This window comes from Sus scrofa, chromosome 2, assembly GCF_000003025.6.
Source record: "Sus scrofa isolate TJ Tabasco breed Duroc chromosome 2, Sscrofa11.1, whole genome shotgun sequence".
Classification (NCBI taxonomy): Eukaryota; Metazoa; Chordata; class Mammalia; order Artiodactyla; family Suidae; genus Sus; species Sus scrofa.
Genome location: NC_010444.4, coordinates 115,827,830 through 116,281,211, shown reverse-complemented (window position 1 = coordinate 116,281,211; position 453,382 = coordinate 115,827,830). Strand labels below are relative to the sequence as shown.

At 37.7% G+C, this 453,382-nt stretch overlaps 4 protein-coding genes, 1 long non-coding RNA gene and 1 pseudogene across 13 annotated transcripts; 2 read left to right on the top strand and 4 right to left on the bottom strand.

The window, feature by feature from the left end:
* On the bottom strand, positions 2,624–24,082 carry LOC102158757. Its single transcript, XR_001307128.2, has 3 exons — positions 23,464–24,082; positions 15,219–15,318; positions 2,624–6,739 (listed from the first exon to the last, which is right to left on the bottom strand). It is a non-coding gene; the product is annotated as an uncharacterized LOC102158757 (long non-coding RNA).
* Positions 24,069–45,391, top strand: STARD4 (StAR related lipid transfer domain containing 4). 2 transcript variants are annotated; one of them, XM_021077159.1, is made up of 6 exons: positions 24,069–24,271; positions 31,341–31,454; positions 32,354–32,403; positions 37,865–37,991; positions 39,149–39,263; positions 40,456–45,391. In XM_021077159.1, the coding sequence occupies exons 2-6, from the start codon at positions 31,350–31,352 to the stop codon at positions 40,683–40,685; spliced, it is 627 nt and encodes a 208-aa protein (XP_020932818.1). In that variant the 5' UTR covers positions 24,069–24,271; positions 31,341–31,349; the 3' UTR covers positions 40,686–45,391.
* Positions 46,377–370,809, bottom strand: CAMK4 (calcium/calmodulin dependent protein kinase IV). 8 transcript variants are annotated; one of them, XM_021084617.1, is made up of 15 exons: positions 370,593–370,809; positions 370,142–370,296; positions 325,864–326,014; positions 280,250–280,330; positions 279,243–279,474; positions 167,409–167,487; positions 145,558–145,620; positions 143,521–143,603; positions 133,532–133,604; positions 87,369–87,459; positions 85,263–85,337; positions 70,363–70,438; positions 63,560–63,686; positions 60,388–60,540; positions 46,377–58,885 (listed from the first exon to the last, which is right to left on the bottom strand). In XM_021084617.1, the coding sequence occupies exons 5-15, from the start codon at positions 279,401–279,403 to the stop codon at positions 58,445–58,447; spliced, it is 1,422 nt and encodes a 473-aa protein (XP_020940276.1). In that variant the 5' UTR covers positions 279,404–279,474; positions 280,250–280,330; positions 325,864–326,014; positions 370,142–370,296; positions 370,593–370,809; the 3' UTR covers positions 46,377–58,444. The 8 variants fall into 8 exon arrangements, with proteins under 8 accessions (XP_020940276.1, XP_020940278.1, XP_020940277.1 ...); XM_021084619.1 differs by lacking the exons at positions 370,142–370,296; positions 370,593–370,809 and adding exons at positions 282,074–282,183; positions 334,930–335,139; XM_021084618.1 differs by lacking the exons at positions 370,142–370,296; positions 370,593–370,809 and adding an exon at positions 334,930–335,139.
* Positions 111,373–114,514, top strand: LOC100515531 (annotated as a pseudogene).
* WDR36 (WD repeat domain 36) lies at positions 373,569–446,113 on the bottom strand. Its single transcript, XM_003354239.5, has 24 exons — positions 445,701–446,113; positions 418,984–419,407; positions 416,789–416,816; positions 414,338–414,438; positions 412,779–412,896; positions 410,912–411,044; positions 409,119–409,173; positions 407,500–407,632; positions 407,055–407,230; positions 406,616–406,736; positions 406,059–406,124; positions 404,782–404,868; positions 403,486–403,631; positions 398,252–398,366; positions 397,429–397,594; positions 396,883–396,991; positions 394,483–394,562; positions 386,551–386,658; positions 384,630–384,727; positions 384,092–384,237; positions 379,772–379,891; positions 379,510–379,591; positions 377,943–378,130; positions 373,569–376,802 (listed from the first exon to the last, which is right to left on the bottom strand). Exons 2-24 carry the CDS (start codon positions 419,143–419,145, stop codon positions 376,653–376,655), a joined length of 2,688 nt encoding a protein of 895 aa, XP_003354287.3. The 5' UTR covers positions 419,146–419,407; positions 445,701–446,113; the 3' UTR covers positions 373,569–376,652.
* TSLP (thymic stromal lymphopoietin) lies at positions 443,640–449,060 on the bottom strand. The gene is made up of 6 exons (XM_021085155.1): positions 448,849–449,060; positions 448,501–448,589; positions 447,377–447,513; positions 446,466–446,510; positions 445,701–445,835; positions 443,640–443,784 (listed from the first exon to the last, which is right to left on the bottom strand). Exons 1-6 carry the CDS (start codon positions 449,058–449,060, stop codon positions 443,677–443,679), a joined length of 726 nt encoding a protein of 241 aa, XP_020940814.1. The 3' UTR covers positions 443,640–443,676.

Genomic DNA, 453,382 nt, shown 5'->3' with positions numbered 1-453,382 from the left:
TCAAATTAAGAAGACATCAGCTGCATAAAAACAGAGGAGATCTTTAGCATCTAAACGTGTGCTCTTCTTTCTTCTGCCTGTACCAAAAATACTTAGGAGGAAATATTTTAAAAACTGATATAAATAAGCGTTCCTGCTTGGCATAGTGGGTTAAGTACCTAACTGCAGTGGCTCGGGTCTCTGCGGAGGTGTGGGTTGAATCCCTGGCCTGGTGTAGTGGGTTAAAGGATCTGGCATTGCCACAGCTGCAGCATAGGAACCTGAATCACAGCACGGGCTCTTTAACCCAATGCACAAGTTGCAGCTGCAGCTCAGATTCAATCTCTGGCTCAGCTACTTCCAAATGCAGTGGGTATGGCCAAAAAAAAAAGGTATAAATAACGTCTCTAACAAACACAACACCAATCAGAGTCTTTCACTTAAAAGTGATGAAAAAACATCTTACATAGTCTTCTCATGAGAGTCCATCTTCTCATTCATATTTCTCATGTAACTGTTTTCAGTTTAGCATACATATTGCACCAATCTCCAAGTGAACAAAGCAGATCATTATATTACAAATATTCTGTAATTGAGAGAAATAAGGCAGTGGAGGGTTATGAGGACGATATATTTGAAAACAGCGGCCCATATTTCAAGAAATGTGGTTTATTTCAAAAGACCTCACTCTCTTTGGGGGAAAAAAACATCCTTATATTCCAGCCAGCGCAAAATTAATCTGGATGCATTTTATCATTAGACTTGAATGTGATCTTATTTCCTTGTCATCTGGTGGTCTGGACATAATTGACTTTCTGCGACTAGCAACGGACGCTTTTTAGAAACACTTTAACGCTTTCATGTGAATGGGATCCACCTACTGGTGATGCATACAAAATGCTACTCTAGTGGTCAGCAGGAATTGTTGGTCCGAAGACTCGAGAGGGATAATTCCCTTGCCTGCTGTAAAAACAATAACAACTATATAACACTTCATATTGTTTGCGTGTGAGCCTATTGAAATTCAAGGTAATAATCAGGCTGTGTCTGGTAGCAAGAAAAAGGATGTTGGCATAGCATCTTCAGCCATCTGGGTGGCTCAATAGGATTACTGCTCAGTGCTGACTAGAAATTGTCTGGTACATTTAATCAAACAAGACACTAGTTCTGGATCATTCAGATGAAAGGTTTGACGTTTCCTCTTGCTAGAGGACCTTGAAGAGGGGAGTTGAGATCAATGCAAACCATGTCTTCAAGGCATCCCTTTGCTGTGTGAAGGTGAAGTCTTGGCTATGTACCATCACTGATGGGACCATGTGAGGAGCAGTGTTTTAGCTGATGGGCAATTAGGAGCCATTTTGATGCTCAAATTCGCTTTCCAAAAGTAACCATCATAGCAGGTCATTTTTGGTGTTATCATCCATGAGTGTTGCTAATAGAGAAAGTGGAACACTTACTGCCAAAACTGAGACTGTAGCAAAAAATTATCCAGTCTTTGAACTTGGCTCAAACTGAGGAGTAGTGTGTCCCATCAGAATTCTGGTCATTTAATCTAAGGACATAGCACAATTTTAAAATTAAAAAAAAAAAACCCAAGTCACATGTGGTGAATAGGTGAGGGAAAAGTGCATTTATTGATATAATTAGCCAGTTTGATGGAAGGGTCAATTAGTGAAAAAGCCTGTGTGAGTTGATAAGACCTAGTACAGTTTAGTAAATATTTATTCTGCATTTCCAACTGAAATTGACAGCACTAATGGCCTGAACCTGGACAGAACACAGATTGGGACTTGAACCCACATGCTGGAACTTGAACACAACCAAAACCCATGTGCCTGGACTTGAACCCAGCCAAAACCCAGATTGGCACTTAACCCCACAGTGGGGTTTTTTTTGTGTTTTTGTTTGTTAGTTTTTGGTCTTTTCTAGGGCCGCTCCCATGGCACATGGAGGTTGCAGGTTAGGGGTCCAATTGGAGCTGTGGCCACCAGCCTACACCAGAGCCACAGCAACGCGGGATCTGAGCCGCATCTGCGAACTATACCACAGCCCATGGCAATGCCAGATCCTTAACCCACTGAGCGAGGCCAGGGATCGAACCTGCAACCACCCACTGAGCAAGGCCAGGGATTGAACCTGCAACCACCCACTGAGCAAGGCCAGGGATCGAACCTGCAACCTCATGGTTCCTAGTCAGATTCGTTAACCACTGCGCCACAATGGGAACTCCCCCACAGTTTTAAATTAGAATTACCCTGGGTCTGGACTCACTGGGGTTCAGTTTCTTTATGCCTCCACACAGAAGGAATTCAGCAAGAAACAAAGTGATAGGCAAGAAACAGATTTACTGGGATAGAACACTTGTGAGAGATGCAAGCAGGCAGGCAAAGAAGCTCTGCCTGCAGGATCCGTTGGGCCACAGTTTTATTATCCAAGGGGGCTGGGGGTCGGAAAGGCCCGCCTCTTCCTTTCTGGGAATAGTAGCTCCTCCTTAGTATCCCGTAAGGTGTGTATTCAAATCAGCTGAAGGGCAGTTGGTCCTCAAACTCTTGCCCTTGGTCTGAATCTGAACGCAGGCCTCATCCCACCCCCATCCAACGACCTGAGGAAATTCTTTTTTTTTTTTTTTTTTTTTGGTCTCTTTTGTCTTTTCTAGGGCCGCATTCTCGGTATATGGAGGTTCCCAGGCTAGGGGTCAAATCGTAGCTGCAGCCGCTGGCCTACGCGAGTGCCACAGCAATGCCAGATCCGAGCTGCGTCTGTGACCTACACCACAACTCAGGGCAATACCAGATCTTTAACCCACTGAGCAAGGCTAGGGATGGAACCTGCAACCTCATGGTCCCTAGTCGGATTCGTTAACCACTGAGCCATGACGGGAACTCCAATTCTTACAACTCCACTAGTCACGCAAAACTGCCTTGTTCTGATGGCTTTCTTGAACTTGCAGTGGTCTCCCAGCATCTCCCAGGTTTCCCTCTTTATCTGTGATCCCCTATTAGGACTTCTACAACCACCTGCGCCTATTCCAGCCCTATCACAACCATGTGATCAACACGGTACTAAGTGATGGAATAAAATATTGTTCCTGCTTCAAGCACCTCAAATATATAAATGGATACTTGCAGTTCATTTCCATATATTGGCAATGGATACATGAACAAGAATCAGAATTTCTATAGATTCTGAAGTAAAATTTAGGGATAGGAGGAAAGAAAGAGAATCAGGAGATATGTCGTATTTTCAGGGATAGAAAAGTGGAGTTTAAAAATAAATGGCCAAGATTGGCCTTAAGGTTTCCCTCAGCTTGATTAACCTTTAAAAGTCTTGCTTCTGATTCTAGACCCTGACCTACCTTTTCTTAGAGCAATTATTCTAGAAAACTTGCAAATTGTTCTCTGCCCTTTTAAAAAATGTATTTATTTTTAAATGATTTTTATTTTTCCCATCATAGCTGGTTTACAGTGTTCTGTCAGTTTGCTACTGTACAGCAAGGTGACCCAGTCACACATACATATATACATTCTTTTTCTCACATTATCATGCTCCATCATAAGTGACGAGATACAGTTCCCAGGGCTCTACAGCAGGATCTATGCCCTTTGAGATGTAAACCTTCTGAAGAGCCTCAGCCCCTTGCCAGTTTTACACCCCAAGACTGTCTTTCTCAAGGACCTGGGAGTCATTCCTTTTCATCAAGGAGTATGGCACCCCCATACCCAGTCACTGTGGGAGGGAGGAGCCTAACTTCCATGGCACCACCTGGCAAACACCACCTTTCATCACAGGAAAAATCCTTTACAAACTCAGGAGTTACTCAGTGTGTGGGCACATCCCCCTAATGATCCTGAGTACTCTTCCAGCTTGTCTGGCTCTTAAAAATCCTCTTTGTTTCAGTGGAGTTGAGTTCAGACTTGGTTCTGAGTCCGATCCCTTCTTGCAATAGCTTTGAATTAGGGCTTCCTTGCCTGTTTAACTTTGGTGCAGTTTTGCTTTGACATAGAAAGTCAACAGGTAGATAAGAAAGGACGACCTCTCCAGGCAGAGAGCACAGCATTGATCCGGGCCTGAAAGCATCATATTCTGTTATGTATTTGGGGAGATCTACCCATATTTGCTACTGATGTGAGGCTATGGTGCTCTGCCGACACCCCACCTGGTTTGTCTGAGGGTTTTCTACCTCCACCCCATCAGCAGTGCCAGGACACAGTTAAGTAAACTTCTGAGAATCCCACCCAATACCTTTGACTGTCTCCCTCCCAGCCTGGAGGAATCTTATCTAAGACCTACATTTCAGTCCCCTCCTGATCGTATTTCCCTCTGCTCCCTCCATATAATCTCTAGGTGGGTAGGTTTGAATACAAGCCTCCCTGCCACAGGCTTATCCTGGGGCGGAAGGTAGTTTGGATGTCTGAGTATGGAGCAAAGAAAACAGGAAATTGAGGCAGAGAACGCAAATTAGTAACTCAGCAAAATGTATCAGACCAAGTCCAACCCCCTCTGTTTGGCAGTTCTTTTTTTTCCTTTTGTCATTTTTTTTAGCTGCTACACCCATGGCATGTAGAGATTCCCAGGCCAGGGATTGAATCAGAGCTGCAGCTGCTGGCCAATGCACAGCAATGCAGGATAGGAGCCATGTCTGTGACCTACACCACAGCTTGTGGCAATGACGGATCCTTAACCCACTGAGTGAGGCCAGGGATGAAACCCTGTCCTCATGGGTACTAGTTGGGTTCATTACCGTTGAGCCACAGTGGGAACTCCATGTTAAGCAGTTCTTGAGTCCCAAACTGATTTAGAAGTCTCACTTCTGTGGTCCCAAAGCCCCACCCATCCAGCTAAAGGGGTCTCAGTTCAGTGGCCCTCTCAGGCTGAGTCCAAAGGTGCGGAATTCTCTTCGGTTTCTTCAGATCTGCAACTCGAATGATCCATGTCCACTCAGTCTTCTTCAGCTTCCTGATGTAAAGGCCCTAAGAGGTCTACTAGTGTAGTTCTGCCATTTTACACAAGAAAACTAAGGTCCAGGGAACTGTGAGCACAAACCTACATGCATGAAGCTGGCTAATCACCCAGCCTGGTTTGGCACTTGTCTGCTTAGGGCTTGCACCCGCTACTGAATGTGTAGGCAACTTGCTAGACCATTCTAGATTTGAGCTTCCTTATCCACAAAGTGGGTTAACAGTAATTACTTTACAGGGCTATTATGAAGGGAAATGAAATGCAGAAGCACTTGTTGCAATCTGACAGTTTGTGTTCCATAAACACTAGATCTCTAGCCAGTTCTCTTCTTTCCTTTCTCTATTGTAGCATTTATCACACTGTGTGTTATCATCTATCTGTGTCTCTGTCTTAGCTCATTGCAAGTTCCTTCACTGCAAGTTCCTCCAGGAATTTACCTGAGTTCACCCCGTATGGTTGCCTAATAAGTGTTTTTAAATAAATAAAATAACAAAAGCCTGTAAAAGAGGTGTAAAAACAGCTACAGATTGTGTTGGCACCAAAAGTGTTTAAAAGTATTCCCCTGAGGGAGGAGGTGATGGGAAGTTTTTGTGTAATGTGCACAAATGTTCTGTTTGGATGATAAAAAAACTTCTGGAAATGAGTAATGATGACAGTGGCACAAGTTGTGAATGTACTAAATGCCACCGAATTGTGTACTTTAAAAAGGCTAAAATGGTAAATTTGATGTTTTGCAGTTTTAACACATAATGACTTACTTGTTCTGAGAAGTGGCATCTGTAGAGAACATTTGTAGGTTTGCAGGAGCGGGGGTCTAGGTTTAGACCAGTTAGAGACTTGACCTGGATCTGGAAGGTCCCCCTCCCTCCCCTAACAAAAGGAGAAGGGAATTCTGTTCTCTCTGCACTCCACAGCGGCGGCAGGGGCAGTGGCCTGAGGCTCTCAGGCATTATCTCTAAGTGCAGAGAGGAGCTGTTCCTTGGCAAGAAATGGCTGGTGGTAGCCACTTGGGGGAGAATATACTCAAAAACTTTAAATACAGTGGACAACCCTATGTTTCAAATTTGAATGTTTAGGACTTGCAGATACAGAGACTGAGAATTTTGTATTTGCAAATCATTAGAGCACTGACCCCCAGGGACACAAGCCTTCCCTTGAACTTGTGCAGGCTGCTTAGATGAGTCACCGACAACCTCCTCAGCATTAAACCTTATTTCTGGGAGTTCCTGTTGTGGCTCAGCAGAAACGAATGTGATGCATCCATGAGGATGCAGGTTCGATTCCTGGCCTCGCTCAGTGGGTTAAGGATCTGGTGTCGCCGTGAGCTGTGGTGAAGGTCAAAGATGAGGCTCGGGTCCTGTGTGCCTGAGCTGTGGCTGTGGTGTAGGCCAGCGGCTACAGCTCCGATGTGAACCCTAGCCTGGGAACCATATGTGACAGGTGTGGCCCTAAAAAGATTAAAAAGTAAAATTAAACCTCATTTCTGCCTCCATCCTCACTGCTGGACGCCTGTGCTCTCTCATGTCAGACCACAGCATTGCTGCCACTCATGGAACAATTAGCCAGAGGAAGCCTGCAGGTAAAGAAGCTTCCACCTATTTTTTTGGCAGCAAGTAGTGGAAAAATCAGAGTTTTTCATATCCAGAGTGCATGGGTTAGATGAACAGTGCTTCTTATAGAACACGACCTTTGCAGGCTTCTTGTCAGGATATGCAGCCAAGCTAGGAAGTCCCTCTGACCACGCCCCGTGGTCTCGAAGAGGAAGAGTTCCGACTCCTGGTTCCCTCTCTCGCCTTTGTCCCTAGGTGAGAAGGGAGAAATTAGCAATTGTGTCAGTAAAGGTGAAATATGGAATAGCTAAATTATGAGTTTCTCCTAGGTGATTTAAAAATCATAGATGGTGTTTTATTGCCACCTTGTGGGCAAAACTGGGCATTGCACTTGGACATTTAATTTTCCATCAGCTCTAAATTCTAACTTTATTTGCTGCCTAAAAATGGCTTATGGACAGACAGCATATGAGTAATATTAGATTAAGGGGACAAGATATTGGAAAGTAAAATATAGGAGTTATTTCAGAATGCTTTCTGAGCCCTTAAACTTCTGGGTTTACCAACAGGATGTATGTGACTAAGTCTTGGTCTGAAGGGTTGTGATGACAATAGTAGTAATAATTGTAATAACATAGCTGACATCGTTGAGTGTTTGCCACATTCCAGGCAATATTCTAATAGTTTAAAGTACTACTCATTTACCTCACGACAAGGTATGTCCTCTTGTATATGATTTTTAAAAGAAAACTGAGATTAAAAAATGTGATAATTTGCCCCAAGATCAACCACTTATTAACAGGTAAAGCCAGGATTTATTTATTTATTTATTTATTTATTTTTTTTTTTTTTGTTGTTTTGTTTTTTCTGCTCCTGGCATATGGAGTTCCCAGCTAGGGTCGAATCAGAGCTGTAGCCACCAGCCAGAGCCACAGCAATGCGGATCTGAGCGCGTCTGCGACCTACACCACAGCTCACGGCAACTCAGATCCTTAACCACTGAGCAAGGCAGGACCGAACCCAACTCATGTTCTAGTCGATTGTTAACCACTGCCCACGACGGGAATTTAAAACCTAACAGTCAAGCTCCAGAATCTTAATTCTCCTTAGCATAAGGTAAGTATGTACGTTAGGACTGTGGCATCAAAAACTCTCCCCACTAACCTAACGCTTGCTTATCCAGTAACTAGAATGTGGTGGAGTTTCAAACACATGGGAAAGACAGAAGTGCCACAAGAATTCAGAGACTTGAACTTGACTTCAAACTTTGGTATGAAATAGAAATGTGATCATAAATGGTATTTTAATTTTAATTTCCACTTGGTTGTTGCTAGTGTGTTGATTTCACATCTTCCAACACTGCCGAACTTATTAGCTCTAATAAGGAGGAGAAGGACGCATGGCCTGAGTAAGAAGGGACAGCAAGCAAAGGTAACAGTGCAGTGCGCGAAGGGAGGGAGGGTGGGTGCTGTGAACAGAACCAGGTAAATGAAGTAGAGAACTGGACTCATGGGGGAAGAGAGGAAAATCAGAAAGGTTAGTTTGGGGTCATATTGTTCATAGAGGATCTTAACATCGGATTAAGAATTTAGATCTTAGTGGGGTAGTTATAGAGAATTACTAAGCATTAAAAAAATTACATTAATCTGCTTTATAATTTTTCAAAATCAAGATATGCCCAGTGTTGAAAGTTTGCAAACAAAGAAGGACAAAGATAAAAGACCGTGTGGAACTCCACCTCTTTGTATTACTTGGAATATATTTTCAATCTTTACGTTACACACACCACATTTTTCCCAAACAACAATGTTATTACACTTCACATGATAATGTGATAGTATTTTAATATTTTCTTTTTTTTTGTCTTTTTGTCTTTTTAGGGCACCTGTGGCACATGGAGGTTCCCAGGCTAAGGGTCGAATTGGAGCTGCAAATGCTGGCCTACTCAAGCCACAGCAATGCCAGATCCTAGCCGTGTCTGCGACCTACACCACAGCTTACGCTAATGCCAGATCCTTAGTCCACTGAGCGAGGCCAGGGATTGAACCTGTGTCCTCATGGATACTGGTCAGATTTGTTTCCACCAAGCCACGATGGGAACTCCGATATTTTCATTTTATCTTTTATTGCAGTGAATATCTATTATAAATAAATAAAATAGAAGCATAAACAATGAAAGTAAAGTTAAAATTATAAGCAGTTACAAGTTCTTACTATTTTTTTTTTGGCCACACCTGTGGTATGCTGAAGTTGCCAGGCCAGGGATTGAACCCGAGCCACAGCAGTGATATGTGGGACACTTAACTGCTAGAGCACCAGGGGACTCCCTCCAAGTTCCTGCTATTAACAATCACTTTTTATTTATTTATTTATTATTTACAGCTGCACCCGTAGCACATGGAAGTTCCCAGGCCAGGGGTGGAATCAGAGCTATAGCTGCAGGCCTACACCACAGCCAGAGCAACACCACATCGGAGCTGTGTCTACGACCTACACTGCAGCTCACAGCAACACTGGATCCTTAACCCAAAGAGTGGGGCCAGGGATCAAACTCGCATCCTCATGGGTACTAGTCGGGTTTGTTTTCACTGAGCCACAACAGGAACTTCAGCAATCGCTTTTATTATGTGTGCATGCATGTATGTATCTATGTATCCTTCTAGAAAAAATATAGATTCTATTCAAAAATAGAATAATAATTTACACACTGTTTTAGACCCTACAGTTTTCTTTTAATACATCATGATTACTTTGCTATGTTGACATGTGTTTTTTTGTTTTTTGTTTTTGGTCTTTTCTAGGGCTGTACCTGTGGCATATGGAGGTTCCCAGGCTAGGGGTGGAATCGGAGCTGTAGCCACCAGCCTATGCCAGTGCCACAGCAACGTGGGACCGAGCCACGTCTGCAACTTACACCACGGCTCATGGCACTTTAACATGCCACAAGTGTGGCAAAAAAATAAATAAATAAAACGATCAATGTACCTTTATACTAAGATCCTTAACCTGCTGAGCGAGGCCAGGGATTGAACCCTCAACTCCATGGTTCCTAGTTGGATTCTTTAACCACTGAGCCACGATGGGAACTCCTGTTGACATGCGTTTTACAGCAAAATTTAATGGTTACAAAATAGTTTACTCAATTAGCATCATGTTTTTAAATTGCCTTTGCCTCTTTCTTGAAAATCAATTAAACATATATGTGTGAGTCTATTGCTATAGTTGCTATTCTATTCTATTGATCTATTTGTCTTTCTTAATTCTAATATTACAAAAGATCAATGTAACTTTATACTAAGACCTGAAGTCAGGTGGTAAAATTAGTCAACTTTTTTCTTCTTTTTCAAAGTTAGTCTTGGCTATTTGATGTTCTTTGCATTCCCACCTGAATTTTAGAATTAGCTGTCAACATCTACAAGTTAGCATGCTGAGTTTTTATTTTTGTTTTTTTGTTTTTTTTTTGCCGCACTTGCGGCATGTTAAAGTTCCAGAGCCAGGGTCCAAACCCACACCACAGCAGGAACAACACTGGATCCTTAACCCACTAGGCCAAAAGAGAACGCCCCTGCAGAGGTTTTAATTAAGATTGTATTTTATCTATAGATCAAATTGGGGAGAACTGATATTTTCTCCATACTTATCCATAAATACAGCATTTGTCTTTATGTAGGAGTTAATTTCTCTCACTATATTTTGTAGTTTGCAGTGCACAGGTCTTACCCATTTTCTCGTTATATTTATTGCTAAGTAGTTCATGTTCTTATGTGATCATAAATGGTATTTTATTTTAATTTCAATTTCCAGCTGTTTATTGCTAGTGTATTGATTTCACATCTTCCAATCTTGCCAAACTTATTAGCTCTAATAAATATGTTGATATATATGGGATTTTCTATATAGATGATCATGTTATCTGTGATTAAAGACAATTTCACTTCTTCATCTCCAGTCTGGATGTCTTTTATTTCTCTTTCTTGCCTGGCTGGACTGGAGAAAACCTCCAGTACATTGTCAAGTAGATGCAATGAGAGTGGACATCCTTGCATGTCTCCACACCCTAGCAGAAGAATTTCATCTTTCACATTATGATGTTAGCACTACAGTTTTCATAGGTGCCCTTTATCAGGCTGAGGCTACTCCTTCTATTCCTAGTTTGCTGAGAGTTTTTCCAGGATCAAAGTTGGTTATTTGTCAAATGCTTTTTCTTCATCTATTGAGAAGATAACATCGTTTTCCTTTTTGAGTCTGTTGACATGGTAAGTTACACTGATTTGAATTGTTTTTCAAATGTTAACGCTCTTTTCATTCCTGAGACAGACCCCTCTCAGTCAGGTTGTGTTATCTTTTGATAGTGTTAGATTTGACTTGTCAAAATTTTTTAAGAATTGTCTCTATGTTCATGAGGGATATTGTCCTGTAGTTTTCTTATAGTATCTTTTTCTGATTTCAGGATCAGAGTACTGACCTCATAGAACGAGTTGAGAACTCTTCGATTTTCTGGAAGAGTTTGTGTTGAAATATTCTTTCTCCCCTAAATGGCTGGTAGGAATCATCAGTGAAGGCATCTAAGAATGGAATTTTCTTTGTGGGAAGGTTTAAAACTTCAAATTCAGTATCTTCATATAGGGCTCCTCAGGTTATCTATTTCTTCTTGAATAAGCCTGGTAGTTTGTATCTAAAAGACTTGGACTTTTTTTTGTTTGTTGCTTCTTAAGTTGGAAGCTGATGCCATTCACTCAAGATCTTCTTTTGTATTATAGGTATTTTTTAATATAGGTATAAGGGAAAAATATTCCACCTATATTCCTGCTTTAGGTAATATTACTGCTTTAGCTGTATACCATAAATTTTCATATGCTATGTTTTCACTTTTATTCAGTTAAATTTTTTCCTAATTTTGCTTTAGATTTCGTTTTTAGCTCATGAATATTTTTGGTTTGTTTGTTTTTCTTTTTACAGCTGCACCTGCTGCATATGGAAGTTCCCAGGCTACGGGTCAAATCAGAGTCATAGTTGCCAGCCTACACCACAGCCGCAGCAACACGGGATCCAATCTGCATCTTTGACCTAAACTGCAAACTGAAGCAATTCTCCTTAACCCAATGAGCAAGGCCAGGGATTGAACTCACATCCTTGTGCATATTAGTCGGGTCTCAATGTGCTGAGCCACAACGGGAACTCCTCATGAGTTATTTTAAAGTATGTCATTTAATTTCCAAGTATTTAAGAATTAAATGCTTGTCCAGATAACTTTCTGTTATTGATTTCTAATTTAATTTCACTGTGGTCAGAGAACATACTTTGTTACTCTAGCTTGATTGCACACAGAAATTCAACCCCATATTTTTGGACTTGTAGGTTGTTTATAATTTTTGTGCAATTAAAAACAATTCTTGGATGAAGATGAACTTGGAATTTTTGCACCCATTCTTTAGTATTTTCTCAGATAAATTCCAAGAAGCAAAAGTTCTGAATCAGAGTGGTTACTTCTTTTCATAGAATCTGTAAATATTGCTAGGTGGCTTGTTTCATGCTTTTCTTTATACTCAACAGTGTGCAAATATTTTTTCTTTTCTTTTCATTTTTGGTTGCCCTACGGCATATGGAGTTTCTGGGCCAGGGATCAGATCTGCACTGCAGTTGCGACCTTGCTGCAGCTGCAGCAATGCTGGATCCTTCAACCCAATGTACAAGGCCAGGGATTGAACCTGCATCCTGGCGCTGCAGAGGCACTACCCATGCTGTTGCACCACACAGGAACTCCAACACATATTTTCTTCAGGTCGATAATGTTTTCTATAACATGTTCTTAATGACTGCATAACATTTTATTGATATACTGAATCAGATTTAATAATCCTCTATTGTGGCACAACTTGGCTCTTTCTAATTTGGGACAAATTTCCATAATGCTTTAATAAATCACACATGGATCATTAGTTTGTGGAAAAATACTGCCTCATAAAAGCAGTGATTTAGGAAAATTAGTCAGGAACTACTTAGTAGAGGATAGATTTGGGCTGAGAAAGAGTAGAAGTGGGGAAATGTGTTCCATACCATTAGGATTCCAATATAATACTATTAACATGAGGCTGTGGTGGTGACAGAGGAAGATGTCAGAAGGGGTTGAAGAAATGTGAAAACAAAAGACTATCACACTTGTGACTGAGGCGGAAATTAACATTAATTTCCATCTATGAAGAAGTAGCATTTTTAGATAAAATTGTGTCTTCACGCTTATCTTGAAGTATCTATTTTCTTAGCGTTTGTTCTCACTTGTCAAGTGGTAATATTTTCTAATTACTCAATAAAGTTTTCTTCATAAAAGGAAACCAGGAGAAACGCTTTCAAAGCAATTATATCTGAGGAAGAACAGGATTCATATAACTCCACCTTACTTTCGAGGGAATTCTCAGTCTCAAAATGGTTTGTCCTTTTGAATTATATTGTTTCCATATAAAGAAACAGCAGATTTGAGAATTACCTCTAATCTTACTATAGTTTTACTTGTGCGAAAGCAAAACCTGGAGTTCCTGTCGTGGCTCAGCAGAAACGAATCGGACTAGGAATCATTAGGCTGAGGTTTGATCCCTGGCCTCGCTCAGTGGGTTAAGGATCTGGCATTGCCATGAGCTGTGGTGTAGGTCACAGACGAGGCTCGGATCCAGTGTTGCTGTGGCTGTGGCTTAGCCCAGCAGTTGTAGCTCTGATTTGACCCTTAGCCTGGGAAATTCCATACACCTTCTAAAAAGCAAAAAAATAAAAAACAAAAAACGAAAGCAAAACCTGTTTGGTCACCTGACTAGAGAAGGAGAACTCACCAAGCCTTCCTGTCCATAAAGCCCAGAGAGAACACAGCCCAGTGGGGCCATGGGAGACCGGGCTCAGGGCGGTGGCTTGGTGGGTTGGTTTGTTCAATACAAGGAGAAGGTCCATGTCTGAGCCTCACAATCACATCTTTCTTTACCCACTTCTTGTCCTTTGTACTTCTCTTTCCTACCATTCTCGCCTTATAGTTTTAGAATGCTAAGATCTATGAAATGTTCATTATTGTGTGCATTTGCAAAATTTACCTGTTATTTTAGTATTATTTAGCTTTTTGCTCAAATTCCAAAAATAAGATCTGTCATCTTATTTTAAGGTTTCTTCTGAACACTTACTTTTTGTCTTGGCCAGGTTGTCCCAGCAACAGTGAGGTAAAGAATAGATGCCTGGCTTCACTGTTCTCGGAGGCTCCATCAATGGCCAGGTCTTAACTAATTAGACTAAGCATCAAATTTCCTCACAACACTCCCCCCCCACCCCCCGCCACCCAGCCAAACAGTTTCTTTATCACTTCCTTAACAGAAGCAATACTATGATCATCTAAATGTGCTTGAAGAAAGCCCAGTTTCAATTCACTCTGTGGTCTTCAGGAATTTTCTAGCAGGTCAGTTGTTTTACTATCTCAACCGCAAACTAAGTTTCAATGGAGTCAAGAAGCACCACCTTTAAATTTATTAATTATATTTCCCTTATTTCTTAAGTCCTGTCTGCAACTTTGATGGTCTTAAGCTGTTCAAATCTCTGTTTATGTCATGTGCATGTAATAATAACGGTAATGACCATTTACCCACATCCTCCCTAAAGCTTTTAAAATACTACGAACTCCTCCACTACTGCCTCAACATTCATTAACTAAATCTCTGAAGTAAACTCATTGAAAGCATTTATACCACGTGATGTAAATATTTAGTGTTATGCTGAGAGCCCAAAACTCTCTTGATAAGGTACAATAGTTTTTTAGGTAGAATAAATGTCATTCTATTTTCGATCTTTTTATTAAATACTTACTGACTTGATACCTTGGGAAAGTTACATTCTGTAAGCAGTGGTGTGTTAGAACAGGAGCCAGTTTGTAAACTCCAGTTGCTACACTTTCAGGAATTTTGCCTACAATTTTTTAAATTTTGGAGACTTGGAATCATCCATGGTAAGAGTAGTTACCATAGATGGTGTCAAATGCTACAAATGGGGCAATTTCCCCCACTAGACAGCTGGTTTACCAGCTCACTACTGTCTCTAAGCCTTTGTTTCTTCATCCAGCAACATCCATAAATTGAAAAAAAAAATTCCAGTTCTCATTGGACAAACTCAGTGACAGTAAATCTAATCTCTCTCCTAGTTTAAATAGAGAAGGAATTTTCTATGGAGTCTTATGCCATATAAAACTGTAGGGAAGACTGATAAAGTAGGTTATAGTTTGAGCTCTCAAAAACAAATCTGAGAGTCACACATAAAACTAGGCCCCTAGGGACCTACTGTCTCTTCTGCGTTCAGGAAGGCGCTTATCCATTTGGGAAGCTGACGCTATAGTCACCAGTTCTAAAACTACATTGCCTCTATCACAACCAGGAAAGCCTCCCTGGTAGAGAAGCCATTGCAGGCAAGCAAGAGACTTTCACGTTGCCCCTCCTAGCTTTTGCCTTTTAAATATTCCAAGAGAGCAGCTGACTGGCAGAAACTAACTCATAACCAAAGCTGCAGCTGCATGGGAGGCTCAGAAATACAGTCTTTATTTGGACTGATCTTGCGTCCAGATAAAAAATTAGATTTTCTACTGCCATAGACTAAAAAAAAGGGAAAGAACAGCTGTTGGAGGACATCTAGCAGTCTGCCACAGACCACCACTTCCACCTCTGGGATCTGCAAGCACCCCTTTCCCCAAAGAGAGGATAATTCAGACTCTACCTGAGGAGTATGACTTCAAAGTCCCATCCAGAGACTAAACGCAGCTCACAGGCCAGGACGTCAACGCAAAGTTCTCTCTATCAGGCTCAGATGTGGCTACCTGTGGACAGGAGATCCAGGAAGTGACTGGTGAGTTATTCTCCATGCCCACACAGACACACAGACACAGAAATACAGAAAAACACACACACACACTTTCAGATCTGGCTTTAATTATTACTTGCTATGATCTTCACAGGCTCTTTTCAACCTATCTGTGGTGTTCGTGGGCTGAATTGGGCCTCCCCACCAAAAAAGATGTTTTGATTCTTAACTCTCCCAGTACCTCAGAATGTGACCTTATTTGGAGGCCGAATCTTCTTTTTTTTTTGCTTTTTAGCACTGCACCCATGGCATATGGAGGGTCCCAGGCTAGGGATCGAACCGGAGCTGTAGCTGCTGGCCTACGCCATAGCCACAGCAACACAGGATCTGAGCTGTATCTGCAACCTACACCACAGCTGACAACAATGCCCGATCCTTAAACTACTGAGTGAGGCCAGGGATCGAACCTGCGTCCTCATGGATACTTATCAGATTTGTTAACCTCTGAGCCACGACAGCAGCTCCTGGAGGCAGAATCTTTACAGAAGTAATCAAGTTGAAATAAGGTCATTAATGTAAGCCCTAACCCAATCTGACTGATGTCGTTATAAAAGGAGGAAGAGTGGACAGTCATGCACACAGGGAGAATGCCATGTGAAGATAAAGGCAGAGCTCAAGGAGATGCAGCCACAAGCCAAGGAATGCCTGCAGTTGCTAGTAAACCACTAGAAGCCAGAAGAGAGTCATGGAACAGATTTTCCTCTCAGCTCTCAGAAGAAACCACCCTGCTGCACCTTGATCTCAAATGTCTAGCCTCTAGAACTCTAAGACGATAAATTTTGTGTTGTTTAAGCCACCCAGTTCATAGTACTTTGTACAGTGGCCTAGCAAACTAATACAGCTTCCATAATGCCCTAAAATAAGGGCCTTGAATGGTAAGGCGACACTCTTAATCTGATCTGTGTTGCTGGGTTGATTCTTCTTGTCTAGCCCAGAGTACTTCAGGGAGGTGTTTGTAATAGCCGGGGCCACCATACTCCTTCAGAGCAAACACTTATTATTGCCTTAGTGTAGAGGTACAGACACAGTGGACTTTTCCAACATTGGGAGACACCAAATTATCAGGCTCACAAATATTTGAGATTTTCTGACACAGGTGAGAGTCTGCTACAGTTTCAGATCCTCAGTCCTTTCCTTAGCAAAGAAAAAGTCGGCCCTCAGTATCCTTGGGTTCTATGGTTGAAGTAGCAGATGCAGAATCAGTGGATAAGGAGGGACAACTGTGGCTTGTCCTCGTCACCTGCTTATTGGACTGCTAAATCAAGAAAACATACATTAATATCCTTCAGGGCATCACCTCATTTCTCAATTCCAAGCTTTGTATTGCTCCTTTGCAGAGAACAGAATCCATTTTAACTAGTTTAATCAAAAGGATTTGGTACAGGTTTTGTTATGGCTTAGAGAATCAGTGAGAGGCTGAAGGAATCCTTTGAGGACAGTACAACCATCAATGCAGTGTGGGGCCACCAAGGCAGATGTTCCTATAGCTAGTGGGGAATCACCAGGACCAAAGCAACCTTGAACAGGGGCAGGGCAATGGGAGACAGAAAGCTGCCTAGACCTGCAGAAGCAATAACAGCATGGCTTCTACACCGCAGACCTCTCACAGGCACATCTGATTAGCAGGATCCAAGTCCACACAGAGCTCTAGCTATCAGAGGGCCTGGCAAACATCTGCTACTCTGGACTATGATGAGCCCAGCTGAAAATTAAGGGCTCTCATTCTGTGAGAGAAAAGGGGGGAAGGAGATAAAGACTAGTCAGACTGCGAATGTAAATATTTTATAAGTATTTCTGATACAGAAGAGGCCCTGGAAACAATACAGTTAAGAGGAGAAATGGGAAACCAGAAACATCAGCTTTGTCAAAGGCAAACATGTCACAATCAGTTTGTGCTTTTGTTTATTCGAATGTAATACAATGTTCTCTTCCCTGGAATATTTACAAATGTGCTCTTCCCTTGAACAAAGTACATTCTCAGGAGGAGTAACTGACCTTATTAAGTCAAAGGTCTTGGTCCAATTGAATTTGCTTATACTTTTTTCCTTATCAAGGGGTTTCACCTCCCCATCTGCTTGATATTCATGATTCAAGGAAACAAGGAATCTCAGATGAGTATCAAGACTGAATTTCTCTCTTTAAATTTTATTTTTAATTTTTTTTAGCAGGTTTTGTGTGTGTGTGTGTGTGTGTGTGTGTGTCTTTTGTCTTTTCAGGACCTCACCTGCGGCATATGGAGGTTCCCAAGCTAGGGGTCTAATCAGAGCTATAGTTGCTGGCCTACATCACAGCCACAGCAATGCCAGATCCAAGCAGCATCTGCGACTTACACGGCAACACCAGATCCTTAACCCTGAGCGAGGCCAGAGACCGAATCCGCAACCTCATGGTTCCTTGTCAGATTTGTTTCCACTGTGCCACGATAGGAACTCCTCTCTTTAAATTTTTAAATCTTAAACCTAGATTGGTGAAATATGTTTTAAAGCAGAGATTAGCAAAGTTTTACTATAAAGTTTCAGACTGGATTTTTTTTTTTTTGTCTTTTGTCTTTTTAGGGCCACACCTGTGTCATATGGAGGTTCCCAGGTTAGGGGTCTAATCGGAGCTGTAGCCCCCGGCCTACGCCACAGCCACAGCAACGCAGGATCTGAGCCGAGTCTGCAACCTACACCACAGCTCACGGCAGCGCCAGATCTTTAACCCACTAAGAAAGGCCAGGGATCGAACCCGCAACCTCATGGTTCCTAGTCAGATTCGTTAACCACTGAGCCACGATGGGAACTCCTGCCCTCAATTTTCTTAAAAGCGTATTTTTAAAATATTAGCATAAGATTTAAACAATAGAGCAGACAGCACAAAAGAGTAAAGCACAAGAAGTAACAGAAATAAATACCATAGACAATTCAGTATTTCACCCACCGAATCTTAATTGCTTGTGTCTCTGACCTGCTCTCTTCTCAAACAAAGCTTGCTCCCTCTTCTTTCCTGGGGGGTCTTAAGCAAGCGTCAGACTGGTCTTAGATTAGCTGTGGGATATCATCCAGAAATTGCATTCCTAGATCCTCACCCCCAAAGATTCTGATTTCATAGTTTCAGGATAGGGCTTGAAGTCTGTATTTTTAAATGCCTCCTATAATGTGGAGGTATGTGAGATCTGGAGACCTCTGCTCTACACTCTGACTTGTGTTCTCATCCTAGGGTTCTTCCCCAACCCCTGCTGCCATTTCTGTGTGCCCGTCAGTATCAAAATCCGTGCCAGCCTCTGCAGCCACTGTCTTGATTACTTATAACAACCCTACAAAGAAGATACACTTAAAAATTTTTTTTAAATTGAAAACTTTTTTAAAATTTTAAATCGAAAGATGGTTCATTTACAATGTTGTGTTAATTTCAGGTGTAGAGCAAAGTGATTCAGTATACATATATTCTTTTTCAGACTCTTCCATTATAGATTATTACAAGATACTGAGTATAGATCCCTGTGCTATACAGTAGGTCCTTGTTGTTTATTTCACATGTAGTAGTGTGTATAGGTTGATCCCCAAATTCTAATTTATCTCTCCCACCCCTCACAATCTCCTTTTGTAACCATAAGATTGTATTCACAGACTCAATAGTTTGTGAGTCTACTTTGGCTTTGTAAATAAGTTCATTTGTATCATTTTTTAGATTTCACGTATAAGTGATATCATATGGTATTTGTCTTTCTCTGACTTATTTCACTTAATATGATAATCTCTAGGTCCATCCATGTTGCTGCAGATGGCATTATTTTATTGTTTTTTCATGCCCGAGTAATATTCCATTTATATATGTACCACATCTTCTTTATTCATTCTTGTGTCAATGGACATTTAGGTTGTTTCCATGTCCCGGCTATTGTAAATAGTGCTGCTATGGGGTGCATGTATCTTTCTGAATTTTCCCCAGATACATGCCCAGGATTGGGACTGTAGGATCACATGGTAACTGTTTTTAGTTTTTTTTTAAAATGACTTTATTTTATTTAATTAACTTATTTTTTTAGCTGTGCCCACAGCATGTGGAATTTCCAGGGCCAGGGATCAAACTGTTGAGCCACAGCAGTGACAACATGTGATTCTTAACCCAGTGAATCACAAGGCAATTCCTATTTTTAGTCTTTTAAGGAATCTTCATACTGCTCCCCATGATGGCTGCACCAATTTACATTCCCACCAACAGTGTAGGAGAGTTCCTTTTTCTCCACACCCTCTACAGCATTTGTTATTTGTAGACTTTTTAATGATGGCCATTCTGACTGTACTGGTTTGTATACTTCTAATAATAAACAATATTGAGCATCTTTCATGTGCCTGTTGGCCATCTGTATGTCTTCTTTGGAGAAATGTCTCTTCAGGTCTTCTGCCCATTTTTTGATTGGGCTGTTAAGTTTTTTAAAATATGGAGCTGTATGAGCTTTTTGTATATTTTGGAAATTAATCCCTTGTTGATAGTATTGTTTGCAAATATTTTGTCCTATTCTGTAGGTTGTATTTTCATTTTATTTATGTTTTCATTTGCTGTGCAAAAGCTTTTAAACTTATTTAATTCCCATTTATTTTCTTTTTGAAGGTGGATAAGACAAACTTATTTTTAAAATTTTTTATTATTGTTTACTTACAATGTTCTGTCAATTTCTGCTGTACATCAAAGTGACCCAGTTATACACATATATACATTCTTTTACTCATATTATCTTCCATCATGTTCCATCACCAGTGACTGGATATAGTTCCCTGTACTATGTAGCAGGACCTCATAGCTTATCCACTCCAAATGCAATAGTTTGCATCTGCTAACCTCAAACTCCCAGGCCATCCCACTCCCTCCCCCCCTTCTTGGCAACCACAAATCTGTTCTCAGCATCCATGAGTTTGTTTATTTTCTGTAGATGGGTTCCTTTGTGCCATATGTTAGATTACACATGTAAGTGACACCATATGGTATTTGTCTATTTCTCATTTCACTTAGCATGAGAAACTCTAGTTCCATCCATGTTGCTGCAAACAATTTATTTAATTTTGTTTTTATTTCCATTACTCTAGGAAATGGATCCAAAAAAAATTGCCGTGATTTATGTCAGAGTGTTCTGCCTATGCTTTCCTCTAGTTTCTGTATCTGGTATTACATTTAGGGTTTTAATCCATTTTGAGTTTATTTTTGTGTATGATTTTAGAGAATATTCTAATTTCATTCTTCTATATGTAGCTGTCCAGTTTCCCCAGCATCTGTTATTGAAGAGACTCTCTTTTCTCCATTGCATATTCTTGCCTCCTTTGCCGTAGATTAAGTGACTGTAAGTGTATCAGTTTATTTCTGAGCTTTCTATCCTGTTCCCTTGATCTAAATATCTGTTTTTGTACCACAACAATACTGTTTGGATTTTTGTAGGTCAATGTCATATTGCAGGTGAAGAAGCTGAGGCTCAGTTATTTTAATGATTTGTGCAAAGTTTTCTGCCTCCTTCCTTGATAAGAATATGTAGTTAATATCATGGTTGATATTAGTTCAAGCATAGAAAACATTTCCTCCAGGGGATAGGGATATACTTCTATGACAGTCAGGGATTGATTACAAGGAAAAGAAACTCATTCAAAAGATGTGAAGAAGGCTTATGGAAAGGATATAGGAGGATTTCATGGAACTTGAACATAGAAAACACAACTTGGCCTTAAAATTCCTTTAAACACAACCTTGGGTGTTTGAGATACTTGTAACAAGAGAAGAAATAGGTAATTTTCATGCATGTCTTCTACCCATGTATATATAAATGCCCTACACCAAGAGGTTGCTCCAGCCAGGCACAGGACCCACCCAGGAATGCAGGAACTATTCTTGTTTCCCCATAGCCATAGATGGAAATGTTCAGGTCCTCCCTCCTTTATAGCTACAGCTGTGACGTTCCCTCCTAACACTCACCTCCTCCCTGTTTTCACCTAACTCCAGGCCATGGCTGGATGGAACACAGGAAGAAAGTGTTCCAAGAGAAAAGGGTTCCTCTATTCCCTAAAACCTCTTTCATCCCAAATGAGAGGAAGTCAACTCAAACTGACTTTTTTTTAGGGCTGCACTTGTGGCATATGGAGGTTCCCAGGCTAGGGGTAGAATCGGAGCTGTAGCCACTGGCCTACACACATCACAGCCACAGCAATGCCAGGTCTGAGCAGCATCTGCGACCTACACCACAGCTCATGGCAATGCTGGATCCTTAACCAATTGAGCAAAGCCTCATGGATTGAACCTGCATCCTCATGGATACTAGTCAGATTTGTTTCCGCTGAGCCACGATGGGAGCTCCAATAGGTTTCTAACAACAGAGATTTTATAAATATTTGTTGATTTGAATTAAAGCTATGAATTTTCCTGAATCAAATTTTCTAAGTATAGAATTTGTCATTTCCCCCGTTTTGATAGGTAGGGGTTTTATTTTTATAAATGTTAATAATTATTAATATTAATGCTAAACATTTTATTAATGTTCTTCAGTATAGCTGGTTTTCTTTCTGATCAAAGAGAGTCTGGAGGACAGATTTAAAAAAACTTTTTTTCAAGGAGTTGGGGATATTTGTGCAAGTTTTATTTATTTATTTTTATTTCTAGGTTTATTGCCACCGACAGAAATAGTGGATATATTATTTCTGTGTCTTGGAACTTTTTTGTTTTTCTTCTTGAAAATTCCTTTTTTTAGATATGTAAAAAATTCAGGCTGATTACATACAAGGCCTGGCAGGGAAGCTATTTTTCCTCCTGGGGTGACTTTCTATAGCTGATCAGATACATTATATGTCTCTTTTATACTTGAACTCTAGATGGAAGGATAATTTCTTCTGCTGCATGTATTCCAAACTATTTGTATAGGGACCTGTCTATTGCCCTATATATTACAGTTCCCTCATGAGTATAATAATAATAGTGCATACATTATTGTTATCAGGATTAAATGAATTAATACCTGTAAAATGCTTAGTGCTCTGCCTGGTCAATAACCCTCAATAATAGCTTCAGATAATATTATTTTTTATGAACCTGCAGTTTTGCTTTTATTAGCATTCCACTTTATAGATATAGGGTGCTTTTGAATTAACCCAACTTCTTTCTGAGAAAAACACAGCAACAGATGATTAGCAAAGGGCAAAGAAACAAAAACCTCCCTATAGGCATAAGTTTGATGTGAGCTCTTATGCAGCACCTCCAAAAAAAAAAAAAAAAAGCCAAGTTGATTTTGTTTCAAACATATTCCACCAGATTCTGTGAAAGAATATGCAGAGCTACTGAGCTACGTGCCCACAGTTCAACTCTAATAATGAGAGATACTAATTTTCTACTTTTCTGAAGTGGTTAATGTGAACTTGTTTCTCTCTACCATTTAACTGTAAATCTTCAGGGATTATGCTTTGCATTTCTGGTCCCCCCCACTGCTGTGCACAGGTAGATGCCTAACAGAGAGCTGGGAAACATTATGAGTTTCCTGGGGGTTAAAAGTTTCAGCTTTAAAGTCCAGCAGACCTAGACCAACTTCCAGTTCAGCTGCTCAGAAATGAAATCTGCCTTAAGAGTTATGCCTGGGCTCCAATCACTTATTAGTTATTATTGGCCAATTACTGTAGTTCTTGTTTGCATGTATATATAGATAATACCTTGAGAGAGTCGTGGAAAAGTACTTTGGTTAAAGTTACACATACCTTATATCTCATTGAATCCACATAGTACCCCGCCCCGCAGGTGTGTTTTACAGGTGAATACAGGTAAGATGATAATGGAAAAGTAATCCCCAAATTATTACTCCTTTTATATGTAACACTGAGATAGAATTTAAAATATCTGCCAGCGATAACTAGCAAGTGGTATTTGGTGATTCTTTCAGTGATGCTAATTAAACATATATGGAGTATTATTTATTCTCAGTACAAGTCTATCAAAAATGTCTAATCGTGTAGCACTGCATTCCTTTCTAATCTTGGTTCTCAAATTACAGATTCTAGTAAATGTAACTTGCAAACTTCTGATTTTCAGTATCGGGATTTGTCAGACATCCTATCAGATGGGTGACTTCACAGCCCCTGGAAGAAATGTCACTCACCTTCAAATAGATGAACACAAGAACCCTTTGCGAGGCTGCTAAAGCTATCTGCACACTCCTCTTCTCTACTTTCAAGGTCGTTTTCAGAATTCCCTTATCTGAAGACAAGAATTTGGCAAAACGTCAATTCACACTGTGGCAGCGACTTTGTTTATAAGCCTCTGAGTCGTGAGAGACCTCGGGAGGCCAAAGCGCCCTTTATTCTCTCACGGGCGCGTTTCCTTCCTTCCTTATTTGACTTTTGGCCCTGGGATCACTAGTACAGCCGCGCGATACTAAATCTTCACGCGAATTTAAGCCAGTCTATCCCTCGCTGTCCTTATACAGCCTCTTTGTGCTTTTTTCCCTTCCAGACGGATTTACCGCCACGTAAAGTTCTTTCTCAATTAAATGCCACAGGACACCCTGCCTGAGCCAAACTCCCAAGCTTGCTTACACACGCAGGTGGCCAGCTTCGGACCAACTCACACCCCACGCGAAATCGTTCCATCTCCCAGCGACCAATCAGCACTTCGCACGCTGCCCCGCTAGCCAATCCAAGCAAACACACGTTGCTCTGGCCAAATTCGGCCCCCAATACCCCTGAAGCCCCAGGCTCGTGCCGGGGGCGTGGCTACGGAATTCAGCCCGCCTTTCCCGGAAGAGCTTTTTGCCTTCCAATTGGCTGCGACTAGCAGTGGCTTCGCGCCCACTGGCTGCTGCTGCCTAAGCTTCGGCGGGCGGGGAAGCTGAGCGAGAGCTCCGGGGAGTCGGTACCAGCCCGGCGCGACTGAACTCCGGACCGCTCCTCGCTCCACCTTCGGTCGCTGTGAGTAGAGGCATGAAAGTGAGGCCCTCTGGAGGGAGGGAGGCAGGGGAGTCTTCCCGGAGCTGTTCTGGACTGTGGGCGAGGAAAGCCTCCGTGGAGGTCCAGGGTGGTGGGTCGGCGTCGGGGCGGTTGTGGACCTTAGAAGTGAGAGGAAGGGTCGCGCTGGAAGGATTTCAGGGCTTGCACCTCGCCCTTCTACCCAGTTCACCATCGTGTGGACTCCGATGATGCCTCAGTTCATCTGTCAAATGGGAAACGGATGTAACAACCTCGCTTCGGGCGGCCTTGGTGAAGACTCATTGAGGTCGTGTTCTGTGATGGCTACAGTGCTTCTCGGTTCTTAGTAGATGCACAGACCGCGAAGGTCCATTCTCTCAGGCCAGGCTTTGAGATGTGTTGTTGCTAAGTGGCATAGTCTTCTGAGAGCTTACTCTTTTCCAGGTTCGATACTAAATGTATTAACTCTTGTAATTCCTTAATAAATTAATGTTGGTATTATCTGTCATTTAAAATTAAGAAAGATTACCTGAGAGTTTTCAGGTTGAGGAGCCAAAACAAAATTTGACAGATGCAACATGGTGTCACAGTTTTTAATGTAGTCTTTTTCAGCCTGTGATCCGCGTGTAATGTTTTACAGAATTGACCTTTAGTCTCTGAAGGCAAAGGTCCTGGGTTGGAATTCTGGCTCCATCACTTATTAGCTGTGTGTTCTTGGATAAGCGAATTAATCTCTCTGTTGATACTTTTGCCTCTTAGTTGGAGGATCACCTCTTAAGGTTGTTTGTGAGGATTAAATTAAATAATACAACTTAAAGTGGCCAGAAAGACCGATCACATAGTAAATGATCAGTAAATGTTAGTTAGTTAGTTTTTTTAAATAAAGGATTAGAGTATTAGGAGTTCATTAACTTGAACTCAAAGTTGTGACAGTATTAGAATTTAATATTGTCTTAAGTGTTGTAAAAATCTCATTAGTGTTATAAAGCTTGTCCTAAAATAAGCCAAAGTTAGCACCAAATCAGAGGAGTATTCATTAGTCACATGGCAGAAAAAGGCTTCTCTGTTGCATTCCTGCTATGGCCAGTCTCAAAAATGAGAAACTACTGTACTTGACCAAATTCGAAAAGCTGAATTACTAAATTCAAAATTGATTGGAAATTAAGTATGTGCTGAAATTTTTATGTTAGGTAGACTATATAATTTAATTTACAAGGCCTTAGTTTGCACATCTTTGCGAGAAATCTATGACATGTTAAATTGAAGCTGTTCACATAAATGAAACCCATATCAATTAGGTAATGGAATGTAAAACAATTCTGATTATGAGCTTCTTTAATAAGGGACTTCTGACTTAATTATACTACATAAGTACAGATTTTTATGGCATTCAGTTCTTAGAGGTTAAAATGTTTATTATGTTCCATATTTAATTAAAACCTATGATCATTTCATTGACATTTGACAAAAATTGAAATTGTATTGGTCAAAGATTCTGGTGCTGATAAATGACCTCAAGAGGGAGTTCCCGTCATGGCGCAGTGGTTAATGAATCCGAGTAGGAACCTTGAGGTTGCGGGTTTGATCCCTGCCCTTGCTCAGTGGGTTAACGATCTGGCATTGCTGTGAGCTGTGGTGTAGGTTGCAGACGTGGCTTGGATCCCGTGTTGCTGTGGCTCTGGCGTAGGACAGTGGCTACAGCTCTGATTAGACCCCTAGCCTAGGAACTTCCTTATGCCGTGGGAGCGGCCCAAGAAATGGCAAAAAAGACCAAAAAAAAAAAAAAAAAATGACCTCAAGAAAATTTTTAACTTGTGAAAGTTGCCCCTCTGTCATGGCAGTCACTGTCTACACTAGTGATCACTTCAAAGACATAAACATAGAAAACATGAACAAAAAGATTAAGGAAAAAATAAAGGTGGATATTACTCAGCACTTGGTCATAGCATTGTGAAGAGTGTATAACCCTTGAGCTGTTAGATTTTGACACAGTTTAAGTAGTACCTGTTTTCTCTGACATGTAAGTGTTGGAGTTGGAGAATTTCCTGATATAAGGTCAAGAAGGAAAATAAAAGAATTAGTAAGAGGGAGTTCACATGTATTTAAAACATTTCCCGACCATTTCCACAGAAAGAGACTGCAGTAGGGCATATTGTGTGCTTTCTTTCCAATTAGTACGAGTGTGCTGTATTAGGAGAGCACCAAAATATTGATAACCCTAATACTGTTCCCCTGCCCCCCCCCCCACCTTGGTTCTTGAGAGATGCTCTGTCTTGCTTGCACACACACACAGATTATCAGCTTAGACAGTAACTGTTATTCATTTTTGGACTTAGTCTTGATGAAAAAAGATCCATGTAAGAGTTAACTGCCTGGCTGTATAGGCCATTGGGCTAAAAGACAGCTTTCCAAGTTTATATTTACTTTGCTTTCTTTTTTTCCTACCTCCTACCCACCACACCTAAAGAATCTCATTAATAGGAGTATTTAACATTGGAGGGGGAGCTAAGAAAGGCAATTAGGCAATGAGCTTGGCCAAAATATAAAAGGGCCCATAAGCCATATTAAGGAGTTTGTGCTTTATATTAACCAGTAGGATTAAATGATAACTAAGGTGAACACCTTAAAGATTCAGATTCTCATCTTTACAGGTAGTTTTTTATTGCTTACTTTTTTTATGCTAGATTTGCATAAAGATAATGTTGTCTCTGTTTTCCACTTCATCTTTTATTTCTATCAAAGAGTTTTGAAAAATAATCTTATCTTCCAGCCACAGGAATCTGGCAAGTGACTTTTGGATTTAAAGAGTGTTGTCTATGATAATGATCCCAGTAAGATAAATCAACTTTCTTTTGCATGTCCTCTCTCAGAACTTGTGCTTGTTTATTACATGCCCTTAAATAAGGTCATTGTACTGCCTATCCAGTTGGCAGTCTCTTGAGTGGAAATGAGATATATTCCTGACTGGCCAACCTTTTGAACAAGCTCATCCACATTTTGTCTATGAGTGGGATCTATACTTGTTAAACATTTTGTTATCACTTCCATAGATCCTAAGTTTGATATTACTGAATTTTTTATATATACTTTCCCATGTTTTTGAAGGGATATGGCAACCCCCCCCCCCAAATACGCCACTTTGGAATAAAGGTTACTTTGAGCTGAAGGCAATTAAGAAGCAGCAAATGCAGAAGGAACTAGTTTTACTTCCACTATCTGCCTACAAGTAGAATATAAATTTCCTTTTGTGAAGGTCTTTCCTCTTCCCTCTCCTGTACCAGGAGAATAACTGCTATCACTGGAGACAGAAAGTTGGCACTGGGATGGTCTGCACAAACACACTTTACTAAAATAGCCCTTATCTCTTGTTAGTTTCTTCCCATATACTTAGCTTCCCATAATTTACCACCCTTAGAAGCTCAAATCCCTTTCCCTTGTCATTTCTCCACAATTTATCACCCTTGTTAAAATGGTGTATAAGCCCCAGGTATAATTGCTTTTCTGGGTCTCCAGTTTTTTTTTCTTTGAAGGCCTCTTTGCAAATAACAGTTAAAGTATTAAAATCAAATAAACTTTGTCTTTTCTTTTGTTAGTCTATCACTTTTCAATTTACTTTGCAGGTCCCAGAGACAGAACATAAGACAATAGTAGAGGGAAAATTTTTTTCCCCTTTCCTTCTATATCATTTTAATGTTTATCATGCTTAATGGCTTTTATGCTCTGCTTTGTGCTGTTTAAATTTGATTACAGCACTGATTTATTTTTGTCACCTTAATTTTTAAATTAGTGGTTGCCACTCCTGACTGGATAACAAAATGATCAGTGACACTTTTTTTTTTTTTTTTTTTTTTTTTTTTTTTTGTCTTTTTGCCATTTCTTGGGCCGCTCCAGCGGCATGTGGAGGTTCCCAGGCTAGGGGTTGAATCAGAGCTGTAGCCACTGGCCTACACCAGAGCCACAGCAATGCAAGATCCGAGCCGCGTCTGGAACCTACACCACAGCTCATGGCAACGCTGGATCATCAACCCACTGAGCAAGGGCAGGGATTGAACCCGCAACCTCATGGTTCCCAGTCGGATTCGTTAACCACTGTGCCACGATGGGAACTCCCAGTGACGCTTTTTAAAGGACCTAGATTTTGGGGGCCTATTCAAGAACAGACCCACTTGAATCAGACTGTCTGGCTGTGGGCCATGAAAGCTAATATCCAAAGACAGCGTCACAGAAAACCAGAGACGTACAGACATTGAAGTGGTAAAGGCACATCTTATTCAAGAACAGTGGAAAAGAAACCTTGGTGTGAACTAGGTTCCATTCTGAATACAACAAGGGCAAGTAAGGGTATATAGCCAAGGAGCAAGGTGGGTGTCAGTGAATGAAAAATTACTAAAGGAAACATTAGGGTAAGGAGGATTTGCCCCAAACAAACTTGACAATATTCTTGTTGAAGGCAGGCCAACGTGCTAAGATTGAGGGTGGGATAAGGAAATTTGAGGGTAGGGAATTTTCACTAAACTGACTCAATAGGATTCTAAAACTGGACTAAGGGGTCCAAGGACAAGCCTAAGAGCTAGGCCTCGTCAAAAATAAGACTCAGAGGAGTCTGACAGGAGAAAGTCTTTATCAACTTCAGCAACTACTACAAATTATAACAAAGGTGATTCCCGTGTATGCATTTGTACTTGAAAACTGCATCCTTATTCCCATAGAAGTTTGAGCCTTGATATTTCATTTAGATCTTTTCTTCATCTTTTTAATAGTAACTTGGTGGTTCTGTAAATGGACAGCTTACTCCTAAAGCCTTTTACTGGAGAGTACCATAGCACCAAAAGGAGAGAAGTTAAGACCAAATAATTCATGTTTTGAAGCAAACACACTTCAACAGATATTAAGGGCCTACTGTGTTCCAGGAAGTATTCTAGTTGGTGGGGATGTAGTAGAGAGAAAGGCAGACATGAGACCACTCCTCTTTTAGTTGGGGACATGGTGGTCAAAGTAGAATATAGTACATCAATAAAGAAACAAGTTAATTTCACATAGTGATGCACTGAGAAGAAAATAAAAGAAGGGTATAATAGTGATTTGGGGAAGGTTATACTAAGGACAGGAGGTTTAAACTAAATTGTTATTACAAGTTGTTATGTGTCGTGCTCAGATTTAGGATCTACTAATCCAGGCAGAAAAATAATAGCAAGTTATTATTGACAAGCTATTTAAGGGATGGAAAGCAAATCAGACCAGTAGAACAAGAATATTGTAGGCAATGGTATGTGAAGAATCTACTAATTCCTATTAGGGATGATGCCCAGGCTTTGGACTTTGAGCAACTGGCTCAATTATCATTCTAATAGTGGAATTATTAAGATGAGGAAGTGCCAAGGCCAGCTCAGCAGGATGGGGCTGAAGAACAGGTGCTGGGAAACTTAAGGAAAAAAAGTTAACATAAAACAAGACACAGAGACATTTATCTTAAGTAAAGGTGGGAACCGGGGGACTCAAGGTTTCAGGGACCGAGAGCGCCCTGCTTCAAGAAACCACACTGCTTTTATTGTGCTCTTTAGATGAGATCAAGTGAGGAGTGGCTATGGGTGGATGATACAGGGTTTGTTTATATAAGTTCTTTTACTATTTAGAAAGCCACTTAGGTGGTAAAGGGTTAAGCTCTTACTCTGACCTCTAGGCACATAACAGTTCTTAAGCTTAAGTCACTTATGCCTTTAGGTCTTTGTTCTTAAGCTTAAGTCATTTACCTATACTGGACTAGTTTTTCAAAGCAGGAAGATGGGATAAAGTAAGACAAGAAGATGGGATAAAGTAAAGAAGGACAAGATGGAGTTTTCAAGGAAACATGTCTTGCCACAAGGAAGACTGAGGCAAATTAAAGGAGGCCTGGGGAAGCAAGAGATGCCTATTAGGAAAGAAGCTCTAAATCGGCTTCTGGACCTGGGACTTTGGATCCATGTGTTTGTGTGTCCTTGTCTGTCTCTGTCCCTCTCTTTTTCCCTCTCTTCCTCTTCTTTCCCCCTGGGCCTTCCACCCATCAGCCTCAGGATCACCAGATGCTGATGATCAGGATCATATATCTCTGTATGTTGGATCAGAAGCTCCCAGAGCGATTATTCTAAAAGAGACATACAGGGGCTGCATGGACTTTTCTAGCCTGGGTGTGGAAGTCATGCAGTGTCACAGACTCCACCTCTTGATGACAAGTATGTCAAAGAATTTGCAGCAGTATTTTAAAATGATTATATTTAGAATCCCTCATTTTATTAAATTTATTATCTTTCAAGGTTAGTAATCATTTCCCTTTAGAAGTACTGTTGAACTTAGCTTATCTTTGGAATTATTAATGATATAGTACTTTCCTCTTTATATAGTTAAGATTATTGCCTTAAAATTATAAATCACCTGTTTATGCTGTACTGGTGGTTCTAAAGTCTTCCTGTCACCTCCTTGGTTACACAGATACCTCACTGAATCCTCTGACACTTCATCAAGTGAAATAAAATATTGAAGACAGTAGAGTTCTTCAAACTTTTAAAATTCCTCAGAAGTCTGGCGATGTATCCTTAAAGGATGTTAGAAGAGGTTTCCAACTGTGGTTGCCATTTGTCTGCTTTAATGAGTTCTATGTGTTGGATTATAAAATAAAAATTTTTCAATGGCTGAAGCTCTAAGGATTAGGAGTTTATGCCATGTATGTTATTTTTATATTTTGGAAAGAGCAGTATTTTTTTTTTCTTTAACTCATCTGGAGCTTTATAGTTTATTCCTTTTTGTTAGATTCTACTAGAAGGGGAAATAGGGTTTTAGTTTAGTTTTTATATGAGTGATTTTAATAACTCAAGATATGTGTTTCTGATCCCTATGTGTTCCACACCTTGGAAGCTTTTAGGAAAATAACCTATGCCTAGGTCCTACCATCAGAGATTTTGATTAGTTGATTTGAGGTGGGATGCAGGTATCTTTTACAGCTCCTCAGGTGATTCTATTTTGAAGCTAGATTTAGACTCCCTGGCCTACTGCATCTAATGCTGGTATTTGCTGATGCTGATCTTACTCTTTGTTACAGGAAAAACAGATGGAAGGCCTGCCTGATGCAGCTGTTTTGGCGACTAGACTTAAAAACACTCTCCTCCAATACCATAGCATTGAAGATGATAAGTGGCGAGTTGCTAAGAAAATGGTAAATTAATTAAATTACTTCTATTTGGGGTATATCTTCTGTGTAATGAAAAAATATGGTCTGTACTTTAGATGGATGTGCAGGATAGATAATTGTGCTAATAAAATTGGTGTTTCACATCTCACAAAGGAAGAAACGTAGTAATCCTTCACTTTCATTTGTTCTTCAGATATTGGACATGCGAGTGTACTCATGGTAACAAGATTCCAAAGAGCAGCCTCTCAAGTCAATAAATAAAATGTGTCATTGTCAATTTAAGGAAGTATAGAGATAGACAGTGTGAAATAGTTTCACACGTTTTAACAAGTCTGTGGAGATGGCCAGTTAGTATTCTTTTTTACCAGTATGACTTGCCCAAACCAACAATATAACTGAGCATTGACAGAGCTAATCCTAGAGCCCAGGACTCTTCCAGTTAAGTGCTCTAGCTATTCTGATATTCCACATTTCCTGGGAAATGGTCTGGAAAAAAATGTAGGGACTGATTCAAGGTGGCACTATCATAATAGATGTGAGTGATTTAATTTAAAAAAGAGGTATGAGTAAGTTCAGAATGAAATATTGAACATTTCTATTATCCTACTCTAAATCTGGTAGTAACAGTAAATAGATGAGATTGGAATGAGGCAAATAATAATGGCCAATAAAATAGGGCCATCACTAATCTTAACAGTGTTTGGGTATCATTGAGCTACTGAAAAATATTTCTTGGAGGTCTTTAATTTAAGTAAGAAATGATTTACCTGATGGTATAAATGACTTATGTATTTCTTTGAATATCTACTTAAAGTTTTTATCTTCATGAAAAAGCTAATAATCTAGATTTTCTGAAGTTGTCAGTTTTATATCTAGGTTTCCACCTATGTAATTATCACTATACACTGTTTTTATTTTTCTAGAAAGATGTAACAATTTGGAGGAAGCCTTCAGAAGAATTCAATGGACATCTGTAAGTAAATTCTTGTAGTTTTATGTAGCCCTTAAGACACTGCTAAACTTTAAGTGTATATACAAATGATCACTATATGATCATTGCTAGTAACATTTGGCTTTTGCTTTTAAGATTTTAAACTTTCTGAGGGCAAACTATGTTATGAATTCAGAGCCTTTAAAATGCCTAGATCCCTGGTGGACTGAAGGGATCAGTTGGTGGTGAGGGGATCATAAATAATAATATCGAATGGTTGAGAAAATTTTAATTTCTTACCATGGTGTATAAGATCCCTCTAGCAAAAAAAAACAAACAAACAAAAAACAAACTGGAGTTCCTGTTGTGGCACAGTGGAAACAAATCTGACTAGGAACCATGAGGTTGTGGGTTCAATCCCTGGCCTCACTCAGTGGGTTGGGGATCCAGAATTGCCATGAGCTGTGGTATAGGTTGCAGACCCAATTCGGACCCTGCATGCTGTGTCTGTGGTGTAGGCCAGCAGCTATAGCTCCGAACAGACCCCTAGCCTGGGAACCTCCATGTGCTGAGGGTGTTGCCCTTAAAAAGACAAAAGGCCAAAAAAAAAAAAAAAAAAAAAAAAAAAAATCCTTCTAGTATTCTGTATGTATTTACTCAGTGCATAGCATACTTTATTCTAAGAATTTATCTTGAAGAAATCATCAGGAAGATAATAGTTATATATATAAGTAGTTGTCTCCTCCATCACAGCATTACTAATTAATATTAATAATTACAAACAACCTAAATAACCAATAGTTGGGAAATGGTTAAATTATAAAGCATGCTATTTTATAGTCTTTAAAAACCATTATTTTCATCCTGAGAAACAAAAACCAAGCAGGAGGCATAACTCTCCCAGACTTCAAGAAATACTACAAAGCCACAGTCATCAAAACAGTGTGGTACTGGTATCAAAACAGACAGGCAGACCAATGGAACAGAATAGAGAATCCGGAAATAAACCCTGACACCTATGGTCAATTAATCTTTGACAAGGGAGGCAAGAACATCAAATGGGAAAAGGAAAGTCTATTCAGCAAGCATTGCTGGGAAACCTGGACAGCTGCATGCAAAGCAATGAAACTAGAACACACCCTCACACCATGCACAAAAATAAACTCCAAATGGCTGAAAGACTTAAATATACGACAGGACACCATCAAACTCCTAGAAGAAAACATAGGCAAAACACTCTCTGACATCAACATCATGAATATTTTCTCAGGTCAGTCTCCCAAAGCAATAGAAATTAGAGCAAAAATAAACCCATGGGACCTCATCAAACTGAAAAGCTTTTGCACAGCAAAGGAAACCCAAAAGAAAACAAAAAGACAACTTACAGAATGGGAGAAAAGAGTTTCAAATGATGCAACTGACAAGGGCTTAATCTCTAGAATATATAAACAACTTATACAACTCAACAACAAAAAAACCAATCAATCAATGGAAACATGGGCAAAAGACCTGAATAGACATTTCTCCAAAGAAGATATACAGATGGCCAACAAACACATGAAGAAATGCTCAACATCGCTGATTATAAGAGAAATGCAAATCAAAACTACCATCAGATACCACCTCACACCAGGCAGAATGGCCATCATTAATAAATCCACAAATAACAAGTGCTGGAGGGGCTGTGGAGAAAAGGGAACCCTCCTGCACTGCTGGTGGGAATGTCAACTGGTACAGCCACTATGGAGAACAGTTTGGAGACACCTTAGAAATCTATACATAGAACTTCCATATGACCCTGCAATCCCACTCTTGGGCATCTATCCAGACAAAGCTCTACTTAAAAGAGACACATGCACCCGCATGTTCATTGCAGCACTATTCACAATAGCCAGGACATGGAAACAATCCAAATGTCCATCGACAGATGATTGGATTCGGAAGAGGTGGTATATATACACAATGGAATACTACTCAGCCATAAAAAAGGATGACATCATGCCATTTGCAGCAACATGGATGGAACTAGAGAATCTCATCCTGAGTGAAATGAGCCAGAAAGACCAAGACAAATACCATATGATATCACTTATAACTGGAATCTAATATCCAGCACAAAAGAACATCTCCTCAGAAAAGAAAATCATGGACTTGGAGAAGAGACTTGTGGTTGCCTGATGGGAGGGGGAGGGAGTGGGAGGGATCGGGAGCTTGGGCTTATCAGACACAACCTAGAATAGATTTACAAGGAGATCCTGCTGAATAGCATTGAGAACTATGTCTAGATACTCATGTTGCAACAGAAGAAAGGGTGGGGGAAAAAATGTAATTGCAATGTATACATCTAAGGATAACTTGATCCCCTTGCTGTACAGTGGGAAAATAAAACAAACAAACAAACAAACAAAAAACCATTATTTTCAGATATTATTTAAAAACATAAGAAAATGCTCAAGATATGTAAATAAAGCAGAATACTAAACTGTAGCACAATCTCTGGGTTGACTTTAAATATATTTTTTATATATTAAAATGCTTTTGTTTAACACAAAGTGTGTACCTCTAGATGGCATTTTTATGTATGATTTTCATTTGATTTTTGGTTTTTGCATATAGTTGAGCATAAGTTATGCCTTTAACCAGTTTTAAAAAAATTGTTTTTTACAGTCAGTGGAGATAGTTGCCTTGTGAAGCTGGAGTGAAATATTCACATCATTTGGGACTTGGCACTTTTTAAGATGAAACTTTTTTTTTTTTTCATCTTTTTGATATTTCTTGGGCTGCTCCTGCGGCATATGGAGGTTCCCAGGCTAGGGGTCGAATTGGAGCTGTAGCCACCGGCCTACGCCAGAGCCACAGCAACGTGGGATCTGAGCCGTGTCTGCAACCTTCACCGCAGCTCATAGCAACGCCGGATCGTTAACCCACTGAGCAAGGGCAGGGACCGAACCTGCAACCTCATGGTTCCTAGTCGGATTCGTTAACCACTGCCCCACGACAGGAACTCCTAAAATAAAACTTCTGACTTGCACTTACTGTATACAGAGTGTTTCGAAGAGTATTACCAAAGATAGCATTTCCAGAAAGATAAGATCTATGATTTTTTTTTTTTTTTGCTTTTTTTGGGGGGGCGGGGCGCACCCGCAGCATATGGAGTTTCCCAGGCTAGGGGTCAAATTGGAGCTGCAGCTGCTGGCCTGTGCCACAGCACAGCAACGCTAGATCTGAGTTGGTCTGTGACCTACACCACAGCTCATGGCAACGACAGATCCTTAACCCACTGAGTGAGGCCAGGCAGGGATTGAACCCACAACCTCATGGCTCCTAGTCAGATTCGATTCCGCTGAGCCACGATGGAAACTCTGAATCCCATATTTCTCATGTGGGTGCCTGAATTAATTTGTAGTACTGGTTCCTAATACCCCCTCCCAACTACCCCCACAGATATCCCAAGTTAGAGAACACAAGCAGGAAAGAGCAGATTTAGGATGGATAGATAATATAAGCTTAAGCTTGAGATACTTACAAAATGATTTAAAAAAAAAGCTACAGATGCTTAAAAAAAAAAAAAGAAACAAAGACCTGGCAAAATAATGATATAGAGTTAAAGCCAATCTATCTTCCTTTTCTTCTCTTTCCTCCCAGAGGTAATTACTGTTTTGAAGCTGTGTATATTATTCCTATTTCAAACTTTGACCATATGTGTGTTTCTTTTAGTAATTTGATTTATTTTTTTCCATTCAATATTATGTTTTCAAGACGTACCCATGATGTTACATGTTGATCTGCTCTTTCACTTCTATATTCATATACTACAGTGTGTTTATCTGCTTGCAGATTTGCCTCCTGATAAATTTTTAGGTTGTTGTCAATTCTTCTCTATAAAGTGCAGTGTGACAGTAAACTTCTTGGTACATGTCTCCTTCTAGGCACATGTATACTTTTCCTGGGTATGTGCCCATGTCTTAGAGATGTACATCATCCAGCTTTACTAAACATTGCCAAGTTGCTCTCTGACATGGTAATAGTACTTGGAGAGTTGTCATTCCCTTCCATTCAATACTTGTTATTACTTTTTTTTTTTTTTTTTTTTGTCTTTTTATGGCCACACCCACAGCACATGGAGGTTCCCAGGCTAGGGGTTGAATTGGAGCTGTAGCAGGCAGCCTACACCACAGCTACAGCAACGCCTGATCCGAGCTGTGTCTGCGACCTACACCACATGTCACAGCAACGCTGGATCCTTAACCCACTGAGCAAGGCCAGGGATTGAACCTGCGTCCTCATGGATGCCAGTCAGATTCGTTTCCTCTGAGCCATGAAGGGAACTCCTGTTAGTACGTTTTTCATCTCTGCTAGTCTTAGGGATAGGAGGTGGTATCTTGCTAGTCATGACTTAATTATGAGTGAAATTGAGCATCTTTCTTAAGTTTATTGACATTTCATGTCAATCTTGTTCTTTGCCCATCATTTCTTTGGATTGTTTTTTTCTCATTGGTTCATAGGAATTAATCATATATCTGCTATAGTAAGTATGTGTCTGTTTATATGTGTTGCACTTATCTTCCTGTCTGTAGCTACTTTTTATTTTTTAATTTTTTATTTTATTTTTTAATTTTTTTATTTTTTTTTTGTCTTTTTGCTATTTCTTGGGCCACTCCCATGGCATATGGAGGTTCCCAGGCTAGGGGTCTAATTGGAGCTGTAGCCACAGGCCTACGCCAGAGCCACAGCAACGCGGGATCCGAGCCACGTCTGCAACGTACACCACAGCTCACGGCAACGCCGGACCGTTAACCCACTGAGCAAGGGCAGGGACCGAACCTGCAACCTCATGGTTCCTAGTCGGATTCGTTAACCACTGCGCCACGACGGGAACTCCTGTAGCTACTTTTTAAAGAAACTACTTATTCTATCACTTGTCATATGCAAGCTTTTAATTTTAACCATCTTGTGTTATTTGTGTTTTTGTGTTTTAAGTATTCAAGTAATCTCCCTGTATCCTGAGGTCAAAAGGTTGCTGAATTAATTTGTAGTCTCATAGTTTAAAAATTTTAAATTCTACATAGTCATCTATAGTCTATCTGGAATTGTTTTGAATAATGTGAAGTAAGAATATAGTTTTTATTTTCAAGTCAGGGTAAAAATATGTGTATACTAATAATGCGTTAGAGCATAATTGCGAAAAGAACAGCATACAAAATAAATAGAAGCTTTATAGCGTTCGATAGACTGTTCTTGTCTACACCATAATATGAAGGTACTTTACTATGTTCATGATAATGCACAAGATAGCCTTCATATCTCTTATCAGATTTGAGGACAAAGCGTACATTCTGATGAAATAATTGATAGAACCTAATTTATTAGAAGAGATGTTGGGATTTACTCTTTTAAAAAAATCCTCATTAGAGTTTACTTTTTTGAATTGAGCTCTGAACTGTGAGAGCATGCTGAAAATTTCCATTCTAATAGCTTTTGACTTTTATATTTTTTCCTCCAGCTTCAAAGCCCAAGGTGTTATAGATGATGTTGTCAATAATGTAATAGACCATATACGACCAGGTCCCTGTCGCTTGGATTGGGACAGCTTAATGACCTCGATGGATATTTTAGAGCACTTTGAAGAGGTATTTGTTTAGGAATGTCACTTCAGATTGTGTGTGTATGTGTGTGTGTGTGTGTGTGTACGAGCATGCACATGTGAACATGTGTACACACTTGTATTTATTATATTCATTGTTTTGAGAATAAGTTGTCATGGCAAAAATCTCACAAGGCTATCCTTACTGCCTTTTAAAAAGCTTGAGTTTCCTCATATTAACCAATGAACATTAGAACTACCTTTGTTTTCTGTAGTAGCTCTACCCTTGCTGCTTAAGAAAATCATTAGTGTCTTTTTTTTTTTCTTTTTTTTTTTCTTTTTAGGGCAGCACTTGCAGCATATGGAAATTCCCAGGCTAGGCATTGAATCGGAGCCAACAGCTACACCACAGCAACACAGCAACACAGGATCCTAGCCGCATCTGTGACCTACACCACAGCTAATGGCAATGCTGGATCCTTAACCCACTGAGTGAGGCCAGGGATCGAACCTGCATCCTCATGGATCCTACTCGGGATCGTTAACTGCTGAGCCACGAAGGGAACTCCCCATTAGTGTCTTTAATTGTAAAACTTTAACTGAGGTTCTGAAATCTAAAATTCCTAAAATACCACCATCATATTCAGGTTTCTAGGTAATTTTGTATGTGGGCTTTCCATTAATATTTAGCCAAAATCACAATGCAGAGTACTAACTACTATATGACCAGGGCATGCCACTGTGCTGGAAAACCAGAATCAAAGATTAAAATGCTACCTTAGACACTAGAGAATTAGCTAACCAAATGGATTTCTTTTTCCATTTTTATTAATTCATTTCTGCCATGTTTGAATTTCTTTATTGACATAGTTGATGTTTTAGCCAAAGTATTTATATTTATCTTATAAACCCATAATCTATACTCCCTAGTTTGATTTTTATCATATAGGATAAAAGATGACTCTGTTGAAAGAGGTTTGAATATGGGAAACTTACTGCATTTTGTTGTATATCCTCTTATGTCCATACAGTAGCAATGAGATTTAGAGTAGAGATCTCAACCTGTCAGAATCACTGTAAGAAATGTGATTAATAATAATACATTTAAGTGAGTATTAATTTTTACTAAAGATTAACTTACCAAATGTGAGTCTCTGTATGTGTTTTGCATAGTACGAACACCTGCTACCTGTTCTCTTTCAGAATTGCTGTGTGATGCGTTACACTACTGCTGGTCAGCTTTGGAATATAATTTCCCCAAGAGAGTTTGTTGACTTCTCCTATACTGTGGGCTATGAAGAAGGGCTTTTATCCTGTGGTAATTACTCAAAACCTTATATTTTCTTTCAGTTTTGTTTTAAATATTTGACTCTTCTAGGCTGGATGTTCCTTTCAACACAAGATATATTTTTAACCTTCATAGTTATTTTATAATCCCTAAAGTCTGTTTGCAAATGCCCAATGCTAGGAATTAACAGTATCGAGAATGGTTTTTGCAATCTTTCTGATAAGTTTTTATTCCCACTTACATAGTAATCCTACAAGTCACAGCTAACAAATATGGATCACATCATTGCCTCTAAGAAAGGATCTAGTCAGTGGATTTCCTTTTAAGTTACTCTCAAGAAACAGCTTTTTAGTTGTAAACTTAGAAGAAAGGCTTGGTATGTGTTAGAATATTTTTCCTTCCTTGATCTGTGTAATATTTTTGTTTTCAAAATTAAAAGTATTTTATTAGAAGGCTTCTGCTTTCTAAAATATATAATAGGTAAATTAATTCTTTGTATGTATAGTCTATATTCGAGTTGGCAGTTGTAGGTAAACATCTACTTGTTTATTCTTAACCAGCCAGAACCAAAGTTGGATATAGTAGTGCCTGTGGGGACTAGTGGTGGTACCATAGTGTGATCACTGGCACCTAGAGGCCTGGCTGCTACAGTGAAGATTCATAGTTTCCAGGGAGTTACCAAGATGATGTGATGCCATCTGTTCTGAAGGAATTAGAACTTTCCCCATTGCATATCTACCAGCCTCTGTTGGAATTTCACTTGGCAATTATCTTTTTCATTCTTCCATGATCATTCTTGGGGCTTAATTTTCATCTACATGGACAAGAAGAAAAATATTTAAACAAGAAAACTGATAATATTCTTTTTTTAAAAAAATTTTTATTTTTTTGTCTTTTTGCCTTTTCTAGGGCCACTCCACGGCATATGGAGATTCCCAGGCTATTGGTCTAATAAGAGCTATAGCCACTGGCCTACACCACAGCCACAGCAATGCGGAATTCGAGTCACATCTGCAACCTATAACCACAGCTCACGGCAACGTGGGATCCTTAACCCACTGAGCAAGGCCAGGGATCAAACCTGCAACCTCATGGTTCCTAGTCGGAATCGTTAACCACTGAGCCACGACGGGAACTCCAAATCTGATAATATTCTTTAATGAGGGTTTTAGACAAATGTCAATCATTGTTATTAATTGTGTTATTTTAAATTGCCTTGTAGGGATAAGTCTTGACTGGAGTGAAAAGAGGTCAGAATTTGTTCGTGGATATAACCATCCCTGTGGTTGGTTTTGTGTTCCTCTTAAAGACAATCCTAACCGGAGTCTTTTGACTGGCTATATTCAGACGGATCTGCGTGGAATGATACCCCAGTCTGCAGTAGATACAGCCATGGCAAGCACTTTAATCAACTTCTATGGAGATTTACAAAAAGCCTTACAGAAGACATAATATGTTTAAACTTATGATTTTATGTCCTCTGAATCAACTCTGTCTCAGCTGTATGGCCTGTAAAAATCATCCTTTCCTCTTCTACATAGCCTGTAGAAAAATTTGAAATTTTTTGGTTTATTTTATTCCTAAAGTAAATAGCCATCTAAGAGGGGCATTTCAGTTTTTCTAGACAGTTACATGCACACTGTTTGGTATGACATTGTGTCTAGGAATGGAGAGTATGACAGAAATCCACCAAGAAGTAGATAAAGAGTTTTTTGACCCAAACTCGAGTAGTGCCTCAGTATGAATATATTGGCTGCTTAGAAATGAGAGAAAGCCAAGCTTCATGCTGATAGGGTAAAAATCACCTGTTTTATAGCTTTATGAACATTCTGTAAAAGTTTTCTAGTTTTTTGGAAGTTAAATATTAATGTTTTACTTTCAGTATGCTCTATCAGTTTAACAGTATCTTGGACCAAAAGAAAAAAGCTTTTCTCTATACTTCATAAAAATGAACTTCATTGTCAATTGACTTGTATTACTTTAAGTATTTCAGGTCAGAAATAAGAAAGGAATAGATATCATAGTAAAATGCAGTTCAGTTTTGATACCTAGATAGCATTATTTTGTAGATATCTTTAAAAATGTATTTATATCTTTATGTGCATTTACTTTGAGAGTCTTAAAAACATTTATGCATGAATAAGTGCATAAAACTGCCAGATGTGTGCTGGGACACCATATTGACTGGGCAGTATTATAGGTAGTGTGAAATGGGTGGTGGAATCCATTACTGACCAATAGAGAATTATCTTTCTAAAAAGTCAAATTCAGTGAATGTTTTGTACGTTTCAGTCTTAAGTGTCACTCAGCTCATAAAGAATTACTATGTTGTAATCATTCACAGTTGTGATGTAACTTTACTCTAGAACTGTAACAAATGCATTCATAAATTTATCCAAATGCCTAGATGGGTCATTTTATAACTATAGAGTGGACTGTATATGATATGTCCCTTGATTCTGTGGCTGCCTTAAATGAACATTCCTTAATGATTTTAACATTCCACATGATATTTGGCTTTTGAACTATCTAGCTGGTTTACACCTAAGATGAGAACTTGAGGGAACTCAAGTGTGTCCTTTCAAATTTTTGTCTGTATTTATGATTGTGTACATGCACACATCTTGAAATCTATTCTAGTGTTGAGTGTGAGTTATTTACGAGTTATTACTGTTCCTACTGTTTTCTTTCTTCCTTCCTTTCTTTCTCCCCCTCCCTCCTCCCCCGGCTCCTTCCTTCCTTCCCTTCTTTCTTTTTTGGTTATATAGGGTAAAGTGAACTCTGGAAATACTATTTGCTAGATAGACCACAGAAAGCACAAAAGCATATTGTGGTTTATTTGTATGAAGGCTTCATCTGTGTTTTACTTTACTGTGTTTTCCTGAGTGTAAAGGAAGCATAAGTCATAGTTCTTCAGATCTATTTTGATAAAGTAGAAAAAGTAGAGCTGACATATTTTTATTTTGGGGCTATTGGAGATGAGATACAAAAAACCAAATAATATCCACAGTGAATAATCTCACAGTTTTGAGACTGAAAATAATTTGTTTCAAGGTATGACGGAAGCAATGTACAAATGATCCAATATTCTTAACTTGAAATTTACTTATCACCAATGTTTTTCCAAATCAACTATAATTTTTGAGTTGCTATATTTCTTTGCTACTTTTTTTTCTTGCAATGGGAAGGAGAATTGAGAAATTTAACTTTCAGTTTCCCATGGAAATTGTTAAATTTAATTTTGACTTAATCTATTATCTTTTATTTGGTTTTATTAGCGTAGAGTAGGCGGTTTCTTATATTCCAGTGTTCTGTCTAGGATGGCAGAATACCAATAACAGGGTGCCCAGATTGGGTAAGTGTGCAACAAGGTATACGTTATTATAAGGGCTACTATTGTCTGAGCTGGGTGCCCTGAAAGGCAAATAAACTGTCCCTCTCAGCTACTCCATGTTCTCTTTGCTTTTTTAAAATGATACCTCCTACTAGTGATTATATAATCCACTGTTAAATGAGGACCATTGCAGGTAACAGAATCCTCATGGAAAAATGTTCATTGCAATATTGAGCCATATAATGGATTAAATTTGAATTACTTGAAATTTATATGCAGCTTCTAGACGGCACTTTAGATCTGCTAAGCTCTAGCTTTGTTCTTTTTTAAAAAAACAAAACAAGAAACACAGCTTTATGGAGGTATAATTTCCATGCTATTACTACTAGTTGTAAGTGTACATTCAGTGATTTTGAATACCTTGATAGTTGTGCAGGCATCACCACAGTCCAGTTTTAGAATATTTCTATCACCCAAAAAGATCCCTTTTGCCTGTTTGCTAATTCATAAATAACCGAAGTTTAGCACAAGTGCTAGTATGAAGAAGATAATGAAAAAGATTATAGCAGGTTTTGTTTGACTTTGTTTTTCAAGAGTAGAAGTGTATTTGATTCTAAACTCAGGAACCTTGTGATAATGTATTAAATATGTTATCTCAAATAGCATAATGATACAAAATTTTGGTTGGGATTAATATTAACATATAAAAGTCTATTGTTTCTGTAGCAGTGCTGTAGAACAAAAAAGTAATATGAGCCATATATGTAATTTAAAATTTTCTGGAAACCACATTAGAAAATAAAAAGAAACAGCTTAAGATAATTTTAATAACAGAGTTCATTTAACTGTCTATATTCAAAATATTATCATTTCAACGTGTAATCAGTGTAAAAATCTTTAGGATAGCTTCCATTCTTCTTTTAAATTAATTTTTTGACCTCTGGTGTATTTTTTACTAATTTGGGCTAGCTATAGATCAAGTGTGCATTATCCACATGAGGCTAATAGCCTCTAGTGAGCAGCACAGTTCTGTATGTATTAATTTGTCTCTATAATATGAAGTAGAGAATTCCGTAGAAGTACTTTCTTCTTCAAAATCTTTTCTGGTCTCTGAAGCCTCCAGTCCTTGCTAAAGGGGACTTCTTAATATCAGCAATAAACCAGTTAGTAATTGTCAATAAAAATTATGGCCAAAAATTACTTTCCTTTAAAGATAATTAACTTTTCATAAGGCAGCTGATGAAATGAAAGAATATAATCTTCTTTGGAGTTGTGTGGTTTATTATTTTCCCTAGCTTATAGCTAGTTTGTATTAGAAACATGTATATGCAGGAAATATTTGGCATAGTACTATTTTCAGTACATGATACCTATTTTTTTAAGGAAATTAGTTTCATACAATAAAAAGTAATTTATCATAAGTGATACTTTTGCATGAAATGTTAGTATGTGTTGATTATCCTTGAAGTTTAACACAATACTGAGCAAAAATAATTATGAGAATGTAGTGTTCTACAGTTATGTACAATATAAACTGTTAGAATATTAAAGACAGATTGTAAATTTTAAAAATATCTTCATTTCACTCTTTACTGAGGTTGGATATATATGAATAGAGATTTCTGTATGTAAAATTATCTCCCAATTAAAAAAAAAAAGTCCTTTCTTTCCTCCCTCTTTCTTGCCTAACTGAAGGACATTTTCTCAGGTATTAGTTTGAATTAAATTAACATCTCAGTCTAAAAACTGTAACTGAGGTTGCCTCTGGAGAAGATAGTACAATTTAAGCCCTGCAGGTCTGTTGAACTTTCAGGTATGAGTAATTCCCTTTGTTGTAGATAAAAGCATTACCTGTTTACTTAAGAGCACTGTAGGATCCTTACAATCAGTTGTTCAAATCCAGTTTCTTTTAATTAAGTGGATCCTGTAGCTATCCCAACCCAATGCATAAATTAGCAGAGAAGCTAGCATACCTGAGAAGCTAGCATACCTGACCAGGTTTCCATTAGACCCTGTGTTGCATAATTATTTGTCCAGTCTATCTCTCATGCCTTTCTTATTCAACTTCTAGAAGTAGGAGATGGTGGAATCTAAGCACTGAAGAAACATTACATTAATCCCAGAACACAGGAAGTTGGAATTACAGTTGCTTTGTTGTTTTGTTGTTTCCACAGATTTTACATGTATGGTTAAATAAAAATTCATCTCCTGCTAGTCAATAAAACCTAGACTATATATATAGATTTTATTTTTAAGTTTATAATTCTCTTATTAGCCAGTATGTAAATCTGGAATCTTTATGAAACTAAGAGCATGTATTAATATAAATAAAATGTGTATTTATTTTAAAATTGCTATGAAATATATCAATAAAATTTCTAGACACTCTTGTAATTATTGATACTATCTGTATAAGTTGCTTTCACCTTATCTGAATTTAAAGTATGTAATTTACCTTTCTGGACTTCTACTAAAGAAAAATATAAACTGGAAAATTAAGATTAATAATGCATGTGCTAATCTCCTGCCAATGTCTCATATAATATTAGCCACAACACTACTGAATTTTGATTTGCTATTATAAAGCAAGGATGATGACATACTCTACTCTTCTACCCTTACTACAGTAACATATGGGTAAGGTTTATTGTACATATTTTTAAATAATTGTATTAACTTGATTAGCATTTGTGGTGATGATTTAATTTGGAGTTGAAAAAGGCTGGAAGTGATTACAAAGAAATTGTTAATCTATGTTATAAGAAAGGAGTTACAGATGCTGTGGGGAATATGCAATAGAATCTAAATATGACTATTAAAAAGAAAAAAGAAAATACGACTATTAAGTGGTTTAAGCAAATGGGGAGTTACTTTCCTCATTTAAGAAAAAATCTGAATATTGGTAATTATTAGTGTTTATCAGCCCAAGTATGTCAGGGCCAGTGTTTCTACAGTTCTCCTATCTTTCCCTTAGATATGATATAGTTACCAAGAAGCCCTGGAAATTGCATGTACATTCAAGTAAAGAAGAAGTAGGGGAAGGCATGGTACCCCTTATCTGTCTCTTTTATTAGGAAAGCAAAGGGTTTTCCTTAGCCTTCAGTAGCTTTTCTTTCCAGTAGTCTGAGGCATGTGACTTACCCCTAATTGGGAAGGCAAGTATTTCCAGCCTCTTGGAGAAAGGGTTGGTAATAGCTCTTTGGTTAGCCAGTCACAGCATCTCTCAGTGGATCAGCTCTGAGCAGTGGGTATAAAGATCCTTTAGATGTCAACTAAGAAAGTGACAGACTCACAAAATAGAAATGAAAATAGCAACATAGTCATTCACTCCTTCATGAAACATTTATTGGGCCCCTTCTACATGGCAGATACAACATAGCTATCCTTAATTGAGATAATGTGTGCATTTCCTCAGTAGGCTGTTAATGCTTGGTGTCACATGGCATCTAATGTGAATGACCTATGTTTATATTACACCATTTCTATTTCTGTGGAGCAGAGGGTCCGCTATGGATGAAGCCTTCAGTGCCAGGAGATGATGGGAAATTGCTGGAAAACATGAACTGCAAATGTATCCCAGGAAATACAGGGTGGATCCATGTTACTTGTGTAATCAGCTACATAGGTGATTTGGAGTGCGAAGTATTTTGCCGATAAAAATTCTGGAGGAAGCATAGTGTACAAGTACCAAAATGGTCTTTTTACTCATTATTTGATGGTATTGTCCTTTTTCAGGAGCTTTCCTACTTTAAGTACATAATTTAATGGCATCCTTTAAGTACAAGGCAGCTAATTTTTTTTTTTTTTTAATCAAAGGAAGTAGTCTGGTGATTGTGCAAAACCAGGTTGAAGTAAAAAGGTTTCAGGTAGTCAAAAAGGGACTTGCAAATGGGAGAGGTTTTTGTTTTTCTGTAGCATATCCCTCAAGAAGTCATTGCTGGATTTCTCTTGTGGTGCAGTGGGTTAAGGATATGACATTGTCACTGCAGGGGCTTGGGATGCTGCTGTGGAGTGAGTTCGATCCCTGGCCCAGGAATTTTCATACGCCATGGGTGCAGCCAAAAAAAAAAAAAAAAAAAAAAGCCATGGTTTAGGATAAGTGTGTTTTCTCAACAAAGTGAGGATTTTGGATCTAACAGTAGTTAGCAGCAAGCTGCAATTCTGAGAATAAACCTTACTGACATATTAACCCCTTTCCCTCAAGTATTTCATTCATACAAATGTTTACTAATTCAGAGGCCAAGCTCAAGAAGGACTTTCATATCTTTTTACAGTTTGTGTTTCTAACATCAGCTTCTTAAGAGAGAACTAAAAGTTTTTCCCTCTCATTCTCAGGTCCTGTGGGTTTGAAAGCATCACCATGAAGGGACCACTGAATATCATTAGGACCAATAATTCTAAATTAGGATTATTTCCTTAGACTAGATTTCCCCAAACTCAGAAAAAGCTTTATGTAGTGTTACTGAGAAAAGAAAAAGAATTGACACTGAATTATTGTGCAGCTATCATAAATGTTTGTAAAGATTATCCAAAAATGCTTATGCTGTAGTGCTATGGTGATGCAAAAAAATTACAATATGATTAAAGTCTGTAAGAGAAAAAACTAATGCTAGATTTAAAAAAGACAATGCTTGTCTCTGGAAGGCGTTCTTTAGCAGTAATTTGCTACTTTTCTGTATTTTCAAATTTTTATAATGAAAATCAATTTTTATATGAATTGCTGCATTTATTGTGTATCCACTGAGTTGACTTCCCAGTCATGAGAGCAGTGGACTAGGAGACGGACAACCTGGATCTCTTCTCTTCTTAGCCACTGTGACCTTAGATAAGCCATCACCTCTGATTGATACTTCCCTTTAATAAAATGAGCTTATTGGATTAAATGATTACTAAGATCTCCTTTTAATGCTATGATTTTGTGACATCACTGTATAGGATTAAAAATGTTGTGAATCTCAGAGTATAATTTTACCTGAGAGAATGGAAAAACACTCAAAGAAGGATTCAACTCCATAGTTTCAGTATAAGGAAAATGTCCATTGTGTCACTCTTGAATTGTAGTAACATTTCAAATCACAGAATCCAAAGTATTGGTGGGCTCTTAGATGATTTATTATCATACTGTACATGCAGATTGCTTTACAGGTTTCCCAGCGTAAGGTATATGCTTCTTTTGGCATGCTCTGACAAATCTGAGTGGATTTACACAAAGTAACACTGGCCTTCACCAGGGTAATTTCAACACTTAGTCTACCAACATCCATTTTGCCTCATGTCACATGTTCTTCCCTTATGTTCCTGGGAAACACCAAAAAATGAGCATGTTTGGTCATTTAATTGGGTATTCCAACCTGAGTCCAAGAAGAAGCTCTCATGTTGTCTGCCCCAAGCTTTGGGCAGCTGAGAGAGCCAATGACTTGCTGAGTCCTATCTGAGGGAAGCAGGGACTCACTGTCAGTCACTGCCACTGAAGAAAATGGTAGCTCAATCAGAACCATATGGGTGTAGTTTTGATGAATTCTCTACAAACATTCTCTATATTTACATTTATGGCCAGGCCAGACTTACATGTTTACCTAAAATACTTCAATATATCTTTGTATTAAGGAGTCAATAGCACCATTTTGACAAGTTTTAAAAATGAAATGTTCACAGCTCCTTTTCCAGTACTTTTCAGTCAGAAATTGGAAGGTGGCCTATAATCTTGGCTGTGTAAACTGAAATATTTACAGTTTTTCTTTGTCCTCCAAATCCTACATGCACTTGTTTTTGGCTAATGACTTGCAGTCTAAACTACTGGAGATGCAGTTTCCTATATTAATGGTTTTCCATTATCTAATCCTCCATGCTGTTCTTGAGCTGCTTAGATCTTTTCAGTCCTGAAAAGTTTTGACAACACAGCAATGCAAATTTCTCCTCTAGGAAAAACTAGAAAAGGGAGTTCCTGTTGTGGCTCAGTGGAAATGAGCCTCCATGAGGATTCATGTTCCATCCTGGGACCCTCTGTGGGTTAAGGATCCGGCATTGCTGTGAGCTGTGGCATAGGTCGCAGACAGCTCGGATCTGGCATTGCTGTGACTGTGGCATAGGCGGCAGCTGTAGCTCTGATTTGACCCTTAGCCTGGGAACTTCCATGTGCCGTGCCTGTAGCCCTTAAAAAAACAAAAAACAAAAAACAAAACCTAGAAAAGACATACCAGATAATGCTACCTGAGTCTGAAAACCCTAGTAGGAAGTATTCCTTTCTCAATTCGTGCTAACTTATGTTTTCTGTACTCCTACAGTCTATGTCTTGGCTTCTTCTCCAACACTCAGAAGATAGTCAACCTTGTAGCTTCCTTCATTTCATTTGCCCTGAGGAATGATGCAGCCATTTACTAATAACAGACAATATCTGAAACAAGCAATGTGGCAAGACAACTAAAAGCATATATATTGTAATCTGATTATTTTTTAAAAATAAGTTTCTTGAAGATGGATGTAAAATACTGCCTGCAATGAGTGATAGAAAAGGGAAATTATAGAAGGGTGTATAAAGGGGCAAAAGAGAGGATGTAGAAGAAAGAATTCCACAGGACCAGCTCAATGTTTGGGGAAAGCATTTCTGACAATTTTAAATTTCACTGTCTGAAGCTTAGCTGTTTTGCACAGATTGTCTTTTGAAGTCTAAGCTTTCAGGTATAACCCTGTCTCAAATCCTGTGGGAACTGCCCTTTCAGGTCAGATAATTTAAAAGGTTAAAATAACTCTGAAAGAAGTAACCTTGATATGGGCCTTCATTGGCAAAGCTTTAGCAAGTGGTAAGGTGATTTTCTAGAGTCACAGGGAATTATTCAGATACTGGAGTTTTGCCAAACTTACTCAGATAATCACTATCATCTTTTATTCTTTGTCTGTGGAGATCTTACCAATGCAGTTTTTGCTTTTAGCGACTGAGGCTTTGTTTCAACCAGTCACTTGCAGAAATGTCTTTGATGTGTTGGGTGATTTTTATTCTGCTTGAGGACGCACCAAATTAGCCACGTATGTAGGAAATCATAGAGGGCTGGAAGCTCTGAGGAAATGGTGCACAAGTGTCTACGCAGAGTTAAGAAAGGGCTGAGGTCTGTCTAGTTCAACTTTGCACAGGATCTGAGACTCATGCAGTCTTAGCAACACATCCCTGCAGATTTCAGCCCTTCCCACCCGGCACTGTTCCTTCACCACACTTCTCCACTCTAGATTTCTCAGCCAAATGTACCGTCTCCATCTTCCCTACTTGCAAAGGTTCTCCCTACCGTTCAAATCTAGCTGATGTTCCCTGGAAACTTTCCTTGATCATTCCAAGGAAAACGGGGCGTTTCCTGCTTTCCATCTCTGGAGGCTTACTGCCTGACTAGAATTAGGACAGGCTGTATACACACTTGTTTTTTCTCTTCAACTACAAAGCTCACTCTGAGAGGATAGCATGGGTTTAATTTGACTCTGACTCTTTCATTGTACGTAATTGTTTCTCAGTGGAAGTTTGCTGAAAAAATCGGTTTCTGGCATGGGCTGCTTCCGGAAACTTTCAAAACTACCAAATCATTTCTTTAAAGTATGCTTGTGATGTAGGCCTAATATTTCCTAAACCGCACTGTTTATTATTGTGGGAGGGAAATTAGCTACTGGCTGTGGTTTTTCATTTCTAAAAGAAGCTGGTGACCCAGATATTGAGAGCTATTGAGAAATGATAACTTCAGTCCATTAACAACTGCCTTCAAAGTCTGAGCAATCAAGAAAAATGGACAGATGGGAATGTGGAATCCTCACCTACAGTTTACCTTTTCCTTCTTCCATGCCAGTAAAGCCTCCCTTCTACTCACATCAAATATGAGAAGCCAGCAGACGATTCATCTCTTTTTTTCCTGTATAGTGTATCCCAGGGGCCACCTCATATTGATTGCTGCAATAGTTTAAAGAAAACAATATATTATTTAATCAGAGTTATGATATAATTTTAGGTACTCCTCATAGTACACTGAGATAGGTTTTCTACTCAATATCTCATTTACACCCTTTGGCTATAGATGGTCAAAGTCAAACACAAAGGTTATGCATGCCCACGTTCTTAGTATCTGGGTCACCTGCTTCCCTTAAGGCAGATATTGTGTAATGAATAATTTCCCTGTGACAGAAATAGACTAAGAGAAGGGCCCTTCTTGGATTTCTAAATATGTAAGTTGAAAGGAAAGCATCTACTCAAGGCCTTCTCTTTTTGAAGAAATGAAGTATATAACAATCAGAAAAACATGGTGATTGGAAATAGCTTTCTTACATAAAAAGATGGCCATTTGCCTGTTTCCTGAGCTATCGATGAGCATATCATTGTCAGAGAATGCCACATAATGAGGCACATTATTTCCTAAAAATGATTAAGTGAAAATCCAATTGGTATAAATTACTTGAAAATATTATGAAAGATTCAGAACCAAAGGGCTCTCATTTCTTAGCTTACTAAGTACCAGCTGCAGATTGACTTAAATATGAGCAATGTAAGATGTCATTTACATGATTTTAAATAAAAGGATCAAATTTCTAAAATGCTTGAAGTGATAGAAATCTTTTTAATTCCTCTCTTTTAACCAAGTTGCTATATGCTCTAAACTTTTCTCAGGAATGATGCAATTTTGAATTTTTAAATCTATAAAACTTTAAAGTTGTACTTCCAGAGAAATTATTGTTGTGAGAGTATCTGCACAGAAACGAACCTCTACTAACTTCATGAGAAGCAAATGGGGAATAAGAACCCCAAGCTGAGGAGGAGAGAAATCTGGAGTATGGGAATCTGTATTCCTTGATGTCATTGAAAAGGCAGAGTGCCATGAAAAAGAGGGTCATCAGTTTTTTGTGTTTTTTTTTTTTCTACAAAGGGTCAAATAAACATTTTAGGCTTTTCTGGGCCATAGTCTCTGTTGTAACTACTCAACTCTGTCCTAGCGGTGTGAAAGCAGCCAGAGGCAATGTATAAATAAATGAACATGGTTGTATTCTAATAAAACTTCATTGATAAAACAGGCTTCTGATGGATTTGGTCTGTGAACCATAGTTTGCCTGACTTCTGAAAACTCATTTTTGGAGATTTATTTCCTTGGGTAATTATTTGGAAATTGCTTTTTAAAAAATGTACATATAAGTTTTATATGTACACAAAGACCATAAAGAAAACAATGATTAACATTCAAATAAGAGTATAAACATCAGCCCCTAACTTGTTTACAAATAATCCTTTTTTTCTCATACCCATAGTTTATTGAGCATAAAGACTGTTGCCTCTTGACTGTTCCCACTCAGTAAACTCATAGGACATTTTACAATGTCAAGGGAAACACAGCAACATCTGTTGGACATGGAATGCAGTACTATTACATTGTTTGGACCTAACTACTTAATGAATGGGCATGTGAGGTAATTCTTTTGGCTTGGTGGGGAGCCGTGAAAATATGACTGAGATTAAGGGTGCATGAATATAAACACTTCAGGAAACTCTGAAATAAGTAATAATCTTGACAATAAAAATGTAATGAATATTCTGTTTGTATGCTCCTGTATATTAGCTGCATGATAGTCTATAAAAATAAGTCAGGTTAAAAGGAGCCAGTTATGAAGTAACAGGTTGCAATGTATAGTCATTCTTACTTGCGTCTTTTACGAACCAGGTTACCTACCATTCATATATCAAGGAAAGGACAAAGAAAGGACAAGCCTAGTAAATTTTTATCATCCACAACCAATTGCCAGAGTGCGACAGTGCTTAGGGAAAACAATCGTTTTCAAAAATTCTAATATGAGCCTATTGTACTTAAGCAGCCCAAAATAATCTTTTAAATGGAAAATAAATATTATTATATAATCTGACTGAAGATTAAATAGCTATCATTTTTAACACAGTGAATCATGGGAAAGATTACACATATAAATATTCCACATCCATGGATATTCTAGGTCAATCTTCAAAATGTGCCCAAAGCAACTATTCAAGAACAGCATTATTTTGCAGTCTTTGCACTGCTGTTTAGAACTTCAAATTAAATTCTGGACCACCAAGGCCTCCAAATTCCTTCAACCAGTCTTGGATACTATTTCCAGAAGTTTAGAGGATTTCAAAATCCTGGAGGGCAGCTTGATGGCCAGAGGGATGGAACAAAACAGTGATCCGGGACACGTGGCAGCAGGTCATGGGATGAGCAAATGATTGATGAAACCCATTTTCCATTTCTAATTGCACCACACCAATATTCAAACAGCATCACTTTCAATCAAAGCATGGAAGAGGCTTTTCCCCATGTGACTCATTTGAGCTCAACCAAGTCAACCAAGTTAGAACCAAGAATCTTTGCTAGAGCAATGTCTGGTTCCTGCCAAGGACTCAGATGGTCCACTCTCATGGCAAGGCTTCCATCCTGTACTAGGTAGACCTCGGGGCCAGGTGATAAGGAAAAGGCTGAATATTGAAGGAAGTTAAGGTCACACATTCAAACCCCGTAGAGTTCATCACAGAGAATACATGAAACTTGGAATTTTAAACAAGCAAACAAATCAGTCAAGTTTGTTATTGCTCTCCAAAATAAGTATATAAATCGTTGGGCTTTATGAGTTGAGGCTATCTTATCCGATCTCAGGTGATATCTGAAAGTAATAATGACAAAAACTAGCCTTTAATAGATCAGGATGTAAAAAGAGGAAATGCTGAACTTGGTTACCATGGGTGGATAGCTGATATCTCTTCAGTGATCTTTTTTTTTTTTCTATTTGTCAAGGAGCCAGAACTCACCCTGAGTTGTGCCAGGGGAAGAAAAGAGCTTTGAAAAAAAAATTTATAAAAAATTATTGGTCACATTTCTGCTTATCATGTGGTTATGAATATTATAATACTAATATTGAGATTATATATGCACAAATGTTTAAAAAACACTGAAGACACACATAAAGAGTTTAACTACAAGTATTTAACCAGTAAATGCTCAAATTCTAGCAACGACGTTGGTGAGGAATATATCAGTGATGAGCATTAAGGAAACTGGAATATGACCTAATAGGCAGTAATTACAAGGATATTACAAATCCCATTATGTAGGTTAGCGTCTGGAAATTTTGCACCAGCCAAAGTAGACCAAGATAACCAGACTGAATACTCTGCAAGACAAGTAAATTACATAATGGCACTGTAATTATATAACTAACTCTGCTCAGTATATTTATGTTAATTTATGTGGCATCAACCTCATCAAGAAAAACCTAGTGCTGATTCACTTTTTTGACTTTTTTTTTTTTTGCATTTGCTTTGCAAGGACAATCCTAAAACAGAATAAATGATTTACTGGTTGTATCCTTTGCCTTTTCTGGTATTTACTTCTTTTATTTTCTGATTTAAAATGCAACCAGATGCTTCTGTGAAACAACTGAATTATGAAAAAAAAATGGCTTTCTCTAAATCTTCAGTCTATCTATAGGCAAAGTAGTTATCTTGCATGTGAAACTGGAAATACGGACTGCTAAACATTCTACATTACAAAATATGTTTAAAATACTGTGTAATTGAAGTCACAGTAAAAAGCAAACTGTTGCTTTGTTTTAAAATCTGCCACTGAAAATGGCTATAGAACCTTGAGGATTATTCTAAAATAGCAGTATGTAAGAAAATTCCAAAAGTCTTTTAAATCCATGTGTAATGGCAGTGTTGTTCAAACCCTTCTAAGGAAATCTAAAAAATGTCAGCTGATAGTCATCTCCCCATTTTAGGGATAACTGGGATGATATCCTCATCATACAATCTTTATCATGCAAAGTCAGTATGTTTCAGAAGATTTCTAGAAAGAAACATTGCCTGCAACACAGAGATGGTATCCGGCTTAGTCCAGGCCCAGAAAAATCCCATTTAGATTCTGTGTGGGTCGCCCACAGCAGATTTTGGTACATGAGGCTACTACAGGCTTCATGGCAGGGCTCAGGAGGGTGCCAACCTGTGGTCAAGATTCCAGGCCCAGAGAGGGATGACAGAACTGTGGCCAAAAGACAATATCAATACCCAGGAGAGTATAGTTCTTTAAAAGTCATGTTAGAAACACTCCTCCTCTGAAGCACATGAATAAGTAGAAGTAGCCAATAGGGTTTTTACTCATTTCAGTCAATATTTCTGAAACATTTTCTTTTTGGCCTCCTACCAATGTATCAGTGTGGAAAACTGAGGCAGCGCAGATCTAAGCATAGAAATTCATGTGTCATTTTGCTTGAAAAGTGCTCTAGACCAGTGCTCTTCCAGCACAGTAGCCCTTAGTCACATGTGGCTATGGAGCACTGGATGTACTAAAGGTGCAATATATAATCATGCTTTTGAAAACTAAGTACAAAAATTAAAAATTTAAAAGATCTCATAAATGTTTCCTATTGATTATATACTGGAATAGTAGTTTGGACATACTGGATTAAAATGCATAGCTAATTTTACCTGCTTTTTTTTTTTAACTTTTTAAAATGTGGCTAAGAGAAAATTCAAAATTATATATGTGGTATCATTTATATTAGACAGCACTTATTCTAGACAATGACTTCAACTATATTGTTCTAATTTCAACCTTATTTATGTATTCATGGGATAAATGAGCTCTTATGATTAGAGAAAAATCATTGGGATTCCAATTAGACTTTTTAAATGGGGGAAATAATTCAAGATTGTCCTTCTTTATGGTAAAACGGTTTAGTTTACGCTTTGTATCTGAACTTAACCTGAAAACAAAAATCAATAATAACTGTCAGCTCTAAAATGTAAAATGTAATTGTTGTTTGTTGAAATTCTTTTAATTATTTTGCTTTGTGACTACAATGACTACAATGTGTCAATTAAAGGAAACATTATGAAATAGTTCACCAAATTAAGGTTCTATCTGCATTAGTCTACAATTACTTAGCCAAGTAACCTTTGAGATAGATATCGTTTTAACAAGTCATGTAAATGTTTACTGTTCTTTCAAAAATGTTAACCTAATTATCCTAACTTAAACTGCATCTCTATGAAATCTTAGGTTGAATCATTTGGCTGAAATGGCCAATTTTTGTGAAGGTTTGACTTCTTTCCACTGAAATGACTCAATCAGTCACTCTTTAAGCATTATCAGGATTTAATCTTTAACATACAAGTCAAAATTTAAAACTCTCATGGAATTTTAGGGAGTGCAATTTACAGGTTAACAAAAGAGGAAAGTACGCTCAAACCCTTGAGTATTTACCAAGGAATAGGCATGTGTACTCATGTAAATGGGTAAATTCTTAAACACACACTGGCCTTGGCGTTTGCAGTGGCCTTCACTGCAAACCAGTCCACTGGTTGGACCGACTGCAGTCAGCCCTGAGTTTGGGATGATAGGAAGACTGCCTGCGGACCAGCATCGTGGTGAGGGAGGGACAACGTGTTATCTCCCAACTAGTAGTGCCATTCTCCACTAAGAGTCCTTTCCCTCTCTTCCCTTTTCCAATATATGGGACACTTACCATATATATACCTGTTAAGTTTTTCTGGAAAAAGTACACGAGGCAATTGGCCTTTTAAAATGGAAATCTTAACGCCTAGGGAAGAAGGCATTCTTAAAAGTTAAGACTAGTGAGCCCCTTTTAATAGCTAAAATGGAAATTCAGAGAGAGAGTAAAGAAGGAAAGAAACACTGAAGAAGAAAAGTACTCTCTATTAGTTAATAAAAATAAAATGAAACAAAAATCTTTCTCTGAGCCCAGATGATGTGCCCTTAAGGGCTTTTTCCTTCACATCATTGATCTGGCAGGATCCTATACTATGGAAGATAAAAAGTTCTACCTTATCTTCTTCTCATGAAAACAGTAATAAAAGAAGATTTGTACTTGGAAAGCAGATTGTCTACAAGGTCTGATAGCCCCCCGAAATCAGAGGTTTAATTTCATTTTCCAATTTAATAGTCCTGAGGAAGAGCCAAAAGAATTTAAGATCTTTTTTTGATGAGGATTTTTATGTGATAGTCATTTTTATTGTCCACAATATTGGCCTGAAAATAACCCTATTTTAAAATTAAGGAAATCTAGTAAAAATATGCTGCATAATTAATTTGATAAAAACGTTCATTTCAGCTCAAACTAGAAATACATCTGAGGTACTTGGAATTTAACTGTAATTTTTATAAGGAAAAAGTGTTCATTTGAAAACCAAAGAGGAGTTCTCTTGCGGCACAGTGGATTAAGGCTTCGGTCACTGTTGTGGGATAGGTTCAATCCCTGACCTGGGACCTTCCACACGCTGTGGGTATGCACCCCCACCCAAAGAAAACCAAAGAGAAATACTTTGAAAAAAATATCATGGTAAAGTATTCAGTCTAATGTTACATTTCTTAAAATTCTGATATGAAATCAGTATTTTTTCCCTTGTTGCTTTTTGTCTTTGTGTATTAAAAGTTGCATTGTCTTAAATTGCTCAACATGGCAACTTTAAAATCTACATTGCAAATTATGCGTGCCTCTATTCTAAGAAAAAGATACATTAGTTTTTCAGAAATATCCTTAGTCCCTAGACAGTATATCTAAATAACCACCAAATGAAGGAAAAAAGGACTTTTAAAAAATCTTTTTAGGGCCGCACCTGTGGCACATGGAGGTTCCCAGGCTAGGGGTTTAATTAGAGCTGTAGCCGCCAGCCCACACCACAGCCACAGCAATGCCAGATCTGAGCTGTGTCTTTGATCTACATACCACAGCTCATGGCAACACTGGATCCTTAACCCACTGAGCAAGGCCAGGGATTGAACCCACAACCTCATGGTTCCTAGTTGGATTCGTTTCCGCTGCGTCACAACAGGAACTCCCGAAAAAAGGACTTTTATAAACAAAAATGTTTCCTTACTATAGGAAAGTCAGTAATGAATGATCTTATAATGGGATCTTACTCCCGCTCCATTTAGACATTTTGGCACCAGCTTTGGGATAGATTTTTCTAAATATTTGAATATAGAGTTTATCCATAAAAATGTTCCTATTTTTCAAGTTGTACAAGCTCATGAATAAATCCAACTTTATCTGAAAAATGACAAGGAATCAGTCTTTATTAGTTAAGTCCTAGTCTTACCTCTTTTCTTCCCTAAATTTCTGTATTTCACCCTAAGTGTGCATCAGAAGGATTTATTAGGGAGCAGGTGAAGGAACACATGTATTCCTCAGCATGAGTTTGTAAAATATTTTTCCAGGACTATGAAGTGGTGGAATTTTGTGAAAGAAAAGACAAGATTAAAAAAAAAAACAAAAAAAACACTCTCCACATGAACTTTAGGGGCATATGGTTTCATAGCCCTTATTAAAGTATGCTTCAATTTCTCACCATTATAAGTGGATTTTTTTTTTGCACATATCATACAACTCTAACCTGACAATCTCCTTGTAAACAGTTTGAATATATTACTGAAAATAATGTGAATGTCATGGGAACACATCTTACAGTGCTACCTAGCATTAGCTGAGCAACAGTCCAAAGGAATTACCGCCTTGTGAAGAAATCCAAACGATGTAGGATGGTGAGGTTTGCACAGCAAAAACAATCTGTTACTATTTACTTCTAATGTGTGCTACTGGTCCCTGAAACTGTATGTTTTTAAATGTTATGTTGTTTACTTGCAATTTCAAATTTAATTCATCTGTATTAAGTATCCATTACAAACCATAGATGACACTATTTTTTCATAAAGCAGTCACATGCATTGAAGTTAGGATTACCAACTGAGATATATGTATTTTTTGCACCTCAAAAACAAAATCACGATAGTGCATATCATGCTTCCACACCTTCCCTGCTGAAGGACAAAATGTATAAAGTGCCAGGATTTGGCTCCCAGATTGGAAGGAAGCCAATTTAGTACTCTGGCAGGATCACATCATTCTGCTGAGCTCCAAATTCCAGAGCAGGGTTTTCTTGCCCTTCTTTGGGGGCCGCTGCTTCCTCAACAGTCTTCAGCTTTTCCTCCACCAGGCCCTCCTCTATTTCCAGGTCAGCCTCCTTTATCCCATCCTCCAGTGCCTCAGACACCATCTCGGTGGCCTCAGTGGCACTTATATCAGCTTCTTTAACTTCCTCTACAACCTGCACCTTCATCAGCTCAGCCTCTGCCCCCTCAACTGCCACTTGAGCCCCATATCCATGAATTTCCTCTCCCTCCGGAAGAGCTTTAACATCTTCACTGCCGTCCTGTGTTGGAGATGGCTCTTGGCTGGCCTTCTGGCTTTCCTGGATGCTGCCATGACTACTGCTGGCACTTCCCAACCGGGAAGAGGCCACCACGGCCTTCACTGCTGCCTGAGTGGAAACAGAAAAATGTCAAGGGTTACTTCCACTTAAAATCCCAGGTCTGAGCTCAAGCTCAATTTGGCATTAAGGAGCTTGTTATTATATGCTAGTGTTTAATCTTTCAAAGTACATTATTCTAAGATTGTCTAATGAAAACCTGCTTGGAGAATGAATGGCAAAATTTGTTTAATCTCCAATTAGCACATTTAATTATTTGGACTACTGAAAGCCTGAGTAAATGTATTTTCCTATGGATTACCAGTATTCAAAAATTTTATTTTATTTTTCAAAAAATTTTTAATAATAATTTTTATTTTTTCCATTATAGCTGGTTTACAGTATTCTGCCAATTTTCTACTGTACAGCAAGGTGACCCAGCCACACATAACATATATACATTCTTTTTTCTCACATTATCCTCCATCATAAGTGACTAGATATAGTTCCCAGTGCTATGGAGCAGGACCTCATTGCTTATCCATTCCAAAGGCAATAGTTTGCATCTATCAACCCCAAATTCCCAGTCCCTCCCACTCCCTCTCCCTCCCCCTCGGCAACCACAAGTCTGTTCTCCAAGTCCATGATTTTCTTTTCTGTGGAAAGGTTCATTTGTGCCATATATTAGAGTCTAAATACGTGATACCATTTGGTATTTGTCTTTCTCTTTTTGACTTATTTCACTTAGAATGAGAGTCTCTAGTCCCATCCAGTATTCAAAAATTTTAGATTGTGTTTTCCAAAGTATGTGCTTCATGGAACACTAGTTCCATGGATGTTAATATGTACTATGGAGATAACAGAGTTTCATGGTCAAATTTATTTGAGAAATCCTGGGTTAAGTCAAGGTTATTTAATCTAGGGTACCTCAAATTAATTTGACCATGGGACCCTTTAGGTTTATTTTGTCTCTATCAGCCTGTAAGCAATTTCTAAACAGAACACTATTTTTGACACTCAGCTGTTTTCTGAGACGCCCTGCAGATAGAGCTAATCCTAAACATCATTATGTGAGAGAAAAACATCTACTCTCTATCTCATATATATTTCATAAAAAGAGACATATTTTGGTAGATAGTTTCCCCTATCAGTTGATTTATTTTAATTTTTGCCAAGTATGATAATTATTTATCTATATTACAAAATAGTTTTAAAAACTGTTTCCCAGTTTTTGCATATTAAGAAAGAGGACAATTTTCTGAATAAATATCAGTTTCCTGAAAATGTTCAAGCAGTGCAGCCCTAAGTGAGAAGCAATAATAATGTATTCATTTGGTGAGTGAATCTCAACATGTAACAGAATTCTCTTTATTAACAGTTAATTCTTATGAGAGGATTAACAGAACTCTAAGTGGCTTTTTATCAGCATTGTTGGGGTTTCAAAGCAAGATTTTTCTTGGTACCGCAGGAGATGAATAATAGTATTAGATAAATAATAGAATTATCTTGGATTGTAAAGGTATGTGAGAAATCTTTTTTTTTTTTTTTAATAAAACAAAATAAATGCATCTTACCTTGAGCTTACGCCGGGCATTGAATTCCTGGAGCTTCTTTTGAGCTGTATCCATGTGGACAAAATTGGCTGCTTTACCTGTGACCCACGGGTGCTGGAGAGCTTGGAAGGTAGTCAGCCTTTTCTTAGGATCCAACACAATTAATTTTCTGACCTGAAGTTATAAAGAACCACAACTTTTTAGGTAGACTTCTGGGGTGATCTGGGCTTGCACCTCAGCTTATGAACTTCTAGGTCTTATTCTATTTCCTTGGCAGTACACCAGATATACATTATTATTATATTTCCTTCACAGTATGCTATATATACATTAAAAAAACAAAACAAAACCCTTTTAAGCCCCAGAGGTCACTGTGGGGACAGCTTCAGGTCCCGCTAACTGAGGAAGTCTGAGAAAGCTGTGGTGTGTGCTACCTGAGAGCCCAAACTGGCAGATAGCTTGCCCCTGGAGGTCAAAGAAACAAGTCCTGCCTTGCCTGTGGACTGGAAGTTCTTTGAAGGAAAACTAGCATCTGAATAATTCTAGGCTGCACTTTACATCACTTAGAATTCAGAACTTAAAATACATCTCAATGGAGATGGAATCATTCATGCATCCCTCATTTCTGTGAGGATTGAATGGCAAACAAAGAGGGTAGTATCATAGCCCTTAATGTTTACAGCATGAGTCTATCATCAAGTTCATAGGTCTCTCTAATCCCTTCAGGGTACTTGAAAGACTAAGTCAACAGCTGGAGTAAAAAGCAATTTAGAATCAAAGTAAAGATGTCAGTGGCTTGGGGGTATGATTTGTTTAAAGGAATGAATTCAAACCAGTGGTAACCCATTCTGAAAGGTTTACCCCTGCTTCTGAGGATAAGCAGACAATAAATTGCTAGGAAGATCAACAACCAAGATAATTCCCAACCGTGGGCTCAGAAGTGGGGACCTGGAATAAGGCAGAGATTATGTGGAGTCAGGAGGCATGTTCAAGTCCTAACTTGTTCAAAGTCTCTACTTTTGTGACTTTATACAAAGACCCACATATGAACGGGGTGACTAAAAAGGCCCCTCTTGGGCCCTTTTCTTTCTTTCTTTTTTAAAAATGCTGCTCCCTGGCTGCATAAGGGAGGGAAGAAGGAAGAGAGGAGAAGGGAGGGAGAGAAAGAGAGAGGGAGGCAGAGAGACGGAGAGAGGGAGAAAGTGACGAGGGAGAGAGGGAGAGAGAGGAACTTTTGCATGCTGCAGGTGCAGCTCCCAAAAGATTAAAAATAAAAAATAAATGGAAGGAGGACTAAATAAGGTGATTACTGCGGATGTTGGTGGCAGTTACTCAACATGTATTATATCCCTTAATTCTCCCAACAATTTAGAGATAGGTAACAGTATTATCCTAGATAAGAAAACTAACACCTAAAGAGGTTAGGTAACAAGGCCAAGGTCATACCTACAGTTTATAAGAAAGTGGGCACTTGAATCCAGGTGTGTCAGACTTCAAGAAGCCTTGGTCTATTTCATGATTCACTGTTTCATTCAATAAACATTTACTGAGCCTGTACTTTTATGTCCATATGGTACTAAGATTTGGGCACACATGCTTCATCCTCTCCCAGAGCTTACAACCCAATTAAGAGAACACCTTTGAGCCAGTATATATAAATGATGACTACCATGAAGAGGAAGTGCAAGGGGCAGAGGAACAGGTGGCAGAAGGAACAAACCAATTGTGAGAATGGTGTGCGGGAGATGAAGTCTCCCAGAGGATGTCACATGGCAGCCAGGGCTTGAAGTAAGAGTTTCCCATGCAAAGAGGTGTGTGTGTGTGTGTGTGTGTGTGTGTGTGTGCGCGCGCGCGCGCACATGTGTGTAAAGATGGAGAGGAAGAATGAGGAAGGAAGGAGAAAAGACCTTCACAAAGCAGAAGAAAGAGCAATGGCCCATGGCCAGAGCTACCCTGATAAGGGACTGGAAGTCTGAAGATCTTATTAAAGATTTTGGATTTTTATCCTCAGAGACTTAAAGCACAAGAGTGACATGATGCAAATGATTTATAAGACCATTATTCCTCTGGATCCTGTGTGGAGAGCATACTTAAGAGAGCACAATAGAAGGCCATGGGCCAGGAGAGGATGGGGGCTTAGACTGGGATAGTGGTGGTAGAGGTGGGAGAGAAATGGATGGATTGAAGAGCTGTTTAGGAGTGTGGGGCCTGATGTGTGGGAGAAGCTGGGGTGACACACGACACATCACATGTGCTGCCTCCCTTCCCAACCACGCTGGAAAAGCCATGGCCCATAGGGAATCTGTTTTCATGGAAGAACACAGATGGTAAGTAGGGAAAAGAGAACTATATAAAGGGTCTGGAAACCTGGATCCTTAGCTCTTAATGATAGCTTTCCGCTGGGAACCTGTGTGAACTGGAACAGTCACTTCATTCTCTGGGCTTTAGCAAACTTATCTTTAAAATGCAAGGAAGATTAGATGGCTCTTAAGATCTCTTGGAGATCTAACATTCTGTGATTCAAAAGTCGGCTTTAGTTCTTTCTTTATGGTTTTGCTCTAGAGGACTGATGGTAAATGTTTCAACTACACGCCAGTATCCTCTTTATTTTAGAATAGGTGGGCTAAATCCTCAGAGGGTATGTGTTTCCGGAATGCAAACAAACATCACTGTTACCTGAAGTGATAAGCCAAGTAATACAAACAAACAAAAACCAAACAAATGTACAGTGTAACTTGTTTATAATGCCAATCATGTGCAATGGGACTTGAGTTACTAAGAGGATATCTTAATAAGTTTGAACATTTCAAGAAGCAATGTTGTTTTACTCAAAGTATAACTAATCTATGTAATTGTAAACCATTTTAAAATAGAATTCTATGTAAATTATGTTTGGATTCATCCAGCACAGCCACCTTCATAGGTAGGGTTCTACACTGACTAGATGGTAAAAACTCATTAATACTGCAGCAATTTGTAATTTCTGATAATTTAGCTAGTGATGAATGAAACATACCTAGTTTTCATTATCTATAAGGAAAATGCATTCATGTGCATTATTTTATTACAATACTTTACAATTTAAAAAGAAATAAGATTTTAAGGAGGGCAAATTTAAAAAATGGCACTGCCCATTAATTACCTAAGAATGAATGTAAGAGATTTAGTTTCATTTTGTTGTGGTCACACTTACCAAATCCTTCGCATTTAGAGACACTTCATCCCACCAGGGGGAGATAAAGTAATATTCACAATTCAGAATTCTCCTGAACATGAACTGATCACCTCTTTCATCATAGAATGGTTCAAATCCACAGAGTCTACAGGGACAAAACAGAGGTAATAAAACGCCTTTAAAAGCCTAAGTATATTTCACCAAGATTTGGCAGAAATTTAAGAGTGTCCATTTTCACAGCTTCCTGTTATGAATGGAAATCTGCTCAGCACAAGTACGTAATTGCCTTGATACAATCCACTTTTGATTGTATAAACACCTAGTCATATCTTCAAGAAGTAAGAACAGATGCATAACCAATCTAACATTTCTATAAGAGGTATAATCATTTTAATGAATATGACACAAAACAACAACAATAATAGCTAACACTATTATAGGCACTATGCTAATGACTTTTCATGGTTTTTTTTTTTTTATCACCAGGAATTGAGAAGACAGATTGATTAGAGTTCCAATTTATTACAAAATGGAAAAGTTAGGATTTCGAGAATAAAAAGGTAAAAGGTGGAAGAAAAGTTTTTAGTCATTTTTATTCAGCCCTATTCACTGAATTCTTCCATAGAGATCAATAAAGTATTAGATTTCTAGCCCATTCCAGTTTGGATTTCAGAGTGAGCAGAGATAGGAGGTAACATCATTGTCAGGAATGGCCTTTGAAGACTTACTACAATCAGCAGATGCAGCCAACAGAGGCAAGCAGCCTCACATCCCCTCGACCTGGTATGTGACCCTCACTTTTGCACATCTCAAAGACATCTCACTATGTTCACCTTCATCTTCTACCACAGGTCAGCATAAAAATGTATGAGAAAAGTGAGAAGAAAGAAACAGAGCCATCTCTGGCATCCTAAAGAGAAGAGACGAAAAGTGAGTTGTTGGTTTGGGACCACCAAGCTTCCACTGTTTACAGGTCTGTGGAGGTTCTGAACTCATTAGAGATCAAAGGGGAACTTGGAAAAAAAAAAAAAAAAAGTCCTTGCCAGGGCATGTGTTGCATTTGACAAAGAATGGGGGGAAAGATGAATACATTAAAAAACGTTTCCCCAAATTTTTCCTCAAACTGGCTGGGTTGGTTGTAGTACATCCTAATGTAGGGGGTTTCTAGAAAGAAGCAATTTCTCACATCCTTTTGGTCAGGGAATGCCCTGTAGGGAAAGTCTCTGTCTCTTTCAAATATCCTGAGGCCAGCCAGGAAAAGCCAAGGCTGATTTTGTTTGTTTGTTTTTTGTTTTGGCTGTACTTGTGGAATATGGAAGTTCCCTGGACCAGGGATTGACTCCAAGTCACAGATGTGACCTATACCACAGCTGTGGCAATGCTGGATTTTAACCCACTGTGGGTGCTGAGCCTGGGCTGTGCAGTTTTCCTCTCCCACTGCAGTGCTTCACACATGGAATCCTGTTCCAGCATAAGGATGCCCATAACTTGCCAAGGAGGCAGCTCAGCCTTACCCGGCCCTCCTCTGCCCTACACAATAGCAGAAAAATAGAGCTTGTTTTTGGCTAGTCATAAAGAAATTAGCCAACTTCCCAGGCTTAGTTTAGGGAACTCTCATGTTTCCCCTTGTGGAAATCTAGAGAGAAAAATGACAGTTCAAAAGAAACAGTAGTCAAATGCCTTTCTTTCATCTCAATCATGTCAGCAAATTTGAACACTGGTGACAGAGGTAAAGAGTTTGTGTTTTCATGGAGTTCCTGCTTTGTGCAAAGGGACTATCAGTGTCTCTGGAGCACTGAGACACAGATTCAATCTCCAGGATGGCACAGTGGGTTAAGAATTTGGCGTTGCTGCAGAGGCAGTATAGGTCACAACTGCAGCCCAGATCTGATCCTTAGCCTGGGAACTCCCTATGTCTTGGGGTGGCCAAAAATTGGGGGAAAAGTTTATATATTCAGCCTCAAAAGCCAGAACTGGAAGAAATGTGACAGAGAACAGTGTGTGCATGTAAACACACACACACACACACACACACACACACACACACACACACAGAAAATCCTTCAGAAATGGAAATATTTGAATGGTGACAAGGATAGTTTAAGAGGACATTAGGATTATAAGGGCTGGAAGTGTGAGTGTATTATACAGGGCAGCTCCAAGCCATTGGGCAGAATTGGAGGGCTAAAAGCTGAAAGAGTTTGAATCTCTGATGTTATCTGATTCTGACCGGAGAACATTAGCAGTTGCTTTTTTCTGTGGGGACAAAGGGTTTAGGTGTAAAAGTAGAAGGATCAGAATTCTTGTAAGAAATAACAAAATGGTCTTCATTTCCAGCCTACTGTCATCCTTAGAAACAGCAAAGTCATTTAAAAACAAAAAGGAGTTCCCATTGCAGTGCAGCATTAATGAGCCTGACTAGTAACCATAAGGATGCATGTTTGCTCCTTGGCCTTGCTCAGAGGGTTAAAGGATCTGGCGTTGCTGTGAGATGTGGTGTAGGCCAGCAGCTGTAGCTCTGATTAGAACCCTAGCTTGGGAACTTACACATGCCACAGGACTGGCCCTAAAAAAATTTGTGGGGGAGTTTCCTGGTGGCACCGTTAAGTTAAGAATCCACCATTGTTGCTGCTGTGGCCACCATGGCTGCTGTGGTGCAGGTTCTATCTCTGGCCTGGGAACTTCTGCATGTGGCCAGCATAGTCAAAAAGAAAAGAAAAGAAAAGAAAAGAGAAAAGAAAAAGAGAAGAAAAAAGAAACAGCAAGGTCATAGTACAAAATACCTTGGTGGAACTTTTAATAATAATAAAGGAGGTACCTAAACCCAATGGCATGATCCACTGGAAAAAAATGTTCCGATGAGCTTGCCTGGTAGACTTCATCAATTATTAATGAACTACAGATTAAATAAAAAGTCTGTAGCCTTAGGGGCTGACAAAAGTTAGAACAGAACTAAAGGATATGAGTTGTGAGCAACATTGTTATTTGCATTTTGGAGGCTACTACTTCTTATTCAACCAATACCTATCAACTGATGACCTTAAGTGAACTAGGGGTAAGAAACTTGACAGATTTTAAAATTATTTTCAGTGTTATAATAACATGCTTCTCAAAGAGCCACATTTCTCCCCTTCGTTTCCCCATATCAGTGATCACTGCATGGAGTTTTAATCATCCTAGTTCAGTTTTTCAGGGCAAATTACTTAATTTCCTACCTCCATCTCTCTGAGTTCTTAAATATTCTTTTTTCTTTTTCTTTTTAGGGCCGCATCTGTGGCATATGGAAGTTCTGGGTTAGGGATCAAACTGGAGCTGCAGCTGCCAGCTTACACCACAGCCCCAGCAACACCGGGATCTGAGTGGCATCTACGACCTATGCTGCAGCTGGTAGCAACGCTAGATCCTTAACTCACTGAGTGAGGCCAGGGATGGGAACCCACATCCTCATGGACACTATGCTGAGTTCCTGACCCACTGAGCCACAATGAGAACTTCTCTTGCATATTATTATTATTATTATTTTCCTTTTTAAGGCAGCACTGCGGCATATGGAAGTTCCCAGGCTAGGGAAGTCCTTCTCTTGCATATTCTTAACGTATCAACCCTTCTCATAACATTTCAAAATAAAACGATAATTGGGCAGGCAGGTTTACATTTTGGAGGCAAATCTGCATCATTATTTGCAGTTCAGTTTTTCATTTAACATCACTAAGAATGATATGTCACCTAAATAATTCAAGAGACAACATTCTTTGGCAGCATAAAAGTGACCTCAATATAAGCTGAAGGAATTCTATGATGTGGCCTTGAGAATTCGTTTTAATGAATTAAACATTTAGTGTGGCAAACAGCCATTACCTAACAGTTTGCACTTTCATAAGAAAAAGCATGATTCCCTACACATTCCCTACATTCTTCTCAAGCTTTAATATATTCTGGAAACACAGGTCATAAACTGATCACTGAAAATATCTTTGACATTATATAATAGCAGATATCTATTTTATGGGTTGCTTGTTAAACCTTTTTGTGGTCACTACCAGACAATATACCAACCCAGGTGAACTTAGAGTTTGCTAATTTGCTTGAGGGACCCAACCTTAGTTATTCCCTTCCTAGCTCATATTACCTAGGCAGTGCACTAAGAGTACTTTCAAATTAGCCAAACCAAACCAAACTTCTTTCTATTATGGACTACACTGTGCTCCCTAAAATTCCAGTGTTGAAGCCCTAACCCCTCATTGTGGTGGTATTTGGAGAGGGAGCCTTGGGCAAGTAATTAGGGGGGAGATGAAGTCATGAGGGTTGGATCCTGTAATGTGACTAACGTCCTTAGAGGAGAAGAGATCAGAGAACTGCTGTCTCTTGTTGCCATGTGAGGACTCAATGAGAAGGGCACTGTCTACAGGCCAGGAAGAGAGCTCACACCAGAATCCGACCTACTGGCATCCTGACCTGAGACTTTGAGCCTCCAGAACTATATAATCACATGCCTGCTATTTAAGCCACCCAGTCTGTGATATTTTGTCACAGCAACCTTCTTTGAGCTAATATACTTTCTTCTACACTCTTCAAGATTTTTTTATGGATTTGAAAATTATAGGTTCCAACAATTAACTATGCAGTATCTTCTAAATGACAACCAAAGCTACCTGCTGTTTTCTCTTTTTAACTTTCAGTGGGTAGGTCTTTTTTTTTTTAAATTAAAGTATAATTTATTTACAGTATGCTAATCTGTACTGTACAGCAACGTGACTTGGTTATACACATATATACTTTCTTTCCTCCTTTTACTTAATTTATTTATTTATTTTTTTAGGGCCAAACCCATGGCATGTGGAAGTTTCCGGGCTAGGGGTCAGAACTGGAGCTGCAGCTGCCAGCCTACACCACAGCCACAGCAACACCAGATCTGAGCCGAGTCTGTGACCTATACCGAAGCTCTCAGCAACATCAGATCCTTAGCCCACTGAGTGGGGCCAGGGATTGAACCCACATCCTTATGGATACTAGTCAGATTTGTTACTGCTGAGCTACAAGGGGAACTCCTATAATTTGTTTTTTATATTCCTTTCAATCATGGTCTATCCCAGGAGACTGGATATAGTTCCCTGTGCTATACAGTAGGACCTCACTGTTTATCCATTCTAATTGTAATAGTTTGCATCTACTAACCCTAAACTCCAAGACCATCCCTTTCCCTCTCCCCTCCCCCCTTGGCAACCACTAAAATCTGGAACAAGACAAGGATGCCCACTCTCAATACTTCTATCCAACATAGTATTGGAAGTCTTAGTGATGGCAACAAGACAAGGAAAAGAAATAAAAGGTGTCCACATTGGAAAGGAAGAGGTAAAACTATCACTATACACAGATTACATGTACCATATACAGAAAACCCTAAGGACTCCACACAAAAACAACTAGATCTGATAAATGAATTCAGCAAAGTAGCAGGATACAAGATTAACATTCAGAAACTGCTTGCATTCATTCTTTACACTAACAATGAAATATCAGAAAGGGAACATAAAAAAAAATACCTTTTAAAATTGAACCCCCCCCCAAAAAAAACCCTAGGAATAAACCTGACAAAGGAGGTGAAAGACATATACTGAAAACTATAAAACATTAATAAAGGGAATTAAAGAGGATGCAAAGAATGGAATGATATACCATGATCTTGGATTAGAAAACTAATATTGTTAAAATGGTAAGATTACCCAAAGAAATCTACAGATTTAATGCAATCCTATCAAATTACCCAAATCTACTTGTTTTGGATTAAATTTTGGAATTCACTGATATCCTGCTTTTGTAGCTGTTCTAAAATCAACCTTCTTCCTCAAACACTCTTCCATCATTCTTGCTTATTTTCTTTGTATTTGCCTGCAATTCCATAATCTCTTTGGCCAATTTCCTGAAATTCCATGTTTATTAGTAGGTTCCTGTAGTAGCTCAGGAATGGAGTTGGGGATTTCAGAGAATGAGAGATTTATCCCATTTTTTTTTTTTCTACAAGAGGAAAGGTTTCGGAGTTCCGTCGTGGCGCAGTGGTTAATGAATATGACTAGGAACCATGAGGTTGCAGGTTCGGTCCCTGCCCTTGCTCAGTGGGTTAATGATCCGGCGTTGCCATGAGCTGTGGTGTAGGTTGCAGACACGGCTCAGATCCCACGTTGCTGTGGCTCTGGCGTAGGCCGGTTGGCTGCAGCTCCGATTCAACCCCTAGCCTGGGAACCTCCATATGCCCCAGGAGTGGCCCAAGAAATAGCAAAAAGACAAAAAAAAAAAAAAAAAAAAAGGAAAGGTTTCTCTGAGTTTAGAGTATTAGACTAAAGGTCCTTGAGAACTTAGATATAGGAAACAAAATGAATAGCCAAAGGCATTTTAAAAAACTCCTGATATAAAATGCACCAGTTTGGGATTGCTTCAGAGTTTAAATAGCCGTTTGCCCTTTAAAAAGAAATACTATTCTAATCATTTTGATGAGATGCAAATAAGTAAAATAAATTCAAGTTTAATAGATGGACTTGAGTTTCATGTTCATTATTACCATCAAATAACAAACTCTTCCCCAAATCTGCTATACACTGCATAGCAGAATGAGACACAGGAAAGCCCTAGACAGAAGTTCTGGCCCCCCAAAAATTACAAAATAAAAAGTTTATTCTCAGAAAACTCTCTAACTCCATTTAGTATGTCATAAAAAAAACACAAAAAGTCAAAAATAAATCGTGCTTTTTAGGAAATCTACGAGTACCTAGAAAATACTACAGCAAGGCAAACAGTATGTATAGAGATTGCTTTTCTTTACTTACAAGATATAGGTGATTATTCCTACAGACCACATGTCCACCTCAGGTCCATAGGCGCATCCTCTAAGAATTTCAGGTGCTGCAGAAAGAATGAATATTGTGTTAAATTGGAGTTTAAATTCAATACTCACATTTTAATAACAAGCAATGGGAAGAAATGAATTCATCAACAGAAACTTCAGAGCAGTTTTATAGTCAATCTTCTCTCCTCAAACCAAAGTATGATGCTATAGTTTTTTTTACATCTGTTGTAGTGGGAGAGATTACAGTCTCTCTGTGTTTGGGGTATACAAAGTTATTGACTGTAATTTCTACATCAGAACATTATGATACTGCTCAAATCTGATAGACAGTGCTACATCTCTGCTACAAAACGAACTCTGACAAAGGAAAGAAAGAAGTGAAAGTTTTGCATAGCAAGGGGAAAAAGGCACAATCATGCCACCTGAGGCACAGGGTGTCCATGAGTGTGTGTGTGTGTCAGTGTGCAGGGCAGAGACCAGGGCAGGTGGTGGAAGGACTGGAAAGTCTGGAGTACTAGAAAGTTGTCTCAGGAGCTTGGAGGGGCTCTGGCATGTGTCCTGGTACTGAGAGCTACATGTAGATTCCCAGAGAGCAGATGTCCTCGGTCAGTTTGGGACTATGAACTGAGAAAAGGGGCTTCCCTGTGTGCAATGAGGCAGCTTTAATCAGCCTTGCCCACCATGTGAAAATGGAAGATCTTCTCAGCCATGAAACGGCCACAGAGCATAGAATAGTGAGATCTTCCATGTTTTTGTTACCTTAGAGCTATGGAAAAGGAGAGTTAACTGGGTCCAACGTTTGCGCTGAGGATTGGAAGTGTTTGCTTGCCTAACTAACAAAGGAAGAAAAGGGGAAGTGAGAGCTTTACCTTCTACAAAGAAATAGACCTCAGCTTTATAGCCCAGAGCAGTCAAGAGAGGCATTTTGAACAAAAGAGCTGTAGGTGTCAGTGGGGTCCTTGAGGGAGCTGACTGGTGAATGCTGAGGGCATCTTGAGGGAGGCACTGGGGACAGGGGCACTGTACTCCTCCCTCCCATGGTGGGGGTAGAAGAGCATGAACTGGATCCCTGTCCAAGCAGCCTGGGAATACTACATTTAGTGCAGATTGTCAAAGTGAGCTCTGGAAGAAAGCTCTCCTCATGGGACTCTGAATTTAGTTTACAGTTAGGAACACGGTGGATTTTCCACTGATGTCTTCCCTTCTCTCCATCCTTCTAATTAGGATATTCATTTCCCTGTAGAAACTATGCTACATAAAATATAGGCGATGAAGAGCCTGTGCAATGTAATGAGAGTGTGCATTCTAGCTCTCTCAGCAGCAAATCAGCAAGATGCACCCTTTGAAGAATTGGATCTGGGGCCAAGAAATTTTTCTCATCTATAGGAAAATTATTCCTAGAAAAATTTCCTTTTAAGATTTAATTAACATAATTGAGAAAAAAAATGCATGCTCAAAGCCAACACCATCCTCTTTCAGGTTAGCTTTCATTTTCAGAGCCATCTGTACCCCACAGACGGTTCCTTTGGGCCCCAACAGCCTCTACACTGAACTCCCACTCACACATGCTTTGCTCATCATAGTACAAAAGGATCTGAGGTTATGTTGCCACTTTCAGGAGGGCTGCTACTGTCAAGGAGCTGAAGGCACATGGATTTGACATGTACAGTTGGTACCATGTGCCCTTCCCCATTCCAGGTCTCCATATCAGTGAAGCACTTTCAAGTCTCACACTGATAAGCAGACATAAATATGTTGGGGAGAGTCATATATCTTTTGGGTCTTAGTTTTTTACCTCTAAAATCAAGATGGACTGGACTAGCTAATTTCCAAGTTTACTTTGAGTTTCATCCTGCTAGCTGCTGTGATGTAAGTAAAGCGATAATTAAATGAGAGTTCAAGCAAGAAGAGAGAACAAGCATTCCACCTACAGAATCTGCTGCATTCTCCTCCCTCCTGCCGGAGCACCAACCCTGTGTGCTGCCCTGAGGGAACCTACCCTGTTGGCTCCAGTGAAAGCAAACCTCCAATTCTGTGCTGTCCAGAGGTCAGCACGCTGTCTCAAAGATCAGGTGCTTTCTCTTGGCTAGCTTCCATAGCTCCCAGGCCATAGGCTCCAAATAAAGTAAATACCGTGGATCAAAATCCTCTTTGAATTCACTTTAGAGGACATCTGGGTTTCCTACCCGACATGGCAATATCTGACTTCCCTTCATAGCAGTGTGTGCAACTCAAGAGGCAATTTATTCCTAAGGCATTATGCTGCAATGTGAGTAAACCAGTGGTGAGAAAAGCGAGACTTTCCACCATGAGGTTAACTGAGACAAAAGGCATATAAAATGTCTTTGCCCTCCAAAGTAAACTTCTCTTAAAAAGGATTTTTAAAATGAATTATCAGAAAATCATAAAAAAAAAAGAATCATCAGGAGTTCCTGTTGTGACTCGGTGATAACGAATCTAACTACTATCCATGAGGACGTGGGTTTGATCCCTCAGTGGGTTAAGGATCCGGCTTCGCCATGAGCTGTGGTGTAGGTCACAGATGCAGCTTGGATCCTGTGTTGTCGCTGTGGCCTAGGCTGGCAGCTGTCGCTCCGATTCAACCCCTAGCCTGGGAATTTCCATATGCCACGGGTGCAGACTTAAAAAGCAAAATATATATTATATTTACTAGTCATATTATAAAATTTGAGTGAAATAAACTCTAAACACCTAGACACAATTAGATACCATCCACAGTAATCTTTCAGTATTTTAAACCACTAGTTAACATGGCCTTGACTGAGCAGAACATGCCCTATAATCTATCTGAACCCTTTCCAAGAGCCAAAAGCTTTTCTAGAATAAATTTTAGGCTCTGGCATACTAGCACTTCAAGTCTTCTAGGTATCAAATGTCCTTGTGGGTAATTTGTGGGTAATTTCTTGGAATGAGAAATTGTTGACTACTTCCAATTTAGTTCAAGAAGACATCAACTAGTCTATTCTTTAATGCTGCTTTTCATATCTTTCTCACCTCACTGCCAAAACAGGTAAACAAATAAACATAATGGGACAATAAACACATTTCAAGGTGTAATACAGTTTTTTATTTTTTATTATTATTATTTTATTGGTGTTTTTTGCGATTTCTTGGGCCGCACCTGTGGCACATGGAGATTCCAGGCTAGGGGACCAATCAGAGCTGTAGCCACCGGCCTACACCAGACCCACAGCAACACAGGATCCGAGCTGCGTCCGCAACCCACACCACAGCCCACAGCAACGCCGGATCCTCAACCCACTGAGCAAGGCCAGGGATGGAACCCGCAACCTCATGGTTCCTAGTCAGATTCGTAAACCACTGTACCACAATGGGAACTCCTGTAATACAATTTTTTAAAATGAATTTTAAATGAGTTAGAATCATTTTTTTCTGAAGTAGTCAATTAATAATTTATTGACCTTCTATCTAAGCAGGTCCAAGTTTTCTGCCACTTCATAAATTTATCATTCATGTTTTTGCTCATTAACATTAAATGCTCCAGAGCTCCAGGATACCTCACGCTCCAGTCTCCAATAAAGAGTAATTCTGGTAAATGGTCTCGGAATTGCCAAGATACCTATCTTTTTAAAAAGCAATTTTAATTGAATATAAAAACTATATTAAAATTTCAAAATTTAATTATGATTTTTATTTACCAACATACCACTTAGACCTCAGAGTGCTGTTCTTTTAACAAGATGGTGGTACTATTAAAACATCTAGAAATTTAAGGTCCAAATAAAGATTGGAATTAATTGTTTATTAAATAAAATCATCACAACTGGAAAGGGTTCTAAAATAAGAAGTATCAAGTACACACCAATAGGGACCATTGATTCTAGGTTTTTCCTCTTTTCCTGAAACCCTAGGAGAAAACTGAGGGACAATTTTGGTCACGGAGTGTGCCTTCGTTTTGTCAATGCCCTGGATGAGCTTTATGATCCCTTCCTCTCTACGGAGTTAAAACTAGAGTGTGGCATTCTTTATCGGAAGACTTGTTTAAACTACTCTTAACTGTTTTGAGAAAGACAAATCCAAGGGAGACTAAGGTGAAGGAAATCAACAGGTTCATTCACTCACTCACTGAATAAATCATGAACTATCTGTTAAGCACCTGCTGTATGACAGGCATTGGTAGGTGGTGCTGGGGGAATAATGCAGAGTAACGGAGAAGTTGTTTCCACCATTACAGAGCTTACAGGGGGGAAGGTAGATGTTGATCAAGAAAAACCACATGAGGTATAAAGTGGCAACCGGAAGTGCTTGGAAGGAGCATGTCTCTAATAGGGGGTTGACCTGGTCAGAAAGATCAAGAAAGGGGATCAGAGAAAGCAAAGTTTAAATAGATGCGAAAGAGCTAGAGAAGTTAACCAAGCAAAGAGTAGAGACAGTGGTTGAGGAAGGAGAGCAAAGAGGGTTCTGGGTGGAGAAAGCAGACACGAAGAGATTCAGCAGCAGGAAGAGGGAGGAGGCTCTCAGGGAACTGGATAAGTCAGTGTGCGGGAGCATAGCTGGTGTTCAGCGAGGCCCAGGTGTGACCAGTGCCTGGCAGGCCAGGCTGCAAATTCCTCTAGGTCAGGGCTGTTGTTTGTTCCTTTGTTCTTACATTCTCTCCTGTACTTTCATTTTAACCATTCAAAACACGTGGGAAATATAGCCAATGTTTTATAATAACTATAAATGGAGTATAATCTAAAAATTTTGAATCACTATGTTGTAACCTAGAGCTAATACAATATAATCAACTATACCTCAATTAAAAAAAAATGGGGAAAAAAAAATCTGTTTTCATCTTAAAGCCTGAATCTGATTTTATAGGACTACTCCACCTCCCACAGTTAAGGGGAAAACGCTGCGGGACTTTCACTGCAGAGGCTTATCTTGAAGTCAGAGTTTTCTTGAGCCGCAAAAATCCATGGCATCTTTAGCACAGCATCTAGAAGTCTCTCTAAGCTTTGCCTCTGGGCAGTGAGGAGTCTGGAAGGAGAAGGGAGAGGGATTTACTTGCCAGAAGCAGAAGAGCAGTGTTTGGAAATTCTCTGCCTCTGCGAGGTTCCTAACTTAGCCTAGGAACCCAGAGGAGAAGGATACCTTCAGGGCAGCATCCTACAGGTGGCAGATGCCAAACTGGATATGTAGTCCTTTGTTATGGTGTCACATACAATTGGCAGGATTGGGGCACAACCTTTTTAACTTTGTCAAGTGCAATTTTTGTTTTGATAACAAAGATGGGTAATGTCCCAGTGCAGTATGTTAAGTGTTAAAGATGTGGAATGGATCAGACTGGAACACAGATCTCGAGGGGGCTGCCTCTGGTCAGGAGCAGCTTGTCAGTTTACTACAGTGAAGCTCAGAATACCATCAATTCTAGGCATGCTATGTTGTGGAAGGTTGACAGGAACCAAGGAGGCATTTGAAGCCTCTGTCACTTTAGTTATTTATAACTTGTTAGTGTAGAGCAAGAAAAAAGTTTGAATCAATGTTTTAAAACACACATGATAGGCTGCTTTATGTTCTAACGCATCCTTTCTATTTTCCTTGGCTCTTGATCTTTTACACCACAAATATCAGTCAATCCAACTCTCGCTTTATGTTTTTCATTTTAGCTGTTAAAAAAGTCTTCCTTGCCACAGGAATTGAATGACATTTATTTCTGTATAAATCTTATAAATGGGTGAAGAAAGAGCCTGTTTATTTTCCTCACTTTACTTTTTACTTTTTAAATAATACCCTGAAGAGAAAATCAAATATTTGAGAACACCCAGTCCTTTCAGAAGAGGAAAAAGAAAACACAACTTATTTTTATTATGCTGTGAAAGTTTCATTTTTATGAAATTCACTTTTCTGTGATTCCATTGAGCCCTTTCCTCTTGGAGTAATCACTATTTATTCCATATCTTAATCAGACTGAGTCTCTGGGTCACTGTAAAGTCGTGATGGATGCTGACTCAGGCACAGCAAAGGCGTGTTAACTGTTGAAAAGCCACCTTTCCACTTTTGTGGGATAAGGGAGCATATAAATAAATAAACACATCTCATCCTACTATTAACATTATATAAGAATCTCTTTTTTATGGAGAAGCAGATATAAAGTAATGGACTTAGCATTTGAATTCTGTCTCACGTGTTAAGTATGGCAAGCACTGTGTTCTCCTTTAGAGAAGCTATGCATCTTACTGATAATTATCAATAATAATTCTTTTGAAACATTTAATGTTTATTTTACACAGATCCATTCTGTACCAAACATTCTAAAATGGAACATTTTGTGGGTATGCAGGGCCCAAATAATACATTTTAAGCAAGTCTTCTACCTACTTGCCATCAATCACCTCTTCCTTTTGAACTCGTTTCCTCCCATCATCCCACCCTCACATATGTAATAATAGAGCTGAATTCTCACAGCACTTGAATTCTCTGGCACAGTTGGTTCTGTTCTTGAAGTAGTCCCTACCAGTTATAAGCAAGTGGGCACAAAAAATGATGTGTGACATGGAGACCCAGAAGTTAAGGTTTACATTAAAAGACCGGCTCTAAACCAAAGGGAGCATGAGAAGTGAGAGGATGATGTTGGTGACAATCTCTTTAGACTCAATGTTTCAGCCATCTCAGGCCAAAGTGTACTTGGTTAACTTTGACTTAACTAGGTGGTTATAATCCTCATCTTAGTTTACATATATAGAATATACTCTCAGCTTTTACGGTAATATTATTTAATACCATATGCCAGGTATTTGTTGGGTGATGCAGAAATGTGCAGGACCCTTCCCCCCTCCCCTTGTTGATGACCCTGAATCCCAAGAGATGAGTCATTCAGCTTTTGTGACCATTTCCCAAGCCAGAGAAGCAGCCTTTAATATTGCTGACAGCTTGAGACGGTAGAATATTGTTTTGTTTACCAAGTCCCAAATCTGTGCATTACAACATCTACTTATAATTCCTAACTCTGTCCTGTGGAGCTGCTTCTACAATTTTATGGTCTATGAATGATACTGTGTGGTCTCTTCTCTCTGGCCTCCTTATGGTGATGTTGCCTTGCCCAGGGATAAGTCTGGATCATTTCTTTTCTGCCTTGGTGTTGGTGGATAGTCTCAGGACCTTAAATAGCTGATATTGCTCATATTGATATCAAGAGCCATGACCTTGCTCCTGAACTTCAGGGATATATATCTTTGGCCCATATGTCACCTCCACTTGGATCTCTAACAGGCATCTCAAAATCAACAAGCCCCCAACCTGTTGTTTCAAAAGTCTTCCCCATCTCAGTGAATGTTAGCTATACTCTTGCAGCAGGAGCTTTCTGTCCCCTCACCTATCTTCCCTCTTTTATCACTTCACTCTAAACGACCAGCCTCTTTTCCTGGACAGGCATGTTTCTGCCTCAGGGTTGGTGTACTCTGTTCCCACCAGGTAGAACATTCTTTCCCTAGATACCCACGTGCCCTCTCCCCTACCTCTTTCAAGCCTTTGTTCTAATGTTCCCTTCTCCTGTGAAGCTTTCCCTGATCACCCTGTTTGAATGGTAACTTAGTTTCTGAGCACTTCCTATCCTCATTTCAACTCTATATTCTTCCATAGAAATGATCACCTCTTTTTATATAATTTACACATGTATTTTGTTTATTATTTGACTTTCTCCTCTAAAATGTACCATCCTTAACTAAGAAAATTTTTTTACTGCTGTAGCTCTAGCACCTAGCATAGTGCCTGGTACATAAGAGCTTAAAAAACATTTACTGAATGAAAAAAGGACTAAAGTTCCACAGAATGCCCTTTGTTTAGGTCAGTATCAGACCAACACAAAGACCCCAAGAGACTCATTTTCCTCTAAATTTAAAACTTCCAAGACAGCTTAAAACAAGCCTGCACTCAACTGCAGAATCCCTGCGTTCTGCAAGCTCAAGAACAAGAAGAGCTCCGACCTTTTCTCACCACTGCTGTATCTGCCCTTAGCCCCACTTTCTCCTTTACCCTGCACTTGTTCATTTGGATCAGGCACTGCAAGCATGCCTGGGACAACCCTATGATGCCTTAGGGATATGGCCTATCTCGGGGGAAACAAAGTCTGTGGTCAGGAAGGGGAGATGGATCTGGGCCCCCCTCACCAACCTGCTTAGCATCCCCTCAGCTTCCCTGCTCCCTTCCTATTGTCAACAAGCCCCACAGGAACTGAGTGTACACACACTAGACATCAGCCTGTCAAGGAGGAGGTTACTGGCAGTGCAGATGGCATTTTACTATGTATTTATTTCTTCCAGTGTTTTTATTTTATTTTTTAAGTTCATTGCAAAAAGAAAGTCATTGCTCTGGGTATTTAACTAGTTTTCAGGTGAAATCATCCCATACTTGTTTAGATTACCAACATAATTCGATACTCTTATTATTCACCTTAGTTATTTAGTTCTCTAGAAATAAACAAAACCATGAAATGTTCTGAAAGTCTGTATTTTAGGCTATTCAATTTACTTTTATCTCATTTAAAGTTTCCAACATTTTTCTTTTTTGTATTTTATTTTGTCTGTTTTTCTTTTCTCCCTCCCTTTTTCTCTCCCTTTCTTTCTTTCCTTCTTTCTCTCATTCTTTCTTCACTTTTTAGGGCCACAGCTGCAGTATATGGAAGTTCCCAACCTAGGGGGTGAATCGGAGCTGCAGCTGCCGGCCTATGCCACAGGCACAGCAATGGCCAGATCTGAGCCATGTCTGTGATCTATGCCACAGCTCATGGCGATGTCAGATCCTTAACCCACTGAGCGAGGCCAGGGATTGAACCCACATCCTCATGGATACTAGTCAGGTTTGTAACCTGCTGTGCCAAAATGGAAACTCTCAACATTCTTCATAGTAATGTGTGTTCATGTAGACAGAAATCTCTTCTTTCTGACTGTAGACTGTTGAAAAATGTCTGTAACTTTGGTATTGTGAATGGAATAGGTTATTTCTTTAGAACACAGCAATGGGGTAACAAGGTAGGATTATCTCTATGATAATAAGACCCTGGCAGATGCCAAGAAGACAGAAATTCTTAATAGCTTCAGGTCTCTGAAAACAGAATTTGGATAAACAGACAAGCAGGAATATAAAATGTGAACATACATAGCTCAATTAACTAAGCTCATGTCTAAAGTGGATAGCTGATATTAGACAGAAACACTCTTTTAATCTAACCACTTCTTTTCTATTCTACTTGAACATCTTGTACTTCTTTTCTGTGATGGGCATGGGTAGGTTTGAACACCCACAGACTTCAAGCCTTAAATATCTGAACCAGTTAAGACATTTTGGGAATAACATTGCACAGTTACATTGTAGCACACTTATCAGGAACCATGGCCTGATGGATTTTTTCTTTCTTGTGACCTATTTTTTTTTTCCCCAACAACAAGATTTTGAGCATCTCTTCAATGTTGAACCTTTCATGGACTATTTCAGAGCACTAGGCAGTGATTCCATTTATCTGAATCACAAATTTTAGTTTTCTGGCCTGGAATTTAGTTTCAACTGGGCACATTTCCCAGGAAATAATGAGTATTTGCTTAAACACGCAGCATCTGTGATTTTTCTTTTTCGATTCATTTATAGGAGAACCCTCTGCTATTCATAGCCTGGGGCAAAGTTTCTACAAATGAGACTGAATGGGTGGCTTTCCTTTTTTAATTTCCTGATAAATGACAGATGGTATTACATAAACACCCACTCCCTAAAAAGATGTAATTGAAAAACCCTTCTATTCAAGGTAGAAACTAGACCCAGCATACAGAACCAGAACCATAACTGACCTAGGATGCAATCACCCTCACATCAAGCAAGGAAACAAGCTCAGCCCTTTCCTCTGTCACCATTCCAAGTTAAATGTAAAGTCCCTGTGTAAAGTCATGCTTTCTACAGAATGACAGTGATTCCTGCCAGTCTTGTACTTGGGTCTCATTTTTAAGTCATTCTATCAATGGACAGTTTCCTCCCTACCTAAGTACTCTCAGAAGGCTACGCAAAGTATGACAGGACTTATAAGTGGTGAAGGAGGAAGGGTTAGACCTAAGGGTAACCTTCAAAGGGGACTTCAGCCTTGCCTAAATGTTTATAAAACAGACGAATAGATATATTATTATATTAAATTAAAAAATTCAAAACCGCATATATTCCCTCTCTTCTAGGTCACCCACTTCCTGTGCCCAAGGGTAACTGGGACTTCTGTTTTTCCATAACTTAGCTTTTCCAATGCTTTCTGTGTTACTAAACATAGGTGTATCCTTAAAAGCCTGCCCTCTCCTCTGCTCCCACTTGGAGGTAATATTCTAGTGTATTTCTTTTGACCAAGAGCCTATATGAATACATATGTCTGTTTATATACAATTTGAACCTTGCTTTTTAAATATACTGAACTTACTTGTTTTTGGTTTCCAAGCCTGCTTCAGCCTATATAGTAATAATTCCACATATGTTTAGGGTGTCAAGAGTCCACAAAGCACTTCTATTTTTTCTCTCAATCTCCACCCCTCCCCCAGGCTCCCAGCTGCTTTCCCTTCCTTTTTGTATAATACAGCAAATTATTCCTTCCTGGTGAGCCTCTACTATAGCAGAATGGAAGGATTATCTTGATCTCATTCAACCACTTAATTCCCTTTTCACCCATTATATAGCCTCAAGGGTGATAGGGATATCTGCAGGGAAAAAAACAGCAAATGGAAAATAAGCCTCTATTATAAGGTGGCATTATCTCTAAAATGAGCCTGTTTTATAAGGTGGCAATGACAAGAGTTGAAACAGTATTTTTACAATAATTTTATATTTTTAAAAAAGGATTTGGGAGTAGATCAAATATTATTTACTGAGAAGCTGTTTCTAGAGTGACAGGAAAGAATATTTATAATAGTTTTCTAATTTGTCTTTTTTTGATCTCTTTCTCTCTCAAATCCATCTGATCTAATGTCATTATCAAAATACTCATAAAATACAGATTTGATTTAAAAATATAATTGCTCTGATTAAGAACCTTTGCTGGATCACTATTAACTACAAAGTGAGTCAGAATTCCTTAAGCTGATGTATAGATTGTTTTAAAATTTGGTCCATCCTACTTTTCCAAGTCCATCTATATCCTCTGCACCAAAGACTATGTTCTAACCATGCAAAGTGAAAAAGTAACTAACATCCCTGAATTTGCCAGATGCTATTACTGCTCTGGCTTTTCTTCTCCTGTGCCTGCTGACAAAGAATGCCTTGTGGTCACCTCTTCACTTGTTGAACTCCTACTAATACTTCAGCGTCCAGCTCAAATTTCCCTCTTCTGCAAAGGCCAAAGGAAGGATTAATTGCTCCTTCCCCTTTTTATCATTGAGCCTTTGGCTCAGAAAAATATAGAGCTTATCACAGCAAACTCTGATTTACTGTGTATAGGTCTTTCTTCTTTTACAGCCTACGAAATCTTTGAAAAGAAAGACCATACTATGTTCACGCTTATGATCTAAGTGCCTATCATGGAGTCTATTAGACATTTCAAGTTCATTTTATCCATGCATGAATCACTCTTTTATAGGATGACACTGAGTACTGCTGCAAGAAAGAACTGCTCTTATCACTATTACTATAGCCCTTGAAAGGACTCTGCTATCTCTTAGTCACAGAAGGAACTCTGAGAGATCACTAGTGTAACTTCTCCCTGATCGTCTCATTTCAGGACTGCTCAATTCTCAGAGGATTTCTCTGAACTACCTACCGCTTTGGAATACTTAGAGTATGATATTACATAATGATTCCTAAATTGAACAACAGCTTTCTTCTTATGGGAAATCCTTAATTTGTTCTGTCATTCTTTTCTCAATCTTCTTTCAATACTTTTATCAATTGGTCAGCAATTAGTGATCACAAATGAGCAACCCTACTTGGCACAAAGTACTTAATTCAGGGTTCCTATTTTTCCCCACAGTCTTGGTGATATGGTGGGCATGAAAGAAATTCAAGATGAGGACAAATTAGGACATATGAATTAGAGAAAGGAAAAAAGGTCATATGGCATCATTAAAAGGGAAGAGTCATGGATAGGTTGTTAGCTAACGGTTCTAAGGAAAATGAAAAGTACAAAAACAAGACAGGAGGATGTCTATAGGGAACATACCACAATGATTTTCACATTCTTTTCTAAGGATGTAGATCCTCTCATAAGCCTGTGGTAGAGATAGTGAATTATCTAATGCAATACTCATTCTTTGCAACAGAACCCTCAATTCATTTGGGATAGCAACACATCTAGCCAAGGGACATAATGCCACTTTTCCTGGTAGTGTGGAGGCTATAATTTAGTACTGGCTAATAAGATATAAGTGGAAGTGACATGTGGGGCTTCAGCAAAAGAACTTAATAGTGAAAGGTGCACTCTTCTTTAGTCTTTTTTCCTTCTTTTTGTGTAGAATGCAGATGTAATGACTGATTTCAAGTAGCCTTTTTGTACTGTGAGGAAACATATTGTGGAATGGTAGACTAAGACAGAAAAATTCTGAATTTCTGGTACTGAGATTTGCTATATCTGCAAAGCCATAGCTGTGGACCCACCAGGATTGCCTCTCTTTAGACTTCTAGCATCAGAAAAATCAACTGTTTTGTTTAAGCCATAGTTTTTCTGAATTAACTTATAATTAATAAACTACTCCTGTTCTCAATGATCTTTCTTCCACAGCAATACCTGATGAGAGCCACGTCTGTGACCTATACGACAGCTTGTGGCAAAGCCGGATCCTTAACCCACTGAGCGAGGCCAGGGATCGAACCTGAGTCCTACGGATACTAGTTGGGTTTGTTAACGACTGAGCCATGACAGGAACTCCTCAATCATCTTAAGATACAGAATGAGAGTATTTGGCACAATGTAAAGATTTAATGGAAAGATATGTACTACTTAATTCTGCATAACTACTGGATTTATGAACAATTCAATTGCAAGAAACTAATCTGAAATATTATTTATTTAGGGCCGCACCCACGGCATATGGAAGTTCCCAGGTTAGGGGTCAAATCAGAGCTGCAGCTGTTGGTGATACCACTGCCACTGCAATGCCAGATCTGAGCTGCCTCTGTGAACTACATTGTAGCTCATGGCAACACCTGATCCTTAACCTGCTAGGTGGGGTTAGAGATCAAACCCACAGCCTCATGGATATTAGTCACGTTCGTTACCACTGAGCTACAACAGGAACTCCTAAAATACTATTTTAAGTCAAGGAAACTAGTTAAAATCAAAATTATAAAATGCTTATGTGAACATATAAATATGGAGAAAAGTGTGGAAGAGTCATGAGGTTGTTAATATTGATTTCGTATGTTTGGATTTTCATTTCTGGCAGTGATCAAGTAATACTTCTGAGGCTTAAAAAAATTAAAATAGAAAATATTTTAAACCAAAGGCAATAACTAATAAATATTTCTATGAAGGGAAACTATATTGACTTACCTATATTGCTTTTCTGAATAGGGAAAAGTATAATTCTGTTTTTAGGACCTTGATACCTGGATTCTCATCTCTGATCCACTAACAACTGGATGTGCAATCTTGGGGAAGTCATACTCTTTGGCCTTAGTAAAATGAGGATATTAGTAAGTGAACTTTAAAGTTTCTTCCAGCACTAAACTTCTGTGAATTTAATCATACATTTGCTTCAGTTGTTATCTTATTGTACTTCTCCAGTCTGATTTCTATGAATTCAAAAGCTGTTAAAATGAGTTAGTTATGTAGTTCTTATGTGTGTATTTCTGAGACAAAGTGACTAACAAATATAAATGTCATAGAAGAAAAAGATAACTCCAAATACCACCCTTCTATGTTTCCATAGAAGCCTTTCCATATGCTTTCTTACAGTGCTATACTTTTTTTAGTTTACATGTCTATAGTCTGTGAACCCCTGGGGGGCGGGTGGGAGCAAGAAAATGCATCTCCCTAGTGCTAAGCCCTGGCTTGAATATTTAGCTGGTGATTTTGCTGAAGAGATGAGTGAGTGAAGGAAGATTTGCATAAAAAGATGATGCTTCCAAGAGGAAATGATAGCTTGTGACTAATAACTTGAAATCTTGTCTCTTTTCTTTGTAATCCAAATTAGGATTTTAATTAATTTGCCACATACTCATAAGTCACAAAAACTTGGGAAATTCTTGATAATTTTTGCAAGGTTTATTGGCTTTTAGGTTGTTGCCAGATTAATACAGCTGTCAGGAAAAAAGGACGAGCTTCACCCTGGCTTGGGTCAAATGCTACTGTCTGTCTCTGGATCGTAGTCTATTCTGGGGTGCCTTCAGCCATGCTGGGAGACGGGACAAAAGGATGTGAGGACCATCCCACAGCTCATCCCCAGAAACGGGGGGAACTTTGGTGGGAAAGCCCACCTACAGCCCTTGTCCTAGCGAGGCTCGGCCAGGGCCATCAATGAGATCTAGAGACTACTCCACTCTCACTGTTGTCTTAAACGCCGTCTGAATTAATGGCACATACTCTCCTCACACATCCTCCCAAGTAAAAGTGAATAAGGAAAGTCACAAATCTCTTTCTTTACCCTTGTCCTGGTGCCTGTCTTTCTACTCCTGAGTGGGTCCAAGTAGCTACTCCCCAAAAGTGGTTGTGGAGCACCTGGTCCCTCCTCCTTTGGGCCCCCTCTCTCCTTGCTGTTCGAGCAGGGGTGCCCTAAAATCAACATCACTGAACCCCTCATGCAGAACAAGAGGTGGTCTGAGTGTCATTATATATACCTTCCTCATGGAGACTCACACCAAATTGTAAGAGTCTTAAATAGAGAAATTAGGAGTTGAAAAACAACATCATCAAACCATGGATTTCAAATAACAGTAAGAGTAAAATATCAGTATAAAAGAGCATACCGCAGTACCCTGGGGTTCCACACACTGTCTTCATGAGCACTTGATGTTCCACGATTTTAGAGAGTCCAAAGTCAGCTTAGAAGACAAGAACAAATTTTAATAAAGTCTTTCCTTAGCCATTATGACAGAATAATTTGTTATTTAAAATAAAACTAACTTATTTGTTTGCTTGTTTTTGTATTTGATGATAGGGTGGAAGTAGATAGGGACTAGTCATCTCCAAGAGTAAACTAAAAAAGCTAAATGATAATTCAAGTCTTGTTTTAAACTATAAAAAAAATGACTCCCAAATACATTTTATGCTCTTTTTTTGTAATTATCAGCTTTTAGTAAATAAGCTATTTCTTCTTGAAGTAAGAGGTCCAATAGGTACATTCTGTCTGATCTTAATTATGAAATTTTTTGGAAACTAACTGTAAAGAACTATATAAATTAGTGATATAATTCGGAACTTTTAACCCATTACAAGAAATTATAAATACAAAATTAGACTCTCATAAATGTCAAAAAATGAACAAAAACATCAAAATATACTCTACCTCAAAATTAATAATGTTATTCCTTAGCGTATGTGACACATAAAATTTACACTCATATGAGAAACATAAAGCTTTTCTGTGCAAAAATCCTTGTTATTTGTTTCTCAGAATTTTACCTAGATACAACATTATCAGAAATTGCTACTATTATGGTCTATTTGCTGGGCTGCATCTCTCTCACTCAGGAAACATCAGGAAACAGTTCAAGGCCATTCTTTAAGAATGGTAGTTTCAGAATTGATGCCATTTTAGGCTTCAAATATAAACTCCAATTTCCATGGAGATGCTGACTGATCCTTATCAGAAAAAGCAGCAGGAAGTCCTTCAGAAAGAAAGGTGTTCCTGCCTAAATTAGTATCTATCCATCCATTTAAAGAAATTTCTTTAAGGATAAAATCTTTGAAAGTGATGTCAAAGGAAATGGAAGACTCCCTGCTGCCCACTGTCTTTCAGGAGTGATTATGAGAACAAGCTGGCTGCTCAGCAGGACTTCAGTGTTTTTTCTTTAGGTTCTTGTGCTTATAAAGCACATTATGTTGTCTGAGCTCTCTACGTACAACTTAATTTTCAAAGGTGTTAACACTTATAAATGCAGTGAACTCAGCAGATTAGCATTATAAAGGAGTGCCAAAGGGGCAATGCCCTTCAGAGGATTCAATACAGATTTTACTAAAGAGATTTCATTTAAAATACATTTTATAATTTTTTTTTTTGGCAAATGAAGTTGTGCTTTGGAAGGGACATAGAAAGTAACATTTAATATGTTTTCTAAAATGCTGTTTTAATGATCTTTTTGGGTAGATTTCCCTAAGTTCTTCAAAGTGCTTATTCGGAAAAAAAAAATCACAAATTTCCAGAGTCAAATAAGGTTTGGGAAAAGCCACAAAGACATTAATTCAGATGTCAGTCTACATATTAGCATTTTTAACTTTCTCAAAAATCCCACAGAAATAAAAATCTTATTTAAGTTGGCATATCCTAACTTACTTGACCAACTTTAGCACCTCCACAAACCATCCTTGTTTTTACTGAAAGGCAATTTTCACACTTGCTCATTCAACTGAGGACCAGTGTTCTGCGGCATGCACTTCGAGAAATACAGACTCTATTTAGCTCTGTTCATATGAACAAATGATTCAAGGTCCAAACTCACTGATATGCAGTAAGCATTTTATATCACAGTTCTCCTTTATCTAAAATTAAACTCTAATTACCTCGTGGAATAAAAGTTAATAATAATAAAAAAGAAGTGTTGCATTGCCTGTGACTTTCTTCTACTTATCTATAAAACTTATCTATAAAATACTAGGTCACCTTCTGAAGTCCCTGTCACTTCCAAGAGCAATGATTCCTATACGTGCCCAGAAATGAAGCACCAACTTCCAGGCACTAACTCAGATTAATACTCCAGCAAAGAGCACAGACTTCCAAAACAATGTATTATTCCTTTATAGACACCAATAACTGAGGAAATTTAATGGAGCTGAAAATGGATGGAGCAATTCCATGGAATAAATTTCTTCTGCTCTGGGAAAAGGGGTCATAAGACATTAGGAAACATCCTTACCGATTTTGAGTGGTGCATCTGGGGCTGGAGTTGCATATAGAAGGTTCTCTGGCTTGAGATCACGATGAACAATCCCATTTTCATGTAGGTACTAAATGGAAAATAATGAAGTAATATTGATGTAGTTATATTTATAGTTCCAACATTTATATTTATCTTTCCAGAATTACAACAATCTTTACTAAGTTATATGATTCAAAACCACACATATATTATGATTTAAAAATAAACACCATGAAGGAAAATGTTTTAAACTATATGCCATTTGAGAAGAGCTTACATATAGTTTCCTGAAAGTGAAATGCAGGATATAATTGTAAAGAAACAATTGCCAGAAGTAAAATATTTACTTCTCAGAAAGTATTAGATGCAATTTTCATACGCATATTACCATATCAGCTCAAATTGGCTAATTATTATAATGGGGTCAGGGTGCTTTGTATTGAAGTTAGTCTGATTATTTATCTGAAAAGCATAATTACATATGTCATCTTAGATATTCACAACCATAGCAAAGTCTTCAAAATTTTATTTAAAAGACATTTAGATGTAATTATTATATATTATACAATTATTATATGTACATTCTTAATATAATAAATATTGTTTAATGAAAATGAATGCTCTCATAGGCTCTTCTGATGATTAGTAAATCCTATTAACATAGAGTGTTATATTTGAGATGATCTAAGAGGTTAATTCTGATAACTCTGTTCATTTTATATTTTAAATTATTTTGTAAATCATGTGCAATCACACATGCAACACTCTTGTTGTGAATGCTGAAGTTCTACCTGATCCTGCTTCCCCTCCAGAGGAAGACTCAAGTCCCTCTACAAAAGTAATCATTCAACAGTTTGTACTCATTTACAAACATGAATGTGTGTGTACAAGGAAAATCCCCAATTTTTTCCATTTTCTTACATAAATGTATTATTATTATTACACCTTTTTAGGGCCGCACCCATGGCATACGGAGGTTCCCAGGCTAGGGGGTGAATTGGAGCTGTAGCTGCTGGCCTATGTCATCTGCATCTGTGAACAAGCTGCATCTGCGACCTACACCACACCTCATGGCAACACCAGATCCTTAACCCACTGAGCAAGGCCAGGGATCGAACCTGCGTCCTCATGGGTGCTAGTCAGATTCATTTCCACTGAGCCATGATGGGGGCTCTGATAAAGGTATTATTAATAAGAATTTTACACTGCTTTTATTTTTTATTTTTATTTTTTTTGTCTTTTGTCTTTTTGTCTTTTGTTGTTGTTGTTGTTGTTATTTCTTGGGCCGCTCCCGCGGCATATGGAGGTTCCCAGGCTAGGGGTTGAATCGGAGCTGTAGCCACTGGTCTACGCCAGAGCCACAGCAACGCAGGATCCGAGCCACGTCTGCAACCTACACCACAGCTCACGGCAACGCCGGATCGTTAACCCACTGAGCAAGGGGCAGGGACTGAACCCACAACCTCATGGTTCCTAGTCGGATTCGTTAACCACTGTGCCACGACGGGAACTCCTGCTTTTATTTTTAACAATATGTCTGTGAAATCTTTCCCACATATCACTACAGCTCATTCTCTTTAACCCTTGCATCCTTTTTTTCTTGTTGCTGGATATATCATTTTTTATTTTGCTGTTTCCTTTTTGACAAACACTTAAGTTTTTAAAAATTACAAATAATGCTGTAATAAACCTTACAGTACTTGAATATTTGAGTATTTTTGCTGGTGTTTCTCTAGGACAGATACCTGGAAGCAGGTTTGGTGGGGTCAAAAAGTATATAGATTTTAAATTTTAATATATATAGTGCAAAATCACTTTCCTAAAAGACTCCATCAATGTTTACTCACATAAACAGTGTAAATGTGTATGTTTCCCTAATATCTTTCTAAATTTACATTTTTAACTTATGCTGAGTTGGAGCATAAAGATCATAACTTAAGTTTGGTTTAATTTGTCTTTCTCTGTTTACTGCTATAGTCTACTTTTTCACCATACCTTTATTGGTTTTCATCTTTTATAAATTACCCATTCAAATCCTTTGCCTATTTTTCTTTTGGCTTAAGATAAAAAGTTGCCAGAGTGCTGTAGTTTTTCTCTTTTCCCATCTCATAGGGGAAGGGAGGCGGTCTCTCTTTATTTTCTACTCAAGCCAAGTAGAGGGGATGAATAGCTTCAAGGTCACAATTTGTAGCACTTGACGTGTGTCACTTACTGATTTGGGGAAATAGGGGCTGATACCTGGTTCACTCACGAGAAACTGGAAAATGGTTGGAGTAGTGATTGAGGAGAGAGGGTCTCAATGATATTTAGCTGCCCTCAAGTAATATAATGGACAAAGAAGCGCATTTCTTACGGGTCCAGTATGGACTATGCAGAAGAAAACCAGACACTAGTCTCTCTGAAGAGGTTCCTTTGCTGGAGTGTTTCTTCTGGAATGATGCCACCATATCTCAGCATCACAGGAAGCAGAACATGAGGGAGATGATAGAAGGCAGCTGAGGAGCCACTCAGAGCACTTGGACTAAGAGAATTATACTGCAGTGAGTCTCTGCAGAGCCATCAATGGTGTCACATAGGGAAAGAACAACAGGCTTTTGTAACTTGCCAAACCCAGAGAACACGGGTGCTAGACCATGCTAATATGGTGAGACAAAATCTTAACCCTCTATTTCCTATCCTACTCCTCCTTGTTGCCTTCAGATCCCAACCCTGGAAGGAGCTCGATCAGTATCTAGCTGGCTGAAATAGAGAAAGGATAAAAAAAGAAAATAACAAGAATCCGTATCCCCTATATTTATAAATTTTAGATTTTTAAGGTCCAAATTGGGTGAGGGAAGAAGTTTAAAACTGGATGAAGCCATACTATAAAGCTACAGCCATCAAAACAGTATGGTACTGGCACAAAAGTAAAACCATAGATCAATGAAACAGGATAGAAAGCCTAGAAATAAATCCATGCACCTATGGTCAACTAATCTATGACAAAGCAGTTAAGAATGCACAGTAGAGAAAAAACAGTCTCTTCAATAAGTGGTGCTGGGAAAACTGAACAGCTACATGTAAAAGAATGAAATTAGAACATTTTCTAACATCATAAAGATAAATAAACTAAAAATGGATTAAAGACCTAATGTAAGACTGGATACTATAAAAATCTTGGAGGAAAACAGGCAGAACACACTTTGACATAAACTGCAGCAATATCTTTTCAGATGCAACTCCTAGAGTAATGAAAATAAAATAAAAATAAATAAATGGAACTTAATTAAACTTAAAGGAAACCATAAAGAAAACAATAAGACAACCCAAAGAATGGAAGAAAAATATTTGCAAACAAAGGTATGGACAAGGGATTAATCTTCAAAATATACAAACACCTCCTGTAGCTCAATATTAAAAAAAAAAAAACCTAATTTAAAAAAAAGGGCAGAAGGTCTAAACAGATATTTCTCCAAAGAAGACATACAGATGGGCAAAAAACACCTGAAAAGATGCTCCACATCACTAATTATTAAGAGAAATGCAAATCAAAACTATAATGAGATATCACCTCCTCATACTACTCAGCATGGCCATCATCAAAAAATCTACAAACAATGAATACTGAAGATGTTGTGGAGAAAAGGGAACCCTCCTACACTGTTGGTAGGAATGTAAATTGGTGCAACCACTATGGAAAACAGTATGGAGTTTTCCTCAAAAAATTAAATATAGAACTACCATATGATCCAGCATTCCTACTCCTGGGCATCTATTCGGAGAAAACCATAATTCAAAAAGACACACGCACCCCACTGTTCACTGTAGCACTATTTACAATAGCCAAGACATGGAAGCCACTTAAATATGTATCAACAGAGGAATGGATAAAGGAGATATGGTACATACATACAATGGAATATTACTCAGCCATAAAAAGAATGAAATAATGCCATTTGCAGCAACATGGATGGACATGGAAATCATCATGTTAAACAGAAACAGAGCCCACAGACTTTGAATACAAACTTATGGTTACTAAAGGGGATGGGGAGGGGGATGAATTGGGGGTTTTGGATGGGTGCATGAACTCTGTATTATATGGAATTACTGCCTAATGGGGACTACTGTATAGCACAAGGAACTCTACCCAATATTCTGTAATAACCTTTATGGGAAAAGAGTCTGAAAAAAATGGATATATGTAATGCATATATGTATAACAATTACTTTGCTGTACAGCAGAAATTGGTACAACACTATAAATCAACTATATTTTAATTTTAAAAATGGAAAAAAACAGCTCCAAAAAAAAAAGCAGGATGAGTCAAATTCTGGTCTTTTCATTACTCAAAGGGGACTGGAAAAGCTATGGGCATGGCCTGAAATTTTATTCACTGAGAAGAATGGATTCACTGTGTTGATATGTCAGGACAACAGTGAGAAAAAAATACTTTTGTTCATGTCTTACCACATATAGCTTACTCCTTATACTAGATCATTATCACACGTAGATAATACCATTTATGTCCAAGACTATTATCAACACCTTAGACCTACTAGTTTATTTAATCTTCACAACGGGTCTGTGATATAAATCATATAATTCTTACTCTGCAAGTGAGAAAACTGAGGTACAAAGAGGCTAAGAGATTTTCACTATGTCACAACTAGACACTGTGGTGTCAGGGTTCAGACCTGGGCAACTGGCAGTAGAGTTCATACTCTTGCCCATGACATAAACCCTAAGCAGATGCTCCAGAAATACTTATTATTTGATTTTGTAGGCTGTGATGAGAGGAAAATAAAAACGAAGGAGAAGAGGGAAGAATAATGGAGAAGAGGGAGGGTAATGAGAGGAGAAGGAGAACGAGAATATGATAGAGAGAGAATGACAGATGACCATGCCCAGCCTTGAATAATACCCTGGAAAAGCCATCATATCCCTAAGGAGGAAGATACTATATCTTATATAAGCTGAGTTTGAAGGCAAAGATACTAAATCTCATGTAATAGCTTTGGAATATACTTAAGAATTGCATAGTTTGGGATCAATAGAAAATATTGATTTTCTTCCCTAATCTAACCCAATTTAGAAGGTCCATTGCTTTGGAAAGAAAATGACACAGTAACATAATAACAACAAATGAGATGAACTGATAAGTGTTGGTTTAGCAAAGTACAAATTATATAAAGATTCTCATTAAATGTTGTTCTGGCTTTCCTGAACAGAAATAGTGGTTATGTATTCTAAGTTGAAGTAAAAAAAAGCAAGACAAAACAAACAAAAAACAAAACACCATCTGGCACTCTGTAAAGGACAGCTTGACCAGAAAAGAGAAGACAGGTTTTAGTGAAAATAATAGATTTAGGAGTCATGTACTACTAGAGGAAGAAACTGAAAAACAAAATAAAGCAATAAAATGTTAGCAGTCATGAACCTGACTTTTAAAGGCAGGGATCATTTGCTATAAATTACTTGATAAAAGCTATGACACAATCATGTACATATATGGGAGGAGACATTTCAATGTATTTGATTGACAAAATGGCAGGAATCACTATTTTATTTTTTGTTTTTATTTTATTTTATTTTGTCTTTTTGCCATTTCTTGGGCCGCTCCCGCGGCATATGAATGTTCCCAGGCTAGGGGTCGAATTGGAGCTGTAGCCGCCAGCCTACACCAGAGCCACAGCAATGCAGGATCTGAGTCGCGTCTGCAACCTACACCACAGCTCACAACAACACCGGATCCTTAACCCACTGAGCAAGGGCAGGGATCGAACCCTCAACCTCATGGTTCCTAGTTGGATTCGTTAACCACTGCGCCACAACGGGAACTCCTACTATTTTATTTTAGCTTAGACCCACTGATTGCCTTTGTTCAATAGTTAATATATTTAACTTTTAAGCCAGGAGGAAAGAAAACATAGAGTATGATGTTTTGTCTTCCCTGAAGGAAATAAAATCATTAGAAGCAGCAACATTTTCAGAGCACCAATTCTCAACCTTTTTAGTCCAAAAAAAAAAAAAAAATTAAGAACTTGAAAGAGCTTTTGTTTAATGGTGAGTTATAGCTAACATTAATTCCTGTGTAAGCAATGAAAATGAAGAAATCTAAAGATGACTTATTTATTTAAAAATAAAACGAACTCATGATGTTAACATAAACATTTAAATATATAAATATTTTCTAAGACAAAAAAAATCAGTGAGCACTACACTATTGTTTTAAAGTTTTATAAATTTCTTTAATTTCTGGTTTAATGGAAAGCAGCAGATCCTCATATCTGCTTCTATTCTCTATTGTAAAGTCAGACATGTAGACTCTGGAAAATTTCACTGTACTTTGATAAGTAAGGAGGCGTTCTTTCATATTGTGATGAAATAGTTTTATTTATTTATTTATTTATTTATTTATTTTTTTGTCTTTTGTCTTTTGTTGTTGTTGTTGTTGCTATTTCTTGGGCCGCTCCCGCGGCATATGGAGGTTCCCAGGCTAGGGGTCCAATCGGAGCTGTAGCCACTGGCCTACACCAGAGCCACAGCAACGCAGGATCCGAGCCGCGTCTGCAACCTACACCACAGCTCACGGCAACGCCGGATCGTTAACCCACTGAGCAAGGGGCAGGGACCGAACCCGCAACCTCATGGTTCCTAGTCGGATTCGTTAACCACTGCGCCACGACGGGAACTCCATGATGAAATAGTTTTGACCTCACAGAACCTCTTTAAGGAAACTCAGGGACCCTCCAGGAATCTCTAGAATATTCTTTGAAAACTTGTTTTATGGCATCTGAAGACATAAAAAGAGCAGTTTAAGAGCTGAATAATAGGCACACTCTCTCTTATTTTCAAACAAGGTTTTAAATGAAATACACACTTCTACTCTCATCAAATGCTAATCCCGTTTAGACACATGGAGATCACTGCACATGGAGAAGCAGAGGAGAAAAAGATCTAAAGGGGAAAATGAAACCACACTCCTCAAAACCGTGGATTCACAGGAGAATAGAGACATTCTATAAGATCATACTGATGATATAGAACTGATTAAGGAATATCTAATCACAGAGAAATAGACTTTATAATGTACAATCAATCTTAGCTACAGATTACTTAAATCATGGAGATTCAATGTATATAGAAAAAAGGATTAGAAATCATAATAAACATAATCATAATTAAAGTAAATCGAGGACAAGCAAGGAAACCACCTGAAAGTTGGGAAAAGAGCTATCAAACCTATGTGAATTGAACAATTTAATGAAGAGAAATAATTCTCTAATTACTAAAGGTTATCTTGACAAATGGTAACATTTAATAAGGAAATTGGAAGAACAAGTAACCAGATGAGTATGAATTTAATTTAAACTTTATGAAAATAAAAAGATGAAGGAGAAGGAGGAAGAAAAGTAAGTGTCAGAGGCAGACAAGAACAATTTAGTGGCTCAACTTTTGGAAAGTGCATTATTTTTTTAGAAAAAAGCATGAAATGACAAGTATAATTTTATCTGCAGACAAATCAAGGTGGGAAACAAATGCACTTTTAAGGATTTTATAATAAAAATTTTAATGTTTTGGTGCCAAGGGTGTATCTTTGCTGAGTTCTGTTCCAATATTTTGGTCTTGGTTTTGATCAAGAGTTAACTTTTTTTTTTCATTTTATCATTAACATTGTTTTTTTTTTCCATTTTTTTAAATTACTCAAATGAATTTATCACATCTGTAGTTGTATAATGATCATAACAATCTGATTTCACAGGATTTCCATCCCACAGCCCAGGCACATCCCCCCACCCCCCAAACTGTCTCCTCCAGAGACCATAAGTTTTTCAGTGTCTTGTGAATCAGCATCTGTTCTGCAAAGAAGTTGTCTGTCCTTTTTTCAGATTCCACATGTCAGTGAAAGCATTTGATGCTGGTGTCTCATTATATGGCTGACTTCACTTAGCATGATAGTTTCTGGGTCCATCCATGCTGCAAAAAATGCTGGTAGTTCGTTCCTTTTAATGGCTGAGTAATATTCCATTGTGTATATGTACCACCTCTTCTGGATCCACTCCTCTGTCGATGGACATTTAGGTTGTTTCCATGTCTTGGCTATTGCAAATAGTGCTGCAGTGAACATCAGAGTACACGTGTCTTTGCGAGTCATGGTTTTCTCTGGATAGATGCCCAGGAGTGGGATTGCTCGATCAAATGGTAGGTCTATGTTTAGTTTTCTGAGGAATCTCCATACTGCTTTCCACAGTGGTTGCACCAAGATCAAGGGTTAATTTAAGAAATAAAGCATAATAAGGTTTTTGTGAAACAGTTAGTAAGGAACAATATTATAAGAAGTACTTTGGGGCAACATACCCCAAGTATACCTGTGTACCTTAAACAATTCGTCCACCCTCTAAATCTCAGTTTCCTTATCTGCAATGTCCATTTGTAGTGAAAACGGAAAATGGATACGGAAGCCCTTAGCATGTAGCAGATATTCTACTCCGCGAGCAGGAGTTGTTAGGTCTCAGTTTTTGTTGTTCCATGTCTCTTATAAAATAAATTACATTTAGAAATCCTTTGAGATTTGCTCTTTTCTGAAGTATTAAAGGATACTTTGATCAGAAAATACATAATTTTTATTTAATCATATTTCCTTCTTCTGTTTTGGCTGCCAAAGAGCTCAGTGAAAAAGATATTTCCAGTTATAATAACTATCCTTTTCCTGATATATTTACGTCTCCTTCACTTTAAAAAAATTTTTCTTTGTTTCGTATGCATTTTTCATTTAATTTGCCACAACCTGTCTTCTCAAGAAGGTGTAATATAAATTACAGAGACCTAGAATGTATTAGTTTTCTTCACCCTGAAACAAATCTAAGTAAAATACAAAATGAAATTGCTATATATGTGTTCACAGTTTACAGTAAGAATGCTTAGAAGTTAGAAAAGGTACAAAGTTTGAGGCAATTAGGATTTGAAACATTCTTACTCTATTTTTCCCAACTGTAAAACAAGGAATTTCTATGACAAACAGTATTTGTCATTCACAATGAGTTGCATTTCAAAGTCTACTGTTTTGCTTATGCTCCATTGTCCTTGGTCTTTGGTAGTTCTTAAGAGCTAGCCCTGGGTGCTGCTTTGGATCCTGTACTGTGGCCCCTCCCTACCCAGAAGCACTGCCCTACCAGTACTGCCTTTTCTTCCACCTATCTCTGCTACTTCCTCTTTCAACATAGAAATATCTCCAGACTAGACCATTATTAATTTGTCAGAATTTTAAATTCTTGTGCTTACATTGTAGTGCTATTATTTCCATAGTAACATCACTTTGATACATTTAGCTGAAGTAGGGCTCTGCATCTTATCTGTTGATGAAACATACACTATACTTATTGGATAATAATACTTAGTCACCTCAGAGGTGCAAGGGACTATCCTAGATGAAGGAGATTTACAGCATCACTTTGAGAAAAGCCAAATCCAATAAGAACATTTCAACTGTAAGATCAGGCAAAGGGTTTCATCTTCAAGGTGACATTTTGAATAATCACATAATTATTTTTTCTTCTGTAGTAACATTAAGTTGATAGTTATGGCTGAATTAATTTCTTCACATCTTTGAAGTTGATCTGAATATTCAATACAACACATGCCTCAGGCGAGTTTGGGGAAAGACACTTGAAAACTCATCTGTTAGCTTCCTCTTCAATTTCCTTCATGTCTAAAAACATTCATAAATTGTACTGCCCATTGTAATAAAATGGAGCTGCATTGTCCAGCTCTAATAATACATTAGTGAAGAGTGGGCAGGCCAAAAGGCCTCCATTTGTAAATGAAAGGGTCCTGCTGGGCTTCAGTGGTGAGCCTGAAGAGGACTGGGTTTGCTACAATTTCTGCAGTAAGGCTCCATCATTGTTTAAATTATGGGTGTGGCCTGAAGTGTTTGGATAAAGCAAAGCTTTGCGGGGAAATGCTTGCTGGGTGGTGATATCATGGGGAAAGGGAGTAGGATGCTTTTACAGAGCAGATGATTTTGCATGTCACTATCTGGGAAATCTGGGGTAAAAGGCTAGACTAGTTGACAGGGGAAGAGGTCATGAAGAACAGTCATACAATTCTTGTTTCTGATTTTTGTACGAGTCTCCTGGTGCACAAGTCGGAGTAGGGGAACGTGGGTACTTGAAGCAAGGTGGAAATTCATTTTTCTTTCTATGTATGTGCATGCCATAAAAGTCTATTAAGTATATATTTTTCAGAATGATCTATTTACTATAGATGGAAAATATCATTTTTGCCTATACTATTTTTCTTAGTTTCAAACCATTCACTCAAGACCTCAATAAATACTTATCACTACTATCAACAGCAATTTTTTTTTCTTTTTGTCTTTTAGGGCTGTACCCTTATGCAGGTTCCCAGGCTAGGGGTCCAATTGGAACTGTAGCCGCCGGCCTACACCACAGCCACAGCAATGCTGGATCCTTAACCCACTGAGCGAGGCCAGGGATCAAACCCGAGTCCTCATGGATGCTAGTCAGGTTCACTAACCTCTGAGCAATGACGGGAACTCCAGAGGCAATTATAAAGTGAATGGATATTTTAAATTAGGCATTAGGCAAAAAATTAATGGAAAAAAGTGATGCGTCTTAACTTAGACAAACTGCATGCTAAAAGAATACAAGAATATAAAGAAAACTAAGCAACATACATGTAATCTACAAATAAATCAGTATATAAAATGTATTTGTATATGAGATTAGAGCAAGTGCATGTTATGAGGCAACTTCCTGAGGGGCTGTTGAGAATATTTAGAGATGATAAGTTTGTCATAATTTCAATCTCTTTATTTCCAATGCAGATGGTCAGATTTCAAGAAAGATGAGATTTTAGGAATGGAGGCTAAGGAAAGGCTTGACCTATTAAATAAAGGCGATATTCAGAAGACAATGAATAGCTTGGGAAAAGGTCCAAAAAAAAAAAAAAAAAAAAGAAAGAAAAAATGATCTGCAGTTACACAGAAAACAGCAGCAAACTCTTTTTTCTTTTCTTTTCTTTTTTTAATAAGAAAGAAAAGATTAGGTTTGTGGAAAGTAACATAATGTCTTTTCTATCAAAGGAAATCTTGGTTACTCCATCTGGCTCCTGTTCGCCTTCCTGCGACCCCCTCCTCCTCTTTCCCTCTTCTCACAGTAACAATTTGTTTCAAATTAGCCAACCGGGAAGAATGTGCACCCTGACCTGACCTATGGGAAGGGGCCAAGTACATCACCTACATTAGGGATAAATAGGAGGGTCCTTTGTTCAGTGTGTGCACTTTTTGGAGTACCACACCCTTCTGCAGAAGTAAAGAGCCTTGTCGAGATCTCCCTGTGTTCACGTGTCTCATTTTTCGACACTGATGATCTGAGCCATGTCCATAACAGGTTGGAGCACAAAAGAAATAAAGGGAAATCCCAGATCTGCATGCTCTGGTCAAACAGAGACTACACAGACTACATAGAAATTGAATTCTCCATACTGTCCAGAGAAGTTGATTGGGCAGGACTGAGGATAAATGTAGACAGCATGCCATCCTCAGGCAAAGAGTTGAGCTTCTTCACAAGGTTGAGGAAGCTGGAAATATTAAGAGATGTCTATGCTTCAGACTCCAGTTTATAATTTATACATTAATACATTATAAAAAAATAAAAATAAAAATAAAAAGGAGTTCCCATCATGGCTCAGTGGTTAATGAATCTGACTAGGAACCATGAGGTTGCAGGTTCGATCCCTGGCCTTGCTTAGTGGGTTAAGGATCTGGCATTGCCGTGAGCTGTGGTGTAGGTCGCAGATGCGGCTTGGATCCCTTGTTGCTGTGGCTCTGGTGGAGGCCGGCGGCTACAGCTCTGATTCGACCCCTAGTCTGGGAACCTCCATATGCCACGGGCGCGGTCCAAGAAATGTCAAAAAGACCAAAAAAAAAAAAAAAATCCCAAAAACTTTATGAGAGGATATTTGGGATATATTAGAGAATGAAAGCTTTTGGATGCAATGAAATGTATTTCAAATATGTCAAAGAGTGAAATTCTGGACATTTTTTCTTGGGAAACATTTCCATCCACAGATGTATAAATGGCTCCTAAATGAAATATGTATTAAAGTAGAATGTGGAATTTAAAAAAAAAAAAGAAAAAACCCGAAATGTATCTTTTCATTGGGTCTTTCAAAAAATGCAATCACCAAAAGCAAAAACTCTCTTTTAAATAGACAAAGATAACACTGCTGCTATGAATTCAGGGGGTGTCTAGACATGTAATTAAACTCTCTCTATGGTCCTAACAAAAACTGTGTCATTGTGTAATGAAAGCTACTGCATAGTAATTTAGTTTAATTACAGCTATGCTGTGTTCGATGGGCTGTGTGTGGTTAATTGATAATGTCTCAGGAGTTGGTAAGAGGAAGTTTGAATCTCTTTAAAAATCTAACAGGACAAAGAAAAACCAGTCATTAAAAAAAGAAAACGGTATTCTGGCTACAGTTCTCCTATTGGGAAGAAAAATTAAACTGCATAAATTTGCTCAGAAAGTTTAGAACTAATATATATAAATTAAAGTAAGAGCTTAAAAATGAACATTCTGCTTCTGTGTCATATCTGCTTTGGAGACCTGCCACTAACATCATCTTTATCCTCAGTCTCTACTCTATGATGCCTTCAGAACTGTCAACAAAATATATGAGAAGTGAAGTACGTAACTACTATCTCCCCTGACCAGATCAATGTAAGCCTTAATCCGTCGATCATCCTAGGGCCTGAGGAATCCATGTTAGACAAAACAGTCAAGTTCTGGGGCATTCTCATTTATTTCAGTGTCATCTGCGATGCCTTCTTTTCTTTTCCTAGCCTTAGCCAGTCAGTCATAATTCTATCCTCAGCATATAGTTTATATCTTCTCACTCTTTTCATTTACATTCTTACCACTTTGTATATAGTCCTTCATATTCTCTACTGGCAGTATTAATGTTTGACCCTACAACACCCCGTAATACCTAGGTCATCTTTCTGAAACACAGGAACTCATGTCAATTCTCTAGTTGGAAAACAAAAACAATTTATCACTAAGGGTTTCTGACCTAACCTCCTCAGCATGAAAATCAAAGGCCCTTCAAAGTTTGTTCCCAATTTATGGCTGTACTTCATCCTGGGACGATTCTTACCATGCTCTAGCACATAGCCTTAGTTACTATTCCTAAGAATGCAATATACCCATTTGGTTCCCAAATAATAGTGATCTTGCATGTGCCAAAGGGTATTTCCTAAAGATTCTTATAACACTTTTATTCATCTCAGATGCTCTTCCAGATTCTTGCATTGCTCATTTAAGGTGGAGATAAATTTCCTCCCCTTGAATCTCATCTGTGACTTGACGGGTAACCAAAAGAATTCAGTGGAAGTGACTTCTGAGGTTAGCTTATAAAAGTCAATGCAGCTTCTACTCTGTTTGCTAGATACTCTTTTTTAGATCCCTGAGCTGCCATGCAAAAGTCTGACTACCTGAAGCTTCAATGCTGTAAGAAAACTGAACTTGGAGAAGCTAAGTATGGCTGTTCTAGCTGACAGCGCCTGCTGAGGATCCATGTGACAGACATCAACTGCCAGACATGTAGGTGAAGACACCTTGAAGTGATTCCTGCCCTACAGCCATTAAGCTCCCAAGGCTTTATGTCTTCTCAGCTAATACTCTAGGCATTATGGAACAGAGATAACTACTATTCCCACCATGCCCTATCTGAAGCCTTGACCCAGAGAATATATGAGCATAGTAAAACAGTTCTTTTAAACTGCTAGGTTTGGGGATCATTTGTTACCATGGCAACAGTACCAGGAATACTTCATAACCCAGATTATACATCACCCCCCTCTATGAAATTTTCCTCTAACTCTACAAATAAAACAAATATTTTCTCTGCCTCTCATGGCATTTTCTTCACATCCCTGTCCAGGGATACTAATATTGTTATCATAGTTAATTGTGTATTTGTCTATCAAAGTAAAAGATAAACTCCTTGAGAGAAGGGACTGTTTTATTCACTTTTGTACCTATGGACTCTAGGCAAAAGGCTTAGTAAGGTTTTGATAAATGTGAGATAATGTTTGAAAGAAGGAGTGAATGAATGAATGACCAGAATTGTGGGCTGAAGGAGGCTCTACAGCAGACATCGACAAATAGATACAAAATCCCAAGAAATAGCTAGAATTCACTCTGGTGTTCAGCTAATACTAGCACTTAATCAATGTTTATTACATAGCTAAAATGGTGGAGCTACCTGAGCTGGGCCAGGCACCAGCTCTTAATGTCTTCGGATTAGAAAGATGTTCTATGTCCAAACCAATTCATAACCTGTGGCTCTATGTTCAAAAAACTTAGTAAATTCAACTTGTCCTGCTCTTTGTTTAAGGCAATGTCAACAGCTGCCCTTGGGCAGCAGGCTGGAAAGGGAGATAAAACAAATTGATTAGTTCCTTTTTGCAGTGCACGATCAAATTTACCCTAGTACTACTGGTGTCTAGCGATGAATTCTTGATGTTGTGTGTATCTGATGAACTCTATTTGTTTTTGAAAGCTATTTTCACTGAGTTCAGAATATTGGGTTATTCTTTTTTTTTCTTACAATACTTTGATGATGTTATCCCACTATCTCTTACTTGCATTATTTCTGATGAAAAATTTAATGTCATCTGTATCTTTGTTCTTCTGATACAATGTATTTTTCCCTCTGGCTGCTTTTTTGGCATTTCATTTATTTTTAGTTTTAAGAAAATTGAATATGATGTGCCTAGGTATCATTTTCTTCATGTTCCCTGTGCTTGAGATTCGTTAAGGTTTCTAAATGTGTGGCTTTATAAGATTCATTGTTTGAAAAATTGTATACGTTATTTCTTCAGATATAATTCTATCTCCCATCATTCTTCAATGACTCCAATTAAATACATATGTATGCATTTCTAAATAATATATATGCATATATGTTCCATAGCTTACTGATGTTCTTTTTGTTTGTTTGCTTTGCTTTTTTTAGGCCCACACCAGCGGCATATGGAGGTTCCCAGGCCAGGGGTCAGATCAGAGCCACTGCAAGGCAGGATGTGCGTCTGCAACCTACACCACAGCTCACGCAACACCAGATCCTTAACCCACTGAGCAAGGCCAGGGATTGAACCTGCAGCTTCATGGTTCCTAGTTGGATTCGTTTCTGCTGCGCCACGACAGGAACTCCTGGTATTCTTTTCATTTTGTTGTTAGTCTTTTTTCTCTGTGTTCCCCCTTGGATAGATTTTTGCTTTTTTATTTTCAGGGCCACACCTGCAGCATATGGAAGTTCCCAGGCTAGGGGTCAAATTGGAGCTGCAGTGCCGGCCTACGCCACAGCCACAGCCATAGCAATGCTGGATCCAAGCAGCGTCTGTGAACACCACCACAGCTCAGGGCAATGCCAGATTCCTAACCCACTGAGTGAGGCCAGGGATCAAACCTGCATCCTTATGGGTTCTAGTCGGATTCATAACCCACTGAGCCACAAAGGGAACTCCAACCTTGGATGGCTTTTTAATGCTGTGTTTTCAAGTTCATATTCTTTTATTTTTGGAATGCCTAATCTGCTGGGTTAATTCCACCCTGTATATTTTCTCAGATACTGTAGTTTTCATCTTTAGATGTTTGAATTCAGTCTTTTTTTTTATTCCTCCCATGAATCTATTTAACATCCTCAATCTCTCCTCTCCCTTCTTGAATATATGGGTTGCAGTTAAATAACTGTTTTCATTTGTGTTGTTTCTAAGTTTGTTTCTATTGATTTATTTTTTTTTCCGCTTTCATCCACTCTCACTCTGGAAGTGCTTTCTGCATGCATTTCTCATAATTTGTGACTGGGCACAGATTTTATCTTGCTGGATGCCGGGCAAATACAGATGTATTTGTAATCTTCTTTAGCTTTGTTCTGGGTGCAGTTAAGTTATACTACTGAAAATAGTTTGATCCTTTTGAGGTTTGCTTTTAAACTTTGTTAAATTTGTCTTCTCTATTGGGAACACAAACTCTTCCCACTCCTATGCGAGCAACATGCCTCGTTCCCCTATCCATGGTTCTTTTCCTGGCCCTGGGTTGTTCCTTCACGTGCATGGGCTGAAGATTTGGGGGAGGGAGCATCTGCAGCCCCGCAGAGATCACTCTTTCTCCTCTGGTACTCTGCTCTGTGAACTCCAACCTCCTTGGGTTTCAGACTCTCTATTCTGTGTCCCCATCTCAGGGAGACTGCTGCGTTCCCTTTGCTTTTTTCCTCCTTACATGGTAGCCCAGGAATCCTCTTCAGGCAATTACAGGGCTCCTACTGTTTGTGCTCCCTTTTCCAGGTATCACTTGGGCTTCCTGATGTCCAGTTTCTGAAAATCACGTTTCATATCTCTTATTTGTTTCAGGGAAAAATATAAATTGGTTCCCCTTTACTTCACCTTGTTCTGAGCAGACAATACCAAATTATTACATTTTAAATATTTTAAAAATAATATTTTGCTTGATACCTAAAATTGGAATTATCCTTGGTATGTGAGACCATGTTGAACATATCACTGCTACTGATGTACCAGTAAGTGCAGTTAAAGCTGTTAAAGAAAGACCCAGGGAACTATATTCAATATCTTGTGATAAACCATAATGGAAAAGAATATGAAAAATAATATAAATATATGTATAACTGAATCACTTTGCTGTATAGCAGAAACTAACACAACATTGTAAATAAGCTATACTTCAAAAAAAAAAAAAAAAAAAAAACCCAAAAGCTGTTAAGGAAGTAAAGAATGACAACTGGAGAAATTCTGCATTTAGTTCAACATTGATCAAACTCTACATTTGAAATTTCTACTGTATTCACCTATAAGTTCCTGAGGTTTCTTATAGGAAAGAAAAAAAATAATTTCTGCTTGTTTCTTGGTTGGAGAGAAATTCTTCCCTTTTTGTAGGCCCATAGGTGTGCTTGAGAGTGGTGCCAGATGTGAAATGGATCCAAAGTTGTAGAGATATAAAGGATAAAAGTCACATTCAGTAAGTTCTATAAAGGCAAGAGTACTCAGCTTGGAAATAATCCTAGTGATGATTCCTAAATCTATAAAACAGTTGAGTCATTACAGGCTGTATTCCCTTCCAAGGAAAGATGAAGTACCCATTTATTACATTCTACTATATATATATTTACATAACTTATGAAATAAACATTTTAAAATTTATTGAAGCAAAATGAACATTTACCCAAAAAAAGGCTTTAAATATATGAAAAGTGTTATTATCATGCAAATATATCACTAAAGAAACCTACTTAAAGAACTGACATGAGGAATTACATTGATGGTTACTAATTTTTATGTATTAGTAGCAATAGTTCATTTAGTAATTAAAACACTTCAGAGTGATGCTTCAGAAAATAAATCAAATCATCTGTATATGTTGGTTGTTCGGTGATTCTCTATACTCTATGATAATCATAAAATCTCTTATATTACAGATAAAAGTGATCAAATGATCTCTAATGTTCTATGATATTTCATTTAAAGAAAATAAAATACAATTTTATCAAAACTGTGAAGGCGGAGTTCCCGTCGTGGCACAGTGGTTAACGAATCCGACTAGGAACCATGAGGTTGCGGGTTCGGTCCCTGCCCTTGCTCAGTGGGTTAACGATCCGGCGTTGCCGTGAGCTGTGGTGTAGGTCGCAGACGCGGCTCGGATCCTGCGTTGCTGTGGCTCTGGCGTAGGCCGGTGGCTACAGCTCCGATTCAACCCCTAGCCTGGGAACCTCCATATGCCGCGGGAGCGGCCCAAGAAATAGCAACAACAACAACAACAACAACAACAACAAAAGACAAAAAGACAAAAGACAAAAAAAAAAAAAAAAAAACAAAACTGTGAAGGCTTCATTTACTAAAGTTACTTCTAAGCTTTAAATGGCCTCGACTTGTAAAACTAAACATACTCCAACTATGTGACCCAGCAATCATACTCCTTGATATTTACCTGCAGAAGCTGAAAATTTATGTCCACACAAAACCTGTATGTGGATGTTTACAGCAGCTTTATTCATAATTCCTAAAACTTGGAAGGAACCAAGATATCCTTCAGTAGGCGAGGTGATAAACTGTGTTACATCTAGACAATGGAATATTATTATTTTTTATTTTTATTTTTTAGTATTTTTATTTTATTTTATTTTTTTATTTTTGTCTTTTTGCTATTTCTTGGGCCGCTTCTACGGCATATGGAGGTTCCCAGGCTAGGGGTCTAATCAGAGCTGTAGCCACTGGCCTACGCCAGAGCCACAGCAACACGGGATCCGAGCCGAGTCTGCGACCTACACCACAGCTTACGGCAACGTCAGATCGTTAACCCACTGAGCAGGGGCAGGGATCGAACCCGCAACCTCATGGTTCCTAGTCAGATTCGTTAACCACTGCGCCACGACGGGAACTCCCAATGGATATTATTAAGCACTAAAAAGAAATAAGCTATTGAGTTATGAAAAGACATGGAATAACCTTAAATGCATATTATTAACTGAAAGAAATCTATCTGAAAAGGTGACCTACTGTATCATTGCAACTATCAGACTTTCTGGAAAAGGCAAAACTAGGGAAAAAGTAAAAAAATGTTTTCAGTGGTTGCCAGGGGTTGGGGTGGGACAGGAGGGATTAATAGGTGGAACAGAGAGGAATAAGGACAGTGAAAATAGTCTGGAAGATACAGTAATGATGGATATGTGTCATTATATATTTGTCCAAACCCAGGGAATGTACAACACTGAGAGTTAACTCTAATGTAAAGTATATAGACTTTGGGTGATTAAGATTTGTCAATTAAGATTCATCAGGTTTTTTTTTTTTTTTTCTTTAGGGCCACACCCTTGGCATATGGAAGTTCCCAGGCTAGGGATCAAATCAGAGCTACAGTTGCCAGCCTATGCCACAGCCACAGCAACGTGGGATCCGAGCTGCGTCTGAGACCTATACCACAGCTCATGGCAATGCCAGATCCTTAAACCACTGAGCAAAGTCAGGGATCAAGCCCACATCCTTATGGATCCTAGTCGGGATCATTAGTGGCTGAGCCATGAAGGGAACTTCCATCAGTTATTAACAAATGCACCATTCATATGATGAGGCTCAGAGTTAACCTCCTGAAGTTACATTAAGGTAGAAATCTAACATCAAAACCAAAATCAAATCAAAGCATCTCAATATATCGCCCATTCCATGAAAATTCCATGTGAATATAAATGTGGTTCTGGTGCTCATGGGGAATAAGATTTTAATCATATGCAAAACTAATAAGTTACTTAGTAAACTCTATAATGCAAAAAGAATCATATTGGCACTGTATTGACTATCCTGCCATAACAAAATTCCTTTTAGCTAATTCCTTTCAGCCTACCCCACTATTCTTAATATTTAAGAAAAGTTAGATGAATGAATGAAGAAAGTCCTAAATTCTGCCAAGCTGAGCTTGCCTGTTCTAACTGTTGTTTGATTTAACTTTGAGGAAAAAAGGATTCACTCTACAAAATGTCAAAGAAGTAGCTGGTAGATGCTTTCATTTTGAAAACACAGGGTGCTGCTATTTGAGTCAGCCTCATCATCAGCATGCCTGGTAAGACCAATCTGGATAATCAAGCCATGAGTACTGTACTATGTTTATGACCCCCTAAAACTAGCTAAATAGGCAACTACTTGTGAAGAAATACAATAATTAAATGTACACTGAATTTGGCTATAAAAAATTGAATAAAACTTCTGCTTAATTTCGTACTATTAACTCACATAAAGGAATGTTCAACTTTTGATACAACCATCATTTTGGATGTAGACAAAGTGATAGAGCTGACTGTATCTGGAAGAGTTACATCTGTGGATCTATCATTATTCTCAGCTATTTTTGTCCAAAAAAAAAAGAATGGAATATGCATTTGCATATATTCTTAATTTGAGACAGACAATTTTTTAATTACAGCATATAAAGAGATCCTTTTTCATTATGTCAAATAAGCAGTTTTTAAGGACTGAATTCAAGAGTAAAAAAGCAAAGGCAAATGTCAACAGGCACACCAGCTGCAATGCACATGTGTATTTTAAAAAAGTGTGATTTTTCTCTTGCCATGTGATCTTTCAAATAGATGTATCTCAAATAGATGTATCTCATTTGTCATGTTTCAGTGTTAGTCCTTAAAATCCTGCCGTGTTTAGGCCTCTCTGTCTGCTCATCTGTGTCTCTAGCTTTGGGCCCAACATCAACTATACCAGAATATGGTAGAGGAAGGCAGAGTGTGGAGGGATTAAGAGCATAAAATTTTTTTTTTTTTTTGTCTTTTTGCCTTTTCTAGGGCTGCACCTGCGGCATATGGAGGTTCCCAGGCTAGGGTTCTAATCGGAACTGTAGCTGCCGGCCTAGGCCAGAGCCACAGCAGCGTGGGATCCGAGCCGCATCTGTGACCTACACCACAGCTCATGGCAACGCCAGATCCTTAACCCACTGAGCAAGGCCAGGGATCGAACGTGCAACCTCATGGTTCCTAGTCGGATTTGTTAACCACTGAGCCACGACGGGAACTCCTAAGAGCATAAATTCTAAAGTAAACTTTTATTTTGTGTTCTAATCTTGATTCTGCCACAATTCAGCTGTGTGATCTTAAAAAAGTTACCTAACCTTTCTGAGTCTCAGTTTCCATATCTGTGAAATTAATGTAAAGAGAAGGACATCCTTATAGGTGTGAAGATTAAGTGAAATAATTTTTGTAAAGATGTTAGCAAAAAATAAAAATCACTAACAAAAAGATTTCAGCAAAAGCTTGGTTCACAATAAGTGCTTAATAATACGTAGTAGTGATGGCTGGTACGATTACTATTGAGATAGCTATTATTAGGTCTTAGTCATATCATATATTCCTCTCAAGATTCTTTCTTCTTTCAGTTTTCTAGCAGAGTAAAGCATAAGCATTAAATATAAATAGAAGATATGAATGATGTAATTTAGTGGGTAACAAGGGTCTTCCTCAGTGAAATTTAACTTACAATAAGATGGCATTTCTGGAATTCTGTAAGATTCAGAGCGACTAAGCCTTGAGTGTGGTTAAGTTTCTGTAACAGTACTTTCACAGGCAAAAGTTAGGATGTTAATTTAAAAGTTAAATACGGAGTTCCCGTCGTGGCGCAGTGGTTAACGAATCCGACTAGGAACCATGAGGTTGCGGGTTTGGTCCCTGCCCTTGCTCAGTGGGTTAACGATCCGGCGTTGCCGTGAGCTGTGGTGTAGGTTGCAGACGCGGCTCGGATCCCGCGTTGCTGTGGCTCTGGCGTAGGCCAGTGGCTAGAGCTCCATTCGACCCCTAGCCTGGGAACCTCCATATGCCGCGGGAGCGGCCCAAGAAATAGCAAAAAGACAAAAAAAAAAAAAAAAAGTTAAATACTGTGGTTCTAGATAGGTTCCAACATACAAGGGAACATTTATTTCAGAGAATAAATCACACAGATGGTCAGAACCTATGGCACATTCAACATATTATTCACAGAAATGTGTTTTAAGGTTAAGTTTTGAGAAGGCGAATCCAAGACTAAAAGCAAGGTGTATGTATGAGAGATTACGTTTTCCAACATGGATTTTCCCCTGTGTCTATCATCACGTCAAGTTCCATGAAATTAGATCTTTTCCAAGACATAGAGAAATTGTCATGTATATGTATTTAGATTTTAAAAGACATTATATTCCATGAAAACCGCTTTCCTGCAGAGTGGGATTAGCATTATCATTTTTGAAAGTAATGTAATTTAACAGTATCTTGCATTATTAAATGTATTTGAAGTCTTATTATCTTTTAAAAACCAAAGATATAAGGCCAGTTCCAAAATATTCTCAGCACTCAAAATGCTGAGCTCCTAAACAAGCTTTTGTAAATAACTAGATTCAAGTCAATGAATATATATTGTACCTGCTATGAGCTATGAATACAAAGGTGTATATGGGGTGTGTGTGTCGGGGGGAGAAGGGTGGAGGGCAGAGGAAAAGGATGACAGACATAGATGAGTAAGTCATTAGTCATGCCTATTTCAGGAGACAGGTCTATGCACAACTAACCATAATACAGTATGGTTAGTGCATCACAACAGTGGTAGAAAATGTCAGAAGAGTGCAAGGAAGGAAGTAGATTTGTTGAAATTCTAAAATTCTAAAATTCTATCTCTTAGGAAAAGAAAAAGTTAAAAATTAGAACAAGGAATTCCCACTGTGGCGCAGAGGGTTAAGAATCTGACTGCACTGATTCAGGTTGCTGTGGGTATGGGTTTGGTCCCTGGCCCATTGCAAGGGGTTAAAGGATCTGGAATTGCTGTAGCTGCACTACAGGTCTCAGCTGTGGCTTGGATTCAGTCCCTGGCCTGGGAACTTCTATATACCATGGGTGCAGCCATAAAAAATTTAACAAATATGTGCATTTAGCTTAAGAATTTATTATAGGTGAATGAAGGAGGGGGTAGGACCTTATATTACTAGGGTTTGGAAGACCTCTTAGAAATGGTCCAGGGAGTCATGGAAACCAAAATAGCCCAAATGTTCTTCTATCTGCTTTGACTTAGAAATACGTGCAGAAAATTATCCAGAGCCCATAAGGCTGTTTAACTTACTGGACTTTTGTACAGATTGAAACTTAAAAGGCTCAGAATCCCAAAGTCCAATAATGAAGATTTGTATAGATGCCTGGCAAGGTGGTCAAGCCTAGACTGGGAGTTTTAACAGCTTTGGTTCCACTGTTTGCACCTCTCCAAGCTTGTTTGTACACAACTTTAAAATGGGGGAAATGCTATTGCTGCTTTCTTCATAGTAAAAGAGCCATGAAAACTGACATGCACCTACTTATTAAGTTATTGAACAAATAATGTGGATTAAACAAAGATGGATCAAACTAATATGTGTAGATTAAAGAGCTATTAAACACTCAACAACAAAAAAACAAACAACCCAATTGAAAAATGGGCAGAAGAGCTTAACAGACATTTCTACAAAGAAGACATATGGATGTCCAACAGGCATATGCAAAAATGCTCAATATCACTAATTATTAGAGAAATGCAAATCAAAACTACAATGAGGTACCACCTCACACCAGTCAGAATAGCCATCGTTAACAAGTCCATAAATAACAAATGCTGGAGAGGGTGTGGAGAAAAAGGTACCCTCCTTCACTGTTGGTCAGAATGTAAATTGGTACAACCACTATGGAAAACAGTATGGAGATACTTCAGAAAATTAAATATAGAACTACCATATGACCCAGCAATCCCACTACTGGGCATATATCTAGACAAAACTTTCATTCAAAAAGATACAGTGTGGAGAAAAAGGTACCCTCCTTCACTGTTGGTGGGAATGTAAATTGGTACAACCACTTTGGAAAACAGTATGGCGTATCTCAGAAATGGCGATATCTCAGAAAACTAAATATAGAACTATAATACGACCTAGAAATTCCACTACTGGGCATATATCTAGACAAAACTTTCACTCAAAAAGATACATGCATCCCTATATTCATAGCAGCACTATTTACAATAGCTAAGACACAGAAACAACCTAAATGTCCATTGACAGATGAATGGATTAAGAAGATATGATATATATATACACAATGGAATACTACTCAGTCATAAAAAAGACAAACTAACACCATTTGCAGCAATGTGGATGGATCTAGAGACTTTCATACTAACTGAAGTAAGCCAGAAACAAAAAGACAAATATCATATGATATCACTTATTTGTGGAATCTACAATACGGAACAGATGATTCTATCTAAATATAACAAACAAACAAACAAGCAAACAAACAAAGAAAGAAACAGATCATGGCCAAGAAGAGCAGGCTTGGAGTTCCCGGAGGCAGGAGGAAGGGGAGCGAGGGGGATGGATGGGCATTTTGGGGGCTTGGGGGATGCAAACTGTTATATTAGGAATGGATGGGCAATGGGATCCTACTGCACAGCATAGGGAAATGTGTGTGATTGGGTAACTTTGTTGTACAACAGAACTTGATGAAACACTGTAAATCAACTATACTTTAAAAAAAAGCTATTAAACAGATGAAGGAAGGGATGCATGAGGAGTCCCTGTGCCCCACTCATTTCTCCCTGGGCCAGGAGAGACAGTCTTCCAGAAGCACCCAAAGCACTTGCTTAGGGTAGAGGGGAACATCTCTTCCTGTGGCTTCGCCATGGTGATCTATGGACAGAACTGCCAATGGCCAATGTATATTCTTCCATCATGTGCTGACCTTGGCAAAGCTGCCAGAGATATTTTCAACAAAGGATTTGGTTTGGAGTTGGTGAAACTGTATGTGAGAACAAAGTGATGAAGTGGAGTGGAATTCTCAACATCTGGCTCATCCGATACAGACACTGCTAAAGTTTCTGGGACCTTGGAGACCAAATATAAATGGTGTGAATGTGGTCTGACTTTCACAGAAAAGTGAAACACTGATTTCTGGGAGAAGAAATTGCTATTGAAGACTAGATTTGTCAAGTTTTTTTTTTTTTTGTCTTTTTCTCCCATTTTTTTTAGGGCTGTACCCACAGCATATGGAAATTCCCAGGCTAGGAGTCAAATCAGAGATATAGCTGCCAGCCTTCACCACAGCCACAGCAACACAGGATCTGATCCCCATCTGTGACCTACACCACAGGTCAGAGCAAAGCTGGATCACCAAGCCACTGGGCGAGGCTAGGGATCGAACCTACATCCTCATGGATACTAGTCAGATTCATTTCCGCTGCATCACAGTGGGAACTCAGATTTCTCAAGGTTTGAAACTGATACTTGATAACACATTTTCACCGAACAATGGAAAGAAAAGTGGTAAAGTTAAGTCTTCTTATAAAAGGGAGTATATAAACCTTGGTTGTGATGTTGACTTGTATTTTGCTGGACCTGCAATTCATGGTTCAGGGGTCTTTGGTTATGAGGGCTTGCTTGCTGGGTACCAGTTGACCTTTGACAGTGCCTAATCAAAGCTCACAAACAGTAAGTCTGCAGTGGGCTATGGGACTGGGGACTTCAAGCTGCACACTAATGTCATTGATAGGACAGAATTCAGAGGATCAATTTATCAAAAAGTATGTGACGATCTTGACACATCAGTAAACCTTGCTTGGACATCCAGAACCAACTGCCCTTGCTTTGTATTGCAGCCAAAGAGTTGGATCCCACTGTTTCCATTTCTGCAAAAGTCAACAATTCTAGTTTAAGTAGAGTGGGATATACTCAGACTCTGAGGCCTGGTGTGAAGCTTCCATTATCTGTGCTGGTAGATGGGAAGAACATTCATGCTGGAGGGTACAAACTTGGGTTTTCCCTGGAGTTGGAGGCTTAACGCAGCTGAAAGAAACCTCTGGGAACGGATGTGAGATTTGCCCTTAATATATTTCCAGTGTGACCAGCAGGCTTCCCCTCCCCCTCCAAGAAGGTGATCATCACCCAAAGGATGATCTAAACAAGAGCTGTATTTTAAATATTTGGACAATTATTTGTTAGCTGGTTTCTAGGTGAATTGGCTATCTATCTAGTTACCAGTGCTGCAGTTGTGCAGCCATCTATACATTATTTCAGTGTATTTAACTGTTAAAGGCGCCATCCACCAATAACGAAATAGATTTTTATCAAAACTGTGGGGAAAAAAGAGCTATTGAACTAAGAAAAAGATAACAGCAAAACAAAAAGACTATAAAAGTATTTTGAGTAAATACACAAGATTTTAAGTATATATGGAGAGGGAGAAAAAGAAAGAGAATATGAAAGGATTTTCTGAGAAAGATATAAAAAATATAAAATCTTAGAACCTATGGGGGAAAACTCGTATAAATTTGATCCCCTATAAGAAAATTATGCAAGACAACATACAGCAAAACTAGAAAATATTTACTCTATCCATTTGTCTATATGATACAGATTATACATAAAGATATATGTAAGAGATTGTAATATATCATAAAGATTCAGATTTGAATATATATAGTGCTCCCACACCAGGAGGAAAACACATAAAAATCACTGAAAAAACAGAACAAAGAATAGAATAAAGAATATAATGATCAGGATTGGTCATATTGGTAAAGAGGCAGATTCAAACTATTAGCAGTATTGTAGACTAGTTAAGCCTTGCACTTTAACAGCATCCATAATGGAATATAAAATGATCTTATTACTTATCTCATACAAATCACTTCTTGGAATGTATCTTAAAGAAATATTTTCACTGTGCATAAATGTGCCTACAAAAATATTTGTTACAATAATATTTATAATTTTTAAAATTGGAAAAAAACCTTAAACAAACATGTAGGAACTGGACAAATAAATTATAGAACTCATAGTGCGAAAAACGACATAACAATTAAAAGAATGAAAAAAATCCGTATGCACTAAAATATGGTAGACATTATCACGGCCCCAAAGAAGATTCCATATTCTAGTCTTGGGACTCCAAACACACCATGTAACATGGCAAAGGAACTCTGCAGATGTAGTTAGAATTACTAATCACTATTGCCTTAAAATACAGAGATTTCCTGTATTATCCAAATGGGCCCAATATAATTGTATAAGCCTTTAAAAGCAGCAGCAGAAGGCAGAGAATCAGTGAAATAGATTCAAACCATGAGAAGAACTGGATGCTCCAGGCAGGTGTGAAGATGGAGAAGGCCAGTGTGAAGGGAACCACAAGGAACTAAGTTCTGTCAACAAACTGAATAAGCTTGGAAGCGGATTCCTCCCCAGACTCTCTAGAGAAAAGTGCAGCCTGGCTGCCTGGCTGATGCCTTGATCTTGGAATTAGTCATGTTGTGCCTAACATTTGACCTACAAAGCTGTAAGATAATACATGGTGTTGTTTTAAATGTTAGGTTTGTGGTAATTTGTGATGCAGCAATAGAGAGCTAATACATGAGTGAAACAAATTTCCAAAGCATATTATTAAGGGAAAAGATAAGATAGAGAGCAACATAAAAAAAACAAATGTATGTAAGTCGGGAGTTCCGGTCATGGTGCAGTGGAAAAGAATCCAACTAGGAACCATGAGGTCTCGGGTTCGATCCCTGGCCTCACTCAGTGGGTTAAGGATCCGGCGTTGCTGTGAACTGTGGTGTAGGTGGCAGACTCGGCTTGGATCTGGCGTTGCTGTGGTTGTGGTGTAGGCTGGCAGCTGTAGCTCCAATTAGACCCCTAGCCTAGGAAACTCCACATGCAGTGGGTGTGGCCCTAAAAAGAAAAAAGACAAACAAACAAAAAACAAATGTATGTAAGTATATTGCATATTTATATAATTTTTGCCAATATGCCCCACATAGCTTCAGCCACAGCCATCATTTCTTTTTGATCACTGATCTGTGTTTCAGCTTGTTTTCTAGGATATTGCAAATAGTTTTGAAAACCTTTGAAAATACTTGTGGTTAATGTTCTGAAGTAACAGAACTGATTTCCTAACGTATTAAAAAAAGAAAAAAAAAAAAGAAAGGAGGGAGTTCCCATTGTGCTGCAGCAGAAATGAATTGGACTAGTATCCATGGGGATGCGATTCAATCCCTGGCATCACCCGTTGGGTTAAGGATCTGGAATTGCCATGAGCTGTGGTGTAGGTCATAGAGGCAGCTCGGATCTGATGTTGCTGTAGCTGTGGTGTAGGTCGGGAGCTACAGCTCCAATTTGACCTATAGCCCAAAAACTTTCATATGTTGCAGGTGCGGCCCTAAAAAGCAAAAAATCAAAACAAACAAACAAAAAACACAGGAGAGAAGAGCATGAGAACACAAGTGCTACAACATTAGAAAACAAACTAACCAAACGCTTGTCAGTGAGTGTCTTTGAAAAGCCTGGAAACCAATGACATTCAAGTTTATTCTTGTGTTTGGGTCAAACTTTGTATTCTTAATTTACTTCCCTCTAGAATCCATATTTTGAATTAACTTGAATACATCATATTAGAAAACCAATGCATCACACCTTGATTAGTAAGAGTAGATTGGTCTGGCTGTAAGAGGCAGAATTCTATGAAGGACTCCTGTATGAAATTAGCTCTTATATTAAGTGCCCTCCTTTTTGAGTGTAGGTGGAATATACGAATATGATGAGGCAGCATTCCTAGGATATTAATTTATGTGACAACCAGAGATTATTCAGATAGGTTTAATCAAATCACATGTACCCTTGAAAAGCAGAGAGTTTTCTCTGGCTGGTGTCAGAAAAGGAAGTCAGGGATTTGAAGTACTTTAGTTTTGAAGGTAGAGGGAGGCATGTGCCAAGGAATGAGGTAGCCTTTAGGAGCTGAAAGCGGCACACCCACTGACAAGCAGCGAAGGAACAGGTCAGTCAGACAACCACATCAAAGTAAATTTTTTCTTTTTTTTTGCTTTTAGGGCAGCACCCACGGCGTATTGAGGTTCCCAGGCTTGGGGTCAAATCAGAGCTACAGCTGCCGGCCTATGCCACAGCCACAGCAACAAAGGATCCAAGCTGCATATGTGGGCTACACCACAGCTCATGGCAACGCTAGATCCTTAACCTACTATTCAAGGCCAGGGATCGAACCTGCAACCTCATGTTTCCCAGTCTGATTTGTTTCTGCTGCGCCACGATGGGAACTTCCCCACCCCGTTTTTTTCCTCACGTAAGTAAATCTAACCAATGAACTTGGAGGGTCAACAAGCTTGGAAGCAGATTCTTCCCCAGAACCTTCAGATAGGCACCTGGACAACCAACGTCTTGGTGTCCACTTTGTGAAACTAAGTAGAGAACCCAGTAAAGCCCCTTGGATTTTAGAACTATAGATCTGAACAATAATGAGCTGTTTTAAGCTGCTAAATTTGTGGTAATCTGTTAGTCACGATTAGAAAACTACTATACTGGGTATTCTGCAGTCAGCAAATAGTGAACTACAGAAAATAAATACCAGCTCTTGGCACACAAGTGCCATGTACTCTCTTATTGTCTTCACAGTGTGTTGGGGTCTAAATATATGCTCGGTAAATATCTTCAGTTTGGGTAGGTGGTGAGTAAATGCATGAATGAATAAGTGAATGAAGCAATAAATAATCTTTGGTCAGTCAAGTCAGCCAACAAATATTTATGGAATGCCCAGTATGTATTATGAGTCATCTGAGTGTTGGACATAATAGAAAGATGTCCAAGACCTCAGGGAATTTATATTCCAGTTTCAAATAAGAGCTCAAAATCCCAGGGACTAGAGCTTCTCATGCCAGAGGAACAGAAGATCATTGGAATGAGGTGAATGAAGGCCCATGGAGAGAGAGGGTCATAAAGTCAGCAAGGGGCCTTTTCAGGCAGGACTTTGAAGGCCACACAGAGGCGGTGAATGTGATGAGGAGACACTGGAGAGTTAAGGGGGGAAATGGTGTGATATGACATATGCTTTTATCTTATAAATCAACAAGGATACTAAACATCTGAAGAAAGTTTTTTAAATAATATAAATCTGAAGAAAACTGATTACTACAGAGATGCCAACACAATAATCCCCAACTTGCAGGTGTGCTGTATCAAATTTAAAGTTGAAAGCTATACAATGCCCCACTAATTTTCAGAGGATATATTCCAAGACTCCAGTAGATGCCTGAAAACCATAAATGGAACTCCACCCTATATATATTCTGTTTTTCCTATGTATATACCTATGAAAAAATTTAACTTATAAATTAAGCAAAATAAGAGTTTAATAACAATAGCTAACAATAAATAGAATGATTATAATAATATACTGGAAATCTCTTGTGGTGCAGCAGGTTAAGGATCCAGCATTGTCACGGTAGTGGCTTGGGCTGCTGTTGTGGCATGGGTTCAATTCTTGGCCCAGGAACTTCCATATGCTGGTGTGTGGGGGGTGGCCAAGTTAAAATAAATAACAATATACTGTAACAAAAGTTATATGAGTGTGGTTTCTCGAAAAAAAAAAATATTTTTTAGTGCATAGAAATGCTACTTTTTAATCACTTTATTCTCTCAAGTGATTTGACTATAACAATTTTTGACTGTAAAAATATTTGACTGTAAAAATTTAATGCCCTTTCCAGAGTTTCTGTCTTGGCCTCAGTGGAAATGAATCTGACTACCATCCATGAAGATGCAGGTTCAATCTTTGGTATTGCTCATTAGGTTAAGGATCTGATGTTGCCGTGAGCTGTGGTACAGGTCATAGAGGAGGTAGGATCTGGCATTGCTGTGGCTGTGGTGCAGGCCAGCGGCTATAGCTCCGATTCGAACCCTAGCCTGGGAACTTCCATGTGCTGCAGGTACGGCCCTAAAAAGACCAAAAAAAAAAAAAAAAAAAAAAAGAATGCCTTTTCCATTTCAAGCACTTACCACACACACTGTGGCTATAACTTCTGCAGTTTGAGGGATACAGCAAAAGTAACAGGAATTTCTTTTTTCCTTTTTCACGATTTCATGCATATAAGATTCATTCCTACTATAGATCTTAGTAACCTCGGAATGAGATTTTTTTCTTTCTTATCACGTACTTTTCACTTTTCACTTTACGGTTCTCTTTGGCAAATCCCAATTGCTGGTATCATTGTTCTTGAACGTGAGGCCATTACTAAGTAAAATAAGGGTTACTTGAACACAAATACTGCAATACTGCAATAGTTGATCTGATAACCTAGATGCAACTAAGCGACTAGTGGGATATGCTGCACAGAGGGATGGTTTATATCCATTGTGGGATGGGGCTGGACAGTGCAGAATTTCATCATACTGCTCAGAATGATGTGCGATTTAAATCTATAAATTGTTCTGACTGGTGTAATATGGTACCTCATTGTAGTTTTGATTTGCAGTTCTTTCTTTTCTTTTCTTTTTCGTCTTTTTTGCCATTTCTTGGGCCGCTCCCGTGGCATATGGAGGTTCCCAGGCTAGGGGTCGAATCAGAGCTGTAGCCACCGGCCTATGCCAGAACCACAGAAACCCAGGATCCGAGCCGTGTCTGCGACCTACACCACAGCTCACGGCAACGCCGGATCCTTAACCCACTGAGCAAGGCCAGGGATGGAACCCGAAACCTCATGGTTCCTAGTTGGATTAGTTAACCACTGAGCCACGACGGGAACTCCTTGATTTGCATTTCTCTAATAATTAGTGATGTTGCCTAATTTCACTAATGATGTCTTCATGTGCCTACTGGCCATCCGTACATCTTTTTTGGAGAAATGTCTACTTAGGTCTTCTACCCATTTTTTGATTAGGTTGTTTTTTTGTTGTTGAGTTGTATGAGTTTGCATAATTTGGCAACTATTAAGCCCTTGTCAGTTGCACTGTTTGCAACTATTTTCTCCCATTCTGTAGGGTTTTTTTTTTTTTCATTTGTTTATGGTTTCCTTTTCTGTGCAAAAGTTTGTAAGTTTGATTAGGTCCCATTTGTTTATTTTATTTTATTTCCCATTGCCTTGGGAGACTGACCTAGAAAACATCTGTATGGTTTATGTCAGAGAATGTTTCACCCATGTTTTCTTCCAAGAGTTTTATGGTGTCTTATGTTTCAATCTTTAAGCCATTTTGAGTTTACTTTTGTGCATGGTGTGAGGGGTGTGTTTTAGGTCAGAATGGCCACTGTTAATAAGTCTACAAATAACAAATGATGGAGAGAGTGTGGAGAAAAGGGAACCCTCCTACACTGCTGGTGGCACTGTAAATTGGTACAACCACTATGGAAAACAGTACAGAGATATCTCAGAAAACTAAATATAGAACTACCATATGATCCAGCAATTCCACTCCTGGGCATGTATCTGGACAAAACTTTCATTAAAAAAGATACATGCACCCCTATGTTCACTGCAGCACTTGGCTATTCACGATAGCCAAGACATGGAAACCTAAATGTCCATTAACAGATGAATGGATTAAGAAGATGTGGTACATACATACAACGGAATACTATTCAGCCACAGTATGGAGGTACCTTAGAAATCTATACATAAAATTAGCATATGACCCAATAATCCCACTCTTGGGCATATACCCAGACAAAACTTTCCTTAAAAAAGACACATGTACCCGCATGTTTATTGCAGCTCTATTCACAATAGCCAAGACGTGGAAACAACCCAAATGTCCACTAACAGATGACTGGATTAGGAAGATGTGGTATATATACACAATGGAATACTACTCAGCCATAAAAAAAGAACAAAATAACGCCACTTGCAGTAACATGGATGGAACTAGAGACTCTCATACTGAGTGAAGTAAACCCGAAAGAGAAAGACAAATACCATATGATATCACTTGTATGTGGAATCTAAAATATGGTACAAGTTAACCTATCTACAAAATAGAAACAGACTCACAGACATAGAGAACAGACTTGCGGTTGCCAAGGGGAAGGGGGGATGGAGTAGGATGGACTAGGATTTGGGGATTGATAGGTACAAACTATTACATTTAGAATGGATAAGTAATGAAGTTCTACTGTACAGCACAGGGAATATATCTAGTCTCTTGGGATAGACCATGATGGAAGATAATGTAAGAAAAGGAATATATATATATATATATGGAAATGACTGGGTCACTTTGCTATACAGCAGAAATTTGCACATTGTAAATCAAATATACTTTAATTTTTAAAAAGTAAAAAAAAAAAAAAAAAAAACCAAACCGTATAAATTGTTTATTTCTGGAATCTTAGACTTAATATTCTCAGACCATGGCTGACTGCAAGTAAAAGAAACGAAGGAAGGCAAGGCCTAAAGTAAAAGGGAAATACTGTACTTTGGGTTTAATATATACTGCTACACAAAGAAAATGAAGTTAACTGTGACTTACCCTTGTCATTCCACATTATGTACATATACTACTCATTTTCCTGGTGGTCATCATTTGCCAATACAATCATGTAACTTATACATATTTTTTAAAACACCTGGAATGTTCTACTAATAAAATCTGAGTTTCAACTACTTTTAAGTGTCCAAAGCCCTGGTAAGAACTTATCTATTTAATTAACCAATTAACTCTGCTTACAACCTAGTAGGCAGAATTTGGACCCTCCAGCAAAATTTTATGGACTGATGATATGTGGGGAACCATTTCTTTTGGGAAAAAAAAAAAAAAGTAGAGCAGGCTCTGTTACTTTAAGTGAAATAAATGGGAGGAAACACTGAGGTCAGAAATCATGGAAGATTAATATTAAATATATAGCATGTAAAATGCATTAGAATTACTTCACAGTTCTTTCATGAGCTAAAAATAGAGGATATTGTATAAAGGGGCCTTAAGTTACACTTAGAAAAGACTGAAAGACAAGTGCGACACTGGAATGAGCAAAGGGTGTTCTTGTCTTCTCTTAGGTCAAGAAAACATTTTGAAATCCCTGGTGATTGCTGAATTTTTTCTTTAAACTAGGCAAAAAAGTTAACAATGTCTAATACTGCATATATTACAATGGTGTTTCCATTTCTTTAGAACTCTGGATGGTGATGATTCTCTGGAATTTACAAAGTAAAGAGAGAAGAAAGAAGGAAGGAGGAAAGGAGAGAGGTTGAACATAAGAGAGATGGGAAGGGAGAGAGGGAAAGAGAGAGACAGGGAGACATAAAGAGATGGGGGGGGCGCGGAGAGAACAGAGAGATTAATGGGACGGTTTCACTTAGACACTTTGGAAACCGTGAAAGTATTTTTTCCTGTTGTAGTTACAGTATCTGGACCTCCTATTGGCAGTCAGTGTATTGAGGCTAGTGCTATGGACTGAATGTTTGTGTCCCCCCAGAATCCATATGTTAAAACCCTAATTCCCACTGTGATGGTATTTAGAGGTGAAACCTTTTGAGGGAATTAGATTTAGATGAGGTCTTAGATGAGGGCAAAGCCCCTGTAATGAGATTAGTGCCCTTATAAGAAGACAAAGTGACCAGAGCTTGCTCTCTCTCTCTTCCTTGTGAGGACACAGCAAGAAGATGGCAGTCTATAAACAAGGACAGAGCCTCACTAAGAATTTAACCATACTGGCACCCTGTTCTAGGCCTTTTGACCTTCAGAACTGTCAGAAGTAAATGTTTTTTGTTGTTGTTGATGTTTTTGTTTAAGTCACCCAATCTGTGGTATTCAGATTAATACAGCTGGCACAGGTTAATACAGCTAGAGAGGCTAAACATCTACAAAAAATTGCCCTGCCCAAATGAACCTAGTGTTCCTATAGTTTCCATTGAGAAACTCTGAATCTTAGTCAAGTGAGTAAGTTGGATTTTTTTTGTGAGCACTCTTCATTCAGGAGTTACACGCTTGAGATGGAACCAAAGGCAATGACTAAACCAAGAAAACCAAGTTAACCTTCTATGTCCACGAGTGGTGCAATGTACAGACCTAGGTCTATGCCTATTTGTTAATTTGACATCTTCATTGAATTATATTTTTCTCATTTATGAGGCAGGCAAAATACTCTGTAAAAATTTTGCAGAATTTGTTCTTGAATTATTTAATAATATTAAAATCAAAACTCATTGTTCAAGGAATGAAGTTAACAGAGTATTTATTATAATATTGCCTGAAAGCTCTTTTTCTGACCCAGACAGTAAAAAAAAAAAATTCTACCTGACTCTTTCAGGGAATTGTTCATTTTTTCCACACTACTTCTGAAGTAACCATTCCCAAAATAAAAATTTATTTTTCATGGGTCAGAGACATCATAAGCAGAGGATGCACATCAATCCATATAATACAAAATAGGACTTCATTCCCACAAGACAAATAATACTGTAGTTTTGGGGCAGGCAAACTCTTACCTGAGAGCAAGGAAATAAATTTCATGGTCCCAAATCTATGCTCCAATAAATAATCAATGAATGAACAACATAGAAATAGTTAGCTACAGTGTAACCTTAGTTATTCTACTATCCTTGGAGAAAAGCACCCATAAACAAAAAAGGATCACTGTTCACCTTCAGACCACAATACTTTGATATTTCCCATCCAAGCAGTCTTTCTTAAAAGGGGGGTCATCCTCAAAAGAATCTTTCCAGCTGAAGAGTCCTTCCCTCGTGGCCCGTAGGTAGAGGCTGTCACACAAAAACTATATTGACCTCAAGAAGAGACTGTCCTCCTAGAGAGCCCATTGTGGGTGGTAGAATTCTTTGCTCAGCTTTTTCTGAATTTTAGCTTTTCAGAGCATTCAGGTTCAGAGGAACAGTATAGGTAGGTATGCGATACAATGTCACAGGAACAGAAAAGAGGCCAAATTTCAACTTAATCTAAAGTTCATTTAAAATAGAAAAGGTATTGTGGTAATATAATAAGATCCTTGCTCTCATATCTGATATGCACCTGCTTGGAATAAAGATTTTAGATGTAATTAAGACTTATTACCTTATTTAAAACCATATTGCCTTATAACTTGAATCCTCATCTTTTTTCTTTCTCCTTATTCACATTAATTTCTGTAGGTCATCTATAGAGACAGAAACAATACATGCCTTTTCTGACCTCATAAGGACACTGCGGGTAGTTCTCTATTATTACATTTTGTTTCCTTTTTTAATGCTTTTCTTTTACATTTGCCACCATTAACTAGAAACTTTTTTTTTTTTTTACCCTTTGAGGTTATCCAATTTTCCTGCTCCAAAGTCAGGGATTCTGTGAATCTCATTCCTTGAGCAACTGAAAACCTGACTAAACAGCTGCGCATGAACTTCTGGAGACTGTAATGCAAGGATGGCAAATAAGAATCAGGTCACACCTACTCAGAAAGGTTATGTCCATGACACTTCATGGGGCTTCTGCAATAGTGAAAACATTCATCTCAATCCTGAGGTGTTTCTTTTCAAGAAAGATAACTCAGATGTTGTTTTTCAATCCTCTTTTTCTTGTTAAATTCTTCCAGGCAGGGACTGTGCCTCATGTATGCTTCCTGCAGCTCTCCTCAGGACCTACAGTGCATGCTATGTGTAGGAACATGGTCATCCTGGGCTAGAGGCTTTGGTTCGTCTCTTGAAACATTTGCTTTTTGCTGTTGTTTTATTTATCACTTATTCTTGGCTAGAGGAGAGGCAAAAGCGGAGTATAAAAAGAAAAAAAGGTAGACTGGAAAAGGAATCAAAGAAAAAGGTCCTTAGAGGGATTGTGCAACTGGATGGAAAAGAATGGAGTAAAGCCTCAGAGAGCAAGTGGGCAGAGATGTGAGAAGAGAATGCAGTGTAATGAAAATAAAGGTGGGAAAAGAATTTTTTTTATTTTGTTTTTAGGGCAGCAACTGCAGCATATGGAGGTTCCCAGACTAGGGGCTGAAGTGGAGCTACATCTGCTGGCCTACACCACAGCCATAGCAACACAGGATCTGAGCCGAGACTGTGATCTACACCACAGCTCATGACAACAGCAGATTCTTAACCCACTGGGTGAGGCCAGGGATTGATCCGGAAACCTCATGCTTCCTAGCTGGATTCGTTTCTGCTGCACCATGACAGGAACTCCTTTTTTAAAAAAATTAGTTTTTTTTATTTAATGATTTTAATTTTTTCCATTATTGCTGGTTTACAATGTTCTATCAATTTTCTACTGTACAGCAAGATGACCCAGTCACACATACACACATGCATTCTTTTTTCTCACATTATCATGCTCCATCACAAGTGACTAGACATAGTTCTCAGCACCATACAGCAGGATCTCATTGCTTATACATTCCAAAGGAAATAGTTTGCATCTATGAACCCCAAATTCCAAGTCCACCCCACTCCCTCCTCCTCCCCCTTGGCAACCACAAGTCTGTTCTCCAAGTCTATGATTTTCTTTTCTGTGGAAAGGTTCATTTGTGCCATATATGAGATTCCAGATGTAAGTGACATCATATGGTATTTGTCTTTATCTTTCTGACTTCACTTAGTATGAGCGTCTCTAGTTCCATCCATGTTGTTGCAAATGGCATTACTTTGTTCTTTTTCATGGCTGGGTAATATTCCATTGGGTATATATACCACCTCTTCTTAATCCAATCATCTGTCGATGGACATTTAGGTTGTTTCCAAGTCTTGGCCATTGTGAACGGTGTTGCAATGAACATATGGGTGCATGTTATCTTTTTCAAGGAAAGTTTTGTCCAGATATATGCCCAATAGTGGAATTGCCAGGTCCTATGGTAGTTCTATGTATAGTTTTCTAAGGTATCTCCATAGTATTTTCCATAGTGGTTATACCACTTGACATTTCCACCAACAATGAGGGAGGGTTCCCTTTTCTCCATACCCCCTCCAGCATTTGTTATTTGTGGACTTATTAATGATGGCCATTCTGACTAGTACCTCATACTAGTTTTGATTTGCACTTCTCTAATAATCAGGGATGTTGAGCATTTTTTCATGTGCTTGTTGGCCATCTGCATATCTTCTCTGGAGAAATGTCTAATCAGGTCTTTTGCCCATTTTTCAATTGGGTTGTTGGCTTTTTTGCTGTTGAGTTGTATAAGTTGCTTGTATATTTTAGAGATTAAGTCCTTGTCAGTTGCATCATTTGAAACTATTTTCTTCCATTATATAAATTGTCTTTTGGTGTTTTTTTATGGTTTTCTTCGCTGTGCAAAAGCTTGTTAGTTTGATTAGGTCCCATTTGTTTATTTTTGCTTTTGTTTATGTTGCCTTGGGAGACTGACCAGAAAAAACATTTGTAAGGTTGATGTCAGAGAATGTTTTGCCTATGTTCTCTTCTAGGAGTCTGATGGTGTCTTGTCTTACATTTAAGTCTTTAAGCCATTTTGAGTTTATTTTTGTGCATGCTATGAGGGTGTGTTCCAGTTTCACTGATTTACATGTGGCTGTCCAGTTTTCCCAGCACCACCTACTGAAAAGACTGTCTTTTCCCCATTTTATGTTCTTGCCTCCTTTGTCAAAGATTAACTGACCATAGGAATCCGGGTTTATTGGTGGGTTCCCTGTTCTGTTCCATTGGTCTGTATGTCTGTTTTGGTACCAGGACCACACTGTCTTGATGACTGTGGCTTTGTAATAGTGCCTGAAGTCTGGGAGAGTTATGCTTCCTGCTTGGTTTTTGTCTCTTAAGATTGCTTTGGCAATTCTGGGCCCATATAAATTTTTGGATTGTTTGTTCTAGTTCTTTAAAAAAACATCATGGGTGATTCAATAGGGATTGCACTGAATCTGTAGATTGCTTTGTATAGTATGGCCATTTTTACAATATTAATTTTTCCAATCCAGGAGCATGGAATACCTTTCCATTTCTTTCAATCTTCTTTAATTTCCTTGACTAATGTTCTTCTATTCTTTTTATAAATCAAAATACTGGGACATTAACAGAACTGTTTGTTATTTCTTCTCTGGTGACTGTAATCTCTCAGTTTAGTGAGAATACGTAACTAGTTTAAATTTTTATTAGTAAAATTATCATTGTAGTGTTTCATTGTCTTGAACTTCGCATTAAAATCCATCCTCCAGAGATCAATGTTCAAAATGAAAGTAACAACCGTCAAAATTTCTTCAGGGAAAAAAAAAAGTAAATACCATAGGAACCAACAAACTTAAACAACAAAACTGCCACATTTTCTGTTCTTGTTTCTTATTGCTTAATTAAGTCCTCAAAAGAATCATTTTATTAACACTAAGTGGATTCAAGCAGGACAAATATTCACAAAAACAAAGAACAAGTGTCAGAAGCAAACTTATTGTTAATAACCTCAAACCTCATTCCCCTTCGAGTCATACTTAATCCTGATTTATCAGTGTGTGGGTGTTACATTCAATGAAATTAAATTTTAATTAATTAATTTATTTTTAATTTTTTAATTAAAAAAAATTTTTAGGGCCACGCCCATGGCATATGGACGTTCCCAGGCTAGAGGTCTAGTCAGAGCTACAGCTGCTGGCTTACGCCATAGCCATAGCAATGTAGGATCCGAGCCGTGTCTGCCACCTACTCCACAGCTCACGGCAACACCAGATCCTTAACCCACTGAGTGAGGCCGGGGATCGAACCCTCAACCTCACGGTTCCTAGTCAGATTTGTTTCCACTGTGCCACGACGGGGACTCCATAATTAAATTTTTAGAAATGTGCAGGACCAGAATCTTTTTTATCTTGGAGTATGCCCTTTAGGCTATGTTTAGAAGGATAGAAAATTACACAACTTGCTCTGAACACAGAACCATCATTAACATATACTCAAAATTTATTCAAGAAGTTCGGTATCTTATTGCTTCAAGTAACAAGATATACAATTTAAAGTGGCAGAAATATTGAGAAACTTATTGTCCTCTATGAAATACCAAGAGGGGAATTTCAATGGTGTCTACTTTTTTCTCTGACTTCTTCAATATAGTTATGTTTCTCTTCATAATTACCAGACAGCAAAAGCAGTTCTTCGCATCATATACAAACCCCAAATATGACAGTGAAAAGAGAAATGACCTTTCCTTCCAGGGTCTTCCTTTCATTAAAGGGAAACTTCTCCAATAACTCATAAGTAGATTGCCCATCAGAACTCCTGGGTGAGGATCAGGTCACCCTCCCTGTCTATCTGCAAGGGAGGGTGGTGTGAATGAAAAATGTTGCCTGCTGTAAGGTAAACAAAGGATGTTGCAACTGTCAAGCCACTAAAGGCATGCTCAATGGTGAGCCCCAAGGGAACTTGGGATGGAGACAAAGAGACCCCCTGCCAAGCCCTCAGCCAATTGCAGCCACTCCCAACTGTGTACCCTAATGGGATTCAGGATGGAGAAAAAAGCAGGATACCAGATAGTTAAGGTGTATATCAAAGGAATGATTTCAGAGATCCCAGACTCTTGCATCTTCCCAAACACAGAAAAGTACTAAATTCACTACTTGAGATATCTTTAGCAGTAATCCTTTAAAGTAGTAATCCTTTAAAGTTTCTGACTTTGGTCTTTGTTGAAAAACTGCTATATATCCTTGTTCCTCCCCTATTTCTTCAGAGCAGTCCCTCAGGCTTAAGTCCTCAGTTTTGTCTACCAAATAAAACATAATTCTCAATTTTTAGGTTGTGCATTTTTTAGCCAACAGTGGGAAAAGAAGTTCTGACCTTTTCTGTCTTTATAAAAGTAGATAGGTTCTGTCAACGTAAGCAGCTTTTGGCAGGAAAGAGCTCTCTGCCGGAGGCTCCTTTGTCTTGTTAGTAACCTTAAACCAGGTAGCCCCATGTCCTTCTTATCTCCAGCCCTAGCACATCTTTCAAATCTTTTGATTGCATAATACCTTGCCTAAATTGTTGGTTCTTTCCATAGATCCAAGAAGTAGAAATGAATAATGGGTAATTAACAGATGACCAGATCTCTTCCCTAGCTTCCCCTTCAGTAAACTCTAGAATTGTGTAAACAAGATAGCACCTAAAGAAAAATCACAAGTTGACCACCCTGCATACAGTAGGGAATGACTAGACTCTGACCCTTTATCTCAATGATTAACTGAGATTACTTCCATTTTTCCCTTTAAAAACATCCATGGCTGAGCAGTATCTTTGGAGGTGGTTTTCAGGGGACACAAAGTCCACCATCTCCCCAGACTGTCAGTATTCTGACTAAAAGCAATTTTCCTCTCTATCAACACTGTATCTTTCAAGTATGGATTTTTGAGTGGCAAGCAGTGGACCTGATTTGGTAACATCAAGGAATAAGAGGTCAGGCAGAAGAAGGTTTAAACACGTCATATAATGCAAAGCTGAATAACATATATATTTCCTGTTAAACCTATAAATGTTATCAAGTATAGAAAATGTAGACAGTATTTTTTTTAACTCTGCTGCACTTGTTTTGATTTCACTGACTTCTAGAATCATTTCATGCACATTAGTAAAGACTATGAAGAGTTTAAAAGAGTCTATGAATAGAAACAAAACTATGAGAATTTGTTTTCAAAGAAATTCCAGTACCATTCATTAAGCTATTGTCTCAGTTTTTTTAGAGCCACACCCTAAAAAAGTTCCCAGTCTAGGAAATGAATCAGAGCTACAGCTGTCAGCTTACACCATAGCCATAGGATCGAGGGATCTGAGCTGCATCTACAACCTACACCACAGCTCACAACACTGGATCTCCAACCCACTGAGCGAGGCCAGGGATTGAACCTGCATTCTCATGTATACCAGTTGTATACTCAGTTACCACTGAGCCACAACAGGAACGCCTGTCTTTTAGCTTTAAATCGACGCTTTGATAGTCTACTTTGTGAAGATGGGACTTGAGTTATAAGTCATTCTTTCCCTTCTTCTGCTAGCCTCCTGATTGGTTCTGCTCCTAGAGGACATTAGGGAGACAGTGGGTGGCTTTAAGAGGATGAATGAACTTGCTCCCTTTCTGAGACTGTTTTTCTGTTTATTCTTCCCATGCACCCTATCAATACTTTTTAACTCTGCAATAATGGCAGATCATTCTGACAGCAGCCTCTAATTCCATTTTGCAGTTTTTCCAGTGATCACAGCACCAACCAATCCCAGGGTCCCTCTTCAGAGACACCAGCACTATCTGGCTAGAACACCATTCTCAAAGGTCTGTGTGCCAGCTTCAGAGGCAACTCTTCTGAGCTCAGAAGTGAGATACCAGCCAGGCCAAGCATTAAGCCTTCACGCAGGTCTATAGAGCACCTCCTTTACATGTCTAAATTCTAATCATCTCAACCTCTTTATTTGGTTTCTCCAGTCCAAGAGGAGGCCGTTCCCTGAAGTTGCTACCTCTGTAATACCTTAGCTTAGTGTTCCCCTTTTGCTTTCCCAGTTATTTAATATCTAGTCATCAATTCTTCACTGACTGCTTCTCTAATGGGCTGAATCTGTTCTTCTTAAGGGGAGATTATAGGTTTTTAAAAACGTACCAAAACAAGCTTCTACTGTCTCATCTTTCTATGCATCCTTATAATCATGTCTATTTCCTGTTATTCTTCTATGTTCAAATGCCATATTGGCTTCCATAACTTTAAAGGGTTAGATGCTTTTGTTTGCAACTCTTCACGCCCATCGCTATAATATTTAAAACAATCCAAATGAAAAAATCTATGTGCTGGGATAGCAGACATATTTAATATTTCTTAAATCTCTTCCTTTTATTTTAATAAATTCAGTGTATACTATATAGATCAAGTTATTCCAGGCTCCAAGTTCATGGCTTTGCAATTAAGACATGCTCAAGAGAAATGTGGCTAGCAAAAGAAGGAAGGCAGCATCAGGGGTGGAAAAAAGAGGAGAGTGATTTTGCTGAAAATAAAGGAACAGTGAGATATCACTGGTGACAAGGAAAGAGATGGTGGTAACAGTGAGCTCCCAGAGAAGGTGAAATATTATCTCCTGGTCATCTCTATAAGTAAATGGAAAAGGAGGGCTTTAACGTGTGGCATCATGCTTTATGACAGATGATGCAATGACCCTTCCCAAATGTCCATATGACTAGGTTATTTAGCTTGGACCTACCTAGAATTCATTTCAAGAAGATGGACTACTCAGGAAGGCTTAAGGATCTGCACCTAAAGAGTAACTGAATGAATCCAAACGCAAAGGCAGAAACATTTTTCACATTCACTTTAAAAGCTTTAAAAAATGCTATTTAAAGCTAAAACACAGAAGCCAAGATTACACTCAGACAAATACTCTGAAATATTTAGGGCAAGAATTGGGATGGAGTGGGGAGGAAGGGAAGGATCGTAATATTTGTTGCCTAAGGGGTATAATTATGCCTGCAACATATTTCCCAAGAACTTTTTAATCTTTTTAAAGTTTTCTACCTCTGTGCTTTCAAAAGCCAGCCTAGATACATTCTTAAAAGTGTGTGTGGGAGTTTCCATTGTGACACAGTGGAAACGAAGCCAACTAGTGTCCATGAGGATGCAGGTTTGATCCCTGGCCTCGCTCAGTGGGTCCGAGATCTGGCATGGTGCAGGTCACAGATGCAGCTCAGATCTCCCGTTGCTGTGGCTGTGGTGTAGGCTGGCAGCTATAGCTCCGATTTGACCCCCTAGCTTGGGAACTTCCATATGCCATGGCTGTGGCCCTTAAAAAAAGCGAAAAAAAAAAAAAAAAGAGGTGTGGGATCCAGAGGAAATGTGAGATATATCACTGATTACTTTGAATTCCCAAATGTCCTTTTTTTTTCCATCTTTTTGCCATTTCTTGGGCTGCTCCCGCGGCACATGGAAGTTCCCAGGCTAGGGGTCTAATTGGAGCTGAAGCCGCTGGCCTATACCACAGCTCACAGCAACGCCAGATCGTTAACCCACTGAGCAAGGCCAGGGATCGAACCCACAACCTCATGGTTCCTAGTCGGATTCGTTAACCACTGCGCCACGACGGGAACTCCTAAATGTCCTATTTTTTATAGCTACCTATAGCTATGTAGTTGGAAATAAACTGTTTCATAAATGTCAGCTACTTCTCACAAGCTTTAAATTGTTTGCTTTGTACCTGTGAAACACTGAGAGAAATTATTTTTTTTTCTTTAAGTTAAGCCTTAGTTCAAACAATCAGAGAAAATTTGCTTTTTATAAAACATTCTTTCAAAGAACGTTTAACTTGAATATGGTAACCTACTTCTTCAACTGGAGCTTTGTGGAGCTTTGTGAGTAGGTAAAATAACAAAGTTCTTGTTTTAAATTTAGGACTAGCAGTGGTCTAATCAATTCATCTTTGTAGGCCTGGAATAAAGTTCTAAGAACTCTTGTCCCTCAATTCTTTGTGGGGCACCTCCAGCAGTAGCATCTCCATTGGCGGCCCTTGATTCCTTAATTGACGTAATTCCAAAAGGTGGAAGATTCTGATGCTGAAAACATCCATTTCTCATTTACTGAATGACAATAAATTTTTCCAGTCAGCTACCTGAACTATTACCAAATTGGATGCCCACTGTGATAAGCAAAAGACTCAAGAGCTGACTTAAGTACATGGAAGCAACCAGAAAAAACATACTGAAGGAAGTGAGTTTTGAATGAAAGGAAAATAATTAAACGATAGTAAGGGAACATAAAAGAATCTCACGAATGGAAGCAAATTACATAGCTTTGTTGCAGAGGAATTGAATAGAAAAATGATAATAATAATGTTTTAGTAATGTGGTATCATGTAGAAAGACAAAATATAGAATAGTGTTATTTATAACTATTTTGATAAATTTTCATTTATTTATTCAGTAAATATTTATTGAGCAGCCACTATTGTCATTTTCTTTTTATTATACTACTTAGCTGTAGAGTAGATCTGTATAAATAGATTTATAACGGGTAATACATCTTTAAATAAATACACTGACTCTGGAGTTGTTTATTTTCTTTTCCCTCTTTTTTGAACAGTACTCTGATTTCCATACCTTCTCTCACTTAGTCTTTTCCACAACCCTGCTACATTGAATGTTCTGCCTTTTTTACATGAAGAAACTGAGGCTCAGAGGTGTTTAGAAATAGACCCAAACTCGCACATCTAGAAACAAAACCTAGCTCTGTTTGGCTCCCAAAGTACTCTTAACTGCTATACCAGTAGGTTTAACTGAACAGATACTCTATGATATATAATAATGAGACATGAAGTTTTAAAATGAGTATTAAGAAGTGCATAAGACTGCCACTCTTGAACTCAAAAGTGACAAAATGAAAACAGTGATTGCAAAAGAGGTTGCGGGCATGTTTGGCGATAGGAATTGGAAGCCACTAAAAGATTTTTTGTTTTATTATTATTATTATTATTTCTAATCATGCCAGAAACAATCATAGCATGACATAGGGGCAGGATGATGTTCATGGACACTTGCAGATTGAATTGAATTTGGGAAGGTGGATGTGAGGAGAGATAGTAACAGAAAAGTTAAAAACCATCCCCAGGTTGGCAAGTTTAGGAACCCAGGATGATAGATACATTGTACCTGATGAAAAATCTGGACTGGAGTGGTTATTTTAGGGTAGTGAGAAGATGAATATTAGATTCAAAATTCATATAATCAGGAACTGCATTGTGTATTTAGAGTAAAATTCCATGACATCTTCTCTAGCTTTTCTCTATCCCCCAAACTTTTTTATCTCCCACCACAGCAAAAAGACTACGACACTTTTATAGGCAAGAATAATTTGGAAAGCCTGGGCTATAAAGTCAATTGATAGCTCAATAACAGATTTGGTTGGATCATAAGTTTTTTTATTTCTGGCAGCCATGTGCAAAGACTGTGGAGACTGGTTTTTCTCCCACCACAGTTGGTACATAAGCTGGTTAGGTGTTGGCAGTCCTTCATCCTCTCCTTCCTCCTTCCCTCCTTCCTGTTTTGGTTGTAGGTAAAATTCATAGGACATGTACTTGTGTCATTAAGCTTCTCAAGATATTGAATAATGATTTTAGTTACATAACTGACTCTGATTAATATAATATACCATAGTTCTGGGTATATTTTATAGGTTTGTCTTTTTAACTAATCTTGATAAATAGCTCCCTTTGGGCCCTATCCTGTTTGTCCCAAGAATAATTTGTTCTGGCTTTACAGTCAATAGATGAATCACTGAAGTGTCCCAGGACATAACAGACACTACTAAATAAACGAGAAGGTTTTCACCAGTGCATTCAGTTTTATCTAGGCAAATATTTTCTTATTAATTTGATACAAACAATTTCTTCAAAGTAATATATTTTTGGTAGATGTGTGCACATGTTTCCATCATTAACTTATAAAACTTTATTCCAGTTTAAAATGTTAATGTATTTCTCTCTTTAAAAAAATAAAATTGTCAGACTTTTTTTCCTCAGGATTCATTCATTTCTCCCCTTGAAAGAAAAACAATAATCTCTACGCTCTAAGGTCTATATTTATCTCACTGAATCTTTTTCCTCTTCCCTAACCAAACAACAAAAACAATACAGAGACAAACTCAAGAAATGGAAAGAACAACTACAGACTCCAAAGTCTGATCTGTTTATAATAATAGAATTTGAATGATTTTTACAAATTTATGGCATTACATATGGGGACTGCATCTTTCAGAGTTTGAGTAATCAATAGAAAACATAAATTTATTCAACATTTTCTAATAAATATTTCATATTATTTTTCTGTAAATATTATGGCTTGTCATTGACATACACTTCTTAAGTGATCATTCTGTAAAAGGAAGGGATTATCGAGAATGACATTATTGCTGTCACTTCATACTTACAGCAACTGCCTCCAGGATTTGTTTGACGGCATCTGCAGCATCTCGTTCACTATAATATCCCTTTTCCACAATCCTAAAAAGAAACCATGAAATGCTTCTCAGATATATCCATTCAGTTGAGTAGATATTAAAGTTAAATAAATTAATGTTAAAGAAGGTTTATTTAAACAAATGCAACAAGCCACCGTAATAGTAGGGGAACAATTTCCATAAGTTGGCGTTCTAGAAATTTTTTATTTAGGAAAATGAAAAACATTTATTTTGCCTAGGCCTGAACTATCTATCCTATTGAGGACAAAAAAAATTCTTTTTTTGTCTTTTATGGCCACATCTGAGGCACATGTAAGTTCCCAGGATAGGGGTCCAATCGGAGCTGTAGCTGGTGGCCTATGCCACAGTCACAGCAACGCCAGATCCGAGCTGCGTCTATGACCTACACCACAGCTCAAGGCAACACTGGATCCTTAATCCACTGAGTGAGGCCAGGGATCGTACCTGCATCCTCATGGATGCTAGTCAGATTTGTTTCTGCTGGGCCACAACAGGAACACCCCCACAAAAAAATCTTTTTAAACTTTGTATTGCAAATTGTTTTAAACGTATACCAAGTAGACAATATACCATGAACTCTCCCATTTAATTGTCACACTTCTTCAGCAATTATTAATTCCTGGCCAGTGATGTTTGATCTATCCAATTAATAACTTCTCCTCTTCCTATATTATTTTGAAGCAAATATCTAACATCATATAATTTTGTAACCAAGCAGGACCCTATGGGGCCTTCCCACAACAGACACCCTTGTGTCCTCCACCTGTTTCTTCTCCATAGAAAACATTTAGCCTCCTAGGCCTTCCTCAGTTTCAAAGATTAAATTTAATCAAAGAAGTGAGAGAACACAGAAACAAAGGAACACTGTTAAGCAAGACAAAATAATAACAGTTTAGCCATTACACAAAGTCAAGGACTTTTATGGAGTTCCCATCTTGGCGCAGTGGTTAACGAATCCGACTAGGAACCATGAGGTTGTGGGTTCGATCCCCACCCTTGCTCAGTGGGTTAAAGACCCGGCGTTGCCATGAGCTGTGGTGTAGGTCGCAGACGCGGCTCGGATCCCGAGTTGCTGTGGCTGTGGTGTAGGCTGGTGGCTACAGCTCCGATTCGACCCCTAGCCTGGGAACCTCTGTGTGCTGTGGGTGCAGCCCTAGAAAAGGCAAAAAAAAAAAAAAAAAAAGTCAGGACTTTTAGTTCCTCCTCAAGGGGCATAGATAATATTCTGAGCCATGTCCTTTGAGCTGTTTTGCAGACATTGAAACCTCCACCAGGTGAAAGAAATTAACTGTATGCTGTTCACAAGCACGTAGACCCCAGACTGATTAGAACCAGAAGGTTGATGATGTTGACTCCTGATTACCTCAAACCAATCAGAAGAATGTCTGTGAGCTGATCACATTCCCCACAACCCTTCTCCTTCACTCTATCTTTAAAGACTTTTCCCTGAAAGTTTTTGGGGAATTCGGGCCTTTTAAATACTAGCTACCTGAACTCTTTGCTTAGTGCTCTGCAATAATGCTGCTGATTTCCTTAATCACAACCCAGGGTTAGCAGATTGGCTCCACTGCTTGAGAGCAAGTGGACCCAAGTTAGGTTCAGTAACAATTTCATTCATAGATATTTAAGGAGGTATCTCTGAAAGATAAAAAAAACCTTTTAAAAATCGTAACTCCAATGCCATCATCATATCTATAAATTACAATAATTCCTTAATATTATAAAATATGCAGTGTTTCAAATGTCTAATTGTCTTGGACATGTTAAAATTTGTTTGTTTGAATCAGTATCCATGCAATGGATTCGTTGATGTCTCTTATTCTCTTTTAACTTGTTACTCTTCTCTCTCAATCACCCGCTCTCTCTTTTGCTTTTCTTTTCCAAATAAAGGACTTGCTCTTTTTACATATATCAAATTAACGTCTTTCTTTTTAAAAAATTTTTCCTGAATTAGAATGTTTCATATACATTTTCTTCCATTGCTTTGGTTTTCTTCTTTGGAGTATGCAATTATACACATATAAGAGTTTTCTATTTTATGGACCCAAATAGATTGTGAGGATGGGGTAATGCTATTCAGTCAATATTTCTGTTTAATGTGAGCCAAGAACTTGCTGGATTTAATAAAGAATAAGATTTGGGTACTGCCCCAGATGAGACCAGAGGAATTACTAATAAAAACACCATTATATATGTAACATGTATTATAATAAGGTCTGTATATCCAAGAAATTTATTAACTCTGTTGTCAGAAACATCTCTAGAGCAGATGTGGGGCAGGAACACAAATGCAGGTGCCTTCCCTACCTTATTTCACATGAACTCTGCACACCATAGCTTGGTCCTACCATCAGAACTCAAGTGCTTCTCTTTCAAGCTCCTTCTGCTAAAGGAACTTTGTTCTCAGTTGATTTGTTCATCAGTGTATCACAGGAGAGGTTTCTGGACTTAGACATTCAATTTTAAATACTTTATAATGTGAGCTACCAGCTAGGCCAACCATGACTGACTGGGAAGAGCAATAGCAGGGAATTTCTCAAGTTGCAAATGCAGGTTTATAACTTAGAGTTCAGACTGTAAGTGAAGATACTGGTGACCAAGAAAAGGAAAGTGAAATACTGCAAGCTTTTCCTCTTCATTTAGGTAGCATGACTATAGTAGATGTGTTTGGTCAATGTCTTCTGATGGGTATTGTGGCAAAATTCTTAGCCTTCTCACTAGACTGCTGCTTTGATCACTCGGGGAGCCTCACTCATAGTATGTGGTCAATAAATGTTTGTGGAATCAATACTAGTTGCTAAGTGAATGGATGTAAGAAAAATTTTAGACTGTGGTCACTTGGACAACTCCTCTGTCTATGTTTCTTATCATGGGGAACAAAAGTACTAGACTGGGAAGTGATGCCCACTCATGGCAGGCACATTGGCCATGGATGCAGAGGGAGAACAGCCATATACATGATTCTCAAAGCAAAATGCAACAGGTGGAAACTGCTGTTCTGAGGAATAAACTTGAGTTGCATGGTTTCTAGATGTTATTGTAATAACATGGATTTTTTTATAATTTGAACAAAATCAAAGTGATTCAATTCAGCAAAATATTTATTTCATGAGGCAATAAAGAGCAATTCCTACAAAAAATTTAGCTGGAATTTTAAAAAATGCCAATGAAATTGAACAATGTACATACAGTCGAGAGTTTACAGTTTTATACAAAATGTACTAGTGACCTCAATTTTTAGAAGCAACAAAATATTCAATTACTGTAGGAGTTTTATAGATGTAAAAATAGGAAGAAAATTTTAGTGGATATTTTTATCTGTTATATTTAAACATACTTATTGCCATATTTACCTTCAGAGTTAGTAATTTCTTCTTTATGCTTTGTGAAACAATGGGAAGATAGTTATTGCTACCAGTATCTTAAGATCATTTTTGAAAGTCTAGGGCCATATAGTTTGCAGCTATGCTACACAATTTCCTGTTGTTCCACTGTAAGCTGTGCTAAAAATAAAATCTCTCCTAGGATTTTAATCATAGCACCAGCCCCAAAGGCTGCCCTGGGGTCCCAGTTCCTACAGGTCTCACAGTCACTGAAAGGCCTAACTACTTCTGGAGACTTGGGAAGGAAGCACAATGGGGTATGTTTCCCTTGGCTCCCAGGCTGTGAATCTCTGGTCTCCACAGGCCTTCTTACTCCAAGACTGTGCCTTTTACTTCCACTCTTTGCTGTGTCGGCCCACATGCACTTCTTCTCCCCAGTTGGGACTGTTTTTCCTCTCATCATTTTAAAATTGTAGGATGAGAAGACACAGGCAGTGCCTATTTCTTTCCATTGATCTGCTTTGAAATATGACTTTTGTTCATTTGCTTCTGTCACCTTAATTGCTGCAAATTGAATTGAGCTCATCTCCAGCCCAGCAGTCAGTGCAGGCAATGCAGCTGAAAAGCTCTAATTGATCATATCCCGAGGCCCTCAGACTTCCTGGCACAAAGATTAGGAGCCCTACTGCTCATCCTACCAATGGCAGCTTTTTCTTAAATGAAGATGTTATCAGATGACTGTAGGTTTATGTGAGAAAGACAGTGGTCTGGTGAGATTGAGTAACATATAGCATATGGTAAAAGCCCCAAATAATAAGAGTTTCAGGAAGTAAGTCTTAAGGGCTGCTAGTACATCATTATGCTGGTACACACAAAATTATATGTAAACGACCTCTTCTGTACCCTGTGTAAATCCACCACTCCTTTACAAGATTCACTATTTTTCTCTCATATCCTTGATGGCATCTTTATCTGTATTGATGCTTTCTCTAAGAACTCTCCGGAAGAGTATTAAGTTTATACGCTAAAAAAAAAAAAAAAAAAAAAAAAAACACATTTCAAAGGGTATATTACTAGCACCTATGAAATTTGAAAGCTAGGGACAGAGTGAGGGAATTGTAGATCAATGTGGGTGTTGGCCAAGGAGTTGACAGTGTAGGAGAAAGGGGAGGCCAAATGAAATTGGACACCTGGAAATGGGCCTAAGGGATTCCTAGTCCATTTCTCTCATACTATAAAGGAAAAGCCTGGCCCCAAAATGATATACGCATTGCCCAAGAGCACAGAGTTTATTCATTCATTCATCTGACAAGTAGCCAGCACCTGCTTGCTTCCTCTCTAGAACAGCTTCTAAGACGGTCACCAAGATCATCCTATCTAACCCCTGCCAGTGTGCTCTGCCTTGGATGGCACTTTGCCCTTCCCTCAACTCTTCACCTGCCAATTTCCTATTTCCCATCTAAGATTCAGCTCAAAAGGGTCTATTAGCTCTGTGAAGTCATTTCTGACTCAAAAGACCTCCTTAATTTGTGACCAATGTACTGTGTTTATGCCCTAATTATAGCATTTATCTTCCCCACATGAATCCTTCCAGGTAAATTTGTGACCAACCTCCAGCAAATGCAAAGTAGATTATGATATGTTTTTTTGTGTACTACTGATTATTCTTTATTTTTTTTAGTCCCTGTCCCCCTTTATTTTTTATCTTGTGATATTACGATTATCTCTATTAGCTCTAATATAATTTTTTTGAGGTAATGGTAGTATTAAAAGTATATTTGGGTCCATAATAAAGTTTTACTTTCCTTTTTCTAGACCATGAGCTCCTTGAGGGTAAAGACACTGAACTCTGGTTAACATGGTGGTGAAAGAGAATAACGTGGGTGGAAAATCTGGAATGCATATATCCAGACCGACCTTGTGTACATGCTGCTATGAGAATTAAATGAGATCATGTTTAATAAAATGCCCTGCCACTGCCAGGACCCCAAAAGGCACTCAAAAATGACCCTCATTGCAGTGACTAATTATCCTTCCAGAGAATAGGATTTTATAGATCTTCACTTTAGACATTATATTAATGACTATTTTTTGACACTATAGTCTTTGCAAATACAGATGTGTTCTGGGTTTGGTTAACCGGAACACTAATCATGACACAACTCCGTGGAAACTGGAGAAAAGCCCTAAGTTCTAATTCTAAATATGACAATGTCCTGAAAATTCCTTACTTTCACCAAGAGTAAGAGATCTAGGAATGTTGAAGTACAAATGACTATTAAGGCTAGTATACTAGGACTTTGTCAAGTAAACTAATGGGCTCAGTGCATAACCCCTAAACATAACCACTACTTCCCCTGCATACTGATAATTTATTATAGTTTAAAAGAGAGTATTTTCAGTTTTGGAAAAATAAAAAAAATGTATAGTCAGACAGACACGAGTTTCAAGCCTGACTTTATGACTTACTAATTGTTAGAGTTTGTGATCTTGGAAAAGTGTAGATAATAATACTTCAAAAAACACTTGAAGGGTGATTGAGCAGGTTAGATACATATATAGCTTTGCATAGGACCAATCAATGTATCAGGGATTCTCCTTAAACAAAGTAAATAATAGTTTATTCTTTTGAAATGACTTGAAAAGGGCTAACTGCATTTAATAAGAAAGACAGTGAGGCCATATGAGGAGGAAGAGTTGGGCCAGAAGACAGTTGGGTTGTCTATGTGGGGAAAATCATTTACATTGACTCATTCTCAGTTTCCACATCTGTGTAATGGGGACAATGCTTTTCATCCTGCTGCCCCAAAGTGTTGACATGAAAGAGGAAAACTCAGTAGTATCTATGAAAACTTATAAAACCATATGTACTGAATTTTTCTCTCAGTAATAGTGGGTAGACAAGCCTACAGATAAGAACAATAAAAACATGCTAAATAAAATATATTTTAAAGTACATTTGAAGACATCAGAGAGTTACAAAGAAGTGAAGCCTTTAGGAGCCAAGTCCTAGAAGAGAAGAAAAACCTGAAAAGCAAACCTGACATCTGATGCCTATGCCTTCCCTTTAAAGGCATTTACTGATTCGAAATTAGCAGCTGACAGGCCATCATCCGGGGTGGACAGAACAGAAGTTGGCATTTAGGGTCTGTCAAGGAAGGAGAGCCTTGGCAAAATCCCATGGCTTAACTTGGGCCCCTTAAAGAGCAAAACCCTATGAGTAAGAGTTGACAAGAAATAGATTCACCCTCAGGAAGCCCAGCTTTGAATCAGTCCAATGCCTAATTAGATTAAAGTGATCTGCTCCTTACCTTAACTGCCTGCTGGAGCAAAATAAAATCTGCTCTTTTGGAAGGCAACAACATTTAAAGCCCCAAAGTCTAAAATCTTCTATACATAATGTTTGGCATTTGAATAATCCAGCAAGCAGAAATACAAGAAGAAAACAGAAAACAAACCAAAACAAGACAATTAAAAAATTTACAAGATACTCTGATACAGGAGTTAGACAAAAATCAGAAAAAAAAAACTTTAAAAAATTTTAATTAGAAGACCAGAAGGATATTGCTAATAGTTGCCTTAAAATACAATCATTTTCCAGAAAAAAACTTGAATATTTATTATTAAGCAAATAACCTCATACCTTGTCCACCTAAAAAGTTCAATAAATTGATAAGAGTTGTGACTAGACTGAGAAAGATGAAACAGAAAACCTCTGGAGCTTTCTTTTTACATGATATAATTTTGTAGAGACTTTGGAGGGGGGGGATTTTGTTGGACATAAAATATCACTTATTTTATTCCAAAAATTGTAATCAGTTACCCTATTCAATGTATTATTCATATTCTACATGAAACAGCAGATTCCACTTGGATTTACTATGTTTAAATTTTTAGGATCACTGTGGAACATATCTTCTGCTAATAAAATACAACTATTTTGACTATAATGGACTAATATAATTATCTCTCTATTAGTTGCTCCATTAGTTCATTAATTAGATACTATTAGAGTCATCATTAGACTAGGAATAAATTTCTATCATCACAATTAAATAAATTTGGTTGTTGACCTAAGTACAGGAAAGAGACCATAATATGATTTTTAGCTCTCAAGAAAGAAAGCAACACATGGATAATAATTCAGGATATATTTTCAGTTTGATACAGCCTTAGAGATAACTATAGAATTAAGTAACTTAATGGAGAAATCAAATTCATCTTACATATGGCAACAGATAGGTGGACAGCAACACTCAGGGGAAAAAGTCTATCGTCTAAGACCACCAAGAGTTTACAGAGTGGTTGAGTGCTTTACTGGCTGTCTGCCATCCTTTGGCTGTCCCCTGTTAAATCTGAATATTTCATCCATTTATCATTAAATGAAATTTATCAACAGCATCTAGTTTTTCATTTTTATCTATAGCTGAATTAACTCTATACCATCAAAATCAGCTAGATTATAAGATGAGAGAACAAGAATTTTTTCGTGAAAGAAAGGCTAAGGAGAAGGGAAGGAAAAAGACTCATTATTCAAATGCAACAGATTCAAATAATAGAGGTAAGAAGCTATAAATAGTAAGTTCTATTGGTAGATGATAACTGTAGAATTTCTATTCTGCAATTATCTGCAAAGAACAGGAGATTTCTCTCTGGTAGACCATAATTAGCAGAGAAATATCTAAGTCTTCCTTAGGGATACCTCATGGCTCCAAAGCCAGCAGGATCTAACTATAATTTGACTCTATTAATGTACCTACAGAAGGAGTATGTCCATGAATGAGACAGCTAAAGAGGTGTTGAAAAAGGAGCCATTATTGGCAAATTTAGGTAACATTCAAATAAGCTGGTCCAGAGGAGCCTTGACTAAGCATATGGGAACATGATGGTTTTAGGACAAGGCTCTTATAGTGGATTGGAGTGTCTAAGCTTCCTTAGCCACATATCACAGCTTTGGATTTATTCTGAGGTTCAGAGAAGTTAAGCAAACCACTCTGTGGAATTATTTACTCCTTAAGTCAGGATTTAGAACCATGAGTCCAACTGACTATGAACCAAATGCCTCTAGAAGTGTATGTCTAGGCTCCTTCCCTTAGGTGATACATTTATTTGTAAAGAGTGAATATAGTTTAAATGCTACAATTTATAAAATCTGATAATTCACATAACTTGTTCTGAGGAAATTTCAACATATATATGAACAAAATTATATATCTGTTAAAGATACATATGTAGCTCCAGTCAAGGCCATTTTGCTCCTTCCTATCTGAATATCCAAATCCATACTGGGTAACATTAAAAACAGACAAAACTTTTGAAAACCAATATGAATACTTTTGGAGGCTCTTGAAGAGGCAGCAAATATAACTGGGTGGAGTTGGTGGGGAGGGAGGGGTGGCATGCTCTTCTTCCAACACATTCTAAACCTTACCCCTTAAGGTAGTTTTCTCTTCAGAGTCCATTCACTGTAGCAGTGGCTCACTCACTCATTCATGCAGCAAGTATTTATTGAGAATTTACTGTGCTCCAGGCATTCAGGCTTTAGCAGTGGTTCCTTCAATCTCTTTTCTTTCTGTCTGCAGCCTACTTGTCTCTAGGGGTCAAATCAGACCTGCAGCTGCTGGCCTACGCCACAGCCAGAGCAACACCAGATTGGAGCCACATCTGCGATGGCAACACTGGCGCCTTAACCCACTGAGTAGGCAAGGGATCACACCTGTATCCTCATGGATACCAGTCAGATTCATTTCCACTGAGGCACAACAGGAACTCCTTAACCCATTCTTCAACCAATAAGACCTTTATATCAGTGTACAGTTTATTATCTCCAACATATACCTATTCAGTCTCTTTGTTTTCCAATTCCATTCTTGTTTGATTACCCTGATGAGCACAGCAAAGAGCTCCCAGGAGCCCATCAGGGTGAACAGGGAATTCTGAGAAGATGAGAAAGGTGGGAAAGCTACGGAGACTTAAAGCATGTTTCTCTTGTACAAACAGTTTGCCTATCTTCTACCAGATTTCCAGGCATACTCCCTGCCATCCTCAAACCCTTGACTTAAGTGATGAACATATGAACAGACAATTAAAACTGGCTATAATTGGATATAACAGAACACTTTTTTTTCTCTGCAACTTGGAACTCTTTACACATCCTAATAGAGAAAGTAGGCCTACAAATAATCATTTGGAGAGAATAGATCTTTATGAGTTTTTGGAACATAATAAAGAATACTATTACAGTACATGTTTAACTTTCCACAATTTTCATCAAATATTTTCTCACAAAACATTACCATAAATCTTTTTTAGTTTAGATTATGACTTTAGAAATTCAGCTTCTTATTGAGGAAGTAAATGTTTGCAAAAAGCAAATAGTATAATGTTTCTCTTTTTACTCACTAAACATATCAAATTCTCATCTACCTACATCTTTTTAAATATCACTCTCCTTCCATTCTTTACTCTTTCTAAGATCTATTTTAGTAGAAGTTATCGACTGCCATAACAAGTAATTATGAAAAAATTTAGGAGAAATTTTCCATTTTTTTTTTTGTTGTTGTTGTTAACTGGAAGTAAAACCTTTCTGTGGTTGGATTTCCAGGACCCACTTACCTGTCAAACAGCTCTCCTCCTGTGACGAGTTCTAGGACCAGACTGATTTCTGTAGGGGTTTCGAATATCTCTTTAAGTTTTATCTGGGAAAAGACATAAAAAAAAAAACCCATGAATTCTTTATTTTCATCTTTCTGGGAAATAACTATAACCATGGCTACAACAGCATTCTCTATAATAGCAAGATGTTGGATTATGGTTAATAAGGGTTCCTTATTCTAGTAAAAGGGAGTCATTTGTCACTCTCTGGTTGTTTTGATCAGTTACCTTATTTCTTCAAAGCTCCTTTTAGGTTTTTATATTTTTCCTTTTGATGGCTGAAAAATACTTTCCTTATAAACACTTCCTAATTTTGCCAAACCATCCCAATTTCTGAATGTCAACAGAATTAAATTAAAAAAACAGAAGCAAACATGCAAAACTTCCGAAACCATTTGAAAGCACTGTGGTTAGTAGAGAAACAAAAGCCCCTTTCTCCTTGAAAAAGAACTTCAGTTAGGGGTCTGAGACAGAATAGGACCAGATTAAAGCCTGTGTGTATGGAAAGGAAATCCCTCAATAGCTAAAGAGTTGTGGTAGATGAAAAATTACTCAGAAAAGTAATAGTGACATCGATTAGACTGAACATAACAAGGTTTTCATCACATGCAGATAATCCAACCAATTATGGATACTTTCTTTCTGAAAAGCTAATGGCCAGGACTCATCTCTATTTGAGGAAAATTCCACATTGACTTCTCTTTGAAAGAAAAAAATGTGGATAATGTAAAAGTGGTGATTGTATACGGCAAATTTTGTTAATTGCTTATCCAAAGCCCTTCTCCCCCTGTTTTACTGCAAACAGAACTCTGGTTTGTTTAGGGAAGCAAGATGCCTAGTCTCAAATTAAGGATTATGATTGGACACCATGCAGTTTAGGGTGATCTTGTAACTAGCTCTGGTCAATAAAATCTGAAGAGAATTCTGCTGCAGCTGAAAATTATGGAAAAGCTTTTTCTCTTCTCATCAGACTCTACTAGTGAGGTCTTTGCATTCCTTTTGTCTTGAATATAGACTTGAAGACTTGTAAAGACTGTGCGGCAGCTGTGAGGGAAACCATGGAGGGAACATGGAGGGTATAGCATGGAGGTGAAAGCCAGTGCAACTGAAGATGGTAGAACCAGTGGATGGAAGGCATCTGGATCTTCGATGGCATCATTGAGGAGCTGAACCAGTGCCAACGACTGCCTAGCTTCTGATTTCTTACAACAGAAGGAAAATATTTGTTTAAATCACCATATTTGAGTTTTCTGTTATTTATAGCTGAATACATTGCTAGCTAATATAGAAGTTTTAAGTACTTTGCCTTGAGCCTAAGCATTGCAGGTCATCCTCCTGAACCCTGCAACTTTCACAAAGAAATGAGAAAAGTATTTTAAGTGGCTCAATTCATAAAAACAAGTTATGGCCTGGAAAATGATTTTGTTCTTTTCACTTCATTGGCTCTAGAAAGCTTTCCCCCAGCCCTTCTTTTTTCTCTCAGTGCCTTTGTCTGGACATAGCCTAGAGCAGAGCTTCGGAGGATGTTTTATTTTCTCCATTCAACTACATCATTTATTTGAATCTTCACATTGTTTCGGAAGCAAATACTCTCTCATAGGAGATGGAAATGACTTTGGAAAGAAATGCATTTTTTTTCCACAGGCATTTCAGCGATGGCATATTAATAAGATAGGCACACAAAAGGAAAAAGCCAGTGTTTTATTAGAGAGAAAAAAAAAAAACCTCCAGGTTTTTTTGTGTGAAAAATAAAGATGCATGAAAATCCATTTATGCATGAAAATAAAGATGGTATATACTACTTATCTGTCCATTTGGAAACTCTTTCAAGGGACAGTATTCTTAAGATTTATTCAGTTAAAGAATTAAAAAACAAGATCAGATAGGAAAAAGAGCTGGAGGAAGAATCTCCTCATTATCAGAATGGAAAGTAAAAAACAAAAATCTCATTCCGTAACTCTGGACATTAATTGAAACAGTAGGTTAAAAACCACTTACAATGTTTGGATGTGAGAGGCGAAGAAGAACTCCTATCTCAGTTCTTACGATTTTTTTGTCCACCTAAAAGGCAAAAATGAGAGAAACTGAAAGATATTCCCACCTTAGAAATGTCTTCATTGGAGTAGAGAATCAGAAATAGCAATAACAATCTAGATGAATCAGGTCAATTGTAGAGATTAATTCCTAAACTTTTTGTCCCGTGTCTCCTTCCTCCCTTTTTTGTCCAGCTGCAGGGTCTTTCCCCTCTGCTTCAGATACAAAAATATGGGTCACAACGTATCAGACCCCTTGCATGGCCCCTTTGCTATCAAAAGTCATTGCTATTACCACTAAGGCACAACCTACTCCTCCTCATCTTCCTTTCTTTTATAGATCCCTGTCCCAAGCCCACTGGAGCTGTCCATGACTTCACCTGTCTTCCTTCCACAGAAGAGAGCCTAACCCAGCCTAACCAATCAGAGTACTCTGTTCTCTGGCCATAGTGATTTCATCAGAGACATCCACCAGATCGAAATCACCACAATCAGGAAACTCCCTCCAAATTTTGCTCAAATAACCAAGAAAAAAATATTCTCTTTTCCTCTGAAACTGTGACAGCAGAAGAGGACAGAGTCTGCACCTTGAGAAACAGTGACAGATGGCTTTAGCAAAACATTACAATAATACTGAAACCCCAAACAACGTACCTTTACTATCTATGAAATACCTTGAAGAATGGTAGTTTTTAATTACTAAGAATTTTCAATTATAAAAAATATACATTGCTAAAATTCTAACTTAGGTTTCCCAGAAAACAAACCTAAGGTGGACTATCAACATTTAGGTGTTTTATTTGGAAAGTGCAAACCCAAGGCAGTGAGAGTAAGAAAAGGGGAAGTGAGGCCAGGTAAGAGATGAGCAGTGCAGTGAGCCCACTGCTTACACTGAGCTGTAAAGACACAGAAGGTCATGTGGGCAGTTGTATCCAACTGGTGGGTAGTTCTCCAGAAGAGCTATATAAGGCCACCATGCCTTTAAAAAGTTCATGGGCAGGAGGAAAGAAAGAGAGTTTACTGCTGAGGAAACTCTTCCTCTTTCCCATTGGTGAATTCTGGCCCCACAGTGCTAACTTTTCCATACCTTTTTTTTTTTTTTCTTCTTAGGGCCACACCTGCAGCATATGGAGGTTCCCAGGCTAGGGGTCGAATCAGAGCTATAGCTGCCGGCCTACACCACAGCCACAGCAATGAAGGATCTGAGCTGTGTCTGTGATCTACACCACAGCTCACAGCAACGCCATATTCTTAACCCACTGAGCAAGGCCAAGGATTGAACATGAGTCCTCATGGATGCTAGTCAGATTTGTTAACCACTGAGCCACGACGGGAACTCCCATCCTTTCCATACTTCTGACTGCATATCTAATCTCTTGGGCTATTATTTGTGATGCCATATCCCTCCTCCTAGGATGTTATATCTCACTCAAATTTAAAGAGACTTAAGGTACATGTTTGGTTGGCCTGGTAGTATGAAATGGCCAGTGGGTGGTCCAGCCCTCCCTGGTTTGGAAGATAGGCAGGTGGAAGGAATCTGAGGAGGCTCATAGGAATTTTGCCCAAACAGGATTCAGTCTTGAGTTTTTAATCTGTCACAGGTAAACCAGATTGACAGCAGTGGGACCACAGTTCTGCTTTTCTAATTTATTGTATTTTATTGCCTCTCAGAAAGAGCTTCGTCTCCCACTTACATTCTTTGTGCCATTGTTCTAGTTGCCAATATGAAATGGATAATTATAAAATGGCTTGGACACATGGGGTTTTTCTGTAAAGTTTCATTTTACCTCCCTTATTTAAACTGCCCTAAATATTCAAAGAAATATATCCTTTCATCCTCATAAAGTCATTTAAGAAAAAAATAATTTCATAAGAGTGATTACACAGATTTGTACAGTTTTAAAACTCTGTAGAAATCCAGGTTCCTTAATATTGAAAGAAATCCCAAATTTGCTGTCTCCATGGGGAAGAAAGAAATGGATAAGAGGTATAATTCTAGAGTAATATCAGAGAAAAAGACTCCACCATTGGAACAGAGTTGATCAAATACAAGCCCTTCATTGAGATATGCAGCAAATTTACTCCTATGCTGGGGTTGGGAAGGTTGAGGGAGGAAAAAAGAAGGAAGAATTAAAAAATATGTGATTAAGAAAGTAATGAGGAATTAATGAGGGGGTGGGGAGGAAGACCAGCTTCTGCATGTGAGAATGATGGCTAGAGACAGAGGTGGTGAATGAACTAGAGAAAAAGAGATGGACTGCAACATGGATTTCTGGCAGCCTCGATCCTCTTGGCTGCCTCATATATGTTCTACATCTAGACTCTGAAACTTCAAATACTCTTGGCAAGTTGGGGTGACCTAAATGGATAGAGATTATGCTTTAGTTCTTCCATGATTCAGTCAAATAAAATAGCATTTCCACATAAAATTCTCAGCCTCATCTCATGTTCTTTGCAGAGATTGAGACCGTATGTCTTCTTTTGTCTCTGTTATCCCTCTGGCTTCTTGGGCTCCTTTTTGGTTTTAACAAAGAGAACATGATGTGAAGTTAAGAAGTACAGAGCTGTGCTCCTCAAATCTTTGGTGGAAAGAAGCAAAATATAAATTATTAATGGGTAAACAGACAAATGTCTTTAACTTTTCACAACTCTTTATGCACAGCTTCTGCTTAATTTAGCATTCTGTTTTCTGACATATCAACAAGTACATGTTGGCACTAACATATGTGGTGAAAAGACAACTAGAGCTTTGTTAAATTTAAGAATGACAGTTTTAGCCTACAAAGATTTGAAAGCTAAGAACTGCTGTTTGAACACGCAAAAAATCAAATGTGGGACACAGATACAAATATTGAGGTTTTCCTATATGAGGCTCATATGTCTAATAACTACAGAATTTTAACCAAGTCTGATTATACCCTTTATCTTCCAGACCTAACAGAAACCTGGCTATCTTGTGTCTTCCATTCATCCTGTTACTACAGTACAGTACAGTACAGTACAACACTGATCATCTAATTGATCTTTGAAGACGTAAAGGGCATTTCCACTTCTGAACCTCCCCACTTTGTACTGGATAGTCTTTTGTCTTGAATGTTATTCTCCCAGTGTGACTTTGGATCTGATGGAGAGGAGAAAGGAAGGATGTGATGGTTCAAAGGTGGAGGTGGTGATAAGCGCTGGACTTGGTGGGGTGGGAACAGGAAGAACATGGAAATTGTAGAGAAACCAATATCCTCTGTTACATTTACCAATTCTAGCATAATGCCAATCTGGTTCTGATCAGTATGGGAAGACAAACTAATGAAGCATTTCACTCAAATAGGCTTGGTGTTGAATATTATGAAACATATTTCGGTAGTTCTATAATAGCCATCTCCTACTCCCTGGAAATTCTAAAACATTTGGGAGGGCAAAAAGGAGAAAAGAAAGCTTTCTAGTGGAAGAGGAGCTCAGAGGTTAGAATAGAATTTAGGCAAGACAAAAATTCACTGAGAAGCTCAACCCAGAAAGAAAGATACTTGTCTTTCAGACCCTGAAACTTCTCTAAGTCAGGTAGGTTCAGAAGAGAACAGCTTCCTCCAGGGAGGTTACCTCTGCTCCTTCATTCTTATATTCTAAAATATAAGCCTCCTGCTTACAGATGCTAGAAATTCTTTCACAGAAAACAGTCTTTGACTTTAAAGTGAATGAAGTAGGCTTAAAATATTCCTGGGAGAGGAGTCCCCACTGAAGGGCAGCAGGCTAAGGATCTGGCATTGCTGCACCTGTGGCCTAGACTGCCACTGTAGCTTGGCTTTTGATCCCTGGCCTGGGGAACTTCCATACGCTGTGGGTGCAGACAAAAAAGAAAAAAAAAATTCCTGGGAGAGACAACAAGCTGAACAAAGTTTATGCAGAAGATGTGGCTGATGCCAGACTCTCTTTAGAAGCAGGTCTGGCTTAACAGAGGGAGAGAAAAGAAGGAAGAGAACATGGTATATAAAGTAGAAAGGACTTTACATTTTTACACACCTCTTTCTCTTGTTTCATCTCTGGCATTGAGAATATATGGTGGCAATCCTCACTTACTATCTCTTATTTTTATCTCTTATTTTTAAAAAGACCTCATCTTGTTCTTTACCCCTTTTCCTGCTTCCAAAGCCGGTCTCCACCTGGCTTAGTGGAAAACCTCTCCAGAGCTGTCTCTGCATTCTTTATCCACTTCCTCCTCCCTTCTCCCATATGTTTGTCAGTGCAATTTAATCTGGCTTCATCCCAAGAACCCCTCCCAAACTGCCTTTAGAAGAAATCAGTGGTCTCCTTGTAGAAGACTAGCTTCTTTTCTGATCTTATTCCATCAGCAGCACTTAATATAATATTTGATCACTCTCTTCCTCACACAAAACGGATCACTCCTTATCACCATTCTGGTCTGACTTTTCTTTTACTTTAAAGGCTATAGTTACTGTAACACTTCCTGACTAGTCTCCCTGCTTTGATTCTTAGCCTTTGCAATCATTCCCTCTGCATAGAGCAGCCAGAGTGAGACCTTTACAATGTCAATCAGATCATGTCTCTCTTCAACTTAAATGCCTTTGTTGGCATTCCATTGTGTTTAAAATAAATGCAAACTTGATCAAGGTCTTAAAACTCAGGATGGCTTGGTCTCACCCTTTTGATCATGTCATTTTTTTCTCTCTACACAGGCCCCCCAAGTCCCAGACCAGGCTCCAAGGCCTTTCTTTGCACATGCTACCCCTTCTTCCACCAGATCATCTCACTTCACTCAGAGAGTAACTGAGAGGACTTCCCTGGCCACTGCATCAAAAATAGCTACACACCCAGACACATACACACACCCCAATCATCACTCTAATCCCTTTATAACAGTTACACAAATCTATCTTACCACTGAGTCATGAATTCATTGTTTCTTCCACCAGAACAGAAGCTCTATGAGAGTAAGAGCTTGTCTATTTTTTACACGTCGGTATTCCCAGTGTTATTTACCAACCCCTAGCATACATTAATTTATTGAATGAATAAATGAGGGATGGTGCTGTTTGACTACAAAAGGTTAGTGGTTTAAAGGGAAATATGCCTGTTTGGTTAGATGAGACTGGACTTGGTTAGTCATTTCTCCTCCCACCATTCAAATTTATATAACATTTTTGTCATGTTATCAACACCAATGGAGTAGAGAATGCCTGCCTGTCTCACAGTCTGAGCTAAGTACCCAGATCTCCTAGAGCTTACAAAGATAATAGCTTGTGATTTCCAAACTGTGAGCCACAAACGGCCACTTTCTCCCACAGAAAACGGGGGATTCTCCATGAAATGTAATTAATTCTGGTGTTCTGGTGAAGGTACTGACTTTCTAAACTCATCGCAGCAGGTACTGATACTCCATATCTGCTCCTCTACCCCATTATAGGACAAAGAGCTTTCATAGTCTCTCTTTCAAACAGCACCCCTTGACTTTAATTGGTGTGATCCATGCTTTGGGTCAAACAAAACCACAGAAGAGATTAAATGAGAGTGAAATGATGAAAATTAGAAAAGAGAACAGTGAGAATTGGAATGTACCATGCACTCCTAAAGAAGAAGTGAGATCCTTGGTAAGCAGAGAATTCTTGAGACGGGACACAACTGTTTTTTTGTTTGTTTGTTTGTTTTTTGTTTTTGCTTTGTTTCTGTGCCTACCAGGGGACAGTTTCAAAGAAAAGCTTTGCTGGGTCCCTACTCCCATATTGAGGTGGCTTCAATACCCACATGGTCGGATTCATGCAAAAAAGAAATGGCTACCTGGTGATTTTAAAAAGGGAAAATAATATTAGCTTCCTCAATTCTCTTTTATGTTCATATTGCCAGGGCTGGAGGGCAATACATATTATAAATGTCTATAGAAGTATCATAGCCACTTTAAAAAAATGTAAAATATAAAAAATAAGAGAAACATCTACCATTATAACATAATCATTATCATTAAACTCAAAGGTTCATTTCCTTTCAGTTTTTAAAACCATGCATATTTCTCTATATAAATATGGAAATACAACTTTGTTTCTTATAATGTTCACTGAAAATACAGCAAAGTTTTAAGAATACCTAATGTTCACAAAGAGAATGTTGAGAGGCGTAACACTATTCTTTCAGAAGCCCTGAGGTCTCCCTTTGATCTTAAAAGTAAGTAATCATCTATGAGATCTAAAACTGAGAAATTAGGTATTCAAGAAGCTTGTGACTTTGTAACTTGTCAAATAATGAAAACAAAAAGTACTCCTGGATATATTAGCATTTAGACCCCATCAATTACATCTTAGGGTTGAATCCCTTACTGAGGATACTTTGAATAGGGGAACATCTGGACACTCTTAGAAGCTTTAGCTCCTTGACTGTTCTTTCTAACACAATTAAGACCTTCAGATACCCTGGTTAATAGTCTTCAAAAATACTAAAGATACTTCCTTAAAAAAAGAAAAAGAACAGGCTATAGACAAAAAAGGCATTTAAATGACACCAAAAGTAATATAAGAATGCTATGAGGCTGGAATAGGAAAGAGGTATTAGAAGTCTTAATGACTCAAAGTTTGAAAAAAATTCCATTCTAGATGTTACTCCACAGTAGTATTCCTTCTTGTCTGGATTTGCCTTAACATAAACCCCAGAGCTTCATTTTTCTGGGAAGAGACCAGATATTTCCGAAATCAGAACTAAAGCATACCAGCTCAGCCCTTCTCAAAGTCTTTTTCTTTACTGTGATATGTACAACCTCAAGGCACTCCATCAGCGTGTCCTTAAATCTCCTCTGGATTAAATGGCTCAGAGCTTAGAAGTCCCATGTGTGAGTAATTGGGTAGATATGTATACATCCCATGCTAGTGCCCTAGCATTGCTTCCTCTCTGATAGTTTCCAGGACTGACAGGCTTCAGAGAAGGCAGTAGAAAGGGGCAGGTACTGGGCTATTCCGTCTTTGAATGACTGACCATTATTCAACCCCGTGATGTGTCCCCCAGCTGTCTACAGTTGCTGGTCTTCTCACCTAGTCAGGTCTCTAGGGTAGTCAGCCTCTGATGATGCTGTGGGCTGTGCTGCATGGCTGTGCTGCTTCAGCCTCACTCTAGGGACCATGCTCCCATGGGTAACTTAGTTGCCCTTGAGCCCTGAAGCCAGTATGGGAAGAATGGGATGAGGGAGAGAGCTCTGAAAGAGACCTGAATTTACACTGAATGTTTACCCTAAAGAAATTCTTTTAAATTAAAAGAGACTCTTAAACTGAAAAAGACTAAGATATCTTTGACGGAAAACTTTAACTATTTCCCCCCAAATATATTCAGTTGGTACCAGATTCAGGAAGAATTTTAATTATCATAAAAAATAGAGGATACTTAAATTTCTTTTTTTGCAGATATAAATATGGCAGGTAAATACTGATACTCAAACACATTCCCCTTCATAAAAATATGTCAAAATTTGGAGTTCCCATTAAGAATCCAACTAGTATCCTTGAGGATGTAGGTTCGATCCCGGCCTCACTCAGTGGGTTAAGGATCTGGTGTTGTCGCAAGCTGTGGCGTAGGTTGCAGATGTGGCTTGGATCCCATGTTACTATGGCTGTGGTGTAGGCTGGCAGCTGCAGCTCCAATTAGACCCCAAGTTCCCAAGCTTGGGAACTTCCATATGCTGCAGGTGCAGCTGTGAAAAAGAAACATCAAAATTTAAAAGATGAGGATGGTACTCTTGGATCCACTTTGATTAATCATTCATAAAAGAAATCATTCATAGCCTATAGTACTTGATTATTTAGGTCAATTTATTTAGGTCAAAAACTTGATTATTTAGGTCATAAACTGAAACTGATCATGACACCCAAATTATTTCCTGATGCTATGATGGAAAAACAGTTCTAGATTATTCTGATCTCAAAATTTCAAAGTAAAATCCTCCCAGTGACAGCCTGATATGCTGTGGGGGAAAAAAGCATTGTAGATATAACTATCCATTTTATACGTTTTTCAGAATTCTAGGATAGAGATAAGTATGAGCAGCTTTAATTGAATTTATCCTGTGATACTGACAAAGCAGAAAGCAAACTGGAATTCCACATACACAGCCACAAGAGGGACCATTACTTCACCCCATCTACCAATAAGACAAAAGGCAGGAGTTTCCATTGTGCTTCAGTGGGTTAAGGACCCAACTTTGTCTCCCTGAGGATGCAAGTTTGATCTCCGGCCTCACTCAGTGGGTTAAGGATCCAGAGTTGCCACAAGCTGTGCTGTAGGTCACAGATACAGCTGGGATCAGGTGATGCTGTGGCGGTGGGCCTGCAGCTGCAGCTCAGATTCAACTCCTAGCCTGTGAACTTCCAAATGCTGCAGGTGTGGCTGTAAAAAGGAAAGAAAAAAAAAAAAAAAAAAAGGCAAAAGACAAACAGAGCCACACCAAGCAACGTTTTGTATATTACACACTCTCTCGTTATTTTTCTTTCATTTGTTAGTAGATATTGTATGCTGAAATTCATTAAACTGAGGTTTTAACAGCATTTGGAAAAGAAATATGTTGCTTGTATTCTCTGTACATAGGAAACTCTTGTTTTAGAGTGTGACATGAATTTCACTCAGCTTCTCTGTGCCTGTGTGTCAGCAAAGGCTTTTTCATCCTTTATCAGTTTCGTAAGGAGCAACATCTAGTTTCAGTCCCAGATCTGGGCCACAGTCATTCCTTACTTTTTTTTTTTTTTTTTTTGGTCTTTTTTCTCTTTCAGGACCTGGCTGGTATCAATAGAAGGGACTCAGATTTTGGAAAGCCCTGGGTTCCACTTCTCCATTCTACTGTGTCCTTCAGGAAAACATCCCTTTTTTAAAAAAAACTCCCTTAAGCAAAACACTCCTTTGAGGCACTTGTTATTAACATATGAAGTGGGTTGCTACATATCCTGGAAAAATTATGCATGGGCTCCATTCATATCAGTATTATGTTTCTTTACTGTTACAACAACTGAACTGGTGATTTGAGAGTGCTTACTTTTATTTATTTATTTATTAATTATTATTATTTTTTGTCTTTTTGCTATTTCTTGGGCCGCTCTCATGGCATATGGAGATTCCCAGGTTAGGGGTCTAATCGGAGCTGTAGCTACCAGCCTACGCCAGAGCCACAGCAACGTGGGATCCGAGCTACGTCTGCAACCTACACCACGGCTCATGGCAACGCTGGATCATCAACACACTGAGCAAGGGCAGGGACCGAACCCGCAACCTCATGGTTCCTAGTCGGATTCGTTAACCACTGCACCACGATGGGAACTCCTATTTATTTACTTTTATTATTTATTTATTTATTTAGTCTTTTTAGGCTCACACCCGAGGCATATGGAAGTTCCCAGGCTAGGGGTATAATAAGAGCTACAGCTGCTGGCCTGCTCACAGCCATAGCAACGTCTGCAACCTACATCACAGCTCACATCGGCAATGCTGGATCCCTCACCCTTTGAGCAAGATCAGGGACCAAATCCGCATCCTCGTGGATCCTAGTCAGGTTCGTTCGTTACCTTACTGGGCCTCAGCAGGAAGTTTGTGACTGCTTACTTTTTTTTTTTTTTTTTTTTTTTTTGGCTATTTCTTGGGCCGCTTCCGCGGCATATGGAGGTTCCCAGGCTAGGGGCCTACGCCAGAGCCACAGCAACTCGGGATCCGAGCCGCATCTGCAACCTACACCACAGCTCACGGCAACGCCGGATCCTTAACCCACTGAGCAAGGGCAGGGATCGAACCCACAACCTCATGGTTCCTAGTCGGATTCGTTAACCACTGCGCCACGACGGGAACTCCAGTGACTGCTTACTTTTAAAAGAGCAGATTCAATACTGAAAATTATTTTGATCTCGTCTAATCAATATCTTTTGCATAGAGTCATTCATTTCCTTTCTCTTAGCAAATTAATGGTTTGGAGTTTCACAACTTGATCTTTTCTTAGCCTTCTTTCTCCTCTTCTTAAATTGTCTGGATAAAGATTTGACCACCATTCAACTTTGTATCATAAAGAAATACAAAAATCAAAACTTATTAAAGTGTTTTTCCTGGTTTTCCCTTCTAAGATAGGAATCCTAAGTTTGCTTCGAGGCTGATCAGCTGTGTTCCTTCAGGCTCTCTCAGCTTTCCTGGTTGTGGTCCATCAGGCACCACTCCCCAGCTCTGCCCTCCTGACCTTGGGCTTCTCTCAACTCTCCTAATGTCCAGTATCTCTCTTTTGGTTACAAGGCCTTTTCTACCCACCTCACTGAGAGTTTCTGGTCTCTTTCTTGTATTAGGGTATAGTAACATAAGCTCTCCCTCTGGTATGGGCTAGTTAGTTATCTCCTTTTTCTTTTCCATAGATTCATAGTAAAGGTCAAGGTCACTAGAGTTCTAACCACACACTCCTTATAAAAGAGGGTTCTGGGTTCTAGAGGTTTACCTTTAATAACTTAAGCGGTCTGTGTAACTGCAAAGTATTTCTTTTTGGTCAGTAGCATATAGGCACCAGCTCTCCATCTCTCAATTTCTCTCTCCTTACCTGCCTTGCCTCACCTTGCCTCTGAATTAGGGTGTTTATTTTTTTAAAGGCAACAAAATACCTGTGAAAGATCAATATAATGAGGGAATAGATAAGTGAGCGGAATTGTGAAAGATTCCAAAAGCATTTCTATCAAGAAAGAAAACAAACCAAACTGCAACAACTAATTCTCTGCGAGAATGTTCAGACTTCCAAGTGGATCTTTAACGGTAAAGCATACAAATCAGGCAAAAATTTTAACATTCCACCCTGCTACCTCTCTTCACTTGTAGACATTTACTGGTCACAAACTGAATAGAAATATCCCTGTTCCTATTCCAGGAAACCCAGCTTAATAGTCCCTATGAAAATCAATAGGTTCCAACTGACAGAATGAATGAAGTTTCACTTCACTTGACACGGCTTGTTATCTGGAAGCTACTTTCCTTAATGTGTTCTGAGACCTCAATTGGGCTGAAAAAGTCTATTTGAGCCAGTGATTTATTATTCTCTTCTCTGTCACTGACCAAGGGCGACCTTGACTGCACTTCTAGAGCATAACCATGAGTGGTTAAAAGTAGCTGTGGCAATGCTTAATAGATGCACATCTTTAACTGAGATTAACCTAGCCATCTATTACATACATCACAGAAACTGAAAAATGAATGGTCCATGGTCAGTTTTCTATGTTACCAAAGGTTAGACCGAAGGAGACAAAAAACAGGTAATCCTCAGTTTACACAGCCGTTTAAATGGAATTATCTCTATTTTAGAACTGAGGACCCTGAAAACTCCTCTAATGGAGATGTTCTGGAGATTTAACTACCAAGAATTTGAAGGCAGCCTGAGTACATTCTGCATTTTAATGCAGAGCAATCTTTCAAAGTCTCCTGCAGCATCATATGTATATACTCATAGAGGTAATTCATAAAAATATAAGGAAAAATGAATGCAAGTTAAGAACTCATAAAATTATTAGCAAGTCACAATGCGTGGCTCTTCAACTAACTGCAGAGGATAAAAGGTCTCTTTTACACTTTAGCACTTATAAAATTTTATAAAAGTTAGGAACATTTACTAGGTGAATGTTAATTAAATTATTCAAGAAAAGCCTTTCCTGAAATCTGCAGGTAATTTTATATTATAACTAAAATATGCCAAAATTTAGATCTGAAACAGCTTTCACACTATGGATCAACTCACATTGCTCCAATGACAAGAATAAGAATAGAGCAGTAGGGATGAAATTGTTCCAAATATAGAAATCACAGGCATCCAAGACTGGTTTAAGTATGAGGTCCTATGATCAGAAATCTTTTAAAATATCATATTAAATTTTATTCATAATAGTAACACATATATCTATTTTTAGCAGATATATAATTAATTTATTCATACAGAAGTATACAACATGTCTGGTGCTGCTCATTGCTTATGGGTTTTTTTTTTGATATATACATAAGAAGAAATTTATTATAGGAATTGGCTCACATGGTTATGGAAGCTGGGAAGTCTGACAATCTGCCATCTGGAGAACTGGGGGAGCCACTGGTGTAATTCAGTTCCCAGTCCAAAGGCCTGAGCATCAGCGAGCTGTTAATATAAAGTCCTGAGCTGAGTCTGAAAGCCTTAAAATTAGGAGTGCTGATGTCTGAGGAAAGGAGAAGATGATGTCCCAGCTCAAGAAGAGAGAGTAAATTCATTATTCCTTTGCCATTTTGTTCTAGGCTCCCAGAGGATTGGACGGTACCCACTAATATTACTCAGTCTACTGATTCTAAAACTAATCTCTTCGGGAAATACCCTCACAGACACATTAAGAAATGATGTTTTACCAGTTATCTGGGTGGTGCTTACCCTAGTCAAGCTGATATATAACATTAACCATTTCACCGCACATTCACAACTCCCTAAGAAAGCTACATCTGTCCTTCCTCTATTCTTTGATTTGCTTTGAAATGACAGCAAAAACGTTATTGAAAAACATTTACTAAGTCCTAATGGTATATCATCTTTACGCTCTGTGTAATAGAAGCTATCCTCTGCCTGCAGAGAGATTAAAATCTTTTAAGATGAATGGGATATTACATAAATAACTAGAAAATAAGAAGGAATGTGATAGTTAAAGAAGTACTTAGTATATGAGCATCAGAAAGAGATAAGTAGTAACAACAATAATATCCGACATTTAAGAAGCACTTAATACATGCCAAATGCTCCTCTAAGCAGCATATCTGTTACTTAATTTAATATTCACAATAATCCACTAAGATAGTTACTATTATTCTAATTTTTTTCAGTGAGCATACTGAGGCATAGGCAGGTTTAGTTACATGCCCAAAGTCACAGAGCTAAAAACTGTCAGAGTAGAAGAACAGAACAATAAGAATTCACTATGTAAAAAGGAAAAACTCATGAACTTTGAAATTTAATTAGACATAATAAAGGGCTGGTTCCACTAACCTCTAAGTCTCCTTCAGCTTTTCATTTTTCATAGATCAAACATAAAATTTCTCAAATACAGCTGATCCAGATTATTTACAATTTCTTATTCAATTTTATTTTTCCATACTTTCATCATTATTTTTGCAGTGGTTTTATTTTTACTTTGTTCTTTATAATCAAAAGTATTACAGACAATGGGCAAAGAAGATTTTATAGGCTAGCCTGGAAATATAATCAGATTTCTAAAAGCCAATTTACAAATGCATATTTGAAATACTACTTCCTTGTGAATTGAGAATGTCTGAATAGATAGATAGACGTGTGTCAATTAGTACCTGCTGGGCACTGGGCCGGGTACTAAAGTGTACAAAGTATACGAAGATGAAGTCCCTGATTTCAGATGCTACTACAAAGCTACAGTCATCAAAACAGTATGGTACTGGCATAAAAAGATATATGCATATCATTGAACAGATAGGAAGCCCTGAAATAAACTCACATATTGATGTCAATTAATCTATGACAAAGGAGGCAAGAATATACAATGGAGAAAAATTCTCTTCAGTAAGTGCTGCTGGGAAAACTGGACTATTATAAGTAAAACAATGAAATTAGGAGTTCCCTCGTGACTCAGCAGGCTAAGGACTCAGCGCTGTCCCTGCTGTAGCTTGAGTTATTGCTGTGGCCCGTGTTCAATCCCTGGCCAAGGAACTTGCGCATGTTGTGGGCATGCTCCCCGCCAAAAAAAAGGGAATAAAAAGAATGAAATTAGAATATTCTGCAATACCATATACAAAAATAAACTCAGATTAAAGATCTAAATGTAAGACTGGATACTATAAAACTATAAAACTTCCAGAGGAAAACATAAGCAGAATACTCTTTGCCATACTTCGCAGCAATATTTTTTTGGATCTGTCTCCTAGAGTAAAGGAAATAAAAACAAAAATAAATAAATGGTAAATAATTAAACTTAAAAGCTTTTGCACAGCACAGGAAACCATAAATAAAACAAAAAGTCAGCCTACAGAGTGGGAGCAAATACTTGCAAATGATACTAATGGCAAGGGATTGATTTCCAAAATATACAAATAGGTCATATGACTCAACATAAAAAAATTTTAAAAATGGGCAGAAGACCTAAAAAGACATTTCCCCAAAGAAAACATATAGATGGCCAACAAGCACATGAAAAACTACTCAGTATTGCTAATTATTAGAGAACTGTAATCAAAACTATGAGGTATCCCCTTACACCAGTTAGAATGGCCATTACTATTAAAGTCTAGAAATTAAAAGTCTACAAATAAATGCTGTAGAGGATACAGAGAAAAAGGAATCCTTCTACACTGTTGGTGGAAACGTAAATTTGTGCAGCCATTCTACAGAAAAGTACAGAAATTTCTTAAACAAGTAAAAACAGAGTTACCCATGATCCAGCAATCTCACTCCTGAGCACATATCTGGAGAAAGCTCTAATTCAAAGAGCTACACGAACCTCAATATTTCAAAGCAACACTATTTACAATAGCCAAGACATGGAAGCAACCTAAATGCCATTGACAGAGGAATCGATACAGAAGATGTGATACATATATACAATGGAATATTACTCAGCCAAAAAAGAATGAAATAATGCCATTTGCAGCAACATGGACAGACATACAGATTATTCTATGAAGTAAATTAAGTCAAACAGAGAAAGACAAATATCACATAATACCACTTATATGTGGAATCTAAAAAAAATGATACAAATAAACTTATTTACAAAACAAAAATGGACTCAGTCTTTGAAAACAAACTTATGGTTACCAAATGGGAAAGGTAGAGGGGAGGGATAACTTAGGAGTTTGGGATTATTATATATGCAATACTATATATAAAACAGGTAATCAACAAGGACCTACTGTATAGGACAAGGAACTCCAATCAACGTTCTGTAATAACCTACATGGTTAAAGAATCTGAAAACGAATGTATATATGTATAACTGAATCATTTTTCTGTACACCTGAAACTAACACAACACTGTAAATCAACTATGCTACAATATAAAATAATTAAAAGAAAAAAAAGAACCTATATGCCAAAGTTTATAGGAGCTCTATTATAAATCACCATAAAAATGTAAATAATCTAAGTGACCCAATGGTGAATGGATGAATAAAATATGTTACGTCAATACTACACAGTAATAAAAATTAACAAATTATTGATACATCCAATAATAAGGATAAATTTCAAATGTATTATGTTAAGAGAGAGAAACTGGACTCAAAATGCTATGTACTATATCATTCCATTTATATGACATCCTGGAAAATGCAAACCCAGAGGGGTGGAAAACAGATCTGTGGTTTCCAGGGTTGAAGTGTGACATGGAAGGGGTATTCATTTAGGATGATGGAAAACTTCTATAACTCTACTGCACTGGTGGTTACACAATTCTCTGCATGTGTCAAAACTCATAGAAATGTATGCCCAAAATTAAAGTTTACTGTATGTAAATTTTAAAATAAAGGAAAAAATAATTAAATCTTGGGGGGATATACACATGTATGTGTACATGTGTATACGTATATATATTATATAATTATATACAATATTGTATAATTATATAATTTATAAAATATTCCATTGTATAAGAATGAAGTAATGTCATTTGCAGCAATGCAGTTGGACCTAGAGGTTATCACATTAAGTGGAGTCAGACAGAGAAAGACAAATACCATATGATATCACATAATTGTGGAATCTAAAAAACATGATACAAGTGAATTTATTTATAAAACAGAAAGTGGCCACAGACATAGCAAACAGACTTATGGTTACCAAAGGGAATAGTGGGGACAGGGATGGGAGATAATTTAGGAATTTAGGATTAACATATACACACTACTATATATAAAATAAGTAAACAACAAGCACCTACTGTATAGCACAGAAAACTACATTCAATATCTTATAATAACCTATAATGGAAAAGAATCTGAAAAAGAATACATACATATATATATATATATATATATGTATAACCAAATCATTTTGCTGTACACTTGAAACTAACACAGCATTGTAAGTTAACTACACTTCAATTTTAAAAAAGAAACAAATGAAATTAAGAAAAAAAACCTCAAAGGCAGCATATCTGCTTAATTCATCTCTGTACACTTCACGGCTTGGTTTTAAATCAAGCTAATGACAACAACAGAATTGCAAAGAATGAGCTGGTACTATTATAAAATATCTGTGTGGACCCATTACAACTAATAATAAGAACAATGTTCACCATTTATTACAGGCTTTCTAGGTGCTGAGAAATATTTTACATAAATTATCTCATTTTAATTGTCACTTATACACCATAAGGTAGATGTTTTAAACCCATTTCACAGATGAATAAACTGATTGAGAGATTTACATAACTGTTGTAAAGTCACACAAGTAGTAAGCAGCAGAATTAATCCTGAACTTAAGCTGTCCCCATAGCCATGATCTTACCCCATTACTGCACAGCCATTCTTAAGGAAAGTCAAAAGATCTATACATTCTAAATTTATACACTGAGATTGGCTCTCAGACTCATAAATTCTGAATTTACACACAGAGATCAATCTTTATACTCAATACTGGGTATCTCAAGAAAGGATTTTGTAGTAAACTGAATGCAATCTTTTTCAAGAGCTGAGCCATATACCATATAGCCAGAAATGTTATCAGAATTCTAGAATTTAAATATTTGTCTTCAAAATTCCAGGGACACTATAAGTGAGTGAGCATAATTTTCTTGAATCTCAATCAGTTCTTGAAAATGAGTCATAATGATAGGGCTAAAGTGTGATTATTTAGATACACTCTAAGGTATATACTCTTTAGGAAAAGAGATAATTATGCCTATAGCTCATTCCTGAAATTGTGACTCCATTGTCACCAAAATTCTTCAAAAGTGGTGATTCCATTTAACTCAGTAAATGTCAGTCCAGACTGAAGGTTCCATCTGCTTAATCTGTTTAAATTTTGACATTTACTTGAATTTATGTTTTTTTCCTTCTGTTCAGTTTTAAGTTCAGCATATTCAAAAGCCATGTCACATCAGTAAAAAGGTCCTGTCTTATAAGTCACTGATTGTCCCACTAGCCATGTCTATCAGAATCCTGTAATGCCCCAAAATTGTTAATCTGAGGACATAATTTATTAAATCTTTCTATTCTACTCAATTTCTTCTAAATATCACAATAAAAGGAGAGGATGAAAGGGTCACGTGTGAAGGAAAAAAGAGCGAGTCTTGTTTCCTCACCTTGGATTGTTTTACAAAGTTCAGAGCAAAAGTTCCTCTAATATCCGCAAGCCAATAAGTTCTTATATGCAAGGTAATGAGGTATTTGTGAACAACAAAAATGGCACTGTCTGTGAATCTGTAACTGTTTCATAATAAAAAGTTACTAGGAGGTCACCTTTCCCTAGGAGGAGAGTAGATATGCCACTCCTCGTGATTTGATAACTTCTTCAGTCCAAGAATCACTAACACTAGTGGAAAAAAATTAAATAACAACCGAGAGAACCCCTCAATTCATTTTCATCTGCTTACTCTCACTACCCTCAGAGCATTATCCTCATTAGTGATGCAATGAGACAAATGGATGTTGTTTCTGGAAAAGCCCAGGATTTTCAATACAGTAAAACACTGGTTTAACTATCATTTTCTGTTTTCTGGCACTTCAATACATCTGCAGTAGAGAGTTATTAGTGTTCATTAGGACATTTAGAAAATGTAAGATCTTGAAATGCTTTCTGAATGGCCAGAGAAATATTATGTTGAACAGGATCTCAATGCTGAAGTATGTTTTAATTCAAACATTTTTTGTGATGAGAATTTTCTTACATATTGAAATTTTTTGAAATACCAGCATGGACACTATTATGCCATCCTAAATTTAATAACTTGATTTTTCCTGTATTTTCTTTCTCTTTCTCTCTCTCCCTATACACACTCACACTTTTTTTGTTGTGAACTATTTGAAAGTTGCAGAAACCTTGATGTTAGTTGAGATGTATTTTAATGTATTCTAATTCTAGAAATTTTAGTTATCTATATACAAACAACATGCTATTATATCCATATATAAAATATATGCTAATTTTAAATATTTTGTCATAATTACATGTTAATTTCCCACAAGGATATTTTATTAGCCAAAATACTCAACTCTCTGAACCTGACAATTTACGTTTATTGTCAACATTAACTCTGTCCTTTTACCTGACAGCTAATGGAACATAGATTTCTCCATGGCAGTGGATGCTTCAGTCTGTCTTCCTATGGATAAATTAGAGTCGTTGCCTATCACTAAGACATATGAGTGCTTAATGTATTGCCAGTGATAATCAGGGTGTTTAATGGGGGGAAAACATCCCTCCTTGCTAATATAAACTAAATCCTTCCTAAAATATTAACCTATAAGAAAGGAATAATTATACTGTCACAAAATAGAATTGGGGTAAACTGTTTTGAAAAGGCATTTAAACAGATCCTGGGAAAGAGGATTAACTTGTTGAAGAGATAGGAAACATTCTTGGACTGGAAAACGTTTTTAGGAGTTCCCGTCACGGCGTGGTGGTTAACAAATCCGACTAGAAACCATGAGGTTTCGGGTTCAATCCCTGGCCTTGCTCAGTGGGTTACTGGCATTGCCATAAGCTGTGGTGTAGGCCGGCAGCTACAGCTCTGATTTGACCCCTAGCCTGGGAACCTCCATATGCAGTGGGAGCGGTCCTAGAAAAAGTAAAAAAAAAAAAGCCAAAAAAAAAATATATATATAAATGAATAAAAATGTTTTTATGTGAATCTAATCTCTCATAAAATAGATGGGTTTTCTTATGCTTATTACTTTCTTAAATGTGATAAAACTTTTACTCAACTTCAGATAGATTATTGAATGGAACATTTTGAAATTCACCTTAGAGTTCTTCTCCTACAGATCATATTATGGGTGGAACTGTGTTCCTCTCAAAAGCTATGTTGAAGTCCTAAGCCCTAGTACTTAAAGATGTGACTTTATTGAGAATGACTGGTTTTTGTAAACATAAGCAGTTAATTTAAGGTGCGGTCACAATGGAGTAGGGTGGGCCTCTAATCCAACAGGGTATCCTTATAAAAAAAGGAAAATTTGAACACAGACATGCAACGAGGGAAGATGATATGAAGACATGCAGGAAGAAGACTGCCATGTGATAAAGAAGACAGATCAGAGCGATGCAATGACAAGTCAAGGGAACACTGTCAACCAAGTCAAGGAATCAAGCATTGCTGATGGTCACCAGAAGCTAGTAGAGTGGCAACAAATTCACCCTCAGTGCCCTCAAGAAGGAATCAACCCTGCTGTCCCCTTAATTTCAGGTTTCTAGCCTTTAAAACTGTAATAAAATAAATGTTAACTGTTTTAAGCCATCCAGGTTATTACACCAGCCCTAGGAAATTCTCAGAGATAGCTGGCAGATCATAGGTAGATACAGACAGAATACAGATAATTCTTCAGATCTTTGAGGTTCAGGTCTTGTCATAAAATGAGGATCCAAGGACCTATCCAGGGAGGTGGTTTAGTGGTCTCAAGGTTATCTGAGACACACAAAATTGTCACTTTTATAGTTCGAAAATGGCATAATAGATGCAATTTTATGTAGGTCAATCTAATAAATAGATTATATAAATCATTCAAGTATTCTAAAGCTCTTTTTCTCCCTCAAGAAAAGATCTTTTTCTGAATTGGCTAGAAAAATACTTCATTTTCCCTGCCTCACTTTTTCTCCATAAATAGATTCTTTGGCTTCATTCACTTCATTTGGATGAGGAAGTTCTGTCTTCATGACCTACATGGAATTAAATGCTGGAGGCAATCGCTCTTTGTGGTTTTGCCTGTATTTCCTCTCGTTTACACATCTCTGGGCATGGCTGATTCTAGGAGACAATGCTGGGAATTCCATCTAATTCATGCTCAAAACTGAGGTTTCTCTGGGGCTTTTCTCTCATTCTATTTGGTACAACATTAACTGTGTTTGACAACATCTGCCTTACAGCATTGTTCTGCAGCTCCATCTGACACTTGGTTCCTATCCATGTTTTCTTCCTGCCTGTCTTCTGAGGAAGATGTTTTCACCACAGAGGTGGAGAGGACATGCAGGGCAAATCAGAGCTTTACTATTCCAATGAATAAGAGCCATGAACCTACCAGATGTCTTCACTTATTTCTTATTCCATTTCATCCAAAGATTTTTGACATAAACCATTACTTTCTAAACCAGCCCTTTGTTCTTGGGGATTCTGAGCATTCACAAGTCATTTCTGAATACTTATTTTTCTACATGTTTATATAGCTAGTGCCTTTCAAAGTTCCTCAGCTATGAAAATAAAATAACCACACACAAGTTTTACTGACTATTTTTTTAACCAGCAAGAAAGGAAACAACCAAGTCCAAAAACATCTCTTGAGTGACTACTGCTAAAGTATGCCAATATATCTGCATAAAAAGTAGACACTTAACAAAAGATTCTTCTACATCCTGGAGTAGCTTAAATCATTGCCTACACTGAAAAGGAAATCCAGAATGAAGAGTTTATTAAGAGCAACTGCCATTTATATTATTACCCTCTTCAATTAAACTGTTCTAGTTAGCTGAATGCCCTTAAATTCTAACAGTGTTTCAAAATGTCAATCTATTTCTACTTGACTGAAAATCTTGTGCCATTATTCTCTTCTTCTTACATGAGAGTCTAAAATTTCCCTGTGCCAGACAATATATAAACAGCTGGTGGTATTAAGCTGCCTTTAGAAAAAAATCCCTTTGACTCAAAGAGGTATTATTTGACTTCAAAAGTAATGATACTTCTCTCCTCAGAATATGTTACAGCTAGGTTTTTCACAAACTTAGGTGTATATATTTCAGAAGTATATACATATTTATATACATTTATATTTATATATATGAAATATACATATATAAAAATCACATATAAATATATATGAAATATATGTATTTCATATATTTATTCACATAAAATTTAAGAAAGGAAGAATTTGCTCTAAAAGAATATGTTATCATTTTGTGGCTTTCTAAGGAGGAACCATATAAAAACAGAAAGTTTAAGTAGAGAATTACAATAACAAATACTTTTTAGGGGTCAGGGAGTATTAAAATGCCACTATACATTGTATTTTGAACTCTCACCTTAGGATTTCTTACTTATTGGTGATGAGCCTAAGTAACTTTTGCCTCCTCAGCTCACCTACAAGTATAGGGCAAAAAAGAAGCAATCCGAAAATAAAATCCTTTCTTCTCATTCAAATACAATCTTCTTAGATGAGCAGACTCAGTCCCAGATACATTAGCATTTGTCCGGTTGTACGTTACTGACACAAACCCACCATGTGAAAATCAACTTAGAAGCTGATGACTTCCTTAACAAATGCATCTATTTGTGTTTCATTTAGGTATTTTTAAATAGCAAGCTTTTCTAGTACATTAAACTGTGATTAGACATTATATATATGTACATAAATGTCTGAAAACATGATTTGTATACAAACCAAAGTCTACCTGCCAGCTCTAAATGTTTTTCCATTCCATACTTCTCTTCCCCACAACCATATCTAATTTGAGATCCAGTTGTTTTCAAAGAATCTCACAATTTCCATCAGAAAATAACCCACTGGGCTCCACTCTCATAATCACAATTCAAATGAGTTAGCTGCACATAGCAGCTGCCTGGCCCTTTTGTCCTTTGAATCAGGGCTCCTGGCTTCTCCAGGTCACAAATCCCTTAGAGATGCTATTATACAATGAAATAAACTTACTGTTTTCTTTAACACTTTGAGAGCATAAGGCTTCTGGGTCCCCTTCTGTTTGCATCTGTACACAATGGATGTAGCACCCCTTGAGGGGGAAAAAAACAAAAAGAAAATGTTATGCTTTGGACAAGAAATCAAGAGGAAAGCTTGAAAATAAGTATCTCTTGCAGTTACCCTCATAACTGACAAGTGTTTATAAGTTCTACTATAAGACTGGCCCAAGTCTTGAGAGGATTTTTTTTCTGAAAACTGAAGAGAGTGTGCTCAGAAAAGTTCTAGGTTTTCCAGTCTACTCTTTTCCTCCTGGCCCATCCCTAAATAAGTAACATGCCTAAGCCTGCTGTATTTGGTCATATCTGGAATAAACCAGTTCCTCAGGTAAACGCAACTTTTGGAGGACCTCTACTCAATTTCTAAAGATATGTGAGCTTTTCTAAAGATATGTGACTGGAGTAAAAAAAAAAAAAACAAGATCGTATGGTTTCAGGGAGAAGGTTTAAGTTCAGTACTAGACCGTATGAGTCAAGAGAGTCTTCATTACTTGGCAAAGGTGCTGGGGACACTTGAGAATTTATACCACCTCAGTTGGTGCCCTGACATCCTCCCAGAGCCAATATTAGCCCCATAGAGATACTGATTCCTTCATCTTGATGAAGGAATGTGCCTGAACAAAAATGACTGTTAAATGTTCAGGAGAAAATACTATAAAATGGTTAAAGACAAACAGAGAAGAAAGTAGATTTTATCCCTCTATAAAAACCCTGGAGAGGTACAGAACGTTTTTCACCTGTAAAGGAGAATGGTAAGAAGAGACACAATAACTACCTTTATATATGTGATATATGTGTGAGGTTACTAAAAAGAGAACATTAAAAGTAGGACAGTATGGTCCTGATGCTCCCTCTCCAGTCATAAAAGCAAGAGAATGAGACAGAGACAAAAAGAGACCAAGCAGGCTTAAGTACAACCTTAGAAAGAGAACTTCAGATAAGTCTTAAAATAAGATCAGTTGAAGTAAATCTGTCAGACTTTGAAGATTAGGCCAAAGGATCCCTTATGGTATATTTAGTCCAATGGTACTGAAATTCTAAGTAAGAAAAAATAATTATAAAAATCAGACACATTCCTAGCTACCCATGCACAACAATTTTTTTTTTTTTTGGTCTTTTTTTTTTTTTTTTTGCCATTTCTTGGGCTGCTTCCACGGCATACGGAGGTTCCCAGGCTAGGGGTCCAATTGGAGCTGTAGCCACCAGCCTACGCCAGAGCCACAGCAATGCAGGATCAGAGCCACGTCTGCAACCTACACCACAGCTCACAGCAATGCCAGATCCCCAACCCACTGGGCAAGGCCAGGGATCGAACCTGCAACCTCATGGTTCCTAGTCGCATTTGTTAACCACTGTGCCACGACGGGAACTCCATACACAACGAATTTTTAACAGAGCCTAGAAGAGTTAGGAACTGGTGGTATAAATGCTAATAGGTAAGAAAAATTTCAACGCTTTTTTTTTTAAACTTTGGTAAGATATAACATTGTACACAAAGAAATAAAAAGTTGTAATGGAATAAATGGAGGTAAATATAAAATTCTACTTTCTTCACCTTTAATTAAAAGATATCTATGTCAAGCAAAAAAATTAGCAAGCAACTGTACTTATAAGAATGTAAAATGTATGACAGCAATAGCACAAAGAATGGGGAAAGAAATTGAGAAAACACTGTTAAATCCTTATATTACATGTTAATTAGTGTGATATTATTTAAAAGTAAACTGATTAATTAAAGATGTATATTGCATTACCTAGGGCAATGAATAATTTTTAAATGAAAATTTCAATAATGAAGCTAAAATAGAACAATCGAAAATGAAATGCTGGGGGAAAAACAATGTAAGAGGTTAAAAAATAAAACAACAATGTGGATTTTAATCCAATCATACTAAAAATTGCATTAAATGTAAATTTTATAAATATATCAATTTTAAATAAAGATAAGATTATATTGCAAAATGAAGACCACACTATATAACATGTACAATAAATGCATTTTATTTTTATTTTTGGTCTTTTTAGCTATTTCTTGGGCTGTTCCCGCGGCATATGGAGGTTCCCAGGCTCGGGGTCTAATCGGAGCTGTAGCCACCGGCCTACTCCAGAGCCACACCACAACTCCACTGAGCAAGGGCAGGGACTGAACCCGCAACCTCATGGTTCCTAGTCGGATTCGTTAACCACTGCACCACGACGGGAACTCCCAATAAATGCATTTTAAATATAAAGGTGTAAATAGGATAAAAATAAAATGCTAGAAGGGCAATATTATGCAAACACGAATCAAAGAAAGCAAGAACAGCTGTATTAACATCATGTCAGCCAGACTTCAGAACAAGGATAAAGACGGTCACTACTTAATTATTAAGGGTCAATTTCCCAAAATGACATAACAAATGTACATGTATATGTACCTAACAACAGGCTTCAAAATATATACATGAAAATAGAAACAAAAATAAACAAATGGGACCTAATTAAACTTAAAAGTTTTTGCACAGCAAAGGAAACCATAAACAAAACAAAAAGACAATCCACAGAATGGAAGAAAATATTTGCAAATGAAGCAACTGACAAGAGCTTAAACTTCAAAATATCCAAACAACTCATGCCGCTCAACATCAAAAAACCAAACAACCCAATCAAAAAATGGGCAGAAGATCTAAATAGACATTTCTCCAAAGAAGACACGCAGTTTTCCTCAAAAAACACATGAAAAGATGTTCGACATCACTAATTATTAGAGAAATGCAAATCAAAACTACAATGAGGTAGCACCTCATGCCAGTCAGAATGGCCGTCATCAAAAAAGTCTACAAACAATAAATGCTGGAGAGGTGAGGAGAAAAGAGAACCCTCCTACACTGTTGGGAATGTAAATTGGTACAACCACTGCGGAAAACAGTATGGAGTTCCTCAAAAAAACTAAAAATAGAACTACCATGTGACCCAGCAATCCCACTCCTGGACATATATCTGGACAAAACTATAATTCAAAAAGATACATGTACTGCTTTGTTCACTGCAGCACTATTTGCAATAGCTAAGACATGGAAGGAACTTAAATGTCTGTCAACAGAGGAAAGGATAAAGAAGATGTGGTACATACATATGATGGAAAATTAGCCATCAAAAAAAGAATGAAATAATGCCATTTGCAGCAATTTGGATGGACCTAGAGATCATCATACTAAGTGAAGTAAGTCAGACAGAGAAAGACAAATATCATACGATATCACTTATCTGCGGAATTTAAAAAAGGACACAAATGAATCTATTTGCCTAACAGAAACAGACTCATAGACTTTGAAATCAAACTTATGGTTATGAAAAGGGACAAGGGGGGTGAGAAATGGATTGGGGGTTTGGGATTGGCATATGCACACTGTGGTATATGGAATGTTTGGCCAATGCAGAACTGCTATTTAGCATAGGAAACTCTACTCAATACTCTGTGATAATCTATATGGGAAAAGAATTTGAAGAAGAATGGATGTGTGTACCCTTATAGCTGAATCGCTTTGCCGTACAGCATAAATTATTACAATATTGTAAATCAACTACACTTCAATAAAACTTAAAAAATTTAAAAAATTCAAAAAAATACATGAAGCAAAAACTGATAAAACTCAAAGGAGAAATAGACAAATCTGCAAATATAGCTGGAGACATAAACTTACCTTCTCAGCAATTAATAGAGAAAGTAGACAAATTATCATCAAGGATGTAGAAGACAGAACAATTTAACAACTAAATTAAGCTCAATTACATTTAGAGAATACTACACAGAAACAGCAGAATACACATACTCTTTAAAGTTAGAAGATTCATATACTGATTTCCTGACTTAATACAAGCTACAGTAATCAAGAAAGTGGTTTTGAAGAAAGAAAAAACATGTAGACAAGCGGAATGGAAAAAAGAATACAGAGATAGGGCAACACATACACAGCTAACTGGTTTCTGATAAAGAGAAATAAGCAAATCGATGGAGAAAGGACAGTCTTTCTAAATATAAATAGTGTGGATACACATGGGCAAAAAACAAAAGCAAAAACAAAAAGTCTTTACCCAAATTCACACTCTACCAAAAAATTATTCAAAATGGAACACAGATATAAATTAAGACCTAGAATTCTAAAACTTAAAAAAAAATTGTGACCTTCAGCAAGGCAGTGATTTCTTACATACAAAACCAAAAGCACAATAATTTAGAGAATACACAGGTAAACTGGACTTCCTTTAAAATAAGAATGGCTGCTTTTTGAAGGGCACAGACAGAAAAATTTTAAATTACCTATCTCATAAATGACTTGTATCTAGAATTAGAAACAAACTCAATGCCCAATAACAAGGAAGTATTTTATTTTATTTGTTTTATTTATTTTTCGCCTTGCCCACAGCATGTGGAAATTCCTGGACTAGGGATCTAACTGAGCCACAACAGTGACAATGCCAAATCCTTAACTAATAGGCCACAGGGGTACTCCAGCAATACATTTTAAAGATGGGCTCAAAATTTGAACATATACTTCACCAAAGAAAATACATAGATGGCAAAAATCACAAAGAAAGATTAGTCATCATTAGTCATTAGGGAAATGCAAATTAAAACCACAATGCAATACAACTACAAACTAATTGGAATGCCTGAAAAAAGAGACAAAGATAGTACTATATTCCTTTGCTTTTTTGTTAAAGAATATGTTTTAAATGACTATAAATGAAGAGTAAAGCTTTTTTTTTTTTCCAGTTGAATAACTCCATGAATACAAAATCCTTCCTTTTTATATCTTAGGAAGTTTTATGGTGATTCTCTACTTACACAATTTATTTTGAAATGTGGATACAACACTATTACAAAAAGTTTTTTATGCATTAAAAATTTACTGCTAATATGCAAAATATTTTTATTTTCATATAAACATACTGAAAATGTGGTTTCTTTCTAAAATAATGTTTACACACATTAAATGATTTAATTGTCTAATTTCAGCAGATCGTAGATTCAATTACTGAAATGTTATTCTCATATAAGTTTGGGCTGTTCTATTCATTTAATCTTTCCATTCTTTGAAAAGCTATTTCTAAAGTTGTAACTATGTGAGGCGATGGTTGTAATAACTAATCATATGGAGGCATAAATTTTATAATATATATTTATCTTAAATCATTACCTTGTATACTTAAACTTACACAATGTTATATGTCAATTATATCTCAAATCTGTAATGTATGTGTATTATACACTTGATGTTACTACTTGGCACTATGAGCCAAACTTAGAGATGTGGTGGAAAAGCTCCAGATATAATATTTATTTGCCTGAAGACATGTCAAGCAAAATCGCTTACTACCACATTTTGGACTACTTAGTACAGAAAAGGGAGCTTTTTATCCTATGCTTCACCTTTACATGCTCCTCATGCCCAGCGCTTAAGGAACAACACCTAAAAATGTGTTTCATCTCTTTTATAACAGAGTTTTTCTTCTATTCTTTTTTTCATAATCTTACCTTTTTACTCCTAAAGAGACTGGTTTCATTTAATTTTTCCCTTAAAAAAAATCAAAGTGTATTGACATACTGTCTAACCACCAGCTGAGAGACAGATAGATATTCAAATACATTCAATGAGCCAGACAGAGGTTACATCTGATTCGAAATACAACAGGAATTCCGAAGTCTGGATTGACATAAGTGTTTCAGGGCATTAGGATGACCACACAATGTTAAGACAATTTATAATCACTGTCACTCTCCCATTAAGAGAGGCTATAAATCAGAGACTGGCTTTCTGGGGGAGGACCTAGCAGGACATTTGTGACTATTTGTGTTGAAGCAATAGAGCTTGGCTTCTTTTGGCACCAAACCTAAAACTTGCTTTTTGGAAATGCGCGACAACTTGACATATGGAATCTCTTAATATACAAGTCTGGAAAAAGTTGACTACTCTGTTCCTTGGCCCCAACCGTATCTCTGTAATGACATGCTTCATAGGCATGTAAAACTGTCTTTGCTAAGCATATTAGGCCTCATAAGTCATTAAAGATTTTAATTTTTCTTAAGTGGGAGGAATCTTGAAATGGAATGAAGGAGTCATCTTTTTCTGATGCTGATGGTGCTTGGTTAAAGAATATAACTTTGTGAAAATAGTAATCATTTCTAAATATTTTAATGAATTTATTTCTTGTTTTTGCATTTGATTTTTAAATTTTTTACTTCCAAGGTGTGTATGTGTTTGCAGGAAAGATCTTCCTTATGCTCACTGTGAAAAGGTAAGAACTGTCAATCAGATGATGAAAACCTATGTGCAACACTGCATAGCATGGTTTTTCTTCCACATGATTGACCTGCTATTATTTAACACATCTATTCTTTTCATTGATTTTTTTTTATTAAATGAATTATTAAAGAAGACTGGTTATAACCTCAAAATTGATTCTTCTTGGAGGAGAAAGGAGAGACACATTCAGGAACAAGAGCCTGAAAAGTCAAAATCTCTGAGTGTGTAATGTCACCATACATCTTGCTTCATTCCAGTGACAATTTTTCAGTGTTTCCTTCTCCATCACGGTCAGCTGCAAATCCTCAATGCTCTTTACTACTTAGGTGTTTCAAGATGTTCTTTGATCACCAAAGATTAAACAAACAAACAAACAAAATCTAAATCTTAAACCAACAAAGAACGGAAGAAAAAATTACTGAAATGATTTAATTACTGATTTGGCATTTTCAATCAACAACTTGAAGAATGGCTAACCTTTAGAATTCAGAAAGTTGTTATTAGACCTGGAGTTTTTCCAAGTCAGTTAAATTTTATAGTCCAAAAGTAAATCTCAAAAGTATCACATTGAGGAATGATACTAAATCTCAGATCTCAAGAAGTGCTCAAGGTCCAAAGTTCTAACAAGTTTGTGTTCAGAGTCTGTCCATATCTGCACTCTCCCTTCTCAGGTTCATTTACTTGCTAAATCCTGCAGGGACCAAGGGCAAGCACTCCATTTCAGTATCAGGGTTACATCATGTTCTCTCCTCAGGGACTTACAGTGACTCTTGTAGCTGTTTCTCTGACAGATTCTCACTTGTTTTTTGCCCAATGTCAGCTTTATCTATATCCACTGTATTTATGTCTAATTCCTTCCTTAGGACCTACATACACTGACCTATACTACCTTCCTTAGGACCTACATACATTGCCAAATGCTTAACTCTTCAACCCTGGTAATCAACTCAGATAATGAACCATTACGTTTCCTACTTAGGGTGCCTCTGGTTTTTTCACAACCATGCTTGTCTGGTTAACAATTTCCTTCAGCAGTTGCCTGACAGCACCTAGTTGTGACTTTGTTCCTAGTGCCTGAATCTCTAAAAGGACTGGCTGAAATATGACCCCTTTTATTTAAAAAATTTCATAAAACTCCTATTCTAAGATAACCTAAGAACTTAAGAAGCTTTAAAATCCAAATGCTGAAGTTCAGCTACCACAAAGTAAATAAAAAAGAGCTTCAAATTATCAGGTTGCCTTAAGTGTTCATTCTCAATCACAAAGTGACACAACAGTAAAAACTACAGATATAAAAGGTGTTAATAGTCTAGTCCTTTCTCGCTTCAAACTACTTAATGCCTCCTATGTTAGCCATTCAACTTCTTGTGGAGATTTTATTTTTCTTATCTCTTTGAATGGGTGTGTTCACATGCATGCAGCACACACAGAACTGAACTTCCAATCAATCGTTTAATGCCACGATACATTATGAAGACAGATGTAATGTATTCTTCTTTTATCACATCTATCCTTCATTGCCAGTCCCATTTTCTTCTATTCCATACCATTTACTAAAATATATTTAATACATATCCATCTAATCCAACTTTTACATTTTCACTTATGCTTATTAACATCAAATGCATTTCTCTAATAATTAAAAACTATTATGAGATACTACCTCACATGAGTCAGAATGGCCCTCATTAACAAGTCAACAAATAAATGCTGGAGAGGGTGTGGAGAAAAGGGTATCCTCCCTCATTATTGGTGGGAATGTAAATTGGTACAACCACTGTGTAAAACAGTATGGAGGTACCTCAGAAAACTAAATATAAAACTACCACATGACTCAGCAATCCCACTCTTGGGCATATATCCGGACAAAACTTTCATTGAAAAAGATACATGAACCCTGCGAGTTCCCTTCATGGCTCAGTGGTTAATGAACCTGACTAGGATCCATGAGGATGTGGATTCGATCCCTGGCCTTGCTCAGTGGTTAAGGATCCAGTGTTACCGAGCTGTAGTAGGTCACAGATGTGGCTCAGATCCTGTGGCTATGGCAGAGGCCAGTAGTTATAGCTCCTATTCAACCCCTAGCCTGGGAACTTCTATATGCCGAGGGTGTGACCTTAAAAAGCAAAAACAAAACAAAACAAAGCAAAATACCCATATGTCCATTGCAGCACTATTCACAATAGCCAAGGCATGAAAACAACCTAAATGTCCATTGACCGATGAGTGGATTAAGAAGATACGGTACATATACATAATGGAATAAACTCAGCCTAAAAAAACAAAATAATGCCATTTGTAGCAACATGGATGGAACTAAAGATTCTCATACTAAGTGAAGTAAGTCAGAAAGAGAAAGACAAATACCGTATGTGTATTACTTATATCTGGAATCTAATATAGGGCACAAATGAACTTTTCCACAGAAAAGAAACTCACGACTTGGAAAACAGACTTGTGGTTGCCAAGGTGGGGTAGGGTGGGATGGACTGGGAATTTGGGGTTAATAAATGCAAATTATTACATTTGGAGTGGATAAGCAATGAGATCCTGCTGTATAGCACAGGGAACTATATCCAATTACTTGTGATGGGACATGATGAAGGATAATGTGAGGAAAAGAGTATATATATACATATATATATATGTATATATATACACATACACACACACACACGTATGACTGGGTCACTTTGCTATACAGGAGAAATTGACAGAACACTGTAAATCAACTGTAATGGAAAAAATAAAAATCATATAAATTAAAAAATATATACAATATGTACTATTGTTTTTGTACACTATAATAAATTTTACTGATTTTACAGAGAGACAATTAACATATTATATTGTGTAAGTTTAAGGTGTGCACTGATGTTGATCTGATACAAGTACATACAGTGAAATGACTATCACAGTTGTGTTAGCTAACACTTCCATCATCACCTCACATAATTATCATTTTTATGGTAAGAACATTCAATATCTACTCTCTCTACAGCAAAATTTGGCACAACATTATAAATCAACTATACGTTAATAAATAAAATTATAAAAAAGATCTGCTTTCTTAGCAACTTGCAAGTATATGGTACAGTATTTATTGTTAACTGTAATCACCATGCTGTGCATTAAATCTCCAGAACTTACTGACCTCGTAACTGGAAGTTTATAACCTCTGACGACAATCTCCCTATAACCCCTATCCCCCGACCTCTGACAACCACCGTTCTACTCTCTATTTCTACAGGTTTGGCTTTTTCATATTTCACATAAAATTGATATCATAGTATTTGTCTTCCTCGGTCTGACTTATTTCACTTAGCATAACTCCCTCACGGTCCATTCATGTTGTCACAAACAGTAGGCTGTCTTTTTCCATTGCTGAATTTTATATATATCATATGTCATAAAGAAGATGTGATACATATATCTTTTGACAGACATTTAGATTGTTTCCATACCTTGTATATTGTGAATAATGTTACATTGAACATGGGAGCTATTTCTTTGGTATCCTGGTTTTGTTTCTTTTGATATATACACAAAAGTGGGACTGCCGGATAATACAGTCCTATTTTTAACTTTTAGAGGAACCCTGATACTGGTTCCTGTAAGGACTACATCAATTTACATTCCTATCAACATAACGGTTTCCTTTTCTCCATACCCTTGCCAGCATATCTCTTGTCTTCTTGATGATAGCCATTCTAACAGGTGTGAGGTGATATCTCACTGTGATTTTGATTTCCATTTCCCAGATGGTTAGCAATGTTAAGTTAGAAGTTTAATGTTCCTATTGGTTATTTGGACGCCTCCTTTGGAAAAATGTCTATTCAGTTCCTCTGTGCACTTTTTAATCATGTGTTTCACCTTCTGATTGCAGTATTTAGTTCATTTGCATTTAATATTATTAGTGATAAAGTTGGGTTTAAATCATCCACATTTCTATTTTTTATTTGTTTCATCTGTTCTTTGTTCCTTTGTTCCCACTATCTTTAAGTATTTTAGTGTGTCAATATTCTATTTTAACACCTCTCTTGGCCTCTAAGGTATATCTCATGGTTCTATTTTGCTACTGGTTGTTCTAAGGATCACAGCATATATCCTTAGCTTATCACAGTCTGCTCATAGCTAATACTATAAAATATAAGAACCTCAAAATAGGGAGTTCCCTGATAGTCTAGTGGTTAGTAATTGTGCTTTCACTGCTTCAGCCTGGGTTCAATTCCTGTTCTGGGAAATGAAACCCCACATCAAGGCACCAAATATCACAGCAAACAAACAAACTTCCCTCTCCCCCCAAAAAACTACATATACACAAAAACAAAGAACCTCAAAATGTAATTCCATTAACCATCTTTCCTTCTTTGTCTATTCTTTGGTTATTATTTTCATGTATTTTAATTCTGCAGTGATTTTATTTTGCTTCAAATGACTAGTTTTTAAAAGACATTAAGGAAAGAGTGAAAAAGTCCTTTATATTACCTATATTCTTTTATTTACAATCTGAATTTCTATCTGGTATTATTTCCCTTCAGCCCAAAGAACTTCCTTTAGCATTTCCTGAAGTTCATGTGCACTGATAATAGATTTGCCCAGTGTTCATTTATTTTAAAATGTCTTTATTTTACTCTAATTTTTGAGAGACATTTTTCACTAGATATAGAATTCTGCAGTGATAAGATTTTTTTCTTCAGAACTTGAAAGCTGCTGTTCCACTATCTTCTGATCGCCATTTTTCTGATGAGGTTATTAGCCATAATCTATATCACTGTTCCATGTATATATCTTCTTGGGTTGCTTAAAGGATTTTCCCCTTTACCATTGGTTTCTGGCTTTGGCCTACCTGTCTAGGTTTGGTTTTCTGTTGATTTATTTATTTTTTACAATGATTTTTATTTCTTCCATTAAGTTGATTTACAGTGTTTCATCAGTTTCTACTGTACAGCAAAGTGACCCAGTCATATATATATATACATATATATACATATATATACATATATATACACATATATATTCTTTTTCTCACATTATCCTCCATCATGTTCCATCACAGGTGACTAGATATAGTTCCCTGTGCTGTATTATTAAACCTGCTGCTCACTGAGCTTTTTTTTTTTTTTTTTTTTTGTCTTTTTTGCCTTTTCTAGGGCCACTCTGCGGCATATGGAGGTTACCAGGCTAGGGGTCGACCTGGAGCTGTAGCCACTATCCTACACCAGAGCCACAGCAACGCAGGATCTGAGCCGTGTCTGCAACCTACACCACAGCTCATGACAACGCCGGATCCTTAACCCATTGAGCAGGGGCAGGGATCGAACTTGCAACCTCATGGTTCCTAGTCGGATTTGTTAACCACTGAGCCACGACGGGAACTCCTCATTGAGCTTTTTGAATCTACAATGTTCTTAATAACATTTGAAAAGCAGTTGCCTGTTATTTCTTTAAACATTTTTTCCCCTCCTAATTCTTTTTTTTTAATTTATTTTTTATTACTCAAATGAATTTATCACATCTGTAGTTGTATAATGATCATAACAATCTGATTTCACAGGATTTCCATCCCACAGCCCAAGCACATTCCCCCACCCCCCAAACTGTCTCCTCTGGAGACCATAAGTTTTTCAATGTCTGTGAGTCAGCATCTGTTCTGCAAAGAAATTCAGTCTGTCCTTTTTTCAAATTCCACATGTCAGTGAAAGCATTTGATGTTGGTGTCTCATTATATGGCTGACTTCACTTAGCATGATAGATTCTGGGTCCATCCATGTTGCAAAAATTGCTGGTAGTTCGTTCCTTTTAATGGCTGAGTAATATTCCATTGTGTATATGTACCACCTCTTCTGGATCCACTCCTCTGTCGATGGACATTTAGGTTGTTTCCATGTCTTGGCTATTGCAAATAGTGCTGCAGTGAACATCAGAGTACATGTCTTTGCGAGTCATGGTTTTCTCTGGATAGATGCCCAGGAGTTGGATTGCTCGATCAAATGGTAGGTCTATGTTTAGTTTTCTGAGGAATCTCCATACTGCTTTCCACAGTGGTTGCACCAATTTACAATCCCACCAATAGTGTACTAGGCTTCCTTTTTCTCCACACCCTCTCCAGCACTTATTGTTTGTACACTTTTGGATGATGGCCATTCTGGCTGGTGTAAGGTGGTACCTCATGGTGGTTTTGATTTGCATTTCTCTAATAATGAGCGATGTTGAACATCTTTTCATGTGTTTTTTGGCCATCTGTATGTCTTCTTTGGAGAACTGTCTGTTTAATCTTCTGCCCATTTTTTTATGGTTTTTTTTTTGTTTTTTGGTATGGAGCTGCAGAAAGTGTTTATCAATTTTGGAGATGAATCCCTTGTCAGTTGATTCACTTGCAAAGATTTTCTCCCATTCTGTGGGTTGTCTTTTCATTTTGTTTAGGGTTTCCTTTGCTGTGCAGAAACTTTTAAGTTTGAGTAGGTCCCATTTGTTTATTTTGGTTTTTGTTGTCAATACTCTGAGAGGTGGCTCTGAGAAGATGTTGCTGTCGTTTATGTCAGAGAGTGTTTGGCCTATGTTTTCCTCTAGGAGTTTGATAGTGTCTAGTCTTATATCTAGGTCTTTAATCCATTTGGAGTTTATTTTTGTGTATGGTATTAGGGAGTGTTCTAATTTCATTCTTTTACATATGGCTGTCCAGTTTTCCCAGCACCACTTATTGAACAAGCTGTCCTTTCTCCATTGTATATTCTTGCCTCCTTTGTCATAGATTAGTTGGATGTAGGTGCATGGGTTTAATTCTGGGCTTTCTATTCTGTTCCACTGATCTATATCTCTGTCTTTGTGCCAGTACCATGCGGTTTTGATGATTGTTGCTTTGTAGCATACTTTGAAGTCCGGGAGCCTGATTCCTCCACCTCCATTTTTCTTTTTCAAGATGTCTTTGGCTATTCTGGGTCTTTTGTGCTTCCAAACAAACTTTAATATATTTTGTCCGAGTTCTATGAAAAATGTCCTTGGTAATTTGATAGGGATTGCACTGAATCTGTAGATTGCCTTAGGTAGTATAGTCATTTTGATAATATTAACTCTTCCAATCCACGAGCATAGTATATCTTTTCATCTATTTGTGTCATCTTTGATTTCTTTCATCAGTGGCTTATAGTGTTCAGAGTACAGGTCTTTTATCTCTTTAGGTAGGTTTATACAAAAGTATTTTATTCTTTTGGATGTGATGGTAAACGGGATTGCTTCCCTAATTTCCTTTTCTTCTATTTCATTGTTAGTATATAGAAATGCTGTCAATTTCTGTGTATTGATTTTGTATCCTGCAACTTTGCCAAATTCATTGATGTGCTCTAGCAGTTTTCTGGTAGAGTCTTTAGGATTCTCTAAGTATAGTATCATGTCATCTGCAAATAGTGATAGTTTTACTTCTTCCTTTCCAATTTGGATTCCTTTTATTTCTTTTACTTCTCTGATTGCCATGGCTAGGACTTCCAGAACTATGTTGAAGAGTAGTGGCGAGAGCGGACATCCTTGTCTTGTTCCTGATCTCAGTGGGAATTCTTTCAGCTTTTCACCATTGAGAATGATGTTCGCTGTGGTCCCCTCCTAATTCTTTCTCTCCTCTCCCTCTGGGCACATATTACTAGTATAGTGGACCTCTTGATATTTTCCCACAAGTGACTAAGTCTCTGTTCCTTTACCAATTATTTTTCTCTCTAATCTTCAACTCAGATAATTTCTATGGATTGTCTTCATGTTCACTAAGTCTTTCTTCTGCAGCCTCCAATCTACTTCAAGCCTATGAATTTTTAATTTCATGTAATGCAATTTCAATTCTAAAATTTCTAGGAGTTCCCATGGTGGCTCAGTGGTTTACAAATGTGACTAGGAACCATGAGGTTGCAGGTTTGATCTCTGGCCTTGCTCAGTGGGTTAAGGATCTGGCATTGCTGTGAGCTGTGGTGTAGGTTGCAGGTGCGGCTTGGATCCTGCGTTGCTGTGGCTCTGGCGTAGGCCAGTGGCTACAGCTCCTAGCCTGGGAACCTCCATATGCCACGGGAGCGGACCTAGAAAAGGCAAAAAGACAATAAATAAATAAATAAATAAATAATAAATAAAATAAAATTTCTGTTAGGCTCTTTTTTACAGTTTGTATTTTTGTGCAAAAACCCAAATAAATCTGTTCTTGCAACAAATAAAATCAAACTTGATAGAATCTTCCCCTTGACAACCACAGTCTGTTTTTTATATCTGCTAGTCTGTTTCAGTTTTGTAGATTAGTTTCATTTGTGCCATAGTTTAGAATCCACAAATAATTGATATCATATGGTATTTGTCTTTCTATTTCTGACTTACTTCACTTAGTATGAGAATCTCTAGTTGCATCCATGTTGCTACAAATGGCACTATTTTGTTCTTTTTTATGGTTGAGCAGTATTCCACTTATATATGTACCACATCTTCCTTAACCATGCATCTACTGATGGGCATTTAGGTTGTTTCCATGTCTTGGCTATTGTGCATGGTGCTACAATTAACACAGAGGTGCATGCATCTTTTTAACTTATAGTTTTTTTTTTTCATATCTAGTATGACTTTATTTATTTTTTACTTTTTTTGTTACTCAAATGAATTTATCACAACTGTAGTTGTATAATAATCATAACAATCTGATTTCACAGCATTTCCATCCCACAGCCCAAGCTGACTTATAGTTTTATCTGGATATATGTCCAGGAGTAGGATTGCTGGATCATATGGTAATTCTATATTTCGTTTTCTGAGGAACCTCCATACTGTTTTCCATAGTGGTTGTATCAACTTACATCCCATCAACAGTGTAGGAGGGTTCCCTTTTCTTCACACCCTCTTCAGCACTTGTTTTTTGTAGAGTTATTAATGAGAGCCATTCTGACTGGTGTGAGGTGTTACCTCATTGTAGTTTTGATTTGCATTTCTCTAATAATTAGTGATGCTGAGCTTTTTTTTTTTTTTTTTTTTTTTGTCTTTTTAGGGCTGCACCTGTAGCATATGGAGGTTCCTAGACTAGGGGAGCAATTGGAGCTGCAGCTGCTGGCATATGCCAGAACCACAGCAATGCAGGATCAAAGCCTTGTCTGCGACCTACATCACAGCTCACAGCAATGCTGGAGCCTTAACCCACTGAGTGAGGCCAGGGATTGAATCCGCATCTTCATGGATGCTAGTTGGATTTGTCAACCGCTGAGCCATGACAGGAACTCCATTTGAGCATTTTTCATGTGCCTACTGGCCATATGTATACTTTCTTTGGAGAAATGTCTGTTTAGGTCTTTTGCCCATTTTTTGATTTGGTTGGTTTTTGTTATTTGTTCTTTATGCATTTATTGATAGTACTTTACAAATGTTGACAAAGCCTTGATTGATGGAGATTTGCAAGTGATAAATATATAAGGGCAGAGTTAAGAAATTTTCCTTTGACATTCTCAGTAGCTGTTTTAATATCAGTAGCTTCTGTTATTGTTTCTGGAGAAAATAGGAATGTTGAGGCATGAGATTTAATTTTATCATGTCAAAATACCATGCCCAACAGCAAAGGAAACCATAGAAAAAAAAGGCAACCTACAGAATGTAAGAAAATAGTTGCAAATGACACAACTGACAAAGGCTTAATCTCCAAAATATACAAACGACTCATACAACTCAACAGCAAAACAAACAAACAAACAAACTAAAAAATGGGCAGAAGACCTAAATAGACATTTATCCAAAGGAGACAAATGGATGGCAATAGGCATATGAAAAAATGTCAAACATCACTAATTAGAGAAACGCAAATCAAAACTACAGTGAGGCACCACCTCACACTGGTCAGAATGGATCATTAATAAGTCTATAAATAACAAATGTTGGAGAGGGTGTGGAAAAAAGGAACCCTCCTACATTGTTGGTGGGAATGTAACCTGGTATAACCACTGTGAAAAACAGTATGGAGGTACCTTAGAAAACTATATATAGAACTGCCACATGATCCAGCAATCTCACTCCTGGGCACATATCTGGAGAAAACCTCCGTTGAAAAAGATACATGCATCCTTATGTTCACTGCAGTACCAGGCACAATAGCCAAGACATGGAAACATCCTAAACATCCATTAAAAAGTTGTGGTACATATACATAATGGAATACTACTCAGCCATAAAAGAGAAAAAACAATGCCATTTGTAGCAACATGGATGGAACTAGAGATTTTCATACTAAGTGAAGTAAGTCGGAAAGAGAAAGACAAATACCATATGATTTCACTTATATGTGGAATCTAAAATGGGGCACAAATGAACCTATCTGTACAAGAGAAACAAACTCATTTGTGGTTGCCAAAGGGGAGGGGGAGGGACCAGGAGGGACTGGGTGTTTGAGGTTAGTAGATCCAAACTTGCATTTTGAGTAGATAAGCAATGAAGTTCTGCTGTTTAGCACAGAGAACTATATCCAATCATTTGTGACTGAACATGATTGAAGATAATATGAGAAAAAGAACATATATATTTGTATAACTGGGTCACTTTGCTGTACAGTGGAAATTGACAGAACATTGTAAATCAACTATAATAAAAATATTTAAAAACAAAAACACTGTGCCCAAGAAATTTTTCCTGTTGAATAGATGATCAAACAAGTATATTTTAGGATAAAGTAACTTACCCATTTTAGATCACAGTCCTTAAGTCTAACCCAACTGCTGCTTCTAAAAGATTTATGTGGCTGAGAGCTGTACCAGATGGCTGATAAAAACAAGGAAGAGATTTCATCTCTCCTAGCTATCACTTAGTCTTGTCTTTGGCATTTAGCAATGTCTAGTGTTTAATATTATGAAACCGTAAGGAACAGAAATCAGTACAATCACTACTTTGACAAGAGGCTTAGCAGAGACAGATTGGTAGCTTATTTAACATACGTATATGTTTGGCCTGTACAGGGTTTTTAAAAATGTCGAATGTCTTGCCAACATTTAAATATTGAGAGATTTCATTAAAAAATTCAGAATGCCCGTTTTTCCTGAATCTAGCAGCACTGATTTTTAATTTGGGTCTAGCAGTAGTTGGTACAGCTTGAAAAGCAATTGTCTTTTAGAGAGAGCCTGTTGCTTTGTGATGTATTCACATGAATGCATGTCTGTCTAGACCAGAGCTTGCAAATGGCCTCTCATAAGTTGACTCCACCCTTCACAGATATATTTTGCCTACAAAATGTTTAGACAATTTTTGTAATTAGACGACTACATAAAGTTGGGATATTTCACATTTTAAGAAAACTAAGCCTAGAAACATGGGACTAGCATTTCTCAATAATCATAACCAGCTGAAGCTGACAAAGGCTGCTCCATCCAGATTAGACAGTTTCTACAGTGTGTCAGGGAACCCTTCACAGGGTTTTTCATTTGTTTTTTTCTTTTTCTGGCTGCAGCATGCAGCAGCTTGCTGTGTGATTTTAGTTCCCAAACCAGAAATCAAACCCAGGCTGCAGCAGTGCAAATGCTGAATCCTAACCACTAGACCATGAGGAACTCCCTTCCCCTGGTTTTCAGTGTCTTTTTGCTTATTTAAAATACATCCCTGACCTTTATAAGCATCAGAGTGTGCAACTTTGGGTCCGAACTGTGAACTCCTTGAATTAAGGGAGTACTTTACTGATCTATTACCCTGGTACCAAACTCCTATATAGTTGGAGTTCAAGAAATATTTTATATATTGAGTTGGATAATCTGATGTGATAATCACCACAGTGTAGCAAAGAGGCAAGGTAGGTATTATGACTCACAGTTGATAAAGAAATTAGTCTTGCTCAAAAAGTTCATAAGAGGCAGAGCTGAGGCCAAACCCAAGTCTCTACTCCATATCTTAGGGTTTCTCAAAAAGATACACAATCTCATGTGGCTTTCAATCTGGAGAGGTCACAAAAACTCAATATTTTTTCAATTTATAATTAATCTCACTTCTACTATATCCCCACCACTACAGAACTTATCACATATTGATTTGTATGACAGTTCATTGTGGTCTATGTTCCCTCACAGTGACCTGAGGATGCTTGTGCCCAGCCAATGACTTTCATATAGTAGACCTGCAATACTGGCTTAGATAACTTAAAGGGATTGAATGAATAAGTCTCTATTCCCTATTATTCTTATCATAACAATGCCTTACATGTTATATTAAAGGAGGAAAGGAAAGAAATGAAGGGAATGAGGAAAGAAGGAAGACTATTATTATAAAAGAAGAAAAATAAACATGCAAACAAGAGTCCACTTATACCTAGTTACTGTTTCCCATCTTTACAAACAGTATTTGTTGTGATAAAACTGATAAAATCATATTACTTCAAACTTAGGATTTAAAAGTATTACTTACATCACGGTCATATTTATTCTTTCAGATGTTTCTATTTGTTTCCACAGGTCACAGCCACCTTTCTGTTAATGTATCATGTGTTTCTTTCATTAATGCCAGATAATGTGTCCTATCAGTGACATTTCATTACAATTTAAAAGTCAATCTTACAATTGGAAGTGACACTGCTCTTCTGGACAGTGCTGTCTGAGTTGAATTGACTCTGACTGATAGCAGAGCTTGACAAACTTTCCAGTTTGTTGGGATTCCCCTCTAAAAACATAATGTCTTCTACCCCCTTCCCTTTAGGTGATAAATTTCAGATGGGAATAAAATAACTGTCATTCATAGTTATGTTAAGGCAATCAACGCTAAAAGAGTCTTATGCTCCCTAAACAGTATTCAATGAGTCTCACTTACTCGCCCCAGAAAACAGGAACCATACTTAGAGTTTTACTATCTGACAACCTGGGTTTGGCACAGAGATTCAGCAGTGTGGATCACAGGAATAGAGAATTCAGCTAGCCATAGACTTTGTCAACTTTAAGTTGAAACAGGAAAGCATGATCATTTTTCTCAGAGCTATTACTTAGTAAGCCATTTAGTGTCATGGATAAATATCCTACTTCCTCCTAATGCATTTACTAAATTTAGTAATATACTTATATAAGCCAACCATTACTATTTATAATTATAATCTTGCCATAAATGGAAAGCTGGGGTTTGAAAGGATTAAGTAATTTATACCAACTGAATCAAATGTTTCAGTTCTTTCTGTATATAGTACCAACCTGTCCTTTCTTAGCGACCTAGACTCACGCATTCTACTGAAAAATATCCTTTCAATACTTTCTGTGTGTTTTCACATATTATTCCACTACTTTTAGGATTCTGGATTATAGATTTATTTAAAAGGAAAATGCAAGTTTGCATTCGGACAACGCAGGGCACCTGGTTAAAAAATTGAGACCAGCAAAATGGTGACAGCAGAGCATTAAACCAGGTGCAAAGACCCTGAATAGAGAAAACAAAGAAAGAACGAAGCTGGAAGTATCACACTCCTAGATTTCAAACTATGTTACCAAACTATAGTAATCAAAGTATAATATTGGCATGAAAGAAGACACATAGAACAAAATAGAGAACCCAGAAACAAACCCATGCATTTATAGTGAAGCTAGGACAGAGGAGGCAAAAATATACAGTTTAGAAAAGACAGTATCTTTAAAAAATTGGGTTAGGAAAACTGGACAGATAGATGCAAAAGAACAAAATGGATCATTATCTTATACCACATACAAAAACAAACTCAAAATGGATTAAAGACTTAAAGTAAGATGTGAAAGCATAATATTCCTAGAAGAAAATATAGGCAGTAAGCTTTTTGACATCGGTCTCAGTGATTTTTTTCGCATCTGTCTCCTCAGGCAAGGACAGAAAAAGCAAAAGTAAGTAAATGGGACTACATCAAACCAAACAGCTTTTGCATAGTGAAGGAAACCATCCATAAACCAAAAAGGCAACCCACTGAATGAAGAATGAATTTTCAAATCATGTATCTGAGAAGAGGTTTAATATCCATAATATATATAAGGAACTTATATAATTTATTGTCAAAAGACAAACAACCTGATTTAAAAATCAGCAGAGAACTTGAACAAACATTTTTCCAAAGAAGACATACAGATAGCCAATAGGCATATGAAAAGATGATCAACATTACTAATTATTGAGGAAATACAAATCAAAACCACAAAGAGATAACAACTTACACCTGTCAGAATGGTTATTATCAAAACACAGCAAATAACAGAGTTGATGAGGATGTGGAGGAAAGGGAACCCTAGTACACTGTTGATAGGAATATAAATTTGTACAGCCACTATGGAAAAAAGTATGGAAGGTCCTCAGAAAACTAAAAATTAAACTACCAAATGATCTAGCAATTCCACTTCTGGATATTTATGCCCCCAAAGTGAAAATGATAACGTGAAAAGATATATGTATCCCAATATTCACTGCAGCATTATTTATAATGGCCAAGATATGGAAGCAATCTAAGTGTTCTTTGATAGATTAATGGGTAAAGAAGATGTGTTTTGTATATATACATACACATACATAAATAATGAAATATTATTCAGCAATGAAAAAGAATGAACTCTTACCATTTGTGACAACATGAATGGGACCTACAGAGCATTATGTTAAGTGAAATAAGTCAGATAAATACAAAACCTGTATGATTACACTTAAATGTGAAATCCAAAAAACAAAACAAATGAACAAACACAGCAAAACAGAAATAGACTCAGAGAGAGAATAAACTGCTAGTTGATGATGGCAGGTTCTTGGGGGCTGGGTGACATAGGCGAAGAAGATTAAGAGGCACAAACTTCCGCTGATAAAATAAATAATTCATGGGGAGGTAATGTATAGCATAGGGAATATAGTCAATCACATTGGGATAACTTTGTATGATGACAGATGGTAACCAGACTTATGGTGAGCAAAATGTATATAAATACTGAATCACTATGATGTACACCTGATACTAATATGATATTGTCTGTCAATTATACCTCAATAAATAAAAGGACAAAAACAGGTGTAGATCTCTTGTGAGTGAGGGAACCTATGTGACTGTAGAGGTCATAGGCTCACGAAGGTGGCCCTGACCAGAAGCAAATCATTTGGGCTCCCTGACCCTCAGATTATTCATCTACAAATGTGGTCTAATCATACCTGTCCTTCTCATAGACACTGTGAAGATCACATGAGATAAGTTCAAATGCTTTATAGACTCCAAAACACTTTAAAATATACAATTTTGTCTACAAAGTTACTGGGTGATGCACATTTTTAAAAATTTAATATTATAGAACACTCCCCACAGGCCCAAATTTAAAACAAATGAGTACTGCTTATTCTCCTCTGAAAACCTAAATTCTTTCTTAAAACAACAGGCTTTCCTAATATTTTCCACCAATTAAATACTTGGAAACAATAATATATCCCTTGAAACAGCAGTCTACTGAAACATCTACCTACCACAAACAGATTCTCTGAAACTAACTAAACTGTTTCAAATCACTATGTCATGTAACTGAAATTTTACATTTATTTTCTGACACATCCAGCCCCTGCATCAGACAGTTCTTAGTTTTATAACCCATATGCCCCCAGACTGCCTAGACGCTATGTAGAAATTCTCCTAGCATGTTAACTTACTGAAGGCATTAATAGGCTCTATTTATTCTTTCTTGCTGAAATAAGAATTTATGAAGAAGGAAGCCTGAGGTCTCCTTAATTCTGAGCTTTTGTATCCTTTTGGCAGGACTTCCTATCCTGTGGGAAGAAGCTTAAAATTTTTTAATTTTTGTATGTCTCTTCAGTTAATTTTCCTGCATTTTCCTTTTGGGACAAAAGCAAAGGAGACAAATGTAAACTGGCTAGAAATTTCAAAAGGAATTCCCATATGTTCTTGATCCTCAAAACACAGAACCATGATCCAATTACAAAACCGACTCGGTTTTTAGTGTGAAGGTAAAATGTCTTCACTTTTTGTTCTGGTCTTTGTTCTCACTTGGTCTTCCAGGAACATTTAAATAGCTATGAAACACAGTAGAATATTGCTATTCCTATCCCTGAAAATGTAATATTAATTGAAATTATGGATTCCTTTTTCCCAGTGATTTATCAATGCTGCTCAAACACTGAGACACTATAGGCTCTGCACCCTTTTTTCTTGTAATAATACCTCCTAAATGTGACCTAAGAAAACTGTTTTTAAAACAATTAATTTAAGCACATAATGGAGTTTTCTGATTGAACATAAATCCTTTCTATGACTGAAGAAGAGGCTTCTCTGCGCATCTTCATGTGCTTACCTCAGCATCTATTTAGAGCAAAGGGTCTAGCCTCCAAAGCTGGAGGAAGATCAATCACTCAACTAATATCAAAGGCTCAGAGTTAAAAGAAAAGCCACGTTGGTGCCCTAATCTTCAAAGAAAAAGTGAAGGAAAAGGAGGTTACAATTCAAAAGTGTGTTCCCAAATGTCAGACTGGGCCTCCTGGGCAAATATCTGTTGGGTGGGAGTAAATGGTTGAGAACAGCAAAGTGGGACAGTGGTGATCACAAAGTACCTCAACTGAAACCACAAAGGCTGGCTACAGAAAAGGACTGAGCAGATGCTTTATCTTCCCCAGGGGACTGGTGACATCCCCTGCCCACTCTGTGGAGTGGGAATGGCCAAGGGAGGCTGGGAAGAAGGGATTAGAGCATTAGGCTGCATGCCAGGACATTGATATGATTAGAAATGATTGGAAACCCCCTGGGAGAATGTCAATTTCCTCTTTATTGTTTGTAATGTTTGCTTAGGGTCATAAAGTAATGTGAGTTGTTCTAAAATGATCTTTAATGGCTAAAATGTAGTGGTCTATTCTGCTTCCTGCATTAATTAGAAATGGCATCTAATTAATGCTTAATGAGCCAAACAAAATGATAAGCTCCTGTGCCCCTCCTCAATTTTAATCCTAGAACACCTGTGTTGCTTTCTGAAAAAAGCAGTAAAGCATGTATAATTTACACAGACAAAACAGATTCTGGCTATGGCATTACAGCCCACTGTAATCATTCAGGTGACAATCAAAATTATCTAGCAGCAGAAGTTGCCACTGGCTGCAGATGGAAAAACTGAGAATGAACCCATGGTCATATTGTCTAAACACTGCCAAACAGAAAATCATTGTTTTTTTCCAAGCTACCTTTTATTTAGCTCCTCCTAAGCACCTTGCAGAAAAAGAATTAATGAGTTTAAGAATTAGAGGGAAAGAGAAAGAATGAGGTAAATAGAGTTTCTTCATATGTAAAAAAATGGAGATCATAATCCTCAACAACTAAGGTTGTCATGAGGATTAAATCGGATATTTTATGTCAAAGACCCTAGCAGTGTCAGGTACATTAAATGGAGCTAAACTGAATTTTAATACCTTCTTTTTTCCTTAATGCATTTGATTTCAAAAGCCCAAGTGAAGACTAACCTAGTCAAAAAAGACATAGTCTCATTAATAAATGACATTCCCTGTTCTGTTCACCACCTACAATGTTAGTATTTCAAATTAATCTGAACAAATCAATACTCATTAAATTCCACAAGGCAAATAGTCCTTAAATTAAAGTAGCTCACCATTTCTATCCCCAATCAACTGAAAAGCTAATGCTAGCAAAAGTTTCTAATTATCTGGGCAAACAGTGACCTTTCCCTTTGATTACTAATTTTGTGGAAGAAATAAAACCTTTCCACTAACAGCTTTCGTCTGAAAGAACTCTGGCCAAAAGGTTGCACAATGCACATTCATTTCAAATAAGGTATGGAAGAGTTTCCCAGTTGACCCAGCAATAAATAAGGTAATAAAATGTTTATCAGAAAACAAAGTATCTTGAACAGAAATAGCCATGTGGAGTCATGTATGTTATCCATTTGTCATATCATGCTGCTATTGCATTCTCCATCTTTGATAAAATACTTATTTGATATCACATCCATCTATTTCAGAAATAACATTTTCATCATCTAAACTGACATTATCACCTTATCAAAATGTCAAGACTGAAAAAGCTCTCTCAGTTGTTTGTAGTTGTTTCTGGTTTATTTTAAACACAATAAACTCTTCTATATCGGGAAATACCAACTTTGTCCTCATTTGTATATTGTGCCTAATGAAGATGGAAATGTTAATTTCTACATATCAACAAGACACTTATTCGATGATTTCAATGGTTTTCAATCATATTCAAGAATAGGAATGAAATGCAAAATTATACTGGAGAATATCATTATATTAATAACATTAATTAATTTCTGTAGATTTTTAACCATCAGCTTTTTAAAATTCCCAAATATGAAAATACTCTGAAAAGATAATGGAACATGTTTATTTCTCTTTTTGATTAAAGGCACTATTAAATTTATTGGTCAATTATAAAGCAAATTTTTGAAACATAAGGTGTATATTATGAGCAGTATTTTACATTCACCAGAACAATATAAAACAATTTACATTCTTGTAATTATGTTCTTATAAATACAATGAAGAAGAGAAATACTTTATATTCATTAACAGGCTTCACTGTTACAAAACTGGATAATGGTATACTATTTACTAACAAAGGAATGCAGATTTATGATTGCAAAAGAATTTGGACAATATTAGAATGTGACTTTCCATTATATGGATTTTGATGTACTGTTGGTCAAATCTTATCTGGATGTGGACAAAGATAGTGAAAATGAGTTGTTATGAGTAGTTTTAAAGAGCACCAAAAAATATCACAAACTTTCCCACAAAATTACACAGTCAGATCTTACTAACCAAATCTTACTTTAAAATTCCATTTGTACTAACCATATCTTATGTATTAAATAGGGGCATTTCCCTAAATACCGTAATTAAAATGGACTGCTTTTCCCATTAATTTTTTAAACTTAAAACAGCAATTATTTATTTATTTGCCTGTGAATAGGCCAGGAGGTTGTCCATTAATTTCTGCTACATTTTATTTATTATTATTATTTTTTTGTCTTTTGTCCTTTTAGGGCCACATCTGCGGCCTATGGAGTTTCCCAGGCTAGGAGTCAATCAGAGCTGCTGCTGCCAGCCTATGCCAGAGCCACAGCAACGCAGGATCTGAGCCGCATCTGCAACCTACACCACTGCTCATGGCAACAAGAGATCCTTAACCCACTGAGTGAGGGCAGGGATCGAATCCGCAACCTTATGGTTCCTAGTCTGATTCATTTCGGCTGTGCCATGACGATGGGAACTCCAATTTCTATTACACTTTAGAACAGTGGTCTCTAAGGGGGAAAAATGTCCTATTAAGGAATAAAGACACATATTTAAGAATTCTAATGTTCACTACAAAGAAGACTTTACTATCACTTTTTTTGGCCACACCCACAGCATGTAGAATTTCCCTAGGCCAGGGATTGAACTCGTGCCACAGCTGTAACCAGAGCCACAGTAGTGACATCAGATCCTTAACATGCTGTGCCATGGGAGAACTCCTCTATTCCTGTCACTTTATACACCCATACAATCACTGTAAGAAAACTACTTTAAAGGACAATTTACATCACCTCACATATCACTTCAAAGAGCATACATTAAAGTTAAGTCCCATTTCATTGGCTTTCCCCCTAATTTCTCGACAATAAAATATCTAAGCAGCAATGGCTATGTCTGTATTATGGGTATTTTGTAGACATCCTTACAGAAGAAACTCACTTAAAGAGTGTGTTTTAGATAGTTCTATGGTAAGGAACAAACAGCCAACAGTATTGAGCCCTACATTCCAGGCACTGCATGAACCTCTCTGCACACATGAGCTCAAAACAGTAACCTATTTGAAGAGATGAGACAACCCAGGTTCAGAGACATAAAGTAATATGACCAAGTTCACAAACCTAACATGTAGTGAGGAGGGAAGATTTGATGACTTGCATAATTTATATTTTTAAGAAAAGTTATGTGGCTATTCATATTACTTAAGTATGATGACAAATTAATTGATAACAAAGAGTTTCTAACAGATCTTTAAGCAGAAAGAAAAACACTTCAAATTTTAATTCTGTTAATGAAGAGATCCTATTTCTGTTCATCCACTTAATCTTTCTTGGGTCTCTAATTATGTATGCTGCTAGAAGACCAAGTAGTACAAGGAAGAGGCTCAGAAAAAGGTCAACCATATCTTAAAGTAAAGTGATGGAATCAGGTAAAGCTTTATAAAGGAAGTATCATTTAATTCCCTTTCAAGGGTATGAAGAATTTAGCAGGAAGAGATGAGAGCCATGGCCATTCCATGAAAAGGAAGTGAGAAATGGCTCAGAAGCTGGGATTCAAGACTCACACACAAAGAACAGTGAGAAATGTTAGGTAGGTTAATCCATTGGGTAGATGAGGGGGCAGTCTAATGTGAGATAAGATGAGACTTGAGTATGGCCAGTTTTACTTGCCAAGATTGGGAATCTGTCATTAACTCCTATGGCAGAGGAAAGTTACTGAGATTTCTGAGTGTGAAAGTAACATGATCAATGCTTTGAGAGGATAAATGACGCAGGATATATTCCAGGGAGAAGGAACAAAATCCAATAGAGTGTTAGAGAAGTCATCAGAAATGGCGAGATGGAGGGCAGCGTTGGAGGGAAAGGAGAAAATAGAAAGTTGTAGGAGAGATTTCAAAAGTCATTTTGGTGAATGATAGAGGTGGGATGGAGAAAAAGACAGATGGACAGAGAGGTCAGAGGTGGTTCAATTTCAGCCTGAGCCATCGGCAGAATGGTGAAGAGAGGAGAAAGAACTTGAAGAAAGGGAGGTTTCTCTGAATAACAGGTTTCTTTTTTGGGGGGGTAAAGGAGAAAAAACAGCTTTATTACTTTGCCAGGCAAAGGAGGGTCACAGCAGTCTAATGCCTTAAAGACTGTACTCCCCCTTAGAAAGAATTGCAAGGGGTTTTATAGTAAAAAGGAGAAAAACAGGTTTTCAGACAGGAGTCAGGATTGGACAAAGATGAATTATTCTTTCTTTGGGGGACTCTTAGTCACCAAAGCTGGAGTCAGGAGATCTCGGCCTGATCACAATGGTGGTCTTCCGGGTTACTACCTACTGAATAACAGTTTTGATATATGGAGTTCAAAACTAAAAAATCCAGCCAATATGTCCAGACTAGAAAGACCTGACCATCATATGACCAGAGGTGATGGGTAATGCCACAGATTAGAATAAGTATAAAGAGAGAAGAGTCTTAATGACCTCCAAAGGACAGAGAGATCAAGGGGAGAAAGCAAAATTGCTCAAAGCAAGAATGTTTGTCATGTAATTAGACCTGCATTAAAATTATCTATGATAAGTAGCTGCACTTAAGACAGTGGCTCTCAATTGGGAGTGATTTTGCCCCATCTCTAGGTGACATTTATCAATCTCTACAGACATTTTTGTTCTCTGAGTGCGACACAACTTGCTACTGTCATCTTGTAAGCAGAGGCTAGTGATGTGGCTAAATATCCCACAAAGGACAAGATGACATTACTCAAAAAAAAAAAAAAAAAAAAAAAAAGACTAGGAGTTCCCATTGTGTCTCAGTGGGTTAAAAACTCAGCACAGTGTCTTCGAGGATGCGGGTTCAATCCCTGGCATTGCTCAGTGGGTTGAGGATCTGGTGTTGCCTCAAGCTGTGGTGTATGTTGTAAATGTGGCTCAGATCTGATGGTGCTGTCGCTGTGGTGTAGGCCAGCAACTGAAGCTCCTATTCAGCCCCTAAGCCTGGGAATTAGGTGCAGCCTGGGACTAGCAGGTGCAGCCAGGAAAAGAAAAAAAAAAAAAAAAAAAAAAAAAGACCAAAGAATTACTGGCCCCAAAATGTCAACAGTGCTGATGTTAAGAAACATTAGCTCAAGGTGAGACTCACCTAATTTAGAATTGTAAATTGTTTAGGAAGACAGAATACCCAGAATAGAAGGGACATCTACCTGACGCAGTAAAAATTCTTCACATGTAGCTTTAAAGTTAAGTTTTAAGTTTGCAAAGAAGTTAGTTTTAATCATATTTGCCCAATGATGGAAAAAAGGGGCCCCATTACTAATTGAAGTTTCCCAAAAATATATTTTAGTCAAAGTCCTAAAGGTTTCCCCATTGAAGATACCAAGATGAGTTGCAGGAGCCATCCACCACAAATCACATGAACCAATGGGTTGCTGGCCCTCAGCTCATTCTTACACTGTGTTTTAAACTCAAAGACATCTCTGAGAGTTTCTTGGACTTCTCTAGAATACTTATAAGGCATAGCCTGAAGAATTCTATTTAATCTGTGGTTGAAGTAATATCCATTTGGGTCTTGGAATTTCTGACTACCATGAGAAATTCCATGATATCTAAAAAGGAGAAGTCAAGGATGCATCTGGATATTCTGATTGAGCCTGATGGGATCACAAAAAATATGAACAAATACAGGTATCTTAGAAAGAACAGTAATGAACACGTAATAAGCAGTTACTCTAGGTTAGGCATTGTGCTATGTTCTTTACATGCATTACCTCCTTTAATTCTCAGAACATATGGGCATAATTCTATTTTATGCCTGTTTTACAGATGAAAAGATTGAAGCCCAGAGAGGTTACTTATCCACTCAAAATCATTCAATTAGCAAGAGGTAAATCTGGAGCTTGATCCAAGTTCTCTCTAGCATTAGAGCCACTGCTGGTAAACATCATGATAGCTGGCTTGCTTGGCAATTTCTCAAACCTACATCCTCTGGGTGTCCATGAGGAGTCCTCCACTTTGGTCTTAAAGTCCTGGAACCCAGCTTCATGAGAAATATTTGTGTCATCTTGCAGGGTGCATCACCTCACAAGGATATAAAGTATTTCCTGGAATGATTAAGTTCTTTGTACCAAAACTATTTATAATTAGAAAAACAAGGAATTTGCTTTGCCTTAAAAAGAAAAGGAGTAACGTTTCCAGAACAGAGATCCATTCCATATTTTCAGTTCTTTGACTTTTCAATCTGGCTTTCTGAATACACCAAGAGAATTGGCAGTGAAGAAATACCAAAGAAACGACAACAACAAAAACACCAAAAAGCAAAAACAATAGCAACAATAGCACAAACCCACCTCACTGTTACTCGAGACTGAGAAGACTGAAAAATCATACTCATTGATCCTCTACAGGAATGGGACAAAAGACAACAGCAAACACAGGTGTTTTTATGTAATATTTACAATTACCAGGCTTCGAGAAATATCTCTAAAAAAGCATGGACTCCTTCAAACTTTCTTTTGAATGACAACTCTGGCATATGAGCAGAGGGTGTGATGCTGGCTCTATAAAATCTGAATATCTCCCTACACATTCCGTGGGAGTCACAGACTGTCCAGCTGGTCTCTGATTCATTATGCAGCCTTTTTACCATCTCCAGCACCTTTTTTCCTTCCACAGAGAAAATAGGTTAACGTATCATTTGTTTAGAGCTTTTCCATACAAGTCCCATTTAATCTCAAAACAAATCATAGAGGTACAAGGCATACTATACAGTATGCTAATACCAGCACTCTCTCTCAGCAAGTCTTCTCCAAAGCCAGCAACTGTGCAGGTGGTGGCTGCCACATGGCAGCAGGCAGCCCCTTCCACCAGCCAATTTTAGAAAATATAAGGAAAAAGAACTAGAATAATTTTTTTTTCTTTTTGCCTTGGACTTTATTACAACCTTATGCCAGCTAAACTGATGTCACATCTCCTCGCAACAGCAGAGGGAGATCAGGGGAAGGTGTACAAGGTGGGATTTGAAGTTCCTCTTTCAACCAGGCAATGCTCTGATTACAGAACGATTGATGGCCATCAGGTTTTTAATAACATTCTCTCTGCACATACACTTCACTATTTAAATTCAACTGCATTTTAATGATACTCTCAGAATAGTAATGTATGAGATCTGTAACATGCCTGTAAGAATAATGCTCACCACTGTGTTCAGGTGAACACAGCTAAGGGGACTCATCACACTCATCACAACCCAGAACAGTGGACAAGGCTTTCCAAATGAACACAAATAATTGTTCTGTGTGCTAGAGAAGAAGATATATTTACAATGATTTTTTTTTTTTGCAGTTCAACCAGTTTAAAAAATACTAGTACGCTTTTTGTAATTCGCCAGAACTTTAAGTGAATGTGTCATAATATATTCTTAATATTAAAGTGATATTGTGTTCAGTAGGACAGGGATTACTGAAGGATGAAAAGCAATAGCTATCAGTGTTGAGAAGATCCTACTAAGTGCCAGGCTTAGCATTTATGTGCATACTCTTCAAGCCATCTTCCATGCTACTGTCAAAATAATCTTGAGCCTCAAAGCTGATATTGTCATACTTTTTAAAAAACTTTTCAGTAACACCCTACTATATTGATGGGTGAAACCCCAATTCCTTAGCATGACATATAAGATCATTCATCAATTGGCTCCTGCCTACCTCTTCTGCTATTAGTGCCTTCACTTAAAGCCTTACTGAAATTCTGAAAACCCCCTGGCATCTCATTCACTAAGCAGCATAGTACCATTTGTATATATTAAAAGCATATTTATACAGAAAACACTGAATTTTATAATGATACATTCATTCTAAAGATATAGACCAGATACATTAGAATGGATACTTTCTAGGAGAGGAGGTAGGGAGGCTGGTAAAGAGGAAAACTGGAGATATCACATATAGCCTGGAGTATATAGGACGTCATGACTGAGGAGCATGGTTAACTCAACTCTGCACCAATACCAATAAAGCTGAATATTCCATGTTAGGCTAAGTAACATGTACCCACCAGGGAGGGATACTAAAGAAGGGGGCACTAAACACTCTTCAGGTTGTGGAGAACAAATACACAAGATTGAACTCTTTCTTGTACTCATCCTTAATTTAAGAAACTATTTGTCTGTTTATTTCCAAGCATTTAAAAGATGGCACATTTACTTTCCTGCAAGTAAAAGCATCAGTCCAATAAACATTCCTTAATCAACGTCTACACTCACCCTCAAGAGACCAGTGATGGTGCTAGGGATAAAATAAATCCTAAGTCTTGAGTCCCCCTATACAGCTCACTTCAAACTCACTTTTTAACAATCAGCAACGTTAAATTTAAAGAGATGGTGGATGTGAAAGAATGGTGGTTAGGGGGCATGCAATGCAGGGAGAGCAAGCTGAAGCTGATAAAACAGCCTACATCCAGTGAGAAGCACGAGGCCACAGTGCTCCCCGTGGAAGAACTACCCCACACTAAGCAGATATCCAACAGTTCAGAATCAGGGTCAACACCAAGGGGCCAAATGTCAAAGGTCACATCTTGATTTGGCTTTAGCTTAAGAAGATTCAACTTCAATAGTTCCTGATGAGGATGGTTACATGCAGCAAAAAAATGGTTGACACATTCCAACCAAGAGTGGCCAGGGCTGCCAGACAGGGAGTGAGGTGTTGACTCCAGACCTCGAAGAGTTTCACACAAATGCATGTCATTAACCGTGCTGCCTTCTTTGCCTTTTACCAAGGAGAACTGATGAGACCATTCAGGTGGCAACTGATCTGATGTGGATGCTTACTGGCAATACAATAGTCTTAGGTTGCAATGTCCTGCAATCATTAACCAGTATAACTCACAAGGCACTGAACCAACAGTTGCTCAACCCTGTGGCACTGCTTCCCTCTTCTGTGTGTGTTTGTTTGTCTGAACCCACAAGACTCTTAAGATTTCTAAGCCTAGGGATCAAGTCTTATTCATTCAGGTCTCCAGCACGGATACAGTCCCTGGCACCTGATAGGAATTTAGTACCTGTTAGTTATACAAAGAAGTCAATTAGTCAATAAAATTAAACAAATATAACCACAACACAGATAAACCCCATGTGCCAAGTGGAAGGTTAATTACAACTCAGTGTATTTTTCATCTATAATTAAACAAATGTTACTTTCAAATAATTGGATATTTAATTTTCTTTTTTCTTTCAAATTATTAGCTGGGTTTTATTTTGAGATTATAGAAGGCATTTTTAATGAGTTACATATCTAGGGCTAAAGCCCAGATAACTAGCTCTTATTTCCCATTTCATAAATGGAATATTTTACATAACTGACTTTTCCTAAAAGTTGTGTCAACGAAACTGAACATGTCTAGATCACATTGCATTTTTCTACTGCATTAACTAAATTTCAATTCCAGAGATACTCTGGGGTCATTTTGGACTGTCAAAGGCAATGGCTCCCAAAATTGTTTTAAATTTTATTTGCAAACTTCGTGACCTACAGCTAAATATCCATAAATAAATACTGATAAGTACAGTACTTTTTTTTTTGGTCTTTTTAGGGCTGTATCTATGGCATATGGAAGTTCCCAGGCTAGAGGTCAAGTCAGAGCTGTAGCTGTTGGCCTATGCTGCAGCCACAGCAATGTGGGATCTGAGCTGCGTGTGTGACCTGCACCACAGCTCACAGCATTGCCGGATCCTTAACCCACTGAGCAAGGCCAGGGATCAAACCCATGTCCTCATGGATACTAGTTGGGTTCATTAACTGCTCAGCCACGATAGGAAATCCCCCCAAATTATTATCTTTAAAGAGAACTTTATTTCGTAAAACAAAATATTTTTCTGTGATCCTTATCACTTCCTCTCTTATAATTCTACATATGGGATTTTTAAACCCTAGGCTTTTAATAATTAAGGTACAGCTATATTTTGTTAGTAAATAAGTTACATTTTAAAACAATAAGTGGTTTTGATACTTTACAAGGTAACTTCAGAATCCCGAAAACTTTAGGCAGTTTCCAAAAGCGGTTAATTCACAACCAAGTAGTAGCTGGAAACTGAGAGAACAGAGCCTATAAATATAAAATTCTTTAACATTTCCTTTCAGTCCAAAGTCAATGGCAGTTTAAAAGTATAAAAATTCCAAGGCTTTACAATTTAAGAATATTCACTATTTAGTAAGTATCCTCACCTAATGCAAATGCCGATTAATTACATCAAAAAGTTTTCAAAATAAATGATTCTTTTTTTTTTTTTTTTGTCTTTTTGCCATTTCTTGGGCCGCTGTCACAGCATATGGAGGTTCCCAGGCTAGGGGTCGAATTGGAGCTGTAGCTGCTGGCCTACGCCATAGCCACAGCAACTCGGGATCCAAGCCGCCTCTGTGACCTACACCACAGCTCACGGCAATGCCAGATCCTTAACCCACTGAGCAAGGACAGGGATTGAACCCACAACCTCATGGTTCCTAGTTGGATTTGTTAACCACTGTGCCATGACGGGAACTCCCCAAAATAAATGATTCTTAACCGAACAAAGAGACTTCTCTCTTTATCATATGAAAGCCAAGTAAGTTTTAATCTTTTTCCAAGAAAACAGCAGGAAGACAAAATAAGTGATGGAGTGAATATGCAAAAAACTACAATGGCGTATACCTCAGTCCTGTCTTAAAAATGAATCTAAGTCTGTAAATGGAACCGAGTTTATATAAAGTTAAATTTTGCAGAAGTTCCCATTGTGGTGCAGCAGAAATGAATCCAACTAGTCACCGTGAGGTTGCAGGTTCGATCCCTGGCCCCTTTCAGTGGGTTAAGGATCCAGCACTGCCGCGAGCTGTGGTGTAGGTTGAAGACTGGCTTGGATCTGGTATTGCTGTGGCTCTGGTGTAGGCCAGCAGCAACAGCTCCAATTAGACCCCTAGCCTGGGAACCTCCATATGCCGCAGATTGGTCCCCAAAAGACAAAAAAAAAAAAATTTGCAGCGCTTAGGTAAAACAAAGTCCTCAAAATGTAGTAGGGAGAGGACATAGGAAACTGGACAGAATGGAATTATGTCTCTCTGAATTGCGAAAATCTAATTCCTTTACCTATTTTATGATTTCCAAGCCAGATATCCCTATGAAAGCTACTTTTACCAAGAAAAATTCATCTTCCTATCTAGGTCCTTTCCAACACCCCATTCAAAGAAAAATGGCTCTTCTTCGTGGACATTCTAATCCCAGACATGACTGGAATAAAATCAGGATTTCTAGATCCTTTAACCACTTGGTTAAGAGTTTCACCAAGTGAAAACCGTTCAGCAGTTACCATCAGTCACTTTGTTAATTCCTATCATTTGAAGTTATTTAAATGTACACATTTATATTCATTGTGACTGTTTAGTATGTAAGCAAGAATGTGAATTATTCCATAGAATGAGAAGAGTTATTCTCAAAAAAGTCTTTCATTGCCATTTCCTGGTAAATAATCATTATTATTAGGAAGATATTTTGTCTGAGATATGCAGAAGCAAAGAGACAACCTAATGGGTGAAGGATGCAAACATACCTTTTATAAATAGTATCTGAAGAGGGTTGGTTAAAAAAAATTAATCATGAAGCTATATTGTCCTTTTCCAGTGTGTGAATATCGATTATGAGTCAGTTCAAATTGCAAATTTGCAAATTGCAAATTTTCCCAAATAAATACAATTTCTTATTTAAAATTATGGTCACTGAGTTCCTGAACACAAAGGACAGAGATGTTTTGAATCCATTTTGGCTCTCAAGAGATTTTTTTTCCCTGAAATTTAAGTGGTAATTTTGATGCATACACATTCAACCAAATCTAATGTAAAATGCAGTTCAACAGGAGAGTTCTTAGGACATATTAAAAAGTGATGTTAAGTAACCTAATTTTCACTTCACTCCAACATTTACCATCCCATATTTTTTCATAACCTCTCTCTCTCACTAATTTAAAATAGGTTGCAAGAGTTTAAATGGGTCAACTCCTTAAAGTGATGTGTGGAAGTTTGTCAGTTTCTATGAAATACTACTACTACTACAAAAAAAAAGCCAGCTCATTTATTCAGTGAAAAAGTAAATTATATTCTTTTTAGCAATTTGTCTATGATATCCACCACTATAGTATCAATGGCCAAGAAGTGCTAGTGAATTAAATATTTTTAACAAAAAGGGGGAAATAAGACATTAATTTTTTTTTTTTCTTTGAGAAGAAACCTTGGGCAAAAAGACTCACTGCAAGGATTATCTACAGTTTCATCAATGACTTCATTTTTACTAAAATAGTATATATCACTAGGTGCTTTCTTCAAAAAGACAATTACAGAATCTCAAAATAATTCAAAAAACTAGAGGAAGTGAAGAGTCATAGTCCCATATAAGGCAAAGTTTCGGACTACCAAGAAGAAAAAAACGTAAGCATCTTAACATACAATCAGTGCAGATGTGCTCTTTTGCCCTTGTATTTTTCACTTGTATTCATGGTTGCAACTCTATCCTGTTTCACAAATCTTAGAAGCAAAGCAGGTCCATGACTTAGATATTAGCATACAATTGGTCTGTCATTTCTGTGATTTCAGCTAGCTTCATCATCTCATGCTTTGTCTCAGTTCTCATTCTCTTTTCTCATTTGTTTAACCTCTAGGTGAAGTGGTAGATGAAAATGACAAGGAGGCAGGGTGTAAAAGTGCCTGGCTAAGAGTCCAACTTTGATGGCTCCTGGATGGAGCTAGAGGCTGCTTGCAGGCTTACTTAGTATATGGACCCCAGGAGAAGTTCAGTATAGATGAAACTTCATAATACTGTACAAGTCAACTTGGCAACCCAAAGGAAAATCCTACCCTCAGTCACATATGAGGCATATGATTAGGAGTCAAAGAAGGCTTTTAAAATATATGTACATGAGAAGTAATCACAGTGTAGAATTCATCTGTTTCCATGCTCTTCTGTTTTTTGAGGGTTTTTATATCTTTTTTTTTTTTTTAAGGGCCACACCCACGGCACATGGAAGTTCCCAGGATAGGAGGGTGAATGAGAACTATAGCTGCTGGCCTACACTACAGCCACAGCAATGTGGAATCTGAGCCTTGTCTGCGACCTACACCACAGCTCACGGCAACACCAGATCCTTAGTCCACTGAGCGAGGCCAGGAATCGAACCTGCGTCTTCATGGGTACTAGCTGGGTTTGTTACCACTGTGCCACCATAGGAACTCCCATACTCTTCTATTTTATAGTATTTAGAACAGCACTGTCCAATAGAAGCAAAGTGCTAGCTATGAATGCTGACCACATAAGTAATTTAACATCCTATTAGTCACATTTTAAAAAGGAAAAGGAACAAGTAAAATTAATTTTAACGATATACTTGATATAATCAATATATCTAAATTATACCCAATATAAATTGGATTTTCCAAAAATATTGTCATTTCAATATGTAACCAATATAAAATTGAGATATTTTACATTCTTTTTTGTCCATGTGCTACGTCTTTAAAATCTACCACATATTTTACACTTAAAATGCATCTCAAGTCAGATCAGCCCATTTCAATTGCTCAGTAGTCATACCAATGGGAGGTGGCTCCTGTACTAGATAATACAGTCTAGAACATTAGGAACTATGTATTTTGCCCTTTACAACCAATTTCTTTGATTTTTTTTTTTTCAGGGAATTGCAAAATTAGACATCACCACTATGCCTGGGAGACATGTTCATTACTCAGTTCACGTATTGACTTATGCTGCTGCCCAGAGAAACTTCTTCATTTCCTTTCACCTTTTAAACTTACAGCTATCCTCAGTCACCCCTCAGATTTCTACTCTCCTACCAGCCTCCCACAGACACTCCAGCTCGGGTTTTTTCCCTTTCTCCCAAAGCATTTTCTTTCACTCTGCTCCCCCAGTCCTCAATACAAACCTCTTACCACCTAACATGGTTGCTTGCATTCATTAAACACTCAATGATTTCATATTAAATAAATGAAAAAGTTATTTGTGTGTTTATTTTAGCGCTTAATACTGGACTGCCTTATACTGGAAACATACATACACATTTCCCATTCCTAAATTAGGTGCTTTTTTCCATAGAGCAAGGACTATATCTACATTTCTTGCAATTACTGTAATCTTGTCCTCTTCCAGGAAATGTATGAGACATTTTATAAAAACTTAGGAAAGTACAATAACCCCAAAGCAGAAAAGAGCCATATTTCAAACTTTTCTTTAAGATGGCAATGTTTCTTCAAATGTCCTCTAAATATACCTTTTATCCCTGTCAGGCTCCACGCATTTTCTTCTCATTTTACATTACTTCAACTCAAACCTAGAGCTTCCTTTGTCCTATGTTAAAATATTGCTGGTAGAGAGCAATACATGAGGTGCACAAAATGAATGGCAGCGACAGCATGAAATTATATCTACCACAAGCCTAAACTATTAGCTGAGGTGATGAAAACAAATTCAGTCACAATTATCCCCACAAATATAACTTTTCTTTTCTCTTTCCAAACAACAGTAAAATCACACACACTTGATCTTAAATCTGGCCACTTATAAGGAGGGTAGGCCTAATGATATTAAGTCCCAGGGACTAAAATTTGCTCATTGGACCAGCTACTTAGAAGGTCGGTACTGATGCAGCCCGTGCTCAGGTTGGAAAAGAATTTCCCGACTCACAGGAGGGTGAAGAGAAAGACCAGCTTATTGAGGCAAGAAATGCTGCTTAGCACACGGGGTGACTTCCTGATGATCAGGGAGAGCCCGTGCTAAACATGAATTCTGTCTATTCTTATAGCTCAGGAACAAAGGAGAGAGGTGAAGTTTTACTGCACGTTTGCTGATTGGTTGGAGACATATACTTTCTTACAGGGTTGGGGAAAGGAGTGGCCAAATATCTTTCCTCATATGCAGAAGCAAAGTAGGCCAGTTGTGCAGGAGGGGCTCAAGAAATTTGTAACAGTTGTAATGGGATGGAGGGGCAATAAGGGTCTGGTAATTTTTATCTTGGCAGCACTGACACCCTGAGACTCTGAGTTTATCTCATTGCAGAGGCCATGAAGTCCCACACTTATTTTAGTGAGAGTGGTTTTCTTGGAGGGCTACAGGTAGAAAAAAAGGTTGTGGAGGGATGAGGGTTAAATGGAAGTTAAAAAAGTAAAGACAGGAGTTCCCGTCGTGGCGCAGTGGTTAACGAATCCGACTAGGAACCATGAGGTTGTGGGTTTGATCCCTGGCATTGCTCAGTGGGTTAATGATCTGGCATTGCCATGAGCTGTGGTGTGGGTTGCAGATGCGGCTCGGATCCCGCGTTGCTGTGGCTCTGGCGTAAAAAAAGACAAAAAAAAAAAAGTAAAGACGAAGAACAAATATGTTTTTTTACAGTTGTTAAGACTCTCTGTACCCACCACACTCCCAAAGCATAAGGAAATGGCACAGCATCCAAGGGGTGGGGGTGGGGCTCCAGCACAATCCTACCCTCTGCTGAGTTCTGAATTGCATTCTCCAGTCCTACCATTGATTCCACTTGGCACCAGACCTCTCTACCTACCCATTTTGAGTTCCTTCTCCCATTTTCATCCTGGCCTCAACTTTTAGATTTCTCTTTTGGAAGTATTTTCTTTTCTCTTTTTTAGTTCTTTTTAGGGCCATACCCATGGCACATGGAAGTTCCTAGGCTAGGGGTCGAATTGGAGCTGTAGCCACCAGCCTACACCACAGCTACGGCAATGCTGGATCTGAGCCGCAGCTCATGGTAACACTCCTTAACCACTGAGCAAGGCCAGGGATTAAACTCACGTCCTCATGGATAATAGTTGGGTTTATTACCACTTAGCCAGGATGGGAACTCCGTCTCTTAGCAGTATTTTCTTAGCTATAGTCTTGGGTTTTTCATCTGGACAATAATTTGCATTTTTGTAACCTACTTAACGCTACCTTGGGTTAATTCTGCTTTCATTCTTGGGCTTTAGGACTCCTGTCTGCCACATTTCATCCCATCCTGCTCTCATAGGCAATGCCCACCTGCATAACTAGGGCCTATGAGGGTTACAAGAGAAATGAAAGGAGAAAGCCAAGGTAATTCTCTCACTGGATAGAGTATGATCATAGCTGAGTTGCCTAGTTATTTTGAGAACTCTGCAAAAGAGGTCAAAGTTATCCAAATTAAGTGTATTGTGCATTAATTATTTCAGTGAAAAGTATTCTGGCCTTACCAGGAACTATTTCCTTTTACTAGTCTTAATTTTATATGGGATCCAATTTGATAGCATATGTTTATAATGTTTCTTTATTTAGAACTTAGCCATAACAATTTTAAATAGGCAATAAAGAATTCTAAAAATAAAAGATGTTGAAATATATATCATTTTCCAATTGTAAAATGTTCTCATTATAGAGCAGCTTTGAATAATATTCAGCAATATTCCTACTTCTTTGTTTAAGGAGCTTAGAATCAAATTAAGCAATATTTCTACCTTAGGTGCTATGGAGATCACTGTACTTCATCAATTTAGAAGCACCACCAGGAGAGATTTCAAAAATTATAAATGAGTTATTAAGTCACCTATACAATCAGGTACTGAAAATTAATTGCATGGTATACATAAAAGTGTTGAATATGAAAAAGGAAAACAATGTTTCATTTTTTAAGGTAAATTCTAAAGTTTTCTACAAGTAACTCATTTTTACAATAGCATTCTAACTGAGCAAATTTCCAAGAAATCAAAATACTGTTGTGCATTTTAGTCATAAAAGTGAATCTTTTATACCCTAAAGTAACTTAAGAGAAGTTTCCTGGTGGCCTAGTGGTTGAAGACTTTGCATTGTCACTGCTCTGGCTTAGGTTAATGTTGATCCCTGGCCCAGGAACTTCTGCATGCCATGGGCATGGCATCAAAGCAACAACAACAACAAAAAACAAAACAAAACAAAAAAAAGAAAAATTGAAACTCCACCAGTCAAAGGAACCAAACGTAATGTATATTTTTGCCATTTTTTTTTTTTTTTCCACACCCATGGCAGGCAAAGTTCTTGGGCCAGGGACTGAACCCAAGCCACAGCAGTGATAATGCCAAATCCTAACCACTAGGCTACCAGGGAACTCTATTTGCCAATTTTAGGTAATTATGAGAAAGGGTTTATTAGTTTTCCCTTTTAGAACCTAATAAAGGTTCTAATCAATTCCAACTTTGCTACATATACTTACTTGATTTATGCTGTACACGTATCTAAAATATACTGATATAGATCTAAATGTTGATAATGATAATAATCTTTTCAGTATTACAGACAGAACCAGAATTTCTGGTATTGAATCTGAAATGTCTAGCACAGTAGAAATTGGGTCCATCACCCAATAGCATTTCCCAAGGGTTGTAATAATATCATAATGAAGCCAATATTCCAAGGATGTTGTTCTCTCACTCATTTGGTTATCAACACCTTTTCACTCCAGATCAATTTCTTTCAAGCCATAGGTTATGTGTCTACCTAAGCTAATGTATAGAGTTATCATATATATATGACATAAATGTCATATATATCATAAATGTCTTATATATGTCATAAACATATATATTTGACTATTTTCAATGGAAGATATTTATTTGATAAAACAATCACAATATGCAAATGCAAATTTAAATAAGTGAAAAAAAAAAAAACCTGAAAGCAAAGATTACAGTTAATTACCTTTCCCTTTTAAAAGATTTGCTGAATCAGGAATTCTTGATTAGGAATTCTATATAAGGGCCACCAGTGGAAACTTTCCTAACTGTTTTCCTGAGGGATGGAATGTAGGAGTGATATTAACAGAATTGTCTTCACTAGACTTAAATATTCCCTTACATTTCCTGAGGGGGAAGCTTGATTTCTTTTAGAGGAAGCTTATGTTGAGCTACCAGATGCTTCTTTTTCCAACACAGCCAATGAGCACATATTGATATTTGCCATACCCGCAGGGATGGAGGTGGGATATTGAAGGGGTGCCAAAAGAAAAGCTGCTAATTCTCTAGAGGAAGGCATGCACAGTAAATAACTCTTATTTGAAGGAAGTTACTAGGGTCAACAACACAGTAAATGAAGACCAAAAAAGAATCAGGACTCATAGTTCATTTAAAAACCCTAATTTTGGTTGTATGCTGCAACCTCATTTTTTAAAAACAGTATGACAAGAAAAAAAACCCAAAACTGTCAGTCTAAGTTGTCCTTGCTCTTTTCTCATTTTCTGTTTCTTCTGTTTCCCATACAACAGTTGGGAGAAGAGGGAGGAGCCCAGTATTTGAATATTTTAAAATATTACAGACTTATCCCAGCATGCAATTTCCAAGATAAGCTTTGGAATTAAGGAGTAAATAAAGTATTCTTTCCTATATGTTCCATGAGCCATAATTCCACGATGGCTTTAATAAGTACCTAAATGTATTTGCCTTATTACAGGTAGAGCTTTTACAGATAGGAATCTGAGGTGATTCCTCCTTGCACACTGCCATGAATTATAGTTTTCACATGTTCAAGCTGGAGGCTAAAGGATAAACTGTAACTTTTAGTAAACTTTTTTAGAGTTCTTGAACTTAACTTGAACTAGAATTCCCTATGCTTCATATTCAAGTTTAGAGTAATACAATACTGACAATTAATTTCAGATTGGGAAATCAATTGGTGGTGCATCTGAATGAGAAATGTATTGAATATGAAGGAACTTGGAAAACAGTCATACTTTTAAGATATTTATTGTTGGACTCCCCCTTCCCTGCCCCCAACCCCACCACTGCAGCTAACTCCCTTTCACACAATTCCATTCATTTGCAGATATTCTGGGTTCCTTTTTTATTTTAAAGTCTTAAATAGAAGGATAAAGGGGACAATCAATTTGGGAGAATTATTATAAAGAGTTATATTTGAAAGCCAGGACACTGCAAATAAGCCCTACTAAACTATGGCAGCTGGCAATATATTTTTAATTTTAAATTTAGATCTGCAAGTCACAAATTTCTAAAGTGAAGTGGAATTTATCTCAACATTTTATATGGAGCTACTTCCCTGTAATAGATACCAGAGCTGTATGAAAATCAGATTTTCATCACTTTGATTTTAAAGTGAAAAACTTAACAGTTTCACACACTAAACAGAGCTTAGCAGCATCTGCAGCAACTTCATAATTAATTATAATAATAATAGCTCAACTTTTTCTCATGAAGAATGCAACCTGCTTTTTTTAAAAAGGAGGAAACATGCCAAGTTTGGACACTTGAAACTCAAGCACCAAGGGATTCTGCCACAGGATATATTCAGTACCACTCAGATGTTCTTCCGAGCCCCCACTGGGTGCTCTCCAAAACACTAGGAATCAGCAATATTTGCAACATAATACAGAACAATGTGCATCAGTTTTTGTAGCTTAGATAATGCTAGTATTCTTAATGATATCGCCATCTTTCTTTTGTACCTGAATAATATATATCTCAGTCATGACTCTGGACACCACAGGATGAAAATAAATGAAGGAAAATGTGGCATTGTGAATTTTTTTACGTTGCTCCTTCTAATTTTTCACATTAATGCTAAAAAAGAATATAAAAAATGTACATGCCCCAATGCAGCTGTTTAAAATTATGCATGTGTATGTATAAAATAACTAAAAGGCATTGTACAAAGCTACCTGTGATAGAATTAGGGGTGATTTGTTCCCTCCATTCATACAAGCTTAAATTCATATCATGAGATTTGTAGTTTTAAAACCCATGAGTCACTTACATAGTTCTTTACTTGCCTACTGTAAGAATTAAGGGGCTATTATGCACATTTCATTCGTAACAACTGTGAGGTCTCTATGTGCATTTGAATACATTAATGAATGAAATGGTGAATGAATAAGTAGATAAACCAAAACTAGTGAATGAACTTTCCATTATTTTCAAGAAAACAAACCATTTTTAAAAATTATAAGAACACAAAGACATCACACATAACCTACTTTTCAATAAGCATAGTATTTTCCTTCAGAAATTTAAATTTACATATAAGTTTGAGTTAGAAAGTCTAAAAACCTTGAAGTGAATACTTTCCCAGGGAAGCTCACTCAACAATGAACTGAATGTGCTGAGTCAATTATCAAGGATTGGCATCCTAATCCTCTGAGTATCTCAGAATCCAAAACAATGTGTGGCACTTGCCACTTCTTCATATATGTTTGTGGCAGAAAAGACAATGTCAGTGACAATGATGTCTCTTCTACTGCTTTTTAAATACAGAGAAATCACTGGTTATATTCCTCTGAATATCAGTTATGTTAAATTTAACAAAAATCAAATCCTTGCTCTGTCACCTCTTCCAATGCAAAACTATTTCAAATATAGGAAGCCAGCAGGTCATTAATACCCAATTTTAAAGGTAGCTGTGTTGCTATATTTAAACATGAAAATCCACAAAAATCTATTTAGAAGAGATGATTAAAATACATTTTAATGATCCAAATTCATGAGTATCTAAAGGCTAAGGAAGGATATAGAATTTTCATGGTATGCTATTAAGGAGAGAAAAAAAAAAAACTATATATATATTTTTTAAAAAGATCTAGAGCAGACTCTTGGTTGCAGGATTAGGATTGGTGGGGAAGGTGTGACTATGAAGAGATACCACAAAAGAGTGTCTTTGTGATTATGGAACTGTTCACTATTCAGATTATAATGGCAGCTATCCATATCTGTGATTAAATTTCATACAAAAAAAAAAGTACATGTAAAAATGTGAAACCCAAATAAGTTATGTGGTTTACCTTATAAAATTGCACAACTGGCAATTTCCTGATTTTAACGGTTGCATTGAGATTGTATAAGATGTTATCATTAAGAGAACCTTGCTGGGAGTAACAGGAACTGTCTGTACTATTCCTCCAATTTTTAATTTGTATCTAAAATTATTTCAAAATAAAAGTTTAAAATCTTGACTCACTTTAGAAAATGGAAAAAAAAACCTATATTTTTCTGAAGCTATTTATCCATTAAAATAATAAGGTAAGCTCTTGCTACACATGTCCTCATTTATACACACCATATATATCTCTCAAATACAGCAGTATTTTATTTCTGTAATAATCTGTGGTTGATATTGCATAGTTGTAAAACATAAATTTTAAAGAAACTTGGATAAATTCAAATATGATACAGATAGAGTAACAGAAGGTTACTGAAAGTCAAACTAGTTCACACACACTATAACCTTTGAGGGCGACACCATGGAGGTAACTGAGGAGACACTCTCCCTGGTGCTACTGTAGACTGAATGGTCGCACCCACCCAATGTTAGCATGACCTATGGTTTGATGGAAATAAAATTCACTACAAATGGGCATCTTCTTAATTCCCCTGCCAATCACAGATTATGATGCAGGATGTTAGAAACATAAATATATACCCACTGTGGCTTTTTTAATCTTTTAATCTCCTTTTCTTAAGCACCTGCAAGTTATTGTAAGACATGTTTTATGCGATGTTTATAGAAGAGCAGGTTTTCAAGAGAAACCCCAAGATCTCAAACAACTGAGAAGTATTACTTCAAGGGTAGATAAGGAAAAGACCGTGAGAAAAAGCAAAAACACTATGTATAGGCTGAAAAATACAGACTGATTAAAATCTTAATAGAGGTTTCAGATATTGTACGGTACCAAGAAGATATGCAAAGACATACGATTGAGTAGAAATTTCCACCTGCTTCGGTTAACTTCAAAGAAAAGTGATACAGTGTGTCTACATGTCTCAAGAAAGAAACTGATTTACATGGGAAAAAAATCAGCATTTCTCAGCCCTTCTGCCATTACTCATTTTAAAACATTCATTTTATTTTTTTCTGATCATAAATGTATTTTTATTGAATGTTCGAAGAATACACAAAAGCATAAAGAAGAAAATAATTTAAGTACCAAAGATAACCACCGTTAACTCTGAGAGTCTTCAAATTGTCAATTTTTGACCACATAATGAAAAGAGCTCCGATATGCAATCACTAAATCCAATGCATATCTACATTAGATGATTTGACATCAAGGTAAATGATTCTTTAAAATTTTTGTGCTGATTTCACTTATTTTCAATTTCATGTATATACGCACCCCAGGAACATGGATTCTGAGATTCCTCCCTTAGAATTCCATGGAGTTTCTGTCATGGCTCAGTGGTTAACGAATCCAACTAGGAACCATGAGGTTTCGGGTTCGATCCCTGCCTTGCTCAGTGGATTGAAGATCTGGCGTTGCCGTGAGCTGTGGTGTAGGTTGCAGACGCGGCTCGGATCCCGCGTTGCTGTGGCTCTGGCATAGGCTGGCGTCTTCAGCTCCGATTAGAACCCTAGCCTGGGGACCTCCAAATGCCGCGGGAAGCGGCCCTGGAAAAGGCAAAAAGAAAAAAAAAAAAAAAAAAGATTTCCTCAGGATAACATAAGGAGCCATGTAGCATTTTCATAATTTAAATGACATTTGAACTACAAGTCCAAGTGTCATGATAGAATCCAAATCTGCACAACTGGTTCTTCAAGTTTTAGATATTCACTTTTAAAACTATAAGAGAAGTGCAATTTTAGACCCTATGGACAATAGTGTGGAACTTCTGGCACCTTATCTAATGCCTGAACAATCTCTCTCCCACCTCTTACCATGGACTTTCCCTGCTGGTACCACACTGGACCCCCTTGGCACCCATAGATGTGCAACTCACAAGTGTGGGCAATTCCTTAGAGTTCTTCTGTGACCAATTCAAGAGCCAGTGGACAAACTCTTTACCTGTGCTCTCTCCTCAACCCTTCCTCTGATGTTCATAAGGATCATGGAATCAAGCAGTTACATTTAATGTTTGCCATCACAATAAAACATCTTCATCTTGGCTCTCCTTCATTTTCTAGTTCATTTCTCTTGTCCTTCACTCCTAATGCCTGGTATTTAATTCCCTAATTAGTGATAGCTCAAAAGGATTTGGCCTCACCCTCTGATTTCTGGCTGGGGATCATTTTATGCCAAGAAGGTGCAAAAATGCTCATGATAGAGGAAAAAAGGTGCACGATGGTGGGAATCACTGGTTTTACTTCTAAGATTAAAAGCAAGTGGCTTAATAGCACAATGAACTGACCAATTATAGGATCATTTTAGGTACCAGCTCAAAGAAAGTTCCATGGGGTTGAGTGAGGGTATCTCTTCTCTATAACAAAGTTTATATATTGAACCAATGACAAATATATGGTACAGTACTGGTCTGGAATGCACAGGTCTGGGAATCTAGGGAGAGGGGTAGGATTGGCCTTTTTCAACAATACTTCCCACTTGTGGGATTTGTCCTTGTTGTCCCCACAAGTTTAGACTCTGCAGATAATGCCTCCTCAGGAGACATGGTGATGTTCCGATTAAACTTTAGATACCTCATGCTTGAGGCTCAGTAGACAAATAAATGAATTACTATATTATCAGGGGTAATCAAGCTTGATCATCAAGAGGAGCTAGAGTTTCTGCTACACAATGGGGTGCTTTGCTGGTCATCTCATGGTGCCTCTGCAATAATGATGACTGGGCAACTGCAGCAGCTATAGGCCAACAAAAACTAAATATCTAAAGGTTCATACTTCTCAGGCTTTGGAACTATTCACCCAATCAGCAACAAGCCTGACTCAAATGTCCAAGAGTAAGAAAAAAACATAGAACTGATGTTGAAAGAAACTTACAGTGAATATAAACTACCGCCTTGAGGTTACCTACAACAATGGAGATTATTACTTGTTTCACTATACCTTTCGCCTAAGTCTTTTAGAGATTATTATAGATCACTACATTGAAGAGGTTGCTGTGATGATTAGTAGAAGTGAGGGGGGCATCTTGTATTCTCAAAAAATAAAGGCCTCATACAAAAGCTGGATACTTTACCTTATACCTGTGTTTCAGCCTGTCTTCTCCCACCATGAGTTTTTCTACTGACTCTGCACTAGCCACTCAGCACCCACATGTGTGCAACCCAGAAGTGTGCGTTACTTAACACCTGTGAGTGGGCCTTTGACAAACAGACCTTTGACCAGACTGGCAGATAAATATTTTCCCCTTCCTCTCCTGCAGTGAAAGATCTTGAGAGGCATTTATTGTTCCTGGGGGACAATCCTCCGAGACTGAGCAATCAATTGCACATAGGGGAACCCCGCTCAGTAATTCATCTGTTCATTGATTCTCCCTTCTTTTCGGCTTTACTCACTTTGCTACTCATTGCTTTTCTTTGGAATTGCATTTCTTAATAAACTAATAGTGGACAATCCCTCTGTTCCATGCTCTGCCACAAGGGGAAGGAAGGCTAAAAGCCTAAGCCCAAAATATATATGTTCACAAATCAACAAAAAAAAAGATGGACAACATAATAGAAAATTGGGCAAAAGGGAATAGAGACTTCATAAAGGAGAAAATCTAAATAGGCAATAAATATATCAAACAGTGCTCAACATTTGTAATCACCAAATGCAAATTAAGATAATTGAGACATTAAATCAAAATAGTATTTTGGCAAACATGTGAAGCAATTTAAACTCTCATATACTACGGGTGGTCATGTCAGGAGATATAATACCTTCGGAAAAAAATTTAGCATTATCTAATAAAGCTAAAACATGCATCCCCTATGAGCATCAATTCTACTTCTTTTTTTTTTTTTTGTCTTTTGTCTTTTTTGTTGTTGTTGTTGCTATTTCTTGGGCCGCTCCCGCGGCATATGGAGGTTCCCAGGCTAGGGGTTGAATCGGAGCTGTAGCCACCGGCCTACGCCAGAGTCACAGCAACGCGGGATCCGAGCCGCGTCTGCAACCTACACCACAGCTCACGGCAACGCCGGATCGTTAACCCACTGAGCAAGGGCAGGGATCGAACCCGCAACCTCATGGTTCCTAGTCGGATTCGTTAACCACTGCGCCACGACGGGAACTCCCAATTCTACTTCTGATTATCCATCCTAGTGAAACTCTTGCTCATGTATCCTGGGTTACGAAACAAGATGTTCAGAGCATCATTGTTTGTAATAGCAAAAACCTGGAAGCAACTCATCTTTCCTTGAATGGCAGAACAGAAAAATAAATTGTGGCTTATTTTTATGATAGAGTACTATAAAGCAATGAAAATAATTAGCTATAACAATACTCAAAATGTGAATAAATCTTAAAAAACTAAATTTCAGCAAAAGAAACAGACCAAAATAGTATTCAATGAATAATTTCATTTCTATAAAAGTCAAAACAGGCAAAACTAAACTGCATTATTTAGAAATGCAAACTTAGTGGGTAAAATTATAAAGCAAAGCAAGGAAGTTGATTACCATAGAAAGGAAGGAGATATGATTAGAAGACAGGAAAGAGGCTCCTGGAGTGCTGGTAATTTTCCATTTGTCTATATCTGTGGAGTGTTTGGGGGGGCCATAAAAAGGTTAACATGCAATTTTAATTCTTTTTATATGAGATGGCCATTTTTGACTATTATATCATCTCTAACAGATTAGCAAATGCTACAGATATGTGAAAGATACTGTTATATAAGAATCAAATACTTCCATCACTTTTTAAAGTATTAAAATAAACAAAATAGCATGCAAATATATTTTGACAAAATAGTCAAAACAATATATCTATCACGGTAAATATCATACATGTCTGAAAAATAGCTTTTCTTAATATCTAATAATTCATCACATCACCATTAGCAATATTAAATTTAAAAACAGGATAAATGAAATCCAAATTAGTCAAGATTTCATATGAACTGTAAAATGAAAGTTGCATTTTCTACTTAAGTATTAACAAAAGCTTTTTTGTTGACCTCTTCTAAACTTTAACTATATTCACTATTACAATCACTCGAATCCACACCAACGTTCTCTGGAGTTTGTTCCTATCCTGCCTCAGCTGGCCTGATTCGTCTCTCCTACTGTCTACTCTGAACAGTATTCAGGCTTTTTTCCTAGTGGCCTGTTTATACTTTTGGAAAAAAAGAGGGAAAAGTGCAGTAGTCTTTTGTCTATAGGTACCTGTAGGAACCTGAGAAAAACCTATCAGTTAAAGATGGTTCAGAGAAGTTATTCTTATCAAAAGATACTAGTATCCCCGCTAATTGGCAATCTTTTAACGAAGAGGTCAAAGAGGTCTGATTATCTGTGACTTCCAAAAGTCTCAGGAACATACACAAAGGCTCAATGCTTTGATAAGGGAAGAGAAAGCAAGAGACAGAGGAAGGGAGAAAGAAAATGAATGAATGATAAGCAACAGGAAGGGATGAATTTGTCTAAAAACACTGGAAACTTAACTTCAAAGACCTTCATTCTCCTATTAAAGAATCAAAAAATGAGGTTTAGGGAGTTCCCGTTGTGGCTCAGCAGGTTAGGAACTACACTGGTATCCATGAGGATTAGGGTTTGATCTCTCGCCTCACTCAGTGGGTTAAGGATTTGGCACTGCTGCAAGCTGTGGTATAGGTTGCAGATTAAGCTTATATCTGGCTCAGGTCTGGCTTGGATCCCATATTGCTGTGGCTGTGGTGTAGGCCAGGAGCTGTACCTCCGATTCAGCCTCTAGCCTGGGAACTGCCATATGCCACGGGTGTAGCCCTAAAAAGAAAAAAAAGAATGAGGTTTAGTAGCAGTTTTCTGGTTTTTCCTTTCTAATGTGTATTAATTCACAAGCTCCTAATAGGATTAGATTAAAATTTAGTATTCTATATTTGGACATGTGACTGATAGAAATACTACATTAAAAATAAATTTATAACATTAGCGGTTTAATGAAATATTTAAAGCAGCAAAATTTTCATAAAATAAACTTTTAGATTACTGTTAGATACACAACAAATAGCATGAAATTTGGCTCTTGAGTAACTGGGTTTTAAGTCCTGGCTTTGAAACTTAACAGACGTGATTTGGAGCAAACTTCTTGAACATTCTGGGCTTCAAAGCTTTGTTAAATGGAATATGGCATGTAAAATTTGCTATATAACTTATAAATGTACTATATTAATGTTCATAATTATTATGCTAAGCTAATTTTATACTTAGTAGTCCTACAATATGTATGCATAAGCAAAAATTTGTCAGCCATATATTATCAAGTAAAAATTCTCTATATGATATAGTGAGATGACAAATGGCAGAGCTATGTGATACTGGAGAGTAAAGTTTTACTCTCACTGAAGCTCCATTTATTCATCTTTATGAAGAGAAAATGCTAAGAATTACCTCGAAAGAGCTGTTACGATGATTAAATCAGATGAAATATGCTGCTATGTACAGAAACTAGAACCCTCTAACTCTTAGATGTCATGATTATTTGTTGAATGTGGATTTTGCTCCATTTTTGAATACCTCCGTTTTTTTCCTACAAGAGTATGTTCCCAGCTTAATAATATATACTTTGTATTTTAGTCATGTATCAACTCAGGCTGTGATAGATTCTGGCTAGTGTTCCATTCAACAACCCAAGCAACACTACTAACAGCAAAATGTAAAGTGAAAAGGATCCTCCTCAACAGACTGCTGAAACCCTTCTTATGAATTTATCAGAAAAATGGATTACCACAGGGAAATACCATCACAGGAGCACCTACAGAAGGATCAGCAGAGATTCTGCCTGCTGATGAAAAGTTTTAACTGCGTCATTTTGATCATAACGGACCTAATGAGGAACATAAACAACCTACCCTTAAGGGGACTACCATAAAAACAGTACGTCACTTTACTCAAAGAGCACAGCACTGTTAGAATTACAGTCAGGAAAAGAAAAAGAGAAGATCTGAGAAATTATCTACATGAAAAAGCATGAATGTTGAGTGCATTAACAAACTGCATCCATTGGAGCCAAACATACAGCACAGTAGGGCACATCAGTATGCATAGGAACCTCATTTTTTGCAGCACTTTTAAGCATGTTTATAGATGTTTTAGGAAAGCTGAAAGGTGTCATCTTGTTACTAGCACATAACATTATGTTATTGAACAATTAAGTTAGTAAAGTAACAGGGCATTCTGATTTTCATGAAAATCACATTGGGAACCTGAGATTTGTGTAAACACATCAGAGACTGTGAAAAGTACAAATTTAGTAGGATCCATTAAAATGCACATGGAGATACATGGACATCTCAGATGTATGTGTGTGTGTGCATTTCATTTTCCAAATAATACTTAAGCTGTTCACTAGTATATTTATTTCTGCATGTTTTGAAAATACATAGTTTTTTTTTTCCGTCTGGTGTACCATGATCACTTTAAGACAATTTTCAGTTATTTCAATTCCTTGGAGTAGGGCTTTATTTTTATGCTCCAGCCAAAAGAACAATATGTGATATGGCTCTTATTTTAGTGACAGACACTCCATATGTATCATATATGAATGCTAAAAATTAGAATATTTCCAAGCTTGTAAGATATGACATGATGACAGAGTCTATTGATGTATAGTTAGGTTCCATATGCAATTCTGTGATAGAGCCAATTTGTTGTGTTTTTTGGAGGGAAGATACAATAAAGATTTTTTTTATAGCTTAAAAATGATGAAGAAATCAGAAACAAATGAAAATGTAAATTAGATAGACAACAAAAATCTAACTATAGTCTTGCCTATTTCCATAGGGATCAACATATTGGAAAGTCACTAGTATGTTCAACTTCCAAATCAGCAAAAATAGCTTCAGAAAGAAGAGGCAATGATGTGCTTGGGTGCTTCTCCCTTCCTCAGGACACTCGTGCCTATCAAAAGCTTTTAATTTTCAAGAGTTCTCTTCCTATAGACCCAGGGAAGCACTTACAGCTCTAAAGAAAGTATCCTCCTAGAATGTGATATGGAGAGGTGGAACAGGAAGGGTTACCTCAGGCTAGGGCTCTGCCCAGATCTAGAGAGGACTCTTATCTGCCTGGTATAGAGTCTGTACGTGTAAGTCCTCAAAGTTTAGACCTGCACTTCAAATGTGAAGTGCAAGCGAGAAACAAGGAACAATTCTGGACAAGAGCTTATAATGAAGAGACTCGATAACATCTTAGTTTCATGTTAATATTTCTCATATTACCCAATACAGGGCCCTGCAGTATAAAACTACCAATATAAGTCTTTTGAATGAATATATTGATTAATGTTTATTTGACAAACCCATATTTATATTTAAGTTAAAAAAAGTCAAAGCCAAATATGAAATGTTTGTTGCCCACAATCATCTTTTATCAACATAAATTTTGAAAATCTTCTGGCTTACAGAGTTATAAGTAAGACATAAAGTGCATTATTTAAATAATTGATGGTGATAATAGTATAATAGTATGTTTAAAGAGGGGGGACAACAATTTTCACTTAACAGTTACCTTGGCATTAATTTAGTTTTTTATTTTAATCACATATTAAAGTTTAACCATATTCGAAGTGTTATATCTATCTATGAAAATTTTATGAAAATAGATGTAACACGTTACCTAATTTAAATATTATGACACATTTCACAAAAATAAGAACATTTTCAAGTGAAACAGAATGACAAGAAAAGGAAACAACCTAAATGCCAAGGAATAGAGGGAGAGAGCATTAAAATACAGTATAGTTTTAAGATCGAATACTATTTAGCAGTTAAAAGGATAAATGACCATATTTCACCAATTCTAAGATGCATTTCTTCATACTTTATTTTATGAAATAGCGTTGCTTCTTATAATCTATTTCATTGTAAGATCTCTGTTCTCTAAGCAGTATATATTGTTCTGCTGCCACTGGCTAAACACGCAAAAAATGAGTAGTTATTTCTGATGGCACACTTGAACAAATACCATCTTGCAACACTGCTCACAGCAAACCATTTAAGAACTATTTGAAAAATAAATATGAATCCTGCACCTAGAAATTATCATGCTAAGTGAAGTCAGTCAGACAATGAGACACCAACATCAAATGCTATCACTTACATGTGGAATCTTAAAAAAAGGACACAATGAATTTCTTTGCAGAACAGATACTGAGTCACAGACTTTGAAAAATTTATGGTTTCCAAATGAGACAGTTTGCGGGGTGGGGGGATGCACTGAGGGTTTGGGATGGAAATGCTATAAAATTTGGTGGTGATGATCACTGTACAATTATAAATGTTATAAAATCATTGAGTAATAAAAAAATGAATCCTGATTGTTATCTATAAATACTCAATTCTCCTTCTGGACAGATCAAGAAAGAGTAAACATCAAAATAGACACAATGGGTATTGGCATCTTGGAAGAAAATATTGGTAATAGTAGTAGAGCATTCTTTTATCAATACTTTTGATGGCATAAAGAATGACATTAGTTAGAAAAAGGCAAGTATCAGTCAAGTAGTGATTCAAGAAGAATTTAACTCTAAATGTGAAGAGGTTTTAGAAATATCTTAACTAGTTAATTTTCTTTTATTTTCCTTTCTATATACCCAGAGTAATGTGATAAAAATGTACATCTAAATACGTCTAAAAGAGCTCTTTCAATATGAGTCTCAGTTCAATCGGCATTGGGTTTTTTTTCCTATTTTAGTAAAACAAAATTACTGATGAGTCAAGTATAGTAGATCTATATCCAAATATAAGGACAGATCTCCAAAGCATATTGTTGAAGGAAAAAAAAGCAGGTTGCAAAAATATACATAGAATATGATCTTATTCATATAGAACAAACTAATGGAAGATTATAACCTATACATTTGTGGCCATATACATCTACTTGCAGATCAAAACATTAAAAATAAGCTGAAAGGAAACACAGAAAGCTAATTATAGAAGTTAATTTGGGCCAGGTGGAGGTGAAGGCATCAGAAATAGGGATAACAGAAAAATTATTTAATCATTCATAAAGTTCTACTTTTAAAGTGAGAACCATACTCTTACATTATGGATATTTTTTTAAACACTGCATAACTAGGAAAATTGAAAGTAAATATACACAAGTATTCACCAGGGGTTAATTACTTTTCAGTAGCAAATGGAAATATCAGTCTTTTTAATTTTTTTAGTTGGAAAATTTTCAATTTCCACATTAGCTTCCAAACTTGTGAAAGTACAATAACATTAGGAAATTACACATATTTTTGTATTTTAAATGTCAGATAGAATGATCAAGCATGAACTTGATTATTCAGCTCTCTGTCAGAGCCATCCGGCAGGATGAGACACTCCTGTAAGTGGATCAGCCCTTAACTCTCTTTGGAGAAAAAAATGCAACAAAGAAAAAACAAAACAAAACAAAACAAAGAAACGGAACTTTGTTGCCCTAATTTCAGGAAATTTCTTGTCAATTTTGAGATAACAGCTCTTGGTGAGAAGCAGCCATTCTTTCACGTTCTGTCTTGATGCATATAAGCTGTAAACCTAACCTTAAACTCTTATGAACTTAACTTCTCAGATGAAGTGTTTTATCCTTTATGTCTCCTGATCATCTTCTCATGTTCCAAAATCTCAGAGTACTTAACGAATAAGCTTAACTCCTTTCCCCTAAAATGCTATTCTCCTCTTCCTTATGAGCGAAAGATAAAAAGTTTGACTTTTTTTTAAAAAACCACACCTGGCATGAAGAAGTTCCAGGGCCGGGGATGGAGCCTGTACCACAGTAGCAACTGCCCCCACTTTACTCTTTTCTTCCAGATCCTATTTGAGTGAATATAAATGGCAGGACCAAATAACATCCAGAAACTAACTAAAATCTAAAGAAGATTCTAAAAAATCCCCAGCCTCTCCCACTATTGCTATCACACCAATGATATAACCACTACTAATATTCAATTAATATTCCAAAGAAGTGTATCCAAGTATTCCGAATTGTTTTAATTAAAATTCTCAGAGGGCCACAGTGAGATAATGTTTCCTCTCTAGCCTGCTTTCTTTCTGGTTTTGGCCTCTGCCAATTTGCATGTGGAGCATACTGTGTCACAGTTACCATCTGTTTAAATAACCCACATCTTAGAGATTTACATGGCTGCACGTGTCTGAGCAAACCTTTCAGTTTGGAGATCTAGGTCAGTCAGCCTAGATTTTTAACAGAACAGTTGGCTTTCCTATAGAAATAACTGTATTTCGAATTTTGGAGTGTTCATTTTCTTTGCCAAGTTCTTGATCATCTGCATATATTTTAATTATAATAAAGCATCATGACAGAGGGGAAGAAGCATGGGTATTAAAGATAAGACTATTGGTAGGCCTCTTAAAACTTGGTTAATAACTAGGCCATGTTACCGGCAGACTTATTTTTTTATGTGCTCTGCTTTTATTTATTTATTTTTTAAGGGCTGTACCTTTGGCATATGGAGGTTCCCAGGCTAGCAGGCTATGGGTCAAATTGGAGCTGTAGCTGCTGGTCTACACCACAGCCACAGCAACGCTGGATCCAAGCCAAGTCTGTGACCAACACCACAGCTCACGCAACGCTGGATCCTTAATCCACTGAGCAAGGCCAGGGATCGAACCTGCATCCTCTTGGATGCTAGTCAGGTTCACTTCCACTGAGCCACAATGAGAATTCCCTGGCAGAATTATTTCTCAAAGAAAACCAAAACAAAACAGTGAAATTTAACTAATGGATTCTTTTTCTGCTTTTTAAGATACAGTAATACTTCTCCAGTGCCTTCAGAATGCTTCCCATATCAAGCTTGTAATTTCCTGGGTCTGATTTTTAAAACAAAGAGGTTATCATTACTGTCTAATAACTACCCGAAATATCATTTCAAAGCTTATTCTGTTTCAAAATGGGCTCCCTTCTGTGATATCTGGGGAATGTTCTTATTCTATTAGTAAACCACAATCAGACATATGAAAACACACACTTTGAAAGGCATTTTTATGCTCTTCATGAATACTCTCTTCTAATGTTTTTGTTTACAAGCTGCACACATAAAATTAACAATTATGTTTCAATACTGTTGGACCTCAGTATTATTCTAAACACAGGCTCTGTTAACACTCCTTTCTTTTATATGGACACCTCCAATGCACTTGCCAATTAAATCTAATCAGGAGTACGTTATCACTCACTAAATTCAGACATTCCTAATTACATTCAACTAAAACAGCATTCGTGAAGAATACCTAGCTTAGTGCCAAACAGAGGTAGGTACAAGGAACGCAACGATAAATAACATAATTCTCATGCTCAGAGCACTCAAAATCTATTGGAGAACACATACCCACACACACACACAATAAACACACACGCACATGCACATGTTTGCATGAGAACTGCTAACAAAAACACAATAATAATGAGTGCCAGTATAAAAAATAAAGTTCTTGAGTTCTAAAAGAGAAGCAGTTCATTAGCAATGGGAGTCAGAATTTGATAATTAACTGTACTTTGACACAAAGTAGAATAGTTATATTCTCTAACCATTAATTATTTCTATCATATGAGGAAAAAATTACTTTCAGAGAAGATTTTACGCCTTCCCTCCCTCTGGCTCATCTGTGTTTGGTTTGTGCATCCTTCAGTGTGTAGCATCTGGCTTTATAGTAAATGGATTTGATGGCTTAGGGTGGGAGCTCACTGGTAGAGACAGCTTACGATCTGTACAAGTGGTCCCACTGTTGCTATGGTGACAGAGCTCCTGCATCCAAGTAGCTCAGTCACGGTGTGTAATATTGAACTGTAGTCACTGGGCCAGGAACCCGGGTCCTTCTGAATCCTAGTCTGGTCTCATTCCTTTTTCCCAGCAGTATCCATTTTTCTATTCCAACATCTTGGGTCAATACACACAATCAATTCAAACCTATGACTAAATTTGCTTCAAACGAAGGGAATTTAAAGTACAAACTGGATTCATTTCAGGTAAATGATGAAAATTCCTTCTCTAAGCAAGCTCTCATGCTGTAATACCCCACTGAGGTGTCATTCACACTAGGCTCATACTTTGGGGGTAGCATTCATTAGAATATTCTCTGAGGGTTGCACCCAGAGGCTGTACTGAGGTACCCTGTGTCAATGAGTAAGTGTCTTAAGGCATTTTGCAGTCCTTTCTAGAACTCTCTCTAGGATCACTTTTTCCCTATGAAAGGAAATCTGTTATATGTATATATTTTAATTTTTTTCTATAATCACTTTGAAACCATACCTTTTTTCCTCCCTCTTATTTCTTCAGAAAGGAAAGAAATGAGTGATTTTTTTGTAGGAGGCAGCTGGTAAGCCCAACTAAAAAAATACAAATTACAAATTCATAGCACTTAGTAAATATTTGTATATTTAGTTCTCTTAACTATTGATCACATACACCTAACAGGATCTCTATTTGTAATATTATAATGTACTACAATATATAAATTCATATGTATTTGTTACAAAAGCACATTTTAAAACAACTTTTCATTAAAGATTTTATTAACTGATTATGGTCTTTCTCAAATTATCCTCAACTATTTTAGCTTCACTATAAAACAAAAAAACACAAATGTTCAATTCTCTAAATTGCTTTTTTTTTTTTTCTCTTTTGACTTTTTAGGGCCACACTCGTGGCATATGGAGGTTCCTAGGCTAATAGGGGTCTAATTGGATCTGTAGCCGCTGGCCACAGCCACAGCCACAGCAATGCAGGAGCTGAGCTGCATCTGCAACCTACACCACAGCTCAAGGCAACACTAGATTCTTAACCCATAGAGCGAGGCCAGGGATCGAACCTGTGTCCTCATGGATCCTAGTCAGGCTCATTAACCACTGAGCCACGACGGAAACTCCCCTCTAAATTTCTTATTGAAACTCATTATTGCATGGATCTGTGAAATGGAATGATTGCATGGGTTTGAGTTAACGTGCTTTTTCCATACAAAATAGATATTCCCAAGTGTCCAGGGGGATACACATGACTCCAAAGTTTTCAAGCATCTTCTTTACTGACGCTGTAACTATTTATATATAGGAGGGAAACAAAAGAAAAACTCTTCTCCTTATGGACATTACTGTCTGGGTAGGGAGAAATAAAGCACACAGAGGAATGACCTAAAAACATTATTAAAGCCATTGAAATATAAATAGAATAAAGTTGACTCTTTAAGTTCTTATACCACACATCTTTACTGTATTTTTACATATATTAGTTTTCCCTCTTTCTCTGAGAAATACTATATCCTAAAATTAAGTAAATATTATCCATAATGATCAAACATTGCCTCTGGCAGTACTGAATTAAAATTTTTTTCTAGGTTCACATTATTATATGTATATAGCCTTATAATACATTATAAATTCTCACCAGTAAGAAACATAATCATTTGGTCCTCTAAACTTTAATAAATTAGCTGACATTGTAAAACATATGAAATTTAGTGTAGAAGCTAAAGTTGAGAGATACAAAGAGGTGTGTAATATAAAATTAGAGAAGAAAATGTGACTAAGTTTCAGGACCAGCATTTAAAAATTCATAATTTTTGTGTGTGTTGGGGGGGGCGCTGTTTAACACCTAAAAAACTACACTGATTGCAAGATAATGCTGACTCTTTACCCTTTTGGAGCTGCTGAAATTTATGATTCCTTACCAAAATTGAAGTCACTGTAAATCTTATTATATGAAACTCTGAGAGGAAGGTAAGCAGGGAAATAAAAATAAAATGGCTTCAAGTTAGTTGAAATTGTAACAGACAACTGGCTGAGTGAAACATTACCTTTAATCCCAGAAAATCACTTTGCAGGGAGTATGTGTGATGTATTATGCTCCTAATGCTTTATGGCACAGCATAACCACATGCCACTGTTTTATTCAATAGATATTTTTCAGCCAGTTGCTGCAAGAACAAGCCAAGGACTTTTTTCAGCTTCCACGAGATTCCAGTTTAAATGGTTGAAAGCCTGCAGCTTCCAAAGCCACAGCTGACATCTCTAAGATTCAAATACCTAATTATTCATGGAGCTTCATGTGTTGTATACATAAAATCCAGTTTCTCAAAGTTTTTCACCCAAGTTTTAAAAATCTTAATGAAAATTAACTAGATAAAAGATAACTTTTCAATAATATATGGTGAGCTCATGTGAGCTATGTGAGCCTATCTCCTGGAAATAGGAATTCAGCCAAGTGGAGATTTTCATTTAAAACAGGTAATTTCAATCTAGCAAAATACCATCTATGGCAAAGGGAATAAAAACATACATGCTTCGTTTTAAGAACAAATTTCTTACAGCCTTTGAAGGTTAAAAGGGACCAAATTCTTGTGATTGGGAAGGACCATAAGTAAATAATAGAAAGATGTCCCCAAGTCATATTAAATTTTTTTTCAGTAAAGATTCTTCTGCCTTAACATCTTTAATGTTTAACTACGTTTATGACAGAGAAGTTATTACTATTATCCAAGCCTTCATTAAGGAAAGAATGGGATCAAAATGGCAGAATAAGAAGTTATTGAAGTCTCCCATCCCATTCAAAATCCATACAAATGACAAAAATATATTTGAAAAACAAAACATTCACAGAGCTGGTGGAAAACAACACATGACCTAACTCAAAAAGAAATACTTAAATGCCAAAATTCAGCCTGCTACAAAAAAGTTGGAGGCTAGATCCAAGAAAACAATAAACTTGGGAGTGGTAGGAACAGGTATACAGTCAGTTAGAGAAGTGAAGGTGGCACAGGGGCTAAGGGCATTTGGCTGCATCACCAATCATGTGCTTTCCCATAGCCAAACCTGCCTTTCATGACCCCCAAGCCTCACTTACACTGTACTGGAGAAACCAGGGGTACCTGACCCCAGGGTGACTTGAGCAGTCATGTCCAGGCAGAATCCCCAGTGCTGGCTCCCAACAGCCCAGTTATGGGATGCCTCATCCTCAAGTATATTCAATCGCTTTTTCAGAATCATGAATAGAGAAGCACAAGATGCTGTAAATAGGTCTTAAACTCACAGAGATGAAAAGACAACATGGAATTACCACATGAAAGAGAGGCCCAAAGAAAACATACAAAATCAACCCAATTTATAGAACAGAAAATAGAACAAAAAGAGTAACACATTCAATACACAAATCACTCTCCATGTGATTTGGAAATATACTATATCACACACAGAAAACCAATAAGAGATCTTAAAAATGAAAACATTATTTTTTTAAATTAAAAACTGAATAGATAGGCTAAGAAACAAAAGAGATATAACTCAAAAGTGGATAGGCTCAAGAGAAATAAGTGCATACATCCATAAAATATTTGTACAAGAATGTTTGTAGTAGCTTTTTCCACAACAGTTCAAATGCTCATCAACAAAAGTCTGGATAAACAAATTGTAATATATTTATATAACGGCATAACTCTCAGAAAGGAACAAACTATTGAGACAAACATTACCATGAAAAAAAAAGATCAAAAACATAGAGTGAAAACCGGATGCAAAAGAATATAAGCTACATAATTTCATTTACATAAAATTCAAAAATAGGCAAAACTATCTTAGGTGATAGTACTATCAAAATAAGGGTTGTCTCCAGTGGAGGGTGGGGACACCCTCCCTTTTTTGGAAAGAAGCCCCAAAAGACTTTCTGGAATCTTCTAACTGTTCCAAATCTTGATCTCTATTATTCACTTGGGATCTGTGCATTTTAAAGTATAGAAATTCAATTTTAAAAGAGTGATGAAGTGAGCTGGAAAACTGAGCTAAGAAAGTATACCAGAATTCAAAAATAACAACAACAAAAAGAAAACAGGAGCTTGAAAGAAAAACATAAAGACCTAGAGGATAGATATAAATCTTCAAGCATTTATATAATAATAGTTCCTAAAACAGAATAGATATAGCTGACTAGAGGAAATGCCTCAAAAATCATAAAAGAACATTTCTTAAATCTAAATAGACATTAGCCCTCACAATCAAAGAGATGAGAGAGGACAGAAAATAAGCAGATACAGACCACAGTCAGTCTGGGAACACTAAGAATAAAGAAAAAAAAAATACTAAGCTTCCAGTAGAAACACTGAAGAAAAAAATATTACATTTAAAAAGTGTATTCAATAATATTTGATATAAGAGGACAATGGAACTGTATCTTTAAAGTTATGAGATAGACTACTTTGAACTTAAAATGCTCCTAAGCTATATAAAGAAAGCAAAATAAAAAGATTTTTAAGCATGTGAAGCTCAAAGTTTATGACTCTCAGACACTATCTGAAAGAATTACTACAGGCGATACTGTAATACAATTAAAAATAACTATAAGAGGAAAATGGAACACAGAAGTAGTGGCGAGCAAAGAAAACAGTAAAATGTTTGGTTAAGTGAAGATAAGTATAAACTACAAATTTAAAAAACTGCAATAACAATTTGCAATGTAAATCCCAGGTGCTGTCAACATGAGAAGTGTCAAAAAAAGAAAGGAAGAAAAAAATTAAAGTGCCCTCTGATTCTGGTCTTATCTGGAGAGAATACAGCTACAGAATAATTGTTGTCATTGGAAGTAAAATATGCGTTTAAACGTTTGTTAATAATGACGATTTTCCACTAGGAAGAAGGAAGAAGGGAATATAATTTTCGATCATTATCAGCTCAAAGTTTGGCCAGTGCCAGTATTTTGCCTGGCCAATTCAGTTATTTAAAAAAAATCAAATTAGTTGCCAACACTTAAAAATAGGAGTATTTACGTAAAATCCAGATGGTTTGGCAGGTAAAATTTTTTAAAAGAGCAAGGGAGAAGAAACATGGAATAACAAAGGGAATATTCAAATGAAATTATTTACAAAACAGAAACAGACTCACAGACTTCAAAAACAAACTCACGGTTACCAAAGGGCAAAGGTGGTGGGGAGACATGGTTTGGAAGTGTGGGACAGGCACATGCACACTACTGTATATGGAATGGAGAGTCAACAGAGACCTGCTGTACAGCACAGGGAATTCTGCTTCATGTTCTGTGATAACCTATATGGGAAAAGACTCAAAAAGAAGGTATATGTATACATGTATAACCGATCACTTCATTGTACAGCAGAAATTATCACAACATTGTAAATCAACCACACTTTAACAAAATTTTTAAAAATGAAAAAAAATTGAGATTTATTAAAAAATGATAGAACACTATAACAAGCTTTACATATCTACTCCCCAAAAGTTAGTTGCTAAAATAGTTGAATGAATGCATCTCCATACACCTTCAGAAAGAAGATAATTTCAAGATTATAGGAACTTCTCTCTAGCATAGAAAATGAAAAAGCTATTGTAATCATTTTATAATGCTAAAATAACTCCTATACCAAAGTTAGACAGGATAATATGGAAACAAAAGTCAATCTTATTTGTGGACATGTAGTAAAAATTCCCAATAAAAATAGTAGCAAATCAATTTCATCATGACAAAGTTAAGCATTTATTCCAAGAATGTAACTGTGTTATAATACTAAAAAAATATAGTAATATAATTCACTGGAGGAGAAAAAACCCACAGGAGGATCCCCCCAAAATAAGATGCAACATCCATTTCTGATTACAACAAAAAGAAAACTCATGGAAAACAAGGAATATATAGCAAACTAAGAAATGTTCTTGATTCAATATATAAGCTATGAAAAAAACAAAAATCCCATTTACTGGTGAAAACTAAGGCCAGGAATAAGAAATGGTCACCCTATCCCTTCTATTACTCAACAGTGTACTGAACTTTTTCAGTATAAGTTGGCTTATAAATAAAGAAAAAAAAAAAAAAGACTGATAGAACATTTAAAGGAAATGAATAATTTTTAGGCCAAAAGTAATGTTTTCCTATGAAGTCATACTTTTTCTTTCTTCCTTAGCATAAAAATTTTGGTTTTCCCAACAGATGAACACTGAAAAATTACATGTGGTGTGGCGAGGATATGAGGAAACATATACTTCCATTTGGGAGGGTATACATTGGTATAACCTTTGGAGGGCTACTTCCCTTGTCTATTAACATTTTAAATATTCATACATGTTAATGCAAAGATATTTATTATCCGAACCTACCTAAACACGTCTGCATGTATATACATAAAGACATATAAGAAAACATTCACTGTGACACTGTCTGTCATAGGGTAACTTTGGAAACAACCTAAATTTCCATCAGAAAGGGAACAGTAAAATAAACTAAATAAACTTCCATACTCATTGATCATTCACAAATGTTTGTGGAACATCAATTTCGCACCAGCTATTGTAGCAGTTCCTGGGGATATATCAGTGCACAAACTCTGAAAGTATGTTATACATTCCAGTGGAGGAAGACGGACAATGATGAAATAAATCTATTACCTTCCAGGTAGTGATAGGTGTTAGGAAGAAAAATAAAGCAGGTTAAGGGAAGATAGACTGATGAGAGAGAGAGAGGGAGGGAGGAAGGGAGGGAAGCCAAATAGGAACATGCAAGGGATGGAAAAGAACAGCAGAGAGTTCCCAATGGGGCATATTTTGGTGCAGACTTGAATGAAGTAAGGGGATGAAGCAAGAAAATATCTACGATTGGAACCTGTCAAGCAGGAGACATAGATGGGTGTACGTTCAGTATGTTCTAGAAATTTCAGGGCATAGCCAGTGTGGGTGGAAAAGAGGGATCAAGGAAGATAATGAGGTTGGGTGGCCACAGTCCATGGATCCCATCAGGCAAGTATAAAGGATTTTATTTGAAGTTGATATCATGCAGGTGTCAAAATATATGTCCTGGTACAGAGCCTGTGGGACACACAGACTACAAAAATGTTGCAGAATAATGTATACTTGTAATACTTTTATATTAAAATCATACACACACATATACAAGACAAAGCTAAAATGTCCTATGTACATATAGTATATAAACACTTTTTTTTTTAAGCCGAAAAGATACATTCCAAAGACAAAACCATTTGGGGATGGCTCTAGAATGGGGAAAGCAGTCAGGAAGGATTTTAGTAACTCTATATTTACATATGACTTTTTTTTTTCTTTTTACAGCCACACCTGGGGCATATGGAAGTTCCCAGGCTAGGGAACTGTTCCCAGTTCTAATTGGAACTGCAGATGGTGGCCTATGCTATAGTCACAACAACACCTGATCAGAGCCACATCTATAACCTATGCTGCAGCTTGCAGCAATGCTGGAACTTCAAACCACTGATTGAGGCCAGAGGTTGAACACACATCCTCAGAGAGACAGCATGGGGTTCTTAACCCACTGAGCCACAACAGGAACTCCCCATCTCTATATTTTTAATTTCCTTATGATGTGAATGAATACATGTATTATTTGTTAAATTAAAAATTAGAAGAAAAATAATGACCATCTTTAACCACCCAGCAAAAATTTATATCCTGAAAGAATGGGTGTTATTGCTACATTCTTCTCCAGGTGAGCTCTTTGAAATCTTACAAGTAAATTTCTACATAAATGATACATGAGTGTGATAATTACTTATATAAACTGACTTTTTCTGGAAAATTCTATCTGACTTTCGTGTGTGTGTGTGTGTGTGTGTGTGTGTGTGTGTCCTATGAAAGGTGTTATGCCATCAGCAGGGGATATTAAGAAACATCAACTGAGAAAACAACAAAATCACAATGAGACGCTGAACAACCTTCAACCAAATGGACTGGAAACTTTCAAAAGGATATCCTACTCCAGAGGACAAAAAGGCCACATCAAGATGGTAGGAGGAGTGATTACAAGATATAAGCAACCCCATACCTGCTGGTGGGAAGCCCACAGACTGGAAAGTAACTGTATCACAGAGACTCATCTACAGGAGTGAGTGTTCTGAGCCCCACATCAGGTCACCATGTCTGGGGATCTGGCATTGGGAGAAAGAGCCCCTGGAGCATCTGGCATTGAAGGCCAGTGGGGCTTGTGCACAGGAGCTCCATGGGACTGGAGGAAAAGGAAACCCCATTCTTAAAAGGCACACACAGGCTTTCATATGCACTGGGTCCCAGGACAAAGCAGAGGCTCCACAGGAATCTGGGTCAGACCTGATTGCACTTCTTGGAGGACATCCTGGGAAAAGGGATGACTGTGGGTTGTTGTAGGGTAAGGACATTGGAGGCAAACCTCTCGGGAATATTAATCAGCATGTGTTTCTCTAGAGGTGGCCATTTTGGGAATATCTGGCCTCAACCATCAAAATTGAGAAGCCCCATGCCAAACAATAATCCAGGTGAGATTACAGGACCATCCATCAGTAAACAGGCTGCCTAAAGACCCCCCCAGGCACACAGCCTCCTCTAATCTCATCTAGAGATAAAGCCCCATCTACCAGAGGCATAGGAATCAGCCCCACCTACCAGTGGGCAGGCACCAATCCCTCCCATAAGGAAGCCTACAGCAAGTCCCTGTACCAATTTGAGCCACAAGCAGGGCAGACATCAGAAGTAAAAGAGGCTACAACTCTATTGTCTGCACCACACCAAAAACCTATAAAAATGAAAAGGCAGAGAACTATAACTCAGATAAGGGAGCAAGAAAAAAACCTAGAAAAACAGATAAGTGATATGGAAATTACCCGCTTCCAGGAAAAAGATTTTTTTTTTTTTTTTGTCTTTTTTGCTATTTCTTGGGCCGCTCCGGCAGCATATGAAGGTTCCCAGGCTAGGGGTTGAATCGAAGCTGTAGCCACCAGCCTATGCCAGAGCCACAGCAACGCGGGATCCGAGCCGCGTCTGCAACCTTCACCACAGCTCACGGCAACGCCGGATCGTTAACCCACTGAGCAAGGGCAGGAACCAACTCGCAACCTCATGGTTCCTAGTTGGATTCATTAACCACTGCGCCACGACGGGAATTCCTTTTTTTTTTCTTTTGTCTTTTTTGCTATTTCTTGGGCCGCTCTGGTGGCATAGAAAAGACTTTAGACTGATGATACTGAAGATGATTCAAGATACTGGAAATAAACTGGAGGCAAAAATTGATAATTTACAGCAAACACTGAAAAAAGAAATACAAGATTTAAAACTTAAGCAAGCAAAGATGCAAAATACAATAACTGAAATAAAAAATTCATTAGAAGCAACCAATAGCAGAATACACAAGGCAGAAGAATGAATAAGCAAGGCGGAGGACAGACTAGTGGAAATCACCAATGCAGAACCGAAAAGAGAAAAAAGATTGAAAAGAAATGAAGAGAGTCTAAGAGAACTCTGGGACAACATTAAATGCGCCAACATCCATATTATAGGGGTTCCAGAAGAAGACAGAAAGGGACAAAAAAATCTTTGAAGAGATAATAGGTGGAGAACTTCCCTAACATGGAAAGGAACCACTCACTCAAATCCAGGAAGCACATGAGTACCATATAAAAAAACCTGAGGAGGAACACTCCAACAGACATATTAATCAAACTGACTAAAATTACAGACAAATAGAAAATACTGAAGGCAGCTAGAGAAAAGAAACAGCATACAAGGGAAGCCCTATAAGGTTATGGGCAGATTTTTCAGTAGTAACTCCGCAGGCCAGAAGGGAGTGGCACAATATACTTAAAGTAATGAAAGGAAAAAAATCCCAACCAAGATTACTCAACCCAGAAAGGCTCTCATTCAGATCTGAAGGAGAAATCAAAAGCTTTACAGATAAGCAAAAGCTAAGAGAATTCAGCAACACTAAACCAGCTTTGTAACAAATACTAAAGGAACTTCTCTAGGCAGAAAAGAAAAGGCCATGCCTAGAAACAAAAATACCGCAAATGACAAGGCTTACCAGTAAAGGCTTATACAGTAAAGGTAGGAAATCAACCATGCAAAAATATGCTATCAAAATCACAAACCATGAGAAAAGGAGGGTACAAATGCAGGACACTGGAGATGTACTTGCAATTAAGAGACCAACAACTTAAAACAATCTCGTATATATATGGATTCCTATATCAAAACTTGAGGATAACTGCAAAGCAAAAATCTACGATTGATAAACAAACAAATAAGAAATATCAACTCAAATACAACACTAAAGATAGTCATCAAACCACAAGTGGAGAGAATAAGAACAGAAGAAAAAAGAGCAGCAAAAACAAATCCAAAACAGTTAATAAAATGGCAACAAGAACATACATATCAATGATTACCTTTAATGTAAATGGACTAAATACCCCAACCAAAAGACATAGACTGGCCGAACAGATACAAAAACAAGATCCATATATATCCTGACTTTAAGAGACCCACTTGGGAACACATACAAATTGAAAGTGAGACGATGGAATAAAATATTCCATGCAAATGGAAATCAAAAGAAAGGTGGAGAAACAATACTCATATCAGATAAAATAGACCTTAAAATAAAGAATATTATAAGAGACAAAGAAGGGCAATACATAATGATCACAGGATCAATCCAAGAAGATTTAACAACTGTAAATATATATGCTCCCAATATGTAAGGCAACTGCTAACAACCTTAAAACAAGAAATTGGCAATAACACAATAATAGCAGGGGACTTTAACACACCACTTACAGCAATGGACAGATCATCCAGACAGAAAATCAACAAGGAAACACAGGTCTTAAACGATGTATTACACCAGATGGAATTAATAGATATTTATAGGACATTCCATTAAAAAGCAGCAGAATACATATTCTTCTCAAGTGCACACAGAAGATTCTCTAGGACTGATCACATTCTGGGCCACAAATCAAGCCTCGGTAAGTTTCAGAAAATTGAAATCATATCAAGCATCTTTTCTGACCACAACACTATACGACCAGAAATCAACAACAAGAAAAAAACTGCAAAAAACACAAATGCATGGAGACTCAACAACATGTTTCTAAACAACCAATGGATCACTGAAGAAATCAAAGAGCAAATTAAAAAATACCTAGAAGCAAATGACAACAAAGATACGACACTCCAAAACCTATGGGATGCAGCAAAAGCCATTCTAAGAGGAAAGTTTATAGGAATACAAGCCAAACCTCTGGAAACAAGAGCTCGAATAAACAAGCTAACTTTACATCTAAAGCAGCTCGAGGAAGAACAGACAAGACCTAAAGGTAGTAGAAGGAAAGAAATCATAAAGATCAGAGGAGAAATCAATGAAATAGAAACAAAGAAAACCATAGAAAAGATCAATGAAACAAAAAGCTGGTTCTTTGAAAAGATCAAAAAAATTGATAAACCCTTAGCCAGACTTATCAAGAAAAAAAGAGAGAAGACTCAAATCAATAAAATTAGAAATGAAAATGGATTAAAGACCTAAATATAATAGCAGATACTATAAGATTCTTAGAGGAAAACATAGGCCAAACACTCTCTGACATAAACGACAGCAACATCTTCTCAGATACACCTCCTAGAGTAATGACAGTAAAAACAAAAATAAACAAATTGGACTTAATTAAACTTAAAAATTTCTGCACAGCAAAGGAAACCCTAAAAAAATGAAAATACAAACTCAGAATGGGAGAAAATCTTTGCAAATGAATCAACTGACAAGGGATTAATCTTCAAAATTTATAAAACACCTCCTGCAGCTCAATACCAAAAAAACAAACAACCTCATCAAATAATGGGCAGAAGATCTAAACAGACAGTTCTCCAAAGAAGGCATACAGATGGCCAAAAAACACATGAAAAGATGTTCAACATCACTCATTATTAGAGAAATGCAAATCAAAACCACCATGAGGTACCACCTTATACCAGCCAGAATGGCCATCACCAAAAAGACTACAAACAATAAATGTTGGAGAGGGTGCAGAGAAAAGGAAATCCTATTACACTGTTGGTGGGAATGTAAACTGGTGCAACCACTGTGGAAAACAGTATGGAGATGTCTCAGAAAACTAAAAACAGAATCACCCTTTGATCCAGCAATCCCACTCCTGGGCGTCTATCCAGAGAAAATCATGACTCGAAAAGATACATGTACTCCAACGTTCATTCCAGCACTATATGCAATAGCCAAGACATGGAAACAACCTAAATGTCCATCGACAGAGGAGTGGATCCAGAAGAGGTGGTACATATACACAATGGAATATTACTCTGCCATTAAAAGGAAAGAAATAATGGCATTTGCAGCAACATGGATGGACCTAGAAATTATCATGCTAAGTGAAATTAATCAAACTGTGAGACATCAACATCATATGCTATCACTTAACATGTGGAATCTTAAAAAAGGCACAATGAACTTCTCTGCAGAACAGATACTGACACACAGACTTTGAAAAACTTATGGATGGAGTCCCCGTCGTGGCTCAGTGGTTAACGAATCTGACTAGGAACCAAGAGGTTGTGGGTTCGATCCATGGCCTCACTCAGTGCGTTAAGGATCCAGCGTTGCTGTGAGCTGTGGTGTTGGTCACAGACGCAGCTCGGATCCTGCGTTGCTGTGGTGTAGGCTGGTGGCTGGGGAGGTAGGGAGATGTGCTATGGGTTTGGGATGGAAATGTTATAACATTGGGTTGTGATGATTGTTGTACAACTATAAATGTTATAAAATTCATTGAGTAATAAAAATAATTTAAAAAAGAAAGAAATATGAAGTGAAAAAAGAGAAATCATAATGAAAATTCTAAGTGATGACTGGTGCAGACAACAGTCATATACTTTATTTACACAATAACATATCCAACATGACAAAACTTTCTAGGCTCGTACAAAGGTGAATCACAGTGAGACACCTCTTTCCAAAGACTCCTGACTCAGGGAAGCATAGAAATAGACCTAGCACTTGAATACCTTCATAGAAAGATAATACTTTAGATGGATACTGATGATTAAGCAGAAACCATGGTCCTCTAAATCATAACTGAGTGTATTAGTGAAGAAAGTGGTATGTACAACCTAATGATTGAGTATGGAAGGCCCTAGCAAATTAATTTTTATTGCCAACTATTTCATAAACACTGTGCACAAAGATATGAAGATAAACGACTTTAAACCTCTTAAAATCAATGGCTTCTTTAAAAGTTTTCTATAAACTATGCAGAAATACCCATGACTTGTTTTCTACTAAAGCCACATTTCCTATTAGAGAATTTATTTTAATTCCTTCAAACTAGTACTCAGGCATTTTTCCACTTTATTGAAATACTAGAATAATTTTACTTATAACACGTCCAAGTAATTAATTATCTTAATTACAAAAACTCAGATATGTAACAGTATCTAATTTTTAATTTGCAGTCATTGGCATAGTACATGACATGAATATGTTAAATCAAGTGTTAAGTTTTTTTTTCTTTTTAGGGCTACACTCAGGTCACATGAAGTTCTCGGGCTAGGGGTTGAATTGGAGCTGCAGCTGCCAGCCTATACCACAGCTCATGGCAATGCTGGATCCTTGACCCATTAAGCAAGGCCAGGGATCGAACCCACGTCCTCTTGGATACTAATTGGGCTTGTTTCCACTGCACCAAAACAGGACCTCCTGATCTTTATCTTAATGTGTGATGTCCATTTTTTTCTGTTTTTGTTGTTGTTGTTGTTGTTGTTGTTGTTGCTGAAACTTCCAATACAGAGCATATATGAACTTTTATGGAACATTTAGAAAACCAGTGTCCTAATACACACACACACACACACACACACACACACACACACACACACACACACACGACTGGGTCACTCTGCTGTATGGCAGAAAGTGGCACAATGTTGTAAATCAACTCTAATAAAAAACGTTAAAAAAAAAAAAGAGAACTACTATGATCATTTTACTAACCACTGAAAGATACTCCCACCTCCTACTTGCTACGATCTCATCTAACTTCTACCCTTGCTCTCCACTCCTCCCACTAGCCAGTCCAATCATAGCTATTTGATCTACTGAAGCAACACGGTAGAGGAATTCAAATAAACCATGGTGCAAATGTAGGTGATTGGTCTACTCTGTTTCAACAACTACACACTAGTTAGCATGCCTTTTAGGGCACCATGGGCTAGCCCCTTGTCAAGTGCTTTAACCTCACTTGGCCTTTGAATCCTCACATATGGTAGACACCACTGTGATCTTAGGTGGTTTTTTTTTTTTTTTTTTTGGCTTTTTAGGGCCACACCCACAGCATATGGAAGTTCCCGGGGTAGGAGTCAAATCGGAGCTATAGCTGCTGGCCTATACACAGCCACAGCAACATGGGATGCAAGCTGTGTCTGCAAACTACACCACAGCTCATGCCAACGCTGAATCCTTAACCCACTGAGCGAGGTCAGGGAGCAAACCTGCATCCTCGTGGATACTAGTCGGATTCGTTTCTGCTCCACCACAACAGGAACTCCTGATCTTTATCTTAATGGTGAAGACATCTAAATACAGAGAGTTTATTAACATGCCCAAGGCCCTAGAGTTTAAAATGCAGTACCCATGTCTTATCCAAATTCCATGATCTTAAAAACTACCCTATATGTATTTCACAGACTTTATTCATTCAGCAAATATTAGGTAATTAGTACATACTAAGGGCTATGCTTTGCACTGAGAAATCCAGGTTGCAGGGTGGAAAAATTGGACAACTAAATTGATGCAAACTGAGGTTTTGCCAGACTGGTAAAATGAAGAATAATGAGAATTGAGGATACTTTTAAGAGAGTATGAAGGTATGATTCACGGAATTGAAGAGAAATGAGAAAGAGGGAAAAGGGGGAGCTAATAGGCAAGAAGAGAACTGAGAAGCCAAGCTGAACAATAAAGAGTATTTCCACAGTAATCATGTGAGAAAAATGAAAGGAAAGGCTATGGTACAAGACTGGGACCACAAGATACAGTAATTTCTGGTGAGGAGGCATTCTGTAACTAGGTCACTGAGGAACTCAGAGGCCAGGGTGATGGTGGTCACCAGAGGTAGAAAGCAAATATGATCTAAGTACCTAGCTGTTCAGTGTATAAGAGGAATAACAGTGAAGGGATGGACAGGAAGGGGAAAGGGTAGTGGATAGGATAGTGAGAGCCTTAGTAGGAAGGAGATTTACACAACCATTTATACTAGAACCTACATCTAACATTGTTCTTATTGTTGTAACAAGTTTAAAAATATTGCCTATATGAGTTTTCATTTCTCTTCCCAGAAAATCATGTTTTCCAGCAGCTATTCTGACACTGTAATATCATGGAAGGGGAGGGGGAAACCCTTCCTGGATAGACAAGGATATGGCACAGGCAGCTAGTGTAAGGTTGGAGGAGGGAATGAAAGGATGCCAGACCTGGCCTGGTGACCTGTGAGACCAGAGGAGAGATACTGGCAGGACTAAAAGGCAGACACACAGGTCTTATACTTTCTCACTCTGAAAGGGGCTGATCATTATATAAACTTTTGGATAGACATATGGAGCTCTTAAACACTGGAAAGTCTGGCTAGTGGCACACTTCCATGCATGTTGTCTGAGGAAAGGCTTCGCATGCCCATGACATGTACTGTATGACATACACCAGAGCACAAGCAGATGAAAGTGGCTCAATGGGTGAGCTGGGTTTGCGTGCCAAGACTTTGATGTTCTCTTTTAGGGCATGCAGGAAATCCAGAAGAAAGTGAGGAGGTGCTAAAAGAGTTGGAATAGGACTAAATAAGCACAGGGTGCAGGGACTTTGTAAGTAAAAGCAGAGAGTTTGGACCAGGAGCATCAGCTCTCAGTGCGCATGTGGCACTCACACGGTAAGTCGTGGCAGATAGACTTCAGCAGCCACCAGTGTAGAAAGCAAACCAAACCAGCCCCCACGATTCAAGGACCCAGGAAAGTCCAAAGAATGTGGACTGGTTATGTGGCTCTTATTAATCCCACCAAGACATCATGTAAGCCCCATCCCTCATACAACTAATGCCACTTCAGAGAGGAACATAAGGAAAGGAGGGAATACAACAGATTCAAAAGTCACTTGAAAGAGAATGAGTTACCCAAAATAGGTCACTTAAGTCAGAAGATTATATGATACAATAAATGGTCAAGTTTAAAGTTTACTGTTTCCATTCTTCCCAGTCAAACCCCTCACAAACCCCATTATTCAATGCAGATTGGTTTACAACAGGATATTAGATACCTCTGTTTTCTTGGCAAATATGGGTATAGTGTGTAACAGTTTCAATGCATACAAACACTAAAAAGCATTTTTTCCAAGTTATCATTATTGGTTCATATAAAATACTTTTCAAGTTCCCATTGTGGCTCAGCAGATTAAGCACCCAATGTTGTTTCTTGGAGGATGTGGGTTCAATTCCTGGCCTCCTCAGTGTGTTAAGGATCTGGCATCGCCCTAACCTGTGGCATAGGTTGCAAATGCAGCTTGAATCTGGTGTTGCCATGGCTGTGGCATAGGCCTCAGCTGCAGCTCTTCTTCAACCCCTGGCCTGGGAACTTCCATATGCCACTGGCGCTGCCATAAAAAAAAAAAAAATAAGATACTTTTAAACTAAATTCTCCTACCTCGATTTCATTTTATTCCTTTTAGTCATATGCCCCTACATTATCAAATAAATCTTCCCAGCTTTTATTTTCCTTTGGGGCTTATCACTATTTGTGTATTACATCCTTTCTTAAACTGATGTAATTCAAACTGTATATATTTAGTTCCTGTAATTTTTCCTTTTAAATGAATCCCCATGTTTCCTTAATTCTATTTTTTTCATGTTCTCCATGTCATTTCTTTCTTTTTAATGCCTTTCAGGTTTAGAAGTAGCTAGAAAGGAATGCCTGGTGAGTGATATCATATTAAAATAGGAGCAGAAAGAAATTATCTTTGAAATGCCACACATCACAAATCAAGCTTCTCAGCTATTAAATTACACCACAAATGTATACAGTATGATTTCCCTTCTATTCCTTTTCCTTCCTACTTAATATTTTCAGAGTTAAATGTGAGTTTAGCTTCCCCTAAACTGGCTTGACAAAAGCTCAAAAGACTTTAGTTTTTTCCCATTAATTTCCTGCAAACGTTAAGATTTCTCTGTACTAAGTAACACTTACACAGTAAAATCGAGTGGGACATGTTATGGTAAACCATTAAGCCTTCCTCTCAATCTTGCTTTGAACCTAGAGCTGCCTTAAAAATATTAAATCTTAGAGAAAAAAAAAAAAAACAAAATTGAGTAGAGATCATTTGTGGCCCAGAAACACAAGGACCCTGCTGTTATGAAAATTCTAGCCTTCTTGTTATTCCTCTAGAAATCTGTTTCAGCTTTCCTTTTCCTCCTAAACGATCTACCTTATATGTTATTCCAAAACAAATCCATTAAACTCCTTTTCTGTCCTAGATCTATCAGAAAAAAACTCATTTTTATTTGAACAACAATTAAGATCCTCTCAAAGTAGTTTTCAAGGGATTTAGCCACTAAAATATACCTTAGCAGGCAACAAAAAATCAGTACTATGTTCACTGGAAGGAAAGCATATAAAAGGTGAATTACTGATTTCCAATGCATCTAGTAATTTTGTGAGTCTGGAAGTTCCCTTTATTACAAGAGGAATAAAAATAATGAGTAGTACAGGGCCCACCGCTAGCCTCCTTCAGGTGTTTCCTCAGTAATTAATTATACCCTCTACTTGTTGAGTGTGGAATTCCCACTTGGCTTCTCTTGGAAACCACTGATAACCTCAAATATAAAGGAGGGAACACTGAGAAAAAAAAATCACTCCTACTAATCAGTACCATTTGTTACACAAACAAATAAATAATACAGAGGTCTGTAACATTATAAATCAATTAGAATATATACACAACAAAGTCATCAGTATTCTCACTAACATTTCCTAAATCAAAAGAAATATATAGGAGTTCCCACTGCGGCTCAGTGGAAACGAATCCGACTAGGAACCATGAGGTTGTGGGTTCAATCCCTGGCCTCGCTCAGCGGGTCAAGGATCTAGCGTCACTGTGGCTGTGGCGCAGGCTGGCCGCTACAGATCCAATTAGACCCCTAGCCTGGGAACCTCCATATGCCGTGGGTGCGGCCCTAAAAAGACAAAAAGAGGAGTTCCCGTCATGGCGCAGTGGTTAATGAATCTGACTAGGAATCATGAGGTTGCGGGTCCGGTCCCTGGCCTTGCTCAGTGGGTTAAGGATCTGGCGTTGCCGTGAGCTTTGGTGTAGGTTGCAGACGCGGCCTGGATCCTGCGTTGCTGTGGCTGTGGCGTAGGCCGGTGGCTACAGCTCCGATTTGACCCCTAGCCTGGGAACCTCCATATGCCGTGGGAGCGGCCCAAGAAATAGCAAAAAGACAAAAACAAAACAAAACAAAAAAAAGACAAAAAGACAAAAAAAAAAAAGGCAGAATATAAATAATACTGGTGGTATTATAATTGTTATTCTGAGGCTATTGTGTTTATAATGTAGGATATTCTAAATCTGTCATCCTCTGTGCCCTTCAGAACCAAGATTCTCACTGTGGAAAAAAGAAAACACAGATGTAATATACAAGAGATGAAATAAGAACTACATAGTCCTAAATCTGAATTATAAGAATTAGTGTTAATTTGTGTATATATAATGGAAAAGCCAAGAAACAACGGCAAATCCTATCTCAACACCATCACTGCACCCAAATTATGGTTTTAAAATACCATCTCCCACTAAAAGAAACCAGAACTTTTTGGAGAAAGGGCTGATCCCAGATTTAGGGCACAAAATGTAGAGGTAGAGCCTGGAGTATCTTAACAAACTAGACAGCAAGGAAGCTATCAGGAACTAGTAGGGTCATTTCAAAAGGATTTAGGAGCCAAAATGAAGAGGATTCTACTGGCCAGAGACATGAGAGTGAAGGTTACAACTGGGAGATCATGCAGAATTAAACGAGAAGAGGAATTAGGCTTTGGGAAGTGTCAATATTTTGGTGGTCAAGTAGAGAATATTCTACTAGAGAAGATGTAGACTAAGAAACAAAGAGAAAAGAAAACAGAGAGAATGCTGTATCATGGAAATTCATGGGAAAAAAAAGGTTCAAGGACAGTGTGGTCATTAGCATCAATATTCTAAGAATTCCAGTAAGGTAAGAATTGAAACACATCCAGTGGATTTAACACTTTGACACCCTTAACTGGAGCTATGATATACTGATATATGGCTCAACCAAAATATATGAATGTGATATATAACCAAAATGTCATATGGCTAGACATGTGATTTGTAAGGCAAGACATCTCTGGAATAAGCATGATTCAATCTGATGTGCGTGATGTGTGTGTGTGTGTGTGTGTGTGTGTGTGTGTGCGTGTGTGTGTGTGTGTTGGGGGAATGGAAAGGCAAGAAAGACTTAACAGAGAAAATTAGGCCAACTATGCCAATCTGTTGAGAAAGCCCCCTAAATAGCAAGATAGTAATTCAAGAGAAAGAAAGACCATTAGTGGCCAAACTGAGGCGAGATGTTTTAGCTATGTCAAAAATGTGGAACATTTTGAGGAGTCATAGAGATCTTAAACACACTTTTAAATACATGAGAATAGCAAAATGGACCCGAAAAAAAATGTAGCCCACAGATAGAAGTATCATGAACAACACGGAAAAACACCTAGGTTTGAAGTATGGAGTAACTCCGATTTAGGATAAATATAGTAAGGGAAACATTCTTTGTAGGTACGCAAATGTGTCTGCATGTGTGTAAATGTGTGTTGAATATATTTCTTTAGGAAAACTACTATCCTGTCAAAGTGTTATTCTGTCATCTCTTGATTGTCATTTCATAAAAAGACTGCTAATCAGCTGGTCTCCCTGCCTCCAGCCTGTCTTCACTCCAATCTGTTTTACTAAAAGATGTCTAATTTACTCTTGCTAACAAGCACTGCTGTGCTAGCATCAGTGCAGCAAACAAATCTCCAGTGGCTCCCACCACCTACCAAGGACATTTCAAAGCCTCCCAGGAGAGAGGTCATTGCCAAACTTCACGCTGATGCTGCTGCTCATCTGAAAAACTCCTTCCTCTTCCCTTGCCATTTCCTATGTATGTGCCATTTCCTTCATCTGCTGAAACCCAAATGATTATTAAAACCCAACATGAAGTTTATCTACTAACGGAGCATTTATTGTTCATCTCCTCTCTGAGTGATGGCTCCCTTTTTTAGATTCTTCTATTATTTGTTCTGTCTTTTTTATGGAATTTATAAGACATAGCTTTATTTCATGTTTATCAGGATACAAAGTTTATCTCTTCCTACTAAATTTCATATTTCTTGAAGACAGGGTAAGCAGCTTATCCTCATATGTATACCTCTTAATAAGCAGTAAAAAGTTTTTTAGTTACAGCATTATATAGGACAGGCCAGATCCTTGCCTGCATAGGGCTTATATTCTCAAAGCAACTCGACAAGCAAAACAAACAAGAAAATTTCAGGTAACTGTATGTGTTAAAATGAGAACTAAACCAGAAGATGGTTACAGAGGGTGAACAAGTGGAGAAAGGGGACTGATACAGATTGGGTGGTCAGGGTTTCCTCATGGATGAGGGGGGAGGATGTCTGTGCTGAGAGATGAATGGCAAAAAAAAAAAAAAAAAAAAAAAAAAAAAAAAAAAACCTGCTACACCAAGATCTGGAGGCAAAGCTGTTAAGGGAGAGGGAACAGTTAGGGCAAATACTCCAGAGAAGAAAAAAGCTTGGCAGGTGCAGGAACAGAAAAGACAGCATGCCTGGGGATCATGATCCAGTGGGAAAGTGGTAAGAGATGAGAGTCTGGGTGAATGAGGGAGGCAGAATATAGAGAATGCTGGATTTTGAGGTCCACGGCTTGGAACTCATTGTGAGTGTATTGGGAAGCAATGGGAGTGTTTTAGAGAAATTAAGAAGAAAAATATGGTCTGGTTTACATTTTTAAAGACTTTCTCTGTATAAAAAATAGATACAAAGGTAATAAAAACTGCTCTACTCTCGCTGAGATGCAGGAGGTCAGTTCGGAACTAAGAGGAGCTAGAAAGGGAGATGGCAAGGGTAATGGGGTTTGGTGAGGCGAGCTAGTGCAGGAGCAATACTGGAGGAAAGAAATGGAGCAGTGGCCAAAAGTAGCAATACAAACAAAAATAAAGGTGGAAGGATTAATAACGCTATTTCCTAAAGAACTCAAATTATTGATTGTCCCTGAACAGCCTTTACTCACCCCTCACTTAGTACCCTGACTCAGCTCACATCTTTCTCATTTCATGAAAACTTTATCTAAAAGGTCAGTTCACAATGATAATTATGATGTATGTAATATTTAACAATCAGTACTGCCTCTAGATCACTGACTATATTTATGAAATAGATTTCATATAACAGGCATGAGAAACGAAGTCAAACACTGTTTCCATCAGGTGTAAAAGAAAATCATCTGATGTAGTCAACAAGCACCCTTGAAACTGTACCCTTTAGACAGATGGTGATACTGAACTACGATCTCTCTGTGTTGTCTCACTGACTACCACCCTTTAACCTATCTGACTTATGGCTTACTATGATTCACTTATATTAGAAAACAACCCAGCTAAGGTGCTAAATTATTACTTCCCAAGCTGCAAAAAAGACTAATCCTAACGGGTACTTCCACAGTAGAGAGAAAGTAATAATACAAGTCAATCAAACTGTAAGTATCTACTTGCATGATAAATGCATTCACCTTTAATAAAGGAGAATCAGAAGGAAGAGTGATAACTGAAAAGCATTTATTTTGAAGTGTTTTTTCATTTCTTCTCAAAAGGACATAACTTAGGGAAATTATTCACAACTGTAGCATATTATTAGACGAAAATACATAAAACTTGCACTAATAATGGCACCTGCCCCACTACATGACCCATTTCACTGTTACTAATGGAATATGAAAAGCCTCAAGAAAGCAAGTTAAGTGGGTCTTATTTATGTTTTAGATAATGTTTACCCATCTGACCAAGATGGACTTAAAAATGACTAAACTTTAGACAAGTTTCTTCCTGACTATAGTCAGCCGATTTCCCATTCCCTACAGCATTTACTTTAGAAAACTTGCATTTATAAGGTTTCCTTTGCCTCTTTGAGAAGTAAATATTATATAACCCAGGGATATCTTTATTTCTCCAGGAAAGGGGAGCTATCCCTCTGAAATGTAACCATCCAGAAAGATAGTCCCCCCCATGTCCTAGTGTCTGTGGGAAGGTAGGAGCCTAACTTCCACAAGCACTGATTAGCAAATACAGATGGCCTGAAAACACTGACCAATCTCCCCACTAATGTCTTCTAGCATTTTTCCATGAGCTCAACCCAGCAGTTAAAATCTCTCCTGCCTTTTATTTCAATGGAGCTGAGTTCAAGCTCTCTCTCCTATGACAATAATCTCTCTCCCCTACAGCAACTGTCTTGAATAAAGTGTTTTTTTGCCTGTTTAGCTGGTGTGGTGAAATTTGTCTTTAATACATCAAACTTGATGAAGGAAGACCTAAGTTGGGTCTTCATAGCCCATGCAGATATGGTGGTGGAGTGAGGAGACCAGAAATCTAAGGAAGATGCTAATAAATGGACACAAGGATGAGCCTGCAGATCTAAGATTCCTGAACTGTTAAACTATCAAGGATAAGGGCTTCTCTTTAATGCTTCAGATTATGTATCTTGAAAAAAGGAGATATACTGTATAATCTATGACTCTGGACAATGGTTAAGCATATGGAGAAAAGAAATACTTTTAAGAAGACAGTGTCAGTCACTCAAATTGGTTATATTTTAGTCCCAAAGACCTTAAGCTGCTTCACAAGAGGAGATCTGTAAGGAAGAGTAAGTCATGGAATAGGGCGTTATTACTAAAGGGATAAGAGGAAAATTCTGCTCGTGATCAATGCATAAATTGGAAGGGAATGCAACACAAGTAAGGGACATTCTTCCCAACTTTTGAATGCTAAATGTGGGAACCAAATAGAAGGACTCTCTCCCAATGTTAGAAGCACAATAAAGATCTTACTATGGTGACATGAAAGGCAATTGTCAGAGGCAGAGGATGAAATCCCAAGAATGATGAGGTGAGGAAGATGCAGACAATTACTGCTGTGACTGTTTGTGATACATTTGTGAATTTTGGAAGAATCATAAAAAACCTTACCATGTGTGACAAGCAAACTTAATCACAGAGAATGAGCAGGGGTTCACCAGATAGACAAGGTCTGACAAAGGGCATTCTAGGAAGAGTGAAATGCATTTTAAGAGGGAGGTGTCAAAAGTTAAGTTGGCAGCCAATTTACGTATACAAAAATATAGGGAGAGATCAGACTGAGATGATCAGATTTTAATTAGGAATATATTTGACTTTATAAGGAGGGTGAATGTTAAAGGGAAGAAATTAGGGGTCGGGATACATATTAGGGTACCAGTGAAGTAATCCAGGTGAGAAAGATGAGGGCTTTGACAAAGCAGTGGCAGCATAGAAGTTTCTGGATTTGAAGGATCTTCAGGGTTGGGAAATGATGGAGTGACCTGATAAATAAGGAGTGAACAGAGCTAAGAAAGAGCCTGTGACTACCCCCACGAGAACTTGGAAGTTTAAGAGCAGGTATATAAGGAAAGAAGCATGAACTTTTTGAGGAAGACAAAATACTCAGATTGGAAAATCAGGCCTACAGTACAGAAAAGAGTCAGATGCTATAGACACATATTCAGTCAAGAATACTGAGTAATACTATAAAAAATGTTGGCACTTACAAGATCATACAACAAGAGCTGTAGAGGAAGACAAGGAGGCTGAGGGTGGAGCTTGGGTGAAGCCTATTCTTCAGGAATAGACCAAGAAGGAAATGCCAGTAAAGAAGGCAGAGAAGGGAGTTCCCAATGTGGCACAGTGGAAACGAATCTGACTAGTATCCATGAGGATGCAAGTCTGATCCCTGGCCTCCCTCAGTGGGTTAAGGATCCAGCGTTGCTGTGAGCTGTAGTGTAGGTCACAGATGTGGCTCAGATCCCGTGTTGCTGTGGCTGTGACTGTGGCACAGGCCAAGAGCTGTAGCTCCAATTCGACCCCTAGCCTGGAATGGCCATGTGCCACAAGTGTGGGCCCCAAAAAAGGTAGAAAAGGGCCAGTAAAGTATGATGATTTTTTTTTTAACAGAAGGCCTGGTATAAATGAAACCAAAGGGAGATGTTTCCAAAAGTTTTATATGATTAAAGCTATCAAATGTCAGAAAGAAGTCAATGAATATAAGGGCCAAAAAATTATTTCTGCTGAACTTCGCTGATAAAAGATCTTAGAATTTGTTTAGGTGACCTAGAAGGACAGAACCAAGGTTGACCTGGATAGAGAAGAGAATAAGAGACTCAGGTAAGGAGAAACAAGCAGCCTGACTTCTTTTTCAGAATGTTAGCCATAAAGGGAAGAACAGGTACACTTATTTTGCCTCTTTAAAAATCTCTTTGGTTATTATTTATGATGACATTAAAAGAATTTATAGACAGTGTACAAAGGTATATAATTGATATGTTCTTACAAAATGGCTTATAAATTGAGTTACTTTCTGCTTAATTCATCTAAAGGTTTCAGGAATACTTCATGTCACTTTTGATTGATCTTCAATTGGCATTGCTCCCCAACACATCAGTTTTATACTTTTCTATTCCCAGAACCTGTCAGATTGTTAATGATCTATAAAAATCCACTTTCACACTCTAAAGGAGTTCACTCTTAAATGAATGTCACAGGAAATACTTTGTTAATGTGAAGCTCTTTTGGAATACTTTTAATTAGTTTTTTTACAGTGGAAATTTTGTGAATCACATTTTCCTAATGGAAACCAGAACAATTATGAGATCATACATATGGCTATGGCATTAAGAAATTACAACATCCTCTGATCACTGGGAGCAGTACATGTGGGTCACTGTAACGACCTGGTGAAGAGAAATCAGGACAGTGTACCTTTACGCACGTCCCATCCTCTACAGACCCAGAGATCCTCGTCACTTCCAGCAGATCACTGGAAATGTGCCCATATCTCCTTCAATATTCTTCCCATGGATATCATGAGTTCAGTAAGAAAATCTTTGGGATATTTAAGTTAAAATCATTGTTTCTTTCTTTTCTATACTTCAAATTACATGGAGAGAATCCATTAGTTGCTGAAATTTTTCCCTGGACTACATTCAGTTTTAAAAGGACAATTAGTCAATATCAAAATATATACAGCTATATACGGTGTGTGTGTGTGTGCTGGTGTGCGTTCTAAAGATGAGAAAACTTACTTTAAAGGGGATCATTTTTAATCTTTATTCTATTAGCTTGAAATTCACTTATTTCCCACAGTACTGCAGATTCTAACCCATTACCCACATATCCAAAACTACACTGGGGGAGGTTACTATTTTAAGGAGCATAAAACAGTGTTGTGGTAACTAGGAAATGAGCTTTTAATTAGAATACCATCAGAGACTCTGGATGATCTTAAAATGAAGATACAATGAATCCACATATGCAAAGTGTCTGAGACTACAAAGATAAATAATGGGAACTTTACAGATACAGCTTGGGGCTCTGGGAATGCAAACACACAACTTAGCTCTTATTTTCATTCCCAAGACAGGCTGAGCTAAGGTGCTAAAGAAATTGTTACTCTAAAAATGGGCAATACAGATCTCAGGGAACTTTATTTAGATAGAGACTTTTTTAAGGCTCCACTGCATTTATTCAAACTCTGACCTGGGTGAAGTTGTCAACAAGGATAGTTTGGTAAACCCTATCAAGAAATATACAGAATATTAGAAAATCAGCCTACTCCACACAAAAATAAACTTGCCGGGCATGAATCCAAGAAAACCCACTCAGATTACAAAAAAGACTGCTGCAAATATTTTCTCTTTGTAAGGAGACAAAAATTACCAATGTCTGGTACTTGGAAAGAAGTTTTATACTCACAGCTCACCAAATGAGTAGATCCAATATGGGTAACAAGGACATGGGATGGGCGAACCAAAGTCATGTGTAAGACATAGGAACCAGCCTACCTGGCCATCAAAAGCAGATCAAATAATATTCAACTATGATATCAGACCTTCAATAAAGTCAATCAGAAATGTACTTTAGTCAAACCAAGGAATTCCAGTAATCAACCCCAGTTTAGATGACACATAAAACCACTGTGTTTATTTTTTTTTAAGTTCTAAGTAAAGGTTGGAAAAAGTTCAGCTTTAGGAACACAGATTTTGTTGGATTCTTTTGCACGATCTCACTACAGTGCTACTGCCACGTGGTGCTTCAGGTTTTCCCCTCAGCACCTGATGTGGGTCCCCTAGAGGTCAACACAAGTAATTGCATAGGGTATGGAAACAGCCCTTAAGAAGCACAACCCCAGAGAAAACAAGGGAATTGGGACCAGCACCTTCATTACTCAATGAATCACATACCTAGTTTCATTTTTACCATCATCACCCAAATTTTAGATGCCAATACTCATGCAGTGCTGAAGGACTGGCAGTGACAATGCCTTGCCCTGTAGATGCTGGCCATCGTAGGTGATAAACCTAGGTACTCAAGAGTAGACAGAATGAGCAGATGTGCTTATGTGAAAGAATTTCTGAATTGTGAGAGAAACTGACCTCTTAGTTCCTCAGTTTCTCTTTTAAAATGTTAATTCTTCATATCTTACATGAACATCACCTTTGCTACACTTTAAAATCTGTATTTTGAGGAGTTCCTTTGTGGCTCGGCAGTAATGAACCCGACTAGTATCCATGAGGATGTGGGTTCAATCTCTGGCCCCACTCAGTGGGTTAAGGATCCAGTGCTGCTGCAAGCTGCGGTATAGGTTGCAGATGCGGCTCAGATCTGGCGATGCTGTGGCTGTGATAAGGCTGGCAGGTGCAGCTCCCATTCGACTCCTAGCCTGGGAACTTCCATATGCCATGGGTGTGGCCCTAAAAATAAAATAAAATAAAATAATGTCAGTTTGTGTCACAGCAAAGAGGGAAGGAGAGTAACAGGTCTGTTCTGTTTTATCAAGGGTGTTTTATCAAGGGTGTTTTATCAAGGGTGTTTTATCAAGGGTGTCAACACTGCTCACAATCTAGAAAAGGATTCTGAGCAGAAACCTGAGGTCATCTTACAAGCCACACTGCAATGGGCACATTGCAGGAACCTAAGCCAGCTTTCTGGAGGGTCTGCCCATGATGATCTCCATTTGGGTCTCACAAGCCCCCCACCCTAAATCCTCATTTCTGTCAGCTTCTCTTTTTTTGTGTCAAATTCATAAAATGAGTTAATATGATACAGCAATACAACTAGTTACATCCCAGGAGGCAGAACTAAGGCCCTTGCCCTTAACTTTCCAAACAGATCCTGACTATGTCTGAGAACAAAATCTGAGTCCCTTCCACATCTATGTGCATCAGTAATCTAGAAGATCATTTATTGTGGGCTTCTATTTTTCATAAGCCAGATTCAATGTTTAGATTTTTTTTTTGGTCTTTTTAGAGCCGTGCCCTCAGCATATGGAAGTTCGCAGGCTAGGGGTCGAATGGGAGGTACAGCTGCCAGCCTATACCACAGCCCCAGCAACACGTCTGCAAACTATACCACAGCTCACGGCAATACTGGATCCTTAACCCACTGAGCGAGGCCAGGTATCAAACCCGTGTCCTCATGAATATTAGTCAGGTTTGTTACCACTGAGCCACGACAGGAACTCTCAATGTTTAGATCTTAAACTGAGAGTTTTATCAGAGTTCTTTATTTGAGCACCATAAGACTTCTGAAATAACTTCTTTATTTACATATAACTAACAAGCAATTTATTATTTAGATAACTGAAATTTGGAAATTATTTGAATAATGAATTGACTAGTCATTATGTAGCTTAATGGAGTTGATAATGACAAACATCTTGTCTGAGATGAAGAAATATCCGTGTGCATGCAGGAGTATCAAATTAGAAAATTAAAGTGAAAATTTCTGGTACACTTATTTCTGAAAAATCTTAAAAAGTATAAAATCTACTCAATGGCTTCTCAATAGCTAAATCTGTTTAATCCTCCATAAATAAAATAAATACAATCAAGATCATAGCATTGTAGTTAAAGCATTTTAGCAAATGTGCCATCTTCATTTCTATTCTTTTTCTTTTTTAAAAATATCAAGTTTCACTCCTGTCAACATTGAAGCTTTTGGCTATTTTGATATGGGTTTGCATTCCCCCTTTCTGCTTCTTTTTAGTGAAGTAATGAAAAATAAATAACAGTACTGGAGTTGTCCAGGTGACAGGACTGAGAAACTAAATGTTGACCATCTGTTGAGGCAGAAGAGCCCAACCCTGTCTGGAACTGGAAGTCTCTCTCCTCCCAGGCTCCTGGGGCAAGTGGGCAGCCAGTACCTGCTGTTGGTTGGGGAGGTCTGCTCAAAAAAGGAGCATTAGCACATGGCTCCAAGGCTTCTCCATGTGCAGCTGCCAGAACTCAAAGGTGCTTTTGGAGGAAGACAAAGGGCAGGAATGTGGTACAGAAGAGGCACACTAAAGAATCAGCCATGTAAAAATGAGTGTCTACCTTCACATCAGAGGCTAAGACATTATCAACATGAATGTGGATGTGTGTGTGTCTGTGTTGCTATAAAGTAGTTATTTAATAAGCAGAGGCCAAATGGCCTAAAGTCTCTGTAGACAAGGAAACAGGCTTAACAAAAATAAGAAATTTAATAGAAATGCAAATACAATTTATGGCCTGAGTCATATCTCTTTATGCATTTTCTGTGCCGAGCTCTCGCCAGTACAGGTAGCAGCACTTGCTATTGCTAAGCAGTTGTCAGACTGGTGAAAATTTGTAGATTACTGGAATTATTTTTCTAGTCCATACAATGCTACATCAATAACTATCATTATGTTGCGGACAAGGTCCTTATCCAGTCCTTATTTTGAAAGTCAATAGAACCAGAGATAAAAGAATTTCTCCAGAAAATAAAATATGCAGCAAATTACAAAAGATTAGTCAAGGTTTTCCTAGCAAGTTTTTTGTAAGCGTTACATCACAATTAACTTACTACTGAAATTATTATTATTACTTTTTAGTTACTAGCCTATTGCTAAGAATGTCATTATAGATTTTTAAAGTTAAATATCATGTATAAGTTTTTTTGGGACCTATAAATAAGTTTGTAGAGTTTTGTTATTCCAACTCCAGTAGTAATCACAGTTCCCCAGACATGTTATTAAATTTAAAATGCTTAAAGAGAGATCCAGGGAAAATTTGTAGAAGAAAATGCTGGTCTTGAATATATCATGAAGCCCTAAATAAGGAAGCTGTCTTATTTGTGTTCTCTCACACTTCCTCATACTAAGCAAAAACATATAAGAAGGCATTCACTCTTTTAGGCTTTACGGTATACCCTACTATTTACAGCATGAGCCCTGTATCTCTATGTGCAGATGGTACTTCAGCAGCCAACCATCAGAGTCCCCACATAAATCAAACTGAAGAAGCCAAGACAAATGATGTTGACAAGGTTTAAAATACACCTCCAAACAGATCCATTCTTGGAAAGTGTATGATTACAAACTAGGGGAGTAATTCCCAGAGTTGCCATGAATATGATGGCACATTGGCATCGTACAATAATGACTCTGACTTGGCATCTGGTGACTTTGCCTTGGCCCAGATGCCTTCTGTTATGTTAACACTAATCAAAATGTAATACAAGCATAAAGAGAAAGGAAAAAGTACATAGATGCATGAGTTTGGATTCATAATTATCTCCTGCTTTCTCTCATCAAATCTGAGTTCATTAGTGGCAGGGAGACTTGAAGACCAAAGACCTGGTGAACTCCAAACTCAATGTCACAAAGTCACATACTTAGACCACACAACACAGACTGCAAAAGAATGAGCTTCCTCGGTGTACTTCCGTACCAGGAAACCTTCACTGATGAATATGTGTTGAAATTTCTCTTCCATAATAGTTACATATCACATCTCATTTATCTAGTTTTGATATTTAGAAGCTTTTAAAGGTAGGGATAGACTAGGCAGAACGGAAAAAAATTAAGAGCAAATGGAGAGCATCAAAGAAAAGTACTGACACCAGAAAAATCATAGAAAGAAATAAAATCTCTATCAAATTTAATAATCATAGTTGTATTTTTTGTTTTAAAAAGAAGCTAACAAGGAGCTGTAATTAACCCAGTCTTGCCTTCCTTCTAGCCTTGTGATACAGTGGGAATGGCAAACACATTGAATATGTCTTGCTATGTAGTTCTCCTCTGCTATGGTCTTGAAGATTTTTTCAATTTCTACTAGTGCACTTGTGTGTTTCCAAGATCAACTTGGACACCCAAGTAGACAAGGCCTCTGCTAGACTAAATGACCTTGGATAAAGTATTCAAAAAGACACTTATTCCTCTGCAATAAAGTGGCTTGGTCAGTGCAGAGTGTACTAGATATCACTTCTGTGGTCAAAATCTTTGTGCAGCAGACAACAGAATGTTGAAAAGTAAAATATAATCAGATTATTCACAACACAAGAGCCCTTCCACTGGCAAATGAACTACTACCTCATCAAAGTACAGCTAAGGAAAGTAGAAACTATAAAATGTAGCTACCAACATTGGATTTATGTCTAAGAATTTATAAAACAAAGACAGGTGTCAGGTTGACAAAGTCACGCTGCATTGAGGGGTGGGGAAGTGCTACATAAAGAGTCCGAAAAATATAAGAAAACTCATGGATAGAGCTCAGCATTGCCTGACAAAGGAGTTGAAGGTCAGCATGGAAGATAAAACACTGGTTAGGACAGAAGACAATGGTGATTGGGAATGGAAAACTGAAAGAAAAAAAGGAGAGATGATAAAATGGGAGCCAGGGAAGGGCAGAAAGGATGAAGAATGAAGCAGATATGAGGACTAAAAGTAAATGTTGAAGGAATGAAGTCACCACAGGAAGAAGCAGTACAGTGGGAAATGGTGTTGAGCCTTCAGTTATGTGCGCATCCTTCCAGAAGTAAAATGTTGACATGTGGTGAGTCCATGGGGAGTGATTACAGATAACTAAATATAATATGGGTTATCAGCTAAAAAGTCACCAATCTGGGTCCTCTGATACATTTTGAGGTCATTATCAGAAACAAGCCTGATTCTTAGGAAAAGCCTGTAGAGAAAATTTCCTTCTTGAAAGTGCATCATGCCTTCAATCATGTAGGACCAGGCCAAAGGACTCTCTCCCCCAGTTCTTCACAGTTCCCTGGTGGTACAGTCATGTCATACCTCTCAAATGTGAAAGCACTCTGAATTGCCTGTGTTAGGTAATGAATATCAAGTTTGCATGCCTGGCCAATTTGCTCATAATTTCATTATATCTTAGCTATTTTGTCAATGACCTAGCAAATTCCATATGGAATTAACTTCAGAACAGGCAATATCACAGTTTTAGGAATATAAGTTTGCAGTCAGATAATGAGACCATCCTCTGCCATGGCACTTAATGCCTGTGTGACCTGGCAAGCTATTGCTTGCCCCAGGCCTCTGCTTCCCTGGCTTAATAATGCCCACCTGGCAGGTGATTGTGAGCACTGAGAAGAATAAAGATAACTCCCAGCTCATGGTACACAGCTGTTAAAGGTCAGCTTCTATTACTGTATGTGATTTTTGCCTACTCAATGAAAGGACATATTAAATATTTTTATATTTTATTTAAATTATTAAAAAGAATATTAAAATTGATCAATAAATATATTCATAAATATAGAAAACTTTAATATTAAAACCCTAAAACAAAATAACTGGGGACATAAATAGGTGAAGACAATTACATATATATACAAATACAAAAAACTGAGCATAATGTAAATAGTGATCATTTCTGAGTAATGGGATTAAAAGTAATTTTTATAATCTGCCTTTTATCATTTCCAAAATTTCTATACTCAAAGTGAGTTTATGCTATAACTTTATTTAATATATTTAAACATAATATATATAGATACATTTATATGTTATATATAATAATATTTGAGTTTTTTTATAATCTGGGAAAAAAGTTTTCTAAGCCAGTTCTTTTTAATTTTCAAGCTACTCTCTCAAGCAGAACGGGTAATTCCAGGACAGTCTCTGTCCTCAAGAAGAATAAACCTTTTAAGTTTTATAAGGTTGGGCTTTAACCCAACATCTTCACTGAGGGCAGCTTTAAAGCCTCCTTTACTTTAGGACAATGAGGAAAGGAATGGGAAGTTAATGTGGCCACTTTTTCTTGCCTATACACACAAACAGGCTTTTAAGTATTCTGGCTGAATTCAATCAAACTTGCTATTTTAAAACAATAGTTTCTTCAGATTCCTCCAGAATTTTTCCAATAATATCAGACCTTAAATTTTGGTTTATTTTCCAAAAATATGTTTACTTATTCACAACACTGTGCCCCCATATGGGAAACAGCTCAGAGGATGTGGCAGGGGTCCAAATAACAGCTCACAGGCACAAGGATGTACAGGTGACAATCACATCTGCCTTTCATGCTCCACTGCCTTCCAGACAGATGGGTCTACCCACAACATGATTTGATTACTGGTCATTGTCTTTGGCCAGGACTCTAACCCTCTTCTGGACTCTATAAACTGTAATGGACCACATGATATTCTTGATAGGTTGCAGGAGAGAAAATCTCAGCTTTGATCTAATAATTCATCATCACAATAAAAATGGTTTCATGCAATGTTAACAGGAAATATTTTTCTCTTCTAAGAGTCAGGCACAACATATACCAAGCACCAGTGAAAGTATTGTGCTGAATACTGTTAGAAGACAGTAAAACAAAACAAAAGCAGAAACAGACTTACTTTCCAATCTTATTTTGTCCTTTTCTTTCACTTGTTTTCAATGGATTTAAATAATCTCTTCAGTGGAACAAAGTTACAGCCTGTCACATTAAAAAGTTAAAAGTAATAATAAAGTGAGACATTGTGCTCAGGACATAGAACCTGTCCATCTTACTGGATGGTTCCTCACAGTGGGAAAATCTCCGAAGAGCAGCAAACATTTTAAAGCTATTACAATTTAATATCTGCCAAGGGAAAGTGATGGCTTAAGCAAATATAAAGATCATTAGCTCAAGACTTAATAACCATTCATTTATCTAAAAATATTTCTCAGTCAACATTACTGAATCTCCACTTCGTAAAGACACAAAGCATGACCTCAAGGGGCTTATAATCTAACAAAAGAAGAGGAACACACATTAATACAGTTAAGAACTCAAACAGAAACATACAAACAAATAAAATTGCCCACAGTTACAATAAAGCCCTTTTCCTCCACCATAGTTTAATCCAGTGTTTCCCAAAATGCATTCACTAGTCCAGTGAGATGTTCCTCAGGGGAACGAAAAAACGTCCTTGACCAAATAAGCTTGAGAATTAGTTTAAAACCACGTGTATTTGAGCACATTTAAAAATGAAAAGTCTCAGAGTAATATTTAGTATAACAATTCTCCATTTATTTAAACAAAGAACCCTTCTTTGTCCTTATAATTTCTAAAGTCTGTGATGGTTAGTTTTATGTGTCAACTTTGCTAGGCTATAGTAGCCTATTGTTCAATTAAACACCAGTCTTGATGTTGCTGTGAAGGTATTCCGGCGATCTCATTAATGTTGACATTAAAGTGCAGGTTATTCTCAATGATGTAGGTAGGCTTCATCCAACCAGTTGAGAGCCTTGAAGAATAAATCTGAGCTTTTCTTGAGAAATAAGATAGTCTATCTCAAGACTACAGCATCATCTCGGGCTCAAGAGTTTCTAGTGCTTGCCTCACAAATTTTGGGCTTGCCAGCTTCCATATCACATAAAGCAAATTCCAGAAGTAAATAAATACTTATATTTTATAATATTATTTAAAATAAATGAATCTTTGTGCATGTGTGCATGTGTATGTGTTACTGGTTTTTTTCCTCTGGTAGGACTCTGATTGATAAAACATCCCAAGGAACTAATGTTTCACAAACTTTCTTTAGGGAATACAATAAAAAAGTCCCATATTCTACAGCAGTAAATCCTATCTTTCACAGCCTAATGGTAATCAGACACCAGGAACATTATGCTTGAACCCCACTTAATTTAAGGGGCATAATAAATGTTGCTAGCTGTTGCTCAGAATCTTTCCTAGCAGTACCCACACTCACACCCAAGGTGGAACGGCCAGAGTCCTAAAAGTAGACCTTGCCTGACACTAACCAAAAACAGTAATCTCTTCTTCTCCTTTCTCTTTGTGACCTGTTTAGGTATGGTGGTAATACAGGCTTATGTCAGTTAATGCACCTCCTCGATCTCCAAGACATCTCCTTAACCATACTGATTTTGCTTTATTAAATGGTAAAAGAAACGAAAGACTCCTACTGTCCTGGATGAGATGGTTAATTGCCAACACCACGACTCAAACTGCAGCATTTTGCCACCATGAGGAAAACTGGCACGAAGACAAGCCTACATATGTAGGAGGGCAATATTAAAAGAAATGAGGATAAATAAATCTGTGGTTCAAGTAAAACCACATGTTAAAACCTGAAAAACCTCCAGACTTCAATTATTTGAGGCAATTAATCTATGCCATTACTTAGACAGTCTGAGCTGGGTTCCTTTGGGTATTTCAACATATACTTGTTGAACTGCAGTTGCACATAACAGTATCTTAATTAATTAAAGGGAACATAGAAAAAGCAAAAACAGTATATAAGAATATAAAAAGCTCTTTTTGAGGATAAATGGACTGGGTAGGGCAAAAGAAAAGAGGGAAAAGGAGTTTACTAAATGATTAAGTCAATATAAGCTCAATACTACCCAACTGTTCTGAGCAGATGTAAGAATATGTGTGTGTCTGGATGAATTGCTAATATCAGGGTTCCTTAAGCATCTTTGAAAATTTGTTGAAAGCTATGGTCACTCTCCTCCAAAAAATGATTATACACATATTTCACTTTCAGTTTTAGGAGTGTCGTGTAGTCCTAAAACAGAGGCATGGAAGTTTAAAGTTAGGAATCCCTGCTCTACATAGTGGCAGGAAAAACTGTCAACACTGATGCCTGTTATAAATAGATACAGAAAAATAAAACTAAAAATGAGGTTTGGCTGAATACAGGTTATACAAATTAGAGTTATTTGGGAGAACCATCTATTCCTGGGACTGATAACACTGTTCACATGATTATGATATACACATCCAGTGAATCTTAGGGTATGTTTCATTTATATCAGTAAACTTTGTCCATGAATGCTCAGCATTTCATGGCACACAGAGCATGTTCATCTTATGGCTTTTAAAAAGGTAAGTGAAAACTTATCAGCAGATTGACAGGCAGTTAAGAGGTTTAAAAAGTGAGATCAGAGAATCAATTTAGGAGGTAGAAGTCAGGTAGAAACTCACCCGTCACTTTTTAATGGAATTATGAGGATAAAAATCAGATTGAAAGGGCCAAAGCAGAAGTTGTTTGAGAGAAATTTAAAAAATGGCACTGCTGACTCATGTCAGAGGAAGTAGACTAAGAAAGAAGAGATAAAGCATTAACTATTATTAGTGTTATATTCTTCAGCACAGGCTTAGACATAGGCATGTGAATAAAAGAAATAAGACATTGTTGCAATTTTCCCTGTTACAGATAATGAAAACTTCTGCCATTTCTATCAACAATAAATATAGTTTTTTCTTATCAGTAAAAGGAATTTAAAACCTAACTTGACAGCCATCTCTGTAGTCAGAAAAACAACTAAGGTTAGGAGGAAAAGACAAGAATATTTATTTAACAGGAGTTCCCCCTTATAGCACAGTGGAAACGAATCCGACTAGAATCCATGAGGATGTGGGTTTGATCCCTGGCCTCGATCAGTGGGTAAAGGATCCGCTGTTGCCATGAGCAATGCGGCTCGGATCCCATGTTGCTGTGGCTGTGGTGTAGGCCAGCAGATGTAGCTCCAATTCAACCCCTAGCTTGGGAACTTCCATATGCCATGGGTGTGGTCTAAAAAAAAATAAATAAATAAAAATAAATTTTAAAAAGAATATTTATTTCACACAAATCAAATCAGATGCTGGCAGCATTAAATGAAATTAAGAATAAATATTCAATATACTTGTCTTATAAAGAACTTTTGGAATCAGCTGTGTCCCAGCTATAAGAAAACAGGCTCGGTCTGGTCTCATGACATATGCAAGCACCATAAACATACCCTATCTAATTTTTCCAGTTCCTAAGTACAGCTTAATATTGGAGTAATATATTAATCAATTTACCTGCTCATTCGATTGTCCCAGAGCTAGAAAGAACAAATAAAGGCTATTTATTTTATGTTATAGTTTAATATAGGTGGCCATTTAAAAGTAGATGGAGCACTTTTTGACTAGTTTCTAAATGAGTTGTACGAGAAAGAGAATCTTAGCCCCAAATACCAACAGGAACAGAATACACTCTGACATGCATGCTGAGACTCTTAATGTGATTTCCCAATACATTTAAGAACAGGGGTTTTTTCGCAAGGTGAATGAACACTGTATAAAATGTGAAAGAAATCAACTATAAAATTTCCAGTATTTAACAGTTTTGGTGTATTTTAATTTTTAAGACTATATCCTCTGCAAAAAAAAAAAAAAAAAAAAAAAAAAAAAAAAAAAAGTAAACACAACAAAGTAGAAAATAGTGCCAATTGAGAAACCACAATCTGTCACAGTTTCTGGAGATTAAGAAATTTTGTATTCTCAAATAATTTAGGAAAGTTCTAGAAAGAAGAGCTAGGACTGGCTTAATTTAATCCCAGGTTTCTAAAGAGCACCTGTGAGGAAATAAAGTGTGTCACAGAATCAGAGTGCAAAAGACCAAGGTTCTGGCCCACTGCTACTACTAACTAGTTTTGGAGAGCTGGGAAAAACACGTGCCCTCCCTGTGCTTGATTTCTAAGGTGCTACCCAGCTCAAGTCCTGAAAACCTATGTCAGAATCTTAAGGATGGTATAGATGTAAGCACATTTTAGTCTTACACACCTGTAATCACAATATTTTCAGTGTTTTTACAATTTGAGACTTGACAATTTCACCAACAGTGTCCCTTTTCGAAAAGAGGAGAGAACCATTATCTATGTACCTCTTCCTGTATTTGCCTGAATCTTGCTTCATTCTCTCTAAGCTTCAAAAAGATGAAAAGAAAAAAATAACAGAAAGGGCACGGTTGGCATAGAGGGGAAGGAATAGAGACCCCCACAAGGCTAGTAACATTCCCAGTAAGGTTAACTTGGTATAATATAATGTTTATCTTTAGCACAGCAGTCAAGAATCTTTCCTGCGCCAGAGCCTGGGCAGGCACATGGGAATGAAACCATCTTACAAGTGCCCTGATCAAGATGAAGGAGCAAGGAGCCTTCCCTGCAGTGCCTCAAAGCTATAGGGGCAGAGTTTAAGATGGCCTTCCTCTGAGTCAGGCCAAGTTTCCTGTGCTCACCTGAAGAGGGCAAAGATGTTTATATAGTAGATAAGGAGTATGTGGTGAGAAGGGGTGCTGCTTATGGAGGGAACAGTGGAAGTGCTGCACACTGAAATGGGTCAGCCTGACAGGTCTCACATGAGGAGAAACATTAGATGGGGCTGGCACGCAAGGTGAGAATGTAGGCTGAGTGGGAGTAAGGCAGGAAGCAAGAGGAGCTGTTCTGAAAAGACCTGCTGTCCATGTAAAAGGATTCCCTACCCTGGATAAGATGGAAGACGTTAAATGGTTCTAAGCAGAGAAGTGGCACAATCAAACCTAGGCTTTGAAAGGTTACCTTCCAGGCAGAATGGGAAGTAGATGAGAGTAGAGATAATATTTAAGACATCGGGGTAATACTCAAGGAAAGAGTTCCTAATTTATTGAACTAAAAGAACCAGGAGCCAATTAGAGGGCTCCTAATTGAAAACCTATTTAAGAGGGAGACATTACATCTAAGTCTTCAAGGAATGTGTGGAATATATATCACATCAAGAACTTTATAATGCACGATCTCACTGAATCCCCATAATAAATTTATGAGATTACTCTTCTGAGGCTCAGAAAGGATAAGTGATGTGCCAGAGATCACATGCCTATTAAGTGAAAGAATTATGTCTTATTAGCAGTGGTGATTGAGAAGTCCACAATGTGTCCCAGATCCTAGGTAGGGAGCCAAGGTTGACGGTGGTAACACTGACTGAGATGGAATACACAAGACAAACAGGTTTTGTAGTGGCTGTTTGTTGGAGGTGAGTGGACGATAGAGTCAGTTGGAACAGCCTGCATTGAAGCTGCCTATGTGGTCTTTCAACAGAAAGTTGAACAGGCCATCTGAAATGAGAACTGTTCCTATTATGAAGTATGGCCACAAGACACATACATAGGCCATCTAGAACCTACTGACCTCCCTGTAAATGAAAGAGAGTTTCTGACTTCACACCTTCCCCTTAAACCATCATCTCCAATTCTCTCCATTGTCTAAGCACGAGATGCCAGGGACAGCTTCTCTCATTCAAAGTTTCTCACCATTGAGTATGTTACTAATTGCATGATTTATGCTGGCAGTATATTTTAAAAGAATTTTGGAAAATGACATAAGATATTCAATCATCTTTTATACCTTTTCGAAGTTATTAGTGCTAAAATATCTCATTAATCTTCCTTACTGAAGAACTACAAATAATGTAATATGTAGATATTCCTTGCTCCAGGAGGTGGCGCTTAATCGCCCTCCCTCCCATGAGAGGGTTAGATTTAGCTTTTGCAACTTTGTTCCAAAGACTAGAGAGAGCAGGGGAAAGGATAAGTGGTAACTATACTGCAGAGAAACTCCGCAGACACCACCTTCACTAAGTGATGAAGGTTAAAATCACCAGGGATGTCAGGTAGTTTCGAGTACCCCTGATATGATGTGACAAAAAGGGCACTTTTCCTCTGTGGTATTTTTTCCCCAAACTCACAACCTTAGTTAATCAAGTGGAAAAATGATAGGCAAACCCCAATTAGGGGGCATTTTAAAGGATACCTGTCCAGTATTCCTCAAGACTGTCAAGGTCAAGAGAAGCAAGGAAAGACAGAGAAACTGTCACCTATCAGAGAAGGCAGGGAAAGAAGACAACTAAATGCAACGTGGTTGCCTGGATTAGAGTCGGAAGAGAAGGACATTAAGGGAAAAGCTGATGAAATCCAAATAAAGTCTGGGGTTAATAGTAAAACAAAACAAAACATAAAAAACCCCTATTATCGCTATTTAAACAAAAAGCCTCAGGCAGTACATGCACAGCACTTTTTTGCTTAATAAAGCCACATAATTTGTCTTTTTAAAATCTTTGCAGTAATCCTGTGAGAAAGGCACCAGTATTTTCATTCTACAGATGAGGAAAGTGAAGCTCATTACAGTTTAAAAAATTCATTAAAAATAGACAGCTAATAGGTACCAGAGTTGGAATGTATTTTTACACCATCATAGTTGCCACGGGGAGTTCTATTAATATCTACTGGAGCCATGGGTTCATTTTATATGGCCTGCAGCCCCAATTTTTATTCTCAGAGTCAGCCTATAGTCAACTCATAATCAGAATCTTGAACAATAAGGCATTTCTGAAAGATGGTGATATCCAATCACTTAGGATTGTGGTATCACCTCTTTCTTTACAGAGAGCAATGATTAATGCCCCTTACCTGAATGACAGTCAGGTAGGACACATCTCCTAAGACATCTAGTCTCTATTTTTTCCCTTACCATATGTATCTCATTAACACCTTTCTCAAAGTTTATTAATTTGTTTTCTTAAATGCTACAAAGAAATTCCTTCAGCAGAAAAGAGACTAAGACAATTAGTAGCAGCTACTAAAGAAATACGTGATGAAACCAAAACTCAAACTTTATTTTACTATTTGGGTAAACTGTATGATGAAACCAAACCTCAAACTTTATTTTACTATTTAGGTACCAAGTTAGAGAAATACAGTCTTTAGGTATGGCTAATAGTGACATCCTTTCAATACAAGAAATCTCTTTTATGAGATATGTTTCTCTTTACCAGTATATACAGACTACAGGCTGCTTTAAAATATTTCTTACTAGATCTGTTTTTTTTTTTTTTTTCTCTTCTCTTTTTAGGGCCACACCCACGGCATAGGGAGGTTCCCAGGCTAGGGGTCAAATCAGAGCTACAGCTGCTGGCCTATACCACAGTCACAGCAAAAGGGGATCCGAGCCACGTTTGTGACCTACACCACAGCTCACAGCAATGCCAGATCCTTAACCCACTGAACAAGGCCAGGGATTGAACCCACAACCTCACGGTTCCTGGTTGGATTCATTTCCACTGCGCCAGTACCGGGAACTCTTTTTTTTTTTTTTTAATATCCTTAAATGATTTCCAGGACTTTCCTCTTAATTTCTCCACCACAGTCAAGGTGCAGTGATTCTGGGTCTGGTTATTTAACTTTCCAGTGAAGAATGCATTATTCTCAATACAAAATTAATGAATCTATAACAAAGTTAAAGTTGATACAAATAAGAACTCATAGCTACAAAATGATTAATATTTTCCAATTTTAAGGCTCCTCTTATAAGTAAAGCAAAATGTAAGAATTCTACAAAAAAGAACCATCTACAGCAGTTATTTTAAACTTCCTAATTCTCCTTTATCTGCAGGCATGGGAAACCTTATGGTTATCCCATACATTGTTTTCAGTATGTGAAATGCCAAAGAATAGTAGTCAGATATTTATAAACATTAAGGTCTCCTTTCTTGGATTACCTTAAGCTCAGGTGAAGTCATGCAGTGTTTATTCCATGTCTCAGTGTTTGAGTTAGCTTTTCATTAAACTAAGAAACACGAACATGATTCCAGAGAATTAACAATTTAAGCTATAAAATTAACACTATTCAGAGCAGGCAGCCTAGTGCTAAAGAAACACTGAACAAGTTAATAAATTCAGTAAGACCAAGTAAATGTTGGTAGACTGGTGTTCAACCAATCATAAGCATCACAGGTTTTTCTAGGCCAAAAACTGCATTTAGAACAAGCAAGTGAAAACTTGGTCAGAGTAGCACTGGTTCTTAGTCCTGAGGGAGGTGCACAAGTGACCGTGTGGGTTGCACCAGAATGCAGATTCAAATTCTGATGGAAACATATGATACTCAATATGGGCCAAGTTTTATTTTTTAATAGCTATATTTCTAGTTGGCAACCAAAAAAATCCTGTGCCAGCTGCTGAGGAAATAATGTGCTGGGAGCTGGCAGGCACGGACACTTAGAAAGCCAACAGGTATGGATAAGGATGCATAGTGGATACCAAGGTGTGTGCCTAGACAGCAGCTCTAGCCATCCTCGATAAAGCAAATGTGGGGCTATGCTCCCTGTGAAGTGAGTCTCTGGACCACAATCCCCCACACCTAGGAGAACAACAATGGTAGACATCTGGGAAAGGAAAAGCACATCCCTTTCCTCAAGCTCTGCCTGCCACATTAGCCTAGGTTAACTCAGGTAACACAGTAAGCAGATTCTGAGGTTGTGATCAAAGTAAATGGTATAAGGGCATCTTGGTCGGCTCAGCTGCCAAAACAAAGTATCGTAGACTGGCGGACTTACACAAAAGGCACTTACTTCTCATAGTTTTGCAGGCTGGAACTTCAAGATCATGGTTGGGTTCTGATGAGGACTCTCTTCATGGTTTGCAGAGAGTTGCCTTCTTGCCGTGTTCTCATATGGCAGAAGGAGAGAGAGTATGTTCTCCTGTCTCTCTTCTTGTAAGAGCACAGATCTCATCATTAGGGCCCCGTCCTCATGACTTCATTTCACCCTAACCACCTCCCAAAGGCCCCTTCTCCAATACCATCACACTGGGGGTTAGGGCTTCAATATGAGAATTTGTAGGGAGGACACAAACACTCAGGCTATGAAAAGGGAAGAGACCAAGAAAATGAAGTGGGCCTGGGCTCTGGTGGAACCACAGGAACAGAGAGAAATCAGGTAGGGACAGAGAGGTGCTTGTGGGTTGAGGTGTAGAAAACAAGTAGTAGTCCTGGTGAGGAGTGACCTTTCTTCCATCCCTCAGCCCCATCTCTCCCTTCTTTCTCCTATGTGGTGCTTTCTTCACCATACTCTCCTGGCCTCTGTCATCAAAAATAGGGATAGGGTTTTCCAGAATAATTTTTTGGCCATGCCCATGGCATGCAGAAGTTTCTGGGCCAGGGACTGAAGACGAGCCATAGCAGTGACAATGCCGAATCCTTAACTACTAGGCCACCAGGGAAGACCCCAGAATAATTATTTTGATGGTGCATAAAAATCATGAATGTAAAGTTAATGAGCCTACTTGGAAATTAAGTCAAGGAGTGACTTTTTAAATTTGATCAAATAATTAGACATCTTAATAGAATGGTTTTAAATAATAACCCCAAAGAGAGACAGATGCAGGACAGGTCATTCATGCTCCTATCTTTTGCATGATTCTCTCCTTAGCTTTCCTTCCCCTCCTGTGGGTCCAGCAGGGTGTGCATATCAGGACTATGTCACAGAACATTGCTAATCATTGCACGGCCACAAACAGGTCATAAATTGTGGTTTTTTTTTTTATTTTTTTAAAGAAGTGATTCCTTTATCATTTTAAAATTTAAATAATTTTAAATGAGTCCCTTTTAGCATTTTTACTTCCGCTAAAGGAAGCAAAGATGAGCAAATATAACAATGAGTACATGTTTCTAAAAAGAGATGAGGCATTTAAAAAGCACAAAGTAAGAATAAAAATTATCCAAGGATCTTCTAACACATTTACAAAGCCTTTGAAGCTTAGAGCGCTACTTATCCAAAAGCTGCTCTGTCTCTGCAACATACAGTAAAGAACTATGGAAGAAAACACAGATGTCTATACACTTGTGGCTAGAAGTTATCTTAGAGGTAGATTATCTAATCACAGAAGGTCACACTACCTCCAGTCATTCAGAGATAGGGGTCCTTTAAGACAGAGCAGCCTGATGAAAGACCAAAAGCCCCCAGCGTTATAAAAGGCTTTCAACTGCAGACACCTGGCTGGAACAACTGACTCACTCAACAGATATTTACTGAGTGCCCACTACATACTAGGCATTGCCCTAGGACTGGGGACACAGCAGTGAACAAAGGGGCAGAGGCTCAGCCCACAGAGGCTTACATTCTAAAGAGGGGGCCATGGGCATTGAATAAGTAATTTCACAGTGTACTGCTTTAGCAGAGGATCTGCATAAGGAAAACATCCTAAAAAAAAGAGAGATTTAAGAGTGTGCTTATTTCTGCAGCTGTTCATTTAATTTCTCTAATATTCGTTCATTCACTTGCTATCTCACAAACACTTATGAAGCACTTATGGGGGGGCAGCTCTGGTGATGAGGGCCACAAAGCATTCACCTGTAAGACATAAATGTGTGACATGGTATGAGAACGGGGAGGCAAGAGAAACCTATCACCTGGGGGGGGGGCAGGGTGACTATCCTGGAGGAATTAGAAAAAAGGACATTTCAGGCCATGAGAGTTTCACACACACAACATCACGGAGATAGGAGAATCCTTGAGGATGGCAGGTAAAAGAGGAGCACTGTATTCCAAAAACCTGGTCTTGAATCCCAGCTCTGCTCCCAGCTCCAGCTGTGTAAGCCTGAATGAGCTGCTTGACCACTCTGAGCTTCAGGCTCTTCTGAAAAATGGTGCTGGTGATGACTACCTTGTTGTATTACTGAAATAATTAGCAATGTACATAAAGACAGGAAAATTACAACAGAGTTCCTGGTGAACACTCCATGGTGGTAATTAGGAGAAGTGGTGGGCAGGCAAGTTGGGATCAGACCGCTAAAAGAGCCAGGTAAGCAGGACTATGGTATTTCCCCTGTAGCTACTTAATTTGGATTCATTGTCCCCTACCCACCTGTGCCCTGTCTGGGAATGATATTAAGCTTACATGCCAGCTATGGAGCTAAGTGTTTTTACATATGTGATCTCATTTCATCATCATAGCAATTTTGTGATGGATATACTACCACAATTTTCATTTTACAGATGAGTCTGAGGTCCAGTGTTATGCCCAAAGGCACAACCATCAAGTATCAATTTTGTCCTGCCTGTTTTCCTGCCTGTACCCTGCACCATCTAGCTTAGCTCTTAGTGCCTGCCTTGCTCAGCAGTCCTCCTTCATCTCCACTCTCAGGTCCAGAATGGTCTCCTTGCTGCCTAGTCTTAAAGATTTCCTGGGTAGCTACCTTGCCCAACTGTTCCCTCGGGCTGTGGCTCCCTAAGGATCACTCCCCTCTACCACCTGCCAGCTCAAGTGGGACTGGCACTCTGCTGCCCCCTCCTGGCCTAGGCCAGAACCTCATCTGCTCCCCAGGGGGGTTCTCAGCTCTGTCCTGACGTTTCATTTCCTTAGTGTCTCAAGATTTGAAATAACTATACCTTTTGCTGTGAATCACCCTGAGAATTTCCTCAGGTTTCCACTTCAGTCAATATGGCGACATCCACAGGTCAAGCTCTGTTTACCATGTGTTTAGTTCACTTCTAGATACAGGTTACACTCAGGAGAACTTCTCAAAAGTTTTCCTCATTGAACATTTTTATTAGCTCACATGTTCACATTTAGGGAAAAGGACCCACAGGAGCCACTAAAAATGTTTCCACTCATACAAGAAATCTTCATAGGCCAAATGACTGCACACTCTAAGAGGCCAGACTGATTTATTGAATTATCTATTTTGAATTTGGTTACATCTGATAACATAGTCTTATTTTCTCAGTGGTTGTCCTAACACGGAGATTTGAAAAAAAAATCACTTGAATGAATAGGTAGCAGTGTATTTACACCCTGTTAAAAATAAAACTTGGACTGACTAGTTGTCACAACTAAAGAACAATTTTGTACATCACTTAGAATTCCAAATGGAAGGTTGTCACTAAGTTAAAGCAGTCACTAACTCTCCTTTCAAGACAGTACAAGAAATAAGGCAGACTAAACTAAAAAGTAAGATTTTGTGCAATGAAGGGGGAAATGCAAGCAAAAGTCCCTATTGAATAGTTCATAAGCACTGAAAGTGGGAAGAAATCATTCAAATACTGCATTACAAGTAACAATAAATATCTGAACATAATTACAGATTTGCTATCTCTTACTCTTTTTCCTGGTTTGTAATATTAGTCAAATTCTGTCTATAATCACGACATGAATCAAGGAAAGTACAATTTTAACAAAGAATGCTACCACATACTAGTAGAGAAAAACAGTTACAAGCATGTCATATGCACTACTTTTTTAGCAAGCCATTCTCATCAAGAGTGTTATCTCAAGTCTAGGCTTTTTTATTTTTTGAAAAATATTTTTGTAACTGGTGAACTTTTCAAACATTTCACCCTGAAGCATGACTTAAGTAAGAGATTACAATGGATTTGTTCACCAGGTTTAAACTCGGTATCCTGTGACTAATGCTCACTACTCTTCAAGCCTTGCCCACCAAACACTTTAGGCAAATCCAGTCAGCTGCTTAAGCCAGCAGCTGACAAAACTCAGCATAAAGTGAGTTAGGTATTTTGAAAGTGAGGTTCTTGCAAATAATATAAATTTGGGGTTCAACAACAAAGAAATAGAAAATTCATTTAACCTTCTTGGGAGGTAAGCTGTATTCCTTTTCTCTTTTTTTCTGCTATGTGACTTTTTTGGTTATAATGGCAGTTAAGTCCTTATCAAAACCTTTCATCAGGTAGTCTTAAAATGCATAACAAGTGCACATATGCACCCACTTCCCCTTTCTGCACAAAGTCACACCTTGCATTGTGATTTTTTTGTTTGCGTTTTGATCTATGTACTTGCTTTAAAATCATTTTCACAATGTAAAATATTAATATTTAAATATAAGCAAAGAAGCTTATCAGTGACCACTTACAATTATCATTCTTTGATCCAGCAATCATCTAATAAAATGTTTTTGAGCACGTGCTCTCAAACTGTGTACATTTATGTACTTATACATGCATATGCTACTGAAACATTATATAATGTTCTTTCAAAACATTCAAAAACAAAAAAGCAAAAATTAGGAAAAGAAAATTAATACTGTACCCCATTATGCACCCCCTGGATATGAGCATCCCATTTTGGAGACCTCTGCTTCAGTCAACACATGAGTGACTGGCTTATTACAGCTCCAAAGTCTATTCAAAATAAACAGGAATAATTTTTTTCAAAAAATGCTTATTTAAACAATCTCAATTTTTAGAAATTCTTTTTATGGCTGTACCTGTTGCATATGGAAGTTCCCAGCCTAGGGATCGAATCAGAACAGCAGCTAAAGACCTACTCCTGACCTATAGCCAGAATTTAAGGTGACATCAGATTCTTAACCCACAGAGTGAGGCCAGGGATTGAAATCGCATCCTCAAAGAGACCATGTTGGGTTCTTAAGCTGCTGAACCACAACAGGAACTCCTAAACCACCTCAATTTAAAGGACCTTTATTAATCCATCTGAGATATATGCATAGCATATAGGATAACTCCACTTGCACATATTAGTAAACAGAAAAATGAATTAAACTACTTGAAGTAAATCTTTTATTGATAGATTATTTAGCATATTATTTTTGTTAAAACTGTCACTTCAAATATAAGAAAATGATCAAGCTGAAAACTATTTAATTGTTATATACGAAACAAATGACTCTCCAAAAATATTTGAATGTAAATGCTGATCATGGTATGGAAATTTAACTTAAATACACTTCAAGTAAAGCTACTCCATTTTCAAACACATGATGAATGGAGCTAGCCAATGTGCTATATGAGTAAAATATGCAATTTAGTTTCAACAGATGTAGAAAAAGAATAAGAATGCATTTAAAGTTTGTGCCCACTGGAATAAGCAATATTAGGTTAACATTGTCAAAGTAACCTTGAATAAATGAAGGCTTGATATCATTTTAACCTGAAATTCTTGTGTAACTGAGAAGGAGCAGAATTTTACCTTGACTGATCAAGGTTAGTGGTCAGCAAACCAGGGGCCAATGGAATAATATGACAGCCACTTGTTTTTGTACAGTCTGCAACTGAAGAATAGCTTTTACATTTTAAAATGTTATTTTAAAATCAGAAGAATAACATTTTATGATGTGAAAATTACACAAAATTCAAATTTCACTGTCATAAAATTTTACTGGAACACAGCCATGTGCATTGGTTTCTGTATTGTCTTCAGCTGTTTTCACCCAATTGTTAAGAGTTGAGAGTTGTCAAAGAGAACTGTGGCCCACAAAAAGTTACTGTCTGTCCCTTTATAGGCTCTTTACCCAGCCTAGGGAACTGATCTTAATCCTCTCAATCCCACACTTCCCCTTTCTTAATTCTAGTCATAGACTGTGGGAGGGTTCCTTTTTTCATTTTTTTTTTTTTTTAACCAAAGTGGTAAGTTCTGTCTTATCAACCCCCCTCACTTATCCACACCATGAATTAGTGGCAAGTTCTGAGTTCCACATCTTCAGCCCAAGACATAGTTGATTCTATAGCCACCTTTTGCTCTCATAATGGTTACTTTCTCTTACAATTTTGGTTTGTAGTTGACACAATTTTTTTTTTAATAGACTTTCTTTGGTCTGATAGCAACTTACCCTCCCAACCTAATATGCCATTACAATGTTAATGTTTTGTAAAGTCTGCAAAATAAAATGTATACCCCACATTTTTCTGCCAGTTTTTTTTTTTTTTTTTAAGAAGGTACTTTCCATCTGGTATGCTCTTCGCCAAAGCTCCATCTTGTTAAAATCCTGCCACATTTCATGGTCCAACCCTCCATGAAGTTACCTCAATCTTCCCAGTCAGAATTATCACTCTGTTGTAAAGACTGCTGTAATTTTCATTACCTCCATCTGGAATTAGCTTTATTTATTTGGTTATTTATCTCATATTCAATTTACTGTCAGTGCCTTATCAGTAGACTATACATCTTGAGGCCAAACATGTTTTATGTATCATATTCATTCATACTCTAGCCCCCTTGCCCTGCCACACACACATGCATACAAACCCAGCATAAACTGACTAGTTCATAGTTAATCAAATAGTCAGACCTGTAATAGAGAAGACTTTGAAGTGGTACAAAGGCATGGAATTATATAAGGAATTGAAAAATGTCAACATTATTCTCTTTGCAATTATTTTTCAATCATTTAGATTACATCAAGAAGGAAACCTCAATTTGTGCTACTATGGTTTTAACCCTGCTAATCTTTGATAATCTCCTTTTTAACAAAGAGAGAAAAATCCTCAGGCTTAGAGCCTTCTGTAGGCAAACATCTGTAGTTACAATTTAATAGAAATGCTTTGTTTTTATTGCAATTTATTTTTACAATATGCTTCTATTTATTGCATGAATAGTGGTTTTCAATTTAATGAAAATGAGTATTCTCAGTAAATCTAGGTTAACAAAAATGAGGTGATTTAAACAAAAATATTAAGCAAATTACAGCACAGGTAGTATACATATATGACAGAAATCAATGGTATTACATAAAAATAGGTGAAACATTTGGTTGTAGCAGATAATCAATACAGCCAAATGATTTTATCCCTCAACTCCTTATTACATCTACATGACTAAAAGAAAATAATGTAAAAGACTGGCTTCAAGCTTCCGAAGCTGATAGTTTTCCACAGGAAAAGGGGGTGACATTTGCTAATGCCTAGTTGGTTGTCACAACTGGTGGGAGTGGGAATGGTTGAGGCAGGGCTGCTACTGGCATCTAGTGGGCAGAGGCCAGGGACACTGCTAAACATCCTACGACACACAGGACAGATCCCACAGCAAAGAATTTTCTAACTTCAAATGTCTACAGTGCCAAGGTTGAGAAACTACTCTAAGAGCAAGCTCTACACATACTACCCTTTGCCCATCATTATGAATCACCCCTGTTCAGCACTCTGTCCTTATTTGATCTTTGCTACTGATAAGATTCTGAGGAAAATCTCCCACCCAGACCTTTAATTATTTTACATCACCCACACAGCCATTGCCCTCCATTAGCAATTAGAATTTTAAAAATAGACTACACTGAAGAGCACATGTCCTTTATACACTAATACTATGCCATCAATATAGATCTCACTTCCTAATTAAACCATTGGAGTTATAAAATTTTCAGATGATCCTGCATTACCAAATAGATTTTTTAAAATAATTAAGGTGAAGATTAATATATTTCAGTAAAACCTTGCTTCTAGCTGCTCCCGATTTCATCTAAAGTTATTCTAAGCCTGAATTATACAGTTCACTGATTCAACTAAATACTATATTTTGCAGAACAAACTCAACCTTGAAATTTGAAAAAAAAATATCTTTATTATATATGTTAGCTTTCCTGAAAGGGAATCTTAAAAGAACTATTTTTTAAGCTACCAAAAAAAAAAAAAAAAAAACCTCATTAACATACAACAATGTAACTAGTAGTTGAAACAGTTTACTTGGCTACCACTCAGTATTTTATTCTCAAAAGTATTACTGCAAACACATAATCCACACAGATGTGTCTGAGGGTAAAGTGTTTACAAGAAAGGTCTTTGAAGCTATTTTGTGGTTAGTGTTTTCTTTCTCTTTCTCTTTTTTTTCCAAGTAAAGTTCACCAGAACAACGAAGCAGATAGCACCTGCGTCTTTTTTTTTTTTTTTTCCAAATGAGAAGTTATTTTTACCCTTACAACAGTAGTTAAACATGGGAAAATAGTGTGCTCTTAAAGTAATGATCCTGTCATAATCTTCGCTTGACTTTAGGGCTCTTTACAATAAGAGTATTTCCAAATTTAGCATTTACTATGTATTAACTTTAGTGGTTGGCATAGCTTGGAGGCATTTCATATTTTTAAATTCAAGTTGATTGAACTTCTAATTCTGACACGCCTGTGGTAAAATGATAGTGAAGGTGAAACTGAATCCCTTTCATTTCAGAGCCACAAAGCACTCTGCCAAGAGAAAAGCAGCATTATTTTCAACACCTACAAACTACAGAGGTGGCAGTTATCAATACTCCCACTGTGAAGAAAGAAAACCAATGCTGAGTGAGATTAGGATCATAGTCACATAAGTGTTGGGGAGAAGACAAACAGGTCACCAGATTTCCCTTTCCCTGGGGTCACTAGAGCTGAGGTCATTACATCACAACCGACAGAGACCACATGCCCACTGTGCCTGGTGCATTTTATAATCATTCTTTCATTCTCCTTAAAATTATTTGCTGAGCATTTGCTGAGTACTAAGCACTGTGCTAGACAATGGATGAGCACACAATAGTGAACCAACCAAATCCACAGGCCCTGCCTTCCAGGACCTTGTAGTTAGTGTTGGAGCAAAATCTGCACAGCCCCAGTTTCTATTCTCCCACTTGCAACCCCACCTTGCTCCTAAGTCAACTGCCTAAGAAAAGTATCAGTTACACAAAAAATAAGAGGGGACTAAACAGGTATACTTTAAATTCCTAGTAAGATAAAAAAACAAACAAACAAAAAACAAACCACTACTCCAAAAGAGCTTAAGATACCAGTACAGTGTGTGTGGCAGGAGACGCATAGCCAGCTGTGAGGATACACTGGATAGGCCATGGGGCCCTAAAGTACCTGGTATAGGGGGAAGACCAAGAGCCTGAAAGGACTGGCTAAGAATGGTTCAGGAAGGGGTTTGAACAAACAGAAGGGAGAGAAGAAGGAAAGAAGAAGATCCGATTTCTCCCCAGACAGGAGCAATGGTTGGAGCCCATCTTTGAGAAAATGCACACTTTCCTGTTTACTTACAGGAAGCATTTGCTGCTATTACCTGGGGCCAAACTGAGGTGTTACCAAGTAGAATACAGCCCTGCTCAGGCCTCTGGATTCCTCTGCTCCACAGTGAAGGTGCCTCTGGTCTAGCCTCCTGTCCTACTCAGCCAGTCCAGAATACAATGCACAAAGCAGGTCTTATGGAGACACCAGAGTTTTTCCGAAAATATTTGGAAAGGGAAACTCAATAATGTTGGAGGTAAAGATAGGACAACTTTTTTTTCTACAGAGCTATGTAAGTGGACACTACTCAGTGTTACCAACTGGTCTGCAAAGCATCTTTCAAAAGGACTCTGCTTCATAATACGGCATATACAGATTTACAGTCTAAAACAGCACTTTTCAAACTGAGTCACAACCTACTAGTATCACATGGGTTCAGCCAACATTTGTAAGGAACTAGAATAAAATCAAACAATACAGGAGAGGAAATACTAGAGTATATTGCTAGTAATATGAATAAACATTGTTTTATGAAGCTTTTTCCACTTTATTTTTTTATTTTTATTTTTTTTTTTTTGTCTTTTTTTTTTTGTCTTTTTTGTTGTTGCTATTTCTTGGGCCGCTCCCGCAGCATATGGAGGTTCCCAGGCTAGGGGTTGAATCGGAGCTGTAGCCACCGGCCTACGCCAGAGCCACAGCAACGCGGGATCCGAGCCGCGTCTGCAACCTACACCACAGCCGGATCGTCAACCCACTGAGCAAGGGCAGGGACGAAACCCGCAACCTCATGGTTCCTAGTTGGATTCGTTAACCACTGCGCCACGACGGGAACTCCCTTTTTTCCACTTTATACACACCTGTGACTCACTACCTAAATCTATTTGGTTCTGGAGCAAGAATACACAGAGCAAGGGATTCTATATAATTACACTTAAACTGGGTTGCCATATAAGTGAATCAAGTCGGGAGGGGCAGGTATTGAAGGTCACTAGCCTAAAGAAACTATAGTTAAGTGGAATGGAAACTTTTTATAAAAGTGATTCCAAAAAAATTAATTTCTGCTCTGAAAAAGTGTGCAGAATAACTTTTTCTCAAAATATTTCAAATCTGTGATCTTCATACTCTCATTCTCTTATCTTAACTATCTTTCATTTGGTTTCTCTGAACTTGTGTATATGGGAGAGGGGGAGAGAGATCTGATTTTGTTACAAATATTCTTTCAATCTTATACAACAAATGGAAACAAAAAGCAAGAGATAACTGAAGACAGAATGTGAGCTTGAACGCACAGGGCCAAACCCTCACCAGAGAGCAGCCCAGGACAAATATGTCCCTTCAATGTGCCAAAGCACTGGACAGAATCTAGGACAGAGGCAGGCTCCCTTCTTCCTTGGAAAGGCCTTTTAAAATGTTACTTTCTCAAATCTCTGGGCAAAGGACCAACCACTCTCTAGGAAACGGAGTCCTGAATAGGAAAATGGCCAATTCATCTTTTTAAGTAGAACTGAATTTGTTGGTGTATCATGATTTTTATAAACTTTTAAACAAATTTTAAAAACAAAGCAGTATTTTCAAATGTGGTTTGGGGGGAAGAAATCAGTTTTGCCTGAAACTCTTAAATAATCACTCTTAACACCATTCAACCCCTGCCTTACTCTCTTCCTCCCCAAAGAAAGGTGTCACATCTACCTCTATCTTAATGGCTACATGTGGATCAGTGCTGCCAGCACCATCCAGGGGCTTCAGACGGTTCAAAGCTTGGGAATTTTGTTCCCTGAAATCCCCAAATATATCCTCAAGGTATGCTGACCTGATGGTCATATGTCTAATCTTCTTGAATTCTGGAGTCATTAGCTTACCACATTTACTTGTAATAGATTAATCTATTACTGAATCTACACTTTATCAGCTCCTTATCTGGAAAGGTCTACACCAAAGAACTAACCACAGTGGCAGCACACATCAGGAGCATTGTTCTCTTATATCTTAATGACAACTGTGTTACTAATAAATTAAATGTTTTGGCTTTGGAGTCACCACTGGTAGGGAGATTTGGCCCAAGACTGGGAGTAAAGAGAGTAAAGATTTGAAACCAACTGACTAAGCCTCAACTTTATCGCTAGTGCAGGAAGGAAGAAGCCTTTTGTCACTCAGTCCACACCTAAAATTATACTCCTATTGCATCCTCTGGCTTTACAGAGTCTTAGTAATTATATCTGTAATATGGCTGCTTTATGTTTTAGGTTTATTTTGTTGAAAAAAAAAATAACTTTGGTCATGAAGAATATTTCTCGGTCTCAACCAAATGGAGTAATAAGCATGTACCTCGCCAATACTGCCATCTACAGAGAACTTACCTAACATACATGAATACTGAAAAAGAGAAGTACGAACTTTTCTTAAAATATGTTAATTGTGATTTTCATGACAATCAAATGACTAGACAGCAGAGAATCTTAGCAATATATAGTTGATTTATATTTGTGCTCCAAAATTCACTGAAAAAGCTTTTTACAAAATATAATAAACTTCAAGTTTTTTACAAAATATAATAAACTTCAAATTCCTTAGGTTTTCTCTAGGAAATCTATGATCCTGCATATGTATACAAATGGCAGTTTATTTTTCTACCCACTTTCCCATTCCTTAAAGGAAATTTCTTGAGCTTCCCAATAGTGAAGCTTATTCACAAAGACAATGTGTACTGATGGTAGGTCAGAGCCAATTAGGGGCATCTAAGGTAAACGTTACTCAGAAAACAGATTTGATGGTTGGACAGTCCGTGTAGCACCATCATATACTTCCTCTACTAGTTGGCAGTTTCTAAAACTCACCAAGTAAACAATTTTAAACAGATTATCACTTTAATCAGAAGTTTACAATGTCCACTGCAGCTCATCATACAATTATGCAGGCTACAAATCTTACAGGAGACATTTCATTCTTAGCCTACTAGGGAATGCACACAGTAACAGATCTTCAAATGAGCAGAGAAAAACTTGCCCAAAACAAGAGCATTATCCAATGCTCAAATACTTTGAAACATTTTTTTAACAGTGTCAACTCTTAAATTTTCATTCACAAGTTTTGCCTCTCTTACACACTCTCTACACTCTGTGAGCCATTAACAGTAGTAGCAACTTGAAGGGGAAGGGTTATCCTTAACACAGTCCCACTAAGTACTAGCATCCAGAATCTCACCCTGTAGTCTCCAGTAGCATAACAAAGAAAATGGTTGTTAGCTAAACTCCAGCAAAAAAAGAGAATGGAAAATAAAATTGCAAAGAAATATTAAGTACAGAAGCTTCAACTTGTTAACTGTTGACATTACATCTTTAGATTCCCTACAATAAAGGGCCTGATTCTAAAATGAGCATTGAAAAGAAGTCTCCTTACCTATGGATAACAGAAAGGAAAGATGAAAAAAGAGGAAGGGAAAGGAAAGAATAATTTTCAGTGGATAAAAATATGAGGACATATGGCATTATTCACATGGCAAAACCACTACGTTTCTGGATCTACAGAGGAGGGATGAGGGACATTTCTGCAACCCCAGGGAGATGGCTTTTTGCATACATAATATAAATAAATCACTCCAGCATATGAAAGAAGAGTAGCAAAACTCTTCACTAATTACCACTGCCTATACCCCATGTGCTGCATTTTCTTTAAAGCCACACTAGTTCATTATTCTGCCTTCAACTCTCTTAAATGATTCATCCCCCATCACTCCTGAGCAGACTCTGCAGGGAAGCTAGTGTTTAAGTTTAATTTCTAGTGCCACTTGCTTTTTGGAAAGCTTGATGAGGGAAAGGAGGAAGAATCGAATTTAATAATTCTGTCATGATTTGGAGAGGTACCCTCCGCCTCCCACCCCAAAAAATAACTAGACAAACAGGACCCTCTGGCAAGCTATAATCGTGAGCTAAGACACCAATTGGGAAAGCAGGGCCCACGTGTGGTGAGAACTGTCACCCAAGGGAAGTGGCAGCCGGCGAGGAGGAGGAAGGGTGGGAGAGAGTGGGGCTGCTGCTCGCAGCTGTACTGGCCTGGGTGCTCCCAGGGAGACCCAACCAGCACTTAAATGGTGCTGAGCTCTCTCCCCGACACGAGGTGGGTAGAAACCAAAGGACAGGGAGGCCAGCACCCGCATCCTCCGAAGCTGTCGCCGCGAAAGGGACAGCCCCCTGTGTGCACCGCGGGCTTCCCTAGAAGCCCAAGTCTGAGAGCGGGGCGCCCGGCTCCACGACGTTCAGCTCGCCCCCATCCGCCTTACCGTCCCAGTTCCGACTCCACCTCGAAGAAATCGCTCAAAGCATCCCTGTTGGAACCGTCGATCCAGTAATCTGGGATGAGGCTCCCGGTTACCGGGGCCACACTGGCGGTGACCGAAGAGCAGGACGAGGCGGAGCAGGAGGGCACTGTGACTTTGAGCATCTTCGCGGCGGGACTCCGGAAGCCGGGGCCGCTGTCGCCACCGTTGCCGGAGCGAAAAGCCCCGCCACCGCCTGTAGACGCAGGAGCGAGAGGTGGCGTCCTTCACACACGCACACACCCACCACCGCCACCTCCCCGGCGCCCTCAGCCGCGCTCGGCTGCGACTCCCTTTCGGCACAGTCGGGAGGAAGGGTGGTCAGAGCAGGGGGAGAGGAACTGCGAGAGGGTGTGAAGGGAGAACCCTAGACTCTGCCAACCAGAGAGACAGAGAGAGAGAGAAGAGGCGGAGGCAAGGCACAAGAGAAAGGTTCCCTCCCCCTTCGCTCCTTCCCTCCCCACCTTCACTCCTCCCTCTTACGAGCCTTTCCAACCCCCCTCCCTTTTTTCTCTTCTCCCTCTCCGGCTGTGGCTGTGGCTGCGGCGGTGCCAGCTAGGGCGGCTCCGGATGCAGGAGCTTGGGTAGGCACAAGGACCTGAGCATCATCCCACACGCCCTCCTGCAGGAGCCGGGAGCCTGGAAGGGACTGCACGAATTAGGATACCCGTTCTGGGAGTGGCGGGTCCCCAGCGTGCTTTGAGAGCACATGGGCCCTTGTGGCCAGCAGGATGGTGAGAAAGGGACCTGGTTGTTGTCGCAACTCATCTCCTCTTAAGCGCGTCTAGGTGGCAGCCCCTCCCAACCAGCACGAGCTAACAGCCATCCTTTGCTCCTCCTTCTATCAAAGGTTCTAGTGATTGCTGGGGAGGGTGTTCTGTGGTCTACGACCCATGCAAGGGCTCCTGTGCCTAGAGCCAGTGAAAGGTGAAGGAAAAGGAAGTGCCTGGATCCATGGTGACCTGACTCACCTTTGAATGAAGTCTTCAGTTATAATAGACACTGTGGTGCTGCTGCTGCTGGCACTGCCTCCTTTGGAACTGTTGGAGCTCCTGAAAGCAGGTATTTGCTATGTTTAGCTGACTTTGCACTTCTGAAGAAGGCTAGCAACAGAAGTGACCCTGAGAATTACAGGTCTGGAAGGGCCCTGTGGAAGCCAACTTAAGGCAGGACTTGTCATCACCCAAGACAGAGAAGATAGCTACATTTAAACTCTTTCCTTTTCCCAAGATTTGCGACCCATCATAAGCCTTCTAATGTCTGCCTATCAACTTTCAGGCTATCCTTCTAAGTACCGGTTAAATCTTTATCATTTATATTTATACTCCTGAGCATTTTTTTTTCTTTTTAGATTTTGGTAAAGATGAACAACAATCAGTCATTATATTCTGTAATAAATCTTTGCATGTATAAGGACATATCACATCTCATTTCTGGCTAAATAACTCTTTTATTTTTATTCAAACTATTTTTTTTTTTTTTACTTTCCCGCAACATGCACTAAATTCTTCTCAGTGCGTCCTCATTCCTGATTACAATAGTAAACACAATGGTCCAATGGTCTCTCCTATTAGTGATTACTTTCTTACTCCTAAGAGCTTTTGTGATATATATAGAGAGAGGGAGATAGATATAGATATTACTACTACTTTTTTTTTACTGCTGCACCTTTGGCATATGAAAGTTCCCAGGCTAGGGTTGAATCTGAGCTGTAGCTGCTGGCCTATACCACAGCCACAGCAATGTGGGATCCTTAACTCACTGAGCAAGGCCAGAGATCAAATGCACATCTTCAGAGACACTATGTCGGGTTCTTAATCCGCTGCTGAGACACAATGGAAAGTCCTTGTGCCATATTGGGACTACCATCCCACCAGCCCACCCTGGGCAAAGAGCAAAACCAGAAAACCAAAAATCTAACCAATTAATTATAGGAATGCTATCCTTAGTTGATTGGAAATGGAAAATAAATACAAAAACTATTCTTCACAGGTAATTTAATGAAGATTAGCATATGATCAGGTTTACAAATAGCCTAAAGAACAGAAAGTATATGCAGATTCATACAAATTCAAATACTGAATTATATGGTGAAAGACTGAAAATATTTACATGACTTGTTTCTTTTCAGAAAATGAATTCACTAATCCTCCTTTTAGAAAACCAAGTTCAAACTAATAAAGGTCTTGAAAGTAAATTCTAGCTCTTACTAAGTGCTTCCCTTTGCCTTGCACTGACCACTGGAGGGATGGGCATGCAGTACTGGTTAGGCTATTTTTATTCAGACTCTTTTGAGGAGTCCTTAAGTGGCAGTGCTGCATGTAGATTCTTGTCTGTTGTGAGCAATTCTTTTACAATATAAGTCCAAAGTAAGCATATTACATTGAAAGAGATGTTAAGCCTTTTTCTTCCTTCTCTATTATGGAACAATAGCTAGAGAAATACCATTTCATGGTACAGAGGTGATAGCAGAATTGATATTTACAATCAGCATTGGTTTAGTCATTTGACACCTATGCATTGTACAACTGACTTTTGTAGAAGTGATATTAGCTGAAGTTTAAAAAGAAGGTATTTGGTTTCATGCAGTTTATAGTTAGTTAAAAACTGAAGATGAAAAAAATTTAAACAAATGGAACAGGAATAGAATCCATGCAATTAATTGTCACTCATTATGAACTATCACCTATAAAATCACAGAAAAGGAACAGAGACATATAGCCACAAAAAGAGAGGGAGAAATAATATCAACTAAAACTGTGAATCTTGGAACATACGAACAAATGGTAACTCACTTAGAAGACTGGATAGACTTGAAACCCAGATTTGTAATGGGAAAAGCCAATATGAAGAAACAATTCTTAACACAGAATTTCAGAAATGTTCATTGGAGTACCAGATCTTTCTAAAAGTGGAATGGAGAATAAGATATTAGTTAGTTCAATGTTTTTTATAACAAGCTTTTAGGGGAGTTCCCACTGTGGCTCAGCAGGTTAAGAACCTCACTAGTATCCATGAGGATTCAGGTTCGACCCCTGGCCTTACTTAGTGGGTTAAGGGTCCAGTCCATGAGCTGTGGTGTAGGTTACAGATGTGGCTCAGATCCCACATGGCTGTGGCTGTGGTGTAGGCTGTCAGCTGCAGATACGATTTGATCCCTAGCCTCGGAATTTCCATATGCCCCACATGCAGCCCTAAAAAGACAAAAAAAAAAAAAAAAAAAAAAAAAAACCAAGAAGCTCTTAGGCCCCTACATTTCCTCTATCATTCACAGCCAAAAACCACACTTTCCAAGCCTTTTGAAAAAAGAGTAGATTTATTCTTTAATCTTCCTTTTGTTCAATCTTAAACCAAAAATGGGAGTTCCCATTGTGGCTCAGTAGTTACAAACCTGACTAGTATCCATGAGGATGCGGGTTTGATTCCTGGCGTTGCCCAGTGGGTTAAAGATCCAGCTGTGGTGTAAGCTGCAGATGCAGCTCAGATCCCGAGTTGCTGTGGCTGTGGCACAGGCCGGCAGCTGCAGCTCCAATTCAATCCCTAGGCTGGGAACTTCCACATGTGGCATATGTGGCCGTAAAAAAAAAAAAAAAAGCAAAAAATGAAATATGTCTTAGATCATAAGGCACAGGTATATACTTGAAACAGGGGGATTCATAAAACTCTATATAATAAACAGTGAGACTCTCAGGTCCAGTCAGCTCCCAGAATGCTGGAAAACAGTCTTATATCTATCACAGTCCCAGCCATACAGAAATTGGAAGATTTCTCAGTAAGAGATCTAAATAATTCAAGGGGGAAGGGGGAATCTGTGGATACCAACAGTTAGGATACCTCCCAACTCCAATAAGGGATCTTGATTTCTGTCAACATCTCACAGTGAAGTCCATCATTGAACAGGATCAATGACCCAAAGCTACTAATGAGCTATTTCCTTCCTTACTCTAATGCAAATGGACAAGGTTCCATTCTGATATGGCTAGTTCCCACTGGAGATTCCCAATGGAATCGTTGGACTCTCTGGAGCTCTGGGACGCAGGTTTGATCCGTGGTCTGGCACAGGTCACAAGTGAGATGCATATCAGATCCTTGGCCTGGGAACGCCATATACCACTGGGCAGCCAGAAAAAAAAAATTCTGATATGGTTAAGTATCTGATATGTTTAACCTTTCTTCATATGACAAATATACACTCTGAACTAAGTTATAAAAAGAGTTATTTAAATATGCAGAAAGATCCAGCAAAATCAGAAAACTGGAAATGAGGTAACTCATGAAAGAAAGGAACTCTTCTGATTAAAATGCACATTTACTCAGCTTTTCTTCACAGAGCTCTGCAGGCAGCATAATTCTTAGTAGCTGGAGGTATCAAAAACAGAATTCAACGCTGACAGAGAGCCTAAAAATTAAAGAAGAAATTCCAGAAAGACAGGACCACAGTGAAAGAACCAAAAAATCTACATATAAACTATGCTCAAACACTACGCTAACCTTTGATTTAAGCATATGTGTGGAAGATTCCGAGGAGCCCAGCAAAATGCACCAAGCAAAACTGAAGGATTGGAAAACTGAGGAGAAATCTTAGCTGTTCTTCACCACAGGGGAGACATGATTTTGGAGTATGAATCCCACCAAATTTAATTTGAAGGAGAAAAAAAAATCTCCTCAGTAAAAAGATAACGGCATTCAAAAAGAAGTCTATAGCAGTTCCCTTGCGGCCCAAGAGGTTAAGGATTGGGTGTTGAAGTGTTGCTGTAGCTATGGCGCAAATTTGATCCCTAGCCCAGGAACTTCCACATGCCACATGAGTGTGGCAAAGAAAAAAAAGACTATATATGTGAAGTGGTAGGAAAATGTGAACCATAATCAAAAGAAAAATCAATCCACAAAAACAAACCCCAAGATGATTCATAAGTTGATATTCACAGACAAATTATTTAAAATAGCTATTCTAAACATGTTCAAATAATTAAAGAAAATGATACATAATTACTGTACAGATGGGTAATCCTATCGGAGATATGAAAACTATTCAAGAGAAATAACTGGAAATTTAGGAACTAAACAAGCAAACTATCTGAAATTTGAAATAAAAAATCACACAAAGGGCTTACAGAAGTATGCAGATTGCAGAAAAAGGGGTGGGTGAACATGAAAATAGAATATGGTATCCAGCCTTCAAGATTATTCCCACTGGAGTCCCCTTGTGGCTCAGCAGGTTAAGGATCCAGTGTTGTCTGTCACTGCTACAGCTTGGGTCACTGCTGTGGTATGGGTTTGATCCCTGGCCTGGGAACTTCCACATGCTGTAGGTGTGGCAAAAGACAGAGAGAGAGAGGTCATTTCCACTGATTTTCACTTCCTAGTATTCATGCCCTTCTGAGTTTACCTACCACATTAAATTAGAGTTGACCTATGTAACAAAGAGAAGATAGTGGAAGTGAAGGTGTGTGATTTTCAAGGTCATTGCATTGCAAAAGCATTGCCGAATTCTGCCTTGATCTTGTGGAATGCTTATTCTGAGGGAAGCTATGACATGAGGAAACCCAAAGCGGCCCCATTGAGTGCTGATGGAAAGAAGAACCAACTTGCTAGTTACATGAGTAAGCCAAATTAAAGTAGACTCTCCAGCTCCAATCAAGCCTTCAAATGACTGTATCTCCAGCCAATATCTGATTGTAACTTCACGAGAGATCTCAGCTGAACCCACTCAAAATTTCGGAATTTCAGATAATTCAGAATTCTGAATTCATAGAAACTGTGAGAGCTAAATGGTTGTTGCTGCTATGTCATGAAATTCTGAAGTAATTTGTTATACATAATATAGAACTGATTAAAAATGTAGCTATGAAAATAATCCAATCTAGAGAACAAATAATTGTTTTTTTTAAAAAAATGAACAAGTCTCAATGAATTTTTGGACAATATAAAGATATTTAGCTTGTAACTGAAGTCCCAGGAGTAAAGGAGAATGATTCAGGAAGAAAATTTATTTGAAGAAAATAATGGCTGAAATTTTCTCAAATTAGGTAAACATCAACTTACAGATTCATGAATTTCAGAAACCTAAACAGAATAAATAGAAATGAAACCACATCTAGGTCCATCTAACTCGAATGCTTGAAAACAAGAGATTTTTTAAAAAACTTTTGAAAGCATCCCCTTCTGGGGGGGGGAGGGGATATATTCTATATTAAGGAAAGTAATACAAATGGCACATGATGGCTAATCAAAATAATTAGGATAAAAAAACACAGAATTAGATTCTAAAGTTTTTTAACTTTGAAGATATTTAACTATTGAAAGAAAAAAACCCTACAGACCCAGAATTCCATACTAAAGGAATATTTTTAGGCTGAAGGAAAAGAAACAAGAAGGAAACTCAGATATACAGAAAGAAATGAAGACGGCAGAAACTGAATATATGTGTAAATGGAAAAGGCTATATTTCATATTCTTCTCTTATTTAGAAGACAAATCATGGTTTAAAGCAACACTTATAACACTGAATTTTGTGGTTTATATGTAGAGGTAAAACGTGATATAAAATACTACATACAATTCCTCCTAAATAATATTCAAGGAGAGGCAAAGTGAAGTGATAGAATGCAGATCGCGGTGCTCAGGGTCAAGGTAGGGTAGAGGAGTGAATGAACATGGGTTTGAAGGGATTTGGGTGGTGACACAAAGTTCTCTGTCTAAGTTTGATGGTTAGTACATGATTTTATGCATTTGTCAAAACTCTAGTTATACTTTTAAAATTAATAAATGTTATTGCATGCAAACTGCATCTCAATAAAGCCAATTAATAACTGTAATACCAACACTTGCAATTATTTGATTTTAGGTAAAGTTAAAAGTCCATAAATGTTGAAAAGAAAGACATTAAGTTGTTACCATTTACAAATGACTTGATTTTTACATAAAAAATCCTCAAATTTGACTTAGATTTCTAAAATTAATAAGTGAACTTGGTAATGTCACAGGGTACAAGGTCAAAAAAAAAATTCTAGATTTGGCTTAGATTCCTAAAATTAAGAAGTGAATTTGGTAAAGTCACAGGGTACAAGGTCAGAATAAAATAACCAACTGTATTTCCACATACTAGCAGGAAACAACTGGAAATTCAGTAACATTTCAATTAAAATATAATAAAAGGAGTTCCTAGTGGCCTAGCAGGTTAAGGATTCAGCACTGTCACAGCTGTGGCTCAGGTCACTGCTATAGTTTGGGTTCAGTCCCTGGCCTGAGGAACTTCCACATGCCACAGGCAAGGATGAAAAATTAAATAAATAAATAATAAACAGATAAATAAATAAATATAATAAAAAAACATAAAATACTTATGAATACATTTCAACAGAAGACATTCAAATCTTTTACAGTAAAAGCTACCAAATACTTCTAAGAGAAATCAAATAAGATTCAAATAAATGGAAAGATATACCATGTTCATTGACTGGAAGACTCAATATTGTCAATAAATCAATTTTCCCCTAATTGAGATGCAGGCAAATGCTAGTAGGCTTTGTTCGGAAAAACTGAAAAGTTTGAGTGATAATGTTTAAAGAAACAAAAATACCTGGAATATAGAAACAATTCAAAAAATGATCAAAGTTTAGGTCTCATTCTGATTTCAAAACTTACAATAGAGCTACAGAAATAAAGACAGCTGGTAATGGTGTAAGGAAAGAATAGGTAGGGAGTTCTTGCTGTGGCTCAGCAGTAATGAACCCGACTAGTATCCATGTGGACACAGGTTCAGTCCCTAGCCTTGCTGTGTTAAGGATCCAGAATTGCCATGAGCTACGGTGTAGGTTGCAGATGTGGCTCAGATCCTGCCATTGCTGCAGATGTGGTGTAGGCCAGCAAGCTCTGATTCTACCCCTAGCCTGGGAATCTCCATATGCCATGGGTGTGGCTCTAAAAAGATGAAGAAAGAAAGATTAGGTCAACAGAGAAGAGTAGAGTTTAAAAGTAAAACCATATACATGTGGTCAATTAATTTTTGAAAAAGGTATCAAAGTAATTTAATTGGCAAAGACAAGTCTTTTCAATAAATAGTACTAGAACAATTGCATAAGTATAAAAAAAAGATGGGAGTTCCCGTCGTGGCGCAGTGGTTAACGAATCCGACTAGGAACCATGAGGTTGCAGGTTCGGTCCCTGCCCTTGCTCAGTGGGTTAACAATCCGGCATTGCTGTGAGCTGTGGTGTAGGTTGCAGACGCGGCTCGGATCCCGCGTTGCTGTGGCTCTGGCGTAGGCCGGTGGCTACAGCTCCGATTCAACCCCTAGCCTGGGAACCTCCATATGCCGCGGGAGCAGCCCAAGAAATAGCAACAACAACAACAACAGCAACAACAACAACAACAACAACAACAAAAGACAAAAAAAAAAAAAAAAGATGAACCTCAATATTTTCCTTGTACCACAGACAAAAATTAAATTAAGGTAGATCATAGATGTTTGCATATAAGCTACAGCTACAGTGGCACTTTTCAAAGAAAACATGGAAGAGTATCTTCAGGATCTTATAGCCGATAAAAATATCTTTGACACAGAGAGCTCTAAACGAAAGAAACTAAAAACTGGAATTTATCAAATTCTAAAACTTAAGTACAGCAAGAAACACAATTAAGAAAATACAAACAGAAGCCACAGACTGGAAGCAAATATTTTCGATACAAATATCTGACAAAGAATATGTATCTAGAATATATAAAAAATTTACAGAAATCAATTTTCAAAAAAATAAATGATTAAAATATTTATGGAGTTCTCTTGTGGCTCAGCAGGTTAAGGATCCAGCACCATCACTGTAGCAGCTCTGGTTTCTACTGTGGTGTGGGTTCAATCCCTGGTGGGGGAACTTCTGCATGCCATGAGCATGGCTAAAAAATATGTAAATAAAATAAAAGATTTCTGTTGTCTGCTCAGGAAAAAACACTGTTCTGACCCTTATACTACAACCAAAAGCCAAAATGCAAGATCAAGATTTTCATGAAACTTTCAGAAAATTGAGTTTAGAGGAAAACCAAGCAGTCTAAAATCTAAAGAGAGACAAGTGTCCATAAGGAAAGATAGCAGCTGCTTACCTGCAGCAAACACAGTCTATACCAGTAAGAATTTGATATGAAGACTTAACAAATTGATGGATATTGAACATGAGTTCACAAAAATATGACTATGAAATCCTGGGAGCCACACATATAAAAGGTGTTCACATCTTCTTGCAGGCTTTTCTTCACAAACTATATGGGGCACACAACAAATGATGGTTAAAAGTCCTGAAAAAGTAAGCCTTGTAATACACCTGGAGGGGAAGAACAGCAGCTACTGTGTCTACAACAGTGCCTACTGACATTAGTCAATAGCAGATGGGGAAAAGTCATAGGAAAAATCTCTATACCCTAGAGGGAAAAGCAGGAATATGTCCTGAAAACCAAGTACAAATGGTAGAAAGGCAAAAGCTCTAAGAAGGTCACATTCCCAAAACTCAGGAACACAGGGGTTACGTAAGACTACAGTTTGATCAGGACAGACACTGTCCTCTCTGCTTCCACCACCATGCTAAAAGCATTGAGTAACAAGTAACAGTGAAATACTGATAGGAGATTTATAAGAGCAGGGAGACAGACATTCTTCATGGCATGTTGCAAATAGAAGACTAAAAGCTAAGGGTAGAAGAGATGAAGAGAAAAATGCTTGGGAAAACTAGCTCACATTCCAAACAAGACTTAGGGAGAGGAATATGAAGCATACCGTGTGATGAGAATTAGCACAGCATGAATAAACTGCAAATTCAACCAAACTCCTCACTAGATTACTCAAACTCATACACTAAATGCCTAGCAGAAGGGATACATAAAGTCTATTTACCTCATTCTATTGTCCAACACAAGAGGCACAGCTTTCAATACAAAATTATGGGGTAAATAAAATGGCAAGAAATAAACAACCTACTGCTAAGAAACAAAGCTATAGCCCAAACCAGACCCAGATATGAAGGGGATGTTAGAATTATCTGATAGAGATATAAAAATGATTATTATTATAATCATTAACAACTCTACAAATAACAAATGCTAGAGAGGGTATAGAGAAAAGGGAACCTACCTACACTGCTGGTGGGAATGTAAACTGGTACAACCACTGTGGAAAACAGTAAGAAGATTCCTCAGAAAATTAAATATAGAATTACCATATGATCCAGCAATCCCACACCTGGGCATATATCCAGAAAAACTATAATTTGAAAAGATACATGTACACCCCTTTGTTCACGGAAGCACTATTCATAAGAGCCAAGACATAGAAACAACATAAATATTTACTGACAAATGAATGGATTCAGAAGTTGTGGTACATACATACAATGGAATACTACTTGGCCAGTAAAAAGAATGAAATAATGCCATTTGCAGCAACATGGATACAACTAGAAATCCTTATACTAAGTGAAGTAAGTAAGAAAAAGAAAGACAAACACCATATGATAGCACTTATATGTTGAATCTAAAACATGGCACAAATGAACCTATCTACAAAATAGAAATGGACTCACAGACATAGAGAACAGAACTGTGGCTTTATTAATCATCAACAAAAAGAATAAACTACTAACATACATAGAAACATGAATGAGCTTCAAAAACATTAAGGTGATTAAAAGAACTCAAACCCCAAAGATTTATGTATTGTATGATTCTATTTACTTGGAATTCTGGAAGAAAAACTGAAAGTAAAGTGCCCACATTAAGATATATCTGGGTGCAATTTTCTGGAAAGAATCAGATCATCTACAAAGAAACAATAGTTATAATTTCTTCACACTGAATGCTGGAAGACAATGAAATAATAACTTTAAAATTCAAGTGAAAACTGGTTTTGAACCTATATAGTATGCCCAAACAACTAGCATTTCAAATAAATCAAAAGAACAGATATTTTCAAATATTAAGGTATTCAGAAAATGGATCATCCTTTCATTCTCTCAGAAATAATCACTATAGATGGACAGGATTAAGATGGCAGAGTAGAATGACTGGAGCTCAACTTCTCTCTTGAAAACAACAAAATTACAACCAAGTGCTGAATAACCTTCAACAAAATAGACTGCAAACTACCAAAAAAGATACCCTATACCAAAACATAAAGAGAGGTCACCATGAGATGGTGGGAGGGGCAATTACATGATATAAGCAAGCCCACACCCCCCAGGTGGGTTGCCCACAGACTGGAAAGTAACTGTATCACACAGGCTCACCCACAAGAGTGAGTTCTGAGCCCTACATCAGGTTCCCATGCTTGGGGTCTGGCATTGGGAGAAGGAACCACCAGAACATTTGGCATTGAAGGCCCAGGGGATTTGTGTGCAGCAGCTCCACAGGACTGGGGAAAACAGAGCCTCCACTCTTGAAAGAGTGGGGGGCAAAGAAGAGGCTCCATGGGCAAAGAAGAGGCTCCATGGATAACTGGGTCAGACCTGCCTGTGGATCTTGGGAGGATCTCCTGCGAAAACAAGGGGTGACTGTGGCTTGTTGTAGGGGAAGGACATTGGAAGCAAAGGTCTAGGGAATAACCATCAGTGTGAACTCCCTTGGAGGTGGCCATTTCGGAAAAATATGTCCTCATCCATCAGGGCTTAGAAGCTCCAAACCAAACAACAAACCAGGTGGGAACACAGCCCCACCCATCAGCAACAGGCTGCCTAAAGACCTCCCAGGCACTCAGCCATCACAACCAGAGACAAAGCCCCACCAACCAGAGAGATAAGAATCAGTTCCACCTTCTAATGGGCAGGCACCAGTCACTTCCACCAGGAAGCCTGCAACAAGCCCATGTACCAACTTCAGTCACAAGGGGCAGACACCAGAAGCAAGAGAGGCTACTACCCTACTGCCTGCAAAAAGGAGACTACACAAAAATCTATACAAAATGAAAAGGCAGAGAATTATGACTCAGATAAAAGAACAACAACAACAAAAAAGAAACAGAAAAACAGCTAAGTGATCCATGAAAAAGACTTCAGACTATTGATAGTAAAGATGTTTCAACATCCATGAAAAAGACTTCAGACTAATGATAGTAAAGATGATTCAAGATCTTGGAAATAAACTGGAGGCAAAGATTGATAAATTATAAGAAACACTGAACAAATAAATAGAAGATTTAAAGATTAAGCAGGAAGAGTTGCAAAATACAATAAATGAAATAAAACAATTCAGAAGGAACCAACAGCATAGCACAGGAGGCAGAAGAACAAATAAGTGAGGTGGAAGACAGACTGGTGGAAATCATTGATGAGGAACAGAAAAGATAAAAAAGGTTGAAATTAAATGAAGACAGAGAACTAAGAGAACTCTGGGACAACTTTAAGTGCACCAACATCCATTTTATAGGGGTGCCAGAAGGATAAGAGAGAGAGAAAGGGCCAGAGAAAATAAGTGAAGAGATAGCAGCCAAAAACTCCCCTAATATAGGAAAGGAACCACTCACTCAAATCCAGGAAGCACAATGAAGACCATGTAAAATAAAACCAAAGAGGAAATATACTCAAGATACATATTAATCAAATTGGCCAAAATTAAAGACAAAGAGAAAATACTGAAAGCAGCTAGGGAAAAGCAACAAATAACATACAAGGGAACCCTGATAAGGTTATCGGCAGATGTTTTAGCAGAAACTCTGCAGGCAAGAAGGGAGTGACACAATATACTTAAAGTGATGAAAGAAAAAACCCTACAACCAAGATTATTCTACCCAGCAAGGCTCTCATTTAGATTTGAAGGAGAAATCAAAAGCTTCACAGCTTCAAAAGCTTCAAAAGCTAAGAGAATTCAGCACCATTAAACTAACTTTACAAGAAATAGTAAAGGAACTTCTCTAGGCAGAAAAGAAAAGGCCACAGCTAGAAACAAAAATATTACAAATGACAAGGCTCACCAGTAAAAGCATACATACAGTAAAGGTAGGAAATCATCCACACACAAATATCTACCAAAACCAGAAATAGTGAGAAGAGGAGGGTATAAGTGTAGGATACTAGAGATGCATTTGCAATTAAAAGACTAGCAACTTAAAACAATCTTGTGTGTGTGTGTGTGTGTGTGTGTGTGTATATAGACTTCTGTATAAAAACTTCATGGTAACTGAAAACCAAAAATCGTAAGTACTGAAACAGTAATTACAAAACTTCCAACAAACAAAAGTTTAGGACCAGATGGCTTCACAGGTAAATTCTATGAAAAATTTAGAGAAGAGCTAATACCTATCCTTCTGAAACTATTCCAAAAAACTGAAGAGGATGGAACACTCCAGACTCATTCTATGAGCCCATCATCACCATGAAACCAAAACCAGACAAAGATACCACAAAAAAAGAAAATTATAGGCCAATATCACTGATGAACATAGACACAAAAATCGTCAACAAAATACTAGCAAACCAAATCTAGCAATACATTAAAAGGATCATACACCATAACCAACTGGGATATATCCCAGGGATGCAAGGATTCTTCAAAATCTGCACATTAATCATTGCGATACACCCATCACCTTAACAAACTGAAGAATAAAAACCATATGATCCTCTCAATAAATGCAAAAAAAACTTTTGACAAAATCCAACACCCATTTCTGATAAAAACCCTCCAGAAAGTGCGCATATAGGGAACCTACCTCAAAATAATAAAGGTCATAAATTATAAATCCACAGGTAACATCATTCTCAATGGTGAAAAGCTGAAAGAATTCCCACTAAGATCAGGAACAAGACAAGGAGGTCCGTTTTCGGCACTACTACTCAGAGTAGTTTTGGAGGTCCTATCCATGACAATTTGAGAAGAAAAAGAAATAAAATGAATTCAAATTGGAAAGGAAGTAGTAAAACTATCACTGTTTGCAGATGATATGACACTATGCCTAGAAAATGTTAAGGTCACTATTAGAAAACTGTTAGAGCTCACCAGTGAATTTGGTAAAGTTGCAGGATACAAAATTAATACACAGAAATCAACTCCATTTCTATATACCAACAATGAAAGATCAGAAATAAAAATTATGGAAACAAGCCCATTTACTATCACATCAAAAACAAAACAAAACAAAACAATAACAACAACAAAAAAAAAACAAAGCTGGGAATAAACTTACCCAATGAGACAAAAGACCTGCACTCTGAAAACTGTAAGATGCTGATGAAAGAAATTAAAGATGTTACAAACAGATAGTGAGATATACCATGCTCTTGGACTGGAAGAATCAGTATTATCAAAATGACAATGCTACCCAAGGCAATCTACCGATTCCATGCAATTCTTTCAGATCACCAAACGCATTTTTCACAGAACTAGAACAAAATATTTTAAAGTTTTCTTGGAGGCACAAAAGACCCAGAATAGTCAAAGAAATCCTGAGAAAGAAGAGCTGAAGGAACCAGGCTCTCTGACTTGAGACCTTACTACAAAGCTACAGTCATCAAAACAGTCTGGTACTGGCACAAAAACAGAAACACAGATCAGTGGAACAGCATAGAAAGCCCAGAATTAAACCCACACACCTACAGTCAACTCATCTATGACAGAGGAAAAGATCACAATGGAGAAAAGACAGTCTCTTCAGTAAGTGGTGCTAGGAAAAGTGAACAGCTACAGCCAAAAGAATGAAATCAGAACACTCCGTAACAAAAATAAACTCAAAACGGATTATTAAAGACTTGAATATAAGACAGGATACTATAAAACTCTTAAAGGAAAACATAGGCTAAACATTCTCTGACATAAACCATAACAGTATCTTGTCAGATCCACCTCCTAGAGTAATGACAATAAAAACAAAAATAAACAAATGGAACCTAATTAAACTTAAAAGTTTTTTGCACAGCAAAGGAAATCCTAAACGAAACAAAAGACAATGCACAAAATGGGAGAAAACAAAATGAAAATAAACCCACAAAATAGGAGAAAATATCTGCAAATCAAATGAGTGCCAAGGGATTAATCTCCAAAATATATAAGCACCTCCAGTAGATCAATATAAAAAAACAATCCCATCAAAAAATGGGCAAAAGATCTATTGAAGCAGATAATTCTTCAAAGAAGACCTACAGATGGCCAAAAAACACATGAAAAGATGATCAATATCACTAATTGTTAGAGGAATGCAAATCATAACTACTATGAGGTATCACCTTATATCAGCCAGAATGGCCATCATCAAAAAATCTATAAGCAATAAATGCTGGAGAGGGTATGGAGAAAAGAGAACCATCTTATACTGTTGGTAGGAACATAAACTGGTGCAACCACTATGGAAAACAGCATGGAGATAACTCAAAAACTAAAAATAGAATTATCATATCATCCAACAATCCCACTCCTGGACATCTATCTGGAGAAAACCACGACTCAAAAAGATACATCTACGCCAGTGTTCATTGCAGCACTACATATACAACATCCAAGACATGGAAGCAACCTAAATGTCCATCGACAGAGGAGTGGATAAAGAAGTGGTACATATACACAATGGAATATTACTCAGCCATAAAAAGGAATGAAATGATGGCATTTGCAGCAACTTGGATGGGACCTATAAATTATCATGCTAAGTGAAGTTAATCAGACAGTGAGACAGAAACATCATATTCTATCACTTATACATGGAATCTAAAAAAAGGATACAATGAACTTATTTACAGAACAGAAAGAGACTCACAGACTTTGAGAAACTTACGGTTACCAAAGGAGACAGGATGGGGGAATGAACTGGGTGTCCGGGATGAAAATGTTTTAAAATTAGGTTGTGATGATGGTTGTATAGCTATAGATATAATAAAATTCACTGAATTAAAAAAGAAATAATTATAGGATTAACTGCAATAAAACCTTTAATATGTGCAAGAAAGTGAGTGATACAGAATGAGTGCTAACAGAAGAAAAAAATTAAATTTTAAAAATTATTAATGAAAAACATAATAAGGTAGATTTATATAGCATATTATTCTAGAGAGGCAGCAGAGAAAAGAGGCTTGGATCAGAAAACACATAACGGTAGATTACAAATTCCATTCCTTCCAGGCAAAACACAGATAGTCTGATTAAATATAGACATTGATAGAAAGCTGTAAGGCTAAATATATATTCAAAAATGTAAAGATAACCATAAGAAGAATAGAAATGTTTATAGCTTTCAAGCAACAAGGTGGGAAGAGGAAATAGAACAAAGAAAGTTTAACAGACAAAAGGCAGGGGGTAAAAAAGAAACAAATAGAATCACAAAATATTTTAAGTGGCACTACAGTGGATATTGTGGTGCACTGTCGAGGATGCCTCACTTAAGTAATTCTGAAGCCCTATTCTATATCAATAGTCTCAGTGAGATTGGCTGAGACTTCTGGGACAAATGTATCATCTTTGTCCAGCCTCTCCATCTACCTAATCTTTTTCTTACTCCCTTGCAGGCACTGTTCCTGACTAATTTCCAATAGACTGTGCATTATCTTTATCTTAACAAATATTCCTATATGGATCTGATTTCAGATAGTTTGTACCAGGTGGTCCAAGGAAGCAAACTTTAAGGATGGAATTTTGGAGTCAAACCACCAATCATCTGGTTAACAATGAAGATCCCATTATTGGTAGTGAATGGAATATGGCGGCTCCTGGCATATCATACCATATTTTGATTACACATTGTTTCATAACAAGTAACTCCAAAACTGAGTAACTTAAAATTAACTACTTCATTATTTCTCATGACTTTGTGTGCTCAGTTGGGCAGTTTTTCAGCTTCAAAGAGATCAACTGAAGCGCAATCATCTAGGAACTTAACTGGGCTCATTCCCATGGGCTGGCCTCACCTGCAAGATCACCTAGGATGTGTGACCAGAGTGCATACATGTGGAATTTTCACATCATGGAAGCTGGGTTCCAAGAGGGAACATTCCAAGAACAAGTGTTCCAAAAGAGAAGATGTAAAAACTCCTAGTTCAATTACAAGCTAGGCCAAGAGTACCACTTAAACCATATTCTACTGATCAAAGAAATCACAGCTTTGGCTAGATCCAAGGAGAGAGAAAACAGGATGTACGACATTTTCATGTAGGATGTGGTAAAATTGAGACCATCTTAGGAAACTATTGTAGAGTGCAATTGTTAAAATTTCACTAGTGGTGAAATGAGGGAGGGTCACAGTAGAAGGAAAAGCACTGATGGGTGCAATGTCTCAAATCTTGGAAAGGTTTGGGGAAAAATCATAATTATAACAACAGTGAAATCAGATGGATTTTATTGAGTGCAACCAGCCACTGGAACAAGAAAATAAAAGGCCCAGGCTAATTAATCACCAGTTTAAGGCAAAAATGAAAAAGGAGCGTTAACTTGCCTTCAGGTCAGAGGGAACATTCCCTCACCCCCTACCCCACACCCTGTGCAGTGGGGAAGTATGGATGGAAAAATGTTACCTACTACACACAATCCTTTCATTTTCTCAAGTTGGGTGAGGGGCCAAGAGTCACAAAACTGTTTTTCAGTTACCTCTTTTGTCAGTTGTACATAGATAAACTAAACCATCATTTTGAAATGGAGAGGTCCTTGTCACCTATTATTTTGGCCTTTAGGTTTCAGACAAAACAGAGACAGGAAATACCTGATTACTCATCCTGTCACACATACAAACTTAAGGAACCAGAAAAGACTGACAAAACAGAACAAAATAACGTTAAAGAAAAGAATAAATATAAAAGCAGAAAATGATTAAGTAAAATGAACATTAGGCACAACCAGTAAAATCAAAATTTGTTCTTGAAAAATCTCATTAAATTCAACAAGTGGCAACTATAGTGGAAAAAAAATTAGGAAAGCACATGTAAACAAGATTATAGATGGGAAGGGAATATAAAATTACACTAAACAAGGTAAGAATTATAGGAAAATATCATGGTTATCCTTATGTCACAAATTTAGAAAACTAAAGTGTATTACTTCACAGAAAAGTGTATGTTATTACAATTAATTCAAGAAGTGTAAAAGAAGGAATAGAAGTTTTATTAGCAAAGAAATGACCAAGGCAATTAAAATCTACTCTTTTTGGAGTTCCCACTGTGGCTCAGTGGGCTAAGAACCCAACAGAGTACCCCTGAGGATGTGGGTTTGATCCCTGGCTTGCTCAGTGGGTTAGGGATTTGTCATTGCCACAAGCTATGGCATAGGTAGCAGATACAGCTTAGATCCAGCACAGTTGTGGCTGTGGTATAGGTCCAGCTGCAGCTTCAGTTTAACCCCTACCCCAGGAACTTCCATATGGCACAGGTGTGTCCCTAAAAAGAAAAAAAATACAATAAAATCTATTCTCTTTCTGCACCCATGGCATGTGGAAGTTCCAACCACATCTGCGACCTACACCAGCAATGCTTAACCCACTGGAATGAACCTGCAACACTACAGAAGCAAGCCAGATCATTAACCCACTGTGCCAGAGCAAGAATTCCTAAAATCTGCTCTCTAAAAGATCTTAGGTCTAGGAGTTCCCGTCGTGGCGCAGTGGTTAATGAATCCGACTAGGAACCATGAGGTTGCGGGTTCGGTCCCTGCCCTTGCTCAGTGGGTTAACGATCCGGTGTTGCCGTGAGCTGTGGTGTAGGTTGCAGACGCGGCTCGGATCCTGTGTTGCTGTGGCTCTGGTGTAGGCCGGTGGCTACAGCTCCGATTCGACCCCTAGCCTGGGAACCTCCATATGCCACAGGAGCGGCCCAAGAAATAGCAAAAAAAATAAAAATAAAAAAAAATAAAAGATCTTAGGTCTAGGTAATTTCATAGAAAACTTCTATCAAACTTCAAGTAGCAGATATATTCCATGTTATATATAAATAATACCAAAGCAAGACTTTTTAAAAAGTTTGATAAATCATTCCACAAGAACAGCAAAACTTTACTATGAACAAAAGACAAAAAGTGTGCAAAAAAGAGAAATATAACCCAATTTCTTCTCATGAGAATGAATAAGTAAAAACAGTTGACCCTTGAACAACGTGGAGGGTTATGTGTGCCACCTCTTCACACAGTCGAAAATCCGTGTATAGGTTATGGTCAGTCCTCCCATGTATAAATATCCATGGTTCTGCATCCTTGGATGCAACCAACCTTAGATATGTAGTACTATAATATTTATAACTGAAAGAATTTGGGTTTAAGTGGACCCATGCATTTCAAACCTATGTTGTTCAAGGATCAGCTGTATTAACATTCTACACTTAGCAGAAATTAAAAAATACCATAATCAAGTGGACGTTCTCTCTGTCTTAGATTATCTGCAAAAGAGAAAACTTGCATTTCTAGGTATGCACAAACACTTGAGATAAATAAAGTAGAAATTTCAGTACATTAAGAGATTTAGGAAATAAAGAATTTTTCATTAATCACTGATTTACAGACAATGCTATATTACACAAAACTTGCATATTATCTCAAAAGGTTTTAGCCCTTTGTTTATGAGAGAATCTGTTTCTTTTTTTCATGTGTCTGAACTAATCCTGACCCCTTTCCTCCCTACTTCATGTGAGGCAGACAGATCTGTCTGATCCCTCCTACTGCAGCTGTGATTGGCATTGATCCTAACCAGTTACTGTTTTATTACCTTACTCATACCAGTTAAATAGTCAAATTCATCTCTGTTCTTTGGTAGATGGGGAAAGAAAAAATTTCTTAAAATGTACATTAATAAAGAAAAGTCCAAGTGAGGATTCCTTTGCTTAAGTATTATTCCTGGTTAAATATTAGAAAGTAAATATATATAACACTATCAGCAAACTAAGGAAAAAATATATTTTATTATATTCAATGAATGCTCTTTAATTATGCAAAAAATTAGCCAGCAGAAACTAAAGGAAAATATCCTCAAGCTAATAAGGAGTGCTTATATGAAATCAACATAAAATATCATAGTTAATGGCAAAATACGAGAAGCATTATGATTACAAACACACAAAAAAGGATATCTTCTACAGCAATACTCAGCATAATGAACACATGGGAGAAAAGAAATAGGAGGCATTGATATGAGTAACAGATAAAACTAGCACATTTCTTTTTATGAGCACTGCCCAGTGAGGAAAATAGAGCTTATTAAAACATATATAAAACCTAGAAAATACCCTTCATTTTAAAATGCAGCCATTCTTTTTACCTATTACTTTGCTTTTGGCCTTTGGGTTTCAGACAAAACCAAGACAGCAACTATCTGATTTACTTAGAGTAAATTTTGATTTAATCACAAGATTGACTTCCTATCTATCTATCTAACTACATATGTTCTTTTTCACATGAAAGAGATGGTGTCCCAGAACAGCCAAACATATCTGAAAAATACAAATGAGATAGGACTTGTAAATAGATATGAATACATACTATGAGGCCTACGCTAATTAAGCCCAGAGAGTTCAGGATTAGAAAAATAAAGTTGAATAGGGTTTATAAGCAGACTCATGCATATGTAAGCCTTTAATTTATTATTTACTTGGCCTTTCAATTAGTGGGAAAACACTATGTGTCTATTAAGTTATAGGAAAGTAACTTTCATATGAAAAAAGTGAAGCAAGGCACTATATATATTGCCTCACATTATTTACTAAAACAAATTCCATGTATCTTAAAACACCAAACATTAAGCAAACATATAAATGTGTTAGAAGAAAATACAGAATATTTTTAAAGCCTTGGGGTAACAGAGCTCTTCTCAAATGAGACCCCCCGAACCCAGAAACCATCAAATATATGTAACAGAGTTCTCCTAAAAAAAACATTTAAAGCTTTTGTATAACTGGGCAAAGGAACATAAAAAGATATACAAGTGGAAGAGATAAATTACTGCAACATATTTAGCAAGCAAGGTATTAATAGCCAAAATGTATAAAGACTGCTATAAATAATTTAGGAAAAGGCAAACATTTCAACACTACAATGAGTAAAGGATGCCAGATGGCAATTCTCACAAAGAGAAACAAAATGGCCAGTAAACACAAAGGAGAGTCAATCTCACTGGCAACCATGTGTCTGTGTGTGTGTGCACGTGCACACGTGTGTTTTCAGTTATCAGATGGCATAAATTGTCAAATTTGGGAAAGATGTAGGGAACCTGGCACACATATATAATAGATAAAAGTCTTCTGGGAAGGCAATTAGGAAGTATTTCTTTTAAATCTTAAATTCTTTTGGATTAGAAATTCTGCTTCTAGCCATTCATATTTAGGAAATACTTTAAGTGACCAATGATATATTCAAGGCTATTCATAACTTGAATGCATGTATTAGTATAAAACTGGAAAGAGTGAAATGTCCAGTAAAAGGGAAGTTATAAGTAGAATTTGATATATGGCATTAAAAAGAAGTTAGGAGTTTTCTTGTGACACAGTGGGTTAAGGATCCGGCATTGTCAGTAGAGTGGCTTGGGCTGCTGCTATGGTATAGGTTTGATCCCTGGCCTGGGAACTTCCACATGCCATGGGCACAACCAAAAAAATAAACAATAAATAAATAAAGACACAAATAAATAAAAATATATATGACATGAAAAATTTTCAAACCGTGTTATTTTTCACAAGTTCAAGTAATAGGATATGACAACTCCATGTTAAAAACTAGGAAGCAAATATATGTATAAATACATGAGAAGGGAGGTAAGAATGCACATCACAGACTCATGACAGTAGTACCAAATTGAAATGAAAATAGGACAAGCATTCTACAGAAGTCATTTCAGGGTTTTCTCTCTGAATAATTCTTTATTTTTAAAATCTTTTATAATGAGAATATACTCATGCATTAGTGGGGTAATTAAAATACAAAATGATTAGAGGGGTGACATAGCAAAGAATTTCTTATTTGGTCCCTGGCCACTTATGTTTATAATGGGCAACTCTGCCACTAGTTTGGCCACACTCCATTCATTTTGGTCATTTATTAGTCATACTTTGACATAAGGCCAAATTTTCAATGGATGCAGTGGAAAAGAAGCAGCAAATTATACACCACAATAACCATCTCAAAAACCTTCTCCTTAGATACAGATTTATCCTACCTTCCATATTTTCTCCCCCTGGAATCTAGAATTTTCCTTCTTGATACTTCTAGTTGCTAAGCAACATTTCTTCCTTCTCTGATAAGTGTGGCTGCCATATTAACTTTTTATCAGCTTGACCTTCCTCTTCTTTGCCTTCTAATCATCACCACAAACACCCACACACACACTCACACAGTTTTTTAGAGATCTTCCACACACATGATGTTTATTCATTAGCTTCAGGATAAAGCCTCATCTTTTTATATTGTTGCAAACTCATAACCAAAAGGATGAAGAGTGAATTCTCCTTTTTTTTTCTAAAAAGATAGTCAACCACAGAGATGACTTCCAAAAACTAAGAAGAGGACTGGTTTCACTTTGCTGTATAGCAGAAATTGGCACAACCTTGTAAATCAACTATAGTTTAATAAAAAAAAAATTCTTCAAAAAAGGGGACTAGTTTGAGGGTTAGAGTTTGGGGATGGAGTCCTAGGTTTACACATTACCTTAGGTTATGGTTTTCAGATGGTTAAGGCCCATTACAATTTCATTCAATATGTACTTATTGAATTACATGATCCCTATCATGTTCAGGATATTGAAAATGCAATGGTCAATACAGTCATCATCGTCAAACAAGGTGCACTGAGGATGATTACAATATGAACATAATGTCCCTGTCTCCAGCCTATTCCTACTCTGCTCCAGCTTCCCACATACCTTCCCCTGAGCTCTTCAATGACTGTCAGGAAGGGAGGGTTTGCAGAGGTTTATGTGAAAAGCCTTCTACCCAACCTTTGGCCAACAGAGTCTGAAGACTGGCAGTGAAGAGGGCTCAGGCAAAGATCTGAGTCCTGGGATTACTGGTGAGATTTTGGCCTTTGGAGAGCCTTGGTCCCTCTGTATGAGCTACTGGTTACCTTGGCCCAGGATTAGCTACTAGGGAAACACACATGAGGAATGCACATGTGGGCACAATAGTATATATTCTCTTGCTGTGGACAAAGACTGCCTGGATTTAAGTCCTGGCTCTACTGTTTCCTAGTATCAGACACAACCTAGAATAGATTTACAAGGAGATCCTGCTGAATAGCATTGAGAACTATGTCTAGATACTCATGTTGCAACAGAAGAAAGGGTGGGGGAAAAAACTGTAATTGCAATGTATACATGTAAGGATAACCTGACCCCCTTGCTGTACAGTGGGAAAATAAAAAAAATAAAAAAAATTACAAAAAAGCTTGGGCAAGTTTTTAAACTCTTCTTTCAAAAAAATGGAGATAGTAGTGTATAGATCAAAGGATTGTTATAATAGGGAACCCCTAAGTTTTTAAATTGCTTAGAACAGGACTTGAAATATAATAGAATTTAAAAAATGCTGACTTTCTATCTCTCAGTCTGACACTAATTCTGTAGCTGAGAATGGAAAGGAAAGAGGTTTCCTCAGGAAAAAGCCATGCTTGTCTATCATCAACTCTCAGGAGTATATAACACCATATCTACCACCATTTTCTTGATTCTGCCACTGTCTGCAGTATCCAACGAGTCAACCTGAGCCCTGAAGGCAATAAAAGCCAATGCCCAAAGGGATCCATCACTAGATGAAGGAAGAACAGGCAAAGGTTATGTTTCTCAGTAAAAAGGTAGTTCCTGGGATTAGAACTTCTGACAGGGACAGGCTGCATATTTAACACCATTAACAACAAAATAATAAAAGAAGTTAAGGACATCTAGTCACTACACGAAAATATACTTTCTGGAAATAGGAGATAAAGTTTTTAATTTTTTAAAAATGCAATGCGTTAGATGAAATAAAAAACAGAATGAGCAGTGCTGGAAATCAAAGTATAGAATGTTTCAAAAATGGACCAAAAATTAGAAGAGATCTAAATCCTGAGGGAAGAAAGAAGTGATTTGGAGAACACATTAAAGTTTAAATAAGCAAAGGATAGATGATCTATGACAGAAAGAAATAAGGGAAGAGAAATAATAATTAAGTACTAGAGAAAAACTTCCTGGCTTTAAGAAAGATTTGATTCTGAAGGTTAAAAGTGCTCACTGAATTTGAGCACTCATAAAGGATAATATCTATGCATATTATGATAAAATGCTCGAACCCCAAAGATAAAAACCAAAAGAAAACAAAACATAATCTTCTACACAGAAAGAATTAGTTTCAAAAGAAAAAAGAACAGAGTTACATCAGATTTCTTGTCTGTGATCCTGGAAGCTAGATGGCATTTAAATAACATCCACAGGCTAGTGAAAGAAAATCACTGGGAACCAATAAGAATTCACAGACAGTATCAGCACACATCTCATATGAGGAGAATATTCAAAAAAGAATTTTAGCCAAGCGAGTGAATTAGACAGAAATCTTATCATAAGCAACGGTGAAGGAAAAAAAATAATGATAAAAATGATTTTTGCAATATATGGGAAAATGACTCAATACTTTAGGGCTTTGAAATAAAATGACAGTCTCTAAAATAATAAAAAAACAATAGTTTAGAATGAAAACTCAAAATAATTTCACCAAAACTTTTGTGTTGAGAATGAGAAGGAAGAGAAGGAAGAGAATTCCAGTCATAGCATGAGGAGAGTAAGGAATTAGAACACTCACCTAATCCATCTAATGTTGTGGGAGCAAGGAAGAAGTAGATGTGTCTTGGTCAGGGGGGCTATCTCCATTCAAACTGCATTCAGCTAGACAAAATAAAATCTGACTAAACAGGGGCTTGTGTTTTTAAAGTAATGGAAGTTGGAAGTAAGCAGTCCAGCACGAACTTCCCACCACCACCAAGGGCCTGAACTCCTACATTCCTACACCCCCTTCATGTGGCTTTTGTCATAAAGATCACAGGATGGCTGCTCCACCTTCAGGCATGCTATCTGCATTTTAGGAAGAAAAGGAAGTGCAAAGGGCAAACATACATGCCAGCTGAGTATTCATACTGTTGTTCTCCCTAAAGCCCCATCCACCAGATTTCTACCTGTATGTATGTCATTAGCCAGGGAGTGATCCCCTGGCTACCCCTAGTCTAAAGAAAGCATGGGAAATTAAGTTTGCAACACTCCCTGTCCTCCAAAGAAATCTGCATTCTAATTAGTACAGAAAGGGGAAATGTTATAGGTGGGTAGGTAACTAGCAGTGTTCACAAAGCCAACAGTTAATACTTTGCTTTTATATCACAAACAAGAATTTGTGTTTGAAACAGGAAGGTAACTCCCAGTGCATTGGGAACATAAAGTTGAACTTTCAAATTCACAAGAGAAAAAAAGAAAATATAATTTGATCATATCAAGACAAACAAGGAAAATTAAATAAAAATTACAAAATAAAATAAATAGTAAATATTAATATTGCAGGAAGAACTCAACAACAATAACAGAAAACAAATGACCCAATCAAATATGGGCAGAAGGAGTTCCCAATGTGATCTAACAGGATCAGCAGCGTCTCTGGAGCACTAGGATACAGGTTTGATCCCCAGACCAGCACAGTGGTTCAAAGGATCCAGTGTTGCTATAGCTGCAGTATAGGTCACAACTGGGGCTTGGATCTGATCTCTGCACTGGGAACTCCATATGCCATGGGGTGGCCAAAAAAGAAAAAATAAATAATTAAAAAAAATTTTATATATGGGCCGAAGACCAAAATAAACACTTCTCCAAAGACATACAGATGGCCAGTAGGTAGTGAAAAGGTGCTCAACATCACTAATTTTTTTTTTTTTTTTTTGTCTTTTTGCTATTTCTTTGGGCTGCTCCCCGGCATATGGAGGTTCCCAGGCTAGGGGTCGAATTGGAGCTGTAGCCACTGGCCTATTCCAGAGCCACAGCAATGCAGGATCCGAGCCGCATCTGCAACCTACACCACAGCTCACAGCAATGCCGGATCGTTAACCCACTGAGCAAGGCCAGGGACCGAACCCGAAACCTCATGGTTCCTAGTTGGATTCGTTAACCACTGCGCCACGACAGGAACTCCTCAACATCACTAATTATTAAAGAAATGTAAATCAAAACTATAATGAGGTACCACTTCACACCAGTCAGAATGACCACCATTGTACAATAGCCAACACTGGAGAGGGTATGACAAAAGAGAACCCTCCGACACTGTTGGTGAGAATGTAAACTGATACAACCACTATGGAAAACAGTATGGAGGTTCCTCAGAAAACTAAATGTAGATTTACCATATAATCCAGCAATCCCACCCCTGGGAATATGACCAGAGAAAACTATAATTCAAAAAGATACATGCACCCCTATGTTCACTGCAGCACCATTCATAATAGCCAAAACATGGGAATAACCTAAATGTCCACTGACAGATAAATGGATTAAGATGTGGTACCTATATATAATGGAATACTACTCAGCCATTTGCAGCAACACAGATGTATCCAGAGATTCTCAAACTCAGTGAAGTCAGAAAGAGAAATACCATATGACACCACTTATATATGGAATCTAAAACATGGCACAAATGAGCCTATCTACAAAACAGAAACAGACTCACAGTCATAGAAAACATATTTGTGGTTGCCAAGGAGGAAGTGGGATGGACTGGGAGTTTAGGGTTATAAATGTAAACCCTAATGAATGGATAAGCAATGAGGTCTTTCTGTATAGCATGGGGAATTATATCGTCTCCTGGGATAGATGATGATAGAAGATAAAATAAGAAAAGGAACATAATATATATGTATATATATGACTGGATTACTTTGCTATAGGGCAGAAATTGGCACAACATTATAAATCAACTATAATTTTAAAATGTAAAAATATATTGCAGGAAGTATACAAATTCTTATTTCAAATATGAGAGAGCCAAACTGCTCTAATTTTGTTTAAAAAAAACAAAATGCCAATCTTGAGTGCATTATGTCAAGTAAAAGTCAAACACATGAGACAAACATGGTCTCATTTGTATGTGGAATCTAAACAACAGAGATGGAATAGGGTGGGAGAAAAGGGTGAAGGGGGTTAACAGATACAAACTTCCAGTTATGAAATAAATAAGTCCTGGGGATATAATGTACAGCATGGTGACTATAGTTAACAATACTGTACTGTATATTTGAAAGTTGCTAAGAGAGTAGATATTAAGAGTGCTTACCACACACAAAAAAGAATTTGTAACTATGTGTGGTAATGGATATTAACAAGACTTACTGTGGTGATTATTTCACAATACATAACAAATATCAAACAATTATGTTGTAAACCTGAAAATAATATGTAACAGTCAACTATACCTCAATTAAAAAAAGCCCAAACCTAACAATAAGTTATTTGTAAGAAATATATCTAAAGCAATACATTTTAAATGATAATAAAATGATAAATAAATACTCTGTAAATATAAATAGAAAGAAAAGTGAAATATGCATATTATATACATATATAAAACATATGTATAATGTTTATAAAACAGGTACAATCTAAAAATACAATCACTAAACAACAACAAAAAAATTTATAACAATAAAGCATGAACTGAAAAAAAAAATTTTTGGAACTAGGTCCCGAAGAGATATGTGTACCTTTTGTGTAACCAATTCAAATAAAGGTAAAATAGATTGAAAACAAAAAATAAAAATATAAATACAATCACTACTCAGCCAAGGGCCATTATAAATGAGAAAAGGCATAATTTTTGTACAATAGACTACTTGCATGCATCAAACAATGTGACAAAAATACAATGTGATAACTGTTGTAACTATAAAACTGAAATTTATAGAGTGATATTTTAATATGTCACTTTAAGAATTAGACAATCTAGTAGAAAAGAAGCTTATTTTCCAGTAGAGTTACTGGGGATGAAGGAATGGAATAAACAAGCAGACTGGCAATTATAACATAGGGAAATTACTGCTATGACAGAAATGAATATAGGATGTCCCTAACCCATTCTCTTTCTATAGATGCTACACACAGAAAGTAGATTAAACAAGAATGATTTCTACCTTCTAAGAGTTTACAATTAGTTAATTCCACTCTGGGACACACTTTAAGGTCAACTCTTTTTGGTTCTACAGTTTTTTCTGGTTTAAAAGTAAATATTTGGAGTTCCCTTAGTGGCTCAGTGGTTAATGAACCTGACTAGGATCCATGAGGACGCAGGTTCAATCCCTGGTCCCGTTCAGTGGGTTAAGTATCTGGTGTTGCCATGAGCTGTGGTGTCGGTCACAGATGCGGCTCAGATCCCATGTTGCTGTGGCTGTGATGTAGGCTGGCAGCTGCAGCTCCTATTCTACCCCTAGGCTGGGAACTTCCATATGCTGTGTCCTAAAAAGACCAAATGCTGGTCCTAAAAAGATCAAAAAAAAAAAAAAAAGTAAATATTTAACAAGTACATCATCAAAATAATCTATGATAAATATATATGACTTTTCTAAATTAAAAAAATTTAGAAAATTTTTTTAGATCATTGTTATCATTAACTAAATGTTTTTAATGAAGTAAATGTATGGGAAAATACTCATCTAATTAATCATTCTTTCTCATTTATAAATGAGTGTGTGAGAACAGGTGTCCACAGGTCCTTTAAAATAATCACTGTTCCAAGACAAGAGTGCTGATAAGCATCTGACATTTGCTGTTGTAAGCATCTGCTTGATTGACAAGAGGGTCTGGGGGGCTCGCAAGAGTGTGACTTCATCACTTAGATCACTCACTGCTCCCTTCCTATTGCGTACTTCTAATGCTCCTTTCCTCCTCCAAATTTAACTGCTTTCAGTTTTTTGGGTTTTTTTCTGAGTTTATTCTGATACATTTATTGCTACAGTTCTGAAGAGTAGTCATTTGTGATTTGAATATGTAATGGTTACTGGAGCATATTGAAACCTTGAGTATTACAGAAAAGAGAACTGTGAATTATATAAACCAGTTTTTTTTAAACAGTGCCTTGGCAAAATGCCAACTTAGAAAGATGCTTATGAAACATATACAAAACTACTTACAGAAAAGTCTATGAGTACAACTAGATACAAAATTTAAAAAATGTCATGCTACATGAGATTCTAACTTCATCTCTACATCTCAGATTTTCCATTTATTCCCTCATGATTGCCTCACTTCTTACAGCTCAGTGAATGCTGATCATTAAAAATCATTTAGCTACTTTCAGATCATTGCTGAAGGTTTTCCTTCTTTGAGTCTGACCCTGGCAAGCTGATAATTAACATCTCAGCAGTGACTTTCACTGAAGAATGTACCACAACCTAGGGAGGATTCTGTAGTTCTGAGGGGCCATGTTGGATCACTGCAGTGACTGAGGAGTCTTAATTTAATTTAGTTGACAAGGTTAGAGGTTAGGGATTCTGTAATGCAAGGAGCACTGAAGAGCTACCTCACATAAGCAAAACTTTCCAATATCCCACCAGATATAAATGCAATTGAGAGACCAATTTACAATCAATTGCGCTTAAAATATTTGATATATAGACTCATACAGATTTTAAAATATAACCACAAAGTATTTCCTCATGGTTTTAATATTTTTAAAGAATGCAACCAGAATGTTGATCATCATCATCAGAAGTAATCTTATGGAGAGCAATACTACTTGTGGTTTTAAGTGACAATACAATACACCACCACTGGTCTACATTCTTATCCTTAGTTCAAAAGCAAATATGTAACAGAGAAGACTTAGACTCATTCTAACAGATTTAGAGCTAAATTTTTTTTTTTTTTTTTTTTTTGTCGTTTGTCTTTTGTTGTTGTTGTTGTTGTTATTGCTATTTCTTGGGCCGCTCCCGTGGCATGTGGAGGTTCCCAGGCTAGGGGTCCAATCGGAGCTGTAGCCACTGGCCTACGCCAGAGCCACAGCAACGCGGGATCCGAGCCGCGTCTGCAACCTACACCACAGCTCATGGCAACGCCGGATCGTTAACCCACTGAGCAAGGGCAGGGATCGAACCCGCAACCTCATGGTTCCTAGTTGGATTCGTTAACCACTGCGCCACGACGGGAACTCCCAGAGTTAAATATTTTTAAATTAGCAAAGACATGACATATAGGAAACCAGAATTAATTAATAATAGGTTTTCACATTTTTCATATTAATAAACTCCTACGTAATTTTTAATTATAGTTCAGGATAAATTTAGGTAAATTACATATTTAAATTATTTCTTAGGTAAATTATGTATTATTTCTTGTTACTCTTTCTTTTTCCTACCCCAGAGTCTACCCCTTAATCTCCCTATGGCCTCTGGTGTTTCAGTCCAGGCCTTATCCCTGGCCTCCAAGTATCTAAGACTAAAGGTATTTGACTGAAATTGTCTGACACGTTACCCTCATATTAATTAAGGTGAGTTCACTTTTATTATATATAAATAAACCTTATCTATTGTTACTTATCCCAACACTAGGTTTTATTTTTAAGTCCCTCATACTCTGTGATTTTCCTGTGTTCTCATGCTCAAAGTGTCAGATCAACTTCTCATAAACCTGAATTTATTCATTATGATAAAGGATAAATATCTGGCTTCATTATGTTTTCTGCTGTTATAATCTTATTTGATATTTACATATTGAAATAGATATATAGTTTTATGAACTATTTTCCATTTTAAATAGAGCTAGGACATTACATTGGTTTTTCAAAGCATATTTTTAAAGTTTTAGTATCTCTAAATTTAATCAAAGAACAGTGAATGGGGCATCTAATTTGACAGAACTGAGAACCACAGACCTATGTGCTTTTCCAAAGATTTAGTGGATATAGGAATGGGCGTGATAATGACTGTGGTTATGATTATGGTTAATAGCGACTGTAAAGGTTATGATTACCTTAGGGTTATATACCAATATTAAACCAGTATAGCTAAGTACTAATCCACAACCCTTGAGCAAAATATTCTGTGAATTTACTCATTTCCTCTATTATTTTTCTTTATCTATCTCTGGTGATATCTTTTCTGCCTTCGAAAATGTTCATACTTCTCAGGCTCATCCCATGCCTTTAGCTAAATGCTATTTTACCTTGCCTAGAATGTGCTTCCCTAAAACTCACTTACCCAAAATTAAGTCAAACAACATACTAACAGAAATCTTTCCCTTATCACCTTTATTGGCAATAATTTTCTTTCGACTCTGAATTTCCACAGCACTTTTTTAAAGCAAACATATACTTTTTTATCATAATCTTTCTCCTTTACATTATGGTTATTTATATACATGACTTAATTTATCATAGGAACTCATAAGCTCCTTGAGGGCAGGATGTTTGCTTTATTATCCCTCCATTATGTGCTTAGGTTGGTCAAATAAATAATCAATAATCTATCATAAACCTGAATTCCTGGGAATTCTGTAGAGAAAATAATTATTATTTTCAATATTACAATTGGCTAACTAGTCTTAAATTTAATTGAGCTTAAATTTGATATACCTAAACATATTTGCATATTAAATAATAATTCCAATACAAAAAGACTGAAATTGAGAAGGAAAATATTAGCATTTCCTGGACAAATATTTAGGCCTTCTGTTAACACTTCTGCTGAAACTTAAATATGGTTCAAATTTCTGAAGGATGTTTCTAATAGCAAAAAGGGGAACAGTCCTATTAATATCACTGTGGAAAGATCACATGGTTTAACAGAGAGACTAGATATTTCACAAAAGAAGATGCTATTTGGATTAATGGGTAGGTGGAAACATCTAGTCTAATTCTTTATTTAGCAAAATCCTGTAACAAATTGTACTTGAATGCAGAAGCATCTATTAGAGCAAATTCTCTTTGCAGAATGTCAATGATTTTGTATACTTCTAATTCCTTTCTGTCTTGAACTTCTGAACCTCATAAAATAAAAATTAGTTATTAGGATTAAGAGCAATGAAAATCAGACCCTCAGGTTATATCTCACAAGTTTACAGTGGACCAGCCTTGGGAGAGTTTAACCAGAGAGATAGTGAGTGGGGAGCCTCCAGTGGCAGCCACATCAGTAACAGCCTCGGGCCTTGCAAAATCCACTCTGAAGTACCACACACATACTTTGTAAGGTAAGGAATAATCAGTACTGACAATCAAGAGGATTTTTCCCAAGACTTTTAATGGAGAAAATGTACAGCTAAGCAAAAAGGACAAAAAACTAATAGAAAGTTTCAGTAATTAGGCCTTAATGTCTTAATGAAAATTCACACTAAAAGTTTTTAGTCATTTCATATTTTAAATTTTTATTATGTGTATGTTATTTTAAACATAAAATTCTCTCCCAATCCCCTAAAATGAGGGATGACATTCAGAATTTTTTCCATTCTTGATGCCTTACTGATATCTACATTAATAAACTTACAAAAATCTGTACACCTTTTCCTCTCTTTATTAAATAGTGAATGTCAGGATCCATTTGTATAAACAGAGACCACGCAGTTATTTTAACAAAGTAAATTTAATTTAGGGAATTGGTTAAAAAGTTATTGGACTACTGAGGGGTAAAAAGAACCACTGAAGTAACAGATACAGTAATTCCATAAAGCAGCTCCTACCCTTAGAGCTCGAGGAAAAAAGAGAAAGGATAAAGTGATTACAACTGAGCTAGTTCTGGTATCCAAGGAGCTCAGAAGAGAGCCCTGCATAGTTGAGCCACTGAAGGGATAGCTGCTAGCTGGTGCTGATAATCTCTGAGGAGGCAAATGAGATTGTGTGGGGAGCAAAGGAAATAAACTGCTGCTGCCAAGATGAAAACTTGCTGCCATGACATTATGAACAGGAATCAAATGAGAAGGAGCAGGTCCTCTTCCCTGCCTCTAGTTTTGCCTTCTGTCTCTTGTGCCCCAACTTTACACGGAGCCAGATGGCAAAGAAGAAACATGGCTTGCAAAGTTCTAGACCAAGAATCATAAAGAACAGTAGAGAAGGGGGGGGGGGTTTGAAGCTAAGAAATAAAGGCTAATAATAGAAAAGTATCAGTAATTGTAGTTTTAACTGACAGGCGTACTTCAAAAATCTAATCACTTAATGTTTTAATACTTCATTATTTCTGGATTATACCAAATGCAATCCCCTCAAAAAGATTAGAATCACAATTAAACTTTTTCATTAGTATCACATTAATGAATTTATAAAATGTGATACTTTTTCTTTGCATTATAACAAATAATGGATTACTTTTGTCATATTTGCCAATGACACTTTGAACCATCTTTTGGTTTATGGCTCTGCATTAGAATTTCTTAATGAAATGACAGCACTGCAATCAATTTTAGATTAAGGTATTTAAAAACAAGATATTACTAAATATCTTGGGTTTAGTATAGGGGTTTTTTAGAGAAAAACAGAAGAACTTAAAGGCTGTGAAGTAAATGAGGAAACATTTTTGAAAGTGGGGAAAAAGCAAAGAAATATTGGATGTTAGACAATATTAAGATACACAACTCCTTGATGACTTCTGCACATCAGAATACTATTAAGACACTAAACTCTCAAGCTGTACTGTGGAGAAAGCATATAGATAAAAGAATTCATATCTAGGAATATAAACAACTCTTACAAATCAATAAGAAAAATGCAGTCAACCAAATATAAATGTGGACAAAATACAAAGAGATACTTATGCAAAACATAAAAAGAGCTATAAAGCAACTGTGCACTTAGAAATGTAGGAGGTGTCTTTCCTTATGAGAATTGTGACTGGAAAGAATTACAAGGGGAGTTTCTAGGAGGCTAGTAAACTTCTATTCCCTGAAATAACTACCATTACACAGGTGAGTAAAATCTGTGAAAATTCAGTGATCTCTACACCTATGATGATTTCACTACTCATGTTGTACATTAATTCAACTTTTAAACACACATACCCTCAGACCTGACAATTCCTTAAATTCCATTTAAAAAATGACAGTTGAGGTAGGAGTTATGTACAAAGCATTTACTGTAAAATTACATCAAACATCCAGAAAATTGGAAGCAACATGAATTTTAATTAGAAGATCAATGGTAAAATGTATTGTGCTACATTCGCCACAAAATATGGCAAAATTAAAAAGAACATTATTTGGTTTCTACCAGCTGACTCAAAGGGGCTTATAATGTGTATTATCAAGTAAGAAAATCTATAGAGAAATACATAAATTATTATTTTGTTTATAAAATGAGTTGTTTGTGTGCATGTGAAGTTGTTTGTGTGCTTATAAAAAGCATGTTAATAATATTGGTTACTTGGGATTGGTGGGTACCACAGAGTGAAGAATAAAAAGAATAGAGAAGAGTCTCACACAGCACACACACAAAGTTACAAGACTGTACTTTGAAAAAGAGAGGTTCAGTGTTTAAAAAAAAGTCATACAGGGAGTTCCTATGGTGGCTCAGCAGTAACGAACCCGACTAGTATCTATGAGGATACGGGTGTGATCCCTGGTCTTGCTCAGTGAGTTTACCCTGTAGTTGTACATGGACAGAAAGAGATAAATAAAAGACTGGTCTTTAAAATGTTCTCAGGGTTATGGGACTTCATGTGAATTTTTAAACTTTATTTTTCATGCATGTGTGCACTGTTTGAATTTTTACAATGTGTATGTGCTACTTACATGATTGCATCTACAATAACCATATTATAAAAATAAATCAATGATAGGTGAAGAAATTAGTACTTGTGAGAAATTTTAAATAAGCATTGACTAAAAGATGATTGAGTAATTTGGAAAGGTATTTAGAAACAAGATATTACTAAAATACAGTTTTTTATTTTATGTTAACTTTTGTATTGATAAGAAGTGAATGAAACTGTTGATTAATTTGAGACTTTAAACATTAGATTAATATTACAAGTGTATCGGTAAATAGTAAAAGAATAAAAATAGAACATATATCTTTCAAATCCATACAGGAAGAAAAAGTGGAATAATAAAAAGCTCAACTATTCAGGAGTTCCCATAGTGGCTCAGTGGTTAATAAACCTGACTGGTATCCATGAGGACATGGGTTTGATCCCTGGCCTCGCTCAGTGGGTTAAGGATCCAACGTTGCTGTGAGCTGTGGTGAAGGTTGCAGACATAGCTCGGATCCAGCATTGCTGTGGCTGTGGTGTAAGGCAGCAGCTGCAGCTCTGACTCAACCCCTAGCCTGGGAACCTCTATATGCCACGGGTGTGGCCCTAAAAAAAAAAAATCAATTATTCAAATACAAGGCAATAAATAAAAAAGAAAAAATATGGTAAATTGGGAACAGGTAGGATTCTAGGCACGAAGAACATAAAAATTATGAAAAACAAAAGAAACCTGAGGGTAAAAAGTCTAACATGAAAGAAAGAAGTTTAATGCAAAAAGTATCCAGGAAGTTTAAGGAGAAAATAGCAATGATCACTTTCCTCAGATAGCTATGCTATTCATTTATTCATTCATTCATTCACTGATCAATGTTTACTATAAAAATTTGATAAGCACCTATAATAAGCAGGGACTAAATTAGGTCTTGGAGTTACAATCCTAAAAATGAAGCAAATCCAAGGTAAACCATGCAGTTGGGTTATACAGACTTGAAATATTTAAGTCTCCTTTTTGACCAGGTGCTCGTAATCTAAAATCATGCAGTGAGAATCCACTGACAGAACATTTACCATAGTTCTGGAAGTGCTAGTTGAGGCAATTAGATACCAGAAATAAAAGATATAAGCAATGGAAAGGAGAAGGCAAATATATTATTTGTGGATAATAAAGTTTTATTTCTGAAAACCATAATAAGGGAATCTATTACTCTGGTGGCTACAAAACTAATATTGAAAAGCTACTAACTAGCCTTTTTATAAACAAATAACAGGTCATTATAAAACATAATGAAAAAACCTCTTTACAATTAATTAACAAACTTTAAAAATGTATAAAATCCATAAGAAGAAAAGTATAAAGCCTATAGAAAAATATGAGAAACTTAATTAGTGGAAAGATATATCTGTTCTTGGTTAAGAAGCATAAAAACTATAAAAAGGTGTCTTCTTAAATTACCTTGTAAATTTAATATGTTCACAACATTGCCTAGTACCCCCTAAGAACTATATAAATACCAGATGGATAGACAGATAAAATAAAAATAGATTTTTTTTATGATGGGAGACAAGTTTCTTAGTTTATATGAAAAAATAAACCAAGAAAACTCTGAAAATAAGCTACAGTAATTAAGTGTGATGCTAGCATAGATTGAATAAATCAAGCAAAGAATCTAGAAACAGACTGAAATATCTATGGGACTGAAGTATATGATAAAGATGGTATTTCAAATCAGTGAGGAAATACAGATTACTCAAGAGATGAGAATGACCATTAGGAATGAATCAGGATTTAGCAAGCTGATAGAAGTAACTGGGGTATGTATGTACAGCTCAGTTTGGGTATATAATAGTACCCACTGAAAAAAACCTTTGAGGAGATTAATATAGTAAGATATTTCTTGGTTAGAAAAAAAATAATCTTCCAAACACACACACATGGCACCATATTTTAAATAAATGATTGAGATGCTCTGATCTTTTCTGGGGTCCACTACCTTGGATAAAAGATTCACATGTGGCAGACCTGACAGTATTCCTGAGAAAGGATAATCAGCATTATACAACCAATCAACCTTTTAAAACAATGACAGGATTCAGAACTATTTAGAGATCTAAGATTCAAACTATCCCTAAGAGTGTGAAGTAGTAACCGTGTGGGACAAGGTAAGTTCCCCCTATCATTTCTGAGTTCTTCTGGCAGATCTAATAATTAAATTGACAGAATACAAACTTACAGGGAAAAAAATGAATTTCTATGTACAGAGGTTTAGTAGAAATAGGACCAAAGAAATGACTAAAGCAGGCACCTTTAACATTTTTTAGGCAAAGAAAAAATAAATTTGTGAAAAAATGAAAACACAAATACACTTGGACTTGGATACTAATGACTGAAGAATCTAAGCAGTTTGTTCACGTGGCCTTCTCTATCTTGAATTCTCTACCTTGGGATGTCTCTCTCATGCAAGAAGGGGATCTTTCACACTGGAGATTTATTTCCTGCTTTCAGAAAAACAGAGAGTAAGGTTAGAGTGTTCTTTCACTGGCTGTTTCTTAAGTCATTTTCATTCAAAATAATCAATATGCCTCTTTGTTATCATGGAGGGGAGCCTACTCTGAGCCCCAAGAGACCACACCCCAATGGATTCTCAAATTCTGCTCATGCTTGGTTAGAATGTCTCTAAAAACCTGTGACCCATCCTTATATCATAAATACCTCCAATTTCACCAATGGGCTTCCATTTCTAATCTTTATCAAGTTAGTGAACAAGTGGCATTTTTAAACAGAAGAACTTAAAGAAAAAAGAAAAAAACTGCAAAAAAAAATACATGGAGGCTAAACAATATGCTACTAAACAACCAGTGGGATCACTGAAGAAATCAAAGAGGAAATAAAAAAGTTCATCGAGACAAATGAAAACAAAAACACAACTATCGAAACTCTTTAGGACTCATCAAAAGCGGTTCTAAGAGGGAAGTTTATAGTGATACAAACTTATCTCAGGAAATAAGAAAACCTCAAATAAACAACCTAACCTTAAACCTAAAGCTACTAGGGAAAGAAAAAATGAAACCCAAAGTTAGCAGAAGAAAAGCAATCGTAAAGATCAGAGCAAAAGTAAATGAAAGAGAGACTAAGAAAATAACCAAAAAGATCAACAAAACTAAGCTGGTTCTTTGAAAACATCAACAAAACTGATAAAACTTTCTCCAGACTCAACAAGAAAAAAAGGGCCCAAATCAATAAAACTGAAATGAAAAAGGGAGAAATTACAATTGACATCACATAAATACAAAGAACTAAGAGACTATATGCCAATAAAATAGACAACCTAGGGGAAAAAAGAGCAAATTCTTAGGTATTATCTCCCAAGACTGAACCAGGAAGAAATAGGAAATATAAACAGACCAATTATAAGCACTGCAATTGAATCTGTGATTTTAAAACTTCCAAAAAACAAAAGTCCAGGACCAGATGGCTTCACAGGCAAATTCTACTGAACATTTAGAGAAGAGTTAACATCATCTTCCTGAAACTATTCCTAAAAATTACAGAGGAAGGAACACTCCCAAACTCATTCTATGAGGCCACCATCATCCTGATACCAAAACCAGACAAAAATGCCACAAAAAAGAAAATTACAGGCCAGTATCACTGTTGAACCTAGTGCAAAAATCCTCAACAAAATACCAGCAAACCAAACCCAACAATACATTAAAAAGATCATACACCATGATCAAGTGGGATTTATCCTAATGATTCAAGGATTCTTCAGTATCCACAAATAAATCATTGTGATATACTATACTAACAAACTGAAGAATAAAAACCATATGGTTATCTCAAAAGATACTGAAAAAGCTTTTGATAAATTCAACATCAGTTTATCATAAAAACTTTCCAGAAAGTGGGAATAGAGGGAATTTACTTCAACATAATAAAGGCCATATATGACAAACCTACATCTAACATTATACTCAATGGTGAAAAGCTGAAAGCATTTCCTCTAAGATCAGGAACAAGACAAGGGTACCCACTGTTGCCACTTTTATTGAACATCATTTTGGAAGTCCTAGGCACAGCAGAGAAGAAAAATAAATAAAAGAAAAAAAGCTATCAGAGAGAAAAAATGCTCATGAATTAGTATCCAAAGTTCAAACTGGAAAAGGAGACATAAAACCATCACTGTTTGCAGATGTCATGATACTATACATAGAAAATCCTAAAGATGCTACCAGAAAACTGTTAGAGCTCATCGATGATTTTGGAAGTGTTGCAGGATACAAAATTAATACACAAAAATCCACTGCATTTCTATACAGTAGCAATGAAAGATCAGAAATAGAAATTAGGGGAAAGATCCTATTTACCACTGCATCAAAAAGACCTATCAATAAAATCTACCTAAGGAGACAAAGACCTGTACTCTGAAAACTGTAAGATACTGATGAAAGAAATCAAAGATAACACAAACAGATGGAAAGATATACAATGTTCCTGGACTAGAAGAATCAATATTGTCAAAATGACTCTGCTACCCAAGGTAATCTACAGATTGAATGCAATCCCCACTAAATTACCAGTGGCATTTTTCACAGAACTTGAACAAAAAATTTCTAAATTTGTATGGAAACACAAAATACCCTTGAGCATCCAAAGCAATCTTGAGAAAGAAGAATGGGAGTTAGAGGAATAAGGCTCCCTGACTTTAATTATACTACAAAGCTACAGTAATCAAAACAGTATGATACTGACACAAACCAAACATACAAAACAAAGGAACAGGACAGAAAGCCCAGAAATAAACCCACACACCTATGGTCAATTAATTTACCACAAAGGAGGCAAGAATAAACAGTGGGGAAAAGACAGTCTATTCAATAAGTGATGCTGGTAAAACTGTACAGCTACAAGTAAAATAATGTAATTAGAACATTCTCTAAATCCATACACAAAAATAAACTCAAAATGGATTAAAGACCTAAATGTAAGGCTGGATACTGTAAAACTCCTAGAGGAAAATCTAGGAAGAAAACTCTTTGACATACATCACAGCAATATCATTTTGGCTGTCTCCTAGAGGAAAGGAAATGAAATAAAAATAAATGGGGGGTGTTCCCTCATGGCTCAGTGGGTTAAGGATCTGGCATCATCACCACTGTGCCTCTGGTTACTGCTGTCATGTGTTCAATCCCTGGCCTGGGAACATCTACATGCCATTGTCACAGCCAAAAATAAAAATAAAAAATAAACAAGTGGAACTAATTAAACTTAAAAGCTTTTGAACAGCAAAAGAAAACAAACAAAATGAAAAGACAACCTATAGAATAGGAGAAAATAGTTGCAAATTATGTGACTGACAAGGGATTAATCTCCAAAATATACAAACAGCTCATACAGCTCAATATTAAAAAACTAAACAAAAAATGGAAAGAATATCTAAAAATACACTTCTCCAAGAAAACATACAGATGGCCAGTAGGCACATGAAACAATGTTCAACTTCACTAATTATTAGGACATTCAAATCAATACTACAGTGAGGTATCCCCTCACTCCAGTCAGAATGGCCATCAACAAAAAGTCTACAATATTTGCCAGGGAGGGTGTGGAGGAAAAGTAACCTTCCAATTCTGTTGGTGGGAGTGTTAAATTGGTACAGCCACTAGAATAGTAAGGAGGTTCCTCAAAAAAACTGAAAATAGAGCTACCATGTGATCCAGCAATCCCACTCCTGGATATATATATTCAGAGAAAACTATAATTCAAAAATATACATGCACCCAATGTTCACTGCAGCACTATGCCAATAGTCAAGACATGAAAGCAGCATAAATACCCATCAATAGATGCATGGATAAAGAAGATGTTATACACACACACACTGCAATATTACTCAGCTGTAAAAAAGAATAAGATAATTCCATTTGCAGTAACATGGATGGACCTACAGATTATCATACTAAGTGAAGTAAGGAGACAGAGAAGGACAAGTATCAGATGACAGATATTGCTTATATGTTGAACCTGAAAGAAAAAGATACAAACCAGAAATAGATCCCCAGGCATAGAAACCAAACCTATGGTTACCAAAAGGTAAAAGCGGGGATGGGGGGATAAATTAGGAGGATGGGATTAACATATGCACACTAATATAAATAAAATAGATAACCAATAAAGACCTTCTGTATAGCACAGAGAACTATACTAAATATTTTGTAATAACCTATAATGGAAAAGAATATATGTGTATACATATGCATAAATGACTCAGTGTGCTATACACCTGAAACTATATAACACTATAAGTCAACTATACTTCAGCTTAAAAAAAAAAAGAACTTTGTCCGGATAGATGCTACTTAAAAGAGACACTTGCACCCGCATGTTCATTGCAGCACTATTCACAATAGCCAGGACATGGAAACAATCCAAATGTCCATCGACAGATGATTGGATTCGGAAGAGGTGGTATATATACACAATGGAATACTACTCAGCCATAAAAAAGGATGACATAATGCCATTTGCAGCAACATGGATGCAACTAGAGACTCTCATACTGAGTGAAATGAGCCAGAAAGACAAAGGCAAATACCATATGATATCACTTATAACTGGAATCTAATATCCAGCACAAATGAACATCTCCTCAGAAAAGAAAATCATGGACCTGGAGAAGAGACTTGTGGTTGCCTGATGGGAGGGGGAGGGAGTGGGAGGGATCGGGAGCTTGGGTTTATCAGACACAACCTAGAATAGATTTATAAGGAGATCCTGCTGAATAGCATTGAGAACTATGTCTAGATACTCATGTTGCAACAGAAGAATGGTGGGGGAAAAACTGTAATTGCAATGTATACATGTAAGGATAACCTGACCCCCTTGCTGTACAGTGGGAAAATAAAAAAATAAATAAAGAAAGAAAGAAAGAAAGAAAGAAAATGTAAGAAACATTCTAAATTCTCCCTCCCTCTCTCTCAGCAGTCAAACAAAAACCAAAAGCAATTAAAATAAGATAGATTTTGAACCTCTAAAAATAAAACATTTCCTATAACAAGTTCACATGACAAATAAAAGTAAGGAAAGAGTATTTGCAACACAAAAGGTAATAGGAACTATCACCATTAATATAATAAACTTATATAAATCAACGGGCAAAGAATATGAAAAGACAAGTCATAAAATATTTAAACAGCACATGAAAAGATGCTAAACCTTACTTATAAAAAGAGAAATACAAAATAAAAGTAAACGAGATCCCAGTTTTTAATCAGATTAGAAAATACGTGGGGGAGGTTCCTGTCCTGCGTCAGCAGTAATGAACCCAACTAGTATCCATGAGGACACGTGTTTGATCCCTGGCCTTACTCAGTGGTTAAGGATCTGGCATTGCTGTGAGCTCTGATATAGGTCACAGACATGGCTTGGATCCTGTGTGACTGTGGCTGTGGCGTAGGCTGGCAGCTACAGCTCTGATTAGTCCCCTAGTCTGGGAAATTCCATATGCTGTGTGTGCATCCCTAAAAAAAAAAAAAAAAAAGGAAGAAAAAGAAAAGAAGATATGGTATGTATACAGAATGGAATATTACTTAGCCATAAAAAGGAATGAAACAATGACATTTGCAGCAACATGGATGGACCTAGCAATTATCATGCTAAGTGAAGTTAGACAGTGAGACACAAACATGATATGCTATCGCTTATATGTGGAATCTAAGAAAAGGATACAGTGAATAGAAAATGAATCACAGACTTTGAGAAACTTATGGTTACCAAAGGAGACAGGTTTGGGGGAAGGATGGGCTAGGGATTTGGGATGGAAATGTAAAATTTGGTTGTAATGATGGCTGTACATTTACAAATATAATAAAATTCATTGAGATTAAAAACGACGACAAAAAAGAAAATATTTGGGAGTTCCCATTGTGGCTCAGTGGTTTACAAATCCAACTAGTAGCCATGAAGATGCGGGTTTGATCCCTGGCCTCACTCAGTGGGTCAAGGATCCCTCATTCCTGTGGCTGTGGCACAGGCTGGCAGCTGCAGCTCTGATTTGACTGCTAGCCTGGGAACTTCCATATGCCACAGATGCAGCCCTAAAAAAAAAAAAAAAAATACATAAAAAAGGAAAAAGAAAAAAAGATAAAATTTAAAAATTTGAAAGGGGGAAGGGAACCAGAGTATCCATACATTGCCAGTGGGACAAGTTGGAAAGGTCTATCAATATACTAAGTATGCATACTTTACGTTCCAGTCAGTGAACGTATTCTACAAATATTTACTACTTATGTTGAAAGAATTATGTACTGGGATACATATTACTACATCGTTTGTAGTAACATAAAATGAAAGTCACTTTAACATTTTCTATGCACAACATAATGATTCAATATTTCTATATATTACAAATGATCACCATGATATGTCTAGTTACCATCTGCCACTGCACAAAGATATTACAATATAACTGACTATATTCCTTATCCTTTACATTTCATCCCTGTGACTCATTTCTTTTTTAACTGGAAGTCTTTACCTTTTTTTCTTCTTTGGCTGTACCCATGGCATGCAGACGTTCCCGGGCCAGGGATTGAAACCATGACACAGAAGTGACCTAAGCTGCTACAGTGATGATGGTGGATCCTTTAACCTGCTGCACCAGAGGAGAACTCCAGATATCTGTACCTCTTAATCTCCCACATCAGTTTCATTCATTTCCCCAATATTCCCTGCCCTCTAGTAACCACCTGTTCTTTACATCTATGAGTCTGTTATGTTTTCATTTGTTTCTTTTTTAGAGTCCACATATTAGTGAAAGCATTCAGCATTTGGGTTTCTTTTTCTGACTTATTTCACTTAGCATAACACCCTATTGGTCCATCGATATTGACAAGTGGAAAATTCTTCTTTTCTTTCTTTTTTTGACTAATAGTCCATTTTGTGTGTGTGTGTGTACATATCTTTATCAATTCATCTTTTGATGGACACTTAGACTGCTTCCATATCTTGGCCACTGTATACAATGCTGCAATGAACATAGGGATGGGTGCACATGTCTTTTCAAATAAATAATTGGTATTCTTCTGAAAATACCCAGAAATGAAATTGCTAGATCATATGGCAGTTCTATGTTTAATTTTCTGAGGAACCTCCATACTGTTTTCCATAGCGGCTGCACCAATTGACATTCCTACCAACAGTGTACTAGGGTTCCCTTTTTTTTCCATATCCTCGCCAACACCTTCTATTTGTTGTCATTTTGACAACAGCCATTCTGATAGGTGTGAAAGAATATCTCATTGCGTTTTTTTTAAATTTTATTGGGGTATAGTTTTCTTACAATGTGTTTCTTTGTGGTTTTGATTTGTGTTTCCCTGATGATTAGTGATGCTGAGCTTCTTTTCATGTGTTTTTTGGCCATCTGTATGTCTTCTTTGGAAAAATGACCATTCAGGTTCTCTACTACTTTTTTAGTAGTAACATTAATGTGAAAAAAGCTTAGACTTTAATCAATAGGGTGTATGTTAAATGCTGCTACAGCCATGCAATGACAGTTACAGTCGTTAAATGGTATAATATGGACCCTTCTCATATATCATTAAGTAAAAAGGAAGATTCAAAAATATGTATGATATTCAAACATTTGAGAAAAATTAAAAACTTAATATCTGCATACATATGCTAGTATAGCACAGAACCTATTTGTGATGATTCACAGTTGTCTCTGTCCCAGTGTTTGTCTACAGGGAGAGGAACAAGAGGTCTCAATGATGGGCACAGACTTACTTTCACTGTGTGTCTTTGTACTTAATTTTTTTTTTTACATTAAGTATTACTCCTTCAAAGGAGGGAGGGAGGGGAAAGAGGAAAGAAGGGAAGGACAGATGGATAGAAAGAGTTTTGATTTAGAGTACTATCAAAAATGAAGATTTTTAAAAATTTTGTGATAGCTGGAATATTCACTCTTTTAGAATTGCTCATAGCATCATTTCTGGAGTAGTAAGATAAAAATAAGGTCAGCTCTTTTATTCTTTAACTCAAATGTCACTCTCTCCTGTGAGTAAATAAATGTAAGCATAAATGTACGTAAGAATGGTCCATTTATAGTCCATTTGGTCTCATTTTCTATGTTGAATAGAGACCAACGTACAGTTCAATACAATGAACAGACGGACTTCATTATAAAAATTGCATCAACCATTGATTTTGAGGAAAAGAAAAGATAATCATTTCACGAACAATGTTTTGTGAGTAGAAAGTAGTTCTTGGAATGGAATGTTTACATTATTTTCCCTGAAAAACAGGTAGTGAGAGTCCTAGGAATTTAGCATAGTGTGCCGCATATCATCGTGAAATGAAGTTTATTTTCCCTGACATAAAATGACAGCAATTTGCTCTGTTGCCGTGTTCTATTTTTTCCAGGAAATATTTAATCTTATTTCAAATCTAAACAGGTTGTTAATAGTGAAAATAAATGGATTTAAATAGATAATGATAACTGGATAGAAAAGGTTGCACCTCCTATCAGATCCAAACAATTCTATTAAAGCAGAACATACTCTGACGGAAGAGTCTCTTATCAAAGTGGTCTTAAAAAAAGTTCTTTCTCCAGTTGTGCCTATAGTTTGAAATGTACAAATTAATTAAAATAATAATGACCTAATGAAAACCTGTGAGAGTTTACCATGGGCTAGAGCCCTGACTACATAAAAATGATTAAGTCATAGGTATTCTATCAGGGGATATTCAAATTAATCTAGACAGTGTACAAACAAAATAATAATTACAATACTTTTTTAAGGAAAGCTTTGTCCAGATATATGCCCAAGAGTGGTATTGCTGGGTCATATGGTAGCTCTACGTATAGTTTTCTAAAGTACCTCCATACTGTTACCCATAATGGTTATACCAGCTTACTTCCCCACCAACAGTGCAGCAGGGTTTCCTTTTCTCCACACTCCCTCCAGCATTTTTTATTTGTGGACTTATTAATGATGGCCATTCCGACTGGTGTGAGGTGGCATCTCATGGTATTTTTGATTTGCATTTCTCTAATAATCAGTGATGCGGATCATTTTTTCATGTGCTTGTTGGCCATTTGTATATCTTCCTTGGAGAAATGTCTATTCAGGTCTTTTACCCATTTTTCAACTGGGTTATTGATGATAATGTGAGAAAAAAGAGTGTATACATGTATGTGTAACTGGATCACCATGCTATACAATAGAAAAAAAAATGACGTACTGGGGAAATTAAAAAAAAAAAAAGAAAGAAACAAACAGGAGCAGCAAAACTAATAATACAGTACATTGTTTTGAGCATTAAAACAAGCAAACAAACAAAAAACCCCAATTCTATAGGAAGGTTTCTAGCTGAAGGTGTCAGAATATGTGCATTTATATTTACACCTAACTGAAACCCTAATAAAATGACAGTAAAGAATAAAGGAAAATTTAATTTAAAAATTTAAAGGTATATATCTACTTTACATGGGAAAGTAGAGCAGAAGAAATTATGGCAATAAAATTTATAGAGATGAAACCTAGATGAATAACTCTACAAACCTCATAAATTTAAGATTATGAGGAAGATTATTCCAAAAGTTGCCATGTTGTTCAATAGTGTCGTAATTCCCTGTTCAATCTGTCAAGACTATAATGTTGAAAAGCTGGCAAGACAAAGGCAATTCATATCCCCATTAGAGATACTTCTTTTGACATTTAACTTAATTTTTTTTTGAGGAATACTAGTTCCATTAAAATATTTTAATGTTTGCATATGCCGTTTCTGGATGGATAGATACATATTTATGTGCAAAGACTAACAATAATTGACCAGCAAGAGACAGTTACAAGATTTCATTCCTAGATCTATAATACCTTTCCCTTCTACCAGAATCAAGGCATGTATTTTATTCTGCAAAATCCTAAAGGTTCAATTCCCATAGCACTCAGAACCAAAAGATCTGAGTGCAAATAGGTTAAATGGGATTCTGAAAGTGAACTTACCACACCTGTACAGAAGCTAGACATATTATCCATGGCTCATATGAGTACAAATTGTCTCTCTTGAAAAGTGCTCATGAACAGGCCCATGAGGCTCCTGGTTATATAAAATGACGGGTCTGGTTAGAATCAGTCCATGCCATGAATAGATGATCTGGAAATGGAACAGAGAAGAAAAAGTTCCTGTATTCCAAGTTTGACTATTCCTTGTCAGTAATCAGTAGCTGTATATAATCAGGCTGCAATCAATCACAGCACTGTTTCTGCATTCCCACTCTGAAAATAACCACTCCCTAAATTCCATTCTAAACATCATCCAATTCTTCCAATATATTACTTCTGAAAATAACTTAGTCACTACCTTTCATGTTGTCCCAATTCTATAAAGCTGGCCTTTTGTTTTGTTCAGAAAAACTATGTCCTAAAAACATATTTCTATCTTCAACAAGTAATACATTTAGCCTAGTTTCAGATATTAGTGGTGAACTCTTTCTGTTGAGAGGAACAGAGCAGAAAGTCCAAAAAGCAAAACTCAGACTTAATGTCATAAAATTTATATATCAAAAGCCAAAAACATTGGACATTTTAATACATGTTTGAATGATTGGAAGCCATGTAGAAAAATGTAAAATTAGATCTATGCCACCAACTAACATCAGAGTAAATTCTTCTTCTTCTTCTTTTTTTTTTTTTTTTTTTTTTTGCCTTTTTTTTGGGCCACAACGCAGCATATGGAAGTTCCCAGGTTAGGGATTGAATCGGAGCTGCAGCTGCTGGCCTACACCACAGCCCCACAGCAACGCCAGATCCAAGCTGCGCCTGCCACTTACACCACCAGCTTATGGCAACAATGGATTCTTAACCCATTGAGCAGGGCCAGAGATCAAACCCATGTCCTCATGGATACTGCTGAGCCACAACAGGAACTCCAGAGTAATTTACTAAATGAGTCAAATATATAAATGTAAAACATAAAAATAAAAGTACAAGAAAAAAATTCCTTCATAACCTTGGACTTGGAAAGGCCTTTCTAGTACTCAACATTTGGAAGCCATAAAAGAACAACTAAATTAAAAAGAAACAACCTCCTGACAGGCAAATGTATACTATAAGTAAACTCAAAACAAATGATAGACTGGGAATAAATCTCTGCAACTTGTACCATAAAAGCCAATCTTTCTGATTATAAATATTTCTCAAATATGAATAAGAAGGTTAAAGACATTTATAGAAAAATAGGTAAAAGCCAACAATAGAGAGTTCACAAAGCAAATATAAATAATCATTATACATATAAAATTACTAAAATGACTCATAAATGGAAAAATATACATGAAACTGCATTAAAATATCGCATATTTATTACACTGTCAAAAATCCAAGTTCCACAACACATTACAGCAGCAGAGCTATGGGCAAAGTCATTCTATTGCTCAGGAGTAAGAAACTGCAATCTAGCTTAAAAGAAATGTGATAATGTTTGTCAAAATTATAGATGCATTTACCCTTTGACCTAACAGTCGCACACATGAAATTTATCATGCAAGTAAACCAATACACATACCAAATAAAATATGTATAAGATTCTTCATTGGAACACTGCTATAATAATAAAATGCAGGAAACAACTTAAGCATTCACCAGGAGGGGATTGGTTAAATAAACAATGATACATTCATATAAAGCAATACTATTCAGAGTAGCTCAGTAACAAACCCGACTAGTATCCATTAAGTTGTGGGTTCAATCCCTGGCCTTGCTCAGTGAGTTAAGGATCAGGCGTTTCCGTGAGCTGTGGGGTAGGTCCCAGACACAGCATTGCTGTGGCTGTGGCTTAGACTGGAAGCTATAGCTCTGATTCGACCCCTAGCCTGGGAAGCTCCATATGCTGTAGATGCAGCCCTAAAAGACAAAAGACAAAAGAAAAAACAAAAACAAAAAAAGAAATACGACTCAATTCCATACCAATGTTTAGGTGAAACGATCTCAAGGCTATTATTAGGTTTTTAAAAAAGTAAAACTCAGGGCACTTTACATTTTGTGCTAATATTTGTATTAAAGGGAGAGAATAAATATTCTTATTTACGTATTTGCTTTTTTTCTTAGTTACTAGGAGGAGAGAGGAAGGGTGAACATGCCTGTAGCCTGGGAAGGAAGCAATAATTTTTAATATATGCCTTTTTGTATTGTTTTGATTTTAGACTATATAAATATTCAAATATTCAATGTTTGAAAAATTCAGAAAAGTATGGGCTTGTGCCTAGTTTTATGACTATACCTTTTTTTAGTGGTGCTTCAGACTACAACAAAAGTGTACAATACAGTCTTTGGGCCATCATATGCAAAATGCTTACATTTCAAACCTTTAATCTAATGACATATATCTCAGAATGCTAATGGAAAAGCCCCTGTGACACCAGGGCCTCACACCTGATAGATACTTGGAAAAGTTGGAGGTTCTTATTATAGAAACCTTGCATAATTGACATGTTTCCTTTTGTATAGAGATTGTATAGAAATATCTGTCTTTTTTTAGCCACTGACATACTTGGATTAATGCTCTGTGTCAACAGTGGCGCTATGTTCCTAAGGTAAGTACTTGTAGCTGTTCCTTAGCCCATTACAACACTGTGACCTTTGTAGATCCTAAAGCCACTTTGATTCTGGGGAAACTTGCAGTTTTAGAAAAGAAAATATGACAGTCCCAAAGGCACCTATTTATTTGAAGAATCCATGCTTATCTATAACTTCCATGACACTGGTTGGGCCTATGCTACATAAAATTATCTTGCTTCGTTAAGTGTCATCTTCCCTAAATGAAAGAGCTGCCATATTTGTAACTGAAGTACATTAATATGGAGGATGTAATGATCCCTATATATGCATCAGCAGCCTTTGAGATAGATAAAGGATCTTAATCTTTTAGGACACGACTGCTTTCCCAAACCTGCCCATAACTGATCATCAGAACTAGGGTGCTAAAATGTTGCACAGCAATTTCCAGGAAGCATTTGCACTCTTAATGACAAAGATTTCTCTACCTACAGGTCTGAAATTTCAGAATTTATCCCTGATTTACTGAGCTACATACAAATAAAATAAAAATATTGCCAAATTATATCAGTATGAGAACTCGGCCCTCTTACATGGACTGATAGCTTTTCAAGGAATTAAGGAATAAAAATTATATATTTTATTAATTTGGAGAGTAGCAATTTATTTATTTAGGGTGAAAATACATATAAAGTGTTTCATACATAAGTAGTAACCTTAAAGAAGTACACCAGGAGCCTTTTCACCTGAAGTACAAAGTGCATACTTTGCATGGTATTTAGGAGAAGTCTGAGAAATGAAATCTAAAGAAAAAGAAGTAAGGAATCTCATACTAGAGAGCCTTTCCAGTGTGCCATGAAGAGAAAGGAAATCTAAAGAGATCTTGGCGTCTTGCTGAGTTGAGAGGCTTAGAAACTCAAAGGGTAAGGCAGCTAGAATTTGGGTGGTGGGATAGACAGAAAGGACCTTCATAGAGACCTGTAGGACCTTAGAGGCGTCCCCTTGAGTCTTTGGTCAGTACTGATCAATGCATGGATGTGAGGAATGTACCCAAAACTGAAGAAAGAACTATTGGTACACAGTAGGCAAAATAATTTCCATTGCTTAAAAAAGCCTGGAATGAAAAGATTTCCTAATACATGGGTCAATGTATAGTCATTACAAGTTTAACACTTTAGTAGTGACGCTAAATTAGCCCTAAGCTAATCTTGCTTCGGCCCAGAGCTTTAACGAAAGCCTCAAAAGAAGCCAACTCTTTCTAAGTAAACTAACCGTGACCCAGATCAAAGCTCAAAAGTATTTAAAGAAATAATTTTGGGGGGAATTTCCTGTTCTTCCTTAACAGTGGTCTAAGGATCTGGCATTATCACTGCTGTGGTTTAGGTCACTGCTGTGGCAGGAGTTTGATCCCTGGCCTGGGAACCTCCACATGTTGAGGATGCAGCCAAAAAAAAAAAAAGTATAATTTTAAAAATTTGATCAACCAATAATGTAAAATTGAAAATGTCTGGCATCCAATCTAAAATTATCAGGCATGCAAAGAGAAAGGAAAATAATGTCCCAGAACAAGGAATAGACATAGAAGAAATGGATAAATTCTTAGAAAAGTACAATCTTCCAAAACTGAACCAGGAAGAAATAGAAAATATGAACAGACTGATTACAAGTAGTGAAACTGATTTCAAAATTCCCAACAAATCAAAGTCCAGGACCAGGTGGCTTCACAGGCGAATTCTATCAAACATTCAGAGAAGAGTTAAAACCTATTCTTCTGAAACCCTTTCAAAAACTGCAGAGGAAAGAATACTCTCGAGTTCAATCCATGAGGCCATCATAAATTTGGTATCATCACCTTGATACCAAAACCAAAGATAATGCAAAAAAAAAAAAAAAAAGAGAGAGAGAGAGAAAATTACGGACCAATATCACTGATGACACTAGACACAAAAATCCTCAACAAAATACTAGCAAACAGAAGCCAACAATACATTAATAGGATCATACACCATGAACAAGTGGGATTTATCCCAGGGATGCAATGATTCTTCAATATCCATAAATCAATGTGATACACTGCGTCAACAAACTGAAGAATAAAAATATGATCATCTCAATAGATGTATAAAAAGCTTTTAACAAAATTCAACATCCATTTCTGATAAAAACGAATCCATGAAGGTACAAGTTCAATCTCAGGCCCCACTCAGTGAATGGGTTAAGGATCTGGTGTACCTGTGAGCTGTGGTGTAGGTTGCAGATGCTGCTAGGATCCGATGTTGCTTGGCTGTGGCACAGGCCAGCAGCTACAGCTCCAATTTGACACCTAGCCTGGGAACTTTCATATGCCGCAGGTGGGCCCTAAAAAGACACACACACCAAAAAAAAAAAAAGAAAAATGAAAAGAAAGAAAGAAATGGGCACAACAGTTTAAATCAACTATAATTTTTAAAAAATATAAACTGGAATTAATCACAAGGTTGAGGGACAGAAAGTCAGACTGGGCAGAGGAAACAACTTGAGCAAAAGTGGCATTCATAGATACACTTCACTGTGGGATCCCAAGTAGCTCAGTTGTGGCTGAAGTATGAAATGTGATAGGAAAAAGGGACTGCTGAGTAATGGGCTTGGCTGGATTAGACAGTGCTCAAATCATGACCTTGCATGCTCAGAGGGGGATTGATAGAATGGATTTGCATTCTTAGCTACAAATGTGCTTTCAAGTGAGAAGTGTATTGGAAAATGAAAGTACTATGGATAAGCAGGTCATTTTGGAGGCTGATGAAATAATTTAGGCAAGAAGCAGAAGCTGTGGGAATGGAGAGTAAATACACCTGATACTTTCTAAAGAGGTAGAACTATAGGACCTGGGGGAGATAAGGAAGATGGAGAGGTCGCAGATGAATATCAGGTTTCTGTTTTAGCAGCTGGGAAAGTTTACTGTGAAAGGAAATAAAAGAGAATGACATATTTTCATTGAGAATGTTATAGGCTGAATGTCTGCGTCCTCTTAAATTTTGTATGTGAAACCATAGCCCCCAATGAAATGGTCTTAGAAGGCAGGTAATGATATTGGGCAGTAATTAGAATTGGATGAGGTCAGGAGGGAAAAGGCCTCATAAATGGTGCTAGTGCCTCTATAAAGGTCACAAGAAAGTTTGCTTCTCTCCACTCTTTGTCACGTGAGAATGCAATGAGAAGACAGCCATCTACAAGCTAGGAAGCACACTCTCACCAGACACTGATCTGCCAGCACCTTTATCTTGGTCTTCCTACCCCACAGGACTGTAAGAAATAAATATTGGTTGTTTAAGCTACTCAGACAATGGTGATTTGTTACAGCAGCCTGAGTTGAGATAGGAAATGATAAATACTACTTCATATTTGTGTTTTATAGGATGTTAAGTGTCTAGGTTCAGTGGCTCCGTGGATGAAGGGTTCAAAAAAATGTGTAGGCTTGAAGACATAGTTATTTGATCTCTGAGGTGAAGTGAGATCTTCTAAGGAGAGCACATAAAGTACTAAGAATTCCTAGGAAAGAATCCTAAAACACACCAACATGGACGGGTTGGGGGGGGAGTAATAGAAAAGAGACTAAAATTTAACAGAGAAGGTATGACCAGAGAGATTGGAGGAAAAGCTGGGAAAAGCATTCTTTCAGAAACAGAGAGAGTATTTTCAAGAAAGAAGCAGCAGCAGACTATGACAAATGCCACAAAAATAAAACAAGGACAAAAAAGTAGCTTGGATGATTCACAATAACAAAATCAAGGCTGACTGTGGCAAAGACAGCCACTACCTTGCAGAATTACTGTGGAACCTCTGTTATGGTGAACTGGAGGGAAGAAGTGGAGAGTAAGAGTGCTCTTCATTTGACTGGACAGAAGCTGGGGAGAGCCAGGTTATTCTGACTCTTTTGACAATTCATTTTGAACTAGGATTAGTTACATAACATTTTTTTCTTTTAATACTCAAAAATTAAGGTTGGAATAAGGATTAAGGGTGCCAAAAGTTAAATGACAGAGCTGGGATTATTTAAATTAGGCTTTACAGAGCTTGTGCTCTCAACTAGCATATTTTCTAGAACACTGAGGAGTTATACTGTGTTCACTCCCCTATGACCTTTGCCTCTCAGAACAACCACAGAAAGAATTGCAAGAAATGTTTTAAATCATTCAATTGTGTACTGCCCAAGCTGAAGAGAACTAATTCAACTTGGTCATGAATGCTCAATTGAACTAAGGAGGTTAGGGTGAACTGCCTAAAACCACAGAGCTACTAAGGCTGAGGTTGAGAGTATAAGCCCTACTCCCTGCCTCCCAGGTGGCTCAACATATTTCCTAAATAATTACACTCAAAATATCAAGCTACTGTTTAGGAGACACAACTTTACTTGTCTGAATGAGCCAGATCATTCCAATTAATCAGTTATGTTACCTGAGCCTATTTTAAAACAACATATATCCAATTTCAGAAATAAAATTACTTTGATCTGAAATAACCATCCGGACCCTCATGTCTCAGAATCAGGTTCTCTTATGATGAATGACAAACCTCTAAAATGCTATGCCAACTTTCCTTGTTTGTTTAAAGCCAAAAAGGTCAGCCAAGGATAGAGCTGGGGATTATATCATAAAAAAGACCAACTCTTTTGGTACTGGAGATAATGCAAGGCAACCTAGGCTAATGAAGAGGTAAATCTGTATCTGGAACTATGTAAGAATACAGTTCTCATCTTTTTGACATTTTTCCTCCTTTCTCTTCCCCATTTCATACCTCTTTTCTTTTCTCTTTTCCTCCTAGCTCTCCTTTTCTTCCAAGTCCTTTTCTCTTCTCATCCTCCCCCCCTTTTATTCATCCTTTCCTTCCCTCTCTCATTCTCTTATTATCAAAGTATACTGAATGGTATTTTAACAACACTGAGTATTATCCCGAATGTCATCAGCAATATTGTCAGCAATGATTCCATCTGAAACAAAAAAACCCCAAACCATCAGCCTTATCTTGAGATTCTAGTGCTGAGATAAGTTTAAGTCCCTGTTGGTATCAACTTATTTCTCTAGGTGGCCCACTTGCATATTGATTTTTAGGTTCACATTATTATAAGATTTTTTTTTGCCTCTTGTGTTGATGAGTTTTACAGAGTCTATGCTGTGATTCTGCCAGCAAATTTGCTAGATAAACTTAATAAGATCTTTAACAGAGTAGAAACTAATAATAGGGTACTTGTCTCTACTTTTAAAAACCCTTTCCAATCATCTTTACGTAACCAAAATAAACATTAGAAATAAATGGGAAGCCCATGAAGTTTTAGGGATGGTCGAGAACAAGAAATACTTTTTAGTAAAGCCACATGATAGAGAAATGTTTAAGCAAAAAACTGAAGCATGAACTAAAGAGAATCAAAACAGCAGCATAGTTTTAGTTACCATCCATGGAGGCTGCCATATGTTCTAGCCACTGCAAGGCTCAGAGAACAAAACTAATGGGATGGCGGTAGAAGAGTGGGGGAGCATAAAAAGCTGTATGACAGGTGCACAGCAAGAACTCTCTCCATGGTGGTTCTGTGGATTGAATACCCACCCCCAACACCTCACTAATAGGACAGGAAGCAGTCTAAATTATAATAAATGATACCAATTCAGCTCCCTGTGGCATAAACCCAGCTCTATTTTTAAGCATTATATCCTAAAAATAATATTCTCATTTCCATATAAGAGAGAAGCAGTAATTGGGTAAATTGTGCCCAGAAATTCATAGACAGAGGGTAGCAAAGGCTGAAATTAAAGACTTTTAAAAATTAGGAATTCCCATTGTGGCTCAGCAATGACAAACCTGACTAGTATCCATGAAGACACAGGTTTGATCCCTGGCCTCACTCAGTGGATTAAGGATGTGTTGCTGTGAGCTGTGGTGTAGACTGGAGGCTGCAGCTCCAACTGAACCCCTGGCCTGGGAACTTCCATATGCTGTGGGTGAAGCCCTGAAAAGCAAGAAAAGAAAAAAAAATTCTTCCTGGTTGCAGGAGGGTATATTTGCACTGCATCCATGTTCTAAGGTTTTTCAGTTCATTCAGTCATTCATTAAAAACCAAAACTTATTAAAGAACCCCATCCTCACAACTAAGACTACTTTGTTGCGTAAATAAACAAATACAGAAACCCCCCAAACGATTGTTGTTTTTTTTTTTTAAGTCAAAACTGAAGAGGATGGTTGGATAACTGAGAAAGGGCCACTAATAAGAAAGAGAAATAGAGAAGTTAACATCCATTTAAGTTGTTCTTGGTAAAAGGAGAGAGAAAGGAGGGTTAGAACAAAGAAAGGAGGTGGGTGCATAAAGGATAGATTTTTAAATATAATCATAAAGACACAATAGTTCTGTAAGACTTTCTGTTTAATGGAGTAATCAGTGATATTCTATCTCTATTTAAATCTTTATCTTTCTAATCAGAAAAAGAATTTATCTTAACAGTTAACTCAGAAATAGATAAAAACAATACTAAATCTGAAATTACATACCTTATTCCCATGAGAAGAGTTAACTTATGGAACCTCCAACTGACAGAAAATAAATTTTAAATCATGTTTGAAATTTGCTTCACTAGGTAATTTTCAATATTAGCAGCTTAGCCTTTCTTCTACACTTCTCATCATTTAATCACTGCTCAAAGTACCTGCCACACTTGTCTTGTGATCTAAATCAATGTTCGTGCAATTTTGTAAAACTACTAGCCTTGTATTACTGAAAACAAAACCCAGAACATTTGCTAAATCATAATGATTTCTGGGTCTGCCTGCCTGTATATGGTAGGGGTTTTTGTAATCAACCACAATCTACACCTCATGACCTACATTATGCACATGTATGTTTTTCTAGAGAAATTTTTCAATTTTTTTAGAAAAAATGCTTTCCTTCTTAGATAATATTTTGAAACATATTCACCAGACTTTTAAAAAGAAAGGGACAAATCACAAATTTGCATTTTTAAAAAGATGTATGGCCACAGCTTTTAACTGTAAGCAGGAGATTCTTTCTTTAAGAAAAAAAAAAAAAAAAGGAATTTGTTGTAATGAGGCTGCAGTGACCTCAGAATTAGAGAGAAGGTGGCTTAGAGGCTATGAAGACAGGAACAATACTTAAATAATTCAGTAGAAGCAAGCTGCTTATGATAATAATACCATTATTACTGTCACAAGCACTAAGTATTTTAGTTTGCAGTGCTGGACACTGCCCTGGCACCACTGTATGGCTTCCCTGGACACTGCGCCTCACCACAACCATCACTGCTGCCAGTCTTACTAGCTAGAAACTTACAGGTTGGGATGCATTTGGCTGGCAGAGCTAAGTCACACATTCACACTCTTAGTACAGGAAGGCTGGGAGAGAAGTACTTGGCATCTTTAACCTTTATATTTGACGGCAGATTCTCCTCATACCAAAATTTATGAGGTGAGAAATTCCTCAAACATAGGACAAGGGCTGAGATACTGGGCAGGATAAAAAAATGATAAATACCTTCTACTCAAAAAGCTATGAATGGGCTCCTGCATTTGTGTTAGGTTATTCTCAACCTCATTCATTCAACCTGCTCCAATATTTGTATTTCCTTCTTTTCACTATCTCATCTGCATATACTCTCTTGAGATCTCATCTATCTCGTACTTTAATGGTTCCTAAATGTAGCTCTTCAGACATCTAACATTCTCACTATGGCAGAGACTGCCTACCGTCCGCCAAAAATCTATTACCCTTTTCTTTCAGAGAAAGTGAATTTTACCTTGGCGTGAAGCTTTCCAGACATACAAAATTCCCTAGTCTTTCTTGAAATTAGTTCTGACTACATTGCTAACTTCTCTTCAAAGGAATATGAACAAACATGATGTAAAATGTCCAGATGTTTCCTCACATTTCATCCTCCTTCCCTTTTGCAACATCTGGACCTGTGGCAACCCCGCTTCAACTGTGCAGATGATAAGACACAGCCTGGGAACCTAGGTCATTGAGAAGCGGAGCTACTCACCAACTTTTAATACTAATCTTGGACCTGATATGTGAAAGAGAAATAAAGGTCAATCTTCTATAAGCCACAAAATTTTGGGGGGGTGGTTTTTTAACAGCTTCTTAGCTTTATGCTAACACATACACACACACACACTCAAAAGTTTATCAATTCTTTTAATGAAACCAACACCTAAACAAATACAAATGTTAGAAATCTTGTGGTTGGCCTAAATTCCTCCTTCTTTCTTATTCCTCATATTTAACAGATCACTAAATTATTTACACTTCTAAAAATGTATCTCTTTCTCTAAACCCAAAGGTACCACCTCAGTCTGAGTTCTCAGTTTCTCTCTCTTGATGTGAGTTTATTGCTGCATTAGTCAGCTCATGCTGTCATAACAAAATACCACAGACTAGGTAGCTTAAACAATAGCAATTTATTTTCTCACAGGGGCTTTAAGTACCACTTGATCCTTTCCATCACTTCCTGGCCTAAACTTCTGCAGCTAAAGCATACAAGGTGAAACCACATATGGTTTTGGTAGAAGCCATGACTTTTTAAGTCAGAACAACCTCATTTCCTTGAGAAGAGTTTCTTGAGTACTGAAGCCTCAAAAAAAAAAAAAAAAAAAAGCTGATGGAAAAGATCATTGCATTAGGCCTGCCCTGATTCAGCAAAGACATCGTGGTCTTTGCATGAGACAGCTACTCCTAGAAATAGTCCTGTAGTTGAGATTAAAAGGAAGAGGAAAACAAAACTCAGATCAATTCTCTTGGGTTCTCTATGTTTGTCCTTATTTTAAATACCATGTGTCTAGATGAAGAATTACAGCATACTGCTTCCTTGCTTTTGGTATACAAGTTACAAAACCCTGACCTAGCACACAGAAACAAGAGAACATTCTCATACCATGCTTCTAGTTGGGTGGAATCATCCTACATAAATACTAAATAATGCAGCTCCCAGGGGACTGACTGACTTCTCTGATCTTGCCAGGTTATTAGGATCAGTTATGGCTGAACTTTATCCTGGAAAACGCGGTACTTATCGAATTATAGGGAATAATAGTAGATAAGAATGTATCATGTGGTCGCAATGATAAAACTCTCGTTTTATTTAAATTAATAACCTCTGATCTTTTAAAATCTATACATATTGCAGCTTCATAGGATTCGACCTAAAATGAAAAGTAAAGTCTGCAATAAATTGAGCAGCTTCCTCAAGGTCACACTATTTAGTTGGACAGTGACAGGGCTGTTATCAGAATCTAGTCTTCACTTGCCAATCTCTATGATGATTCCCTTTAAATTCTGTTTCATCACTCCATTAGCCAATTTTTTAAGGAGGTTAGGTAGAAAGATCAGAAACTGTGAAGCTCAGTATAAGTTTGGAATGCAGGGTTCCAAGTCAATGGTTTCTTACCTACAGAGTGAGGATAATATATATGGTTCATAAGAGTGCTGTGTGTAAGCATCTCACCATAGGCACTAAATAAATATAAATTATTTTTACAGAAATCAAAAAGCTATTTTGCCAACAGTGAAAAAAATTTTCATCTAACAGGTTATTTTTTAAATTTTTTGTTGAAATATAGTTGAGTTACAATGTTCAGTCAGTTTCAGGTATACAGCAAAGTGATCTAGTTAAAAATGTATAAATTTTTCATTTTTTACATGATCTTCCATTATAGGTTACTATAAGATACTGAGTATTGTTCCCTGTAGTTTTGATCTCTTATACATGGTAGTGTGTATATTTTAATACCAATATCCTAATTTATCCTTCTAGCCCTCTCCCCTTTAGAAACCATAAGTTTGTTTTCTATGTATGTCTTTTTCTGTTTTGTAACTTCACTTGTATCATTGATATTTGTCTTTGTCGACTTCACTTAGTATGATAATCTCTAGGTCCATTTACATTGCTGCAAATGGGATTATTTCATGTTTTATGGCTGTGTAATACTTTATTGAAAAAAATATATATATACATACCAGATCTTCTTTATCCATTCATCTCGCAATAAACATTTGGGTTGCTTCTATAAATTAGCTATTGTAAATATGCTGCTACGAACACTGGGGTGCAGGTATCTTTTTTTTTTTTTTTTTGCCGTTACTTGGGCCGCTCCCATGGCATATGGAGGTTGCCAGGCTAGGGGTCCAATCAGAGCTGTGGCCGCCGGCCTAAGCCAGAGCCACAGACATGCAGGATCCGAGCCGCATCTGCAACCTACACCACAGCACATGGCAATGCCAGATCCTTAACCCAATGAGCAAGGCCAGGGATCGAACCTGCAACCTCATGGTTCCTAGTTGGATTCGTTAACCACTGAGCCACTATGGGAACTTCCCAGATATCTTTTAAAATTACGTTTTTCTCTGGATATGCCTAGGAGTGGGATTCAAGGATTATATGGTAGCTCTGTTTTTTGTTTTTGTTTTTTTTGTCTTTTGTCTTTGTTGTTGTTGTTGCTATTTCTTGGGCCGCTCCTGCGGCATATGGAGGTTCCCAGGCTAGGGGTTGAATTGGACCTGTAGCCACCGGCCTACACCAGAGCCACAGCGACAAGGGATCCGAGCCGCGTCTGCAACCTACACCACAGCTCACGGCAACGCCAGATCGTTAACCCACTGAGCAAGGGCAGGGACCGAACCCGCAACCTCATGGCTCCTAGTCGGATTCGTTAACCACTGCGCCACGACGGGAACTCCTATTTTTTGTTTTTTAAGAAAACCTCATACTATTCTCCATAGTGCCTGTACTAATTTACATTCCCACAAACAGCACCGGATGGTTCCTTTTCCTACACTTCCTCTCCAGCATTTATTATGTGTGGACTTTTTGATGATGGCCATTCTGACTGCTGTAAAGTGACACTTCAATGTAGTTTTGATTTGCATTTCTCTAATAATTATTGATGCGAGCATCTTTTCATGTGCCTATTGGCCATCCATATGTGTTCTTTGGAGAAATGTCTTTTTAGATCTTCTTCCCATTTTCTGATTGGTTTTATATACATACACACACACACACACACACACACACACACACACACACACACACACACACACACACACACACACATATATAGGGCTGTATGAGCTGTTTGTAACTTTAGAGATTAATCCCTGTCAGTTGCTTTGTTTGCAAATATTTTTTCCCATTCTGTGGTTTGTCTTTTGATTTTCTTTATGGTTTCCTTTGCTGTGCAAAATCTTTTAAGTTTAATTAGGTGCCATTTGTTTACTTTTATTTCCATTACTCTAAGAGAGCCAAAGAAATATTGCTGTACTTTATGTCAAAGAGTGTTATGTCTAGGCTTTCCCCTAGAAGTTTTATAGTATCCAGTCTTCAGTTTAGGTCTTTAATTCACTTTGAATTTACTTCTGTGTGTAGTATTAAAGAGTGTTCTAATTTCGTTCTTTTGTATGTTGTCGCCCAGCTTTCCCAGTACCACTTACTGAAGAGACTGTCTTTTCTCTATTATATATTATTGCTTCCTTTGTCATAGAATTTTTTTTTTTTTTTTTTTTGGCTTTTCAGGGCCACCCTGCGGCATACAGAGGATCCAAGGCTAGGGGTCAAATCAGAGCTGTAGCTGCTAGCCTATACACAGCCATAGCAACACAGGATCTGAGCCACATCTGCAACCCACGACAGCTCACAGCAATGCCAGATCCTTAACCCCCCAAGCAAGGCCAGGGATGGAACCTGCGTCCTCATGAATGCTAGTCAGATGTGTTAACTGCTGAGCCATGACAAGAACTCCTATCGTAGATTAATTAACCATAGATATATGGGTTTATTTCTGGGATTTCTATCCTGTTCCACTGATACATATATATCTATTTTTAGACCAGTACCATATTGTTTTGGGGTTTTTTCCCAGACCATGCATGCATCATATGGAAGTTCTCTGGCCAGGGATGAAACTCATGTCACAACAGCAACCCAGAGCATTGAAGGGACGATGCCAGATCCTTAATCACTGTGCCACAAGGGAACTCCAGTACTATACCGCTATGAACTGTAGTTATGTGGTATAGTCTGAAGTCAAGGAACCTGATTCCTCCAGCTCCATTCTTCTTTCTCAAGATTGCTTTGTCTATTTGGGATCTTTTTTGTTTCTATAGAAATTTAAATTTTTTTTCATTCTGGTTCTGTGAGGGAAAAATGCCATTGGTAATTTAATAGGGTTTGCATTGAATCTGTAGGCAATCTACAGACATTGAAATTACTACAGTCATTTTGACAATATTGATACTTTTAACCCAAGAACGTGATATATCTTTCCACTTGTTTGTGTCATGTTTGATTTATTTCATCAATGTCTTTTATACCTTTAAGAACACAGGTATTTTGTCTCCTTAGGTAGGTTCAATGCTAGGTAATTGATTCTTTTTTGATGTGATGGTAAATGGGATTGTTTCCCTAATTTCTCTTTCTGATCTTGTGTTGTTAGTGAATAGGAATCTAACAGAATTTGTGTATTAATTTTGTATCCTGCAACTCTACCCACTGATGAGCTCTAGTAGTTTTCTGGTAGCATCTTTAGGATTTTCAATGTATGGTAAGTATCATGTCATCTATAAACAGTGACAGTTTCACTTCTTTTTTTCCAATTTGGATTTTTAAAATTTCTTTTTCTTCTCTGATTGCTGTGGCTAGGACTCCTAAAATTATGTCGGATAAAATTAGGAACAGTAGGCATCCTTGTCCTATTCCTGTTAGAGGAAATGCTTTCAGTCTTTCACCAATGAGAATAATGTTAACTGTGGGTTTATCATATGTGACCTTTATTATATTGAGGTAGGTTCCCTCTAGGACTACTTTCTGGAGAGTTTTTATCATAAATAGATGTTGAATTTTATCAAAAGCTTTTTCAGCATCTATTGAGATGACCATATCGTTTTTATTCTTCAGTTTGTTGATGTGGTATATAACAGTGACTGATCCGTGGATACTGAAAAATCCTTGCATCCCTGGGATAAACTCCACTTGATCAGGGTGTATGATCATTTTAATGCATTGTTGGATATGATCTGCTGGCATTTTGTTGAGGACTTTTGCATCTAGGTTCATCAGCAATTGTCTTCTTTGTGGTATCTTTGTCTGGTTTTGGTATCAGGGTGATGGTGGCCTCATAGAAGGAGTTTGGGAGTGTTCTTTCCTCTGCAATTTTTTTGCAATAGTTTCATAAGGATAGTTGTTAACTCTTCTCTAAATGTTTGATATAATTCACCTGAAAGGCCATCTGGTCCTGGACTTTTGTTGGGAATTCTGAAATCACAAATTCAATTGTATTACTTGTAATTTGTCTGTTCACATTTTCTATTTCCTGCTGGTTCAGTCTTGGAAGACTGTACATTTCTAAGAATTTGTCCATTCCTTCTATGTTGCCCATTTTATTGGAATAAAGTTGCATGCAGTAGTTTCTTATGATCATTTCTATTTCTGTAGTGTCAATTGTAACTTCTCCTTTTTCATTTCTGATTTTATTGTATCGAGCCCCTTCACTTTTGTTTTGTTTTTGTCTTTTTGCCATTTCTTGGGTCGCTGCCTTGGCACATGGAGGTTCCCAGGCTACGGGTCGAATCAGAGCTGTAGCTGCCAGCCTATGCCAGAGCCACAGCAAAGCAGGATCCGAGCCGTGTCTGTGACCTACACCACAGCTCACAGCAACACCGGATCCTTAACCCACTGAGCAAGGGCAGGGATCAAACCCGCAACCTCATGGTTCCTAGTCGGATTCATTAACCACTGCGCCACGACGGGAACTCCCCCTTCAATTTTTTTCTTGATGAGTCTGGATAAAGGTTTATCAATTCTGTTATATTTTCAAAGAACCAGACTTTAGTTTCAGTGATCTTTTCTATCTTTTTGAGTCTTTGTTTCATTTATTTTCTGACCTGTATGATTTCTATCCTTAACTAACTTTGGGTTTTGTTTGTTCTTTCTCTAGTTGCTTCAGATGAAAGATTAGATTTGTTATTTCGATTTTTCTTATTTCCTGAGGTAAGTTTGTACCCCTATAAACTTCCCTCTTAGAACTGTTTTGCTAAGTCCCATAGATTTTGGATAGTCATGTTTTCATTTTCATTTGTCACTATGTATTTTTTATTTCCTCTTTGATTCTTCAGTGATCCACTGGTTGTTTAGTAGCATAGTGTTTAGCCTCCATGTGTGTGTTTTTTTCAGTTTTTTTTTTTTTTTCCTTGTAGTTGATTTCTAATCTCATAGCATTGGGGTTAGAAAAGGTGCCTGATAAAATTTCAACTTTCTTAAATTTACCAAGGTCTACTTTGTGGTCCAACATGTGATCTATCCTGGAGAATGTTCCATGTGCACTGGAAAAGAATGTGTATTCTATTGCTTTCAGATGGAATGCTCTGTAAATATCAAATAAGTCCGTCTGGTCTAATGTGTCACATAAGGGCTGTGTTTCCTTATCATTTTTCTGTTGGATGATCTGTCCATTGATGTAGGTGGGGTGTTAACATCCCTCCCTATTATTGTGTTACTAACAATTTCTCTTTTTATGTCTGTTAATGTTTGCCTTATATACTGAGGAGGCACATAGATTCACAACTGTTATATCTTCTTTTTGAATTGATCCCTTGGTCATTATGTAGTGTCCTACTTTATCTCTTGTAAAGTCTTTATTTTAAAGTCTATTTTGTCTTATATAAGTATTACTATTCCAGCTTTTCTTAAATTTCTATTTGCATGGAATATCTTTTTCCATCCCTCACTTTCAATCTATATATGTCTCCTGATCTGAAGTGAGTCTCTTTTAGACAGCATATATATGGGTCTTGTTTTTGTATCCATTCAGCCAGGCTATGTCTTTGGATTAGAGCATTTAACCCATTTACAGTTAAGGCAATTATTAATATGTATGTTCTTACTGACATTTAGTTAATTGTTTTGGATTTATTTTTTAGTTTTTTTTTTCTTCCCTTCTTTGCACTCTTGTGATTTTATGACCTTTTTTACTGCTGTATTTGGACTTCTTTTTCTTTTCTGTGTATTTATCTATTGTAGATTTTTGGTTTGCAATTACTATGAGGTTTTGGTATAGCAGTCTATTTTTATATATATATATAAAGTTTTCCCCAGGAAAACTTAAGAAGCAATTCTATGGTTACTCTTCCAACACAGATATGATTATTCATGCAGAGACTGAATATAGGTAGGATCAGCGGCCACAAACATAGAATATTCTCTGGCATCCCAGAAGGAAATCCCTCAAATATACCATTAGCACTCTCTACTCGACATCTGCTGCCTCCCCAGCCTGGAAGTGCCTTTTTTGGGGGATGTAAAGCACTGTATATTGAGATCTCTTACTTGCTAAAATAGCATTACCTGGAAGAGGTTTTGCATTGTTCCCTTTACGTAGTTTAGTTTATTGGATCACCTGGCTATCAACTCATTCCAAAAGTTGGTCTAATTCTACTGGAATCTTGAAAGGAGAACGAGAGAGCTATACACAAATAATGACAATAGGAGATTAGTACCATCAGCCACAGAGTTCAAATAATGAAGAAATTAAGTACAACTGGAGGTATCAAGGAAAGTTTCATGGAAAAAGATATGTAACCAAAATCTTAAAAGATAGCATCAAGTCATGCAAGTATGCAAATAGTAATTAAGGTGAAATGTAGTAAGACTTCAGAGGTTTATGTGGAAATGCTTATCAGTTAGGATTTGAAAATAACAGAAAATAACTCTGCTTATTCAAGCAAAAAGAGAATTTATTAAAGGGATAAAAGTAGCTTAGGGAACAGGCAAGAAGCTGGAGAACCAAATTAGGATGGAAGAAAGGAATCAGGAAAGGTATACTAGCAGCTCTGGCTGTGTAGAAAGCATTTATCTTGTCCGTCTGTAAGTATTTAGGTCCACAGAGAAATTAAATGTACAGAGAATAAAAGTCCTAATTTGGGAGCTCCCGTCATGGCGCAGTGGTTAATGAATCCGACTAGGAACCATGAGGTTGCGGGTTCGGTCCCTGCCCTTGCTCAGTGGGTTGACGATCCGGCTGTGGTGTAGGTTGCAGACTCGGCTCGGATCCCGCGTTGCTCTGGTTCTGGTGTAGGCCAGCGGCTACAGCTCCGATTAGAGCCCTAGCCTGGGAACCTCCATATGCTGCAAAAGCGGCCCAAAAGAAATAGCAAAAAGACAAAAAAAAAAAAAAAAAAAAAAGTCCCCACCAAGAATAAAAAAAAAAAAAAAAACTTCTCAAAAGGAAGCCAAGTGGCTCTCAGAAAGAAAAATGGATGTTGACTAGCCATATGAACCAAAACATGTCCACTCTAGAACAGAATACAGGACAAGTTGTTTTGAGTGGGAAGGGAAAGAAACAATTTATGGATGACTTTCTTTGTGCCAAGTATGTGCCACTTTATACTTCGTGTCATTTAATTCTCATAACAATCCTGTAAATCAAATATTATTTTTCCCACCTCTGAGAAAACTATGGCCAGGCTAAGGAAACTGCACAAATTTCATAAGCCAATAAGCATCTGCGCTGGGACTTGAGTTCTCCAATTGTGCTGTTTTGAAATGAAAGATAAGGTAAGATCTAAGGTGTTGTTAGCCTCTGGGAAGAATAAGCCTGTTGAGATGCCATGGCAGGAGTGATAGCTCTTGCAAAAGAAGACTATAGGGCAGAAAACAGATACGAAGAAAGAACTGGCTGTTTCACAGTTGAGTCCTCTTCTGAGGAGTCACAGAAGAAAGATGGGAGCTGGAGAAATCTCCTGTGTGGGTCAGTGATCAGCCTTTTGTTTTTTTTTAAATAAGTAAATAATAAAACACAAAAATATTCATGGACATGGAGAACAGACTTGTGGTCACCAAGGGGGAGGGGGAGGGAGCGGAATTGTTTGGGAATTTGGGGTTAGTAGATGCAAACTATTGCCTTTGGAGTGGATAAGCAATGAGATCCTGCTGCATAGCACTGGGAACTATGTCTAGCCATTTACGATGGAACATGATAATGAGAGAAAAAAGAATGTATATGTGTATATTTAACAGGGTCATCTTGCTGTACAGTATAAAATTGACAGAACACTGTAAACCAGCTATAATGGAAAAAATCATTATAAAAAATAAAAAAAATAAAAAAAAAATCCAAAAATATACCTGACATCCAGTATGGCAGGATAAGAGAAGGGCAAGAGGCAAAAATAAAGGTCATAGAGCATGAACAACGGTGAGGATATGAACTGATCCAGTGTCTGTGGAATCCATAATTCTTATGGATAGGAAGACACTGTTTTCCGATCATTTATCACTGGAAAAAATGCTTACTGAGCACTTACTATAGAGGCTACAGTGATAAAGAAAGAGATTGGAATATAGTTGAGGTTTGAGAAATAGGCAGGAATCAAGCTGGTCTGGTAGGACATGAGAAGAAGATATGATGTAATTAATTCTAAGTCCAGTGGGAGGCTAGTGAAGGACTTCAGACAGGGGAATGACATGATCCCACTTCATTAAATTTACTCTGGTTGCTGAGTGGCAAATAGATTAAGTGGGAAAGAATGATAGCAGGATATCTAGTTACTCCTACTGAGTCATTTTCTGAGTGAAAGAAAAAGGCTTCCTTAATGGAAATTTGTCCCTGTGATTTTAGCCATTACTGGTGTTCAGAGCAGAACTGTGCAATGTGCTTTCCGACCCTATGACCCTGAACTCTCTTTGTTAGTGTTCTTCCCTCTTCAGCCCATATTTATGTCTGTAAATCAGGAGCCCTCACCTTCTTGATCTCTGTTTCCCCCTTAATCACCTCACTAGGAAGGCACTGCTAAACCAAATTAATGACTGCCAACATTTCAATAGATGAACCTTCCTCTCTGGGACGGATGTTCACATTTTAATAGATGCAGACCATTGAACCAATAAGAGCATTAATGCTGAACTTCCATTAAGGGGCTATTAAGATATTTGGGTAGGGAATTTGTCTTAATACCACTCACAATGAAACTCCTATGCCTACATTTGGCCTCCAATGAAAGGTTATTTTTGATGTTAAAAAGCATGTTATCATGACACAGCCAAAACCAATGGTGCTGAAAGTTAGTACAGTGACCAGTCCATTATGTGTGGATGGCACAATAAAAAAAGCAAGTCACCAGTCCAACTCCCATGCTCCCCTTATTGGACCTCAATTTAGTGCCTAAAACTGAGCTTGGCATCAACCTCAAACTCTCTACTACAGTACTTAACATCTGGATTAAACTGTAGTCATCCCATCCCATTCATGACCTTTACCTTTATGAGTTGAGGTATATATAACCCACCCATTCAAGCTGCTTACTTTGTAGCATGAAGGGGCTACCCACACTGCAGCACTCCTTTCTGTCATTTGTCAAATGTGGATATGGAAGGATCAGTGCAAGTGAAATAACAGTATCAAGTATTGTATTACACACTTGTTGGAGGGATCTAAAAGTGAGAACATGCATATATTCTAGGCTCACATCCTCCAGGAAGTTTATAAAGGCCGTTCTAGTCTTACTTAGATGTGTCTCTTCAGGTTCAGGAGTCAGATTTCCCTTTATCAGCTGGAAGACTTTGAGCAAGACACGTCACTTTCTGCACCTTAATTTCCTCACCTACAGGTGCACACGTTACTAACACCTACCTCACACCTACTTCTTAAGGAATTTATGAGGATTAATTTAAATCCAAAAAGCACTGGACACAATGCCTAGCACATAGTAAATATGCAATAAACAGGAGGGATTATGAGTTAATATCACTAGCAGAGAATTTATTATTTTACACCACTACTCTGCAATCATGAGGTACTTTTGTAAGCTGTACACAATAAGCTCCTTGGAGGTGTGATTCATGACTCATTTAACTTTACATCTTCAGTGGAATAACTGGCATGTGGCAGGTGTTTGGCAAAAGACTACTCAATGAAAAAATGAGCGAATTTTTTGGATTTTGTGCTTGCACTTGTCTCTGTTTAAAGAGTCATACTAAGTGGTTTAAAATTTTTGGAGGTTTCATGGGACAAGAGAGGCAGAAATGTCTAAGCATCAGGATGACCATTAGAAGGTGTCCAACATTGGGATCTGAACAGTTCAAGCCTTCATGCTGTGCTCTCAGACTTCTGAGAGCTTTCATATATGGTATATCTTGTATTTCTAAGTAAAACCCTAAGAGATAGGAGCATTAACATTTCCAGATAACCAACAAGAAGACAAAGAGATGGAACTACCTAATTTGCTTGAAGGCATTTGGCTCATAAGGGGAGCAGACATAAATGGTAAGGGCAAAGTATAGTGGTTAGAACTCCAAATAGTTTGGTTCTACCACTTACCAGCTAGGTGACCTTGGGTAAGTTACTGCAATACTCCTGTATTTCAGCTGCTCCATATGTATAAATAAAAATGAGAGTATTCTCTCATAGGTTGTTTTGAAAATTAACTGAGGAAAAAGATTATATTCCGACTCCTGTTCTCTGAAACTTATCTTTCTAGCATAAACTACTGAGCTCCCAGGCAGCACCATACCTGGCATTTTGGGCTCTGCTGATCATATTGACTTTGAGCCACACCCAAGGCCTCAGCCCTTGATCACTCCCTCCTTGACATGGTCAAATGCCAAAACTTTCTTGTGTCCCTTTTACACAAAGAATATTGATTGGAAAATGACTTACAAAACAAACTAACAGCAATACTAAATAAAGCTCAAAGTGTGATCTTCATAAATTTAAAAAAAGTGGAGTTCCCGTCATGGAGCAGTGGTTAACAAATCTGACTGGGAACCATGAGGTTGTGGGTTTGATCCCCGGCCCCGCTCAGTGGGTTAAGGATGTGGTGTTACTGTGAACTGTGGTGCAGGTCGCAGACGTGGCTAGGATGTGGCATTGCTATGGTTCTGGAATAGGCCGGTGGCTCTAGCTCCAATTAGACCCCTATCCTGGGAACCTTCATATGCCGTGGGTGCAGCCCTAGAAAAGACAAATAATAATAATGATAATTTAAAAAAAATTCTCTCTGCGATAATTAAATGCAACCATGACAGTGGACATGCAGCCACCACAGCTTTTCTCTAATACAGAGGAAGAGCTTTCCTCACCCCACAGGTTACACACAGTACATGACTTCCTGCTCTATATGAGGATGAGGCTGGCCCTTTTTAAGCACTGATTGCTACATGGGGCAACGGAAGCCATAGGCCAATGTTTTCATCTTGGCTGCACAACTGAATCACTTCAGAAATTTTTTAAATGTTTGATGCTTAGGTCACACTCCAAACCAATAAAATCAGAATTTCTTGGGATAAGGCCCAGGCATCAGTCGTTTTTTTTTTTTTTAACCTCAGTGATGACGATATACACTCAAGACTGAAAACTTCTATCTGAAAGCTTTGTGGCCACAGAAGTTAAGCTCATCTAATCAGTTTTCTGCTGGTTTCTCTACAAGATAGTTTGTTCATCTGGAAAATACTGCTAATCTATAGTAAAATATGTATTTTTTAAGATATATATAGTATATATAAATCATTGGCATTACCCTGAAAATTATTTTCTTACATAATTACCACTAACTAAAAGATGAGTATATACAACCAAACTCTGATGTTTCTATTACTATTCAAACATATATTTCTCATTAAATAAAGTCAACTGGTAGAAAGTCAAACCAAGGTAAGTGATGACAGAAAATATTGATTCCTTATTTGGTCTCAAACTTAAGGGATTTCTGGTCAGGAATTTTCACAGGTTAGATGGTATCACCACCTACTGGCAAAATGTGATATTGCACCTCATTCCTTGTATCTGGAATATAAGGAGAAAACTTTAAAATCTTGTTGTGGATTAAACTAAAACATTAAAGAGTTATAGATCTGGAGTGTATTATATTAGGATCCTCTCTTGATTTTTAAAATTATTATTTAATTATTCTTTGAGTGTTATTATCAGCGTGGAAGGACACAGTAACAACACTGAGAGTTGCCTTTTCCATTTCTATTCATCCTTTCTCCTTCATTGTAAGAATTCTGGTTTTGTTCCAAGAAAAATTATGACACAGTTCCTACCAACAGGATGTAAGTAACACTCTATAGTTTTTTACTCAATAACCTTTTATTCCTTACTAACAGAATCCAGTTTTGTTCAAACTAGCAATGTGCCCAAAAGTTGGGGTGACTGATCAGTTTTCCCTTTTCACATTAACTTCTTGAAGGCTGAGCCAAGCATGTAGGTCTTCTTTAACGAGGAGGGTTCTGTATGTGTTATATTTCTAGTGTCATTTTATTTTTATTTTTATTTTTTTTTGCTATTTTAGGGCTGCATATGGAGGTTCCCAGGCTAGATGTACAATTGGAGCCATAGCTGCTGGCCTATACCACAGCGACAGCAACTAGGGATCCAAGATGCGTCTGCAACCTGGCCTCGCTCATGGCAATGCTGGATCCTTAACCCACTGAGCAAGACCAGGGATCAAACCCACATCCTCATGGATCCTAGTCAGGTTTGTTAAGCGCTGAGCCACGAAGGGGACTCCTTTAGTCTCATTATATATCTCCATCCAAGATTTTCATTTTTCTTTTTCACCTGTATTCATAAATACTATTTTGCTGCCCTTATCCTGTTAAACCACCCTAAAAGTTTTCTAAAATAAACCATGTAAAAGAAGTAGTGATAAAGATCAAAAGAAAGAGAAAGGAAAGAGAGGAAAAGGGAGGAAGAGAGGACAAAGGGAGAGGATAAGGGAAAAGGGAGGAAGGAAGTTAAGGTGGGAGAGGGAGGGAGGGAAGGTTAGGTACATAGGGAGAAAGGGAAGAGGGGAAAAAAGGAAGGGAAGAGAGACAGAGAAGGGACAGAGAGGAAAGGAAGGAACATAAAACAACAATTAGGTGAAGGAAACCTTGCAGGTCTGAATCTATGATGAGACAAAAAAAATACCATTACTATCACTGACTTCATTATAAGAATTAAGCACTATGGTTTATAGAGAATAAAAGATGGGAGCAATTATAAAGGGATACAAACATAAAACTAACTGTCTGGGGTATACAATTACAGTTCCAAGCTTTTGAAATACCCTTTCTCTCAATTCCTGGTGTCATAAGGGAAATTACCTTGATACGTAGGTTGCCAGTGAGCACACTACCCAAGAACAAGAAACTATGTAGCCCAACAATTAGCTTGAAGAGCAGATATGGCTTTTATCCTGGTAGAGGACAGATAGGGCCAGAACAGATGGCACGAACGAGTGGCTAATTTCAGATCTCACAAATACTGAGGGTCCTGTGTATAGTTACTGTATTATAACTAGTGTATCTAGTGCCTCTTTGCTCCATCCCTTTCTGTGTTCCACATACATATTTTCTACTTCCTTTGTCTAACATATATCAGAGGTCACCAACCTACTTATCTCTCCTTAACAAAGATAAGTTGTTTTTTCCATTCATTTCTTTTTTTATCTGGTTCCCTATGTAAAATTTAATATCCTCAAATAAAGGGGGAAAGTCACATTACATCTGGCATTTTTTATCTTCACAATGATCTTTTCTTTCTACATTCTGGTATAAAAAGAGAGCTACATTCTGAAAATAGCTTTGAATTTAGCTTAATTAATACAGCTCATTAAAATAAGTATATAAAATAATTGTAACAAAATCCTAGCACATGGAATATATGCTAATGTCTGTCTACACCTTTATTTGACTTCTCAGACATACCTCATGATGTAATAATTCTATTTTTAAAATGGCAACAATTAATTCCTTTAGGTATTTCCTTATAACTCTATACCAATTTTATACACAATTGGCTATGGTTCAACTTTCTCAACTGAGTATACTATAAAAGGCACAAGAAAACCTTGGACAAACTAACAACTGAACTTTTACAATTCAGTAAACTGTTAAGAATTATATAAGACTTTCTTCACGGTTTTTAATCAGAATACAATTTCTGACTCTATCTCTGCTATCAATTCCTTATCTTATAAAAAGTAACAATGGAAGAGCCAGGATATTTTACCTTTAAATAGGTATCAGGTTATTATTGCTGCCTCAGAACTTTTTTTTCCCTATGAAATACCGTAATTCTCAAAGTTACTAGGACTATGCAATTGACAGAACACATTCCATTACAAAATAGCATAGAACGGTTATATGATCTCTCTTTAGTAAAAATAACTAGACACTTTTTTTTTTAGATCAACCAGCTCCACAACTTCCAGCCATGGCTAAGAGACTGCTTTCTTCTATGTTTATAGCATACAAACCAGGTGTGGTTTCAAGAAGACACAGAAACTTTCTGGTCAACTATTGCTGGAAGAGCTAAATATTAATGATTCATAATAAAAACCATGATTTACATCTGATACTCCTTAGTATTCATACAGGCAGTAAAAGTAGAAGCTAACACTCACATAAACACAAGCTATGGTCCAGGCAGTAAATAACTCTATTACAGTAATTCATCAATCTGAAGGCACATTTTGCAATTTACTCATACACCGGCAAAGATTCCTGTTCATAGTCAATCACTATATAGAAGCTATCTTAGTCAATCTGGGCTGCTGTTAACAGAATACCATAGACTGGGTTACTTAAACCACAGACATTTATTCCTCATAGTTCTAGAGTCTGGCGTGTCCAAGGTCAAGGACCTGGTAGATCTGTCATCTGGTAAAAGCCTCTTCCTGTTTTGCAGATGGCCATGTTTGCCTTGTATGCTCTGTGGCAGAGCAGAGGGAGAGGAAACTAGCTGTCTCATGCCTCTTTTATAAGGGAACTAATCCTATTATAAGGGTTTCCACTCTTATGATCTAATCATCTCCTAAAGTTTCCATCTCCTAATAGAATCCATTGGGGGAGGGGGTTAGGATCTCAGCTATGAAGAGGGGTGGAGAGGAGACACAAACATTCAGTCCATAACAAATGCTACGGGGCATGGACTCGTTTTAGGAATGTTGTTTGTGGTGGTGAAGGTGCCCAGTTAGTGACAAAGGCCTTCTTCTTTATTAAAGGAGTAGTTGTTTTTTAGGATTTTGGGTGTCTGGATAATAACTGTTAAAAAAAGTATCCAAACTTGCAAATATGGGAAAAGATTACTTCATGCCTTTTGAAATCATACTAGAACACGAAGAAGCCATGTTGTCTAACAAGGGTCATTGATGATGTAAGGCAAGGTAACTAGATATTATTTACTTTTGATTAAGGCCCTGATTCTGTGCAGTTATTTATCGACTTAGAGAAGATTGATAAATTGCAATTTTTTTGGTCAAGTAGAGATGCAAGTAACTTCTTTTCAGAAGAAAAGCTTGAAATTTATTGCCCCATAGAACACTAACTAGTTTTATATCTGAGGAATTGATCTTAGCTGTCTTTTACTTTCTTTCAGTCTCTTGTATCCTCTTTGAACCAGCTTTACTTTCTTGATATTTCCATCATTAAAAAGTGAATATATCTTTTACATGTGCTTATTACATATGTGTATGAGTTTTACATATTTTTCAATTATATTTATCACTCTTTTCCCCCACTCCACTGCAAATTAGGATATAGATAAAAGCTTAGGAAAAGTGAAATACTTACAGTCAAAACATCTATTTTCTTTACTGGAAAACCTGACTGGAGCCAAAAAGCCTTGCCAATATTTCACTCTTGATTTTACCTCACTCGCTCACCCAGTTCCTGGCAGGACTGGACAGCTTCAGCCCTCTCACTGCCTCCCGACTCCAGAGGCAGGCCACTTTTACCATGCAGCAGACTGTAGACAGTAACACTCTTTAAAGATAAAGGAATGGAAAAAGGGGCTGGGGTGAACGTGAAAAATTTCTTCTCCCATATCCACCAACCAGATAAGTCACTCACCCTCCCTGGGGAGGAGTTAACGAGTAGAAGGGGAGAGGCGAGGAATGATTAAATGTTAGGTTGGTTATTGCTGCCACAATTCAGCACATCTTGGATTCCATACTTCCAACAAAGCCATCCCATCAGTCACTTCTTAAAATGCCTCATTCTTTGGTTGATGAGTGCCAACATGACTATGTTCCAGATTATTCTGTGGTAATCTTATAACTCTGTTGCAATAGCAGTGTTTAATTTTAAATCCAATCATTATAGATTTTGGAACTTTTCTATGCCACTTCCTGAGAGGTCACCTAGAAGTTAGGGTTCAGATAATGCCTAATGTTTTATACGTTATTTTTTAATTGTTATTTTTTAACAAGTGGCAATGTAGCCCTTGCATATTCTCTTATGATAAGAAGATATCTGAACATAATGTTTATGGGGAGGTGATTTTACAAATAAAACATGCTGTGTCTTTGTGGCTACAAAAAAAAAAAAAAGAGGAAAGGAACTGACATTCTGGGTAGAGGGCAACCCAATGGCAATTTGACACAATGCTGCTAGATACTGTTGGTTCAAAGTCAAACTTTTCATCCCTGTGCTGTATGTGAACTCTCCATTGCTTGCTGCACACTTGCCCTGTCCATGCTCTAGAAGACCTCAGGTGCTTGTAGCTGAGCAGTATGTGTGTAATACACATTGATAGGCAGCAAGAGGAGTTTACATGCTGGCGGCCATCAGTCAGGTCTGGGCACTCGTGACCTACCAGACTCTCCCTGCATTCCTCATTTTCCCCAACCTGGAATCGCTGGCTCCCCATGAGAGAGGACTGTCGAAGAACTGCATCCTAGCCCCACATGGAAATGGAGAAATCCTCCAGTTGCAGAAAAGCACAAGCCAAGTCTTTGCCACAATAAATCTAATGGCAGCTACCCACGTGTTTAGAATCTTAACTATATACCAAGCAATAACATGGAATACTTTTGTATTGGGACTTTATGAGAGACATCAATTCATATAATGGCAAAAGAAGTAAGTTTTATTCAATTTTAACATCTAGTAAAGCTCAGAGTTGGTATGCAAGCATGTGCTAAATGAAAGAGTAACTGAGTGAACGTGCAAATAGTCATGGGATGTAATTTTGGCATTTTAGGGGAAGTCAAAGTTTTTCTTACAAGCAAAGTGGAGAATCTAGTCAAATAGCATAGCACATGTCTGCATGATGCTAATTAAGTAGTTTCTTGAAAGAATGATGGTTTAATCAGCTTGGGGCTAAGAGTAACATCTGGAGTATACTGATTGAGTCCTTCCTTCTGCCTCTGAATTTCATCCAAATTATCCCACATCAGTCAGAATGAGTATGATTATGGCCACATGTTCTCTTGGAAGAGAATTCCATGTCCCTCAAATCTTACAGCTGAGATTTTTAGAAGTCCATTTGAAACCCTCGCTGCTCCAAAACAAACTCAATTCTATCTTCTCTTCAGAAAAGGAATGAACTCTTGTTAGAGAAACCTCCTCTCTGCAAAATATTATGCTCTCTTTTGACAATTTTGCGTGAAATCTACTCTGGTTAATCGGAATCCTTTTATTTTATCTTATTTTTTGGCTGCCCTACAGCATACGGAGCTCTTGGGCCAGGGATCAGATCTGACCTGAAGTTGCAATCTAAACTACAGCTGCACCAATGCCTGATCCTTAACTGTGCCAGAATGGGGACTGAACCTGCATCCCCAGTGCTCCCCAGACACCCCCAATCCTGCTGCACCACAGTGGGAACTTCATTCTGGATTCGTTTAAAAAGGATATTTAAACAAGCCCAAACTAGAAACAGCCAAAATGTCTATAAATAGAAAAACAGTTAGTAGATTTATATAAAGGAATACTAAGTAGCAATAAAAAAGAAAAACTACTGACAATCACAAAAACATGGATAAACCTCAACACATTATGTTGACTGAAAGATGCCAGACACACACAAAAGTACACACTGTATGATTCTATGTATATGAAATCTAAGAACAGGCAACATTAATCTATGGTTTAGAAATCAGAACAATAGTTGTTTCTGGGATATGTGTGTAGAGGATAAGGGAAATGACTGGAAAGAGACAAGAGGTAATGTTCCAGGGTGATGGAAACGTTCTATTTTGTTTGGTTTATTAACAAAACAAAGTGAGTCTGTTTAATCGTCAAAACTTACTGAATTGAGTACTTAATATGTGAGCATTTAAATATATGCAAATTAAATGCCAAGAATAAAATTTAGAAAAGAAAATAAAGGGCTGTCATTCAAAGTGCCTTGCCAGCACTTCACATAAGTCAAGGGCTCTGAAGTTTCAATTGCCTTCATGAAAGCAGAGAAGACTGAAACTAAGCAAGAAATCATCTCCTGGCTGGCTGTATTTTTCCTCCTCTAAAAATAATGGGGTTTACCAGTACAGGTAAGTCAGGAAGGCAGTTTCCAAATAATTTGTGCTGTGCTCTGAAGGAGATCAAAGCAATAATTAATGAGCTCCGCTGTTAGCCAGGCTGATTTTTTGATCTATTTCTCAAACAAAAACATCCAGAGGGCAATCTGATGTGAACTTTTCACAGCTATTCAGGCACCAGATCAGTGAAAGGATTCTCCAATTTATGAGAAAATTAATAGGTCATTTACAAAATATCTGCACAGATCTGGCTTAACTGATCATGTTGGACGGAGGGCAAGACATACTGTCTCCTCGTCCATTTCAACAGCTGCCGGCCTTCCGGTTTCCAACTCTGGGGACCTTTTTGGGACCTTTGGGGCTTCCCTGTGCCGAAACCGGGCACCATCTGTGCACCAAGCAGTACCTGTAAACTTAGCTTACGGTTGTGTGGTGGTCAAGAATACAGTGACTGTTGCTACAGCTTGATGCCACTGCCTTGCTTTGTACTGAGGCAGTGAGTTTTACCCACCAGCACCAAAAACATCAACCCCGTGAAAAAGATGTATTTGCTGAGAATAACATGTGTATTCAGTGATATTAATGAGAGGCCAAGAAAGTAGATTCTTTTCCTGTGTAGACCACCACAGACTATTGGGCAGAGTTCCTTGGGCTATATAGAAGGTCCCCATTGGCCAATCATTCCATATACTACAGTATGCATATGCCAATCCCAAGGTCCATCCATCCCAACCCCCCACCTGTCCCCTTTGGTAAGTACCTCCATCTCTTTCTGATAAAAGTCAATCCTTTCCTGGATTTCTGACACTGCACTGATAATGTCAGTCATTTGGCCTAGGAGTTCAATCTGGGAAGTTTTAATATCTTGGAGCAGTGCTATAAGATTCATTTCTTCATCAGCATTAATGTCATCTTGATCACAATCACAGGAGGTCATAGTTGGATATCTAATTAAATTTGGGTGCTGGTTCTTACATTTATGGTAAACATTTTTAAGAGACTGTCTGATCTTGGAGAAATTCAAATTCCACATCTTCCCAGCAGCAGCTTTTACTCTTTTGGTTTGAAGTTTGTACATCTTTCAAAATGAAACAAGAGTCAAGGTGTTGGGATCTAGGGATTGAGATGGCAGAATAGAAGGACTGGAGCTCAACTTCTGTCTTAAAAACAACAAAATTCACAACTAAAGACTGAACATTCTTCACCCAAATGTACTGGAAACCTTAACAAAGATATCATACTCCAGAAGAAAAAGAGGAGGACACATCAAGAGGTAGGAGGGGAGATTTCACAATATAAACAACCCCATACCTCCTGGGTGGGAAGCCCAACAGAATGGAAACTAACTGGTTCACAGAGACTCATTACAGGAGTGAGAGTTCTGAGCATCACATCAAACTCTCACGTGTGGGGATCTGGCACAGGGAGAAAGAGTATCTGGCATTGAAGGCCCAGTGGGGCTTGTGTGCAGGAGCTCCACGGGACTGGGGGAAACGGAGACCCCATTCTTAAAAGGTGCACATGGAATTTCACGTGCACTGGGTCCCAGGGCAAAGCAAAGTCTCCATGGGAATCTGGGTCAAACCTGACCACAGTTATTGGAGGACATCCTTGGAAAACAGGGGTGAACGTGTCTTGTTGTGAGGGAAGGACATTGAAAGCAAAGCCCTCAGGAATATTCAGCAACAGTGCCTTTCTCTGGAGGTGGCCATTTTGGGAAAATCTGGCCCCACCCATCAGTCAGCTGCTGAGAAGCCCCAAGGCAAACAACAACCCAGGTGGGATCACAGCCCCGCCCCTCAGTAAACAGGCTACTTAAAGACCCCTCAGGCACACAGCTGCCTCTAATCCCATCCAGAGACTAAGCCTCACCCAACAGAGGGATTAGAATCAGCTCCACCTACCAGTGGACAGGCATCAGCCCCTCCCATCAGGAAGCCTACAGCAAGCCCTCCATATGGACTTCAGCCACAGGGGGGCAGACATCAGAAGTAAGAGAGGCTACAACTCTATTATCCATAAAAAGGTCACCACACCAAAAACCTATAAAAATGAAAAGACAGAGAACTATAACTCATATGAGGGAAAAAGAACCCCAGAAAATCAGCTAAGCAATGAGGAGATTCTCAGCCTCCAGGAAAAAGACTGTTGATGTGGAAGATGATGCAAGACATTGGAAATAAACTGGAGGCAAAGATGGATAACTTACAGGAAACACTGAGCAAAGAGATACAAGATATAAAACTTAAACAAGAAAAGATGCAAAATACAATAACTGAAATAAAAAATTCACTAGAAACAGCTAATAGCAGAATACAGGAGGCAAAAGAATGAATAAGCGAGGTGGAGGACAGATTAGTGGAAATTACAGATGCAGAACAGAAAAAAGAAAAAAAAGACTGAAAACAAATGAAGAGAGTCTCAGAGAACTCTGGGACAATGTTCAACGCATCAACATCCGTATTACAGGGGTGCCAGAAAGAGAAGAGAGAGAAGAGGAGACAGAAAAAATATTCCAAGAGATAATAGCCAAAAACTTCCCTAACATGGGAAAGGAACCACTCACCCCAATCCAGGAAGCACAATGAATACCATATAAAATAAATCCAAGGAGGAACACCCCAAGACACATATTAATCAAACTGTCCAAAATAAAACAAAGAGAAAATCTTGAAAGCAGCTAGGGAAAAGAAACAAATAACATACAAGGGAACCCCAATAAGGCTATTGGCAGATTTTAGAACAGAAACTCTGCAGGCAAGAAGGGAGTGGCATCATATACTTCATGTGATGAAAGGAAAAACATCCAACCAAGATTACCCTACCCAGCAAGGCCTCATTCAGATTTGACAGAGAAATCAAAAGCTTCACAGACAAGCAAAAGCTGAGAGAATTCAGCAACACTAAACCAGCCTTACAACAAATACTAAAGGAACTTCTCTAGGCAGAAAAGAACAAGAGAAGAAGGAAAGGAAAAACAGCAGCAAAAACAAATCCAAAGCAATTAATAAAATGGCAATAAGAACATACATATCAATAATTACCTTAAATGTGAATGGACTAAATGCCCCAACCAAAAGACAGAGACTGGCTGAATGGATACAAAAACAAGACCCATATATATGCTGTCTTCAAGAGATCCACTTCACTTCTAGGGACACATACAAATTGAAAGTGAGAGGATGGAAGACAATATTTCATGCAAACGGGGATCAAAGAAAGCTGGAGTAGCAATACTCACATCAGACAAAATAGACTTTAAAATGAAGAATATTTTCAGGGACAAAGAGGACATTACATAATGATCAAAGGTTCAACCCAAGAAGATGTTATAACAATTTTAAATATCTACGTACCCAACACAGATTCACCACAATATATAAGGCAACTGCTAACAACCTTAAAAGGAGAAATTGACAATAACACAATAATAGTGGGGGATTTTAACACCCAACTTACGGCAATGGACAGATCAACCAGACAGAAAATCAATAAGGAAACACAGGCCCTGAATGAAGCATTAAACCAGATGGATTTAATAGATATTTATAGGACATTTCATCCAAAAGCAACAGAGTACACATTCTTTTCAAGTGCACATAGAACATTCTCTAAGATTGACCATATCCTGGGCTACAAGTCCAACCTCAGTAACTTTAAGAAAATTGAAATCACATCAGGAATCTTTTCTGACCACAACACTATACGACTGGAAATCAACAAGAAAAAAACTGCAAAAAACACAAACACGTGGAGACTCAACAACATGCTACTAAACAACCAATGGATCCCTGAAGAAATCAAAGAGGAAATTAAAAAATACCTAGCAGCAAATGACAACAAGATACGACACTCCAAAACATATGGGATGCATCAAAAGCAGTTCCAAGAGGAAAGTTTATAGCAATACAAGCCCACTCAGGAAACAAGAAAAAGCTCAAATAAACAAGCTAACTTTACATCTAAAGCAGCTGGAGAGAGAAGAACAGACAAGATCTAAAGGTAGTATAAGGAAAGAAATCATAAAGATCAGAGCAGAAATCAATGAAATAGAAACAAAGAAAACTATAGAAAAGATCAATGAAACCAAAAGCTGGTTCTTTGGAAAGATCAAAAAAATTGATAAAGCCCTAGCCAGACTTATCAAGCAAAAAAGAGAGAGGACTCAAATCAATAAAATTAGAAATGAAAAAAGGGAAGTAACAATGGACATCACAGAAATACAAAGGGTCATAAGAGACTACTATATGCAACTATATGCCAATAAAATGGAAAACCTAGAAGAAATGGACAAATTCTTAGAAAAGTACAATCTTCCAAGACTAAACCAAGATGAAATAGAAAAGGTGAATGGACCCATCACAAGAACTGAAATTGAAACTATGATTAAAAAACTTCCTACAAACAAAAGTCCAGAAACAGATGGCTTCACAGGCAAATTCTATCAAACATTTAGAGAAGAGCCAATACCTCTCCTTCTGAAACTATTTCAAAAAATTGCAGAGGAAGGGATACTCCAAACTCATTCTATGAGGCCACCGTCACCCTGATACCAAAACCAGACAAAGACTCCACAAAAAAAGAAAACTACAGGCCAATATCACTGATGAACATTGATGCAAAAATCCTCAACAAAATCTTAGCAAACCACACCCAACAATACATTGAAAGGATGTACATCATGATCAAGTGGGATTTATCCCAGGGATGCAAAGGTTCTTCAACGTCCACAAATCCAGCAGTGTGATACACCACATTAACAAACTAAAAATAAAAACCATATGATCCCTCAATAGATGCAGAAAAAGCCTTTGACAAAATCCAACACCCATTTTGATAAAAACCCTTCAGAAAGTGGGCATAATGGGAACCTACCACATTATAAAGGCCACATATGACAAACCCACAGCAAACATCATTCTCAATGGTGAAAAGCTGAAAGAATTCCCACTGAGATCAGGAACAAGACAAGGATGTCCGCTCTCGCCACTACTCTTCAACATAGTTCTGGAAGTCCTAGCCATGGCAATCAGAGAAGTAAAAGAAATAAAAGGAATCCAAATTGGAAAGGAAGAAGTAAAACTATCACTATTTGCAGATGACATGATACTATACTTAGAGAATCCTAAAGACTCTACCAGAAAACTGTTAGAGCTCATCAATGAATTTGCCAAAGTCGCAGGATACAAAATTAATACATAGAAATTGATGGCATTTCTATACACCAACAATGAAACAGCAGAGAAAGAAATTAGGGAAACAATCCCGTTTACCATCATATCCAAAAGAATAAAATACCTAGGAGTAAACCTACCTAAGAAACAAAGGACCTGTACTCTGAAAACTACAAGCCACTGATAAAGAAATCAAAGATGACAAAAAAAGAAATCAAAGATGACACAAATAGATGGAAAGATACACCACGCTCGTGGATTGGAAGAGTTAATATTATCAAAATGACTATACTACCCAAGGCAATCTACAGATTCAATGCAATCCCTATCAAATTACCAAGGACATTTTTCACAGAACTTGAAAAAATATATTAAAGTTTGTTTGGAAGCAAAACAGACCCAGAATAGCCAAAGACATCCTGAAAAAAAAAAATGAAGCTGGAGGAATCAGGCTCCCGGACTTCAGACTATACTACAAAGCAACAATCATCAAAACCGCATGGTACTGGCACAAAGACAGAAATACAGAGCAGTGGAACAGGATAGAAAGCCCAGAATTAAACCCACGCACCTACAGCCAATTCATCTATGACAAAGGAGGCAAGAATATACAATGGGGAAAAGACAGCCCCTTCAATAAGTGGTGCTGGGAAAACTGGACCACCACATGGAAAAGAATGAAATTAGAACACTCCCTAACACCATACACAAAAATAAACTCCAAATGGATTAAAGACCTAGATACAAGACCAGACACTATCAAACTCTTAGAGGATAATATAGGCCAAACACTCTCTGACATAAACGACAGCAACATCTTCTCAGATCCACCTCTTAGAGTATTGACAACAAAAACCAAAATAAACAAATGGGACCTACTCAAACTTAAAAGTTTCTGCACAGCAAAGGAAACCATAAACAAAATGAAAAGACAACCCACAGAATGGGAGAAAATCTTTGCAAGTGAATCGACTGACAAGGGATTCATCTCCAGAATTGATAAACACTTTCTGCAGCTCCATACCAAAAAAACAAAAAACCCCATCAAAAATGGGCAGATCTAAAAAGACAGTTCTCCAAAGAAGATATACAGATAGCCATAAAACACATGAAAAGATGTTTAACATCACTCATTATTAGAGAAATGCAAATCAAAACCACCATGAGGTACCACCTTACACCAGCCAGAATGGCCATCATCCAAAAGTGTACAAACAATAAGTGCTGGAGAGGGTGTGGAGAAAAAGGAACCTAGTACACTGTTGGTGGGATTGTAAATGGGTGCAACCACTGTGGAAAACAGTATGGAGATTCCTCAGAAAACTAAACATAGACCTACCATTTGATCCAGCAATCCCACTCCTGGGCATCTATCCAGAGAAAACCACGACTCGCAAAGACACACGTACTCAATGTTCATTGCAGCACTATCTGCAATAGCCAAGACATGGAAACAACCTAAATGTCCATCCACAGAGGAGTGGATCCAGAAGAGGTGGTACATATACACAATGGAATATTACTCAGCCATTAAAATGAATGAAATATTGGCATTTTTTTGCAACATGGATGGACCTAGAAATTATGATGCTAAGTGAAGTCAGCCATATAATGAGACACCAACATCCAATGCTTTCACTGACATGTGGAATCTGAAAAAAGGACAGACTGAACTTCTTTGCAGAACAGATGCTGACTCACAGATATTGAAAAACTTACGGTCTCTAGAGGAGACAGTTTGGGGGGTGGGGGGATGTGCTTGGGCTGTGGGATGGAAATCCTGTGAAATCGGATTGTTATGATCACTATACAACTACAGATGTGATCAACTCATTTGAGCAAAAAAAAAAAAATTCTGCACAAGCATAGTTCTTTCCTCAAGGTAGAAGATGAGACTACCAGTAGTAAATAATCCCAGCCAGGACACCCCAGAATTTACGGGATGTGTAAAAATACTCTGTTCAATGTTAATGACACTGTGCCAGTTTCCTTAACTGGAACAGGCTTTGAATTTCACTCAGAGGCAACAGCACCACTTGGCCAATGCAGCCTCCTTAGAGATCTGGTCTGTCTCAGTGTGGCAACTCCTCCAAGTTCCCAATGCAGAAGTTCCAGCCAGGCTGCACTACTGTCATCAGAGATGAATTCCAGATGCATAGGCACCAGCAGCATTTGGACAGGATACATGCCTCAGAAACCTACTAGGCTCTGCTCCTCGAGACCCCTTCTCCAAGTGCCTACATTTTATTAATTCCAACCTTTCCTCTTTGTTTTTCTGATCCTAGAAATGGGTAGTTTCTGAATGGACCCTAATTGAATTGTTTGTTAGCAGTTCCATTTTTAGTATAAATACACCTAAAGAAGCATCTGAGTAGAATTTTCTCAAGTCTGTTTTCCATTTTCAGATATTAAGTGTCTATCTTTGCATTAGGTCCCTATGCTGGTTTTTTTTTTCAGACTTTTCAGATACAATTCTGCTAGTAAGGAAATCAGCCAACTGGCTAAAAACATATGTTCATGTGTTTAAATACTATTTTTAAAAATAAGTAGACAATCTGAGGATAAAGTCTTGCACAAAACAAGAGAAAAAAGGGCAGACTGATAAAATACAGACATATAAATTGGTGTTGACAACCGGTGTCCACAAAACATAATGGAAGGAAAATTTCTGGCTCTCTGCAAGTAACAAAAGTATAATGTGGTTGCGTAGAATGAATAGAGTATCAGGAATAAGGAGGATAACTCCAGGGAAAAACAGCGCAGATGTCAACAAAAGCTAAGGTACCAGACCATCCTACAAATTATACAGACATACTGTACAAAACGGTAGATGTACACAGCTGAGCCCTCTGGTGGAATAGACCACCTCGAGGGAAGCGTTAGGTAGGCACCTGGGTAAACAGAAGAACACGGGAAGAGGAGTTTACAATTGTGAGAACATTTGTAAATCCAGTCTTGCATGTTTGAGAACTTTGGGGGCACTGAAAACTTGCTGTTTATCTCTGTGCAAACAGGTGGAGGCTCACTTAGGGATGCTAGTGTAACTCAGGCCAGAACTGGAATCATGTCTCAATCTATTTCTCAGACTGCTCCCCAATCCAAGAGGGTTAGATCTCTCAGAGGCCAGAACAGGATAGGGAATCCATCCTCAAAATGACCTTATAAGGCAGAATTATTTTTATCCTCTCTTTACAGATGAGGAAATTGAGACTCAACAAGTTAAAGTCTCTAAGCTGGCAAGTAGGAGAGCTCTGTTTAGAAGTCAGGTGCTTCTGACTCCAAGGTCTTCTAATATCATGATTTGTGCCCAACTGCAAGTTCAAATTGGAGATAGTTTAGGAGTTCCTGCTGTGGCAGTGGGTTAAGAATCCGACTGCAGTGACTTCACTGCAGAGGTGCCGGTTGGATCCCCAGCCTGGCACAGTGGGTTAAGGATATGGTGTTGCTGCAGCTGCACCTCGGATTCAATTCCTGGCCTGGGAATTTCCATTTACCGCAGGTGTCGCCATAAAAAAAAAAAATGTGAAAATAGTTTAAAATGACTGAAGCATGGCAAAATTTGTCATCTCTAAACATGCCATTTGTACATAAGGATTATTTTGAGCTAAAGGATCTTGAAAAAGAGCAGGTGTAAGAAAGATGCTTTGACCTCAGCTTTTATTCTTGAAAGCAGGAAATAAAACTCCCATTTGAAAGATGTCCTTCCTATACAGGGGGAAAAAACTATCACCACAAACTGGAGAGGTTGAAAGAATTCTGCACAAGCAAACCTGGTTAAAATACTTCTCATCTTCCTTTAGCCTCCATATATTTAGTTACTTTCCCACAAGTGACTCTCTTTGTTCAGTCTTAGTATAAAAGCATTTAGATTTTGCCACTTCTTTGGGTCTTCATTGCCTATGAAGATTGCCACATCACATAAAACTTATATGGGATAAATCTGTATGCTGTTCTCCTGTTAATTGATGTTATGTCAATTTAATTCTCGAGCTCAGCTGGAGACCCTGAGAGTGGAGTATTAGCTACAATTAGCAATTCAGCTTGCCAAAACCAACAACTTTCTGGTCACTGAAAAAGTGCCAAATGATATGGGTTTTTATTTTTTATTTTTTTTGCATAATGTTTATTTTTTAATTTTCATTTTATTTTTTTCATTATAGCTGGTTTACAGTGTTCTGTCAAATTTCTACTGTAGAGCGTGGTGGATATGGGTTTTTATTTTTATTTATTTATTTTTTGTCTTTTTGCTATTTCTTGGGCTGCTCCTGCGGCATATGGATATGGGTTTTTAAACAGGAAGTTTTGTGGTTACTGTTTTTGAAGGAAGAAAAGATATATTTTTACACTGTTATAAATTTAATGAGAAAAACATGGAGTACACTAAATTCTATGTTATTACATTTGTTTTCTTCAGAATTCATTTAAAAACTTAGCATTAGTTGTTCCTAGAAGGTGACATGTTTTTTCTCACCTTAAAATATCAGTTTCCTTTTTGTCACTTCTTTAATGAAAAGTAAAATTTAAAATGTTTTTATTTTTTAAAGTAAGCATTTTTTTTCCTGAATACAGCATATTTTCCTACAGATGATACTGAGATGGTTTTTAATTCCATATGAGCCCTTGGAAAATGTTCTAAAATCTTCCCTACCATCTTTTTTCTGATATTAAGTCATTTAACATTTTTAGATGAGAAACAGTCGAACCAGTTCTGTTTGCCATCCCTTGATTGATACATCCTTTGAATCCTTAGTTTTTACAAAGTGTTGCTACTTAACAGATGAGGTGTTGAGAAGACTGACTCATCAGCACTTTGCCCACATATCGTGTGCTACACCTGAGTACGAGTGCTTTAGTTCATGCTGATTGAGCATGGGACTCCGACAGTCAGCAGTGGCCATTCTGACTCAGCCAAGGTGTGGCGATGCTATCATGGGTCTATGCATATGCCCCAACTCATCAAAATGTATACATTACATGTACGCAATTTTTACATCAATCATACCTCCACAAAGCTTTAAAAAACAATTATTCGAGCAGCTACTATGCCTATATTGACTTAGCAGAGTGAGGGCCTGAGGAGGCTGGGATCTGAGACCAATGAGACTATCTGGTACCAGCCTTTAAGTTGAAGCAAGTCTGAAATTTAGACTGCTATTAAAAAGCAAATGTACACAGGAGAGCAGGGTCAGATCTTATGACAAATGTCATCTATGACTTTAAATCTTACCTTCTGGGTTCTTTTCTAAGAGCCATATTGCTGCCAATTCTAGAAGAGCTGTGTTCATGATTTATAGCTACTCAGAAACAGTGAGGCAGGCTCACAAGCAGACTAAGTTGGACTATTTGGACCATTTTCATTCCTTAATCTCCGTTCACTTTCATTTCACACTAAAATATGTGGCCACTGTTAAATTATACACCAAATTTCTTTCATTTAAATCATATTTAACCCATAACTCAATAAAATCAATCTCCAGTAGACAAAGAATGATGTAATTTTCCCCTGTTTTGGTATTATGAACCAAAGACAGTATTCACTGCCAACCTGAGCAATCTCTGCCATTTCTTCCCTTCTCACAGCATCATGATTTCATGCTTAGATAGTGCTCACTGCTCTCTTTCCCAGCCCTGGGGGAAAATCACATTGGTCTAAGCTAATCATTTCTAAGCTACTCATTATCAGTGACTGGCCAAGGGGTAGTCATGCAGCCAGTGATGTCCCATGATGCTGAGGGAGAATCTGTTGGGGCAGTCATCAGGGAGCTTTTCTAATAAAATAACAAAGCCTCAAAAGGATAAATAATTTTGCTAATCTTCCTTCTTTCATGCTTGGGAAGGTCTGATAAGGTCTGATGTTAGTTTGTTGGCAGCCATTTTGAGACCACAAAATGACAAACAGGAAGAACTTTGTTCCTGTCAAAAAAAAAAAAATGAAGCAGGGGAGTTCCCGTCGTGGCGCAGTGGTTAACGAATCCGACTAGGAACCATGAGGTTGCGGATTCGGTCCCTGCCCTTGCTCAGTGGGTTGACGATCTGGCGTTGCGTGAGCTGTAGTGTGGGTTGCAGACGCGGCTCGGATCCCATGTTGCTGTGCCTCTGGCATGGGGGTCTACGGCTCCAATTAGACCCCTAGCCTGGGAACCTCCATATGCCACGGGAGCGGCCCAAGAAATGGCAAAAAACAAAAAAAAAAAAAAAAAAAAAAAAAAAGAAGCAGGGAAAGCAGGAGAAACACACACACACACACACCCCTTATGCCTTTTACAGCATCACCAAATAAATGAACCAATATGAACAACTGCCTACCTCTAGACTTCTGGACATATGAGAAAAATTAGTTCCCGTTTGTTCTAATCATGGTTAGTCAGCATTTTCTGTTATTTAATCCTCAAGCCATCTTTATTTGATAAAGTTGTTTTTCCATTTAGAGGCAAGGGTGTTTTTTTCATTTGTATGAAAAATAGCATTTTATTACTGTTGCTAGGATGCTTAAGCATGGAAGAAGGGTGTATGTTAGAAAGCGAAGAGAACTACGGGGATATCTATTCTACTTTTTTGCTTCAAATACCTCCCGAAATTGCTGGAAAATCTCCAACATAAAGTCCCTGCATCCCCAACACAGAATCCAGAACTTCATTCTCTTGGCTTCCCCTGTGGCTTGGGTACAGGCATGAGCCTCAGACTATTCCAATGGATGCAAATATAAATTGTAAGTCACTCCTATGGAGGAGGTACCATACAGAATCTGTTCCAGCGAGAGTGGTGGCTAAGATCTCCAGCCTTCGGAGGTGCCAGAGATACCCAGCAACTAAGGCTGGCCATGCAAGTTACTGGGGGTGATCTAGTCATTTTTCTTAGCCGCACAGGCCACAAAAGACTTGGAAAGATCCCTAAGGTTCTTCAGTTTTTGTTTTGTTTTCCTGCTGAAATAGCTGTAACAGATTGTAAGCACCTGGATTGATACATTTCATTATCTTAATAACTTGAGCACTCTTGACTTATCATTTCATTGTCTTAGCCTAAAGTTAGCCAGCTAGTCTTCACGGAACTCAACACACCACAGCTTCCAATTCCAACTAAATCTGACACTGAATGGACCTTCAAAACCTGAGAGCTGGGAGTTCCCATTGTGGTGGCTCAAGGTAAAGAGCTGAGTAGTATCCATGAGGATGCAGGTTCGATCCCTGGCCTCGCTCAGTGGGTTAAGGATCCAGCATTGCTGTGAGCTCTAGTGTAGGTCACAGATGCAGCTCAGATCTTACGCTGCTATGACTGTGGTGTAGGCCAGCAGCTGCAGCTCCTACTCAACCTAGGAACTTCCATATAGCACAGGTGTGGCCCTAAAAAGCAAAAAACAAACCCTGAGAGCCACCTTGGCCTTCTTGGAAAATCTGAGAGTAGTACTGATTCATTTCCTGTATCCTGAAATATCAGGTTTTAAGGCATTTTCAGATATAAGCATAGGGTACTGCATAGTTTATGCCAGCATTTTTGGTAAGGTCATGTATTTGACCAATCAATTAGAACTGTACTTATTAGCATTTTTGATCTCAGGATTCATTCACTCTTAAAAATTACTAAGGACCCCCCCAAGCTTTGGTTATACAGATTATATTTATTAGTATTTCCTGTATTTGAAATACTGAAGTCAAAAAAGACTCAAATAACTTCTGAGTCTTATTATGAAAATGGTTTTTCATAATACTTTGCTGACCCTCTGAAAGAATTTCTGGAACCCCCAGGAAACGATATCACTCCATGAAAACCATGGAATTATTTATTTAACACCTGTTGTGTACACACAACAATGAAATGGACTTTATACCAAATTTGGAAGTTCAGCTGAAGGCCACAGCACAAACAGGGACAGAGCCATGGGAATATGATGGCCATGTTGGCAAAAGAGGCAAAAATCAGCCAGGTGAAGCACTTTGAAGACGATGGAAAACAATGAGAGACACTTTCCCTTATCATCTAAACTTACCCTAAATGTTTCTGGTCAACTTTATTTGTTCAGGGGTTTTGCTACATAAGAACTATAAGAAAAAAGGCTTTTTTTGTTTCAAAAAAGAATCTTTTTAAGGATTAGTGTATTTTTTTAAAGATAAAATTGGTTTCAAGTGATACAAGGTGTGGTATATTTGCTGAGTGACTATTATTTCCCAGCAGGAAAGAGAATGGGAATTTTCTTCTGTTGGCTCTGGTAAAGGGTAAAGAGATAAGCTAATGTGATATGTGTTTCTCTTTGCCATTTGGTTCATTTAGGCATCAAGTGGGTTATTTCTGCTTATCACTGAAGGAGAGTGAAACTCTCCACCCTAATATTCCTCAAGCTTTCCGAGAAACTTCAGGCATGCATCACATCATTTAGATGATGATCTCTTTTGCCAGTTGTCTTTCACACCACTTCCTGGAAGAGCTCCAGGCTCACCCAGCACCAGGTGAATCATGGCCACTTCCAGGGGTTTCTACATCCCAGGTCTTGTCAGCCAAGTGTGGAGAGAAGATAGGACCTCGAGAGTATTAGCTCCTCTCAAAGACCCAATGCTAAGGACTTGCATTCCCAAGAATTGTCAGGTTAAGTGTGGAGGTTTGTGGGAAGGTCCAGTGATTGGGCAGCAAGCACTGTCGCCTTCAGAGAGGAAGTGCAATTCTTTCCAGTCACATAGGATATATGTACATAATAGGATATATCTACATTTGGAAAGATAGATGGTAAGGCGTATATATATATATATATATATATATATACACATATGAATGTTATTTGAAAAATTAAGAGTAAAACATAATGCAAAAGAGTTAAATCTAAAGAGTAATGAAATGTATATATAGCAACACCTAAATTCAACAGTTGTTAACATTTTACCCAATTTTGTCTAATTTTAAATAAAACTACAAAAATACTGCAGAAAAGTCAGTTCCCTTTGCACCCAGTTCAAGGACCACTGGCCTTCGCAATTCCTGGTGGTAACAACTAGCATGCATTTGGCAACCCCTGAGTTTCCACCGTTTTTCTTTCCTTCCTTTTTAGGGCCGTACCCACGGGCTATGTAAGCCCCAGGCTAGGGGTCAAGTCAGAGCCACAGCAACGTGGGTTCCGAGCTGCGTCTGTGACCTACACCAAAGCTCATGACAACGCTGGATCCCCCCACCCACTGAGGGAGGCCAGGATGGAACCTGCATCCTCATGGATCTAGTCGGATTCGTTTCTGCAGAGCCACAACAGGAACTCCTCCACTGCTTTTTACGTTCCACGTTGACTGAATTCTTGTCTGCTGCCACCCACCTGTCTTTTGAGCTCTCCTGACAGCTGTCCTCTGCAGCCTCCCCTGGCTCCACATACACAGATGCTCTTCTATGTGGCTCATCTGGGGTTGGAGGGCAGGCCTTTACCTCATTTACGGTGGTATCTCCAACACCTTGTCGAAGCCCACACAAGATCTGGAATGAACCACGGAGGAAAGGAAACAGAATGGACTGAAGAAACACACAGTCCCCACATGCATCTATTTCCTCACCCGCAACGGCTCCCACCTGTGCAGTGCCCTTCACCTCACCTCCTTGTCACTGTGACAACATGCAGCCTGTCCCCTGCCTCCACCTTCCCTTTGGGTCAGACCAGGTCCAGTGTGCCAAAGGGGAGTGGACCTCAGATCCACGAGTCCTGTCTATCTATCTAGCACCTCCAGCCCAATTCCTCACTTCCGCTTCCCCAAATCTAGCCCTCTAGTACCAACCTGGTTTCGCCAGAAAACGAAGAGGTGGTGGTGTCTTCTCAGGAAAAAAAAGTTCTTTCTCTTAATTATTTTGTCTCATCATATGCGTTGCTTTTCGAAGTTGGAACCAAACGCTTTGTTTAAAAATAAGAGCAGCGAAACGGCATGCAGCCGCACTCCCACACTGAATGTTCTCTCACGCAGGTACCTGCTCGTCTGGGAGCTAATGGAGACCTTCTCTCCGCACGTACACGTGCACGCACGCACGTGCGTACTTACGCACGCACGCTCCGCACTTTGAAACAAACTCCCAACAAGCAGTCCCTTTGCAAAGTGGCGGCTTAGAAACACTTTCGTCTTTGTACCAGAAGAGAGCAAAGGAAAATAGCCAACCAAAAGAATATAAAAGAATGGTGATGGTGAGTTAAAACTAAGCTCTTCAAGGACCAGAGCGCTTTGTTTTATTTTCTGAAGTATTTCAAGAGCATAAAACAGCACCTGAGATAGAGTAGCTGCTAAGTGAGTAGCATTTATGAGACAGTAAGTCAGTGATTGAAGGAAGGAGGAGCGAAGCACTGTGCTCGGTGGAGGAGGATTTCACCTTTTGGTATATTATACCTAGACTCAATCCACACAGTAAGGTGAATCCAGGTTGGAAAATCCATGCGCTTGTACTAATTCAGCCACTGTGCTTGTGTAATATTTAGTGTAGAGAGCAGGGTGTGGCTAGGACTGAGGAAATAAGGCCAGAGTTATGGGACAGAGGCCAGACTTGGAAAGTACAGATAAGGAAAAAGAACCAAAATAAATAAGTTGTAAAGACTGGTTAGTCAGAGATAGTGGGGAAAAAAATTAAAATGGTAACAAAACTTTTTGATTTGAAATATACATTCCTGACTGTAATGGCAAATAAATGATATTGCTGAAAAAAAGAAGTTTGCCCAGGTTTTATGCCATGCTTATTTTTTTTCGATGAACATTAAATCATTGCTATGTACATCATTGGTGTAGATAAATCATTTTTAAAAAGTGGAGATAAAAAAATAAGTACTGAATATTTTATGTACTCCTTTTGAGACATTTAGTAGAATTCAGCTGGAACTGTAAATAAGCATTAATTGGAATTGGAAATTCAGTCTACCATACAGACACTAAAAAAGAAATCCCTACAGATTCTTTATAGAGCAAACTACATTTCATCCTAAACCCTCATACTGCTGGATTTGGAAGGGGATGAGGGAAACAGATTTACCAAATAAAAGGTACCTCAGTCTCTTTCACATAGTTTAGGCTCTTTTGAACAAATATTTCGTGAAATTTTATGTTCAGATTTTCTACTAAGGCTGTTTCTTCTCAGTGGTTCAGTCCACTCCCTTCTCCTTTCCAAGATGGCATGTGGATAAAGGAAAAGCCTTTTGTGATGCCAGATCCTTTCCTTCTCCTTCCTCCACTCACCACCATCATCCCATTTAGCCTGTGCCCCAGGTTTCACCTAGCCTTCCAACTGGGCCTTGGGCTAGGATAGTGCAGTCACACTCTGATATGGGGTCATGGCTCCCTTTGACTTGGTGGCTCTACAGCCAGTCCGTTGACACTAAACTTTCAGTTCTCCCTTGTTCCCCTCAGGAAGCAGGTGGAAAGTTCAGAGCTCTCCAAATGTCATACAGTCAGGGAAAGCTGTGTGTGAACTGTCAGAGGCCTCTTCCTCTGCTTAAACATGCTACTTCAATCACCATGAACTATGGTACACAGTTTAAGTAGGCTCGCAAAAATTCTCTTTCAGGATTTGTTTACTCAGTAATGAGTCTGTGGGGAAAATATGTAAATTCAGAGCTGCCAGAAGCAGTATTACCTCAAGTTTTAATCAACTTATATTCCCAGCACAAACAAAATTCTGGCACATACTAAGTCCTCAATAAACTATCTGATGAATCAGGGAATGAGAGATCTTGACTGAACAGTTTACTAATAATGAGGAGAGCAAAAAAGGAGAGATGGAGAAAGGGACTAATTCCTGTGGAACCTGTGGATCCAGCAGTAGGTAAAGCCAATATTTATCTTTGGACTTTAGATGCTCCTATATTTGAGTTAGGTTTTGGTCATTTCAATCTAGCAATTAATAAAAGGGCATGATCCTAATATAACTTACACTAATAAATTTGAAAAATCTAGATTAATGTCATGATTTGAAAGGAAAATTTACCAACACTGGCTTGAGACAGATAATCCAACTAGTTCGGTAACCATAGAAAAAATTAAACAAAAATCACTATTTAATAACAACTTTATGCAAGACTCTTTCCCCTTTGGCTAGTTTAAAATACATGTCAAGGATAGATAAATTCCATGAAACAGACAAATGTACCAGTTTCATCTCTTATAAAAATAAAAAAGTTCTATTCCAAAAATAAAAGTACATCTCAATGTAAGAAATCTTGGAATAAAATGCACTAATTACACCAGTTAAAGATACTGATTTTCCAATATATACTGGGAAAATAAATCACTTGATAAGATTCTATACTTCTAGTTAAAATTAAAAAAAAATAGCAAATTAGTAATAAAATAGAACTTAACTAAGTATAGCTACCAGAAATTCAGAGCATACAGTATCCTTAATGGTGGAACATTAAAAACATTCCACTAAAATAATAACACAAAAATTTCTAAACATTGCTATTGTCTAACATTCTGTGCCAGATTGCTAAAGTAATCCTAATTAAAAACAAATGAAATATGAATATCAGATAGAAAATAAAGATTCAACTGCAGAAGATGGGATTCTCTTGGATTGCCTAAGAATATACTCACAAACTTTTGAGTTTTTCAGTGTCATAAATGTTCAGCATATAAAAAAAGCAAATTGCTTGTACCATGACAGCAATAACCAATTATAAAATATATTTTAAAAAATATATATTTTACTATATAATAAAATAAAATACCCAGAAATAAATCTTTCAAAAAAAGTATGATTATATAAAGAAATCTCATGAAGCAAAGAGAAGCCCACACTTGGTTTAATGAAGACATAGATTGTTCTTGAAGAAAAATAACTATTGTGTGGTGGACCCTTCAACAACACAGATTTGAAATGGGTGAGTCCACTTACACAGGGATATTTTTCAACAGTATATACCATAGTACTACACACTTTTCAGTTGAATTCACAGATGCAGAATCACAGATATGGAGGAACCACAGGTATGAAGAGCCAAGTATAAATTATAGACAGATTTCAACTGTACAGAAGGTTGGCACCCTTAACGCTCTGTTTAAGGGTAAACTGTAATTCTCTTCAAACTAACACCATAAATTTAGTGCAACTAAAATCAAAACAAAAAGATATACTCACCAATAGCCAAGACATTTTTGAAAAAAATATTAGGAATGCTTTATCACCACCATCCCTGAAAACATACTGGAAGACTATAATCTAAGCCATGCATTATTTATTAGGAATATCAAATACCTTAAAGAATTTGGCACATAATAAAACTGCATCCAAAATGAGTAAGAATATACTTCAACAAATGGTTTTTGGACTTCTGAATAAAAGTAGCATTGCACCTTGTACTCTTCACAAAAATAAATTCCAGATGGAGATCTGGATGCATATATGATAATTAGAAGAAAATACAGAATATGCTTTATATTTTGAAAAAAAAGTCAAAAATATTTATCAATTTGATTAGGTATAATATAAAACAACTGTCTAAAAGAGACACCAAAAGTAAAAACAATTGACCAACTGGGAGAAACATCATAACAGATGTATAAGACTAATATTTATCTAAACTGTATGAAAATCTCCTCACAAGTCCTTAAGATAAAAAGACAAATCATTCAACAAAAAAATGAGCAGGGTTGGCAAAGAAATAATAGTCCAAAATAAATATATGAAAAGATGACCATCCTCACTAGAGTCAGATATTTTTAATATAAACAATAAAAATGACAATTTTTCACATATTAGGTTAATTTAAAAATTGTTAATCTAAAACCAAATGTCTTTAATGATATGGGGAGCAGGTATTCACTCACTGCTGAGAAACTGTAAACTAATAATAGCCATTCTGATAGCCCAATAAAGTGTCTCTTTAAAACTGTCTAACTCTGATCCAGCAATTCAAAGCTTAAGCATATAGTAGAGAAATCCTTATATGCACATAAAGAGGCAGAGGATGACATTCTTTTCAGCACCGTTTGTAAATAGGGGGAAAAAAAATTACCCTAGTGTCCATTATAGGCTAAACAGATTGTGGAACACTATACAAAAGTTAAATAGGTGAAATTAGGTGAGATTATACTCAAAGAAACCACAGAGAAAAGCTGCAGAATGATATACATATATTTAAATAAAAACTGAAGCTACACACTATTTCCTGTACCAATATACAACATGTATATACATCCACAAAAAAAGGTCTAGATGGAAAGTTAAATGTTACTTCTAGGGAAGGTATTAGGATTGAAGGTAATCATCAGCAACAGACTTGTCTTTAATGTTTTCACAAGTAAACAGTAGTCATATACTGGGTCTGTAGTTTAAAATTTAAAGAAAAAGCAGTGTGTACAGACCGATATATTTTTAAAAATATATACACAAAAAATTATTCTTTGTATTTTTTTCTCCCTCTCTTCCTTGATGGCAAACATACAAGATTCTGGAAGAATACCTGCCAGAATGAAGCTTTAAAACTATTTAAAGATATCTCCAGTAAAAATATACTCAACTCCTGTATTTCCATGTAAAAAAAAGTTCAAGATTTGTCACAGCAATACAAGTTGTTTAGAACTCTTATTAATGTTTCTAGATATTTACAATCTTCACATAGTACATAAGTGAACATCATATCTTGCATAAAGATAGTACCTGTCTTTAGAATACAGTATTTGGAGTAAGGGAAATATAGTTTTTAAAGCTAGAACTTAAGTCATTATTAACATTTAATAAAATGGTTTTAAGTTTACATACATTTCTAAAAGAACAAAGTATAAAAACCAGATTGGCTTATTTCTTTAGCAGTTTAATAATTCTGCCTTTTACGATTAAACAAAAACACCTTGACAATTAAAGGACTATTCATTCAGGAGATTATTCTGTAAAAGTATATCCTTAATTAGAATGTACCTGTATTCAAATACAACCTGTTTAAATTTATGAATGATACTACTTTTAACTATAAAAACTAAAAAGTTTTTAGAACAGTGTGCTTTTTAAGAAGAACTGCTTTTGCTGAAGTCTTGAACCACAACAACAATGATGAGAGAAAAAGAAACTTCCAGAGCTATCTGGTTTCACAATGGTTATGAAAGAAAAGTACAGTCAGCAGTTTCTTCCCAAATAAAAAGGTCATCAGTGAAGAAGAAAAGCATTTCAAGGGTATGTTTAATGGAATTTGGAATTTCCCTCACTTATCCTAGGGGTCTGTTCAATTGTCTCCTGCAGTAAGTTGCTTGTGAAAGAGCCTCTCATATAAAAGAATAAGTTCCTTTAGAAAGGTTACAGTGGAGACAGGATTAGGGAAGTGTTAGAAAATCTGGATCTGTCACTGAGATCTTGAGCAACTTCCTCGTCAATTCCTTGAGCAATACAAGAGCGCTGCACTGTCCAACACGCCTCCCAGCTCTCTGTTTTCAGGAAAGGCCACCAAGGAAAGAAACATGCCTTTTACCTCATAACATGAAGGCATTTTACAGCTACATTATGTATCAGTTTTATCTTCAGTTTAACTCAGCAATACCTTATAGGAAACACCAGCACACCTCATATGTTACAAATATTAAAAAAAAACATGAGCTTGGTGATGACAATTAAAAAAAAAAATCATATCCAAGTAATTGACATGAAGAGTCTCAGAAAATAAATCATTTGAGAAAATTATTTATATCTTTAAAGCAAAAGATAGGTATAATTTTATTTCAAGAAAGTATTTAGCATTTAAAGTGGAGGATGACTGACTAGTTGGCAGTGCTGGCATTTACTTTCTTTTCATATGAGGAACTTGGAAAAAAGATAAGAGTTAAACTCAACTCCTTTAATATAAAAATCTTTGACTTAGTTACCTATGTTTATTTTTATAACAAAGCACTTTTTATGTAATTTAAAACACACATGCTTTGATTGAAGAGTGATTGTAAATGGATCCATGTTTCTTCCAACTGTGATGACAACTTTGTGACTTCTTCTAGAAGTACTGGCTCTGAAGGAAGCATTTTAAGGTGTAACTGAAAAGAGAAATAATAGTGGAATGTTTTAAGAAAATTTAACTGGATTTAACTCTTTTATCAAGGAACATCAGGAGAGACTATTTTTTTCATAAATCTGGTTTATAACCATCTCCAACTTCCCTCTCCTCTATCAAACTTTGATAGAGTTCCTTTATCACTCTCTTAGAATTAAAGTGGTCATCACTTTCTTCCACTTAAGGACAGTCCTGATACAGACGCAGAGACAAGGTCCCAGTTCTTACACTAAATCTGTATTTCTGTGCTTCTTTTAAGTCTCCTCCTTTCGTTGTAACACATTAGTAATGAATGGCCTAGGGGCCCTTTGCTTTATTTTCTAAAGATTTAAGTAAACTTATATTCAGGAACCAAATCTGGGAAAGAACATAAAAACAATCTGTAGCACTTCACTTCTATTTTTTTTTTAATCCTTCACACTACCATCAATAAATCTACTTTTAAATAATTTTAAATAATGAGATCAAGTGAATACTTGGATATAAATGGAATAAATTTATCATATCATATCTGCTATCACTGAAAATCAGCATCATCTACCTCCTTCAATACATTTTACTGAGATAAACATGAGTTCTCCATTTTAGATAAACATGAGTTCTCCATTATATTATCCATAAAAGAAGTGTTACTGTCAAGTTATCTGAAACTCTTTCAACCAGGGTAGAAGTAAAAATTTGCATTTCAGCAGTAGAAAAAAAAAATACAAAAAATAAACATAAAGCCTGACGTTCTCTTCATCATCATAAAAAAATTGCCAAAACATAACTACTTTAAAAAGTTAATAGTTTAGTATACTGATCAAATGGATGACACAACGAAAAGTCAAGAGGTTGAATCAAAACTGTGTTGAGGTAAAAGTAAAACAAAACACAACAAAAAACAATTACAAAGCTGCTGCACTGTCCAACTATCCAACATGGTAGTCACTAGAGATAGGAAGCTATTTAAATTAATTAAATTTCTGTAAGATGAAAAATTCAGTTTCTCAGTCACATTAGCCACAATTCAGGTGCTCAGTAGCCACACATGGAAAGTATGGATATAGAACATTCCCATCTTTGGAGTAAGTTCTATCAAACACTACTCTAGAGGAGGGCAATTTTTACATATTAGACTTACCTTCAGAAAGAGTGCAAGGTATGCCTGGGCTAACTCAAAATCACGCTTTCTATCCAACATCATCTCAATCATTTTCAAGAAGCTCTTCATAACTTCTATAGAACCACCACAATCAGGAGACAAACTTCGCAGCTCTGTTTCAATTCCTGATGGGCCTAATTCTTTCAGAAGGCTAAGAGCAGCTTCATCTATAGTAAGTTTTATTAAGAATCCAGTTATTACCTACAATCATTTCATTTAGAAAACTAGTTTTCATTTCAGACTCCCAAGCAACATACAATGAAATTGCAAAGGAAATTACTTCTGTGGCTTAATTTTTTTTTTTGGCATTTTCAGTATTTTAAATTTTTTCTTACTAAAGCTGTTACAATCTAATTAATGCCTAGCAAAAGACATTTTAAGATGCTCATAAATCCTAAATCAACCAGAAAAAATACAAATATAAGAAAGCTATAGGTATATATCCCAAGTTATTAATAGTAGCTGTTATTTTTCTTTCTTACTATTGTTGTAAAATTGTAATAATTCCACATGATCATTAGAAACACTAACAGTACAGAACTATATGAAGGGAAAGACTCTATTCTTACCCACCCCAAATCTACTTCTTTTCCCTAGAAGTAAGCATTCTTGTTGCATATGCATCCTACGAAAACATAATACATACTTAAAGGTTTTTATTTGGCTGTGTCTGTGGCATGCAAAAGTTCCCAGGCCAGGGGTGGAACCTGAGACAGCAGTGACAGACAATACCAGATCCTTAACCTGCTAGGCTACCAAAGAACTCCAAAACTTTATGAGGCATTTCATATTATACTGGCAGTAGGTATGCTTGTAGTTTTTTTCAAAATGAACACCAATGACAAAAGTAATACATTTTATTTTCTGTTCTTCAATATATATTAAATAATAGTGCTTTTCTTCTTTGTTCCTCCATAAATATAACAAGTTACTCCTTTTATGATACTGCTACTCTTTAGCCGGCTACAGTGATCCACTAATACCATTCTCTGACTTTTGTCAGTGTGCACTCGAGTGATACTGGTATAAAAACAAAAGCATTTGGGTCAGATAACAAGAGAATAAATCAAACAGAATTTTGATTTACGATTCTGTTAAATGCTTATAGCTCTTATTGTTTATCATTAGCTACAGACTGTAGCTTTCAGAATTTATAACACTCAAATTTCAAAATCACCTTTTTTATGGGATAATTTGGTAATATCTGAAATTACCTAAAACGAAAGTCTCTGCTGTTTTTCAAACTATACTGCAAACTGTATTTGTAAATAAAAACAAAAGAAAAAAGAAAAAAATCCAATTTTCCATGCAGAAAGAAGGAAAGGTTCTCAAAAGATTATTATAATGTCAATAGCATCAGAGTTTAGTGTCACTCATTCAATGTGTAACACAAAGCTAAAACTACTTCAGATTAAAACCAAAATTTCAATCGTTTTGGTTTTTACTTTCAGCTACTGAGAAATGTGCTATTATTTTACCCAATTTTTCCTCATATCAAGTAGAATAAGCTGAAGATACTTGGTAAAACTTTTATAATTTAACTTACATTTATTATTTACCAGTCCTTCTTCAAGTTTCAAGCAGAAATCTGATTTTTGAGCCAAAATTCCAAGATTTACCACTTTAGACTTAAATAAAAACAAATACACATTATTCAGAAACCACAAATGTAACAAAAAAGTTATGGTTTATAATTTCAAAAAGCTAGATTTACTCTATCTATAAAATTAGGTCTTGGTTAAGAACTACAAATGTACAACACAAAACACACACCCCATATACTTCCAAAGCTCCAATATGGTTCTTACCTGTTGAGGATCATTATTTTGTTCAGGTGTAGCATATCTGGGTACAAGGCCAGGAACTGTTGGAATAAAAAATGGTGCTGATTTTGGTACTTTGGGTGGTTCCTTTGGTTTATTCTTTTTCTAATTATGAGAAAATGAGAAAAGGAAAAAAGACCAGTAATTATCTTGCCAACAGTTTCAAACATTTAATTCCCATTTAAATTTTAAAAAGTTCAAAAGTTAAAAAAGGAATGAGGAATTCCCATTGCAGCTCAGTGGGCTAAGAATACAACTAGTTTCCATAAGAATACTCTTTTGATGCCTGGTGGATTAAGGGATTCAGTGTTGCCGAGAGCTGCAGTGTAGGTCGAAGACATGGCTCAGATCTGGTGTTGCTGTGGCCGTGGCCAGCAACTGTAGTTCTGATTCGACCTGTAGCCTGGGAACTTACATATGCCTTTGGTGCGGCCCTAAAAAGACCAAAAAAAAAAAAAAAAAAAGAAAAAAGAAAAAGGAAAAAAAAGGACTGAAACTTTTTCAGATTAGGATGCTAAAATAAAATCCCAACCAACCAATACCACAGCTATCTTTAAACTGGGCTTCCCAAAGCAAACTTCCAGTACTCTTGCTGATAAGACAAGAAGAAAAATGCAGAGTTCAGGAAAGCTCTAAGACAAACATAGCTCATTTTCCTGAAGCATGAATATTCAGGTGAAGAAATAACATGCAATTCGGAACTTTTATACTGAAATACAATTTTTTTTTTTTTTTTTTTGCAAAATGGGCTAGAAAGCAAAATCTACATAAATGCTCAATACTTCAAATTTCTTTTCTCCAAAGAAAATTTGGACTCAAGAGGCAGACTCTGCCATTAGGAGCAATTTGGTGAAATTTTTCTGAGTGAAGCATGACACTAATTCTTCTATTTTCTTGGAAATTTTATTTTTCTTTAGAACTTTGTATTAATCACTCATTTATAAAATATTTCAAGTGTTGGCAAAATTCTATGAGGAAAACCTCCATCAGAATTCCTACTGACAGCATTCAGTTATGGTGACTACACTGTTATCTATCTCTCCACAGGAGCATTTGATGGATTCTTTCTATGGTAAACTGCCTAATAAAGGAATCTTAAAATTTTACCATACACTATTCCTCTTCTATTCTTTAGGAACCCTGAGGAAACCTGCTTTTTGAAAGAAAACCAGGGATGCTTGTGGCCTCCAGGGGGCAAAGCATAAAAGAAAGTCATTATCAGAAAGCAGGACAAAGTACTGTAAGAACAGCCCTTCTTTGGAATAGTAGAAATATAGTAAGAGTCAGATTACCCTTCTAACTCACTGTTCTTGAGTTAGAAGGCAGACAGTCAACTGAATTGTAAATGAAGACAAAAGACTTTGGAGAAGCTCCAGGGGGCTCTGGAAGTTACCTAATTTCAGAAAGAAAACACAAAGTAGAAAACCCACAGGGCAAAAATGAAAAAATATATGAGTTCCTGCTATAGTGAACTTGAATTAAGAATCTGACTGCACAAGTTCCTGTCGTGGCTCAACGGTTAGCCAACCCAACTAGCATCCATGAGGATGCGGGTTTGATCCCTGGCCTTGCTAGTGGGTTCAGGATCCGGCATTGCCGTGAGCTGTGGTGTAGGTCGAGATGCGGCTCAGATTCTGCGTTGCTGTGGCTGTGGCATAGGCCGGTGGCTACAGCTCCAATTGGACCTCCAGCCTGGGAACATCCATATGCCTCAAGTGAGGCCCTAAGAAAAAAAGACTAAGAACAAAAGACCAAAAAGGAAAGAATCTGACTGCAGTGGCTTGGGTCGCTTTGGAGGTGCAGGTTTGATCCTAAACCTGGCACAGTGGGTTAAAGGATCTAGCATTGAAGCAGCTGCAGTGTAGGGCTCAGCTATGGCTCAGACTCAATCCCTGGCCCGGGAACTCCCATATGCCATTAAAAAGAAAAAAAAAAAAGATCTAGGAGTTCCCATTGTAGTTCAGCAATAACAAATCCGATTAGTATCCATGAGGATTCGGGTTCAATCCCTGGCCTCTGCTCAGTGGAGCTGTGGTGCAGGCTGGCTTCTCCAGCTCTAATTTTACTCATACCCTAGGAACTTCCATATGCAGCAGGTATGGCCCTAAAAAAAAAAAAAAAAAAAAAAGAAGAAAAAAAATCTAGCTTCTTTCATTTGGAGGAAAATAAAAATATTAGAGGTGCTAGCATATTTCTCTCATAAAGATCATTCACTTGGGTTTCTAGTTTTTATGCAGAACAAAATATATCTTAGCAAGCAGAGTGGTCCCCAAATTTAGATCAATTAATTGGACTTACGATTGTTCCTTTCACACTGACCTGCTTGCACTTTTTAATGTATTGCCTTCAGAGCTCTTCCATGAAGTACTTCCTTTACAGCTGACAGACTACACAACATGAAGGAGATTTTACAACTATTCTCCTACCTTTATGCTGATGCCCAATCTTGTAAAAAATGAGCAAGTAAAAAGCACTTTTAAATTCTGTAAAATTAATATGTGAACACTTCTCTTTTCTTACACAAGACACATATATCTTCTCTGATGCTACGTTTTTAGTTACAAAAATACTTACCACACTTTGTCATGGTTATCTATGTCAGTGTTCCTTACACTTTTATTATGCCAGCCTATATATGACTCAGTACAGACATAACCTCTAGTGACTGTGTGTATGTATATATCTAACCACATCATAAAACAATACTTACCCTTATTACCAGGATCATCTTTGCAATTTTCCATGCTAGACTATCTTTCAATTGCTTTTGCTACTTACAAATAGGGGTCATGAAACATGCCCTGAAAAACACTAATTTATGCCATAATTGTCCATTTTCCTTTTTAAATAATCGTCCCTTTTTTCATGTAAAACTGTAAACGCCTCAAGGACAAAGAGACTAGGGGTTTTTCCCATTCTTTTTTTTTGGGGGGGGGGTCTTTTCTAGGGCCGCACCCATGGCATACGGAGGTTCCCAGTCTAGGGGTCCAAATGGAGTTGTAGCTGCCAGCCTACACCACAGCCACAGCAATGAGGGATCTAAGCCGTGTCTGTGACCTACACCACAGCTCATGGCAATGCCAGATCCTTAACCCACTGAGCAAACCCACAACCTCATGGTTGCTAGTCAGATTCGTTAACCACTGAGCCACGATGGGAACTCCGGTTTTTCCCATTCTTATGGTCTCAGGACAGTAACTAGTACCTAGTTCATATTTATATATGTGCCTGAACCTGACACAGCAAATCTTCTCATAGCTGACAGAACAGGTTGTGGTATGACAAAGGTGAATGAAGCTTAATTCTAAAAAAACCAGTGAGATGGAAACAACCTATAGGTCCAATGACAGATGAATGGATTAAGATGATGTAATACACTCACAACACACACACACACAATGTATTACTACTCAGTCATAAAAAAGGACAAAATAATGCCTTCTGCAGCAACATGGATGCAACTAGACAATCTCATACTAAGTGAAGTAAGTCGGAAAGAGAAAGACAAATACAATATGATAATCACATTCATGTGGAATCTAAAATATGGCACAAATGATCCTGTCTACAAAACTGAAACAAATCGTGGACATGGAGAGCAGACTTGGGGTTGCTAGGAAGAAGGACTGGGATGGACAGGGAGCTTGAGGTTGGGAGATGCAAACTATTACATTTGAAATGGATAAGCAATGAGATCCTACTATACAGCAAGGGAAATATGTCCCATCTCTTGGGATAGAACGTGATAGAAGATGGTAAGAGAAAAAGACTGTATGTATATGTATGACTGGATCACTATGCTGTACAGCAGAAACTGATTCACCACTATACTCTAAAAACAATAACCAAAAAATAAACAAAACAACCCCCAGACAAACAAAAAACAGTGAAAGCCTTCTAGTCCCCAAATGTCTAGTGATAGAAACATTACACATTATGGCAACAATTTTTTTTCTTGTTTCAGAAGTTAAACAAGTAATTTATTTGGCTGGGTCTAAAACATACAATTTCTAATAGCTCTGTAGTTGCAAGCTGTACTTTTGCTATATCCAAAGTCCTTGAGTTGTCTCAAAGTCGAGACACACACACACAAGGAGGGAGAGGGAGAGAGAAAAACAGAGGAAGAAAATCTTGTGATCATCATACTGGATTAAATAGCATTCAACTAAATGATGTACTCTTTACTACCTTAGTCATTAATTGCTCCTCCTAAAGTCCTCAAAGGGAAGCTATCTCTACTAAAGAAAACGCTTCTGGAATGTGTCTCTATGGACCAATATTAAGTATACTATGGTATAATATTACCTTAATAACATCAAGATTAAGAAGGTTTTTCCACCGGGATTCAGGAAGAAGTGAAAGAGTCACCAATTGCTCATTCAACTGTTCTGGGGAGTCATATGCTATCATTTCATCACTTGGTTCTGTGGTTTCTTCTGATAATTCTATATCTTAAAACAAAAAGTTTTCAAGTGAAACAAATTATTGCCAAATGAGATTTTTATCATATAAAAGCAACTTTAATTCATTCCAAATCCATTAGTATTTCATAACATGTTCATTCAACATAGCCTTGTAAACTCTATTAGTTCATTTTCTTATTTTCTCATATTAACTACAATTCCCATCACCAAACTCAAAACATTTTTCCACTGGTATACTATTTGATATCAATACCACATCAATTATCTTTGAAAAAATTCATGAAGTCATTCAAAATATTTCATATAAGCTAAAAAATATTTTGATTGAATGCATTAAATTTTGCCTTCAGCAGCAACATTCTGCATTGTTAAGTTTATCATATTACACTTCAAAAATTCCTTTATTATTTTGTGATTACCTTGGGTTTGACAAGTACCAGGAAGCATCACTACTGAAGGAACATAATCTGTGGGAAGTGGCCGTAATGAAACAACTGAGTAGAGGGAAATATTGGACCTGAGAGATAAAAACATAAGCAATATTTTAAAACATATAAAAGAAACATCAATTATAGGTAATAATCTCCACAATCTTGAATTTGGCTACGATTCTGATCACTTGTAAGTTTAAAAAGTTCTCAAGGAGTTCCCTGGTGGCTCAGTGGGCTAAGGATCAGGCATTGTTACTGCTGTGGCATGGGTTTGATCCCTGGCCCAGGAATTTCCACATGCTGTAGGCATAGCCAAAATAAACAAAAGTTCTCAAAAATAGATAATATTAATTAGAAAATATTTTGATTCATGTCATAGATGTTATCACAAGAAAGTGATGCATAAACATTATTAATGGAGTCTTTACTTTTAATGTAGCACAAAAAAGTATTTAGAGATCAGTAGTGTGTAAAATTTTGATAAGGTAACATAACATCCATATATTTACACTGCTTTCACAAATGGCAATCTTCATATAAGGAAATTACAAGTGAAGGAAAGATGGACTCAAAATTAAGTCCGAGAGAGAATATGCTGGTCAGATCCTTGGGGTAGCTGAATAGGCAAGGATTTCCCCTTCTCTAGAATGGTTCTCTACTACAGCCTGAACCATGGCCTTGCATGACTAATCAGGATGTGGATACCTGTTCCAAAGCAGGCTAATCAGATTCTGCTTCCTAATCGAAAATAAAAGTAGAACTATCAAGTTCTTAGTTATATTAATAGCTTTACTATATACTCTTGTTGCTGGGGTATCAGAGCTGCCATTCTTCTCTTGTCTTGATTGTTCAAGCCTCACAGACTCCAGGAGATACTCCATTTTGCCTATTAAGGTGACAAGAGTCTATTTCTATTATATACTGAATTTACTTTCATATCCTAAAAAAACGATTAGAAAATCTTATAATTAGAAAAGGAATTCATTTTTTCTCTACCCCAATAATAAGAGTTAAAAAATAATTAGACATCTGAACTCAGAAAATAGACAAAAAATTTCTAGACCCAGATAATGGACTATTTTGAATTCTTACATGTTCAACACAGTGGAGTTAGAAGATCACCACCAATATCTTACATGATTATGAAAAGTAACTAAAATCAATCTTAGAAAGCATTTTTTCCCACACATATACTTTATTTTATAAAGTAGGCTGAAGTTGAGAAGTGACTGACCAAGGTCATTAGGGGCACTGGGGTAGCAGCAGGATGACCAGCATAACTGGAGATATCCCTTTTCTAACATTTTTAAACTTATTTACCCTTTCTGCCAATAAAAGCCAAATATTTGGGTAACATAAAAATCAATTATGTGCTTTAGAATATACACTTGAGCAAAGCTATCTAAAATATCAAGCAGATGCTGAATCAGTCTTAGAGTTACGGTGAATTAACTTTCTTTTTTTTTTTTTTGTCTTTTTGTTGTTGTTGTTGCTATTTCTTGGGCCGCTCCCGCGGCATATGGAGGTTCCCAGGCTAGGGGTTGAATCGGAGCTGTAGCCACCGGCCTACGCCAGAGCCACAGCAACGCAGGATCCGAGCTGCGTCTGCAACCTACACCACAGCTCACAGGCAACGCCGGATCGTTAACCCACTGAGCAAGGGCAGGGATCGAACCCGCAACCTCATGGTTCCTAGTCGGATTCGTTAACCACTGCGCCACGATGGGAACTCCTTTTTTTTTTTTTTGTATTTTTTTGTGAATTAACTTTCTGAGTTAACTATGTGACATTTCTATTTTATAGGTTTAAGAAGACAAAACTAAAGGGCAATGTTAGCAACTATGATTGACAATATCATCTTCCTTCTCCTTCTTACCTCAGAGAGAACTTACCATACAAAAGAACTTACCATAGATAAATTCCAAGGTGGTCCACATGGGAAGTGGCCAGAAAGTCTCCAGTAGGGGACATAGTAACATTAAGAGGTGCTGAGTCCAACAAAAAGCTGTCTATAAGGCTATAAAAAGAATCAAGGTGTTAAAATATTTCAAGTCTACCGAAAAGCATGTAATTCACAAAACACATTTTTGCTAAAAGAACAAAGGATAAAGGATGCAGAAAGTTTTTTTGTTCTTTAAATCCCCAATACCAGAAAGTCATCACTAACAGAGAGCTCTGTCAACTAAGTGACTATACAAAAATTATCTCCTTAGTGACAAAGACCCAGAACACTAAACAGACCAATTGGCTGGCAAGAGTTTCAACAACAGGGAGAATACAGGAGGAAATGCTGTTTTTCTGGAATGCCATTTTAGTAGACTTGCTTGGAAACAATTCTAAAAACGTCACACATTTAAAATAAATTATCAGTATTCTGTTTTTGTTAGTCCAGTGAAAATAACAGGTGTAGGCCACAGAAGAAAGTAATGCAATGAAATGGTAAATAAGAATAAGACAATGGTAATGAAAAAAATGTTTCAGCAATTCTACCTGTTTTTCAAATAGGTAACCATGCTTTACATGAAACATGAAAATTCTGTCTATAGTGCGTAACCATAAAGTAGCTTATGGAAATGAGTCTCAGAACTTTAAAATGCTGTAAGCAGGGTTAAAAAGTTGGGGAGGAAAAGGAAGTGATCACACCCATGTGGAGACTCAGAATAGGCTTCCCCGAGAACAGTGTGTGAGATAAGCCTTATGAATGGACAGAAGTTCAATGCATGGAGATGAAACGTGAAGGGCAAGGCGAGGAAAAACTGTGTCTAGGGAGGAGTGCAGACTGGTCTTGAATACCAAATATATGCATTTCCTTTTATCTTTTAATCAATGGAAAGTCACTATAATCTTCACCCTTATAAAAAAAGTCTGCAGCAGAATGTATTTGAACACGAAGAACAGTGACACTATGGTAGTAGTCATCTAACAAGCAGTGAAAATCTGAACTAGGATGGTGGCAACAAGGAAGTGAAAAGAGGTGAGTTTAAGAAGTAAGAGAGAGGCGGCAACACTCGACCCCCAATGTGAGTGTCATTTACACAACTGCCCAAAGACCACGATGAATACATGCTGGAGTAACTGCTGAAACTGAATTTTATTGACCAGAAGACCACCCTTTGTTTCACTTCTTTTTGTTTTCCCTACTGCTTTGAGTTTTATTGTAACAGCTGAAAAACTTGGAAAATAAAATGAACATACTGTGGTCTTGAAAAAAAAAAGAAGTAAAAGAAAGACCTAACACAGGGGTATCTTGCATAAGAGGCGTCTTAAGCTGGCTGAGAATGTGAATACTCTATACCGGTTTTAATCAGAGCTGTTTTAAAAACTACTTTCTTCACTGAAGGCAAAACACTATTCATGGGAAGGCATGGCAAAAACGATTGAAGTTCAGAATCTACATTAAATAAAACAAATTATTTCAAGGAAAAAAAAAACAAACAAACAGCAGTTAACGCCTTTTTTAGTTCTTTGTGCTAGGATGTATCCTGAGCACTTGTACCTACGAATTTAATTCTCACAATGCTGAGACAGATCTGTCCTTATTATACAGATTAGAAAAATGGGGCCCGGTAAGATTTAAAAACATGCTTAAGGTGAACAGTAACTGAGCCACATCTGTCACCAAGAAATGTGCACTCTTAATCACTGTAAACTCGGAAGAACCAGTATTAAAACTATAGGTACAACAGTTTGATAGCGCGCGCACACGCACACGCGCACACACACACACACACACCAGAAGACTTGCGATTCATGGAACAGGTTCTGAGCAGCTCAAATGTAGACTCCCCAGTGGATGCATTAAATGACTTGTCTGGAGTTCCCCTTGTGGATCAGTAGAAACGAAATCTGACTAGCATCTGTGGCCTCACTCAGTGGGTTAACAATCTGGTGATGCATGAGCTGTGGTGTAGGTTGCAGATGCAGCTCGGATCCCGCATTGCTATGGCTGTGGTGTAAGCCAGCAGCCACAGCTCTGATTTGACCCCCAGCTTGGGAACCTCCACATGCCGTGGGAGTAGCCCTAAAAAGACAAAAAAAAGACTTGTCCATAATAAAATCTCCCTCAATTTGTTCACAGAGGATTAACAACATGAACCTTAACTAAAGAATTCAAAGAATTCTAGGAGCACTAGAAACCAATTTAAAGTATGCTCAGGAAGATGACCAATGTTTAATTCTCATTTATGGGGAACAAAATAATCTGCCTAGTTTCTGCTCAAACCTTCTTTGGAAACTCACAAGATCAGCTGCTCTCGGGGATCAAAGAAACTGGGGAAAAGGAAACATTTACTAAACAATTACTGTTAAATTATTTGTCAATTCATTTAGTGCAAACAACCCAGAGAGAAAACATTCTCAATGTGCACTGATGAAGATTCAACCTAATGTCAATAATTTCGGATCTTACCATTTCTTGTCTTAACATTTGTTCAGTAAAAGTGTGTGTGAGGGGTGAAATGTGCTAATATTGTTTAGAATCTATCTGTTAAAAAGAGAAAGCTACTTGAGCAAATTTATGTCCCTTGATACTATAATTACTTTGGGAAATTCTTTGCGCAACATGATTTCCACAGCTGTTGTGTGTGGGTAGACAGGCCTTCCACTGTGTAAAAGCATCAGATTGAGGAAGGTGGTTTCTACGTACACAGCATATTTTACATGGCCACATTCGTTCATAAAGCAGGCTTAATCCCAGATCTAAACCACCCTATATTCTGCTAATCCTGCAAAATGAAAGGTCCCAGGTAAATTAGAAGGTTTTTGAGAGAACATTAAAAAATAATTCCCGGGGAGTTCCCGTCGTGGCGCAGTGGTTAACGAATCCGACTAGGAACCATGAGGTTGCGGGTTTGATCCCTGCCCTTGCTCATTGGGTTAATGATCCGGCGTTGCCATGAGCTGTGGTGTAGGTCACAGTCGCAGCTCCGGATCCTTTGTTGCTGTGGCTCTGGTGTAGCCTGGTGGCTACAGCTCCGATTAGACCCCTAGCCTGGGAACCTCCCATATGCCACGGGAGCGGCCCAAGAAATGGCAAAAAGACAAAAAAATAATAATAATAATAATTCCTGGGAGTTCCCATCATGGCTCAGTGGTAACAAACCTGACTTAGTATCCCTGAAGATGCAGGTGGGATCGCTGGCCTCTCTCAATGAGTTAAAGGATCTGGCATTGCAGTGAACTGTGGTGTAGGTTACAGACATGGCTTAAATCTGGTGTTGCTGTGGCTTGGTGTAGGCTGGCGGCTACAGCTCCAATTCCACCCATAGCCTGGGAACTTACATACGCCATGGGTACAGCACTAAAAACATAAAAAAAAAAAAAGAGAGAGAGAAAATATTATTTCAAGACAACAAACTGGGTGCTAAAGGTGTTTATTGCTTCTAGATTGGTCATTGTTTGGGGGCTTCTTTTATAAACACAGCCAGGAAACTCTACTTGTTTATTCATCTACATATATATGTATTTATAAATTTTAAGATGAAATACATTAGGAGCTCATACTGATCTCTCCAATTTAAATTTAGATTACCAGGTGCTTTTACTTAGAGTCTATTTTATTTGTATCTCCTTTCTTTCACACTAAAAATCTTAATATATTTATAAAAGATAAATATATATGTAAAAGATATATAGATAAAAATCTTTATATATTTCATTACATATAATCTATATATATTTATAGATAACACTAATTGACTTCTGATTATATTCTGAACAAGGGCTAACAATGTCTAGATTTTCAATCTACAAAGTGATGGAATCATGTAAGGAAACTTTAATGAATAGAACAAAGGTATAGGTGAAATGCAACACAACGTTCTATTCCAATATTCTTATGTAATGCTCCTCAGAAAGTAGGGGTGAGGGAATAAGACAAAACAAAATGCAAAATTCTATTAAAACTATTTAATTTCATATTTTTCTTACTCCCAAAATAGTTCAACCTAAACTTTTAAGAGATTAAGTTACCAGATGGAATTCCCATCATGGCACAGCAGAAATGAATCTGACTAGGAACCATGAGGTTACAGGTTCAATCCCTGGCCTTGCTCAGTGGGTTAAGGATCCGGCGTTGCCATGATTTGTGGTGTAGGTCGCAGATGCAGCTCAAATCTGGCATTTGCAGTGGCTGTGGTGTAGGCCAGCAGCTACAGCTCCAATTGGACCCCTAGGCTGGGAACCTCCATATGCTGCAGGTGCAGCCCTAAAAAGACAAAAAGACAAGGAAAAAAAAAAAAAAGAGATTAAAAGTTACCAGAAATAGGAGTTCCTGTCGTGGCTCAGTTCCTGTCGTGGTCCATCTGCTAGTAACCATGAGGACGCAGGTTCAATCCCTGGCCTCTCTCAACGAGTTAAGGATCTGGCATTGTCGTGAGCTGTGGTGTAGGTCACAGACACAACTCAGATCCCACACTGCTGTGGTTGTGGCATAGGCCAGTGGCTACAGCTCCAATCTGACCCCTAGCCTGGGAACCTCCATGTGCTGAAGCCCCTAAAAAGAAAAAAAAAAAAAAAAAAAAAAAAAGCTACCAGAAATAAAAAGTGATAGTGGTAGTGGATGATACATAATTTTAGGAATAAAATACTTCAACTCTGCTTCTCTGAGAATCCTAAAATCACAAGAAAATTTTCAGTACTTACAAAAAAAAACCAAAACCAAACTTTACAGAAACAATTCAATACCTATGCAATTTGTTTTAGACAGGCACAACTCCAGATGGATACAACTTTTTATGTTACCACACCTACAGGTTACTCATACATAGCTTCACTTTTTAGCCTAGATAATAAGTATATGCATTCTTTACATATTTAACATGTTATGTAAATGGCAAAACTTCTTACTGAAGAAAGAAGTAGGACTCTCCATAGGTTGCCATACTAATAATGACCAAAAAAAGAGAGGGAATCAAAAGGCCCAACAGTTACCAGTGGTTGTATGACGAAATACTGATCCCTACTTCCTTAATATCTTCTACAGCAAGAAAACCAAATCATCCTTAAAACATATGACATAACCCAAGCAAGGCAGATGTCACAACTGCTGGGAAATTTTTTTTTCTCTTGTGCTTACAAAATATCATTTGCAAACTATGCTGCCTTAGGCAAATCACTTAACTTCTCTCTGAGCCTCCATTTCTTCATTTATAAAACATAAAAATAGTAATAGTACCTACACCTAATGGGATATGAGAGAAGATGAAAAAATAAAAGCATATAAAATGCCTTGCAACCCATGATAAATGTTAGCTTAATTGCAATTAGGCAATAGCAGTTGTGTGATACTGCTTTTCAAGCTTTCTCATCTTCTCCACTTCACGTCTTAACCAAAGTAGTTATTTTTTTCTTTATGCAAAGTATACTTTGATCCAATTGGTGTAGTTATACTTTCTTTTAACAATCCTTATGTGACTCATTTCTTGCTCTTGTGTTTCTCCCAGTTTTAGGTTTTTGTATTCACTGAAATTGCCTCAGTGTTTACCTAAAAATAAGATACTAGAGTTGAAAGCCTATCAGATTTAAATCTGTTTACTAAAATAAGAAATTCACCAAAAAAGGATAAACGTCGAATCAAAAACGGGTGGCTTTGAATGCCACTTTCAGATCCTAATTCTTCCATTCTAAAAAAATGCTCACCACTTTTAAAAAATATTTTGCCAGTTTAGTACTACTGAACATTAAGCTGTCTCTCCTATCTAATGTGAACTAAAACTACCAAAAAGGAAAATGAAAGGACATTATGTCAACTCTATTTCTTGTACAACTTTCCTACTGTAAAGCAATTCAAGTTGTAATGTTCACTTTTAGAAAACAGCAAAAGTCCAAGAAGCCAAAGACTAATCAGTATCTCTAATGGTACCTTTTTTCAAAAAGAGCTTTTTTTTTTTTTTAAAGTAAGTAAGTACCAAGAAGCTATAGTACACAGTCAACTAATTTTATATATATTTATATATATACACACATACATATACATATATATAGTCTTTATTAGGGTTGCACCCATGGCATATGGAGGTTCCCAGGCTAGGGGTTGAATCAGAGATACAGTTGTCAGCTACAGCCACGCCAGATCCCAGCTATGTTTGCAACATATAGCACAACTCACAGAGGTGCCACATCCTTAACCCACTGAGTGCGGCCAGGAATCGAACCTATGTCCTCATGAACACTAGTCAGGTTTGTTTCCACTGAGCCATGATGGGAACTCCAACTAATTATATTTTGCTTTACTCTGTTTTAAATAAAAAAAGAGACACACTTGTGGACAAAACTCCCTAGTTATTCCAGACCCATTACTGACACCCTTACTGTGCATATTCCAAATCTGCTCTATAGGTAGTTATGCCTCATTCCTATGTCAAACCTGAAGGGAAATGAGTACATCACAGTTTTTCCTTTCTAAAGGTCAAGTTTCTTTCAAGTATGAGCTTATGCAATTCCTAAGAAAGAAAGAGAATTGGACAAAACTTATTAAGTTAAGAATATTTCAAAAGACTGAAAAATACTAGCTTCCTTCTCATCTTTCTCACCTTTCCCTTTCCTGATAGTATGTTCCTTTTCCTATCACTCCTTTCAAACTCTAAGCAATTCTATGTTAAATGATATGATTTCAAATTGTAACTATTTCTACATAATTTTTAACAACGAAGTACTCTCTCTTTGTAGGTCTCTAGTGTTCAAATTATTTAACAGAATTTAATGTTTTCTCTTCAAGTGCTATTTTAGTAGCAAGGTTCAATCTGTGACAGATTTCTGGATACAACTGGGTTGTACCCAAATCTTAAGACACACATTTTCATTACCTTAATGTTGCTAAATGTCTTTTTTTCAGGAATTATGTTAGAGATAGAAAACACATAATTACACAAAGCAGAATTAGGGGTTCTAACCTTTTAACTAAATTCAATATCAACAACAACCATCACCAAAAAATACTCAAAATAAAAGTTTGCAGTCCTAAAGTCTGATCTCTATTCTGGAGTATCAAAAAGGCCAAATGAGCTTTCTTAAGGTTCATGCAACTCACTCCTTTTCTCAATTTTGCAGGAGGAGAGAACCTAAGAGATTGCATATAGCCTCACCATTATCAGGTCCTACTCCCTGCTATTTGAGATAAAAAAACACTCCAAGGATAAAATATAGTCAGGTTAGAAAAATCCCCAAATACATTCACATTCAAAAAGTATATAATCCAGGAGTAACTACTGTGGCTCAGTGGTTAACGAATCCGACTAGGAACCATGAGGTTGCGGGTTCGATCCCTGGCCTGGATCGAACCCGCAGTGGGTTAAGGACCCGGAGTTGCCGTGAGCTGTGGTGTAGGTTGCAGATGCAGCTCGGATCCCGCATTGCTATGGCTGTGGTATAGGCCGACAGCTACAGCTCCAATTAGACCCCTACCCTGGGAACCTCCATATGCTGAGGGAGTGGCCCTAGAAATGGCAAAAAGACAAAACAAAAATAAAAAAACCAAAAAGTATATAATCCATTAACTACAGGTAAAAGTCACATGTAAAGCCAACGACTGAGAAAACTTCTGATAAGATTAGGCATTTAAAAACTTACCACCCAGGAGTTCCCCGTGGCGCAGTGGTTAGCGAATCCGACTAGGAACCATGAGGTTGCGGGTTCGGTCCCTGCCCTTGCTCAGTGGGTTAACGATCCGGCGTTGCCGTGAGCTGTGGTGTAGGTTGCAGACGCGGCTCGGATCCCGCGTTGCTGTGGCTCTGGTGTGGGCCGGTGGCTACAGCTCCGATTAGACCCCTAGCCTGGGAACCTCCATATGCCGTGGGAGCGGCCCAAAGAAATAGCAAAAAAAAAAAAAAAAAAAAAAACTTACCACCCAGATGGAAGATCCCAAGTTCTAATAGAACAATCCATTGAAGCACTTATTAACCAACGACCATCAGGACTGAAAGCCTTTAAATTAAAGGAAAAAAAAAAATATATATATATATACACACACACGTGCATATATATGTATTTATGTAGGTATATATTGTGTTTATATGTATTGTATATATTTAACAGCTTAAATAATATAAGAAATAAAAAGATAATGCATGTTCATTAAAAAAGTTTGATTGCATAAAATTTATACATTATCTAACATTAAAAAAAAATACCATTTCTTATACACCACTACTTTGGATACAGCTAAAGATTAGACTTTTACATGAATCATGAAACATTTAAAAAGGAATAGTATCACCAATTTTCAATTTAGACAATTAACAGATTGTTTGACTACTAATTGTTTTTAACATGAAACTGCTCTTCTGAGAATATTCAATTAGAAATATTTTGTTAGCCTAATTTCAGTTATAAAATATCTGTGAACGCAACAAAAGCTGCATTTCCTTGAAAGAGTCTATATATTGGACTAACTTTCTAAGAATTAATCCAAAATGATTTTGAAAACAAGAGTACAAATTCTCTTAAAATAGTGAAGTTACTAAAGATGTCCTATTTCTGGAGTTCCCGTCGTGGCGCAGTGGTTAACGAATCCGACTAGGAACCATGAGGTTGCGGGTTCGATCCCTGCCCTTGCTCAGTGGGTTAACGATCCGGCGTTGCTGTGAGCTGTGGTGTAGGTTGCAGACGCGGCTCGGATCCTGCGTTGCTGTGGCTCTGGCTCTGATGTAGGCCGGTGACTACAGCTCCGATTCGACCCCTAGCTTGGGAACCTCCATATGCCGCAGGAGTGGCCCAAGAAATGGCAAAACGACAAAAAAAAAAAAAAAAAAGATGTCCTATTTCTACTTGTAGATTCAGTTAAAAATCTTTTCTTCCTTATTATGATGTTTACTTTCAAAATATAATTTAAAACCACAATAGTCAGGTTTTCAAAATAAATTTAAATAAATTACTTTGCCACCTTTAAGAAGTTGAATCTTCGCAGCTGATAAAAATGGAAAAATAACAGCTCTCCTTGCCTGCAGCATGTGAGGCTTAAACCAGATCAAATGTGAAAGAAGACCCAAATGGAAAAACTACAAGGTTATAATAGTAATAGATTGTTCATCAGGGAGTCTAAACACACCATAGAGGTTACAATCATCCAATGATACTGGGATAAGTGACCACTAACTTAGTCACCAGGCTGCAGTGATAATCAAATCTTAAGACACAGAAAGGTCGATTTACAGAAGGACAGTGCAGATTACAAAGAATGGGAACATGACTCTAATAGGAAAAGTCATACTATAAATGCTCATAAATTTAACTGGACAGGAGTAATTTATTATTGACTAGGAGAAATTCCAAACACATAACTTGAAAGTAAAGTCTAAAAAGCAAAGAAAAAGGAAGAGTTAAGTTGGCACTGAGAAATGTTTTCAAAAATGCAATTTCATGAAAATAACTCCACTCCCACTCCCATTTCTATTAATGCTGTCGCAACAAATTCTGTTAATGGGTAGTTCTGCCAATTTCCTATCTGCAGAACAAAACAATTTCCTGACCACATTTCCCCCTGTTTTTAAGGCAATAGGTAAACATTAAAAATTCAGATTCTTGTGTGAGAACTGATAGGTAAATGTAGCTGATGGGAGTACCACTAAATAGCTAGGATTTTATTTTGATTTTCCTGTTTTCAAGTTAAACAAGTTATCTACAATTGATACAAAATCTTCAACATATATTTTTACACTTGATCTTAGCCAAAACGCCGAGAAGCGATCAACACACATTTTTAATACTAGAGTACTTCTGAAAATATTTCTCACTACAAGAACATAATAGTAAGCTAAAACACATTTTTATTAATTAAACTCTTTTGAAGTTAAGACATATCAACTCTAGAAATAACACTAAACTAGAATAAACCAAGTACCAGATCTTCCTGGTCTCCTACTATTAATTCATTATGCATGTAGAAAAAGAGAAATAAGTTCTCTCAGCTTAGCTTAGTATTAAGTAAAAAATGATATACTTAAGTTTCAATGAATCATTCATTCTCCAAAGTATATTTTGGCCTTGTTTAGAGTTTAAGAGGAAAAGATGAACTTTGGGATTTTAATAGCATTGACTTCCTGAGAAATATAAAACTCCGTTTATTTCCAAATTTTCCTTAAAAAAAAAAATCTTTCAAATTAGTTTCCAAATTATTTTTCAACATCTCCACACACGATGAATTTAGTGCTGTTAAAAGATAAAAGTTTCATTTATTTGAACATTTTAAACCTAAACAGATGTAGAAATGAATCAGTTTTATTTAAACATCTAAAGTTTGTTTTACCATGTCATTTATTTGGCCTTGGTGTCCAGAAAACTCTCTAACAATCTTCCTAGTTTCTATGTCCAAAACACTAATGGAGAAGTCATCCAAGGCGAGTCCCAGAATGCCACTAGTAAGATAAATGCACCAATTTTAATAAACAAACAAACAAAACCTTGAGCCAAAATCTCATAGTCATTTCATTTTTGTTAATCAGGCATACTTTTGGGGGACATTAGGCAAAATGCTATTCTTTTCTATGAAAGTCTGGTTTTACCCACTTGGTAAATTATGGTACACCGATCACTGAACATGAGGGCTAAGGCACCCTCTGCGCAGTCAAAAAGCTGCATATAACTTTATAGGTGGCCCTCTGTGTCCATGGTTCTGCAAACCAACAGTGGATCATGTAGTGCTATAGCATTTAGTGAAAGAAAGTTGTATATAAATGGACCTGCCCAGTTCAAACCTGTGTTGTTCAAAGGTCTACTGTACTTTACTTAAATTAAGAACTTTTACTGAAAACATCCAGAAGAAAGTCCACCATCATTAAAAGAAAAACTTTACCTGTCTCTATGTAATAGCATCATATTTGGAGATGAATCAAGGCTCACAGAATGAATTAAAATTTTGTTCTTAAAGTTCCAGAACTTGAGTAATCCTTCACTACCAGCTGAAATTGTCAACTGGTTTAATCCATCCACTGCAACACCTCTAATGGATCCTTTATGGGCTTTTTAAAGTACATGTTAAAAGAAAAACGAAATAAGTTGGCATCTCCTCTCTGAATATTACACAGAGTGATTATTTAAATATCTAGGTACCTGCTATTTAATTCCTCTAATACCTTTAAATTAATTTGGATTTTTAGGGAACAGAGAGACGATTATAACACTCAAGTAATTTAAAAATCCATCAGGTTAATGCCATGAAGGTGTCAAAAAATAGTTAATATTTTCTGCTTAAAGCAAAGAGAAGAAAACAAAAACTTTAATTTCTATAATATCCACTCCCCTCTAATACAAGTATGACTTCATCCTCTGAGTACTTTATTTTACTTTTGTCTTTGTAGGGCCGCACCCGCAACATACGGAGGTTCCCAGGCCAGAGGTGAATTGGAGCTGTAGCCACTGGTCTACCCCATAGCCACAGCCACATCAGATATGAGCCACGTTTGTAACCTACACCACAGCTCACAGCAACACCGGATCCTTAACCCGGTGTTTCTAGTAGGTAAAATGGCAGTATATGCCACATAGGATTGATGATAACCCACCTACAACTTCAGCAAAATGCCTGGCACTCAAGAATTTAATAAATGCCAGCGATAGTTATTAGCCTTACATCTATTTATACTACTTCTTAAAAAAAAATTTAAAAAATTCAATACCTTGATCCTTGCCAAAACTTCCTCGATGTATACCAGACTGCATGTTATATACATCTATAGTTCCTGATGAGAGACCAATGACAGCAAAGTTTCCACAAGAAGTTATATCCACTGCCTTAAGGAAAAAAAAAAATTAAACACAAATGACTAGAAAATAACTAACATTTTTATTGTACTTTATGGTTTCTAAAGTAATTTTCAATCTAATACTTATCTCGATTTTTAAAAAAAAACCATGATAAATGAAATGCTTCATTAATTTTCTTAAACATAATGTAATTATATTTGGATATATAAGAAATATCTGCTTGATTCTACCTTCATTCTCTAGGAGGTATGAAGAAATTACTATCTATGACGACAAAACATAACCAATGTTAATTCAATTGAAATTTACAAAGTCAGGAGAATGGTTTATCAGCTGGCCTTCAATTTTTAATTTAGTCACAACAGTGCTAAAGTCAAAGCATTCTACTGCCTAATTTGTACCTTGCCTTACTTTCGTTAATTGCTTCTATAGTTGATATAAAACTGAAAATGTATGTTAGGATGGCCAATGAAAAAGCCCAAAATATTTTAATTACAACATGTTCGTAAGGAAATACATAAGATATTGCATGGAAAACATTTAGTTTATAAGCAGTTTCTGTAAAATAAACTCATTTTAATACTTAAGGTAACAATATTTAAAGCAGCAATAATTAAAAAGATGCATTTTTTTTTCTGTTAAAAACATGGGACTGCTTGGTTGCTTGTGGTAAATGAGTAAATTCTATTCAATGAGACAAAAAAAAAAACAAAAAAAACAAAAAAAAAACAAAAAAACATGGGACTGGCTCTGTAGTGCACCATGGCCAGAGAAATCCTTCATTGCCACTGCGGATCAGTCAGATGTCACCCATTCCAGAGTTCATTCAAAAGACTGATGAATTTATGCCTAAAGAAAGAGATGACTTCTAAGACCTAAAAGAAAATATTTGAAAGGATATTCAACAGTACAAAGCAGCATAAAATTGCTACACTGAGCCAAGACACATTTACACAGCATTCACATAAATATGCTGCACTTACATGTATTTTTCCAGATAATATAGCTTACTACTTAAAAAAATTTTAGATAGAAAATTATGAACTAGGAGTTCCCGTCGTGGCGCAGTGGTTAACAAATCCGACTAGGAACCATGAGGTTGCGGGTTTGGTCCCTGCCCTTGCTCAGTGGGTTAACGATCCGGTGTTGCCCTGAGCTGTGGTGTAGGTTGCAGACGCGGCTCGGATCCCGCGTTGCTGTGGCTCTGGTGTAGGCTGGTGGCTACAGCTCCGATTCGACCCCTAGCCTGGGAACCTCCATGTGCTGCGGGAGCAGCCCAAGAAATAGCAAAAACACACACACACAAAAAAAAAAAAAAAAAAGAAAAGAAATAAAATTATGAACTAATATTTAAAAGCATTCTAGGAATTTCCGTCATGGCACAATGGAAATGAATCCAACTAGAAACCATGAGGTTGCAGGTTTGATCCTTGGCCTCACTCAGTGGGTGAGCTGCGATGTAGGTTGCAGATGTGGCTCATTGCTGTGGCTCTGGCAAAGGCTGGTGGCCACAGCTCCGATTTGACCCCTAGCTGGGAACCTCCATATGCCGCAAGTGTGGCCCTAAAAACGATGAAAAACAAAAAAATAAAATAAAATAAAATAAAAAACCAAAAGCATTCTATCTTCCTAAATAGAACACAAACATAATCTTACCTATTTTAAATAACTCATAAATGTTTATGCTAATGTTACATAATTATGCTATCAGGAACTAGTGAAGATACTACAGCATACATAATTACAAAGAAATCTGTTCAAAATGCGAAGTTTTAATTTTAATATGCATTTTCAAAAGCAGAGACATCCCCTAACAAACTATTAGAACTAAGAGATAAGTTCGGCAAGGTTATAAGATACAAGGTCAATACGCAAAAATCAATTATATTTCCTTATATTAGCAATGAGCATCCAAAACAAAATTAAGAATTCTATTTACAACAGCACTGGAAATAATAAAACACTAAGAAAAAATTTAATCAAAGAAGTATGAGGCTTGTATACCGACAACTACAAAACATTGCGGCCAGAAATTAAAGTGCTAAATAAATGCAAAGACATCCTATGTTTATGGATCAAAACACATCCTATGTTACTGGATCAGAAGTAACATTTAGATGTTAAGAGTCCTCAAATTGAGCTAAGGAACCAACAAGACCCCTTTCAAAATCCTAGCTGCCTTATTTGCAAAAATTGACAAGCTGATCCTAAAATGCAATGGAAATGCAACAGATTAGAACAGCCAAAATACTCTTGAAAAAAAAGAACAAACTTGGACAATAAAGTCTTCCTGATTTCAAAAAACTTACTACAAAGGTAACCATAAACAAGACAGTGTCACACGAGCATAAAAATAGACATACGTAACAAAGAAAAGTGAGGGTCCAGAAATAAGCCCTCACGTTCATGTCAAATGATTTTTGACAAAGGTAGCAAGATCATTCAATGGGGAAAGAACGGTGTTTTGGACAAATGACAATGACATAACTAGATATCCAAATGCAAAAGAATGAACTTCCACATACACAAAACACTATGTGTGAAAATTAACTCTAAAGGAGTTACAAACCTAAATTTAAAAGCTAAGATTATGAAACTCTTAGAAGAAATCACAGGAGAAGTTCTCCTGTAACATAGCAGGTTGAGGATCTGGCATTGTCACAGAAGTGGCTCAGGTTCCAGCAGTGGCATGGGTTTGATCCCTGGACCAGGGTCTTTTTTACATGCTCTAGACAAAGCCAAAAAAATGAAAACGAAATCACAGGAATAAATTTTCATGGCCCTGGCTTAGGCAATGTTTTTCAAAAACCACAAACAGGAATTCCCTGGTGGCTCAGCAGGTTAAGGTCTGGCATTGTCCCTGCAGCACATGTTTGATCCCTGCCCTAGGAGCTTCTGAATGCTGTGGATACACTCAAACATACAAACAAAGATACCTTGGACTTCAAAATTAAAACCACTTGATGCTGAAATGACACCAAAAAGAAAAGGAAATGATAACTCACAGAATGCGAGAAAATATTTACAAGTCACATACACGATAAAGGACTTATATACAAAATATATAAATAGCTATTACAACTCAAAAATAAAAAGATAAATAATCCCATTAAACAGCAGGCAGAGAATCTGAATAGACATTTCTCCAAGGAAGATATACAAACGAATAGCCAACAAGTACAATAAAAGATGCTAAACATCGTTAAGTCACTGGGGAAACACAAATCAGAGCCACAGTGATACACTATTTTATTAGGACAGCAATAATCAAAGGAACAGACAGAAATTCCCATTGTGGCTTCAGCAGGTTAAGAATCCAACTAGTATCCATGAGGATGCAGGTCCAATTCCTGGCCTCACTCACTGAGTTGGGGATCTGGTGTTGCCACAAGCCATGGTGTAGGTCACAGACAGAGTTCAGATCTGGCATGGCTGTGGCTGTGATGTAGGCCGGCAGCTGCAGCTCCAATTCGACCCTTAGCCTGGGAACTTCCATGTACTGCAGGTGTGGCCCTAAAAAGAAAAAAAAAAAGAACAGATGATCTCAACTGCTGGCTAAAATGTACAGAAATTAGAACCCTTATACATTGCTGGTGAGAATGTAAAATGGTACAGTTACTTTAGAAAGCTGGTTGGCAGTTCCTCAAAAAATGTTAAGAGTTACATTATGACCTAAAAATTCCACTCCTAGGTATAAACAGAGAGAAACAAAAGTATATGTCCACACAAAAACTTGTGCACTAATGTTCATAGGAACATTATTTATAATAGCCAAAAAGTAGTAACAACACAAATGTCCACCAACTATCAATGGCTAAACAAAATGTGATTTACCTAAAACCTGAAATATTATTCGGCAATAAAAGGAATGAAACATTGATACATGCCACAACACGGATGAACCTTAAAACATGCTAAGTGAAAGAAACCTGTCACACAGACCATATATTGTATGATTTCATTACTCTAAAATGCCCAGAATAGGCAAATCTATAGAAACAGAAAGCAGGCTGTGTCTGCCCAGTTTGGGAAGATCGGGAAAGGGGAAAGCAAGACAATGGGGATTATTGCTCTCATTTGAGAGCAATAATGAGAATGTTCTAAAATGAGATTACATTTTGGTGATAACTGCACAACACAATGAAGACACTAAAACCTGTTAATTTTATACTTTAAGTGAGTGAATTTTATGGTATGTGAATTATATATCAGTAAAACATTTTTGACAAAGCAGAGGCAACAACTGCACAAACCAAATTTAACATCGTTTCTTTATACCTTAAAAGACTTACACATTATCAAAATAAAATAAAATTTCAAAAGAGAAGTAAGACGTTAACACTGGCATTTAAAAACTGTTTTTTAAAAGGCTTGGACAAAACTCAGACAAATACAAGAAATAAAGGATTTAAATAACTTCTACAGCTATAACTCATTAAGGATTTAGCTAAATCTTACTCCTATACTGGAAAGAAGAAAGGGAGGGAGAGGATAGAGGATGGGAGGGAAGAAGGAAGAAAGGAAAAGAGAAAGAAAAACAGAAAGAAAGAAAAGGAAGAATCTTAAGATTCATTCACTGAATATAGTACTGTATACGCAACATAAATTCAGGTAAGAGTGTACTGATAAATGCTGAAATCTTGCTCAAACAGTATACTGAATAATCCTATATTAAGTGGAAAGTTAAAGTAATGAATATACTATATTTAATTAAGCCAAGTTTAACTTAAAATAATTCTCTCGGAGTTCTCGTCATGGATCAGTGGAAACGAATCCGACTAGTATTCGTAAGGTAGCAGGTTCCATCCCTGGCCTCGCTCAGTGGGTTAAGGGTCCGGTGTTGTGGTGAGTTGTGGTGGCTCAGATCCCGCGTTGCTGTGGCTGTGACATAGGCTGGTGGCTACAGCTCCAATTTGACCCCTAGCCTTGGGAACCTCTATATGTAGCAGGTACGGGCCTAAAAGACTAAATAAATAAATAAATAATTCTCTCCAAGCTGGAAGACTTAATTCTATTAGACAATAATTTCAAAATGTTAAACTACGTTCTTTGTTCTTTCAACCAATACTATTTATAAACTTGAGTAAAACAAGAGTCACAGGACAGTATTATAGAAGAAAGTGCCCTTATAAACAAGTTCACTTACTGTTGCAGTTATGTCATCTTTCTTCAGCTCTTTGGGCTTGAGAAAGTAAGCACCTATTGTAGATCTTTGATAGTTCCAGGTTGAACAAGATAGCTTACCCTGATGGCAAGCAATGATACCATCCCAGTCACTTTCACGAGCTTCCTCTAAGACAAAATTAAAATCAAAAATCAAATTGCTTTTCTTTCTCTCATTCATTCATTCATTCACCTATTATTTATTAAGCAGTTCATATTCTATGTTGTAATTAAGTACTAGGGACAGAATGGTAAACAGGTGATTCCTGATAGCTATCAGCTTTCGATCTAACGAGATTCTGATTAGAAGAAATCACGATGAAGTGTGATAGGGTCTCATAAGGGCACTCAGGAAGAGTTTAAGAGTTAAGAGATGTGGGGAGAGTAACGAATGGCTCTTTGAAAGAAGCAATAAAACAAGTAGAAATTAATGGGGGGGGGGTTCCACAGCTGATAGGGGATGAGAGACACAGGGTAACTTGAACAATATTAAGCACAGCAAATAAATCAAGTATTTTCTTGAGAGGACTGGGAGGAGGGAAAGGCAACTGGGTCATATTACCAGGGTCTTGAAAGCCATGTTAAGAAGAGGAGATTCCACCCAAAAGGTAATAAGGGGCCACTGAAAGAATTTTAAACAGGTGAATGATTCAGATGTTTTAGAAAGATCACTCAGGCTCCAAGACAAAAAATAGACAAGAGAGTGGTCAGGATGAAAGTTAAAAAAAAAACTACTATCATCAGGTTGAAATGATGAAAATCACCATTTCCATAACATTGAAATGGAAATGGTACCTAAGCAGTTTTTTTCTATGACAGTTTTCCCTCAATAATCTTATCACCTATCTACATTTTTCTTAAAAAATCACTTCTTCGAATGAAACACTGCTCAAAGGACACAGCATACTAAGACCTCAGTGTGGTTAGATCTTTATTAAATTAGCCAGAGCTCTATGTTCTCAGCTCTCACCTTTTTCCATTAGTGACTTTCTTATACCATGCACATAATAGAATAAACAGAAGGGCTACAAAATGAAATGTCAAATATTCCGTATTAATAGCTTATAGAGAAGAACAAAGCCTGAAATTAATAGATAACAAGTTCAAATTATAAATAATTCATTTTTAGTCTTCACGCAAGATTAGTATGCACTTGGGATGGATTCTGGGTTCTTATTAATCCTTATAAAAACATTTACTAAAGTGGAAGAAACAAAGAAATACATAGGAGGAAATCAATAACAGAGCAGAACTCGAAACACAGCATGAAGTTACTTACCAGCTGCAAACTCTGTGATGGGTGGAAGTCTCACTGTCATGGCATTCTGAAGTCCTTTACGTTTGACTCTCTTTTTATTTATTAATCCTGGGGTGAGGGGAGAGTGCAATACAGTTATGAATTCTTTTTAATGAAAAAATGTATATAAAAGAAAAACTACCCATTGCCTTGAACTATAAAGTTGAAGACATTCCCATTTAAGCCAGGTGCAAAATAAAGATATTATGACCGCTATTAGCAATAGAGTTGTAGTTAGAAATAAAAATGCTGTCTGTACAGCATTCAAAATATTATCGAAAAAAACCAAATTATACTAAAATATATAAAATATCAGTGAATAATCTTAAATATGTAGAACCAATAGGAGGAAAACCAAAAAAATTTCACTAAGGAACATTAAAGACAACCTGAATGAGGATATATCATATTTCTAAATGTGACAGTTCTTAAAAATACCAAATCACTCCATTTTGATTCCAAGAATTATTTGGATACTGATTTTAAAATAATCCTGAAATTCATCTAGAAGTATATCATGCATGCAGAGCGAGCATATCAGCTCTCAAAGAAGTGTAATTATAAATAAAACTGAACATTTTTTTTTTGTCTTTTGTCTTTTTAGGCCCACACCCATGGCATATGGAGGTTCCCAGGCTAGGGGTCTAATCTGAGCTGTAGCTGCTGGCCTATTCCACAGTCATGGCAATGTCAGATCCAAGCTGCATCTGTGACCTACACCACAGCTCACGGCAACACCAGATCCTTAAACCACTGAGTGAGGCCAGGGATCAAACCTCATGGTTCCTAGTTGGATTTGTTTCTGCTGACCACAATGGGAACTCCAAAACTGAACATTTTTATTTAATAAACAAAATCTTTCAAATGACAGAAACCATGGGATGGGATAGGGCATCAAAAGAGTCCTATCTGCAAAAAGATGAGATATTCCTTACTTTGATGCATTCTCTAAACTCCTTTCCATCTTTAAAATTTTGATGGCCTCAAGTTAGATCATCAAAGTCTTTTGGTGTGTTTTTACCATCTAAGATATCTAAGTCTTTAATAATCTTATAGCAGCACCTCAACCACTACTTCTATATCACCAATGATCTTAGGAATCTTACTACTACTACTCTTTCATATAAGGAATTTTTATTTCATCCTAGGAAAGAGGAACTTTATCAATGAAAACTCGTCTGGTCGTCTCACAGACTCTTGAAATATTTGTGTGTGTGTGTGTCCAGGAGCTTTTTTTCCTCATCTTGCAAATAACCTACCATGTCCCAAGCTCTTGTTAAATTTTTCATGTATCGTGGAAAATGACTGAAGGGTTCCATCCTGACCTGTTGATACAGATAGAAAATGCCTAATCAAGCTTCAGCAAAACAATGGACCATTTGAATCACTGCTCTTATAAAAGCAGATTCTATGAAAAGCTTGAAGTTAGTCTGCAGCACTTTAAAGAGAGCCAACTGCAACCATCTAATTTATAATATCCAACTGCACATAGAATGCTATTTAGTAAGAACAAAGGATAAAATGAGGCACTAATAATCATCAACAGATTAACTGAATAGGCAATGGCCACATTTCTGGAATTTTCCCATCCTGCCTCTGACAATTAGCAAACAGAATGATTCTCTAAATGAAAGTAGTATCAGCTACAGTGTTTCCTAAAGTATTCAAAACCAATCACCTCATTTTACACAGATTTCTAAGTCACTCGGAGGGACATTTGAATCTAAAAATATGTCAATAGCAAGCCTAATAAATATTAAACACTCCACTCACAGTACTTTCCGGAATAAACTAATAGCACAAGGTAGAAACGTACTTGCACTAAGAATCTGTTGTCCATTTTGTCCATAGTATCTTATTTTGGTAAGAGGAGCACTATGTCCCATTCTGAACCTCAAAAGCCGGCCTTCACCTGTGGGACCATCAAATATCCATATCTGCCAAGAAATAAACAAAGTAAGGTTTTTGCACGATGTGTTAAGTGATCTGTAAGGAGTCAAATCATCTTCTAGATAAATCAACTGGCACTACGTAGAGACCGCTGACCCTGGAATGGGAGTTGGGGGAAAGAAAAACTGTAACTCCCTCTCTTAACTGAAATCATGTAACCTGCTAAGCTTTCTGTTTCATCTATATCAGCATCTTATCTCATATTCCCTTCAGCTTCAAGGTTCTGGGCTGATACATTAAAGCAGGCTTGAAATAGCCCAAAGGGAAGGACAGATTAGCAAAGATAAAAATAATAATCACAGTACCCTGAGAGCATTGTCAGCACCATTTGTGACAAGAAGTGGCTCTCTATGGAGAAATGTTAGCCCAGCAATTGCTGTAGAATGTGCATTTCTCATCTGATTGATTAACTTTTTGTCTTCTAGATCCCAGAGTCCAATATGGCCACATGGGCTTCCAGCTGCCATTACCGGATGACCATCTGTTATGAAAATAAAATATATTAAGAAAAACATGCTCCATAAAACAACTCAACTTAATAATTCCTTTTTCCACCCTTTTATCCATTAATATAGTTAAAAAAGAAGACTATATACAATCTATGAATACTCCTTTGGCTCTTTCTTTCTAGTATTTCATTCATTTCTATTAGATTAAATTATAAGAAAATATTAAGAAAACTTCTATAAGCCTCAAAATAATGCATTTTAAGTGTTTTTAACTCTTACCAATAAACATGTTAAGAGTTACCTGTGCGAAATGAAATCGAAGTAATAGGTCCCCAGTCTTGACGAAACTTCATTAATGTTTCATCAAACTTGATGTTGTGAATGATCACCTGACCCGACATAAGACCAACAGCAACAACATCCACAGCTGGTGCCTGAAAATTAAATTACTCAATTTATTGTCTTAATCAACTAGCTTTAATAATCCTGATGATATACATCATTATTTGTGTTATCAAAATAAATAATGGACTATCTTTTTGGAGGCAGTAAAAGCAATTAAATATTACCATTCTGGCATACTCTAATTGACATTTGGCATGGAACTATTTAGGAATGATTTTTCCAAGTTACTTCCCAGTTTCAAATCTGGTAGTCATCATCAGTTACCTCCCTGCCCCTAAAACATAGCCGAATTGCTAAGAAAACAGTCATGATACAAAGGGCAGCTGATTGTGAAATCAAGAGATCACTGACTGCACAGAAACAGAAAAACAAATCTTAGAAGACTTTCCCACTTGCATGGCAACAGAAAAAGCCAATTACAAAAGAAGTAAAGAACTGCTTACGCAAGGAAAACAGGAAAAACCCATAAAACTTGTTAAAAGGCAAGTAAGTTTTTTTGTTTGTTTGTTTGTTTTTTGTGGCCATTCTTACAGTATGTGGAATTCCCCAGGCTAGGGATCAAATCAATGCTACAGCAGTGACCCAAGCCACTGCAGTGACAATGCCAGATCCTTAACTTACTAAGCTACAGGGAAACTCAAAAGGCAAATAAGTTTTACAATTAAGTCTGTTCCAGCTCTATGATTATAAGCTTTATTTTATACAATGGTCTTACAGATTCCATAGCAAGTTTCTCTGTTTTAGCACAGAAGATTAATGCCCAATACCATATAAAATGGAATCAGGCTAAACATTTTATTACTTTGCCATCAAATAACTACTCTGCATAAGACCCTGTGTAGAAACTGGGGATACTAAAACAAATATGATGCCTTGCCCTCAAAGGATCTAATCATCTGATGCCTTTGGGGTTGTCTGGGGGGCTAAAAGTGTATCAAGGTTGAAGGTAGTAAGAGAGAGAATGAAAGAATGTATACGAACTGGGCAGGAATAAACAATGAATATTTGGAAAGACAAGGGTACATGGTCTACATATGTGTCCAAAATACTGATCCTCTGCAGACAGTTATTCATTCAAACATGTCCTACAGACTCACAAAAAAGCAGTTACTTCTGGAATAGTACAGCATTTAATGAATTATTAAGATTTGGGCCCTAATTACCTACTTACAAATCTCAAAATCCTAAGAAATTTCTCTGCATGACCTACAATCTCCCTTGCTTCACTAAAAAACTCAACTTCACTCTTTATAAAGCATTGGACTACAAAATGATTAGTAAACGTAGTTCCACAGCAAACACAGATTCAGAGCTAATTCCGGGCAAAAAGGTTTCCACAAAGGTATTGTTTTCAATTACCTTTCCAAAACATTATTTTTTAAGGTAGTATTTATAAAGATATACTAGTTAATATTATTATTTTATCTTTAGGTCTAAAAATACAGTGGACCCCTGAAACTGAAAGATCCTACTATGAACTTCATTTCTTCTTTGACTTAACAGAAAAATACTAACCTGCTGAAGCGCAGTCACTCCAGTTTTCCATCCAGCAAATGTATACAGAAGTTTACTATAAGAAGAAAAATAGTTGAAAACACTGTATTATTAAAAGGTAAAATAGTAACAGGTGATATTTATTAAGTTCTTTGTCTCACAGTCTTCTAAGTATATATATTAAATATATATAAACATATTTAATGTTCAAAACAATTCCATCAGGTAGATATCAACATTTTCCAGATAAAGACACTAAGAAACTTAATTATGTGAAAAAAAAAATTAGGCTAAAATCACATGGCTAACATCGATAGAGCCCAGGAAGACCAATTCCAGATTCTAAGCTGCTAATTAATTACTATCCTATGCAACTTCTTTAGAAAATTAAATAGACCCTTCCCCAAAAAAGACATAAGTAAAAACCATGTTATATTACAGACTACAAAAAATCTTACAATACTGGCAGATCTCATTTTTTTACTACAATGTGTTCCTAGAAACATATCACAAAAGGGAATGCATTATGACTACACTACTCCTCATATGTTATCTGTGATATGACAATGTTGTCACTCCAAATTTCAGAATCAAGCCATGAAGGATAGAGTCCGCAGAGAAGAAATATCTGAAACTGGTATGATGTCAATAAAGTATTTAATCACATATTAAATTCTTTAAGTGGTAGTAACAGATGAGGTCACTCAAAGATCATCCAAGGGATACTTAACCTACAATAAAGTAAACATCACATAAAGAACCTAAAGAGATAACCTTAGGGCAGAGAATATTTCAGTCATTAACACTGAGACTAGTATAGAGTAGGTAGTCAATGATATTTGCTAAATTGAACAGAAACACTGATTTGAAACTAAGAACTATGATAAACATTAAACCTCTGAAAATCTTATTATCCCTTTCAAATTTTTAAGGGCTTTGGGAAGGACAACTTGGAAGGTCAAACATTTTTGTTTTCCCTTTGAATGCTTGCTATACAAAGAAACCTGAGCTGCCACTTTTTTCTCTAGATAAATGTTCAAATAACAGGCAGAGGTATATGTGTAGGGAGTTCCCTACATACATAAATCATATATGTAGGGCGTTCCCTCCTGGCTCAGTGGAAACAAATCTGATTAGCATCCATGAGGTGTGATCCCTGGCCTTGCTCAGTGGATTAAGGACCTGGTTGCTGTGAGCTGTAGTGAAGGTCGCAGACGCAGATCAGATCTGGCCTTGCTGTGGCTGTGGCGTAGGCTGGCAGCTACAACTCCGACTGGACACCTAGTCTGGGAACCTCCAAATGCCGCAAGTGCAGCCCTAAAAAGCAAAAGCAAAAAAAAAAAAAAAAAATTATCTATCTAGCTCTCCAGCTATACCAACATTATAGAAGATACTCCCCATGTTTGTGGTTGATGAGAATGTACTTTTACTGTGAAAACCATTCCTAAATGCTAGCACCAAATTAACACTGATTTGCTTTGCCTTCTTACCTTTCAAAAACTAGAAGTTGCCCAGTGACAATCTCATAATCATTTTCTGATCTTGTGTATTAAGGTCTTGTTTACAGCTATATGAATTCTTTAGAGTGACTAAGGCCATGAGACTATACAACAAGTGTTTATGAAGCTGCCTACCATGTGCCAGGACCATAGGCCAGCTTTACATATGTGTTGCCGTGAGTTACAACTCCAAAATAGCCCTCCAAATAAACATATGAAGGCAGGGAGAACTGAGAGACTTAAGTATGCATTAAGGAGCAGTGGATGAGGATAAGGTAGTAATCACCTACATTATGTTCTAAACAAAGTGCTTACTTGGATTTTACATTCCACAACTGGAGACTTCCCTGTTCACTGCCAAGAAGTATTTTATTCAAGTAGGTACTCGGATGCAAAATTGCAGAAATTTTAAATACTGATTTATCGAAAGACAGCTGCAGGTATTCTTCTACAAAAGTAAAAGTTATAAATAACATGTAATTTAAAAAAATCAAATAGGTTAAAATATTTTTCATATGCTCATATATTTAGCACTTAAAGTCTACTATATCAAAGATTTATGTATCAATATAAATCAAAGACATATACGAGCTTATAAACATTTCTGGAGAAATGAAATAAATGTGCAAATATTGCATATATAATTGCAAATATGATTTAGACTATCAAGAATTTTCTAAAAGCTCTGATATCGGTACTACTAAAAATTTCACTTACTGCCCAACTGGTTTATAGGAATGAAACAAGCATTATAAAAAAATAACACTAGGGACCAGACTTACTACTTTTATAATGTGATCAGGAGGTAGCTAATTTCAAGTAAAGTGCTTGTACTGAGCTGAGCTCTGCTGGGAAGTGAAGGATCAAATATCTAGAGAGCTTGATGGGCCCCTCAAACATGTAAAAAGTCAGAGGCAAACCTTAGTGAAACTAATAACAGTGCTTCTCACATTTCCACAGGAGAACCTCTAGAAGAGGAGAGGAAAAGAACTTAATAGCCCTATGGAGTAGGGAACAGCACAGCCAATCGTCTTTTGCTGAAAGATCAAAACATTTTTTGAAACCTTACATGTTTATAATTTGTGTGTATAAATTGAGTTTTCTACTTCATAGCTTATCCACGATGAAACCAATTCCTCACTGAATTTCCCAATAAATTTGATTATCAGAGAACATACACTTCTCTTAATCTTTAACCTCACATACTATTTGGCTGCTGCACACTCCCAGGGGTATGCGTATCCCAGTTTAAGAAGCACAGATGAGCGACAATTACATAAACTTTAAATACTCTTTTAAAAGATTCTTGCCTCTATCAGTTTTATTTAGGAGCATTACAAACAGCTCCCTGAAGACACTGGGTCAACGTGCTGCCACAACAGTAGCAAAAAGACGGACATCAGCATCAATAGAAAGCCTGCTGAATGGTAAGACTCCCTAATTTTATAAAAGGCTTTTTAACATCTATTTGCATGGGACAGTTGGAATTCTGTTCCCTTCACTTGAGCAAAGATAAAACAAAGAGTGACTAATCTGAACAAGAACATGAATGACTCCCAGGAGGGTAATCTCTAGGATTTTTACCAAAAATAAACATACTACACCAAAAAAATGAGTCAATCAAGACGTAACAAAGGCTAAAAATGTAAACACATTAAAACACTTAAAAAGCTTTAATTCATGATAGACCCACTTTCACAACTGCAGAAATAAGCTGGAGATATTCTGGTGATAAATTCCTAACCTTTGAAGATAACATGGTCCCATAAACATAGCTCAGTGATACTCTTTAAGAATATCAGTTAAAGGACACTGACTCATATTCTTAGAAAAACGATGCATGTTTTCCTTCAGATTACTGGATCTTCAAAAAAACTATTACAGTCTTGCTTACCAAAAGCTTACAGAGAAAATAATATGCCGCTAAACTTGGAGAACTGCAATGCAATGTATTAGTATTAGTTCAGATAAACACATTAAACAGGTTATAAATAGTTCAACTAGCTGACTAAAATTGCTTATCCATTTTTTACTTACAACCTTTTTCCTTATACATGTTGAAGACTCTTAAAATTTTTTTTACTGCTTACACATGAAACCTCTGGTTATGTTTACACAGATATTTAATTTTAGCTACACACATACTATCCCAAGATAAAGCAATAAATTGGTTAATTCTTACCTTCTGAATATATGTGCCAAATAATAAGAACGCTGTCAGTATCAACAGAGATAACATGATCCCCAAAGGGTTGCAAAAGATGAATTTCTGCCTTATGACCTTTAAAGGTATGTACTACCTACAATATTCAAGTTCAAAAAAATTTCTTATTAATACTCATTCATCATGTAATATTCACACTAACCAAAAAGCATGATAATCCGGAAGATGTTCACATAAAGAAATGTGGTCCAACTTTTGATTATCCAAGGTTAGATTAACACACAATAAGGAACAATGCCTTTTCACCTGATCCCTCAGCCAGCCCAATAAGAAAACACAGACAAGGAACACAGAATTGAGACCTCCAAGGCTTACCTTCTCAATTCAGCTTAGGGGGAGGCATTTAACCAGCTAGGTCCCTAACCCAACCCAACCAACACAACTACGTGTATCCTAGAAGACCAGTATGTTCTAGAAAGCTGACCTCTAAAATCTATCACCAGCTGGCTTCCACCTGAAACGAGGGAGACATATATAGGACACGTCTTCCCTATAGCTTTCTGTTTTGACATAGACAGCCTTAGCCTTACAGTAGTAGCTACATCCTCAGTAACTACAATCCCTTCCCCATGGTTTCAGTTTGAACCAGGCTCCAGGAATACTTATTTCTTCTCCTTGTCCCTTTGGCCCTAGGGATGGTAACAGCTTCCTAGAGCTGATAGTCTCTGATACCTTTCTACTGCTACTTTCTGTATGTATCTCTCAGGGAAAACTACAAGCTACAATATTTTGCAAAACAAAAATGTTGTTTTTCCTTACTTTCTAAAAATCCAAACAACTCCCATTGAAGAACTCTATAGGTAAGTTATCTTCCTGTATCACAGGTAGTGATAATGGAGGATGCTGGGAACCAATGTCAGTTCAAGTACAACTTTGAGAAGTACAGATATTCTATCACTTGACTATCCAGGCATCCCCCTAGCCACTTTCCTTTCGCTCTGCACCATTAAAGCCAGGTCACCTCTCAAATTGGTTATTGTAGGTCAAACTTAGAAACCAATGAGTAGAGTAGGATAAGAAAAAAGAGAATCTCGCTTTCTCTACATAGGAAACAAGCACTTGGTTCTTAGAAAATGAGTCATGGGCTGTGTTGTTCATAATGAAAAAGTCAATCTACATTAAGCAGTAGTGCAAACACAAATCTCTTAGGAAAACATTTTCAAAATACTCTTAACTAAATCCTACCCAACCAAATAAACAAAGTAGAAAACTCCAGACATGGGACCTGAAACATTGAACATGAAAATGCTTTAGCAGCTGCCCAAATAATTCTAACAATGAGCCCTGGCAATGAAAACTGATCTGAAGCACCAGTTGTAACTAATTTTGAGAATTTGATGAAATCAACTTTCTCTTCCTCCAGAAAAGTGAATATATTTTTAAAAAAGAAAAAAAATAGGTACATATCCAGAGTGTCCCAGAGGAAGAATGGCAGTATTAATGTTCCTTCCATTGCAATGACAATTAACTACTGACTACAAAAGCCAAGCAAAGTAAAATAGTTTGGTGATACAAACCTCTTTATTACGGGCAAATGCAGAGAAAACATTCCCATAAGCAGCAAAGACTAGCCTTCCATCAGCTGCCATACAGCAGATATCCTGTGGAAGAGAATTACCTAGGGAAAAAAAATTAAAAATAAAAAAATAAATTTTTTTTCAAAGAAGTAAGGATTTTTAAGATCTTAGATACCTCAAGTATACACATAACATTCTTCATGGCTGTAATTTTAAAATATGTATGCGTGAAAATCAGAGTATAAAATTTTGACTTTAAAGTTATTTTAGACATCTAATAATAACAATCACACAGAGACTATGACATCACCTTAACCTTTCTTAAGAGAATTAATGTCTGGTATTTGCAGACATAAAAACATAACTCTAAAGAAATAAGCTTTTTGACGTTATTTGGAAAAAAATCTTTACTAAGTACACAAACCTCTGGCAAATGGTCATGTAAATGCCTTCAGGAACATCAAGTTCCTCGTAACTGCAGGAAATTTTTTTTTTGCTTTTTTAGGATTATACCCTCAGCATATGGAAGTTCCCAAGTCAGGGCTCCAAATGGAGCTACAGCTGCCAGCTTATGCCATAGCCACAGCAACTCAGGATCCGAGCCTTGTCTGCAATCTACACCACAGCTTACAGCAAACCCAATGAGCAAGGCCAGGGATCAAAACCCATACCCTCATGGATAGTAGCTGGATTCGTTTCCTCTGCGACACACAGGAACTCCCCAGGAAAAAATTTTAAGTAAATCAAAACCCAGAACTCTGTCTAACTCTACCCTTTGGAGTAATTAAAAACAAAAAAAAACCCATATGATATTCTACATACTGACCTTTAAAATAAGTATGGATTTTACTCAGTATTCTTCAGAGTATATATGTCTATCACCTCTGCCATTTCTCATATCACAGGATTTCCTATCTCCTCTCTTACTACCATGGTCACACTGGCTTTTTCTTTTTCTTTCCTATTTTTGGGGCAGGAGGGTTAAAATAGAATTAACTATTTTTCATGCTGACATTCTGCTTTAGGACTTCATTTCCAAAATACTATTTTTATAGGTTTATCATTCACTTCAGTATTTGATTTAGATTTTAGTGCCCTTCTACTGTCTTCTACAATCATTTTAAAAATATGAGTTTAAGGAGTTACTGTTGTGGTACAGTGGAAACGAATCCAACTAGTATCCATGAGGATGCGGGATCACTGGCCTCATTCAGTGGGTTGGGGATCCAGTGATGCCGTGAGTTGTGGTTTAGGTCACAGATATGGCTTAGATCCCCCACTGTGTGGCTGTGGTGTAGGCCTGCAGTTGTAGCCCAGATTCAGTATCTAGCCTGGGAACTTCCATATGCCGCAAGTGCGGCCCTTTAAAAAAAAAAAAAAAAAAGCAAAAATAAATAAATAAATAAAAATGTGAGTTTATCAGACATGCACACTGGATTCCCTATATTTCTGTTTCTCTTACAAAGATCATATTTGATGGTGAAACCAGAACCTCTCAGCCCTGGCAAGACTTTTCTTCTATTGAACAGTTTTCCAAAAAATAAATATTTCTTTCATTGGGAAAAATACCAATGTGCGGAAAAAGGGAAAACTCTCTTACAATAGAATGATAGAATCAGAAAAATCACTATTTGGTAATCATCATACTAATAACCAATTCAGGCAAGAATCATCACTAAAATGCTAACATTAGCAGCAGGTGAAACTTTGAAAAGTAAGAGAGTATTAATACGGTCTCAATGTATCTTACCACATACACTTTTTACATTTATTAGTTACAAAGAATAAAGTTTAAAATGAAGCCACCTGACAAACGTCACCTTAACCAAGTGATCAAAGCTATCACTGTATTACTGCCAGAAATAGGACTAACAACATGCGCCTAATGATAAGACTCACTGAGAATTCAGCACTGTTTCTTTGTTATTTCTGCCATACTGCAAAACCTGAATCTAATTATGAGAAAACATGAACTATATATTCTTCAAAAATGTCAATGTTGTAAAACACAAAGAAAGTCTGCTAAACTAGTCTAGATTAAAAAAGACCAGAGACATGAACTGAAGGCAACACAGGATCCTGCCATGGACTTTTTCAAAAATTGAAAATATACTAGGAGTTCCTGTTGTGGTTCAGTGGTTAACGAATCCGATTAGAAACCATGAGATTGCGGGTTTGATCCCTGGCCTTGCTCGGTGGGTTAAGGATCCGGTGTTGCCATGAGCTGTGGTGTCAGGTTGCAGACGTGGCTTGGATCCCTCAGACTCAGCTCAGATCCCGTGTTGCTGTGGCTCTGGCTGTAGCCTGGCTACAGCTCCGATTAGACCCCAAGCCTGAGAACCTCTGTATGCTGTGGGTGTGGCCCTAAAAAAGGAACAAAAGACTAAATAAATAAATAAATAAATAAAAGATACTAAACAAGCATAAATTCAGGTTAAAGTCTGTACTTACTCACTGCAACCAGACTAAGTTTCTGAACCTGTTTAAAAAAAATGAAAAAATGATTAGATGTTCATTAACAAAAAAAAATTAATAATCTAACACCTGAAGATTAAGATCTAATGTCATACATAAATTTGCTATGCTCTCCTTCCCTATAAAGGCACTTACTGACATTTTCATTATTAAGAAAGCATTTATTTTCAACTATTTCATCAGCAGTGCTGACTGAAGGGTTGGTTTCACATATAATTTTCCATATAAGTCATATGGTAAATATTTTAAGGCTTTGAATGCTATGTGGATTTATTGACTCAACTGACAATGGATCATGAAAGCAGCCACATACAATATATAAACATGTGGCTATATTTCAATAAATGTTATTTATGGATACAGAAATACAATTTTCAAAATTTTCATATGCTCCAAAGTATTCTTTTTTTTTATTTTCCCCAGCCATTTAAAAATGTCATAACTGTCCATCTCAGCACAGAGCTCAGAGCAGTATTGGTGGGAATTCAATCCCCAGAATATAAGAATGTAAGACTGAAGAACAACTAAGTAATCTATGTTTCTTAAATGGAAGCAGATGCATGTCTCCATTCCACACCAAAACCTTATTATACTGCATATACTAGCAAATTTTACTTGGAGATTATGTTATAGTGAATAAACACAAACACATATCGAAAAATAAATAAATAAACAAAAACATCATGAGTCATACAGAAACAAATGGTTGTGAGAATTGGCTTGCAGGCTGTAGTGTTCCAGCCCCAATCTATGATTACTGATCCAGCTGTGTGACTCTGTGAACAGTTACTCAACCTTCCTGTGCCTCGAATTCTTCATCTGTAATATAAAGATTAAAATAGGTACCTAGCTTACAGATTATTACAAGGATTCCATAAGTAAATTTTGTGTAAAACAGTTAGAATGGAGCCAATCACACAGTAAATGCTCAATAAATGTTAAGTGGTACCATGCCAACACCATGTTGGGGAGGACCTTCAATTTTTCTTCCTCACTTTCTCTGCCACTAACTCAACCAGTTACCAACAGCTAGCAATTCTTGCTAATAATCTTTTTGCTTTTCACAATCCTTCAAGGAATGCAGCTTTATAACACTTTCCATTAAAAGTGCTCAATTAACACTGAATATTCTTGGAGTTCCCGACATGGCTTGGTGGTTAATGAACCCAACTAGTATCCATGAGGACCCAGGTTCAATTCCTGGCCAGGCTCAGTGGGTTAAGGATCCGAGTTGCAGTGAGGTGTGTTGCCCTGAACTTTGGTGTAGGTCGCAGAAGGGCCCAGATTCAACATTGCTGTGGCTGTGGTGCAGGCTGGTAGCTACATCTCCAATTGGATTTCTAACCTGGTAACCTCCATATGCTGTGGGTGTGATCCTAAAAAGAAAAAGACAAAACAACAACAAAAAACACTGACTATTCTCATTTTCAAGAAAAGGTCCCTCCTTGCACAGACCATACTCTCATTTGGAGAGGACTAAAGAAACACTGCAAAAGGCTATTCCAATGACTGAGATGTTAAAGGAGAGAAGCTATCACTAACAACTAGAAAGGCCTTGGGCAAGTAACTTCATTTTTCTGAGATGTAGTTTCCTAGTTTATATACTATATGGATGCCGCAGAAAAACGAACATTCTTATAGCAAAGAAACTGCTGCAAGGCTTATGGTACCCGGCACTGTGCCAGGCTCTCAACATTGGTAGAAACTAACTAGTCAGGGGAAGTTTAGGGAAATTAGTTTGCTCTCAAATGCGGACAGTCCCCTACATCAAAATTAATTTCATCCCCTCCAGTTCTCCCAATATATTTTAATCTGTGTTTCTAACTCAGCTCTTGTCAAGAAATGCATAAGACTACCTTGCAAGTCTTTCTAATTAGAAATAGTGGCAAGCACTAGGAACTTTTCTCATTCACATTTACGTTTTCAAAGGATGTTCAACAAGTATTTACTAAGCAAATATATTCCTACAGAACTGAAAAGTTCTCTTGTGCTTCCCCCTAGCCATACTGCCTCCGGAACTCTTCCCAAGCAGACAACAAGGGCTGAATCAGCACGTGGAGGTGATAAGGCCGCGAAATGTAGGTTGGGGGGAGAGCGGCATCGCCTCCGGACAAAGCTGGGAGCCGGGGAGGGTGATTCCCGGGAAGCGGGCGAAGGAAGAAATCACTCACGTCATAGGTGTGGAAGCTCTTGCCCACGCAGGTCGTCACAAAGAACCGGCGCTTCAGGGCACTGAACCGCACCACGTGTGGAATATCATTGCTGAAAAGCCCCAAGGCTCGGAATCCCGCGAACAGGGCGCTGGCAGTGCGGTCGCCCGCGCCCCGCTCCATTGCTACCGCGTACGAATTCCTCTGGGCTCCAATCCCGGTGGAAACCGCGCACCCCAGCCGGTTGGCACGTCTCTCGCGGTAAAATCTTCGGCCCGGCCGCAGGCTCCCAAGCGCTTCCGGTTCCAGCTGCCAATCGTGTGAGCGGAGACTATCCTCAGTGCAACTGAAAAAGAGCTCCCTCGGAACTCGAAGGGAAGGTGCGACTTTGGTTCCTCAGTCCACAGTTTCCAGCAATTTAAAGGCATACCCGGCTCTCCGCTTCCTGGAAGAGAATAGAGCCGCTTGTCAGCAGGACCTTACGGGAGGGGAGGCACAAGGGCCAAGAGAGTGGGTGAAGGGAAAACTAAAATTCTTAACCTAGATGGAGTCAAGTTAAATGTGTGGTTATGAAAACCTGTGAAACAATGAGACTGGAGAAAATTTGAACCCTGACTGGGTATTTGATAATGCTGAGAAATTATTATTGTTTTTTACACATATGATACTAGTATTGTCATATTTTTAAAGGTCCTTATCTTTTGGAGATACGCTTTTACAGATGGAATTATTTATCTGGGAATTTGCCTTCAAAATAATTGAGGCTAAGGTGCAGGGTTGAGTTGACACAAAATTGATAATTGTTGAATTTGGGGAATAGAATGTGAGAGTTCATATGTCCTTGTGCTTCTGTATAAAATTGGAATTTTCCATAACAAAAATATTTTTGTTTGCTTTTTACTACGTTTGTTTAGAGTAAAATATAGATTGGAATAATAATGGTTATTATTTACCTGTGAGTCGTGGAAATATGTAAAATGGTTTTAATTACTAGATAAAACATTTTAAGAGTTTTCTAAATTGTGTGTAATGCAGATGTTGCATTTATTTTATTTTATTCTTTTATTATTATTATTACTATTTTGTCTTTTGTCTTTTTAGGGCCACACCCACAGCATATGGAAGTTCCCAGGCTAAGGATCTAATCAGAGCTACAGCTGCTGGCCTACACCACAGCCACAGCAAGGCCAGATCCCAGCAGCCTCTGCGACCTACACCACAGCTCAAGGCAACGTCGGATCCTTAACCCACTGAAAGAGGCCAGGGATGGAACCCGCAACCTCATGGTTCCTAGTTGGATTTGTTTCCGTTGTGCCACGACGGGAAATCCAGATGTTACTTTTTTTTAATTTTTATTTTTTAGGGCCACACCCGTGGCATATGGGGGTTCCCAGATTAGGGGTCTAATTGGAGCTGAAGCTGCCGGCCTACACCATAGCCACAGCAACGCCAGATCCGAGCCATGTCCCACAGTTCATGACAATGCCAGATCCTTAACCCACTGAGCAAGGTGAGGGATCGAACCCTCAACCTCACGGTTCCTAGTCGGATTCGATTCTGCTGTGCCACAACAGGAACTCCCGAGATGTTAAGTTTATAATCACAAACAAAAACTTCCATATTTATTGGCAGTTTGGGAAGAAAACTGAAAAAGTTTTCTGATTAGGACTTTACAGTTCACAAAGCCTTTGATGGCACCCAATATCTTAATATAATCCTTAAATTAAGACTGTGAGGTATTCAGGGTACAAATACATCTACATTTGATCTACATCTGGACAATGAGACAAAAGTTTACAAGTTAGAAATGTCATGGAAAACCTGATCATATGGTAGTAGTAGATGTCCTTAGGGACTCTTACTTCCTGATACCCATGCCCTTGTGTTGTCCCCTCTCACAGTGAATAGGGTTGACCTGTCACCAGGCTAGGTCATAAAAATCATTGAAGATTTTCACTTGCTCCTTCTTTGTTATTACCTCTTCAGAAAGTCAACAGCCATGCTGGAAAGTAAAGCCTTCAGATGACTGCAGCCATCTTGACAACAACCTCATGAAATGCTCTGAGCCAGAACCACTCTCTGAAGTCATTCCTGATTTCCTGAGTCCCAGCTATGTAACATAATAAATGTTTATTGCTATTTTAGGCCACTAAATTTGGGGATAATTTGTCACACATTAATACATAACCAGTATATTTATACAAGATAAATATAACCAGTATATTTGTACTTATCTTGCTAATCAAACCTAGAAATGCTTATAGTTCATTTCCTTGTACTGGCAGACGCGTGCACGAAACCCAAAGGAATTTCAAGATCTTAGTTTGTCTTGCCCCTTTTCCACAGACAAGTAAACTATGATGGACTAAAACTGTGAAATTAAGTGGTAGAAGAACAGAAACCATATACCTATCAGTGATCCTTATTCTCAGTCTAAGACTTTTGACCTTGGGGAGTTGTTCATTCTGGCTGTCCCATTTTTCCTCTGGTGGTGGAAAATGTATGAGAACATGTCTGTCACTGGTTCAGTAGTAACAATAAAATACACATTACACAGAGATAATGTTAACCACGGTAGAAATAAGAGATTTGCTGAATATGCCAGATCTATCTTATCCACAAACATTTCACCAAAACTTTGCAATGCCAATTCTGATCTGGAGTTTGGAAACTACAGGAAATGTTTAAGTCAGCCTCCTTGAGAAATGTCACTTAACTGTTACAGCAGAGATAAACCTCTTTAGCACCTAATCATTTATTTCAACTCTTTTCATGTAAATCCTATTTTTTAAATGGGTCAAATACTACTCTCTACTTTCAAGGTAATAAAGAATTTAAGTTAGCCTGTGTCACTGTTTTGCCTGTGGCCGGATCTGGATTGCCCACCTTTCTAATCATCTATTGTGATAACACTGCACTAGCCACAGACCAGTCCTGAGAATACTAGTGTTGCTGCTTTTATGAAAATATAACATGAAAATTGATGGTGGATGCTTTCCCCGAAACTCAGAACAAATTTTCACCTGATTAAGCAGCAGCAAATGAAACAGTTCTTTAATAGTACTTATGCTGGCACTTAGCTTGAAAGAACAGACAGCTCTCTTGAAAGAGAGTGCTTAAGATTTGCCACTATAGGAAGTTTCCATCGTGGCTCAGTGGAAACGAATCTGACTGGCATCCATGAGGATACAGGTTTTATCTCTGTCCTCACTCAGTGGGTTAAGGATCCGGTGTTGCTGTGAGCTGTGGTGTAGGTTGCAGATGCCACTTTGGATCTCGCCTGGAAACCTACATATGCTGGGGGTGCGGTCCTAAAAATACAAAAAAAAAAAATTTGTCACTATAGGCATCCACATAACGTTTTCCCCTTCCATAGTCAGGCTGAGGCAACTCTTTATTTTAAATATGCCTTTGGAATTCCTTTTGTGGCTCGGTGGTAACAAACTTGACTAGTATCCATGACTATGCAGGTTTGATCCCTGGCTTCATCACTCAGTGGGTTAAGGATGTGGTATTGCTGTGAGCTGTGGTGTAGGTCGCAGATGAAGCTCAGATCCTGCGTTGCTGTGGCTGTGGCGTAGGCTGGCAGCTATAGCTCCAATTCGACTTTCCTTCTCCATCCATTACCAAACCTTCCTGACACCTAGGAACTAAGAGAAGCAGGAAAAAATAAAAAGAAAGAAGAAAAGAAATAAGGAAAGAAAGAAAAAGAAAGAAAAAAAGGAAAGAAAAGAAAAGACTGAATGAAAGAAATTAACCAGCAGTTACTATAGTGGTTGTTACCTTGCATTAGCTCATCATAATATAATTCTCTAGAAGGCAGTGTTAGCATATTTTGTTATCAGTATAATTTGAGTAAATTTTAGGTACATAGTAAACATAAAATGAGGACATTATGATTAGAGGTATCCATAAACCTGGAGAATTGTTAGGAAGAATAGTGAGGTTACAATTTCCCATGCTTGTTTTATCAGTACAGAATCATTATCCACTGGTGCAAAAATGGTCTTCCCAGGAGTTCCCATCGTGGCGGGAACCATGAGGTTGTGGGTTTGGTCCCTGCCCTTGCTCAGTGGGTTAACGATCTGGCGTTGCCATGAGCTGTGGTGTAAGTTGCAGACTCAGCTCGGATCCCGCGTTACTATGGCTCTGGTGTAGGCTGGTGGCTACAGCTCTGATTAGACCCCTAGCCTGGGAATCTCTATATGCTGCAGAAGCGGCCCAAGAAATAGCAAAAAAAGACAAAAAAAAAAAAAAAAAAAGTCTTCCCAGAAGCAATACCTTGACACTCAAAGACTTTTCCAAAACTAGACATTTGGAAGGAATAATGGGTTCTTATTCTTGTCCTCTTTTATTTGTCCTGCTATAAATCTCAAAAGGCCATATGAAGCTGTACTTATGGGTCAGTGTGGAATTCTAAACAAGTGAATACATGACTGGATGTCTGACGAAACTATTGTCGCTGATGGTGGTCAGTGTGCAAAAGAATCACTGAAGCCTTACAACCTAATGTTCAGATTCAGAAGGAGAGGGGTGGACTACAGGAATCTGCATTTAACAAGCTTCCTAGGAGACTCTGAGACCAGCAGTCCACAGGCCATTTTAATACTTATTCACCACTGAGGAAATAGGTGGTGATAAAACAATGATGCTGTTGGATCCTGGAAATGGATGAGGTCACGGAATGTGACCTTCCAGTACTTGTTATCAAAGCTTCGAACTCTCTGGTACCAGTTGAGAAAGGGCTCAGCTAAAATCATAGTCTTGAATGATGGAAAACCTCAGTCATAGATGGTCCTGAAACTCATTACATTCACCCTGAAGTCTTGAGGCAAGCTCCAAAGAAAGAAATGACTGTTTAATTTAAGAATCATTTGCAGCCCTTTAAGAATAATGACAGTAGGAGTTTCCTTGTGGCACAATGGGTTAAGGATCTGGCATTGTCACTACAGTGGCTTGGGTTGCTACTATGGCATGGATTTTATGCCTGGCCCAGGAACTTCCAAATGCCACAGGTGCAGCCAAATATATACTACTACTACTACTACTACTACTACTACTACTACTACTACTACTACTACTACTACTACTACTACGGCTATTATTCTACTCTTCTGGAAACTAGGGTTTATTTTCTAGAGAAATGAACCCTATATAATCCACATTTGGACAGCAGGCACAGAAGGGTGCTGCAGCTGAGACTGGCAGATAAAGTGAACATCACTCACTGACCAGCGGGTCTCCCAATTCCTTCAACATCATGCCCTCGGAAAGCCAAACTTCAGGCCTGTATACACTTTTGTGCAGAAGATTGCAGAAAAACTGAGCAGTCTTAGAGAAAAGACCTACAGACGCTGCCATTTGATGATCTTATGCTGAAAATACCTGTCATCTGAATGATCTACATTTCATTCAGGAAGTATTTATTCAACATCTAATGAATGCCAGATACTTCTAGATGCTTCTGATAGCATTGTAATTAAAATAGATATACAAGACTTCTTTTCAGACATACAGATAATCAAAATAGGTATATAAAAATGTGTCCTCATGAAGTTTGCATTCTATAGAAAAGAGAGACAATAAAAAAGTAAACAATAACTTCAAAGGAAGTTTACAAGTGTTCTGGGAGGAAATCATGGAGAGGGATAGATAGTGTCACAGTTACAATTTTTAATGGAGTTTTCCAAGTAAATTCACACTGAGAAGGAGATCTTTGAATGACATATTGGGATCACAAGATAAATTTTTTATATTCTACATACATTATTTCCTGAATATATTCTCATATAACTAATTATTGACAATATTATTTAATACTTATATAACATACATACATTTCAAATAGTGTTAATAAAACAAATGTCCATGTAACCCCTATTCCCATAAAGAAATTAAACACTGATAATAACTTAGAAATTTCCCAAGTACTTTTCAACATTACATACCCAATTCTCCCTATTCATAAATAATTGTTACTAACTTTTGTGATAACCATTCTTTTGCTTTTTGCTTTATTCATATAATTTAATCAGTTCTTAATGTACAACATTTAGCTTATTTCTAGTTTTTTTCCATTACAAATTGGATCCCTGGATTTTTTTTTTCTTTTTGGGCCTCATCTTTAGCATATGGAGGTTCCCAGACTAGGGGTCGAATCAGAGCTACAGCTGCTGGCCTATGCCACAGCCATAGCAACACCAGATCTGAGCCTCATCTGAGACCTACACCACAGCTCATGGCAACACTGGATCCTTAACCCACTGAACGAGGCAGGGATCGAACCTGCATCCTCATGGATACTAGTCAGATTCATTTCCCCTGTCCCACAATGGGAACTCTGGGTCCCTGGATCGTAATTCTTTTTTTTTCTTTTTTATTTTTTTTTATTTTCCCACTGTACAGCAAGGGGGTCAGGTTATCCTTACATGTATACATTGCAATTACAGTTTTTCCCCCACCCTTTCTTCTGTTGCAACATGAGTATCTAGACATAGTTCTCAATGCTATTCAGCAGGATCTCCTTGTAAATCTATTCTAAGTTGTGTCTGATAAGCCCAAGCTCCTGATCCCTCCCACTCCCTCCCCCTCCCATCAGGCAACCACAAGTCTCTTCTCCAAGTCCATGATTTTCTTTTCTGAGGAGATGTTCATTTGTGCTGGATAGTAGATTCCAGTTCTAACTGAGCTACAGTTTCTCTGGGTAAATATTACTTTCCAATTTTCCTACGAATCATGTGCTGGTCCACAACATTTCAAGAAATTAGCAAAAGAGCAATAAATGAATGAATGTATGACTATGTGAAAGAGTAAATAAATAAAACAGGTTATATGCTTAAACAAGTCATCTTTTACCTAAAGAAAATGTTGATTGTGAATTAATATGATGCCTGGTCCTTAAGAAACAAAACAAAATAAAAGTTACCCCATGTTAAGTGCTCAAATTACCTGAAAAAAAAAATGCCACAGAGACAAGCCAGATCATTAGCCCACCATGCCACAGTGGGAACTCCTCTCCTCTCATTCACATCAGATTTTTTTTTTCTTTTTAGGGCTGCCCCTGTGGCACATGGCAGTTCTCAAGTTAGGGGTTGAATTGGAGCTGCAGCTGCTGGCCACAGCCACAGCAATGTGGGATCCAAGTCGCCTCTGTGACCTATGCCACAGTTCCTGGCAACACCAGATCCTTAACCCAGTGAACAAGGCCAGAGATCAAACCCACATCCTCATGTATACTAGTTGGGTTCTTTATCTGCTGAGCCACATGTGGAACTCCAGTATCTTATGATGAGCACTGAGGTCAACTCATTGCTATTACTTTTCTTCTTTCCACATCTAATTAGATATATGGCAGGATCTCTTAATGAAAAGAACTCGATCACTCCACCATCTGTGTTGCTAACCTTCCAAATAGGCCAATCAACTGCTTGGTCAGGAAGCATGAATGGCTTCTTACAGTACTCTGACTGGTGCAGGGAATTGGGGTTGGTAAGGAAATTCTCTTGGTGATTTTTCCCAGAAGAAGTTCCTGGGCCAGGGATCAAACCCGTGCCAAAGCAGTGACCCAAGCCACAGTAGTGACAACACTGGATCCTTAATTGCTAGGCCACCAGCGAATTTCTGAGAAATAGTCCTTTTTTTTTTTTTTTTTTTTTTTTTTTTTTGGTCTTTTTAGGGCTGCACCCGCAGCATATGGAAGTTCCCAGGCTAGGGGTCCAATCAGAAGAGATACAGCTGCTGGCCTATGCCAGAGCCACAGCAATGCCAGATCTGAGCATCTGTGACCTACACCACAGCTCACGGTGACGCCGGATCCTTAACCCACTGAAAGAGGCCAGGGATCTAACCCACAACTTAATGGTTCCTCGTCAGATTCATCTCCACTGTGCCACAATGGGAATTCCAATTTCTGAGAAGTATTCTTAATTAAAAATGAAAAGGAATAAATGTGGTATTATTTTATCTACCATGTAGTATACTTAAACCGATACTCTGACTTGTTCCAGGATATTTTAAAGAAGATTTTAAAAGATATATACAATATAACATGATTGCAAAAATTATAAGTGGAGTTAAGATAGAGAAACACAAAAAACAAGATTCAGGCAAATAAAATGAAGGCAGGATTGAGAATAAAGAAGTATAAAGGCTACTTTCTTGACAAAAAGAAAGAAAGAAAAAGAATCAGTCAAATCTGAATTTTGAGAGATGGCTTTGGTTCACTTTTTTATTTTTTTTAAATGAAGTATAGTTGATTTACAATGTTGTGACAATTTCTGTTGTACAGCAAAGTAACCCAGACATACACATATATACATTATTTTTCTCATATTATCTTCCATCATGTTCTATCCCAAGTGACTGGGTATAGTTCCCTGTGCCGAACAGTAAGACCTCATTGCTTGTCCATTCTAAATGTATTAGTTTATATCTGCTAACCCCAAACTCCCAGTCCTTCCCACTCCCCCTCCCCTCCCTCGTGGCATCCACAAGTCTATTCTCTATGTTATCTAAGTTGGCTATCATTTCAAGAAGTAAACTTGAATATGGAATTAAATCTACATGTTTGATCCTGTCTAGAAATCTATTTCCTGGTCCTAAACAGAGTGTCTCAGGAAAAGCAGAAGAGAATATCACCAAAACACAATGTGCCAACAACATAACTCTGTGTTATGGAATGCTTTGCTACATCAAATCTCTTGTCTAGAAGAAAGGTTAGTAAATTTTTCAGACACTTCTTAGGAACATATTAAATACATTTAAAAATTTAGGAGTTCTGGTTACTGCTCAGTGGTAACAAACTGGACTAGTATCTGTGAGGAGGATGTGGGTTCAATTCCTGGCCTTGCTCAGTGGGTTAAAGGATCCAGTGGTGCCATGAGCTATGGCGTAGGTTGCAGACACAGCTCGGATTCTGCGTTGCTGTGGCTGTGGCGAAGGCCTGTGGCTGCATCTCTGATTGGACCCCTAGCCTGGGAACTTCCATATGCTGTAGGTGTGACCCTAAAAAGAACCCTCCCCCCAAAGAATCAATGTCAACCCCATTGTATTAATTTCTGTTCTTTCCCTTTCCATTTCTACAAATGTGTTTCCATGTAAAAACTAGTTATTTTTGCTCTATTAAATGTATAAAGGTGCAACTTCACCATAGTTTTCCCATTTTACTTTACTACATAGGCACTTTTGCTTTTTGTTAAAATTTACTTTTAAATTATGAAAATAGATGATGTCGTGTCACGATAATTTAAACGTCTTTCTCCTTTGGTCTAGGGGATATAGCTGATGGTTTTAGTTCTCTGAGGTGAATTAGTATGTGGACATAGGAAATAATTAGAACCAAACATAACGGAGTCCCAGCTGCTTTAGTCCTATTTACTAGGAGAGTATGTAGGAGGTGCAAATAAACTGCTTGCATTGTGGATGCTCCTATTAACAGAAATGCGGGCAAATACATTATGTAAATCTTACAAACTATCTAATGAATGCAGAGCACAAGCATGAAATATACTATGTAGAGATCCTTGCACCAGGACAGAGACTTCTCAGAGGGCAGCTAATTAGGTAGAGGGATGATCTTCCTTGCAGACAACCTGGTAGCAACAGAACGAAGTAAATACGTTCACATTGGGCTGTGAAGCCAACTGCACCTGTGTGCTGTTTGGTTCAGCATATCAGCATGGTCCATGCATGCCAGCAGTCTTGCTGTGGTGGTGATTCTTCACAAGGCAGCCAGAAAGAGGTGTATGGACTGGTTTTCCTTGTCTGAGGCTATATGGGAGCACCTCAAATACACAGACATGGTTCTTCTTACATAAGAAGATGGACATCTGAATAACAGGAAGAAGGCAGTGTAGGGTAACAATAGAAAAACTACTGAACTACAGGCTGCCCTCTGTTTACCATTTGACCCACATCACTTAACTTTGTCTAGGCCTGGATTTACTTTTAAACTGGTGCTCGTGCTCGTAGCTTGGCTAGCTACAGAAAGAGACAGCGAATATCCTTAGAGCAAGTTTTCATCATTATGATAAAAATAGCCTGAATGGAGTAGCTTAGCAATGTAGTGGGGAGGCCATTATGTTTCACCACCCTGGATGGAATCTGTAATAGGACATTACAAATTACACAAAGAGGAGTCCTCCCAGACTTTTGGTGAGTAGAGCGGATCACTTGGGGGCAGGGAACTTGTGACTGGGTAGCTTCAATGGGTGCAAATGCCTTGTGGGAAAAAAAAAAGGGATCCAAGTTAAACGTTACTAGGTCCCCTGGATTGAAATGGTGGGCTTTGAGGTCTACTACCAAATGCAGACAATAAGCGCTCTAAAGAGCTCATCCTGGTGGGAAGGGGACCTGGGCAGGTGATCAGAGCTAAGGAGTGCCTCAGAATGCAGGAGGTCGTTGATTTTGGCACAGTGAGCAGCAGAGGCTCTACCTTTCAGGAGCCAGCTGACCTAACAAGATGTAGGTTTGGGGAACAAACTCTGAGTATGTGAAAATGAACTAAACAGAGGTGACCTTAGAGCCAAGGATCAAATTTCAACATACAGAATAACCTCTTACCCTTATTGATTTGTTCCTATGTGTTTTCATTTATGAAAAAAAAAAATGTCGACACTCTAATAAGATTTGGATCGAGTGACTAATATAACAAATAAAAATGTACATGACCATTTTCTACCCAATAGTGATGAAGAGAACTTATCAATTATATCTAATGAACACAGCTCTGCATAGATAAGCTCCTAGGTTTCTTCTAGTTCTCAAAGGTTATTATTTTATTATGAAGATGAGAATAACTTGTTAGCTACTTTGAATTTCTGACTTGAACATTCTTGAACAAATAAATCTTGATTTATAGTACTTTGCACAAAAGAGTCTTGGACACTTGGGATATGTAAGTAATTAAAGAGCAGATGCTAACAGGATAATAGATTGTTGTTTGGTTCTTGAACACATTGTACTTACTTGAACTTTCATTTTTATCCTAGATTTCTCAATAGCAGTGCACATTCTAGCCATGTTTGTGTTATGCCCTGACAGTGACCAAGATGCAGATAAGTAGTAATTCAAATTAAGAAGGAGAAGACCAGCTTCTTACTACACTTACTTATTTGGTTTATTTCATTTCATTTTAATATTTTAGTGGATAAGTTTCAGGAAGATAGAGATTATTTTTCTTTGTTTTGTTCACTGAGACATGACAAGCACCCAGAACAGTGCCTAAACAAAAGAGGTACTCAATAAATATTTAACAACAAAAAAATCCTACATCTAAATATATAAAATGCTAAAAATGTGAAATGTTCTTTCTTTTTTGTATCAACTATTTCCCCTCCCAGAGTAATGAGCTGTGTCAATTATTTTGGCATTCCCAATATTTCTACTCCCTCCCTGTGAGAAAATTTACATCCTGCCCTTTGCACCTGCCTTGTAACAAATCCTTCATGGACAGGGTAGGAAGCATTTGACTTGCTTTAGTCATTGTGCATGAGTAAACATGATATATACCAAGTCCCAGCAGAAGCTTGAAGAGTTACTGCATGTTTCTGCCAAATCTCTTGCTCTTTGCCTCTGCCGTGAGAGAAAATCCAATCCCAGATAGGGGTTGTTTTTTCAGGCTACATCTTGAAAGAGAAGTGGATAAGGCACAGAGCACATCTGCAGTTGCTAATTGTAATGCACATGAGAATTAACAGTTGTTGTAAACTGGTGGGATTTGGTGGTTGCTTATTATCTCACCATAACCTGCTGAAAGCCTGTATGAATTCTGGAGAAATGTGTGTAAGTTAGCATATAAAAATAAAGGGTTTTTTTGGAGTTCCCATCGTGGTGCAGCAGAAACAAATCCAACTAGGAACCATGAAGTTGCCGGTTTGATCCCTGGTCTCCCTCGGTGGGTTAAGGATCTGGCGTTGCTGTGAGCTGTGGTGTAGGCTACAGATGCTGCTCAGATCTGGCATTGCTGTGGTTGTGGCTTAGGCCAGCAGCTGTAGTTCCAATTCGACCCCTAGCCTGGGAACCTCCATATACCTTGAGTACAGCCCCCAAAAGCAAATAATAATAATAATAATAATAATAATAATTTTTTTAAAGCATGGTATGTTTTTCTTTATAGAGGTATTAAAGCTGCTTTATAGAAAGTGAGGGCCACAAGGTTCACAAATGATAAATATCCTTTGGTATGATTTTAAAATTTTCAAATTATCCATATTTTCAGCTGTGTACCCAGGAAGGACTCAAAATAAAGGGTTAGTGGATATTTGATGCTTGCATCAATAATAAATGCAAGTTTCACTTTAATTTTTTGCATTTGAGGAAAGAGATGGATGGAGGAGGGCTGTTGGGAAAGAAGCCTGTGAATAATAATGGCAGACTGAGAGTTCCCGTCGTGGCACGGTGGTTATCGAATCCGACTAGGAACCATGAGGTTGCGGATTCGATCCCTGCCCTTGCTCAGTGGGTTAACGATCCGGTGTTGCCGTGAGCTGTGGTGTAGGTCGCAGACGCGGTTCGGATCCCGCGTTGCTGTGGCTATGGCATAGGCTGGCAGCTACAGCTCCGATTCGACCCCTAGCCTGGGAATCTCCAAATGCCGTGGCAGCGTCCCAACAAATGGCAAAAAGACAAAAAAAAAAAAAAAAAAAAATGGCAGACTGCAAAAACACTGATTAATTTGGGGGTGTGATAATTGTTTTCCTCCTACATGCCTACAGAAGTCATCTGGGAGAGAAAGCAGAGGCAGACATCAGATAGTTTATCTGCTAGCTGCCACCAATTTCTGACTCATAGTGGCCTTAAAAGAACGGAACCTTCAGAAACAGGTATTTAACTTCTAAATTTCATTCATTTATTCATTTACTCAGCATACTTACTGAAAAGGTACTATGTGTTAGATGCTGTGCCATGATAAAGGGTGAAAAGCACTCAAGATTTCACTAGGTCTTCCTTGAACATTGATGTGATCTATTTGTCCAAAAGTATTCTGCAAATGTTCACATTAAAGATATCTATCTGCTCCAAACACAGTCTAAATTCATCGTCAGTCAAATACAATTTGAAATTCCTCCCCACCCCCAGCATAAGAAGTATAGTTAGTGGAAGGGGAAGGAGCAGGGTCATAAAAACAATGCATCCATGAGCACATTATAAAGTAGCACCTTAGCTATAATCACCAAGGCAATAATATGATGACATGAAAGTTGTTTAGAGGAAGCACTGTGAACTATGCCTAAGAATGGCATCCTTTTTACACACCCACTTCCTCTGTACCCTCATTGTCCCAGGTCATAAGTTCAGGCTTGTTGCCCATGATATTAAAGCCTGGCATCATCTTGCTCATTACTGTCTACCCTCTCAGCTCCACTTCAAATTATTCCTTAAACCAGAGTTCCCGCCGTGGTGCAGCGGAAATGAATTCGACTAGGAAACATGAGGTTGTGGATTTGATCCCTGGCCTCGCTTGGTGGGTTAAGGATCTGGCGTTGCCATGAGCTGTAGTGTAGGTTGTAGACGTGGCTTGGATCCTGCTTTGCTGTGGCTGCGGTGTAGGCAGGCAGCTGTAGCTCCAATTAAACCCCCTAGCCTGAGAATCTCCGTGTGCCATGGGTGCAGCCCTAAACAAACAAACAAACAAACAAACAAAAACTCAAGTTCTAATCAACAATACTTTAATAAAAATAAATAATGCAAAGTAAAAATATAATAAGAAAAAATTTGAAAAAAAAAAATCTCAGGTTCGGAGTTCCCGTCGTGGCGCAGTGGTTAACGAATCCGCCTAGAAACCAGAAGGTTGCGGGTTCGGTCCCTGCCCTTGCTCAGTGGGTTAACGATCCGGTGTTGCCGTGAGCTGTGGTGTAGGTTGCAGACGAGGCTTGGATCCCGTGTTGCTGTGGCTCTGGTGTAGGCCGGCGGCTACGGCTCGTATTCGACCCCTAGCCTGGGAATCTCTATATGCCGCGGGAGCGGCCCAAAGAAATAGCAAAAAGACAAAAAAAAAAAAAAAAAAAAGTCCATTATTGATAATTATTAGAGCAATGCAAATCAAAACTACAATGAAGTACCACTTCACACTGATCAGAATGACCATCATTAAAGAATCTACAAATAACAAATGCTGGATAGGATGTGGAGTAAAGGGAACACTCCTATACTGTTGGTAGAGCCTCTGTAGAAAACGGTATGGAGGTTTCTCAGAAAACTAAGGATAGAGTTATAGTATGATCCAGTAATCCCACTTCTGGGCATATATTCAGACAAAACGATAATTGAAGGAATTCCCTTCATGGCTCAGCAGTTAACAAACCCGACTAGGATCCACGAGGAGTTTAATTCAATCCTTGGCCTTGATCAGTGTGTTAAGGATCTGGCATTGTGGTGAGCTGTGGTATAGATTGCAGATGTGGCTTTGATCCCACATTGCTGTGGCCATGGTGTAAGCCAGCAGCTGTAGCTTGGATTTGACCCCTACCCTAGGAACTTCCATATGCTACAAGTGCAGCCTTAAAAAGCAAAGGCAACCCCCCCTCCCTATAATTCAAAAAGATACATGACCCCAATGTCATAGCAACAATATTCACAATAGCCAAGACATGGAGACAACCTAAATGTCCATCAACAGATGCATGGACACAGAAGATGTGGTACATATATACAATGGAATACTGCTCAGCAACAAAAAGGAATGAAATAATGCTATTTGCAACAACATGGATGGAACTAGTCAGAAAGAGGAAGATAAATACTACATGTTAACACTTATATGTGGAATCTAAAATATGACACAAGTGAACACATCTACAAAACATAAACAGACCCACACATGAGGAGAACAGGCTTATGGCTGCCAAGGGGGAGGGGTTTGGGAGAAGGATGGAGTAGGAGGTTGGGGTTAACAGATAGAAACAATTATACATGGAGGGGATGAACAACAAAATCCTACTATATAGCACAGAGAATTATATTCAGTGTCCTATAATAAACCATAATGGAAAAGAATATTTTAAAGAATGTATATAATATATATGCATATACATATGTATATATAATATATATCTGAATCACTTTACTGTATGACAGAAATTAACACATTGTACATTAACTATACTTCAATTAAAAAATAAAAACAACTTAAAAAATCCTGAGGTTCTTTCTTATTTCTCTGCCATTCACAGCTTCATCTCTAAGCTGGTTTTAGGATACTTGCCAATTATAATTGCTGCTGCATACTTGTTTGTTCATATCTGTGAGAAGGAGGAAACAATCATCCTACAGTCCTTAAAAGCACAGAAACATTTTTCAGAGTTCTCCACCAAAACTTACACTTTTTGTTCATCATGAAAAGTGGGATATGCTTGAGGCAGGAGATAGATGGGCTTCAAAATAGACATTTACAACTAGCCTCTTGTTTACACTTCCTGAGGCAGGGAGATAAGTGGGTTCTAGGATAAACATTTACAACCAACCACCCATTTGTACTTTAAGACAGAAATAACAGGCACAAGGCAAATAATTGGTACTTGTCTTCTGTGAACTTGTTAAACAATTGTAATGAAAGGATCAAAAGAGGGGCTAAGCTCTGCTTGGGCAAAAGACTAAGAGATCATATACTTCCCATCCTTGGGTTCAGGGAGACTTCAACTACACATGCACAGAGAGACCCCTCTGGGTCAGAAAGGGAGGTGATGCCAGACCATAATAAGTCTAGATAACTTTCCCACCTTGCCTTGCTTTGGAATCCATCTTGGCCAAAAGATGGACATGCAGATTGGGGAGGGCTCTGGGTCTGGTCAGGTGTGAAAGATAATTGTCCAAAAGCAAACAAAGACCCAGGAGAACTGTCCTATATACATAATTTAATCACCTCTCTGGCATGCTTCTCATTCTGGGGGATGTCTGCAACCTCACTTCTCCTCTGGGTGTGTACTACTGCTCTGATTATGCCCTAGATAAATAGACTAATTCTCCGTGTGCTATCTCATGTAGATCCTACATCACAGCCACAGGAATGCAAGATTCGAGCTGCATCTGTGATCTATGCTGCAGCTTTTGGCAATGTTGGATCCTTAACCCACTGAGCAAGACCACGGATCGAACCTGCATCCTCATGGACACTATTATCGGGTTCTTAACCCACTGAGCCACAATGGGAACTCCTATACTGCATTTCTAACAGTAAACTTTATACCTGTTTTTACAGTCTTTGCCTCTTTGAAACATTCTTGCTTGATGGGGCAAGAATCAGGGCAATTCTGTTTTAGTCTCTAGCTAGTCTAGTGGCAAAAATTCCTGGTTTTCATCCAGGCTGCACAGGTTCAATTCCTGAGCCCAGAAATTAGGTCTCATTCCAAGCCATCACTCACTGCTGTCTCTCTGAGATCATGCTTATCTCTGAATAAAACTGAATTAGGAGAATTCCATGTGCTTCTTAATTTTAATATGGTCTATAAAATTGCTTTAATGTCCTTGCCTGCTATTTTTTTAAATAATTTTTTTAATTTTCCCACTGTACAGCAAGGGGGTCAGGTTATCCTTACATGTATACATTACAATTACATTTTTCCCCCACCCTTTCTTCTGTTGCAACATGAGTATCTAGACAAAGTTCTCAATGCTATTCAGCAGGATCTCCTTGTAAATCTATTCTAAGTTGTGTCTGATAAACCCAAGCTCCCGATCCCTCCCACTCCCTCCCCCTCCCATCAGGCAGCCACAAGTCTCTTCTCCAAGTCCATGATTTTCTTTTCTGAGGAGATGTTCATTTGTGCTGGATATTAGATTCCAGTTATAAGTGATATCATATGGTATTTGTCTTTGGCTTTCTGGCTCATTTCACTCAGGATGAGATTCTCTAGCTCCATCCATGTTGCTGCAAATGGCATTATGTCATTCTTTTTTATGGCTGAGTAGTATTCCATTGTGTATATATACCACTCTTCCGAATCCAATCATCTGTCAATGGACATTTGGGTTGTTTCCATGTCCTGGCTATTGTGAATAGTGCTGCAATGAACATGCGGGTGCATGCGTCTCTTTTAAGTAGAGTTTTGTCCGGATAGATGCCCAAGAGTGGGATTGCGGGGTCATATGGAAGTTCTATGTATAGATTTCTAAGGTATCTCCAAACTGTTCTCCATAGTGGCTGTACCAGTTGACATTCCCACCAACAGTGCAGCAGGGTTCCCTTTTCTCCACAACCCCTCTAGCACTTGTTATTTGTGGATGTATTAATGATGGCCATTCTGCCTGTGGTGAGGTGATATCTCATGGTAGTTTTGATTTGCATTTCTCTTATAATCAGCGATGTGAGCATTTTTTCATGTGTTTGCTGGCCATCTGTATATCTTCTTGGAGAAATGTCTATTCAGGTCTTTTGCCCATTTTTCCATTGATTGGTTGGTTTTTTTGCTGTTGGGTTGTATAAGTTGTTTATATATTCTAGAGATTAAGCCCTTGTCAGTTGCATCATTTGGAACTGTTTTCTCCCATTCTGTAAGTTGTCTTTTTGTTTTCTTTTGGGTTTCCTTTGCTGTGCAAAAGCTTTTCAGTTTGATGAGGTCCCATGGGTTTATTTTTGCTCTTATTTCTATTGCTTTGGGAGACTGACCTGAGAAAATATTCATGATGTTGATGTCAGAGAGTGTTTTGCCTATGTTCTCTTCTAGGAGTTTGATGGTGTCCTGTCCTATATTTAAGTCTTTCAGCCATTTGGAGTTTATTTTTGTGCATGGTGTGAGGGTGTGTTCTAGTTTCATTGCTTTGCATGCAGCTGTCCAGGTTTCCCAGCAATGCTTGCTGAATAGACTTTCCTTTTCCCATTTTGTGTTCTTGCCTCCCTTGTCAAAGATTAATTGACCATAGGTGTCAGGGTTTATTTCCAGGTTCTCTATTCTGTTCCATTGGTCTGTCTGTCTGTTTTGATACCAGTACCACATTGTTTTGATGACTGTGGCTTTGTAGTATTTCTTGAAGTCTGGGAGAGTTATGCCTCCTGCTTGCTTGCCTGCTACTTTTAACTTCTATGTAAGTTTTGAAAAAGTTTCATTTTTTAATTTTTTTCTTCTCATCATAGGTTGTATTTCCTTACTTCCTCATGTGTGATAATCTTAAACTGCATGCCAAAACATGGTGAATTTTGCTTTCCCATATTTTTTATTCCCGTATATATTCTTTTCTGTTGTTGTTGTCTTTTGTCTTTTTAGAGCCAAACCCAGAGCATATGGAGATTCCCAAGCTAGGGGTTGAAGGGGTTGAATCGGAGCTGTACCCACCAGCTTATACCACAGCCACAGCAACGCTAGATCCGAGCCGCTTCTGTGACCTACACCAGAGCTCACTGCACGCTGGATCCTTAACCCACTGAGTGAGGCCAGGGATGCAACCTGGAGTCCTCATGGATGCTAGTCAGATTTGTTTCCACTGAGCCACGATGGGAAGTCCTCCCATACATATTCTTAAGGTTTGTTATGGAATGTTGCTAAGTAATTTGGACAGAACTGATCCTTTCAAGTCTTGCTCTAAGTTTTGTTAGGTAGGATCACTGCCTCACTTAGGCTTGGGTGAATTATTCTCCATTCCTGAGATAAAAAACTCTTCTGAGCACCCTATCCAATGCTAATGAATAGATTTTTTTTTTTCTCTCTCTCTGGCTGGTGGGAATGGGAATCTTTCTGGCCCTGAATGAGAAGTGGGCACTATTTTCTAGCTGGTCAGTACTCTGTTGAATACTCTAGGGATGTCCTCAGCAGATTGCTGGGTTCTTTCTCTAGGTACCTTGGTCTCCTTCATCACTCTGTCCCATGAACTCTACCACTTTGGTCTCTCTGGACTCTCACGCTGTCTCTTCAACTCAGCACATCAGCAGGTTCTGCCTGAGTCCCCTCCCTGATCTATGGTCAGGAACTCCAACCAGTGAGCTAGGGTGACTATAATGCTCAGCTCATTTGTTTCCCTTCTTTCAACATTACTGTCCTTTATTACTCGATGTCCAGTGGTTTGAAAAGCACTGTTTTATTATTTTGTGTGATTTTTCCCTTGGGGTGCGTGGGTGTTCAGTTGAGGAAGATTGAATCCAGGAAGATAAATCCAGACCCTGTTACTCCATCTTAACCAGAGACAAATGTGCTCAATCAAAACTTTCAAGTACAGGGAATTCTTGCTGTCGCACAGTGGGTTAAGGATCTGGCGTTGGTGTAGCTGTGGTGTAGGCTGCAGTTGTGGTTCAGATTTGATCCCTGGCCTAGGAACTTCCATGTGCCACAGGTACAGCTGAAAAAGTAAAATCAATCAATCAATCAATAAAATTAAGTACAAAATTGCCAAGCTGTCAACAGTTGTATTTAAGCTTTTCAAACTTCTTCCCATTGCTACAAAGCAGTCTTAGAAAATTAAAAACTAACAAGAGATTTACCAGATTCTGCAACAGCCCTTATTTCTCATCTTTATAATTAAAGAGGCATTTAAATAGCTATATTTAAAATATTTTCTTACTATTTGCCAAGAGCTTTAAATTTATTATGTACTTTAATTCTCATGATAATCCTTTGATGTAGGCAACATCATGCCCATTTTAGAGGTGTAGAATCTGAAACTTAAATTAGCTATTATCCTCATGTTTAAACTATTATCCTTAAGTTTAGGTATAAATAATTAGTCAGTGATACTTTATTAGTATTCTATAAACACTGGAAGTTAAAAAGCATAACTGTATTCACAAAGAACAGTGCCAGCTAGAATATAGTCTCCAAGATAAGGCTAGAACAAAAACTTAATTTGAAAAAGCTTAATGCTTTTGAATAATGGAAAGGAACACTATTAAACCCAGATAAACTCAGTATTATTCTCTAGTATAATTTTTAGGCAATGGGTTTGTAAGATTTAGAAAGAATATAATTGAGATATTAAAAAAACTCATTCATTTTTTGGATATTTACTTGATTTGCAGATTTGGCAAATGATATACTTAATATATTTTGACTTCAGTAAAGCATTGGAGAAATTCCACCTGACTTTTACTTTGATATGACTATAATAAGAAAATGGAAATTCAGTTCTACAAAGTTAAAGGGAGTTTTTTTTTAAAACAAAAGACATAGACAAGTAACTTCTGTCTGCCTACTGAGATGTCTGTTTTGAAAGTCAACAGTTCTTGGTCCTGTCTTTATCAATATTTTTCAATAACTTGAATTAACCCATAAAAATCCTTTGAGGGAGAGTTATGTAATAATACCAGAATCCAGATTCAAAATCTCAAAATCTCACTGTGCTTGACTGATGTGACAAAAAAACCCAAACAAACCAAGAAATGCTTGAAAGGAATAAAGACTTTTTAAGGTTAAAATTATACAGATAATGCAGAAACATAAAAAAACAAAAATACAATCACAGTGCTAAAACTAAATATGCTCTCCCTCCCCCAAACATTTCTTTCTACCACACACACTAAAATGATGTATCTATTGACAAGAGAGACATTCTAGGAGTCTACTGGTGGCTCAGTGGGTTAAGGATCTGGTATGTTGCTGCTGTAGCTTGGGTTCGATTCCAGGCCCAAGAACTTTTGCATGCTATAGGCATGGCCAAAAAAAGAGAGGGATCCCTTTGTAGCTCAGTGGTTAACCAATCCAATTAGGATCCATGAGATTGCAGGTTCCTTCCCTGGCCTCGCTCAGTGGGTTAAAGATCCAGCGTTGCTGTGAGCTGTGGTATAGGTTGAAGATGTGGCTCAAATCCCGTGTTGCTGTGGCTGTGGCATAGGCTGCCAGCTGTAGCTCCGATTGGACCCTCAGCCTGGGAACTTCCATATGCTGTGGGTATGGCCCTAAAAAGTAAATAAATAGAGAGATCTAAAACAAAGGGATTCAGAAAGATTGAGAGTAAAATCGTGGGCATATGTTACTTGGCAAGAAAAATATTATATTTGCATATATCATAATGGAAAAGGATGCAATTCTCAATAAGTAGCTCTCATGAATTTTTAGGCATTAAATAAGAAGGCATCAACAATTAGAAAGCAAAATTTTAGGGATACAGGGAAATAAAGAATTATAACAGCAGTAGTCTTTAATTCAGCTTTTTCAGCTTCCGCCTGAGACAAAAGTAATAGATTATGTGAATAGTATAATTAACAAGGTAACACCAATAAGTATGTATCAGACTCTGCATGCTTAAATTAGAATTTGGTTTTTTTCCATTGACTGTGGAACATTTATAAAACTGACTGTATGTTAGTCAGGAAACCACAATATATTTCAAAACATAAAATTATATAAACCATGTATTTTCCAGCTTTTGGAAAAGTTCTTATTAGATTAATATGGTGTACATTACTTTTACTTGATAGTAAGTTAAGTGCTTAATTTTTTTAAATCATAGTTGATTTGCAGTTTGCCAATTTCTGCTGTACAACCAAGTGACCAATCACACACACACACATATATATATTCCATTTCCTATATTATTTTCCATCATGGTCTATCCAAGAGACTGGATATAGTTCCCTGTGCTCTACATAGGACCTCAGTGTTTATCCATTCTAAATGTTAAATGATAATTATTTTTTTTCTTTTTTAGGGCTGCACCTGCAGCATATAGACATTCCCAGGGAGTAGAGGTAGAATCAGCTGTAGTTGAAGCCTGCACCACAGCCTGGGTAACACTAGATTTGAGCGGCATCTGTAATTTACACCGCAGCTTGTGGCAACCAGATCCTCAATCCACTGAATGAAGCCAGGGATTGAACCTCCATCCTCATAGAGACAACATCAGGTCCTTAACCACTGCACCACAACAGGAACTTTTTTTTTTGCTTTTTAGGGCTGCACACGTGCCATATGGAGGTTCCCAGGCTAGGGGTTGAATTGGAGCTACAGCTGCTGGCCTACACCACAGCCACAGCCACATCAGATCTGAGCGGCATCTTCGACCTAAACCATAGCTCACGACAATGCCGGATACTTAACCCACTGAGTGAGACCAGGGATTGAACCTGCAACCTCATGGTTCCTAGTTGGATTGTTTCTGCTGTGCCACTACTGGAACTCCCACAACAGGAGCTTCTAAATGATTATTTTAATATTAAAACTCCTCTGGGATAGAATAAAATATATAAACTATATGTTATATGAATTTTTAAAAGCAGAAAACACAAGAAACTGCATTAAGTGGCATGACTTTGAGCTGTCTCTTCTCTCAAGCCCTCATTCCTCTCAGTTCACAGGGAAAATGAGCCAAAAACCTTGAAAATTGTGACATTATTTCTCTACAGTTTTATGAAATCCAGTCACTGAATCCCTGATAAGATGGAGTTAATAGGCTTTAAGTGTCCTTCCTTTTCTCACTTTTTGCCGAGAAAACTAACACTAGCCTATACTAGACCAAAGGAGTTTCTCCTGTGATGGCATTAAAGGCCCTGGGCCAGGTCTTTAAAGGAGTTTTTGGAAGGTTTCCTCTGAATTTCCTCATAGCAAAGGAAACTGCCTGTCCATGCTCTGATTTTCTCTGAGTAGAGCTGTCTTATTTACTTTTGTATCTCCAATACTTGGCTGAAGGCCTGGCATGTAGTAGGTGGTCCATAAACATTAATTGGGTGCATAATGTAAGCTTCCTCTTAGCTTTTGGCAGGTAAAATGGATTTAGGAACATTGACCTTCCCCTCTTCTATCAGTACTCAGCACCGGCCCTTAGGGCAGTGGTCAGGGGAAAGTTTCCGCTTGCAGGAAAAAGGATATTTTCCTATTCACTTTACGGCCTGGACGCTAGGGCTAGGGTGGCCCCTCCCATGAATGTTTAGAGCATTCTGAGTGGAGGTTGAGTGAGAAGGTGCCTGTAGCTCCAGCTTACCACAGGCATTCAAGAATAGAATGGGGGGAGTTCCGTCGTGGAGCAGTGGTTAACGAATCCGACTAGGAACCGTGAGGTTGCGGGTTCAATCCCTGCCCTTGCTCAGTGGGTTAACGATCCGGCGTTGCTGTGAACTGTGGTGTAGGTTGCAGATGTGGCTCGGATCCCGTGTTGCTGTGGCTATGGCGTAGGCTGGCAGCTACAGCTCTGATTGGACCCCTAGCCTGGGAACCTCCATATGCCGTGGGAGCGGCCCAAAGAAATGGCAAAAAAAAAAAAAAAAAAAAAAGAATAGAATGGGAGTTGCTGTTGTGACTCGTGGGTTAAGGACCTGATGTTGTCTCTGTGAGCTTGCAGGCTGAATCGCATCTTTATCCATCAAATCAGTTGGTTAAGGATCTGGCGTTGCTACAACCTGTGGCACAGGTTGCAGATGTGGTTTGGACCTGGTGTTGCCATGGCTGTGGCATAGGCCTCAGCTGCAGCTCTGATTCAATGCCTAGCCAGGGAACTCCCATATGCTGCAGGTGTGGCTGTTAAAAAAAAAAAAAAAAAAACGGAGAGTGAATTTGATATCTTTTGTTTACCGTTGCCTCCTTTGTCTTTTCCAAGTGTGAGAAAGCTCAACAGGGGAAAGAAGTAAGGACTAGAGATATAATTTAAAAGGGTGATCAGAAAGCATCCTAGGAGTTCCCGTCGTGGCGCAGTGGTTAACGAATCCGACTAGGAACCATGAGGTTGCGGGTTCGATCCCTGCCGTTGCTCAGTGGGTTAACGATCCCGCGGTTGCCGTGAGCTGTGGTGTAGGTTGCAGACGTGGCTCGGATCCTGCGTTGCTGTGGCTCTGGCGTAGGCTGGTGGCTACAGCTCCGATTGGACCCCTAGCCTGGGAACCTCCATATGCCGCGGGAGCGGCCCAAGAAATAGCAAAAAGACAAAAAAAAAAAAAAGAAAGCATCCTAATGCCCAACATTATGCAATATTCTCTCTATAGGCAGGGCCAAAAGGCATAGTGCAGAAGGAGAGTGGTCAATGGCTCCACAGATGAAGGGAAAGAAATGAAGAAAAATGATGCCCCCTCAGAAAAGTGTGTGTGTGTGAAAACTATTATATTAAAAAGACCATTCATAAGAGATGAGTTTGGAATTATTTTATTAAGAAAAATATAGTGCTGATAACAAAGCAATATGTACATTTTAAAAACTGCTTACAAAATAAATTAAAGGTACATTCCACAACTTTTAAAATATATATCTTTTAGCACTCACAAAAGGCACCTCTTTAGGATTACTTGCATACACAAATCTTGTCTGTTAGATAAGTTTAAAAATTTGGCTTCGAATACTTTGACAATATCTTGCTTGGAAAGTATTTCAAGTTGCTTCATTATGCATTTTTTTGTGCACCCCTATTGCTTTCTCTTTTAACTTTTTTCATATGAAAACAGGAAGTTTTTTTTTTTTTGGTATGAAAACACATGGAAGAAATGTCTGCCTTTTAAACAGGTTTACATGCTATCAAGTTCAACTTTTTTTCTTTTGCAAGGGGAAAAGTTCTCCTCCTCCTACACTTTTAGATTCTTTATTTGAGTAGGGCTTATGTAGTTCCAGCTGAGAATTAACTGCCACAAAGCTGGAGGCCCAGGCAGAAATACTACAAGTCTCCGCCCACAGGTGAGGAAAAGTATTTCACCTACACTATAAACCTACATTAAACAACGAAAGCTTACAAAATTAAGCTAAGAAACCCTTCTGTAAATTAAAAAAAAAAAAAATTACTGGTGGTCTCATAAATGTCACAAAGTTAATGTTCCATCTACCTAATAACGATGATTTACAGTGTTGTGAAATGTGACTTTAATGAAGCTTGATTTGGTTTCTATGAAATGCGACTGAACCGGCGCCATAGTTCTAGCAAGTATGAGACTTGCTCCAGGCACTTATTTGCTTTGACTTCTCTTTTCCTCATTGCCTGGGTATTATTTATCTGTGGAACAGGAGAAGCAATAATCAAAATTAGTTGTCACTGTCTTTGAGTGGCTCTTATTTTATCTTCTTTATGCAAATCTCTCTCTCAGAGTATCCTCCAAGACACCTACACACTGCTTGTGTGCTTTCTCCAGAGGAATGTCCTCCCAGCTCTCCACCCATTACTTCAAGGCCAAGCAGCACCTCCTCCACAAGACCTCTGCTAATTGCTCAGATATTTCTTTTGGAAATTCTTTAAGAGCTTCAGATAGCTTTTACTTAACTTGGCTCTCACAGACATAGTGTTTTCATTATTACATCATGGGTATTCCCCAGAGGACTGAGGACAATGTCATATACACAGGAAACATTGAATATTTATGGAATGAGTAAAAACATGAATTAGTTGATGATTTCACGGATCTCCCTGACAAGATCATAAGTTCCTCAAGAACAGGAGTTATGCCTCTTTACAGATATAATTCAGTAAACCCATTATTTGGATCTGTCCTTCCCAACCTCCTAGATATGCCACAGACACCTGAAAGCTTATTCTGATGAGGAGTCTAAATAGTAAGAAAAAAAAAAAAGATTGCAATAATCTTCTGATGTATTCCTTCACTCAAATTACTCTTGAGTAGGGACTGGGCCACCCAGACATGCAATATTCAGATCAATGAAGTTCACCAGGTTACTAAGCAAAAGGCTTATAATTTAATCTGCTAAATTGTAATTAAATATCACTGGTCTTGGGCTCTCCCTTTGCACTTGTGAGAGGGCTGAAATAAACCCCTCCCGACTCTCCCTTTTTCACACGTTGTGCAGAACTTGATCTTGCCTGTCCTCTGTGCTTTTCTTATATGGATGAATATCACTGTGGCCATTTGCAGATTTGCCAGAGTTCCCTTGATGGAAGACATAGAGCCAAATGGGTTTTTCACATGGCTGCCTGTTATTGAGTCTCCAATTCAAGCTAAACCCAGAACACCACGGCGTCAATCTTCAATCCCGAAAAAACTGACAGCCCCAGGCACCTAGACACTCAGTGTATAGAGGGATAAAGTCCACCACTTAATATGCAAATCTACACTGATTCTTTTTGTCATTTTAAAATTTGTCATCAGGAAGATAAATTCCCTGATTTACTTGCCTGCTGAAATAAATAATTTACTGTTCCAAGTACTTTTACATGTATGGACTCATTTAATCCTCAAAACCACTCTTTACAGGACTTGCAAATATGATTCTCATTTTGCAGATGGAACTGAGCACATAGAGGCTAAGTAATTTATCCAAGTTTTCACAGAAGTTATGGGGCTAGGATTCAAAATCAGACAAGGCTGTCCCCTGACTTACTGTCCCCAGCTTGGCACTACAGTTTCCATTTAAAAGTTACACCTTCATTCAAATGCATGTAATTGCATATGCGAAAGATCCATTTTGTAAAGAGTGAGCAACAGGCAATTAAGCAGACCTGTGGTAGAGATTTAACGTATAATGTAAACTTTAAAGAAAGAAGTATGCAATTATTAAATGATAAGCCTAAGCAATGCTGCTTACACTTTGGAATGGGTAATAATCTCACAAGGAGTTTATACACAGTGACTGTGATTTTCGAGATCTGGGTTGGGTCCCTGGCAATTGCTTTTTGGACAATCACCCTCCCATGCTTGAGTAGCCAGGGCATGCTGATGTCGTAAGCTCACAGATCACACTTTGAAACACTGGCCTAAGGCTTAGGGAACAAGTCTGCAAAAAGAACCCGAACCCTAGACATAGGGGGGTTTGAATCCTGGTGTCAACGTGGGACTAGCCGACAAACTACAGCTTTTACCCGTTCGTTTGCCCTTCGAAAGACAGAATCTGAATAAAAATCACAACTTTTGCCCAGAAGCCCCACTTATTAAAACGCGAGCTTTGGATACATCTGCTTACCTGAATTCCGGAGTAGCCCGAGCACTGGAGTGCGAATGCAGCCTTAGTTCGTTTGGCAAATTCTTCCTTGGCGAGTGAGGTGCAGCCGTGAACGGGTTTGAAGGTAAAGAGTTCGATTTTAGTGAGGCAATCCGGCTGCTCAAAGGCGGCAAAATTTACGAGAAAAGAAGAAAACGCCGAGGGGGGGGTGGGCGAAAAAGGGAAAAAGAGAGAGAGTTGGTGAGACTTGAGTGAATGGGGCAGTGGGGGCGGCGGGGGAGGAACGGGAGACACAGCAAAGGCGATTCGAGGAGGAGGAAAGAGGTCTCGGGTGAGCAAGCTGAGGAAGCAGGGGCGTGGTGAGGTGGCCGAGGGCACTTGAGGAGATGGAACCCGCGCCGCTGCTCGCTCCGCCCACAACTCCAGGCCCAAGGGGCGGCGGCGATCGCTTCCAGCCGAGGCTCACACCCTGGGAGGAGCGCCTCTGACGTAGTTCCCCGGTCCCAGTTCCCAATTTGACGTTCCTCCCGAGCGGGGAGGGCGAGGAGGAGCCTCTCCCGGAATCCTCCTCAGATCCGAGAGACTCCTCACCTTAAATTGGAACAGAACTGGCGTCCGGAGCTGGGCACCGGCACGGAAGTTTCCGGCAGCCCAGTGGTCCCTACTGGGTCGGCGTCGCCAGGGATCCCGGCCCCCGCCTGGGGTTCCACGGACCGCAAGATACTCCCTCCCCGGGACGCCTGGCGTCTCTCTGGAGAAAGCCAGCAGCACTAACCACTTACTCACCCTATCATCACAGTAGACGAATTTGTTAAACTCGATACTTTTCGTCTGGAAGAAAGAATAATAGCATACGGCGGAAGGGTAAAGACTTAAGTTCAGAGGAGAAATCATTTGCCTCTCCTCCTCACTCCGTTGCTTCCAGGTTTTAAAGATGTAGTTTCCCATTCGGTACTTGTTTCCTATGCGACTGTTCTTGATGTTGACATGGTCACGAAACATTTAGTCTTCAGATAGTGCCTACTAGTGTTTGAAACTGGATATCAAATTATCGTATCCTAGAGAGAGATTGTCCTTGCCCACCAAAGTGGACACACCTGTATACAGGGCCACACACGTGACAATGATGCCGTTTTTTGAATACTCACGTCTGCCCTGTAGCTGTTTGTACACTTCGTACATGTACTTTTTATCCAGAAATTAGAATCAGGACAATGTTTACTACTGTATATTAAGAAATCTGAAGTGCCCTTATCCCACAATGGCATCCTAAATATCTCGAACACCAGAAAGAACTGAAGGGCACATTCCTCCGGGTCATCCTCACTGGTTAGGTCTTAGCTCACAAGAATTCCCTCTATTGTTCTTTCTTTCTCAAGCCCTTAATCTGTTTTTTTTTTTTTTTAATTGCACCGGTGAGGAAGATTTAGCAGAGAATAGACAACCTTGATGGATATCATGTGTCGCCTATCAATACCTGCTCCTCATCAGCACCAGCACATTTCATTAGTGTCCCAATTTCTTGGTAGTCATTTTAGAAGCCAGTATGTTTCAACATCACTTGTGGATTTCTTTTTTGACAAAATACTGAACCATGATTATTTTCCAATTATTTCCTTGAAAGTTAAATTGTAGTTGTAGTGTGTGTGCACTTATAAAATTTTATAAAAACATTTAAAAAATATTGCTTCACTTACCCCATTTATATAAGTTTTCAGTTCGTGATGTATGACTTCCTCGAAAATATCTTGAATCCTCTCAAAGTCACAGTCTGTAAAATTGTAGGTTAGCACAAGCCCTATCAGTTGCAAGATGAAGATCTTCCTGAAAAAAACTGAACAAATAATAAGGTATCAGGCAATGCATTTGGAAACCCAATTCCACCCCAGTTTCTCACTCAACTCTTTCCACCAAAGCTGAATTGCCTCTAGAGCTGCAGGGCCTAACTTAGGGGTAGATGCCCAGGCGCCATTCTTTGCTTCTCATTCCCAGTGCACATGAAGCCCATATTCACCCATGTTGTTGCCTTAGGTTGGAGTCTCCCTGATGCTCCAGAGCTTTCTGGCTCCACATATATAACACCTAAACGCCTACGGCTCTTTTCTCCTAGGCCAATGATTTTCCTTGATGTCATTCTCTTCCTTTATAGAATTCTAAATTGATGACATGAAAGAAAAAAAAATAGGGCTAGCCAAATCTATGGAATTTTAACATTAGTAAAATCACCAGGAATTTCCCTCACCTTCCTCCTTTTATCTTTGCCCTATACCCTTGATATGTGTCTGAATGTGCTTTAAGAAAGAGATATATCTTTCTTCTACAGGGCTATTTCTATGACCAAACTCCTTTTTTGAAAACAAAAACAAAAATAAAAACAAACAACACCCTAAACAGTAGCAGCTCTAAAAGGTAGGTACCTCTGCTCTTGATTGCTGTACTCTCTAAGCATTCCTTTGGCCACTTTCTGCTAGTGCTTTTCCTTCTCTGTGGCTACTGAGAAGAAACGCATGTTCTTACTTAATGCAATACTTTGGTGACTGGGTGCAGCCTCAGGCTTGGACTGCACTTGCAGGTAAAGGATTACATATGCAATAATGGACCAGAACCTGAGGGGCAAGGACGATAAGAAATTGAAATGAATAGGAAAAGATCTGGTGGGCCTCACCCTCAAAAAACTAACTTGCCAAAGCACCCTGATCAACTTCGTGAAAGAAATGCTACTCTTAGGTGACTGGGGGGCACCTTAGGAGCTGCTTTTTCCTCTAGCAAGTTCTAGACGTGTCACGAACTTTCAAAGCTACAAATTCCACCGCCCTGTCACCTTCACAGCCCCATTCTTCAGGGCTGCGTTCAGGAGTGGGAACGCCGGACTCCAGGAGCGGGACGACTGCGCCGCGCAGCAGCGGACCGCTGCAGGGTTAGGTGCTGTCCAGCAGGCAGCTCGCCCGGACGCGCGCAGGATTCCTGCGCCCCGCGTGCGTGCGCACAGCCTTAGCCCCACGCTGCGTAACCTCGACAACTTCCATCACCTGCGGCCTGAGCACAGGCACGCGTTTTAGGGGCGGGAGAAGCACTGAGATGGCTGGCTCGGTTTTGTGCTTCCAAACTCCAGAAAAGTGAGTTTAAACACAGCCAAGTGAATCAGGGAGAGCATTTGGTGCCTAGCCGCCTTCGGGGTTCTGGTAGCGCCAATATGAAGTTGAAGAGAAGGAAGACCCAAAGCGACGGCGCTGCTGGGGAATGAACCCCAATCCGGCCCAGGTTGGCCCGCGCCGCCCGGGTTCTCCTGAAACCCAGCTCCCCTCTCAGTCCCCCCACCCCCACCTCCTTGCGTGTCAGAGCCTGCGGAGCCCAGGTCCTTGGGAAGTTCCTAGGAGTCATCGCCTGAGCCGCCGAGGCAGGGCGCCCATGTGAGTCCTAGCAAATGTCACAGGCCACGCGGAGCCTGGGAACAGCAGCAGGGGGTGGCGAGGAAAGCGGGAAAAACGCGGCTTCGGGGTGGGGGTGGAGTAGAAACTCGAGCCAGAACTGAACATTTTTTCGTAGAAGGCTCTCTACAGCTGTACCAATACAGCTGGACCCAATTCTCTGCTGGAGGCCTGGAGATAAAGGTTGTGGCGCTGACAAGAGTGTCGGACAGCTTCTGATTCACCACTGACTTAAAGATGGGCTTTTTCTGGAACCCTGACAGTCTAGGGTTTAAGGTCATGGCAGCATCCTTTGAAAGAGATGTCCTCCGTCCCTCTCCCCCTATCCACTACTTTTCAGGGTCTTGTGGAATGACACCAAAGCCTGATTCACTTACTATGACATAAGTGTTTCTGATTGGCAGCTGGAGGATGGGTAGGCACACAGGAGATAGAGACAGATTTCTTCACTGGATTGGGATAGGCTGACGGGGCAGGGACAGAAGAAAGCAGCTTTTGCTCAGGTTCCACCTGCATTCTTCTAGGGTGAACCGAGCTGTCTGTCTTGTTTTTTTCCTTTAAAACTGCGACAATTTTTTTTTTTTTTTTGGCAGAGGCAGACAAGGTGGCTCCTCCTCCTTCTCAGGCACCGTGGAAGACATCCCTTTGCCTGTTAAACACTCTGCTAAACACTTGTGCCTGGGGCTTCCAGTTTTCTTATCTGTAATCATGTGACCTCTTAATTCACTTCAGTCATTCCACATTTCTGCTCAAAAACTCTTGGTCGACTCCCAGTTGCTGTGACATGTGCAATCATCGTTCCCAGCTGGCTCCAAGATGTGGTTCCAGCCTTATTCTCCTTCATTCTCCTAGGCTTCTGCCAAATAGTAGAAGAAATTAATATGGTCTAAAAATGTCCTAGGCATTCTTCTTCCCAGCCTCATATCCTCAGCTGTGGCATTCTTCTTTCATTCAGTTCTCATTTCACTGGACATCTCCTCCAAAAGTGGTCTCTCTCTTGCCTGGATGTGACTTCACTTTCCTTGAAGCTGTATTTATTTTGGACTTCCCTCTTATGACCTCCACTCATTATGTAATATTTCACGTAATGTCTTTCAACCTTATGTTTTTATTAGACAATTTTTAGAAGCAATGTTTTGTAATGATTGATTTGTTCCCTATCAATTCATTTTTCCAAAAACATTTAAAGTGGCTTGTTATAAATGTGGTGGTCCTAGAAGGTCAAAAACCATTAAGATAAGGCAAAAGAAAGGTACCAAGGAATAAAGGCAAAGACGAGGTATAAGGAAGGCCACAGAAGAACATTACTAGGAGCTGAAGAATTAAGACATTCAAAAGTGAGTTCTCATCTTCCAGAAAACCATTGCAAAGGAGAGAATATGTTGGACTCCACATGTTCATTAGGGGAAGCCACTTTTTCTTATGCCTGTGTTCATCATCATAAGTACCTTAGGGCTCAGCTTTATGTGCTCCATAATAGATACTCAAATCCTTAATAGATTGAAGTTTATTAACCTTCTTTTAAGATCATTGTCAGGAAGCAATTATTTCCTATTGAAAAAACTTCTCCATAAACAATCTCTTTTTCTAACTTTTTGTTATTATACTCCTGGAATCTACTTATGCCTTGCCTGGGGCTACCATTTAGATAAGGGCATCTCTGAAAATTCCTTGTGGCCTGAAGAACTTCCTGTTTTTCTCTCCATCCATTCATTCAAATGCTACAGTTGTGATGATGCTAAAGTATCTGCATGTATAGTTGGGGAAATCTTAGGTGAGGTGGAGAATGGTGTCTTCCATGTGGTAGGTAATAGAAGTGAGATCATTTGTGACTCTATGATTACTCAGAGAGCTTAGGCAATACTCTCACCCATGAGATGGGCCAGAAAGTAACCCATAACCTAGCTCTGTTCTCTCCTATCATCAATAAAAAATATGTACGTTTCATTTATTTCTTTAATATTTTGTTTCTTATTTTAACAAAAGTTCCCTTTCTTTTTCATTTCCTTGTTCTTTCCCTCCTCCTTTTAGATTTACTTCATTCCTCCCCTTCTTTTAACTACCCAGAGTATTTAGAGTAGCTAGTTCTAATGGGACATTCAGTTTGTGTTTGACGAAGTAGATCCAAGTTGTCAGGGGGAAAAAAAGGATGCTGTTGATTTTGTTTGTTTTTGGTTTGGTTTGGTTTGGTTTTTTTACCTTATTAAATCATAGTGTCATTGGACTTTAAAAAGTGGAAGGGATAGCAGATAGGATATTGAAATGGGCGAGATCTCTCTTTATGGAGCAAGAAAAACAGATGACACCAAACTTAACTTGGTAATACTTTAGGACTTTCTCCAGTAAATGGATATTCTTTTGGGTCTGAAACTGAAGTGAATTACTCTAGATCATGACTAGATGCTGGTCATTTAATTATACCTCTTCATGGTTTGTATGTACTCACACAGAAAGGAAGGGGCATAATTTACAGAGATGAATATTCTTTCTTGATGTTTTATCTTCATGGTTTATAGGTATAGTATAGGATTTATGTAATGTGCATGTATCGTTTGTGAGGACATTGTGCTGCCCATGTCCATTTTGTCCATTAATTTTGCAGTATATACTTGTAGTCAAGCAGGCTTGCTATTGTTCCGAACCATTGATTGCTTTCACCAAACTCCATTCTGCCTCTAAGATCCTTTAGAGATGTTTGTAGACCACAAAGTAGAGTGAGGGAGTTTTCTATGACAAATGCAAAAAACACCCCTTTTATCTTATTTTATTCCCAGGCTGGTTATGCCTACCTAATCAACCTATGGGTGAGAAGTGTTGCCAGATATCTTTAAATGGGGGAGTGAGGAGGCTAAATATATGCACAAAAACCTAGTGCTTGTTCTCATTCCTCTATAAAGAAACACCCTCAAGAAATTGGAGGTAAAACTCTTGCTTATTTTACTCTTTTCTACAATCTAATAGGAAATGAACAGGAAGAAGGTTGTTCAAGAAGGAGGAGTCGACCTTTCTTAGAATGCTTCAAAAGAGTTGTAGAAAAGGTCAGAGCTGAAGGATAGTTCCAACGCTGGATACCTTTACAAAGATATTTACTAGACTGGCTATATTCTATTTCCCCCTCCAGATATATTCTCCACCCTTCCCTATCCTGCTTAGTACCCTAGTGATGCTGACACATAAAATTATGTCAAGCTCCCTTGACTTCCCACTTCTAGTTGGGTTCATCCAATGGGAGATATTGGCAAGAGATCAGATGATGGGAGGACAGTGAACCTGAATTTTAATTCCCTCATTTTCTCATTGAGTGGATGCTTTCCTCCTCTGAGGGCCTCAGCTCTTGTTGGTTGACCTTTTCAACTTGCTGCCTTCCAGGTTCTGGTAACAGTTCCTTCTCTCTGTCCCTTTAGGTTTAGGGGTGATGAGAATTCCTTATTCTTGTTAGCCTGGAGGTACTGATCTATTTCAGATATTACAATTTGGCTGGGCCAGAGCCAGTTTATATTCATTGTCTTGGCATAATTTATTAACAAATCTTCCTTATACCCCCAAAATACAATAAATTCTATGATCACCACTTCCCTTATAGTTCATTTGGTAACCCCCTCACCCAGTTACCTGGTTTGCAGGTGCCATTTGTTTTCTGTGGGCCCCCTAACTGATACAGTTACTGACAGTCATCACAGTATTCATCACTTGATGCCATCATCTAACATTCCTTTCCTCATATTTGGTGTCTACATTGTGGCATCATATTAGTTCTATAACTTTTGCACAGGCAATGGTGGCTTTTGATATATACTTAAATTCTAAATTTTAGGAGAAACTTCCCTGCTTTTAATTATATAAGAAGAGTTCTAAGAAATCCTGCAATTTTCCCTTTCTTAAAATGACATGTCTTCTTAGTAATATTGCCAGCCAGAAAGCTATGTACTTCCTTGACTGTTGTGTAATTTACTTCATAGTTGCACCCTCATTGTTTATATATATATATATATAAGGGTCTTAAGAAAAGTGACCATTATGTGAGTCAGGGGGTCTATGAGTCAGGTGGAAGCCATTAGCTTATTTATTATCTATTATGTTGGGATCTCCCCTAGGCTGAGTACCACCACTATTGGTAATGATATATGGGTTAAGCATCACCCTAAATATTTCCTCTTTTAAATCTAATAAGCTCTGAACAGCCATTTTATGATTGTGCCTCATTAAGGTCTGTTTTCTTTCCATAGAGCCAGTCAGGATTCCTGAGAAAGGGCTGCTTGAGAATTCTAGATTTCC

Coding starts and splice junctions, on each gene's coding strand:
- WDR36 (XM_003354239.5), bottom strand. CDS start 419,145: ATGGAGCGGGGCGCGGGCGACCGCACTGCCAGCGCCCTGTTCGCGGGA. Junction 407,231..407,499: donor TTCGATTTCATTTCGCACAG/GTAACTCTTAAC, acceptor TTTTCATAACAG/ATGGTCATCCGGTAATGGCA. Junction 379,892..384,091: donor TTAATCTTGATGTTATTAAG/GTAATATTATAC, acceptor TCTCATAATTAG/AAAAAGAATAAACCAAAGGA.
- TSLP (XM_021085155.1), bottom strand. CDS start 449,060: ATGACTCCTAGGAACTTCCCAAGGACCTGGGCTCCGCAGGCTCTGACA. Junction 447,514..448,500: donor TGAAGAATGGGGCTGTGAAG/GTGACAGGGCGG, acceptor TTATTTGTTCAG/TTTTTTTCAGGAAGATCTTC. Junction 443,785..445,700: donor CGGGCTACTCCGGAATTCAG/GTAAGCAGATGT, acceptor CCTGTTCCACAG/ATAAATAATACCCAGGCAAT.
- CAMK4 (XM_021084616.1), bottom strand. Junction 145,621..279,242: donor GTGGAGTCGGAACTGGGACG/GTAAGGCGGATG, acceptor TTTGCCTTTTAG/GTGGACAAAAAAATCGTAAG. Junction 85,338..87,368: donor AGATGCACCACTCAAAATCG/GTAAGGATGTTT, acceptor TTGTCTTCTAAG/CTGACTTTGGACTCTCTAAA.
- STARD4 (XM_021077159.1), top strand. CDS start 31,350: ATGGAAGGCCTGCCTGATGCAGCTGTTTTGGCGACTAGACTTAAAAAC. Junction 31,455..32,353: donor GGCGAGTTGCTAAGAAAATG/GTAAATTAATTA, acceptor TTATTTTTCTAG/AAAGATGTAACAATTTGGAG. Junction 39,264..40,455: donor AGAAGGGCTTTTATCCTGTG/GTAATTACTCAA, acceptor ATTGCCTTGTAG/GGATAAGTCTTGACTGGAGT.